Source organism: Cygnus olor, chromosome 14 (assembly GCF_009769625.2).
Source record: "Cygnus olor isolate bCygOlo1 chromosome 14, bCygOlo1.pri.v2, whole genome shotgun sequence".
NCBI lineage: Eukaryota > Metazoa > Chordata > Aves > Anseriformes > Anatidae > Cygnus > Cygnus olor.
Genome location: NC_049182.1, coordinates 12,312,035 through 12,873,069, shown reverse-complemented (window position 1 = coordinate 12,873,069; position 561,035 = coordinate 12,312,035). Strand labels below are relative to the sequence as shown.

The window sequence follows — 561,035 nt, the reverse complement described above, 5'->3', positions numbered from 1 at the left end:
CCTCACTGGTGAGCGTTTTCTTCACACGCAATCTTCTTTCTTCTTGAAATAGACTTTTAGACAGAATGTGAGTTTTGGTTATTTTACGCTGACGGGTTATTTCTAATTGTGTCTCTCCGGAAAAAGAAGAAAGGGAGGAACTGAATGCTGCGTACAGGAGAGCCAGGCACCGGGGAGCTGCCTACAACCTTGGCAGCAAGGCGCCGGCTGCGATTCGGCAGTGAGCGGGCCAGCAGCCGTCCTCCTGGTGGCCTCCAGAGATGGGGCAGCCCAGGTGGCCTCCCTTTCTGCGTCCCCTCAGAGCTTCACAGCACACGCTTTCATCTCTTCCTCTCAGATTGCGCCTGTAGACCTGGCTCCTGTAGCACATTTACCTTTGAATAATTCTTCTCTTTATAAAAAATACATATTTTATTTTTCACTCCTCACCTTACATGCAGGAGAAAAGTAAGGGTTTCCTTTGTTGTGCTCCTCGGCTGCATTGCTCTGTGCCGGATCGGATTTGAACTTGAAGCCTTTGCTACAGCATTTCTGCTGGGGCCGGGCCTGCTGCAGCTCTGCCCAGCTGGGGAATGCAGAAGAGCATTTGAGCTGGACTTGCAGACCCCTCATCTGGGCACAGTGACCAGCATGTCTGCTCTGCTGTGGTTTAACCCGCTGTTCCCAATACTTTCAGTCCTTGTTGTAAATCGGGAGTCACCTACTCCAACTGCTTTCTCCAAAACACTCAAGATAGACCTCCACGGTCTATCCAAGCTGAATAACCCTGGTCTGTTCGGTCTCTTGGCATCAGGAGCATTGCTGGATCAATCTTTTCACTTTTTTTCCCCTTGTCTTTTATGAGGGGCGGGGTCAGGACGCTCAGTATTCACGGTGAAGATGGGCCATGGGTCTTTGTGCTGGTTATGAGGGCAATTCCCGTGCTCCATCTCAGGAGATGCCTTCCACATCCTTGCCTGTTGGCCAGCACAGACCTGAGCAGCTTTCCCTGAGCACCCTCCATGGGGCTCTGTCAATTCTTTGATGAGCAGCGGTAGCTAATTCAGTGCTTATCATTGTCTGTTTGAACCGGGTTGCTGTTCTGGATTTTTTCACCTTTTCTGACATTCACTTACATTTATTTACACTGAATTTCATCTTCTGTTTTATTGTCACTAACTCAGTCTCAGAAGATCCTCTGGAGCTTTTCACTGTCACTGTTAGATTTCATGATCCTGAATAATTTTGTTGCATAGGCAAACACTGTCACTTCATTATCCCCCACTTTTCCAGATCATTGATGAGTGTGTCACGCAGCACAGATCCCAGCACAGGCCTCCAAGGGACCCAGTGTCTATTCTTTGGCCAACGTGAACACTGGCTGGCTTTTCTTCCCTTGGTTGCATGTTTTTAGCCACTTATATATCTTATACACTTATATGAGAGTGACTCCTCTCATATTCCGTAACCTCAGTGTCTGTAAGCACCTTTTGTGAGAGACCTTGAAAGTAACTTTTGGAAAATGTAATTTAACTACAGCAACCAGCTAATCCTTGCCTGGACCTGTGTTGACACCTTCAAAGAAATCTAATAGATTTATGAGATATGACTTCCCTCCAGAGAAGCCAAGTTGACTCTTCCCCAATATATCCAGATCTACCTAGGCTCCTGTTAATTCTGTTGTATATTACAGTTTCTTCATATTTGCCTGTCACAGAAAGCACACTTACTTGTCTCCAGTTCCTTATGCCCTTTTTAAAGAAAAATGATGTCATATTTCCTACCTCCCACACCAGTTAGTGCCACGTCTGAGGAGAGCGGAGGAAAGCTAGGATGCGAGCGATATTTTATCTTGCAACCTCATGAGAAATGAGAGCTACCTCAGCAGCCCCTCAATCAGGTTATGCGAGAGAATCAGCGCAATTTGCCAAAGCCCAAGTTAGCACCTGCACAGACGCAGATTTACACCTTTACATTCATCCGAGCAGGTCAAGATGCAGCCTTGGGCAAGGACAGGATTTGCTACCATCAGCTTAAAGGGACAAGTCCACGTCTGGGCTTGGGAACAGAGGGCAGGAGAGGCACACTGGACATTCGCATTGTCATTGTTTTCCTTCTGTGTGGTCTTCTGCAGTTTACATGCTGGCTGCTCGGGCTGCTCGGTGTCCCCAGGCATGCTGCAGGAGTCAGCTCCTGGAGCATATCGTGCCCATCTCTGGCTGGCTGCTAATACACCTTGTGCACAGCTCGAAATATTCACTTGAGTAAGACTTCAAAGGTTTTGGTAAAAGGCAAACCAGAGATCTGGCCTGCTCTTTGCATCCTGCCTCTGCATTAGTCCTGAGGCTCTGGAGTGGACGCACCATGCTGCAGAAGACCTCAGTTGCTCCTTCTTTGAAGTGGGAAGACTGGGACTGTCTGGCCACTGGTGGTGACAGCTTGGCAGAAAGGGGACACTTCCAAATGCCTCCTCCTCTACATCAGGACTGAGAGATGCAGTGCCAACTCTCCTGTTGCAGCCATAAACATCTTCTCCATCACTACTTATCCTTCATAAACTTACTTTCAGATCATCCTTATATTTTTTTCCTCTTTTTCAGGCATTTCTGCCTGTATTGGTTGGGATACTCCCTAAGTAATCCCTATCAGCATAACCAATGCTCAGCTGACCTGCCCCATTAGCAGCTCGAGGTTAGTTTCTTGTGGTTTCTTTTCCAAAGCCACCAGATTTTAAGTAACACTGAGTTACACATCAGCAGTGACTGATGGAGCATGCTTTTGGCCCCAGCTCCGCATTCTCATTTCAGGTTTGTTTTTCTCCTGGCTGCCTTTTCACAGCTCCTGCTCTTTTCCCTTCTCTCAGGCTCTAAGGGAACCAATGTTTTCCATTCTTTCTTTATACTTAGGCTCAGACACTTTCCCGGGAGTTATCCCCTCTTTACTGTGGTGGCCACAGGACCTGTCTGCAATGTCCTATGTGTCCCCACCTGCAATGTCCTATGTGGTCACCACCTGCAAAGTCCTATGGGTCCCCACCTGCAAAATCCTGTGTGTCCCCACCTGCAATGCCCTGTGGGTTCCCAGCTCCAGCAAGAGCCTCCTGAACCCAGGTGGGCATTGCTTACTCAGAGAGCCATGGGCAAGCTGTGCCTAGTAGGCAAGACTGCAAAAAGAAGCAGCTATTATTTTGGTGTCCTATCCTAGCCTGCTTTTCCCTAAAGAATTAGGCTGGTGCTTTAGATACTGTTTTTTTTTTTTTTTTTTCCTGTTACTGTTTTATTTTATTATACTTGTATTGAGATTTCTGCCCAGCTGCCGCCCCCACACTGAGCACCTCAGATATGAGAATAAAGCTTCGCCAGCAGCGCGCTCCTCCTGTGACAAAGCACAGCGTGTTCAGCAGCCGGGATGAGAGGCAGGGGATGAGAGGCTGTTGTGAGCTTGCAAGTGACTGTCCTTGTTTGTTTTGTAATCCTGGGTCATCTAAATCGATTTGTCCCCCCGTGAGCAGCACTGACCAATTCAGAAAAGCCGGATCCTCCTCTGAGCCTCTCGCACACGCGTAGCACTGTCACTCAGAAATCCAACTGCCTCATCCTTGCTAAGCCTCTTTTTCCTTCGGGTTACACAGCTTGGGATCTGATTTGAGAAGCGGAGATTGCCCATACTCCCCTAGAAAACACCGCCTGTCTTTAGACAGGGGTCCTCTCTTGTGCCGCTTTGCCTTTGGGTGCTGCACCCCTACAGCCGCTGCAGGGGACGGGTGCTGGTCACTGCCAACACATGCCCGAAGACGTGGACTTCTGGACTTCTGAGTGTCGCTGGCTGGCTGTCGCCGTGCCCTGGACTTCTCCAGGTGCCAGGGACACGCAGCTGGCAGGACCGAGTTGTGCTCCGCACCGGTGACGCGCTGGCTTGAGCGTGCATTGCTTCGGGTTATTACAGCTCCCAAGGCAGACTCGGAATGTAAAACAGGTGCCACGGCTGCTTCTTGGAATCAAATAGATAAAAAATCAATGCATTTGAAAGAGAAATAAAAAATAATGTCTGCTAACACTAATATTCCTCCATGCGAGACTGCAAGTGCTGAGCTTCTCATGGCAACCTTGATTAAGAGACACATCTTACTTTAGGGGGGGATTGAAGATCCAGAAGATACATCTAAAAAGGTGACCTCTGGGTGATAAGCATAATTACTGGCGCTTACACAGAGCTTTTTTATGTGACTTAAAACAGAAAAATAAGGACCTGGCATGGGATCATAAATTCAAACTATCAAAGTATCAAAGCTTCTTGGAGGCCAGCAGGAGGTGGGGACCTGCGGGTGCTCAGGTGTGGCACAGGCTGTTCTGCTAACAGCCCTGCACACAGAGTTCTTTCCATTGATTTGAGAGGAAACAAGATCAATTGTCTCTTTGGGTTCCAGTGTGGGAATGAGATTATGTAGAATATTAATTTGGCCTGCAATGGGCCCTGACTGTAATTTTCTATCAGCAAAGGAGAATTCATATATTTCCATAAATTCAGATACTTCCATCTATTCATTCCACATATTCATAGACATTATCTCAATTCCCAGCTCTAGTTCAAACAAAAGTTAGTCCTTTTACAAATAAATTATTTTTCACTGTTGATGATATTTCTAATTTTTGTAGGCAAATTTATACATTTGAACAAAGGAGACAAAAAGTATCTTTGATGTAGCAAAGCCTTTCTGAGAGCCATACATAAAATAAAAGAGAGAAGATAGTCTGGAAAATTTGAGGAATGGATGGGAATGACTCCAAGTTACCTTGTACTTAATTGAAGTTCTCAGAAACGTTCTTTTCTTGTTTTCTATATTGGAGCTGTTCCTTGAAGTACATATGAATGCCTCTTCAAACTGGCATTTAATCTTTGCATATATTTTTTCTTAATTGTGGAAAGGGAGGGGCTCTTTATAGAATTTCTTATTCTTTGTCATCTCTCCACCTTGGTCCCTGGTTTGTGGTGGATGTTGCTGGGAGATATGGCAGCACCATCTGTACAGTTCAGAGCAGGATTTTCCCCAGTTTCTTCTTTCTGCTGCTGAAAATCCGCCCACCCCCCACCCCCCGCTCTGCAGTGGTTTCTGTAGCACGGTGACAACCTCCACCAGCACAAGTCTGCCCTGCTTCACTGCCCGTAACTTATCTCCCGGGAGGATTTCCTTGGATATCTCTAGCTAAACAGAACTATTGTCCAGTAAAGAGGAAATCTGGCCACTTTCCCTGGTTTTCTTGATATTCCACAGCTTGGAGGGGGCAAGAGATGGATGACAGCCACAGGGGAAAGTCACACTGGTTGAAACACACTCTTTCAATCCCAGCTGTTAAAATCCAAGCAAATTCCCAGGCCCTGTTCACACAAGGCTGCTGTGTCCCCCTGCAGCATCCCCAGCTCCCCGCTCCCCTCCCAGACCCGCTCCTGCCCGGCTTCCTCCGGTCTGCAGGAGCCCTGCTTCGAACCGTCCTGCAATTTATTAATGACAAACATGTTTGCTGTTCCAGCATGTGTGCACAGCGTCTCTGTCTTCAATTATTGCCTGCATTTGATTTCTTATATTAAGCTGCGTGAATCAGGGATATGCTTGACCTGTATGGAGCCACTCGTTCTGCCCGTAGTATACCAATCCTGGTAACAGCGGTAATAATACTAATGACAATGTTATCATGGGTGGGATATTAAAATCCACTAGTGCCACAGCTCCCAGAGGAATCTTAAAAGGCACGATAATTAAGTCACAACAGAGTACGGACCTGCTGCGAAGGAGAGACGCGAGAAGAAAAGATGCAGGCAGGACGACTTCGGTACGGGCTCTCAAGGAGCCAAGGTTCACAAAACTGCTATGGAAAATACAATAGCAGGAGGCAATTCGGGATTTCTTAAGGCTTGGAGGGAAAAAAAGAACAGGCTAACAAGCTGTGCTAGCTAATGGCATGGCCAAGGGTACGGCAGTACAACAAAGGGAGCTTCTGCAAACGCGTCACAGAGAAAAGAGAAGCCTTGCAGTAAACAAGGAGGGTGTGAAATCGATGTCAGCTCAAAGACGTTGAATTTGGGTGACCAGCAAAAAGCTAAATTCTTTAAAGAACATTCTTCATAAGCAGTATACAAATGAATGTGTGATAAATTAAATTTGTGTAAAGAAGGGGTGTGAGAAGCAGGGAACAGAATTAGCAGTGATTTATTGCCACACTGGCAATTCCCTGGGGAAAGATTTGTGTAATGGAGAAGAATAAAACACTGGAAAAAAAGTCAAGTGTTGGTATTAAAATGTATATGGAGGAAGAAACATGATTTTGGCAACTCTCATAAGTTAGTATGACCTTAGCCACTAGTAAAATAACAGCACAAATGGAAAAAAAAAAAAAAGCCTGTGTCTCCACACAACCAGGAGATAATGGAGCAGTAAGCAATATACAATATAATTTAAAAAGAAAAATCGCTGCAGAGTGACTGCCTTTGAAAATAACAATTAAAATAAATGGTTTGATCAAAATATGCCTAATATTTCTACACAGGAATAATGTTCACAGGCAGCCCTCCTGAGTTCAGTGTAAGTTTCTGAAGCTGGAAAGATGTTTGCATCTATAAATGTGTGCAGGATCAGTGTACTTGTGAGTAATGAGAATGCAGCTCCCAGGATGTAAAACGTGAGCCTGGATCCCCAGCACCACTTTGTGGGGCCAGGATGGTCTGTGCCAGCAGGACAAGGGAAGAACTCACCTATTTGGATGCCCTAAGGGGTGCTCAAAAGAGTAGAACAAAAATGATAACCATCTGCATGGATCCGCATGCATAAACATGGGAAGGGGGGAATTATTTTGAATGGCACTGAGAGGTGGAATTCGCACTACTGCAACGGGAAAAATAATAAAAATAATGCATACCAGCAGGGAAAGGTAAACTTCAGAGAACATCAAAAGCTCCCCCCAGCACCTGGGGTAGGCTGAGCAGGGCCATGCTGGCGCGGCAGCCTGGGACACGGAGAACCCGGTTAAACAAATCATTAGAAAACATAGAGTGGGATTCATTAGGAAATACGGAGTGGGACACGGTCTTATTCTTGCAAAAGCGAGCGGCTGCGGGAAACTAATTAGTTATTTCAATCAGGCTCCCTGGAGTCAGTCGTGTCTGGATTTGCCTTCCTGCTGCTGCAGCCAGCCTCTTTGGTGACCCACACTGGTGCCGGCGTTCCCGTCGGTCGCTGGTGGGCTCGGGCAGCTCGCACACTCCTATCGCAGCCGTCTGCCTGCACGTGCACAGCACAGGCAGGAGGGAGGGGAGGCAAGCCGGAAAATCATGGCTTGACTATGCCGATGTATTCATGTGCATGCAGCCTGGTGGTATGAAGGCTGCACATCAGTGCTTTGGGGCTGGTATCAAGCAGCATGCTGAGTTTATGCTGACATGGTGCTTCCCAATGTGTGAACGTGGCTATTTTGGTCCTATAGTTTGACTTATAGATCTGGAGTCGCTATTGAAGTGTGGCTATAAGGGAAGCTTGGAAAGCACTTGGTAGGATGGCAGCTCTGCTAATGGCTTTCCACCTCCAGCTCCAGGCTGGGTGGGTGCTGACGTGGTTTCTGTGAGTCAGACCAGTCCTGGTGGTTCTGTAGAAAATGCAAGGGGGAAAAATGCGTTGGTTTTGGGCAGCAAAATCTTCTGGGCCGTCTTCATCCTTATGGCAAGGGAGACAGGGGACAAGAGGGAGATTTGAGCAGGGCGGTAGCTTCCCACCTCTGAGCATCCCACCAGGAAGGTGCCACATGGCCAGCTGCAGCCACCATGTGTGCATGGCCCCATCCAAGAGCCAAGAGTGGCTTCCTGCAGGGCGAAGCCTGGCTGACACCAGGCAGCCATCAGGAGGTGCTGGCTCACGGACCTGAAGTGAGGTGGCTCCAGCTCTGGCTGTGGCTTTGCGGCTCGACTGCAGCCGCACCGCTCGATTTGGTTTGTGTGGCCACCAGCAGGGCCTGTGGAGGAGAAGCAGAGGGACAGGACAGCCCAGGGACATCTCAGCCTGGATGGAGACCGGAGAAGCCTTGTGTGCCCCATGTTTGCTAACAGAGAGCTAGTTGGGGCCACCTGATTACTCCATTGATCAGCTCTGCCACCGTGCCTGTGCTGAGAGATCGGAAGGTACCGAGCCCAGCGGAGAAGGGTGTGGTGGGGACAGCAGCGGCAGGGCGAGCTGCCCCTGTACTGATATCCACTGCAGGATGTCCCAGCAGGATAACACAGAAGAAGGAAGCCAAAACATTGCATCTGTCACACCCAGATCACCATCTCCTCCAGGCTGCTGGGATTTTCCCCACTTTCTGATGTGGGCTAGGATGCCACCAGTGATGCTGGGGAACTTCAGCTGTCTGTCCTCGCCATTGCCCCCGCCATGTGAACAAAGGCAAAGGGGCATGTGGACACCAGGGAGGGTTTCACACGATGTCCTGCTCCCCAGCATACTAGGTATTCTTGCACGGAGCTGGGTGCAGATGCTCCTTTGGCCCAGGCCACCAGGCTGGGACTGGCTCAGGGTCCCAGGGAGTTGACAGCCACACTGGGGAGTGCTGGGGACTGGAGCCACGCTCTGTAGATGGATTTCTTTGCTTAACTTATGCTTTAATTTCCTCTCCTGGTACCAATGCCTATGTTTTAATGAGCTCGCTCCCCTAGCATATCAAGCAAGTCTGATCCCTGGTGCTCCCTGTTTGTAATTCCCAGTGGCTCCTAACCAAGAATTGTGCTGTTTAATTTTGCCAGTCTTCTAGTTTACATTGAAGCATTAAAAAAAAAACATAGTCGAAAGGACCATATTTCTCCCGGCCTATTGATAGAGCGTGATGGGTATTAAATTCTATAATTCTTTCACTGGCCTTTAAGCAGCCTTGGTGTTAATATTTAATGATGAAAGATGCTGGTAATCAGCCCTGTATCCCAAGTGTCTGAATGCTTTATGATCTTGCCTTTGGGAGCCTAATTGTGAACCCAGCCTGCTAGAGCTTCCCACCCCAACTTAATAAACTTTGCCATTCCTGCCCAGCACATCATCTGTCTCCAGGCAGGATCCAGCACAGAGATGATCAGGTAGCCTGAAGAGGAAGGATGGGAAGAGAATGATTGTAAGGGTGAACACAGAAGATGCTGAGATGGAGACGGGTGTTAAGCAGGTTGTGTGCCCTGCCACTGCAGGGAAAGCAGCACCCAGGCAGGGACATTGATAGTGGATTTGGCGCTGCTCTGGGGATGGCTCCAACTCCCACCTTACAGCACAGATTTCTGCAGGCTACAGAAACAGCCCAGAAACAGCAGACAAGTACATTGACCATGTCCTCTCCAGAGGAATCAGGTAGCATGGACTGAGAGCCTGGGGTCTGCATATGACAGCCTCTACCAGTCCCACCGGGCTGGTGGGACACCTTCCTACACCCTCCTGCCTGATGCCAGTGTCTCTCTGATCTCCCATTCACCTGGCTCCCACATCAACACCCCCAGCTGGTTCTGGACACACAGCTCCATCTCCGTGGGGCTGGTCTGGTTTCCAGCGCAGCGCGGGATGTGGAGGTCTGGCACAGCGCAGGTAGCGCTGCTGAGGGTGATGCTTCACTGGATTTGAATGGCCTCAGGCAAAGTCAGCAGAGCCCTGTACCAAAGGAGAACTGCTGTTACTTGCTAATAGTATTTAGCACTTACACATCGCAGAGACATTCATGTTCAGAGCCATGTACAAACATGATCTCATTAACTGCCAGCATGGGAGCAAGTGCTGTCATTTAAAGCCAGATGCTGGGAAATTGAGGCAGGCACAGGACCCATGCAGATGTCACCCTTCTGCTGTGACTGCATCACTGCCACCATCCCGTACACTGCCTCAGCCTCCCCACTGCAGTGTTTCCACCTCTGGCTCTCCTGGGGCCAGCACTGGGCAGACTGGTCTCTGGCCCTGCTGGCAGCACTGCAGTGGGAACCTTTCCGATAGCACTGGGAGCCCTGCTGTAATGGTAGCAAAGTGTTCCACCTGAACATATTTTATTCCAATTTAGGAGATGCAATAAGCTTTCTCCATGAGGCATAAACCTTATTTTGCTTTATATTTGTCTGCCTAGAGTTTATGCTTGTATAATGAGATGAGTAAGTAACCTTGCAAGCTGATTGTGTTATACAGCCACATATAACCACGGTGGCGGCAGGGAGCAAGTCTTCCCTCCGAGCACAGCCCTGAGGGCAGCTCTCAAAGCAAGACATGGTCCTAGACCATGGAAACATGAAAAGCAGCAGGTGCAGGCACATGCTGTCAACAGGAGGAGTGTCACAGGATGTGCCAGTGGGACGGAAGGATTGACAGACTGAGCTCAGGGTGCCTCTGCTTGGGTGGCTCATCTAGCTGAGATCCTGGGAGGTTCTACCACAGTCCCAGGTCCAGCCGTAGCTCAGCCCTGGTGTCCTCCCAAGCTGCTGTCCCGGCATGTCCCCGTTCCCATCCGGCCACCCCATGCCCATTGCAGCTGCCTTCTCCTCCTCCTTGCCACCAGCGCCTGTCCCTGTGTGCCCCAAGTTGTCCCCTGCACCCTGTCCCTCAGCACCTGCACTCACACCGTAGGTGGCAGCACCCTGTAGCGAGGCATGGAAGGGATCGAAAATTGCTGGAAATCTTTGACTTCTTCCTGTTCTTTCAGACTGGAAATATCAAAGGCAAAATAAGATTCTCAGCGTACCAGAGAGCGGTGCAGGCACACTGTAAACAAACTAATGAGTTTAGTGCCAGTGAGAATAGCCCGCGCTATTACATCTCTCTTCGCAAAATGAGAGAATCCTTCTGATACAATTTACTGACATCATTAGCAGGACTTCCTGCACTGCTGCAGAGTCTTCCCCCCACCACTGCTTCAGAATTTAAGCTTGCAGGCTTAAAATGTTATTGTTTTAATCTTTACATAGCAAGAACATTTTAGAATTGGGAACCAGGCTTGTCTAGGGGGTTGCCTTGAAAAGCTCATATTCACCTACGGGGATGTAGACTCTGAAGTATAACAATGACAAATTAACTTTCACTGCTAGCAGCCATTTCAGGAAAATCATCAGCCTCTGGTTTTGTTTACTTATTTATTTATTTTCTTGTTGCAAAACGCTTCCTGTACTTCCTCGGGGGAGCTGAGCTGCTCCAGCCATTTCAGACAATGCCATAGTGATCCAGCGATCTTTGGCTTAGAGATTTGTTTTTGAAGATTAATTTTGCATTTTGATTCTTGATATTTGTATCTGAAAATACAACATTTCTGCATCAAATCCCATGGGTGTTTGCAATTTTTAGTGCAGCTGGGTTTGCACTGAGGAAACTGGCTGGGTTACAGAGTGCCCAGCTTGGAATAACAGCTGCAGGACTGGAGAATGAAGTGGTGCCAGGATGCTTCAGAGTCCAGTGTTGAGTCTGTTTTTGATGGCAGCACATGATCTTGATAAGCCTAACAGAATATCTAACGAATATCCAAAGTAATGTGTAAGCAATCCAGCCTCCCCTTCAACACCCTGTTGGTCTGCATACTGCTCCAATTATAAAGAGTGCTGAAAAACTTTCTGCTCAAAACAAGACCAGCTTCAAAACCAAGTCAGGTTGCTCAGGGCTTGACCTGCCTCATGGAAAAGGACCCTCTCCTCTGTTCAGCTGGGTTTTCCTACATGCGCCTGTTGCCTCTTGACCTTTTGGTGCATACATCCAAGAAGAATCTGCCTCCATCTTCTTCGCACCCAGGAGTTTCCGTTGATGCTGTAGGACTGCTTCTTGTTTCTGCTTCCTGCATCATAGCAAGGTCTGTTGGGGTTGCTGTTTTAGCTGTGGAATAGCAGAGGTAATTAAAGAGGAGCTTTCCAAATAAATCATCTTCCATCTTCCTTTACCACACTGGAGGAATCCCAAAATGTAACGCCAAACGAATGGGAGAATTGCTCCCTCCAGAAACCACATGGGTTTCATGGTCGCCTCTCTCCTTAATGAAGAGATATTATCTCTACAGATTTAATTCTCCACCACTGGGATTTCCCACCGCAGCTCCACCTTCAGATCCACCCTGGAGCATCCTGCCTCAGTGCTGGCTGCAGATGGAGCCTGTGTGGAGATTTTGGGTGCACAGCATGGCATGAGGCTGTCACTCCACTCCTTGCCATCCCCTTCCTCCTGCCATGCACACGCTCAGCCACCTTCCCTTGCCTTGCATTCGGATATAACTTCAGAACAGCTCATTCAGATTGAGCTGTTTCTTTTCCAGACAAACTTGTCAGAGCTTATTTGTATGCCTCCCTTGTTCTTGTTCAGAGCCTCTACCTTTTGCTTTCCTGAATTGTAATTAAAATCCTGCAACTGTCCTGCAGACCCTGGGAGCAATTTCCAGGTCCAACACAAACTGCAGCCGCATTTTGGATTCCTGCTAGTGCAAGACGTGTGTGCACACACCCTACTGTCCAAATGCTGATTTCCATTCAATCAACCATCCACATAGAAGCTGTGTCTTGTTCTGGCAGGTGAGGGTACTAATGAAGGGTGAACCATAAGCCCAAACATAAATCCTGGTGGTAGAGGAGGCACCATCACAAGGCGACTCTGGAGACCACCCTCAGTGGTTTCCAGGGCAGGTCATCAGATCGGGGCTAGGACTTCCTGAAGACAGCCAACATCCTTGCATTTATTAATGACCTGGAAAAGTGTACAGTCTTTTAACGATAAGAATTAAGAAGGGTATAAAACCCAGCAGGATGGTAAATGTCACCGAGGCAGCATGAATCACTCTCTAGGCTGAATTCATTCCAAGAGTCTGAATTTTGGTACAGCGAAACAGAGATCCATGCATCTAGGAACAAAGGTTTACATGCAGGATAGGATTGTTGTACAGAGCATGGATTAGAAAAGCATTGCAGGATTAGGTAGAAGACATCTCAACTCAAAGTCCCTGAAGAGGAGAACAACAAAGAGCAGCACCCACTGGAATCACATTCATGCAGAACTGTGCATGGCTTTAGTAAAACCAACATTGTGCTCTGTGTCCAGTTCCAGGGTCGCACATACTGACAGCTTGGAAAGGCTCCAAGAAAGAGTCACAAAAGTTAGCAAAACTTTGGAAAAAAAAAAAAAAAAAGAAAAAGAAAACCACCTTGTTTTATAATGAAAGGTTTAATGAAAAGCACTTTAAATAGTTACTTGACACAAGTCTGGAAGTACCCAGCAGAAGAGAATGTATCTGAGACCAGAGAACGCTTTAATCTGGCGATCAAAGGTGTAACAAGATCTGGTGGCTGGAAGCTGAAATTAGACAAATTTGACCTGAAAAGAAGGCACATTCCTACAGTGAAGGGAATTAGCCATTAAGCAATGTACAGAGGAGACGGTTGATTCTTCGTCACCTGGGGTTCTATTCCTTGAAATTGGATGTCTTTCTAAAAGCTGCACTAGCTCAGCCAGAAATTATAGGCCTGACATGGGAATCACTTGGTAAAACTATCTGGCCTTGGTGATGAAGGAGGACAGAGCAGCCTTGCTGGCCTTAGCATCAATAATCCATGGCATCCTGTCATGGAGACATTTGCTCATCTTGATCTACATGACTTTAAAAGCCACATGGACATGTCCAGTTGCACTCGAGTTACACTGAGTTATTTACAGTTTGTTCCACTGCATGCGAGAGCTCTGCACCAAGTGCGTCTGCAATCCCATGCGTGTCGATGTGATCGGACAGATCCCCACTCCTCGCTCTTCACCTTGCCAGGATTTCACTTCCCGACACCTGTGCCATGAAATCCCCACACCTCAAAGCAGAGCTAATCTGGCTCCCCGGTCAGACACCCCCTGCACAGGGAGGCCCAGCCCGGCGAGGGCCTGCTGGCCTGCTCTGTCCCCGCGCTGAGGGCGGCTGTGTTCGGTGCCCGCTAGGCCACAGGGCCACGTCAGGCCTTGGGAAGCAGCAGCAGGCCGGCAATGAGCGCCCTGACCCTGCTATGGGGTGCTGGGGCTGGGGACCGATGTGGGATGTGGAGTCAGTGCTGTGCTGGGAGGAGGCTGCATGAGTCCTCAGACGGGGTGGGACAGCCAGAGGTGACACGCTGCGGGGGCCGTGCTCCTGTCCTGGGCATGGTCCAGAAGAGTGGGCGCAGGCTTTGCTTACCTGCTGGTTTTTGATGTTGGTTGTCTTTAGATTTGCATAATCCAGTACAGTAAACAATTCGGTGAGATGAGACCAAACAAGGGGGAAATAGAGAAAAACGCAAACATATTTATTTACCTAGGCTAATGAGCAGCATCTGATCGGTGATGAGCCGACACCTGAAGGGCACAGCCTGGAGGTTAGAAGGGGGGGCAGAGCGTCAGTGTGTGGGGGTAAAAGCAGGGCGAGGGGTGCCACATCTCCTCTGAAGGGTCCCACACAGTACCCCTGGTCTGCTCATGCCTGTGGTCACAGCAGGGTGAGGAACACAACTCCAGCACCGCCTGCAGCACTCCCTTCTCCAGCAGGAGCAATGGGGTTGGGATGCTCAGAGAGGCTTGGACCTGCAAAGCCACCAGACCGGGGACTTCCCCAGCTCCCCCAAACCTCTCCCTTCTTCCCCTGCTTCCCTGGCTCAAGAAGGTGCCATGAGCACATCCAGGTGAAAATGCTGGGAACAGAGCTGGCTGTCTGAAACAACGCGACATTCGCAAGCAGGGGTCATGTCTGAGCAGAGATCAGGAAACCAACACGCACAGTTGCTCCACTGTTGAAATGCCAGGCTACTTTTTTTTTTTTTTTTTTTAAAGAGAGATTTTGAGAGTAAATTCATTTTAATTAAATGGCTTTAAAGGAAGCAAAACACAGTGTTTCATTCAGGGTTTAATGCAACGTTTCATTCCACCCTAAATCAATTTTTTGAAGCTTTGTGTCAGAAAGAGACTTGGAAAAAAGGACTGGTTTCAGCCAATGGGATGTGTTTTCTTTTGTCTTGGCTTAGTAAGCAAACTGAAGAAAAATCTCCGTACAAAGCCCTCCCCACAGGTGAAGCTCCTGACAGGTGCCAGACAGGAGGCAGAGAAGCTTTCAGCTGGGACTCGCTGCTTTGCCCGCGCTGCTCGCACCTCCCTGGCGGGGGTAATAAGAACCCTGGCAGAAGGCAACCTGCTGCCCGCTACAGAAGTGCATAATAAGGTGTATGTTTTATAAGGGAGATGGTTTTAATGGGGTTTAGTGGATCTAAGAGTCTCCACTGTGTCATAAATTCCCGAGACAAGCTTTTGGTGTCATATTGCTTCTTGTTATAATGAAGGGGATTTGAATAGGATGTAATGTAGTTGGGAGCTAAGATATGGCAGCAATTTATCAGGAGAATCTGCTGCAGTGCTTGGGAAAATGAAAGCTTTTTTAGATATAGATACAGATGGATTGGAAATGGACTTGATTCTCACACAGGAGTCTCCTTTATCACCAATAATATCAGGACAAATACTGCTTTGCACTTGGCACTGTCTCTAATTGCATTAACATATCAGTTGTGAGCGGTAATGCTTCCAGCCAGAAACTCATCACCAGTAGAGCCTCTGGCATACGAAGAAGGGTGCCAGCTGCTTGTAGGTGTGAATATTGTCATAAATGGGATTTCATAAGCAGAAGTAAAAGATCCACTCGTATTTCGTTCTAGAGTAAATGAAGCAGCTCCTTGCTTTGCAGCTCCTTGCTCCCCTTCCCCAGCTGGGAGCGTGAGCTTGGATGCATGCAGGGGAGCTGTGGCAAGCTTCTGGGGGAAAAAAGGAAAGGTTTACCCCACAGGGACAACACCTCCCATAAGTTCACAGAGAATAAGCCTTCTGCTGTTGTGTTGACCCACTGCCATCCTGCAGTGGGACAATGTGTGTCTAATCTCGGCATGATAAAGAACACAGGGCACTGGGAAATGAGTCAGGGAAATAACTTTAAAAGAGTCTTAAAATAAAGTATGGGTGGATCAAAACATGGTACTGCTGCTCTCTCAGCCACATTCCCCTCCCTGCCCGGGATGTCTGGAAGGGATCTGCACAAGGAAGTGCCTACAGCAAGTGCAGGAAAACCACCTAGTGCCCCGTCAGCACAGGCAGCAGGTCCCTGGCCTCGTCCCCAGCCTGCCCCTGTGCGGGAGATGTCACAGGGTGGCCTCGTGCAGGGCCAACCCTGAGGCACAACCCCACCGCTGTGCTCTTGCATGGGCTGGCATGGGATGGGATGCTTGGGGACACGGTGCCACCCGTCAGCAGTGTCCTGCCACCCCTCTGTAGGCAGAGCTGCCCTCTCAGACCCCGCAGTGTACCAGGTGCTCCTGTTCCCAGTCCTGAGGGGTCTCTCTGGTGGGGCCCTGGGCCACTTCATGTTCTGTAGGACTCAGAAGGACGTTGTCACCAGCCAGGTCCTGCTCAGTTAATACAGGATGTGGCCGTCCCAGGGCACTGCCGTGACTCTGCCGTTGCATTTTGGCTTGTTGTTGCTGCTCCTCCGTACTGTAGGCTGTCAGGGGAGCTCCTGCTTCACATGGAGAGCCTGAGCGGAGCACTGGAGAGTCTTCCAGCTCCTTCAGGAGGAGGGTAGGCCATATCCCAAAGGGAAAAAAACCCATTCCCCAAAGAGAAAGGCAGGGGAAGCAGAGCTGTGCCTTCTCAGCTTGTCTTCTTCCCACCCTCCCAGCCTTTAGCTACTGGTTTGTCTGTGCCGCAGTCCCCAGGCATGCAGGATGCATGTGTAAGACAAAAATAAATAAATAAATAAAATAAATAAAACACCACCTGTGGGGTGTCTACAGCTTATGGATGTAGTGGGTTTTCTGCTCTCTGAGCACCTAGGGTCTGTGCTGCCCAAGACAGGGGTGACTTGCCAGGAGAAGCTGCTCACCACCTGCAATACATCCTTCCTGCCCGTATTCCAAGCCCCTCTTTTCCTGCTGGCTTTCTGTTCGAGTGTAAGCCTGCAGCTGGAACGTGATGCTGGGTGAGGACATCTCCTGGGCTCACTTTGCATCCCCCACATGCTGATGGCAGATCCTGCAAGAGGAGGGCCCAAGCACTGTAGGGGCTCTCACGAGGGATTTCACAGGGAAAGGGTTCTGGTGTGGGGGGAAAGCTTTCCCTAGCACAAATCCTTAACCAAAAGGTCCTTCTCTTGCATCAGTCCTCCTTTCAGGTTAAATGTAATTGAATTCCTCACAGTTCTTAGAGGTATGGCTGTTACCTTCATCGTTTGGGCTGTGACCTGGGTGGGAGGGGGAAGGACCCAGATCTGTTCTGTTGCTGCCTGTGGGGCTTCTTAAGTGTCAGCTACTCCGGGATGTAAATGCTGTACACATCAGGGTATTCAGAGCTTGGCTCATCCTCTTTTGATCTCATATTTGTGTCTTTTTCAGGGCTCTGGATCTGTTTATGCACCCCACCCCCTTCTTTTCTCCTTATAACTCTAATAATCCCGTTTAGCTTCTAAAGATAGGGCAATGTTGTGATAAGGAAAAAGTAATTTTGCAGCTTGACCTAAAAACGGGCATGTTTGGACTCAGTCAATTCTTGGAATGTAGTTTAGGCACAACCTCAAAAGCCCAAATCTGGACTTTTCTTGTGCTGTGCAGAGGGCTAGGTAACCCGTGGGGCGGTCAGTGCCTGTCCCACTGCCATGAATTCTTGGCACTGGGACTTGGTTTGGAGTCCAGGAGTGAATGGGAAGGGTGGGGTGGAGGTCTGAGATGCTTACGTTGGCTTTGATGGCTTTAAGGAGTGCCATGGCAACAGTGGTAGCTGGATAATTAATACTGCGCACAGGATTACAGTGCAGGCATTGGAGACAGTGCTTCAAATACATACACTCGCTCCCCTGCACGAGCCTGCTGTCCCAGCTGTGCTCCAGGATCAGCAGAGCCATGGGAAAGGCCAATGGACCTAAATCCAGTGCTCCAGCTGCCCCTATTTCTGGCCCAAGGCTTGGCTTGTGACCGCAGCCCCTGGGCCCTTTGGAAAGGAGCCGTGGGTCCTGAGCTGCCCGCTGGCCTGAGGAGAGCCAGCGGTCACAGCAAACCTGCCCTGGGTACCTCCTGCAGGCCAGTGCTGGATCTCCCACCTCTGAGGCCACAAGCTCGGTGAAAAGAGTCCTACAGAAATAAAAAGGCATCTTCAGTCAGGCCTGAGAGCTGTTTTTCTCAAATGTGTGATGCTGCACTGGAACAAATGCCCAGCGAGAGCACACCTACTGGCACAGCAGCAGCGAGTGTGCCAAGAGACGGTGGAATTGAGATTTCCCCACCCTCCCCTGGAGCAAGGCAGTTCTTCCAGCGGGAGAAATAGCTGGGGGGGAAGATAGCATGAAAGAGACGAAAACAAATCAGCCTTGGCACACAGTGCAGGCAGCCTCTCCCCTCTGCCTCCCAGTGTGCCCTCATCGCAGGGTCCTTGCTCCTGGCCAGCCCATCCCACCTTCCAGGTGCTTCCTCCACGTGAAGGAGCTCAGTTCCTCTGGAGAACCGATCTCTGGAGGAACGGTAAATTACTGCTAACAGAGCAGAGAGCGGCAGCAATGACGAAGGAAGAGTCAGATTTCCTTTCCGGAGCCTTTAACAGAAGATATAACAGACAATACCTATAGAGAAGTGTGAACAAATAAAATGAACAGCTCTGCTGTTCATTAACGCAATGTAGGTATTGGCTTGTAGGGGAAAGTCAACCTACTGCTGCTGTGGGGAGCTGTTAACTTGAATAGCTATGGCCTGTTGTAAGTGAAGTGGTACTATGCGGGCCTGAAAGCGGAATGTTAGCTATTGTAATTGCATCCGCGGTAATGAGGAGCTTGGGAGTGGGGCTGATAAGCAGCTAGATAACAGACTAATGAGCAGGATGGCTATGGTCTGTCAAAGGACTAGCTAAGGCATCTGCAGGACCCCTATGGTATTGTAGGAGAAGGAAGTGCGGACCAGGAAACAGCCGAATATAGCATTTAAAAGATGTATAGGATGAACTGAGCACTTAATGCTGATAATAATTGGAGCTTGAGGGTGTGCTTAGTGTATGAATAAAGTAATTAACCAATTAAAAATGCACAAGAGACACATGATTGAAAATGATAACCAACAGGAAAATGATTGATGCCCTGCGCAGGGAGCTGGAGCAGTCGGTGTGTGTTATTAGGGGAGATGCAGGGGCTCCTCAGGTACCGGCATGTGTAGACCCGCCGGGTGCTCTTTGGGCCCTGTCTCCAACATTGTGCTTGCCACCTGCTGTGCTGCCTGTGTGATAAATTGCTTGGAATCAGTTCAGCCCCCCCCGTTTGCAGGAAGCAGGCTCTGGAAAACACTGGTGTCAGCAGTGGCTGGCCTTGAAATGACCAAGCACATGGGGCTCTAGGAGAGGTGATGCCTGGACGGAGCAGCCAGCACTGTGCGGCACATCCAGGAGTCCCCGGGTGAGTGGGGGGAATTGGTCTGTGATGTGTGGCTACTTTCTCCTGTGCTATCTTGTGTAAGGCCCCAGAAAATGTCAATGACAAAGGTGAAGAATTCAGAATAAGGCTTTGAATATTGGTGAACACAACAGTGAAGGTCACCTGCGTCACCAGAACTCGTGTTCTGGATGAGCACCATGGAAAACTCTCCCTTGCACAGGTGTGACTCCCTCTTTGCTAGATCCAGGTGCAGGGGTAGGTCGGGGCTCCTCCTGGGGGCTCTGAGACCCTTCATCAGTTGCAGAAATATGAAGGTGTAAGGGAGGATGGCAAGCCCCTGTGGGAAGGGAAAGATTCAAGTGATGGTATGCTGTCCTGGAGAACAACACATTATTCTTCCCTTTGCTACAGTGCTCCCATTTGATAGCTGGCAAGTCATGTACAGCAGATATTTCACCTGTGACTTGTGTTCCTCATTTCCTTGCATCTGGCTAGAGACCCTACTGCTTGAATTGCTTAAGGTTGGGCTACAACTGAAGTCAGTGGGAACCTGGCTCTGAAGATACAAGCTGTCCTTCTGATAAGCTTGCTGGAGAAAAAAAAAAAAAAAAGGATTCAGGGACTAGGTGTCTCAGACCAGGCATCTAAAACTAATGGATCTATTTAATCTTCATAAACCTGAGTTCGCATTACAGAGTTTTGTGCAAATGAATTCATGAGCATCCGTGAAGCACTCGGGTACCAGAACAATGAGTTTCATAGGAAAGCAGATGAGGACATTAATATTTCTGTGTTTGCGGGATTACGGCAGTGGCCAGTAAATAAGGCACTAATAAAAAATGAGAATGAAATATAAAGCGGGAGACTCTGTTCATGCAGGGGCCGCCTCACATTGAGCCGATGGCTCAGTAACCTCGCTGCTGTTTCCATGTGGGTTTTGCTCTGTTTTTGGGGTGTTTACTTGCCTTGGTGGCCAGCAGCCAAGCATCTGTTGCTCTGTGGCACAGCACTAGCCTTGGGCCAGGGAAGCTCATGAAACTGCTCCCCAGCTGTGAGTGGAAGTCACAGGGTAAAGAGGCAGCTTCAGCTCTAAGGATCTCAGCTTGCAGACACAAAATGTTGTGTCTGCAGCATCGCACCTGGCCCTCAGCAAGCCAGAGCTGCTCCGCAGCACCTCCCCTTCTGAGGCAGGAGGTGCTGCCGGTGCCAGGGCTCATCTTTGGAGAAGCTCAGGCCCCTGACATGGGGACGGAGTGGACAAGTGTCACGCCTGTGCAGTGCTAAAGGGCAGTGGCAGGGGGTGGGATGCTGCACCCTCTTCATATGGATGCTGTCCCCAGGGGTGTAGGACCAACGCGTGTGTGCTGCACTGCCTCAGTGAGCTGCAGGGGCTTAGCCATGAGTCCGAGTCCTGCTCTCCTCTTTTCTCACATCCTGTGGCCTGTTTTAATGAATAAGTACATGCAATAAACTTATGTTATGCTGTGATAACAGCTAGATGTATTCTTTCTACCAGGTCCTTTACAGGGCAGATCGCTAGCAAGGCTGACATCTGCTTCTCCTTCTCTTCAAGCTGCTGGAGCCAAGCAGCAGACCTGGTGTCCCAGGAGGACAACAGTTAGCATGCAAACAGAGCAAGCTTCCCGGAGTGCAAGGAGTTGCCAAGCTCTGATTCCCTCCATGCCTTCATCCACAAGGGAATTGGAAAAACAATCTGATTTTCTTATTTCCTTTCTTACCCTCTTTACCCTGCTGGGTAAAGGGTACCCAGGCAGGGCAAAACTGCCTGTCACAGAATCACCAAATATCCTGAGCTGGAAGGGACCCACATCATCGAGGCCAGCTCATGGCATTGTACTGTATCTCCTTTCATCTGCCTCCTCTTTACCTTCCTCTCTCACAACGGAGATGGTCAAATTATTGACTCAAGGCTGTTTATCTGAATATTTCAGCCCCCTGAGTCTTCTCACAATGTGACTTGAAGTGTTGAAACATTTTTGTGCTTATTATTTCTAATGGCTTATTCATCTCTTTCCTTCCACACAATGGAGCCTGCAGAGTGACCTCAACCATGAGGAATGGCAAAGGACTGAGTGAAAGGACACTCTACCTTGGGGTGTGACATATCAGTTAAAGAACGGGATTCTTCTTGTCTGCATGATTAAATGCTGTAAGTACCTCTGCTGCTCCTGAAAACACACTTCCTTAGTCTGTCACAGAATGAGTTTGGTCCCTTGAATAAATGAGCCTAAGCTCTGGACTTGAAATCCACAGCTTATGAGCATGCTACAGATATTAGTCACATTGTCTAATGCAATGCTGGAAAGCTCTTGGATGCTACGGCGACAAGCACAGTGTGAGCACTTGTACGAACTAGCATAAAAAAAAGCTTCTTCCTGCAAGCAGTCATGAGCAGGCTTAATGTAATTCAGTTTCTAGCAGAGGAAGTCTGCCCGACCCACTCATTTTCCCTCCCTCTCTGTTGAATGAGTTTGATATCTATGTTATTGAAGAAAAGTCAAGTCAAAGAGAAGAGGTTTGCGTTTACGTCCTGATTCAGAAAAGCGCTTGAGAACGTACTTAGCTTCAAGCCTGTCGTTAGAGCTGAGCGTCTATGCGAGTGCTTTGTTTTACAGGGGCTGTGGCCCGGGTCCAAAGAAAGTCTTGGGTACCCGAGGTGGGCCTGTGCTTGCATATCTAATGCAAAATATGGCCTTTCTCAAACTCCTATCTCAGTTGTCCCAGCTGGGTAAGCTGGGAGGCAATGCCTCTCCCCATTTCTTTGATGCTCACATTTTTCTTTATGCACCAGCAACCTCCCAGAGCTCCTCAGTCTTGGTGGAGATGAGCACCAGGGCGGTGCTGGGACATCCAGGCAGCAGAGCATCCTCTGGGTCTCCTGCAGGGCCTGCCCAGGGCATCGAGAGTGCTGCGCGTGGCTTGGTGGTGAGGGGTGCAGGCGGGTGTGGGAAGGGCTGCCGGGGGAGTTGGGTGCTCCTCAGCACGCCTGCCGCTGAGACAAGGACAAGGACGGAGGGACAGAGCCCCGGGGCATTCACTGCAGTTCCAGGTTGTGGCTTAATAATGAGTCATGTCATATGATCGTGAGATAATACAATTGTACTGTTAATAATGTTAAGAATAACCATAAATGTTCTCGCGAAGGATAATGAAGTCTGAAAGACTGAAGCATTTTGTGGGCACCCCAGGGTGGAATCCTCTGCTGCCCATGCTGTCTCCGTGCATAGACTTCATCTTCTCAGGGCCGGCTGCCTTGTGAGGCAGTCACATCGGCCACATCCTCGTGCTCACGGGTTGCTTTTGGGCTAGCTGAACCTGAACCTTTCCGTTTAAATTAACCACATCTCTTTTCCCTTCCCATCTTCCATCCCCTGCCTGTGTGTTCGACTGGTTCAGCCCAAAGATGGGGCGCAGAAGGGCCCCTTGCAAAGGTGCACCCTGCTGCATGTCCTGGTTTCCCCAGGGAGCACTCAGCTTTCCTGCCCTTGCTCCTGTGCCACCCATCATGGGGGTGGGCCCAGACCCTCAGCATCCCCCCATGAAGCTCAGATCCTGCAGTGGCTGCATCCCACCCACATGCAGACAGTGTCCAGGGGTTCCCACGGGGGCCAGCTCTGCGAGGAGCAGCCTAAAAAAAAATCTCCATTGTGAAAAATGTCAATATTTACATTCTCTAAGTTGAGTTGTTCTCTTTCCGACTTTCTCCCATAAGTGCCTGTTATACTGTTTTGAAAAGACACGGACCTAAGAGCAACACAACCAGGAACTGACAGAATTAATAAAAGAGAGGCTGGGACTTATGAAAATAAGATGATATTAACAAGATAATTATCTCTCATCAAATTAGTCCAGAGGGAGCCAAGCCAAGCTCCACTCAGTAGCCTGGAAGGAAAGGAACTGGCAGGGGAAGCTATTTGTATAACAACAATAGAAGCGCTCTGCCCTTCTCCAGGAAAGGGCTCGGAGCAGCGAGGCACCGCTGTGATAAGCACTTTATAAATGCAGATAGAGGGAACCTTTTGTCTGAGGAGCTGGGAGCCGCTTCCACTGCAGGAGTGCGGCTCTGCTCCGGGGAAGGGCTGCGGCTGGGGGTTGCGCGTGCGGGGCCCCAGCACTGTGCTGCCCGTGGTGCCCCCGCTTTTCTTTCTCCTTTCCATCATCCCCCTCCCTGCATTTTTTTCCTCTGCTCTTGAGGCCCATGGAATAATTTTCCACCTGCATGCCTATGTGGATTTAGCTTGGATTTAGCCTCGCTGGGAATGTCTCATTGCTCTGATCTTCCCCTTTCAGCAAAGCAGGGGGCTGGGTGCAGCACACCTCCCCTGAGCATGCTGTGGGTGGGTGGTGCAGGGAGCCCCAGCCCCTTCCCCAGCAAACACGGCAGTGCCGGCGTGGCTGCTGCGATTCCTTGGCCAGGGAGGCGAGAGCAGAGCTCGGGTTTGCTATTCCTGCACCTGCGTATTTACCGGGGCTGGACCCTGAATTCACTCTGAAAGGACAGCCCTGCACAGGCTGAGCATCTTCCTCTCACTACCAAGAAATTTCCCTTTTCTTTTCTCAGGCTTTCAAGGCAAAGACTTGTGTTTGCAATTACACTACCCGGCTGTATTTCAGGCATTTTATCTGCCTTCATTTTCACTCCGTTTCTATTTTTGTGGTTGCAGCTTCCCTTTGTAAAGCACCTGAAGGCTCCTGGTGTGTTTTCTTTCATAACCCACCTCCAAGCCACTGCCTTCTCCTGCTCCCCTAGATGGCAACTTAAGACAAACGTTCCTCCAGCCGAGAGCAGCGAGGCTCAGGGAACACAAGCTGGGCAGGGAGGCGTGGGCGTCGGAGCAGATGATGGACTGAATTTTGATTAATGCAATACGATTCTGTTGCGAACCAGACAAATGCCAGCTTGGGTTGCGTTGCTGGTGAGCCTCCTGTGAGGGTGTCTCATCGCTTCCCTCTCAGATGGGAAGGGTGGGCTCTGCCCGTTTTGCTTTGCTGGAAATGCCACGGAGCCACAAACCCTCTTAGTCTCTGTTGTGTCTAAATGGGGACAGGGGATGAGTTCCAGCCCAGGAGCTCAGAAGCTCAGGAGTCCACCATGCTCGTTCTCCACACCACGGAGAGGTGCCCAGGACCTGGTCTGTGTCCTACAGGCAGCAGGAGGTGTTTGGGCCACTCGTTGGCATGGGTCTTCACAAGAAACCCCCAGGGATCTGGACGCCTGCTGAGCAGCAGGAGAAGGTGTCAGACAATGGGCAGCCACCTCTGGGGGGATGCATGGACAGCAGGGTGGTGACAGCATCGTGGTGTCTTACCAGGTCTTCTACAGACCCAAAGAGCAGTCCTAACTTCAAAGATCTCACTCCCCAGATGCCCAGAGCTTGCCACACTGGCCCTGAGAGGCCACCTCCATGTGGGGGACTTGGTGGCCGTGCCACCAGCTGCTGTGACCGCCATGGCTGGTGCCGGGTGGTGGCTCCTGCGTGGCTTCCCCGAGCTGAGCACGATAGCATCCTTTGCTATGCAGTCTCCAGCACAAAAATAAATTCACATTGTGGAGTAGCCGCATGAGCGAATGAAGACTTCTGGCTTCTCCTGGCAGTGCAGAAAGCCGTGCTCTCCCCATGCGCCAGGCTGCTGAGGTCTGCCAAGTGCAAAGCCATCTGAAAAAAAAAAGGGAAAACGACTCAGTGAGCTAGAAAATGCCTGGGCTGTTGTGTGAAATTCCTCTGCACCAGTGCTGTCACTCCTCCTCAGCCTTGCACCCAGCTCTGCCTTTGATGGGCATCTCTCTCATTAATTGAAGGCGACAGGGTGCTGGGGAAGCGGTCGGGTGGGTCTCCTGGCGTTGCACCCCGGCCACCTCTCCGGTCTTGCTGTCCCTTTGCTCCTTCTCCTGGCCAGCCGCCAGCCACTTGCCACAGAGATCACAGAAGGGGCAAGAGGCAAAATGTTTGGTGCCACTTCCAATTAGTAAATTATTTTATCTTCCAGTTCCTTGCTCTAAATCTGTTATGGCGGCTGGAAAATGCCTCCCTTGGCTGATTAGATGGATGCACAGGATATTTTTTTAATTTGAAGGAGGGGGAAAAAAACAACCCCAAAGCATCCTCAGATTTGTTCCCTGCTCCACCTCTGGCCCCCAGCTCTGCTGAAGCAGTGAGCCCAGGGAAACCTGCCTGGTTTCTGTGTTAGTGTTACAGCGCAGGGAGCAATACCCTGCACCGATAGCTGCCTGCTGGCTCCCCGTGGAGAGATCCGACCTGACATGGGGAGCCAGCCCCCCGAGAGCTGGGCTGCCCTCCTGTGGGCTCTGCAGCCTGTCACCATGCATGGCTCATGAGCATCCTGACGGGATGGGGAACAGCTCTGTGGCACCCCCCTTCCAACCCCTGGACAGCAGGAGAAGAGAGCAGGAGCAGGGAAACTGTGAGCACAGATTGCAACCAGAGGCTTTGATGTGCATAGAGGTGGACTGAGCTGCACGTTGTGGGGCTGGGGCACTGCTCCAGCATCTTGGCCCTGCAGGTGCCTTGAGCTGAGCCCCTCTCCCCCTCCAAATATCATTTCCCAGCTGCTGGGACCTCCAGCTGCTGCGAGAGGTCTGTGCCCAAGCACACGCACCGTTCATGGGTCCAGAAGTGCTGCTCAGTGCAAACCTCAGCCTGCCAGAGCCTGGAGAGCAAACAGCTTAGGAAGAGTCCTGGAGGGAAGAACTGAGAATATCACCCAGTTTGTAAAGAAAGAAAGGTACTGGAGTGCTCAGAGCACGCTCCAGGTGGGCAACGCAGCATGCCAGAGAGATCGCACCTTGGAGAGGCTGCTGAGCCCCTGCCACGAGCCAAGAGCGCTCGAGGGCATTGTGCAGAGGAACCAGGCTCTCTGGAGCAGACAAGGCTCAAAAAAAAAAAAAAAAAAAAAAAAAAACTTAGACACAGTTAAACGAGTGGAAAAGATAAAAGAACAGAGATAAGAGATGAGAACTCGTATATGACAACAACACGATCTTCATATCTGTAGTAGATGAACAGGAAAAAATAGCCGTATTCAAACACTTGGAGAATTATCTTGAAAAACAAGAAGCAATTAGCCTATCAGGAGATGAATCACACTTTGCCTGCCTTGGATTCAGTGCTGGGTTGCAAAGAAACTTCGGGTCACCTGCAAATGGGGATCTCTGCACAAAAAGGGATTTGCTGTATTGCGAATGCTGTTGTGCTGTGAAGACTGTCTTCTCTTTAATTACAAATGTAAAACGGCCTTACTCTGGGTGGAGCAAGGCGGTGTTACTGGCACAACCTCTCTGAGACTACAGAAGGCCAGCATGTACGAGGTGGTAACCTGCAGACAAAGCTGGCTTCCTCAGCGGCGCGTGGATTTGCATTTCGGGGTCTTCTCACCACCAGTTTCTGGCCATCTCCTTCCCCAAGACCAAGGCCAGGAGGGCTTGCCCATTGCCTTTAAATCTTACTTGTGTATTTCTAAGCTTCCAGCTGTGTAGATCAGAGATATTTCTGGCTTTGTGTTCTGCTATCTAAGGTACCAAGCCCTGCCCGTGTTAGGGTTAGGGCATGCTCCTATCTACACCCACATCTCTCCTTGGGAAGCACGCTCTGGGGAAGGCAAGAATAGCACCAGGGAGCATCTTGTGTCTTGGCTTTGGCACAGGCTGCTGGAAAGTGCTGAGGAAGGGTTTGTGAACAGGGCAAGCCAACAGCTCTGGCTGCCCCGATTGCAGCCTCCAGCAGTGACAAGCAAGCTGCTGGTAAAGGGCTTCCCAAACCAGAGATTGTATCTGTACCTTGGTTTGTGATTCCTTGATGGATCTTTGTGCTGGTGGTTTATGTAACCACTTTCTGGGCTCACCTGTCCAGGACAGGAGGTCTTGTTATCCCTAATACCTCTTTTTGTATGTGTCAGTCCTGCTGCTCCATTATTGTATTTGACATACCTAGTTCTTCCTCCATGCTTAATAATAGGGAAAACTCATTCCCAAGCCCTCTTCCATCTCATTTTCAGACCTCATCTGTTCAGCTTCTTCCTAACAAATGCCATTTCATGTCCCTGATTGCTTCCATCTTTCTCCTCTGTACCACTTCTACTTCTGCCAAGTGCTTTGGAGATGAAAACTCCAAGGCTGCAAGGACTGCTTGGGACGTGAGTGCAGCATGGGTTTATGCTTGGCCAGAGAAATGCTTTTTTGATCATCCAGCCCCAGGAACACAACCTTGGTTCGTCCTCTGCTGCTGCCTGACCTGCTGTAGGAGCCTGCTCCACTGCTCTTTTGACGCCACATAATAAACAGCAGCACGACCTGCAGTTAGTCACTCGTTCTTCCAGATCCAGCAGTGGTTCGGGAGGTCCTGTACCCAGCCCCGTGGCCCATCCCGTCGGGAACAACACAACAACATGCAATAGTGAGATGAAAAACATTGCAGTATATATAAGGAGGCAAAGCACAAACCTGCCAGTGTGTGCAAGCATTGTATTCCACTGTCTCCTAATGTTTGACTTTGAAATGCTAATGTTCTTTTAAAGTAGGTAATTTTCATGTAACTTCTATCTACAGGACTCAAAGAAGGTGTTCATTAAGATCCTGCCTGTCCTGGGGCATAGGTAATGAATTACAGAGCCTTTCCCTGACCAAAATCCTGCCTGGCTGCTCTGCACTGAAGCTGTTCCCAGCCTCAGAAGGAGCAGGGATGGCCGAGGTTTGGGCAGTGCATGACCAGGGAGGTAGCGGGCGCAGCTCCCACCTCCCCACTTGTCCCCAGGACCCTCCCCGTGAGCCCCTGAGCTGTCGGCAGGCAGGGAGACCCCATCCCAGCTTGTGCACCCCAGCTGCACCCCCAACATCTGTGCACATCTGGATTGTGGAGCGCTGGCAGGGAAAGGCCCTGCTGCCTGCCCCAGGCCCTGTGTTCACCCATGGGGTGATGCCTCCAAAGCTGTTGGGATCCAGAGTAGGGGCTTTCTCAAGAGCTTTGGGTGGAGGGGAAGAGAAGAAAGTTTGGCAAAGACCTAGCTAGAGAGGGGATTTATGAAATAATGAACCAGGAGAAAAACAGAGCAGTACAAGGACTGGCAGGTGAGCATGTAGCTGACACCCCACCTTTGCACGCTCTCTCCACCGAGTCCTACTGCTTTGTTTTGTCCATCCAGGACAAGCCACTTTGTTTTGTCCATCCCTGCTCCCACTGCCCTGACCTCCATCCTGCCCAGTGATGGTGAGCTTGGTGTGTAGAACCAGAGAATCACCTAGAGTGGAAAAGAACTTGAAGATCATCAAACCTGAGGAGGGCACAGCCACCCAACCCTTGGGGCTGGCATCCTGGCACCATGGAGTGGCATGGCGCCACTCTGTCCTGTGCTGCCCCAGCATGTTGGGGCACTAGTAATGGGACTGGGAGAGCAGGAGCAGAACTGGCCCCAGGACAGGCTTGGGGAGGGGCAGGAGCCTGCCCTGACCTGCAGCCTGGAGGCTTTTTCTGGGCAGTGCCAGGCTATAGCTGTGCCATGAGCTTGGGGGGCTGGGAGGTTGGTTTGTTGCTGGAACTTTGGTGCAAAAGTGGGATTTGCACACTGTGCAGCTGCCAGAGGGGCAGGGGTTTCCATACAACTGCATGGCATCAGTGCTGAGTGCTCTGCCATGTGCACCAAAGCAGACCCGGCCATGTGCACAGCAAGCAGCAGTGAACAGAGCATCCCCCAGAGACTCTTGCACAAGCCCAGGTGATATTTTCAACCGGCATCCTAAAAGCAAGCTCCCTGTGAGCAGTGTGCACCAGCCTCATCTGAATATTGTTTTTCCTGGGGGCGCTGGGCATGCCAGGAATGTGTCAGAGCCCGGCCTCCCAGCTCGCTGGGTGATGTTTGTCCGTAAGCATCTGGAGCTGATCTGTCTGGTCGCCACTCGGCAGGGCACTTAGTCACCTGGGGAGCGATGGAAAAGGAGCTTCGGTAGCTGGGGTGGAGCAGTGCGGGCTGGCTTGGCTGGCTGGGAGGCACCAGCGAGGCTCAGGACAAGCAAAGAGCAAGCCCCGGGCTCCCCAGCAGCGTGGGCAAGGAGCAGACGACTCGTTCCGCGACTGAAAAAGAGAAGGAAAATGAGATTTGTCAAAGCCACTGTCCTGCTTTGAAGGGCCACTCCCCAGGCTGATGAAAGCCAGTCTGCACGGGGAAGCCTCTGCAGAGGGCTCGGCAGCTTGGGGAAGCACCAAAGCGCTTTGATGGGGGCTGAGGTTCCCATGGTGAATCCCCCAGCATCTCCCTCCCCGTGCTTTGTGGGGACGCAGAGCAGGGACAGGCACCGGGTTCGGGAGCGGGGAGCGGAGCCGATCCCCAGCCTGCGTCACCGCAACACAGGGAGAGCTTTCTAGATGACTTGGCATGCTGTCCCGTTAATAATAGAAAGCGAGGCTGCCCGGATTCTGCGTTCTGGTGTGAATTATGCGCACAAAATACAATTTGCTTTGCTAATGGTTTTTTGCCGTTTTGGTGCTGGGGAACTTTTCAGAAATCATTACCATGCGCTCGGCTCTTTATATTTTTCTCTCTTCTCAGGCAATTTGTCAGAAGGGATTTTTTGACAATTTCACTGAACCATGCTTGAGAGCGGGTTAACCCCTCATGAGCTTAGTGCATTTTCCTCTCCTTTCCACTGGCTCGGACTGGTTCGTTACTGCTGCCTTCATTAGCGGCAGTGGGAAGCGGGATAGATAGGGGGATGGACAGGTGGCTATCTATTCCTAGGGCTCTGCATTCAAAATCCTCTTTGACATCCCCTGCACATTCAAACTCTCAGTCCTCCATATAATGAGAGGCTCTCCGTTCCTGGGGGACACCTAAACAGCAGGATAATTGCAGCAATACTGTTAGGGATGTCTCCAAATGCGCTGAACCGTGGAGCATCCCTGAGCTAGGTACACACTGCCTGCGCTCCCCTGGCAGGGGCTGGGCTCCTGTGCACCAATTGCTGGATGAGCCCATTGCAGACCAAAAAACCTTGTCCAGCATCTGCCCTATGGCCTCAGACACATTCAGGGGCTTTGCTGCTCTGTGCAGGAGCAGGATGCTCCATGAAGTTCTGTGATGCTGCAGGGTCTGATGGGGACAGAGGTGGCCGGGAGGGAAGGGGATTCTGTAAGCCCCCCCGGCGCCTACTTGCTCCATCAGTGGGATGTTGCTTCTGCTCTTCAGAGAGCCCAGGGGAAGCATGCTGCTGGGGATGCTCTTCCAGAGCTGTGGCCGATGCTGGGGTTCGTGCAGCCCTGCTGCTGTAGTTTTAGGAGAGCTTCATCTCCGCCACCACCTCCTTTTATTCTCTGGGGGAGTGTTGCAGGGAAATGTCCAAGAGGTCTTCCTCAGACCCTGGCCTACACCTGCAGGAACTCAAATTCAAAGTGCACATGGACACCAAAGCCTGTACACACTGCCAAATTTATTTGCATCCTTATTACCATTGTCAAATTTTGCAGGTTAAGCAGCAGGGCACGAGCAGGTTTTAAATGACAGGAGAGCATCCCCGAGGGATGCAGATCCTGGAGCAGACAGTGGTCTGCAACTAGGATGTATCCGGTCTCAAGCTGTGGCATCTCTGATTGTGTTATTTTTCCACAAGTGTATGCAGGGCCTGAGTAGGGTTATTAGCCACTGTGTTGTGGCCAGAGGTCGGGGCAGCTGATTCTCTCCTGCTCCCTGAAATTCCCCGGTCTTGCTGGCTGTGGCAGCCCCTTTTCTCCCAAAGGCTGTTGCAGAGCCCCTGCAGAGTTGCTGTGCTCTGCCCCATGCCAGTCTACAAATGGCTCCTCCAGGATGAAAGCAATTCTTTTGTTATTGCTCATTATTTGGATTATTTGTCAGATTATTTCAAATAAGAAGTGAATGAAGCTAGCTTGGGCATCGATTGCTGAACCCTTCCTGTTGAGCGACACTTATCATCTGCAGCGTGTGCTGCCAGGCACCAGGGCTATTAATTGCTGCAGTGATTTCTGCGCTGTCGGGAGCTAGTGTTACATGTTAAACCGTTGGCTTTGCTGCCAGGTGAGGCTGGTGTTCGTCCTTGCCTGTCCTTGAGGCCCTTGTGTCCTGCACGGCTCCTCAGGGGTGATCTGCATGGATCGTCCTGGGCCACCAGCTCCGTGGTAGGCTCATCTCTGGGATTTCTGCTGAGCTGAACACACTCCGCTGAAGATCCTTTTCCCTATTACCTAGCATTGCATCAAGCATCCGTCTTCTCATTTGTGTGCTCCATAACCTCAGTATCGGAGGTTCATTCCTTTAAAGCCCCTCTAGCCCTCTCAGAGGCTTCACCAAGCCGGGTGTGCGTGGAGGCAGTGCGTGCGAATGCCCTGTGTCATCCCACCTCTGACTGCTCTCACGAGTCTCAGTGCCAGCAGCTCCCTCGTCTCTCTCTGGCCTGCACTACCAGCCCACCGTTTCTCCATGACAAATTAACCAGTTAACCTCTCTGGGATCACAGCTCCTTTTATGAAAGCCAGCCCACAAGACAAAAATTTCAATTTGTAGCCTTACCAGAGTGTTTTCTCTGACACCATTAAGGACATGAAGCTGGGTGGTTAAATGAGCAGGGAAGCCTATCACTTCGTGAAAGCATCTAAATATCTGCAGTGTCACTTTGCTAAAGCATCACTTTCTGAAGTGAACTAAATCTCTGTGATGTCAGCTCTTGGAGAACAAATCTCGTGTTTCTTCTTCCTCTTTGATGAACTCGTTTCTTAGGGATGGCTGATGCTGGCTTGCCATCGTTTTCATGGACCTGGTGAACCCCCCACCCTTGTGCCTGATCCCGCTGGTGAAACACCAGCAACTCTGTGGTCCTTCAGCTCCAGTGGGCTGAGCTGTGCTGCGTGGCCCTGGGGAGGTCAGGACCTGCTCCTCCAACGGGCACTTAGCACCCCAGCAGGGTGAGCATCAATGAGGGCGCCCAGCTTAGTCAAAGATTTACCTGAGTCAATCCGTCAGTCAATTCAAAGGTCTCAAACACACAGCTAAGGGCCAAGTGTCTCTTCAAATCCTGAGTGAAATAAGCTGGATTGAATCCTTGCAAAATCACCTCGGCTCAAGGAACCGACGAAGCTGGCCAGCACTAGATGCCCTGTGCAGTTCTCTATGCCAAAAAATGACCAGGAAAGGCAAAATAATTTTGAAAGTGCTAAACCTTTAAATGAGACTGAGGAAATTCAAAGCTCTACTTTCAGTGGTTTTGGAGTCAGAGCATTGCAATGGTCTGTAGCCCCCAGCAAAGCCCTCACAAAACCAGCAGGGAGGTTGCTGTCAAACCCACTAAGAGGTCTCACAGGTGTCCCTTTGCTGGTTCTGCCTTGGAGGGCACAAGCACCACAGCATGCTCCAGGCCAGCTTCAAACAAAAAGCAGTCTTCAGACCCATTTTCACATCCTTTTGGGCCAGTCTGTCTCTGGATTATGTTGCCACAACATAAGTATTGTCCCTGGGAGAAGGACACGAAGATTCCACTTCTTTCCTGCAGGATGCAGACCCACTCTTTCGGTTGCACCTCAGTCTGCAGAGCAGTTTCCACAGCTTGCTGCGAAGCCCAGGTGATGCTTATAGTCCTGGAAGCTAGACTCCTATACTCCTTAGCATGCATGGTTAGGGCACAAGGGTAAGAGACCCCATTTATTTGCAGCTCCTTATCTGACCAGCCCTTTGGCTGCTGCAGATGAAGGCACCTCTGCCTCCACCCGCTCCAGCCTCCTCAGCTTCCTCCCTGTTCCTTCCTTGCTGTCTTCTCATCCCCCTATTAGACCTGCCCTCATCTCCTATGCCATTTAACTTTGGCCACCAAGTCTGTGGTGCTGGGAACCACTTGCAGCTCCTGCTATAAATGCATTGCTCCTTGGCTCCTGGCTCTCCAGATCCCTAGCCTTGGCTCTTTGCTGAGTGCCACCAGAGCAAACGACTGAAGAAGGAACACTTTCTGTCCACCCATTATTCCCAGCAGCTCCTTTCCTTTCCCCTGCTGAAAGCTCCTCCATCCCCAGCTCCTCCGGATAGCTGGGAGTGTTGGGGCCACCATCCCCTGCCAAGCAGCTGCTTCCACCTGTGCTGACCTTCTGCACGCAAGCTGACGACTTGCACACTCAGGCATTTGTCACTTAACATCTTGATTACTGTCCCTTCTGCCATCTCGAGTGCTGCTCATAGCCACAGCCCCCTCCATTTGGTTTCTGTTGCCTGCTTCATGACTTGCACATGCAGAGATAATCACATCGAAGAGCACAGGAATGGCCCCACGGACTCAGAGCAAAGGTTTCTGCTGCCAGGAGTGGGTAATTAGGGAAGAACGGGAGAAATTGGGCACATTGGGGTAATTTCTCCAGCTGTCCCCGGCTTCCCACACTGCAGGTTATAACAGATTGGTGCTTAATAGCTGCGGGCGGAGCTGCCCTCCGTGGGTGTACCAATGCCTTTCTGGATGCATCCTATGGCAGCGAGCTCCTCCGTGCAGTAATGTGCCATAAAAGAAGGTACTTCCTTTTGTTTGTCTTAAACGCCAGGCAGGATAGTTTCATTTTGTTCGTATATAATGAGAAGCCATGAATAATCACTCACTAATCACTTTCCCTGTGCTATTCATGGCTTTACAAAACTCTAATCACATCCCCCTTTAGTCATCACTGTTCAAGGCCAAAGAGCTCTTATCTATTTAGTCTCCTTACGAGAAACCATCTATTTATCCAGCAGGGGATGATGCTTTCCTTGCTTCCTGATGCTCCCACAGCTGCTGCACCTTCAGTGTGTGGAGTTTGACCCCGTGAAGCCATGGCTCAGGAGGAGTGTGAGGATGGTCCCCAGACACCATCAGCAAGGACCTGCCTGTCAGCACTACCCCCACAACCCCTTCTGCTGGGATAATCACGCCCAGATGCCAGCAGAACCTGCAGCTAGTTGAGGAGGCATCTCTCTGGCCCTGCTTGGCTCTCCAAACCCAGCAAAGAGGGGGGACCCCTCCACCACACAGGTTGTGAGCCCTGCACACAGAGGCAGTGGGGAGCCTGGAGCCAGCTGCCTGCTGCTCCAGCAGCAGTGGAGATCTGCTACAGGCAGGCAGAGCATATGGAAACAAGCCTTAAGTGGTTAATAAAAGAGCATTTGCTCCACTAAAACTGTAGCTTTATATAGGGAAATTGCCTTTTCCTTTCCTTCAGGGCAAAAATTTGCCTAAGGAGGGATGGCATCCTATGACGGGATGGTGAAGCACAGTCCAGCCTGCACAAGAGACCCAGTCTGTGCATCCTGGAATCCTAACTTTCACAGCAAAGGAAGTTTGCTGTGAGGATCCACAGCAGCTTCTCTTGTGTGGGTTGGGTGCCCTGACTGCAGTGCTGGGGTACCCGGGAAGATAGGCAGAACAGGGATTATTTATCTACCTGCCCATCGCAGTCGTAGCTGGAGGCTAGCCGTAGAGAATCAACAGGGCGCTGCAAGCCAACCGCAGGGAATTCCTGGTACTTGTCCTCATGTGGGACAACATCTCTGCCTAGGAGTCATTTGTTTGTTTGTTTTAAATCTCACTGATTTCATTTGTTAGCTGGGCTGCTTAATGGTCTGAGCAGTGTCGGGATCTGGTGGGTAAGGGGTGGGAAAAGATTGGGGTTGTTGGAACGCTGTGTCCTCAGCTTGTTCTCATGGTAGGAAGGCAAAAATATAAAGGTTGGACAGCGTGGAGTGATGTGGCTGAGCCCTGAGGGGACTGGGAACCATCCCGCAGGCGTGAGCAGGGGCGGGCACCTGGGATTCGGGCAGGGGCAGCGAGCTCTCACACATGGTGAGTGCAAACCTCTGATCAAACATTCCCTCCTTCCCCCTGCCAAAGTCTAAAGTGCACCCTCAGTCAACAGACAGCTGAAATTTCGTTTTCATCAACCGACAGGCCAGCACAACCCAAGACCTCAAATGTTAGTCCAAAGCAAACACCAAAGGGCAAAGTCAGAGCTGGGTGGGTTGGTTTGCTGAGCCTGGCAATGGCAGTCTCCCCAGAATTTGGGTGTGCAGCAGTTGGGGTGGCACCTGTGGAAGGGTCTGGGTGCTGTGCACAGGGAAGGAAAGGCGATGCACAGCCCATGGGAAGGCAGGAGGCTGCTGGAGGATGCACAGCCCATGAGGAGGGAAGCGGATGCTCTGCTGCCAGTGTGCTCGGGGCGGTTGATGCAGCATCGGTCCCATGAGATGCCCACAATCCGGGATGCTTCCCCTTTAAAGCATGGGGGAAAAAAAAAAAAAAAAAGATGAGAAAAAAAAAAAAGACACAAATAAGGAGCCGGACAAAAATTAGTAGAGCAGAAAACTCCAAATGATGCAGAGCTAATTCCTTAAGTGTCAGACTGGCTGCCAGCCCCTCCGCTTCGCAGCCCCCCGGCCCCGAGCATCCCCGGGGCCAGCCCTGTCCCCTGGGGCCCTGCAGCCCCCCTGGCTGCACATGTGGGCTTCCTCCCCTGGGGCTGGTGCCATCGCCCCCAGCAGCCCTGTGGCATCGCCCACACCTGGGCGAAAGGGCAGGGGAAGTTTTTTAATATACTTTTATTGGGCTGTAAATTTCTTTTCTTTCCCCACTGGCTTGGATCGATGCTTGCAGTTTACTGAAGTCCCAGGCACACAGATTAAATCCTCTCCCTCTATTACACGAGATGGGCTTTTATTCTCCCTCTGATCACTCGGAAATAAACACAGTGCGAGCGAGCGGGAGAGGGAGAGGCAGGAGGAGGGGTGGGGGCTGACCAATTTCAGACCTGTTTATTCCCTACCAGCCTCGGCGCTCACAGCCATTAAACAAGTCACTTAGTCTGCGAGCTGCCGCATCCATTCTCCTCCTGCTTTCCCCTTTCCTCTGCCCCCCGCTTCCCTCTTCCCTTTTCGCCTCCTCTCCCTCCCCCATTATTTTTAGAAGAACAATAATAATTAGGCAGAGCAGCCTCTAACACAATTGTTTCAGCCTGAACTGGCAATTAGGACAGGCAGAGCAAGGCTAATGAACGGTGCACGGGTCCCCCGCGGTCCTGCCCCTCCATGCGCTCCCGCGTCCCCTTGTCCCCACAGACGTGTGGCTCTGCTGCCGAGCTGCCTCTTGTAGCGCGGACAGGAGCTGGCGGCGTCGCGGCCCCCCCGGCGGCGGGGGCTGGAGACGGAGCCACGCACCGAGCCAAGGGTGATGAACGGGAGCCGCACACAGAGGGATGCAGCCGAGCTGCCAAGCTGCGGCTTTGGCATGGGGACTTGTCTAGAGAATGAGCGTGACAGCCCGCGCGCAGCCCCGGGGCTGGGAGCAGGAGCTCCCGGGTGCTGCTGTGTGCAGGGAGGGGAGATGGAGCAAGGCCCCTGGGGTTGCCCCATCACCCCAAGGCAAAAGCCTGGGTCGGGCAGCATCGGGGTCACAGCACTGCTGGCACAGCCACAGTGCCCCCAGGCTGGCATCGGCCACGGGGCTGAGCCGAGGCGGGGACCCTGCGCACAAATCCCCCTGTAATGAGTGCTCTTGGAGACACGGTGCGGTACCCAGGGCCAAGCAGCTGCACTGAAATATTCATGCCAAGCTCGCTTTGAAGACAGCATGATTTCTTGGAAACTTGCTGCGCGTCTTAAATGGAGCTGTCTGCTCTGCACGGCTGCCTGGGCGTGATGGGAGCAAGCGGGGCCCGGCGGGGTTGGCAGTGCCAGCAACAGGAGCAGCATCCGCACGGACCCCATCACACCTGCATCTCCCCAGCCCTGCCAGCACCACTGCACACTGGGATCTGGGAGACCTCGAGATCCCACTACCCTGGGACACATACTGGAGCCCCCCCTGGGTGCCTGATGCTCACCACCTGGAGGAGGCTGTGGAGCACATCCCATGCACGGCAAAGGCAGGGCAGAACCCATGGGGGATGCAACACCAGGGGATTGTGCTATCAGGGGAGCAGAGCCAAACAAGATGGGCAGAGCAGAAAACAAACAAACAAAACAAAAACAAACAAACAAACAAACAAAACCACAGAAGTAGCCCCAGAGTCAAAACATGTCCCAGACAGACAGGGAACAAGCCCTCATGGTGGATTCACCACCACAGCACAGCGCCATGGTCCTATCACAGGTAGTTCCCTGGGAGCAGCTGGGCCTGGGTTAGGACCATCTCAGAGCTCCGGGGATGCTGATGCTGAGATGTGCCCAGCTCGGAGCTGGCATGCCTGGAGGCATTGCTATTCCCCACAGCCTGGTCCAAGCATGAGATGCAGAAAAGGGGACAATGGGAATTCCAGGTGCTCCTGCATCCCATGCTCTGCTGTGGCCCCAAATTTGCCCTGGGTTGCCTCAAGCTCGAACATCCCCAAATTTAAGTGACGGGACCTTTTGGCCCCAAAGCATCTCAGCATACCATGGCAGCATAACATGTAGCAGCAGCCCATGCAGGAAAACAGAAAACCTCCCCGTCTGCCTGTTCTGCAGAGCCCGAGAGCTGCTTGTAGCCTGTTCTGCAGCCCACCATCATGTATCGCAAATCCCAATGTAATTTGCTGTCCCTTAGGCCGCTCTCAGTATTACTGCTTTCCAAATGTCTCTCTCCCAGTCTCCATGGTGTTAAATTATATTTCCCCAGCTGGATTACTTTGCATTTGTTCAGAATGAATTTCATTTGGCTATTTCCTTCCTATGCCTGACCCTTCTTTCCCAGGGCATTATCTTTTAGCTCTTTGTCCTCACCAGGATTTGCAGCACCTTCCCATTTCATATCCTCTGCAAATTTAATTAACATGCTCTTTACCCTCCCTCTTTCAGATCAAATGAAGATGTTAAAGGAGAGCAGACCTGGCACAGATCTAACCACTAACCACTAACAACAATACAAGTACCTTGCACTTAAATTATGCACTTTCCATCAAAAGATTTCAAGGGCCTTTGCTGAACTGGATAAGTATAATTAAAGCTGGGAACTCCGCTACACTGGGGAATTTAATATTTGAGGTCTGCCTGAGGGCATATGTCTTGTTGACTGTTGTGTAGCCACAGACCTTGACAGCCCTCCCTTGGCTGTCCCCGTGGCATTGTGCTTGTCACACTGCTCTGGTCCCATGGACACCAAGGGCCCTGGTTAAGGATGCTCTGGCTGGAAACCCCAGTGTCAGAAGAAGCAAAGCAGTGACTTGGCATCAGGCTCAAAAATGCCTTCTGGCCTGATTCCAGCAAATGCCTCATGCTGAAATTGTGCTGAAGGAGGAAACACCCATGAGATGCTTCCGTGGTTATCTGCACCACACGGTGGGGAAACTGAGGCAAGGAGCTGGTGGTTGGCGTGGGGAGGAACCCCCTGGGCAGGGCTCCAGGACGGGACCTTTGAGCCACTCACCGGGGCTTGGACACATCCAGGGCTGTGCAAATCTCACCCTTCCTCCCCTGGCCCCTGGCTCCTACCATGGGACAGCCTTCTGTCCCCCAGATCTGCTCAGACCCTCCTTTGGCTTCGTCTTACTAGCATCATGCAACCATGTGGCATCTCGGTCTGAGTGCAAAAAGGGTTTGTAGGACACAGTTACCAAGCTCTTTACAAGTCAATGGCCTTTTTTTTCCCTGTTTTCCAACATTTAACAACTAAATGTTCTCATCTTGTTAGTGTTACCTTGATGATGAATAATGCATACTGTTCTTGCTTTGTGTGATACTGCTTTCTTAAATCTCTGTTGCATTATGTGTGTATGCATACAAGCATACCATAAAATTTTCCGCTGCGACCTCCTCCGGCTAAAAAAAGCACTTGAGCTGCCGTTGTGAGGAATGATGCATCAGGAGCAGCCCGCTGGGTTTGTGCCCCAAAAAGGGGTTTCACTGAGCTCACTGACTGGGCTTTCCCACCTATGTATTGCTCAAGGCAACAGATATCGTCCTCGGACTGAAGGAGCTGAGCATGCAGTTGCTGAAAGCAAACCCCCGTGGATGCAGCTCGAGTGTGATGGGAGCTCAGCAGCATGGAGCCCTAAGCACAGACACCTTGCTCAGGGCTGGAAAAAAGCACAAACTGCTCCCGGAAGAGCCTCATGTGGCTTTTCCTTGCTTGTACAGCAGTTGTGCTTTCCTGGTAATGCCACAGTCTCCTATAGTTGGTCGGTGCTGCAGGCTCCTGCCTTGCAGGAGAAATTCTGTTATTCAAGGGCTGTGCCGCGCAGGCATCAGTCCTCCCAGTGTTTTTCTCTCCTGATAAGTCAGCTCATAGCCTTGATTTTCACAGCAATATTTCAGAGCTGCTAAGCAGCCGCTGCTTGTAGCGCAGGGAGGATAAACCCCGGCGCCGTTTAAGGAGGACATTGGTGGGCACCAAGTGGAGAAGAGGAGACCGTGAAATTCTGCCTGGAAATTGGTGCCATCTTTCTAGCACTGGAGCAGTGAGCGCCCAAAGTGCCTCCTCTTAAGCAGCGAGGGATTTGGAAACCAAGTTTCTCCTGTGATAAATCATCATTCATCCATGAAAGGAATGGGCTGACACTGCTGGGAGCCAAAACTGCAGCCCTAGCTGGGTCAGATCTGCTTCAGGTACCTTCCAGTGGCAGTGAGTTCCTTGGCCAAACACTGCTAATTAACAAGTTAGCAGCTAATTAGCAAAGTATTTCCATTTTTTTCCTTTCTAAGTGAGTTGCCTTACTCTGCCATGGTGAGGAGCTGGGACCCCTCTGCACTTCCTCTGAAGTCCCTTGTTTCTCCACCTCTGCTCAAGCTGAATTTTCAGTCCATGCTGGCAGTGGCACCCGTCCTTTTGCGATGAATCAAGAAATTCCTGATTCCCCCCAGTTTTCCACCCCAAATGTACCTTGCACTGATCTCCGGCTCAATCCTTTTTCTCTGCATTTGCAGCATCCATCCACATCTCTGCAGAACGAGGACCACTCCGGGATGCATGCTGCGATGGAGATGGAAGATAGCATGCACTCCCACACATCAAAGTCAGGATTTTTTTCCCTTTCTTGCTGTTCTCTGCACAATTTATTATCAGAGAGTTGTGCCAAGCTCCTGCGTGTGGCCTGTGTTGGTGTACGTGTGTTCACCCACCGCTGCACACAGCCGTGCACGCGCAGCAGCAGCGAGCCGAGAGCATCGCTGCTGCTGGATTTGATTCATTCAACCCAGGGAAGTCATCCGGGCTGCAAATCGTTCCCTTCTCAGTGTTAAATCTGCTCAGCCAGCATATCACAGCTGGAAAAAGCCCGTTTCTTGGCCTCAGAGAGGAGGGGGTGAAGCAGAAACATGGGGGCCTGGAGGAGCAAGGTGGGGAGAGCAACAGGATTTGGCTGCAGCCGTTTGTTGGGCTGGCAGTGGGCAAACGCAGCTCTGCGTGAATCTCTCAGATTCTCAGTGCCGTGAATTTCATTTTGTCCTCTTCAATTATTAACCCAGCAATAAACTTGCCCCCCTTCCCCATGCCTCCAAGCCCCGGCTGGAGTCTCCAGCTTTTGTCTCCAGCAGCATCACCGAGGATGCAGGCAGGGGGCGGGGTGACGAGGTGGTCCCACAGGAGCTCGCAGAGGCCTGGGTTTGCAGGTGTCTCCAGACAGCCTGGGGCTTTTCTCCTTCATCCCAGGGTGAGCTGGGGCAGATCTCCCTGGGAGACATGAGGCCGGTGTTGTGCAGCTTCCCAGGTGCCCTGGGGATGCGGCAGCTCCTCCAGCAGCTGCAGAGCCTCGTGGTGCCAAGTCACAGCCCCGCTCCTGACCTGGTGACTTTGTGAGGGGCTCTCAGTCCCGAGGCTCCTCTTTCTAGTACAAGTGCTATCTCTCTGTTTTCTGGGCAACAAGATATCCTGAAAGCCTAGGTTGATACTTGGAAGGATCCAGGTCTCCCAATCCATTCTCAGATTCTCCTCCCTGTATCCTTGCACCTGGTCATCACAAAAGTACGCTCTGAGCATCACAGGGCCAGCCCGAGCACAGAAACAGCAGAGAAAATGGAGCTGCTCCTCCAGAGATGGCAGCAAGCGGTTTGTCATGACCTGCTCTGTTTGAGGGAAGCAGAGCAAGAGGGAGCCCAGGCTGGTGCGGGATGCGCGGGGCAGAGGAGGCACGGCTCTGCCTCCCGCCGAGAGCGCTGAGCAATATCTGAATTCTCCCTGCATGGTGCCACGGCTCGGTGGAGGAGGGACAGCACCATGCATGGTGCTCGAGTGGAGGAAGCGTGTCTGTGATGAAGGAGGATGGGTTTCTTTCTGATTGTCGATGGGGAAGTATGCATGGGGAGATGGAATACGGAGGTTTAGTGTGAGCTGCCATATAGAAAGGAAAAGAGGGCAAAAGGCAATGCCCAGCAGCAGCATGGCTAGAAATCAGTAAGCAATTGTTCTTGGAGATAATATTGCTTTCATGCAGAATAGTCCTGGACTGCTAACGAGGGGCTGTGAGCAGTCTCCTCCATAACATTATACAGGCTATGAGTTTTTTCAGTTTGAGAAAACCACAGCACGAAGCCTGGCTGGTTTTAAACCAATCTGACAGATCTGTCTGAGAGGCTGGGTGTAAGGAGAAACCGCTGAAGCCAGGGTCAATAACCGAGAGACCTCTGTGGGGCCAGCTGATGGAGGGTGCCATGCCGTGCTGGATGGGCACGGCCTGGGTCAGTGTGGTGCCAGGACCTGGTAGATGGGGACGGGGCAGAGGGGTGCCAGCAGCAGGGGGTGGCTGTGCCAGTCCCCTTCATTCCTCCCTTGAGGACCCTGCAGTGTGAGAGCACCCTGGGGGCTCTCCTTGGCATTTTAGAAGTGTGGGCCAACAGGTCTCCCTGCCTGTCTTCCTCAGGAGTGCAGGCTGGTACCCTTCTTGCTTTGCACACCCCCCCCCCCCCCCAAAACACCAGTGCTGGGTCTTGGTGGGCTTTTGCTGGGCTGGAGGCTCCATACGCTTTGCCTTTCCTTCTCCGGCTCTCCAGGCAGTCCTGCTGCCAGCCTCGCCCTGCCCGCTGGCATCTCAGCACCGCCGAGTCTTGCACCACCTTCCCCTCACTTTGCGCAACTCGCCGATGTGTCACTTACACCACCATCCATGTCACCTCCGATCCTGGCCCACAAGGCGCCGTGTGTCACCTCGGTGGAGGATGAGCCACGGAGAGCTCGAGAGCCAGCCAAGCAGAAAGCAAAGCATATGTCACCTCTCCTTATGTTTACAGGGGAGAAAATCACCTGGCATCACCGGAGACAAGGGCACGTGGTGAGTGATCTCCTCCTGGGGAGCCAGCTCCTGATGGCGCTGCAGCTCCAGTGCGCCCAAGGGGGTCACCCCAGCACCCCTGGAATGGAGGTCCCTGCACCTGTACCTGGGAGCCCAGTGAATGGCCTGAGCCTTGTGTTGGGGTAGTTTCCATCCATTTGCACCATCTTGGGGCTCAGAAGGGACAAATGCATTTCTTCAGGGCATTGCTGGCATAAAAACCTGTGAAAGCAAAGCTCAGCCTGATCTATCTGGTCCTAAGGAGACTTAATTGCAGAGCAGTTTGCTGCAAACTTTCCATGAAATGCTCATCTCCTTTGCTGTGTCACCATGTGTTTGGCACTCCTTTTCATCACAATCCCTTTCTTTAATGTCTGTATCTTTTAGAACTCTTTCCCCCGCAGTGTTTTTGCTCTTGTATTTCACACCTCTGGACAGCTTGGGTTGAGAGCCTTCAGCATCACTCCTTCATGAGCCCAGGGAGAGCCACGATCCTATTCATTTGGCCCAGAAAGCCATTGTGGATGTGCTGGGAAATAAATGCATTTATCCTCATCTTTTGTAAGATCTTCAGGTTCCCGTCGCATATCATGCCCTGACTGCCTTTTGTCTCAGCCACCAGAATACACAGCACCTGAGGGCTCATCTCTCTACCCGGCTTTTAAAGCGTTGTACTTGTCTCATCACCAACTCATGTCTGCAGGAGCCAGTGCGTCAGCGCGATGTGCCGCTGCCTGCCACGGTGCCTGCCAGTTACCTGCTCCTTCCTCAGCATCCCAGTGCCCCCAGCCTCGTGCCAGGGCAGGCTCCGGGTGGCGGAGCAGCAGAGGAACCCCCTGGAAGAGACCTGGCACTGCTTTAGGGTCCTGTCGGGACGAGCCGTTCCACTCTCCCTCCTGCCACGGTGAGGTGAGGATGAGGTGTTTCACATGGGGCTATCTCCAGTAATTTTGGTGGCAGGGGTGTGCTGGCATCCTGCCATGGGTCTGCATGTGTCCACGCTGCCCCTCTGCAGTGCTGCTGGTGTTGGCAGTCACCTCCAGCAGGGCACAAATGCATCTGGGACTGTTTTTTGGCCATTCCCAGGTGCTCTTGTGGCAGGGACCTTCCAGCTTTCTGAATCTTCAGGGCCAGAAGGGAAGGTTGGCATCCAGCTGGCCACCATGGGATGCTGACCCACGCTGGGGTCTGGAAATCCTGTATCCACATCCAGTCCAAAAGTGAACCTCTGTCCCACACACGTGCCATTAGTGCCGCTACCTGAGTGATGGAGACTGGGCGTAGCTGAGGACTTGGTGCACCACAGCCAACCAGAGCTGCTCATGCATTTACACACCTGCTTACCCTGTATCTTGGGCATGCTCATCCCTTTGTGTGCCCCGCAGCTGGTTTCAGGGGGAGTGGGAGGCTCTGGGACGTGCTCGGGCTGGGAGAGGCCGAGCTGATGCCCGCAGCCCCGTGCAAAGTGCCTGACGCACCTGTAATGAGGATGATTGAGGGCTGAGTGCAGGATGATACAGAACAATATAAGTAAGTGGTTTTAGTGTCAGCAATCTTCAAACTTGCTGTCAAAGGGAACATTTAAACGATTTTCCTGCTACTCCAACGCATTCAGGTTATATTTATACCCACAGAAAACTGGTGCTATAAATGTCAGGTTTGGAGAAGGGCTGGCTGCATCCATCAGAGGAGGAATTAGAAAGTAAGGAGGAATGATGTATCATTGCTGGCTGACAGACCTGTCTGGAAAGAAAATCCCACAGGCTCGACCCATGCCGCCCGTGCCCCGGGCTGGGCTGCACGCTCTGCACCCTGCCTTGGCACGCACACGTGCAGCAAGCAACACCCATGCTGGACATGGCTCTGAAGGGGACTGCCTGGAGCATTAAAAGGCAGCTTGCAACACAACACCAACCTGTACAAGAGAAGTGTAGCTAAAATGAGATAATTCTGGTTTGCTGGAATAAGAATAAGAATAAAAGAGATTGTAAAGAAACCTTGCCCTGCCCACTGTCCAGGGGGGTTCATGCATTCTTCCAGCCTTGTTCTCAGACTAGCAGCTTTCCAGCAAGCATCAGCAGTGTCCCCTGGGTCTCTTCTTGCAGTCTCTGGCCTGACTGGGCTGTGCATCAGGTCTCTGGCCTGCTGGCTCACAGCCCTTGGCCTGGCATCACCCTTTGGAAAGCCCAGGAAGCCCCCTCTGTCCTGTGGCCACCCCTGTAGCTGGGGGGTGGGCTGGGTCCCTCTCTGTCTGAGAGAACTGGAGACAGAGGATGAGATGGAGGACCCAAACCTTATCCTCCAGGGACAGCCCAGCACCCACTTTGGGGGAATTCACACCAAAAATGAGTGTGGGATGTGCTAAGGTCTGCAGGGCAGTGAGATATGGGAATTTCAAGAGCTTTGTGCTGTTCCTGGGATGTCCGCAGCGAGCCAGATTTCACAGAATGTTATTTAGGATAGATATCTCAGGTAATGAGGGATGACTCCCCAAGACACGCTTGCTGTCCTGGGAGCTATGCTGGAAGGCGGACACCCTCTGAATGGGTCAGAGGTTGGAGACCCCTCTGGGAAAGCAGGGTTGGATGCCTTTGCTTTCCTGGCCTTTTCCAACCCTGTTTGACAAATTTGTTCTTGCCTAGGCTCTACAATAAGCCAACAAAATGTAATTTCACCGCACCTGGTTCATGGAGGAGACCGTATGGTGGTGCACATGGTGCAGCGTAACAGCATCTCTGCAGCCGCGCAGCTCAGGGTTTGCTACTGACGTGAGACAGCTTTGAGGATGGCACATCCGATGGCAACGGGCTGAGAGCACTGCTGCTCCCAGAGCCCTGATCCAGTGCAAACCCACCCTGGTGCTTCAGCTGTTCAAAGCACGCCGTGGAATTTGCTTTTCCCCAGCAAACTTCCTGCCACATCCCGTCTTGCTGCCCTTTTGCAGCCGGTGCGCAGCCAGGATGGGGCCGGAATAAATAGCATGTTGTTTGCTGCTGCAAATTTGACAGAAATGTGATCACGTATTCAAACATAATCCAGGTCGAATTGGCAGCGGCAGGTGAGCCAGCCGTGCACAGCTCCTGCTGCACGGAAGGAGTCACTGAAATTCAGTTAATTGCTGGGTGAAAAATAAAAAATAAGCGGGAGGAAAAAAATTGACATTCCCAAGAACCTTTCATGTATCAGCGGGAAACCATTCCTAGATCAGCTAACGGGTCGTGTTGACAAGTCTGAGAGCGAGAAAAGGTCAGCGCTGCAGGGTGTGTGGGAGGCAGGAGGGGATTCCAGCAGCAGATGCAATGGGAGCTCATCCCTGCCCTGAAACCTCCTCCAGCTTTGCCTCCTCCCGCCCGTCCCTCCACCGAGCTGTGCTGACACTTGTGCCTCCTGCCTCCGAGCCATCTGCCCTTACAAAACGCTCTGGGAACGGAGCCCGCAGCACCGCAGCCAAATCCTGTGCTTCGCCCTGGTGAAACGCGGCTCTGGGGTGATCCATGCCACCAGGAGCCCCTCACCCTGGACCCACGGCCGCATCCAGCCTGCCTGGCCACGGGGAACTCCTGCCCACCGTGTCCTGGGCTCCTGGCCCCGGGGTTCTGTCCCCATCCAGCCCCGGCACCAGAATGGGAAACCAGCCCCATACCCCCACGGCACAGCTTCAGCCCTCAGAGCGAGTACAGGTGGTGGGCATGAAGGTAAATGCTGCGTTTGGATGAAAAAGGAGGGGAAAGGGAGACTTGAGCAGTCCGTAGGAGCCTTCTGGGGGCTAGACCTCTGTCAGTGATCTTGGTCTAAGAACCAAAGCAGAAAGAGATGCAGGGTTGAAGTAGTAAGCTGGCAAATTCAGACCAGAGGACAATTAATCACGGTGCTCCAGGGCTGTGGTGGTTTCCAATGGCTAGTATCTTATTATTACTTTTTTTCCCCAGAAAAATACCCCGTTTGGTTCAAACACAATCTGACCGAGTGAAGTGGTGACACCAGGATGCCATCTCTGGCCTTCAGTCCTCGGAGAGCACGAAGGCAGAGTGGGCAGCAACGTGTGCCCTCGGGCCATTTCTAGATGGGCTGATCATCATCCTGCATTGATCTGGGGTTAAATAAAGCTGTTTGGCAGCGGGTTGTGTGAGCACGGGTGAGTTCCCTGCAGTTGCGCCGGCAGCTGAGGCAAGGGGAAAGGGGCAGGAGGTGGGGGACTGCTGGAGATGTAAGCAGACTTGGGAGCTCAGGCCTGTGCAACAGCACTGGGCACTTTAAGGACAGGGCTTGGGGACATCATTTTGTGGGAAATTCCTTCCCTGGTGCCACTTAGTGGGACGCAGGGGCAGGTAGGCTGGGTGGAACAGTCCCTCTCCCCAGCAGAGCCCAGAGAGATGCTGAGGAAGGGAACAAAGACCAGACAAGCATGCACAGCGCTCTGTAACAATCTCCCAGTCTCCCACAATCTGCAGCTCAGGGTCTTCCTGGGCCTAACATCATCTCTGCTTTCAGTAACCCTCTGTGGACTTCTCTTCCATCCCATCTGCCCTTCAGCCCGTGGAGATTTTTAATCTACCTATGCTCTCCAGACACCTTGCACTTCCCCTTCGCACATCGAAATGAACGCACAGCAGGGGTGTCAGGGAAGTCGTCCTCTTCTGCTCTGATGCGCCGGGGAAAGCAGAGATGGGACTGAGAAAGGCGAAGCCTTTGTGGAGCCTGGGAACATTTGCATGGCATCGGAGAGTGGAGGGGGCAGAGTGTGGAGAAGGAGCCTTGAAATAAGACCCTGGAGCCTCTCGCCTGGATTTTGTTTTTCACCAGGGTCATGTTTCTGCAGCAAGAAGCAAATAAAATTATTATTGTGGCCCCTTCAGGAGGAACCAAAACTCCTGTGGGGAGGAGAAAAAAACACCCTGCCCCTGCCCCAGCCCCAGCCCCAGCAGGAGGATGCTGAAAGCTCCAGTGCCCACACCCTGCCACAGCTCCACAGGGCAATGCTGCCGGGGGTTTGTGCTTCTTGTGTTTGATTTTGGGGTGTTTCCATCAACCCCAACCACCGCATCAGCACAAGGAGCAGCAGGGCATCACCCCTTCACACCCCGTGGGAGCAGAAGGGTTCCCCAGCACTTCCAGCTGCTCCTGCACAGCCCAGGTCTGCTGGACCAAAGCTCTGGGATGCCACAGAGATTAGTGCTTCCTCCCGACCTGAGCAGCTCACCAAGTCTTATTTTTGTTAGGGAGAAAATGGATTAGAAAGTCATATCGCTTGGTTGTAATCCAATTTCAAAAACCACTCTGAATCCTGTGTCCCTCGGCAGAGGGGGACTTGCCTCACGCTGCTTTCCCACCCAACACGCCAGGCATCCCCACCCTTCCCATGGCTCTTGGCACCCACAGACAGGCTTTTTCCACGTGGGTGACTGTGTGGAAGCACCCTCCCTTCCCCCGGGCTTGCACACAGGAGGAGCCCTCCAGCGCCTAGAGGCAAACCCACTGTATGGGTCAGCCTCTGATGCAGGACAATTTATGGAACTCACTCCAGGCGATTGCTCTATCCAAACATCTATCCAAAAGGGAGATATTGGGCTGGAAAATTAAGAAATCAGACTGCCTTCTCCACCGCAGAACAAACCACAGCATTGCTGGAATTGCAAACTGATAGATGGGCCTGCCCGCAGTGCATTTCCCTAGGCAGGGGGTGGCAGCTCCCAGGATTGTCCCACGCAGTCATTCTTGGTCTGCCCATTTTACTGCTCCCACAGGACTGCGGGCTCAGCCCCACAGCTTCAGGGGAGAGGTGGGGAGCCCAAAGCATGTCCACGCCTCTCTCCTCGAACTGCAGCTCCCCTGCCCTTCTTTGCTCAAGGCCAATGTTATCTGTGGGAAGGAGAGTTTTCTTCTCCAGACATCTCCCTCTCCACAGTTAACTCCACCGTGCACTTGGTGCCCATCTAGGAGAGGGCACTCATGGGTGTTTCACTGCTGAGAAAGCCAGAAAGATAAACTAACTGCTTCCCATAGCAGCTCCCATACCAAAGTCCTGGTGGTCCCCATCAGCTGCCAGAAACCCTTGGACCCAGGGCAATTGCCATGGGGAGACTGGGCACCACAAAGAGAATCCCTAAGCGGACATGAGGATGTGGGACCAGATGAAGCAGACCCATCCACTTTGAACTCTTCCTGCAGAATGCAAAGCGTGGCAGAATTATCCCAGAAATTGTGCAAGCTGGGGAGCTTTCCCCCAGCTCGACCCTGAATGCCTGCAAACCCCTGTGGATCTTGCCAGCTGCTCTGGGAAATCTCATCCTCCAGCCTGCTGACAATCGGGAGTGCCCCAGTGCGGGGTGGGAAATGTGGAGTTTTTGTGAAGTGCAGTGGTTTCATTTCTGAATCTCATAAATCTCCTGGCGGGCTCCAAAGCAGGTGTGAAATACAGGATGCTCCTCATGTGTCCTGGACCCAGGCAGGATTTACTCAACAAGAGGCTCTGGTTGCACATTCCTTATCTCATCGACAAGATTTATAGAGGCCCTGAGATTTATTCTGCCTGTAAAATTCTGTTAAATGCAGAGATGAGTTGTGCAATGACTATTGTTTGGGAATGTATTGTGTCTGCTGGCAGAAAAATGGCCACGTCTCTACCCGAAGTCACGCTGCTGCCAGGTGCGCTGGGGCAGCAGGGAGGATGTCCGGGGAGGGATGCGGGGAGCCAGAAGCTGCTGCCAGCAGCCGTGGGGGCTGTGTCCTCCCACCCTGGTCCTGCTGGTGACGGACACTTGGGTGTGCGTGGGGACCCAGTCTGATGGACTGGCAGGGTCAACGGCAGCGTGGCTGGGATTCATTGGGTGGGAGGTGCTGGGGGTGCCTGCGGTGGAGCGAGGGGCGTCCTGGTGACACGTGTGCTCCTCAAACCCATCCCTGCAGCATGGCACTGGGGGCGTGAGGATATGCATTGCAGGACGAGGGCAGAGACGCCGTGCTGGGGGACAGGCTTTGGGCGCCCATCTCCCCAGGCTGGGCTCGTGGTGCTGCCTGGGGGAGGTGGCGCTGGGTCTTCCGGCAGAAGGGCTCTTTTGATGGAAACGAGAAATTTTCGCTTCTGGAAAAAAAAAAAAAAAATCGAAAAAAAAAAAAAAAAACCTGGAGTCAGGGAACGAGCCTGGGGGTTACCATGGAAACCCATCGCAGAGCCGCGCCGCAGCAGGAGGCACAGCCACGGCGTCCCCGGGTCTGCGGCAGCGGTGCCGGCAGGAGCGCGAGCCCACGGCGCTGAGCCTCGGCGGTGGGCACCGCGCCGGGACGTGGCCACGCGTCTCACCGGGGCCAGGTGGAAAAAGGTCTCGGCTGCTGGATGGAGGTGGCTCCCGGGGACGGGGAAGTGCTGGGAGGCGGCACGCAGCCCCGCTGTCGGAGCAGAGGCCACCAGCCCGGCGCGTAAACAAATCAGACGGAACAGCAGCAGCGAGCCGCGCACCGCAGCCTCGCTGCAGATTGGCTCCCAGTTATATCTCCAGGAAGATCAATAGAACAAATTATAGCGGCAGAACAATGCGAGGGAGCCCTGAAAACCCCAGTTACTGAAAACCTAATTAATATGTTTTTAAACAAACGTTATGGCAATACTTCAAACGGTATTAACATGGCCACAAAAGTTTCACAAGGGCAGCAAAGCAATTCGTTAGCCCATGGCGATGGGGTGGGAAGGATCCCAAAATGAGAGCGAGAATGGAAAACAATTGCTTTGATACAGCCACAGCTGGGGAAAAAACAAGTGCTCTTTCCAACACACAGCACAGGGACTCCCATATGCTACCCCAACACCCCGCAGGGCTGCAGATCAATAGTCCTGTAGAAAAACAGAATCAGAGAACAAGGAATGGAAAAAAAAAAAGAAAAAAGAAAAAGAAAAGAAAAGAAAAATGCACTGCACCAGCTCCTGAATCCTTCTAGGAAGGAGGTAACCAGACAAAGGGATGCGAAGCCATCCTGGATCAGTGACCCACAGCTGGAAGGAATCTGACCTGTAAAGCTGGCCCTGAACAGAACAGCATCCTTGGAACAGCAACGACACTGAAATCAGCACCAGTTGCTCCTGGGACCCCTGGCATGATGCGGGAGCGGAGGGGAAGCCCGAAGAAGGTCTAGCACTGAGCGTGAGCACTGGTTCAGGCAGGGCTGAGATGCTGCCTGCTGCCCCGCACAGCACCAGGAGCTCGTCCCCACAGAGCCTGGAGCAGCAGCATGGTGCTGGTCACCGCGCCGCATTCGGGTTCGTTCAGGTCCCTCTCCAGGAACCAACCACATCCGTAGCCTGTGGATGCTCACGTAAAAGCAGAGGGAGGTGTTCACCTGCTTCAAAGGCTGCAAAAATAATAATAACAAATAAGAAAAAAAGCTCTCGATTCATGCTGGCAGCCAGGACTAACCTTAAACTGCTACATGAAGGAAATGGTGGCAAATCATCTGACAGCTCTGAACCTGTGCACTGATCCAGGATAAAAATAAACAGGGCCCCGTGTGCCAGAGAGGCAGTACAAGCTGTGTGTGGCCAGGGTAACTTGCAGAGGGTGCTGGGGAAAAAACCCATAGGTGGTGCTGTGCGGGGAAAACCGCAGGAACCTGTGTGGCATGAAGGCACCGGAGCAAAAGCCCACGCGGGAGAGCTGTGTGAAGCTGGCCACAAGTGGTTTCACATGAGGAAAAGTCCAGTTCACTGAAACTGAGCCCTTAGGTGGACACACGTGGGGATGCTGGTTGGGAAAGTTTCACAGGAGGACGCAGGAGTGGTTGCAGCAGCTCAGACCAAAGCTCCCCCTCACCTAGGTGCCGCGGAGGGCATAAACCCCAAATCGACACCGTTTCCCACTGACCCTCCCAGTTCCAGCCACACGTTGCACACACGATTCCCAAGATGTTGCGTTTTGTGCTCAGCCCAGCTTTGCAGATTTTTCTCCCAAGAACATTTTTTGCACTGGCTTTTAGCTCCAAGAGTCATTCTTCTGATTACTGAGGGAGGAGCCCGTGGTTGGGAAGGAGGACCCCAGATGAGCTGCATGTTGGTGGCCCAGGCTGCCAGCCGACAAGCAGAGATGGACGTTCAGCCCCTGCTGGGACTCTCTCTGTCCCTCTCCAAGGGCTTTGTTAGCTACACAGAGCAGAAGCACGGCAGCACAAGGGTCTCCAAGAGGGACTGCGCTGCCCGATGACCAGGGTGCAGGGTTGGACAGGCCACGAGCTCAACTCTCCCACGGCCTGGAGCAATGACCTGACTTCTGGGCTATTTGCAGTCCCTCGTTTCTTTTTGGAAACACTTTGAAAGGCTCCTTTTTCATTCTGATGCAGGCCGATGACTGATCTGTTCTGGAAGGTGAATGTGTTTTTGTGCAATGGGATTGTAATTCCCAGCCAGCCTTCGCAGCCCTGGGTGGACCTGACTCTTCCACAAGCCCACCAGAAGGCAATAGCCTAGCAAAGGGAGCTCTGGTGGGGCTGGAGCAGTGAAGTCACCACTCAGCTTTCCTGTCCCAGCCCCTGTCAGGCACTCAGCCACTCTCTGCCTGAAGACCCTGGATGAGAGGAGACACAGGAGCGATGCTGCAGCCTGCCCTAAACCTCCAACCTGCTGTGATCTCCTGGGGTCCCCACTCAAAAGATGCCGATGCCGGTGCATGGGGCAACCCAGCCCCCAAAATTGCAGAGGAGGCTCTGAGGTGTGCAGGGAGAGCAGCTCGCACACCTTGTGCACAAGACACCCGTGTGCGTCCAGCACTGAGGAGCCATCAGGCAGTTAATTAACCCCAGCACCATGCTGCCACTGGGGTCTATTAGCATGGTCTTAGCCGAGTGCTCCCTGTTTGGGATAAGTGATGTACGCAGGGTGGGAGAGAGGCAGCAGGAAGCCCAGAAAAGAGGGTTTGTTCTCTGGCTGCCGTGGGGGAGTGGAATTCCTCGCCAAGCTTCTTATTCATCTCCTTCCCTCCTGCGCAGGGAGCGGTGGCCGGGCCAGGCAGGAAGCAGCTGGGGCCTGCATTACCTGGTCCGATGGAGCACCCTGATAATGCCCCGCTCCTTCCCAGCCCGCGGGGAGCAGGAAGGAAGCCGCACAATAGCCGAGGGCCGGAGGAAGGCTCGGCACAGGAACACTCCCCTCCCTCCTTCCTACCCCTCGCCTTGCGTCTTGGGACGCCCCCGGCTGTGCTCGAGGAAGGGATGAGGAAGGGACGTGTCCCGGCCTCGTGTCCGCTTCCCCGCAGCCAGGGGTCCGCAGGCACGGAGCCCCTGGGGAGCAGGCAGCAGTTGTCCCTCCCCACCCCGAGCTGATGCTCTTCCCATGCAGCAAGGACTTTGCTGTGGTCAGGAGCAAATGCAGGCAGCAAGAGCTGCTGCTGGTGCCCTGGACAGGGCTGGCACCCACCTGTCCTGCCCACCCGTGAAGGAAAACCAAGGAGGACATGTTCCCCCGCTGGGATGTGCCAGGCTGCTGCCTTCCCAGAGACCCTGAGCTCAGCCCTCAGCCCCTGTTGTGGTCCCATCCCCAGCAGCCCCCTCCACGTGCACGTCTCCATCTCACCCTCGCTCCTTGTTTCTCCCCTTGCAGGCTCTCATTCATGCAGATCTGCGAGGCTCTGATGCCGAGCTGCCTCCAGGGGCCTCTCCCTCTGCTTTGCTCAGATTATTACTTTTCAAATTTTCTCTTCAACAATGGCAAACCCTTCCGAGCGAATGCAGCTGGGGAGCCCCCTCACCTCCACGCAGGTTTCTACCCTGCCTTGCACCACACCCCCTAGGTGCCGCAGAGGTGGAAATTCAGACTGTGTGCTTGCCCCCATAGCTCCCACTAAAGAACATCAAACAGGAATGAAATACAAAAGCTGCCTAGGGAAAAATAAAAGCTTCCAATGTGTTTTTGGGAGAGCTGGGATGAAAACTCTGCCTGCCTGAACGTGGTGGGGAAGGAATGGGGAAGCAAAAAGGATTCACCTGCTCCACGTCTATACAAGTGGGTGGCAGGAAGGGAGGAGGAGGCGGTGTCCTCCCCTGCGAGCAGGACCCTGCCCCGGGACACAGATGCAGGCTGCGGAGGAGCCGTGCTGCTGCCTGTGGGAATCTCCAATTGCTTCCTGAAGCATGCTCGGCTAAATGGCGCCGTGGGAATTCGCAGCAGGAACTTGAGGACAAGCTCAGCCTGGCTCTCCAAGGCTTGGCTTTCCTGGGATCGCCGCTGGAGGACTCGGAGGACGTGTCATTACCCACTGCAGAGAGCTAGCAGATCTTTGCTGGGATTTGTCCATGCGTTTGGCCCCGTCAGGCTCGCTTTCCCTGGGGACGGTTCTGGCACGGTTGCCGTTTCCTGCTTGGAGCCGGAGCGGAGGTCGGGGGGGCACATGCTGCGCGTTCCCAGCCGCCCATCCCCGGCGGGGCTGGCAGCGGTGCCAGCTGCCCTCCTGCAGCCACCACGCCTCGCTGGGTTTGTCTTTGGGGATGCTGAACCTTTGTGTCCAGTCCTTGCAACACGGCCCCCCACGCTATGGGCTGCTCTCCGTCAGTCAGAGCCACGGCAGACAAGTGGGAGAGGAAGCTTGTGTGTTCATCCCAGGAGATCTGCCCCAGCTCCAGCCCTGTCCCCCCACAGCATCCCACCCAGCCCCCTTCCACCCCACCCATCGCAACCTCTCTCTGCTCCTGGATGGAGCAGCTGTTTCTCCTTCCCTCTCCCAGAACATCCCCCACATCAGCCACTCGCTCTGACATTCGAGAGTTATTTAATGTATGTTTTGCTTCTTGTAAATGCAATTTGGTGGCTGGAAATGGGGAAGAAACCACGTGAGCAGCAGCCTCCCTGCGGACCTCTGGCAAGCGTTCAGATGCGCACGCTCGAGGGACCGGGGCTCGGAGAGCGGCAGCCAAGGGCTGGCAGCATTTCTGCCCTCCAGGAGTTAATGCCCAGTGTGGAGCCCCTGTACCCCACCGTGCAGCCTGTCCCTGCACCCTGCTGCTGGGTCCCCCCTGACCGCAGCCCCCCTGCCACCCGCCGTCCCTCTGCGCCCAGGCTCGGGGCAGCGCGGCGAGGACCAGGAGCATGGCTTTTCCCAAACCAGCCGCGCCGAACTCCCAGGCAGATTAATTTAGCATGAAGGAAATGCTCTTACAACACAAATGCCCCGCAGCTGTAGGGACCGGGCATTTCTCAAGCTCCTCACTTTTAGCCACAGCAGAGCTGCCAGCAGCATGGAGAGCAGGGACCAGCAGGACAGCCAGGGCTGGCCAGGGAGCGAGGGGCACAGGGGGGCCAAAAGCATCCGAGGGTCACCCCAAGAGCCTGGGAGAGGGTCTGCAGCCAGTCCCTGCTGAGAGCAGCGTGCAGAAATGAGAGGCATGCAGGCAGCAGGGCTGCCAAAGCTCTTCCAGAATCTGAGGCAGGGTGGAGGGAGCACAGTCCCCAGCTGATCCGCCATGGTCCAGCCCCTTTCAGCAGAAGGGGAAGGGTGCGGGCTCTGCCCCATGGTGTGTACCATGGTGTCACCCTGTCCCTGGGGAGGGGACAGCCCTGGGGAGCCCCTGGGGGGGTTTCTGTGTGGCTGCAGAGCTGCATGCAATATTCACTTGCTTCGATAAAACAGTCAGCACGATGCTTGCAAATGGTGCAAGCAAAGGGTCTGAGAGCCAAGTAGCCAGCACTGCAAAATGACTGCACGAGGCTAATAACCGCCTTGGAGAGGGCAAAGCTGCTGCTGGGGAGGAAAGGAGTGGGGAACCTCCCTGCCCTTGCACCAGACCAGGAGCTGTTGGTCCTTTCCTGCCCTCCTTCCCTATCCCATGGAAAGGAGACCTGTGATGGCTTCATCCCAGCAAAGGCACCAAAACAGACTGTGGGGAGTGAGGACACAGGAGGACATGAGTGTGAGAAAGGCACCAGGAGCAGCTATTCGGCACGCTGCTCTCCATGCTGGGAGGGCAGCAGCCTAAGCCTACCAATTCACTCAGTGCATAATTAAATCCTGGAAGCTGTTGTCCTGGGAGGTGGTGAAGGTCAAAAGCATGAACAGATCTGAAAAGGGTTTAGGCAAAGCCACAGTGCTGATCGTGATGATCCAGGAGCAACTTCCATCTCTTGAAAAACTGTCTGTGGGATGCTGAGCAGAGGAGGACCTCTCCAGATCTCCGTTGTGCCTTATACCTTCCCCCTCCACATCTCCTAGTGTCCACCTGGAGCTGGCCACTGGGCTGCACGAACCTTTGGCCAGACCCTGTGCTGCCACATGGTGCTCCTGTGACCTTCATACACTGCCTGCTATGGACGGAGCCATGCTCTCATGGGAGCTGTCCCCATCAGCCAGCACAAGCTGACTGCTCAAGGCAGGAGGTAGGCTTGCACCTTCCATGGTAGCCCAGGTATAATCTGGGGGTTCAGCCTTTTTCACCTGCAAGCCTTCCCAAGAGCCAGCCAGACACCACGCAGGATGCCAGAGCTGGCAACGTTTCCTAAGCGATGAAGACAGATGAGTTTTTGCAACGCTGATGCATGAGATTGTATTTTTCTGACTCAAATTAGAGGCTAAAGCCCATGAAAGCTGGGAGATGGTGTCACTCTTGGAGGCAGCCAGCTGCTTCATGCTGTCGTGCCGCAGCACAAGGCAGGTCCAGACAGCTGCCTACCATTGAAACTGTTGCTCTGAGACCCTGCCTCTGGGTAATGCCTGCTACTCGCTTTCCCATTTGTGAGTTCCCCACCCCGTCCCAGTTCAACCATTAAAGCTGGCTCTGCTTTCAATTTGCAAAGTGGCCACTAAAGGCTGAGCACCTCGCTGTGCATTTCTTTCATAGCGACCCTTGTCCCTGCAGGTGGTGCAGCCCTGTGCTCCCTTCCCTGCGGGACAGCTGGATGGGTTTTGCTGCCATGCATGTCCATTTCCATTAGGGCTGAATGTCCCCACACCACCTCCTGGTGCAGACACCCCATCCCACGAAAAGCCTTGGCAGATCCTTGTCCTCAGAGCTCGTTTGCCTGCCTAAACTATTCTATGCCACTGATGACCTCTGCACCTTCCCAGACCTTCCCAAGCCTGTAATGAGCACCACAGCCCCGCTCCCCATGGGACTTCCTGGACCAAATCCCCCCCAACTGTGACAACCACTAATTTTTGTTCCCTATCTTTCCTATTCTTCAACCATGAAATGTACCCAAGAGAGGAATTTCCATTCCGGCCCACAACAACCTCATTCCCCATGAGTCTCTGACAAGGGATATTACCAAAAGCATTTTGAAAATCCTAACAGATTATATTGACCAGATCACCCCTGCACACACATTGATTCCTTCAGTGAACATTAATGGATTTCTAATGCATGATTTCCTTCCACTGAAACTGAAGCAACTCTCCCCTATTACACTGTATTTATTCATTTACTGAAGAGCTCTATTCTTCGTTACGATTTCTACCTATTTTCTTGACACGCAAGTCTGATGTACTGTTCTGTAAGACTCTATGTACCATTAAATACTTAAAAAAAGAAAAACGCATAAGACCTATTGTCACTTTCGATACCTTCCTCTGCTTCATAGACCATTTTAAGCAATAGATTATGTATTACACAGCTAGTGGATGAGAAATGTCATTTCTTCCTGCTGTACGATTTTTGGGTGAGTATCTCTGGTTCTGGCAATTAGTTCCTACCCATGCTGCTGATTTGTTCTAAATTCTCTCTTCTACTGGCCCTTCCATTTGAATCAATTCCTTTGATTGTCTAATATCAACCTGGAGTACTACCTGAGGCGACGCCAGCCTTGGGGCACTGAGGACTCCCCTTTTCTCCCTCTTTCCTCATTCTCTGTAATTTTCTTCCTGGCTTAAAGCTGAGTTCCTCCCCCTCCCTTCCTCCCTGGGACTGGGTTTCTCTCCTGCCAGCCCTGGTATCTCCTCCAGATTTATAGCCTGACTGTGTTCTCAATTAGCATGTTCCTTCCAGCTTTTATGGCTTCCAAGTCACAACATTTTCAAGACTATGGCAACATATTATAGACTGTACATGTAAAACAGGTATTAACTGCATCTATATCTTCCTAGGCTCATAATTTCCATCTTCTCTTGAGCTCTCCAAAGACTACACAAGACTTGGAGGCAGACGTGACTCCAGACAGCACTAGCTAAATTACCTTCCCTGGTGCGTGTTGGTTAACAAAATACCCTCCTACCATTCACCCCCCATCCTTGCTCCCCTTGTGTGGCTGCACCAAGCTAGAAATGAGCACAGCCGCCCTTCCAGCACCTTCTCTGCTGCTTGCCTCCTTCTTAGCTCCTCAGGAGCCGTGCAGGGCTGCAGGGCCCTGCTCAGATCTTCCCTGCTCCCCAGAACAACCCCACTAGATAAGATAGAAGCCAAGCAATGGGTTTTTGGGGGCACCTCTACAAGAAGAGCAGGAGGGGACAAGGAATTGGTTTGTGGATGGAGACACAGCAGCCACCTGCTGAGCTGGTAGGACAAGTCCCGGAGCAATGGGTGCAGCCTTTCTCCTGCTTCGTCTCCTCTTGCTGTCCAGCTTTGTTGGTTCACGAACTGGAGCCAAGCGTCCCCCAGGAGAAGGCTGCCAGGCCTGCCTGAGCCAGCGTGCCCTGGGCTGCGGATGGATGGCTCCAGCAGTCCAGTGAACAGGAGACATCCCTGCTCCCCACAAGCTCAGCTGAAACCCAACCATGACAAAATTTCCAGATTGTGAGAGACTGAGAAGACAAAGCCGCTTTTGCACCTGATTAATCCCAGGGCTGTAAATAAGCTCAGAGGTGCGTTCACCTGTGTGGCGCACAGAAAGCCTTGGGAGCGAGCGGCGGGCAGGGAGGACATCGGGGGGTGGTGTTTGAGCTTTCACGAGGAGCAGGAGCCTCAGACACGATGTGCACATTGTCAAGGCAGATGACAGTGTAACCAGGCTGAAGCTAGCAGCCTTTATGAAACCATTTGGACATCGGGAATGTAAGCGAATGTCTTTTGGTGTTAGCTCTGCTCCCAAGGCATTCGAAAGAATAATAGCACTGATCTTGGAGGGATTTCAAGAAGCTGAAATTAGAATGAATGCTGTTTTTAATTTGGACTAACGAGCTTAAAGAGCAAAATGAAAGACTCGGAGCAATTTTGCAGAGTCAAGACACTTAACACTGAGCTGAGGAACATCAGAATCTGATCTTTGAAAGCATTTTCCCTTTTATACACAGAAAGAGCAAACAAGACCCAGCATCTGATTCAGATTAAATGGTTAATTATTACTGCTATTGTTGAACTCTGACAGTGTAGCAAATCAGTGATGTATGAGAAGAAGTAAAGCTGAACAGCCTGCAACGCAAGAGAGGATACAGAGAGCACCAGAGACTCGCAGCATTGCAAGCATATTTATTAGTGTCATCTCACTTCTCCTGAGATTGACAGGAGATGGGGATCTTTAGCATGGACTTGACTGGAGTGAGATGATAGCCTGGGGGCCAAGCACTGGCTGAGCCTTAATAAAAAAAAAAAAAAAAAAAAACAAAAAAAACAAAAAAAAACACACACACACAAGAAATGCCCAGATTTATTGGGATGGTCACCTGCTTAGCAGAACTCACTCCCAACCTGTCTGTGGCAGATAAACCCCGAGGGACCTGCTGGACTGTGGCATCGTCTCATTCCCAGCAGTCACACCGGTGTTAGGTTCAAATTAAAATACCTATTGCCTCGTTATCACTGCTGAAGTGCAGTGATTTAGGTACGGCAGGTGCCGCTCAATGGGTGTCTCTTTTGCATGACAGGCTGCATATTTTATGCAGGCAAAGCAGATGATTGCCTTAAAAAAATAAATGAAACAGGCAGAGGCAGGATGCAGTACTCGGTCCCAATCACAAAGCACAACACATGTGAAGGTGGAATGTGTGCGCACAGAAGCTGGCAGAAATAGACTTCAAGGTTTGTTTGGAGAGCATCTGCCAGATTTTATTTTTTAAAAGCACACAATTACTATTGCAGCAAGATCTCTGCAGCAAGGTGCAAAAAAGAAAATAAGTGTTGCCAGCTGAGTCAGAAAGTCTGCTTATGTGGAAGCTCCATTTTCTACTGTTTCTCAAAGCCCAGGTCTTGGCAGCTGCTGCCTGAACTCCACGGCACGGCGGAGGGAAGTGAGAGCTGAGCTGGGCACGGCGCTGCTCATGGCAGGGGCTAGCTACAAGATTTGTCCTTTTTCACGCTTCCAGGGCCTCATCTGAGCAGATTGTTGGTGCCATTGTGGGCTTGTGTGGTGAAGCTTTGCTTCTGCTCCGTCTCTCCCGCATCCCCTGTGCATGGGGATGGGGGCATGAAAGCAGCCGTCCCCCTCTGGCCTGTGTCCCCCCCAGCCATAAACACCACTCACGTGTGGCTTCCTTGTGAGCATCGTCCCTGTGGATGATGGCTTCGTGCTGCTCCTGCCCAGGGGAAAGTTTGGTTTTCCTTTCCACAGAGTTTGCCAGGAACACCCAACAATTCCAACCAGGTTGATGGTGCCTCCTACTACCTTTCATGGGAGGTTTCCAGATTAATTTGTTGCAAAGAATAAATTTATGCTTCATTAGCATGGACCGCAGCATTTTCAGTGGGAACCAGCACATAACAGTTGGACCGAGGGGAGCAGAGCCCCTGGCCTGGAGCAGAGTTGTGCTGTGGGGGGAGCCACAGCCTCCCCTGGCCAAAGCAGGCATCTCCCGGAGCACGGGGAGCTGCCCCCATGGCTCGGTGCTGCTTCCACCTCTCACCGGGGCAGCACACGTAGGAGCAAGGCCTGCCCCCCATCCTGCCCCACTCATGGTCCCCACACATGGTCGCTGCCCCTCTCCACCACCAGGAATCCCCCCGACGGCCTCCTTGGCAGGGTGGAGAAGAGATGCATCCTCACTGCTTACACTCTAGGAAGGATTAAAGGTGGCAGCAGGGACCGTGCCTGCTTCAGCACACCCAGGCGGAAGGAATCCCCTCCATCATCCATCTCCTCCCTCCTGCAGCCTCCCTCCTGCTCACATCCCACGGGAAAGGGACGTGGAGGTGCGGGTGGGAAGCCGGCCGGGCTCTGCCGGGCTCTCGGGGCCACCAGGGTGGGGAGGCTTGAAACAATCCAATTTAGCAGGCGCAGCTCACAGGGACATGAATAATGGGAAGTTGATGCTAAACTGGAGCCATAATTTTCATACCAGTGCAAACAGATCCAAATTGTGATAAAAGGTTTTCATCTGCGGAGGCTTGGAGAGGCCCCTGTGCTCTGATTTACTGCGCCTCTTAATGTCGCATCTGACAGCACTTTGCAAACAAAATGTTCTGGCCGTAAACTAGCAGGAGAGTGAGTTAGTAGGCTGGGGTGGGGGGGCTGGACCCAGGGGGTGGGGGGAGAGGCTGGGAGAGGGGTGAAAGGGAGGCCCTGGCTGCACCACTGCACGTCCCCATGCATGTGGCTCTGCCCATGAGGGCAGCAGGAGGGCTGGATGGATGAGACCACGGTGGGAGGCGAGAGGAAGAAGAGGTGAAGGCGGAGAGGTAAGGCTCAGATTCATGAGGCTCAGATGGAGGCACCCAGCTCTTCCTGACAAAGCCCACCTCTGGATTCCCTTGTAGGTCTACCCCATCCCCAAGGGCAGGCCGGGGGGTGAGTGCTGGTTCCTCCTCTCCCAAGACGACAGGCACCCAGGAGATGGGGATCCAACTGGTTAGGCTGTGAGGATTCGTGGCTCTGCAGTGGTACACGAGGGCCAGGGATGTCCCACCTACCTCCTCCTCTGTGGCCACAGCAGCTCCATCCCCTTCCCATTCCACTTCCCTTCTTCTGCCAGGGAGCCTGACCCCAGGCTGAGATAGGGGGGACACGTCTCCAGGGGAAAGGTCTCCAGGCCTAGGGCCGAGAGCCCACAGAGCCCACCAGGAGAGGTGGACATCATGCCTCTTGCCTTCATGTCTTCTGCCACGGCTCCCCTTCCAGCCATGGCCTCTTCCCCAGAGGTGGCCAGCTGAGAAGCCCGCTGCTGGAGAAAGCTGGTGTCAACAAGGGGTCCTGGTCCTGGAGGTGTGCTGGACTAATGGGGAGTCCTGGTGAAGCAGCAGGAGCTGCAGGCTGATGGATCACAGCCCCCAGGCGTCTGAACACGCAGGCTGCCACGTTTTGCACCAGTGGAAGCTTTCTCAGCCTGCTTGGCTCCATTCCCAGATATAATGAGCTGCAGTAATTGAGCCCGCAGGTCAAAAATGTGCTGCTCGTTGTTGCCAGAGTGTAGAGGGCACTGTCTTGTGTGCAGGAACGGCTTGGTAAAGGTGGTGCCTGGTCTCCATGGATATTCGGATGTTGAGCAGCATGGATGGTGCTGAAAGGACCAAGAAACCTTCTGGGAGCTGCAGTGCCAGGCAAGCTGGCCAGGCCCAGCACCAGTTTGCGGAGTGGTGCTCAGCCCCGGCAAGGCCAAGCACCACAGCAGGGCCAGGAGCTTCTCGCAGGAAAAGGGAAGGGCCTGGTGGTGGAGATCCTTGGGAATGGCCATGTCAGATGGGCACAGGGAGGGCCTGTGGGTCTCCATGTTACCACGTGCTAAGGGGCCAGGCCCTGCCCTAAAGGGCCCTGGGGCCAGTGGCAGGCAGCCGGGGTGGTGAGAAGCACACAGACAGACCACGGGCTCCTCAGCCTCTTGTCCAAGGAGAAGGGGACTGCACACTCTGCGAGGCTGAGCAGGTCTCCGTTGGAGCCACATCTGGGCTGAAATTTAGTCCAATGAATCCCTTGACCCCATATCAGGGTGTTTTTTTCTCCTCCAGCCTTGTGGCCAAGTTCAGGATGATTCGTTACGCTCATCTTTGATCTCTCCATCACCTTCCCCTCTCTTTCTGGCTTTGGCAGAACCTCCTGCTAGCTGCATGCCATCACGTTTTCAAAACATCCTGGCATTGCTGTCTCAGAGTTACCCTGGAGCTGAGCTTTCTGAGGGGGTCCCATGACCCAGACCCGAGAGATGCCAGAAAACCAGCAGCGCCGTGCTGCACGCTCACTTAGCGTGTAACTTACCCAGCAATGCTCTGACTAAGCGCTGACACATTTGTCATCCGAGCTGCCTCCTGTCCTCTGGGAAAAGTAAATGACATTATTGTAACCCAGACGGTTAATATCAGGCCCTCCTGCCTCCTGTCCCCCGCATGTGCAATGACCACTTGAGCGCTGAAGGCAGACGAGCGTGTTCTTAATGACATTCCCGGCAGTGCATCCTCGCTCCAGAGAGGACTAATCCCTGTAGCCATTCATAATGTGGCTGAAAGCAAGCAGGCTGGGATTTGCTTCCCCATCTTTATGTGTCAGGCCCTGCTCATGCTGAAGCATCAAGCTCAGCACGGAAGGAAAAATGAATGGAAATACCCGGGGTGAGCAGCCTGCCTTGGGTGCCCCTGCCCAGGGACTCCCTCCTCTCCGTGTCGGTGCAGAATAATCAGCACCAGCAAGTCACTTCCCCACATCAGACCTTGTCCCCACAAAAGCTAGGTCCCTTCCTGTGCTTGCCCTGTTTTCCTCCATTTTGAGGCAGGCTCTCCCCACGTTTTCTGGGGATTTGTCCCCATTGCCACCAGCAGGCTGAGGTCACATGCCATGGTCCTAAGCTTTTCTAGTCTGGACCACTGGAGGCACCTGGCCTGGCTGGAGGTCTTGGATGGACCTGGCAAGTCCTTTATAAGACAAAAAGATATATATTTTTTTTGACCAAGAGCTCCTGTTGTCCTCCTGAGGTTGGCCATGAGTTGCCATTTCTGATGTGGTCAGCTGGAGGGACATTTGAGATCTAACATTTGCTACACTCATCCAGCTTGGCACCCTGTGGTCGTAGGCTGATTGCTCTTGGTTCTTTTTCCACTAGGAAAGCTTTTGCTCAAATGTTGCTGATGCTGCAGCACTTTGCTCAGCCTCCACCTGCTTTCTCTCACCATGCACTGCCCAGGAGCGGGATGTGGGAACGTCCCTGGTGCTGGGAATGGTCCTGGGGAAAATCCAGGTGCTGGAGAAATGCTGGCCGGTGCTTGCTCTGGGAAGAAGGACTCCAAAGTCCGGGTCCTGGAGCTGACCCAGTCTGGCCGTTCTGGTGTTCCCGAGTGCTCCAGCATTTGCAGGCCGAGGCATCTGACAGCAGATCTCCGGAAAAATAAGGAAGCCATAAAGACAGGGCTCCAGCTTTCAAGCAGCTGGCGCACAATGAATGCCAGTTGAATGCCAGTGTGCAGTAAATGAGTTTGGAGACAATTTTCCCAGCACACAGGAGAACAAGGAGTCTAGTGTCCCAAAAGGACGGTGATTTTTCAGTGCCCAGGGTCTTCAGTTTGAAGGCAGCACAGCTACATCCAGGATCTAGGCACCACCACGCTCAGAGTGCCTTGGAAACCAAACCCCAGGTGAAATGCGTGGGATTCCTCCGGGGACAAGTGGTGCTGCAAGTGGGCACTGCAATGAGCGTGTCCCAGCCTTGGCCAGGAGAAGAGGCCATGGTGTCAGGCCCTGGGCACGATGCTCACCAGACCAATGTATTCTGGTGCTTCCACCTAGACCTGTTCTTTTGTCTGATGTAGAGGTGAAGGAATGACAGATCCATATCATGAGATTTTGGATGTTTCTTTTCACCAGCCTGTCTCCAGCAAGGGGTTCTGGGTGGGAGGTAGGGGTGCCCAGACAGAGACATCTGCCCTGGCTCCAGGGGGACCTCCACATGGTACCTTCAGGCTGAAGCAGCCCTGTGTGGCCGAGCTGGCAGCTAGACCACCTTGGAAAGCAAGGGATTTATTTCAGACACTGGAGCTTTTTACTACTCCGAGGCATGGTTTGATCCCTGCTGGGACAAGGACCAGCACATCCTGTGACCTCGAACCAGGCACACCAGCAGGTAGTGGAGGAGACACCCTCGTACAGCTCACACCGAGCTCGTCCCCCTCGTCCAGGGGCCGGGCTGCTCCGGCTGTTGTCAGAGCAACAGCAGCTGTTCTGCAGTTCCTCCTGGCAATAAAGTTTTGCACTGAACCTCAGCGACAGTGCCATGTGCTCCCAGCCCAGATGCTCTCTTGATATCTCCTTGTGCTGCTGCAGAAAAGGGCCAGCACACGTGGTCGCATGAAGCATGCCTTAAATTGCCCTCAGCGAGAAACCTCGTGGCAGAGATCATCGGGCCAGTAAAACCAGCCCAGCTCACCGGTGAGTTCCCCCTATAAACCGAGCCGTGACATCACGGGGCAGATCGCACTGTGCTGCCAGCTGTGCTGCCCACCTGCATGCTGTCTGGAACTGTGGGAAGTCAGAGGCAATGGGATCGGTTCCTGGGGGCCAGGTCTCAGCTTTGGGTTTTATTTCAATGCTGAAGGTGCGGCAAGTGTTTGGTGTGGGGATCTGTTTGTGTACACATCACTCCTGACAGATAAAGGGGGTGGTCCCACCACACTACAGCCCTACAGCCCTACTAGGGTTGGGAGATAAATGCCCTGTGCTCCCATCACCACCTTCAAGGGGTTTTGGGAGCACCCCTTTGTTCCTCCTTGGGTGCAACCCTGGGTGCTCAGCATCCTTCAGGTGACCAGGGGACATCCCACAACTCTGGTGCCCATTAGGGAATCTGGCCCACTGCAGATAACCTTCCTGAACACCCTTGTAATTTAGAACATATAACACATGTGGCCTGGACCCCTCACAAAAAAGAGAACAAAATCCTGTGGACCCAGGTAGGAAGAAGCAACAAGTCCCGCGATGTCCTTGGGACAATCGCTTGCCAACCTGCTTGCCAACCCCAAGCACGCACGGTGATGGTCCAGGCACAACAGACTCTCCCTTTCCCCAGACCTGCTGGTGGTGTCCCCTGGGCTGGTGCAGAGAGCTGCCAGCCCTGTGGCCAGAAGCTCTGCTGTGAGCAACAGGGGCCAGGAAGCAACGCAGGCACCAGCCTGCCTTGGGGCGACGCTCTGGGTTGTGCAGGTTGAACCCAACAGACGCCTGCTCTCAGGGTCCTGCGCGGCTCTTCCCCGGTGCCTCCTGCCCCTGGGGTGCTGGTGAAAACCCCACAATGAAAAAGCAAACCCACGGCACTGGGGAGCTTTAGAAAGATGGGAAAGGCAGCCCCGGCTCCTGCCAGCTGGCGCGCTTGGCGCTGCCCAGCGACTCGAGGGGACGAGCCCCCCATGTGTTGTTGCTCTGTGCCCGAGGAAATTCCCAACCCACCTGCTCCTGGGGGCCACTGGCCGGCGAGGGCTCGGCACTCCCAGCACAGCGAGCTCTGGAGCCCTGCCATCCGCCTCCCTTAGTCTGGTGCCACTGCGGCACAGAGCCCTTCCTGAGCAGCACAATAGCTCTCTACAATAGCTCTTCCTCTGCCCCTCTGAGGACAGGGCTGCAATCTTTCTAATGAGTTTGTTCAAAATGAATTTTCCAGGTTTTGCCACAATTGCTCCCCCCTTTCCAGCTGCCTGGCTCCAGCACTCCCCAGCTCACCCAGCGCCGAGGCTGCTTCTCCCTTCAGTCGCAGTTTAATTATACGAACTGCTTTATTTCCCCCCTTTTGGTTGCTATTTGGTGTGTGAATTCAATGTTCATAATGCACCCTGGGAACCCCCGCGCTGCCTGTGCTCCGCTGGGTCCCTGTACTGCTGATTAGAAAGAGATCCTTTATCCGTGCCGTGTCAAAGCAGCCCAAACTTCGCATTCACATCTCCCCCTTCCTGAAACGCCTGTGGGTCCCTGCCGCACTTGGAGCCTCTTTGAAAAATCCCTGCAGCTCTAATAGCCAGACCAATGCTTTCATCGCCGGGGTCATGGCTCCTACCAAGAGTTATTAGTGTGCCTTTCTCTATTCTTTAAAGCTCTTTCATATAATGTTTTGTCTGTTTGTGTTTAGGAAGGATTTTGTGTAGGTTTGCCGCTGGTGCGGCTCTGGCAGTGTGGGGCCGGGCTGAGGGCTGGGGCAGATGCTGCCCTTTGCTTCTGCCTGCAGCGGGCGTCCTGCCAGGGGGGCTGCAGGACCTTCTCCCTGGGCTGGTGACCACGCTTTGCAAGCATTCCCCATTTTCCTCTCTGCAGATCTCAGCCAAGGACCATTTTTCCCAGAACCAGGGGAGCTGGCAGCCTCTGCAGCAGGGATGGAGAACGTGTTGGGTCTGAGGGAGCGGTGGCCAGATTCTGCCTCCAGCAGGACACGGCAGCCTCACTGCTCTCCTGCACGGAGAGCAGAACTTGGCTCCTCTTTGGGGGCTTGAGCACTTTAAGGTAGTAAAGCCAGCGGGGGTAACCTCCTTTCCTCCGCAGCACAAGGGCTTGTTCATCCCGTTCCGAGCCCCTGCCCTATCAAGAGACATCATGAGAGGAGGGAGACGTGGTGTTGAGCACTGCTGCACAGCTGGCCTGGCTGTTTGGGCAGGCAGTGTCTGCACTGTCACCGTCACAGCTCGCACCTCCTCTTCAGGCTGTTGTCTGCCTGCTGTCCCAGCCCCCAGACGAAGTTCTGCCATACCCCCAGGCAGGGATGCCTTTCCTTGCAGATGCCTGACAGTGTGAGCAAGTGGTCGGCCTATGGCCCAAAGCGAGCAGGCTTATCTCCTCCCTAAGCCAAATGTGCGATCCTGTACAAGGGTGGCCACCAGGGACCTCATCTTACCCATTTACAGATCTAACCCTCTTCTGATCCCTGCTAAATCCACATCCTTAGGCATGCCTCACGGCCACGAGTCCCTCCAGCTAAGCTCTTGCTGTACATACGAAGCTGTTTTCTTTTATCAGTTTTAATTAGGCTGCCTTCTGGTTTAGCAGCCTGGCACTTTCCTCTCCCTCTGAGATGAGCAGGGGGACAGGCAAACAGGGGGACATCACCTGGTATCTGCACCACGGCCCTGATCCCCACCTCTTCCCCAGAGTGACCCCAGCCCTTCTGCCTCCCTGCACGCCAAGGTCCTGCAGTGTGAAATGTTCAATACTGTGATGTTGGCTGCTTTCTAGTGTGCAAAAACACGGAAAAAAAAAAAAAAAAAAAAAAAAAAAAAAGACCTTTAGCTGCTTCTAGCAACTAGCCTGGACGAAAGCAAACCTGTGAGCTTTACCCTAGTCCGTGATCAGCTGCAACCCAAGGATCTCGCCTGTGGCAGCTTTTGCCCAACCTCCAACATGAAGACAGACCCATAGCACATCCCAGCCCATTTCTTCTGCATCCTGACATGGTTGGTGGAACCCTGTCCAGAGGAGATGGGAGTGGAGAAGGAGGCCCACGGGGAACCATGGCCATGACCCATGAATTCAGAGCCATGCTCACCTTCTTTCTCAGGTGCATGCTTTCTCTTGCTGGCACACATATGCACACTCTCAGCTTGTTCTCCTTATGCTTCTACAGTCCTGAATGGCTTTAACGATTCATGTTCTACCATGGCAAGGTCACCATTGCCCTCTTTTCCTGTGCAATGCACCACAGCCGCTTCTCTGTGCCACTAGACGCAGACTTTCAGGTCTCCCCTAGCAAGTGAGAGAACCGTGAGGCTGCGGAAGGCGGGCAGTGCCTCTGGAGCACAAGGCGTGGGAGGGGAGGGGGCGAGAGCAGGACATCTATTAGCTAAAAGCCCTGCAGAAAAATCAATTCCCAACTGCTGAGCTCCCCTCTGCAGGTGCTGATGTGCTCTGGTTCCTGGAAAAAGATATTGCCCTGCCTGATGTGGTGTGCGTGTGAGCGGGGTGCGCCGAGTGCATCTCTGCTGGCATCAGGGGGCTGCAGTGTGCACCTTGCCAATGGGGCTGCTAGCTTCTGCCTCCTTAATAAACGTGCAGGCAAAAGAATAAATGAATAAATAAACAAAGAGACTTTTAGGCAAAATGCATCCTGGCACGTGCCCCAGAGCTCCTGTGAGAGGTGCTGGGGTGACTGCTGTGGGTGATGATGCCCACCTCTGGTCAGATTAAGCACTGATTCCTGTCCTGTCTTTCTGGGAAGCGCTCCCCAGGGAGGCCCGGAGGCAGAGGAGAGGCCGCGTTAATGTCCGAGGAGAGGAGCTGGGAGGGAGCTCTCCTTCCTAAACAGAGAGGAAGCAACCAGTTGAAGCACATGAAAAACCACCTAGGAGGGCTGGAAGGAATTGAAGCTCTGTCTAGAGGCTCTCTAGGAGACATGGAGGTGCCCTCCAGCTACAAGGAGGTCAAAGCCAATTGCCTGGAAGTGGCAGCTCTGCTGCTGCCCAGGTATCCAGGCACTGCTTCCACTGCTGCCCTGAGCTGCCCGACAGTGGCTGGCGGGGGGCCGAGGCTGCCCCTGACCTGTCCCCCCCGGTGCCATAAGGCTTCCCGCAGACAGACAGCAGCCCGCATGCCCTGGCCTCCCCGGTGCTTGCTAAGAGCTGAGGGGCCTGGAGAAATGCCCCGTGCAGAACCCCGAGGGCTTGCAAAGAAGAGGCAAGCATCCAGCACAACGTGCATACAGAGCCTGTTCAGGGCACGAAGAGCCCTGCTCTTTCTGCCCTCCCTGCATCTCACAGGGGCATCAATTTGGGCTGTCCCAGTTGGTGCAGGGCATCCCCTTCTCCTCCCACTGCTGCTACCCTGCTCCATGAAATGGTGGCTGAGGTCTGCACCGCTGTCCGGACAGGGGGATGAACCCCATGGGGACCTGAACGGGGCAGGGGCAGGCAGGGGATGAGCCAGGCCGGGGAACGAGCCTTGAAAGCATATTCTAGGCTGAGCAGCCAAGGCCTGGTGCTGCTGCAGAAGCTCTGACCCAACATATCCAGCTCTGGGACCAGATGCTGGGCTGCATTGGCCAGCACCCAGCGGAGGGCCAGGCCAGGAGGTGCAGCAGGACCTCCACCAGCTTTGGCCTCAGCAAGGACGGCAGCCAAAGTCAGGGGGGAGAGCAGGCTTGCAGCAGGGCTGCGGGAGCTCCAAGCTTGAGCCCTGCCGTGCGAGGCAGAGGATGATTTCCATGGGGCTGCACACACAGCCGCGTCCTGTGTACGTCACGGATGCTCATTTGATTAATGGCCTTTTTGGACAGTTGGAGAAATTGTTAGACTTGGCCAGGGAAACAACAGAGATTGGCAATCATGTGAAAAATAAGGCAGAAGGTTCAGTGAAATCCTGGCACTGTGAAATGAATGTTATTAATTCAAAGCCAGCCAGGCCAGAGTGCCACAAACATCAGGGCCAGGTCTTGCCCTGCTTGGGAAATGGGAAGGTGCCAGGTGGGGCGAGCAGAGAGCAGCAAGGTGGGCAGTGGTCCTACAGCCTTGGCAGCGGCCCCACAGCCTCAGCAGCAGCCCCACAGCCTCGGCAGCAGCCTCACAGCATTGGCAGCAGCCCCAGAGCTTCAGCAGCAGCCCCACAGCCTCAGCAGCAGCCCCGCAGTCTCGGCAGCGGCCCCACAGCCTCAGCAGTGACCCCATAGCATCCCCAGCAGCGATGGGACCTTGGCCACAGCACGCATCTGAGGTCCAGGACCACATCCTGGGATGCAGAGCTTGGGCAGCATGGTAGGGCCTGCAGGGAACTGCCCTGAATTTTGATGTGGCTGATAGATGCCCTGCATGGGCAGGTGCCCACCCTTGCTGTCCCAGCTCACCCAGCGGAGATGCCCGTCAGGGAACGTGGGGGCAGCAGGGGCAGGCCGGGAGCCGTGCACTGCAGATGCAGCATTAGCTGCTGCTGCTTTCACAGGCTCAGGGCAGGTCCAGGTTTCTGTCTGGTCACAAAATGATTAAGTTCCACTAGAAGTGAAAGAAAAGCCCAAAGCAAAACACATCCAGGGACAAATCGTAGTTGTCAGCATTTTGAAAATGAGCAGGAAACCAGGGACGGCCGTTCCCCAGGGTGCCTGATGGGCTCCCTCTCTAGCAGAGGCCCACAAGAGCAGCAGGACATTGCAGGGATGCTCTGCCCCATGCAGGGATGGGAGCACAGAGCTGCGTGACGCTGGGATGCCGCAGAATTTCCATCCACAGGTGGCTGCTAAACACCAAGGGAGCTCCTCAGCACCCCACCACCACCAGCACCTGCCCCGCTGCTGCCAGCTCCTGCTTTAGGAAGCACAGCAGGACCCAGCAGGACCGGGCACTATGCCCTCTGTGGTGTCTGCAGGACACCTGGGGGTGGCTTCAGCCCATGGGTGAGGGCATGGCTTCGTACGTGCGTGCTGACTCCTCAGAGAGGACAGCACAGGAAACGTGGACCTCTGTGAAGAGCAGCTGGAGCTGGACACGGAGCGTTTGCAGCCCGCGATGTAAAGCAGATAACAGATTTGAAAGGAAGGGAAGCAGTCTGGCCTCCAAATTATGGGGGAAATAAGGCAGAAAGGGACCTTTAGGTGTCCCTTTAAATGTTTGCATCCCTTTGGATGTCTTTTGGACTTGAGATTGTCAGCTTCTGCAGCAAGATGGGCAAATTGCTTGGCCTGGAGGGGAGCTTCTGGCGGCTCTGGGGACTCAGGGAAGCGGAGCAGGAGCAGGAGGTGGGTGTGCAGGAGCGTGCCGACCTGGGTGCAAGGCACCACGTCCCTGCGTGCTGCCCTGCAACACTTGTCACCACGGACACTTGTCACCTCGTGTGGCTCGCTGCTGCCATCGCAGAGCTGGCGCCCACCTGAGGGGCTCTGCCCCCTGCACCAGCACTGCTGCAGCTGCTGACAGATCATATTTAACATATCAAGTGCTCAGGTTGATGAGATGATTACGTCCAAATCATTTCCAAGTAAGAGACCCCAAATACATTTGTGCCGCTTCTGGAACCTGATGCATCCCAGCAAAACCAAGGCACTCTGCTGAAGGGGCAGGTGGAGCTGTATGGAGCACAACAGGAAAAGCTTTCTGTGAGATACAAGCTAATGGGAAGCACAGAGAAAAGTGACTCTGGAGCTCCTTAAGAACTCAAATCTAAATCACAGACATCTCTACAGATGTAGGGTTCCTGAGCTGGCACCACTAAGTGGTTTGGAGGACTTTATGTTCAGAGTTTGACAGATTGTCATGAGAAGACTTTACCTAAAATAGCTCATGGAAGTACATTTCCACTAATTACAATCACGAGACCAGAAGCAAGGGTTGTAGGCACTCCTCTCCATACTTGCTAATGACCATATTTTGCAAGTCTTTACGTGGGTTTTTGGAAAATCTGCCAAAGGAGAACCAGCAAAACCCTTTGGTCCTTACGAGAGCATGCTGGCAGGCTCCTGGGGTGTAGGACCAGGTAGTGGCACCGAGCCCTTTGCTCTGGACCTTTTGGAGGCAGTTGCCTCCTGGCAGGGTTTCTATTTCCAGCCACTGGGCTGCAAGGCTCCTCTGCTGCTGCTGCTGAGCCAGGGGACTTAGATGTCACAGATAGGCTTTGACAGTCATCCCAGAGGAGTTTTCTTTCCAAAATCTATCTTCGGGACCTGAGCTGAGAAATCTGTGCTCTCCCCTGGGAGCTGGTTGCTGCCATGGGATCCTTCCTACAAACCGGGGTGCTGAGTCCAATGAGCACCAGGGGACTGGGGATCAAGGAGCTTGCTTGTGTTGAGAAGGAGGCTGCTTTCTTCCCCAAGCCCACAGATAGAGCCATTTTTCCCTGCTCTCCCTGAAACTTCAGCGAAGCCGTGCCCTTTGGACAGACAGCAACTAGCTGCAACATCAAGCTGCAAGGCTATATTTTTGGTTGATCATAATTCATTAGCAAAAAGCAGGGAGACAAAGGCACATGGAAAAGGTTACGTGAGCAGGCAGCTGCCTGTTGCCACATGACTGAGGTTAGCATCACGGTTAAGCTACCAGTTTTATAATAATCTCATCTGGGACCGTCTACAGGCGGAGTGCCTTGCTGGTGCACAAATACCGACACATTCTACCGGCAAAATTCCTCGCATGGATGGAGCTATCCCGTAGGATTTTGTATCCAGCACAGGAAAACCAAGCAAGCAAACAGATCTGGATCACAGGAAGCACATCTCTGCCCAGGAATTGGTTCTGCAGGAGGAATTTTTGTGACCCCAGACCACCCCTCTCCACCAGTCCTATGATGCTCGCAGGGTTTACCTGAGGGAGGAGCCCTGTGGCAGCTCAGGGAACAAGCTGCAGGATTGCAGGAGTGCACTTTTAGTCTGATGAGCCCTAACACCAGCTGATGATGGGGTAAAAGCCAGAATAGCTGAGTTTGGAAGGAATGTATGAAGATCTTCTAGTCCAACCTCATGCTCAAAGCAGCAGGTTGCTCAGAGCTGCTCCCAGCTGGGTTATGGATATCTCCAAGGATGGAGACTCCACAGCCTCTCTGGACAAGGTATTTTGGTGTACCTAGAGCTGCTGCAGCCACTGGCTTTCTCAGCTTTAGGGGCTCTGCTCCGGGTGTCTGCTCGTACGCTGGGCAGTGTCACCAGCTGCCAAGACCTCTGCGAGACGCCTGTGTGGTGGGACAAGCCCTGCTGGCACCAGCTGTGTGCTGGTTCTGGTTTGTGCCTGTGAGCAGCAATGGGGAGTGTGACAGCATCGGCAGGAGAAGGCTGGAGCCTGCAAAGCTGAACAGCCAGTTTTCGGAAGCGGAGAAATGGGAAGTGACAAAAGCCGGGCTCCTTTTGCCGAGAGAGGAGATGCTTGTAGCACCGACAGGCTGCCCAGCATTTATCAGGGCTGCACCTCACTGCTGGAGGCCCTGCCCTCGAGCTGATGCCACTGCGGCACAAGCAGAATCAGGGACGTTTAATTCATTTTGTCCTTCCAGCAGATTTAATGCATAGCTCATGCGTGTGGTTGGAGACCCAGGCACTGCTGCTGGGGAAGGGCAGGGCCGGGCTGTAAGAGGCTATGTGCTGCTCTGAGACCCTTCAGCAGCCAGGACGCAGGGGAGGTCGGTGCCCACAGCCCTGCACATGTGGTTTGGCCTCAGCACATGGCCCCAGACTGCAGGGATCACCAAGAGGCTGTCTGGGCTCTGGACACAGAAGCTGACTCTTCCACCCCCATCCTGCCCCTCTGGTCACCCAGACTGGTCCATACTGGTGCACGCCATGCCTCCACCTCCTGTGGAGGAGGAGAGGTGGAAGAGGATCTGCTGCTGCTTGGGGAGCAGGACGGAGATGTGCTTCTGGGCTGGGGGCCAGCCGCTCCGCACAACTACCCTCTGCTTGGAAGCTCCCTGTGATCCCAGGCTACAAGGACAAGGGTCTGGTCCAGGTACAAGACATTTAGGGGCTTTTATTAGGAAGGGCCAATGGGTTGTCAGTATCTGGAGAGCACATATAAGTGTTACACGACCAAACCTCATGTTTCAGGGAAGCTCCAGGAACTCCTCGGACTCTTTCATTCCCCCATTCAAAGACGCACAATGTCTTCAGCACATCAGGCTGCTCTGGGAACTAACCAAAAATTGCTGTGCCAGAACTCATTTGTATATAATCTGCTTGTGAATTTTGCTGTAAGATAAACGCAGGCTGGCAAGAGGACACAGTTGTTTATACACCGGGGCTGGTGAGCACAGAGCTTTGCAAACACAGAGAGAAGGGGCTGTCGGGGTGGAAATGCAGCTTCCTGAACCTCTGAAAGCAAATGTTTGCTCTCCATTTCCCCTTGGGTCTGCACACTGTGGAACGAGGGTCAGGCGAAGGCATCCCTCCTTTGGTCACATTCCCATAGGAAGCATCTGCTGCTCAACATATGCTGTTGGAAAAAACATAAATACAAACACATTTTTAGGTTTCTTCTGGTTCACGGGCACTTCTAGCATTTCAGGGTAGGTTTCTCAGGAGCTTGGAGATGACCAGCAGGTCATGGTTGGTTGCATCCTGCGTCGCAACCTCAGCGAGATGAACCTGGGTGCGGGGTGCAGGCTCTGTGGTACCTCTGCAGGGATTTATCAGCTGAAGTTTGGGCCAGGCCTGGCACAGCCGCTGCTGTCCCAGCCTCCCAGTGCATTTAGCAGGGAGAAGGTCGAGGGCCATGGAGGAACAGGGGCAGGCTCAGCGCAGGAATGGGGAAGGATGGGCTGCAAGGTGGGGGCACCCTGTGGGTCCCCAGTCTGCTCTCCATCTGCTGGGCAAAGGGTTTCTTGTTGCTTCTGCAACATCTGAAGCTCTTATTCAACACCAGGACCTATCAAGTGATGAGGACACTCTTTCCATGCAAGGCTGGGGCAGGAGCATTCAAGGACATGGTTTTGGACCCCCAGTACCTACGGCACAGTGCCCCGTGCTGTCAGGTGTCACCGTGGGTCTTGTGCTTGGGAAGAGACCATGTCCACCGTCCCCTTCATGTCCATGTGTGGGAACACCCAGTCTGGTCACGGGGCTGGTGTGAGAGCTGCCACCACTCGAGTGGAGTCCTTCAGAGACAAGGTCACATCACACCATGCAGGGCACCCTATTCCCTTCCCGCCCGTCACCACCACTGCAGCGCCCTGTCCCAAGTGCAGCTCCCTGGGAGCTGGCCCCAAGCCCTCTCCCACCTCTGCTGAGCCCCTCAGCTCCCTGCACAGAGGCCCTGCTGCCTGCACAGCATGTGAGGGTGTCCAGCCCTGGGCGAGGGGCTCCGTCCCGGGAAGGTTTAGGTGACAGGTTTCGGTGGGGCTGTGGGCATCATGGTCCCTGCACCAGAGCAGCCCGTTGTGACAGCCAGTCTGCGCCTTCCAGTGCCATCCCCTCCCAAGGGAAGCTTCCAGCTCCCATTGCAGAGCTGTTGGTTCAGCCCAGGTCATGTCCAGGCCACTGCCAGCAGCAGGCTGGGGCTCTGACACGCTCCTCTCCAAGCTGTCCACACCTTGCCTGGACTTTCTTCTCCTACACCGCATCAACGCTCACACCCTCCGGATCCTTCCCTGGGCCGAAAAGCTGGCCGAGCAGAAAGAAGAAAAATGTGATCTGGAAAAAAACACAACCTGAGAGCTGACCAGAGCATTACTTGGGGCTTTAAAATAGATTTTAAAGGAAGCTGTAATTAAAAACATCGAATATACAGAAAATGGGATTAAGTGCCACATGGATTTACCAAAGGCATACTGTGGCAGGTTGGCTCGATAGCTTTCTTTAAGAAGGTAGCTGCTTTCCCAGGCAAAAGAATTGAAGTAGATCTCATCTCCTTGAACCTCAGTCAAGCATTTGATGTAATGCACATGAGAAATTATTAATTACACTGGTGAAGATGGGGATTAATAGAGAAATGATAAGGAACAGGGGTGAGATGGGAAATGGCTGGAGGGGAAGCAGCAATGCATAGTGTTAAAAAAGCAAGTAGTAAGCTGCAGGCAGGCTACTAATGGAATTTCTCAAGGATCCATTTGGGGTCTGATTTTGCTTAATATTTCCGTTAATGATCTTTGCACAAAAGGTAAGAGACTGCTGATAAAACCTGCTGATGATTCAAAGAAGGAATCCAATGCATGGCAGCAGTGGAATATCAAAAGAAGAGATTGGGTGACCTTAAAGACTGCAGTAAGAGACCTGGAAGGAAATTCAATAGCACAAATGTGGGGTCAGGTACTTAGGTATTAATGCAGGAACTTCAGCCGTAGCTGGAAGTAAATGAAAATCATGAGCAGCTTGCTGGGGGAGTCAGTCACTGAACGGCCAAGAACTGCCAATGCGGCTGAGCAGGGAAAAAGGCACGCGTGAGCCGAGCTGCAAGGTTTCCTGGAGAGAGGAACCCATCAGTGCTGCAGAATTCCCATTAGTGAGGCACGTCAGGAGCATACCACGTCAGTGCTGCTCATGGTGCAGACACCCTCCCCGTCTGCAAAAGGGTTTATGCTGCCTGCCCACCCACCAGGATGGCTGTGAGGGGCCAAAAAGGCTCCAGAATGGTCAGGAGGAGAGTCCTTTGGGCTGATGGATGACACTGGCACAAAGGAAAAGAGTTCAAACAAGTCACGAGTCCCGCTGGGCTGGAAATGAGATCTCTGGAGAGCAGCTGGATGTAACCTGCTTGGAGCAGGGCGGTGGAGAGCAAAGTTTATGGAACAGGTTGTGCAATGGTTTTTGTAAATGCTGGAGAGGGTCTGGGACCTCCAGCCCCGCTCTGATGGTTCTCCAGGTCTGCAGGAGTGAGCCAGCTGGTGCGCTGCTGCTGCCTTCATGTATCACTGCACTTTTCCCTGCCTGCTGCCTGGAGGTTTGGCACCAAGCTGGGTGAAAAAGCCATCCATCAAAATACGGCACCTGCCACGCACTGGGAGCCTGTGCCAAAGCTCACAAGACAGGCAGGTCTATGTGGCATGGTGGCCCGGTCTCAGTGTTGGTACCAGCCAGATCTCCTTCAGGGCCACTTGCTGATGTCTCAGCTTGTACTGATGGGTGCTAAAACACTGGTGGGCCCACGCAGGCGCAAAGCCCCTCCCTGCTGCAAACCTCCCCACAGAGAGCCTGGCACCACCTCCACGCTGCCACTTGTTTTGGCCTCCCCAAAGCACACGGGGCTCTGCAGAGAGCTGCACATGCTGCTGCCGACACGCTGCACTGCCTGCATGATGGGACTGATGAGGCTGAGGTGACACTTCTCCATCCAACCTGACAGCTCAGGACATGCAGACACGCTGGCAGGGTGCACACGCTGCTCTCCGAGCGCCGGTGCCAGCTGTTTCTGCTTCCACTTCATCACTCCTCTTGGACCAGATCTTCAGCGCTGGCAGCAGCAGCAGCTCCTTGACTCAAGACCTCGCAGATATCAGCTCTTGGAGAAAGCTCCAGCACCCATGTCAGGCTGGTGATGGGTGCTGCCAGGCATCCCACGGTGATGTGGCACCTCCGCGGTGCCACAAAGCGACTGCCCGGGTGGGACAGGAGGTGGAGGCAGGTGCTCAGGGGGTGTCACCACCTAAAATGGGAGCCCCAAGGCAGTTTAGAGGAACTCTACTTCCCCTGGGCAGAGGACAGTTGCTGGTGCTGCTGTGCCCAGCAGAACTCCTGGAGACAAGCCACGAGCCGCATTTGTTTCCTCACAGAAGTGTCTCTCACCCGGCTCTGAAGCATATTTGTGAGCAGTGAGCATGAACCCAAACTGCCATCATCCTTGATTAAAAAACACCACTGTGGACCACCTGGGTCCTGCTCATGGGAGATCCGTGGGGGTCCAGGTTGGTGCCAGGAGATGCACATCGCTGATAGGGGAGCCCCAGATCCTTGCTGAGGTTGATCCCAGCCCTGGGCTGTCCCTGGGAGCTCAAACCCTGCAGCACAGGGACACAGGGAGGCCAGTCCTACAGTGTATCAGCTTCAGCTGTATGTCCTGCTTCAGCTGTACGTCCCCCCTCAGCTGTATGTTCCCCATGCATGAGCAGAAGCAGGGCGGTCCCTGCAGCCAAGCAGCCCCTGCTGCCTCGACATGCCTGCAAGTGCTGCCCTGGGAGCATGCAAGAGGTGGAAGCGAGTCCTGTAAATCCTGCAGAGCCCGTCCTGCCGAGATGAACATCTTGCCGTGGAAAGCTGCCTGGGATGATGGTTTGCAAGGCTGTGAGCCTCCCTCCTAGGCTGGGGAGGCTGCCTCCAAGGCTGCCTGGCGTGGAGCAGGGCTGGGGCCGTGGGACCTGCCTGCGTCCAGGTGGACTCACAGGCACCAGCACGGGGAGTGCTCGCTCCAGCAGACAGGGTCATTTTTCCCCTGGGGTCAAGTGAGCCGTGAGTCAGCCCAGAGCAACGTTTTCCTGTTTCCTTTGTCCTTCTGCCTTCCACTCCGGGCCTGCCGGTAGAAATATGAATTTCTTCTCGGTTAGATGGCTGCTTTTCTCCTCTCTATAATTAGATCTTCTCATTGTCTGCTCGGTGTTTGTGTGACCGTATCGGAGCTTGGTTTCTGCTGTCAGGCAACCACAGGGCATTCCAGTCCAAGCGCTGCTGATTTCTGCTTTTGCCCATCTGAAGAAATGAACGGGTGCGCTGACACGCCAGCGCTGGCCTGGCTCCACACCGCAGCCTGCCGCTCCGCCGCGCTTGGGAGGAGGGCTCCAAGGGAAGGAAGCCAAGATGCCCTCGTGCTGCCCGAGCTGCCCTTGCTGCTGCTGGTGGTGGAAATGGAGATGCTGAGCCTCGAGTGAGTCTCTGGCCTGGCCTCAGCATCTGTGCTTGTACTTTGCCCTTTTATCCCTTTCCAGGGGATACTCCGGGGATGGGAGCTGGTGGCTCTTCGTCTTCATGACCATGCTCCCTGGTCAGCATTTAACAGCTGTTAGTGATTTATGGGAAAAAATCTCCTCCTTGTAGTCAAAATATGTTGCTAAGTACCATTCAACTTAGAGTAAAGGTATTGTAAGTAACCTTTTGGTCAGCAGGTAGAGAACCTGGGCAGCCTGGAGGCTGAGAGCTGGAGACACGGTGACCTGGTGTGCCCAGGAGGATGGAGTGGGTGTGCGGTGGCAGAGGAGAGCTGGTGGGTGAGCTGGTAGGAGAGCTGGTGGTCCTGGTTCTGGTCCTCGTCCTGGTCCTGGTTCTGGTCCTGGTGGGGCTGGCAGGGACGTGGCACCAGTGCACCAAGGCCCTGGGCATTGCAAGGACGAGGAGCACACAGGAGCGTGCAGTAGGAGGGAGGGCAGCTGCGCAGCAGGGAGGGGTCTGAAACAAACCCGAGCAAATAACAGGGTGGAGGAGCCCCAGCTGCTGCCGGCCAGGCTCCATTGTGCCCATTTCCAGCAATCTGGGAACACAATTTGTGCTCTGACACTTCCAGTCCATGGTAATATTTTTTTCTCCTAAGTTGATTTTGTGCTAAAATGAACTGCCCCGAAAAGAGACATTATTTTTTTGTTGTTGTTGGATTATTTCTGAGACACTTTAGCAGCACACCATGCGAGACTCGTGCAGGGAGGTGGAGCTGCTGTAGCCACGGGGGGATGCCCTGGATGGCCCCCAGGCACCCTGCAGCAGGTGGATGGAGTGGTGCAGCCCCATAGCTGCTTCTCTGCTCCCGAGCCAGCAAGGTCCACAGTCCCAGGTGTCTCTAGCACAGTGCTGGGACTACATCCCCTTGCTTGGAGTATGTGGTGCAAAGTGACGCTGTCTAAAATTTTTATTTTTCCTGGGGTTTTGACCAAATAAAAATAATTTTAAAAAATAATAATAATAAAAAAAAAAGGAATTAAATGTGTCCATTCCCATTTTATTTTATTTTAATAGGATTAACTATTCTGGTGCTATCAAAATGTCTGTTTCAACATTTCCAAGTTAAAGAATTTCTGTCTTTGTTCAAAATGACATTTCGGAACAAATTTAATTTCAGTGTTCTGTCTACTTCTGTTTGAAAAAGTCCAAATTGCGATGAAATATTTCAGCTTTATTGACACTGAACATTTGGTCTGATCCAGAAGAAATCCTTCCAGAACTTCATTTCTTGGGAAAAAAAAAAAAAAAAAAGGACAAAAAACACAGACTGATGGGGCTGTTTCATTTGCAAATGAAGGAGAAAAAGGAAAAAATCCCATTCTCAGCATTTGCTGCGAAAGCACGGCTCCATTACTTCTCCCACGGTGCGTGGGACGGGTGGGAGATGCTGTGTCGTGGGTGACGGCTGCTTGCTGGGGCTGGGGGTGTGTTTGGGGTTGGGGGTGAGTTTGGGGTGGGGGTGTGTTTGGGGCTGGGGGTGTATTTGGGGCTGGGGGTGCTGGCACAGAGCCCCGTGAGGGGTGAGGAGGGTCGTGGGAGGTGGGTGCCGGCAGCACCCGGGCTTGGTGAGGTAGGACAAAGGGTTGGCCAGGTCCCGGCAGTGGCGTCCCCACTGCAGCCACCCCTGGCAGATGCTGCCCGTCCTTCCCCAGCCACGACCCCCCCTCCCATGACCTGGCTCTGTTATTGCCACGTTCCAAGTACAGGGGACCTCCCGGGACCTTCTTCTGGATCCCTTCGGAGGCATCTACAGCCTCTGGGACCTTGGGTCACAAAAAGGGGACTTAACCAGGGATGGATTAATCCTAATATATTTGCTGTCACAGATTGGTCTCGGCACTTTACTCCTGCTCTAAAGGTGTTGTTTGCTCATCAGTTTACTCCGTGTGCGGCGTGTGGCTGGCTCGTGCCAGCAGCTATGGGTCTTGGAAGCTTCCCTTCCGAGCCCAGGGCTGCCGAGGGGGTGAAATGTGCTTGTGAGCAGGGAAGGACATAGCCTTTGGGGTCCGACCCACTCCACCAAGGAGGGCAACTTCCCACAGCTCTCCAAGCAGGAGCACACCAGGAGCGGGTGGTGAAACTCCTCGGAGCGATGCTGGGATGGGACGTGGGCAGCCTGCGGGCAGGGAGAGGGGTGGCTGGTGACAGAGGGAGGAGAGGAGAGGCAGAACGGGCTAACCTGCCAGAGAGGTTAAGGGGAATAGGATGGTTTTAGCAAATATACCAGGGGAGTCTCAAATACTGGAGAGAAAGTATGGGCCATTAATAAATTAGGAAGAAGATTAAATTAATGATGACTCTCAAATGGCTGAACTGCTGCACAGTGCTCTAAAATCTGCCTTTAACCAAAAAAAAAAAAAAAAAAAAAAAAGCTAAAGAGCATCCTCAGACAATAAGGAAGCAAAGAAAACCTTGTCATATATAATTCCTGAGCACAGGCAGGGTGAACCTGCACAGATCAGCGGGGCTGGGGGCACACGGCACGGAGCGGGGTGGGACCGAGCTTATGAAATAAAGCAGGGCCTGACAATAGAGTTGTTTAAGTTACAGAGAAGCAGGAAATTACCAGAGGATTTGGAAAAAGGAAGTACACCAGCCTGCATGAAAAGACAGCGATCCCAGCAGCGATAACTTTAAGGCTCTATCTTCAACCCAACAATAGAGCCGATGGCCAGGGAGACTTCTGGAAAGGAACAAAACCACAGCAGTGCCATGAGCCCCCGGGGCTCATCCGTAGCACCCCTGCCCTCTCTCCATGCATGCCAGCAGTCGGTGAGCTCATGCTTGGTGGCGTGGAAGTGTTTTTTCCCCCATGTTAGGGCTCTCCTTGCATAGCAGCCGGTTTCTGGTGCTGGAAATGCATCGGCTGCTCGTGGGAAGCTGGATGGGCAGCCAAAGGAAGGTCCCAATCAGGTCAAAGGGCAGCAGCAGCAATTATGGGTGCCAGGAACATCCGTTGGATGATTCCAGGGTGGAAACACTGAATTCTAGGTCAGTTTTCTTACTGCAGAGAAGTGGAAGAGGAGCCCTCGAAGCCCTGACCCAAGGAAGCAGGGCAGCTTCCCTCTCCATGACCTTCAGTTGTCGTCTCTGCAGGGCCAGGCAAACCTGGCTGGATCAGATCCTCCTCCCCACAGCCATGAGATTCTCTCTGCCATTACCAGAAATGTCTCTGGCTTTAGCCCAGAGTGGAGATTTCAGCCCAAATTTTGCAGAGAGCAAGCACGGAGGCGTTGAATCCCCATGAGAGCAGAGCCCTGGGCAAAGCAGCAGCAGCAGCAGTGGGCATCCGGCGCTCAGCCGGGCACGGAGCAGGTCCCAGGGCTCTTGGCCAGGCACATTTGCAGGCACTGCTGTCCCCAGCAGGTAAGGACACTGCTGTCCCTGCTGCTGCATGGGGACAGACCCTGACCTGCGCAACACGGCCCCGTGGGAAGCCACCATTGCACCTGCATCGTGCCCGAACTGGCTGTCGGTGCCGGAGCTCACAGGGGATGCGAGGGGTGAGCACAGGGGAAGCCACCTCCAGCTGAGCACCCCACATGCGGTCCCTTGACACCCCCCTTCAGCCAGAGGTCGCCCTTGGCCCCGGGACACGGCGGGTACTGGCCCGGCTGGGGGGGCACGGGGCCGCTCAGCTGCCCACCCGTGCTGGCCTCCGCGGCGCGCGGCTCCGCTCGTGCCCCCGGCAGAGTGCTGCCTGGCTTAGGCTCTTTATCTGCTTTCATTTTCCATGCACACCTCTGGGGCACTGTACAGATATAAAATAATCAAAATGACAGTCCCCAGATAAAGGCCACTTTTGTTAGGAACACACCAAGTTCTCATGTGAAAGCATACAAATGGCAGTTTATTTTCTATCTCAGCACCTTCTGGGTCCTGCAAGCATTGAATACCTTGCGAGTCCAAAGAAAAATACCCTGGTCAGCTCTTTCACACCCGTGAAACACGGTGCAGCACATAAAGTCCAGCGCCAGGAGTGAATAACAGCAGCTTTCATTAACTGTCAAGCGAAACCAGAGGCAGGCTGAAGTGCTAATTCCAGTTGGGACCCGTTCAATAGCAAATTAACCTGCCAGTGATCTCCCAGTAGGCTACTGAACAGAGGAGAAGGAATAATTTGAAACTAGGTTTGTAGAGGTAGGTAATATCTTTTTTATTAGATCAGCAGATAATTTGTAGCCAGATATTTATCCAACCGGCCGCTGTGCGTGTGAGGGGCCATCTGCCTCCCCCTCTCCCCCTGCAGCCGAGCAATGGTGAAGACCTTTTCTAATCTGTTTGATGGTGAACAAAATCTGAACGGGGTCCGTGATGGACCCTGCATGCAGGGAGCAGACCGGACCTGCTGTACGATGGCTGCGGGCACATTTTTGGTGCCGTCCTTGGAGCTGGTTTCTGCAAGCGCTTGCTCGCTGCACCCAAAAGAGGGGAGAGCAAGACGAGGGGTACAGGGCAGGCTGGGGAAGGCTGCATGATGCCCACAAAGCCTTTTTTTCTTTTTCCCCACCGTGTCTGGCCTGGCTGGGAGAGACAGGGCGGCCCGGCAATGAGCGGTGCCGGAGGAGCATCACGTCACCGGCGCGGGGCCGTGTTGGCCACGCAGCGCAGCGCCCGAGGAGGAGGATGCTGTCTCCTGGCAACCCCCGCGCCTGTCACATCCATCAGCATCCGCATCGGCTGCAGCGGGGCCGATCGCCTCTTGCAGCACCCCTCTGCCAAGAGGCTACAGCAGGGGCCCCGGGGCTTTGATGAGCGCTAACGAGGCCTCCCGGTCGATGCGGCTTCCCGGCTGCAAATCAGCTCCCCACCACCCCCCGAAATGGGCTCTTAGGCTGCTGTGGGCAGGAGGAAAGCGGCTCTGGGGCTGGGCAGTGGCACGGCTTCTCAGCCTGCAAGAGGAGCAAGGGAGCTGCTGCGGCACAGAGGGTCCTGCCTGCAATGCTGGCCGAGATGTTCCTGGTGCTGGCAGGCAGGGACACGGCTGCGGGGAGGTGTCGGCTGCAGCCAGCATGAGCTGCAGGCACCCCCCTCCTGCAGGCTCAGGGGGGGTCTCCTCCGTGTCCATGTCCGTGTCCCTGTCCCCATCCATGCAGGGCTGCCAGCAGGCTGGGTGGATTGATGGCTCCGTGTGCCCAGGTCCTTCCCCGAATACTCCTACACGCCAGATTTTATCCTTCTGGCATCCAAAGGGAAGGAGATGAGGCAAAATATCTGCAAAATATCTACTGGGGGAGGCAGGGTGCCTCTTCACCCATCCCTCCCTCACCCAAAGGGGCTTTCCAGAGCACCCCTCCCTGCTGTCCCCAAGGCAGAGGCACCCTCCAGGAGCAGCATAGAGTGGGATAAGAGGCAATCAAGGCTGTGAATCAGCCTGGGGCTGTCAGCCAGAGCCTCTTCTGGTGACAGGCGAGCTGCCTGCATGCCCACAGCCCTGTTTGGGATGTCCAATGCTGGCCTGGAAGCAGGATGGAGATGGGGCACAGGAAGTGGATGGGACACAGGACGAGTGCTTTCCCTGTGTGAGGATGCGGAGGGGCGGATGGAGGAGGAGCAGAAGGATAGGGGGAGTGGGAGGCGAGGCACAAGTGTCCGAGGGGATCTGCTCCTTCTCGAAGGAGATGTCAGCTCCTGAGCTGCTTTCAGCCAGGGGCTTAATTTGCAACCGATTCAGCAGCATAGCAGCATCCGTGCCGGCAGGGGGGCCGGAGGCTCTCAGCATCCCCAGGCTGTTGCTGGCAGCAAAGAGAATCCCCAGTGCCCTGCAGTCAGGGCAGCGATGGGATGGAGCAGGAGCGTGCGGAGGAGCAGCCACCGGCTGGCTGCAGAGAGCCAGGAGGGGAGATGGGGTGGGGGGGGGGAGATGGGGGGAGAGGAGGACGGGGGGAGAGGGAGCTCCTGGCGAAGAATACGGGAAGGGGAGGCAGACAGAAAAACTAATCGAGGATGATTGAGGGAGGGAAGGAGGGCGAGTGAAAGATTGAGACAGAGTGATAAAGAATATGTCAGACAGACAGGAAAACTAATAAAGAATAATAGGCGCCCCTGGCCAAACGCAGCGCACGCACCTGCCCGTGGCCGTGTGTGAGCGCAGGCGGCATGTGCTGGACAGGACACATGGGGACGTGCCCTGTGCCTCCCAGACACGTCCACATGCACAGCAGCCCTGTCCTCACCGGGACCCCCTTCCTGGGGGAAGAGATGTGCACACTGCAGTGAGCTGCCCCAAAAGGGCTGCATGCTGTGCTGGCTCCACGCCCTTTGCTGTCTCCGCTGAGCCTTGCAGGCTGCTTGGTTACACGAGAGCTGTCAGGGTGAGCAGAGAAAGCTCCCAGAGCAGCGCCTCGCCTGCATCCTTCCCCCTGCCACCACCCACCTCTGGTTCTGGAAACCCCCCTGCATCCAGCTCTGGATGGGGCAAGGGAGGATTCACCAAGCCCTGGTGGCAGCTCTGCCCTCTCCCAGTTTGGCTTGGGGAGGTGGGATGCTGATCCCAATTTCGGGTGTCACCGTGCCCCAAAGAGGGGCTGGCAGGTGACATCTGCAAAGGGTCCGAGCGCTGCTCCGGGGCGCTGCTGAGCTCAGCCTTTGCTGGGGGCCGTGCTGGTGGAGCAGGTTCCAGCATCGCACTGGGATGGAGACAGAGCTCAGGAACACCAAGCTGGGCTTTATCTCCCTGTTGTCTCCTGCAGGATGGAGTCATGAGCACAATTCAGCTGGTTTCAGGCCAAGCCAGGCAGGGGAAGGCAGCTTCTCCTTTCCATGTTCCTCTTTGGAAATGGCCAGCCCTCCCTGCCTGCCTTATTCCCATGGCAGATTTCCCCCAGCAGCCAAAGAGGAAAGGTGCCATCCTTTCTGGTGAGCTTCGAGAAGTATCACCGTGCACCACAGCCTTGAGTGGAGGCAGTTATACTGATAACACAGGGGAAGTGCTGCAACTAGTGCCCACCCATGTGTTATGGGATGGAGAGTCTTAGCCCAAGGTCAGGCATCCGTAGGGAAAGGTTTCCTCTGGTCCTTCCCCCCACAGCCCCTCAAGCCTGGCCACAGCTCTTTGCACCTCCCCAGCTCGCAGCCCAGCACTGCTGGCACGCAGATGTTTGCTTCCTTCAAGGCTTTCCTGCTTGCTTCGATTTTTGCTGCAGCCGAGGCGAGTGGAAGTGGTCGGATGGGATGCACGTCAGGGTGATGTGTTCAGTGTGTGGGCACGGCAAGATGACCTTTATTAGCCATTTCCTAATGAATGAAGGACTGTCCCAGCTCTGTGTGGCCTTGGAAAAAAACATTCTGCCGGGAACGCAGCCTGTGCAGCCCTTTCCTCTGATCTGGGATTATTTAACAGGGCAGGAGAAGTGAAAATCAGCTAGAAAGGCAGGCAGAGCATCTCAGGGCTCCGGAGCATCCCTGCAGCGCTGGAGCTGTGACAACATGACAGGCTGGAGGAAGGCTTTAGAGTCCATCCTGACACTGCAAACCATCGGTTTAAAGCCTCATGAAAAACCTTTTCTCCAGGGGCAAACCTGGTGATTTATGAATCTGGGGCTTTCACAAAGTGAAAGTGGGCTCTGCAACAGCTGCCGGCTGCCCGTAATGAGATCGGGGCGGAGAGGCAGGCTCGGGGAGTTAAGATCTCTCTTACCCTGGTTTTTGGAGGAGCCTAGGGCAGCGAGTGGGAGAAAGCTGCCTGCTGTGAGCAGCGTTGGTGCTGAGCTGCCTGGTGTCAGGCACCGGCTGGGTGTGGCGGGCAGGCGGGGATGCAGAGGTGAGGCCGGTGGGGAGCAGAGCGGGGGTCCTGCGTGCACTGATCCCACCAGGGATTGCAGCATGGTGGAGGGGATGCGGCTGGCTCAAGGTCGGAATGAGACCGGCAATGTGGGGTGAAAGCTGGGCTGGAGCTGCTGGGGGCTGAGATCTGGCTGCGGAGCCGATCTTGGCTTGGGCGATGCCAGTTCCCTGCTCGCAAAGGGGTAAAATCCCCTGCTCTCTGAGTGGCCACCGCCGGCAGCACCCCAGCCTGTCAGTCACCTTGGGGAATGAGCGGGGCTGTGTGCTCTGCTGGGCTTCAGCTCGAGGGCCCCCCGCCGAGGGGGCCGGGCTGGCTGTAAATCCCCTAAATCCCCCCGTCACACCGCCAGGCAGGGACACTGCCGAGAGCTGCTTGGGGCTTCCCCCCCCCCCCCGCCCCGCCTGCCCTCAGTCCCCACAAATCCCAATCATCCTGCAGGCAATTACAGGGGCTTGTCCCATGGCACAGAGCCCAGAATCCCAGAGATCTCCCACAGAACTCCCCAGCATACACAGGGATGCGATCTGTAGCCACCACAAGCATGGCAACCCTGCTCATCCTGCTAACGGCAGTGCAGGCAGCTGAATGCGGCCGGGGAGGGAGGGCTTTGAGGTTCCCCAGCACCGTGGCCCTGCTCCTCCTGCAGGATCTCACCGTGGGTTGTGGGGGGTGAAGCGCACCCCTGCCCTCTCCACGTCCGGCCCGTGTCTGTGGCCCCGCAGCAACCTGTGGGCATCCTGGCATGAAACAGCTCCCCTGCGAGAAGGGTTGGGGCAGCTCCTGAACTGCCTGCAGGTAATGTCAGGTAGGTGGGAGCAGGGGCACGTGGCCTGGGAAGAGCACAGGGATGGTGCCTGGATGTGCAGGGGTGGGATCAGGAAACCCAAGGCACAGATGGAACTGAGCTTGGCAAGGGATGCAAGGAATAACAGGAAGGGATCCCATAGGTGCATAGGCCAGGAAAGAAAGGGCAAGAAGAGCATTCCCCATCTGATAAGGGAGAACTGGTAATGACAGACATGGAGAAGGCTGAGGGACTCAACAACTTCTTTTCCTCAGTCTTTGCTGATGGTCAGGCTCCCCATGGCTCTCATTCCCCTGAGCCTGCAGGTGAGGTCTGGGGGAGCAAAGTCCCTGTCACTGTAAGTGAGGAGCAGGTTGGAGACCAACCGATGGAACCGAACAGGCACAAGTCCATGGGGCCCGATGCCGTGCAGCCCAGGGTGCTGAGGGAACCGGCTGATGGCCTCTCTCCATTCTATTTGAAAAGTCCTGGCATCCAGGTGAAGTCCATGGTGACTGGAAAAAGGGAACATCATTCACATTTTTAGAAAGGGTAGAAAGGAGGATGTGGTGACCTACAGACTGGTGAGCTTCACCTCTGTGCCTGAGAAGATCCTGGAACAGATCCTCCTGGAAGCAATATCAAAGCACAAAGGAGGTGATCCAAGACAGCTAGCATGGCTTCACCAAGGGTAAATCATGCCTGACCAATCTGGTGGCCTTCTGTAATGGAGGGACTGCATCAGTTGACAAGGGAAGACCGACCAGTGTAATCTACCTGGACTTCTGTAAGGCCTTTGACAGGGTCCCTCATGACATCCTGGTCTCCGCATCGGGTGGTGGACCATTCAGTCGATAAGGAGTTGGCTTCAAGGTCACACCCAAAGAGCGGTGGTCAATGGCTCCATGTCCAGGTGGAGGCTGGTGACGAGTGGTGTCCCTCAGAGGTCTGTCCTGGGACTGGTGCTGTTTAATGTCTTCATCAATGACACAGACAGTGGGACCGAGTGCACCCTCAGCGAGTTTGCAGATGACACCAAGCTGGGAGGTGCAGTTAATATGAGAGAAGGAAGGGAAGCCATCCAAAGGGACCTGGACAGGCTGGAGAAGTGGGCCCACATGAACCTAATGAGGTTCAACAAATCCAGGTGCAAGGTGCTGCACCTGGGCCAGGGCAATCCCAGACATGAGCACAGGGCTGGGAGAAGAACTCATTGAGAGCAGCCCTGTGGAGAAGGACCTGGGGGTTCTGGTGGACAAAAGGCTCAACACAAGACAGCAGTGCATGCCTGCAGCCCAGAAGGCCAACTGCACCCTGGGCTGCATCAACAGAGGGGTGGGCAGCAGGGAAGGGAGGTGATTGTCCCCCTCTGCTCTGCCCTGATGAGGCCCCACCTGGAGTCCTGCGTCCAGGTCTGGGGTCCCCAGCACAAGAAAGTTGTTCATCTGTTGGAGTGGGTCCAGAGGAGGGTTACAAAGATGATCAGAGGCTGATGCACCTCTCCTATGAAGAAAGGCTGAGAGAGCTGGGGCTGTTCAGCCTGGAGAAGAGAAGGCTCTGGGGTGACTTCCTTATGGCTTTTCAGTATTTCAAGGGGGCTTATAAACAAGATGGAGAGTGACCTTTTGCTCAGTCAGATAATGACAGGACAAAGGGGAATGGCTTTAAACTTTAAGAGGGGAGATTTAGATGAGAGGTTAGGAGGAAATTCCTCACCCAGAGGGTGGTGAGGCACTGGAAGAGGCTGCCCAGAGAGGCTGTGGATGCCCCATCCCTGGAGGTGTCCAAGGCCAGGCTGGATGGGGCTTTGGGCAACCTGATCCAGTGGGTGGCATCCCTGCCTGTGGCAGGGTGTTGTAACCGGGTGATCTTTAAGGCCCCTTCCAACCTGAGATGTTCCATGATTCTGTGCATGTTGAGCCTGTGCCCCAAGCACCAGGCCAGCACAGCAGCAGCCCACTGCCTGCCCCCAGGCCAGCCGTGCATCTGCAGCCCCCACTGCAGCAGCAGCCGTGCCATCCCGTCACTCACCCGTGCGAGGAAACCACCATGGTGGGAAATCATCGTCTGGCCACCTCAGCCAGGTCTGCCTGGTCCGGGAGCCACCTCAGCAACATTTAATTTCTTTAACGATTCAGTGAAAATGGATCAGGCGTTTCTGTGACTTCCACCCAGTTCCCTGTTTCGGGCTTGCAGAAATGCTCGTTGCTCCAGAAGTGAGGACCTGAGACAGGGAACCAAGTAAAGGCAACCTTCTCTGCTTACTGACAACACTGCTTTAAACTTCACAGGCATTTTTACTGAGCAAGGCCCTGCTGGGACAAAGCCTCAGGAGAGGCAGTCTCCATCAGTAAGACAGTGCTGCTGCACCTGGTCAAAGCCCAAAGAGATCCCAGCCCTCTTCCACTTTGCTCCATGAGCACTGGAGATGAATCTGCCAAGTCTGCACAGGCAGCTGCACAGCTGAAGCTGAATGGGGGGGCCCTCAGGAGACAGGAGAATTGAGGTTTCCACCCAAATGCGTGGCCCTAGCCTGGCATCCTCCCAGAACATATGCAGGTCCTACAGTAAGGTGAGGACCCTTGCAAAGCAGATGTGCTTGCAGAACCCAGGTCAGACCAAAGCTTATGCAGCAGCTGGTCCCCTGCTGTTCCTTTTGTATATGTCCCCAGCCCACGTCCCCAGCCCATGGGAGGCCACCAAGCAGGAGGAGGAGAAGAGTGAAGAGGAAGAGAAGAAAGAGGAGGAGGAGGAGGAGGAGGAGGAGAAGAAGAAAGAAGAAGAGGAGGAGGAGGAGGAGAAGGAAGAAGAGGAGGAGGAGGAGGAAGAAGAGGAGGAGGAGGAGGAGGAGCCACCCCCTGCACACCTCCGAGCGCCCACAGACCCAGCAGGGACACCAGGGCCGGATTACTCGACTCCAGTTTGGCTCCTCATGATGCCCAGCCCTGTGGGAGCACCCTGGTCCCACCATACCTCTTCCATGTCCAGACGTGGGGTTCTCAGGCACCAAAACCCACCCTAAAGACAGTACTGACCAGGGAGCCCCGTGCACCCAGTGGTGCAGGGCAGCCGCAGCATCCTCTCAGCAGCATCCCTTCCCCGATCGATATTCGCTGTCATGGAAACCCAACAGTTCCCAGAGCAGCGTGTAGGGGGCTGGATGCTGGGGGGGGGGCGCGGGGGGTTGCTGCGTGGGGAGGGCGCAGGGAGCAGGGCAGGGGCGCAGGGGGGAGCGCGGTGCGGGAGGGTGAAGGTGGGAGGGACTGGAGGAGGTGGTATGGTGGGAGGAGGAGAAAAGGAGGTGTAAATGGGGGGCCAAGGGGTCTGCAGAGCCGGGGGTGAGTGGGGAGGAGGAAGGAGCACGAGGAGTGGGGGGGCACAAAGCCAGGAGGGCCTGGGAGGACCTGGGATGGTCCCTTCCCGGGTAACCCAGGGGCACGTCTGTGCTGCCTGCCCCCGTGCCAGCCGTGGGAGCCTGGCAGTGTCCTAGTTTGGGGTGGTGCAGATGTTTTGTGTGGGTCTAAAGGACCTAAACCACCTGCTTGGTGGAGGAGGTGGTGAAAGGGTGAGAAATGGTCCCCAAGGAGCAGCGATGGAGGTGGGAGCCACAGAGGCTGTCCGCCGCCCGCACGTGCCCTCTCCTGTGGGGAGGCGAGGTGTGGGAAGAAGCTGCCAGGCACAGGCACCCGGGTTTTCACACTTTTATTGTAAAGCTTTAGGAAGGGCTAATTACAATGGAGTTGGTCATCTGACAGCTCAGCAAACAAACAGAACAGGAGAGAACGGAAAGGGGATCACGACGGTGTCATGCTCACTGCTCTGAACAGAAAGTTACAAGGGAATCAATTGTGCTCACAGCGCCCGGGGAAAACCAAGCCCAAGGCCAAAAGCCTTCCCCGCACAGGGAAATGCATCACACATTGAGAGCAATACAACCTTAGCAAGAGGCGTTGCCTTAGACATAGGTCACCATCTGAAAAATAGTTGGGTACTTTACTCTGCCATAGGATTTCTCCTTTAGAAAAGCTACACCTGCATGTACATAAAACTGTACAAAAAACAAGGCATCACAAGCAAGGAAATGAAATCTCGTATAAATAGAACCAACACTGAAGAGCTACAAAGGGGTCGCTTAGATCCTTCCCACGCAGCCCGCCTGCTCCCTGGCTCCCACCTTTGGTTTTACCCCTGGCTTGTCCTAGTGCAGTGTGAGATACGGTGAACCCCCCCGCAGAGGCATCCAACCCCCTCCTCTTCCCTGTGCTTGTCTAGGCTGGAGCCCGTGGGGAGCGTTCCCCCACGTGCACGGAGGCTTTATCCTTCTGGCTTATAATTGTGCAAATGAGCTTCTTTCCAACAGCACCTCTTCTTCGTACAACCCCCTCACCCCCCCAAGACTGGTCCCCAGTGACACCATCATCTTCACCCCCCCCCCATTGCCCCATCCCAGCACCAATGCCCAGTATTTTCTCCTCCCCACGGATCTGCTGCCCCCCTTTGGCAACCCATGGAGGACCCGCTCCCTCTGCCCCCTCTGTTCCTCCCCATACACCTGCCCTCACCCCCCCCAAGATGCCCATCCCCTCTCCACCACCCCACTGTGCTCCCCTCCAAAGACCCAGCCCCAACACCCCTCTGAGCGCCCACCCAAACTCGTCACCCCTTATTCCTCCAATCCCATGGCTCCCATTCCCATGTCACCCACCCCCATGGCTTCCATCCCTCCCATCCCCATGACATCCATCCCCACGGCTCCCATCCCTCCCATGCCCTTGGCTCCCATCCCCAAGGCACGAATCCCCATGTCATCCATCCCTCCCATCCCCACGGCTCCCATCCCCACGGCTCCCATCCCTCCCAACCCCATGGGTCCCCGGGAACCTGTCCCCTCTGCACTCACCCCCCCCTTTGCAACACGCTCGCACCGAGAACATCGCCAGGCGCTCCAGGAGACAAGACAGCAACCCCAGCCACAGGGCTTGGAGCTTCGGGGTCCTGCTGGTGGCCCCGAGCAGAAGGTAGGGAGCCCACCCGCAGGCAGCAGCCAGGGGAAGCTGGTCTTGGACAAGCACCCCTCTGATCTGGGTCTGCCGGGGGGTCCCCAAGAGGGGCACCGGACACTGCCGCCGCCGGAGCCGCGGGGAGGCGTGAGCAGTCGAGTTGGCAGTGGAGTCAGAGATCCTGGCCAGCGCGGCCAAATTGCACATTCTGCCCAGTTAGGCCCTGAAACTACAGAGCTACAATTAAAAACAAGTTCAGGAGCGTGACCTGCTCAGGCAGCCAGGCCAGGAGAGCGTGGCCCCACTGCGTGGCCGCGGGTAGAGCAGGGACGCCTGGACGGACGGCCACCTGGAGCGAGGCGCCTGCCCCACGGGGCCACCGGCCGGCGGGTGGGGAGCAGCAGCGGGGGGCCGGGAGGAGGGTCCTGCCCCCTCCGGGTGGCACCCTGAGGTCCCCGGGGCAGGTGAGGAGCAGGGCTGGGGCCGCGCAGCCCCGCAGGTCACTGGGAGCTGGCCGCATCCTGCCACCGCTGCCCAAGCAAAGGGAGAGGAGCTGCTCAGAGAGGGGCTGCTGGAGTTGGGAGGTGGGCAGGGGGTCCCCAACAGGCACTGCAGCGCCGGCAGGGCAGCCCGCTGGCCGCAGCAGCCGGTGGGGCGGCGCTGGGGCGCCGTGTCCCTGCGGTGTCCCCACCCCGTGCTGGTCGAGCCATTGGTGAGAAGAGCCCTGGCCTCTCCCCGTGCACGGACCGAGGGTGAGCAGCGGGGGAAACCGTCCTGCAGCTACCACTGGCCTTGCTCCCTAAGGAAGATCCCAGAGATGAAGACGACCGACGCGCAAGTACGGGAAGAACAAGGGTGCAGCACAGCCCGTCCCCACGTCCCAGCGGGGAGGGGGGGACGGGGGAAGGGTGACCCAGGAATGAGGCGTGAGTCCCCCAGAGCCCTCCTGCTGGGGTCACCCAAAAAACAGGCGGAGGTGCTCAGGGACGCACCACCTGGGCATCCCCGCTCCGGCGTGCGCATCTCCGGGAGCGCCGTCCCCGCCGCCTGCGCGGTGTCACCCGCTTGGGTACCCTGCAGGGGAGCCGGGGGCAGCGGGGACCGGACAATGGAAGAGAAAGCTGGAGCCCGTGAGAGCGGCCCTGTGGCCTAAGGGCGGTGGGACACCAGCGGGCAGGGGCGTGGTGGCCCCCGGCGTGACCCTGAGACAACGCTCCTCCTGACGAAGGCAATGGTGGCTTACAGGCGGACAGGACGGAGGTCGAAGGCATGGCACAGCCGGCCCCACTGGCATCCCCGGCCCCGCAGGAGGCACAAGGCGATGGGCTGAGACGCCACAGCCGATGCCGACCTCCCTGCCAGCGGAGTGGGACTGAGGGCTTCTCCGGACCCAGCCGGTCCCTTGCCTGGGGACTTCCCCGTCCCTCCTCCGGCCATCGGGCGCAGGGCCACCAGGGACACCCCCAGCGCGGCCCCCACCTACGGCACCGGGCAGTCCCTAGGGACCCTGCAGCTTGTGGGCACAGTGACAACGTTCCGAAAGAGATCCAGGCTGAAAAATAGTCAAGTCCCTACAGTCCGGCTAGGGCTGCCCCTCTCCTCCAGCTCCCCAGCTGCTGTTTCAGGGACTGGTCACATCTCTATTTACAATATAGAACACGAGTGTGGGCCGGACGCTGCGCTCCCGCGGGCTCTTCCACGCAGCAAACCATTCAAAGCTGGAACTTGCTCCCTGTGGATTGGGATTGTGTGTGTGTGTGTTCGTTTAAATGTCTTTTGTTTCAAGGACAATAAAAAGTTTCGATCAGGCAGGACTTGAATGTCATTCCTAAGGTTCGTATTTACAGGAGTCTACAGCAAAGAGCCGGGCAGCTCGCTCCCTGTGCGCGGGGACACCCCTCGTCCTAAGCCCCAGGAACTCCACCAGCTCTGCGCGGACCTTTGGTACGTCAGCCCTTCTCCCCGGCCATGCCCTCCGCACCAGGAGCCTGCCCAGCCCTCCCCGACCACGCAGTTCAGAGGCACGCACCCGCAAGTGCTCAGAAATCGGGTTTTGGATGCCTTCACCCCTCCCACCCGCCCCGGAAAATGGGTTATAAAGGCGCTCCTTCCATCCCTGCCTTGCCCTGCCCTGCTGTCCTCACAGCCCCTGGGCACCTCAACCACCACCCGGAGGAGACCCGGCCACAGGAGCCTGTAAAGCATCGAAGTTTCAAATGTTCCTCTGGACGCTGGCCTCAGAAGCACGTCTGCTCCTGGCCCCTCGGGCCAGCCTCACAGGTATATCTCCCTCTTGGTGGTCTGGGACGAGGGGGTGGTGGCTGGCTGGAAGTCCGAGGTCTGGGTGAGAGGAATTTCCTCCATGGGAGAGTCCTTGCAGGGCTCATGGCTACTATTGGAGAAGGCACTGTACGTGGGGAGCAGGCGGAGGTTGGCCATTTTGGTGCTGCGCTCTTCTGAGAGTCTGGGGCTGCCATTCCCGACTTGCTCTTGACTCCCTCTGTCTTGGTAAGGCACAAAAGTGGAGAGTTTGAGGGCGTTCTTGGGCCTGCGGCTGGGGGAGGATTGGCCGGGCATCCAGCAGGTGTCGGAGTGGCCGAACTCCGTGCACTCCCGGGTACAGGTCCCAGTCATGGCTACATCGGGCAGAGGCCGGAGATCTGCAAGAAGCAAGGGAGAGCATTGTTAGGCACGGCCGGGACCCGCCAGGTCGGTGGGGTGAGGCTGGAGGTCCCCCCGGCACCCATGGGGTGACCAAGAGGGCCGGGCTCCCAGGCCAGAGAGGGACCCCGCGACCCCTTGGGAGGAGGATCAGGGCTGGGAGGCCTCTGCCCTCCTGCAGCGGGGGGACGGGGACGGACAGACACGCGGCCACCCGGGGAATGGAGGCAGAGCTGGGTGGGGAGCCCAAGGCTCCTGGCAGCCGATGCCTCCTGCCAAGCTCAGCCCAGCTCCCCACGGACAATAAATCCCTGCAGTGGGTGCAGGTGGGACAACAGCGAGGCAGAGCTCCCTGCGCCCACCCTAGGGCCCAGGAATCCCCCTGGTCCCGCACCCTTGGACACCCCAAAAGCTTCATCATGCATGGACAGGAGTCCTCAGAGAACTGCCCCAAACACAGCCAGGCTTTTCACTGCCTTGAGGTACAGCCAGGTCTCCTGAGCACCAGCCATGGGCCATCCTGCCCTGCTTGCCACCGGCCAGCCTAAGTACCAATTGGAGGTTCCTCCCCGAAACCAGCCAGAGGTCCTCGGACCTCTCCTGGTCTCCCAGAGTCTGAGAACATGGCAAAGCACACCTGGGCGAGCCCACGGCCACCCTAGAGTGGCTGGACGTTTCTGATACCCGTGGATCCCTGTCCCAGGTGTGTCCAAACTTCTCTGTGCCAAACACCCGCCCGTGAGAGCGCTGGATATCTGAGGGCATCATAGCTCCCTGCTTGCTGGAAAGTGGCCACCAGCTGCACCGTGTCGTGGGCTGGTGTCCTCAGGCACCGGCCACTCTCCATCCCAGACATTTCGAGGCCTTGCTGTGCCCTGGCCACATGTCCTGGCCACAGGGAGTGCCCTTCACAGGTCTGCAGAGGCCCCAGTGTGGCATTTCCAGGCGGAGGTGAGCGACCCTTCAGGAGCCGTCCCGGACACAAGCCATCCCTTGCCATCAGCCCCCTCGGGGCACCACACAACCCCCCCTCTGCCACCGCCAGGACACTTCACTGCCACAGGCGCCTGCTGGCCGCTCAAGGCTGGTGCCGATGCTGGGACAGAAGCGCAGGCTGCTCAGGACCCCTGGCCCTGGGAGGGAGCAAACCAGAGCCCTTTGTAGCGTGCTGAGGCTCTGTCCCTGCAGCACATCCCTCCTGCCACCAGCCTGGGGCTCGAGGACACGTGTGTCCCCAAGTCACCCTGCACAGCCTTCACACACAGGCACCACCATGGCTGCAACGAGGAGAAGGCTCTGTACAATGCTGGGAACGGTTGGAAAGGGTCAGAAGTGAGAGCTAAAGGGACAGGCATGGACGAGGGGGCACGGTTAGCAGTGAACCAGTGTGGGAACGTATCTTGCCCTAAAACAACCCCCACTGCATCCCAAATTGTCCCGTCCGCTGGCGCACGTGTTAGCTGTGATATCCTGGCAGACGCCACAAGGACATACCTCCGTGCAGACCCCCTTCACAGCCTGCTCCGCTCAGGGGACTCTAATGAGGAGCAGAAAAAGGACGAGAGGGTCACATCAGTGCACAGCCCCAGCCTCCACCAGCCCTCCCCGTTGCATTGCACCAAGCCCCAAAATGTCCTCTCGGTACCCACTGCCTCCAAGGAGTCCCTTGGCCTCTCCTGGCCCCGCTCCAGCCTCCTCCAGGCTGCTTGGCCACCGGTGCCAAGCTCTCACTGGTTTCTCCAGCCTCACCCTAGCCTCTCAGCTGGCCCTTGCAGGGCTCACAGAGCCTGTGGCCACCCGGCTCGTGGTGGCCCAAGCCCTGCAGGCAGATGTGCGCACAGGCACACTGCTACGACCCAACTGGATGTGCTTCCGTGGGCGCTCAGGTGGGCACACGCAAAGGAACCCGCGCGCAGGGGACAGCCATGCTCATGCTGCAGGGTGCAACAGCAGGGGACCAAGCATCACGGGGACCAAGGTGCCCCCACATGCCACCGTGAGAGCTCAGCTTGCCAGCGCAGGGCTTTGGGATCATTCTCAGGGCCATGGACGAACTGTCCTACCCTGAGCACATGCAGAGTTGCCTCATTTATTTTTCTGAGCCACAGGTAGAGAGAAACACTCAAAGCCAGAGGTGGGATACCTCAGTTTTCACCTCTCAGGACTAACAGGATGCTCTGGTAGCCGCTGGCCACGTTGTGTTGCCTTTCGCTTCTGTTCAAGAAGCAACGTCTCCGTCTCCTGTCATCTCCTTTCCCAACGCAAAATTTGGACAGCTGGTCATCATTTCCACATCCAGAAAGCCTGGGTGCTGCTCACTCATGCAATGGGGAGTCCTGGGTGCCCCCACTTCCTGCTCCGAGGGAAGGTGCTCTGCCGAGGGCAGGGCTGAAATAAAGCCACCTCTCCAGGGAACAAAGCTATGGAGATTTCCTTGCACCAATAGCAGCTGAGAAATCGCAGGGTCAAGCAGGAACTCGGTGTTCAGGGTCTTTTATTCTGCTTTTCCCATTGTCTGTTTCTGGCACGAAAGCCGTTTTCCAGCGTTGTCTCTTGCAGTGAGATGCTGGCACCCGCGCTCTCCGCTAAAGGAGCGCATTATGTGCCGCGAGCACAACCAGCTCCGCTTCCAGAGCCCGGGAACGGGGCAGGGTGCAATTCCTGAATAGCCCCAATTTACAGCAAACACGACCCCACGGCCTAATTCTCAGCACATGCCGGTGGGCTGGAGTTCAATGTGCCACCACAGGCAAGCACAAATCTTTGGGGGTAAGCGCCGGTGGGAATCCTGCCCACAAAGGGCCGATTCTGGGTGCGAGGTCCATGCAGACGCTGTTTCCCAGAGCTTTGCCTGTTCACTGCACGCCAGAGGGGTCAGCCCATCCTGTTATCAGCATCTCCGTGCCAGAAGGCTGAACGTCCCTGCCCCGAGGGATGCGTGCTTGTTTGGGCATCTGCAGCCCACTGGTTCCCCCCTTTCTATTGCTTGGCTCTCTCCGGTTGCCTGGGGGCTGCTCGGCCTCATTGCATAGGAATGAGCCGGGGCAGTAAAAGTCGCATCCCTTTGAACTTTTCAGATGAAAAGGGGGCTTTATGGGACATGCATTCAGAGATGCTCTGGGTCCGGCCCTGGCTGGAGGAGGGGAAGCTCCCTGAGCAGCAGCCCTGTTCTCCCCCCTCTTCTCCCGGCATCCAGGGCACCTCTGCTCTTTTGGAAGGAGTCTTGTGCCGGGCGGTCTCCTTAGAGGCACATATTGGTGCCGCTGCTAATTATCTCTCTATATCCCACTTGCAAGGGCTCCTCTAGTAGTGTTATTGCTCTTCATGGGAGATTTCAACAGTGCACTTGAGTGCCATTAGACAGGAGACAAAAGCAGGCAGCATCACTCAGCAGGCACTTCCATCTCCTGCAGTAGATGGGCTGGGGCTCCCTCGCCCACTACAAGCCAGGTATCTTCAAGCACAGGCTGACAGCCAGCCCGGACCACAGCTTTTTGCCACCATCTCCAACGTGCACGCTCTGGTTTGGTTCTTCCACTCGTGTCAGACATCATCAGTACCATAAGCACGGTGCTCAGGGCTGGGGGAGCGGGGATGCTGCAGCACACAGGGACAGGTATTTAGGGGCGAGGGGATGCAGAGGAGCAGCTCTGGGAAGGAGGAACATGGGGCTGGGGGTGTGAGACAGCAGGGCACAGCAGAGGATGCAGAGAAGCCCAGGAGGGGCAAGAGGGAAGCAGAGCATGCGAGGAGGGAGCGGGGAGGCTCAGGGCTACGGGGAGATTGGGAGAGCAGCTGGGAGGCAAAGCAGGACGCATTCCTGAAGTGTTAGATCGGAAAGACTTGTCTTCCCTACCTGACGGCATGGAGAACATCAGACCCTAACTTCAACCAGCCCCCCCCACTCAGAACCCAACAGCACTGCTCTTCTCCCAGGCCATCCCACCTGGGATGGGGAAGCCAGGAATTGCTCTCCAAACTGCTGGCTTTTGGCCGAGGCAGGACACTGCTCCTAGCATGGGCTGCTTCACCAACTCCGCTCCCTGGTGCGGACATCTGGCAACACCACTCCTCCTGCACCGAGCCCTCGGGGCTCTGCAGAGCATTGCTGGGACGTCCCTTATGGTGGTGACCTTCCATGGCACCCTGTCCCAGCAGGACCGTCCTCCCTGCCCGTGTCCCTGCCATGGAAACAGCTCCTCCCTGGTGTTGCTCTCTCCCACAGCTCCCTACAGCACACCTCCCTCAAATTGGTGCCATTCCCCAGCTCCACCCTAGCTCACTGGGGCCATTCCTGAACCATCACTCCCTCCATGTCCCACCCCCAAAGCTCTCGCACCTACAGACACCAGCACCTGCAGGCTTCCCCCAGCAGGCCCCATTCCCCCGCACGCTCCCGCTGCCAGGTACCATTCTCCTGCTCTCCCCAGGCACCACTCCCCTACAGGAGCCTACCTCCAGGCAGCACTCCCCTGCCGCGTTCCCCCCTACAGGTGCCATCCCCTCTCCGTGCCGCTCCCGGCGAGCACCGTTCCCCCACAGCGCTGATGCCTACACTACAGGTACCGGTCCCCCGCGGTGCCACCACGTCCCCCAGGTGCCACGTTTCACAGCACTGTTCCCTCCAGATACCTCTCCCCCTGCCGTGCCGCTTGCTCCAGGCACCACTGCTGCATGGGCTGCTCCCTCACAGTGCAGCCGGTTGGGTAGCGCGCCCCAAAATCCTGGTTTTGTATGCTGCGGCCCCAGTGCTCTCCATGTCTTCACACCCCGGTCCTGCAGGGATGCGTCCCCTGCACCATCCCTCCCCTCGACGCACCCTCCTCCGTGCCTTTCTCCCGCACCTCTGGCAGCAGGAGGTGCTCAACAGCCCGTCCCCTGCTCGTCCCCTGACTTGGCGTGAGCTTTCTTTGGTGCGCAGGAGCTCAGGGGCTCTGCCCCAGTGCCCCTTCCCCTTCAGAGAGCTTTTGGGAGGGGGGAGCCGTGCTGCAGGTGGCTGCGGAGCCCCGCGCTGCTTTGCAGAGCCCCGACACCAGGTCCTCCCCTTCAAGGCCCCCCAGACGAGGTGGGCACGACAAGTGGATGCTCGCCTTCTGGACACGGGGGGACCGGAGCACCAAGCTCACCTCCTGCAGTCCCCCACCAACCCCCTCTGGTCCCTGATTCCCACGCTGCACGTGGCCACCAGCACAAGCCCTATACCTCCAGAGCAGCACCAGCGTGACACCAATTTCTCTTTCCAGGCCTTGGGGAAGGCGGCTGGACCGATGCCCATTTCCACAGCGATGCTCCAGAGATCAATGAGCAGAGAAATATCAGAAGCTGAGCGCACAAGCAGCGCGCTCCCCGCCGTCCACGTCAGTCCCTATTTTTCCTAGAATGAGCTCATGCCATCCCCACAACACCCGGGCAGACGGTTTGCAGGACCACTCCTCGCACTACAACACCCAGACAGACGGCTTCGGGGACCAATTCTAGCACGACAACACCCAGGCAGATGGCTTTCCAAACTTAACACCGTCGTGACAGCGCACAGACAGATGGCTGCCGGTGTCTGGGCGCGACCCTACAGTGCCCATCAAGGTGGTTACTGCAGCTCCACGCCACACCTACAGATCCTGGGCCATGGTGAGCATCACCAGCGCTCGCAATAAATACTGAGAAAGATCCGGCTCTGATGTCAGCACGCAGGTGGATCTCTCCTGGGCACCAAAGTCAACAGATACAGCGCACGCAGCCTTCTCCCCCAGACCCTGCAGCAGCGAGCAGCGCTCCCCTAACGCTGAACAATGGTGTCTAAACACCAGTGCAGACAGCTCGCTCCAAAGTTAATGGCCTGTCAGCCCCCAGATGCACACACAGATCAAACCATGGCCCCTGGAGTATATTACAGCAGCATATACTAACTGCAGCACCGAAGCAAACGACTTCCCAGATCCTGCCAAGGGTATCACAGCAGAACCAGCGTGTAATTAATGGGGACAGATGCACCCACCAGCCTCAGCATCACCGGCACAGGTAGCGTAACGCTAAAACGCTTTGTCACAGGCCTCGGCAGTGAGGGCCCGAGCCCAGGCTCCCAGGGGACATCTTCCACCTCCTTCCCTTGCTGCTGGGGCTGGAGGGGCCACGTCCCCACCGCCGCTGCACCTGCAGCCCGCGGGTGGCTGTGACACACGAGCATCCCGCAGCCATCGCCGCGGCAATGGGATGCGGGTCGCACCGCTGGCACCGGGAGCATCCAGACCGAAGGCTCTGGGTTCTGATCATGCTCCTGAGGCTCAGAGGAAGATCTCCAAAATCACCGGCCCCCCGACTTCACCGCAAACCCTGCAGTACTCAGGGAAGCAAATCCCATCCCCTGTAACAGATTCTGCACTTGTGGTGCTGCCTGGATGATCTCCTACCCTGGCACCACGGGGCTTCAACCTTCTCTGGGCTATAAAAAGCAGAATTATTACATTAAATTACAGAATAATTACATTAAGAACTACCTTAATAGGATTAGGGGGTTCAAAGGTTAGGAAATGCCAAAATTAGGATTGTCCCTGCAGTCTTAATTCATTTCTTGAAAGTCTGCTTCGCGAGGCAGACCAGAGGCACTGTCTGGTGGAAAATATTTTCCCTGGGGTCCTTTGGGGCTGCAGGGGAAGGGACAGGAAAACCTGGGAGATGCACTGGGCTTTTTGGGGAGGGGCAAGAGCCTTTGCCAGTGAGACTCCACCCCACGGGCTGTGGAAACCGGAGAAGGCACAATGAAAGGGTCAGGAAATCACAGCAAATTGCATCTTCAAAGCTTGGGGCTGGGGGGCAGCGGGATTCTTTTACTATGGAGTAAGCCCAGCCATTTCCTTTCCTATCTCCTTTTGGAAGCAAGATATCTGGGCAGGTTTCAACAACACTTTTCAAAATACTTGGTAAGCCACAGACATCCACCATGAAAAACCATTTCCTTGTCATTCAGGTTTGCCAAAACTCCAAACAACGTAAAGGGTCCAATAATGGGCATTACTGGGCACCCCTCCTCACCTGTGCTCTATAAAACAGAGTGACAAGTCTCCCTCTGAGATGAAACCCCACTGCCTATAACACCCAAACACTGTCCTCTGGACAGCCAGGAACTCCTCACGGCTCCTACAAAAGACAGGCCTTCAACAAAAGACCACCCGGAAGGTCGGGCAGCCACGCAGTAACCAAACCAAACCGTGCCGTACCCAAATCACCTTCCTGGTCTCATCGTTCGCCCCTGCAGTACCCAGGGGAGCACCAGCCCCTGTAACACCTTCTGGAGCACACAGAGGTCTGGACAAGGAGCTCCCAGCTGGTTCCTCAGCCACTCTTCCCCTTCTGCCTTTTGCATTGTCCTCTCTAGCTGGAGCTAACGATGGTTATGTAAATCCGCACAGGAACAACACCTGCCGTCCCCAGGGGCTGTCAGCTCATGCATGCCTCGTGTGCGCATTCCTGCTGCCCAAATACCGACACAAATGCTGCGTGCACATTCCCACCTCGCCTTTGCCAACGCCTCCTGCGCACAGGATTCTTCCCAGATGCTCCCCAGCCTGTGTCCGTGGGGCTGACCTGTCCCCCTGTCCCACCAGGGCTCTCTGGGGACGCGTGGAAGCACGGTCCAGGGGCTCCAGCTGATGGGACAAGGTGACCAGAAGGAGCCAGGCCACCAAGAGCTCCAGCTACCTGCTGCCCTACAGCCGAGGAGCCCTTCGCTGGCCCTCTGAAGCAATGCGCTCTGCAGCCCCGTGTCTGGGTGAACAGCAGCAGAGCAGAGGCTATGTTGTTGTAGCACCAGGCCCCGGCAAGCTCCCGGTCCTTATTATTATGGGTTGCTGACATCTCCCCACATACAGCAGTCCTCTTACCCCATCTCCTTCCTCCCCTCCCAGAGCTCCCACAGACCTCTCCCATGGCTCCTGCGGCAGGATCGTGCCCCGCACCCCTGCCACTGTCCCCAGGAGGGGACGAGCGCAGCAGCATGGCAGCCCCAGGCCACCCACCAGGCACAGGATGTGTTAAAGCAGCAAATGCTTCAGACAGAAGGAACCTGGCCGGCTAATCCCAGAGCTTTACTTTGCCTGTGAAAGGCGGAGGTCTAACCCTGCTGCTGTGGCACGGCGTGGGGGACACACAGGGGTCCCCCCCAGCTCCCATGGGAACTGCAGCATCCCACCCCTGGGGCCAGCCTTGGCACCCTCCTGCCACTGCAGCCAGCCTCCCTCTAAGGGTTAACTCTCCTCATCGGAGCTTCTGTGAGCTAATTAGAAAGAGCCCAGGCAAGTGCGGTGGCAGACACCGCTGCACTTATCTCCCCACTTCCGGGGCTCTGCCCTTATCATTTAATTAAAGCTGCAGCCGTGCTTCCCTTCCTGGCAGCAGCTCATCAGGGAGCGCACTGGAGCTTGCGGCAGCCTCGGTGGGAAGCGGGAGAAGGGCAGGAGACATGCCCTGGGAATGCCAAAAAAAGGGAGAAGCCGACAGAAGGGCAGTCCCTTTGGGCAAGCTGCTCTCAGCCCCACTCCAGGCAAGCAGCAGCCCATGCCATGCAGCACCAGCCCCCCAGAAAAAAACTGTGACCCCCCCCCCCCCACGTGCTGCTTGAAGGCTGCACCAGTGCGTGTGGGCGCAGCTATGCGGGGGGTAGGTGCTGGCATCCCTTCGGTGCAAACCTCAGCCTTTTGGGGTAAACAACCCCCAGCCGATGCTGACAGCTTCTGTGCCAAATTCCACACCTCTCTCTTCCAAAGCATAGTTAAGCTAATGTGTCTTGAAAGGAAATTTTTATAACCAGTTTGTTAGCACGGCTGAGACAGCATGTCTTGTTCTCAGAAAACAGCTGGAATGCCTTAGCTAAAACTTAAGAAAGAAAGAAAAAGAAATCAACCTGAGGGAAACCCAGCATGGAAAATTTAAGCTTTAGTGTTGGAAATCTGCTGAAGTGATAAGCAATTGGAAATAAGTCTGTATAATGCAAAATGTCAGGCAGCCCGGGGCTGCGCGGTCTGTATAATGATCCCCACCGCAGGTTGTGAGGGGAGACGCGGGCGCGCGCCCGGCACACTCCGAGGGGAGGAAGGGGGTGACCGTGCCGTGCTCCTTCCACCGCTGCTCGCCTCCTGACTCCTCGGCCCTCCCAGCCCCCTAAGCGTATGAGTGAGAATTAATACAGGAAAAAAAAAAAAAAGTCTTTTTGCAGTGGGTTTTGGACCTCACCTAGAGGCTGGCGTTGGACAGCCGCATGCCAGCCCAGGAGGTGACCGCGAGGTGCACCAGGACGTGGGACACCACGCCGGCTTTACGAGCGCTCAGCGCTTGCTCCTCGGTGGCTGCCTTTCATTGTACGCTTGTATTGCGGCTCTTGTGTCAAGGAGAAAAGAACTGGCATACGTGTCTGCCTTTGAACAAAACCATTGTTAAGCTCCATCAACAATTTAATAATCTTTCACTAGCAGGACAATGAATCAGGGGAAATTGTTCTTGCAGGGGGGCCAGGAGCCACGCAGCAAAGCGCTGCTCAAGGCCTTTGAAGTCACATAGGTGTTTAAGTGACAAAAGAAATCACAACTTTATGAAAAGGGCTGGCCTCAGCCGGGGGGGCTGCAGACAAAGGAACCCCAGAGCACAAGGGGGAGACGCGGAGCAGTGGGAGGAGGAGAAGCCGCCCCTGGCAGGGGCTCAAGCCTAAACCCCAAGGAAGCTTGGAGAGGAATCAGCAGCATAGATTTGTGTGCTGGTGCTTTGTTTCCTTTCCAGGATCTTTCCTGGGATGCTTAAGAGCAAAGAGAGCACAGGCTCCTGTTGTTTCACCTTTTTTGCAGTCTGCCTGTAACAGCCTGCTGGTTGCCTGCACAGTATCGCAGACCCCGAGGAGGGAGAAATGCAGAGAGCAGGTCCCTGCAGGGCTCCAGCAGCGAGCAGTGGGCATTTGGAGGGCCAAGGAATGGGCACCAGACCCAGCCTGATGCTCTTGTGCACCACAGGGTGTGGGCACCCAGCACCACGTCCAGCCTGAGAGCCCAACGCAGGTGAAATGCGGCATGCACCAGTTTGGGTGAGCATTAAGGCAGGGACACGGCCCTGAAGCTGAGACCCCGCACACGGCTTCAGCTGGGGGCTACCACAGCGAAAATGAGAAAGGGTTTGGAACGAGGAGACGATGGGGTAGGGTGTGCTCAACCACAAACAAATAGCCCTCCCTGAAAACACAGCCAAGAAACCAGGAGGAACACCCCAGCACCAGAGGAGGGTGTCAGGCTGCCAGCTGCTGGAAGGTGAGGAGCAGCCCCTGGGGGAGAGCGCGAACCAGGCACTGAGGCCGGCTGAAAACGCACGTCCTTCGCTCCCCAACAGCCACGCGCTCACAGGTTGGAAGTCCGCAGCGGATGGTAAATGGTAAAGATTTTTGTGGCTGGCACACGGCAGAAGCAGCGCGCACACTGGCCAAATCCTCCCGCAGTGCAGCCAAAATTCCTGCCAAGGAATCAGCCCAGGTGGTTAACGATTCTGAATTAAACGGCTTGCCATCGTGCTGGCATGATTCCCCACGGAGGCACGGGGAGCTTTGCAGCTGATGGCCGTGACTGGGGAGATCTCATCTCCTGGAAAAATAGGAGGCGTCAACGCCACTGCAGCTTGCTAAAGGTGAGCAAGCACGGGAGGACATCAGCTCATCTCTGAAAACGGGGAGGTTTAGGAATGGGAAAGAGAGCAGACTGCGGTTTGTTTGGGGAAAGAAAAAAAACATTCATCAGCCTTCATCTGACACTGATGGAAACTGCTCTGCCCTACGCCTGCTGTTAGGATGGCAGAAAGTCAGCCTCATGGGAGAGCGGGAAAGGGAAGGGCAATCTCCTCTCTGAGGGGGAATGCCAGCCTTCCCACCCCTGGGTGCTGCAGCTTGCTGGCTGCGGGTCGGACACCACAAAGCCTGCACCCTTGTAAGGAGGGCTGCCAGGCACTGAATGAATAACACATGCTTAACGAAGGAGCAAGGATTACACCTAGCAAGGCCTGAGGGATACATCCTCATCTCACACTTCAGCCATGCTGGCCGAAGGGATTTGCCAGCTCCAACACCCCCAATGCACGGCACAAGGGAACAGCAGGACTATCAGGAGGAGATTTTGATTTCATGGTCCACCAGAGATGGATGAGAACTTCCCGAATGGGTCCAAGGGCAAGATTTGTTCAGGTTATTTTTCAAAGAGGAGAAGATAATAGCAGCCGCTCTTACAGTTCAGTAAAAAAAATCAGTGTGTAGCACTGAGCAAAGCAGCAGCGAACCTGTTGGAAAGAGCAGCCCCGACCTGGCCAGGTAGAGAGCTCAAAAGCATCTGCAATTTGAGATGTATAAGATCAGCAATTGACCCTCAGGAAGAAGCTATTAATCATCATTAAGGAGGTTTATGTGCCAAGTGACCGAGAGGCAAGCCGTCCCGAGTCTCATGACGTGGGTTAGCAGAGAGGGAAAACAGGGCTGGGAGAACAAAAAAGCAAAATGCATACGGGCAGCAGGGTTTGCCTGCAGAAGTGCCGTGGAGAAGAGCCCAAAGGCGGGCAAGCGAGGGAAACAATGGGGGGAACAATGCTGGCAAAGCAGCTTTGTCTTCGGGAAAGTGAGATATTTGCTTTCGCTCACTGATGTATCTGCATCTCTGTGGGTGCCCCTTCCTGAGTGTGTAATGAGCAGCAAGACGCTAGACGTGGAATACACAATTTCTTTTGCTTTTATTCATTTTCCTTCTAGATAATAATACGTCTTGCTTTTGTCAAGATCCCTGTTGTCTGGGTAATTTCATCTAGAGATCCTCAAGGAATAGAGATCTCCATATCCCTCAAAGTTTAATATCTTGGTTTTAGCTGGCATATTTTCAAGCAATAACTTATACCGCTGAAGAAAAAGAAGTTGACTTATGTTTAATTGGTGTTATACTAATTACTAGCAAAATACATCAGGCAAATACCATGTCTACTCACTCTCTGTCATTTTACATTCCCTACTCCATCTTCTCTTTCCTCAGCAGCTATAAAACAACACAACATGCTGTTCTGACGCATCCCTGAGCAAAGATCAGACCCTAACCCTCTCCCTGCTCTCGCTGCCTCCTCGCTTGTTCACTTCCGATCGAGGGCATTTTAAAACAGACACAGTCACATAACCGATGGAGAACTGCTGCTGTTGTGCACCCGTGCCCATGCAGCTCCAGCATCCTGCTTTTCTCTCCCATCCCATTCCCCAGCCTCCCCCCTGCAGAGGGACGACGGCCATCCACAAAAGACCATTTTGCTTTTTACAACCTGAATAAGTAAATGGCTGCAGCCAGCCTGAACCAGAGGCACACATACGTGCCAGCTGAGCTGCTTTATTCCTGACTCGTAGCACTTTTGCTGGCTCACCCGCTGCAGGCTATCTGGGAAGCCCCATGCCCGCAGCCCCACGATCCCCAGGCACAGCAAACACGCACAGGCAGCGAAACAAGCAAAGCACACAAGGGGCTGCAGGTGCTTGCAGGAGCTCGTTGTGCTGCTCAGAGCAGGCAGGGGGGATGGAGAGGGAGCCCAGACACAGAGCTGACCGCTCAGCGGCCACGTGGGCCCCGGCCCCGAGCAGGCTGCAGGGCTGCATCAGCTCACATGAAATGAGCCCTAGATCCTGCCGGGGAGCCTTGACTTCCTTAGAGGAAAGGCAAACGCAGGGGCCGATACGGTTAGATAACCTCTGAGTCAAAGCAGCCTATCCTTGGTAGCTCTCGCCAGATGCCATGACTAATGTTAGATTTATGGAGTGTCCTCTCTGCAAGTAAAGCAAAGAGCTAGCGTTACAACCACTTAATGGAGGTGACTTCAAATCAGGATGGATGAGAGCTTGTGGGAAGGAGACAGGAAGAGAGATTCATTGATAGTGAGAGCACAAAGGATAAAATCCTGGGGAAGAGCGAACAACTGAGACTGACATTTGACCTGTCTCAATAGCAAAGCTCACGTTGATTTCACTGGGGACAGGAATGAATCCTTTATCCCCTATCTCACGCTGACAAGAGGGATTTTCCATTTGAGGGATCTACAGCTGACCGATCCTTCAAACTCAGGCACATGCTATTTTTATGAGAAAAAAATGCAGTGTGAAGTCCTCAAGAAGCTCAAATAGGAGAGTTCATAAGCTTCTCGGGCATTAAGTTTAAATCCCACACTAATGCAGGTCCCTCTACATGGGAGGAGGTGCTGGCAGGCAGGCAGGCTTATAGAGATGCTCAGGTGCATTCGGAGAAAGATAAAGGGGAAATAACCGAGTTAGATCATAGAGGAGCTGGAAATGGCATGTCAAATTACTTCAAAAGGAGCTTTCTAAGGGAGCAGCTCTTTGAAAACAACAAATAGTCTGGGACTGCTGAGGGATCCTAGTTGTCTACTGCTTTTACTCTCCGTTGCTTATTCTGGTTTAGACATATTCTAAATCTGAGCTCCGACCTCACCCGGCTGCTCATCGCCCCTCTGCAGAAGCCCTGCTTCCTGCAAGTTCAGCTCCCAGAGGAGCCCCACAGTAGCCAAAACAGCAGAAAGGAATCCAGCAGGACACCAACCTGCTCCGCTCCCCCATCCAGTTTGCCATGCAGCCAGCCGGACAGCCGTGCTAGCACAACACAGCACAGGGACAGGCATGGGCAAAATGCAACAGAGGAGGGGAGCTGCCTGTTCCGGCACCCTTGCTAACAAAACAGACAGGGTTCTGGCTGTGGTGAGCAGGTTTGGCAACCAAAACGCACCTAACTCAGGTGCTGGCTGCCTCTCCATCTCCTGTAGATGTCACATGGACCATCTGCAACTGCTCCAGAGCACCTGTCTGAACAAATACAGGACAATGGGTCTCAAGCCCTGTTCAAATGCGTATTTCAAAGTGTTACAGAAAACGCAAACAAGGAGCCTGAAGGAGCTTCATCCAACCTTTCATTCTCAGCAATGTCCTCTCTGGAGGAGCAACACGCTGGAAAAGGAAGAAGGGACGGGACCCATGCTCTTGTCCCTGCTGTAGACTTGATTCTAAGCTTCTTCCAATAACAAAGCTAAATGACCTGGCCCCAAACCCGCAAATAGTTTGGGGATGACAACCTATTATTTGGCAAATAGACTTGGTACTGAAGAAAGGGTGCTTAGATATGGTGCAGATAAGAATAGCTGCTGATGACTGGTACACTTTGGCATCTGCAGCCATCGCCAGGCAATAGCAAAGAACCTAACCCCTGCGTGGGCTGAGTGGCTGTAACCTACACCTCCCCTTGCAGCTAACACTGTGCAGGTGAAGAGTTCCCCATTTTAATGCCAGAGAGCTGCCAGAGCATGTGCCTAGACAGGTGAGAGCTGGGAGCCAGCCCCACTGGGATGCCTTGATGGAGGAAAGCATTCCTGCCCCAGAGCAGGGACGTGGCATCGCCTGGTGGGCTGGGAAATCCTCCCTTGTCTGGGACAGCAGGAATCTTCTCCCCTGCATAAGCTCATTTATAGGTCCTAGATAACAACTGTCTCCTCCCATCCGTTTGCAGTAGGCTCCTTTCTGAAAAGTCTCAGCAATCGCTGTGGAGCTGACCAAGCCTGGTGGCTCCAAAACTGCTCTTCCCTGTTCATTTGTTTTGGTTTAATAAGGTAAAATTTTGAAGTGCTTCCAAATGGAAGAAGGAATAGATGTAATAAAAATGATGGGACTTGCTCCACCTGGTTAAGTTCAGAGCAGGAAGAATGCAAAGGACATAAGAGAAGGGAGATGACATTTTCCATCGTCCTCCCACAGAGAGCACGAGGGAATGGAAGATGCCAAAGCCCAGCGCAGGGCTGGAAAGAATAGCAGAAATCTCAGGAATCCCATTCTAAATGCAGGAGACACACACACAGCCACAGGGACTGATATATTCTCCAAGAGAAGGCACCTTCCTACTGAAATATGAAGCTTTTGTCTCTGGGGCACTGACTCAGAGCAACTGTCCTGCCCAGATTTTTCATAAGCTGCAGCCACAGTTCAGGGACAGAAAGGGTGAAAAAAAGTCATCAGAATCCAACAGGGAAATTTGGCTCCTTCAAATAACCCCTCTGGAGATGTCCAGGATCTGCCAAGGATCTTTGGAGAACTTCAGGACAATCTTACATGTGCATTACCACATAATCCTGTGAGACAAAAGAGAATGTCAAATAAATTATTAAAGCTATTTTGGACAGCCTCTGAAGCAAGTGGCATCCTCCTCAGAAGGTCTTGAGAGGATTAAAGGCATTCTCTGTAGCTGGTAGCGATGTATTTGTTATTGAGTCGGGGGAAGAAAAAACAGCTGTACCGTTCCCCCTGGGATCCTCGGTACAATTAAGGAAGGTGACACGGGTGGCGTGGCATGCCACGGCTGCTCTGACCTGAATGACTCTTTCGTAAGAGCCGCTTTACCCAGACAAGGGTGCTGGAAAGTATGGAAAAGAAGAAATAGGGTGAGAACGAGTTTGAAATAATAGCTCAGACAGAAATGGCATGTTGAAACCAGGATGATGTAATCCATGACCATTAGCCATCTCTCAGATTGTCTCTCACGATAAGAATCTTTTCCCACACCACTCTTAAGGAGCTATTAGGAAAATCAGACGCTATCTTTTGGGATGAACCAACATTAGGTGAAGAAAGCAGAGAAGCTCATGATTTCTTGTAAAGAAGTGCAGGTGTCTGCAGACCTGAGGACCACTGAGAAACCCAGATATAATTTGTAGAAGCAGACGAGATGTGGAAGATGGTCATAGGGAGCCCTTTGTAACACATACCCTAAACAAACAAGAGCAAGGCTTGGAAACCACTCGTAACAGTGAAACACCTACAATGGGCAGCTCCAACCCTGATGTCACTGAGTGCTAAAAAGCAGGAGACTACAGATTGGTAAGACGTAAATCTCAAGAAATCTCAGCTACAGAGTCCAAGCACCAGCCAGACCCAAGCCAGTGGTCAGAGGCGACCTTGTGGTCCCCAGCAGAGGGGACACAGGCATGCAGTGCCAGCCAGAGACCATGTTTCTTCACTCTACAGACAGCAGCATTGACCCTGTCCCATCCACATCCAACGAGGTGAGACCTCTTCAGCTACAGAAGGATCTCGGTGCCCCACATGTCCTAGCCAGGCTCACTGGTGCTTGGCTGGGAGCAGCACAGAGCCAGCTAGAATCCCACAGCTGAGCAGGGAGCCCAGTCAAAAGCATTCCTCGGCGCTCTGCAACAAAGCAGAAATGCTGCAGGGTACGGTTGAAAAAAAATCCGCAGACTGAACATGTGCTTGGAACACTTTCTGCGAGACAAAAGGGACATTTAAAGATAATGCAAAAAAGAAGAATAGGTTTTAAGATCTAGAGACTTCATTCTGGCAGATCTGTGTTGGAGGAGACAAAGTAATTTTTTTTGTCCCATCTGCTGGCTGGAAGGAACAGAACAACAATAATAGCAAGGCACTTAAAGAGAAGCTCATGACCAGGCTGAAACTAAGCAGAAGATGGGGAAAAGCAGCTGCCCAATTCTGCAGAAAACATCTCAGCACCACTAGCATGGGGAGGGCTCTCCTGAGCCACCCGTGCTCCCCCAGGGCAGATGGGGCACACGCAGCCCAGCACCACCAGAAGCAGCTCAGTTTGTGCTCAAAGGCAAGAGGATAAATGCCAGCAGCCACGTTACGTCTGCGCCCAGTGGTGCTACAGGTGGTGCTGGGAAGCTGTGGGCCATCATCTGGCTGCATCCACACCGATAAGAGGTTGTTGGCAAATGGGAGGTCATGCAGAGACAGAAATTATATGATGGAAAGGAAGACATGAGCTACAATCAGACGTGTAGCAAAGGGGAGCAGGAGGAAAAATCTCCCCAGGCTGCCTGGAAGGGCTGCCAGCAAGCAGCACATACATCCAAGCCCTGCCAGATGTTGCTGCTGCCCAGGAATGGGGCTGCAGGGCCACGGTGGCATCGTGAGCAGATGGCCGTGGCTGGGAAGAACCAGAGGAAGGGTGGGAGGAAAGGAAGAGGGACCCAGCTGCCAAAACATCTTGCCTTGGCTCTGCTCGCAGGAAGAGACTTCACTCAGCTCGAGTGTATCAAAAAGAACTTTAGATGTTGACTTGCTTGCACGTGATCTACAAGCATGCGTGAAGTGAGACATCTTCTGATACTGTCAGGTTCAATGGATAGAAATGGAAGCTAGAGCTGCTCAAGTGGAATTTTAAGTACAGGCTTGTGAAACTGGGGGCAGAGAGGACCCGCAGCTGGAATAGCTCACCGGGGCTCTCACACGTTCACCACCAGCCTGCTGTCACAGCCGGATCTGTTCAAAGCAGCGCTCCCACTCAGCCACGGCACGCTGCCAAAGTCACAGGGTCAAACTGCATGACCTGCATCACAGGAGTTGGACGAGCTGCTCCTCCTGCCTTTGCCATCAACCCACCAATCGTTCTCAAAAGAAAGAAATCCAGACCTAAAGGGTCTTATTAAGCCCAGCAGCCAAGCCCTGGGAATGGTGTTTTGATTCACTCACTCAGGCTGAGCTGAGGTGCCTTCGGAGCAGGGCCGAGCATGCAGCCCAAGCAAACCTCCCAGGAAACGCAGATTATCATTTTGTGCGTCACCCCCCACCCATAGTGGAGTTTCCTCCCCGGAAGGGGAGCTGTGAGGATCAGCTCGTTAACATCTGTGAAGTACAGATACTACTGCACTAAGTGCATTGCAAAAGCTCGTGGGATGATTGATAATTACAGATTCAGTGCGGGGTTGTAATGGCATGCATTAAGAGTGGCATGGGGTCCCCACTTTAAATAACGGGGATAAAACAAATTCAACATTTCCCCTGTTCTGTGAGCTAGAGAACGCGACTCAGGAATGCTTCAACCACTATATTGTCATCTCAGGAACCTCCGCACCACACAATGGAGAGAAACAGCCTTCAGGTAACATCTAACAGCTTTCATGTAATGCTTCCTAAATTGCAGTTTGGTCCTGCAGTCTTACCAAGTGCACACCACAGGAGAAAGGAACGAGTGCAACACCTGCATCATCCAGTCTCCGCGTGTGCTACGATGGGGCAGATTCTTTGTGGCACAGAATCATTCCCAGGCTCCTTACCAAAGGCTCCCTTTTAGCCAGGCAGCAGGAGTAGCTGTCTTTAGGGAAGGCAGCTGGTAGCCAAGTGGGAGACCAAGCCCAGCATCCTCACAGGAGTGGGCAACAGAGTGGCAAAATGCAGGGGAGGAAGCAGTGGGCAGCTAGATAAAATAGCAGGGATGACAAATGCCAGTGATGACTGGGGAGCTGGCATGTCAGTGCCAAGATACTGGAGAAGTCTCCATCAGTAACATCATAATTCCTCCTGAACAGGACCTGGCTCAGCCCCTGCAATACAGCATTTTACTGCAGTCTGCAGAGTAAAAGGTGTCCAAAAAAGGAGGACACTGATTTGTGTGTTAATCAAGTGAAGAACCATCTACAAAGAAGAGGCATGGATCTGTCTTCCAGTTGAAGAGCTATAAATAGCCTTGCATACTTGCTTATCAGATTGGTTCGGCTGCAGGGATAATCTCCTGGAGAAAGCAATGGAAGCCCTGTTATGTTGGATATTTATAACTAGATGAAAGCCTAGAAAATGCACAGTCGTGTCAGTCTTGAGCTCGTGCCGCGAGATAGGGTGTGTGGGATCCAATTAGTCTCTTCGGTTTAATATAAGGTCAAGAGCAGCTTAGTCTCCTCAGCGCCACGAGAACAGGGCCTTGCCCCCCCGGTGGGGCTGCTGCTGCTCGAGTGGCTCCAGGAGCACAGTGGGATTCTCCCCATGGGACCACGATGGTCCGACACCACTGCTGCTGGGGGGCAAGGCCTAACCCTTGCCAAAGGAGACACATCCCATGTCGCAGCAAGGTCTGAGGCAGGCTATGGGAAACACAGCCCCAACAAACCAACACGACACAACGGGTACCTCATGATGGCCAAACGGCACAGCCCAGCGCCAGGCTCCCCTCACAGCCCTGACCCCAGCCACTCGCAGTCATTGAGCTGCCTCTGCCAGATTATCTGCAGTGCACCAGGACTACAGGGTTAATCCCCAGAGCTGTGCCCTGCCACGGCCTCTGCATGGAGCTGGGTTTGTGGAGGGCAGGACAGCTGCTGGCAGCACCGGAGCAGCCAACGGCTGCCACGTGCAGGGAGCAGAACAGGTTAGGGGCGTCCCTAGGAGCCTGTGCACACCTCTGTCCTGCCTGGCTTTGTTTGTGGTGGGGTGTGGTGACTCCTGTCCTCTGAACACCCACAGGTCTGTTATCTCCATGCTATCCCCTCAGGGAGGCACCGAACACTGCAGTAACTACAGACTGCCCACCCTCTGTCTTCTGCCACAGCCCCTCCAGGTTCTCCTCTCTCACCTTGCGCCTCCCTCATCTTCTCCGGGTCACCCTTCCCCTTCAAAAGCTCCAGCCTTCCTCTCCCAGCCCCACAGCCACCACCACTCCTCCTACACCCATCAGGGCAGCCACCTGCAGCTCTCTGCATGCCTGCCTTCAGCCTCCCACATGCACATGGCTGGTACCCAAGGACACCTGAGGAGCCCACTACCACTGCCCTGCAGCAGGGTTCCAGGAAAGTCTCCACATTGCTCTTCCCAGCAGACTGGCTGGTACTTTAGGGAAGAAAGGAGTCTGTAATACACTCCTAGACAGGAGGGTGCCTCATATTGCTGGAGCAATGCACGGATTTGGGAGTCCTGCCAGACCTGGCACCATCTTGCATTGCTTCAGCAATCACAGCACAGGAATTCCAGCATTCCCCCAGGAATGCACCTGGGGAGAAGGGGCAGATGCTCTGCTAGACCTTCAGAACCACAAATTGCTCTGGCCACATCACATTCCTCAGGAAAGGGACCCAGCAGATTTCCAGCTCTGAGACCATCTGAACACACTCCCAGCCCTGTCCCAAAGTCAAGGATACTCCCAGAAGTAGGAGACTTTGGGAAGACCCTTCACACTACCTCTCCTTCCCCTCCCAGAGGTTCCTTTGAAATTGCCAGCTCCACTGCAAGCTCCCCCTCAGTACAAGAGCACAGAAGGCAGCAGGTACAGGAAAGTAGATGTTATGTGCACAGCCAGAGCCAAGTCCAAGGAAGCAACTTAAGCTGGCCAGAGAAGATAGCTCAGGGAGTGGGCTGATTGTGGGTAGCCAGGCAGGCAGCACAGAGGCAGCACAAGGAGCAGAACCGGGGGCAAAGCTGTGCCAGAGCAGGGAAAAGCCGGCTGTCCCACCGTGAGGCTGCTGGCACTGTCAGGGGGTTCTCAGCTGCAGAGGGACCCGAGCCAGAGGGGACCCGAAGGCTTCCAAAGACAGGACTTGTCACCCTCGGCTCTTCCACCCCTGCTCTTGGATCCTTCACTCCATGCATTCCCTACACCGCTGAACCTCCTCCTCCCTCTGCTCCCTGGGGGCTTGGAGCCACAGGGCTTCCCCTGCCCTCTGCTTTGCCGTGGGAGCTGGCACCCACAGGACCCCGGCTGCAACCTCACCACTGGCTGGGCTACAGCCTTCTCGCTGCCATCTCAGAGCAGCCTTCTAGGACCCCTCTCTCTACGTTGTGCCAAGCCCTTGCCCCCCCCTTCATCTCCTGGCCTCCTCCCAGACCTCCTTGCCCTCACCCCTCTCCCCACCCCACCGCATCCTTGCTGCTCCCTTGCTTTCAGTCTCGCCTCTGCTCCAGCCCCCCAGCCCCACCAGACTGCACAGGGTGAGCCTGTCCTGACCCGGGCCTCGAGGCATTAAGGCCGAAGGAGGTCCCCAGGAAGGGTGCAGAGCCGCATGCCGCCAGCACCTACCATTCTCGGGGTGCTCCATCTCCCCGATGCTGCCGTCAGGCGTGGTGCGCTCATAGTGGTCCTCGGGCAGGGCCAGCGGCCCGATGCGGGGTCCCGACGATGATTTGCTGCTCGGGGTCTCCGACTCCTCCAGCCCACTGTCGTAGTAGCTGTGCTGGGAGGGGTCCTGCAGGTCCTGGGCCTGGCTGGCCGCAGAGAATGTCACTCGGCGATGAGGTAACTGGAAGAAGAGATAAGCCCATGTGTCAGCCAGGCAGCAGGCAATGATACAGGGCAGGGGGTCAGCAGTTCTGACCCCAAAATGGAGGCAGAGCTCCTGGCAGCAGCAGGGAGAAGCACCAGCCCCCTGCCAGGGCTGCAGGCTCCATCCCAGCTGGGAGCACCCCCTGCACGCCTTAGCCCAGCGGCTCCTCCAGCCCCAGCCTCCATTGACACCCACGGAGGACATGAAGTCCCCAGGCATGCTCAGGGCAGGCTCCCCGGTGGCACTGGGCCTCGGGTGGTGGGCTGGCCCCCACCCCACCCTCATCAGGCGCCCCCACTTTGCCTGCAGACCTCCCACACACCCTTGAGGCTCTCGGAGACCCACCTCTGCCGAGAGCCTCTCTAATGGGATCAGTGCTCAGCACAAGGCCTCCGGTGACACCCTCCTCACCTTCCAGCCTCTGACCCAGCCTCTGCCATCTCTCATTGCAACAGACTCTCCATCAAGGGTCACAATCGCTTCTCTTGTCTGCTCGTTAAACATTTCAAAGCCCTAGTTCACGCTTGCTCTCCCCAGCCTTGCCTCATGCTAGGGAGGAGCTCATCGCAAACAGCCATTAAGCTGCATCATCAGCCTCCTCAAATCCTTCCAGAAAATCCCTCTTTGTCATGATTACCGAGGAGCAGAAAGGGTAGCTCGAGTTCACAGGGCAAAAGCAAGATGATGAGAACACAAACACCGAGAGAGAATGACACACAAAATCAACATGGGAAGGAGCTGCTCGACGGGACCAGAACGTGGTGGGGAGGCAGAGGAGCCAACACGCTGAAAGACAGCACGATTTAGGCTAAATACCTTTTCTGCTGCAGCCTTTACTAAGATCGAGTGGCAATCAGGCATCCCACACAGCTAGCACCAACGAGGAAGGGGAAAGAATCAAACCTAACCAAGGGAAGGAACACACAGGGAGCATTTAAATGAGCTAGCTGCTTTTAGGTTGGTTGGGCCTGATTAAATTCACCCCAGGTGCTTAGAGACCTGATTTAAGTAACTTCAGAGCTGTTAGGGCTTCTTTTCTCTCTCTCTCTTTTTTTTTTTTTTCCTAAGAATTTGTAGAAAATGAGGGAGGCTCCAGAAGAGTGGAAGAGAGCTAAAATAGCGCCTGTCTATAAAGATGAGAAAAAAGAAGAGCTGGAGAATTATAAAACAGTTAGCTTAATTTCAGTTCCTGGAAAAATACTGAAACAGATAAAAGAACTCTTTGTAAGTACCTACAAGATAACAAGGAAATGAGTAACAGCCACTGTAGGTTTGTCACAAACAAACATGTCAAGGCATTGAACTTCTTCCTTTGAAAAGACATCAGGCCTCGTGGATGGAGGAGGAGCAGTAAATGTTATGTCTTGGCTTTAGGAAGTTTTCTGACACTATTTTAGATGATATTCTCATAAGTAATGCAGGAAAATAGTGTAGGTGCAGCATAGTACTTCTCTGTTTCGGTAATATAGTGCATTTCGCTGCAGGGTGGATGCAAAGCATTTAGAAAGTCGTATTCAGAAAGTAATTACTGAAGACAGGTCTTTCAGCTGGGACGATGTATCAAATGAAATTCTTCGGGTTGTGTCCCGAGTCCATTGCTAGCCTGTATTTTCATTAACTGCTCGGATGACAGATGTGGAATATATCTGTCACATTTGCACACTTGGGAAAAATAATCACCACAGAAGCAGCAGGCTAGCTGAAGGATTGGGGGTTACAGCAGATCATGGGTCGACGATCCATCAGCAGCATCAAAGCCTCACAAAAAATGTGTCTGTATCAGGATGCACAAGCAGGATGTTTGTCTTGAGGTCACCCAGGGACCTGTCTGCGCTGCTGGGCTCCAGCGGGGCTGCAGCAGAAGTGCCTTTGGGACACCGCGCTCAAGGCCGCGTGTGCCAGTGAGGTGAAGAGGCACAGGGACAGGAACGAGAAGAGTCCCAATAAGCCAGGGAAGGCTGAGGGAAGGAGGCTGGGGAGGAGGAAGCTGAAAGGGCCCAAAGGCAGCAGCTGTGGGGCTCATACGGCCTTCTGCACAGGGCGGACTGCTGCTTTCGACTGCATGTAAGCAAGGTGGAGCGGCCTGCACCTGCAGCGAGGGAGGCCAGGGCTCCCCACGACAGGACTGCCCTGGGAGGTGTTGACAAGTGCTGCCCAAGCAGACGGTGTCACCCTTCCCGAGTGGGATTGAGTTCCCCCGAGGAGGTCTCCGTGTGCTGCTCAGGAGCTGAGCTCATCACACACAGCTCTCAAGGCCCACCGAAGCCTTCCAGGCCGTGCCCGGCCGTGCTGCCCCACCGCTCCCTCCTCCAACCCCACTGCCCATCTGGGAGCCTTCATGCTGGCACCATGACCCCCCCCCGCCCCCCCCGCCCAGTTCAAACCCTCCACTCTCACTGTGCCATAGAGCCCCAGACAAACCACAAGGGCTCCGTGGGGTGTGTGCGGTAAAGCAAACACCTTGTGGAGCCCTGGCCCCTGTAGGCCTCCTTCCGAGGGGCATGGCTTCTACCTGCAGGACACCTCCTGCGGAGGCCAGATCCTGCCTGGAGGCCCTGCACGGGCTCTGCTCCTCGCTGCGGGGCCGAGCCGGCGTGGCACGGCCGGGCTCAGGGCCCCACCATGCTGTGACCAGTGCGCTTCCACAATAATAGCAGCTTGTGTCTGGCTGAATCTCTCTGCCCAGAGAGCCTTGTTCTGGAGTCGCAGAAAGACACTGGCTCCATTTGTCTGGCACAGGCTTGCAGAAATTGGGTTTTGTCTGACCCTTCTCTGCGAGGTTAAAGAGCCTTTCAGCCAGCAGTGCTCTCCACACAAGAAGCTGCTTGTGCAGGGCAACCAAGGCACCCCTCGATCTTCTGCTGTGAAGTTAAACAAACCGGCTTCCACAAGCCTCAACCTGCAAGGCAGTTTTTGAGCCGGTAAGTCCGTTTTGTGGCCCTCATCCTGGCTTGCCCTCCATTCCTCATTGGGGTGATCCCTGTAACAGGGAGCCCACCTCACCAGGGCTTTCCCTCTGCTCCCACCTCTCGGTTTCTTCCCCCGAGGGCAATGTTAGCCCTTTGGTCCATGCTGAGCTACTCGTGCTGTGTGACCCTTAATTCATTTTAGAGCTGGTGCTTTCCAGGGTACGCAGCAGCATTCCCTATTTCTCAACATACAGCTTTGCATTTGGCTGCGTTAAAATGCACTTTGTTTAAATGGGCCCAGTTTACCAAGCAATCTGGATCGCTCTGCATGACTGCTCTATCCTCATCATGATCTCCCACTCCACCAATCTCCATGTCAGCTGCAAATTTTATCAGCGGTGATTTTATATTTATTTCCAGATCGTTGATTGCAACATTGAATGGCAGCGGGCACCATCGTGCTGCCGAAGAGCTCCTCCAGGAGAACCTGGTTCCACCAGGACTCCCAGCCAGCGCCTGCTTTTCTCCCCAAAGCTGCTGATAAACCAGATCTTCATCTAGCTGACAATGCCTCACATTTAATGAATAGTGTTAATTCAAAATAATAATAATAATAACATAAAGCATTATCAACTCAGCGTCTTCATCAAACTCCGGGGCGATCGGCTGCACGCTGTAATCTTGCATGAGCGCGAAGCTCCCTGCTGGAGCCCTGCCGCTGTGGCCCCGCCAGCACGTCTGGCACGGATCCTGCTCCTCGCGGTGGCCAGGAGCAGATGCCTAAGGAGAGGCTCAGGAGCTGGACCCAGCATGCAAGGACGCTGCCCAGCATCCTTTCCCATCACACTGCGCTGACTGGCGTCAGCTCTGTTTCCATCACCGAGTCCCCTGCCGGGGCTTTTAACCCAGCCCTTCCCGGGCGGCACGGTCGCACCCAGCGTCCCCTCGCTGCTCCAGTCGGCCCATGGCATTACTCCAACTATTGCTGTTCCAAGGAGACGGTATTTTGGATGTCTTTCTCTGCTATCAGCGCATTGGCAGGTACCGCATCCTGCCTTGTTCTGTCTCGGTCCAAATTACTAGAACTATTTACTGAATACTTTTGCATTTTTCTACATAATTAACAATTTTGCAGTCTCCATTTGGAAATGACAATTGCTGGTGCTGCCTCCTCCTAGTGCATTTTTAAAGTGCTCCTTATTGTGTTCAGCTTGTCAAAATTGATTTTCCCCCAACGTTTTTTGGCTTTCCTTGTCAATTTTTTACACTCCAAAACTACTCATTTCTACTAATTGTTATATGCTTCCCCCCCCACTTTGTTTGCTGGTATTTATTGCTTTTCTATTTCTAACTGCTGCCTCCACTTTGCTACTGCTCTAGAATAGCCCCCACGGCATCCTGCAGCAACAACCCCCTCATACAGCCCCACCAAGGGGCTCCTTCATACTGTTCTCCATCATGAGGGTCCCCAGGACAGACCACGGCTGCTGGAGGGGACCCAGGAGACCCCCTCTGCTCCCCCCCACCTCTCGGCTTCTTTGCAAACATCTCCAGCTCGCAGCAGGGCATGCACCAAGCAGATTCTGCTTGCAAACCAGCGGCAATGGGATACAAGGGAGCAGGGTTGGGGCATGCTGCGCCCCAACTGCATGTGTCGCTCCGTCACACCGCGCCTCCCACGTGCTGCGGCACTGACCCAGAAATCCCAGAAATCCCAATTTGCACAAAAGGAACCTTAAAACCCGCCCCAGGCGCCCTTTTCCTGCCGACAGGAGCTGTGCGGGCGTGGATTAATGCTGGAGCCGTGGAAACGTCAAAATTGTTAACCCCTTCGCTGCTGCCCCGCCAGTGGGACTGGGGCTGGTCCAGCAGCCTCTGCCTGCTCCCGCACCTCCCCGGCCTCTCAGCCTCCCCAGCCTCTCAGCCCTCTGCCAAAGGAGCTTGCTTCCCCGGCCGCCGCCACAATGCAGCAACTCACAGGGCTGCGAGTGAAAGGCAATGTCAGACCCGATGCCCAGAATATAAAAATAAGTGACAAGGGAGCCATTGTGGCCCAGGAGTTAGCCAACTTCAGATTAATTCACGAACCTCCTCTTGCCTTTAAAAGCAACCTGGAGCTCTGCGACGTCCCTGGTTACAGTAAAAAATAAGAAGATAAGTACAGGGACTGTGCCCAAAACCACAGAGCTCCAACTTGTTGCATACAGAGGCTTTGCTGCATGCAGGAATTATTTTATTTGTTAGTGTTGTGCCTGGAAGCTCCACTGTAATGCAACGCAGGCTCCGGAGCAGGATGCTGAGGGGAATATGGAAACCAAATCCAGAGGCTCTAGGAAAGCAGGACCATAATTGCCAAGAACAGTTCAGGGCTAGGCTCTACCGTGAGGAAACAGGACCCAAGCTCAGCTCGTGGCCATCAGTAGCTGACTGCTTTACAGCTCGTCCGAGCAGCTGTGGGTGTGCCTGCTGGTGTTCTGCATGGGGCGGACAGCCCTTCCCTGTTCCTGATCTACCCGTCTGGCCTCCCCGCAGGCGGTTTGCTGGGGCCACCTCTGCCATATCTACCGTGGTCGCATAAGGTGCGTTAGCAATGGGGCCACCTGCTCTGGTCCCACTCTGGTCCATGAGGTTTTGGCTGGTGGCTCTGCTCTGCTCTGCTCCTCGTGCCCACCCCTTTCCCTGTGTCTGAAGTGAGGTTTTTCCCAACAACCCTCTAACTCCTTGGCTATGGACAGAGGAGGCCACAGAAGGAACCCACAACTGCAGGGAAGACACAGAGGAATCCACGCGGATCACACTTCCCAAAAGCAGGCATTATTTGAGAAGCACCTGCTCGCTCTTCTGCGTGACTGCTCGCATGGCTTCCACTTCTGGCAATTAGCAAGTGCTGACCTTGCATTCAGAGGAGAGGTGTTACCAGTCCTGCTGAAATAATGATAGCAGAACAGCCGTCCTGAAATGGACATCAGATGCCGAGGCACTGTTTAATGAATAAGTCTGGGTAAAATGTGGGCTGACTCCGCACAGGTGCCCTGAAGCCTCCCAAAATTTGCATGCTGCTCAAAGAAGCCGCCAAAGCCCGGTGCCAACCTGCCTGGTCAGATCGAATTTATCTAACTCATAGCAAGATCTAACGCAATTAGAAACCCATTTAGACAGCCTCGGGACAGAGATTGCCTAACCTCTCAGCCTATCAGAGCTCCAAGCCCATCAAGGATGTGCAATTTGGCTTTTCTTTGTTTGAAATGAGGACTGGAAAGGAAAATATGGAAATAAATCATCAGAAGGGTGAATCGTAAAATCTAAAGGGGACATAATCTTTATGGAATAATGTCTAAATTGTACTGACCATGGTGTCCTGAAATGTCTATCACCTTCAAGCTGATAATAAAGACATACTGTAGATGGTTGGTACAGAGCAGAAATCGCTCGGGACACAGAGGGAGGTCTCATCATCGCATTAAAACCATCTGAAGATCCCAGGGAGGAAAAGGTTCCAGGACTGGGAGAAACACTTGAACAAAGCCCTCAAGGAGTCCAACAGCTGCCAAGTGGGAAAATAATGCTGGGAAAATAATGAGCTAATCTGGCTCCCAGTTGCACCCAGTGGAGCTGACAGATAGCACGGAGGGCTCTGAGGAGAGCAGGGGGTCCCCAGCAGTAGACTCAGGCCTCTTAAAGAGAGAACCAGGGATGCTTCAGCAGAAGACTCTGCTTGGAGAACACGTCAATTTGCTGAAATCAGATCTTCTTGCAAATGGGCTTCTCGTTTCAAAGCCGGGGCAAGGGGAGTGTAAAAAGGAAAAAAAATGATGCTCTTGCAAAGGTAATTTTCACTTCAGAATTCAAGCCTGGTACTCGTTACAAAATTAAATTAAAAAGTCAGCCAGAAATTTTGCCTCTATAAATTATGAGGAAATCTATCTATCTATCTATCTATCTCACTATCTATCTTTCTATCTACCTCTCTATATATCTATCTATCTATCTACCTACCTATCTATTTTCTGTTGACTGATTTGAGTCAAAATGAGCAAAATGATTATCAATTCTTCCTGGTTTTTTAAGTGCAAAATTCTCCCCAATGGCAAGCCTGTTTCCTAACCAACTCTGTTTCCACCGGCAAAGGGCAGAAGCTTCTCCTGGTTGTTTGAGGAATCGTGTCTGACCCACGAGCCTGTGCCCTGCAGCTCTGGACCTCAGCAGAACCCTGACGTTGGTGCTCTGCAATCAGCTGCGCCTGGTGACGATGCAGGGTAGGACACGAACTATTGCCCTCGTTTGGAGTGATCAAAAAGGTGAGACAAGCAACATGGCCAGGCTTTGGTCCCCTTATATCCGGCATCTCTTGCTACCATGGGATACGTATGGATGAGCAGGGAGGTGTTTTTGCCTCGGGGAGCACCTGCATGGTGATGGGCGGTGGGGATGGTGGGGGAAGTCAGGAGGGCTACAGGGCAGGGAGCCGGAGGGACCTCAGGGGGATCTGGGGCAGAAAGGAGGCTGCACCCGAAAAGTGTGGGCAGAAGGGAAGCGCCCTTGTCATGCCCTGGGTTGTGGGCTGCACCCACGTGTGCCTGATGGCAATGAGGATCCTGCCCAGCATTGCGTCTCATGCCTGAGCTGGTTCCCAACATGAAAGATGGAGGTGTGGTTGGACAAGAGAGGTTTTACTGCCCATTATAAGCAGGAATTTTGAAGGAGGCCACTCAAGAGGGAAGGTGTAAGGTGCAAAGCCTGTTGCAGTGTTGTCTCTGGCATGACTGGCAAGAAGAGCAAGGGGAGTCACACCGAAGGGAGCCAGCTGGGTGAGGACACTTGTGAAATAAATGTGTCTCGCCCAGTGTCAGGATCTCTCAGCACGAGGCTGTTGTAGGCCACAACTTCAGAGTCCTTTTTGCTCCCTGAGGATGTCCCAAGTGCCTGCCCCTCTCCATTCACCTGTAAAACTGCAGTTCTAAAGAGCAGTGAGTGGAAGGATCCAGGCTGTGGAGCACATCTCAAAGGACCGGCTTCTGCTTCACTTCTTTCCTGTGCAGAGCCCACAACAATCTTCCCAGATGAGTGAGAGAGTCAGAAACATCCCAGCTACACCCTAATGGTATTGCAGATCTGCTGTCCTTAATTTAATCTCTGATCCAGTTCTCAAATCCTGTCAGGTCCTGGTCCAGACCTTGCAGACCATGGCTCTTGAAAAAATTCCTGGACAATAAAGGTTCTTGAGCTCCGCTCTGTGCAAGAGATGTTCCCTAATAAACTGTCATATTCTTGAAATCCTGGGGAAAAGCAGCCTGAGCCCCTCCAGGCACCTTAAATCAGTGTTACAACACCCTGAAAGGTCTCACCCAGCCTTGAACAACAAAGAAGGGCTCTTCAGACATCTGAAATACTGATTTCCCTTCTAGTGGGCTTGAGCACATTTGATGAAAAAGCAGAAAGATTAACAGATTAGTGTAAGGGAACATCAGACATCATATTAGCAAGATGTTTAAAGCAGGATTGCAGTCTGAGTTCAGACAAGCCGTACCCCCGCAGCAGGGACTGATATCTGTCAGATCCTCCCTGGCAGCAGCTTTGCAGATGCTCAAGAGCATGGGGGAGTTGGGAGCATGTGAAAACCAGGCCATGTGGGAGCAAAATAGCTCCAGGCTTTCAGGTTGCTTGGGCCTTCAGAGATCTCTCAGAGGAGCCGAATCAGGGCACTCTGCTCCGACTTGGTTGCGATGGAGCAGGATCGGTCCTGTGGGAGAGGTGGCGAATTGCTGCCCTCCCAAAATGACGGCCCTAAAGATGGCTTTGATGAATCCTGCCGCGGTGCACGGCTGCCCAGCGGTGCTGTGCCTCGATGGCAGAGCAGGCACCGTGCTGGTGAGGAGGGGCTCAGAAGGGGGGTTTGCTAATGGGGGGCACCTTTTGTGGTCTCCAAGCAGGATCCTCGGGGCATGGCTGTGAGCGCTGAAGCGGGCTGTAAGTTAGGGGCTGATGTGTGGCCTTTGCCCTGCCCTCCTGCAGGTCGCTGCTCTCCCCCACCCCGTATCCTGCGAGCATCCGAAGGACTGAGGCAGCTCCCACCGTGGAAGCCATCGGTGTAAAATAACCATGAGTTTTTAAGGGATCTTGGAGAGTTTTCTTTCTCAAGGGCCTCCAGGGTGAAGACTGAGGCCTCCTGAATCCTCCAGAAAGTTGGAGAGGAGACGGGGTCAATGGGGAACCCGCTGTGGGGGGGCTGAGGGGCCTGACGCTGGCTCACAGAGGTGACATCAGGCAGACCTGATGGACACCACAGCTCGAGGTGACAAGAAGAAGCCGAGGGCTTTTCGCCCCATTGTGGGGGAAGCAGAGGGCACAAACCCCACTGAGCTCAACCCTGCCCTTCCCCAGCCAAGTCCAGCCATCCCGGCCGAGGACAGCGCCTGCTTCTTGGGAGAGGGGGGCCGTGGGAAGTCCTGTCTGCAACAATCGCCAACCACCTCGGTGCCTCCCAGGAGCAGCACCGGGGTTGTGCAAGCGCAGCCGGGAGGGCCCAGCTGGCAGGGCACTGGGCAGGAATGCGGTTCTGCCTGGAGAGGGGCTGAGCCTGGGATTCGTGGGCATGGCCAGTGTGTGTGGGCATGGAGGGCGGGGAGGGAGGAAACGCTTTGGGCTTGCCTTAGGGCTCAGGTCCGGAGCTGTCTTTCAAAAGAACATAAAAGAGGGGTTTGGTGGGGTCGCACAGGGCCCCTGAGTGCCCTGGAGCCCACCAGCCATGAAGGGCAGCCCCTGCTTGCCGTGCCTTGGGGCGGACACGAGCACCCAGCGGTCACCTCGCCACTGCTGCCCCGTGCTGCCGTGGGGCTGCCCTCCCCACCCACAGCTGCCTGCTTTGCTCCACGCACCTTCCCCAACCACCCCACCCCATCCTGCCCTACATCGCCAACCCTCGCATTACCCCAGCCTCCGCTCCGTCCCCTCCCAAAATGTCCCGGCCCTGTCCTCACCCCACCCTCCACACCCTTCCTTCTGCTCCTGCTGCTGCATCCCACCCCAAAGATGCATCCTCGCCTCTCCCCTCTTGCAGATGGATGAGAAAATGCCCAGGGACACATGCTGGCATTGCAGAAATCTCTTCCCCCCCCCCCTCCCCGGTCAGGGTGCCTGATTAAACAGGCTGCAGGCTTGGGCCCTGCTCCAGGCGGGTCCGGGAGCAGCACTGCAGCTGAGAGCCCGGCCGAGCGGGCAGAGCGGTGCCGGGAATATCAATCAGTGCGCCTTGGCCACAGCCAGTGCTTTCATCGCGCTGGGGACCCGCTGGAGCCAGCAGGGACTCAGCAGAGCTCAGCATCCCTCGGGGTTTGGGGAGGGGAAAGCAACCGGGAAGGGGGAGATCGCTGCCTGGGTGGAGCAGGAGGAAGGGGGAGAGAGCAGGGGAGAGGGAAGGAGGGGGCAGGCGTAAATGTGAGAGCCGGTGGGGGGCGGGACTGAGAAGCAAAGGGAAGAGGGGGGAGCGGGCCAGCACCTGGCTCAGCAGGGTGGGGAGGAGGAACCGGCTGCAGCTGGAGGGTCTGGGGAGCTGAGAGCCCCGCAGGCAGCCCGGCATGCAGCAACGGAGGAGAGCGCAGGGCACAGGGGCTCCATGCAGAGGAAGAGATTAAAGTTATTCCTTGCAAGTCATCAGAGGAGCAAAGGGTGAGGTCCCCAGTGGCAGCGGGGCCAGGGGCCTCAATCAGGAGAAACCCGATGCTCTCCCCAGCGGGATGTGGACAGTCAGCACCAGGTCAGCACCACGGCCCCCATGGATGCACACGGAGGAGTCACCGTGCTCCGCACACTCCACTGTCACCTCTCTGCGTCGTACAGCCTGCATGCAACCCCCTGCCACCTCCTCCTGGGACAGCATGGTTCCCATTCCCGTGCCACCTCCTCCTGCAGGGGATGCAGGCTGCACCCCATTGGCACCCCAGCCTGTGGCCGGGGACTACAGGCTGCAAGCACCCCAACCTGCCCCGCTCCTCGCCCCTTTCATGCTCCCTATGGATGCTCAGGGTCCCCTGCACTGCATCCCCAGTGCCCACAGCCGTGCTGAATCCACACCAGTCCCAAATGATGTGGGGTGCAGGAGCTGATTTGCAGACTGGGAAATCTTTCCGGAGCAGAAGAAATCAGGGCAGGTCCTCCCTGAACCCTCTGCTCCATCTGCAGCTCGGCGCTGGATCCATTTATCAGCTCATTCCACGTGAGCGACCTTGAGAAAATCCACTGACCCAGGACAGCAGGAGACTTTCCCAAACATCTGCCAACACCTAAACCTGCAATTTATGGAGACTCTAAGCGAAATTCTACAACAAGACAATTTCATTTCTGTCCATTACAACTACAATATTCCTCCTATTCCCCCTCACCCGCGGAGAGTAATTAATGCTGCACCGTGCTCCTGAGCCTGCAGGCAGGTGCAGGTGCCTCTGCTGAGCTCGCAGCAGCATGCCCAAGCCAACATCACTCCAGTCAGCTTCTGGAGTGGTGGGGGGCTGCAGTGACCTGGGGCAGCCCCGGCTCTGTGCAGCCGTGAGAGGATAAAGGAGAAAAAAAAAAAAAAAGTACAAAAAATGCCCCAAAGGATGGAGGCTGGGAGATAGACAGAAGAACTTGAGCACCTGAGAGGTTGCGTTCTCCCTCCAGGTTCATCAAAGAGCTGCTGAGGGCAAGGAAGGAAGGGAAATGGCTTTCAGACGGTTCCCAAAGGGATGCAGATAGCAGCGCCGAGCCAGGTCCCCAGCCTGCCTGGCCCAGCCCTGCAGGGGCTGGGCTGGAGGTGGGTGCTGCCGTCTCCTTTCCTCTTCTGCAGCCACCACATCGCCCCGCGGGGCCCAGCCGTGCCTGCCCAGGAGGCCCAGACGCTTCCTGAGCGGTTCGAGATAAAACCTTACGCTGTTAGCAAAACAAACGAGGAGGTTGAGAGAGCCAAGGCTGGCACCGGGCTGAAACCACCAGAGCCAGAAGCACTGGTTTCCCCGGATGATCTAATCTCTCCAAGCACCAGACCTCATCTCCTTCAGCGGGCTGGTGGGGCCGGTTGGAGCCCCTGGGGAAGAGGTGAATCCGGTGCCTCCCCGCACCCCCATTTGAACCAAAAACCCTGAGAATGAGGATGGGGTGGCCAGGGAGGGGGGCACTATGGTCTTAGGGGAGCTTGGTCACCTTGCCCCATTGCAGGCCTGCTTGGGAGGACATCTCCTCCACTGCAAGGGTGCCCGCTGCATGGCAGGGCGGGGAGTGCCTTGCGTCGGGTGCCCCCCCAGCGCTGCTGACGCACCCGGGCTCCATCTGCATCCGCGTCCTCATTGCAGCACTGCGGCAGGATTTGGGTCATGCTACCCAGGCAGGGCTCTGCTCCTCCACGTGCTGGCCTGGGGAAATGGAGGGTCTCAAGTGGATGTGGGGATGAGCACGGCCAAGGGGTGTCGGGGTGTGTGCATGGTGCACCGCATCCTGGGGAAGGCATCTCCTCTTAGAGGGCTGGAGACGGGAGATGTGGAGCAAGGGGGCCAACACAGATGGCCCCCACAGATGGCGTCACACTGAGACCTCTGTGGGGGCCACGCTGGGGGCAGAGGGGAATGTTGGCCCACACTCGCATCTCTTCTGGGTGCTGGGGCCAGGGGAAGGCTGCCTGGGAAATGGCCGGGAGCCAGAGCAGCCTCAGGGGCAGCACGGAAAATAAGGCACAAGTGGTCAAAAATAGAAAACTTTATTGAAGTCAAATCCAACAGGGCAGAAGAGCTCAGCCCCACGGCAGGAGCCCAGCCTGCCGCTGACGGGGCACACGGGGTACAGCACGGCGTGGGGCGGAGCGGGCGGTCCTCACCCATGGGGCCGGGAACAGGTGAAGCCAGAGGCACCCGTCCCCGCTCTCCCTCCCTAGCTCGCTAAGGACAGACCCGACAGGCGCCAAAGCAGAAACGTGGTGCAAGCCAACTGGCCAGACAGCCCAAGGAGAGAAGGTCCCGCAAGCTCCGGACCCCTGCGGTCCTCCCGCGACCTCCAAGCACACCAGCCAGCAGCCCTTCCCGCTCGGCAGCCAAGTCCTTCCTCCGCCCTGCCCCGCAGAAGTCCCTGGCCAGACGGAGAGCAGTGACCCGACCGCAGCACGCAGCAGAGACCCCAGTGCCCCGCTCCTCGGCCACCCTCCCCTGCCGGCCCCGTGCCACCAGCGAGGAGCCCTGCGTGGAGAAAAGCCGCGGGGCTCTGCTGCTCGCACCGAGGCGGATTTTCACCGCGCCAGCTTATGGCAGAGGGCCCAAGCCCCGGGGAAGGCAGAACCCGAGCCTGGGAAAAAGGCAGCGCTTTGCTCCCCAGCCCAGCCCCGCCTGCCTGGGCAGCCACGGAGCTCCCTTTTTCGGGATGCTTTGCACAGGGAGCTGGCCACAGCAAGCGCCTCGCTCCGTGCTCCCCGGGGTGGCATCGCCCTGCTGGGTGCCGATCCCCAAAAGGGACCCGGGCGGGTGGGCTTCCCTCCCCCGGTGCTCCCCATGCAGAGGCACAGGCATGCAGCGCCCTTCATATCACCGCCACCCAGGTCCCAGCCCCGGGCGCCGTGACGAGGGCTGTGACATTTTTCTGTCCCCTTCCCTGTCCCCTCCCCATGGTGGCCGTCCTCCGCCAGCCTCCCCCGGCCAAGTGCGCTGGGGGCCAGTCCAGGCTCACTCCCACACCTCGGTCCAGATGGCTCCCCGGTGCAGCGGGGGGGCCGCTGCCGGCCTCAGGATGAGCTCTCCTACCTGCTTGTTGGTGTATTTCTGGGGGTTGGTGCGGTAGCTGTAGTCCGAGTACTGCTCGGAGCCCGTCGAGTTGTTGTCCCCGGTGCCAACAAAGGTGTTGGTGGCCGGCAGGTCCTGCACCACCTGGTGCTTCTTGGAGGCAGAGGGCGACTGAGGCTGCAGCTGGATGGAGGGCAGGGGCGAGTTGGAGCGGTAGTGGCGCCCCAGGTCCGGGCTGCCCGGCGGGTAGTTGAGGGGCAGGTGGATGCGAGGGCTGTCGCTGACAGAGTCATTCATGAGGTTGAACTTGAGCGATTTCTGCAGCCCCGTCTCCTCCTCATCCTCCGTGGGCTTGGGTGGCTTTGGGGACTTGCTCTTCTTCACCTTGTTCTTGCTCTTACCGCTCTTGCTGGCCTGCTTGGGTGCGTACAGGTCCTTGGTCTCCTTTTTGCCTGCCTGGTAGCCACTCTTGGCCTCCCGCTGCCGGCAGTAGCGCACCAGCACAACCAGCACGATGACCAAGGTGACTGCCACGATGCCAGCGATGACTCCGAAGAGGATGTTGCTTCGCTGTTTGCTGCGCTCATATTCGGGGTCTCCAGCGATGTCTATGTCGAGCGGCGTGTCCAGGCTGTGCCCCACCAGCGTGTCCAGCAGCGTGCGGTTGGCCAATGTCTCGTTGACATAGAAGTGCACCAGCGCCGTGCCGTGCCTCGAGGGCTTGCCCTTGTCGTTGACGCGCACAACCAAGCGGTGCAGGCCGTGGTGCTTGCGCAGGATCTCCTTCTCCAGCGTGATGTCTCCGCTGTGCGGGGAGATCTGGAAGAGCTCGAAGGGGTTGCCTCCCGTGATGCTGTAGGTCAGCTCCGCGTTGACGCCGGAGTCAATGTCTTCTGCCTTGACCTTGCTCACCTGCTGGCCAGGGCTCGTGTGGGGCAGGATGTGCTTGTAGGTGGCATTGGAGGGCGAAGTGATGAAGGGGGCATTGTCATTCTCATCCAAGACATTGATGGTCACCCCCACGTATGCAGACCTGGGAGGATCCCCACCGTCCACCGCCTTGAGCCGGAAAGTGTACGTACTCTGCTGCTCCCGGTCAAAAGAGATGCTGGAGAGGATGGTGCCAGTGCCATTCTGGATGACAAAATCCCCGTTGTCTTGCTCCACCGACAGCTGGATGCGGGCGTTTTCCTCCTTTGTCAGCATCGATCACCGTCACCATGCCCACAGGGCTGAGGGGCGGCATGTTCTCCATCACCGAGAAGTTGTAGCCGCTTAGCATGAACTTGGGGTCGTTGTCATTCCTGTCCATGACGTTGATGGCCACAGATGCTGTGCCCTTGAGGCTGGGGCTGCCCTTGTCTGCCGCCACCACCAAGAACTCGTAGCGCTCCCGCTGCTCGCGGTCCAGCACCGCCTTCACTCGGATCTCCCCAGAGTCGGGGTCAATAGTGAAGGAGCCCTTGGACGAGGGGTCTGTCACCAGCGAGTAAACCAGCTTGGCGTTGGAGCCACTGTCCGCATCGCTGGCGCTCACCTCCATCACCAGGTCATCAGGCTCATTGTTCTCGGGGAAGGCCACCTCGGTGAAGCTCTGGCTGAAGACTGGCGCGTTGTCGTTCACGTCCACCACCTGCACCTTCAGCGAGTTGGTACTGGAGAGGGGCGGGTTCCCCGAGTCCACCGCGACAATCTCGATTGTGTAGTCCTTCACCGACTCGTAGTCCAGCGGCGTGGTGGTCTGCAGGAAGTACTTCTTCTTGCTGTCGCTCCCAGTTTCACTTGCCTGCCGCAGCTGGAATGGGACGTCACCAGCCACCACACATGTCACCACGGCGTTCTCGCCCTCATCTCGGTCGGACACCTGCACCAGAGCTACTGCTGTCTCTACTGGCACGTCCTCCGAGATATTTGCCATGCCATCCTGGTGCGTGACCAGCCCGATGCCCCGAATCTCAATGGAGGGCGCGTTGTCGTTCATGTCCTTGATGGTGACCACCACCTGGGTGCGGGCGCTCTTGGGGTTGGCCCCCTTGTCCTTGGCCATGACGGAGAACTTGAGGATGCTGACGTCCTCGCGGTCGATGGGTCCCTGGACAGTGATGAGCCCCGTGGTGCGGTCAAGGCGCAGCAGCCGGCGCACCATGTCTGAGGCCTGATGGAAGGAGTAGTCGATCTCGGCGTTAGCACCCTGGTCCGAGTCGTTGGCCTTCACCTGTGGGACAGAGGGAGAAGACAGTGAGCAGGAGAGGCCAGGCCAGGGGGAAAAACCTGGATTTCCTCTTCTAGGGCCAAGACCTATGGGGCAAAGAGCCTGGGACCGGCAGGACGGCTGGGAGTGGCTCTCCGGCACGGAGGCTGTCCCTCGCTCTTCCAGCGAAACCGGCTGTGCCGGTCGGGCTGAGCTCCCCTCCCGGCCCGCTCCAGCATGCAGGGAATCCTCCAGGGAGCAGCACTGCCAGACCCAGGCAGCACCGGGGAGGTACAGCCCTGGCTGCCCCTGCTCCCCCAGACCCTCCCTTCCCATCACTCTGCAGCCACAGTGGGGGGCTTGAGCAGCCGCCTGGCCCCAATGAGGATGGTGCTGAGGATGGCAATGCTGCACAGAGCCACTGCAGCTCCCTCCCTGCTTGCAGGGGTGCACCAGCCCACCAGCCAGCAGCTCTGCATTCGCATAAACCTGCCTATTATTTGCTTTCTAAAGAAGATGAGGTTTGTCTAACATTTGCCTCCCTAATCGGCTCTCCGAGCAGCCTCTTCTCTGCACCATTTGCTGCTCCGCTGTTATCTTGCTCAGCAGATTTGGATGGAGAACGAAAGTTGTTAAATGTAAATTCCACCTTTTACCTCCACTCACAAAAAAAGGCGGAAGTCATTTTCCCCGAAAGATAAAAGCTGAGCAATGGCAGCGGCAGCAGCTCAGCCCATTCTCCTCCCGGCCGCGTGGCTCCCTTATCTGCTTCCAACTTCCATTCTCTTAACAGTGAAAAATGAATTCTTAAAAATCCACATCAGAATTAGCAGATGAGAGCTGGCCACGCTCCGCTTATTAAGATGGCAGCTGCAGATAAACAGATGTCGGCTGCTATCTCATTGCCAACCCCCCCCCCAGAGCCCCCCGTGATGGGGCAGAGCCCCATGCACAGCAAAGCACCCCCGGATCTGCAGGCGGTACCCCCCGTCTCCTGAGTTTCCAGGGAGCAGCCATGGGAATGTGACTTGCAAATGGGTCAATGTCCTGTCTGCGGACAGCATTTGTACCAGCCAGGCGTGAAGCCAGGCTCTTCTATGGACCGTGAGTCCCAGCCCTCCCTGAAACCTGCAGCTGTGCTCCTGCAGACCCGCCAGCCTTGCTGCTGCTTCTAAGTCGTGGTCTTGCAGCCCCTGCCCTGGCTGCAGCTTCCCGAGCATCTTGTCCCAACGCTTTTCAGCGGAGGTGACATCCCAGGGTGACGCTGCAGGCTCCTGCGGCATGCAGCCCTCTGAGCTCTCCCTCCCAAGGCAGCACGTGGCCATAGAGAATCCCCCAGGTTGTCCCTGCAAGGAGAGCTGGGGAGGAGAAGAAAGCCCCCGCAAACTCACCTGGAGGACAGAGTGCCCCACGGGGCTGTTTTCGGACAGCTCTGCCTCGTAGAGGGCCTTCTCGAACTTGGGCGCGTTGTCGTTCATGTCCACGATGGTGATGCGCAGCAGGGCACTGCTCGCCCGCGGCGGGCTGCCCCCATCCTGCACCTTGATGGTCAGGTCATAGGAGTCCCACTGCTCCCGGTCCAGGTTCCCCATGACGATCAGCTGCGGCTGCTTCTCGTCCTGGTCCTCGGCCACCTGCAGCCCAAAGAGCTCCTGCGCCTCGGGGCCGGCCATCAGCTCGTAGGAGGCAACGCCGTTGGGACCCGAGTCGCGGTCCATGGCCGGGGGGATGGAGAAGAGAGCCCCGATGTTGGTGTTCTCGGGGATGGTCAGGGTGAGAACGGGCGAGGCGAAGTTGGGCGTGTTGTCGTTGATATCGAGCACCTCTATCTGCCCCTCCAGCAGGCGTGGGCTGCTGTTCATGATCAGGTCAGTGATGGACACCTCGAACTCCAGGTAGCAGGGCTCGCCGGGCAGGAGGTGCTGGCACTCACGCAAGCTCTCCCGGTCGATGGAGGTCTCCGTGGTGTAGATGTCCCCAGTCTTGCCGTCCACACGCAGGTACGGGGCCCCCACTTCCAGCTTGTAGAGGTGCCCCACGTCTGGGAAGCCGTAGTCAGAGGCCAGGCTGCCGATGAGCGTGTTGGGGGGTTGCTCCTCCTGCACTTTGTAGACCACCCGCGTCCCGCAGACCAGGGCAGGCAGCTGGCAGAGGAGCCACAGGCCCAGGCAGGAGGCGAGGGGCCTCATCCTGCGCCGCAGGGGAGCTGCAAGGAGACACAGACACCGTGGGTTAAGCGGCGCGAGCCCCAGCAGCTTCGGGTGCAGCCGGTGGGACTGGACGTGGTCCCAAAGCGGTGTCCCCAAGGGGAAGGGGCACCAGGGGACCGCCCAGCCCCAGCCCCCACAGACGAGTGCCTGGGAGGACTGGTCCCGGTGTACCAAGTTCCTGCACCACCCTGCCCGAGTGAGCAACCCCGTCATTGCAACCCTGGCCCTTCCTGCAAGGGACAGGAAGCCACTCCTGCCACCGTCCACCCTCTTCGTCAGCATGCAAGCTGTAATTACAGCCAGCCAGGCACGCTGACGGGGCAGGCTGCACGCAGCCTGCTGCCAGCGACCCGACGGGAGCTGGCTGGGCTGGGACACAGCCTCTCACCGCAGAGACATGGGGGCACTGCGTGCCACAAGCTGCGGGGACGCTGCCTGCCACACACCCTGGGGGCACAGGGCACTGTGTGCCCTGCCAGCACTGCATGGAGCCGGCAGCAAAGGGACAGGGGCTGTGCCTGGATTGAAGGGATGACACCTGTGGGGCTCTGCAGGTGCATGGGGCACTGATTGCACTGCAGGGATGCCACCCCTCTGGCACCGTAGGGGCACGGGGCACTGCTTGCCCTGCAGAAACACCACGAGTCCAGCACTGCAGGGACACAGGGCACTGCCACAGCAGGGACAGAGCGGCACGGGACAGGCTTCGCACTACAAAGGCGCCACCCATCCAGCGCTGCAGGGATGCAGGAGCCCCGCACATCACCCACCCCACACTGCATGTGGGGCGCTGCCCCCTGCCCATGGCCCCGCAGGATCGGGGCAGTGCCCAGCGCGGGGCCTGAGGGACGCAGCCCCGCTGCCCACCCCGCATGCAGCCCCTGAGCCTCCCCGCGGCGCGGCAGCTCCGCACAGCCCCTGCACGCCGTGCCGGTCGGCACAGCATCTCCCCGCTGCTGCGCGGTCACTAGGCAACCCCGCACCCTGCGCCAGCCCCAAAACATCCCCTGCGCTCGCTGCAGGAGCGCTGCTCCTTCCCGGTGCTGCCCGCTCCAGGCTGGGACGATGCCCGCACGCAGTGGGGTGCTCTCGGGTGCCAGTGCCCACGCTGCCCGCTGCAGAGACGGCGCCCGAAGCGCTGCCCCCCTGCATTGCAGACGCACACTGCACGCTGCACTGCAGGCGCCCGGCCACTGGAAACCTCCTCCCAGTGTGCCAAAGCTGCAGGGGCAGCGCCAGCCCCACGAGGACTGCCCCCTTCTGTGCCGAGCCACACGCTTCGGTGCTGTGCGTGGCCACCAGCTTCCCTGCCCCCTGCTTCCCTGGCTGGGAACAGACACACTGGCCTCACTGCGTGCCCCAAAATCAGCATCTGCAACATCTGCCACGGCCCCACGGCGGCGACCCACTCTCGCCACCCCCATTGCTCCTCTCTGCACGCTGCACCCAGCCTGTGGGATGGGTGGGTGCTCCTCTGGCGTCACCCCTGTGCAGTGCCACACGGCTGGTGCCAAGCTCAGTGCTGAGCTCATGCTCGCCCCAGCATCGGGTGGACCCTCAACAAGTGGAGCATCCGGCACTGTCCGCCCTGGTGCCTGCCTCCTGCAAGCCAGCAGCTCACAGTCCCTCTGTCCCTGCGCTCACCCACGGACAGGCGTCTGCTGGATGAAGAAGTGGGGAGCTCTCCCTCGGCAGGAGGGAAGGCAGCTCTGCTTCTGGAGACAAAGCTATAGCCCCAAAGCCTAGCTCCGCTCTGCTCCCTCATCCTACAACCATCCTTCCTGCAAGGGAACAGACATTCCCACCCTGTTGAAGGCACGCGCAGCCGCCCGGAGGCATGTCCCGGGTGGAAGGGAGGAAAAAAAGCAGCCGTCCCCACCCTGCACGGGGCCAGGGATGGAGGTAGGGAGCTGAGCAGGAGCACGACACGGCTTTGGGTCGATCCAAGCAAGCCCCGGCAGTGAGTGCACGTGTACACGCGTGTGCACAGAGTGTGATGCATCCATTTGTGCACCCACACAGAGCAGGAAAAAAGCACATGTGTGCACGAGCAGGGTGTGCACACGTGTGCACATCCGTGCCCGCACCGGCTGAGTGTGCGCAGCGGATCGGGGCTCGCGTTGCTGCACCACACGCACGTGTGCGTGCAGGGAGCACCGCGTGTGCCTGCGCAGGGGGAGCAGTGTGCGCGTGCCCCCGTCACCGCGGGCTGTGCGCCGGTGTGATGTCACCCTGCGTGGGGGATCTGCACCCGTGGGTGTGGGTCCGGACCCACGCTGAGCATCGTCACCCCATCGCTTCAGCCATGCAGGAGGGGTGGGGAGAAGGGAGCAGGAGAACGGGGACCTGAAATGTGCTCCGTCTGGGAAAGGCACCCGGCACGGCACTGTTTGCACGAGGCCGCTGCCGGTGACGTAGCCTCCTGACTAAGCCTGGGCGCGAGGATCTCAGCTAAAGGTGAAAGTCCCCGCGTGGGGCCACGGCTCTGCCGTCACACGGCCCTGACTCACCAGCACCAGGGACCCAGCAGCGGGGCCGTGCCAGGAGCCTGGGGCAGGGAGGGAGTCACCGAGGGTGCCCGGCAGCCACGCGATCTGCTCCGGGAAAGGGGCCGCAGCCTGAACCCCAAGTTCCCGCAGGTGGAGGGAGCCTCTGAAGCGGGGAGGCTGGAGGCAGGGCGCGACCGTCACCCCAAGCAGAGGCAGGGGGGAGCCGGGCGCTCAGATCCACGGGGGGAACAAATCCTGCTGGGTGCTTGGGGTGGGGATGACACAGCGCCGACGTAGAGAGCCCGGAGCAGGGTGTGAGGAGGAGGTGGAAGCTCCACCGTCGGGGAAAAGCACGTCTGTGCAGGAGACGGAGGCTTCCCAGGGGCCAGTGCACAGCAGCAGGCTATTTTCCCATGGGATCTAAGGACCATCCCACACTTTCTTCTCTGGTGCCAGCCACCTTTTTCCGACCTGCTGGCAGAATACAGAGCACTTAAAAATAAAAACCCCTCCCAAAACAACTATTCCTCTGCACACACAATTCTCCCTACGGGGAGAGTGCGAGAAAGCCCGAACCACATGAGAGAGGCGTTAGTCACGCTGCTTAATGCATGACTGGGAAGCTCTCAGAGGACAGTGGCATGCAAAATCTGACAGAATTCAGTCATTCCCCCCCAAATACCAAGCCCTAATGAGGGAGAGGTTACAAAGCACTGCAAATTCAAGCAACTGCTCAAACAAGCCTTCGCTGCCTGTGATTCCCACAGCCTCTTGGCCCCGTTCCACAGCCGGCAGCACCAAAAGGGAACGGGCACCAAAGTCCACCCTCTCCCTGCTCCCGAAGGCTGGCGGCGTCGCTCCGAGCCCTGCTCACAAATCCACCCAGACGCTGCGCTGGGCACGCAGGCACCGAGCCCCCCGGCCTCCCCGAGCCCTGCTGCAGCGCTCCAAGCTGGAGCAACATCCCAGCCAGCAGCACGGGGATGAGATTAAGGACAATATTTCCCAAAAAACAGCCACCGATGTTTACCCTTACACCCGAGGCGCGGATGGGCCGAACCCTCGGCTTTTTGCAGCACGTCCCATGCCCAACGCGCTGCTTCCTTCGGCTCCAGCCACTGCGGCTGCTCGGCATCGATGCGGGCTGGGCCCAGGCGCCCCAAGCCGAGCACCCAGCACCGCTCGCTTCCGACAGCTTCCCCCCAAAACCATCTCTTGGGAGCCACATGGAGAAAGAGAAGAGGGCGAAGCCCAGGGCCCTCCTTCCTCCTGCTCCCCGCCGCTGCAACTCGGCCGGGCGACGAGGCAGAGACCTGTCGGAGCCTCCCGGGGGGTAGCCTCCGTCCTCCCTCCCGGCCCCCCCCTCCCCGAGCCTCTCCGGGATGCTGCGGGCTCCTGCGCCCCCCCAGCACCATCCCACCCGCTCCGGGGGCGGGCGGTGCCGTGGCGGGCCCGGAGCAGCCTCCTCCGCAGGAGCTGGTGGCAGCGGCTCTCCGCTAGGACCGGGGGCCGGCTCCGCGCACACCCGCATCACTGCGCACACGCGCGCCCGTTGCGCGGACACCCGTGGGAAACCCACGGGAGCCGCTCCGCCGGCCCCGCTCTCACGCTTAGCCCGGCGCCCACGCAGCGAACGCGGCTTTCCCACGGCGCACGCACACGCAGCCCGCTGCCACGCGCGCTCACACGCACACTCACACGCACCCGCCCCACGGACACGCTCCTCCGCGCACCAGCCGCGCACCCCGGCGACACGCACACGGACGGGGACACGCCGCGGGTGCCACAGGCGTGCCCACGGCCACCAAACACACCTGCCAGCCCCCCCCCCCCCGCGACCCCCACGGACACACGGACACGGCCCCGCTGCCCACCCGTAACTTCTCCCACGCACCGCTCTCACCCCCGCTGCCCACACCCACAGCCACCCCCGACGTGGGAGGGGGGGAGACACAAGCCCCGATCTCCCGGCACCCAAATACGCACCCAGACGGGGAAAAAAACACCCCCGCGCTGCGGCCCCCCCCCCCCGCCCAGCCACGCACCCACGCGGGGGCACGGCTCCGTGCCGCACAACAAGTGGCAGCGCCCGCCCCAGCCAGCCCCGGCAATGCCGGGAGCGGGGCGAGAAGCGTCCAGCCCCCCGTCCCCGGTGCCCCCCCCCCGTTTCCCCCCCTTTCCCACGGCCCCGGGGCAGCCCCACGGTTGCGCGTGGGGGCTCCCGGCCCTGCCGCAGCTCTTACTTGGATGCGGCCGGTCCCCGGAGCGCTGATCCAGCGGCGTCTGCATCGCCTCCTCCCCGCCGGGACCGGGCTCCCCCCACCCCCCCGGCTCCTCCGGTTCGTTATCCACGGATGAAAAATCAAATTTTAAAAAGGGAAAAAAAAAAAAAAAAAAGAAAAAAAAAAGGAAGGGAGGGTGGAAAAAAAAATATATATATATATTTCTATGTGTGTTTCCCCGTGGGAACCGCCCCCCCTCCTCTCCCCCGGGCCGGGGCTGCGGCTCCTCCGGCGGAGCGGCGGCGGCAGGGCTGGCGGCAGCCCCGGTGGGCAGCTCCGTCCGTGCCCGCCTCCGTCCCTCGGTGTGTGTGAGGATGTGCAAGGGAAGCGCAGCGCAGGCACGGCCCCTTTCCCCCCCTCTTGCCCGCCCGTCCCCCCCCGCTCCCCGTCCCCGCTGCCTCCGCCTCCCGCCGCCGCCACGGGGAGGTGGAGCTCCGGCTCCTTATCTGATCCCGAGCCCGAGCCCGGCCGGGCCGAGAGGGCCCGATCCCGGTCCCAACCCCTCGCGGGGGTCGCAGCATCCCCCCACGGAGCACCCCCTACCCGCCCCCGGCTTGGCCCCTCTCTCCCCTGGGTCTCAGGTGTAGGGCGAGCGTCCCGCTCGGTCCCTGCTAGACCCATTCATTTCTTCCTGAATTTCTTCATTCATTCGTTTCATTCGCGCCCTCTCAGGGAAGGGGTGTGCGGGGGGCGCACCCAGCAGTGCTAAGGGCAGGGCTCCTCGCATTCCCCAACCCCTCCAGCCCTGCCTGGGTGAGGCCTGCAGGATCAGCCATCCCCTCCCGCCCCACCTGGGTGAATCACGTCTTTATTGCAGGCTCTCAGGGCTGGGGAGCAGCGAGCACCTGCCTGCCGCCCTTGCAATGCCTGCACGAGGCCGTGCCACCCCACCCGTTACCCCCCATGGGATGTGGGGTGGGCGAGTGTAAGCCCCAAACGTGGCCGGGGCTTGGGGACAGCGTGGTCTGGGGGTGTCCCCGCTCTCGCTGCCTCCGTGTCCCCGCAGGGGATCTGCAGCCTGGCCCTGCCGAAGGCCTCGCTGCTCGCAGCCGGAGCTGCTGGGGTGGCCACCAGCACCCAGCACCGCCAGGCACCCTCGGGGCCCCTCGCCCAGCGGCACCCTCCTGCTCCGATGGCCCTGCGGGACTGCAGCCGGGATGCTGGAAAAGTCCTTTCCTCTCCTCCGCAGCGTGGGGATGGGAGCAGCTTCCCGCTGAGCTACGGCAACCTGTTGCGCAGCTCCCTTCGCTGCACACATGCTCAGCTCGGCTGCGATGACTGCACCATCTAGAGGCAGCTCCGGCTGGCTCCGAGCAGCCCTGGCTCTGTCTCAGCCCCAAATCTCCCCCGCAAGAAGGCAGCTCAGCCCCCGGCAGGGCTTCTCCCAGCTGGGCAGGGGCTGGGGAGTGACCCTGCTGGGTGGAAAACCCAGGCTTCCCCGCAGCGGGGCCATCTCAGCTCCTAATCAGTGCCGTTGGCTTCGCCACGTCTGCGTGCGTGGGTTTTTTTTCCAGGCTGCAATTCTCCCGAAGCTAATTTAGCAGAGGATACAAAGCGAAAGCCCAGGGAAGGTCGAAGCCCACCGTGGAAGGGTGGGGAAAGGAGCTGCGGGTTTGTCAGGGCTTACCCTGCAGAGACAGCGTGAACCAGGATCCGAATAGGGAGTGGGAACAAAACTCCCTGGGGACAACAGGAGGTTTGACTTCTCGGCTCTGGCAGTCCCCCTGGGAGGGAGGAGAGCTGGAGCGACGGGAGGAGCCAAGCAAGCCCTGACCCTGTGCACCCAGGGCAGCGGGGGGGAGAAGGCAAACTTCAGAGAACGCTTGTGACCAGAGGCTTCCATTTCACACGAGACGCAGGCAGTCAGTGTGCTCCTTACTGCAGAGGCCGGGCACACACAGGGTTTGCAAGATGCATCCTCTGCTCAGGCACACTTTGGGGGTGTCATAGGAGTTGTAGGAGCATGGGGTTCATCTGCCTCGACCTCTCTGCCTGGCCCGCTACCTGGATCCTCCCGGAGCGTCCCATGCCCTCCGGATACCAGGAGTCCTGCCACCAGCATCGCTGTTCCCTGTGCATTAATGCACGTCACTGCCCTGGGCCTTGGCCTCCCCGTTTCCCAAAAAGCAGAACCTGCCTGAGCAAGGGGGAAGCATCCCACCACCGCTTTGGCCACAGCAGCCTTGTCCCGAGGTGTTTCGTGACACCAGCCAGGTCCCACCCGGCGGTGCCGGTGCCACCGCCCCCAGCGATGCTGCGCCACAGTACCCAGCCCGGCCGCGCGGAGACAGCTGCTTCGCGGTGCCAGTGGGCATCGTCAGGAGAACAAAGCCAGCGAGGGAAGAGCATCCAGCTAAATCTCCGGGAAAGCAAGAAGAAAGGGAAACACAGAGAGCAAATGAACCTTACAAGAGACTAAATCCCCCTCCCCGCCACATGCACGCAGCAACCTGGCTGCCGTCTGCTGCAAGGAGTTCAAAGGCTCCTCTGTTCTCTCTCTCATCAGCGCAGGGCTCTGCAGGAGAAGCAGCAGCGCGGATTTGGGCAGCAAATGCTAATAACACAGATGTTCTGACAATTCGCTTGTTTCTACAATTAAAAACAAAAGATCCTCCAAAGCCAAATGCGCGGAAATGAGCACATTAAAGAACTTCTCCTCCGCGTGCCTGCCGCGTAATGAAGGGCTGCGGGTTTGCGGAGGAAGGGGCTCGGTTTCGGCCCGACCCGGAGCACACATGGGATGCTGCCGGAGAGGAGCATCCCTGGACTGAGCCGTGATGCCGGAGCGGCTGGGCACGGTGCAGGGGCTGAGCAACTCGGACGGTCAGCGCCTCTTGTGCCTGCGGGACGCTCGCTGCCGAATTATTGCGAGATTGTTTTTATTACTGTTTTAACTCTTTTTTTAACCTTGTTTTTCTCTCGGCTGCACTTTCGCTCACTCATTAATTTTGGTATTTTTCTCACGGTATATAACCCCTGTCACGGCTGCCATGGCAACAGGAGGGAATGTGCTCAGCGCTAAAATATCCTCTGAAAAATAACAAAAATAAGACAACAGAGGCAGCTTCTGTGGGCTGCTGCAAATGCAGACAGAGCTGGCCCCGGCTTTGCGGTGACGGAGGACGAAGGATCCTGCAAGCCGGGGAAGCCCACGAGCTCTCGGCCTCCCACGGCGCTCGGCCCTGGCCTCATCCTGGCCTCCACCGTCACCGTGCCGGGCCAGGTCCTCGGGGCTGAGCACCGCGCACCTCTTCGTCCGGCCTCCAGAGCTCATCCCCCTTCCTGGGGACCTCCTTCCCCCAAAAACGTCCCTGAAAACTGGGAGAAACGGTGCTCTAGCTGCAGGAAGGGTGCTGGCCCAGGGGCTTGCCTGGTCACTGGTGGTTTTTCCGCTCCTCGCGTGGACTCCGGGGTGCAGGAAGCGGCAGTGACACGAGGTCCCCACGTCCTGGCATCGCAGCCAGCACGGCGACGGCTTGTCACGCAGACCTGTTGTCTCTTTCCGACAGGATTACCAGGCTGCTCGAGAAAGGCAATTGTGTTGATATAGTACACCCGGATTTCTCCCAGGCATTTGACTTACTTCCACCTGACATTTTGATTAAAACTTGCATTATAAGGAATTAACAGGGCACATATTAGATGGATTAAAACTGCTTCCCTGGCAGATCTCGGAGGTAGTCGTTAATGGGCAGATATCCGCGTGGAGCATGATTTTACCTACCTCCCCCCAGGGAGCACTTCTTTGTCCACCGCTATTAAGCATTTTTATCAATGATGTAGATGAAGATATGAAATCTTTGCTGGTAAAGCTTGAAAATGACACCAGGAGTGATGAGACAGAGATGAAGGAGGATGGTTTCCTGCTGAATCACCTGGTTCAATGGTCAGGGTGCATTTGAATACAGATAAACACGGGGATATATATGGATATGAAGGCTGGGCATTAAGCCTGCGGGCTGGATTTTGGAAAGCCAGGACCATGGGCGTGCCTGCACTGGGTGGAGAGGGCTTTAACCAAGGCAGCTCACCTGAAGCCCTCCCAGGGCCATCTGCCGTGCCTGGCCAGGCAGGTTTGCTCACAGAAGAGGAATTTGGGGCCAGCATGAGCAGTTTCCCCAAAATGAGCTGGGAGCAGCCAGCTGTGGACGCCCATGGCCATGGGGAGAGCTGGGGAGCAGCGCAAGCCTGGTGATCGGAGGATGTCCTCCCACCTGGAAAAGCCCCACTGGTTCCTGCAGAAGGCTGCAAGGAGACCAGGAGCTGAAGAGAGGCACGTTCAACCTTGAATTGAAAGCTGGAGGCACCTGAACATTGGAAGAGCTTTTCTTAGGAAGCCGATGGGCTCACAGCATTGCTCCAGCTTTTGTATAGAGATCAGGTCTCTTTTAGAGAAAAGAACCATTTAATCCAGCTTCTGGGAGAGCCTCCAAGGCCAGCGTGGGGATGGGTGTCCACCTCACCCTGCCCCTCACAGGCCGTGGCCAGCAGGCTGTCCGCAGTGCCCTGCAATTATTCAAGCAATGATTAATCAATCTCTTGCTTCGGGGTTCAGGCAGACCTCAGCAGAGAACAGGAAGTTTTCTCCAGTCTCCACCCAGCCTCTGCAGATTTCTTAGAGCGGAGCACCAAAAATGCTTTTTTTTTTTTTTTCCTGAAAGCCCACTGGCCCACAGTACTCAAAGCCTGAGCTGATCTTGGGATTTGGACCTGAGAGGAGCTTTAGTGCCCTACAGCATCAAATGTCTTGCTCGTGGGGCTCCACAGGGGTGCACATGTGTGGGGAGAGGGGGGCTGCGGGATGCAGGGGGTGTGAGGCCTCCATATCGCCTTCTGTGCCTCCACCCCACCCAGGGTGGAGGTGCAGGGGAAGGCACCCTGGGGTTTCTTTTACCGCCTGTGTCTGCCCTCAGCCAGGCCAATGCCAGGCTCACGTCCTGCTGGCACAGGGCTGCAGAGCTGCACCAAGGGCAGGAGAGGCTGGTGGGAGCTCCAGAGGCTCTCTGGAGGCACAGTCTTGCAAGACCTCGAAGCCACCGCATCCCTAAGTCATCCCGACCTCCTCCGGGGCAGCAGCTACTCATGCCGCCCCCGCAGGGGGAATCCCACCCGTTTCCTGCTTTTGTTCAGTCCAAGGGTCTCCTCCTTGGCAGCCTGCCTCCTGCCGGCCTCCACCTGTGGCCGGGAGGAGGCCCAGCCATGGCTGACAGCCCTGTACCCGCAGTCTGGGGGAGGCAGGGGGAAAACTGGGGACAAGGCATGGGGCCAGAGCTGCCCTGCGTGCCGCAGCTGATGCGGGAGGCACGGCGGCAGGCACGGCTCACGCAGCTCGGCTCACGCAGCTCACGCTCCGACTTGCCCACAGAGGCTGGGCTGGGCAGGAAAGGAGCTGCGCTGCGCGGGGAGGAAGGGGAGGCTGCCCTCGCCCCCGCTCCCGGCTGCCGCGGGGGTTTTGGGGAACCCAGGCTGCCGGCCGTGCTCCCACAGGCCTCGGGCTTGTGCGGGCTGGGGGCAGGAGGAGGCAGGCTGGGCCCTGGGGGCCCGGCAGGCTGGGGGCAGCCATGTGGGGAGGGGAAAGCATGGAGGACGTGCAGGCAATGTTGGCCTGAGGCCAGAGACTCCCGTGTGCCACCAGGCAGGGGCCTGGGGCCAGTGGTGGCCTGGGGAGGGAGGGGACAGAGGGGGACCTGCGCAGCCCCACCGCCACCACTGTTGTGTTTGCTTTCTGGCGCAGGGCTGTCCTCCGCCGTATCTCTGCTCTCTGTTTGCTCTGCGATATCCCCAGGGCCAACAACACTCTTCCAGGGCAAAATCCGGAGAGGCCAGAGCGAGACTCAAAGGGAAACTCAGCGTGGAACGAGTGACAAGCACGCTGGGTTCTGCTGAAAAACCAAACCCAAACCCTGCCCAGCAGGCTGGGCATGGCAGGCCCGATCCAGTCCCGTGCAGAAACAGCGTGAGCCTGGAGAGAGCAAGCCTGAAGTGGGAGATTTGCGGGCCTGCAACCCCCTGTGGGTCCCTGTGGTCCCCTTTGGTCCCCTGCCGTCCCCAAAGCCCCTGAGAGCAGCAGGGAAGGCTTCCTGGCACCATGCAGGAGGTGGACGAGAGGGGTGTGTGGGCAGGGTGCTGGGGCGGCGCTGGGGCAGGTTCACGCAGAGCCGTGCAGGATGTGTCCGCAGAGACCAGACTTTGCCCATCCTGGTAAACAAATGACATCGATTGCTCCAAAGCAATAACTGACTCAGTCATCCGTTTCTCTTGCTAACAGACACAACCTGCAGGGCCCTGAACTTTTGTATATTTATTTTAGGACAAAAGGATTAAAGGCAAAATATCAAACAACAAATAATCTATATGCATGCTGCCTTCCCAGGCACTCTCTGCTCCCCTGGGCGTGCTGGCAGGTACAGCCTGTGCCGGTGGGTCCCAGATCACACCGGCAGCTCTGCCTGTCCCTGAGCCATGCCACAAATACCTCTTGTCCCTCCACATCCACCACTAATCCAGCACCTCACAGCAGAACAAGCCACCCTGGGCACTTTCCTTCGGGAGATGAGGCTTTCTTCAGACTCATTGGCTGCACAGGGACCTGAATTTATTTTCCCCCTCAAGATGGGTGCCAGGGACTTGTAGGTTTGTGCAGCACCTTCTTGCACTGGGATGAGTGCCCTTTGGAGGTCTCCAGCATCTCTGCCTAGTCCCCATAAGTGTTCCTTTGTCAGCTGCCTTTCGCCCCGCACCAGTGCCAGTGTGCAGCCAGTCAGAAGTGCATTAGGCAGTCCCCATGGTGGTGGGCTTTGCCGGGGGGGGGGAAGATGCCGGAGGATGGCTCCTTTGGCCTCGAGAGAAGATGCTGGAAGCTGCCTGAGCAAACCGAAGCACCCGGGTTGGGGGATGCCAGGAGCTGGGTGTAGGAGCATCCACTGGCCCAGCCCCATCGGCGTCCCACCGGTAGCTCCAGCTGCAGCAGTGAGGGCTCTGGCTGCAAACAGCCTCGTTTCATCTCCTGGGGAAACTCTTCAAAGCCACCCCAGGCACTTTGATTCAGGAAAGTTTTTCATTCCTGCAAAGAGCAGAAAGGCTCCCTCAGCAGGAGATAAAGGTCCCCAAGAGGCACCGCAGCCCATGTGTGCACCCAAAAGGCTGGTGAGGGGGGCAGAGAGTGGGGCTGGCCCCTGACCCCCGGCCACCATCTGCAGCACTGCCAGCAGGCAAGAACAAGGCTCCTTGGTGTCTGGGCCCTCTCTGCAGCAAGAAGTACGACTGATGTCTCAGGCAGGTCAGAGGGGAGGTTTGAATAACGAGATCCCATCCACCCAGCTGAGGCCCCTGGCAAAACCGCTGTGACCTGGCCAACAGGGAGCCAGGAGAACCTTTTGGAAACTGAATCATCCCGGGCTTGGGCATGGCAATGGCTCCCAGAGCAGTGGGGCTTTGTAGGGGAGCCTCTTCCCTCGGAGGAGCTGGAGGGAAGGGATCACAGCGCTGCGTGGCAGGAGATGGCCTTTGGTCCCACCCAGCAAACCCAGCTTCACCAAAACGATGGCTCTGTGCAAGAGAAAAGAAAGCAAAGCAACTGGGGCCAAGCACAGGAGGTGCTCCCGGGGTGACGGAGGGCTGTGCGTGCCACGTACGCATTCCCAAGCAAGAGGCCGGATTAGCAGAGAGAGGAAAATCACCGGAGAGCATTGGTGTGGCTCGCAGCGCGGCTGTTTTAGCGGACCTGATCTCGTTACGTTTTTACTCACAAAATTAAATCTCTTGGCTTGGTCACAGCAGAGTTGCTTGGCCTCAGAGAGGGCCGACGAGCCACATGCACGGGGTTGTGCCAGCCTGCCTCCATCCTCCTGGCCCACTCCCACGGCGGTGTCACGCTGCTCACCACCTTGTGGTACACCTCAGAGGTGCCCCAGGGTGCTGGGGCCTCGGCCAGCAGTGAGAGGTCCTGAGCTCCCTTATGGGGCCGAAGGGACCCTTTCCAGGCTGTGCAATGCCTTCCTCCTCCCTGCCCTTCTGTGGTGTTTTGTGATCCCTGTGTGTGTCCCACAAGGCAGCAGGCACAGCCAGCCCCAAATTAAATCAGGGTCTGAGGGTTACCTGCTGGAGGCAGCACAGGGTTAGCAGGGAGAGAACTGGAGGCAAGCTGGGGCGACGGCAGCCTGCGAGGCCTGCCCTACTTTCTCAGCATTTAGAGGGGGGCTCCCCCCTGGCCTCCCACCCCCAGCAGTTGCTGGGGGGGGTTGCGGGGGGATTCCCAGACCTGCCTCCCTGCAGGCCCTGCCATGTTCCCTCAAATACTCAGCAGGAAGGTGCATCGGTGCCCCAGGGCATCATCAGGCAGAGGAGGCCCTCGAGGGAGGTGCTCACTCTTCTGCCTGCCAAGCAAAGCCCATGGCACAAACATTCATCTGTGCCAGCCCCTGCCCGCGCCCCCACCTCACAGCAGTGGGGGCTCGGTGCTTCAGGGGCCTGTAGGAGGCACAGAGCACCAGGACCTCTGCTGACGGGTCCCCAGGGCCTGAGGTTCCTTGCACGGAGACTTTGTACAAAGGCTGTTACAAAACAGTCTTTTTCAGCTTTTTTTTTCTTTTTTTTTTTTTCTTTTTTCTCTCTCTTTTTTTTTTTTTTCCAGACCAAGAGTCAGGTATTTAAAACCCCGTGGACCTTTTAATACTCCTCCACCTACTTAGGAAAGTGGGAGGGGAGGAAGTGACAAAATAGATCCTATAATACATTGCTGTTTTGCAATCCTATTGTTACCGCTGGACAGAAAAACACCCCAAAACGTAACCCAAAACAGCACGAAGGGAAGGCAGCGTGCCCAGCCCCACCCACTGGAGATGTCCCGGCTGGCTGCCAGGACTGCTGACTACTGGGTCACCTGGGGGTTAGGTTTTGCTCCTTGTATTTCAGGCTGGTTTTCCAGGAGAAAGAGGGGCTGTGGCTCTTGGCTGGTTGCACCAACGTGGGTGAGCTGTGCAGGTCTCATGTCCCTGGAGGTGTCAACGTGGTGGCACAGGACAGAGCCACCCGCTGCCCTTGTGGATGCTGCAGCTCCCCGCTGCCTGCTCCTTCCTCCGGACAAACCCTCCCTGGTTCATGCTGAGCATCCCTGCTGTGGGCAGCATCTTGGGGAAAACAAAAAAGGGAATTGCCCCCCCATTAGCATGCTCCCAGCATGGGTGCCAGTGGCTTGATGGAGCTTGAATCCCTCCGGCCCCATTTCCTGTAGCACCTTCTCAGAGCCAGCCTGGGGGCTGCTCGCAGCTCCTTGAGCCACCAGCACATCCATCCTGCCCCAAACCATGCCACCAGGTGCACGAGCTCATCTTGTATCCCTGGGGGGACCGGACCTATGGGCAACCTGGCCTAGAAAAGAGGAGCAACGTGCGCTTGCTATGGCAGCTCAGGAACCCCTTCTCCACGAGATTTCTAATTACGTTTCTGCATAATTGTTTCAACCATTTCCTTGCGCTGAAGCAAAGCTTATTGGTTTGCAATCCCTAGCACACCCCGGGGCCTTCTTTAAAATGTAGGCCCAGCATTTACTGCCCCCGGTCCAACAGTTGGAGGATGTGAATGCGTGTGTTATTGCTGAGAGCTTAGTCACTTGGTTTTCAGCTCTTTGAGGACTCCAGATGTGTCATCCGGCTTGGGGATTTGCTACTTTTTGTGTGTTCCAGCATCGCGGCTTCGAATCCTCCATCTCTGCCTTTCAGCTTCCTGGCCCAAGGAGGATGCACATGGGGACATGTCCCCCTGCCCCACGGGGGGATTTCATTGCGGGATGCCCCCGGTCCCACAGCTCCACCGTGTTTCCTTGGTGCCTCCATCCCCGCTGCCGGTGCTGCACTGGCTGTGCTCTCAGCCATCTCTGCCTCACAATCTCCATCCCACATTTTACCCGCTGCATTTTCTCTCTCTTTCTGCTAGCCCTCTGGAGGTTAATATCTATTTTCTCAACAGCATTCGACTCAAACAAGCTCATGCATCTGCCATAAGAGCAATATGAACCTTCCCCGTTTCTCTTCCTGGTTGTCCCCAAAGCTCAGCAGGCTCGAGCCCGTGTCCCCTCACGTGTCACACCGCCTTTCCCAGCTCCGCAGGCCAGACAAGAGCCCCCCAGCACTCAGCTCCCCCAGGAGCCACGCTCCTTCCACCTCCATCCCCCACACCCATACCCCCAGGAGTCACATCACCCCCAGGAGACAGGATCGGAGGCAAAGTCCCGTGCCCAGGGACTGCTCCCAGCGGGGTTTTGCCGTCTTTCCCCATGACTCCGTAAGGCTTTGAGGAGGGATGGGAAGTGCTGAGCTTCAGGACAGGAGGCTGTGCAGGCTGGGGGGCTGCCAGGGTGGGCGGCTGAGCCCGTTCAGCACAGACTGCTTGCACAGCACCAGCTGAACAGTGTCTTCAGCCAGTGGAGAGGGACATTGACATCGGTGTCTTGCCATGATCTCTGCTGAGTGAACACCTGCACAGTCCCGGTCTGCAACAAGCTGCTGAAGACACAAGCTTCCTGCCCCTTCCCAGACTGTATATGCTAGGAGAGCATCCCTGGTGGGGTCGTGGAGGCACCTGGGGAGACACAGCACGTGATGGAGCTGCAGAAGGCTTTGTCTCCACCAAGGTCCCTATAAGGCTTGGAAATGTGGAGCCAAGAAGCCACCTGTGAAGCCCTGCACACTTGGGACCATGGCGAGCACAGGCAAGTGTCTCCCAAAGGGCTGGCCATGACCCCGCAGCCTAGTGCTGCTGCCACATGGGGAACATCTAACTCTTGTGTTAGACCTGCTGCCCCTCCTGAGAAAGGAGAAGGGAGCAGCTCTGGGGTCCCCCTTTACTCCTGCCCCCTGCGGCCATCCTCTGCTGGTGATGTCCAAGCAGCAGCAGCTCTCACAGGGCAGTGGCACCAAGGGGAGATGTGTGCCATGAGCACAGGCAACAGCTCCACCCTGCTGCAGAGATGCTTGACCTTGCTTGGCCCAGGATCCGAGGCCCCTCTGGGCTCCTTTCACCCAGCAATCCAGCTGCCTCCATGCTGCAAGCTGAGCCCCACACTGTGCTGATCTGTGGGGCAGGAGGAGGGATCAGGGCAGGGCAGCTCCCCAGGTTTGTGCCCCACAACCTTTCCCCACTATGCTGTGACTCTGGTGGCTCCATCCCTACCTTCTGCCCCAGACACCTCCTGCTCTTTGCAGCTGTGGGTTCAATGGTGCTGCTGGTGGCAGGCTGAGCACGCCACCAGGGCTGGAGCTCCCCGTGCTCTCCTCCACACCCAAAGCCCCTTGAATGTCTCCAACATCGCTGACTGCCCCAGTGGAGCCCTGAGCATCCTGGACACCCACAGCCTGCCTTCGGGTGCACGTGCTGCAGATCTAGGCAGGGATGATTCCTCCTGTGGTGGGGCTGGAGGGACACGGACATCCCAGGGTCTCTCCATGGCTGCAGGGCAGGACACTCAGGGCTGTGCCGTGGTGCTGCCCCAGCGGAGGAGAACAGCAGCAGCGGCAGCAGGCCTGTGCACAGCTACGCAGTAATATCCAAATCTGCTTACTGTCTGCCGCTGTGATTGAAGGAGTTTCTGTAATAATGTATTAGCTAAAGCTTCCAGATTATCCCAAAAACATCAGCTTTAACAAAGGGGTAATGCCTCCTTAATCCCTGCATGATCCCCGCTCCCAGTCTCTGCAGGACATTAATTCACGGCTAATACACAGACTCCAGGCTGGCTGCTGCTCGGGGCTGCACCCGCGGCCGGGGCCAGGCAGCTGCACACTGCCTCGCTCCCCAGGCACCCTGCAAGCTGCAGGGGTCCCCAGCCTGGCCCTGGCTTCTGAGCAGGGCTCCTGGATCCGGCCAACTGCTGCCACCTCAGGGTGCTGCGAGGGACAGCTGGGGACGGCGACCACCAGGACGGGAAGCACGGGGACAGAGATGGTGATGCACCGCTCCCAGGGCTCCTCGGGTGTCCCCATGCTCAGGCATGTGCGGCACAGCACACAGAAGTGGCACGTCCATCACCTGATGTTGCCACCTAAAGCAGATCCACCATCTGTGGCTGGAAGCGATGTGGTCAGGACTAGGGGGGGGCACAGGGTGAGTGTGGAAAGGCGCATCCCTCACAAGCACCGAGGCTTCAGGTGCCCCATCCCTTCATCCTGCCCCATCCCTTGTGCCAGAGGGGCTGTGGTCTGTCTGCTCCCTGCTTTTGGACAAGGGCAGCGCAGGCTGCAGGTGGGAAAGAGCCTCCTGAGAGGCTGCAGGTCCAACCCCAGCAGCAAGGCAGGAGCTGGATGGAGAAATATAACAGCACGTGGGGACCGGGTGACGCCTGTCGCCTCCAGCAGGAAAGGCTGTCGTCGTCCTGGAACTTCTGAGCACAGGCTTGCAGCTGGGACTCTGCTCCCACTGGCCAGCCCAGCCAGGATGAAGCCGGTCCAAGGAGAGGTCCCCTGTAGCAGCTTCTCAGCCTTCTCCTTCTCCTCCCACTTCTGGTTCTCCTCCAGACCCAACTCCATGAGCAGAAGGACAGGCTGTATCTGAAACTGTTGGTGGTGATGGTCCAAAATCTGCTGCTCAAACAGCTTGAGAGAAGAGATTTTGGCCTGCAAAACCATGGTCATCTGGTAGCAACATCTGGCTGGCTCCAGCAACTCTTCCAAAAGCCTTTTTCTTGTGTGGCACAGAAAGCAGCCCCCTCCATGCCTCTAAGGACGTGCTCATGGTGCCGGCTCCTCTGAAAACACGTGGTGGTGGCCAGACAAGAGAGGAGCCATGGGATTTCGCAGGTATGAGCCGTGGGTGGGCAGTGCCCATCCCTGCATGAAGCCTGGGACACGGCCACCGCACGGGGGAAGCAGCCCCAGCTGTGGCACCAAAGGCACTGCAGACGGTGCCTGCCTGGCCCCACGCATGTGGGATCCATTGCAGTGACAACGGGGTGCCTGCGTCCATGGGCTGCTCCAGCAGCAGCGCAGAAAGCTGGCTGCAGCAGCACAAATTGCCCTCCCGAGGTGCCAGTGTCACCCAGGAGGGCTCGGAGCAGACTCCACGGGGAGGCACTCTGAGCAGGGACAGACATGTTCTACCTACCCCATCGGCTGGGGCTGGCAGCTTCTGGGCAAGGACCCGGGCACAGCTCAGCTCCAGCCTTCGGGCAGGCTTTTCTCACTGCCCCCTTTTGAAGTGTAAATGGGCAGCTCGCTCAAAGGGCTCCGTGATGGTTGAATTCAGCAGCAGGTGCCTTTTGCAGATTTTCCCTTTCTCACCAATTACCTTCCTGGTATCCACGGTTACCGGATCATCCCGCGTCGGGGAGGTTTCTCTGGCTGCTCTCCTGCCACCCAGCAGCGGTGGGGCATTGTTCCAGCCCCGGCTGCAGCAAGAGCAGGAGGCATGGGGGTCTCGTGGAGAGCTTCTCCCCTGGCTGTCCGTGGTGCCTGAGCACCCCAAGATGGGATTGCTGGGAGCATGCAGTCATCTGCCTCTGCTCCTGCCCCATGCACAGACACATGCATGTATACACATGGACATGCATGTGCATGATCACAGACACCCATGTGCCTGCTCACAGATGTGCTCGCAGTGTGCAAGCACACCTTCTACCCCGGAGTGAGCAACAGAGAGTCCAGAGCTGCAAACCCACCAGAGCATCCTCCTGCTCAGCTCCAGGAGGCATCTCCAAGGTTCATTTCAGCACCTGCTTGCCCAGCCTCTGTTTTCTCCCCTCTGCTCCCACACTGCTCCCGCAGCCGGTGCTCTCGCGAATGCCAGCTAATGCTCCCCCTGCCTCCGATCTGCCTCGCTGATGCCAGCACGAGGAGCTGCAGCAGCAGCGCTGGGATGGTGCCAGCCCCTGAGAGCCTGGCTCCGGCACGCTGCGCCTCCGAGCGCTCGTGGAGCCTCGGCAGAGCACGAGCTGCTGCGCCCAGCTGGAGGGGAGATGGCGGTGAAATGCACGTGCTGGTGTGGGCAGCAGGGCCCCAGGTCCGTCCCCACAATGCTGCAGAGCATGGGGCACCAGGAGATGCAGGGAGTTTAGATGGAGGTCTGGGAGCCGAGCCAAGGGGCTGGCAAGAGATGGGGCTCCAGGTTGGGCACGGGCAGGCAGGGGCATGGCAGAGATGGCCTCCCCCAGGTGTGCCTCTGGGCGTCCCCCAAACACCTCCACGCAGAGCCTGGGCACTGTGCAGAGCAGTGATGGATTTGTGACCCGGGAAACCCTCCGGTGCTTCCGCCTGCAGCTCAGGAGCAGCTGGCTCGGGTCTCCTGCGCCCTCGCCCAGCCACCCACCTCCGCTGCCTGCGGGGAGCCCCCGCCGGACCCGGGGCTGCGGGGAACCCTCAGCACTGCTCAGCTCAGTGCCACCAGTCCTGCCGCGTCAGCAGCCTAATTACAAATACTTCAACGACAAATAAATGCCACATACCGCCCACAGCAAGAGGGAGTGGAAAGCTAAAAATACCCTCCCCTTATGGCTGCCAGCAAACCCCAGCGGGCCACCTGCTAGCGGCGAGCCAGAACCACCCGGAACAGAGACAGGCACCCACGGCGGGCTCAGAAATAGAGTCGAGCCTCACAGCGTGCCCGCTGCTGCTGGTGGGGGCCTCCATGTGCAGCCCTGGCATGGCCATGGGGCTGGATGCTTGGAGCCTGGTTCACCGGCAAACACAGCCGGTGTGGTGGCAAGGAGCAGGGAGCAGGGCACAGGGAGATGCCCCAAGGTCCATGGGCAGCTCCCCCAGGATGCTTGCTGCAGGGCACAGAGAGAAGGCTGGGCCTCCAGCCCATGTCCTCCCTGCCCCCATGTGTCCCCCTGCCCAGGGACCTAGCTTGGGTGAAGAGCCGGGGCCCCAGGGAGTGTTTCCGGGGGGAGTGAGGGGCCACACGTTGCCTCCCATCCAGCAGAATGGAAGCGAGGAGTCCTGGAGGACCCATCGTGGTGTAAAGACCATAAAACCAGAAAACATCCTCCTGCCGTTTGCTGCCTGCCCGCCTGGCTCTGGAGAGATCTGCCCACTCAGCCCGAATGATGAGAGATGGAAAAAAGAGCAGGCAGAGGAGCTGTGTCTCCGTTCCGACCCATCGGAGATTTGAAGCTTGTCAGGATCACAGGGCAGACCTTCACCCTATTGCTACGAGCTGCCAGCGCGTGAAAACACCTGCCGCGCTTCACGCCAGCCCTGAGTGCCCACGCCAAGGACACGCAAGCAAGCCCCATGCGTCCCACCTACACCCAAAATCCCACTACCTGCTGCAGCAGCTCCAGGCCGCCGGAGCAGCAGGGTCCTCCAGGAGGCTGCCACAGCGTGGCGTGGGTCCTGGCTCAGGGTGGCTCTGCCCAGTCTGTGTTTTGCTCCCCAATGTGCACCCTCGTCCCCGTGCTCCTCTGTGCTGCCCCATTGATTCACCAGCTGTGTGCCATTGCAAGACACGAGGCACCCCGACAGCCCTTCCCAGCTGGTGTTTGCAGCTCAGCCTCCCCCAGGATGAGCGATTCAGCAGGAGGAACCTGGCCTGAGGGACCCTACTGCTCCCGCAGAGGAGGAATTTCGCTAGAGAGACACAACTGAGGTAGCAACCCCAGCTGGTGGCAGCCCTCAATGCACAGGAAGCCGCAGCTGAGCTGCATTGCAAAGAACTGACTCATGCAGCCCTCCCTGCTGCCTCGTGTTGGGTACAATGGCACTGCCTGAACAGAACAAGCACAAAGCAGGGGCTCGGTGTGCCCGTCTCTCCTGCAGCCGCCACACTGAGCACAGGGGGCAAGGATCAACCTGCAAAGCCCGAGGGGTCTGTGGCAGGGGACAGCCACCGCTGTCCCCTGGCTGCCCGGGGGCTGTCCCATGCACCAAGGTGTGGATGAGGTGAGCTGCTCCCTGCTGGTATCGGGTGGTGATTCACCTGCCGGGGCTGAGCAGAGGGCAGCGATCCCCTCCCTGCTCTCCGCTCCAACCGGTTTCTGTCTCCAGTGCGTACCGGTCACACTGGGGTCATTTCTCCACCACATTTCATCGCTGCCACCAGCCCTAGCTGCTCCCTGGAGTGCTCCTGCTTGAAGCTTCCCCCAGCTGGGGGACCAGCAAGGTGCTGCTGCCCAAAGTTTCCATCACTGTCCTGGAAGTAAAGCTGAAATCTTGCTGCTAACGTCTGCGGTTGACACAAAAGCCTGGCAGAGCTGGAGCGACAGCAGCCGGGTCCAGCACAGCCCGATCCAACCCTCTTATTTAATACAAGTGGCCAAGAGTTATAACCAGGAACGAGCAATGCAGGCTGCTCCTGCCAGAAGTGAGCTTGGTGTTTCGAGAAGAAATACGCAGGAGCCACAGCAAGCGAGCGCTAGCATCCCTGTGAGCAGCGGGGCAAGGCGCCGCCGGGACCCCCTGCAGCTGGTGCTCAGCCCCTGCTGGGGGTAAGCAGCACCCAGCCCCTGAGCCCCACCGCACGCTCGCTTGCATGCAGGTTTAACGAGGGTGACAAACAGCCCCTGCCTGCTTGCATTTGCCTTTGGGAGAGCAGGTGTGTGCGCAGAGCCGTGCAGGACCTAAAGGGAGCGGGGGAACAGGGCTGGTGCAATCTGCGCCCTGCTCCCGCTGCCTCCTCCTGCGCTGTCCCGTCCCTCTCCCTGCCCACCCAGCAGAGGTGATCCCTTGCCCCGGGAGAGATCCAGGCACCAGATCCCTGGATCCCATTGGGGTGCGGTGATGGAGGTGTCCCCTTGCCATGGTGCCTCCCTCTCCTCCTCCCTGCCTGGGGGCTTTCCGACAGCCAGAAGCCACCAGAGCCCCCTGTGCTGGCAGCAGGGTGCACGGGGACAGCCCCGCTTCTGAGGTGCTGGGAGCGGGGCAGGACCCTGAGAAGGCAAAGCAGGGCCGTGAGCTCTTCTCCATCGCTTCTGGACACCAAAGGGCCCAGGGCAAGTTCTGCTCCTCGCCCACTGCTCCTCGCCCAGCGCAAAGCACGCAGAATGGCCCGCTTTCAAACCCGGCTGTGGAAAAGTCCAGAAATGCAAAGTCAAGGCTTCCGATCCTCCTTCCTCTGCTCGGGAATAGGAACGCTGGGGTTGGAGAGAGCTGCTCCTGCCTCACCCCGGAGCACACACAGCAGTGGGGACGTTCCCTCTGATGTCCCCCCCCAGCCCACAGGGATGTGCGAGGCCCTGCTATTTCCATCCGCTGCGTGTGCGTGAGTCACTCATTTGTCTCTCTTTGATATTAAACCATGCCAGCACCGAGGGGGGGGGAGCAAGCAGCAGAAAAGGATTTAAAATAAAGCTCTCCCTGCAGGCTGGAGGAGGGGCAGGACGCAGCCCACAGACCCCCTCCAGCCCAGCCCCAGCCCTGCCAACCCCCTTTCTCCAGGCACCACCGTCCCCAACACGCTCCAGTCCCCTCCCAAAGGGACTGATGGGGTGGGGGACCCCTGCTTGACAAGAGCTGGCCCTGCCCCCATGTCCGAGCATGCCCCAAGCAGCAATTCTGCATTTTCTATGCAAAAGAGGAAATTTTCCCCATGCACCTCATCCCCCTGAGAAATGCCGGCGGCAGGGAGGCTGTGGGCAAAGCCACACGTTGGCACCCACGCACGCACGCGTGGGTGTGTGTGGGTGTGTGTCACCCTCGTGCCTGCAAGTGTGAATTTGCAGGTGCAACATCCCTGGGGATGCACAAAGACAGTGGTGCTGCTGGTGTGTGTGATGGCAGCACCAGGCCCTGCCAGCTCCACCTGGCTGGACCCGAGGGGTGCAGGTCCTCCTCCTCCTCCTCCCAGTGCCTGCCCCAGGGGAAGGTGTCTGTCCTTCCCCCAGGTATGTCTGTGGTGACCCCAGAGAAAAGCCTCACCCCCAGCATCTTTCCCGCTCCCCTTTAGGTAGTTTTCTGCCCAAATCCCACAGCCTTACCCTGTGCAACAGGTCATGGACCAGTTTGGGATTGGATTTAGGTGTCCCCTGGGGGTTTCCCTGTGAGGCAGCATAGGGCGAGGAGAGCAGGGGGTGGTGGGACCTGGGCTCCGTGCCCACCTCCCCTGCTGTGCCAGGAGCAGAGCCAAGCCCTCGTGGCTGGATCGATGCAGCGATGCAGGCAGCAGCAAGCAGCTCTCTGGGCTGGGAGCCCCAAAAAACCCCGGCAGTGCCCGTGTGGGGCCAGGCATGAGGCAGCTCCACGCATGGCCCCCACGCTAAGTGCACAACTGGCCAGCATCCCTGGGGATGGGAGCGTGAGTTTGGGGCATGCCCACAGCCCCAGTAACCAGCCTGCATCCCGCAATACCCCCACGACACTCCTAATCGCCATAATCCTTTGAAGCAAAATATTAATCCCGCCGAGCTCGGCAAAGCAGCGCGGGGTGGCTGCGCCGTGCAATGGCTGAGCGGTGCTTCTAATCCGGCACAAAACGCTCTAATCCCAGCCCAAGTCCCCCTGCCCCCCCCCCTCCGCCAGCACATCTGCAACCGATCAGCACCGTGGGGCAGTGCCGTGGGGCTGGGACCCCCGGGTGGGAGGGGGGTCCCCGTGCTGCAAGCAGGGGATAGGGTCTGGGGACGTCGGAGCAGCCGTGGCTCCTGGCCAGGGTCGTGCTGGGCTCCTGCCCGCCCCATCGATCGCCTTCAGCAATATTTAAAGCTCCCGTTTAATTTCCAAATGGAGAGGAGTGCTTTCCACTCGGCTGCCTGGCTGCGAGCGCTTCCAGGTCTGCAAGGCTACGGCATCTGCACCGCGGGGAGGATGCAGAGCAGGGGGGGCTGAGGGGCCCGGGCCCAGCTCCCCGGGATGAGGCTGCTCGGAGCAGGGAGTGAGCGCAGTGCCGGAGCCGCAGAGCCCGGGGTGGCCGAGCCACGCATGCCTGGCTGCCTGCCCGCGGGGCCATTTCAGTGCACGGGCAGGCTCTGTGAGCCGGAATCGCCTCCTGCTCCCCACCAGCCGGGGGGAAACGAGCCCTCCGGGGGCTTTGCGCCCTCCCCTTGCAATGCTTGTGAGGGTTGTCGCAGCACCGGGGGGCCGCAGCCCCCCAGCAGCACCCATGTCTCCCCAGGGCTCAGTGGCCGGTCCCAAAGCCCTGCATCCTGTGCAGCGAGGGGTGTCTGCTTTCGCTTTGGGGGTCCTATCCCTACCCATCTGCAGGAGGAGTTTGCATCGCCCAAGCTGGGCGGAGGCAAGAAGAGCTCCCCAGGGAGCAGTCCTCGCACCCCGCTCTGTAATTCGCTCCGACCAACGTGATTCAGTCCCTGTTTGTGTAAATCTGTTCCCCTAATAGCCTCCGAAGCCCGTGGACGCAGTTAAAATACTGGCTGAAATATTTATTGAGTCAATTTTCAACTAACATAAACTCTGTGCTTCCTAAGTGAAAAAAAAATAATAATAATAAAAAAATCACTCTCCTTTTCCGTGAGAAATGCAAACAGAGCTCCGCAGCCAGCTGCCCCACGGCTGCCCCACACCCGGGGCCGTGGGGCGATGCGGCAGCAGGGGGGGTGCCGTGCCCCCAGCTTTCTGCCTGGCTGCATCTGCTCCTCGCACAAGGCAGCTTTGTTCCCCGCCCTGGCTTTCGGACCCCGGCGCAGCAAACCCCGGGCCGTGCATCCTGCTGCGGCTGCTCGCAGCGCCCAGGATCCGTCCCTGCGCTGGAGACTTTGTCTCCGGCGGAGGGGAGATTTGCAATGGAAATGGAGTGGTTGCTATTTGAATATCCCCAGCAAAAGAGCCATTAGCGCTAATAACAGCTTTCAGCGCGGTGCAGAGGGCACTCCCCAGCCGCAGCACTTCGCAGCCCCGTTTCCCAGCACTGCACCTTCCCGCAGCGCTGCCCCAGATCCCTGCCCCACGGCCACGTCCCGGCGGTGGCTGCGGGCAGGTGGCACTGCCCCTGTCCCCTCCGCCTGCTGTCCCCCTGGGAAGGTGCCCCGGGGGCTCCGGGGTGCGCAGCCCATCGTGCAAGGTGTCCCCTGGGCACGGAGGGTGGGGTGAGCTGAGTGGAGGGACCCCCACCGGGACCCCCACCCGCCCCATGAGACCCACGGAGTCGGGGACATCGTCCCCCCGTGCCAGGGGGTGGCAGAGGAGTGGGTGGGGAGGTTTCCATGTGAGAACCACGAGCCTGGAGCCGAGCTTTTGTAGCAGGGCAGGGAACGGATGGGGGCCGCGGGCGCTGCGGGCGCGCAGCGTGCAGGGCCGGGGTATTTTTATCCCATGCTTGATGGATCGGTGCACGGCTTTGCTGCTGCCAGATGATTTTCCACCGGTTCCATCACATAGCAATTTAAGGTTAGTCCTGACTGCCAGAATGAGTCAAAAGCTTTTAAAAAGCCTATAAAATGGGCATCTATCTCACCCTGGTTTTATTCTGCTGCTTTGTTTATCACTGAGGTCACCGGCTCGTGCCTCACGGAGGGATCCGGGTCACGGGTGGCGGTGCTGTGGGGCGAGGGGACGCTCCCGGCCGGGTCACGCTGGGGCTGGGGCACCTCTGCCGTGGGTGCTTGTGGCACTGGCTGCATGCCCAGGGATGGGGCCCTGCTTTTGGAGAGCAGTGATGCTGAAAGGTTGTGAGCCACAGCGAGCTGCAGGAGCCGGGATTGAAGGCATGAAGAGGAGGCTGAGAAGGGTTTAAGGGAGCAGGAGGCTTGGCTGGAGGATGCTGGAGATGCTCTACCTTTGGGTTTTGAGAGGCGCTGGCTGGTTTTTTCTCCCACAAAGCAGCACTGTGTCTGCTGTCAGGTCGGGTGCTGGTGGGATGCCCCCTGAGAGCACCCTGTGGGTGTATGGAGGCTCAGGGATGCCCACTGTGCTCCACAGACCTTCAGGCAATGGCTTAGGCTCAGCATGGCCAGAGGACAGCCTGCAGTCCTGTCCTAGCCCTCCCTCTCTCCGTTTCCTTCTTCTAGCTGTAAATCCCACAGGTTTCCCAGTGCAGCATCTCTGTAACCGCCCTCATGCATCCCCAGACTTCATCCTCTGCCTCCCTCTTACTGGCTGGGGCACAGCATCCCCCAACATGGCACGTACCCGGCTCTGCCCCCCTGCTGCCAGCATTTTGAGGAGGAAACGGCAGCTCCAAGCCTGGTTCATGCAGAGAGGCCAGGCTATATATAAGTGCATGGGTGAGCACACACACCCATCCGGGCTCAGCTGTGCCCGTGCCAAGCCAGGCTGGGGTTTGGGAGCTATTTTTAAGGCAGCTGATTTGGGGATCTGGCCGGTGGAGAGGATCATGCAGGGTCAGTGCCACTTAACGGGAGCAGAGTGCGGTCTGGGGAGGGGACGGAGCAGGCTGATGGGCAGGATCTGCACCGCTGGCATTGCTGAGGTTTGCAGGGGATCCCAGCCCACTGCAGCCGAATTTCAGCCCAGCCCCAGTCCTGCTGTGACCCCTCCAAGGGAGGCACAGCACCTGCACGCTGCTTCCCGCGGCACCCGAACCCTCCGCAGGCTGCGCGCAAAATGCTTGCGAGCCCCTACCCCCTTCTTGAGCGTGTGAGCGGCCCCGAGGGAAAACAGGTGAGAAATCACCAGCCCTCGGTTGCTTGCAAAAGCAAATCTGCACAAGATTGCCTCAAAAAAGCACCGAAGCTTGAAAAACCTCTGGGGAGAGGGTGGCGGAGTGGAGCAGGGTGCTGGTGCCTGCTGGGTGTGAGCAGGGGGCTCCCCAGTTTCTGCAGCACAGGGAAGGAATGGGCAATGGGATGCCAGAGCATCTGGACCACAATTTTGGGTAGAGAATAGGGGTCATCAGCCCGCAGCATGACCTCCAAGCCCCAGGAAAGGATGGGGGCAGCCCGGTAGCCCGAGGTTTGGGGCTGAGCGCTGCCCGGGCCCCCCCGGATCCTCGCAGAGCCCGAGTGGCAGCGAGCCCTGGGAGCTGGGAGCAACACCGTGTCCACCCATTTGTCTGTAATTAAAAGTTGTGTGTAGAGATTTCCTGTGACACGTCCCGCGAGTCCAGCTGCAGACACGGCGCCGCCGAAACCAGGAGATGCTAATGAGTGCTTGTGCATATTAAATACCTTGTTTACACGCAGACAACAGCCGGTGTAGCTGGGGGAGGCAGAGGAGGTGGCTGCGATCTTCACGCCTGCTTCCTGCCCCTGCAGCCTTCTGCTGAGCCTGCGTTTGGCCGGGAACCGGCTGCTGGGATGGCCCAGGGCTGCTGGCAGTGCTGCCACCGCCCCAGCTCGCCCCATGTGTCGGATCCATCTCTGCCCTTGTCATCATCTTCTTCTCGGTGGCGGGTGGCTGAGGCAGAGTGCTCCACAGTGCTGAATTTGGGGCAATGAGGGGTCAGGGGGCTCAGCACAGCCCCTCGCTGCCCCATCTCCCAGGACCGCTGCAGAGATGGGCAGGAGGGCACTGGGGTCCCAGAGGGGTGGGAAATTTGCTTGCCCCCACCACCCCAAAACCTCAGCTTCAGCCCTGCCGCCTTCGGGAGTGCATCTTGCCACCACACGCGCATGCACACGTGCTGCTCGCCGTCCTTGCCCAGCGTTATCCCAGACCCTGCAGGAACACGTCCCGCAGGGACGGCCTGGGCTGAGTGATTGACGTGAGCGTGGACGGGTTGCCTGTGCCAGGCAATGTGGAAGTGTTTCTTCCTCCGGCTTCCTCCAGGGACGGGTGAGCACCAGCGCCGGGAGCTGCAGACCTGGCACTGATGCTGCCTGTGGGAGAAAGCTGAGCCCGGCATCCTTAGGGACAGGTGCCCAGCCAGGGGACTGCAGGTCCCAGTTCCCCAGGCATCTCCAGGGCTGGTGCCTGCCCTCATTCCCAGTAATCCCTGGAGCAACTCCTCGGAGCACGGTCCCCTGCCATGAGCAAGCGAAGCGGGGGCAAAGCGTGCTAAGGAGGTGCCGGGTGCCTCCAGGGGATGGAGATGCAGGAGCAGCAGGGCCGTGGGGCTGGGATAGCACATGGGGTCTGTGGAGGAGTGGGGCTGTGCAGACATCCCCAGTGCTCTCCATGGCACTTCCACTCCATGGAGAGGCCCCGTTACCTCCCATCACTGCTTCCCCCATGTGTCTGGCACCTGACAGGGGCTTGCATCCTCACCCACTCCCCTGCAAGCTCTTCCTCTCCTCCTGCAGGCACACACCCCTATAAACGGCCCCCACGCAGCTCCCTAGAGTGTCACCGAGCCCGCAGGGCAGCGAGGAGCCAAGTGCCACCAGGCGTTCACCCAGGTGCTGGTGTGATGCCTTCCCCTGGCACCCCCTGCGATGGTCCCACCAGGGGGTCCCCCCAGCCTGCCCCCCCAGCCTGCCCCCCCAGTCTGCCCCCCCAGCCATGCCCCCCAGCCCCCAGCCCACCCAGGCCTCGCTTTGTACCGAGTTGCCAATCGCAAGCGCTTTAAATGTTAATGACGACGTTTCAGATTTGTAGTGGAAACTAATTAAAATTGTTATTGTTAGCGGGTTTGAATTGCCCAGGTGTGAATCATTATCCTCATTAAAATAATCAGGGAGACGGGGATGTGACAGGAGAGCAGATGGATGAGAAGCAGCCGGAGCCAGCGCCCCGGGTGGCCAGGGAGCCCCGGTGCCCATGGGGAGCGGGGGGACTCCTGCCTGGGGGGCACCAGCACCCAGGGGCTGTGAGCGGGGCACTGGGACACATGGGTGTCCATCCCTCCCACCAAGAGTCCCCTTCCCAACGGGCCATAGCACTTCTCACCCCCAGCGATGGGATGGAGAGGCCGGGAGTGGGCCTGCCCCGACGGGTGGTGGCACAGCCCCGTGTCCTGAGCATGTCCCCAGGCACAGGCCGGGCTCTGGCTGGTGCTCCTGGACGGACCTGCCCCACTGCAGGAAGGTGTCTGTGCCCCTCACGTGTGGGGCAGAGCTGTGGAAGTGATACCAGTGACTACCAGTGTAGCGATGCAGCCCAGGGAGGTGACAGTCCCCTGGGTGGTGGCACCGCCACAGGAGCACCAGCACTGCTCCGTCCCAGCCCCAGGAGAGGAGCGGGCACTGGGTGCCCTGCCTGCGCTGCCGGCCGTGGGAAGCAGCGGGGGGCTCCTTGCCCAGCCCTGCTGGAGCCAGCCGGGGCTGCCGTGCGCCCTGGGGGCTGATCCTGCCCCGGGTGGACCCGCGCCACGCAGCTGCCCGGCCCCCGCCACCCGTCTGCAGGGAACAAGGGCCCCTTTCTGAGGGATGAATGGGCTCAGTGTGCGTGGCCCCCCTTCTCCCTCCCCAGTAGACCCCCAGCCCCCGGGGCGGCCGGCCAGGGTCAGCGTGCCCCGCGGCGGGGCAGCTATTTGGGGAAAGAGCGCGGCCAGTGCTCAAGGTCGCCTTTGTGGCCTGCGTCCCGGGGCAGGGGCTCCCCAGGGGACGGCGGTGACACCAAAGGGAGGAGCGATGGCACGAGGCCAGTGCAGGGGCCTCCGCCACCCCTCATCCCCTCCAGCCTTGCAGAGATGCTCGTGGTGGTCCCAGCAGAACGGTGGCACTGGGGGCTGCTGGTGGCCACTGGCCACGGGTGGCTGTGGGGATGCGCTGGCCAGGTGGCACTCAAGGCTCGTTTGTCCGATGATGTTTTCATCTATTGACAAATCTATTATTGATGATCCACTCTCCTGCACTTGGCAGAGCTCTGTCCATGCTCCGATCGTATCCATCAAGCAAAGCTCTGCTGGGCTCTGTCATCGCTGCTGAATTAATTATCCCCAGATTGTTTTTTCATAAATATTTGACAAGCACTAACAATGCAAGGCGTGAAGACCCCTGGTACTTCTGCGGCTCCAAATTGCCCGTAAATGTGGCGGTCACCTCCCACCCTGCCCCCACTGGGGGCCCTCTGCTCCTCCCAGGGTCTCACACAGGAGGTGTGAACGGGGCACAGCACCCAGACCCACCTCATCCATCCGTGCATCAAAAGCAACCCGAAACAACAAGGACAGCAAACTGGCCCCAAAGGGAAGGACACGAGCTGGGTGGGAAGGGGATGCCCTGTGGGTGCCCCTGGAAAAGCACCAGGGCACAGGCCGGGGGCGGGAGGGTGAAGCTGCAGGTGGGGCACGGGGCAGGGAGGGGCAGCCCCAATCTGGAGCTAGAAGTTATCAAACAATTAAAGATGTGATAAATTTAGCCATTGGAACAGGAAATTGGCAATAATGCAGAAATGAGAGGAAGCAGTTGAGCTAACTGCTGGGCACTCTACAAAATTGGCTATAAAAAAGAAGGACTGCCATAAATATAAGGGCAGCCAGGAGAGGACACTGCTGGTAATGAAACCCCCGCTCCCCGTGCGGGAAGCGGGGAGACGCGGAGCTGGGGGCTCCCGAATCTCAGCTCTTGGCTCTTCAGGGCGCACAGCCGGGCGGCGGTGACAGAAGGCCAGAAACAGAATGCAGGGCTAGCTCGCTCCTGCTCTGTGCTGATGGTGTCAGACCAAGATGCTTAAAACATTTTTAAAAACCCACCCACCATGCTGAGGATGCTGACCAGAGCGACAGCATGGGCTGCGTGGGGGAGCCCCCAGGAACGGAACCCGGCGCATGCCGGCGAAGCGCCGGAGTGGGACCGGGACAGGCAGACGGATAACGGCTGGGCTAATTGCCTGGGACTGCATCGCATCAAAGGAGCGTGTAATAGACGCAGGGCTGGGGTCAGGAGAGTGCAGCCGGGGAAATTTGCTGCCGGGGGCAGAGCCCAGCCAGCAGCGGGCTGGGGGAGCTCCAGCACCGCCCCTGCAGGGGCTTCGCGGCAAAAACGGAGGGGTGAGGGTGGCTGGGGCCACGGCCAGCCCATCCAGGGCAAGGCACCCAGCAAAATTCCAGCTGCAGGAGGAAAAAATACCGGCTGCTTCACGCCCAGGAGTCATGTCAGCAGCTGCAGAGAGGAACGGGATGGAGGAGTGGCAAGGGTGGGCAGGAGAGAGTGGGAGGGCATGGGGAGAAGTGGCTGACCACTGCCCCGGGGCACCCTGCTGCTTGCAGGCTGCAGCCCCTGCTCGCGGATGGGGCTGCCCTCGCCATCTCCAGACCAAGCTCTGCCTTGTGCAGAGGTGAAGAAGGAAAAGCTGCACTGCAGCTCTCACCCAGCCCGCCCAAACAGCCGCCCCCATGCCCTAGGGCATCCAAGCCCAGCAGTCCCCCTGCTGGGAGCCCTCCTGCTCCATCACCAGGAGAAGCTGGTACCACCACCAGTGCCCCAGCCTGCTGCACCACCGGCATGGGCATGGCCCCACTCAGTCCTGGGGGGGCCTGCAAAGCCCCTGGAATCCCCTTGGGACAGCAGGGAGCAGTGGGCGATGTCCCTGCCTTGCTGGCAGCCCCCACACACCCCTCCACCAGCTGGCCCAGCTGCCTGGGCACCAATGGGTAATCCATCTGCTGAACACGCTACAGGCCATTAGCTTTAACTAGAGGGAGTAGCGGGGAGAATCATTAAAGAGAAAGTTCACAAAGCAATTAATAAAGCACCTCATTAGGTCTCCTTCCCATATGAGCACGCAGCTCCTGCTACAGGCTGCTGCAGGGCTCGCGCTCCTGCTCCCCACAAGGAGATACCCGATGGCTGGGCGCTGGGGAGGACACACGGCTTTACCCCACCCAGGCACCCTGCAGGACGCCTGTCTGTGGCCAGGGCACACCGAGGGGACACGGTGGTGCACCACAGCTGCGTGATGGGGCTGGTGACCCCATGTGGGATCGGTGTTAGCCGCTGTGCACCCTGGTGGGACCCAGGGCTGGTCTGGGGGCTTCGTTGCAGCTCCAGCAGAGCTCTGGATCCCCTCCAGCTCCCTCTGCGCTTTGCCATATGTGTATCCCCTCAGGGAAGGTCTTCTCCACCTTCCAGGGGATGCAGAGGAGGCTGAGGATTTGGGGATTTGCCACCCGGAGCCTCCTGCAGCAGCACACTGAGGTCTCCGGCGTTGGTTCCTGTGGGCTGTGCTGGTGGGCAGCTGGAGCTGGTGGCCACCTGCAGGGCTCTGTGGCCACCCTGGGCCACTGCAGGGCATGGGAGCTGCTTGCAGAGGCTGGGTCTTTCCCTGCTCTGCAGGCTGCACGCCGCAGCTTCCTGAGGTCCCTTCGCTCTCCTTTCCCAGTTGCAGCAGGCGCCTGGTCCCTGCTCCCGGAGGTGTCTGCGTGGCCACCTGGGGGGACGCGGCTTGGAAGCACCACAGGAAGCGAAGCGCCAGGAGGTGGTGCCAGCTCCAGCTGCTCTTTTTGCTCCACACAGCTGCTCTTTGTCAGGTGTCCTGCATCCTCCCTCACCCTTGAAATTCTCCGAGGCCAGTGCCATGGGGCTAGGTGCTGTCAGTCCTGGTACCAAAGCCGCACTTCAGGGCAAGAACTGGATCCCATCTGAGCTGGGAAACATCTCAGACAAGAGGGAAGGTGAGCTTTTCTTGGAGAAGTGAAAGAGAAAGCCGCAATACTACTGGAGGTGGATGGCTGTGGGAAGGGAAGCAGGAAATGGTGATTATTGGCATCCCTCTGCAGCTGCAGGCTGTGCTAAGGGCTCGTCCAGTGGGGAGGGGAGCGGGGCAGAGAGGAGACAAGACTCAGGGGAGGGATATTCAGGTGGGCCCTGTGCCAGAGAAGGGATCTCTGCGGGCAGCAGGACAGGCAGGGGGCACATCTACCTGCTGCTGGGCACTGTGCTGCTGTGGGCATGCCGGGGCACGCCAGGGCCCTCCTGCACCAGGAGGTGCTGGAGCACCTGGGCAGGGCAGCGAGGAAGCAGCAGCAGATCTCACATCCAAATCAGGCTCCTTCACTGCCTAATCTCAGCCTGTACAAGTGGTTTAACCCATCGGACCCACTCCAAATCCTTCTCTCCTCCCCCTGATCCTACCTAACCCGAGTTTTCCCCCCTTGATAATCCCAGACCTGGTGGGATCACGGGATTGCTCTGCCAACTGCGCAAACCCAGCCCCTCAGCAGCTGCATGGGGACCCAGATGGGGAGGGTTGCAGGCTGAGGACCTTACAGCCATCATCCTGCTCCCCAGCACTGCCCCAGTCCTGCTGCTTCTGTCCCTTCTGCCCTGGGCCCAAGCACAGGGCACACTCTGCTCTTCCAGCCGTGCCCTGCGGGACCTGGGCAGCATCTTGGCTTCACAACCTCTTGTTTCTCAGCCTGCTTCACCCGTGGGCACCGGGGAGGCGGGAGCTGGAAGCTGCCCCTCTGGCACAGGGCCCTCTGCCATGGGATGCCCTGACCCCAAGCAACGCTCTCACCCCTCTCCATCCCCTTCCCCGCTCCCACCCCAGGGCTCGCGGGGTGACACGTGTGTGTGCTGCATGCCATGACATGCTGCAAAGCCCCTGGCTGGCTCACCGTCACATCTCTCCTGCAGGGAAGTGTACCTGGGGCGGCCACTCTGTAAAACCCCCTCTGAATGGTGAAGGCCCTGGGAATCTGACTCTCACAGCCGCTTCAAAGGCATTTCCTTCACATCCTCTGTTTGCCTCTATTTCTCAGCCCGTGTTACCTCTGACATTTTTCACCCAAGAGCTTTTTGGCTATGGAGATGAAGGCAGAGCACACAGCATCGCCACAGCACCACGCCCGGCAGCAGAGGAGGTCCCAGTGGCAGCTGCGGGAGCAGGGTGGGCTCGGCTCCGCTCTCACATGGGGCTTTCCTTCATCTCCCCCGCACCAGCCTCCCGACTAATGACGTTTGTCTAATTAGAAACATGCCTGATTGTTTCACGCAGTAGGAGGACGGGCTGTTTGGCAACGCCGATGCGTATCGCAGCGATGAGGGGTATGCAGAGCCCTGAAACAGATGAGATTTAGATGAGAGAGAAAGATTATATTCAGGTGCGCTGCTCTGTCAGAGAGCCTTTGATTTGGTGGATTGTGTAGCATGAAAGGCCAGGCTTGTTACAGCCTTTGTGTGACTAAGAGTAGGATATTAAAGTTTGATGCACTGCTCTGGGAGACGCTACGTGATGGATAGAGAAGCCTTGCTAGGCATTGTAGGAGCTGTGTAGGGCCCTTAGGATCTTTGGGGGCTGTTTGTTATATATTTCCTTGCCTAATGGCTTGCGCGTGAGCAGAGTGCTAAGGTCAGAGCCGGGACTGCTGGCATGACCTTGGCATACGATTTTCATACGCAGGAACATTCGGCTCCGTGCGGCGAGCGGCTCCTCATGAATTGCATGCAGTGACCCTGGGTGTCAGCGAGCAGCCTCACTTATTTCATTCCTTGCACTTTGGAGAGAGTGATGGCTCCTGCTGCGGGGAGGTTTTCTCTGCATGGGATCCTGGTGGGTGGGAAGGCTCCTCAGAGGGCCCTGCTGCTCCCTCGAGTCTTCCTCCAGCGACCTGTGGTGACACCAGTCTGAGCCTTGGCCATGTGCAGGGCAGAGCCTCCCTCGTCCCTCCTGGTGACCTCCGGGGAGGAGTGCACAGGGCTGGGTTCACAGCAGCCCACCTCGACCTGCTGCTGCTCGTGTGGCACGTCTCCCCTTCTGCCACCCGCAGGTGGGATGGATGGAGCATGACCGGGTGACCCCCTCTTGCCTCCCCAAGCCCTTGGTCCTGCAGTCCCCACTAAGGGGCTGGTGAGCTCCTGGTGTGGAAGCCACCTGAGGCTTCCCAAGTGATGGATCCTGGCCAAGTGTGCACCCAACACAGCCAGAGAAGACGCCTCCACCAGGCTGGGGGGCTCAGAGCCTGCTGGGCAGGGCGTCCTCCCCAGAGCTGCCTGGCTCGCATCCCTGGAGCATCCCGTGGGCGTTCTTGCAGGTTCCTGCTTCTGTTTGAATGCTGGTGTCTTGCTCCAAGCCTTTCCTCCAGCCCCTCAGCAGTGCAGAGCAGGGGATGGGTGCATCTCCTGCACGTGTGCCCCCTGCCAGCACCAATCCTGCCCAGCACTAGGCACTGGGGCATGGTGGTCCCCAGGGAGCTCAGGACTGCCGGCTCCAGAGCTCGGACAGCCGGGGAGCAGGGAGGCAGCGATCCGTCCCCGCTGCCCGGCCGTGTCACCTTCCCTAGGACTGAGCCTTCCATTCGTGCGTTAACCTTTTCTGGTGACTTGTGGCGCCTCCGTTAAACAACGATCTGCCTGCAACATGACAGTGATTTGTTTAAAGAGCCCACACTTGTCCTTGTTAGCGCTCGCTCGGCACGCTGACAGTCCTGTCAAAAGCCTCTGCGCTTTTCTCAGTTCTCTCCCTCATTTGCTCCTGTCACCATGGGGAAGCATCCAGATAACAACGGCCCTGGTGGCATTTGAGCTGCTTGGGGGCCTTGGCTCAGCTCCTGCCCTGGTCTCGCTCTGCATGACCAGATCATGGGGATGGGCAGGGGAAGGAGCAAGCTCTGGTTCCCTTCGAGCTGAAGATTTGGGCATTAGACAGCCCAAAATTGGTTTCCCAGCTAAAAAAGAAGGGCGAGGAGCCTGGGAGCCTCCGGCAGATGGCTGTGCAGAAAGGGGACGCTGCTGTCACCAGCTCTGGCTGCCAGGCTTCGACCTGCAGGTAGCCAGCATGGGGCGAGCACTAGCCACGCAGAGACACCCCGTGCCTCCCCACCCCACTCCTCTGCCTGCATCAGGGGCTGGCTCACGTCCACCGGGCCGCAGGGAGGTGGCTGGCCCAGAGAAGCCCATTTCCCAGAGATAATGTTACATTTCCAGAGTGCATGTAGACAAACACGGCCAAATGTTCCCCTCCCTGAAGCCATCAAAGCACCAATGACTCCGTAATATTTAATGGCTTGTTTTGCTCCCTAAATGATACAATGAAAAGGATTATTAATGTTAATAGCGTTCTTATCATATTTTAATAGCATCATGTATAACCAAAATGTCATCTCAGCACATATTTCTCTTGCTCTCACCCAGGGCGCGGAGCAATCACACTCCAGAGATGCGGGGAAGGAAGAGACATCGGGCAACAGGGTGGGAAGGGGGGCCGGGGCCCACGGTGAGCTCGGCTTGGCTGAATGGAGAGAGGGGATGCAAAGCAGGCGAAGAAATGCGCCCTGGCAGCACGAGAGGGACAAGAAACCAAAGGGCCACGAGGGGCGACACGCAGGGGAAGGATGCATGGGAGGGGCATGGGAAGGATACAGGGGATGGACAAAACAAGGATGTATGAGATGAACAAGATGAAGATGGAGGTGATGAGAAGGGAAAGGATGCAGGAGATGGACGAAGTGAGGACACAGGAGATGGCCAAGGTGAGGATGCACCAGGCAGCTCCATCCTGGCCCCGGGCTGCCCGCACACAAGGTGTGAAGACACCCTCAGCCCTGCAGGAGGAGGTGCAGCCGATGCCCCCGGCCAGGAAAGGGCAGCACAAGGTGACCAGGGGGTCAGGACATCGGTGTCCCGGGAGCAGGGCAGGACTCCACAAGTCCCCCGAGAGCTTCCAACCATGCTCCCACCACCACTTCTTTCCTCGACACATCAGGCTCCACCAAGAGCAGCTGTCAGCAAAGTACTCCAATTTTCAGCATATCATTTTACAGTCCAGTGAGCATTTCCTTTTTTTTCTCCTTCTTTTTCTTTTTCCTTTTTTTTTTTCCCCAGTCCAATCCATCTTAAAGGATAGTATATCTAGGCTGAAAACCCACATCTTTCATATGGGGTTGTGTTGCCCTTGTCCCCTGGTCTGCGGTGGCCGCAGGCTGGGCACGCAGGGGCTGCTTTGACCCCTTTGGAGGAGCCAAGCACAAGGATGACGCTGTTTCTTCTTCCCTCATCCCAATACAAGCCCCTGCATTTCTGCAAAGGAATCACAAAGAGAAGACCCAGAAAGGTTCACAGAGCATCCTCAGCTTGCCAAATCAAATGGCAGCAGCTTTGTGCCCATAAAGGCTTTTCAGAAGGACACAGGCACAGCCCGCAGCCGGGCGCTGCGCACAGCCTGACCTCTGCGCTCAGCCACCTGCAGCAGGGTCCTGGCTGCGGCCACCACCACCTGCACGCTCACACTCACTGCCCATCCTCCCCCCAAGCATGGGGGCACTGCTTGGGCACAGACACATCTGCAGCTTCCCGGGGACCTGGGGACCTCCTCCCCAGATGTGTCCACACGCCTGCGCACACGTCCATGGCACCCCTCCCCGAGCCAGCCTGCCTGCGCGCTGCGAGATGAAAGGGGGCAGCTCAGCTCTGACCTGCTCATATTTCACTAAAATGTTATTTTAACACTTAAAAGGGTAGAAAATACCATCGGCGGCTCTACATTTATCAGATCGATGCGCGGGGAGCAGGGCACGCATGCTCTCCACATTAATGAGCCTGGAGCTGGCTGCAGCTTCCCGGCAGTGCCCTGGCACTCTGCAGAGGGGTGGGTGCTGCGTCCCAGGGGGCAGAGCTCCTTCCTCCCCTCTCGAGAAGGTTCTGGGTGCTCAGCAACGTCCCAAGGTGGCCTGAGGGAAATGAGAGGACAAAGCCAGCAGGAGATCAGCGATGGTGGAGACCTGACAGAAGTCCCCGGCCCACCAGGAGAGGGGGGCAAAACACATCCTGGCATCCTGGTGTCTCCATCCTGCACCCCAGGTCATGGGTGATTGCTGGAGCCAGGGGTGCTTGCAGAGAGCTGCTGCCTCTCTGGGTGGGAAGCCACCAGCTCTCCTTCCCATCTGGAAGGGTCCTACCAGCTGGGGACCGCGCTGTGGGGCTGCAGTTGGGCTCACCTCCCAGTTTTCCTGCTCCTTGTGGCACCATCTCCCTACATCCCACATGGATGCACGTGGAGGAAGGCAGAGGTAGGGCTGGTCTACAAGACGTGGCAATGTGGTGACTGCTCAGCAGAGGGATCCAAAGCTGCCACATGGACACTGTCCTGCAGACAGTGATGAAGTGAGGCCATGCCCTCCTCCAGACAGCTGCAGGGGTGGGGATGCAGCACACAATGGTCGTCCTGCCCGGCAAAGCCACGGCCGCGTCAGGGACTTTGCCCTCAGGGTGGGAATTGCTGCAGCAGTGCAGTCTGTGCCTTCTCTGGGAAGTCTTTGCTGATGGACTTGCTCGTCCCTCCGTGTTGGCAAGGCATCCGACCATCCTCGAAGCAGAGGGCAAAGGACAATTATAAAATATTACAACAGGAAGCATGGGGGAACCACAGGGACCAGTGTGAGGTTTGCTTGTTTAACACCTTTGTTAATAATCTTGGCAGAGAGAGTAAACAGAAGAACCAACTACAAGGGACGTGCGGGTACTTTCCAGGGTGAAAGCAATATTTTCCTGGGGTTGTTTCTCACAGCCTTCAGGGTTCTCGTGCAAATGGTTTCAAGTCCTAAAGGTCTCAGAGCTTTAGAGCAATGGTTTTACCCATTGCTCCTTCTTCTCTGGCCGAAGAGATGCCCTGCAGACAGCCAGGTGGGTACGTCCCCACGGAGCCCTGCACAGGGACAGGGGCACCAGGACCACTGAGCATTTACAGAGAAGCTCTGGGAGGTGCCACGTCCGGCCTGCTGGCACAGGGGACATGGACTGAGGCATCAAATACAGGGACACCGCTTTGTGTGAGATGTCCTGCAATGCCTTCAGTGGCTAATGGGTCTCAGGGGACCTTTCTAGGCCAGGTCTTGAAGCATCCCATCATGGAACAAAGCCGAATCACTCCTGAACTGACATAACATGTGCTATGGCTAGTGGCATATGAAATGTGCTTTCACAGTTTAGCTGAAAAATAATCAGCAAAATAATCAGGAGTTTTTTGCAGAAAGCTAGGGAAAATGGTTTAAAAACAGAAGCAAGAGCTGTATTACCAACCAGTGCTCGCTGCAACAAGCAAGATGCACAGCTCTCCTTAACAACACCTTCCTGAAATTTGCAGATGAAACTGAATTGGAGAAGAGATCCAAATGCCAAGGAGGAGAGCAGACACACGAGTGGGTCCGGCTGAGCCCGGGGGCAGGCAGAGGCTGGAAGAACACAGCTGCACCATTTGGGAGAAAATGACCCGAATCAGGCTGTGAGCCGCTGGGAGGGAGAGCCCTGTGGGGCTGAGCAAGGCACGGCACGGGGTCTGCCACATCCAACATTTTCGGAGCAAAATATGGCTGGAAAATCCTTGCCCAGACCAAAATCCAGCCTCCACCCCACGGCGGAGGTGCAGGACGTGGGTAAGCACCACTATGGTATCCCCTCGCCCCCACAGGTGAGCGCGGCAGAGACCCGACACAGCTCAGAGACGATCCGTGCTGTGGCTGTGCTGCTTGCTCCGTGGGCATATGGCAAGCCATTCACTAAATAAAAAAATTAAATTACCCGAGACTATAAAACAGTCAATTTAGAGTGATATCCTGGCTATAATAGGGCAATAGCATTTTATTTACTGCTGTGACAGTGATCCTGCAAAGGAGAGCAGGTTTCGGGGGGTGGCACAGGCACCCCCAGCATGGGGGTGATGCTGTCCCTGCCAGGAGGTGGCCCTGGGCTGGTGGCTCCCGCAGTGGCCATGCCTGCCCTGGCCCCGCTGCTCGCTCAGGGGCTCCCCGCGGGCTCCCCCGTCTGCGCCACATGGAGCATTAATGCCACATTAGCCTAATGGGCAGCTTTCTCATTTCCAGGTTCCACATCCTCATTTCCCGGGCGTGGATAAGATGTTTGCGCCACGGACGGCATCTTCTATCAGCATGAAATCCCTCTTGTTGTTGGAGTGTGGAAAATGGAAGAATGCTTTGTAATCTAGTTACACGTAGCCTGCACCTCTCAGGTCTCATACATTTTTGTAGCTGCTGATAGAAATGGGTTGAATCCTTGCCTTGATCGGAGGGATGGGAGTCTGGGGGATGTTTGCACCCCATCGTTTCTCCAGGAGTGATGTGTCTGTAGGGCAGAGGACAAGGTTAGCTGCCCCCTGAATGCAGGGGTAGCCCAGGGGGCTGCAGAAGAGCTGTCCCCATCAGTGTCACGCATTCTGGCCTCCCGGCGCACTTGGTGGGTGGCCTGGGAGGGGACAGGAGGGATATGCCAGTTCTGCAGTGCTGCTGGTGGAAACTTAGCCCAGGAGAGGTGACCAAGCACCTGGTCACACTGAGTGTCCCCACTGAGCTGTGTCCCCAAGCACCATGACCACACGTCCCTTACACACCTCCAGGGCGGGGACCCCACCAGTGCCCTGGGCAGCCCATCCGAGTGCTCAGCCACCCTCTGCAGGACCAAGTTCTGCCTGAGGCCCGCTCTTGGCCTCCCCTGGTGCAGGCTGGGGGGTTCCCAGAGGAGCAGCCGGCTCGGATGAAGCCGTCCCCATCACCAACCCCCTGCCCGTGCTGCTGCCCCAGCATTTCGGGGCTGACGCAGGGCACTGCCTCTTGCCTTGCACTCACATAAGTTGGGCTGCAAAAATCCTCATGGAAGACTGTTAGTGGCTGTTATAGCTTTCTTTCAAGCTGCCCTATTTCTTTAATCCTACAGAGTGGATCCAAGCCAAGCTTCCGTTGACATCTACACCTGGAGATGAGCTGGTTTGGTGCTTCAGTGCCGGGGAGAGACCCTATTTCCACCTCACCCCAGGCCACATGTCTCTGCCCCATCGTTCTTCACCAGCACCACCATGGCCTTCACGATCTTGATGTTTTTTCCAACCTAGATGATTCTGAGTGCTCTGCTGAACATTCCCCACGGGAGGGTGCTCCATCCTCCAGCCAGTTGCAATCAGAGCCCATCCGTGGCAGTGCTGCAGCGTGGCCAAGGCAGGAGGCTCCTGTGTGCCTTCCCCTGGCTCTTGGCTCCTCCAGGAAGGGGACGGAGGGGGCCAAGGGCCGGGCATCTGTTTTGTGGTCCCATCTCCTTCCCCTGGGGACCCTGCCCTGGCCGAGGTGCACAGGGCCATGCCCAGCCTCAAGAACGTGCCCGGTGGCCTTTGCTGGGCAGTTTCATGGTGCTGTGTGTGCTCGAGCCTGGGCATGGCTGCAGGAGTGCATCCTTGGCAAAACCTCAGAAAAACACTGGGTTTTGAGCTCACCCATCCTCTGGAGAAGCTCTGGGTCAATTTGAGAGTGGCTCCGGAGCGTTGCTCCCTTGCAGGGCAAATGAAGGGTGTGGGTCCCCGCAGGGATGGCGGCTCCGTGCCCTACCAGGGACAACTTGTCTGGGACCTGGCGATCACCCAGCAGCTCTCCTGCAAGGCTGCTGCCACCTGTGGTGGTTTGATCTGCCAAACAGCTCAGGAATTGCAGGCTTAATGTGCTGTAATCTCCTCGGCACGATTCGTCCCTTCAAAATAATGCCGTGTTTTGATGGGCTCATGACAAGGGCGTTTAATCCCGCAAGAAGAGCCTTCCGCTCTCTTGACCGGTGTCCCTCTCACATCAACATCTTCAAGGCACCGAGCAAGGCCTCCAGCACCGCTGCTGCACTGCTGGACTGGCACCTCAGGACTAGGGTTTGGGTTAGGGTTAGGGTTCAGGTTAGGGTTAGGGCTAGGGTGCAGATGGCATCCCTTCTCCCTGCCTGCACACACACCAGGAGCCTGAGTTGCTGCTGATGAACTTCAAGGAGCCTCCTCACTGCAGTGCTAATGTTTGCGTTGGTTTATTTATTTATCGATCTGCTTCCTTCCCATGTAAAGGGAAAAAAGAGGGAAGAAAAAAAAAAAAACAAAGAGAGGGAGATGAAGGAGGGGGGGGGTGGGAGGTCGGAGAGATGAGCACCAGCTCAATCCCAGCTTCTGGGCTTTAATCAAAGGTTTCTATAAAAGGGAGACCAAATCTTTTCAAATGTGTCCCTCGCCCTTTCGTCTGAAGCTCTGCCCCCCGTCGGCCAGCAGCGTAGACCAAATGTCTGTCCCTGGAGGCCAGGTGCCCCTGCAGTGACGCAGGCTTTGGAGCTCCACAGAGAGAGGGGAGCTTCCTATGAGTGGGTCTCACAGGGTGCTGCCCCAGCAGGGTTTGACAGTGTGGCTGGCGATTGCACGTCCACGTTTGCCAATCTGGCTGGCCCAGGAGGAAACACGGCAGTGCCACCTCTGCTCCATCGCAGATGGATTTCAGTGCGCCCTCTGCGAAGGAGCTGATGGCTCCTGATGGCCTTTGGTCCTGGACAGCCCCTGCTCTGGGAACATCTTGCACTGTTCCAGCAGGGACCCCAGCCCCGCGGGGCGATGGGTGCCCCCGCACCCCCAGCTCCAGCTCTTTCATGTGCTGCCGAGGGCCTTGATGGCAAAGGGGGGTCACCCCTACAGTGCACCGAGAGCCCCTCCAGCCCCCTTGCTGTTGATTTTAGGATCCTGAAGCTCCACCTGGATGCTCCTGACACCTCCTGACGTCGGGTGGGATGCTCCGATCCCCATCGCCCCCTCCACGGGGACGCGGTGGCCACACATCTCCAGCGTGCCTCCAGGCTGCGGCCCCAAGGGTGGTCATCCCCAGCAGGGGGACGGGGACAGTCCTGCCAAACATCCCATGTGCAGCAGAATGCCAGCACACTTTGCTGCTCACGGGCTCGGTTTGTCCCCACCTGGGCACTGGGGACCCTGGGTATGGGACAGAGGATGCCGAGTGTCCCTGCAGCAGCGGGTGGCCATGTCCCCAGCACCAGCACGGCCGCCGCGCCGCTCGGCTCCTCACTGGTGATCTGCACCGCCGAGCTGGGAGCTGGGAACGAAGTATTTGTGAAATTAATTAAGACAACAGAGGCCCGAAGAAAGGGAAAGTTAATTAGTCACGGCAATCAGTTAGATTTGATCCAAAAGAACAAACAAAGAGTTAGAAGCGTGTCACTGGCGGGCTGCTTCTCTGGAAAAGGGATTACGCGGAGATTTCCACCGAAGGGAATGGCTTTGTACTGCTGCTCCTTATGTAATTGGGGATTTAAAAGCGGCACAAAGAGTCATTACCACAAAATTTCTTTGTATGGGGAAAAAAAAAAAAAGTTGACATTTACGAAGCACAGGAGGGAGCAGCCAAACAAGAGGAATCAATGGGAGAAGGGCTGCGGGGTGCGATGCTGGAGGGTGGGGGGGTGCCGGGGGCCTGCAGCGCAGCCCGGCTTTTCTGCTGCCCTGAGCTCTGCTCTCTGCTCCGCACTGCCCACCTGCATGCCTGTTGGCACTCACGTCGGGCTGCCTGGGGCTCAGGTCACCCCCCGGATCCACGAGGGGTCAGAGAAGTTTTCGGGCTGCCCATGGGGCTGTGACAAATGTGGGGTGTCCCCGGGCCACACGAGGCACAGACGTGTGTGCACTGAGCCATCACTGCTGTGATGTTGCCCCGCATCCTCGCCGTGCCCACCCGCCTGTCCTAGGCACCTAGGTACCCCCCGTGACTATGGGCATTCATCCACAGCTGGTGGTCCCCAAACCCATCACAAACCTCCCAGCACCCTCCTGGGCTTGGCAGAGTCACAGAATCACCAAACCACCAGGTGGCTGAGGCTGGGACCCCTCTGGCCCCACCTGGTCCAAGCCCAGTTCGAGCAGGTGCCCAGGACCACGTCCAGCTGGGTTTGCAGCTCTCCAAGAAAGAGACTCCACAGCTTCGGGGCATGCTGTGCCAGGGCTCCGCCACTGAATCACAGAACATTAGGAGTTGGGACGGACTTTGAAAGGTCACCTGGTGCAATCCCCCTGCCAGAGCAGGAACACCTCGATCAGGTCACACAGGAACAAGTCCAGGTGGGTTTTGGACGTCTCCAGAGAAGGAGACTCCACGACACCCTGAGCAGCCTGTACCAGTGCTCCGCTACCCTCACCATGAAAATGTTTCTTCTCATATTTAAGCGGAACCCCCTATATTACAGCTTGCACCCATTGCCCCTTGTCCTACCATTGGGTGTCACCGAGAAGAGCCTGGCTCCATCCTCCTGACACTCATTCTTTGCATATGTGTAAACATTAATGAAGTCACCCCTCGGTCTCCTCTTCTCCAGGCTAAAGACACCCAGCTCCCTCAGCATCTCCCCGTAACGGAGCCTTTCCACCCATCCCGCTGCCTCTGGGCCCCCTTCTGCAACCGTGGTGAGGCTCAGGCTCCTTTTCCGAGGCACCGCTTGCCCCGCACACCGTGTCCGCAGGACGCCCAGCCCTGCCCACCCAGCAGAACATCTCCTGGGCCCCAAACCCCATTTTCTGCAGGAAGAACCAAGCCCCAGGCTCCCAGCTCTCTGCTCGGGGCTCAGGCAGCATTTCCGTATGTCATTAGGGAAGCTGCTCATTAGTTTGTGAGCCAGGAAGCTTTTGACACTGGCTCTGGAAGAGCAGAGGGTGTGCTGAACGCGCTCTCCAGGTCCCTCTCACAAATGCACTCAGCTTCCCTGCTTTGATATCTGCTCCCGTCTAGACGGCCCCGAAATCAAAGGTCTGGAAGCCGGGGAACATGGTGGAGGCTGGATTGCCCACAGCCACCAGCCCCACGGCACTCTGCAGGAGGCTGGGCAGTGCTGGGACCCAGCAGGATCCAGCATGGGGCCGCAAGGGTGCTGGGAGGGTGTTGGGAGATGCTGGGAGGATACTGGGATGATGCTTGGAAGATGCTCGGAGTATACTGGGAAGATACTGGGAGATGTTGGGAGAATTCAGGGATGATGCTGGGAAGATACTTGGGTGATGCTAGGAAGATGTACAGATGATGCTGGGAGGATGCCAGGATAATGCTGGGAGATGCAGGGAGGATACTGGGAGGATGCCAGGATGATGCTCAGAGGATCCTGGGAAGATGCTGGAAGATGCAGGGAGGATGCTGGGAGGTTGCTGGGAGACAGTCAGGGAATGCTGGGAGGACACTGGGAGATGTTGAAAGATGGTGGGAGATGCTGGGATGATTCAGGGTTGATGTTGGGAGGATACTGGGAGAATACTAGTGTGCAGGGAAGATTCTGGGAGGATGCTGTGAGGATGCCAGGATGCTAGAAGATGCAGGGAGGATACTGGGATGACACTAGGAAGATACTGGGATGACACAAGGAGGATACTGGGATGACACAAGGAGGATATTGGGGTGACACCAGGAGGATACTGGGAAGACACTGGAAGGATACTGGGATGATGCTGGGAGATGCAGGGAGGATGCCGGCAGTGTTTGCCCATGCCTCAGCCAGCAATGCCCACCCTGCTGTGCTGTGCTGGCCCCGTGCCCCTGTCACAGTGACATATAGAGGGGCACCCCTGAGCCTGGGTGCCACTGGGTTCCCATTTTTGGAGGTGATCATGGGTTTTAATTAGTCAGGTTTTAATTAATCAGATTTAAATGCCCTCACAGCTCCTCAGGAATGGGGACGGCAAGGCAGGCTGGGTGTGGGGACACGTCACCAGGTGCTGCTGAGCCAAGCTGCGGGTGTGAAAATCTGTCTGGAGGCTGGGGAGCGAGGCTGGATCCTGTTGGCAAGGGGCAGGGACGCGATGTGCTGTCAGCTCTGCTCCTCGCTGCTTTGTTTAGTGACCGTGACCGGCGGCGGGCGAGGGCGGGCCCTGCGCCGCCCGGTTCAGAGCAGGTTTGGTTTGTTTTCAGCCCTTGGGCTCATGAAAAATGCAGCCGCCCATCGCCTCATACATGGAATTGGTTTTAGCTCTAAATTCACAGGTTTGGTGCCAGGAGAGGCCGGATCCATCCTCAGACAGCTCTGGGTGGAGATGGGTCCCCCCCCAGCTGATTTTGGTCCCCTTCCATCTCCTGTCCTCCCATCCTCTGCAATGCCCAGCCCTGCCAGGGCCACTGGAGGGGATGCAGGGGACAAAGCTCCTGCCTTGTCCCTTCTCCAGCCCCCTCCTGGGCAGGGGCGTGTGGAAGAGTGCTCATAAATGACACAAAAGGCATGGGAAGCACTTCCCACCGCTGTGCCAGCTCCACCACACGTGGACACGCACACACCTGATATCACCCTGCACTGCCACCCGCCTCCGCCTCACGCCCTGGTGTCTTGGGAAAGGGCTGGCAGCATCCCCTGCGGCTCCTGGAGGGATGCAGGATGTGGTGTGAGGGATGTGGGAGGCAGGGTGTGGGATGAGGGATGGAGGGTGCAAGGTACAGGATGTGGGTTGTGGGATGCAGGGAGTGGGATGCAGGATGTGGGATGAGGGGTGAGGGATGCAGGACGAGGGGTGCAGGGTGCAGGATGCGGGATGTGGGAAGCAAGGTGTGGGATGAGGGATGCAGAATGAGGGACGCAGGGTGCGGGATGCAGGATGCAGGATGTGGGATGCAGGATAAGGGATGCAGGGTGCAGGACGTGGGTTTTGGGATGCAGGATGTGGGATGCAGGATGTGGGATGCAGAATGAGGGGTGCAAGGTGCAGGCCGTAGGTTTCAGGATATAGAGTGTGAGATGCTGAAGCCTTCTGGGAGGGTTTTTGGGCAGTGCTAGCTAGAGGAAGTTGCAGTGCTCAGAGCTCTGCAGCCTGGGGAGCCTGGAGAGAAAAATGAATGGATTTGCAAAAGGCAAGAGGAAAAAAAAAAAAAAGAAAAGAAACAGGTTGAAGAGAGTATAGAGGGGATCTGACAGTAACCACAGGCAACAGGGAGCTGGAGGGGCCAGAGGAGGGGGACAACCTGTGCGGGTGCAACCAGTGATGGAAGGCAAAGCTTTCTGCACCAGGCCTGGCCCGGGGCAGGCAGCCAGCAGCGGCTGGGCAGGGGGATGCTGTCCCCAGTAGCTATGGGGACACCTGGCAGCTGGACCCCCAGGCAGAACATCTGTCCTGGAGCATCCCTGGAGGTGCTGGGGACACCCACAGCCCATGTGGTCCCAAGCCTGAGCATGGGCGGGGGGTGTGCCCTGCGCTCCCGTGGCGGCACGGCGTGTCCCTGCTCCTCCTGCAGGTTCCAGCCACCCCCAGTGGGACCCCAAGCCTAGTAGGACAGGCTGAGCTTCGTTCTGGTGAGCTATGGGGCACCCTGCACCCTCAGGGGCTCACCAAGGTGGGGTGGGATGCGATGATGGGAGGGACAGCAGAAAGCAGTGCTTGGTGCTCAGAGCAGAGGGGACAGTGGTGTGGTGTGGCACAGTCCCCGTCCCCATGTGCCCTAGGACTGGAGGCAGTCCTCAGATGATGGTTCAGGAGGTGGCACGGGCTGACAGGTCACCCTCCAGGGTTTTTGGGGCAATCCCAACACCATCAGCGTCCCCCAGGTGCAGGGATGCCACGGCACCACAGTCCCAGCTCGGTGACGGGGGACAAGCGAGTCCTGAGCTGCCCACACCTCTCTCTCCACCTGCTTCAGTGTATCAGGAGCGGCACCACCCTCTCCTCAGAATGTGACTGAGGCCGTGGTTTCATGCTGGGACCCAGCAGGTCAGGCTGCTGGTTGGACTTGGTGATCCTGAAGGTCTTTTCCAGCCTACACGACTTCGTGATTCTGTGGTTCTTAATGCTTCTTGCACAGAAGGACAACAGGAGGGGACTGGTGTCCTGCCGACACCTTACACCCACAGGGGCCATGGATTCATCAATCAATGTCCTCACTCAACCAAAATCTGAGTGCAGCGTGGCGAGGCCGCCGTCAGCCCGACGTTGGCAGGCGAGGAGGAATCGATCGCTGAGCGCCGAGGCTGCGGCCGCCTCGTGGCGCGGCTGGCAGCGAGCGGGCCACTTCCCCAAAGCTGAGAACAATTACCAGCTGAATCAGCTGGAAGAGCACATTTAAGCTGAAAAAAATTTGAATCATAATTCTGAGCTGCGGAGAATACTTTACCAAAGAGACAATCCCTCAATCAGGAGAGCAGGGGCCTGTTAAGCAAAGCGGGCGGCAGCAGACAAAAGTGAGCCCAGCTGTAGGCAATGAAAGCGGCGACGTGCGGCGATGGGGAGCGGAGGCAATCGTCGCCCAGCCGCCGGGGGACGAAACAGCCAAGGGAGACAATGGGGAGCAGCGTTGGGCATCTGCGGCATCAGCAGGGGTGGGGGAAATGGGGCTGGGGACCAGCTTGGCCCTCCTGTGGGGCCTGGGGATAACAGGGAGGCGTTTTGTGTTCGGGGGCTGATGTCCAAGGGGTGATCCTGGAAGCACCGCTCTGCCCCAGCCCCAGGAAATGAGGAAAGGGCAAGAGGTGAGGACAGCAAGAAATTTGGGTGTAGGACACCCGGGAAAGGAGATCGGATGAGATGGAGCAGCAGCAGCTCATGAGCTGATTTGTCACCATCCCCTTGTATCAGGGTGCTCTGACGCTTCTCCGCACGGTCCCTGCCTGCATCCTTCCCCAGGGCTCATCCTTGCAAGCGGTATTAATGAAGGTGTCCTGGCGGCATGCTCCGGGGAGGGGCAATCTGGGGGTACCCACACCATGGTGACCATGCTGCTGGTCCCCTCTTGCACGTGGCAGACAGGGCGATGCCTGGGGAGCACCGTGGGAGTGAAAAACAATGAGAGCCTCCAATCTGGGAGCCAGCTATGGAGCACCCAGCATGGTGGCATGGCGGAGAGGTGGCAGTGACGACGCACTGGTCCCTGAGCTCAACGAGCAGTGCACGGCCCAGGGCGCTGGTCCCTGGTGTGGTTTTTTTCTCTCTTCCCCTCATTTCTGCTCATAAAGGTCTGAGCTTAAGTAATGAGTTTTTTTTTTTTTTCTTTTTTTTTTTCTGCAGGAAGATACACAAGTGTGCCAATGTAAATTGCTCCATTTGGAGGGCTAATTGCACTAAAAGGCAGCCTGATCTGTGGTTTTTCTCTATTTTACATTAGCAGCTGAGCTGTCAGATCTGAAATGGAAACTCATTTTTAAGGCTTTGCATTTACAGTGGCTTCAACAATGAAAAATGTTCCCTGACAGTAATAGAAGGCAAACCTCATTAGAGAAACTTAAACCAAAGCGGCACAGTGCTAAAGCCCTCAGGCTGCTTCCAAGCATCTTAAGAGGGAAGGAGAGCATTTTTCACATGACTCTCCCTGCCCGTGGAGTGCTCTGGCTCCTCTCCACTGCTGCTGTGCCCGCAGGAGCCGTGCATCTGACATGCACAGCGCTTCGCCGGAGATGGCAAATGGCTTTTTCTCAGGGGCACGCACTGCCGAGACGTTTCGGGGCATGCCGAGCAGCTGCTCCGCCCAGCCCTGGGCGAGGGAATTGGCCTGGGCTGCCACAGGGCTGCACACAGAAAGACCCAAAAACGCAGCCGGGGTGCTTCGCGGTGCCATGCATCAGCACCAGCAGGAAGCAGGGGTGATGCTGGGGAGTGGTGGGGACCCCCAGACCCATCTGATTCCCTTCACCCCACTGGGGGCTTCCCCAGTATGTGGGTGTATGGGGAATCTTCATCCCCTCACTATCTTCCCCTCTCCTTCTGTATTTGTGCCGCTTGCAATCATGCCCCCCCCCCCCCCCCCGGCCCCCCGTGGCTTTCCAGCAGATGCTAAATCCTGTGTGCTGCCAATTCAAGGTAAGACTGGCTGGGCAGGGTGTCGCTGCCAGCTTTGCCAGGGCACATTTGCATCCGCACTAATACCCAGCTGGTGATTTGTGCGGCTATTTTTAAGCCAGGAGCTCAGCTCGCTCAGTTCAGACAGAGGGTTAGAGATCAGACCCTGCCGGGACACACCAGGGGTGCACAGGGCTGGAAGAGGAGGAGGCCATGCTCAAGGCCATGGAGTTACTGGGGCTGCACCAGGGTCAAAGGGAAATGCACCACCAGCGTGAGGTCCCAAACCTCGGCAGAGTGGGGTGGCTGAGTCCCAGGCCATGGCACAGCCCCATGGTGGGGTCACACAGAGGCCCAGGGCATGGCATGGTCCTTTGGTGGGGTCACACAGTGTCCCCAGCACTTGGTACAGCCACCCAGCCTGACTTTTCCAGCTTTCCCTGGGCTGAAGCCCCAGACAAAGCCCAAGGTACCAGGGATTCCCTGCCAGCATCCCATCCCATCCCATCCCATCCCATCCCATCCCATCCCATCCCATCCCATCCCATCCCATCCCATCCCATCACACCCCACCCCACCCCACCCCACCCCATCCCATCCCGTCCCATCCCATCCCATCCCATCCCACCCCATCCCATCCCATCCCACCCCATCCCACCCCATCCCACCCGATCCCACCCCATCCCATCCCACCCCATCCCATCCCATCCCACCCGATCCCACCCCATCCCATCCCACCCCATCCCATCCCATCCCACCCCATCCCTCTCCCGGCTGTGACCCCAAAGCGACACCACCCGCAGATCAGCGGGGGCTGTGCCCGCCCAGCAGGACCCCACATCCTTGGGTGCCCCCGCAGGGTGATGCCTTCGGCATGGAGCAGCCTTCCAGCATCAGTGCTTGGAAATTTGTTTTCCCTGTAGCTGTTTTCCCTTGGAAAAACACATTTCAATTTGTGCCGTAAATTTTCGACAACGGTTTCTCTCCGCGTTTTCTGGGGATTTTCACGGGAAACAATTTTGACCAGCCAAAATATTTCACTTATTTGGTTTCCAAAAATCTCCGGCTCTTTCAATTGCTTGATAAAAACCCTGACAAATGTAATCAGTCACAGTCATTCCCTGCAGAAATGTTTTCGTTTGGCCAAAAAAAAAAAAATACAGAGAAAAGAACAAATATTCATAGCAAAATACACTTGCCTTCTGCATCATGCTGCCTACCCATCCTGGCCTGAAGGGAATTGTGCTTGGATGCAGGCATGCTACTGGGGTACTACAGGATGCCCAAGGATGTGCAAGGGTGTGCAAGGATGCACGAGGCTGTGCAAGGATGAGCAAGGACGTGCAAGGATGCACAAGGATGTGCAAGGATACACTAAGATATGCAAGGATGCACAAGGGTGCACAAGGGTATGCAAGAGTGTGCAAGGATTTACAAAGATATGCAAAGATGCACAAGGGTGTGCAAGGATGAGCAAGGATGTGTAAAAGGATGCACCTGGATGTGCAAAGATGTGCAAGGATGAGCAAGGACATGCAAGGATGCACAAGGAATTGCAAGGATGCACAAGGGTGTGCAAGGATGTGCAAGGCCCTGAGCTGCACCCACCACCCCGGGATGTTGCCATCCCATTGGGATGCGTGGGGCACGGAGGGCTGTGGCGCCCCAGCTTCCCCAGGAGGCAACTTCCCGCTGCAGGGTCCACGTGGTGCTGGGCCTGGCACGGCCCCCGTGCCCTCACCGCGCCCAAGAGATGCTCGGCTCTGTGTCAGGGCTTAAAATAAACTCCCTCGGCACCTCGGGGAAAAAGGAGGCGATTTCAGTGACAGCTCTGCCTAAACGTCTCTCCCCATGCGTGGCCTTGGCAAGGTTGCTCCTGCTCGAGATTTCACACCACCGGGGGGGCTTTGCTAAGGACATCCGACACACTTTTTACCTCTCCTGTCCCCAGACACAGCTTCAGCTCAAGAGCTGTGGCCACAGCCCCCTTCTTCTCCAGGTCCTCGGGAAGAGAGATGGGAGGCAGCAGCACAGGTACTGGCAGCGCAGCATCCGTGCCCCGTGCTCAGTGTCCACGCTCCAGGATGCTCCACTCCCTCCTCCCAGGGTGTGCAGGAGACGTCTGCCTTCCCTCCCACTCCCTTATTACTCACCAGAGCCGATCTGGGCTCCAGATGGGCCGGAGCTGCTTTTCCTCGGTTGGGGTTTTGGGGGTGAGGGGCAGCAGCATGGTGCAGCCCCCTCGTGGGTTCACCGCGGGGGGTCTTGGCTTGGGGAGAGTGGGGTTCAGGGCTGTGCGCCCCATGACATGCACCTCAACGTGGGCCTGCAGGAGCAGGATGGGCTGTGAGCACCCCTCTCTTTTCCCTTCTGATGTCTTCCTGGAGAATTCCTCCAGGCAGCATCTCCAGGCATCTCCTGAGGGTGCCCAGCTCTCCCCGCCACCCAGACTCTGATTTTGGTGCTGCACCTTGGAGGTTTCAGGTCTCTCAGGGTCTCATCTTTCCATCTTTCTTTCCACCCTGACCGTCCTCTTCTTCCTCAGTTGATCTTTAAAGTCCCTTCCAACCTGAACCCTTCTATGGTTACATGATTCCCTGTGTCCATCCCACCCACCCATGGTTGTTGGGGCTGGCCAGGAGCCATCACCCTCTCCCTGAAGAGCCTCACACAGGACGGGCAGCAGGGGCACCAAATGTCCCACCCCGGTCCACCTACCCCCTCTTGGGTGATGCTGAGCCTGGATGCAGAAGTAGGAGGCCAGGAGGAAGGAACCCCTCAGCCTCCTTGTCCTGTCCGTGTGGTGGGGAGACGTCAGGCGTGCCGGGGACCACCCCCCCGCAGCTCCCCGAAGGGTGGGTGGGTGGCAATCTCGGCAGCTTGGTGGTGGCAACTTGATGAATGGGCTGTAGAATTTGGTGAGATAATTAAAGAACCTGACTCTCACAATGCACCTGATAACAAATGAGGTGTCTCTTTTCCTTTTCTGTTTTGTGCGGTGAATTGTATTTCTGAAGATTAATGGATTTACCATTTCTATCCCAACAATGGTCCCACACCCCCCTCCTCCCCATTGCGGCACGGCGTGCCCCCTGCTTCCGTCCCCAAGGGGTCTTAGCCCTGATTTGCAGAGACACAGCTCTGGCATATCTCGGGGCCTGGTGGCACCATGCCACGCTGGGACAAGGAGGTCTCAGGGAGCAAGGGGGGGCACACAACGTGGGTGTCCCCAGCGCAGGGTGCCAGGGCTCTTTGGTGTTGGGTGCAAGGCTGGGTGATGGAGGCAGGTATGGGTGGTGGAGAGGAGGCTTGAGAACAGCAGTTTGGAGGGTTCTTCCAGTCCCTGGCACAGCTTTGGCCTTGCAGGCACCACCTGGATGTGGCACGGCCAAGGGGTGGGAAGGATGCTGCAGCCTGTGTGTGCCTAGGGGACTGCACCGTCCTCTGTGCTGGTAGCTCCTTCCCATCCTGCTCAGACCTTCCTCCAGTGAGAAATACCATCAGGGGAGATGCTTGGTGAGTACCTGTAGCCACAGAGCAAGCTGTTGGGACCCCAGAGCAGACGTCCCCCATCCCCAGGACCACCACAGGGTGCCCCAGCACTGCAGTGGCACCAGCTAGCCGGGCTCACTAAGGCACCTCCACCCTCTCCGAACAGCGCAGGATGACCAAAGCCATCCAAGCATTCCCAAAATGCACTTATATATTATATAGACATTTAAATTAGGTACCTGCGCAAATCAGTAGGTCATTAATCACCCACTCGTTTAATTGGTTTTCCTGCCAAATTGGTTACAGATAAATAATTAAAGCTAAAAAGTGGGTTTGGAGGCATTCTGCTGGAAAGCCGGGTCAGGAGCTGGAAGCAAAATGCTGCGACTCGTCTGCTGCCGCAGCCCGTCCCACGGCAGGCACTGGGGGTGCTGGCTGAGGGGGTGCTGGGGTCCCTGGCACATGGGACCCTCCTCATCCCGATGGAGGAGGTGCCCACCAGGGGCACAGCGCCGGAGCCGGGGGCTCCGGCAGGGCAGAGAGCAGCTCACTGCCGCGCACGCAGAGTGTGGGTTTTTCAGTGCACTTGGCTGCTAATCATGCATAATAATCGCATTTGCAGAACACAAATGTCACTTGGCTGAGTGCTTTAATTTACTGCCCTGTAAACACACCCTGGGGACTGCCAGGCCCATCAAACATTGACGAGGGCCCTCGTTTCCCGGACGCCGTTCCCCATGCGCCCCCGTGTCGTGGAGTGTCCTGAACATGGGACATCTTCCCAGCAGCGTGGGTCCTGCCCCACATCTCTGCCCAGCCCTGTCGAGGGACATGTGCCCATGTCCCCATGTCCCTGCCCTGTCCCACAGGGCACATCCCACGACCTTGGTGCAGCTTCTCCCCAATGAAAGAGCCCCACAGAGGGCCAAGGCTTGGCTCCTGCAGCATCCCGGCACCTCTCCGCCTTCAGATCCTTGAGTGCTGTGGATTATAGACCACGAAGGTCTCCGATGTGCTCTGAGGGGGCCAGGGCACTCGCACGGCAGCAGTAGGGGACAACCCTGCCTCCCCAGCCAGTTCTTCTGGCAGCACAGGGGATTTGGGGCATTTCTTCAGGGCAGAAAATTCCCTTCCTAGTGAGGCGGGCCAGGCACCACGGCAGATTCAGTGGGACTTCAGCAGGACAGGGGCACATCAGGGGCCGAGGCTCTCAGGTCACCAGGAACTAACGAACTATGGGGATGATCTCCTGGCTGCCGGCACCAGACCTACATGCAGGCATCATCCCCATCCCGGTCCATGCCCCCCAGCCGCTCTCAGCACCCTGCGCTGCATTCGGGCATCTCAGCCGCTTTGCCTTGTTGTTCTCGTTAGCGGCAGGCCTCAATAAGTAGTTCACGAACTCAGCCGTTTGAAGATCATCATTAATTTAGTATCCTTCCTCATTTATTAATGGGCCTACTTTGTCTTGGCTCTCCAGTATTTCCTTTTCCCCTTGATATATTTGTAAAAGCCCTTCCTACTCCCCTTAGCCGCATGGCTACCACTAATGTTTGCTTTTCCTGCTGGCTTTCACATTTCTCTTCAACCTTAAGTGGCTTGGGCCTCGCTACAGGGCTGCTGCCCACCTGTGCTGTGGAGCATCCCCTGGGGATGCGGGCCCCCTGCCCACAGCACCCTCCTTCTGCAGCTCTGCTGTCCCCAGGTGGGACGCGGGGGACGAGAGCAGCCAAAATGTTTTATCCAGGGCTGTGGAGCGGGCGGGAGTGCACCCGAAAAGGATGCTCGGCCTCACTGCGCTGTTGCCAGGGCGATGGGAAGCAGAGGGCTGGGGATGCATCTGTTTACATAGGGATCGGTGATTAACGAACGTGCAGGCGAGATAACGAAGCAGGGCCGGGAGGCGGCCGAGCTCCCTCTCCATCACAAGGTGGGCGCTGGGCGGTTTGGATGTGGGACCCCTGCTGCACCTGGTGGCATCCCCATGGAACAGGGGACACGTCCCATCAGCTGGCCCCAGGTGAGACCCCCCAGAAAACACCACCGTGGGCTGGAGGGAAGGCAGGGGGTGCAGAGGTCCCCGTGCTGTGACAGCCTCCGAAGCTGCCAGCCTCCACGCAGGGTCCTCATGGGCCCCGTAGCTTCCAATGAGGTGGAGATGCTGCGGAACGTGCCCAAAAGCTGTATGCTGATCCATAGTGCCACTGCCCACCCAGCCAGGCACCCAGCCCTCGTCCCTGTCCCCTCGCCCCCCTGGGGGTCCTGTGGCATGGGGACATGGGGGGGACCCACCCTGGGGACACAGAGGTGAGTCCGTGGGGGTACTGCTCCAGGCAGCCCTGCTGCAGCGGGGCTTGGGCCAGGTGGAGCCAGAGGTCCCTTACCCTCAGCCACTCCATCGCGCTGCGATCCTCAGGAGCCCGTCAGCCACGTTGGCATTGTGGGACCACAGACTCATGGCCAGGGGACATCTGGGGAACATCCACCCAGGTGTGGACAACAGGGGGCTGGGGGCACCATGCGGGGGTGCAGGGGCAGGGCTGGGAGCGGAGCCCCAGCAGCCAGGGCTGAGCCAGGCAGGTTTCCAGCTGCAGCCCCATGCCAGGTAGGATCAGTGTCCCCACATCCCCAGTCAGGGCAGGATGAGTGTCGCCATGTCCCCATGGATTACAAGGGTCGGTGTCCCCATGCCCATTGGGACCAGAGTGCCCATATTCCCATGCAAGTCAGGATCAGAGTCCCTGAGGTGACACATGCGGGTGCTGGTGGCAGGGCAGGGAGGTGACACCGGTGGCCACTCCAGGATCCCCCTTGCTCACTCCAAGGTCCGTGCCCGGTCACCGTGGGTGACAGCTGGGTTTGGGCTGGGGCAGCCGCGGGGCTGGGACACCCCTCCCCATGTCCCAGGGATGGGGAAGGAGTCACAGGAGTGCTGGGGACGACGGGGATACTGCTGTACTGGGGCACCTTCACTTGGGGAAGCCAGGAGTGTGGGGCTAGGGGTTGGTCCTGCCCGTGGTGCCTATGGCCCTGGCTGTCCCTCTGTGCCTTGTCACACAGCGCCCTGTGGTGCTCCCTCCTGTGTCACCCCAAAACACTCCACCTCGCAGTACTCCACCTTCTCCATCCCTTGTTACCCCTCAGGGCTGCACCCTGTGGTACCCCATGGTACCCCAAGTTCTTCATCTCATGCCTCCCACTTTCTCCATCCCACGGCACCCCATTTTTTCCATCCCATGGCACTGCACGTTCTCCATCCCATGGCAGCCCATGTTACCCGTCCCTTAGTACTCCATGTTCTCCATCCCGTGTTACCCCACTTTCTCCATCCCATAGCACCCCGCATTCTCTGTCATATGGCACCCCACAGTGCTCCATCCCATGGTATACCACTTTTTACATCCACAGTACCCCACATTCTCCATGCCACAGCACCCTATATTTTCCATCCCACAACACCCCACATTCTCCATCCCGTGTCACACCACATCCTCTGTCCCATGGCACTCCATGTTCTCTGTCCTACAGCACCCCACATTTTCCATCCCATGTCACCTCACATTCTCTGTCCTATGGCACCCCATGTTCTCTGTCCCATGGTACCCCATCCCACAGCACCCCATATTGTCCATCCCATGGCACCCACATTCTTCATACCACAGCACCCCAAATTCTCCATTCCATGACACCCCACATCCTCCATCCCATGGCTCCCCATGTTCTCCATCCCATGGCACCCACGTTCTCCATCCTGCAGCATCCCACATTCTCCTTCCCATGTCACCTCACATTCCCTGTCCTATGGCACCTGCATTCTCCATCCCATGGAACCCACATTCTCCATCCCGCAGCACCTGATGTTCTCCTTCCCACAGCACCCCATGTTCTCCATCCCATGACACCCCACCTTCTCCTTCCCATGGCTCCCCACGTTCTCCTTCCCACAGCACCCCATGTTCTCCATCCCTTGACACCCCACATTCTCCATCCCATGACATCCCACGTTCTCCATCCCACAGCACCCCACCGCACCCCACGGTTCCTCACCACGCCCCACGGCCCCACCTGATGCCCCACACCCCAGCCACGACTCCTGCTCACGGTGCAGCCAGCCCGAAGGAGCCGTCCCCATCAGCGCCCGTGCCCACCACCAGATTCACCCTCCGTCAGGGGGCTGCAATTACCTCCCGTCTCCCCCTTCATAAATATGTAGGAATAAAAGCAGCGCGCTCCGCCAAGCCCACCACCTCTCGGCGGTGACCTTTCCGAAACAATATGTGCTGCGAGGCACACTCGTGCGCCGGGCGAGCGTTGCCATGGCGAAGCAGCAATTATGGGGAAAAACTCCCCGGCAGCCCCGCACCGGTGGTGGGAACATCGCTGGGACCATCTCCGTCCTCTGCTGGTGCAGAGCACCCCTTTAGAAGGCACCAAAGGGCAGTGGGGCCACCTGCACGGGGTCGGATTTGGGGACAGTGGCGCCGCGGGGACAGCGGGGGGTCCGTACAGACCCCCCGCTGTCCCCGCGGCGCCACTGTCCCCAAAGTGTGCCACCGTGCAGAGTTACCGAGCTCTCCCGTCAGCTATTTATTTAACCTTGTTTTGGAGGCGGGTGAATTCCCTTCGCAGCCATGCGGAGCTTTATTGCCGCTGAGCCATAAATCAGGGAGTTTCTCTCCTCCCGGATGCTGGAGGGCTGCAATTAGCGGCCTGACACTGTGCACAGGATGCTCCGTGTCCTAAAAAAAGAGGGGTGATGCTGGGAAGAGGGACGCTGCTTGGCATGGGGCAGCCCCCAGTGCACTGGGGGGGGGTCTTCTCCATTTGTTCGGGTTTTATTTTTTGCAAAACCCAGTGGCATTTTTGAGGGGAGCAGGAGATGGGTGCAGAGATGCTGCTCACAGCAAGGATGCTCACCAGGAATATGGGCACTGCAGGTGAGGAACCAGGGTGCAGGGAGCTGGGGCTGGAGGTTGTGTTTGACTTCAAAGCAGCGCACGGCACAAATATTTCCCTGAGCCCCACATGGAGCAGTAAGAGCCAGGCATGCACAGAGGGAGCAGGCAGAGATGAAAGCGGCTCGGCTGGAGTGAGGCCAGAGCTCACCTGGAGGCTGTGCACATATTGGGTGCGTGTGTGCAGGGGCTGGCACTGTCACCCCATAGCTGGGGACAGCACAGAGCCACTGACACAGCCCCAAGGGGTGGCAGGACCCACATGCCAGGGGGGCAGAGGTGGCCCAGGGCCCAGCTCGTGCCTACAAATTAAAAGGAATAATTCAAATGCTTTGCCTTCAGGGAGGCACACGGCTGGCACAAACAGTGGGGCGCCACCAGGATGGGGGCTCTTGGGACTGTCCCCAACCCAGGTGTGGGCACAGAACCCCTAAGGGGGTGGTCCCACTGGCAGTGTGATGCTCTCACCTCCCTCCTCTCCTTGGGGTTTTGCTATGGTTTAACCTCTCAGGGTGATGTCCCCATCCCATTTGCATTGCTCTTGCTGGGTACATCTCAGGCATTTGGGAGGCTCTGGGACAAGTGACACCGGCGAGGAGCTGCCTGCCTGATGCACCTGTGCACGCCGCAGCCACTCCACTGGCATCACCTGGCTGCGGGCTCACAGGGGGCAGTGCCTGCAGTGGTGCAGTGCCTGCAGTGGGGCAGTGTCTTTCAACCCCCCACCCCTTTGAAATGGGAACCAGCGAGCCTTGGGACACCCAGGGGCACCCCCTCGGAGGGGTCTTGCAGGGGAGGGGGCACGGCAGGGGCCCGAAACCAGCTCCAGTTCCTTGCTGCACGCCGTGGGGTCCCGCACCCTTCCTCATCCCCCCAAACAGGTTTCGCTCTCCGGCACAGCTGCCGCCTCCAGATGTTGCAGGGATGCAGGGAGGCGGGCTGCTCAGCCTGCAGCTGCTCCCTACTTCGCTTGCAATTGCTTTTGGAAACCTTGTGCATGCTCAGCTCTTCCAACATAATCTCCGTCCTGCAGCCGGAGATGGATCCGGGCCCGGGGCCGGGTGGGCTGCCCACGCCGGAGCCCCCATGCCGGGCTGGGTGGGTGCAGTGCCGGGCACCAGCCCGCTCCCCTTCTGCCCGTTCACGCCAGCCCAGCAGCGCCTGGAAGCGTCAGTGCGTGAGCGATCTCCTCACTCGCTCGGCGCCATCCATCAGCCCCCTGGCAAACGCCGTGCGACACCCCCCCGCTGATTTATCCGAGGCCAACGGAGTCAGGAAAAACAGCTGGTAAATCCTTCCCCAGCAGCCGGCTGGTTATTAATGCGGCCAAGTGTGGAGGCAGCCAGCGATGTGCAGGGGCTGGCGCTGGGGAGAGGCAGGGTACGGCCCCAGCCTGCAGGGTGCAGCGGCTCCGTGGCTCCGCGAGCAGGGTCAGCCAGCCCTGGGGGGAGCTGCAGCACCCCCGGGAAGAGAACATCGTGACGCTGCGGGGGGGCAAAGTGTCCCCTGGATGGGGGGGTGACAGGGGGTGATGTGGCTGGGGAGCAGGGTGGGAAGATGGAGAAGGTCATGGCAGGGTGCTGAGCGAGGGTGCAGAGCCCCGGCTGGACTCATGATGCTGGATGCAGACCCCAAGCTGTGACACGGGGACGTGAAGACCCCAGGCTATGACATGGGGACACTCAGGCTGTCCCACTCCCCGCAGCCCATGCCACCCATTGCACCTCACTGCCCCATGGCAGGCAGGGGGCACCCTGGGGTGCAGTCCCCCTTCCCCCCCCCCCCATGTTCCTTGTGCCCCCCGCGCCGACACAAAGGCTGGGGAAGGGGAAGCCAAGGGGGGCCGGGAGCGGCGCCTGGGCGGCTGCGCGCCGAGCAGGTGCAGCTGGCAATCAGCTCTCTTCCCAGCCTCTTCGTTTAGTTCCTCAAGGTTATTTCAAAAATTGAATATTCAATTAATGGCAGAGTGGCTTCGCAGGGCTCTTGGTGCTCTCGTCCCCGGGGCGCAGGCACCCTTGGGGACAGCACCTGCTGCGAGGAGGAAGCGTTTCCTCCTCCTCCTTCTCCTCCTCCTCCTCCTTCTTCTCCTCCTCCTCCTCCTCCCCTTCCTCTCCCCACCCCATACCCTCCAAGTGAGGTGCCTGCATGCAGGCAGCGTCCCCCCACCGAGGTGTCCCCAGGTGTCCCCAGGTGGCCGCAGCAGGCCGGGACCCCCCTGCAGTGACAGGTGGGTGCTGGCTTCCACTGTGCACACAGTGATGGGTGAGCGCTGAGAGATTTATGACCAAGAATTGTTTGATGTGTGCCCCCCTCCCCCAAAATCCTGCTGCGTGGGCCCTTTGCAAGGTGCTCGGCAAGGACGGGGGCCGCAGCCCCCCCCGGCTGCCCTGCAGGTGTCCCTGCAAGGTGCCCTGGCGCGATGTCCCCATGGCTGGGTGACACCCTGGGGACAGCACGCCCCCCACAGCTGGGCTCCCTCCCATGTCCCCAGGGTCACCAAGGAGGTGCCCCAAGCCCTGGGCAAGCAGGCAAGGGGCTTTGGTTGCTCCCCTTAGGGCAAGGGCAAGAGACAAAGCACCCAGCCCCAGGTGCACTCTGAGTCCCAGGGGCAGTGGCACCAGGGTGGCAGCCACCCCACGCAGGGACAGGGGTCTGCACTGGCATGGCCAGGGCTGGGGGGTCTGTGCGGGGCGATGGGGATGGTGCTGGGTAGGCACCCCTGGTGCTGGGTGGGCATCCCTGGTGCCATGTCACCCCCAGGTAGGTGTGTTGTGCTTAGGAGGGCACAGGTGGGTGTCTGCTGCAGGGTCCAGGGGCTGTGGGGGCTCTGCTGGGTGCAGTATCCATCCGGTGCCAGCACCCATGGGTGCACCTTCCAGCCCCGTGTGCACCCCGGGGAGCTGCTGGCAGGCTGTGCAAGCCCTGGGGCCGTGGCTGTCACCTGGTGGAGCTGCCCAGCTCTCTGGGTGCCCAGCGGGCTCAGCACCATGCCCACAGCACCTCCCCGGCACAGTTTCGGCCAGTGCCGGCTCCCGGCGCTGCAGAGCGGTGGCTGCGGTGCCGTAATTAGCCAGGTACAGCGGGAAGGCACTCGCAGCCTGACAGCTCTTCTGGAGCCGAATGGGAGCCAATTAATCTAATTAAAGCGGCCGCCGGCTCGTTAGCCCTGCCCAGCTTGCGGGTTCATGAAGGCTCCGCATCCTCACACCGTGCCTGCCCACGGGTGGGTGCCCACAGGCGGGTGCGTCCCATGGGTCCGGGATGCCCAGGGTGCTGCAGAGGGAACGGGGACACCAAAGGGTGCCTGGGGGTGCTGAGACCAGGATGGGGGTACCAATGGGATCTGGGTGCCCCGTGAGGATGCGGGGACATCGGGCTGCGATGACAGAAGTGCCACCCACCCTGGCACATCCCAACGAGGGGGGCAGCATCCTGCAAGCTAATTAGGAGGCAGGCCGAGGAGGAGGCATGCCGCACAGGTGGCTGTCAGCAGGGCGCTGGCACTCACACTGCCTAATTAGAGGCCCTGCCAACCTTTAATGAGGACAAATGAGAGGGCAGCCAGCGTGGGGCTGGGCTGTGGCACCCGCACCCCGTCCCATGTGCTGCCCTGGCTCGGTGCCCTTGGGCTCAGCCTCCCGTTGTCCTCCCCTCCACCCCACAGCTGCAGCTGCCCCATGGGGCACCCCACGGCACGGGCAGTGCCACCTCCGTGCCCTCAACCATGCAGCTGCATCCGGCTGCACCATGGGGCTCCGTCCCTCCTTGTGCCCTTGTGCACAGCTCCTAGCCCTCGTGTGGCTCTGCAAGCCTGCACATCCCTTCTTCCCATGTGCATCCCTTCTTCCCATGTGCATGCCTTCTGCACAAGTGCATCCCTTCTCCTCTGTCACATCCCTTCTCTGCATGCACATCCCTTCTCCATATGTGCAAGCCTTCTACCTGTGTGCATCCCCTCTCCTCATGTGCATCCATTCTCCGTATGTGCATCCCTTCTTATATGCGTCCTTTTGCCCTCTGTGCATCCCTTCTCCACATGCACATCCCTTCTCTCCATACGCATCCCTTCTCCCTTTGTGCATCCCTTCTCCTTGTGTGCATCCCTTCTCCCCATATGTGTCCCTTCTCCCCATATGCATCCCTTCTGCTCATGTGCATCCCTTCTCCACCTGTGCATCCCTTCTCCCCGCAGACTCCCATCAGGATACAATATCTGGGGGCAGCGCAGCCCCCCCGGGCACCATCCGGACACTGCCTGGCCGCGGGGGCTCCATGCCCGGGCACCCCAGTAAGGACCAGGGCCAGCTGGGCTGGGCAGGGGTCCTGCAGCCCCAGCGCCCTGCCTGCTGGATTTGGCCTGCAGGGATGATGGAGCAGATGATGCTCTTGGTCTGAGGCAGAGCAGGGTTGCCATGGAGACCAGCGATGTCATTTTAAGGAGGCGCGGAGGCGTTCGCACCCATCCGTCTGGGATGCAGCCAGTGGCGGGAGCGAGGGGAGCGTGGAGAGCGGCATCCCCTTAAATCCTGGGATCCCCTTAAATCCCGGTGTGGGGACAGCTGGTACCCACAGTGCCCCCCGTCCCCATGGGGACAGCTGGGAGCAACTGGTGGCACTGGGGCTGAGCACCAGCCTCAGCCAGCCACAGGGGAGGGATTGCAAATCGAAGGGATCAGTCTGTGCCCCCTCCTAAAATTTCCCCTGCTGGGGAGGGGAAAGGGGCTGGGACGAGGTTTGGGGTGACGGTGGCAGTGCCCTGGCTTCTTTCATCGTTTAAGCTTTAATTAAACAGGCTTTACGTATTCGTAAGCTGCAGGAGCAGTGTTGGCCTCTGCTGGAGCCCCCCTGCATTGCCACGGCTCCTTTGCACCGAGGGAGAAATTACTTGGGGGGTGGGGTGGGGTGGGGGGGTGGATAGATGCATCTGGACCTCCAACAAGGCAAAGCAGCCCTAAATTCAGAGGCAAATAAAGGGACACACCAATGCCCTCCTCGCCCTGCGAGCAGTATCAGGCTTGTGCTGATCCCTGGGGCTGGCGCTTGCTGCCTGCAGGCTGCAGCGGGTCCCCTGCAGCCCCAGGGCCAGCGGCTCCGAGCTGCTGCCAGCCCTGGGGTGGAGGAGAAGCAGCACGGCCACACGGTGAGTGTGCACTGACGGTGTGGGCATGCAGGCTGCACGGAAGGTGTGGGTGTGCAGAGAGAGGGAAGTGTGCACGCACCCAGCGTGCATGCAGGGTGAGCTGCATGAGGCCCTGCTGCAGCTGCAGCGGCACCAGGGGCGTTGTGTGTGGCGTGAGGAGCGTGCACACCTGCAGCACGGTGTGTGCAGTGATCTGGCAGTCTGCCCTGCAGCCTGAAATGCGAGGTGAGTGCGTGCAGCGTGAGCTCACCGTGGGAGCTGCAAGCTGTGCAATGAGTGTGTGCCATGCACACTCACTGTGGGAAGTGTGAGCTGTGCAGTGCAACGAAGTGCGTGCATGCAGTGTGTGCAGCAGGAAGCATGAGATGTGCAGTGTGGTATGCAATGCAAGGTGTATGCATGCAGTGTGCACACTGCAAGGTGCAAGCTGTGCAGTGCAGAGAGGTTGTGCATGCAGTGCACACTCACTGGGAGGTGTGAGCTGTGCAATGCGATGCACAATGTGACGTGTGTGCATGCAGTGTGCACAGCAGGAATTGAGTCGTGCAGTGTGGTATTCAATGAAAGGTGTGTGTGTGCAGCATGCACAGTGCAGGGTATGAGCATTGCAGTGAGGTGCATGCACACGTTGTGTACAGGAGGAGGTGTGAGCAGAGCAGAGCAGTGAGGTGTGTGCATGCAGTGCGTGCAGTACGAAGTGAGTGTGGCACATGCTGCGAGGTGTGTGCATGCAGTGTGCACAGTGCAAGGTGCAAGCTGTGCAGTGCAACGAGCATGCAGTGTGCACAGCGCAAATTGCAAGCTGTGCAGTGCAGAGAGGCTGTGCATGCAGTGTACACTGCGAGATGCAAGCTGTGCAGTGCAGAGAGGTTGTGCATGCAGTGCACACTACTGGGAGGTGTGAGCTGTGCGATGCGATGCACAATGCCAGGTGTGTGCAGTGCAAGGTCCGTCCTGCCCTCAGCAGCCCCTGGGGAGCTCTGGGAGGGGCAGCAGGAGTAACTCATGCCCTGCCTGCCAAGACTCCCACTGACGCTCTACGACAGCAGAAAAGGGAACAAAAATTCACGTTTTCACATTTAGCTTCCTTTGTACTCAGCTAATTAGCGCCTGAGTCTGGTGATGTCATTAAAGCAGCACTAAGTCTTTATTGGGGTAATTTAATTTTCCCTTTCATATCAGGATGATTTCCTTTGTTGGGGTAGGTGCTGGGGAGGGGGAAGGGCCCATGCAGACAATTCCTATTGTCGGGATAAATAATTCCCCTGCGGATTGACAGGGGGGCGGCGGGCTGGGGGCTGGGCGCTGTCACTCACTGGGTGCCAGCAGGAGCTGGGTGCTGCGGGGTGCTGTGGGGTGCTGTGAGGCACTGAGCCTCCTCCAAATCATACAGTCTGCAGGCTCAGGAGGGCACTGGGTCCTTTTTGGGGGTCCCCCATGCAGCATGGGAGCAGGGTGGGTGGGTGATGGGGAACCCCATTTTCCGCTCACACCCAGCACCGTGTCCCCAAGGAACGGGGTCCTTGCAGCCCTCCTGCAGCCCACCCCAGTGGTCCCACCTTCCCCGAAGCCCCCGAGCGAGGGGGAGAGGGGCTGCAGCCGGGGACGTCACGCCCGGAACGCAGCCACCGGCTTGCGGGTAATTAGCAGCCGCTTCAAGAGGAGTGATGAGGAACTGGTGACAGGCGGGCGGGTTGCTATTAAAAGCTGCCACGTGTGATCCTTCCCCAAGCCTGCCGGCCCCTCCTTACCTAGCGCACGGGGGAATCAGATGCAAACCTGACATTAACGCACCGTTCGGGGCCAGCTCTAATTGCAGGAGCCGGGCTGGGGGGAAGGCGGCTGGGTGATGGAGTCCTCGCCTCTGGGTGCCGAGTGGGGAGGCACGAGGCGGCTGCAGCGTTTCGGTGCCCCGCGGGTCCCCGTGAGCGCAGGCACTCGCCGAAATGTTAAGGGCTTGTTTGCATCCAGCGGAAGGGAAGCGCCAGCGGAGGGCCGGCGTGCCAAGTGCTCCCGCGTGCCTTCCGGAGCTGAGGGGCCGGGAAGAGCTCATCCGCGCTGGGAAGCATCCTTGAGTGGCTCCTCCACATGCTCAGCCCCCGAAATGCCTCTTTCCAGCCTCACGGGGCTTGTTTTCCCCGGTCTAAAGGCTTTCCAGGGCATCCTGGGCATCAGAGGAGGTGTGAGCATGGAGAGGGCAAGGGAGGGGTGCGCGGTGATGGGGTGGGCACTGCCCTGGCACCCAGGGGATGCTCGGGGCAGCAGCTCCTGGTCTGGGCTCAGCAAGGAGCAGCAGTGGGCTCAGGTGGATCCACTGGCAGCGGGAGGTAACCTACTTGTGTATCGGTGAGATCGGCTGCCACCGTCCCTGCTCTGGGATTTGAGAGTGAGCAATTTCAGTCTGAGCAGCAAAGGAGGGCATCGGCCCGAGGAGATGTACCTGGGTCTCCTGGTGAGCTGCCCGGGAGTGATGTGGGCTCTTCTGCAGGGCATCCTTGGGGTGCTTCTGGCTGTGGGTCTGCCTGGTCAGAGACCTCCTCCCAGCAAGGGGACAGGAAGCTCCTTCCACACCAGGTCCCCTGCCTGTGAAGCCGTGGCTCTCGGTCAGTGAGGGACCTTCCCGCTCCCAGTGCATGGTGGAGATGCTGCGGGAAGGCAGACATGAGCCTGGGGACATCATTGACCCCCTGCTGTTGAGGCAGCCCCAGCCCAGCAGGAAAACCCAAGTGAGGGTACTTCGGGGTGGCCAGGGACATCTCCGGGGGTTATTACCCAAAGCAGTCCTATGGGGCCCCTGTGGGGAAAAGGTCTGCAGGGGCTGCCCATGTCCTAACGTGGGCTGGGGACAGTGGGTATGGGGCAAGGGACAGCCACGAGGCAGTGTCTCCTCGCTGGGTCTGCCCTGGACCTTTTCTGCAGACCCCAAGTATTGGCAGGGTGCTGTGGTGTCCCCTGTGGATGGTGGCACCTTCTCCCTCCACCTGCTGTCCACATTGCCCTCATCGCTGCCTGGAGCTTCAGGCACTCCCTTGGTTCCTGCCTGGTGCTTGGGTAGAGGCTTGGCCGCGCTCTTGTCCTCACTTTGGGGTGACCCCCTGGGGCCATCCCCCTGCTGCTGCCACCTCTCCCTCCCCACTCAGCCTCCTGTTTTAGTCCTGAGGCATGCAGAGGGGCTGCCTTGGGGTCCCCACCCTGTCATCTGAAGCCACCGAGTGAAGCCTGCCTGGTGTGGAGGGGCCAACGTGGTGGGGATGCTCCATGTGAGCTGGAGCAGAGCCCAGGGTATCTGAGAAGGTTGCTCCAGCCCAGGAGATTCTGGGGTGGGGGGCACCAGCGGAGGAGGTGACAGGGAAGCGCCTGAACTGGAGGTGATGCTCGTGGGCAGCACAGCAGCCTCAAGCACCTGCTCCATCCCAAGGAGCTGGGGATGGAGCAGGGGATGGAGCTCCATCCTCGTCTCCTGGGAGCACCTGTCCCCACATCCCTTGCTGACCCAAGCAACCCAGACAGGGTGCCGGGAGGCGGCACTGCCACTGTGCACGGCATCTCCCGGCAGGGAGAGGCACGGGGAGCCAAGCAGGGACACAGAGGTGTCCTGCCTTGGATAAAGGGATGAGGAGGATGAGGAGAGGTCTTCAGCCCCGTGCTGCGCAGGAGATGGAGCACCAGGGGCCCTTGAGTGCCTGCAGGCAAGGAAAGGCGGGGAAAGGGGGGGAGAGATCTTTTCATCTAAAAGGTTACATTTGTCCTACTTCCTCCCATCTCCAGCAATTAACTTGAAGGGAGACATCATTGCTAATTGAGCAGTGAAGATCAGGAGCAACAATTACGCCTTTTGACAAGAGACAGCACAAGAGGGACTGCTCCGAGGCTGAGAATGGTAGGGAACGGTTTCTATGGCAATATAACTTTCCTCTCTTCCTCTCCAGCCATAGAAATGATAAAAATGTAGATTTCTCCCTGATTAATGATTTAATGAAAATAAAGAAATTTCTTAAAAAAAAAAAAAAAAGAAAAGAAAAGGGGGGTAAAGAAAAAAAGAAAAGTAAAAATCGATAGAATGCAATGGTTAGCATGAGTCTGTGGCTGTGGGGAGAATCAATGTCCTTCTGGAGGCTGGACGCAGTGAAATCTATTACAGCAACGTGCCGAGGACTCGAGGCGGCCCTGCCGCTCGGTAATTAGGCAGCGGGCTCACACGGGGAAACGTGAGGGCTCTATTCAGATCTCTGATCAAAGGAGCTGCCCATCAAAGCGCTCCTCACACCGGCTTCTCCAGCAAACCTTCTCACTCGCTCCACGTCTCCCTTCCTTTCTCCTGCCTGCCTCCCTCCACCCCTCCCTGAAATCATTATTTTTAATGTTAATTATTCAGCCCGCTCCCTTTGCGAGGCAGCGGCATCCCCCCGGGTGGGATGCTGCACCCATGCAAGGTGTGCAGCGTGCACAGCAGGGCGTCGGTGCAGAGCCCTGCACAAGCACCCGCTGCCGTGCCACGCGCTCGGCTGCCCATCTGCTCGGAGGAGCAAATTGGGGCAGTTTGGGGTAAATTTTTCCCTTTCAGAAGGCAGCAGCCCTGCAGTTCCCCATCACTTGCAAGGAGCTGGTGGGGCCCTAGGATAAGCATCTCCAGCCCTGGCGCATGGAGGGACTTTCCCACCTCCTCGGCTCCTGTTTTATTGCCAAACCAAAGCATAAAACACACATAAACAAACCTAACGGCAAGAAATGGGTTGCTATCAAATCAACAAATTAATCTAATTACAGGGGTGATTAAATCGTAGCGGATAAACCGCCGGCTCCTTCCCAGCGCTCCTCAGCCCCGCTCGGCTCCATCCCCGCCGCCGTGGGGACATGGTGCCGGGTGGCAGCCCTCGTGGGGACGTGGTGGCCAAGTGGCAGCCTTGGTGAGGAGGGTGGCCAAGTGGCAGCCGTGGTGCCCAGTGGAGCAGGGGCAGCCCCCCATCATAGCCAGCTCGGCTGCAGATGTGAATGGCAAAGGCAGATGCAAAGCGCCTGATTCCCTGGGATTAAAGATGCAGCTCCAGCCTGTGAAATGTATGCGGGAGCCGTCTTTGGAGTGAGATTGCTTAAACCTAAGCCTGCTTTAGGTATTTGAGGAACAATTTTATCAGTGCTGTTTGCAGAGCTTTGCCGAGGCAGCTTGCACTTCGCCATGCGCCTGCACATGCCCGCACACACGTGCTCATTCCGGTGCGCTCGTGCAGCGGCTCGCACACGCAACACCCTCCCTGCCCGTGTGCAAGGCAAAAATTTCATCGACAGGTAACCTGGGGCGAGGGCTGTGAGTGCAGGACTGCAGCAAGAGCCAGGCGGGCACCAGGTGGCTGCAGGTGTTTGCTGGAGCTCGCAGGCTCCACGGCTTCGTGCCCTGGCCGCGCTCACTGGTCCCTGTGGCTGCTGAACTTCAGCTCCTGCCTCTTGTGAGCCTGCAGAGGGGGTGTGGGGAGCAGCAGGTGCCTGCCAGCATGAGGTAGAGCTAGCTCCCCATGGGCTTCCACTGCGCTGCAGCATCTCAGAGCATCTCAGTGCATGTCAGTGCGTCTTGGTGCATCTTGGTGCATCTCAGTGCCAGCGTGCACGCTCAGGGGCAAAAACCTTTTAAAAAAACAAGTGTTGGGTCTGGTTTCACACACCCTGGAGCGTGGCAGTGATTTCTCTGCCAGCAGCAAGTTGTTTTCCTCTTTCCAGGGCATCCTTTATTCCTAGCCATCGGTTTTATCAGCTGTTATTCTTCTCTTGCTCTTGCCTTGGCCGTGTTGCTCTGTCCCAGGAAGAAGGGGGTCAAGCAGCAACTCCTCGTTCCCCAGTGGAGGATTATAGCAGAGTGCTGTCAAGCTCAGGAAGAGATAAGAGGAGCTGCAGAGCCCAGCACAGTGCAGAACTCCCACCTCTCCTGGTGCTCCCAGCGGGACCTGCATTGCCATAAGGTCAAATAATCAGCAGTGGGGCAAAGCAGAGCATCGCCCACCTCGAGAGCTGGGGGGACCGGCAGGGAGCACAGGGCTGGGGGCACGGGAGGTGTGAGGTGATGCTGTCCCAACACAGGAGCTCTCATCTTGATTTTTTTAATAAATTTTATTTATTTTTTTTTTTTTATAAATCAGTCCTTAACCTGTCCTGGGTACGGACCACCCCCTTGCTTGCACCCACCTGCTCCAGCAGTTTGCAAACATCCTTCTGCATGCGGATGCCCATGCATGAGTGTGGGCAGAGCTGCATGCATGCGTCCCTACACATACCTGTGCACACGTGTGCACACGCGTGTGTATGCCTGTGTGTGCCCGCGTGAGCGCCGGGGTGTGCACTGCTGTGCACGCAGGGGCAGGGGAGCTTGATGGAGAGGAACTGTTTTCCAGCCCGTGCTGATGTAGTGTAGCAATCAGAATAACTTCGCTGATGAATATTTAAGCCGAGTGCTGAATATTTAAAGCATTCAATTATTTTAATGGCTTCTAAGTGTGACAGCGGGAGGGGACGGGGGGCTGGCTGTCCCCGGGTCTGGCGGGCTGTGGGGCTGTGCTGTCCCTGGCGTGATGGTGGCACTGTGGTGCGGTGCCGGAGCATGGCCATGCCAGGCTCTCCTGGCACGCCGAGCAGTGTCCCGGTGCCCTTGTTCCTCCCGTGTGCCAGCACCACGCTGTGCCGGTGGCTCCTCTATGACCAGGCACTGCTTGGCCACCAGCGACACTCTCTGCTGCCTGCTGCCACCTCCCCGTGCCGTGGGGACAGCTCAGTGGCACACGGCACAGCAGCCCCATGGGCACCCAAGGCACACGGGCACTCAGCTGGGTGCCGCGGCCCCCAGTCCCCAATGTCCCCTGGAACAGGAGGTGTCAAGGAGCACAGAGGAGCACTTTCCCACTGCAGCCATAAATATTCATAGTCTTCTACTAATTTTCCATGTACTTTTCTGTCACATCCAATTTTATTTTAATTTCCCTTTATAAACCTTCACAGCTAATGCACTCTGTGCTCCCATGATTACCCCAATCAGGCGGCACTTTCAGCACAGTCCCTGCCGGCAGCTCCTGGTTGAAGCTCTGGGATGGCCGAACGTCCCTGCCGCATGCACTTGTGTCCTGTGCGGGGACACAGCTGTCCCCGTCACTGCTCCTCCTGCACCTGCACCCAGCGCGCTGATGCTGCGGGTCCTGCTCCTGCTGCTCCTTCGGGATGGGCAGCAGGGAGATTGGGACACACCGTGCAGTGGCAGCACGCTGGGCTGTGCCAAAACCCTGAAATGCTGTGCCATGCTGTGCCGTGCCATGCCATGCTGTGCCGTGCCATGCCATGCTGTGCCGTGCCATGCCTTGCTGTGCTGTGCCGTGCCATGCTCCGCCATGTTGTGCCATGCTTTGCTGTGCTGTGCCATGCTCTGCTATGCCATACTGGTCATCCAGGCTCGGCGTTGTCATCCCTGCAGGGCTGTGCCATGCTGTGCTGTGCTGTGCTGTGCTGTGCCGTGCCATGCCATTCTGTGCTGTGCTGTGCAGGCTGCCCTAGCTCCACAACATCATCCTTTCTGTTCTGTGCCGTGCCATGCCATGCTGTACCATGCCTTGCCATGCTGTGCTATGCCATGCTGTTCAGGCTGCTCTAGCTCCACAGTGTCATCCTTGCTGTGCCATGCCATGCCATGCCATTCAGGCTGCCCAGGCTCAGCAGAGCCATCCCTGCAGGGCTGTACCATACAGTGCCGTGCCACGCTGCCCCATGCCCTGCTGTGCCGTGTTGTGCCATGCCGTGCCGTGCAGGCTGCCCAGGCTTGGTGGTGCTGTGCTTGCCAGGAAGCACTGTGAGCTGCAGGACCGCATGTGTGTGGCCGTACCTGGCCCACATCGGCCGGTTCCGAGGCCGGTGCCTGAGCTGTGCCCTTCCTGGTCGCCACCCAGCCCAGGACTTGTGCCTGATGTGCCCCCTCCTGCATACCGCTGGCTGCCCGGCACATCTCAGTGCCACCGCTGCTCTCACCACACCACAGGGCACAGCAGCTGTGCCAAGGCTCAGCCAGCACCAGGGACACCAGGGATACCATCGGTGTCTCACCTGCAGCATGCCAGCCTGCCCGAGGGGACACGTCCCCACCCTGTGTGCTGGGGACAGGACACGTCCACAGACGGTCAGGACACCCCCTGGTGGGACAGGACATGTCCCCTCGCATGAGGACAGGGATGGGGAGCCCCGAGCAGGGTCACACAGCAGCAGGCAATGGGAAGCGCCGCTGGCAGAAGGAAACAGCGCAGATGAGAATTTGTTCCTTGCCATCCGAGGGGACATGAATTAAGGATGCTCTGAGAGCCGGCACCAATTTCCTCCCGGGGGTCCCACGAGCCCCCCCCGCCCCGGGCCAGGCCGTGCTGTCCCCCTGCTCCTGCCAGCCGCGGGAAGCCGCGCAGGCTGCGCCAGCTCACTTCTGAAGACCTCTTGATAAACATTTATAAACATTTGTAGTATTTTAAATTTCCCCTCAATAATTTATGACTAGTTATTTTATATACTTTAAAGTGGGTAATAATGTAAAATTCATAAGGCGGGAGCGCTCGGAGTGGCAGCGCGGCGTCGCGGGGCTGGGAGCGAGGCTCAGCCTTCCCCGCCTCCCGCAGCCCAGCTCCGGTGGAAACTTTGAAGGCTGCAGCAACGGCATCAAATGGGGATGTGGAGGTGACGAGGGGCACGGGGGCGAGGGGACACGGCGGGCAGCGTGGAGGCTGGACCGTGGTGGGGTGGGATGAGGGAGGGATGGAGAGGAGAGAAAGCTGGGGATGGAGGGGATGGGCGATGGGGTGAAGAGAAGGGGAACGCGGAGAGGTGCGGGAGGCTGAGCAGAAGCGGGGAGGAGGGATGTGTGCGAGGCAGTGATAACCACGGCGAGAGAGTGGGGAGAAGGAGGGATGGGGGCTGTGGCGGGGAGGGGCGAGAGCAGCTGGGAGCCGAAGATAAAGTGGGAGGAGAAGGGTGCCCGGCACTGGGCACTGGGAGGTGGCAGACGGACGGACGGATGTGGGGGTGGACAGGGATGAGCAGAGATTTGGGGGAGGCATCTGCAGGGCTGCGCGTGGGTAGGGTGCCTGCACGGGTAGGGTGCATGCAACGGTAGGATGAGTGCGTGGGTAGGGTGCGTGCACAGGTAGGGTGTGTGTGAGCAAGGTTTAGGGTCCGGGGGCACGGAGGTGCTGGTGTGTGTGCAGAGTGTGACTGAGTGGCTGAGCACAGGTACAAAGTGTACAAGTGCAAGGGTGGGAGTGTACACACAGGCCACAGGTGCATGAGGGAGAGATAAGCATGTGTGCAAAAGTGTGCAAGGCATGAAGAAGTGTGCAATGACTGTGTGTGTGCACTGTGCATGAGCAGGGCAGGAGTGCTCGTGCAGGGGTGCACGTGCATGTGCTGCAGCAGTGCACGGGGTGGGCATGCACGTGCTGAGCGTGCAGAGCATGAGTACACATGCATCTGACGGCACCGAGGTGGCCGTGTGACGCACAGAGGTGCCCACGCCCCGTCCCCACTGCCACCAAGGCCCTCCAAGGCAGTACCCTGGATGCCTCAGACATCCAAAATGCCCAAGAAAAATCCATCAGGAGCTGGCAGCCACAGAGAGAGCCCTGCCACAGAATGATCCCATCTTCCGTGCTATATATAGTGCTGCCTTTACCTCCATACACAGATATATATTTATTTGTTCTGCTTCAAGGAGGGTGTCAGGGAGAAGGGGAGCACGCAGGTAGGGCATGTGCAGGACTGCGGGGGAGAGGTGTGCAAGGTGTGAGCTCGGGCATGAGTATACATGCAAAATGTGAGAGCCTGTGCAAGGTGTGAGCACACGCATAAGGCAGGAGGAGCGTGCAAAGCATGGGTGCTCATGCAAGGTGTGCAAGCTGTCTGCATGCAGGGCACAGGCAGGGCGGGTGTATGCATGCGTGCAAGCTGTCTTTGCAGGTTTCAAGTGCACACGCAAAACACGAGTGTGTGCAAAGGGCCAGCAGCTGTTTGCAGGTGGGAGGGCACTGGACCCCAAATCCCCGTCCTACCCCACCTGCTGCCCCTGCAGCATTTTGCTCCCCATCTCCCACAGCTTTTGCAGAACGGGGGTGCAGTGCAGGAGGCCGGGACACCATTTCCCCGGCAGGGACAGTGATGCCACCGCAGGACCCAGGGTTCATGGGGTGCAGTGGGAAGCAGGGAAGGGTCACCCAGGGTGCCCGGCGTGGGAAGGAGTGCTGTCAGCAAGGGGAAGATTTCTGTATTTTGATGATAATTTCCCATGTTCGTGGCTGTCAGGTTCCTGGTTAGCAGCTCCCCCTCCGCAGAGCTGCTCCGAGGATTTGACACCGCAATTGTTTTCTGAAGAGAACACACGACTCCCTTCTTATGTATTCCCTTTCCCGGTGTTTGTATTTGCTTCAAAGTCTCCTCATCACCCTGTTTGGTGACAAAAACTCATGTCTGGAGATCAGGGTAATGTGTTGCTTTTCAAAGTCGGTGGAGGAGGGGGGTGGTAGACACGTGTTTTGCTGCGTTATTTACTTCCCTGCAGTGCCCACCTGCCCCCACGGGCACCCCCCCCTGCCCGCTGGGGTGCTCATCCTCCTGCTTGGGGCTCCCAGGCGCTGCTCCATGAGGATGCTGAGCCTGCCCCGCTCAGAGAGACAGGAGTGCATGGGCATGCTCTGGGGAGCTGGTACCCCAGGCCCGACTTCTAGTGTCGCCTTGGATGGTGGCTGTCCCCTCCGCTGTGACCCCAGCTGATGTGTCCCTGCGGCTGGTGAGCAAACTGGTTGGGAACTGGGGTGCGGGACACAGCGGTGTGTGCAGCACTGGGGCTCAGCATGTGCCCACTGCAGCAGCGGGCAGGCATGGGGAGTGCACGGGGGTGTGCACAGCTGGGTGTGCACGGCCGGGTGTGCACCCAATAGAGCTGGGTGTGCACCCAATAGGGCTGGGTGTGCACAGCTGGGTGCGCACCATATACAGCTGGGTGTGCACCCAGTAGAGCTGGGTGTGCATGGCTGAGTGTGCACCCAATAGAGCTAGGTGTGCATGGCTGGATGTGCACCCAATAGGGCTGGGTGCGCACCGTATACAGCTGGGTGTGCACCCAAGAGAACCAGATGTACATGGCTGTGCGTGCACTGCTGGGTATGCACTGCATACAGCTGGGTGTGCACGGCTGGGTGTGCACAGCTGGGTGCACACCGTGACCATGACCGGGTGTGAACTGCAGCACCCGCTCGCTGTGAGCTGGGAGTGGCGTGCGGGCAGGTGCGCTGGCACTGCCTCCCCTCCGCGTGCGTGCGGTGCCACGAGCACAGGCAGTTCTCTGTCTAATTGATCAATTAATTATCTCCAGCATTCACCTGCATATTGGTTTTAGATGACGGGATAGGCTAACGAGCGGATTAGGCGTGTGTGCCTTCAAGGGAAGGGACGGTGATGGGAGACGGGGGGTGTGCACGGGGGGGCTGGAGCTGGGGCTGGCACCGGGGCACAGCCACAGCGGTGCAGAGGTGCTGTGCTGCAGGGGGGGGGTGCTCCAGGAACGATGCTGAGGCAGAGGATGCTGCAGGACTGGTGGTGCTGAGGCAGATGTGCTGCTGTGGCACAATGGGGGTGCCCCACTGCAGCATCAGCCCCCTCCCAGCCAGGACCTCCCGACGGTGCCTGGTGGCTCCAAGCCCCCAGGGATGGCCTGAGGAGGTGGTTGCGGGTGTCAGCCTTCCTGACCCGTACGGGGGCTCATTAGCAGGACAGACTGTCACTCAGGCTGCAGCCAGCCCTGGGGACACCCCTGGGGCTGTAGGGACCCCCCAGCCACCCGCAGGCAGGTGGCTTCACAGCTCAGTGCATGGGGACAGTGGGGAGGCTGCGCGCTGTCACTGAGCCCTGCGGGCACCCGCCCAGGCAGTGCCACCCTGCAGGGACAGGGATGCAAACGGGGCAAGGCGCAGGAGGCTGCGTGTGGGCAGGGGGGTGGTAGTGCCTGCCACTGTCCTTGCCTGTCCCCATCCCCTGTCCTCATCCCTGAGAGCGCAGCAGCGCTGCAGCCCCGTGCCGCTCTGAGCGTGGGGTGTGACAGCCCTTGGTGATCGGCCAGGGCAGCGTGGCTCTGGCCATCGGGGAGGGACGATGGATGACGGACTTCCATCGCTGTCACTTGCTCTTTGGAGGCCAGCAAGCCACCCGACATCGTCCAGCCACCTCCCGTGCCATGCCTCAGCGTGCACACATGCACATACACACACGTGTACACACACATGTTTACACACACACACATACAAACACATGCACAAACCCTGTGCTTTGCAAACCTTCATCGTTTGCACACGGGAACTCTCACAAACACGCACATCCAGCGTGCACATGTATCCTGCATGCATCCAGCAGGGAGCTGCGCGCACGGAGGTGTGCACACATCCTACATCCCACGTGCACACTGCTGGTGCGCACAGACTCACACATGTGTACACATCCCTTGTTCTGGGGGCATTTGGCACCAAGACGTGCCCAGGTGCTCGTACACACCATGCACACACACCAATATACACATCCCTGGGAACACGTGCTTGCATGCGCAGCCTGAAGCACACAAACACACCCACGCAGTGCTCCCGCACCCGTCACCTCCATCGGGCACACACCTGTGGGCCGGGAGCGCATGGACGCCCTTGCAGGGCTCACAAGGCACCAGCACGTCCCAAACTACCCATATGGGGACTCCGGCCTGTCCGTGCAGAGCCTGGCTCTGCTCACATCACTCCAAAACCTACCTGGGGAGGATGTGTGTGCCCTAGATGTGCAAGGGGCATGTGTGAGTGTGCACAGGCATGTGCCCATCCTGCTGCTGGGCTGCCATCGCATCCCTTGAATGCTTGCTCAGTGCAATGAAGGATCCGAGGACCTTCGCCCAGCTGCAGCAGTGACAGCGGTGGGGACAGCACTACACACGAATCTGCGTACCCACCCCTTAGGGAGAGAGGGAATAATAAAGGGAGATGGTGTTTGCCATGCAGAGCATCCCAGCTTTCATTCAGCATCTGTCTTTATCCTCCCCTATGAGTGGGGAATTTTTTGCTGGAAGCTTTTTTGGGAACAGCAGAGGGTGGGAACAGCCTCAGTGAGGGACCTCCCCTGGAGACCCGGGGTCCTGGGCCAACGCCAGCCTGGGGACAGGCACAGTGAGCCCAGCGCGTGGAGCTTCACCCCTTCCGAGCGTAATATCAAAAAATGAAAAACCTGAGTGAGTGATGGGGCCGTAGCGAGGCAAATCAATAGTTGACACAGCCAATGACGTCTCCGCTCACATTAGCACCGAATGAAGCTGTTTACTCCAACTGTCCCCACACAAGGAGAGCCGGGGCCGGTGCAGGAGCAGAAGATGGATGGCGTGCTGCGGGGCCGGGGGGATTTGTCTTGCCGTGACAGACGGCTTGCAGCAGCGGCCGCGGCCGCTGCCTGTCCCCAGCCCGTTCCCCACCTGTCCCCTGCCTGTCCCCTGCCTGCCTGCGGCATGAGGAGCAGGGTGCGGGCACAGCGGGAGCAGGGCCGGCACCGTTTTGTCCTGGTTCATGTCACCAGCAGAAATTTGGGGGAAGACCAAAAGGAGCGGGGGACTCGGGTCGAACCCAGCCGCCAGGGTCCTGCTCCCATCCCCGGGTGCCGAGCATCACTGGGACGCTGGCAGCTAGGGACACGGGTGACAAGTGGGCAAAGGAGGGGGCCAGCACCCGCCTCCTCCTCCTTTTAATAAAACATGAACGAGGTGCCAGCGTGGATTAGATTCACTTCCCCAGTGACAGAAAATCAAAGGCTTCTCCCATCTTTTCTAGAGGCGCGTTCCTGATTGATCTGGAAGCAGCAGCTCAGTGTGAGGGAAGGAGTCTATACACACCGCAACAGCTCTTTAATTTCTTAATTTAATATCTGACACGTAAAGATTCTCATTAAGCCAGTCAATGAAGCCTGGAAATACAATTTTCGTGCAAACTGTCGCTATCATAACTTACACGAAACTTCAGCTGGTGCCCTGTAAGCGGCGTGATTAAAACCATTCATCTTCCCTGTCAGCCTCCCCATCACCGCGTCACCCGTGCCCAGCGCCGTGCCACCGCCGCGCGGGGCCCGTGGGTGCTGGGTCCAACACTGCAGCCCCAGCACCCGCGGGTGGGGGCCTGCGGGGCCGGATCCTGCAGGGAGGCGTCCCTGGGTGGGAGGTGCACAGGAGGGAGGCCTTGCCAGAGATGCTAATTAGGGAAATGAATTCCTGTTGAGTCTCAGCTCTTCTCGGCCGTAGTGAGGATAAAAAGCATTGTGCTTCAGTGCTGATTAAATCCCGAAGACCGAGGCAGGGATTAGTGCCGAAGCTGCTCCTCAGGGTGCCCCCAGCACGTGCACCAAGCAAGGGGGTGGGGGACACGGGGCTCACACAGGGACATGGGCATCGGCATCGCCATCCTGATGGGCAGCGGGGCTGAGGAAGGGGAGGGGACCCGAGTGTACAGGCTGGGGTTTGTTCCAGAGGGGATCGCTCCCCAGGATGGTTGGTTTGTGGGGGGCTCGGCTGCAGGTGGGGGACCTGTGGGCATCACCAGCTGTCCCATCGCTGGTGGTGTTGTCGGGTAACACCAAGCACTGCCTCCCACCCAAAGCTGTCCCCATGTTCCTTCCCAATGGAGACGGGAAGCATCCCTGCATCCACACCAGGACCCTGTCTCTGCACCTGCGCTGTGTCCCCATCCCTGCACCCAAACTGCACGTCCCCATCCCTGCACCCACACCACGTCCCCATCCCTGCACCCACATCACATCCCCATCCCTGCTGTGCCCGAGGTCCAGCTGCAGGTTGGCTCCAGAGGCTTCCAATCCCCACATCCCACCACCCAGGGCACCCCAAAGGATAGCTCCCACAGCCCCAGGAAGGCACCTTGTGGGTGGCCCCAAGGGAAAGGCTCTGTAGGATGGGAGCCGCTTCCCTCGCCTTCCTCCTGCCTGTTATCTCCAGCCGTCGGAGCTGCCAGCTCCTGCCAGCGCTCGTGCAGCCTGCCGCTGGTGCAGCTTGAAAGTGCCACGTGGCGTGTTTGATGTCAGGATTACCGGCTGGCTGTATTGTAAATGCTAAAATGAAATAAGAAGATTAGAGAAGAAAAGCGCCGCTCCGCAGTGCGCGCCTGCCGATTGCCGCCCGCCGGATCCCCCGCGGGTGACGGGGGCTCAGGCGTCACGCGGCGCAGGCGGTGAGGCCACGCAAAGGGTTAAAAAGGACCACGAGCACTGTCTTCCAGCCCAGGCAGGGGCAAAAGGCAGGAGGGAGCCTTTTGTGTGTCCCCAGGGCTCTCCATGGGGCAAGTGGGCACTCCCCAGTTCCCCACCCATGCAGCGGGAGCTGCTGGAGCTGGCCCCGTGCCGCACCATGCACCTGCCTCCACCCGTCTCCAGCATCTGTTCCTGATCACAGCGTCATTTCAGTCCATTCGGGAGAACATTTCTCTCCCCAGCTCCCCCCGTCTACCAAATGCTATTGTTTTTCTGTAGGCGTGGATGCTCAGCACCTGCCTGCATCAGCCACATGTGGGCATGAGCCTCAAGTGGGGACGGAGCCAGTGTCACCCCAAGGGGTCAGAAAAGGGAATCGGAGCAACCGATGCTGCGGCTGGACTGTCCGTCCCCAAAACGCAGCGGCCTCGGGGCTCCCAGCAGCGCCCCTGTCCCCTGCCCTCAGTGCCACCAAGGTGGCAGGGCCATGGTGTTAATGAAGTCTGCAAGGGTCAGGGCTGCGGGTGTCAGGAGGCGGGTTTGTAAATGCTATTTTCTAGCTCAGTGCCTTGTAACTCTCCCCACCGACGGCTGTGCTTAAATAAAGCAAATGGCACATTTTAATCACCTTCACTGTCCCGGCCCTGCTCCCTTCCCCAGGGCACAGGACAGGAGGGGGGGACACCCAGGGGTGTCCTGTGCTGCTTGGGCTGCCCATGGTGGCACTGCGGGGTGGGGACAGATGTCACCGCAGTGCAGCAGTGGGACACAACGCCGTCCCTGAGCGGCAGGGCAGCGGTGGGCTCGGTCACGGCACTGCCAGCGATGGGAGAGGAGCCACGGTACCCGTAGGTGGCCACGTGTGCGCATCTGCATGCACGCTCACATGGGCAGGAGCATGTGTGTAGAAGTGCATGCACGTGCAGGTGCATGCATGCAACTGTGTGTGCACAAGCAATTGTGTGCACACAGAGGTGCACATGCACGTGTGTATCTATATACACACGTCTGCATGTGCATACACATGCATGAGCACAGGCACACCCGTGCCTGCACTCGTGCACAGATATGTTTGCACCAAGCATGGGCGCACACATGCACAACCTGTGTGTTTGCTTGTTGTGCACTCAGGTGTGCTTGCACAACTCCCCATACCGCACATTCGCAGCAGCCTTCAGCGCTGAAATCTCGGGGAAATTTCTCCTCATTTTGCTGGCGGACGGGGTTGGGTGCGGGAGCAGCAGCAGCTGGCACAGCGCGCCCGCGCCGCAGATAAGTTCCTGCCACCAAGTTTCCTTCCCCTGCTCATTTTCTGATTAGCCCCTGTCTGATGCGTCGGCAGCCGCGCTGCACGGAGCTTATTCAAAGGCGGCGTAATCTTTGCAAAGCAGCAAACAGGGGGCAGAGACGCATCCAGCTCCCAGCAGTCGGAGGTAATAACTCCTCGGGGACGCGCTGACAAGCCGCCGGGAGGACTGTGGAAATCCTTTCTGCGGCTGAGCCGAGAGGATTCTCCTGCTATCCCCTAAAGCCTGTGTGTCACCTAGTCTAATAAATGGCATTATCGGGAAGGTGGCACCTTGTTCCAGCGTATCTTGGCGCTGTGCTGGCTTTGCATGGGAAAGTGAGGCTTAGGGGATGGGGGTGAGCGGGTGGCCGTGGGAGCTGGAGACGTGGGATGGAGACATCGCCCTGGGGTGGCCCTGGTTGTCTCATGTCCCGGCATCCTCCCTGGTCCTGGTGCCGCTGGGCACCACGCTGGCCAATAACTTCAAAATGATGTGGAGATTTGCAGCCAAATCCTCTCGTGAAGAGATTTAGGAGGGTGACGGAGATAATTAACCACCTCTCCCCAAGCATTGACTTGCAGCTGAAAGGGGGAAAAATAACGATGTTTTTCATACGCCTCTTAAATCACCCTGACGCCCAGCCAGGGTGTGGTGCAAACACAGCTCAGCACAGCAGCCGCGGGGCTGGGAAAGCCGTGGTGGAGCTGAGCAGAGCAGGGATTTGGGTACAGGGGGACAGCCAGGGACGGGGACACCTCGCAGGCCACCTGCACAGCCGTGTGTGCTGGAGGAGCTGCCTGGGGAGGGACCTGCCCTGGCCCTGCGTCAGCTGTAGGATGCTGAGGGGTGGCACAGAGGTGCACAGCTACTTCGGGAGGCTTGGTGCCACATCACCCTGTGACCCTTCTCTGCTGGGACCTGCAGCCCTGCCCGTGCCAGCACGAGGTGGACCCGCCACTGTGGGTGCTGCCCTGGCTCTGTCACCAGCTGGGGACACAGGTGAAGGGGACCTGACACCACGAGGGGAGGAGGGCAGGGAGATTTGGGGGCAGAGGTGCCTGAGCCTTCCCCCAGCAGCCTGTGTGAGCCACCTGCACCCCAGGCAGAGGACAGTGCTCCAGCAGGGCTGTCCCACCGCTGTCCCATTGTCCCTCCACTGGGTTTCTCCATGCCAGCCCCTGGGGACAGGGAAGTGACCCGACAGGGCTTGATACCCTGGGTGTGCTGAGCCTCATGGGGGGCAGCACGTCCCCTCCCACCCCCAAAACATTTTCCTACCGCTGAAAGCCCCCAAAGCGGCAGCAGAAGCCCCGCATTAGGGCACGGAGGAGATGCCCACCGGCAGCATCCAGGTGCACGGTGACACCCAGAGCTGTCCCTGCCCTGCCCCCCTACCTGGCAGGGCTCGGGGTGGCCAAGGAGGCGACCGTGGGTGGCTTCAGGCCCTGCCAGGAGCGGGGAGGACGCAGGGCAGAGCGAGGAGGAGGAGGAGGAGGAAGGCCTTTGGTGCTCCATCCCACCCCCTGCCTCACGGCAAAACGCAGGCGGCTCCCTCCGGCCGCGGCTCGTCCCCACCTCCGGGCCCTCCCCCGGCCTCTCCCTGTCGCTCTCACCGGTGGAGCACGCGTGACACCCAGTGGGCGACCCACGGACTGCAGGGCCGGGTGCCGGGAACGCGCCCGGCTCAGCCCCGAGCCCAGCCCCTGCCGGGGGCAGCCCCGATCGCTCCCCGCGGCTCAGCCGCTCCGCGCACATCCAGCCCCAGGACGGCCCCGGCACCCCCCCGTGGGGCCGCTCCTACGGGGCCGAGCTGCCTGCAGGCACAGCTCCTCGGGCAGCCTGTGCAGGGCCTCACCACCCTCATGGTAAAGGGTTTCTTCCAATACCTCGTCTAAATCTCACCTTTTTTAATTTAAAACCACCCCCCTCATCCTACCACTGCATGTCCTGGTAAAGTCCCTCCCCAGCTCCTTACAACCCGCTTCGCACCCCCGTGGCCCCACTCCAGCAGCCCCGTGTCCTTGCACCCGCCCCGGGCCGAGGGCAGCGCTGCGGGGGCAGCAGGGACAGTCCTTCACCCACTGGCCCCGCTGCTTCGGGTGCAGCCCAGGATGCGGTTGGCTTTCCGAGCTGCACACACACGTTGCTGGCTCGTGTTGCACTTCTCATCCACCAGCACCCCCAGGTTGCTGGGGGCCACTCTCAGCCCATTCCCTGCCCAGCCCGCGCTCACGCTTGGGGTAGCCCCAACCCAGGTGCAGCACCTTGCACTTGGCCCTGCTGAGCCTCACGAGGTTCCCGTGGTCACACTGAAGCCCTCAGGTCCCCACTGAAGGCATCCCCTCCCTCTGGTGTGCTGACACCCCCTGGCGTCACCGCAGACGTGCTGGGAGAAGGGGATCTTACTGCTGAGGGGAAGGGGCCGAGCTGGGGCACCGCGCAGTGGGGCCTCACGGACCTGGGGGTGGTTTTGGTGACTTTGGTTGTTCGTCTGAGCAGTTGGGGAGCTCCTTCCAGGGGGGTTTGACTAAGTGAGGGTGCCTCGATGCCTGCTTGGTGGCTGGGCTTGAGCTGAGCACTGCAGGATGAGGGCTGGGGCCATGTTCAGCATCCCCCCTGTGGGTTGGCCAGGGACCCACGTCACCCGTGGCACAGCCCTGCAGGCGAGGCTGCACTGGGAGGAACGGGTGTGCAGCACAGGCAGAGCCTCAGCCCAGGTGGACACCAAGAAGCTCAGAAGTGAGACCGACGGGGAGCGCATGGACATCGCCAAGGTGGGACAGGTAACGCCAGGTTCCACCCAGGGCATGGGCAGGGTCCCAGCAAAAAGCACCGGGGACAAGGTGGCAGACAAGAGGGTGACAACCGGGGCGAGCTGTGTCCTGGGCCACGGCAGGCACGAGGCCAGCAGCCCAAGGGATGGGGCTGTCCCCCTGCTGGGTGCCACGGAGGGCACGGCTAGGTGCTGCATCTCCTCCTCCGTGCTCCTGCAAGTGAGCTGCTGCTGCAAAGTCAGGCTCAGAGATTGCCAGGGGACAGCAGGGACGGCAGGGATGGGGACACAGAGGGCCAGGGGCAGCTCTGCCCTGAAAACCGAGCCACCCGTGCGCTGCTACCTGCTGAATAATAGAGGAGCCGGTGGGCAGCCGGAGAGAAACGTGATCCCGGCGAGCCCGGGGAAGACATCCGAGCTGCCGGCAGCTGCCGTAGCACCCGCAGGGCAGGAGCCTTCCTCCCCGCCGTGCCGTGCGGCCGCAGGGCTCTGTGCATCCTTGGGGCCGTGAGGATAAGGATGGCCGCGTGAGCTGCGCGCAGGAGCTGGCTCCCCGGGCGGTGAGGCAGAAGGAGCCTCCCTCAGCTCAGCCCCCATGTCCAGAGCGGGGGAGATGGTTTATATCCCAGACGACTCCGACTTCAGCTCGTTCAGGGAGCAGTGCGAGAGCCTGGAGGGCTGGCACTGCCGCTACAACAAGGCTGGCGTCACCGTCTGGAGCCGTGGCCAGGAGGAAAGCTGCACCGTGCAGAAAATCAAGGTGAGCCCTCCCCTGCGCACCCCCCTGTCACACCAGTGCCCTGCTGCAGCCCGCCCCAAACAGCACGGCTTGGAGGGTTTGGACCCAAAAGCACTTCTGCAGCTGGCGAGATGCTCCATGGGCTCTCTGCCTGCCCCATGCTCCCAGCATCTGGACCAGGACGCTGCTGCAGCATGGAAACATGCCCGGGGCACACCCATGTGTGCTCACCTTGCCGCTGCCCTTGCTCCAGACACAGGTGGGAACGACCTTGTGGAGATGGCCTTGTTGGGAGCCCCTGGGGCATGAGATGGGCAGGTGGGTGCCTCTCCCCCTGCCGTGCCATCCTGGGGTGCATCGCCTCGTGTCCCACACCAGCCGAGCATCCCTGAGGGTTTCGGATGCCCCACGTGCTGCGCCGGGGACTTTGCTGCCTGCCAGGGAATGGATCTGGGATGCTGTCGCTGGGGCTGTCACACCGTGCTGCTCACACACATGGCACCAGTGACGGTGCTGGGTGACCCTGAGCATATCAAGAGTGGCTGTGGGGCGAGGGAGCCCCATCACTTCCTCAGTCCCACTGGTGGAGGGGTTACACCAGCACAGGAGCATCCTGCAGGGCAGCGCTCGACTCCGGGGCACTGTCATGGCTTTTCTGCCACAGGATCCTCACCGAGGATCAGACAGGAATGGGGTCTGCCATAGAAAGTGGGGCTGGAGCACCTGACCAAGAGGCTGACCTGGCAAGGAGGGCTTCCAACTGGGAGCACCAGGGAAGGGTGACCATGACCTGGAGAGCTGGGAGGCACGGGGAGGTGGTGAGGAGGCACCTGGGGCAGAGGATGCTGGAGGAGGCTCTTGCACTGCTCTCCTGATCGCAGAGCGGCCGCAGCCCAGCACGACACCAGGAGGAGGTTGTGGATGCCCCATCCCTAGGGGTGCTCAAGGCCCTGGGCAACCTGGTCTAGCGGGTGGCATCCCTGCCTGCGGCAAGCGGTTGGAACCAGGTGATCTTTAAGGTCCCTTCCAACCCCAAGCATTCTGTGATTCCATGAGGAGCTGGGCATGCAGGCACATGGTGATTGCAGTGCTGCTGTGGATGGAGGCCCATCATGGTCAAGGTGATGAGGAAGAGGAGGAGGAGGAGGAGAGGCAGAGATGCAGCTCTGCACAGAGCTGCAATACATGCAGCTCTGACATGGGATGGGTGGTGAGCCAGGGCAAGCTCCCAGGCCAGGACCAAGCAGCACACAAGCCAGCTGGGCATACACAAGTCCACAGGACCATGTAGGATGCACCCAAGGGTGCTAAGGGGTCTGGCTGTAGTCACACAGACTGCAGGAGGTCCCTGATAACCGGGAAGAGGCAAACATCACAACATCACATCCGTCCTCCAGAAGGGCAAGAAGGAGGCTGCAGGGCACTGCAGGCTGCCTCCATCCCCATGAAGAAGGTGGAGCACAGCCGTGTGCAGGCGCCCGAAGGACAAGAAGTGACATGGGGACAGCAGCAGGGACTGCGGCACCGTGGTCAGGACAGGCTGGCAGGGTCCTGGCAAAGTCCAGCCCTATTCAAACAAGCGCAGCCCAGCAGAGGATGCAGCGTTATATCTGCCCTTTCCACTGCTGAGCCCCATAGAGCAAGGGTCCCAGGAGGGTTCAGGGGTCTGAGCATCGTCATGCCGTCACCCAGACGGGGGCACTGCCAACAGCTCCTTGGTGCAGATTTTGGTTGGGCTGGAGGAAGATGGGCAGTACGCTCTAAGGGGGGATTTTGGGGGTGCAGTGCTCCCGCTGGGGCACCCAGTGCTTTCAGGAGGATGCGTGGGCCCCTCCTGCAGCAGCAGGTCCAGGTGAGGATGGGCTGGGTGCTCCCACCCCATGGTGCCCCACAGGTACGGCACAGCTCCAGCCCCGCGGGGCAGACACCTCACCCCGGGGAAAGCTGGCCCGAGATTGATGGGACCTGCCACCCGCGTTCAAAGGGCCGTCTCCCATTACACGGTGCTGCCGCGCACCTCATCAAAGATGCAAAGCCTCTAACGAGGAGCAGATGACATCTTCCTCTGGCGCCGGGAGGAGCAGGGATGGGGCCATCAATAATGCACGCGCCTGTGCCTGCGGGCGGCTCCGGTTGCAGCCGGACCAGCCAAGAGGAGCAGCCACAAGTCCCCATCCCTGGGGGTGGGCACGGTCCCGGGGACCCGAGGGGGACCCCAGGGGGGCCCAATGGGGACGTGACGGCCCGTCTCCCCACAGACCCGCATCTCCTGCAAGGACGTCCCTGCCGAGACGCTCTACGACGTGCTGCACGACACCGGCTACCGCAAGAAGTGGGACTCGCACGTCATCGAGACCTACGACATCGGGCGCCTGACCGCGAACGCCGACGTGGGATACTACTCCTGTGAGCAGCCCCCAGCCCCCCCCTGCACCCCAGGGTGCCCCTGGCCGGGCTGTAACCGGGTGTCTCCACAGGGAAGTGCCCCAGCCCCCTGAAGAACCGGGATTTTGTCACCCTGCGCTCCTGGCTGCCCCTGGGCGATGACTACATCATCCTCAACTACAGCGTCAAGCACCCGGTGGGTGCCCGCGGCCCCGGGGCAGCCCTGGGCAGTTGCTTGGGCAGGCTCTGAGGCTCACGGGGTCTTTTTGCAGAAATTCCCTCCCCGGAAGGATTTTGTCAGGGCCGTCTCCCTGCAGACCGGTTACCTGATCAAGGCCAATGGCACCGGCGCCTGCGTCCTCTATTATCTCACCCAGGTGGACCCACGAGGTGAGAGCCAGGAGGGGACGCTGCGGTGTGCTCCCACAGGGATGGGTCTTCAGATCTGAGAGCCATGGCACTGCAGAGTGGTTTGGGCTGGAAGGGACCTTAAAGCCCACCCAGTGCCACCCCTGCCATGGCACGGACACCTCCCACCAGCCCAGGCTGCCCCCAGCCCCATCCAGCCTGGCCTTGGACACTGCAGGGATGGGGCACCCACAGCTCCCCTGGGCAGCCTGGGCCAGGGCCTCACCTCCCTCAGAGGGAAGAATTTCCTCCTTAAAATGAATCAAAATCTACTTTCCTCCAGTTTAAAACCATTTCCCCTTGTCCTATCACTACAGGCCCTTGTACAAAGGATCCCATCTTTCTTATAAGCCCCTTTAGGTACTGGAAGGCTGCTGTGCGGTCTCTCCAAACCTCTTCTCCAGGCTGAACAGCCCCGGCTCTCCCAGCCTTGCTTCACAGCTCCAGCCCTCTGAGCATCCTCATGGCCTCATGGATTTTTCATCCACCAGCACCCCCAAGTCCTTCTCCACAGGGCTGCTCTCAATCCACCCCTTGCTCAGCCTGCACTCACACTTACAGTCACCCTTGCACTTGGCCTAGTTGCACTTCATGAGGTTCTTGTGGGCCCACCATGGATCTCCACCATCCTGAGACCCAAGGGGAAGTGGGGACAGCGAAGGGAAGATGGGGAACCCTCCAGGGCACGGCATGGGGCAGTAGCCATCAGACCTGGGGGTCTTGGTCCAGCACCGGGCGCTGCACTTTGGCCAATGCACCCAGCAGGGATTTTGGAGGCTTTTGGCATCTCTGGATCAGCTCTGTGATGAGGCTTTGGGTCTTGCAGGATCGCTGCCAAAGTGGGTGGTGAACCGCGTCTCACAGTTCGTGGCACCCAAGGTAAGCAGGGTGTGGGGCTGGTGGTGGGGCTCCAAAGCAGCCGTGGGGCTGGGGGAGCCAAGGGGCTGGTGTCCCAAACGCAGCCCAGCCCCCTGGAGAAGCAAGCGGTGGTGCAGCATGGGGTGGCCATGACGGGCTGGACCGGCTCTTCCCGTAGGCAATGAAGAAGATCTACAAGGCAGGGCTGAAGTACCCTGAGTGGAAGCGCAGGCACGACCCTGGGTACAAGCCCTGGGTGTACCCGGAGCAGAGCACGCTGCCCAGCCTCAGCCTGGCCGAGCTCTCGCTGCAGCACGCCGACTCGTTGGAGCACATCGATGAGACTGGGCTGACCGAGGACCACCTGAGCACCAGCGACCACGAGGCCTGACGGGGCAGGGGGAACGTGGCACCTGGTGCCCCCCAAATCCTCCGTCAGTCCTCCTGTGGGAGCCTGCAGCATGGGGGCAGGGAAGGGGGGAGGACCATTCCGGTGCCCACGCACTTGGTGCCTGTGGAGATGTCCCCACGCAGGTGGCAGAGCGGGATGCAGGAGTGGGTACCCCAGGGAGGCAAAAAAAGGGGGAAGGAGACTTCCTGGGGTGGGAAGGAGCTTGGTCTTGCTGCTCTGAGACCTTTGGGGTGTGCTCCTCACAGCCCTAGAAGCAGAGGGTCTGTGTGGGACCTGCCCAGGCTTTGCAGCAGCACAGGACTGGGACCGTCCCTCTCTGTCCTGAGGTCCTGCCCTGCCAGCCCCGCTCCACGTCCCCCCAGGCTCTGTGTGAACCCCATCTCCAGGAGCCCCCCAGGTCCCCTCCTGGGTGACGGATTCACTGCCACAGGCTGCCTCTAGTGTTTGCTGCTTCTGTGGTTTCTGGCACAACAATAAAAGGGTTGGTGTGTGCACAGCCACCGAGCTTCGGGACGGCATGGGGGCACCGAGCACCCCCGGGCTGCGCAGGGTGCCAGCACCCCAGGGTGCCCACTCAGTGGGTGCAGGGGCTGGGAGGGGACAGAGAGGGGGATGCTGGGCTCTGCACATCTGGAGGGAGCAATGCTGGGCTCTGCACATCTGCACGCCCGCGGGTGGGTGTGCGTGGGCACAGGACGGCTTCCGCCGGACAGCGGGAAGTTTGTCTGGACAGACGGCGGCCGGGGAACAAGCTGACGAGTGCTGGATTTTTCCACCCACCCGTTTGCTGCAGGATTCCTGCCTCAGAGAGGTTCAAGCCTGCTCTGTTCCGATGCAAACAGGGATGTCACTGCCAACAGGGCTGGGCCTGAGACCCGTCCCAGCAAGGTTAAGGGTAGGGGACATGGACCAGGACATGGCGGCCCCCATGAGGATAACCCCCAGGGCCTGCAGAGCCACCATCCCCTGGGGGTTTGGGGTCCCTCTGATCCCCCAGCCTCCCTCTGAGTGCTGCTGCCCTGTGCTTGCTGTGCCTTGTGCTGCCCTTTTTGTGCTTCTCCCCATTGCACCTGGCTGCCCACCCCAGCATCCCGGGCACAGATGCTCGCTGCCCCCCTTTAGCCACCCCACAGCATCACCTATGTCCCCTGTGGGAGAAACTCCCCTGGGTGCTGCCCTGATGGGCACCCAGACCCCACAAGGCGCTGAGATGAAGACCACCCCGCATGGTCGCAGCCTCTCCTTGCTCCCCAGGTGTTTCTCTTCCATAACCAGGCTGCAGCTTCTGCTGCCGGGGACATTTTAGGTGAATTTTCTGTGATTTTCAGCCACCCTTCAGTAGGGGTGAGGAGCTGCTGCCTGAGCTCCAGGAGGCTGGGGGGGAGTCCCAGGTACCCAGCGCAGAATGCTGCCCCAAACAGCCGGGGTGACAGTGGCACCGGATGCATGGGGAGGACAGGAGGGTTGGCAGGGACAGGGACCTGCAGCCAGCGCTGGGCTGTGACCGAGCTCCCAGCATCACCACACTTGGGGGGTCTTGTGATACTTGTGGGGCTGGGGAGGGGGACATTCCCAACCTTGTGGGGTGCTGGACCCCCATTTTCACCCCAAAAGACACCTCGCTGATTGTTTCCCCAGCAAGGGGCCACATGCCAGCATCCCTTGAGTGAGGGAGGGGGCAGGCAGGGTGTGAGGGGGGCATGGGGGGACCAGAGTCCCCCTGGGTGCCCTTGCTGGGATTATGGGGGCACAGGCGGCGGGGGCTGCGGCCCCCCAGGAGAGCACATCTGGCAGGCTCTTCCTGCCTGGCCCCGGTGCAGGGATTGGAAAGGAAACGGGAAGCTGCTGCTGGGGGAGAGATTAGTTCAGCAGCGAGCAGTGTCAGCCGGCCCCATGGATGGGGGGGTGGCGCGGGGCCCATGCTGCCCCCGTGCACCAAAGCATCCAGTGTCCCAAATGTCACCAGGCTAGGGGAGGGTGTCACCCTGTCCCCAGGCTCTCACGCTTTGCAGGTGACATCTCCTGAGCTGGCAGGGGGGTCCCATCCCCACCACCCATGCTGGGAGCAATGGGGCCCCCCGAGCAGCCTGCCTTGGATAAGTGTGTCCTGTGTCCCCCCTGCAGCAGGTCTATGAGAGCACTGCCTCCAGCCCCCTGTCCTGCTCCTCGCCCTCCCTGCCCCTCTGCCCTGCCCTGCAAACCCCCAGGGGCCGCTCGGCACCGTGCTTCCAGCTCCCCCATGGGGCAATTGTCCTGAGCCCCCCACCGTCTGCTGCTCCCTGGGTGCAGGGATGGAGGGACAGAGGGAGGGATGGAGAGAGGGATGGAGGGATTTAGAGATGTAGGGATGTAGGGAAGGAGGAAGGAAGGAGGGATGGCTGGGCAGCTGGACACACGGACCTTAGGGCACAGTGTTATGGTGGGGTGCTTCCGAGAGGGGGGAAGGAGCAGGCCAACGTGCTGGAAGGATCCCAAATTCACTTTGATCTTCACTTCCTCCAGCCCTTGCCTGCGCGTTCGCCAAGCCCAGTCCCCAACCCAGAGCTGTTTTCCCCAAACCCAGAGCTGTTCTCTGCTCCTGCCCATCTGCCTCCCCCCAGGAGTGGGTGAGACCTTCCTGTTGTTGTCAAAGCCGGGAGGCCAGCCTCTAAATATAGATCCCATCAGCAGGTTGGCAGACGCCAAAGCGATCAAGTGGAGTCCCTAAAAGCTGCACAGTGGGAGGTGGGCAGGTAGGAACGCCCCGAGGACCAGCCCAGCCCTGGCGCTGTGTGTGTCCTGCCTCCACAGGGCTGGGGCAGGCTGCACGGGGCTGGGAGGTGCTGCGGGGTGCCAAGGAGCATGGGTCAGGTCCCGCACAGCACTGCCTCTACCACCACTTGTGCCTGCAGCAAGGCGGGATTGAAACCGCATCCTTTGCTGCCACCGCAGCTCTCCTGCAGCCTCCGTGTGCTTATGTTTAGCCAGGGGGCTTCTGCAAAGAGGCACGGGGCACGGGGTGGGTTCGGAGGGTCCCTGAGCACCCTGAGGGTCCCTGGGTGCCCTGCCTCTGCACCCCGCCATGGGGAGGTCCATGGGGCCCCCTGTGCCATCCCCAGCCCCATCGCACCCGGTGGGGACAGGGGAGGAAGGGGGGGATGCACCGGGGCCGTCGCTGAGTTCTGCTTCTGCTTTGCAGAAGCAAGTCTGCGAGAAGGAGAAGCTGCATTTCCCCGCCTTGCAGCACACACAGGCTCAGCCGGGTCGGCCCTCGCACCCCGGGGGGGGGCCCCACAACCTCCCCGCAGGAAATTCTGGGGCTGTGGGGATTAGAGGCAGGCCCGAGGTGCAGCACGGGGAGCCCCCAGGGCATGGAGCAGTTATCAGCCTGGCCACAGGGTGCGGAGAAAGGCTGAAGGCGGTGAGATACCATCTCAGATAAGGGCAGGGTTGGGTAACAGCAGAGCTGGTCTAACGGCACAGGACTCTTGCGAAAAGCGTTGTGCTAGGAGCAGCCAGGTGGGTGAACGAGCAGGGTCCGTGCCGGGCAGGAGCCCCCTGTGCCCCCCTAACCCATCCCCGCAGCCATCCCATCACCATCCCCTGGTCACGGCGGTGGGACGCAGTGTTGTACCCACAGAATCCCTTGTGGGAATCCCAGTTTTTCACCCGCCCAGTGCCCATCCACCTAAATCCCCTCAATGGCCTCATTGTAGTCTTTCTTAGCCCAATTTTGCCAAGCTTTACACAGCCTTCCCAGCACTCCAGTGTGGGGCCGTGGTGGATGTGGTGACACCTCCCATCACCTGCGGCACATAGGGCTGGGTGCACGCAGGATCTTCAAGGGTGTGTGGGTGCAGGGGGGCACCCTGGCTCCCCCCGGCCATGCCATGGGAGCAGGACCCTCTCTGGGAAGGGGCAAGGGGGACAGAGTGTTGGGGGGCAGCACCCAAAGGAGGGCAGAGCCTGGAGAGGGGCTGGTCAGGAGGGTGGGGACAGGGCTGGGGAGCAGAGGGCTGGCCCGGAGGAGGGACCAGCAGTGGGAGGTGCAGGCTGGGTGCTGCCATCGCCGCGGGCTGAGCCCCCTGCGCCCGGCGGGGACGCCTTGGCATCACCCCTGCCACCATGCTGCCACCGCACCGGAGCCGGCCCCGCTGAGCCCAGAGGTGAGGGAGAGCCCCAGGGGGCAAGGGACGGGCAGGTTTGGGGACAGGAGCTCTGCAGGAAGGGCCCGTGCCCAGCGCTCAGAGTGGGCTGGCAGGGATGCAGAGGGTTGCAAGGTGACAGCTGGGCTGTCCCCCGAGAGCCCCGCAGCCAGCAGGGAGCCCCAAGGGGAGGTCTTGGGGCAGGAAAGCAGAGCTGGCAGCAGATCCCCCGGGTGATACGGCCACAAGAAAGGGGGATATTGCCCCATTTCAGCAGCGAGCCGGCAGGCAGAAGTGGGGACATCACCCTCCACCCTCCCCACCCCAGACTTTCGTGTAGGTCCTACATCAACAAGCAGCCTTCCAGCCGCAACATCCCCAAGCCCTGCTCCCTGTGCCCTTCCCGGACACCTCCTGCCGCATGCCCGTCACCGTCACCGCGGGCTGTCATGCAGCCACCCCTTCACACCCACACATGTGCGCTGCTCCCGGAGCACCGTGCTCCCCACACGTGCTCCCCACGCAGCCCCTGCCCGCAGTTCCACCAGCAGCAGCGGCGCCGAAGCGCCGGCAGCGGCGCGAGCAGGAGCCTGGGACGGCCGGGATGCGGCCCCCGCCGGAGGGGGCAGGGGATGCGTGGGAGAGCGCAGGCAGCAGGAAGGAAGCCTGCACTGAACAATAGCGGGAAATGGAGGAACTGGAAAAAAAGAGCCTGTGGCAGCACACTCAGCACAGATGGTTTCGTGCGGAGCAGCGTGATTCATGGGAAAAAGGCCCTCAGCACCCCGCGGCTCCCTCCGGCGAGGAATTTGGGGATGGGGGTCCCTGGGTGGGTGGGCACGGTGCCGGGCGCCAGCCCTGCAGCTCGCCCCGCGGGGTGCATCCCCCCCAGCCCGCCCGTGAGTCATGCTGACCTCTCCCATGCCCTCGCCAGCAGCCGGAGAGATTATGGTCTGGCCCTTCCGGCAGCAGAGCCCTCCCTGAGCTGGCCGGCACCGGAGCTCGTCCCCTGGGAGGGGCCCAGCTGCTACCCCCCTATCGCTGGCGGCAGCCCCCCTCCAAAGTGCCTCATCCCCTCCCAACGAGCCCCAAGCAGCCCTGGGCTGCGGCCCCCGGCCTCGGCTCGCCCGTGCCCCCCGCTCGGTGCTGACAGCCCCGGGGAGGGGCAGAGGAGAGGCTTCGGGCTGAGAAACAACAGGATGCGGTCCTGGCTTCGGGTGCTAGAGGTGAGAGGTTCTGGGCAGGGTGGTGAGGCTGGGGGGGGCCTCCAGGAGCGTCCTCTGCGTGGCCAAGCCCCCGGCCTCCCCTCCTGCTGCCTTCTCACCCCTTCCTGCCCTCCTTCCCCAGATGATGGGCTGAGAATCCGTCCCGGAGGCACCCCAGGGCCATGAGCTCGCTGTGCGGTCCTGACTCGGACATCGCAGACTGGCTGGCCACCATCCACCTGGAGAGGTACCGGGACATTTTCAAGCAGCATGGGATCCATGTGGCCCGAGATGCCCTCGCGCTGGACGGTGATCACCTGCAGCAGCTCGGCATCACTGCCACCGGGCACCGCAAGAGGATCCTGAACCTGGCGCAGCAGACGCGGCTGCGGGCGCAGCCCCGGGCAGGAGGCCCCCATCCCCGAGCCCCCCCAGTGGGTGAGGATGCCATGAAAGCAGAGCCAGGAGCAGCCACCGATGCTTTTGGGATGCAGCAACGCGGCGCAATGCCCAGCCACGCATCTTCCCTAGAGAAGGACCCGGCCCCTCCCCTGGTGAAGCCCGTCCCCAAGCCCAGGACTGTTTTCTATCGCCCCAAGTCGGAGCCAGGCTCGGCGCCCACACCACCGGCACGCGCCACGGCACCGGCACAGAGCCCCGATGGGGCACCCACAGCCTTCGTGGTGCTGGAGGGCTTCGTGCCGGGGGAGAGCTCCACGGATATGGAGAGCCCAGGGACAGCTGCAGCCATGGGCACGGGGACATCCCGGCTGGAGGCACAGCTCCCCGCGGCCCCAGATCACGGACAAGCCCTGGATATGTCAGAGAAACCCTTGCCGGGGGTCCCATCCGTCCCGCCACGGCTCAGCCACAGGGTCGCAGTGGCCGAGCCCAGCCCTGCGAGCACACCAGAGGGACGCCCCTCGCTGCCGGGCGCGGGGCAGGGCAGGCTGGAGATGGTGTCCAACGTCATCTACGAGGGGCTCAAGCCACCACCAGCACCCACGGAGGACTCGGGAGGGGAGAATGGTCCCCAGGGACGGGATCTTGGTAACGATCTGTCCTTGCAGGAGCTGACCCAGCCGGCCAAGAAGCCTGAGTAAGCAGATGCTTTCCCTTGGGGAGGGGGGGCAGAGCAGCCAGATTCAAGGACCCCCTACCCCACGGGACCCCATCCCTTGGGAGAATCACCCTCCCTGTGCCTTCCCCGGGCTCTGCATGGAGAGATCAGGAGGGAAACACATCCCATGGGAAGCTGGGCCCCCGAGGGCTCATCCTGGTTGGGGGTGGAGGATGCTGCTGTCCCTCCTTGGCCCCCCAGGGCAATAGGGCTGGGGGCCCCATGCATGGTGTGGGTATGGCTGAGGGCTGGCTGGGAGCAAGGAGGGAGATGTTAGAGGGGATTGGGATGGGGGGGGTGGAAATGCATCCCCAAGAGATACAGCCTCAGTGGGGAGAAGGGAGCAGGCAGCAGGGCAGAGATGCTGCACATCCCAGGGGACAAACCCAGGCTCAGCCCTGGGCGGACGCAGCCCCCAGCCCACCAAAAAACAAGGAGGAACCCCTGCAGCTGCCATGAGCCCCCACCCGTAGACACAGTAACCCCTCTTCTGTTTTCCAGCAGTCCCAGCTGGCCCACAGGGGGGTTCCCCCCTGTCCCGCAGAGACCCACCGGCAAGCCAGGTGAGAACCCCACACCCCCCGTGCGCAGCGGTGACCCCCCGATGGCCCCAGCGTGGGGCTGTCCCCAGGGTGCAGCCCCTGCAGGTCTGGGCTGGCATTTCTTTCGTGCTGCATGCCCTGGATGGATGGGGTGTGCTGGTGGGGGGATCAGCTTGAGGGGGTCCACAGGGGTCCCCCAGGGTTGGCAGGTCACTGTCCTTCGTCAGGCACCACTGATGGCCTTTCCTTCCCGTGTCCCTGCCCGCAGAGGTCGGCGAGCCGCCCATCAGCCCCTACGGTGAAACCACCTTTGGGCACGCGGTCCCAGCGCGGGAGCAGAAGGTGAGAGGGGACAGCGGGGACAGCGTCCTTCCCCTGCCATCACTCCATGTCCCCCCGGCCCCCGCGCACCAGGGGGATGCAGCCGGCGGGGCCGCGGCACCTGGCTGAGCATCGCTGCTGGGCGGGGTGGGGGGCACGGGCTGACCACCCTCGCAGGGGGTTAGGGGGTCTGGGGCAGAGATGTGACCGCTGCCTCCCCCCAGGGCATGGGCGTCCCCTCGGGGCAGAGCTACGAGGCGGTGGCTGAGCTGGAGCTGGAGCGAGAAGCCCGCAGGTAGGCACGGGGACAGCGAGGGTGCGCGGGGCGCCTTTAAAACACGCTTCTGAGACGTACTTTCCATGAGTCCTGATAGCATCTCAGAAAGAGGAAGGAAAGCTGCTCTTCCCATTTCAGATGGGGAGGGTTCCTTTTCCTGTGTTGCTTACAGAGAGGGAGGGAGTTGAGCCAGGGCTCTGCATCCCCCAGCTCCTGCAGCCAGCACGTCCCCGCTGCCCCTGCTTCGGGCCGGTGCTGCCCCAGGCTGGGCACGCGGCGTGCCCTGAGCTCGGGCTGCGGTCAGCCCGGGTGCTGCAGGCATGCGGGCTGCAGGGGGGAACTGAAAATTCCTGGGAACGGGCTGAAGAAAAAAGACCGAAATCCCCGATCTCCTCTGGAGCTGCAGCGCAGGGCTGGGCGCCGGTCATGGTCTCCGCTGGGGGCTCGCAGGGGCCAGGACCCCCAGCACCCCGGGGGCAGCACCAGGCACCCACTGCCCTGCCCATGCCTCCTGCAAGCGTGGGCCTGCTGGTCAGAGGCAGGATGCGGCTGCCTGCAGGGCGTCAGAGGCAGCATTCACAGGTTTTCACCTCTGGTGGGGCTGCAGTGGGTTGAGCAAGAGACACAAAACCTTCAAAGACCTTTTGGGCTGTGCTCTTGGGCCCCGTCAGCCAGGTGCCCCAGCGCTTTCCTTTCCAGATGCCTGTCCTGACCACCCCAGGAAAAGAAACCCCAGGCACGGCGTGACCCTGGCAGCTCATTGCGTACCTCCCTGCTGGCCCCAGGTGTCCACCAGCAGGCTGACAGCCTGGCCCAGGGCCCCCAGCTGCAGCAAGCAGCCCCATCAGCAGCTCCTCAGTCCCGATGTCCCTCCTCCATCCCCGATCCTCCATCCTCCTCTAGCAGTCCCACGCGAGCAGCGGCAGGCTGAGACTGCTCTAACTCGGTGCACCTCGGGTGTCACCCTCCAGGCTCAGCAGACCTGGAAATACCTCTGATAAAAGGCCTTCCACTTTCCTTGCCCCAGGGAATTGCTTGGCTCTGGGGTTCGTTGTTTTCAGTGCCCAGCACCAGCTGGAAATGACTTGGCCTTTGCAGCCTCGCAGCGTGGAGGCTTCCTCCACCACCCATCTCCTCAGGGGCAGCGCTGGGAGGTGGCCGGGGTCCTGCTCTGCTCCATCCAGGTCCTTGGGATGCTCCTGCCAGGCCGTGGGCTTTGCTTGTCCCAGGAAGGCTTGGCCATGGACTTTTGCCCTTTCTCTCTCACCCTGAGCCCTCTGGCAGGGCAGCCTCAGGCTGGCCTCCACCTCCAGAGCACGCGGTCCCCCAGCTCCCTGGCCAGTCCCTGCCAAATAAGCTGGACACCAGGCTGGGACTCCAGCCAGGCAAATCACCTGGCCAAAGCTCTGTTATGATAATTAAATAGCAATTTTGGCTGAGCTCCGAGCCTCCTAGCCCCTCATGTCCATTTCCCAAATTTCGTGCAGACACTGGAGCCAGACAGGCCATCATTCATCCCCTGCTACTTCCTCAGTCCCAGCGCAGGACGCCGGGTCAGAACCTTCTCCCAGACCATGGTCTGCTGGCTTTCTGCTCAGCATTCCCTTTGGTGAAGCCTGGGGCTGTCCCTTCCCTGCTGTCCCCGGTGCTCCAGCCCCAGCCTCCCCCAGGAGGCACACAGCAGGGGCCTTTCCTCCCCTGGCCCCAATTCACCGCAGCAGTGGCGGACCTTGCATAGACAAAGGCAAACCATTTTGCATGGTTTCAGCCCAACATCTTTGCAGGCCAACTTCAAGTCTCACTTCGAGCCTGTGGTTCAGGGAGATCTGATGTCTGATGGCCTCACAAGGACACACGAAGGTCCCAGGTCAAAGCACGGGCCCATGCAACACCTTGGCTCCCATGATGAGGTGCTGAAAAGCAGGTCTTTGGAGAATTTATGATCGGGGGAGTGTATGGGATAATTCTCCTCCTCCAAAAGCATTTCTAGCCCATGGACTTGTAAGCTGGAGGGGGTTTCTCACGTGCAGTAGCGCCCAGTGGATTTCTCCACAAATTTCTCCATTTACAACATCTCGTGCATGGGGACTCCCACAGCCAGCCTCTTTCTGTGTAGTTCTGGACCCTGCTCCTGTTGGCACTGTCTGGTGGCCCCCAGCTCCTGGGATCGGAGTGGAGGTGGCCGGGAGATGCCTCTCTGCCCTCCTCATGCCCCTGGTGACCTCCGAAGCCTCCCTCCATGGAGAGATGGAGCCCCTCAGCCTCCTCGGGCGCTGCTCGGGCAGAAGCGTTGCTATGGCTTGGTCCTTCCCCGCCACCTTTCCTGCAGCCCACTCCTTGTCCCGGAGCTCAGTGCCGGTGCTGCCACCTCCTGCCCGTCGCCGTCGCGCCTGGGCAGCTCCCCTGTGACCATCAGACATTTTCCAGTCCGCTTCCTTTTCAGGGAAAGAAACGTGGCTTTCCGAGGGAAGGGGCAGGCGCAGTGGTTTATTTTTATGATTTCCTTTTATTGTTACGGCTGGATGGTCTCGCCAGGCCTCATCTCACTGGGGCTCCCAAAGAAAACGAGGCTGACGCCAGAGCTCCCCCTGCCCATCTTTCCCAGGCCCTGCAGCTGGGCATGAGGGGACACCCCGGGGCCACGAACACCAGTAGGGCACAGGGAGAGGCCAGTCTGGGAGCCAGGATGGGGCAGCTCTTACCCAAGGTGCAGAAAACCCTTTTACCAACTGTCTCCAGCCTCACCATCAGGCAGGGAGGGCTGCTGGTGGCCATGGGGCTGGTGAGCACCAAGCCCTCATCCCGCCTCACTCATGGAGATGCAGAAACCCAAGGGGCTGGGTGTCCCGAGGAGCCCAGGATGAGTCCAGGAGTGGTGGGGAACATCTCCTGATGGTCCCATGGCCCCGTTCCTCGCAGGACGAGCAGCGAGTGCAGCAGCGAGGGAAGGAGTGAGGATGAGGAGACGCGCGCCAGGCTCATCGAACGCATCGCCCAGAGCGACACGGAGGGATACTCCACTGTGGAGGCCCCGCGGGCTGAGGGCACCCCGTTCAGCCTGCCACCCCATCTCTACGCCGACGAGGTGCTGGACGACCTGACCATCTCCCCCTATGCGAGCTACACCTCGCTCTCCGAGCCCCGGCCCACCATGCTCAGCGGTTGGCTGGACAAGCTGTCCCCACAAGGGTACGTGCCCACCACGGGGCGGTGATGGGGCCCCACGGTGAAGCCCTCTTGGGCAAGGCTGGTGAGGTGGGCACGGGGGTCTCAGAGCCATCCAGAGCTGCTTGGGTCCTGGGTCCCGTCGGTGTGCTGCGAGGGTCCTTGTGCAGCATCTCTGGGGTCCATGTGGGGCCCTCAGGGGACCACCCTTCTCCTAACAGCCCATTTTTCTGCCGTCCCAAAAGGAACTATGTCTTCCAGAGGCGCTACGTCCGCTTCGATGGGAAGAACCTGATGTACTTCAGCAGTGAGAAGGTGAGAGGGGGCAGGATGCGGGCAGGAGGGGGCTGCACTGTGCTGCCTAATTAGGAGAGGCTGAGGGCTGGGAGTTTCAGCCTGGAGAAGGCTCAGGGGGATCTCATCAATGCACAGAAATACCTGAAGGGAGGGAGGAAAGGGGATGGAGCCAGGTTCTTCTCAGTGGTGCCCAGTGCCAGGAGAAGAGGGAACGGGCACAAAATAAACCACAGGAGGTTTCCTCTGAACACCAGGATTTCTGTGCTGTGTGGGTGACTCAGAACTGGCACAGGTTGCCCAGAGAGGTTGTGAAGTCTTCATCCTTGGAGTCTCCAGTCCACATCCTTGAATATCTTCAAAAGCCACCTGCGTGTGGTCCTGGGCAATCTGTTCCAGGTGGTCCTGCTTGTGCAGGGGTTGGACCAAATGGACCCAGAGGTCCCTGCCAGCCTCTGTGATCCTGCCACACGTCAGTTGCCACAGCCCCTTGTCCATCTTCTACAAGGAGCCAGCTCAGCCCCAGCATCACCAGGGTCGAGCTGCCATGTCCCCGCACCCAGGGGACCTGCCTGGCCCTGTGTCTGTGGCACCAAGTGGAGAGGGCCCATGCGTGGCCCCAGAGCAGCTGCTATCACGGAGGGCTTGCAGCCAGCCCTTTCCTGCCCACTACCAGGGTTTGGTACCGGTGTGCCCAGTGAGGCAGGTGTGGGGGTCCCAGGGCACAGTGGGGTGACCCCCCCGGGGCTGCTTTCAGGAGCCCTACCCCAAGGGTGTGATCCCGCTGTCCGTCATCGAGATGGTTCGCGCCAGCAAGGACAACAAGTTCCAGGTGGTCACCAGCCACCGGATCTTCGTCTTCCGTGCCGAGAACGAGGGTAAGCCAAAACCTGGGCTGGGGGCCATCGGTCTCCAGGGACCCATCCCTGCCTCTGTCCCACAGCTTCCCCTGGGCAGCCCTGTCCCCACAGTGGCCACTCCGAGCAGGGGACGCCCGTCCCCACCATGCTCTGCCCCATAGCAGGGCAGAGGGAAGGACTCGGGGCTGCCCCCTCAGCCCTGCCCTCCCTGCGCAGCCCAGAGGAACGAGTGGTGCTCCACGCTGCAGAAGAAGGTGGCTGATCAGCGCCTGGGGGGCTCCCGGCCACGGCCCCCCAACACGGCGCACTGCCAGAAGTCGGGGACCCTGGAGCTGAAGGGCCAGAAGTCCAAGGTGTTCGCAGCCCTCAGCCTGCCTGAGATGTGGCTGTACAAGAGCGAGCAGGTTGGTGGCACTGCCCCGGCACCCGCAGCAAACCCCACGGAAATCCCACCTCCCATTTGCTGAAGTTTCTCAGCATCCTGTTTGCATTTTTTCTCCCTGGTCACCTCATTTCCAGTTTGCCTGGTGCACACTAAGCCACCCCAAGTGGTTTTTGCTCAGGCTGATATTTGCCATATGAGTGTGCCTGGCTCAGTGTTGCCTTTTAAGATGTAATCTATCTGCAGGATGCTTAAGCCACACCAGGCAGGATGGGTTGGAAGGTGTGGGTGCCAGCTCTAGGTGGGCCAGGCAGCACAGGGATGCAAGGCTGGAGGTGCTGGGTGCATGCACTGCAGCCATGGGCAGAGCCAGCACCAGCGTCACTCTCATCTGCAGTTCTTCAAGATGGGCATCGGCATCTGCGTGATCGAAATGCGTGGCTCCACCATCCGCGAGGCCAAGAACCGCAGCTTCGAGCTCATCACCCCCTCCAAGATATTCAGGTACCGGTGGCAGGAGGGATGGGGACAGGGACGAGGACAGGGACAGGAATAGGGATAGGGGTAGGGATAGGGATAGGGATAGGGATAGGGATAGGGATAGGGATGGGGATGGGGATAGGGATGGGGATGGGGATGGGGATGGGGATGGGTACTGTATCAGGGATGGGGACAGAGATAGGGACAGGGATGGGGATGGGAATAGGAATAGGGATGGGATGGGGATGGGATGGAGATAGGGATAGGAATGGGATGGGAATGGGGATGGGGATGGGGACGGGGACGGGGATGGGGATGGGGATGGGGATGGGGATGGGGATGGGGACGGGGATGGGAATGGGGACGGGGACGGGGATGGGGAGCAGCTGGCTGCTGGAGCCAGGATCTCCGTGAGGATTGGCCGCTTTTGCCCATAGCTTTGTGGCAGAATCGGAGCGGGATAAGCGGGAGTGGATGGAGGCCCTGCAGGAGGCCATAGCCGAGATGCTCTATGACTACGAGGTGGCAGAAAAGATCTGGTCCAACAAAGCCAACAAGTACTGCGCAGACTGCCAGGCTCAGAACCCCGACTGGGCATCCATCAACCTCTGCGTGGTCATCTGCAAGCAGTGCGCAGGCCAGTACATCACCCCGGGGGCAGGCAGGGTGCGGGTACCACCTGGCACTAGTTCCCCTGGCAGGGCCAGAGGATGCTCACCTGCCTGCTCCCCCCACAGGACAGCACCGCAGCCTGGGCTCCAACATCTCCAAGGTGCAAAGCCTGAAGCTCGACACCAGCGTCTGGTCCAATGAAATCGTGCAGGTAGAGGCACTCAGGGCTCCCTGGGGCAGGGCAGCAGCCCCATGGGCTCTGCTGGGATGCAGGGATACTGGGCATCCCCTTCTACCTGCTGCTCGCCCTCACTGTGGAATTCTCCCACAGCTCTTTATCGTGCTGGGAAATGACCGAGCCAACCGATTTTGGGCTGCCCGCCTCCCCACCGCCGAGGCTCTCCACCCGGACGCCAGTGCCGAGCAGAGACGGGACTTCATCGCCCGCAAGTACCGGGACGGGCGGTACCGCCTGCCCCATCCCCATTATGCCACCCAGGAGGAAGTGCTCCAGGTAGGGGCCACCACAGGGTGCGTGCAAAGTGCGGGGGGGCTGGGAATGACCCTGGATATCCACATCTGAGTTGCCAACACCTTCTGCTTGGCTGACATGCCTGCGTTCCCACACCGGGCTGCCCCATGGGTGTGTGGGTCATTGTGCCCAGCTTTGAGCACCCCAGCAGTGGGATGGGGCTCTCCATCGGCCAGGACGTGGTCCCTACGGGTGCCTGTCTCGTTCCAGGCACTGTGCGCTGCGGTGGCAGCACCAGGCTTGCTCAAGACCGTCCTGCAGTTCTTCTCCTCTTCAGAGGCTGGGCTGGCTGCTGACCCTGCAGCCTACGAGATGGCCCCAGGGGCTGACCTATGGTGGGATCTGGAGACCAAAAGGCACAGGAATCATTCAGGTAACTCAAGCCCCTTCAGGCTGTGATAGGGGGGCTTCCTCCTTGCTGCTGTCCTGGTGCACTAGGGGTGGGGATAGCCAGGGCATATGGGCATGCCCCACTGGACCCCTCCTTTGGGGTGGGGCAGGGTGGTGGCTACATTTGAAGCCCATTTTTGGGGAACCCCCATGCCTGGAGCATCCCTTTGCCTACACCTACATGAGTGGGGGTCTCCCTGCCCCTGGTACCCACACTTTGGTGGGTGCCTCCTCTCAGTGCTGTTCCTCACAGGGGAACCAGGTCCGGAGGGCGTCTACAATGAAATCACACAGCCGGTGACACACAGCGGGTACCTGCACCGGGCCACAGCTCCCCCCCGGCTCCCGGGCACCAAGAAGAGCAGAGAGGGTAAGTGTGGGGTGCATGGGAAAGCACGGGGCACGTGGGGAAGTGTGGGGTGCGTGGGAAAGTGTGGGGCACCCACCCCACCAACACTAACTCCACCATCCCACAGACTTCCAGCGCGTCTGGTGCTCACTGGAGAAGTCTCTGCTCTTCTTTGAGACGGAGAAATGCACCGAGCCCCTGGGCCACATCGAGAGTGGGGAGCTCCTCTCCCTGGGCGTGAGCAGAGCCCAGGCACCCACCAACCCTGGCGCTACTGAGAGGTATCCCCAGGGTGCTCCCTCCTCAGCATGGGTGGACCTGCAAGCCTGGAGAACCCATGGGCATGCAGAGGGCAGGGATGGGCACCGCTCCCTGCTTGGTGGCTGGGCACATCCCGAGCATCTCTGGGTGCAGGGTGGGAGCAGCCCTGATGGGGGCTCATCCTCCGCAGGTTTCGCTTCACCCTCGAGCTCTTCCTCACTGGGGAAAAAGTGCAGCAGCTGGGGGCCGACAGTCCTGAGACACTGCAGGCATGGGCAAGCACCATCGGCAAGGTGAGCCGGGCACCGTGCTCGGTGGGGACCTGTCCCCACCCTGAGCCCTGCCTTTGCCCATCTCATTGCTTGTTCCATCCCACAGTGGTTCACTCCCGTGAGCTGTCACTGCCTGCTGGGCTACGAATTCCAGCGAGCGGGCCAACTGCGCTACAAGTGCATGCTCAACCCCGAGCGCTGGCAGCAAGCCTTCTTCATCCTGCAGAAAGCCCACCTCTTCATCTGCCCCGCCGAGGAGGATGGGGCCGAGGACAGCATCAACCTGCGGCGGCTGCAGGAGCTCAGTGAGTTCCCAGGCTGGGCACGTGGCAGCGGGTGGCCGTGCCCCACTCTGAGCCCTCCGCTTCTTGCCCCCACGCAGGTCTGGTGCCCCCCGCAGATACGCTGGAGAAGAGGGAGATGCTGCTGCTGGTGGAGATGGGGAGGTGAGAGCTGGATGTGGGAAGGATGGAGAGGGTACTGAGCGAGCTCGGCTGATGCTGGGGTGAAGGCATTGGTGTGCGGGCAGAGGATGATCCTGAGCCCACCGCGGAGATGCTGTGGGGGTGGTGGCATGGTCATGGACAAGGGGCTTGCAGAGGTCACCCCGGCTGTGGGTCTCTCAGGGTTGGGTGCCCCTGGGCTCAGCCTGGCGCGTGGGGTGGGAGGGGACAACCCAGCTCCCCGGCAGCCTTCATTCCCAGTTCTCCACCCTTGTTGTTCTCAGGACGTTTTACCTGCAGGGCTTGTCGCGGGCGGACACGGCGGCATGGTATGCTGACATCCAGGCAGCGGCAGGGGGCCGGGGCAACGCGCTGCGGGACCAGCAGCTGAGCCGCGGGGACATCCCCATCATTGTGGACAGCTGCATCGCCTTCATCACGCAGTATGGTGAGCACGGGACCCACCCCAGCACTCGTTGTGTGGCCAATGGGCACAGATAAGAATCCCTGCTCTCCAGACACCAGCCCTGGTGGGGACATGCTGGGCAGGATCAGGCCCCGTGACGCTACGTCCCTTCCCCAGGGCTGCGCCACGAAGGGATTTACCGCAAGAACGGAGCCAAGTCCCGCATCAAGGTACTGATGGAGGAGTTCCGGCGGGACGCCCGCAACGTCAAACTGCGCATCAGCGACAACTTCATCGAGGACATCACCGACGTGCTGAAGAGGTTCTTCCGTGAACTGGAGGACCCCGTCTTCACCCTGGAGCTGCACCCGCAGTGGAAGGAGGCTGCGAGTACGTCCCTGCTCCCGTGCTGGGCGTGCAGTGTCCTTTGGGACGGGGTCCCAGTGCCAGGCCGGCTCTGGGCCCACCAGCCCCAGTGAGGGTCCATGTCTTGTTCTCCTCCCTCCAGAGATCTCCTCCAAGCCACAGCGCCTGGAGCGGTACAAGGAGCTCATCCATCGCCTGCCTCGCCTGAACCGCAAGACCCTGGCCGCGCTGATCGGGCACCTCTACAGGTCAGCGTGCCACCTCCCCGTGGGGTCCCCGCAGTGTGGCACCTCCCCGGGGAACACTGGATCCCATCCCTGAGAGCCAGGCAGGGCCCAGTGCCCCCGGGACAGTGCTGGGAAATGCAGGAACATCTGGGACAGCTCAGACATTCCCAAGGTTGTCCTGCAGTAGGGGGGAGGTTTGGGAGCAGGGGACACCCCCTTGTAGGACGTCGACTTCAACCAGTGTCCAAAAAAGGGGAAAGAAAACAAATTCCCACCCCTGAGTCAGAGCATGGTGGGATGGCAGCTGGCAGTCCTGGAAACGGGAACTGCCCAGCAGGAAGTTCCCAGTCCTGGTGATCCAGAGAGCTGGGGAGAAACAGGCTGGTTTTGGGGTAGAAGAGGGTGGCTGGGGCCGACAGCCCCCCCAGAGTGGGGCCAGCCCCTCACCGCCGCGCTCCCTGCCCCAGGGTGCAGAAATGCGCAGACCTCAACCAGATGACCACCAAGAACCTGTCGCTGCTCTTCGCACCCAGCCTCTTCCAGACCGATGGCAAAGGCGAGCATGAGGTGAAGGTGATGGAAGACCTCATTGACAACTACGTCAGCATCTTCAATGTGAGAGCCCTGCAGGTCCCCCCTCCGTGCTGGCCCTGTCCTTGTCCCCGTGCATCCTCCCACCCTGGCCCCCGTCCCTCACCCTTCATCACCCGTCCTGGCCATGTGGCCTCAGCCCGCTCCACACTGACCCCATGTGTCCCCCCTCTCTTCCCATCCTTGCTTCCTCCGGCAGATTGACGAGGACCAGGTGTCCCAGATGGAGCTGGAGAACAGTCTGATCACCACTTGGAAGGACACCCAGGTACTAGGGATGCGCTGACCTTCAGCAAGGCAGGGCCCTGGGCTGGTGGGACGGATGGGGACGCACCCCGCTGCCTGCTGTGGGTCCCTGCTGTCCCACACCTCCCCATGGTGAGGCCAGACATTTGGGGAAGGATCTTCTCCCCCATGTCTCCCCTTCATCCATCACCTTGAGGCTCAAGCCAAGCTACAGCTCCCCAAGATGCCATCCCCAGCCCCTGGGGAGTGGGGACGTGCACAGCACCCGTGCCATCACGGCACCAATGCCACCCCTCTCCCACAGCTCTCACAGGCTGGGGACCTCATCATCGAGGTGTACCTGGAGCAGAAGCTGCCCGACTGCTGTGTCACCCTGAAGGTGAGTCCCAAAGGACAGCTGTGCCGAGGACGGGTGGTGGGACATGGCCTCCTGGCGCAGCCTGTCCCCGGGTCCCATCCTGCCACCGCCCACCGCAGCTCCCCGTGTGTCCGGCCCCAGGTGTCCCCCACGATGACAGCGGAGGAGCTCACCAACCAAGTGCTGGAGATGCGCAACGTGGCGACCAGCCTGGACATCTGGCTAACCTTCGAGGTCCTGGAGAATGGGGAGCTGGGTGAGCACCACAGGGCTGGGGATGCTCGGGGGGGAGGTTTGCTACCAGTAGCAAGGGGGACGGTGGCTGGAAAAGGGAAGGGACACAGCAGTGACAGTGTCCCTGCTTCCCCAGAGCGGCCCCTGCATCCCAAGGAGAAGGTGCTGGAGCAGGCGTTGCAGTGGTGCAAGCTCCCAGAGCCCAGCGCCGCGTACCTGCTGGTGAAGAAGGTCCCCATCGGCGAGGCCAGCTGCCTCTTCACAGGTGAGGTGACCACAGAGGGGCACAGCACCCATGGGTGGCCGTAGCCAGCACCCATAGCGGGAGCACTCTGTGATTAATCCCAACCCCCTGACCCCCATCTCTTCCACTGGGCAGGTGCCAAGCGTGAGACCCCCAAGTGTGGGCTGCTGAAATGCCGCGAGGAGCCCCCCAAGCTGCTGGGGAGCAAGTTCCAGGAGCGCTACTTCGTCATCCGGGACCGGCAGCTGCTGCTGCTCAAGGAGAAGAGGGTATGGAGGGGTCAGAGAGGGGGACCCCAGGGACCACGATGGCACGGTGGTGGCCACACAGGTCAGCTGGGCTCTCTGTCCCCAGAGTGCCAAGCCAGAGCGCGAGTGGCCGCTGGACGCAGCCAAGGTTTACATGGGCATTAAGAAGAAGCTGAAGCCACCAGCACAGTAAGTGGCAGCTTCCTGGACGTGGCCCTGGGGCATGCACCCCCCCAAAAGCTGTGCCAATAGCAGGCTGTGGGACAACCTGACCCCTGCGCCCTGCTGTGTTGGGTGATGCTGCCCCACTGCCTGCCTCTTCCCTTCCCCAGGTGGGGCTTCACGCTGAGCCTGGACAAGCAGCAGCTGTGAGTATCTGCACCAGCTGTCCTGGGGCTGGGGGTCCCCGTGTTTAATGGGGCCGGGATGGCCAGGTTCCATCCTGCAGGGTCCTGAGGGAAGGGCAGAGCTGGTGCCTGGCTGTGGCACTCGCCAGCACCCCTGGGAGATGCATCTCCAAGCATTGGGCTTTGGTGGGACCTGCCCAGGTGTCTGTGCCACCCGTGAGGCTGTGCCACCCGTGAGGCTGTGATGCCCATGAGACTGTGACGTCCGTGAGGCTGTGCCACCCACCAGCCTTTGTCCCGCCAGCTGTGTCCCCATGCAGCCAAAACCAGGCTGCTGCTGGGTTCTGAGCTGAGCTGCCTCGGAGGGGCTGGGTTAGCTCTTGCCTTGGACCAAAGCAGTTGTTTGGACGTGCAGGGAGTTTTGGGGGGTGCCCCACCAAGGGGAGTTGTGCTGGCAGCCCCTGGCTCACAGGGAAGGTGACAATGGGTCCCGGGCCCCACTGTCCCTGCTGCCTGGCAGCTCCTCAGCTGGCTCCTCTGCAGGTACCTGGTGTGCTCGGGGCAGGCTGAGCTGTGGGACTGGACCACCAGCATCCTCAAGGCTCAGGTGGGTGCAGGCAGGGCTGGGTAGGGAGGGGAGTATAGGAGAGGGGAGGGGGCCAGCCATGCAGCCTGGTGTGACCCCCCTCCTGGCACGCAGCACGACGACCTGCGTCCCGTCATCATGCGCCGGCGCTCCTCCTCCGACCTCGCCAAGCAGAAATTCGGCACCATGCCCCTGGTGCCCCTGCACGGGGACAGCACCGACGCCACCATGCTCTCCGCCAACCAGACCCTGGTAAGACCTCGGCACCGACCCTGCCCGTGGGTGCTCCTGCGCCCATCCGTGTCCGTGCGCCCACCCAGGAGCCAAGCGGGTGCTTTGGGCCTGTGTCCCCGTGCCCGGCGTGTCTGCGTGCTGCGTGCTGCACTCGTGTCCGCTGCCCCTCCGTGCCCTCCCTGCCCAGGCGGGTCTCCCCGCACCCCTGCCCCGCTCTGCTCTATTGGGTGCTTATCTCTGCCTGTCTCCTCTGTTTCCAGCTCCGCCTGCACACACGAAGGACTTTGTCCATGTTTTTTGTAAGTACCCGCATGCGTGGGACGTGTTCGTGCTTTGCGTTGTGCATCCCGGCTCTGGGGGCAAGGGCTCACCCACAGCATCCTGCTGCCCCCTGGGGATGTGCCCCCACCACCCTGCCCGTGCTGTGCCCACTGTTCTGTGTGTCCCACCCCAGGGCTGGGGTCCCTGCGTGGTCCTGGTGTGAGCAGCCAGGAGTGAGGATGTCCAGCCCAGCTCCTAGCACCTCCCCAGAGGGGCTGGACGTAAGAAATGCAAGGAAGTAGGGTTGGGTGCTGCTCTCCATCAGGTTATTTTTGCCTGGCCAGATGTTGTATTGCCTCACCTGGCTTTGTGTGTGGGCACCCGTGGCCTTTCCCCGCCGCACCACCGCTGCCAGGGGCTGTGGGACAATGCCACCACTTGGTGACACTGATCTGGTCCCACTGGAGCCCAAAGTGCCCAGCCTGCACTGGCCAAAAGGGCAGCAGGGACGTGTCCAGAGACCTAAAGCAGGATTGGTGCCCCACAGGGGCTCTGCCTGGAGCATCAGCCCCACGGCAGGGGGGCAAATCTCCCCGGGCCGCACCCTTCTGCGGGCACACGGGCACTGCACCTCACCCCGGTCCCCGTCCCCCCCAGCCCATGAAGGTGCACCAGGACTCCCTGGAGGAGGAGCAGCAGGAGAACGAGGCGGACGCCGAGCCCGTCTACGAGGAGGTGGGCAACTTCCCCGAGCTGGCGGCGCTGGAGCTGGAGCGGGGGCTGCTGGCGGACCCCTCGGCTGTGCCCCCGGTGGACAGGTCCAAGAAGCCGACCCCGGGCCCCGAGCACCCCCCGGCCCCGGCGCTGCGCTCCTCGCTGCCCGCCAGCCCCGCGCAGAGGCTGCCGGGCCTACCCGTCACCAAGGCCCTGTCCCTCGAGTGGGGCCTGAACCTGGAGTGTGACGCGGCCCCATCCTGCGGGCCCAGAGCCACCCACACGGCCTCTCTGGAGAGGAACGTGGTGCCGTCTGCGGCACCGGCTGGGGACCAGGAGCCGGTGGCCACACCAGGGAGCAGCCCCAGCTCCGAGACCTCTGTGAGCATCCCCAGGAAGAGGAGCATGCAGCTCTCCTCGTCCATCAACGAGAAGCTCATCCAGGAGCTCAGCAGCATCATCCTCAGGAAGAACGAGGGCCAGCCGCCAGCGACGGGGCCGGGCCAGCCGGTGACATGACCCGGGGTGGCACCGACCTGGGGGTCAAGTCACATCTGGTGGCAGCGGTGACAGGGAGGGGACTGCAGAGCCGGCACCCTCCTCCTCCTCCCGGCCTCACCCCGGGGCCGGGCTGGGAGCGGGGACAGGTGGGGACCAGCAGCCGGCGCGGTGCCACCCCCTTGGGGGGACAGGGGACAATGACGTGTGTGTCTGCGTGTGGGCAGCACACCCGCCGCCGCTGGGCTCAGCGCCGAGGGGAGCGAGTCATAGGGAAAATAAAAGCAGAACTGCGATGCTCGTGAGCATCAGACGGGGCACGTGGTGCCAGGGACACGAGGTGCGCAGGGTGCAGCCTTCCTCCCGCATGAGCCCCCTGAGCTCTGCCCAGCATCCCCTCCCCAGCCCCAGTCCCCTGGCGCAGGGTTGAGGCACCTGTGTGCCCCCCCCTTTCCCCTTCCTGCGCACATCATGGGGCATTTCTGGGGGGTGTCCAGCAGAGAGGCTGGCCGCGTGTGCCCAGCGTGTGGTCCTGGCGATGGAGGACGGGTCCTGCTCATCTGGGGCATTTATACCTGCTCCTTGCACCAGCAGGGAGAAATAAAGGTTTATTTGGACTCTGGGGGGTTCGGTCACCGCAGGGCGAGCGGTGGGGACACCGGGTGGGGAGGGACCCGCGGGACAGGGGCACGGAGGTGGCAGCGCCAGGAACAGAGCGGTGGGGACCGTGCTGCTGAAGGTTTTGGGGCAGCAGCTCTGTCCCCCCTTGGGCTGTTCCCAGCTGGGGACAGGGGGCTCGGCGGGGGTGAGCCCCGGGCTGGCAGCTGGAGCAGGGTCCCCTCCGCACGGGACACAGCCCCATGTCCCCAGCCCCGCCTAGAGCTGGGTCTGCTCGCTGGACCTCAGGCACGAGGCTGCCTTCTCCCACCCCCTCCGTGTCCGGAGCCGCTGGGGGCAGCAGCTGTTGCGGAGCCAGCCCCGAAAATCTCGGGAGACATAGAAGTAGATGAAGGGATCGAAGCAGTTGTTGAAGGCGCTGAAGGCCAGGGCCAGCGCGTACCAGATGTAGGCGGTGTTGCTGCACACCGTGTCCTGCAGCAGGTAGTGGATGAAGAGCAGCACGTTGCTGGGGGTGAAGCAGAGGATGAAGACGAGGAAGACCACAGCCAGGACGCACACCACGTGCCGGTAGTTTCTGTGCTTGGCCAGCAGCCGGGCCAGGATGCAGCTGTAGGAGATGGTCATGAGCACGAAGGGCATGCCAAAGCCCAGCCCCACCAGCGAGAGGAAATAGGAGTCAAAGAACTTTTGCTCGTCCTTTCCGAGGACATCGTGGCACGTCGTGATGTTCAGCAGTGAGCTGTGCTTTGTCTGGGGATAGAAGAGCAGGGGGCTCACGCCCAGCCCCACCAGCAGCCAGATGCCCACGCAGATGCCCGCCCTGCCCCACGTCCACCTGGAGCCCTTCAGCGCAAACGGGTGGACCACGGAGATGTAGCGCTCCAGGCCGATGCAGGTGAGGAAGAGGATGGAGCCGTACATGTTCCCGTAGAAGAGGGCCACCGTGGCGCGGCACAGGTAGTCCCCAAAGAGCCAGTGGTTGCCCAGGAGGTGGTAGCAGATCTTGAAGGGCAGCAGAAGGACGAAGAGGAGGTCGGCACTGGCCAGGTTGAGCAGGAAGAGGGAGCTGGAGCACCTCCTGAAGTTGACCACCAGGACCCAGCAGGCCACAGCGTTGGCCGGCAGCGCCACGAGCAGCACCACGGAGTAGAGGGCGGGCAGGACGCGGGTGGACATGGTGCTGTTGAGAAAAGCTTCCACGGAGGCACTGGGGCACTCGGCTTCTTCCTGGGGGGTGAGGGGCCGCAAGACGCGCCCCTTGCCACACGCTGCAGAGGACACGAGATGTGGGGCTGGGCCGAGAGCACCTCCCAGTGCCCCTTCCCCACAGGGACCCCCAGGAGCTGTCACCTCCCCCTGCGGAGCCACCAGCAGAGGTGACTCTCTGCAGCGTGGGCACCCAGGCACCCAAGCATCCCCCCTGGGTGCAAGCCGGGGTACCTGGGACGAGGGACCCTGGGGGGTCCTGCCCAGCATGGGGGACACAGGACATGGCCACCCACACGAGGACAGGGCTGGGACGAAGCCACCGGGGTCTTGCCTCCTCCTCCTCCTCCCGGCACAGCCCTGGCCGCACGCAGCTCGCCGGCTCCCTGTGGTCGGAGGCTTTTCGCCTGACGCAGAAGCGGGGAACGAGCAGGGCCCCAAAAAAGCCACTGCCAGGCAAGTGACAGCCGGCCCCTTCCTGCAGCTGGGGCACTGCAGCCCCCCCAGCCTCCCCCCCGATTTTGGGCCACTGCATGCCCGGATGTGCCCCTGGAACCCTGCGCGGGGACCGGGTCCCCTGCAAACTGTGCCACCGCTCCCCGTCCAGGGAACAGGGGACAGCGTGTTGATTTTTGGTGCCAGGAGGGAAAGTTGTCCCCCAGCACACCTGGGCCAGATGTCCCCCCGTGGCAGGGCTCAGGGGTCTGCACCATGGGAGCTGTCACCGTGTCACGCAGCCGCCCCCTCTGAGTGCCAAGTGTCGGCACATCCCACAAGATCCTCCCCCTCCTGCTGTGCCCAGCCCCTTGTCACCCGTGTCACCGAGCCAGGGGACAGCCACCAGGACACTTACCCAGGGGGAGCTGGGTGGCCAAGCCGAGCAGGAAGGTGGCGACGGCGCCGGGCGAAGTCACCGGCAGGGACATTTCAGCAGGGTGGCCTCCACCAGAGCTGCGTCCCCTCGAGAGCCACCGGCAGGGCTGGCCCCGCTGTGCGTCACCGTGGCTGGACGGCCACCGGCTCCCTTCCTCTTCCTCCCCTGCCACGTGCGTGCACGCTGCCCCCGTTCCCAGCAGCCCGGCGGGACGCTGTGGCCTGCGGTGACCCCCCGGGGATGTCACCGGCAGCAGCCGCGGGTCCTGCACGGACGGGCTGGGGAGGAGGAAGCAGCCGCTGGTGGCTGCGGAGGGACGATTTGCAAACCGCAGCAGGGAGGTGACACGCGACGTTCCCCGGCGGGGGCAGCGGGGACATGCCGGGAACAGATGTCCCCGGGTCTGGTGGCTTCGGACAAGCCCGTTCCACACCGCGAGTGGGACCCCCGGCTGTCCCCTTCCTGCACCCAACCCGCTGCTGCGTGGCCCCCAGTACGTTTTCTCGGCTCCCCACGACCCCCCAGAGCTGGTGACAGCTGGTGACACAGCCCAGGACAAAGCGTCACACCAGGTAAAGGGACAAAATGCCCCCCAAAATGCCCTGGGGGGGCAACAGGGACGGTGGGGAGCCCCCCAGGGACAGAGCATGGGACGAAAGCACCAGCAGAAAGAGGAGCGAGGGGCAATGGGGACATGGGGACCGGGACATGAGGACATGAGGACATGGGGACATGGGGACATGGGGATGGGACAGGGGGGTGAGGGCTGCTGGGGAGCCTCGTGGCACTGTCCCCCCCCCCCCAGTGTCCCTGCAGCAGGGGCCGGCCAGGCCAGGGGCTGGGCACCCTTCCTGCGAGGGGTGGCAGTGTCCCCGCACCCCACGTGTCCCTGTGTCCCCATGTCCCCATGTCTGGGAGCGGTGCCCTGCCTGTCCCCGCACCCCAGCACCGGGGCCGCAGGGCTCCCCGTGTCCCCGTACACTGCGCCTGGAGCCCCCGTGTCCCCGCATCCCCCTGTCCCTGTGTCCCCCGTGTCCCCATGTCCCCTGTCCCCATATCACATTGTCCCCCTGTCCTTGTGTCCCCTTGTCCCCCTACCCCTGTGTCCCCACGTCCCCATCTCTCTGTCTTCATGTCCCTGTGTTCCCCATCCCCATGTCCCCCTGTCCCCATGTCCCTTTGTCCCCACATCCCCATGTCCCCCTGTCCCCGTGCCCACGTCCCCATCTCGGTGTCTCCATGTCCCTGTGTCCCCATCCCCATGTCCCCACGTCCCTACACCCCCCGTCCCCATGTCCCCATGTCCCCGCCCCCACCTCCCTGTGCCCGCAGAGGGAGGAGGGCACAGCACGGGGGGCGGGGCTTACCCCGGTGGGCGGGGCCTGTAGGGCAGGGGTATATTGAGTGGGCGGGGCTTTGTTTTGCGGAGTGTGGCTATGTGGGCGGGGCCTGGTGCGGAGGGGGCGGGGCCTGGTGCGGAGGGGGCGGGGCCTGGTGCGGAGGGGGCGGGGCTTGCAGGGGGCGGGGCGGGGCTGCAGTTCCGGGCCCGGCAGGCGCGCGGCGGGTGCGGGCCGGTGGGTGCCGCGCCGGGGGGATGCAGCCGCCGCCGCGCAAGGTGGGCGCGGGGCCGGGGCCGGGGCCCTGCGGGGCGCCGGGGCGGGGAGGCGGGGCCGTGCCCCGGGGCTGAGCCGAGCCGTGCCGTGCCCGCAGGGTAAGCTGAGCCAGGAGGTGAAGCTGCACTTCCTCGAGCAGCTCTGCGGGCTGCAGGGCAAGCAGCAGCGGGACGCCGAGTTGCTGGAGGACATCAGGTACGGCGGGTGGGGGCTGCCGGGGGGGACACCGGGGGCTGCCGGGGTCCGCCGCCGGCCCCGCTGCCCCCCGCCTTCTCCCGCAGGTCGTACAGCAAGCAGCGCGCCGCCATCGAGCGGGAGTACGGGCAGGTGAGGACGGGGCCGGGCTGTCGGGAACGGCCCCGGCCCCTCGGGGGGCTCCCGGCACCTCCCCGGGTGCGCGGGCCCGCGGGGAAGGACACGGGAGGGTGGCGGCCCGGCCCGTGCTGGGTCATGGCCGGGCTCCGTGCACCGCAGCCCAGCCCCGCCGCGTCCCTCGGGGTCATGCTGTGTGCACCCGGCACCCCGCGACCCTCACCTCGTGTCCCCTCCGCCACAGCCCGCGGGGTTGTGGCAGTGCCACCGCGCCTGGCACCCCCGGCCCTGACCCCTCTGACCCCCTGACCTCCCTGACCCCTCTGACCCTCTGGCCCCCCGACCCCCCTGACCCCTTCTTCTCTCCCCCAGCAGCACCCAAGGGGCTCCAGGGGGTCTCGGCCCCCTGCTGCGCTGCACCTTCTGCCTCGCTCCTGCTGCTGCCCCGCTGCTTTCCCGGCTGCTCGCCTGCTCCCTGCTCTCGGTGGACTCTCCGGTGGGTGCAGCACCCCGCAGGGACTGTCCCCGTGTCCCGCCCCCAGGGCTCAGATCGCTCTGCGCTTGGCTTTGTTGGGGCTCCTCTACTCTGCCTTCACAGCCAACGTCCCTCGCTGATGTCCCCTTCCTGGTCCTTGCTCCTGAAAGCCGCCACCTGGGGGGCTTTCCTTTACCTCCGCACCCCCTGGCACTGCCTTGGGGCCAGCCTTCGCCTCCTTTTCCTGCACAGGCTGCTTTCTGCCCCCAACCTGCCCCCCTGGGGACACCCACAGGGTGGGCAGCCAGCCCCAGGGGACCCGCTCTCACCCCCAGGGTGGGTGGCAGGGTGCCGGGGTGCCCGGTGAGGGAGGACTGGTGACAGCGGGTCTGTCCGCAGGCACTGCAGAGGCTGGCCAGCCAGTTCGTGAAGAGGGACTGGCAGCGGGGCCGCAGCGATGCCGGTGACTCAAGGTGAGCTACAGGGGAATGGGGATGGGGACAAGGGGCAGGGGTTGACACATGGCCCTCCCAGCTTGGAGATGGCAAATGCTGGCCAGGATTTGGGTGCCTCAGGGATGCAGCTGTGGGTGGGATGTCCCCATGGATGCAGTACCCACCTCAGCGGGGACAGCAGGGGCAGGCTTTGCTGTTTTCTGGGCATCCCCAGAAGCCTCAGCAGGGCTGCACAGGAGCCCCACGGTGTGGCTGATCCCCTGCCCTCATCCCTGCAGGGGAGTCCTCACTGTCTGGAAGGGCGTCATCGAGGGGACCACGTACGCCGGGCAGGCCCGCGTCACTGCCTCCGAGAGCTACCGCAGCCTCGCCGCCGAGGCTGCCAAGACCGCCCGCCTGTCCAAGGAGAGGATGCTCAAGAAGGTATGGGGTGAGGGCACGTCCCCCCCCCGGGACAGGGTGAGGGCAGTGGGGACAGGTCCCAGGGCTGACATCCCCCTGCCAGAGCATCGAGCAGCTGCAGAAGGCACAGGCAGAGCTGCTGGAGACGGTGAAGGAGCTGGACAAGGCAAAGAAGCAGTTCACCCACCTCCAGCGCAGCAGCGAGGTGGCCAAGGACAAGGCGGCCGACGTGGAGGCACGGTGAGGAGGGGACGGGGGCTGCAGCGGGAGTGGTGGGGACATGCAGGGGGTCACACTGTCCCTGTCCTCCCCAGGCTCCGCAAGAGCGACCGGAGGATTTTCCACACCAAGGCCAGCCTGCAGAAACTCAGCGCCAAGGTGGGCAGCGCGGGGACAGCGAGGTCCCCAGGCACGGGGATGGTGCGGGGCGGTGTCCCCCACCTCGTCACCACCCCTCGCTGTCCCCGTCCCCCAGTTCTCCGCGCAGCTGGCCGAGTACTCGAGGCAGCTTGCGGGCGTGCAGAACGAGTACGTCCTCACGCTGGTGTCCGCCAATGCCCACCTGGACCACTACTACCGCGTGGAGCTGCCCGCCGTCATGCAGGTAGCAGCTCTGGGGACACCTCCCCAGCTCGGGGCTGCTGGGGGGGCACAGCAGCCCACTGCATCCCCCTGGGCAGGGCACGGCGGGGGTCTCGCAGGGCTGGGACAGGTCCCCGTGCTGTTGGCATGGTCCCCTGCCCTGTCCCCGAGGAGACACGGGGGCCATGTGGGGGTCTGCCACTGGCTTTCCACAGGCTCTGGACGGTGACCTCTATGAGCGGCTGCGGGACCACTTGACCACGGCGGGCCAGGCGGAGGTGGAGACCTGCAGGGCCACGCAGGAGTGGTTCCAGAGCGTTTCGGAGGCGGCCACACGGGTAACGCCACCCGTCCCCGGGTCCCTGATGGCTGGCAGATGGGGACGGGTGAGCATCTCTCCCCCAGCCCCATGCTTCTCCCTGCCGCAGGTGTGCCGGGAGCAGGACCTCCTCCTCTTCCTGCAGGACCACGCCGCCTTCACGCTGGCACCCGAGCAGCGTTTCCAGCTCGCTGGCATCCCTGAAGTAGGTGGGGGGGGGGGGGGGCAGTACGACACAGGGAGGCCACACACCCAGACCCTTCCCAGCCACCCTGTCCTTGCCCAGGTGTCCCTGCTGGAGCCGGAGGACGGTGGGGCCAGCCTGGAGAAGGAGGCCCGGCGCTGGGCCACGCGGGTGACCCGGGATGGCAAGAACAAGGCGCACGGCGAGGAGGTGGGTGCGCAGCTGAGGCCGTCCCTCCCAGGGGTCTCAAGGAGGGGCAGCAGCTGCAGCCTCATCCCACCGCCCCCTGTCCCGACCTGCTGGTGCCCCCCAGGTGCTGCAGAGGCTGGAGGCCAGGAGGCAGCAGGTCTCCGAGGCGGAGGCGGCTGCTGTGGAGCGGCAGATGGAGGAAGTGCGAGAAAACATCCGGAAGGCAGAGGTGGGTCCCAAACGTGCTTGGGGTGGCCTCGAGGTTTGTTACCCTCAAGGGGTTTTGGGGACGGGGGTATACAGGGATGTGGAGCTGCAGTGGCAGCACAGTGCTGGGTTGCTGTGCCATGTAGTAGCCATGCTGGGGGCCGGGTCCTTGGGGATGGGGCTTGGCTGTCCCCCACCCCACTGTGGTCACCTTATCCCTTGAAAACATCCATCCCCATCCCTGCCCTGTCCGTGCCGTTATCCCCTCCCGGTCCGTGCCTCAGGTCGGCAAGGCGAAGGCAGAGGCGCGGCTGGCGCTGCTGCGCACAGTGGGGCTGGACGTGGACGCCTGGCTGGCTGGGGCTGTGCGGGCAGGCGAGGAGCACCCGCGCACCCCCAGCAGCACCCGGCCGGGCGAGGAGGAGCCCACGGGGCTGGACCCCGCCGAGTTCGATGACTACGACAGCGACGAGACGTTCGAGGATGCTGAGCCCAGCCACACCGCCCGCACCTACCCCTACACCTGCAGAGTCATCTTTGGGTACCAGGTAAAGCCACAGGTGCCCTGCCCTCATGGGGATGGCACTGCCAGCCTGGCTGTGACACGCTGTCCCCTGTCCTGGCTGTGACACGCTGTTCCCTGTTCCCCACAGGGCCGCCAGGCGGACGAGCTGTCCATCGCGCAGGGAGAGGAGCTGGAGGTCATCGAGGATGGTGACATGGAGGAGTGGGTGAAGGTGGGTGTGTGGGCAGCTGGAGTGGACTGGGGTCTGCCCTCCGGCTCATCACAAAGCTGGGGGCAGTTTTGGAGGGTTCTGGGCCAGGGGGACCCAAATGCCATCATGTCACTGGGATGGTGACATGGCTTCTGCCCCACCAGGCTCGGAACAAGGCAGGCCAGATCGGCTACGTCCCCGAGAAGTACCTGCTGTCCCTGGGCTGTGTGGGCAGTGAGCCGAGTTTGGCCACTGGGACTGGTGTCGTGGGCCCCTCGGGGGCCGCCCTGCAGCGGCAGCTCTCCAGCCTCATGGCCGCGGAGCTGGTCCTGGAGCCCGGAGGTGGGTGTGTGGGGCATGGGTGTGTGGGACATCACTGCCCCGGGATGGAGTTGCGGGACCTCATCCCATGGTGCTAAGCCCCCTCCCCGCAGCCTGGCTGGTGCGAGCCCTCTATGACTACGAGGGACAGAGCCCTGAGGAGCTGAGCTTCCCCGAGGGTGCCATCATCCGCGTGCTGCCCCGTGCTGAGGATGAGGTGGACGACGGCTTCTGGATGGGCGACTTTGACGGCCGCGTCGGCGTCTTCCCCTCGCTGGTGGTGGAGGAGCTCACTGGGGCTCGGGGGATGGCTGGGCAGGTTGGTGACAGTGACCGTGGCTGCAGGGGGGTCCTGGTGCTGCCCGCCCTGCTCCAGCGCTCGGCTCTGTGTTCGCAGGAGCTGCCTTCACCGTCCCCGCCGCCCTTCTCCCCCCCTGGCCTCGTGCCTGGCAGCAGCGTGGGCTCCAATCCGTCTCCCGAAATTCTGCTGGGAGGTGAATGCTGGGGGTCAGGGGGGTGTCTGGGAGGGCCCACAGAGCGTGTCTGAGCTCTTGTGTGGGTGCAGTTGGCAGGCAGGAGGGCACAGGCAGCGGGCAGAGCTCTCCGGACCTGTCAGCCACCCGCATCCGTCCGGTAAGTGCCCCTTCACTGCGATGTTCTCCCCCCAAATCCCGTCCCAGATCCCCACAAAGGGATTGTGCATCCCTACAGCCTCTGCACTGGGGTCAGGGCAATGGGGAGCCCCTGACCTCAGCCTGTGGGCATCTCCTCCCCTCTCTTGGCAGCTCCGTGCGCCTCCCCCACCGCCCAGCAGAGCCCCCGACCCCGAGCTGGACCTCAGCTGACCCTGGGGATGCCCCTGGCCCTCCCCGGGCTGCACAGTCTTCACCCGAGCGAAACATGCCCCCCGTCCTTGGGCTGCTCCCCTGGGGCAGGAGATGGCGTGGAGGGGAGCAGGACCTGCCCTGCACCCCGCTGTTCCCCGAGCTGGTCTCTCCAGGGGCTGCATCCTGCCCAGAGCTGCTTGCAGGGTGCTCCTGCATCCCCGTATGGCACCGGGCAGCCGTGCCCCTGCCCCTCGCCCATGGCATTACTTCCCCAGGCCCCTCTGCCCCTCCTCGTGCTGGGCACCGCACCGTGTTCGGTGTGGGCAGGGGGTGGCCATGCCCCAATAAAACCAGTTCGCTCCACCGCTGTGTTCAGCAGCTTTAATGGTTTTAGCTCATCTATTTACAGTGCACTTTAACACCAAAGCTCGCCTTGGGGGCCGGGTTGCCCTGTGGCAGGGCAGGGCTGGAGGCTCCCATCTCCATCAGCGTCCCCCAGGCGCTGCGCAGTCCCTCCCCAGTGGTGCTGGGGGCTTTGTGCCGGCGGGTGCTGCGCCGCGTCCTGCTCGGTGGCACCGCCGGGGCTGTGCTCTGCGGTGAGTTTGGGGATGCGGGGGGCTCGAGCTGGTGCCACTGCCCCTGCAGCATCCCTACAGAATCCTTCTGGGGGGTGCGGGGACTGGGTGGCAGCGGGGTGCTGGGAGGGGGTCCCCACTTGTGCCAGGCTGGGGGGACCCCCGGGGTGGGGGTGTTGGTGCTGGGTGGGAGTCAGGTAACTATTGCCGATGGGATGAGGTCTGTAATGTCCGCGCGTCGCTCTGGCCATGCCAAGCTGCTTGCCCAGGCTGGGGCCGGGGCCGGCTGCCCCCCGCGGCAGAGCCCCCAGCCCGGTGTGGGGCCAGGGGCCCCGTGCCTCCCGTCGGCTGCTCTGGCCAGGAGTGGAGAGGAGCTGCAGGGAGAGAGAAGTGGGATGGGGCTGGCCCATGGCCACCGCTGTGGCCAGCCAGGTACACCCCGCAGGTAGATGGGCGCTCTGCATGGCTCGGCCCCTCTCTGCAGCCGTGACCCCCTGCCCACCCCAGGACCTGGACGCGGGGCTGGGGACGAGCACTCACATCACACGGTGGCTCCTCGGTCCTGTACCATGGTGCTGGGCTCCTGCGGGAGGGGGAGAGATGCAGGTATCAGGCAGAGCTCCTGGGGGAGCCCGGCCAGGGGCTCCGTTGGCCCCATCAGGGACCTACGGGCCGGTGGCCATGACCCCGCTAACTTACAGCCCCATCCCCATTTCTCTGCCCTTCTGCCGCCTGCAGGACGTACCAGGCAGCAGCTAACAGTCTTCAGGGTGGCCCTGGCAGGGACGTAAGGGACGGGGTAGTTGCTGAGCAGCTCCAGGACTTGGTAGCAAACATCTCATTGACATCCCATCACTGTCCTCCCTGTGGCCACCTGTCCCCGATCGTGCCAAAGCAACACCACCAAGTCCAGTGGAGCGGCCCCAGGGCTGGGTGCTTGGCTATGCCCAGGGCTGTCCGTGCTTCTCCTGCCCCACATCTCAACCTTCTGCTTTGTCCAGCCCGCCCCTTCCCTGCTCTCCTCAATGGTGAACCGAAGGGAAGATGAACAGAAGGAAAGGGCTGCGTGCTGGGCCATTGGAGGAAGGAGGACCTCTTGGTGCCTCTGCAGTCCTCTGGAGAGGTCTCTGAAGAAAGTCTGCAGCCATTCAGCCCCTACTAAGGGCCTTCCTTAGGCTTTCCACATTCACATCCATCCTCCTTCCTTCAAGCAGGCTCCCAGCACTGAGGCACACAGGTTCTTTCCTCAAACCATTTGTTTCCCTCCTCCTCTAGCAAGTAAGAGCCTGGAGGCAGCAACAGGGAGCGGGCTGGCCCACTGAAGTCCAAGCACCCCATCTCTTCACTGGTGCTGCCCAGAGCTCGCTAGCAGCTCCAGCGTGGTGTCAGGTGGGGAGGCTGGGAGCTGCCCAGGTGCTGCTCCCCGCTCCAAGCACCAGGGTGGGAATGACAACTGAGCCCCAGCCTGGTGGCTTCATCCCTTCCCAGACTTCAAGGCCAGAAGGGCTCCTGGGGGCATCTTGCCCTGCCTGCATGTTGCTGGCTGCGGTGAGCCCTGAGGGAGAATAAGCCCTGTGCAGAGGGACAAGGAACAGTGATCCCAGGAGATGTCCCCAAAGAGCCCAACCACAAAGGGGCCGAACACGTCCCTTGCCCGAGGGGCTGGCGGCTGCAGGTCTGCCCTCGGGTCTCTGCTGCGTCAACCACAAGGGTCAACCACGGCCTGCCTTTCCCTGGACCATGGGCACCAGCAGGGTGGGAACAGTGTCACGGTGACTTGGCACGTCCCAAGGAGAAGTCACATTTTCTCAGACCCATCCCATCAGAAGCGCTCAGAGGGCGTCCGTGGAATGAGAGCACCCCTCTTTACCACTGCTACAGGTATTAGAAAAAGGATGGGAAAATGCAGCTAGGGAAAGGGAGCAGGGTGTGCAGGATGGAGCAGGTCCTGCACCGCAGCCACCCCCAGCTCCTCCGTCCCTGCAGTGGGGACTCATGCTGCTGTGTGGAGAAGAGGAGCCTCCAGGAGACCTCATTGTGGCCTTTCCATGTATAAAGGGGTTCAAAAGAAAGATGGAGGAAGACCTTGTCCTAGGGCTTTTAGTGACAGGATGAGGGGCAATGGTTTTAAAGTGAAAGAGGGTGGATTTGGTATAAGGAAGAAATTTTTCGTGATGGGAGCAGTGAGATGCCGGAACAGGTTGCCCAGAGAAGCTGTGGATGCCCCGTCATGGGGAGTGTTCGGAGCTGGGTTGGATGGGGCCTTGAGCAACCTGGTGTGGTGAAAGATGTCCCTGCAGTCCAACCCAAACTGCCCTGTGAGTGTGTTTGGCAGCACCCAAGCACACCAGGACCTTGGGCACTGCACCGTAATGCCTCAGCCCCTCCAACCCAGGAGACCACCGGGGGACGAGGAAGAGGAGGAACCCACCTGCTGCCCCATGGCCTCTGCTGCGGGCTGTCTTCTGCTGCTCTCCTCCCTTCCCAGCTCCTCCGCCCCTTCATGTAGGCTCAGGCTCCCGTGAATATCCGACACCTCATCTGCTGACCCCAGTCCGGCCTCCTCCTGGCAGATGCTGCCTCTCTGTCCTCCTTCCTGCCCCAGCTGCCCCGGGATGCTGAGGCTCGACCCTCCCAGACCCCGACGGCTCAGGTGCCTCCACTGGTGACTTGTGCTCCCAGGAGAGCTGCCCACCCTGCCCGCCGCTCTGCCGTCCCGGCTGCCGGGTGTGTTTGGAGCTGGGGTGCTGGAGCGGCTCAGCTCCGTGCTTTTTGCTCCCCCCTGGACGGCCCCGTTCTCCAGGCCACCCGTGGGGACAGTCCCGTTGTGAGCCCGCTCCCGCCGCAGCCGCTCGCTGCTGTGCTCCAGCTCCTCTGTGCTCGGCTCCCTGCTGCCGTCAGGCTGGGCGCCGTCCTGCTGCTCGGGGAAGGTGGGCTTCTTCCCGATGTGCGTGACACGAAACCTGCAACAGGGGACAGGCGGGTCAAAAGCTCTTCCCTCTGTTCTCCCACTGTTTCCTTCCCAATGCTATTTCCAGCTTGCCTCCAGCGTGGGATCCTCTCTCTTTGTCGCCAGCCCGTGCTGATCTCCAAACTCTCAGACCTGTTCAGTGCTGACACCCGCCCCAGCCATGCCCTGGCCACCTCACCCCAGATTTCCTTCATTTTCTACAGAAAGCACACCCAGTACAAAGTGCTGGTAAAGAGAAGGACGAAAAGCCCAGTCCAGATGTTGGTGCCAGCCCTTACGGTCTGTCCTCCCATGGCAGGACAGGTAACAGCCCTGAGATGCAGCCTGGCCAAAGAGGGGCTTGTACAGAGCCTTGGATGTGGATTTGGTGCATTTTGGGCAGATCCCAGGGAGGAAGGGATCTGTGTAAGGGGCTGCAGCGCCGCTTTGCAGGCTGAGGGAAGGGTGAGCTGTGTGTGGGGACAGGTATCAAGCACAAAGAGGAGCTGCCAGGCTAAAACCCACCAGGGCAAGCTGTGCGCAGCCCCTGGTGCAATGGATGGTGCTGAGCAGCCTACCAAGCCTCCACTGCATGCCGGGGAGCAGCTCAGAGCTCTTGGGAGGGAAGGAGAACTGCAAAGTCGGCCTGACACGGACAATGGATGAGTGTAGAATCAGAGGGGACTGCAGTACTGCACTTGGGGAGGAGGGAGAGGTTAGGGAACTGCTGTCAGTTTGGGATTTGGGAGGGGGAATGCACAAAGTCTAAAAACTGCAAGGGAGCTGGTGCTGACAAGCTCTGATTCCCCCATTTAAGCACTGCACGCCACAGCTGGACCAGCAGAGGGGAAATGTCTCCTCTGGTGAGCTGGTGCCCACCAGACAGAGCACTGGGCCCACCACAGGGGATTCAGGCCCAGAAGGCCCTGGCGCTGCTGGGGCTCGGCTGTGAGTCGGCGGCAGGCAGGGCAAAATGGTGCCAGCAGCGAGGCTGAAGCGCTGCTGGGGCTGAAAGAAGAGCAAGACCTGAGTGTTAAGTAAATGGCCATCCCGAAGGAGGACACTGAGAAGGAAGGTCCAAGAAAGAACAGATCCAAGATGAGCTGCCAGAGCGAGTGAGTGAAGGACACCACCAGAGTGGTCCTGTGTCAGGAACAAGGAAAGACGGGCTAGCAAGCAGAGGACAGCAACGAGGAATGTGATTTCAAGATGTTCAGGTTACCCGATGGTAGTTCTTAAACCCTCTTGAAGCACAGGGGAGCTCCAGACAGAGGCAGTGCAGGCCTCAGCAGATGGCCAGAGCACCAGGTGGCCAGAACCATAAATAACATCACCAGGGTAGGCAATACAGACTCCTCAGCATCACAGCTTGAAACACTGCTCATAAATTGGAAGGGTTGAGAAGGGAAATGCTCCAGTTTGGAATGATGTTCCCAGAGGACTGCTGGGGTCAGGCCGAGCCACAGCAAATGTGACCTTTTAGGTCTATCCAGGTATCTGGAGACAGGGCACCAGCACGGTGATACAAGAAGGCCACAGAATGCTCCAGTCCCAAAAAGGGACCGGGAGGAGGCACAAATGATGGGACCATTTCTCAGTAACACCTTTGAGCAGTGTCAGCCTGAAGGAGACGGGAAGGCACTCAGAGGAGCAGGCAGGATTCAGGCTGGAGAGGACACGAGAAACCTCCGGATCATGAGGAGAAGGGCAGGAGCATTTTGGTGTCCGCCTAGTCAGCACGGCTAGGACACTTGATCCAACAGGACACAACATGCTGCAGCTGAGCGAGCCGGGGACGAGACCTCCGTGAGATGTGGATGGGCTGCGTATGAGCTCCGCCACTGGTGGGTCGGTGCATGGTGAGGGAGGGCTCCCCTGATGTGGCCGCTCAATAGCATGGTAGCGATGGCAAAGATGAAAGGTTTAGGAAAGCCCTAAGACAGATGATAAATTATTCAATAATATGAGAGTACAGATCATTTAAACCTGATTACCTCAGAATTACAGGACAGTTCAGGTGGGAAAGGCCTCTGGTACAACCCTCCGCTCAAGATGGAGCCATCTTCCACCCTTGGTCAGGCTGCTCGGGGCTCTCCAAAACCTTTCCAGCTGGGTTTGGAGATCCCCAAGGATGCCAATCCCCCTGCTGCTTGGGGCCCTGCCATAGGGCAGCATAATTCATGGGGCACAATGCTTCCTCTCTGTGCCTCATCCAGATTTCACTAGGTACAACTTGCGGCTGCTGCCTCTTGCCCTTCATGGTGCATCTCTGAGAGGAGTCTAGCTGCATCGTCACTTAAATTCCCCTCACCCTTCTGAGTGGTTTCAGAGCAATTAGATCCCCACTAGACCTCTCCATGCCAAACAAACCCCATTCCCTCAGCAGCTCCTCACACACCGTGTGCTCCAGCCCCTGACAGCCTCGGTGGACCCACGCTGACTGCACCAGACCTGGTCAATAGGAAAGGGGATCAGACTCCCAGCCGCTGTCTCCAAGGCAAAAGCAACAGCCAAAAATGGATGAACAAGACCTGAGGGCTGCAAACAGAAGCAGGTTAAAGTGGAGTTTTTGTGTGTGGTCATGAATCAAGGTGGCTTGTGCAATCACGATACTCATAGCAAGACACAGCAAGGGCACTCCCTGAAAAGTCATCAGGGAACTGGAAGAGCAGAGCGGCCAGCTGGGAAACACGAGACAGAATTTGGAGGTAGAATTTGGAGGTACCTCACAGACACATAGGCCCCTTAGCAGCTGGACCTCATACCAAGGAGATTCAGCAAGTGGAAACTTCTAACATATAACCTTGGAAAAGGCTTGTGTGACACGGGAACTTAACAAGGATAAGGAGAGAAAATTGGGGTGTGAGGGAAGGCGTGTTTCGGAGGGGACCATCTTCTCCAGGCACACAGAGCTGAGTGAGAGGAGACTGAGAAGAACATGGGTGAAGGACACAGAGGAGCAGAAGGAGCTGGGCTCCAGCCAGGGAAGATTAGCCATGAATATGCAGCTGTGCGGAGATCTGGCTTACCAGCCACCAGCCCTGACACCAAGGACAGCTGGCAGCAACCAGCCCAGAGGAAGCCAGAAGCTTTCCTCCTGCAGAAAGGGGCGATCTCAGATGGAGTTTGGCACGGGGAGGTCCTCCCCTTTACCAGCTCCCCACACAGCTCCCAATTCACCTCCCTTCTGAGACTCCTAGCTCCGATGGTGGAAACAACTCCTCCCAATGCCCCATCTGGCTCATCATCACCATGGCAGGACCAGACCTTTCTGCTGGGGAATGGGGCAACCTGGGCAGGGTCACAGATTGTATCAAAGGTTGATGACTGCTCAGAGACCACAGGCAGCTCTGGGAGTCCCTTGAGGTGAGAACAGATGGGGACTGGGAGACTATTTGTGGGAAGTGTCAAGTACACTCCCCTGCTCTCATATTCCTCCCACAGCATCTGATTACAGTCATCATTGCAGGCAAAGACCTGGAGGAGAATAGCCACTCTTTCATTCTGATGGTGGCGACTTGCAACAGGAACCTGTGTCACCTCCTCCCTCTCCTCACGAGATCCCTAAAACCTGGGGCCACTGCCCCTGCAGCAAGAAGGACCCCAAGTCGCATGTAGGTGGGACAGCAGGCTTTGAATGGACACGGAATTGGGGCTCTACCTGGCTCTGAGTCAGCAGGGCAACCCAGGCCTGAGTCACCTTGTGGAGAAGGAAGGGGAAAGGCACCCATGCGTCACGGCCTGCTGCACACCACGGGAATTTGGAGGTGCAGGAGGCACCTGGCCCTCAGGACTCCTGAGCAAGGGGTGTCTGGCATAGGGTAAGTGGGGAAGGGGAACCGAGAAGTCTCTCCATAATGCTTGCTCCATCAGCGCAAGGCTCATTCCAGTACCTGCCCACTGAGAAGACGGTGGTCTCTCCAGGATGCATCCTGCCTTTGCCATCCTTGGACCTTCCTTGCCGGTGCAGCGGGTGCCTCTTCCTCTTGCTGCAGTGGATGCAGGGGGCCTGCGTGGAGCCCAGATGCACCGTGTGGTGGTGTGGTGGGCCCCCGTCCTGGCTGTTGCGGTGGGGACAAAGGCTGTAAGAGGAAAAGGATGTGACAGGTCGTGATATCTGGAGGAGCCTTCCCTACCCTGGTGCAGCCTCAGCGTGGCAAGCCCTGAGAAGCAGCAGTTCCTGAGGGGACCTCCTGTTAGGACAGGAGGAAGGGATATTCCTGCTGGCAAAGAAGTGAAGCAGTCATCACAACCCCCGTGTCCCAGAGGAGAGGGACTTCTTGTTGGGAAGATGCTTTGTAACAAGCTGCCAACATGGGAAGGGGCCGGGTTCAGAGTCTGAGGACCCAGGGGATGCCCAGCGGTTGCTTCTCCCTTACTCTGGAAGAGCCACAAGCTTTGGCTTCCCTCACCTGGGCACTGGCACTGGGATGTCCCCTTCATTGTCCCCCAGCATCTCCTTGAGGGCCTCTGCATTGGCTGGAGAGAGAGGAAAAAGGGAGCGTGTCAGCCAAAGCGGTCAGCAAGGCTCCAAGCCAGCCCAAGGAAATGCTCACCTTCATTTTGGATGATGCATCTCACGATCTTCTCCACAGTGTCCTCATTCAGCTCCTCCTCTTCATCTGAAAGGAGAAAATGTGGCACTGAGGGCGTGGGGCTGGGAGGCCCAGCTCAGCAGGAGCTGTGAGTGCCGACAAAGGCCCGAGGAGCTGCAAGTCCCCACGGCTGCAGGAGGAACCTGAGGAACTCCAGAGCTCCACCCTGGAAAGGAGGGGGCTGAAATGGCAGCCAGTGGTGCGGTGAGGCGGGGGCACATTGCTCCTTCTGGGGAGCATCCAAGGACATGAGTGGGTAGCAGGTTTGGAACAAGCTTGAAGAGGAGGCTCCTCGTGAGGACAGTTCAGCCCTGAAGCTGCCACCTTCAGGATGCTGCGGTGCTAAAGGCGTCCAAGGGTAAACGGGACAGGTTCACAGCCAAGAAACCCACTGGGGGCTTGCTAAATACCTAGAAACCACCTCTGATGGAGAAAGTCCCAGAGCTACAGTGTTAGAAGCTTAAAGGAGCGTGCTGGCGAAACTTGGCTGGATGTCTGCCCTGTTGTGGCACTCATCGCCAGCATTCATCACAACCTGCTTTGAGGGGGCAGGGGGCTTGGCTGAGGTCTGGTGGGCAGCTGCCCTGCACAGCATGGTCAGTGGCCGCTGCTGCACTCCTGGAAGCCCGCAGAGATGTTTCCCTGGGCTGTGGCATCTCCAGCAGGCAAAGCCAACCTGGAAACTTCACACACCATCTTCGTGCGCAACCAACTCAATCCGCGAGCTCTGGCATGCACCCACAGGGCACAGCTCGGGGCTGCACAGACTCTGCAAGCACATGGTGGGGACAGGCCCTGGGGAAAAGGGTGGGCACCACGTCCCACCACAGGGCCCCTGGCCACCCCCAGCCCGCACTCGAGGGCTGAGTTTAAGGAGCACCAAAGGGCAGCGCCGCAGCCCCCCGCACCCCGCTCCCCGTACTCACTGGCCTGGAGCTCCGCCAGCACGTCCTTGTTATCTGGGTCGAGCTCGTCCCGGAAAGTCCGGCACCGGTAGCCCTTCTTCTTCAGGACATGGCAGATCAGGAATCCTACCAGCCCCATGATGAAGAAGACGAGGACGAGGAGGAAGACCATGGACAGGCTGTGCTGGGGGTCGGACTCCCCATCATCGCTGCTGCTCTGGTCGGACATGCGGATCTAGGAGAAGGGGGAAGGCGGCTCGGAGACCCCCGGCAGGCTCCCTGCGCCTCCTCCTCTTCCTCCTCCTCCTCCTCCCTGTGTCCTCCGCGCTGCCGCCGGGCCCTGCTGGGTCAGATCCGGCTCCCAGCTCGGGATGAGGGCTCATCCCCGGCCCCGCCATGGCCGGCTCAGCGCGGTTTCCCAAGGACACATCGCAGCCGGCGAAGCATCCCAAGGGCAGCGGCGGCACCAGCCTGGGGCTGCCGCATCGCCCCCCCGCCCCGCCGCAGGCAGCATCCCAAGGGCACGGGCCCCCAGCATCACCCTTGCCGGAGCCCCTCGCCCCCCTGGCTACTCACAGCAGGGAGCGGTGGCGGCGAAGGGCCGAGCCGGCCACCAGCTCCCACATCCTCCACCGGTCCCCCTGCAGCTCCTTCCCTCCGCTGCCGCCTGCCCTGCGCAGGGGCTCCGGGGGCCCTCCTGTCCCCATCCCCGTCCCCGGAGCACGGCTGCGGCGGTACCTGGGCCTGCGGTGCTCCGCAGCGCTGTCCCCGTCACCTTCACCTGCCTCCTAGCAACCCCGCATCCCCGCGGCTGGGGACCGCCACGAGCATCCTCCGCTGCCCCGGCTTCCTCGGGAAGGAGCCAAGCGGCTTCTGCCTGCCGAGGCAGCGCCTGCGAGGCAAAGCACCCGCTTGTCCTCAGCTCGATCTCTCCAGAGCGGCTGCGGCGGGGGCAGGCTGCAGGGGAGCTCAGGGAAATGCTGCTGGCAGCTGCAGCAAGGGGCAAACGGGAGCGCCGGGTGCTAGCACGCTGCTCCCTGCCCCAGGGCAGCCTCACCCCAGCTCCGGGCAGCCCAGCTTCCCCAGCACCCTCCTTTTTGGGCAGTTTTAGGGGGAGCAGGGTGGAAGGGGTCTCGGCACGGGGGCGAGGTGCGTTTATCTGCACCAGTGGGAGCGTAGCAAAGGAGCCCCCGCAGCCCCCACACTGGGGACACCGGCTCTCCCTCCTTCCCCAAAAAGGACCGAGCTGTTCAACATCCCCACCCGTGGCAGTGCCACAACCTCCTCCTCCTCTATCCTCACTCCAGGAGGCTTTACCCAAATCTACTTTGCTGCAGCAAATGAAGCCTCTGGGTCCTTCAACCAGTGCTGGTCCTCCACCCAAAAAGCATGTCACTTCTGCAAGCCCTGGTGACACTGACCCTCCTGTCCCACTGCCACCGAGCCTCCTCCAGCTCAAGGACAGCTGAACCAGCCCGTGTGGATGGGTACAGGTGAGGAAACCCATAACCTAGCCACCGGCTGTGCCACCGTGACAGCTCCCGTCCCCATCCAAAAGTGGCCAGGAGAGCACTGGCAGTGGCTGCGAGGAGCCCAGGACCCTCCTCCATCCCCGTGACTTCACGTGGTCACCACATGGTAGGTGCCACCCTGCTGCGTGCTGTCCCGGCAGGGAGACAGGCTGGGGTGGAGGCAGACCAACCGTGGCAGAAGACCACGGGCAGTGGGACAGGAGGGTGCGGGACAGGAGAGGGCTCCTGCTGCCAGTCCAGCACGCTGCGATGAGCCACAGCATCGCACGATCTGCTGTCAGGGTGTTAAAAGAGGTTTGCTCTGTGCTTGGTCAAAGAGGGCTCCTCACTGCTCCTGAGCCCTGGGGCAAGGCTGACTCCCATCTGCTCTCGCACCCACGCTGTCCTTCACAATAAATCCCTTTCTGCTCCCTGGCGCTTCCGCCCACCCGGTGCATTTCTGCGTGGCAATCCTCCAGGGGATGGAAACAAGCTCTGGCCCTGCCATCCCCCTTCCCACAGCCAGGGCCACCCTGCGTGGGGAGCAGGAGGTGGAAGCGGGGCAAGGAGCAGGCTCTGCTCCTGCCTGGCTCCTTGCAGGGTATTCCCAGCCCACGGTGTTTCTCCTCCCATCCGTCCTTCCTTCCACCAACAGTTATAGGGCAGAACTGGGGCATGGTGTGGTGGCCCTGGCCACAGCATCCCCATGGAGCTGCCGCATCCCTGTGGAGCTACATCCTCCACCCCTGCTCAGTCCCTTCAGAAGACTTCGAGGCTTCAAAGCTGGAGGCTCCAGTCCCCTCTGGGAAATTGCAGCAGCTCTGCCCCACAACCAGCCCCGGTCCCAGCACATCGCCGTGTCCCCTGTCCTCTGCTCTCGCCGCAGCGGTGTGGCAGCCCCCACGACACCACCCGTCTGCGCCGTGCTCGGTGTCCCCGTGGCAGCTAACAGGGACAGGTGTGGAAATCCCGCGGGCGGGCTCCTCCTGCGGTCTCTGCTGCGATGCTCAGTGTGGAAATTGCCATAATTTCTGTAAAAACACTACAGCCAAAATCAACTCTCGCCAGATGCTTTGCCAAATCTTAACCCCTCCCCGTAAGATTTCCAGACGTCGCTGGCACATTAAGTGGCCTTTAAAACGAGGGTGTTTTCACTACTGGGGCCCGAGCCCCCCCATGCTGCCGCTGTGATGCCCGAGCAGCCCCGTGGGCCCGTCTGGGCGTTATCTGCCCCCCGCACCTTGAGGTGCCAGCAGGGGCGGCCCCATGTGCTTTATCCCGGGGATCCCAGCTGGGGGCAGATCCCGGGGGTGGGACGGTGTCACAGCACGTCCCCTGTCCCCCACGGCTGCGTCCCTGCGCCCCGTCCTGCCAGTGCCCGCGGCTGGGCAAGGGGCAGGGGAGAAGGGGGACATGGGGGGGGTGATACTGGGAGTAGCTGGGAGCTAACTGGGCGTGGGTAGGGGGCAACTGGGAGCCGATGGGGGGTAACGGTGGACAGTTGGGGGTAACTGGGAGCTGATGGGGGGTAAGTCGGAGCGACTGGTGGGTAATTGGAAGCATCCGGGAGTAACTGGGGGTAGTTGGGGGTAACTGGGAGCAGCTGGGGGGAGCTGGGGGCAGCTGGATGGTAGTTGGAAGTAGTTGAGGGTAACTGGGAGCAACTGAGGGGTAATTGGGAGTAGCTGGGGGGTAACTGGAGGCAGCTGGAGGTGATTGGAAGCAGCTAGGAGTAACTGGGAGCAACTGGGGAGTAACTGGGAGTAGCTGGGGGTAACTGGGGGCAGCTGGGGGGTAACTGGAAGCAGCTGAGAGGTACCTGGGGGAAGCTGGGAGCAAGTGAAAGCAGCTGGGGGTAACTGTGGGCAGCTGTGCATTAACTGGGGGGCATCTGGGAGATAACTGGGAGCAACTGGTGGTGACTGGGGGCAGCTGTGGGGTAACTGGAAGCAACTGGAAGACAACTGGAAGCAGATGGGGGCAACTGGGAGGTAACTGGGGGCAGCTGAGAGCAGCTGGAGGGTAACTATGAGGTAACTGGGACGTAACTGGCGCTGACTGGGACGTAACCGATGCTAACTGGGACGTTACTGGCGCCAACCGGGGTCCGGCAGCAGGCCGCCCCCCCCGCGCGGCCCCGCCCCTCTCGCGAGCGGTGACGCACGGCGGGCGCCGGCGCGGCGCGATGACGTAGCGGTGCGCGCGGCGGCGGCGGCGGCGGCGGCCCCCCGTCGGCCATGGCGAAGACCGTGGCCTACTTCTACGACCCCGACGTCGGCAACTTCCACTACGGTGCGGGCGGGGGGGGGGGCCGGGCCCGGTGAGGGGCGGTGAGACCCCCCCCCCGAGCCCCCCCCCCCTGACCCTCCCTCCCCCGTCGCTGTGCTTGCAGGAGCCGGGCACCCCATGAAGCCGCACCGCCTGGCGCTCACCCACAGCCTGGTGCTGCACTACGGCCTCTACAAGAAGATGATCGTGAGCGGGGCGGGGGGGGGGCGAGGGGGGGAGGAGGAGGAGGAGGCCGAGGGGCGGCCTCGTTGATGCAGTGTAAATAGGCAGAGGGTGAGGGTCAGGAGGGCGGAGCCGGGCTCTTCTCGGGGGCGGCCGGTGACTGGAAAAGGAGCAGCGGGCGCAAGCTGCGACGCGGGAGGCTCCGCTTAAATACGAGGCGGAACTCTTTCACGGTGAGGGTGGCGGAGCGCTGGGACGGGCTGCCCGGGGGGCTGTGGAGCCTCCTGCTCTGGGGACATCCAAAACCCGCCTGGACGCGTTCCTGTGTGACCTGATCCAGGTGTTCCTGCTCCGGCGCGGGGGTTGGATTGCACCGGGTGATCTTTCAAGGTCCCTTCCAGTCCCGAATGTTCTGTGTTTCTGTGTCACCGCGGGATGTCAGCCTCCTGCGCAGCCTCTGCTCGCAGTGCCCTGCCTGGGGCTGGAGCGGTGATGCCGGACCTGAAGCACCCGTGGCTGCAGCTGCTTCCAGGCAGGATTCGGTGGCCAGCGCTGTGCGTGATCATAAACTGGTAAAGCTAAAAAAGCTCCTCAGGAGGCTAGCTAGTTCATCTTGGTGCCCAAATGGGGTTCACTAATCCTGTCCCATACCTGATAAACGGTCTTCAAAGTCCTCACTGACCACCCAGTTCCCACAGTCTAGCCCAGTGCGTTCCTGGTGTCACTGGTAGAAAGATGTTCTTCTCCTGAACTCTGACCTGATAAAACGTGATTAGTGTTTAGTGATGATCAGAAAGAAAACTTAAATCTTCACATGTTTGAAGAACAGGATTAGTTTGGGAATAATAGAATATCACACCAATATGCAGTACCCCTACTGTGAAATACTTTATTCCACTTGGTGCAAGAGGAGCTGAACTGAGCCCCTTCCCTTCCGAAGCCCTGTTCCCTTTGCTGCCCGCTCTTCCAGCACGGGGCATGCAATGTAACGCCTCACAGTACCAAGGCAGGGCTGGTGAGAGGCACATGCCTGCTCGTTGCTTCTGAGATGGCTGCTGCACGCTTTGACCTGCAGAATATGCCATCTGCAGCTGCTGTGTGCTTTGGGGCAGATGGCTTAGTCCTCGGGCAGCTTATTCTCAGCTTCAGTACTGAAGGATAGTTTCCGGACGGCTTTGGGACAGGATTCCTGCAGCAGCTGGCATAGTTTCAGGTCCCAGGTCAAGGTGTCTGAGTGCTGCCTGTTGTCCCCAGAGCCTGTAATCTCTGCCTCATGTGCCCTGGGGCAGGACCGTGCCCCAGCACTGCGCTGCAGCTCCAGGCCCCTGTCTGTCTGTATCTGTGTGTACGTGTTCGTGTGTGTGTGTGTACGGTGTCCTCTCAGGGGAGTTACCTCATTAAAAGGAGCGAAGAGCACTTCTGTCACTGGCATCATCACGCATGGTTAGCACACGGGGTGTAAAACCAGGGGGTGTTTCTCCTTCCCCTCTGTTCCTGCACCCCGGTGGCGTTCCTCGCCCTCGCGCAGTTGGGCTCTGATCCCTGGGACACTCCACCTTCCCCCATCGCTCGTGTCTGAGCTGGGTGACCGGGGGGTTACGCTGATGCAAGCGTTCTCAGAATGATTGTAGGCGATTGCAAGTAGCTGATAAAACAAAAATAAGCAGGACTTAACCATGAAGTTGTGAAGAAGAAAGCCTGGTCAAGCTCCGGGACGTGTTTTCAGGTTTGCAGCCTGCTTTAGGGACCGCTCGTGAGCTGCTGTAAAAACACCGTGGCTGCGCGTTTCTTTGCGACAGCTCTGTGCAAACAGCTAGGCCAGGCAGCTGCCAGGTTCCCTCGTCCCCAGCATCAGAAGCTAAGCAAAACTAGGCAGCTCCTGCTGTGCTTTCAGGGACCTGACTAAATATTTAGTTGTGATTGCAGAGAAGGGCTGTCCTTAAGGGACGCTGGCCAAGCTCTTGAGAATCGGGCGATGTTGGATTGAAGCTGTGTTATTGTGAGCACAAGAGAGCAGAGGAGATTCTGGCACGTTGTACTCTGGCGTGTTTGCAGTGTCTTCTGCAGAATATGAGGCAGGGCACGGTGCAAAATTCTTGCAGGTGTGATAGCAATGCAGTTTTCCTGTTGTTTTTTTTTTTTTTCGGGGCAAAGTGTGAGCAGCCGAACCAATACCAGGGCCTGGCAAAGCATGGGCTCAAGTTCAAGCTCCTCCACTCTGTGATGAGAGACCTGTGGATTGAGTGGCAGGAAACAGAAAATGAGCTGTCCCCAAATTAACACACAATATCAGTTTTTAAAAGGAGGTGTTAAAATGGACCAGTGAAACTCTTCCTTGATGCGATACGTGAAATTAATTTGGTATGCTTAAACTTTTTTTAAAAAAGGTCCCTGTTGTAATTTATGTAATTCCAGTAGCTTGATATCTGGTAACATCACATCCTTTGGATTTTTCGGCTGTCCTCATAGGAGCTTTTGCAGGTGTAGTAACCTGTGGCTGCTGAGTGTTGTGCCCTCTGTAGGGTCCAGCCTGGTGCGAGATGATTTCTCGGTGCCTGCTGGCTGAAGTAAGAGCACTGGGAAGCCAGTCCCTGCTTCATGCGCTGGCGGGATGCAGCACCTTCTGCATTTAGCTTTCCCTGTCTTGGTTTCTGATCCTTCGTGTCCCCTCTCCTGTCTGCTCTCTCTTCCCAGCTCCTGGCCCTTGTCACCCAACTTGCCTTTCCCTTTGATTTTCTTGTCTCTGTCCCCTGCCCTGGCAGGGGCTGGTCTTCTTTCTCTTTCCAACCACGGATACTTCTCTGTCTGCTCCCCCTTCCCTCTTTCTTTTCTTCTCAGATGCATCTCTGCCTTTTAATCAAAATGCTTTCTCCTGTCTTGCCTGGGTACCAACACCTGAGACCACAGAAACAACAGAAAGTCACCCCGTTCCTGCTGTGCTCCCGGGGGAGATCTGGCTGGAGTGTGCTCGGAGCACGCGACATCTTGGCAGAATTTGGCTTTCAAATGTTTACTACAAATGTATGAACTTGTATCAGTAGCTTCTCTAAAGTTGTTTGTTTTTTTTTTCCTGCAGAAACAGCAGAAAGCACATTCTGATGTGACACTGCTGTGTTAGGTCCCTGTCTGCATGAGGCAGTAGGCAGGGCTGTGCACTCCACTGCGTTTTCAGCCTTGAAAGGTTTTTTTGGTTATATTCTCCACAAAATGTCATCACGAAGCTGAAAACCGCAGAGGAAACTTCATCCTGAGCAGTCAGCAACTGGCAGAGTGACAAGCAAATAAAAGCAGGGGATTATTGGCCGACTGTGCCTATAAAAGGCCCTGTTGACTTCATGTTATGGTTGCATCATTACCTGCCTTCCCGGCCTTCTCCGAGCAAGAGGCTGCTATTTTGTCGAGGTAGCTGAAGTCGGGTTTGCCTCTTCCCAGCTCATTTATGGCTGTGGTGAACAGATCCTTAGGGCTCAGCGTTGCTGAAGGAGAGAGTGTGTCTGTCCAGCTGCGTATCTTCCCTGCTCCTCTGCTGCGTGTTCCCGTTGCCGTTCTTGTGCCACATCTGGGTCCTGGCAAGAGCCACTGCGATCTGGTCTCTGGGCGGAAGCAGGGGAGCCTGGTGCTGAGCTGGCAGAGTGAGGTGCTGAGCGCCAGGGCCTGCTCCAGAAACTGGGTGGGATTGTGTGGGCGAAGGGCACGGAGGGGAAGGAGTCAGCTTTCTCCTTCTGCCAGCAGCTGAGTCAGGCTTGAAGCTTTCCATCTTGTTTTTATTCCTCCCCCCCCCCCCCCCCCACTTTCTGCTTTGAATTCCAAGTCCCTGCTTTTCGTTGTCCAAGAGAGCCTCTTGATACCCCGTGAGGGTTGCTTCTTTTCCATGGCGATTCCTTCGTGTTGCTTTTGGTCCTGCTGGAGCTGGTCTCTCGGGGGGGTCTGGCCTGCACCTTCAGCAGCTGCGGTGGGGGCTCCTGCCTGTGTCATCCTGTCCTCCTTGTCTCAAGCAGCAGCCTCTGAGAAACACCAAACCCTGCACATTCATTTGGAAAATGCCGCGCTGCGCAGGTCGGTACAGTCGTGTGCTACAGGAGATGTTACGTGGCTTAGGCTCTATTTTCCCTCTGAAAATCAGCAGGTCTCTGCGGGGTCCTGCATAGCACAGGGAACAGGCGCGCTGTGGGAGTTGCCCTGACACATTTTCCCTCTGGAGACAAGCTCATTTCATGTTTTTTCATCTTCCCACTGTTTTATTAAGTGCACAGTTTAATTAAGACAAGTTGTGAAACACCGAAGATCTCTTATTGATTTCAGCGTAGCTTTAATTTCCTCTTACGGGGTACGTGGTGTTGACTTTTAACTTCCTGGATATTGAGGTATGTGTGGTAAGTGCCAAACTGGCAAGCGTGTGTTGTCATGAGAACTTTAATTTGAATCCACCCAGCTCCGTGGTTGTTTCTTGCTGACTTTCCAAAGGAAACAAAGCTTATGCGTATGTTCCATCTGTCTGTGAGGCTGCTCCAAACAACTTCTGAACTTACCAGCCTGCTGCAGGCTGATCCGATGGAGGGACAGAAACCCCTCTTACATCACGGTGGTTTGGGTTTTATGACAGCTGGTGACTGATCAGGCACTAGTGCTCCCCAGTGAAGAAAAATCTCAAGTTTAGAGTCAGCTGTTTTCTTTTGCTAGCTGGCAAGCCATGGGCTGGGGGTGTGTTGGTGGAAAGAAGGGATCGGAGAGTATATTGGAAAAGCTGCAGTTGTTATGAGAGGCAGGAGGCGTGCTTATGGCCAGAAGATAGACATCAGTAGGAAAACAGGCTTTGTGGAGCAGCTTGCTGCATTTAAATAAACATGAATGTCAGGAAGCCAGTGTAGTGGCACACTTCTAGATAGACCTCGTGCAAGTCATTTGTCAGCCTGGGACTTCTTGTGGCCAAAGCAAGCACAGCTTTGAAAGGGAAATAAGTGTTGTCTTTCTGTCTTGAAGGTTTTCAAGCCGTACCAGGCATCCCAGCATGACATGTGCCGATTCCACTCCGAGGACTACATAGACTTCCTGCAGAGAGTGAGTCCCAACAACATGCAGGGATTCACGAAGAGCCTCAACGCCTTCAACGTGGGCGATGACTGGTGAGTGCTCTGTGCCTCCTGCGAACCGGGATCGGAAAGGCTGAAGTGATCCTGCGGTGCTTATGTCTGCAGAGCTCCTGTAGCATGTGCTGGTTTTTATTTTATTTAAACAGAACAAGGTGCATGCCCCTCCTGAGTATATCAGATTATCAGAACCTCCTTAATTCATTTCCCTTCTCTTTAGATCTTGCTGTCCATCTTTTTAGATCTATATTTACACTAAGCTTGTTGAGTTAGAGACTGTATCTCTACTTGTTCTTGCAGAACCTCCGGTTCTCCTTGAGCATGCTATTTTTTAAAATAATTGCCTGTCTTTTCATTGACCTTTATATGTGCATGTTAAATTCAAGGCAGCTTTGAGAGCCTGATTTTCAGGTAAGACAGAGGAGAGTTTCGTGCTTCTGTACAAAACCACATGAGATCTTGTTGAGAATATTCAGTTCCAGCCTTTCATGTTCATGAGAGATGAAACTTGAAAGAAAAGTGTGGACGGGCTCTCTGGGTAACTGAGGAAACAGTATATATACCATGTCTGGTTGAGGAAAATAATGTCTGTCCGAGAATAGGATTGTTCTTTGTATTCTTTGGAAGGCAAAGCTCAAAGTACAAGCACAAGAGGAGTTATGTTACATAGAGAACAGTGTTGTCCCAAAAAGGTATCAGTATAGCCTGGGTTTTAATATTTAGGCTGGAATCTGAAGACTGTTCTGTAATGTCACTGCTCTGATGATCAGAAATCATCTTACCAGAATAGAAGAGGAAAAAAACAACACCACAGTTCTTAAGCCATCGCTTGTCCATGAGTGGTTTAAAACCAATGGTTTTAGTTTAGTTTTAGTTTTATATTAAAAGAGGGGAGATTTAGATTAGCGGTTAGAAGGAAACTTTTCACTCAGAGGGCAGTGAGGCACTGGAACAGGTTGCCCAGAGAAGCTGTGGATGCCCCATCCCTGGAGGTGTTCGAGGCCAGGTTAGATGAGGCCCTGGGCAACCTGATCTGGGGAGTGGCATCCCTGCCTATGGCAGGGGGTTGGCACCGGGTGACCTTTGAGGTCCTTTCCAACCCAGGCCATTCTGTGAATGGCATTTGTAATGCGCTGCCTGTGAGTCTGACGCAGGGTCCCCATGTCCTGTGTTCCGGTACTCCCCCAGAGATCCTGGTGCCTGGGCTGGCTCCGCCTGCTCAGGTGGGTCGTGCCTCAGCTCTGCCCTAAGAGCAGCGTTCGGCTCTGCAGCGTCGTGCCTGCTGCGCGATGCGCTGGGAGGCTGAGGGGCCCTGTGGGGATGTGGCGTGGGAGTGATCCTCCTTCCTCCCACGTCGTGTCCTAGCTCCAGGCACATGTCCACGGACCCTGGCGTGTGTTGTGGGCAGGGGAAGCCTTTTCTGCACTGGCTTGGAAGCTTTGGTAATCATTATCAGATTCACTAAGTTTGCCATTGTGTTTGCAGTCAGCTTGCTACCTGCTGGTACTCCGTGTTATAAGCAGGGTCAGAGTGATCCCAAATTAACCTCGTCAGAGAGTGAGTTTTGCTATTGGTCAAGTAATGTCCCTGGACAATTTTATTCCTGGCTTTGCTCTGGAAAAACTGGGAGGAATGTAGTGTTCTGTGTTTGAATCATACTTTTTGTGTTTTTTTTTTTCCAGCCCAGTGTTTCCAGGTCTCTTTGAATTTTGCTCTCGCTATACTGGAGCCTCCCTGCAGGGAGCAACGCAGCTGAACAACAAGGTAACTGAGCTGATGGACTTGCCTTTGAAACACAGGTATAAGCTAACTGGTTATCAGCTTAAGGATAACCCCATGGATGTGTTTTGTGTAACAACATAGCAAGCACTGCTGTGTTGCAGTGTAAATTCTTAGCACTGCAGGACTGTGAAGTTTGAGACCATTCCTGTACTGTCAGAAGCAGCCATTTAGTAGATGTTTAATCCTGAGGGAGCCACAGGTCGTTAATACTGCAGGAGTATAGTCACAAAGTACTCTCAACAACGTAGAACAACAAACCTGAGGTCTTCAGTGAACCCAGCTGCTGGGAGACCTCAGAGTGCTGCTAGGCCTCTGCTGTGGGAATGCACTAAATGAGACCACCCAGAAGGTGTGAAGGAGAGGGTCACTGGGGAGGATATCAAACAAAGCTTCAGAAGTGTGAGGATTTTTAGGAGAACTCTTTTATGCTCAGTAGACCTTTCCCAGAAGCAAAGTGCAGGAACAAGCTACATGTGCCAGGTGCTCTGCATAGTGCTGGCTGGAGGGGAGCAGTGGTGGTTGGAGGTGGTCTCTTCTGGTCTGAAGGGGAGTGCAGAGCACCCAACTAATTTGGCGTGGACGTGTTGTAACAAACACCGGGCTAATGAGCAAGATGAAGCTTTGGAGAAGCCTCCATAGGTAGAGGAAGGGGTCAAAAGGTGTATGTGGGGCACAGTGCTGTGCTGGTTGTCCCTGTTGACCGGGGAAGTGGATGCAAGGTGGTTGTTAATCATGCTGTCATCTCAAACTAACTTATTTTTCCTTCCTTAGATCTGTGATATTGCAATAAACTGGGCAGGCGGCCTGCATCATGCCAAAAAGTTTGAGGTAATGAGGAGAATCGGCAGCCTGCTCTGCCTTTTTGAGCCTGTGTTCTGGGCTGATCCTGTTCTAATGTGAATTGGTTTTCTTTGTATTGCAGGCTTCTGGGTTTTGTTACGTCAATGACATAGTTATTGGCATCCTGGAGCTGCTCAAGTAAGGACATGGGGCATGTGCAGTACTGCTGGGGATGGTGCTTTCCTGCTCTTCTCTGCTGAATCTCTCTCCTTGTCTGGGTGGTGGCTGTGTCCTTCTAGAGTACAAGGAGGCCAACAGCTTGATCTCTTGGCCTGATCTCTTCTTTAGGCACAAGAAGGGGTCTTAAGAATTGGAATATCTGACTCCAGTTTTGTTGTATGCTGCTCAAGTGATATGGGAAAAGTTAAACTTTGTTACTCTTTAACCATCTGTGAAATAATCCATTCCAGGGTCTCCTGACTCAGAGTTTTTGCCACAGTGAGCCTTTTGTAGATAAATGCAAAGTGTGGCTCACTGGAGACAGAGTAAAATGGTCTGCATTTGTCTTGATTTGCCTGACTGAGTTAAGAACCAGGACTTGGGCAACACATGGTTGATCAGAGGACGCTTGCTTTCTGTGGAAAACTTTATTTTTAGAAATCAAAAATTTGAATGAGAGGAAAAGTTACCAAAATACTTTCCATTTTGTGGCTTAGTCTGTGAAGTTTTTTTGTACTCTGAAATGCCCTGCTTATTGCTGAATATGAGACAAGATGCTATGGAATTTAAAAAGAAAAAGTTGTGGGGTTGACTGGAGAATAGGTATGTGACCAGTGGCAAGCTTACTTGTTTGCAAAGTCAGATTTATGGAATGTACTGGCATTTCTTGTACCTCCTTCCTCTCTGCCAGTCTTCCCTATTTTTATTTTTTATTTTTGGAACCTTGGGTCTTTACTGTATATCTGCAGACCTGTTTTCTAGTCTCACATGAGTCCTGTTTATTAGAGGCATCACATACAGCCCAGTTACCCCCATGGGAGGTTATAATATATCTATTCTCTTGTTTCCTGTTCTGGTGAACCATTTCCGCAGGAGGTGGCTGCATGCTTGAGTTTGCTGCCCTGTGGTCCCTCTGCTCTTAGGAGGTCCCTTCCTCCATTTACCAGGGTGTGAAGGCTGGGTGTTTGCAGCCTCTTTTTCTCTTTGCCATCATTTGTCTCTAGGGATAAATCTGGACAATTTATATGGTTTGTGTCTCTGGGAGGCTGTAATGAGGTACTGATTTGCTAATCAGTGTGGCTCAGTGCCATCAGCCTGCATGATTAGGTCACTGCAGATACACTGAATGCCATGCTTCCAGTGGACAGATGGCATGAGCCACATGCTCCTCCTCTCTGTTTCAGTGTTGTCTTGTTCTCTTGGATCTCTCCCTGTAGGGTTTTGGCATGGATGTCAAATTCCCTGCTCTTTGGGGACTGACCAGATGCAGCATTTCCTAAGGAAATGTTGCAGAAGTTCCCTGCAGCTGAGCAGGCAGCTCTAGAGTTGGTGGGCAGGGCATGGCTTTAGGGCCCTGTCTCCAGTGCTGTCACCTGCACATCACCTTTGACCATTACCACCAACACTATTACTTGTGGTGATCTCCCTTTCTTCATTCTCTGTGACCCAGCCGGCTTCTCCTCCAGTAAATGTCATGTCTGCAATACCTGTTTGGATGGCTGAGCCAAAGGAGCCTGACTGAGTCCAGTCACCCTTCTTTTCCCTTCTATCTGAACGTCCGTTCTGACTCGCTCAGTGCTTTCTTCACCCCTGTAGTTGTTGATCAACCTCTCACCATCCTCACAGTGTTGCCCCAGGGCTGATCCCTACCCTTTGAGAGTGACAATGCTCTGCCTGGACTTCCACGGCCAGTAGGAGCTGTGCCCCAGACTCTTGCTCATTGTTCGGAGCAAGGCAGCCTCTGCAGTCCAGCCCGGTGGCGTTGGTGCTGGCCAGCTGGGCCACGGTGCTGCCAGGCCAAGCGAGGCACTAAGCACTCCTTGGCTAGCTTAACATTCAGTTCCAGATATGGGTAAATATTTTTGGAGCTCTTAAAGATTAACTAGCTGGAAGATTGTTTGCAGGGAGGGGACACACACACACAAAAAAAAAAGCTTTCTAACCCTGTATGTTTTAAATAGATTTTATGTGGTTTCCAAGACATTTGTGGCTCTATCTGAAAACCTTCTGTTCTACTATCTTTTTTGAAGCACATCAGAAGAAAATGTTTTAGTGGGTGTGCGTTTAGGTGGAGGCTGTACAAATGTAACATGTAAAGCTGTTTGATATGCCTGGGGTGGGACAGATGACTTCTAGGAAGTGGGCTTGCAGGTAAACTTCAGCAGTGATTTTCAGAGCGATACTGAGCCATGTGGGCAGGAGCGTGGTTGGGTGCAGAGCAGACAATAATGCTGCTTTTCCTCCTGTTTGTAGATACCACCCGCGTGTTCTGTATATCGATATTGATATCCATCACGGAGATGGTGTGCAGGAGGCTTTCTACTTGACGGACCGTGTCATGACAGTGTCGTTCCATAAATATGGGAACTACTTCTTCCCTGGCACAGGTATGCAGTTTCCTTTATAATGTGAGCCTGGCCTTGTTTCAGGGTCCTTCAGAAGTGCTGCTGGAGTCTGGAGGTATAAAATCACAAAATGGCAACTGCAGGGAGAAAAGGAGGAAGAAAAGGCACAGAGGAGCAAGGGGAGAGGAACAGAGCTAAAGCTGCCTCTAAGAAAGGGGGATCCTAGCTAGGGTATCAGAGATCTCAGCCCAGACCAGATCTGGTGTTCCAGCACCTCTGGAGTCTTAGAGCTGTTGTGACTCTCCTATCTTTCCTTGGCCAGGGGACATGTATGAAGTTGGTGCAGAGAGCGGCCGTTACTACTGTCTCAACGTGCCGCTACGAGATGGCATCGATGACCAAAGTACGTAGGTGTCCCCTGCCTTTTCCCCCTTGCCCAGATGTGTGCTGGACCTTCTCTCCAGAGCCATGACAAACCTGTCTTTCTCTCCGAAGGTTATAAACACCTCTTCCAGCCAGTCATTAACCAGGTGGTAGATTACTATCAGCCCACCTGCATAGTGCTGCAGGTAAGAAACTGAGCCTCTGTGCACATGTACCTCCCTGTTCAGAGGCTGTAGGTTGGCGGGGCATTTCTTGATTGGGTTACCCTCTGTTCCCAGGGGTCGAGGTCAGTGTGTCCTAGCTGAGCTGCTGTCTGTACCTCTGGTGAATGCAGGTGGCAGAGGGGTAGGATGGTGATGTAAAAAGCAGTGCCTGTGTAGCCAAAACTCAGCTTTTCTTTTTTTCTTCCCCAGTGTGGTGCTGATTCTCTGGGTTGTGACCGTTTGGGTTGTTTTAACCTCAGTATAAGAGGGCATGGGTAAGTACAGTGGGGCTGGGGCACAGCAGTTAGTTGAAAGACTGTCCCTTAGTCTGAAGGGCTGCAGAGGGTCCTCTGCTGTGAGACCTTGACTTTGGCCTTCAGCCACACCAACGGTTTTTGGGGTTTTTTGCTTTGTGTGGGTTTTTGTTTTTTGTGTTTTTTTTTTAAAACCCTTGTGTGATGGGAGGGGCTCTCAGAATGGGACTCTATACAAGAGCAGCAGTTCACAGAGTAGCACCTGGCTCAGTCTCCCAGGGTAGGAGCCCTGAGTCCCAGGTGTGTCACACGAGCCGTGGTGGCGTTTGAGCACACGGTGACACTTCTGATGTGAGCACGTGCTGCAGTTAGCAGCTCAGACATGTTTGTTTGGGATTTCTAGGGAATGCGTGGAGTATGTGAAGAGCTTCAACATCCCCTTACTGGTACTGGGAGGAGGCGGTTACACAGTCCGCAACGTGGCACGGTGCTGGTGAGTCTTTTCCATCCTAGTTGAAGGTCACAGGTTAAGCAGTTGCTGTGGTCTTTGTCCCTGCATGAACTGTGTAGCTTTCCGTGGGCTGAGCCCATGTTATTCTGTGTTTTTAGGACTTATGAAACGTCGTTGCTTGTAGATGAAGCAATTAGTGAAGAGCTCCCATACAGTGGTAAGTTGGAGTTCACATATTTTCTCCACTAGCTGAGCTAAAGTATGTTGTGTCGGATGAAAAAATAGCACTTCTATTCTGCATTGACCACAGATAAGACCAGGGCCAAAGTGACAACACTTCCTGATCTCAAGAGATAGCCCTGGTTCCCTTCTACCTCCTGCTTGTAGGCTTTGCTGGGCAGGCACACCCTGACCGTGTGATGTGTTATTTAATGTGGTTCACTTCCTGTCCAGTGATCTGAGTGTTAGTCTTGCTGACTCTGCAAGGAATGGTACGAAACAACAGCTGCAGAGCTGTACGTCACTGGTTTTTAGGGTCTGGTCACCTCTGGCATGGTGGGAGAGTGAGCTCGGCTGCTCTGCAGCCAGTCACTGGCTCCCTTTCCTCTGTGCTTTAACCATTGTGCTCATGCCATTGCAGAGTACTTTGAATACTTCGCTCCAGACTTCACCCTTCACCCTGACGTCAGTACGAGGATTGAAAATCAGAACTCCAGGCAGGTGAGTGCTTGCAGCCTTGCTGCAGTGTCCAGCTGTGTAACCCCAAAAACCCTGTGGTTGATGCTCTTGTGAAACCACTTGGGACCCAGGCAAAGGATTATTGTGGGAGCAGAAAGCTGACAAAGAGCAGGCACAGCCTTTCCTCTTGGATGTCAGAAAGTCTCAAAGGGCCGATAGTATTTAAGAACATTGCTGGATTGTCTTACTGTTTTCTAAGTGCAGGAGCCTCAGTGATTGAATTAACTCTCTTGCCTCTTCTGCTCTGATAGTTTGTTGTGTTTTTTTTTAATGCATTTCTCATGGCCACCACATAGATGGTGCAGGCAGGTTGTAGTGGTAACAGCTGTAGCTCTGTGCAAAGTACCAGATCTGACAGTGATGATCCTTCTCTGTTTTTTCTAAGTAGTACTTGGATCAGATCAGGCAGACGATATTTGAGAATCTGAAAATGTTGAACCATGCTCCCAGCGTGCAGATCCACGATGTCCCTTCTGACTTGCTCAGCTACGATCGCACAGATGAGCCTGATCCAGAGGAAAGAGGTTCTGAGGAAAACTACAGCAGGTATCAGCTCTGTTGTTCTGGAGAAATGGGCTTCCCTTTCAGTCCCTGCTGGGATGGGTAGAGTACATACTGGAGACCATTTCCTGGAACAGATACAAACTCACTTCTAAGTCTGCTTTTTATCCAGAGATCCTCTCTCTGTAAATGTGTGGTCTCCTCACAAAACAGTTCTTGAGGTGTTTGGGTGCAAGGCATCTTCTGACCTGCAGTGAGACCTGTGGGTATTCTTCTTTGCCCCAGGGGTGCCAGGGCTCTTCACTGATGATGGTTGTCTCTTCCCCCAGGCCTGAAGCTGCCAACGAGTTTTATGACGGTGACCACGATAACGACAAAGAGAGTGATGTCGAGATCTGAGGGCTCTGGTGTGGGACTCTGGACTGTGGGGGGGTCCCACGTTGATGCTTGGTGCAGTTAACTGGGCTGCACGGGTGCCAGCGAGCCCTCCCTTTGTATTTGGTTGCAAGCGGTGGCAGCAGAAACAGCACCACTGCAGACTTCTGCTATCTGCAAGGCAGAGAGCAGTGAAATGTGTTCCTTACTTTCCACCACACGTCACGGTTCCAACTGTCGCCGTTCGGGGAAATGGAAACTCAAGTAGCGCTCAGATCTGTGCCGTGTGCCGGCAGGCAGCCACGCAGTTGCCTTCCGAGCCTGACCCGCACTGGCTCAGTCAGCTCCTGTAACTCCATGCGGGCTTCTGCCAGAAGGTGGGAGCTGGAGCGCTTGTGCCTCAACCTCTGCCTCTCATCAGCAACACACCTGCCGCATCCTGGTCCCCCCAGCCCTCTGCTCAGGTACCCAGTCAGTTGTCCTCTGAAGCCTGCTCTGAGGCTTGCTTCCCGATACCCCTTCTGACCATCTGATGCTCCACAGCTCAAGGAAAACCGTTCAAGAAGACAAGGCCAGTTCTGGGGTAGGGGTCAGGAGCGTGACTGGAGCGGGGAGCAGCTTGCTGGAGCAAGGTGGAAGAATGTATGCAGAGCGTAGTCTTGTTTGTTTCCCCCCATACTCAGTTTTGCATTCACAAATGCGTACTGCAACACTTTGCCAAGCTGGACCTAACTCCCCCATTCCTCATTCTGTGAGAGGCTAACATCACTGTGGAACAGCAGTTTGGTTGCCAAGGTCAGTACACAGTGCGTCTTGCACCTCTAACGCAGCTTCCAGCTGTTTTCCAAGTTCACATGTGGCCCTTCTGTGTGTTTGCAAGAGATTTGGAGCCAAAGCCACTGCCTTGTGACTGTGCCCAGGAGATGTCACTCTGCTCGTGGGTGAGGGAAGTTGCCTACTGCAGGTCCTGTCGTCTTGCCTTCACACAGCAGAGGTTTCCCAAATCCCAGACTGCTGCTGCTCCTTCTCCCGTATTGTCACCTGGTCCTGTTGTGGTTTGGAGGGTGCTGTTTGGGGAGAGAGGAGGAGTTTAGCCTCTTACTGTGTATACTGTTGTTTGTTTACTCATGTCTTTAAACATTAAATGAAGAGGCAGTATTTTTCTTACCTGACCTGTCGTTCGTCTGTTTAATGCTCGCGCCTTTTGGCTCCCGTGCTCCGATGACTGAGGACATGTGCATTGTCCCTGGCAACGTGGTGTCCTGCACTGTCTGACCTGTCTAAATGAACGGAGGAGCTCCTCAAGGTGTACACCAGCGTGTACTCAGCACCACTGTGCAGCAAGGAGAGCCCTGGGTTCCTGTAAAAAGACCAGTCCAGAGGGCTCATCACCACTCCTGCTTGTGCCCCTGGTTACAGAGAAAGCAGGTGCCTGCAGAGCTCAAGTTTTTTTGTTTTTTGTTGTTTTTTTTAAAAAACACACACCTTTAAAAGCAGATTCTTTGAGTTGCACGCTCTGAGAGCTGCTCTTTGCCTCATGGTATTTCCACAGCCTATGTCAGCAGCTGTTCCTCTTTTTCTGGTCCTGCAGCCATGTCCCCATCGCTCCATTATCCCCATTGTGCTGGCGGGTGATGGAAGGTGGTGGGCTCATGAATGTTCATGTCTGGGTGGGGCCAGGTGGTGGCACAGCGATGCTGCGACCTGCAAAAGGCTCATCCCGTGGCCACAGGCATGCAGTAGGTAAGCAGCCCCACGCACACCATCTGGAGGGCCAGAGGGCTTTGGCCTCCCCCAGGCCAGGCCCTCAGAGGCCGGTGGTGCTGGAGACCAGGACTCACCAGAGGCTGCAAGCAGCCTGGCCGCCCTCCTGCCACTCCCGAGGCTCCAGCTGCAGCAGCCAGCTTCGTGCTGCAGCTTGAGCTGATCTCAAAGGCCAGCTCCAGTGAGAGGCGCACCATGGCCCAGCGCGGGACCTCCAGCTCAGGTGAGGTCTGCTCATGAAGCCTGCTTTAGCCTCGGCAGCTGCATGTTGCTACATTTCCACTCCTCTCAAACACTTCTGCACAATTTGATTTTGGCTCAGTCTGATTGTGGCTGATGATTACTGTAAATGCAATGTAATCAATTGCCATTGTTTGCAAGCACGCACTAACTGGCTGCAAGCTTGCACGTTGTCCCCTCTTCATTAGACGCCTGTTTGCTGCTGTGCACTCAGGCTTTCAGGTGAGTCTTTCCTGCTCCTGTCATGGCCCAGCCTCTCCATCACAGCACCTGGGCTCTCCTGTTTGTTTTTTCTATCCCAAATTCAGTTCCTGAGGCTGTCTCGTAAAGAAACAACGGGCAGTGCAAAAAGCTGAGCTCTGCTGTGCATTTGTAACATTTGCATTTCCCTTAGTGTGGAAGAAATGCCCACATGATGTTAGAAATAACAATCAAAAATAATTATTAAAATCATCAATTATAATTAATAGAATTAAACTAATTTTCTTCAGAACACTTAGTTAAGCTGGTCTATTTTTATTCTTTACCTTGCCTTCAGGATCCTGTCTAGTACCAAAATACATGAGCACTGTCGCACCCACGCTGTTTGCTATCATTTTGTTTCAGGCTTCCATCAATGGGAAGCCCCAAGTCCAGCCTCGGAAGCTTCTCCAGAGCTCGCCTCTGATGCCGAGAGGGGAGGCAGAGCCCCGGCCTGGCTCTGTGAGGATGATGATGACAGGTTGGTGGCTGGTTCCTGCTCCCTGCCTTGTCCAGCCATCCTGTGGCGTTCAGCTCTGGGAGCTGCTGAGCTCGCTCGGAAGCAACTGAATGTCTGGGTGGTACTGACAGAAATTTTCATGTCCTCTGAGGAGGGGAAGGCAAGTCACTGGCTGATCTCTACCTTTAGCCTCCAGGTCATTAGTGAGAAAACTGGGGAGCTTCAGGCTCTGATCAGGCAATTTAAGAGCTGTTTTCCCCTTGATTAAAAGAGCTTTGTGCTCATAAAATCTCATTTTCCAGTTCCTGGAAATGTTGGATTGGACGATGTTTAATAATTATAGAGCAAGTTTTCCTAGTGGTGCACAGAAACTAATGATGCCTTCTTGTTTCTTGTTCGTCTCACTCGGCAGCCTTTGATGTGATCCACGCCCCCACCGTGGGTAGGATTTTCCTGTTTCTGCTCTCCACTGCCTAGTGTGGGCTGGAAGGCAGGTTTCCCTCCTGTTCATGTTTTTGGAATCAAGAAAACAACAAACTCACCTCTTTGAGCCAAAACCCAGCTCTGCGAAATCACATCCGTAGTAGGGGAAGGTAAGTTTCAAAAACACAGGGCTGGAATACTGAGCGATGCTCAGTTTTCTGCTCCCACCCCTACCCTGCATGTAGGACAGGGCTCCAGGCTGCTGTTCACTACCCTCTTTGGGGCATGTCTCCCATGGCTTGGGGCACAGCGATGCCACTGGTATCAGATCCAGAATGCTGCTGTGTCTGGGCTGGGAGCGCTGCCAGGGTTCAGTGTTTTTATTGACAGCAGCTTCCAAAAGAAGCCAATATCTCGCAGTGTCCTCCCACGGGGAAGGGCAAGTCAGTCTGCAGGCAGAGGTGCTGCAGTAGCAGTACGACAGTGGGCAGATGGGGTTTGCTGGCAGGGGCAGAGCACGGCCCTGCATGGAGTGGTGTGGGGCATCCTGGGGCTTGTGGCAATACTGGGGAAAGAAAAGGGGAACGTGTCTACAACAGTGTTTTTTCTTTAATTGTCTTTCCCTTCCTTTCCTTTTTAGATAACTGGATTGATAAACCAGATGAAGCCAGGGTGGTGAAACTGGAGAGAAAGGGTTTTGGCTGATGGTGAGGTCAGGTAACGGCTAGGACAGCAGGAATCAAAATAAAGCCTGTTGTACCTGATGCTGGACTACAAGTGCTGCCAGTCACTTCTGCCTAATTAATTACTGCTGTACACATTATGCTTGACCTCTGACAGAAGAAGAGCATGTGTTTGCATCTTAATTAACAAAAATGTTGCATCTGTCACAGTGAGGGGAAAACAACATCTGAGCTGTGGGCATGGGGCTTCCCTGCCTCCTGAGCTCACAGCCAGTCAGACAGTCACCTGCAATTTGTCTGACAGGAAATTGAAGCTGTGATGGGATGTAATTGAAAAATACAGTTCCTGTCACTGCCAGGTGAGCAGCAGTCTCCAGGCTGTGCCAAATCTGACTTCTTCCCATCAAGAAAGGTGTCACTGCACCTGTCCCAGTGTATGTGATATGGGAAACCTGGGGTCCATTCCTACTGGAGTGGAGATCAGCTATGAGGTTTTTTGGCCTCTTGGATTAGACAGAGCCATGAATTGTCATCTCTGGTTGTGTGACTGGAGTGCTGTGTGATGGCCAGGTGGTTGAAGTTTTAGAGGTTTTGGAGGGGAAAAATAGGATGCCCCCCTCCCTGTCCCTACATATTCCTTGTACATCCCTGCTCAGCCCATCTGTTCATTGCCTCTGCAGCTGGACGCAGAACTGACTGCCTGCACAGCAAGAGCTGCAAATCAAAATGAAGAGGATGAAAAGGGACTTCAAGGAGAAAGTACTTGATGTGTACTTGATGTGCATGGTGAGGAGATCCCAGATGTGGAGAAACAGCAAGTGGCTGCAGAGAAGCAGGAGCTGGAAAGGAAATTCTCCTGTTTGAGTGAGGAGGTACGCCACGGGCTGTGGCGTGGGCTGGTAAGTTGGGAGTGGGTTACAGCGAGACCGAGCTCTGGTCCTCTCTCGGGGGAGGTGGCAATGGAAGGAGGAGAAATAATGATGAGTCCACTGGTCAGTGATATTGATGGAGTGCCCTCAAGATGACATGACCCACCTCTGCTTTAGCATGTGGATTTAGGGGAAAGATGAAGAGGCTGAATGGTGCTGGGCTGCTTCTAGCTGCTTGCTGTTTCCCTTTTCTCTTAACGGTAGCCATAGACCTGAGGCAAAAAGGATCAGTCCACAAATGACTACTCTTTCATTTCTCCCTTGTCCAGACGTTGTCTTTGGGTAGGCATTCTCTGAGTTGAGTGCTGCCCTGCTTTTCTGCTCCACAGTCAGCTCTGGAGTTTTGATGTGTGCTAAAAAGGTTTGAATCATACATTTAACATGAATAACGTTGTCTGTCTTGAATCTTGCATTTTGTCGGGCATTCCCCTCACACGCTTATTCCAGCTCAGCATCTTGCAGCTCTGTGCTGCAGTGACCTGGCTTCTGTGGGACTGGCCCTTGTGTCTTGGCTTTTCCACAGACACCCAGCCTCCTCCAGAAGTTGCTAAGCATGTTCTAAGGGTTGTGCTTTTTTTTCCTCTCCCTATTATCAAAGAAAAACCGTGGGAGGCTTGCTCCTAAGACTGCCATGCTCTCCTTCCTCCTCTGCGTGAGGAGGAAAAAGCAGAAATGCGGTGGGTGTCTGGCAAGGTGCCACGTTTCAGTGTGTCCTCAGCTCCTGTGGCTGCACTGAACACTGCGCTTTGCCTGGAGCACTGGCAGGCTGTGCGGACTTGGGTTTGGTCTCTGCTTTCAATGCAGACACTTCTGCCTCCTAAATCCCTTGTCTGATAAAATACAAAATGCGTGCTGTTCTTTGGAACATGTATCGACTTTACCCGCAAGAGAAACAGGGAGCAAGATAAAGCCCTTGGCAGTTGTTTATCTAAAGCAAGCAGTCTTGAAATGGAAACTTTATTGAAATCCCTTTCTTGGTGACAATGCACTTTTGTAAGCGACTGTTCTGCTGGAGGAGAGGAAGAAAAACATCTCTGTTATTGAGTTTCCTCACTCTGGCTGTTTACCTTGGAGAAGATGAGAGAACGGATCCGAGTGAAGGCAGCATTCAGCTTGCTGCAGCTTGGGCTGCTTCGGACTGGCGGTGGGCTGTGGCAGCCCTGGATGAGGCTGGGGACTGCAGGACAGAGGCTTCATCAGGCTTGTGCTGGCTGATGCCTAGGTCAGGTCAAAAGCTAAGGGAGATCAGGAGGGGAGATGGTGGAAAGGGGTCCAGCAGTCCAGGAGGCGGCCTGGCAGGGTCTCGGGTAGGTCAGACAGCAAGGACCACAGGCTGGCAGTGGTGTGGACATGAGCACAAGAGCACAGACTCTGGCTGTCCTGTGGATCCCCTGTCCCAATCCAAAGACAGGTGCTTTGGGGAAAAGCAGGGACTTTGGAAAGAAATGCCCCTTGAGTTATTTCCTCTCTAAGACTTTTTTTTCTAGATATTTTTTCTCATCTGTACACAAAGTCAGTACAAGTGCTGGGCTATTAATCACTGTTATTTCTGCTTCAGCTCATAACTCAGAGCCTCAGTGCAGTTACTGAGTCTCTACAGGAGCCTTTTTGTTCACACCTGCGTAGAATTTCTTCCCTTTTTATATTCACTGACATTAGGATCAGCAGATAGGGAGAAATCCCCATTCTGTTTGCACTCTGTGTTACAGAGCATGTCTCTAGCAGGCTGCTGTTTGACATTCATAGGCATGGGTTGCTAGGGTTTTTTTATTTACATATATATATATATAGACCTGTTTCTATATTATCTGTTACATATATATAGAGAGAGAGACCTGTCTCAACCACTGATTTCTGGGGGCACTATTAGCTTCCTGCTGTGGCCTGCCAGCCAGACCTCTTCGGAGGTCACCCTGCTGCAGGGATGCATCTTTCCCTGCGCCAGCTCCTGGGAAGAGGACTCCCAGCCCCTAAGTGGTCATGCAGGTCACCTACAGTGCTGCCTTCTGCTCTCATGTGTCATTGAGAAGGGAATGTGGTGGCATCTTGTGACGGAAAGAAAAGGAATTTGAGATTGCATCTCCCAAGTGATCTGGCCTCATGTTTGGTGCCATTTGCTCTGTGACGCTGAGCTCTTCATCGTGTTCTGCATGTTTCTGCTTCAGGTCAATGGGCTGAAAAAAAGAACTTGAGGACACCAAGAGAGAAATGGCTCCTGCTGCTGTGCTTCCAGGCACTGCAGGGATCATCCAGCCACCACCAGCACCTCCGCTGCCAGGGAGCTCCAGCACCCATCTGCCTCCACCAGGAGTGGCCGTTCTCCCCCCTTCAGCTGGCTTCGGATTCAGGGCAGCCTCCGCACCTCGGGTGCGTCCGTGGGGATTGTCCCCACAGCGGGTTCGTGAGCCAGCAGTACAGCTGCAGAGACCGAATTGGACCAAGGTAAGACCTGCCTGTAAAGGCTGCCTCGCACCTTTCACTCAAGCAAACTCCTCCTTCCTTGTGTCTCACGTCACCCTTTTTAAGGCTTTTCATGGCACTGCTTCCTATAGTCTATAGAAAAGTCTGTTTTCTGTACAGGAGGTGATTTCATTGCAACTTCTGTGTGCAGAGAGGGTGAGGCAGAGCAGCACAGGGAGCAGAAATCCTTGGAGGCTCTGGGGGTTGCTGGTGGGCCAGATGCCCTTTGCAGCATGACGTGCCCCTTTCCACGTGTCAAGAGGAGAGGTGCAGACTGTTCCTTAGCCTGTAGCCACCGATGAATGCACTCTCTGGTATTTAATGAAGTTTATGTTTGTGGTGTTAACTGAAGGCTTTCAGCCCTCTCTCCTGTAGAAAGTGTTGTGAGGTGGCTTTGTGTTAGCACCCCATTCAATAATCCCAGCTGTGTGAATATGGAAGCAGCAGGTAACCACACTGCTCGATAAAAGTACATGACATGGGTACTGGTAAAGAGAGCCCAGCATTTGGTTGTGTGGTTCTGGGCTGTCTCTTGCTAGGACTCCGCCAGCTCCTTGTCGGGATTTGGAGCCCATGCCTGGAGGGAGGCTGGGCTAGGTCTGTACCTGCAGCCAGGTGCCCACCTCCCATCTCCAGGCCCTCCGGTTTGCAGCCTGCTGGTTTGTGCTTTCCTCTGCCACCTTTGAAGGCTCTGGTGGGCTCAAAGGTCTTCATTGCTGACCTGAGTTGCGTCACCTGTGTGAGAGTTGGCTTAATAAGCTGTCAGTACCTAGTAAGATCTGGAGAAGGTTTTGGAAGCCCTTCAGGACAGCTAGGTCCTCTCCAGCCACGAGGGGTCTCTTGGCTCTGTGCCCACATCTTGGTGTGACTCGCAAGCAGCTTGTGAAGCGGAGCAGGAGTCAGCTGTAGGCAGTGTTCATGGTGGTGGCAGAGGGCAGGCTGTGCAGTGATGAACTCCATGGCAGGACCAATGGCAGGAGAAGACAGCAGTCAGCCTTCCTCAGGAGTGTGTGCAGTAGCTGGAGATGGTCCAGGCTGCACTAGCTGGGCTTACTGGCCAGAAAATGGGTGAAAGAAGTGAGGTCCTTGCGCTGCTTTGAGCTAGAGGTGACTGAGTAATGTCCCCTGTCTGCCACAAGCCTCCCCTGGGCTTTTGCTGTTTCCCTGCCTTTGTGCATGGGGAAGAACAGCAGGACCCAGGCAGCTGCACAAGCACACTGCCTGGGCAGAGGGAGCCTGCGGTGCATCTGCCCTCTGCTCCTCCTGGAGCTCCAGCCCTGTCCTTTAGAGGGAGCTTGTCCCTGTCCTCAAGACAGGGTTTGTAGCTGTGTTATGTTCTGATGCTTCGGGCGGGCCCTGAGCCCCTGCGATAGAGGGGATGCATAAATATGAGGGCTGGAAGGTGGTGAGCATAGACATCTCCCTTATGTTCCTCACAAGGTGGAAGTGGGGAAGAGGCTCCTGCCTTTGAGCTTTCCTTCTGCCTTAAAATGACCTTGGTCAAGGGAAGGGAGCTGCATATTCCTCAGAGACCTGTTCTTCTGCAGACACATCCTGACATCCACAGGCCAGGCCTCAGCAGAGAACAGGCTGCCTCGCAGTGGCCGCCAGGTGGTGTTTGCAGTCTGGATGCAGCCCTTTTCCTAATGCTTCCTTCCATGATTTCCTGGCTTCCCCAGCACATCTCAGCCTCTGTGGGCAGGTGATGTTTGCTCTGATCTCCAGGAACTTGTAATATCAGATCCGGAGCACACAAATGTGCTGCAAAGCTGTGGCACATCGTCTCAACTGTTTTGTTCCACATGCACAGGCAGGAGTAGGGTGAGGGAAGGGCCAGGGAAGCTTCTGGGAGCAGCAGGCAGCTCGTTGTGCCACCTGTGCCATCCTGGGGCTGTGTGTAGGCTTGTGTTTAGTCTCTTAAATGGCTGCAGCATCACCTGGGGACAGTTTTCCACTCTGCGTCTGCACGGTAACACAAAAGGCATTACACATCCTATCCACGTTTTGCCTTTTGGCATCAATGCAAGTGGATGCTTACCTTCCAGGTAACTTTGGTATTCTGGAGTTCACAGTGATAGGGAAGGACCTGGAAATTCCCAGGCAGAAATGACATCTGCCTGTGTTTCTGGAAGCATCTGTGCTTTCTCATCTTTCCTCTGCTGTCCAGTGCCTCATCCCTTATGCAGCCTGGCTGTAGCCGAGTCTCTAAGCAGTTATTGAATCCTGCAGGGCAGGCTGTGATGGGGTTAACTGCCTGTGCAGCGTGGGCATCTCTGGAATGCTGATCTCAGGGTCTGCTCAGCTCCCACAGGCTGAAGGAGCACAAAACTTAACAGCATCCATGAGCTCCCATTGCTCTGGGTGCCTGGTAAGGACCCTGTTAGCTTCTGAGCACAGCTTAAATTAATTGGGCCCAGAGTTAGCCCCAGGCCCTGCACCACTTCTGCTCTGCTGAGCAACTGGGAGCCGGGGGTGGCATGGGAAATTAATGAGGTGGCTTGTGTCCCCCACACTGGGGGCTGTGCCAGGCCCCAAAACACAGCACACCAGGGTTTGTCAACCTTGCTGTTGCTCACAGCCCTTGGGCTCTTAAGCCAGAGCTGTGGTACAAGCTGGGAGAAGGTCTGTGCATCCTCCTGAAGGGAAAATCCATATTGTTTTAGGTCTGTACCCTGTCATTTATTCTGGTAATTAATGGGACTGCCTCACTTGGACCCTTGCCCTTTCTTCAGCTGTGCTGGGATGGGTCATTTGCATCTCTGCTCTGCCTTAGTTTTCCTTCCTCCTAATTACCCAGAGCAAGCACAACTAGCTAACCTAGCCAAAAAGGGAATAGAGAGAAAGCCCTGTGAAGGGGACCACAGATGAAGCGTAGGGATGAGATGCCCTCCAAAACTGAGGGAGCTGCCGTCTGCAGGAGCAGAATTTGGGACCCTGCATGGTCAGGGCAGAGCAGTGGCTGGGGTCACCCCGCATCTTGCTGCTGCCAGGAGCTTGTATCTAATTTTTCAGAGGACATTAGAGCATTTTGGCCTAAATATGCTGTCATGCCTTCAGAAACAGACCTGGCAATGCTGTCACTGATAAGTTTCCAGCCCAGTTATTGGGATGGCTGTGGATGCCCTCCCTGCCTGGCTGCACCCAGCCTGTCTGAGCAGGGGAAGCTGTAGTCAGCACTCCCTGGTGCTGCCAGGGGCTGGTTTTGGTGCGTGCTGCCCAACTACACCTGGCCTTTACCCCCTAAAGCTTCTTTCCCACCTTCTCCACCCCTTGGCAGGAGGTGGGACCAGCAGGATCGCCTGCCATGCCCGGGCTGTGTTAGTGCCCAGAAGACTGGCACGTTTGCAGGCTAGCCACAGTGGTGTCATCTTCTCCCCATCCCTGATCTTGTAGGGCTGAGAGTATGGGGAGCAGAAAAGTGTTCAGCGGTCATCTCCCCTCATGCTGGGTGTGACAGGGATGTAATGGGAGCAGATGGTTTCCTTGGAAGTTTTCTCAGGAGAAGAGTAGGGACCAGTAGAGCCAAGCATCCCCTGCAGATGTCCTGGAACAGTTTCAGGGAGCAGTGGTGAGTTCTGGTGATCCTCTGCTGCAAAACTGCCACAGGAATGGGGCTGGCCTGCCCGATTCTGGAGGCACAATGACACGTGTGTGCTGTGTCTGCTCTCTAGTTCCAGAAGCAGTTTGGTGCTTTGCCCCAGGGCCAACCCTAGCTGCTCTGGCTGCTGATGGCCCAGCACCTGCCTGTGTGATGCCACCAGCTGTAGGGAGAGCAAGACTTTGCTGTAAGGCCACTTGACGCTGCCTCTTCATCAGCAGCAACTTGTTCTGTTGCTCTGCAGTGTCCCCAGACTTCAGTCACAGCAGCTGCTTGTACTGGAAGCATCCACGTCGTGTTTCCCCTCTTCTTTTGGTTTATAAGCTGAGGGCTGCTTTTCTGAATGTCCTATTTTTTTTCCTTTATCTTTGTTTGTTTAAGTTTCACAGTTTGATTCTATAGGACTCGGAAGCCTGGCAAACAGTTGCCTACTGGGTCAGAAGTGACCTGGAAGGACAACACAGGTGTTTTCTGACAGTCTGTACTCTGATGTGCATGTATTTAGGACAAGTAGGGTGGCACCCTGTGTTACTGCAGCTGAGCAGGGGGGTGCTTGTCCTGGTGGCGATATTATTTAAGTTTTAAACTTTAAAAATCTGTTAGCAGTTCAGGTCACGGTGCAGATCTGCTTTTGGACACCAGGTGGCACATGGATCTCTTGCTTTCAATGGAGGCTTTGTCAGCCTGCTGCAGCATGTTGTTTACAAACATAATTCAGAGACTTAGGGCAAATTTCCAGTCCTGGATGCGGATTTTTAGGGGAAGCAGAGCCCTGGCTGTGCTCCATATGAGAGGTCTGGTGGTGCTGTAGCACCCTGAGGCACCTACACAGCCTGTCAGAGGCAGGTTTCTTCCTCTGCTGTCACCAGGCCACACAGGAGCAGAGTTTGCTCACCCAAGCACACAGGTGCCCCTCCTGGGTCACTTGTGTGCTAGCCCCTCACACCCTGGCACGTGTCTGCAGCCAGCTCGGCCACCGGAGTGTGGTGCTCTGCCTCAGGTGTGGCAGAGCAGCCCTGTTACCCAGAGGTTCCTTCCACATTGGCACTTTTTCTTACTTTGTGATTTTTTTTACGTCCTCCAGCCATGGGGAGCAGTGCTTGTCCGGGCTGCACTGGTAACACAGCGTGGGCCGGGGGCTTCAGTCTCAGGTATGGGCTGGGGGCTTCAGTCTCAGGTACACTGCTCCAAATAATGCATTCAAGCACATGCAGTCGCTTTCTGTATTAGGCTGTTTTCTGAACTAAAAAAGCTTGTGGGGAAAGTTCCTTCTGTATTTATCTGTTTTATTTTCTGCTAGGAGTAATGTAGAGAGGCAGGAGGCAGTGATACTGAAAGATCCAGAGCTTTGCTGGAAATCAGAGGCTCATTAGCTCCAAGGCCAGATCAACAAAGGTATTCAGCTCCTAATACATGGAAATGTAATGTCCCATTACAATTGGAGGAACTTTAAACACCCAGCAAGGGGGGGGCAAGGCCCTGAATACCTGGTGCGTATACCAAACCCAAGTTTGTTCTGAGAATGAAACTGCTTCTCTCTGAAAATGCTGCCCAGCACTTTCAAGCAAAATGTTTTTTTAAGCAGGGGCTAGCTGGTCGTCTGTCCAGGTGCTCACAGATGCAGTAAAGCTTCCCCACACACTCTTCATACATCCTCAGATTTGCAGGACATTGGGAGGCTTTGCTTCCCCTGCTCACAAGTGCCTTACTGCAGGTAGCCTTGGCATGATGTCTGCCCTAATCAAAACCTCCCTTCCTTCTCACTTTTCAGCCCAGACCTCTGTATCTAGTGAAGCAGAGGCCTTCAAGATCCTGAAGCTGTTGCTTCTGTCTTCTAGCAGATGTGCATTTTGTGCTGCTGTTGGCTGAAAAGTGGCACTGAACAAGAACAGAAATTTTTCTCTTCTCTTGCTTAAAAACATTCTTGGACAAAATGGAAATCCCTCTCCCCAGGCCTGTGAGTTAGTAAGTTCTGGGTCAAAACTGTCTGCTGAGGAGAGCGAGTGGGGGAAACTCACCAGGCATCCTTACAGCATCGCAGAGTAATGCAGATTCACTCTGGACTTACCTGGGCTTCCTTCCCTGGTGTTTAACCATCCTTGTGAAAATAATTCAGCCTATATTGTCAGGATTTCCCTTGTTGAAACTGGTGGCTATTCTCTCTTAAAAAATCTCCCTGCTCTTGCTTCTTATTTTCTCCTGGCATGATGCTGGATAACACGCGGCGTGGTTTCACACTGAGAGCTAGCTGAGCTCCACCACTCCACTCTTTCAATCTCCCTCCTCAAAGGAATAGGGGAAGAAAACAGGATGGGGGGGGTGGGGGAAAAAGCAAGAATAAGGTTGGGATAAGGACAGGGACATTCCTCACCAGTTACCATGCAAAGCAGACTCAGCATAGGGAGGTTAATGTAATTTATTACCTATTGCTAACAAGCCAGAGCAGTGAGAAACCCTCCCTCCATTCACCCTCCACTCCCTCCTTCCCCCCCAAATGGTGCAGGGAACGGGGACTGGGGGCTGCGGTCAGTCCCTGGCACTTCATCTCCACCATTCCCTCACGGTCACTCTCTGCCCCTGCTCCACGCCGGGTCCCTCCCACGGGATGCCGTCCTTCCGAACTGAGCCTGCGAGGGCTGCCCACAGGCAGCAGCTCTTCAAGAACTGCTCCCACACGGCTCAGTACCACGGGGTCCATCCCCCAGGAGCAAACTGCTCCAGCACGGGTCCCCCACAGGCGGCAGCTCCCCCCAGACCCCCTGCTCCTGCGTGGGCTCCTCTCCACGGGCTGCAGCTCCGGCCCGGGGCCTGCTCCTGCGGGGGCTCTCCATGGGCCGCAGCCTCCTCCAGGCCGCATCCACCTGCTCCACCGGGGGCTGCTCCACAGGCTGCAGCGTGGAGATCTGCTCCATGTGGGACCCATGGGCTGCAGGGGGACAGCCTGCTCCACCAGGGGCCTCTCCACAGGCTGCAGGGGAACTGCTGCTGTGTGCCTGGAGCACCTCCTGCACTGACCTTGGTGTCAGCAGGGCTGGTTCTCTCTCCTTTCTCACCCCTCTCTCCCAGCTGCTGTTTTCAGCTTTCTTCCCTTTTTCCATTCTGCTTTCCCCAAGGCCCAACCAGCACTGCTCCTGTCTCGGTTCTGCCCAGCAGCAGCTCCTTTTGGATCTGGCTCTCATCTAACATGGGGCAGCTGCTGGGCTCTGCTCACAGAGTCACCCCTACAGTTCCCCCGCTACCAAAACCTTGCTGCATGAGCCCAATAGAACATGCTAACACCATCACTGTACTGTGACAGGGTTTGGGGAACAGTACTGTAGGAAGACTGAAATTTTGTTTCTCAAAGGAGGCAGAACCTGTTTGGAGGGCTTTCTTCTTAGGGTCCTGTCAGTGTTTCATCTTCATGGGATACGTGAGGTTCTTGATCCTTGTGTGATGTCATAGGAAAGGGTTTGGGGCCTGTACACTGAAACTGCAGTTCCCAGAAGCTGGAGTCACTTCTCATTGCAAGTACACTACCGAGAAGCACAGGTGCACAAAGTGCCGGCTGGGCTGGGAGGTACGTGTACAATACCACCGCTTCCCACCTGCGTGTCCCAGCTCAGAAGCTTTCTGTAACACAGCCTTGTATTTTAGCAGCTGATGTTTTTGTCTTGTACCAGGCATTGGTGTGGTCTGTACACCTGGGACTGACCTTTCCTTACGCTCCCTGTCCCATTACAGCAGCACCCACGGGGCACCTGCTGCCCTCCAGGTGCTGGTCCAGCAGCAGCAGATGTCCTGGTGCTGTGTTTTGCCTGCTGCCATGCTTTGTCTGTGCCTTGCTTTGCCAGGTGACGTGGCATTTCTGGCAGAGGACATGTAGAAAAGTGAGTGGGAGTGAGATAGGGCTGTGCCGGGGGGCTTCATCCTCAGGATAAGGTGTGTCTGCTTTCCTTGCTAGTGCTGGCACCACAGGGGATGTTTGCTTGCAGGAACTGCCTGGCAGCACTGGGTTCTGCAGGGCAACTCTGGGGAACTGCTGCCACCATGGGAAGCACCTGGGGGATACTGGTGGGCTGTGTGCAGGTGTGGGGTGCTTACTGGGGGGCACTGGGGCCCACACTGTGTCCATAGTGCTCATCGCACAGGGATGCCGGCACCGAGCCATGGTTTGGTGCGTGAGAGGCAGGCAGGTGAGCCCCAGCTGAGTGCCAGGGGTGCTCTAGGGTTTTGTGGCTTCACAGGGGTCCGGGGGCTCCTCTGGCCTGGAAAATTGGGGGGTTTTCTCTGGGAATACCTGTGGTCCCCTTGCTCTGAGTTGAAGTTTTCAAGCTCCTTGCAGTACCACTTTCATGCGCCAGATGTGCGCAGTTGAGCCACATTGGCTCGGAGCCTGGAAATGAGGTCAGGGGATGGGGATTGGGAGATGGAATCAGCTGGTTGCTGACGGGGCTCTGATGCTGTTCAGCATCATCCCCAGCATCCTCCCCTGCATCCCCCCGGCACCCCCCCGTGACCTCTTTTTCCAGACAAAGGGGAAAAGCCGGCTGCGCACGCAGCATCCCCCGCTGCACCCTCCCTGCGCCCGGCCTCTTGCAAGGAGCCTTTGTCCTGCCAGACAGCCTGGCTCGGGAGATTTCTGTCTCCTTTCTGCCTGTGACAAGGCTGTGATTGGGAGGGGAGGGGGATCCCTATCTACTGCTGGGGGGCACAGGGGGGTCGCAGGGAACCTCCTGCCCTGGCACAGAAAGGCAGCATCTCCAGAGCAGGAGCAGGGACCTGCAGTCTTTTGTGCTGTTAAATAAAACACATCCCTGGGGAGCGTTATGTAAGCCCTTCTCTCAATCCCCTTGCTCTCCATTGCAGGGCTCCCAGTGCCTTCCAGTACGCCCCGCTCCAGCCCTGTGCTCTGAGCCCATGGCTGCTGTGCTGTTGGGGTGCTCCCCTTTTCCAGCTGCCCCTCCGTGCCCTCCCCAGCTGCTGGTATGGGTCCAGGAGCCAGCGTACCCCAGTCCTCAGTTCCCAGCATCACTCCTGCCCTGTGGCACCGTCCCACCAGGCTGGGGTCCACCCTGACACGTTGCCTACTCCCATACTGAGTCACCCTGGGCGTGCTGGGAATGCCCCGGTGGTTAGTAGCCACAAAACTATGTTTTGCAGTTACTCATACCCCCATTGCTCACTGGGTGAGATGTTCTGGCACTTCATCTTTCGATGCCCCTTCCTGGGCAGAAATACCTGTGCTGTGCACCGATGCTGCTGCCCCTCCTGCCCTTTTTGACCAGCTCTGACCTGAGGAGCTGTGTGCTGTGCCGGAGCCAGGTTCGCTTGTCCCCCTGTGTGCTGGGGATGTGCCTGTAACATCTGCAGCATGGCTGTAAGGTCAGGTCTGGGTGTCCTGCACCCAGGCATGCTTCTGCGGCAGGAGCATCGCTGCAGAGCTCTGGCTGCAGCTCAGCCTGGCCATGATCCCCCAAAAGGGACTGTCCCTTCCCAAAAAAGGCCCTCAGTGGCTCTTTGAGTTTGTCACATAGCCAGAGTGACTTTCTGCATGCAGCCTTACAGGGTGAGAGCGCCGGTGCTCCCAGAACCAGTGTTGGCCAGGCTGGATGTGTGTGGTTATGGTGCCAAAATATGTTCTGGGCCCCCTGCTCCTGGGCAAATATGTTTTGGTGTTATAATTTTTCCTGCAATTACCTATATAAGTGCTTTACCTGTCTTTTTCTCTCTAACGTTTTTAAATCTTTGCTTTGCTTTCTCATTCTCCTTGGTGTTTGCTCCAATTGCCACAAAGGACATAGGATGCTGAATCTTTTTGTGATTTTCCTCTCCTAGCTGAATGACACCTTCTGGCCTTTTCTGAACAGACCCTGGAAAACTTTCTATAAGGTTCACGTGAGAATTTAATCTTCAGATTCAGCTAGATTTGTCCCTAGGCTGACTTATTCCTGGCTTGAAAGCTGGAGGATCAAGGAACAGCTTGCAAGGTGTCCTTGGGCTGGTTTTGCATGTTCCCTTTGGCTCCTAGACCTTGCTGAGGGGCAGCACCCGGTCACCTCAGTTCAGTGTCATCTTCGTCCCTTTCTGCCACCCCTGGGCCTGGGTGCATTCCCACGAGGGGTAACACACGGGACAGACCCTGCACTGAAGCTTTCCTGCTGCAGTATTTAACACAGGTGAAACTTAGTGCTTTTCTCAAACCTGGAAAAAATACATAAATTTGGAGGGTGACCTCTTTAGCTGTTGGGATTTGTTTATGTGAAAAGTGCCTGGTTTTTAAGCCTTTCCCTAAGGATTGTGAATGTAACACAGTGAGGAAAAACAGAATGTGAAAGGGGTGCAGGGGAGAGACAACCAGGAAAGCTCAGGAGGAGCCCAGGATGCTAATGAGGTGTTTGGGGTAAATCTTTTGGCTGTGATGAGAGGTGATGTGACCCACTGAAGGCTGGTTGGGGTCTGTTTTCTGGCTGGAGCAGGGCTGCAGCGTCATTCCCCCCCCCAGACCATCCAGCAGCAGAGGGTGCTCATGCACTGCTGTGCAACTCCATCCTCTCCCTCAGCCATTTTAGACAAAGTGTTTTTCTTTCCTGCAGTCTCCATTTTATGTTTCTGACGCAGAAAATAAAAAACAGGTTCGGGGGGGGGGGGGGGGGGGAGTGAGGCCGGCCCGGGCAGAGCTCGGTGGGGGGGGTTGGCTCTCTGTGGGGCTGCATCTGGGGGCATGGTGAGGGGGTCCCCAATGGGAGAGCCCCCACCTTGGGGTCTGGAGAGCTGAGCTGCTGCACAGCGTGTCCCCTTCCCCCTGCCAGCACCAAGCCCTTCTCCTGCTGTGGCAGGGTGCCTTTTTCCCCCCCACATCTCTGGTTTGGGTTGGGCAGGTCCCCACCAGCTGTGTGGGAGCTGGGGGCAGCATCTGAGGCTTCTCTGCAGAGCCTTGTCCAGGTTTCCCAGCAAGTGGCCCTTTCCTGTTTTCGTTGTTCAGGATGCTGAGCTCTATTTTTTCCCTTCCTGCCCGTGCACGTTGGGGTGGGATGTTGCCCCAGGTTTGTTACCAACAAATCCCGGCAGCGTCACCTTTCCCAGCTGTGTGGAGAGCCCCAGGAGAGCTGCCAGCATGTGATATTTGAGTAATTGTTGTGGATGTCTCTGTTTGTAGTAATGGTTCTTATCTTACTCATCGCTGCATCCTTCGTGCTGTGCAGTGGAGTGCTTCGGGGGGGTGAGCAGGCATTTCCCAATCCATGATATGAAGCCAGCAAACCGAGCTGCTGGAGCCCTCTCCAACAGTGACCTTCACTGGAGCAACCGAGCAAGGATGCTGCAGGCTCAGGGGCGGACTCGCACGCCCTGCAGCCCAGGGTCTGCTCTGCGCGCCGGGAGCTGCCAGTTTGCAGGCTCTCACTGGGCAGCAAGCACAGCACATCTTCTCCTTCTGTGGCTGGCAGGAAAGTTTAGTGAACATCAGTACAGCTTCTGGGGTCTTTTTGGTTGGTTGGTTGGTTGGTTTTTCCCAGTTGAAGGGTTTGGTTCCCTTTGTGGTATCTGTTATTCCAGTACCTGAGACCCAGGGAGTAAGGTCCTCACCCTCAGCAATCTGTGCGCAGAGATTGTACCTGGTTTAAATAGCTAACTTCAAACTAGCTGATGCTGCCAGCTCCAAAACCTGCCTGCGGTGTGGATTAAACACCTCACAGCTTGGTCCAAGTCCATCTGGAATCTTGGACAGGAATCCCTGGGAAGGTGCCTTGTTTGAACACAGCTGGGATGCGTCTGCACCGGCAGCTGCTCCATCAGTGACAAAGGCTGGGGATGTCCGCAGCACTGCGCCGTCACACCTCGTTTCCTTCCCTATAAATGTGTTCATTCCTCAGCGGTGAGTCCTAGGTGCTCTTAGTCCTAGGCCCAGTTTATCTGCAAGTTCTTGCATCCTCAGTGATTACCCTTTTGTTGCTTTGCTTGAAAAGTGATTTTGCAGCTTAATGGAGCTTTTTGTTCTGCTTTTACCCAACTGCTCTTTGTGCTTTTTCTTTTTTTTTTCCTTCCCACAGCCATGCACAAAGATGCTTCTCAGGAAGATAATAAACATCCTAAGAGCCACTGTGGTTTCTGGAGACAGTTGCATCAGTGTCTTTTCCTTTAAATATCCTAAGCCAAAGCGCCCTTTGCTTGTGATCTTGTGCGTGCCCACACAGCTGAAAATAGGTCAGCAGCTCTGTGCCGGGGGTGCCTCCACGGGAGGAGGCAGGAGCAGGAGCACAGCCATAGGCTGGCTCTGAGGAGGGGTGCTCATCCCCCCAGCCCTGGCACCCTGGCTTCTGCAGCCACCCTGGGCTGTGCCTGGTGTTTTGGGGCACCCCAGCAGCAGGGTTAGGGTGCAGGATGAGGTCTGAGCCCGCTCTGTTCCTCCATGCACAGGGGTGGTGTTTGGGCTGCTGGTGCTCCTGAGGCAGTCGGAGCCTGACATGTAAGGAGGGGGGAACAAGCAGCAGCAAGGTCCAGGGACCTGGCGATTTTGGGCATCCCTCAGTCATTCCAGCACCAAGCTTGCAAACCTGTCCCCTGAAGTGCTCCCACGGCTACCTGGGACGTGGCTGCACAAATCCTTTGCCATGGTGTCTCACACTGAGCTCTGATGTGCAGGCGGATGTTGTCACTTCGACCTGAAGTCTCCACTTTAATTTAATGTCTTCAGGTTACTGTGCTCTGTGTGGAACCGTCAAGGCCGTGTGCCTGTCTGAGCACCAGGGAGAGGCTCTGGCCTTTCCCTACCCCTTCATAAGGCTGTTTGTGGCATGGCCAGAGCATTGTTACTTGGTTCTGCTCGGCCACGGCACAAGGAGAGGCTGGGGTGTTACCGAGGGGTGTTCCCATGCAGCACCCCACAACTTATCTGAGGCAGAAAAGAAAGACCAGGAGGGTGGAGAGGAGAAGGAACCTCAGAGTAAAAAAGGCAAGGAGCTGCACGTCTTGACTTCGGGCAGACACCATGCGAGTGTGACCGGGTCAGAAACTGCTTCGCTCTGGCAGTCAGCAGGCAGTCGTGCCCCAAAATTGACTTGTGCTCCCCTCTGGGTCCTGGCAGTCGTGTTCTGGGTCTCTCCTCATCTCCTAGGAAAAGATCGAGGCTGCAGCCCTGGGCTGGATGAGGCTGAGCTGAACAACAACGCGGTGCAGGTGAGCACACACTGGGCAGGAGATGGGGGGCAATCATTTCCTGACTTCTGCTGCCTTGCAATTTGCACCGTGGGTGACCTCGCTTACTGCAGAGCTTTCCTAAGTTTCCGGGCCCTCCCTTTCTTGCACAGAGGAGGCAGGGGAGCTCCCTGTGTCACCTGGACCTCTCCCTGGGTTGTGTGTGCTGGGTGCTGGTCCAGGCAGCTCTGTCCCACTGGTTTGTGCGACCCCATCGAGCTGCTGCCGCAGCCACGCATGCTGGTGAAGCCTGCAACAACGCAGGCTGCGTGCACCGATCAGGGGGAGCAGCCTGGGGGTATGGTAAGTGACTTTTCTTATAGTCAGACAAATTGATCACATCAGCATCTTCCCCTAACAGGAAACTTGCGTTTTTCACTGTCTTGTTCCCCATGTGATGTCCCACTGCACCTCCCGGTTCAGCCTCCTTGCAGCATCTCTGCCTGGTGGTGCACGAAGCTGGCAAGGCCGGCTGACCTGCACGCAGGTTTATTCTGAGCATCTGTTGCTAACGGCAGTAGAAGTTCTTTTGGACAGAGGGACAATAAAAAGAAATAGAGAAAAGAGAACACCTGCCCAGCGGCCACCTGGGAAGAGAAACTGCTCGGGTCTCTGCCATGCAGCAGGGAGTCCCCCAGACACTTTCCCTGCGGTAACTTTTGGCCTTTTCGGGTCTTTCTCAGCCTCCCCATTGCCTCTCATTAGGCTAATAGTGTTGATTGGAGCGTGCTTTGATCAGGGGCTGATGTTTGCAGCGCTAATTGCCCATAAAGCTTTGTATTGTGCTTCAGGGGGAGGCTGCAGGGGTGCGAATGTGAGGAGCTTTGCACTACAGAGGGGCGGTGTGGGTTCAGGACGGGTCTCGAGGTTCAGGACGGGTCTCGATGTGGGTTTGGGAGCCCTTACATGCTCTCAAGGTAAATAAAAGATCCTGGAAGGTCTCTTCCCCTCCTGGTCTTTATGCTACACACCCCGTCTTTCAGATAGGGACTTTGTTTCTGTGGTCTCCTTTTCTTCATCTTGCTTCGTGACTTGCCTTTTAGCAGCCAGTGATGAATTTAAACGCTATGCTTAATTTGTTGTCTACTAACATTTTTAGCCTGCTTAGAAGTAATTCTCTTTGGTCTACTTAATCAGTACCAAATTTAATACCTTAGTTCCCAAGCAGGCTGACTCTGCCTGCAGAGGGGGAGCTATCACCTCACCTGGGTGTGGGGAGAGTCTAGATGGGCCAAATTGGGTCTTGATGCATTTTTAAGATCCAAGCTGTATCAAAGGTCCTTATATCGGTTTTAGGGAGAAAAAAAAAAAAAAAAAAACACTGCTCCTCTCCCTACTCTTGTTGCTAGAGTACAAGCTTTTATAAAGTGTGTGTGTACCTAGGTTCACCCCGTCAGGATTTTTTTTTTTTCTAAGGCAAGAGGAAAATGAAGAATTAGGAGCTCTACATTTGCCTTCCCCAAACATCTTGAGAGGATCTCAGGCGTCCTATTTTTGAGGCAGAGCTTTGGGCTGTCCACATAGGAAAAATCTGATGTTTGAAATGCAAAAGAATCTGGTGTCCTGTAAAACTCCAGCAGGATAAGTCATGCTTTCCTGACGCATTTAATTCCAAAACTTTGGTTGTGCAATGCCAGTAGTTAAAGTGGATCAGGATTTTTTTTTTTTCCTTTCTTCAGTGCACGAAGTCTTCATGTTGTCAGATCCCAAAGCCTCCTTTTTCAAAGCCACTAATTTTCCCCAGTCCAGGTACCCCTGCTTGCTGCTGGCTCGCAGACAAGAGCTCAGTGCGAGTGCCGTGCCGAGGAGGATGGGCTCTCCAGGAGCTAAGAGTGGGACCTGAACTGAGAGTGCTGCAGCTTCTCTGAAACAGCAGAGTGGAAAATAAATCTGACCTTGTTAGCAATGCCAGAACCTTTATAAAGTTTGAAAAGTACAGAAAGGATTAAATACCTCAGAACTGCTTATTTCTTGTCTATTTTGTTTGTGTTCTTTTGCTGCTGTTTTTCTTTTGTTTTTGTTTTGTTGGTTTTAACTTTTTTTTTTTTGTCAGAAATAGCATTCTGACCGTTCAGCAGCACTCGTGACTCTCTCCACGACAGTAATTCTGCCGTGGCTCAGCCCTTGCCGATGCTCTCTGCCAGCATCTCCTCCTTGTGCCCAGCTGTACGTAACCCCATACCCGCCGTCTGGACGTGGTCTCCCTCCTCCTCCCCACGCTCGTGGCTGACCTCATAAACCCACTCCTGGCTGTGATAGTGTGCATTCCCCTGAGGTTGTTTCCTTTCCAGCGAGCTTGCCCAGGGATGATGTCTGAATGCAAAATTGCTCTGGAGACATCACCCAGCTGCTCAGAAAATCTTTCTGGTTGCTGTCACAAGTTGGGAAGCAGCACAAAGAACAAGCAGTTGTTTTTCAGTCATGTGGGAGCTGCGAGCCCAAAAATCAGAGGGCTTTGCCTTGCGAGCTGCGTCAGCGCCCTGCCTGCACTGCCCTAAGGCCCTGTGGCGTGGCCGAGCCTGGGGATGCTCCCCTGAGACTGGGTCAGGCAGCGCCCGTCTCGGGCAGCATCCCTTCCTCTCTGTTTAACCACCACCCCCTGCGTTTTTCCCCTGCTGCTCTCTGTGCTGGTGGCCGTGTTGGACTCAGCTGGGGCCAGCAGGAGCTCGGTGTGTCTGAGGTCTGCGGGAGCCGAGGCATCACTTTAACATTTCCCGCATCTGATCTGTCGGGAGGAGCTGGCTGCCTTGTGCACAAAGATTTCAGGCTGCCCGTCCTAGTGCATGCCCCCTGCTGCTTCCCCTCTCACTGAGGCTTGATTTTGTGCTTGGCAGAGAGCTCAGCACCACTCGGCGAGGTACCGAGTGCGGCCGTGGCCAGGCTGCCCCTGCCCAGCTGAGGCCATGAGTTCCTCGAGCAGTGACAGCCACGTCCCCTCCTCTGGGGCTGTCAGGGACAAGAGGCCATGGGCACAGGGACACACACAGCACTCTCCAGGTTCACAGCACACACACTCGTGGTCCCCTGAGCACCAGCACAGCCCCTTTGCCCCCCAGTGCCCCTGCCTCCAGCATGCAGCCCTACTGGTCCCCCAGTAGCTGGTCTGGGGGGCACACACCCTTCCCACCCCGCTGCTGGAAGTTAAAGCTCCAGCCCTGTAACTGGTGCTGAGCCCCTGCTGCCCCTGGGGACTGGCACCAGTCCCCCCTTGTGTGCGGCCAGGAGCTGGCAGTGAGCCCCTGCAACATCCCATGGGATGGGCTGTGAATGCATACAGAAGGAGCTGAGAGAGGATTTATTAAGAAAATGGGGCAGACTGCGTTGAGCAGGCACAGGGTTCAGCCAGACAGGCACTGACTGGCCCCTTTTATTCCAATTTCTGCCTCCTCTTTCCCCTATGGGTTTGCAGGGCTCCGTCCATTCCCATGCCCATGCTGGTGGCTGGGGTTGGGATTGGGATTGAGATTGTGGCTGCTCCGGGCAATGGCAAGGCCAGGGGTGCTGGTGGAGGATGGCTGCCAAGTCCAATGCCTTCTTTTTGTTCCTCGGATTGCTCCAGCTGCGTGGGGCAGCGAAGGAAAGAAGGATCAATGAAACAACCAATTCTGGTGCCTGGAAGGAAGGATACCTCGTGTTTTTTCCTGTGATGAAAAGCCGGTTATGCTGAGTCAGTGTCCAGAGAGGAAGGAAAGCAGGAGCCAGCAGCAGGATGCAGCCTGCGGATGCAGCCTTCCGTCGGGCAGGATGAGTACCCTGCTCCGCGCCTGCTGCTGAACACTGCACTCTTTGTCTTACCTGCTGGTGTTCCCTGCTTCTGGTCTGTGCTCCTGCTGCCAGACCTCCTTCTAGCACACGGCCAGCACAGCTCCATCCCCTCCCTGACCCAGGGCAGCCGAGCCACCGGCTGGCACCTGCGTGGGCATCCCACAGCCAGCAGTCCTTAAACAGCTTGGAGCAAACTTTTCCAAAGAACCCACCTTTTATTGCATTTTTAGAGGTTGAAATGTGGAGAGCTGCTAAAATACTGAGGAATAAAACAAAACAAAACAAAAAAGGATGGAGCCTTGGTCTGGACAGGGTGTAATTGAGCAAGGTGGGGGTGATTTGCCTGACTCTGAGCTGGGGGTGAGCCCCACGGCTGGCAGTGGTGTTTTCAGGGGTACATCTGGAGTCCTGATGACAACTGTAGGGCAGAAACCATGCTCCTGGTTGAGGCAAGTATTTTAGGAATGCGGTTCTCTATTTTTGTCTTTTTTATTTCTGAGAACTCGAACAAAAGTGTAAACATGACAAAGGGATGGATTTTGAATGTGGAATATAGCATTCAGAGTTTTCCAGCTGACATAGAGAACAACAAATATGTGGAAAAAAACAACAACATCATTTTGCTTTTAAGAGTAAAGGTGTTTCAAAGTGTATGTGAGCTGTGGCAGAAGGGATTTAAAAGGCTCAGCACAGTTTGGTAGAGGGCGAGAACAGAAGACAAAAGAGCAGCAGGTAGAGGTAAATGCAGGCATCAGATGCAGCTGGGGGTTTGGGACAGTGGAAGTTTTAGCCTGGATGCAAAGCCCTGCTAATAAGGTGTGTGGGGAGCTACAATTGAGGAGTCCCAGGGCTGGAGGGCTGGGGATATCACCAGTGGAATCGCTCCCTTCAGTGGGAGGTAAGTCCTGACAGCAGCAACTTGAGGCTTCGCCTGCAGAGCTTTGACCACAGGTGCTGGGTGAGCCACAGCAAACCCATCTCCTGCAATGTGCAGAGCCTATTAAGAGACAGAGCCTTGGCCCAACCTGAAGGCCTTCTTAATCTAAACAAATAATAAATCATCTAAATAAAGTGCAGCACTTCACATGACAGGCTAAAAGCCATGTGACAAACGGTACTGCCATTCCGTGCTGTAGCCCCGCACTCCATCTCCTCCTCCCCTGTTTTTCTGGGAGGCCTGGTGGGTATTGGCGCTAGGAGCGCTTCCCTCCCTGCTTTGCAAACAGTCACGCTGTGCTCGGCTCTGTTAATGCAGGCGTCTGGCATCAGACTGCCCTTTTCCAGCCACATGAGTTTCAGATTTCCTTGCGAATGCATTTTAAAGGAAAAGAGGGGGGGAGAGGTCACAGGCAGTCGTACGAGCTTTCCCAGAGCTGCTGCATGAAGCGGGGGTCCCAGAACCAGATGCAGCCCTCTGGGGTAGCAGTGCGGTGATTGTGCTGGCCAGATTGAGTGGCCACAGCCTTGGACTCCTCACTCCTGTGGGTGTAGATCTAACCCTGACACTTTGTAATGCATCCACCATTCCCTTCACCTTTTGCCAATTTACCTGTTAAATTGGAGGCTGGAAGCCCGCTGACCAGCACTAGAGGTAAGGAGCTGCAAGCCCAGCCTGGAGGCACACAGGTGCCAAATGCCCCATCCAAATTTCATCAGCAGTTGTGACTTGTCTGAATTCAAAGGCCACGGCTTGCTCCAGAAAGTGAACCTGGCTGTACGTGCCCCGTGCTGTCCCCACAGCGTGGCCTTCCTCACTCTGCTCCCTGCTACCAGAGGCGTTCTTTGCTTGCAACATCTGGACTCAATTAGTCCCTCTCCGTTGATTTCCTGTGTCTCCGGGTTTCCTGAGGCGCATCCCCTCCTCCTGGCCGTTTGCACTCGCGCTCCACAAGCTCTCCTGTCCCTCCCTGCCTCCTGCAGCCAGGAGGGCCCGATCCAGGCCCTGAAGAGAGAAGGCTGCACGCCTGTGCAGGCCTTGGAGCTGAGAGCGGGGCTTGGCTTGTCACGGGCAGAGCAGCCGGCGCGCTGGGTGACCCCTGCCCCAGCAGCGTGCCCGGATCCCTGTGGGTTTTCCGCCCACTGCTTTCTTTGCATGCGAGGCTCGGGCTTCCTGCTCCACCCTGAGGCCAGGGCCTTTCGTAGCCTCTGTGTTTCATATGGAGTGTCACACGGCTCCGGGTTTCTCCTGGGTGCTGGTGGGCTTCGTTCCTGGCCCTCTGCTCCTGCACCAGAAAAGCTGCATGGCCCTGGCTTCTGCCCTTGGGAGCGTTAGAGGAGAAGGGGAGAGCAGCACGTCTGCCGTGGTGCTGCCCTGGGGAGCCCAGGCGCTGCCGCCCTGGGGTGCTTGAAATCTGAAATTGGAGCTTGTTTAAGAGCACAGGGAGATGGAAATGGTTAAAACACGCAAAGGCGCAAGTTAATGATTTCCATCCCCTCGCTGGTGTGTTTCAGCTTTCAGAAGGGGGTCTGGCCGGCAGCTGTGCCAGCAATCACATTTGTAGCTCAAAGAGTATTTTCATCCTGTGTCAGCTTTCATCCGTGGCCCCTTTGGATTCCCCTGACTCCTGCAGATGCCAGGGTTTCCAGGACTCCTGCTGCTGCTGGTCCCAGTGAATGTTTTCCCTCCCATGCCTGGCGGTGGATTTAGATGAAGGGTGGGGGGGGGGTGGGGGGGAGCAGTTAAGAAGGCATTGCTTGCTCCCTGCTTTCCTCCTGCCCTGTCCTTCCCCAGGCAGCAGGGAGGCTTTCTCCCAGGGTCCGAGTGACTCAGCAGCATTTGCAAACAGAACAAAAAGCTGCAGCTTCTGCGCCTCTGCGTGCAAGAGCACAGGGGACTGGCTTATGGTACAGCTCAGGTTTTTATGCAGGGAAGTCAATAAATATCTGTGGCTGCACTCAGCTCCAGATGCAGGAGCCCACACATTTATTGTGGATCCAGGTCTCACATCTAAGGATGCTAAGACCTGGCAACAGACGCATGGGAATGGGTTACTCCTGGAGCTGTGGTCTGAGTTTCCCCTGGAGGGTCAGTGTCTGCTCTTGCCCATGCCACTTCTCCCAAAAGCAGAAGCTCTTTAGCATCTTCTGATTGTTAGGGCCCTCTTTGCCTGGTATCTGGAGAGCCTGTTGTGTGTTCCTGGATTAAACTCAGCACTGCTTTTCTTACCCGCAGCAGGAAGGCATCTGGTGAGCTCTGCCGTCAGGAACATCACTGTGAGTGATTTTACATAGCACCTCACTAACTCCCAGCAACTTTTTCCTGATGCCTTTTCTTATTGCAAGCAGTGGTGGAAGCACAGAGGGGAGGAGAGGATTTAACTTCTGAAATCAGTATGGGGGATGCTTAGAAGTACATTGATGCTCTGAAGGAGGAGAGGAGAAAGTGAAACCCCAAGCTGAGGCAGGGACCCCAACGAGCAGCATCCCAGCATCCTTCCTTCGTTCTGTGTCTGGCTTGGGCTGAGTTCAGCCTGAAGTCCCCCCTGTCCTGTCCTGTCCTGTCCTGTCCTCAGAGACCCTCTGCAGCAGCCTAGACCCTCTGCTCGGGCTCGGCATAAGCCTAGGGAGCCAGAAAGCCCCGGCTGTACCAGATGCCAATGGACTGCTCTCTCTCAGCACCCCCCCCCTCCTTATGAGAGCACCCACGGGTGAATTCAGGCTGCTTTGCTCTGGGAGGAGCAGCTCTGCCAGCTTTACGTGGCAAAGCCACAGCCATCAGTGCTGTCTGTCCCAGGAGACCCCCTGGCCCCAGAGACTTGTGGGGTGCGAGCCTGCGCCCCGGGGCAGCGCGGCAGTCTCCCCTCCAGCACCCCAAGGCCAGGGCTGGCAGATAGTTTTCACGTCCCAGCTTTCCCCCGCAGCACAGCGGCTCCTGGTCCCCCAGCACCGTGGTTTTGGGGTGCTGCGTGCCTCTGCCCCGGCTGGGCGGGTGCTGCGCCGGCAGGTGGCACCCACCGCAGGCAGCCAGGCAGGCGCTCGCAGATGTTTAATGGGATTTTATAGCTCTGGGTTTCATCGGGAGCTGTTGTCCTGGAAACAGGAATCCGCAGAGCGCTCATGCATTCGGCATTAACTGCTTCAGTGCCTCGCTGGCGGCCAGGGACGATGCGCAGGACTGGGGTTTGTGGCCTTTTAAAATCTGCTCTGGTGCTGGATGAGCAGAAGGCTGAGCCTCAGTAGGATGCAGGGGGCTCCGTCACCTGCCCAGGAGCCCTGGACCAGTGCGGGTCTGATGGGTCCCAGCAGGGTGCAGGTGCTATGCCCACGCTTGTCCCAGCACCTCTCCTGCCTGATGGCCCTAAGCTGGCAGCTCCTGTCCTGCTCTGGACCCATCTGCCCGGACAGGAGAGAGCACCGGAGCTTTGCTTCCACCAGGGTGGTGGCAACACATGTGCCACCACCGCACGTGTGTCCCCGCGGGGTGACATCCCTGTTGCTGGGGAAGGAGAGCAGCTGAGGCCCAGCTAATCTCCTTAGTGGCCTGAGCACTGTAAGGGGAGAGAAAGGGAGATTAGAGGGCAGGGGACACATTAGCAGCCGGGGACTCCAATCGGCGAGGACCAAGGAGGCAACGGAGCCAGGCGTGGAGGGAGAGTGCCCAGGGAGATCAGCAGGGGAGCCTGAGGGGGCTCAGTCAGCAGCAAATAACCCAACAGCTGGGATCTCCGAGGGAGAGAAATGCTTTAGAAAACACGCCAAAAATCCTGGCTGAGCCGTGCCCCCCTTCTCCTTGGGGAGGAAGGTGTTGCCAGGCCGTCTGGGTCCTAATCCATCCCCACCCGTCCTTCTCGCCCCCGCTGCACCACGACCATGAAGGCAACAGTCAAAGAGCATGGGGGGGGGGGGAGCAAAGCGGCTGGGGTCTGCCCCACACCTGCCAGACGTGGAGGAGCAGGAGGTGAAGTATTCGCTCTCTCTTTTCCCTGACACAAGGGCAAAAGGCGCTATTTTCTGCCCCAAAACCGGGCGTGAGGCTCTTGTTCAGAAAGTCTGTCAGGGAATCCAGATGCTGGGGCCTGTTCCCTGTTTCTGCCACATGGATTTCATGGGGTCCTGTGTTTTCTCTGCAGATGGCGATGACACCAGCATGGCCGTGTCCCTGGGAGCTGTCACAGCTGGGGAGCAGGACGGGGCAGGGGTTACCTGGCACGGGGCATCTCGGGGCTGGTCCGGGAAGGAGAACCATCGCCTCCCATTATTGCCTGGTGTTTGTTCCTACCAGCTGTCAAGGAAACCATGGCACGGTTCAGATACCCAGCTGGTATTGCTGCAGCTGCTGAGGCATTACATCCTTTTAATCCATTTCCAAAATAGCTTCTCCACTACTCTGTTAGTGCTGGCTTACGCAGCACTCCGTACTGTGTGCTGGCATCTGTCCTGCCCAGCATCATGGACCGTCTGGACACCAGAGTTGTTCCTGCAGGCTGAGCAGGTAGAGTTGGGCCTTTTATGTGTGAAAGTGTAGCCAAGCCACTATCGTATTTCTGCCAGAAATACTCTCAAAGAGGTGGAAAGAGTTGAGGTTGTGTCGAGATGTGTGGAGGTACACCCAGGTGCCAAAAGCTAAGGGAGAAGATAGCAAGAAGGAGCTGGTGCCATGCTAAGGGCAGAAGGGAAAGAGATCAGGGGGCTGGGAAAAGGGAGAGAGCTTGGAAGCAGGTTCAGAAATGGCAGGGCTCGAGGAGAACAGTGTGAAAGAGGTGGTTATGGTCAGCACGGCTTATGCACTACCGAAAGTATGGGAGATTCTGGGTACAGGGCGTGTGGTGCACTCAGTGGGAAAGAAAGTAGAGAGGAACAGGACCCAGGAAAGCAGAAATGAGGACACACACGTGGTGCCGGATCTGTGCCACGGCAGCAGCTGCAAGCTGGTGGCCAGACAGAAGAGTGGGGGAGGGAGATCTCTAAGCCAAGCCTTTGGAAAATGAAAACCCGAATAGAGATGTAGGAGAGAAAGCTACAACTCTCCTGTCTCACATCCAGGAGGAGCATTGAGAGAAACCTGCAATTCTGTTTCAGCAGCCCACAGTAGCAGCAGGATGCTTGCTCTTCTTTTACTTGCAACAAGGGGCAAGGATTTACAGTTACAGGGTGCGCTGCAAGGTGGCAAGAAGGACAGGGACTGACGTTTCCCCTCCGGGGGTGGGGGTCCCTTTGCACACCTGCACAAACAAGGGGCTGTTGCTCACTGCCTCCCATGTGCCAGGCACCATACTGCTGGAGAAGCCACGGGCACAGGGCAGCTCATGGCTCAGGCAGTCGTTGTGCTCCTGGGCAGGACAAGGATGGAAGGGGTAGGGGCATTGGTGGGACCTGCAGCTGTAAGAGAAGCCTCCAGGCTCCCTCAGAGCTGTGACACCAGGCTCCTCTGCTGCACTAACCAGGCTGCCGGGGCAGCAGAGCTCCCTTTGCACCTTGCCCATGGGGTAGAGGTCAGATAAGTCCCAGGCACTCTGTTTTACCAAGGGCTGTCCTTCAGCCCGGTGGGGTTTTTCCCCTTTTTGGTTCTTTTTAAGGTGCTTTAAGGGCAAGTGCTCCAGGCTGCAGTACCCACATGGTCCCAAGCCAGCTTTGGCATTGCCACGGGGTACAACGGAGAGCGTGTGTTTTGGGAGGCTGCTGCTGGACCCCACGCTCTCCTGTGGACTGGGCAGTGGGCAGGCGCTGCCCTTCGCAGCCCTTTCCCCACAACCCACTGTCCGATGCCCTGTGGTTCCCAGGAGCTCTCCCAGCGGGTCACATCGTGCTGATGTGACCATCTCTCCATCGCTGCACTGCCAAGCACCAGCAGTTCTCCTCCCCCACCACGTTCACCTGTCTGGTGGTGGCTGCAAGGCGCGAGACTTGTCAGCGCCGATCTGACTCCTGCCCGCCCAGGCAGCTGCGTCTGCTCAGCCACCAGCAGCTTCATGTAAGCCCGTAAAGGAATGGGAAACGCTGGCGGGCCTCTGCTCAGTGGCTTAAAGGGCTCATTGTGGGGTAGAGAGGTCAGCAAAAGGCGCTCGCTGGAGCCAGCTCATCGCCTGCAGACCACGGCGGGTGTGCACACAATAGCTCAGTGTCCTCCGGTCCAGCGCTGCAATTGTCCCGCAGTCAGGATTTCAGCCCGGTGATTCGGGGCTGGTTTTTGGTTGCAGTGACTCAACCCGGCTCCTTTCCTGTCACCTCGACATCACGCACGGGCCATCTGCTCCCCATTGCGCAGCAAAGTGAACACAGCAAATCAATGGCAGATCCATCCCGCCCGCCCCGAGCTGTGGCCCAGCAGGAAGGAGAGCAAGGGCTTGGCTGGGCTGCATGCAGGGGCCTCTTCTTCCTCAGAGGGGATGAAGCAGCGGTGCATGAAGCAGACAGGTGCCCCACGTTGCCTGATCAGTGCCGTTTGCCCCGCACCGAGCCGGGGGCAGGCAGGGTACTGCCTTCCCCTGGAGGTGCGGTTGAGCCACGGCAAAGTGTTGTGTGCCCTGCGGTCAGGGCAGCCCTTTCCAAGTCCTCCTGAGATGTTTTGCGAGTCCCCTGCAGAGACACTGTAATCTTGAATCAGGTCAGCAGAGAAGGCCCAAAACCGCAGCTTTGAGCTTGGCTTTCCAGCCTCCCGATCCTTCAGCCCAGCCATAAATACTCAAGCAGCATTAATATTCAGTTTTCCTCTTGTCATACTGATGAACAGGCTTGAGGAGCCAGCTGATGAATCCCACCTGGATTTCCAAAGGGATCTCTCACCGGTCTCCTAAAGAAGCTCCCATGGGATGAGGGGAGAGGTCATTCATAGCTGTTAGCCCGCTATTTATCAGGCTAAAAGGCAGGGAATTAAATTCTTTGGGAAGACAGTGAATAGTAAGAATATTTCTAGTGTTTGAGTAGGAAAAAAAGGACTTCACACAGATGCTCCGTGGCTTATACAGTATCAAAGGGGTTGTCTTGCTGCCTTTTCACCCTTTGATGGACGGTGATGCTCCGAGCTGACCATTGCCACTTGGAGCCTTTATGGGGTGACAATGTCAGCTGAGTGACCTGTGCTGGCTAAACCTCAAAAGCTCCATCTGAGATCTAGAAATCCCTGGGAAAGGAAGGAGAGGAAGGAAAAACAATCAGAGCATGGCACAGCAGTGGCTTTTTTTGGTTTTAAATGTGTCGTGTGACTGCATCTTGGATGCTGCCTGCAGTGCTGCTTCCCCTGCCTGAGGGGGGACGTAATGAGCTTGAAACGATGCAGAGAGATGCAACAAGAATGGCTGGGGAGACCTGGGGCTGCTTCACCCAGCAGAGGGACATGAAGGACCTGCATGAAATCATTCACTGGAGGTGTTTGTGCGTCTGCCACAGACCCTTTGAGGCGTGAATGAAACTGGGAGGAGCAGGCTTAAATGCAAAGCTGTAATTTCACAGCACTCCTCCTTACAGGATGCTTGGGGGTGCTTATGGGTTATGTGGCTTAAAAAAGCAACAGAGTACATTTATGGAAGAAAAGGGTGGGAGGATGTGAGAAAACTCACTGGTGGAGAAGGATGAGAGTGTCGGAGGGGGCGAGGGAGGATTTGGGACCTGCTAGGACAGGATGTGGGAGGGCTCGCAGGCGTTGGGCTGGGGAGGGGAGACTGTCGGGGGGGGGGGGGAAGCTGTGCGAAGGAAGCAGAGGGAAGATGGAGACAAGAGGCCCATTGAATACAGGCTCCTGCCTTCTTTCTGATCTCATGCTGTGCTGTGGTCCAGCCGGCAGCTGCTGGGACATCTCTCACCCTACAGTCCTCTGCCATAGCCCCGAGGGGATCGGCACACAAAGCCCAGCAGCTGTGAATGCTCCCTGTGTTGTCTGCCCAGACCATGCGCTTGGTCCCCACTCAAGATGGGAGGGCAGCGGCCGGGCAGCCCAGCAGCAGCAGCACCCCTCTAGGACAGCATCTGCACAGGGTGGGCTACAGCTGGCACCCACATCCAGTACACAAAGGTGCCCACGCTGTGCAGAGGACGTCTTGCTGGCAGATGTGGAAGGGAGGTGGCAAATGTCAGGGCTCAGAGGCTGTCGGTCTGCCTGGTGAGCCTCTGCTGGTCTGGCTCCTGTCCCTCTGGCATGGAGGAGGCTGCGCCAGCCCCAGAGCTGCTGCCCCATCTCTGTGTCCCCTGCAGCGAGGGGAGCTCCAGGGCACGCAGCAGGAGGTGCTGGGCTCGTAATAGCTAATTGGCAGTCTCTGAAAGGCCTCTAAATCCTGTACAGAAGCCTATTGCCTGCCCCCCCCCCCCCCCCCCGCCCAGCCCCCGCACGGTTTTTCATTGCTCCCCTCGGTATTTCAGAAGTCTGCTCCAGAAAGCTGCGTGACAAATTGCTCACAAAAGACTTTCAGCCCTGAAAGAGTTAATTCCTCATTTCTGTGCAGCAATTCAGCTGCTGCTTTATAATCCTCAGCCCCCGTCCCTTATGCCATCCCCTCCCAAATGCAGGGCTACCTCTTCCTTGCGTGGTGTGTGCCCATGGGTGCTCCGAGGGGCACAGCATCTCCTCTAATTCAGGCCTGCTGTGACCTTGGTGTTTGTTCTAAGCTCTAGCCTACCTTGTCCACATCCTCCTCCAGGGAACTGCTCTGCACACCATAACCCATACGTGGGGAGACATTCCCAGACTTCCTTTTTTTTTTTTTTTTGCTTTTTCCTTTCCTCAATCCCACCCTACCAGCCCTGGCAGCCCCAAGCAGGACTTTGACAGATCTTCCCGGACATTTGCTGCCTTTTGCAGCCCTGGCCCTGTGGAGGGAATTTCTTGTTCCCCAGTGTCCTGAGACCGAGCACCGACCCCATCCAGCTGGCCCAGGGGAAGGTGGGCTCCACCAGAGCTGGCCTGCAGGGGGTTCTCTCCACTTTTTCTAACAATTTCTCTTCTTGCAGCAAAATGAAGACTTTTGCTGGCTTCTGAGCAGCTGAAAGATGTGGCCTTGTTTTCAGAACCAAGAGAGGTCTGCAATGGCAGTGAGAAAACAAGAGACGAAGGCATCCTTGAGGAGACCACGGAGATCGTCAGCTGCTCAAGCAGGACATTGTGCCTGGGAAAAGGCAGAAGCCAGTTGGACTGCCAGAGTAAGTAAAGCAGAGCTTCACTCTGGGATCTGTGCTTGGCTAGGAAGTGTAATTTATTGTTCTACTTGCTCTTGGGGCAAGTTTTTGTGTTCCAGCTCCCATGGCCAACCTTCAGTGTGCCCCTGAAAAGGACTGAAGGGCCAAAAGCTGTATCCAAGGGCAGGGACATCATTGTCTGCAGCCCTCCTGTTCTTGGAGTGAGCAAATAGGGCAGTGGGTAGAGACTCAGCCCAGCACCCCCAGCTCTTTTTGGGGTGCGGAGCAGGGGTGTTGGAAGCTGCCTCAACCCTGACCTGTTCGGGTACTTCAGGATGTGCTGCTGAGCCGGGCCAGCCCCAGCTCTGCTGCTGCAGGTGGCTCCTCCAGCAGTGCTGGTGGCCCCTGCCCTCTTCCGTCCTTGCCTCCCTGTGGGGAGAAACCCACGGGTCAGTTAATCTAGGCTTGCTCTCCTCCAAATGCTGGAGCTTTGCTGCACCAGCACCTTCTGGTGTACCTCATTCCCCTCGTGCAGGGAAGGAAGCTGGGGCTGGAGCACCGTGCTGTGCTCAGCTGCGTGGGCAGCAGGGGGCTGCCTGTCCAGACCCTCAGCCCCACGGCTGGAGAAGCCGCCCTGCAGGGGCTCTCCATCCCAGCACAGTGGCCGGGCTCTGCTCTGCTTATATCCCCCTCATCAGCACCTGCTGTGCACTGCACACCCGGTGCAGCTCCGCAGCTCCCAGGCGCTGCGTTTTGTTGTTGCTTTAACTCAGCATATTTGTAGCGGTGAGGTAATGGAGCCATCCATAACAGCCTGGCTGCTGTCACACCCAAGAGCAGAAATATTCCATCCTGCGTGGACGGGGCTTGGCAGGCATGTGCGGCGTGGGGTCAGGCACTGGGCAAGCGCTGCGCGGTGACTCAGGCTGCCCACGGGGCACTTTCCACACCAGGCTGTGGGTCCTCAAAGCTTGTCCCCTCACGGTGCTTCTGGCTCAGGTCACACCGAGCCTCACAGTTTTTTCATTTGACTCTAATTTTAGTACACTTAGTAAAGGAAAACTCTGTTTTTGGGTTGTTCTGGGTCTTCCTGGGGCTTATTAGCCCATTATGGGCTGCAAATGCTAATAAAGATTCGGGACAGCACGGGCAAGCACGTGTCCCTGAGCCAGGTCAGCCTGTGCAGCAGCATGTGCGCTTAGTTGGGCACTTTGTGCAGGGCCTGACGTCTGCTCGCTGCTTCACTTCATGTCCATTAGCTCTGTCCCTGTCCAGGTCCCGGCTCTGGCGCACAAACCCAGCGGTGCGTGAACCAGAGACAATAACAGCTGGGGAGCTGGTGCGCTGCGGATGGGCCCTTGGGAAGAGAGAGACGTGCCTGCACGCAAGAGGTTTTCACATGCTGATTGCAGAGGGACATGCTGATTGCAGGGGGGGGGGGAGGAAGGGCTCCTGCTCACCCCCCAGCAGCGGAGGGGAAGCAGGGTGCTGACCAGAGGTTGTGGCACTGCCACGCTCAGGGCTGGGTGCTCCGCGAGCCTGCTAGAAGCAAGGCTTGGACCCTTCCCTTGCCAGCCACTGCCCCTGGGGAGGGATGAGGGGGTCAAAGATTGCCGGTAGGGCAGCTCAGGCATTGTGCTCTGTTTTCTCGGTGTTTGGGGCATTGCAGGGCTGCCAGACGTGTCACCCTAGGGTCAGGGCGGCAGCGGGCGCTGCCGGGCTGGTGACTGCGTGGGCGGGGAGGAGTTGCCCTTGTACAGCTAAATGCCAGTGGCTGCATTCGGCAGCTCCAGGAAGTTGCAGAATGAGAGATAAATCAGGGTATGTGAGCTGGAGTCTTGCCCAAAGGCTTTCATTTAATTGTAATGGTTCCCTCTATATAAAGTCATTTTTTTGTGGCTTTGCAGGTGTGGACAAGCGATGCTGTGGCAGCATCGTGATACTATCAGGGTTTGCAAGTGCAGCATATGGAGAAATAAACATTACTTTTGGTACAAAATAAACGTGATCTTGAGTGTCTTTGCCTCCATATCATAACTTTCATGTAGAGACCAGCCTGGAGCCTCGTGGCACTGAGTCACGGGGCCTCACCCAGGCTGGAGCTGTCCCTGTGGGTGGGCTGCTGGGCACTGCTGCTGGCGGCGGGCTGGGTGCTTCCACCCTCCCATTCCCTGCGCCAAAGAATTCCTTGACATCCACCCATCCCCTGGGGATAAACTGGTAGGCATGGCCCTGGCCACGCAGCTCGAGCCTTTCTTGTCCCCAAAGGTGTCCGTGTACCAGCATGGCTCTGTCTGGGCAGGATTTGGGTGAGCCTAGAGGCTGCCAGAAATCGGGCAAGCTGCAGCTCCCTGCTGGCTGCACGACTGTCGTGGCCAGATGGCCGCTATAGCTGGGCAAATGCTTTGCCACGTGCTGGTGTCCCTGGCTTCTTGTCACGGGAGCCGTTTGTCCTTGGGAGCAGTTCTGTACGTGGGGCAAGGGGACAATGGTGCAGGGCTCCATCACGTGTGGCCACCCATCGTGGGGCCAAGCACATCTTTCGGCAGCTGCTGATGTCCCAATGGCATCCAATGGTGGATGGAGGAGGAGGAGAAGCTGCAGGGAGGTCAGGGCATCGGGAGCCAAATGAGCTGGGATGAAGGGATCCCAAAGCCACCTCCGTGTCCCAGGTGGGGACATATACAGGGGGTTGTTGGAGGAGCCTTGAGCAGCTTGAGCGTGGCAGCTCCGGGCTCCTCTCTGGGTGCAAAGTGATGAAACAATCTCCTGAAGCAGAACAGAGATGGCAGGGGGTGAGAATGTGCTGGGGGGCCATCACCAAGGGGGTCCTTGGTGCTTCCTGAGGATGCTCCAGCCTTTCCTGCTGCAGCACACTGCCACCAGCATCTCCCCAACGCTGTCCTCCTCACCTCCCCTGTTCCCTGCTTGGGGGCACGCAGCCACCAGCTGCCCCTGCCTCGTCCCCAGCCCCCTTCCTGCTCGAGGTGTCCCCGCTGCTGCAGCGGGAGGGACGAGCCAGGGCGCTGCTCCCCACAGGCACAGACACAGGGGACAGACAGGATAATTTTTAAAATGAGGGCAGAGACCTCGTCACTGCCCCAGTTTGACTCAACTCTCCCTAGGTGGTTTCTTTTTTTGATTAGCTAGGCAAGGACAAGTTACTATTTGGGGAGCGTGATGCCCCAAAACGGGGTACTGGTGGGGGGGCAGCACGTCCTGGGGGGCTGCTGGGCCCATCCTCCACTTTCCATCCTCCAACTTCCATTCCGTTTCCCCTCTTTCCATCCTCCAACAACACAGGGCAGCCCGCAGCATTGGCTAGAGCAGCCGCCTCCAAACCTTTTTGATCTCACTTCCCTCCTAGTTAAAACATTTTGATCCCCCCCACCCCCTGTATATTTTTTATTTATGTACTTGTACTGCGACGCATTTTGTGTACATTGCAAAGCCCAAGCTAAGCCAGCTCGTGTCCCCAAGGAGGGGACAGGGACCCCCTGCGTGCCCCAAGCCCTGGCATCCCCCGCACGGCGCTCACAGCGTTTAAGTAATGAGAAGGCGAATCCGTTCTGCCTCCCAACACTGGGCTTAAGCTCTAAAAAAAAATTAAAATAAATAAAGCGTCAGGAAGCGGATTTATGGAGCAGGAAGAGATGCGGAGGATCAGTAAATGCCTCTCGAACCCCCCGGGTATGCGAGGCTGTAAAAGGAGCCGGCTCCGTTATTCGGGGGATGGGAAATAAACTGCCGGGGCGTGCTGGAGCCCGTGGGAAGGGGCTGCAGCCGGCCAGAGGCCAATGCCCGAAACCGCTTTTTTTTTCCTTTTTTTTTCCTCCCCTCAGCTTTTATTCTGTATCTTTTGCAGGGCGAGGTCCCGGCTGCGGGCGCTGCCCGGTGGGACTCCTCGTCCGCCCTTTTCTCCCCTCCCCTCCCCTCCTGCAGCAGTGAGCCCCGCTGGCCCATTCCCACCCCCCCGGCAATTAACCCTGAGCGCCTTTCCTTCATCAGCGCTAATTAGCCGGGGCCAGTCGGGTCCAACTTGCGTCTCAGCGCTTTTGTCCTTCCCGTCCTCCCGTCGCCCGTAGGAAATTTCCGTGCAGCAGAAAAGAGAAATAAATGGGAACTAACGGAGCGTCCTCACTCCGGGGGGGCTCTGGGGGCGGGTGCAGGCGGATTTGGGTGGGGGTGGTCTCGGTGTGGGGTAACAGGATTTCGGGGGGGGGGATCGCTGTGGGGCGCCGGGGGGCTTGGGGTCTTGTGTGCTGCAGGGAGGTGCTGGGGGGGGGGGGGGGGCTGTGTGCGAGGGCAGAGTCCGGTGGTGGTGCAGCGGGGCTGCCCACGGCTCCCCCCCAAAAAAAAAGCTTCCTCTCCCTCTTCCCGTGCTGTGCGGCCGCGCTCCTGCGGGGGCGCCCGCGGCACGGCGGGGATGGAGGGGGGGGACGAGGGGGGGGGGGCTGTGCCTGGAGCCTCCCGCGTGCTGCTCAAGAATGGGGGGGGACGGTCACAGCCCCCGCGGACGCAGGAAGGGGGGGGGGGGGGGGTAGGTGCCTGCCGGGGCTGTTCTGTCCCCCCCACCCCCGATCTGGCAGCAGCCGCCTATTTGTCCCTCAGCGGTTGCGACACCCCGAGCCACGGGGTGCTGCCCCCCCGCAGGGCCCAGCCCCTGACCCCCCCCCCCCCCCCCCATTCCGCCTCCCCCCATCGCAGGCGGGGAGCCCGGGCCGGGGAGTGACCCCCCCCCCCGCGGTGCTGGGGAAGGGGCTGCTGCAGTGGACCCCGGGGGCTGCTCCATGGGGAGCATTCCATGCCACCAGAGGTGGAGGGGACCCGAGGACTGGGGGGACCGGAGAGCATCCCCGGACCACGCTTGGCCACCTCTGGCCAGCAGCCCCGGCACCTGGTCCTGTCCCCCCTGTCCCTTCCCACAGTAATGACCACCATCCAGAAGAAACCATTTTATTATTTTTTTTTCCCAAAGAAAAAAAGCAATATAAATATTAGAGTATAAAACTTGCGTGTAACACATTGACGTTGGTCTATATGGGTATAAGAAGGATATAAGCATATATATAATATATAAGTATAATTCAATATTAGACACATTGAGGGGGCAAACGTGTTTCATCTCACGTACACTCGGAGCACAGACCACATGGAAAGAAGATACAGAGAAATCGAAAATACTGGTGTCCACAAGTTAGTTACCGAGATAAAAATAACACGCCACTAAATACACGACACTCACTACACTACCTTCAGCTTGCAGATTAAAAAGAAATATAAAGACTACGATTCATCTACAGCGTTTCTAGAGCGGACGTGGCAGCTACGTGGGCCTGTGGAAGCGGCACTAGGGGTGGGGGCTGCTCCCTGCAGCCGTGGAGGTGGACGGGGCGCCGTGAGCATCCTGTGCGGGGCTGGACCTGCTCGGGTGAGTTATGTGTTAGTGATTAAAAAGAGAAAAAGGAACCCGCAGGAAACTGAGCAGACCCCGAGGTGGCTACTGCCTCCCCACCTCTGGGTACCAAAAGCCCCTCTCTGCCCACACGGGCGCCCATGACTGCTCTGAAACGGGAAGCTTGGGGTGCCCCGAGCAGTGGGTGGCACGGGCAGTGCTGCTGAGGCCACCGGGACCCTCCTCCGGGATGGGTTTGCTTGGAAGGTGCGCAGTGTGGAGAAATCCTATTCCTCATCCTCCTGCTCCCTCTGCGGGGTGGCAATCCCAAAGCCAGCGCCACCTCCGCCCTCCTGGTGCCAGCTGCACCCCCCTTTGCAGGGACACCACGCACTCACCCCCAGCTTGCTGGTCCCTGGCCTGGGTTGTGTCCCCAGGTGCCACTGCGCCAACTGTCACTTACTCAGTACCCAACACCCCCGCCCCAGTACAAAACGGTGACCCCCCCAGCCCCAGACAGACACGGCGCCTCCACCGGTGCCTTCACCCCGAGCTGCGTGGGCATGCGAGGACACCCCGGGGTCTGTGGAGCACAGTGTGCTGCTGCAGGCGTGACGCCAGTGACGGGCATGCAGGAGCGACGGGGGGAGACGTGGGCAGGCCCCCGGCCCCCCCTCATGGGTGGAAGGAGCCTGCCGCGGGGGGGGCTGTGACTCCCTTAGCTTTAATTCCAAAAGGACATTTACTGTACATATAAATATTTACTGCAAAAGAGGGATGAGATGTGTCTGCTCTTCAGAGACCCCCAGAACCGCCGGGGCAGCTGTGCGCACCTCAGGAGCCCCGCGCTGAATTCCCTCCTGCTCAGACACCAGGAGTTTTTATCTCATTTTTCAGGCCATCGCTGGTTGCACTTAAAAAAAAAATAAATGTTTAGGATGCAGCTCTGCATTGTTCCCTTTGATTCATGCAATATAAACACTTGGTTTTTTTCTTTTTTTTGGGGGGGATGGGTAACAGGTAAACAGGAACCGAAGCACTCCTTACCAACAAATCCACTGCTATGACTAGCTCAGGGTGAATTTCGCTACAGGAAAGTTAAAGAGCAAAAAATCTGGAGCATGGGTTCTAGGCTAGGAAGTTGCTTTTTCTTTCCAAAAATGATCAAAGGTCTATAAATTAAAAGATCGCTGTTAAAATTATTTACACTGGACAAAGCCGAGCACAAGCCTTGTGCCTTTCTCGGACAATCTGGGAGCAAATCAAGTCCGAAGACATGGCAGAAGCCCTTCCACCTTGCATATTCTAATACCCGAGGGGTCGTATAAAACGTTGGCTAGTATTAACAGGGCACTTGTTTGCGTTAGCTTTCATTTTCCGGATTGGTTTTCATCATGAGATCTAACAGCAGAGACACCCTGCTCCTAGCTCTGATGATGATGATACATTCGCAGCGCTTCCTAACTTTCGCATCACCAAAAAAAAATCATTAAAAAATAAAATAAAATCCACATTCGTCCTCCTGTGTTTTGGGGGAGTGCTGGAGCGCGCTGCCCTGACGCTCTGAGGTCTCCTCTCTACTTCTTCTCCTTCTCCTTCTTCCCGGATTTCTTCTTGTTGCCACCTGAGGACCCGGCGCCCTTGGCATCGCGCTTGCCGGCGGCATTGGTGAGGGTGGCGGTGCTGCCCGGGATGTAGACGTTCTGCCGGTAATCGGGGACGTGCTGCAGGGTGAACTGGGGGCCGTAGCGGGCGCTCAGACCCATGGTGCCCGTGCCCCCCCCGAGCGTCGAGTTGCCGTCAGCAGCCTCTGCGGGGGCAGAGAAAAGGGCAGGGCGTTAGCGCGGGTGGTCAGCCTGCTCCCCAAACCTGCCTTCACCGTTATCGCACGGGGGAGATGCCGCCGAGCATCCTCCTCCTCCCTCCTGGCATCTCCCAGGAGGAAGGCCAGGCTGAGCCCTTGGGGTTTTGGGATGGGGGATGCCAGGGCAGGACACAACCTCTCCTGCTCTGCCCCGATCCCCGGAGACCAACGCCCCCCCCCCCCCCCGGCAGCCCAATGTATACACCGAGCAGCCCCAACCATTAGCAGTGCATTACGGCAAATCCAATACCGAGCTCTACAGTTGTTTGTTTGTTTGTTTTTTTCCCTGCCCCTGCATCTAAACCCCTGACTCCAGCTTTTTCCCAGCCAGGTTTATTCTGGGAGCAGACAAATCAATAAAGAAAATCCCTCCCTTGCAGTACTGCAAAATGGCTCCAGGAAGCCGAGCACAAAGCGATCCCTGTGCTAGTGCAGATCTGGGAGTGGGGGAAGGGAAGGGAAGGGAAGGGAAGGGAAGGGAAGGGAAGGGAAGGGAAGGGAAGGGAAGGGAAGGGAAGGGAAGGGAAGGGAAGGGAAGGGAAGGGAAGGGAAGGGAAGGGAAGGGAAGGGAAGGGAAGGGAAGGGAAGGGAAGGGAAGGGAAGGGAAGGGAAGGGAAGGGAAGGGGAAGGGAAGGGAAGGGAAGGGAATTCACTGCTGGCCTGCTGCAGAGAGCAGGGCCCCCCTAGGATGCTGGAGGCAGAGACCAGATGGAAACGGGGGGAGACCACAGGAGGGGGGAGAAACGAGCGAGGAGGGAGGGCAGAGCACGAGCAGCGCTCCTCCAGCAGCCCCGCACCCTCAGCTCCAACACATGTGGCCCCAGCCAGCATCCCCGTACATTTCCCTGTGGGAAACCCTGGGCGCCTGAGGGGCCCAAGGCAGAGCCCAGGACTGCTCGTCCCTCCTCCCCCAGCCTGCAGGAGTAGAGGCAAACCACCAGCAGAAGGCAGGGGCTGGTCCCCTCGCGCATCGCCTCTCTCCGGATCAGACCCACACACGCCTCCGCGTTGCCTTGGCTTTGCCCCCAGCGGGCAGAGGCAGCTAATCCATCCTTCTGTCAGGGCACCGAGCCCCCCAGTGCCCCGAAATATTCCTGTGTGCGTGCCCCCTCGGAGAGGTCAGGAGCATTAAGCAATCGCAGCTTGAAAAATTACAGCTGCTCCGCTGGAGCAGACGGAGGAAAACACAGCGCAAGCTCGGTAACAGGCTGGGGACAGCTCTTCCTGGAAGGGCCCCAGAATCTGGGGGCTCTGGGGACCTGGGGCTGGAGGAGCGCAGGCAGATGGGCTGGGGAAGAGGTGCAGGGCCAGGCGATTACATTTACTGCAAACGTTCAGTGCTCACTCTCCATTTCAGGGTTTTACTGCTCGCTACCTTCTCATTTTAAAATGGCTATCAGAGGTTTGTGACTGTTGGTCCCAGCAGAATCTCATTTCATTAAAACCAGCCCAGCCCCACACCCGCTGGGGGGTTCTGAGCTGGGCTGGGACGCCTGGAGCTGTGCCCAGGCCAGGCTGCAGCCGGGCAGATCTTTTTTGTGGTCTTGTCCATTGCTGCAATTTAGCCTGTGACAGCCTGGGTGGGGGCCTGGGGTGTTGGGAACAGTGTCCCATGCCCAAGAAGTGTCCCAGATGCTTTGTGCAGGAGGGGTCTGGGGGCTCCCGGCAGCACCCAGCACAACCGGTCCCCACGAACTCGTTTGCAGTCACAGCACAGCTTTCCAGGAGAAAATGCCTCCTGTGAGGTTCCCAGCCCGCCAGTTGGTCCAGCACAAGAGCAAAGGGCTGTTTCTAGGTAACATTGCCATTAGGGCTGAAAAGAAGAGGGAACAGGGACAATAGAGGTTTATAACTCAGCACCAAGCTGCTCGTGCCAAGCAGGGCACTTCGCTTCTTCTTGCTGGAAAGGTTATGCTCAGCCTTCACCAGTGGCCAGCCGTTATCCAAAAAAAGCCCTGAGGCCCCTGCAGCCACATGGTGAGGAGGAAAACAAGGCTTTGGCAAAAATAACCACCTTCTGGCTCCACATCCCCCATAAGCAGAGGGGACAGGAGGCCGGGGGAGGCAGCTCTGGAGCACTTGCTGCTGCAGCTGCTGCTGGGGCTTTTGGAGACCCAATATAGCGAGGCTGCCCGGGCCGCCTCGCTGTCTGCGGGCTCCCTCACTGTCTCACAGCACCCCCATAAATTCTTGACAAAAGATGAAGTATTTTAAGGACAGTGTGCCTCATATGCCTGCCCTTCAGTATCTGGTTTCCTGGAGCATCCCTGCTCCTTGGTCTGTCCCAGCAGCTGCCTCTGCCCCTGCAGACTGCTAAAAAACACTGGATTTTCAAACTTCCCAGGCTCCCAGCTCTGAGGGCAGAGGAGCCAGAGGATTTGAAATGAAGGACAAAGATAGCACAGGGTAAGGACGCAGGTAGGACAGCACCAGCTCTTTCCAGAAGCTGGTGGAGCAGAGCAGCATCAGAGGAGCTTCTGCCCCTGGAGGTCTCCAGCATGGAGCAGCTCAGGCTCATAGGAGCTTCCTCCCCTCCGGAGCTCAACCAGAGCCCAGCAGGGGACATTAAGAAATGAGAACCATTAAACAACCAGGAAACATTACCCGAGGATGAGCAACACAAAGCTTAATGGGCAATTAGCCCTGCCCCTCATCAAAGCCTGCTCCAATCAGCACTATTAACTTACTGAGCGAAAGCAGCAAAGTAGGGAGCAGAGGAGACTGATGAAAATACAGCTCCAGTGGGGGGTGGGGGGCGGGAGGGAACACTTTTGAGGGCTTATGCTGCACTGAAGGTGGAGAGATGGGGTTGGGGCTGTGTCTCAAGGGAAGGAGACACCTCCAAGATGCCTTTCCCTGCGCTACAGCAGGGAAAGCCACTCGTCCTCCTCTCCTGGGGGGCTCTGCTGTAATTCAGCCCCCTGGGGAGAGGTTAGGGCCCTCGGAAACATGTGGACTGGGGGAGATTTGCCTGAATAGGGCCTGGGGCTACGCAGGAGCCAGAGCCTGACCTGGAAGAGACCTGCACAGCTCTCAGGTCCTGACGCAGCCAGAAAACCAGGTTATTTGTGAGCAAGGAAACCGGATCAGGAGGCATCAGGAATGATAACCACATGGGCCCCCGCAGGTTGTTTTTTCCAGGGCTGTTGTTCAGAGCAGAGCCACATTTTCACATCGTTTCTTTTTTCCCCTGAGCGTAAACAACTCCATTGCCCAATTCCTTCGTCCCCTTCCCCGGCAGCTGTGGCTCAGGGCTGCCTGGTGGCTGCAGAGGGCTGCAGCGGCTTTCCAAGAAAGCAGCATCAAGCACATCCCTCCTCCCCCAGATTCCTTCTCTCCCAAGAGCTCAGAGAAAACATCCGAAGCATTTTACCCAGGGTTTTATGGCTGTGCTGTTGTTTCTATTTTTAAACCGAGGGGGGGAAAAAGCCTGGAGGTATTTATAAATAAAGGCTTTATGAAAACTGTGCTCTTTATCCGGAGCGTTGCGTAGAGTGGTAATTGCACTTACACAAAGCCAGGGAGATCGCGGGCGCACAGACCACTCCTCCCCGTCTGCTGCTTTCACACAATGCAACCGTAAAGCAGGACAACCCAAGGAAACACGGGAATTACCCCAAAGGAAGCCCAGCGACTGCAGCCTGGAGGCCCAGCCGCAGCCAAAGGCTGACCCCGGTGAGCCCCAGTGGGGTGCTGGACACAAGCCGTGCTGGGGGTCCCGCTCTGACGACCTCCAGGTCTACCCTCGGAGCATCCCTGCTGCAGTGAGCTCCCCCTCACCGTGGGGATGTAAGAGAGCTGCTTCTCTACAGCAGCCTCCTGCTCCCAAGCTTTGCCTGAATGCCTGCTTCTGGCCACCGGCGGCCAATGGAACACGGCAGGTATTTTGTCTACTGCAGCCTTCTGGAACAGCTCGTAATACATCCCAAGACCAGTTCATTCGTTCACCACAATTCCATCGTGGGGCAGATGACACTGTCCAGTGCACAGGCAGCACAGTTTGGGTGCCCTGTCTGCACTCTGCTGATGGCACCTCCCCTGCCCGCCCCCCCACAGGGTAACGCAGATGTCCTCTCCTCTGTTCAGCTCATCCATCCAAAGCCACTCCAGCTAACCCGCTCACGTCAATCCCACAAGCATCTGACCTCATGGCATGCATCTGAGAAGCCCCTATGAGGGCAAGTGCCGTAGTTTCCCCACATGCAAAGGACACTGACCGTTTGCCGACGCCAGGATCATGGCTTGCAGCATCTCCGTGTCAAATTGGTTGTTCGGCCAGGCTCCACCTTCCTCTCCATTCTGGGAGCTACGGGAAAAGAAAGGAAGCAGCAAGTTACCCAGCTGGACGAGGAGGAGTGGGCTTCAGAAGCCAAGGCTGTGGATGCATTGGGCAGCTCTGAGGGCAGTGCTGGCAGAGAGGAGGCTGTGGGCTTTAAATCCCTCTATTAAATAACCCTCCAGAGTCTATAAACACTTTCAGAGGTCTCCATGCCTCTCCAAGGCTTTTGAAGAATAACCACCAATACCAAAAGTACTTGGGGCTGAGTGGCACTTCCAGGAATGCCTTCCTAACTCCTGCTGGTTGAGACAGCCAGCACCTAAAGACCTTGAAAACCCCATAGATGCCTTCCCACCAGTTAATGACCACAAAGAATGCCAGTCCTAGAGCCACAGAGCAGCATATGCCCCTGTATGACCAAGTTCCTTTTGCAGGCCACATGAGGTGGCTGTCCTTTCAAGTTATTTCAAGCTACGACTCCACTCTGCAGCTTCATTCATGGGACTGAGGGTGAGAAAATCCCATGGAGCCAGGGGATTGGGGATCAGCAGGGAGGCAGCTGCCCATTTCTGCGGCTCCTGCTCTGAAGGGAGGCCAGGAGCAGCCACCAAGAGCCACGAGACGAGGTGGGTGACCACCGTGGTTCCCTGGGGCAGGCTGATAGGGGCTGAGCACCATGGGTCTGCCTGGGAAAGCTCTGGGGGTGCCACCAGGCTTTGGTCCAGGAGGAGATTTTGTAGTGAGGTTACAATCAGCGCCCTGTGCGCTGCCTAACAAGCTCTGCACTGATGCCTGCCAGGTGCCTGGCAGCTGTGCTCAGCCACCCTTCACTCGCGGCCTCACTTTCCCTCCAGAGAGGCCAGGGATGTTTTCCCAGAGCCCTGCTTCCAGCATGGAGACCTCAAAATCCCACCAGCCAGGTGACCATGGCACAGATCCACCATGGGGACCTGGGTCTGGTGCCTGGGTCCCTGCCCCAGCTGCATCAAAGCTTTTCAAGAAGGGAAGTCCCAAATGCACACCAGCTTTCCCTGGTGTACAAGTGTCCTGTACACAAGAATTTTAAAAAAGCAGATGCTTGGCTAAGTGTGTTGGAGAGCTCTGATTGCACCCCAGGTAGCCCTGCTCTATCACGCAGCTGGTACAGACCCAGTGACAGGTATATACATGCAAAGTCCCTCCGAAACTCAAGGAGCGGTGAGCGTAACAGGGGTGTACACATGGACCCTCCTGGGTACCCAGCTGCAGAGCTGGCCTTAAGCAAGGTGCCTGAAGAGACGCAGGACCTGTGCAGCCCCACACAATCACCCTTCCTGCGGCTCCTTGCTGCACAAAGCAGCACAAACGTTACCGCTCTCACAGCCCGGCTTTGTCTGCGTGGGATGCAAGCAGTCCCTGAAGTAGCAGTGGCTGCCCTGCTAGGCTGCCGAAATACCTGCCATCTGTTGCAACCCAGGGCATCCCAAAACCTATTTATATCGATCCCCCGCTGTGCGTACGGTGGCACGGTTTCAAGACGGCCAGCAGCGAGGTCTGCCCGCCTCGCCGGCTGATCTCAGTGCTCGTACCAGGGCCATGCCCTGACTCCGCAGGCGAGAGGACAGTTGAGGACCAGGTGCTGACCTGCTCCATGTCCAGGCTGGGAACAGAGCCCCAGGCTAGATCCTATAAAGGGCTTAGGAACCTAAACCCTGTGTCAACCCACAGCCCATGCAGTCACCGCTTAACCCCAGTGCTCCCTGCCCCCTCCCCGGCTGGCAGTCCCAGCTTTACCAGTGCTGCAAGAACCCCATCCCGAAATGCTGGGTGCGGGCAGCCCTGCACATCCCTCCTGGTGCTGCCTCTCAGGGCAGCCCCTGAACAACGATCGGATCTGGGGACAGAGGAAAGGAAAAGCAGAAGAAAGTGACAATTTTTTTAAATTGTAGCATTCTGGTGCTTTGACCTCTGTTTTGAAGTCAGAGACTGAGGTTTGACACCTCTTTGATGTGACATCACGGCCTTGCCAGTACAAACCAGTATCCAGTTGTTCTCCTGTTCAACCTGGTGTCCCGAGGTCCTTTTCCCCAAGCCTGCTGCACCCAGCACTCCCTAAGTGCACAAACAGGCCCAAAGCATGTCCCTGCTCCCCGTGGTGTCATGCAGAAAAGCTATTTTAGAAATGCCAGAGTTGCAGAAATGGTATTGAGCTCATCTCTGTAAGCAGGAAATTCAAGTGCTGAATTACTTACGAGTGCAATCGTTCAGAATTCAGAAGCAGAGGAAAAATAAATGCAGTAATCTAAAAACACCCTAAAATAACTTCTTGCACCGAAAAAAAAAACCAAAAAACCAACTAGCCAGGCACACAGCTGATGACCACAGCTGGCCATCTGCCAGGGCTATAGGACGGAGCCGTGAATGGCTGGTGCACAGCTCAGCAGCGAGCATCCCGCTCCCCCCGGCTGTCGCGGGGACGCTGCCTGGAACGGGAGCCTGGTTCCTATGGAAATGACTGCAAGGACTTGCAGTTTTTAATACAAATGGTGTTGACTCAATAGGCTTTTTATAAAAACCCATCCTACAGAGGACAGATTTTTTTTTTCCTGTTTAATTCTATTCCACGCTTCAAAGCTCAGAAAATAGCTGGCCTTTGTTTTTGGGAAGGCATCCAGCACTAGGACTGGAGGGAAGGAAGCAAGCCTGCATTTGAGACAAAGAGGAACCCATTGATGCTGCATCCGAGGGGGATCAGAGCGTAGTAGACACACGGAGCACGGGAAGCACATGGCGACGTGGGCGCCCACAGGTGCGCGTACACAGCCAGGTCGATCCGGACATCATCAAACCCGGCCAAACGAGACGCGTGGACGTTATGAAATGCCAAAATGAAAGGTCTGTCCTGCAGCCTTTGATACGGCTCCACATCACACAGCTGGCTAATTACACAGCAGGGCAGGGGCTTTCCACAAGCATCTGTCCAAGCCATGCATGGGGTGGACCCGGGTGCTTTGCTGACCGGCTCTTTTCTGCTTCCCCTGACCAATATGTTGTCCCTATATAACTTTCACTTCCAGTACAGAATTATTCATTTCCTTGCAGGGTTTCTATGGAGCTTGTTACTATGGCATCCAAATGCCTCACAAACATTTATTTGCACAACTGCCCAGTGAAATTCTGAAAAAAAAAATTGTTTTCCTCATTCTGCAGCTGGAAGGCCAGGCTGTAGCAGTGCCACAGGAATATGGAGAAGTTGATTTGTGCCAGAAGGGTGCTGCCAAGGCTCAAGCGGCCGCTGGGTGCCCCATATCCCAAGGATGAGGCTCTGTCTCCCCAGGGGTGCCTGGCAGGGTGGTGCCACCCTCAGCCACCTCTCACCTTTGGGGTTTTCCAGCTCTTCCAGCAGCAGCCCCCGTGCCAGTGCTGGTCGCACCCCACAGACCCAGCCACCCCCAGGCTTCCCTGCTGGGGGGGTGGGGGAACATGACTGGGGTCCACCTCACCCCCCAGCCCCTTCCCCTTTCACTCCCTGTCTCTGGGTGCTACCCTAGCCTCCCATCACCTCCCTGCAGGGGCAGGACCAGCTGCAGCATCCCTCTCCCTGCCTCCAGAGCTGGGCAGTTTCTCCAAGCCCCTTCCCCCAGCCCCATTCCCAAGCAGCCCTGATGCTCCCAGCCTGTACCCCAGCCTGTCCCCCTCCCCTTGCACTGCTGGCTTTCCCCGCTCCGTCTGTCTCCCTTCCAGCCCCCCACCCCCCCAAGCTGCCTCCCACACCCAGCCCCAGCCAGAGGCAGCACCAGAAATAAAATCTCAGCCTCCAGCGTTTTCACGCTGGCACAGTGACAAGCAGCAGGGAAAGGATCTGTCACAGCCAGCTCTGGAGGTGCGCTGGGGACACGGCTGTGCCCCAGGGCCAGCATCCCCCTCCCTGCAGCCCCATCCTCCAGCGGTCCCACTGCCCAAGCCGGAGCCCTCCCAAATTACAGCACCAGCTCAAAACTTGCTGCAATTCCTTTTTTCCTTCTCCTCTAGCAGAGGATGCCGCTCGCCCTTCCCCCATGCTCTGCACATTCCCTGCCTCTTCGGTAATGCAATTACAGGCGCTGGGGAGGGCTTGGGCAAGGCGCAGATTTCAGACCCTGACTTTGCAAAGGGGCTTGCCAAATTTTAGCAGCAAGGTGGGGGGGGAGGCTCGCAACCTGACGGAGCGAGGGGGATGCTGGCCAAGGCACTGGGATGCTGCTCTGCGTGGTGGGGGCAGAACAAAGGCCACGATGTCTCTGCGAGTGGAGAATGGGGGACAGGGGGAGCCCCTCACCAAGACGGCTCTTCCAGCCCCCCCTCCGAGAGCAGTGCTCATGCTACGCAGCCCATCACCGCCTGTCCTGTCACCCCCCCCCCCATGCCACAAAGATGCTGGGGAAGCTATTTAGAGAAATTCTTTGGAAATGTTCTTGTGCCTGTTTGTCGGATCCCGGAGCCTCTGCAGCCAAGCGTGGCATGTGCTCAGCTGCACAGGAAGCAGATGGAGAGAGAAAAATTAAACTAATACATGTCACACCTGCTAAATTCCCTAAAATAACATTTCTATACATAACGCTGTGATGATGTAACTCCTGATGCGCTGGGGACTGTCCAGAGAGAGGAACACGTCCCATTAATGTGATATGTCCCTGTCCCCATGCGGGGCTCCCCACCTCCTGTCCCACCTGGCAGGACCACTCCTGCCCCCAGCACCAGGCCAGCTCCTGCGGGGGTCTCTCCCTCCTATCCCCATCCCAGCACCCAGCAGCATCACAGACCGCAGCACCCGCTTGGAGCCAAGACAGGCTCTGAGCAGCCTTGTAATGCCTTAAAGCAGCGTTGTCACCATGGCAATCAATAGGAAACCACAGTCCCACCTAAAGCTGGGAGCAGCTCCGTGGTCTTCAACCTTTCCTGCTTCAACACCCACCAGGGCAACACCTCACTTTGCAAACACAACTGCCCGGCCCCTGCTGGGCTCACGTGGCTCCCTCCCAGGTGTTTGCTGAGCAAAAGACAACCAGGGGTGGGGGGCAAGGACTGCACAGCAACCTCAAACAGTCGCCAAAATGCAGCTCCTCTCCTGGGCAGCCCAGGATGTGGCACAAGCTGGTGTCTGAGCTCCGCAGCCCCATGCAGGCCCTAGCAGCCAAGAGGCCAAGAGCAGCCCCATGGTCTGCGTGCTGCAGGAGGCGCTGAGTAATCACTCAAGGCTCCAGTGTCTGCACAGGCAGAAGGATGAAAAACAGCCAGAAGCAGCAGCAAATCTGGCCCCAAGGCTGCCACACATCTTTGATTCACCTGCAGGACCTGTGAAACCTCCTACCCAGAAGTGAACACCACTGTCACAGCTGGTGGCCTCAACCCCTGGATGCCTTCAGGACAGATACCCGCAGATCAGACCCAGTTTCCTAAAACTTCCTAAAAGTGCCAGAGGACACCCCCAGAAACCGTTGTGACACCCATGCCCACTAGGCACACGTTCTCTGGATGATACCGCCTCAAACACCATGTCCTGCTTGCTTTTTCAGCTTGCTTCCCCCATGCTGTCCATCCGCTCATTCCATCACCCCAGCTTCTGGAACCTGCTGCGTGGTTTCAACCAGATCCGAAGGCCAGGTGGAAGTTTCCGATATGCTACACTTCTGCCACTTGCGTGGAAATCAGCAAAGCAAGCCCCTCGCCGCTGTCTTCTGCTGGGGAAGGACTCGGTTACTGGCTGTGCCACCCCACCAGCTTGCCTATCACTGTCCCGCTGTTTGCGGGACAACGTGTGTGTCACCTCCCTGTCCTGCCATGCTGGGGTGATGAAGGCACACCCTGACCACATACCAGAAGCTCCCTCCTTCTGTTGCCAGCCTTTGGCAGCACCTGCAGGCTCTGCAGACACTGGGGAAAGTGAGCTTCTGTGAGCTTTAGGGAATATTCTTGGGACACTTTTTTTCCATTGTGGTCCCCCCACCTTTCCCAGGCAGGCTCCCTTTAGTCAAAAGAAAGAACGAGAGAATGAGAGAAAGAGAGAGGGAAAGAAACAGAGAGAGAGAGACAGAGAAGAGAAAGAGAAAGAGAAAGAGAAAGAGAAAGAGAAAGAGAAAGAGAAAGAGAGAGAGAGAGAGAAAGAGAAAGAGAAAGAGAAAGAGAAAGAGAAAGAGAGAGAGAGAGAGAGAGAGAGAAGAAAGAGAGAAGAAAGAGAGAGAAAGAGAGAAAGAGAAAGAAAGAAAGAAAGAAAGAAAGAAAGAAAGAAAGAAAGAAAGAAAAAGAAAGAGAAAAGAAAGAAAGAAAAAGAAAGAAAGAAAGAAAGAAAGAAAGAAAGAAAGAAAGAAAGAAAGAGAAAAAGAAAGAAAGAAAGCCCCTCCTATCCTTTGCAGCTCTGCCATCAGCACTGCTGCAGCATCTCCACAACCAGCTGCAAACCCCCCTCGGGGCAGCTGAGGTGCTGCTGGTGCTGTTTAACAGGCAAGTGAAGCGAGCATGCACATTTCATGTCCAGCCTCGGAGGGGGAGCACTGGAAACCAGTGGCACGGGGAGATTCAGGGTTAGAGCCCTCCACTCTCCTTTGCAGCTTTGCTCCTCCCTTCCCCAGCACCACGCAGGGCTCTCACACTGCCCCCCACCCCCTGGCGAGGCCCCCCCATGGTCTCTCTGGGCTTGGCCCCATAGTCCCATGACAGGAGGATTCCCCACCTCTTCTGCAACCCAGAGCCTTCCCCTGCTGCAGGTGGCAGACCCTGACCAGAGGCCAGTGCTTTGCTGAACGCACTGGTGCACAGAGATCCAGCCTACAAAGATGCTTGTTGGGAAAGTACCATAGATGCACAGGGCTGATTTTTCTTACCCCTGTACCAGTCCCAGCCCTTGTGCTGTCCCCTACACTCCAAGCCCAGGGTCATCCCGCGCTGCCAGCCCCAGGGGATGCCCTGCAGTGCTGCCAGGCTCCACGCCTGCACTGCTTGGACCGTTCAGCACTGTAATCCCCACTACAGCCACTGGTCTGATTTGTCTGGGAATTGCTTTTGCTGCTCAGTATTATTCTGTATTCATTAACGTTTGCCCAGAGACAGCATAGGTGCATTTCTTTCTTTTTTTTTTTTTTAGAAAATAAAATAAAAACATGATTATACAAATCAATTTATCCTCCATTTTCTCCCAAATGAGATTAATTGAGAATCGCTCTACTCAGCTACAGGACTGACTCCCTACCGCGTTTTTAAAGGATGCTGTCTGACCTCTATTTTCTGAGCATGTGCAACCAGAGCTTGCCCGTGTTTCAGATCACAAAGGAACAATCCCTCTCTGTTGTCCCATAACGGTGTGCTCTGAATGCAGTGACCTACGAGATCGGGAGATGGTCCCTGCTTTACTGACCTCACCCTGAGCTTCGGCTGATTCCAGGCGCTCGGAGGCACATGGGATTTGTTTTGGTGGCAGGGCTATGCTGAGAAAAGACAGCATTGTTCCCTCTTCCAACTGCATGGAGACAGCACAGGAGAAATCACAACATGGGTTTTTAGCCTGCTTTCCGGCTTAGGGTCAGTGCCGGGCTCCCGTCGGGACCAATTCAAACTTCAGCCTAAGCCGCCTTGCCTTTATTGCTATTTAATTTGGAGCAGGCAAATGCAGTTAAGAGCACATCTCTTTTTTTTTCTCTTTTTTTTTTTTCTTTTGTTTTTTTTTCCAGCTCCCCAAGCAAATGGGTGTCAGAGAGGGACATGTGTCAGCAGGAGGTGACCTGCCTGCACACAGGCTGACACCAGGGACAGCAACAGTGGGCAGGGCTGGGGCAGCTGCCCTTGCACCCTCCTCAGTAGCTGCGGGTTCACACACCAGACATGGAAATGCATAGCAGAGCATGGGAACGGCATGGGGGGAGCAGCCTGCTCCCTAGGATGTGCCTGTTTGATCAGCCTGGGCACTGAGCATAGGATAATTTTTCTCCTACTGTTTGACGTTTTAACACAGGTTTAGACTAAAAACACCTCTCCTGATTTAAATCTGGGGCGTGAAGACCACTGTCCCATGACCTGAGAAAAGGTCCCTGACACAGGTAGGTCTGCACTGCACCAGTGCCGTGCCTTGAGCTCTGGCATGATGCTGGAAAGGGGAGCAGTAATGCTGTTCTGACAGGGCTCATTTGCCCTCTTCTCACAGCAAAACTATTACAGTGGCTCTTGGGTGCTTCTGCGTTAACAGGGTTTTCCAGTTAATTGTCATTTGAACTAGAGCATAAATGGCTAGGAAGATTTTTCTTGATTAAAAAGTTTTCAGTGCTGGGGATTCAACAGAGCTCTGAGAAAACTTTACTAGCAATAGCCTTGTTTTAAAGCCTATGCTCAGTTTCTAGTAGGAATACATTTAGCTTTACATCAAATCCTCAATCCATTTTACCTTTGTCGGCCAGGAGAGGCTAATGACAAAGTTTAATTGCTGCAATGCTCATTACAACTATTAGCAGTCTCTTAACTTTCTTTCTGCTAAGCTAAAAGATCGAGCCAAGCCAGGGAAAGACTCAGATACAACCAGCTGCCGCCAGTGTTTAACTGCAAGCTCCGACTCCGAAATCCAGGACCCGGTGGATGCCACTATGGCATGGTCACATCCTCCCTGGGAGCTGCCCAGGAGGCCACCAGGAACCACAGAGCACGGGGATGTGGTGACTCCTCTGCAGCCACATGGGGCCTGAGCCAGCCAGCCAAGGCAGCACAGCACCCAAATTTCTTCCTGCTGCTGTAATCTTTTAGCATAGGAGTTATCCTGGAGCCAGTCTCCTCATACGCTATAATCTGTGGCTGGGGTATTTACAGAGGAAGGTGGTCCCCCAAGGTAAGTCCTTGCTTACCCTGACAGTTCTCCAGGAAGCTCCCTCCTTGAGGAGGACCTCTGCCCATGCCTAAGCACTAGGAGGGAAGACAGGAGAGGTGAAGGGCACCTGCTCAACATTTTCCATCATTGCTTTCTCCCCATGGACCACAAACAGCAAACTTTTCTGGGCCAGAGGCAAGAGAAAGAGATCAGGGGACGGGTGCTCATTTGGGAGGCCAGTCTCTGCTCTACTGCCAGGGCTTGTTATCTTTTTGACATTATGCACAAATCAGCAAAAACTCAGCCACGGTTTTGAGAGTGAGACCAGAGCTCGGGTCTCCTTCCAGGCTCCTTCCTGTTAGTCTCCTGACCCCTTAGATTTAATTTCGCCTTCCTTAGTCACTCTGCCCCATTGCCCAGCTCTAGGGGGAAGAGCGCAAATGGCTCTGCACCCAGACAAAGCAAGGAACCACCCTGTGCTGGTGATGGCGCTTCCCAAGGAATGCAGGACAGGTTCCAAACACCCAAACAAAATGAAGCTCAGTTAGATGGGGCAGGGGCACATTTCTCTAGCAGGGCCTTTGGGGACCTAGGGCCTATCCACACAATCTCTGGCTGCCATAGAGGCTCACGCAGCAGTAGGACATGAGATGCTCAAGCCAGAGCAAGCAACGCACTTCAGCAGATCGGCTGGTAAAAGGACTCACAGTGATTTCCCCTGGCCTCCAAGCAGGGGTAGAAATCATGATACTGGACTCTGCAGAAATCAAGATCAAATGCTCAAAAATGTGCTTCAGATAACAAGCCTGTCTATGTGAAGCATGTTTTCCAGTCCTTTAACCTTCTCACAGCTCCATCTCCCCCCCGTTCCTAACTGTTCTTGTAAACACCAACACAAGACACCTTTGCAAAGAGCTTTCACACTACCATCAAACAGAGCTGACACAGAAACATCCCTTATTTCTGGCCCTTTGGCTGGGCAATTCTACCAGCAACAGGGAAACCCCATCCTCAGAGCTGCCCGCTGAGGACTTCCCAGCACTGAGAGCAACATGGAAAGGAACAAAACCTTCGCCCGACACATACATGGAGAAAGATGCACTTACCCACTCGTTCCAGGTCTCTGGGTCTGAGAGAAGCGCCAGTCTGTGTTAGGCTGAGCTTGCTGCAGAGAAAATAGAAAAGAGTTTTAATACGTCTATTCTTGCCTTTGAAAATGAAAGGGAACCAATCCTGGATTATTTCAGCCTGGAATATCAGCGTATTCTTTTGAAGTAAAACAAATCAATTAGAACAACAGGAAAAAAAAAAGCTGCTTCTTCCCCCCACCCCCCTTTTTTCTTCTGAGTATTTCTGAACCAGCATGAATACTAAAAAAGCATGACAAAAACTATTCAGCAAATAATCTTCTGGAGCAGCTCAGGAAACCAGGCTGTGAAAGAAATGAAGCATGAAATAAACTGATATGGGCATCAATCCAGCAGGAGGAATCGTGCCAAAGTAATGAGCTTGGAGGAGTGGGGGAGGCAGAGCTAATTGATATCTAGAAAGATGCTTCTAATGCCAGAAGGTGAAATGATAACAGACCTTCCTAATCTGTCCTTCTTCTGTCCTTAACAAGGCCTGCCTGAGATCTTGATTTCACCCATTGTATTTGAATGACCTTTCCTAGATGCTGTAGCCTTAGAGCATTACAATATTTTTCTGTCCTCAGAGAAAAGAATGAACTTCCGACAGCAAAAAAAAATGACATTATTTGTTTAGGAGGCACAATAAACTTCAGACACAGCAGCATACTTTGCAACTTCATTAGTAAGCCTTGTATCACTTGCTGCTCCTGTTATTTTAGCATCAGACAATGGGCATTTTGTAAATAAGGAAGGACACGAAGCAGGCCTGCATATTCTTGTTTGAATCACGCCTTTGTGAAGAGCACTAAATAGCAGAACTGTTTGCTGTCTGGAAGACGCATACTTCCGAAAATCTTAATCTTCTTAATTAACTCCAGAATGATAATACACTACCTGGAAAGGACAACATTTCTCTCAGTTACCTTAGGAAGGAGCAGATCACAGCCTATAAAGTGGAACATCAGTTTTATAGGATTATTCTGCTTGTACATGCAATTACTAAGGCAAAGTGAAAACGGGTACAGCTGACCTAGATTTTTCTTCAGCAGATGTGATTTTACTAATTTCGCCACAGCTTTGATGATTCTCATGAAAGAATACATTGGAATAAATTACTGAGTCCCCTAGAATAAAGGCTCCACTGCTACCCGTGCTGCATGCAAATCACCCTGTTTGAACACTTGCCCTCCGGATTTTAGATCCACGTGTTTTTGCACACACTGACACACAACCCCCCACACACACTAGATAAGCCCTTCCCAATCTATTTTTTGAATTCCTGTTACAATTACTACTTTCAAATTTAGGGCAGGCATTTATGACACAAAGTGACTTTACTTTTTATATCCCAAAGTTAAAAAAGCTACAGCTAAATGCAGTCACTTATATCTGTATTTAGACATCCGAATACATATGGCTAAAGTTTTCACAGCACACCGCTGCCCAGGTCTCTGCAAGTCCAAGGGCATGTAAGGTCACCAGGATCTTTGCAAAAAATGACACTGATTTCAGTGCCGAGCAGGGAATTCAACCCCTCGCTTGAAACTACCAGGCTGGAAAGTAATCCCTCGCCAGGGCACCATCAGTAATTAATAACATTTGAGAGTCAAGAAGTGAGAAACATCCACAAAACACCTCTAAAATAGAGCAAAAGAAACACCGAGCAACTTTGCTTTCAGGTCATCTCCTCCTGGTTCTGCTTCCATACGGCGGAGAGAATAAAGGGCTTAAACAGAATAAAGGAGTTAAGCACCCACAACCCCGCTTTCCCAAACGTGCCAGGAATCACTTTAAAAAAAAAAGAGCATGGACGGGGCCAAGACAAAGCTCTCAGGCTTTGATTTCACGGTGATACCCAGCCCCTTCCCCCACCTCCAGCAGAGCCAAACCTTTCCCCTGCCACCTCCCAGGAAGGGACAGTCACACTCGTGCCCTGCAGCCACCTCCTGCAGCAGCAGGATAGAGAGCAGCCAGAGAGCAGCCAGGCAGCTCGCATCGCGCCGATGGCTGCATGTAGCAAGAACAGTGAGAACCCCCCATCTCTTACCCCATCACAGGGACTCGCTAAGGTGCTGGCCACCTGCTCGTAGGCAGCCATGGTCTCCGCAGTGCTAGAATGGCTGAAAGGTTTCACAAAGAGGAAATCGCTCTGCTCAGACATGGGGGAGAAACAAGAGGTGTAATTCTGTGCCTGGGAGGTCAGGCCCGCTCCTCCCACGTCCAGGTACTTGATGAAGCCATCTGGCTTCAGCTGCCCATGGAAATGGGAGGTGGGCTTGCGGGCAGACCCTCGGCAGCAGCCCACAAGGGTCCAGCCAGCAGAGCCCGCTTTCAGACACCGGGCAGCTGCCACGGCGAACATCACACAGGACACGAGGGAAATGGACACCAGGGAGATGATGAGGTAAAGTGTTAGGTTGGTATCCTTAGGAGATGTTTTGGGGAGGTCCAAGGACTTGGCAAAGTCCTGCACTCCATCTTCCTCTGGAGAAATAACTATCACCACAGAGGCCGAGAGGAACGGTGTCCCATTGTCCCTCACTTCGACCACCAGCCGGTGGGGGACTTCTGTCTCCCTGAGAGTCTCTGCAACCCTTATCTCTCCTGAGCGGCGTTCCACGAGGAAAGGCACAGCTTCAGCGGTCTCCTGCAGCTGGTAGGACAGCCAGGCATTATGGCCACTATCGGCGTCCACAGCTACAATTTTGGTAACCAGATAGCCAGGTTCTGCCAAAGAGGGGATGGTTTGGTGAAAGGCAGAGCCCTTGGGAACAGACGGGTAGACAATGGTGGGGGCGTTGTCATTCTGATCCAGGATGAACACGTGGACCACAGCAGTGCTGCTCAGAGCAGGAGACCCAGCATCTTTCACCTCCACGGGCACCTGGAACATCTTGTCCTGCTCATAGTCCAGAGCCCGCACGGTGTAGATGGTACCGTTGTCTGGGTCTATTCGAAAATAGCTTGAGATAGGTATGTCTTGCATGCCACTGTCCAGGATGGAGTAAGACAGCCTGGCATTACTACCCTCATCAGGATCAGATGCCGACACTGAAAAGACAGATGTTCCAGGAAGAGAGTTTTCCTGAACATGAGCTGTATCAAAAGGGGTGGAGAAGTTTGGTGCATTATCATTAATGTCAGCAATTTGGAGATAGAAGGTTTTTTGTGTGGCCCTGGGTGGAGACCCTGAATCTGTAGCCCTCACGGTGATGTTGTATCCACTGGTCTTCTCCCGATCAAGGGGACCATTTGTGACCAGTGAGAAATGCTCTTTGAAAGACGACACCAGTTTAAATGGGAGCTCTTTTGCTATCTGCAGACGGACCTGCCCGTTGTCACCAGAATCACTGTCCTTGACACCAATAAGGGCAATCACCGTCCCTGGGGTTGCGTCCTCCTGCACTGGGCTGGAGAGCGAGGTCAGGACAATCTCTGGGCTGTTATCATTGATATCAATTAATTCCACTCGCAGGTGGCAGTGTCCTTCCATGGCCGGGGACCCCTTGTCCCGGGCTCGAACCGCAATCTCGTAAGCACTGGATTCCTCGTAATCCAGCAGGGCTTTGGTTCTGATCTCCCCTGTTCGGGCATCTAAGGTGAACAGCCTGGTGAATTTACCAGGTGCGTTATTGCTGATTTTGAAAGAATACTCCACATCCCCGTTGGGACCCTCATCCAGGTCGGTGACATTCAGCTTGGTGACCAGAGTGCCCACCGGCACGTTCTCCTCCAGATATACCTTGGATATGGGCGGGTCACAAACAGGAGGATTGTCATTTGCATCCAGGACGTGGATGGTGACCTTAGCAGTGCCAGATTTCACCGGATTCCCTCCATCCAGGGCTGTAAGTGTTAGGTGATGAACAGCCACTTTCTCTCTATCCAGTGCTTTTTCGAGTACGATCTCGGGCATTTTAACGCCATCCCCTCTCACGTTGATACTCAGGGCAAAATGCTCGCTGGGGCTGAGCTCATAGGTGGAGATGGAGTTGGAGCCCATATCCGGGTCTTCCGCCACCTCCAGCGGCAGCCGAGTCCCGGGGTTGGCCACCTCAGTGATCTCCAAGGCCACCACCGGCTTGGGGAACTGAGGCGCGTTGTCGTTCACATCGAGGACGTCCACCTCGACGCGGTGGAGCTGGAGGGGGTTCTCCAGGACGATCTGGAGGTGCAGCGAGCACGCGGGGCTCTGCCCGCACAACGCCTCGCGGTCCAGCCGGCTGTCGAGGAGCAGCACGCCCGCCGCCAGGTCCACCTGGAAGTGCCGCCGCTCACCCTCGCTCACCAGGCGCAGGTTGCGGGCTGCCAGACTCCGCACCTCCACCCCCAGGTCCTTGGCCACGTCGCCCACCGGCGAGCCCGGCTCTCGGTTCTCGGGCACGGAGTACCGGAGCTGGGCGCTGCCGGGCGGCTGCAGGCTGGAGAAGGCTGCGAGCAGCAGCGGGAGCTGCCATGGCAGAGCCCGGCCCCTCGGCATGCCGAGCCGGCTGTGCGAGCCGGCAGGAAGCGGCTCCGAGCAGCCTCCCCCCGCTGCCGGTCCCGGGAGCCGCCGTCGCCGCCGGAGCCCCCCGCGCCCGGGCTGGATCCGAGCGCGCTGCGCCGGGGCGAAGCCTCCGCCGGAGCCACGGGAGCGGGGCAGGGAGGGAGGAAGGGAGGAAGGGAGGGAGAGAGGGAGGAAGGGAGGAAGGGGGGAGGAAGGGGACGGGGGGGGGCGGCTGCAGCCCGGCCGGCTGAGCGGCTCCCCGGCACACAGAAGGCGCACAAAGTCGGCGAGCGGAGGGGATGGACCGAGTGACAATTCTACGTCTTTCAACAGCCCCCTCCTCCTCCTCCTCCCTCTCTCCCTCCTCCTCTCCCTCCTCCTCTCCCTCCTCCACCGCCTTCCCCAAAATACGCACGGAGCTGCCTCACCCCCCCCCCGCTCCCGCCGTCGCCTCCACTCCGCCCCCGCCGCGCCGGGAGGGCGCCGGGGATTCCCGGCACAGGGAACCGGGGACTCCCGGCAGCTGAGAGCGGGCACCGGCCGGCAAAGCCCCCCCCCCCCACAGGCGGCCGGGGGGGCCGCGTCCCGAGCTGGGGGGGGGGGGGATATCCAAGCCCCGCAGGTGCCGGGGCTGCCGTGGGGCTGGGGACGGCGCTGCCTGCTCCCGAGCTCACCTCGCTGGGCTCCGGCGGGTTCGCACCGGCTGCACCCACGGAGGGTTTCACAAACACGAATTCGCTGATGTCAGAGACGGGCGAAAAGCAGGAGCGGTAACGCGGGGCTGGAGGTGCCGTGGCTGTCACCTGGACGCCCATCACTGTGTCCCCCTGCTTGGGCTCGTAGTGCAAGTGCCCAAAAATGTGGCTGGGAGGGGGCTGAAGCGTGGCCACGCTCTCCACGTAGCAGCCCTGGGCAGTGGGCGCAGGGCCCCGCCGCAGACACCGCACGCCCAGCACCGCCAGTCCCACCAGCGAGACAGTGGAGATGAGCACCAGGGAAACAATCAGATAAAGCGTGATGGTGGGCAAGCCCCCACCGTCTGCGCCCTGAGCCTCGGAGCCCTGCAGGGCCTCGGGGCCCCGCTCCTCCACCACCACCACCAGTGTGACAGCTGTGGAGAGTGGGGGCTCCCCGGCATCCCGGACCACCACCAGCAGTTCGTGTGCAGAAGCATCCGTCTCCTGCAGGGCCCGGGTGATCCGGATCTCCCCAGAACGCAGGGCCACGCTGAAGAGCCCCGGCTCAGTGGCTTCCACGAGGTGGTAGGAGAGCCAGGCATTGCGCCCCGAGTCCGCATCTATGGCCACCACCTTGGTGATGAGAGCAGGAGGGGCAGTGGAGGGGGAGATTCGCAACTGGGTGGTGGAGTCCTCCCCGACCCTGGGGAAATGCACCCGCGGGGCGTTGTCATTCTGGTCCGCGATAAAAACGTGAACCAGTGTCCTGTTCCTCAGGGCCGGGGAGCCACCATCAGAGACCTCTACGTGGAACTGGAGATAGGTGGTTTGCTCATAGTCAAAGGGGAGTTTAGTGGAGACCTGGCCACTTGTGGGGTGTATGGAGAGGTAGCGAGTTGAATCCAGGCCTGGATCTGTCCCACCAGCTCGCAGGATGGAGTAGGAGAGGCGGGAGTTCTGCTCCGAGTCAGGGTCAACAGCAGAAATGGTAACCAGCACGCTGCCCACCGGGTTGTTTTCTGCCACCAGCACTTCATAGGATGCTTGCTCAAACTGGGGCGCGTTGTCATTGACATCTGCCAGGGCAATGGGCAAGATGGTGTGTCGGGAGAGTGGGGGACTGCCCAGATCCGAGGCTGAGACAGTGACGTTGTAGTAGGCAACGTGCTCCCGGTCCAACCGGCTGCTGGTTAGCAGTGAGTACTGGTGCTCGTAGTCCTTGCGCAGCTGGAAGGGAAGATCTGGAGACACATGACATTGGACCTTGCCCTGCTCACCAGAGTCCCTGTCTCTGACGTGTATGACAGCCACCACTGTGCCTGGTGGTGCATCCTCACTCAGGGAGCTGGAGAAGGAGGTAAGAATGACCTCGGGGGCATTGTCGTTCACATCAGTGATTTCCACCACTACGCTGCAGTGCTCTTCCATTGTAGGCGACCCCATGTCCTTGGCTTCCACTTCGATCTCATACACCGTTGCCTCCTCAAAGTCCAGATTGCCCTGGACACGGATCTCCCCAGTTTGCTCGTCAATGGCAAAGATCTGGCGTAAGGCAGCTGAGTTGTGGCTGCTGAGGGAGTAGCGGATGTCTCCATTGGGCCCTTCATCCACATCGGTGGCATTTAGCTTCACCACAAGGGTGCCGAGCGGCGAGTTCTCCACCAAGCGGGCTCCATATGATGGTCTGTCAAAGACCGGGTGGTTGTCATTGGCATCCAAGACCTGAATAGTGATGTGCATCTTACTGGACTTGGGAGGGGAGCCCCCGTCCTCGGCGGTCAGGACAAGGTGGTGGAAAGCTCTGAGTTCCCGGTCCAGGGCTCTCTCCAGCACTAGCTCGGGGAACTTCCCACCGTCTGTGCGCGCCTTCACATTGAGGTTGAAATTCTCGTTGGCACTCAGGTGGTAGGTCTGCAAGGTGTTGGTGCCCACGTCGGGGTCCTGGGCAGGCTGGATGGGGAAGCGGGCACCCAGGGATGCCAGCTCGTAGATGCGCAAGGACACGTCATCGCTGGGGAACTCCGGGGGGTTGTCGTTAATATCCAGGATCTCCACCTCGATGCGGTAAAACTCCACTGGGTTCTCAATGGCGAGTTTCAGGTGGAGGAAGCAGCGGGCGTTCTGCCCGCAGAGCTGCTCCCGGTCTATCCGCTCACTGACCATTATAACCCCGGTGTTCACATTGACCGAGAAGTATTGGGAATCCGAATCGGACAGTACCTGCAGATTAGCTGCCGCCAGTTTCGCCACATCGGTGCCCAGGTCCTTCGCGATATTGCCCACGAAGGCGCCCCGGGTGAGCTCCTCGGGGATGGTGTAGCGGATCTGGGCAGAGGAGCTGTGCAAGAACAAACAGAAAGAGAAGACGCGGGGCAGCCCCAGGCACCGGCCCGCCTTCCCTGCCCCCAGCATCCTGGCCGGCGGCCGGGGAGCGATGCCCTCGGCGGAGGCCGCCCGCGCTGCGGGGCCGTGCTCAGCGCTCACCGCTCCCATTCATTGTTTGGGGCGGCCGCGGCTCGACGGGGGGGGCGCCGAGCAGCCGCCCCGCCATTGGCTCCGAGTGCCTCGGCGCTCCGCCAATCGCCGCGCTCCTTCCCCAGGACAGCAACACCGGCACCAATCGCGGCGCGCAACGGCTGCCGAGCGGCGCGAACCCGAGCGACGGCGGCCGCCGCCCCCCCCCGCGCCCCTCACGTCGGGGCGGGGGGACAAAGGCGGCCCCCGCCCCGCCGAGCCCCGGGGGAGCGGCCCCGGGGGTCGGCGCCGTCCGGCCCCGGCCCGGCACCGCCTTCCCCCGGCCCCGGGGCGCTCACCTGGCCGGGGTCCTGCAGGGTGCCGGTAGCGGAGAGGAAAGCCCCGGTTTCCCTCGGGAGGGTGCCGGGGGGCGGGCAGGGGCGCAGGAAGGTGAAGTCGCTCCGGTCGGAGCCGGGCGAGAAGCAGGTGCCGTAGCACTGGGTCTGGGAGTCGGTGGGCCGCAGGGTGACCTCCATGTACTTGAGGGTGCCGTCGGAGCTGAGCTGCAGCTTCGGGCTGGAGTGCTTGAAGAAGTCCCGGGACGGTGACTCGCTCAGCCAGCAGCAGCAGGGTGAGGCGGCAGCACGGCCCCTGCGCCGCAGGCACCGGGCGGCGAGGAGGGTGATAGTGGCAAGTGCCACGGTGCTAACGGCTGCCAGTGTGATGATCAGGTAGAGGGTCAGGTCCGGTTTCTCCTTGGCACCAGCCAGGAAATCCCGAGGCTTGTAGCTCTCCTCCAAGGCCTCCTCCTCCAGGGCCACGCTGATGGTGACGGTGGTGGAGAGCGGTGGCTCGCCGTTGTCCGCCACCAGGATAAGGACCTGCTGCGCCGCCACGTCGGTGTCTCGCAGGGCGCGTGCCGTCCGCACCTCCCCGGTGTACAGGGACACGTGGAACAAGGAGGGGTCGGTGGACTGTGGCAGCAGGCGGTATGAGAGCCAGGCGTTGTACCCAGCGTCTGCATCCACCGCTGTCACCTTGGTCACCAGGTAACCTGGTGGGGCAGACAGTGGGACCCTCTGGGGTGCTGGGACATCGCCATCACTGGCTGGGTGCAGGATGGTGGGGGGGTGGTCGTTCTGGTCCAGCACAAAGATGTAGACTGTAACGTTGGCGCGGAGAGGGGGGGATCCCGAATCTCGCACGGCCACCAAGACTGGCAGAACCTGCAGCAGCTCGAAGTCAAAGGTGCGCTGAGCATAGAGGTTGCCATTGTCAGGGTTGATGTGGACATAGGAAGAGGCAGGGGCACCCTGCACATGGCCACCCTCTATGGAGTAAACAAGACGGGAATTGTCCCCATCATCGGGGTCTGAAGCAGAGACAGTGCAGAGCAGGGAGCCTGGTGGGCTGTTCTCCGGGAGGAAGGCATCGTAGGAGGGCTGCAAGAAGCGTGGCGGGTTGTCATTCACGTCAGATATGTTGAGGAGTAGCGTGAGCCTTGTGGTGAGGGCAGGAGACCCTCCATCCTGGGCGGTCAGCTCCACTGTGTACTGCAAGGTGGACTCTCGATCCAGGTTCTCCCGGGTGACCAGGGAGTAGTGGTTCTGCAGGGACCTGATGGCAAATGGCACGCTGGGGGAGATTTCCAGGCTCACATCCCCGTTGACCCCTGAGTCTCGGTCCCGCACGTTGAAGAGCCCCACAACGGTCTCCAGTGGGGTGTCTTCTGGCACTGGGTTCAGCAGGGAGGTGAGCAGCACCTCCGGGGGGTTGTCGTTGGCATCCTCCACCTCTACCCGCAGCACACAGTGCCCCTCCATCTCCGGCACACCACCATCGCGGGCTCGCACGTGGATCTCGTAGAAGGGTGATTCCTCAAAGTCCAGCGCCCCACTCACCCGCACCTCACCGCTGTGGGGGTCCAGGGCAAAGAGCTTCCGGACTGTGTCGGAGGTGTGCACCCCGAAGGAGTACTGTGTCTCCCCATTCGGGCCCTCGTCAGGGTCCGATGCATTGAGCCGGAGGAGCAGGGCCCCCACAGGTGTGTTTTCCAGGACTTGCACCTTGTATGCGGCGTGGTCAAAAGTGGGCGCATTGTCATTGATGTCCAAGACCTGGACTGTTATCTGCGCTGTGCCCGAGCGGGACGGGCTGCCCCCGTCCATGGCTGTCAGCACCAGCTGCAGTTCTGGCTGCTCTTCCCGGTCCAGGGCACGCTCCAGCACCAGCTCCGGGAAGAGTTTGCCATCCTGCAGCTGTTTGACGTCCAGGGAGAAGTGGGAGTTGGGGCTCAGCCGGTAGGAGCCCACGGTGTTGGTGCCCACATCTGGGTCCTGCGCGCTCTCCAAGGGGAAGCGCGCAGCCACTGCGGCGGACTCGGCGATGCGCAGGCTGCGGTGGGCGGTGGGGAAGCTGGGGGAGTTGTCATTCACGTCCAGGATCTCCACTTCGAGGCGGAAGAGCTGCAGGGGATTCTCTGTCACCACCTGCACTGACAGCACGCAGCTGGCAGCAGCTCCGCACAGGCGCTCCCGGTCCAACGGCTCACTCACCACCAGCGCACCGGTGTCCAGGCGCACGGCGAAGTGGCGCAGGTTCTCCTCTGATCCCAGGCGCAGCCTGCGGCCTGGCAGCTCCTCCACCTTCAAGCCCAGGTCCTGGGCCACGTTCCCCACCACGGTCCCCACATCTGACTCCTCAACCACCGAGTAGCGGATCTGCCCGGAGACCCAGCCCCAGCCGCAGAGCGAAAACAAACTCAGTACTTGCCATTTCCAGGCGGGTCGCTGGAGGCTGATGCTCTCCATGCTCACACGCATCTGGCCCAAGGCCGGACCCGGGACACAACCAGCACCAGGGAGCTGCTAAAAATCCCCAGGTCTCTCTTCCACGGCTCGGGAAGCAGCTCCGGGGCTGTAGCAGGCTGTAGCTCTGGCTGCCAGCATCCGAGCGGAGGGGGTGGGCTGGGGGAGGGGAGCTGAATCACAGCCCCAGCGTGAAGGGGGGGGGGGGGGAAGCAGATCCCCCTGCTTCAGATCAGCACCCAATTGGCCGAGAGCTCCATCCCCGCTCACCCAATGGGGGCTCCGTGGAGCTGCGGGAAGCGGGGGCCTGAGCCCGCGTCAGCGGGGCTGCCACCCCCGGCCTCCAGCCTGAGTCACTTGCTCCAGCAGCTCGCTTCCCGTTCTCTGGGAAACTGCACGTCCTGGAAGCCCGCTAGGTACAAGCCCTCCCTGTTCGCTCCCGCTCCCACAATGGTGGCTTCACATCGCGCCCGCAGACAAAGGGCAGCTGTAGGGAACGCGGGCCAAAGGACTTTTCATGCCCTATGAAAAGGTGCTTGTTTGAGCCCCGAGGTGCCAGGGGCTCTTCTCCCACCCCTTCTACCCCCCAGCAAATGCTTTGCACATTTGGTTGGTGCCCGCACCCAGCATCAGCCCTGCATGCAAGGCTGTCACCAGTGCCACCACCAGCTGGGAGGGGTCGCACCAAGGGATGCCCACCCCTGCCAGCCCCTGGGGCCGTCAGAGGCAGGGATCAGAGGGGAGGCCAGAGCCAGAAGACAAGTGCTGGCCATGCCCACCTGCCCAGGTACCCCTTCCCTGCCCTGGCCCCAAGACAAGGTAAATCTCCGCAGTGCCCAAGTCGCTGTGAACACACGGAGCCAGCCGACAAGCCCCCCAGGTCACCACCAGATCACAGCGTTAGGCCAGGGCATTAGACCAGGAAGGAGGCCCAGGCCTCGCACCCAGCACAAGCAGGCATCGAAGCTCCGCAGGGGTCTCAGTCCCTGTCGGGGGGCAGCACCCGGGACCCCCTGACCTCCCCTGGGTGCACCCAGGGCCTGCGGTGCTGGAGGGCGGGGGGCAGCTCCGACCGTGCCGGACCCCTCCCCGCCTGGGCCCCCAGGGGACCTCGGGGACGGGGCCGAGGCTGGTCCCGGCGCCCAGGGCCCCGCCGTCGAGGGAGCCTGGGCTCAGCCTCCGTCCCAGCGCCCCCCCCCCCCCCCCGCGGCCCCTCCCGGCCCGTTCCCAGAGCCACGGGGCGGGACGTCCTGCTGCCAATCAGGGAGAGACTTCTCATTCCTAGCTCGTGATTGGTGCAGAGCGCCGCCCAGGTCCCGCCTACTGCCCGCTCCGCGGTGGGGGAGAAGCTCTTAAAGGGCCAGCCCAGCAAAACGCCGCACAAGCCGCTTCCCCGCCGGCCGGCTCGGTCGGCCGCACTCGTGCCCCAAGGGCTCCCGACGGTGCCACTCGCCGTGACCGTGGCCCTGCCGTGTGCCCTGTCCCCACCCCAGACAGGCCCCCGAGCAGTGCAGCAGGGTAATGGGGGGACAGACACTGCCACCAGCACCGCGGGGCGCTGCTGCCGCGGGAAGGGGTCCGGTGAAGCCCACACGGCCCGGGGGGGATCGGCTCACAGGGTCCCAGGTGGATGGAGCAAGTGGCAGGCAGCTCACCTGGGGGGATCTGCCGCGGCCCGCGATGGGGACGATGACAAGCCGGGAGGGGAACGGGGTGTCAGGGACGGAGGAGGAGGTGCCCCCTTTCCAGGGCTCCAACACAGCCAGCTGAAGGGAGCAGGATAGGATCCTGCATGGCACGAGACACCATCTGCCACCGACAGGGCCAGCACTGAGGCTGGGGCCTGGTGGGCTGCACCGTCCCCACCGCATCACTTTTGGGGGCTGGCTGCTGCCCTGCAGGGGTGCAAAGCCTTGGTGGGCATGACACAGTCCACAGCAGTGGCTTGGATCTTTCACCACAAAGCCTGAAAAACCACGGCCCGATGCTGGCCCAGCTGGTTTCTGGCAGCCCTGGGGGGCTGGGGAGCTTACCCCCTGCCTGTTACCACCTGGGTGATCCCCATCCCCAAGCTCAAATCATTTACTGCCTGCCTCCCCTCCCCTAGCTGCTTGCCAGGAGCCTTTGGTTTGGGGGACATCCTTGTCCCCAGCTGTAACACAACCTGCACAAAGGGAGAGGAACCCTTGCTCTGGCAGCTGCCGCAGCCGTTCCTGCCTGCTGCAGATAAGTGCTGAGTGTGAGCAGCGACGCAAGAGGGGAAAAAAAATAATAAAAGGCATAAAATAACTCTGGGAGGTTTCTGCTTCTGCCTGTGATTCAGCTGCAGCGAGCAGGCAGCACACACAGCCCTGTGCCTATGCACAGCTTCTGCTGCATCTCATTCCCTTCTGCCCTGAGGAACCACTCGATCCTACTCACAGCCTCCCAGGAGGGGACACAAGACCGGCACCAACCACCTTGGAAAGCCATCAGATCCCCCCAGTTCTGCTGGATCCACCACCCGGCCTCACCCCTGAGGATTGCTGCGTTCCCGTAATTGAAAGCTCTCAAATTAAGCTGCACAATTCCCACCAGGGAAGAAGCACAGGAGCTGCCTGCCATGCGCAAACATTTTCCTGTCTGCAGTTTATTCAGCCCGGACATTCGACATCACCCTGAGACAGCATTATTACAAACCACAATAGGGCTGCTAAAGCAAGACCTGGGTGGTGGGCTCACCACTCAGCATCCAGCTCAGAGGAGCCCTGAGAGCAGCTGTGGAAGCCTGCAGTCCACCCCACCGCCCCAAGACAAGCATCCTCACAGTGCTTAAATGGAAATAAAACCGGAACCATAAGGAGTCAAAGTGAGATATGGACAGGAGGGACAGCTCTACAGCCACAGTCGGGGACTAGCATCATCATTCAGCTTTGAGTGCTACATGGTGGGATGCGACGTGCTGGTGCCCCACAAGCAGCTGGTGGCTCACAGCCCACCTCTGCTGTCCCACACCAGGGCACAGCACAGAGGGACTGCGGGCCCCCCTTGATGCCTGGACCTGCAAGGACTCAGTTCTCGTTTTGAACAGGGAAGGAAACCCCACGAGCAGCAGACTTTCTGTAAATGGTTGCAACCTGACCTTGGCTTCCACTGGCTAGCCATGCAAGGTGTACCCAGAACTATATCCACAAGACACATGCTCACTACCCGGAATGAACAGACTAACTTGACCCCGCTCACCGCAGTGCAAATGTCATCGATGCACAGGATGCCTCATTTGAGTTTGAAGAAGTCAACCACCCTTTAGAGACATGGCGCAACTGGATATCCCCCCCAAGCCCCAGTCTGCTGCCATGGGCACATAGCATGGACCAGCCCAGCACTCGGACTTGTCCAGGAAGGGGCTACATTACCTCGGTGGGTGTGGGGAGCCGGCTGGTGGTGCCCACAATCTGGTGGTATGGTCCTGGCTCACCATTCCTCATGGTGTTCTGGCGGCTCCCCAGGGGGCTGGAAGTGAAGGGTTTTTTACACAGGAGATCGCTCTGGCGAGAGTCTGTGGTGAGATAGACCTGGTGGTAGAAGTTGGGCGGCATGAAACCACCTCGCACCGCATCAACGTGGTGGAAGGGCCCTGGTGTCCTGTACAGGGTGCTCCTGGAGCTGTTGAACAGCTCCTTTGACTGCCTCCACTTGTAGCACTTGAAGATGCCCACCGACACTATGGTGATGAAGAAAGCAGCCGACACCAAAATCACAGCCAAGATGAGATAGAAAGTCACGTGCCTCCTGGGGTCGTGTGTGGGCACCATGTCAGTGAGGTCGGTGAGCACCTCCTTGACCCTCTCAGCCACGGAGATGGAGACGGTGGCACTGGCAGACAGCGCAGGCTCCCCGTGGTCCTTCAGCAGGATGACCAACGTGTGCTGAGGAGCCTCATCCTCCTGGAGCTGGCGGGTTGTGAAGATCTCCCCACTGTGGAGCCCAACTGAGAAGAGGGTTGGGTCGGTGGCCTGCAACAGGGTGTAGGAGATCCAGGCATTGTACCCTGCATCTGCGTCCACTGCCACCACCTTGGTGACCATGTGGCCCGCAGGAGTACCTGGTGCCACGACATCGGTATAGGGGGAGGTGGAGTTGGGGAGGGGGTACAGCACAGTGGGGGCATTGTCGTTGAGGTCAGTGACAAACACGCTGACTGAGAGGTTGGTGGCCAGAGGCGGAGAGCCACCATCCTGGACCTGCACAGTCATGCTGAACTCCACCTGGTCCTCATGGTCCAGGGAGGTCAGCAGATAGAGGGTGCCACTCTCCCGGTTGATGGAGAAGAGGTGACCCACAGTGGTGTCACCCTGCAGGAGGGAATAGGTGAGATGGCCGTTGCGCCCCAGGTCAGGGTCTGTGGCGCTCACATTAAGAATGGGGATGCCGGGCACGTTGTTCTCCAGCACGTACACATCATAGAAGTCCTGGGAAGACTTGGGTGCGTTGTCATTGACATCTGACACCCGCACCAGAATCTGTTTTACCACAGACAAGGGTGGTGAGCCCGAGTCCCTGGCTGTGACAGTGATGTTGTACTCAGATGCCTCTTCCCGGTCCAGAGCTGCTTTGGTTTTCAATGTGTAATAATTTTTGAGAGAGGAGCTGAGCGTGAATGGGATCCCAGGGGAAATAAAGCAGTTCACCAGACCGTTGTCTTGGGAGTCCAAGTCTGTTACACTCAGAAGAGCTACAACCGTCCCTGGGGCAGCGTCCTCAGGCACAGGGCTGTACACAGAAGTCACTGTCACCTCTGGAGCATTATCATTCACATCCACGACTTCCACCAGCACTTTGCAATGAGCTACGCCAGGAACAGCACCCTTGTCTTTAGCCTGTAAGTAAACCTCGTGCAGCTTTGTTTCCTCATAGTCCAGCTGCCCCTTGACCCTCAGCTCCCCTGTGGCTGAGTCCAGAGCAAAGAGCTCTCGTACCTTGGCTGGCGTGTGACTGCTGAAGGAGTAGACGATGTCTCCGTTGGGCCCATCGTCCAGGTCGTAGGCACTGATCTTGGCGACCAGGGTGCCACTGGGAGTGTTCTCCCTCACGCTTGCCTTGTAGGTGGACTGGTTGAAGACCGGGGCGTTATCGTTCGAGTCCACGACGTCAATGTGGATCTGCACGTGGGCCGAGCGCGGCGGGCTGCCTCCATCCAGCGCAGTCAAGACCAAGTGCAGCTCCCGCTGCTCCTCCCTGTCCAGCTCCTTCTCTAGCACCAGCTCCGCGTACTTGCTGCCATCCACCCTCGTCTGCACATCCAGCACGAAGTGCGGGTTGGCACTCAGCTGGTAGGTCTGCAAAGAGTTAATCCCCACATCGGGGTCTTGCGCGCTCTCTAGCGGGAAGCGCGCCCCGGCCGCCACCGACTCGCTGATTTCCAGCCTCGCCTGGCCGCTGGGAAAAACCGGGTCGTTGTCGTTGATGTCCTGGATCTCCACGGCGCCGCTGTACAGCTCCAGCGGTTTCTCCAGCACGATCTCAAAGCTCAGGGAGCAGGGGGAGAGCGCTCCGCACAGCTCCTCGCGGTCTATCCGCTCGCTCACCAGCAGCGCGCCGCTCCCGGGATCCACCGCGAAGAACCTCCTGCTGCCGCCGGACACTACCCGCGGCCGGCGCCCCGAGAGCCGCGCCGGGTCCAGCGCCAGGTCGGCCGCCACGTTCCCCACGGCGGAGCCTCTCCGAGCCTCCTCGGGAATCGCATAGCGGATGGCGGCGGAAGCCCAGGAGGAAGCGCCGAGCAAAAGCCAGAGGCTCAGTACCTTCCCCGTCGTCACCCCGCGGCTCCGTGCGGCGACGCCGTTCATCGCACAGGACGGCAGCGCTCCCCTTCTGGCCCCCCCTAGAAATCCTCAGCTCGCCCCTTCCTGCCGCTGCCCGGCGCCCCGGGACGCGGCGTGCGGCGGGGAGAGGGGCATTGCTCGGCGGCACGGCACTGACTCACTCCCCGGCTCGCTCTCAGTCTCTCTGTGCCTCGTCCCGGCTCCGAGCGGGGCCGGGCCGCCCGATCCCCCGCTCCAGCATTGGCCGACAGCGGCACACAGAGTCCCGGCCAATAACTGCACGGAGCGCTGGGAGCCCCGCGGCCGGGAGGGAGCGCGGCCGCCCCACCGACAGCAGCGGGGCTCCAGCCGGCTGACACCTAGCCCAAAAAGCACGTGTCCCTTTCCCCACGTACGGGGCCGGTCAGACACCGGCAGGAAGGTGTGAGAGTTAACGGAGGGGATGTAGCCGAAAGGGGCGGCCGGAAAACGCGGGGTGTCCCCCGGGAAAACAAACCCTCGTTGGAGTCAGGCAGCAGGAGCGAGAAGGAGCGGGAGGGAGGCAGAGGGGGGGCGGGATGACGCGGAGGAGGGGGTCTCACGGGACCTTCCGGCTCCCGGTCCTGCCAAGAGTCCAGCCCTTTCCGAGCGTCCCACAGCGTCGCGACGGCGCGCCGCCGTGTGCCAGCAAAGCAGCGTCGCCGACAAAGCGACACCGCTCTCGTGCTGCCGCTCCCCCGGCGGGCAGCTGCTGGGGTTCCCGGCAGCCGCGCCCCCGCCCCGCTCCCCATCGCCACCACTGTCCCAGGAGGGGATCCTCCCCGACAAATCGCAGAACCCTCGGCCTGACACTCCCTCCCTCCCTCCCTCCCTCCTCGCCGCCTCTCGGCTTGCTCCCCCGGTGCTCGATTCCTCCAGACGCAGCGAACTCACGGCCGGCGTCGTGCTGACACCTGGGGCACCCTCCCCACCTCCTGCTGCAGCAGCCCCGCGGGTCGCGGCACCGTGCAGATCTCGGCACCTGGCCGAGCACCGGCCGGTTCTCGGGCTGCATTTCGGGTTGTTGCACCTCCCGACACGGCGGCTTTCCGACGTTTAGAGCCTGCAAACGGACGCAAACTACCGCGGTGTTGGAATTCATTTTCTGTCACCCACGGAACTGCTAAGGTGTCTCGGTGGCACAGGAAGGGAAGAACGGAGCTAGACACGGGAGCGCCAGGAGCCCTGTCGAAATCGGTCTGTGGCAGAGAAACAGCATCCCGCAGCACCAGGCGCTTTCCCACAGCCGATAACGAACGAAAGGAAAAGAAACCAGCGCCCACAGCTGTTTGTCGAGGGAAACTGCAAGGACCTCTGCTCCCTGAATAATCTGCTCGGAATCGTTGGCACCTGATGAGCTGCCATCCCAAAGTTTGCCGTGCCTGAGGGCGGTGTGCGGGGGCTGCAAATCGCGCTCACCAACGTGGGGGACCCAACACCCTCCGGAGAGGCAGGGACCTCACCTCTGGCTGCTCGTTTTCGCCCTGCACACTGCTGGTAACTGCCGGGAGCACACCCAGATGCGCAATGTTTCAGCGCTTATACGCGGCACCAACGGAATCAACGGATCGGCTCAGACTTTCCTACCATTCTCGCAATTAATTTAATTGTCGGAAGTTAAAACGTACCGGTGCTACTTACTCCTAGCTCACTCTTATCACCAGTCCACAGAATTTGATAAAAGTATACGCCTCGAGTCAATAAAATCCAACGTTAGTAATCAATATTTTAACAGAATTGAATTCTAAAGCAATGTAAAGACTCCCAAGGAAAAAGAGATGCTTTACCCACCGCAGCTGCATCGTGCATGTAAGTATGAACAGTTTTGCCACTCTATGCCTTCTGGAGCGCCTCCACCAGGCCGTGTCTGCAGGCTCACTTTGCTGAAAGCAGATTTCTTTCTTCACTAGCCCTTATGCAACCAAATTCCAATTATCTTTCCTACATATAATCTAAAATGTAGAAAATCCTCGACTTCCTTCGAACTAAACCTTGAAATAGTCTGCAGCCGCTTATTTACTATGAAATAAGTTCTGAATCTTTTTTCCTCTTACTGCCTCTTTTCCTAATACATTCAAGTCTTTCATAAGTTCTTGCTGAGCAATTTTTCTAACATATATATCGCAATTCGTAAAAAGTTTCTCCTCATATGGGTACACATGCGAGCCGTACCCAAAGTACTTTGTCCTGGCAGTAGTCAGCCAAGATGCAGAGTGTCGAGTACAGCCAAGAGATCTCTCTATTCAGGAAAGGCGCTGAAGACTCAGCATTTCCATCTTTCATATTTCGAGTGATCTGCGGACGTTACATCCCCTTCACTTTGATGGGAAACCAGACTATTAAAAGCGACATCCTCGGAGCTCCTGAAAACACCATTTGAAGGAAGAGGACCAGAACTATGCAGCAGCAAAGGGGAAGGCACCTTCCCCCTGCACAAGGAATTACTTCAGGGGCGAGTTCAAGAGAAATCCCGGGCAGAGCGGCTCAGCCCGTCCCTATTTCTGGTCCCACCGGGGCTCCTGAGGAGCCTGCGGCAGCAGCAGACCCAAAACGCTTTCTGCTCGGCTCCGTGCTCTGAGCAACAGCCCTGGGTCCCCGGTGAATGCGGGACGGAGGGGAAACGTTAAATCATACGTGCGCACATCTTCCTTATGAATGGTTCAGAGAGAACAAAGAACGGAGCTGGAAAGGAAAACAGACGAGGACTGGAGTTGTTGTCCTCACTAAGTGCAAAGCCCGCGATAGACCATACATCAATTTCACAAAGAAGTGCTCACATAGGGCACTTTAGAGACACTAAATGAAGCATTCACTAAACCCAGACGAAAGGATTGTCTCAGCTTTGTGCCCCAGGACCCTTGTGCCATAGCTCCATCCTGTGTTCGCGCTACCACCCCGGCTCGCTGAAACTCACACCCAAGGCAGAACAGACCGAGAGGGGAAGGGGAAGACCGGACAAGTACACAGAGAAGGACCCGGGACAGCAGCTCACCTCTGCCGAACTCTCTGGGCCGGAAGGGTCCTTCCCGGAGAGGCCTCCTGGGCCAAGGTCCCCCGCCAAGACATGGTCAGGCAGCGCTGCCGCGCCCGGTCTCAGAAACGTGAAGTCCTTCTGGCCCGATTCGGAGGCCAAACACACCTCGTAGGAGTAGGGCAAGGGCAGCGTGCTGCTGCAGTAGTTGTAGGGTGCTTTGGGGCCCAGGCTGGAATAGAGTTCCTTATCGGAAGTTAGGAAAATGGGGGGGCTCCTGGCCCGTCGGCACTTGAAGAACACTACCAACATGACTGTGAAAACGAACAGCAAGGACACCAAGGCGAGCGCCACCACCAGAACGAGGTTTAGATCTGAAGTCAGCTCGGATTCGGCAGCCTTGTCGCTCAGCTCCGGCAGCGCCTCCTGCAAGCTCTCGGCCAGCACCACGTGCAGCGTGGCCGTGGCTGACAGCGCTGGCTGCCCGTGGTCCTTCACCACGGCCACCAGCCGCTGCTTCGCCGCGTCCCGCTCCGACACGGCCCGCGCCGTGCGCACCTCGCCGCTGTGCAGCCCCACGCGGAAGAGCCCCGGCTCCGGCGCCTGCACCAGCTCGTAGGACAGCCACGCGTTGCGCCCCGCGTCCGCGTCCACCGCCACCACCTTAGCCACCAGGTAGCCGGCCTCGGCCGAGCGCGGCACCACCTCGAACGGCACCGCGCTCGCGCCCGCGCCGCCGCTCGCCGCCCCGCTCGCCGCCGCCGGCCACAGCACCCGCGGCGCGTTGTCGTTGCGGTCCAGCACGAAGACGCGCACCGTCGCCGTCGCGCTGCGCGCCGGCGTCCCGCCGTCCTGCGCCCGCACCGCCACTGCGAACTCGCGGCACTGCTCGTAGTCGAAGGAGCGCTGCGCATACACCGCGCCGCTCCGCGCCTCCACCGACACGTACGGCGCCGCCGCGCCCGCGCCGTCGCCCTCCAGCCAGTAGCTCACGAGCCCGTTGGCACCCGCGTCCGCGTCCCGCGCGTGCACCCGCAGCACCGGCGCGCCCGCCTCGTTGTTCTCCGCCACGTAGGCGCTGTAGGCGGCCTCCTCGAACACCGGCGCGTTGTCGTTCACGTCCGACACCTCCAGCACCAGCGCCGCGCGGCTCGACAGCGCCGGGCTGCCGCGGTCCCTGGCCATCACCGTCACCCGGTACTCGGCCGCCTGCTCCCGGTCCAGCGCGCCCGCCGTCACCACCTTGTACGAGCCGCCCGACGACGCCACGATGGACAGCGGCGCCTCGCCCGACAGCTCGCACCACACCTGACCGTTCTCCCCGGAGTCCCGGTCCCGCACTTTGAGCAGCGCTACGACGGTGCCGGGCGCCGCGTCCTCGGGCACCGGGCTCGACACCGACGTCAGCGTCACCTCGGGCGCGTTGTCGTTCACGTCAAGCACCTCCAGCTCCGCTTTGCAGTGCGCCACCAGGCCGCCCCCATCCCGCGCCTCCACCAGCAGCGTGTAGCCCCGCGTGTCCTCGAAGTCCAGCACCTCTCGCAGCGTCACCGTCCCGTTCTCTGCAGCCACCGCGAACTTCTGCAGCACCTTGGCCGGCATTTCTGCGAAGCCGTAGGTGATGCGGGCGTTGCTGCCCTCGTCGCTGTCGGAGGCCGAGACGTGCAGCACCACGGAGCCCGGCGGCGTGTCCTCCCGCAGGCTCACCCGGTACCTCTCCTGCGCGAACACGGGCGCGTTGTCGTTGGCATCGGTGACGTTGATGCAGAGCTGGGCGGTGCCGCTCCGGGGCGGCTCCCCGCCGTCCAGCGCCGTCAGCACCAGGCGCAGGCTCGGTTCGCGCTCCCGGTCCAGCGCGCGGCGCAGCACCAGCTCCGCGAACTTGCTGCCGTCCTGGCTCTCCCTCACTTCCACCGCGAAGTACCCGTTGGCCTCCAGCTCGTAGCCCTGCAGGGAGTTCGGGCCCACGTCCGGATCTTCGGCGATACCCAAGGAAAAGCGGGCGCCGGGAGAAGTCAGCTCGTTGATTTCCAGCTGGATGCTGTCTCGCAAGAAGCGCGGCGCGTTGTCGTTAACGTCCTGGATGGCCACTTCGACGTGGAAAACGTTCAGCGGGTTCTGCACCACCACCTCGAAACTGACGGAGCAGGACGCCGACTCGCCGCACAGCTCCTCCCGGTCCAGCCTCTCGCTCACGTACAGGTTCCCGTTCTCGCCGCTGACGGCGAAGTAGTGCTTCTCCGAGCTGATCCGCAGCTGGCGTGCCGGCAGCTCGGCCGGGCTCAGCCCCACGTCCCGCGCCAGCGGCCCCACCAGCGAACCCCTGCTCAGCTCCTCGGGGATCGCGTAGCGAAGCCGCTCCGGCGCCGCCCGGCAGCAGCAGCAGCAGCAGCACAGGAGCAAAGCGGGCAGCAGCCCCTGCCCGCCCGCTCGCCACCGGCTCCTCCGCCGCCCGCCTGCCATTCGCAGCAGCGCTCGCCGCGCTCCTTCCACCCCCCCTCCGCCGCCGCTCCTGCCAGGCGCTGCCTGCCCCGAGCGCCGACGCCGCCGGAGCGCAGCGATCTGGGCACCGGCTCGGCCGCCGCTCCCCGCCTCTCTGCTGCCCGCGCCGCTCCGGCTCTCCCGGCGCCGGGCGAGCGAGCAGCCGGCGGGGGACAGGAGGCGGCGACGGCGGCGGCCAACAGCGGCACCCGGAGGCCCCGCGGCGCCACCGCAGCCGGCTGCTGCCTGCGCACCCCGGGTCCCGGCCGCTGCCCGCTGAGGCGCGCTGACAGCAGCCGCCCGGCAGACGGCGCCGGCAGCTAGCGGGAGCGGGATTCATCGTCGGGCTCTGCCGGTTTTCTGCCACCGCGCGGAAGGCGAGGCGAGCAGCTCTGTTCGGCTGTGGGAGTGAGGAGTCTGGCTGGGGAGCGTGTTACCGAGCAGCGGAGCAGCGCGCGGACATTGCACACCAGAGCACAGGTAAGAACAGCCAGACTCGCTGTAAGGGAAACAGCCGACACCTTTCAGGAGTTTCCACTACTGCTGGGGGTTGTCTTCCCCCAGCTCTCGCATTTCATTTCTATCAGCTATGACTAGCAGCAGCGACAAAGTGCTTCTGGAGAAAAGGTGTTGTAGAAAGAGAGCACCAGATCCACCGTGAACGCTGTTTTCTTTCAGGAGCTTCTTGGTTATATCCATTTCATTTTATATATCTGTCATAGTGACTGGGACTACAGGAGAACACGGCAAGCTTTATTCTCTACAAAAGCAGCATCAGCACATGCTCCCGGTTTTACAAATCAGTGAGATCACCACCACTTCCTACTCCAGCAGAATGAAGACAGCCCTGTTAAATCTGATTTTCAAAAGTGCTTCTCTTTGTGAACGGAGTGAGAAAGTTGATGTAAAAACATAGATGGTCAGCAAAAATGTACCCAATGTACTGGCATACTTCTATCACCAGTGTGCTGTTTCAGTGGTTGTGAAGAAAAGCAATTGTATACTACCCTGTGATGGTGCCTGCCGCGCATGCAATATGTCAGCTACCTTTTTGAGCATGGTCAGACACTTGTAGAAAAGAAGATGGCAAAAAAAGTCACAAGACAAAGTCTCAGGCTTTGAAGACAGGCAACACTAGAGAAGGACGTTTATTGATGACACAAACACAGTGACATGCAATTTGCACCAAAAAGACATAGAGCATTCCGGGAGTGGGGGGCTCTGAAAATGGAAAGGATTCAACTCACTTGAGTGCAACACTTACGAAAAAGTATTTAATCTTCCTCAAGACCCATTTTTATGATAGCGTTGCCTCTTATCAGAAATCAAAGGAAATTATGGAGTGGAAGGCTCTGAAAGCCAGCAAAGCTTGGTTCATGACCCTCGACACAATATGAGCGAAAGAATCGTCTCAAGCTCTATACAGACCACAGATTTGGAAAACTACAAATACAATGTATTTTCCTGACTCTCCAATTGCTCTAAACAAGAGTACTGAGATTGCTCTAAAACATGACTCCATCAGTGACTACTGTGCTCATTTCCAGGGTCCCAGTGATAACTCATTTCCTGATTTATATCTTACGAGAGAGTCTCTTGCAGCACCCTTATAAGATATAAAGATGCAGACTGCAGGACTCAGCTTTTCCTTCACAAGACTATTCCACAGTCATCAAGAAACAATTGCTTGTGGAGTAATCCTTCTATCATAGAAGAGGCCACAACGCCACTGTGTGAACACACTATGCCTGGCAAACAGGACCATTCTCACAAAGAAATAGCCACGCTCTTCTTCAGTTGGAGAGACACACACAAGAGGGTCACAGTAATGATCCCTGGGAGATTTAACCTGCTTTGACAAAACTATCATCAAGGTCGCTGTGTAGACAGGATTCTTCCGTCAGCAAGGCCATTCCCATAACCACATAAAGGGGCTCCTCACTGGCTGGTGAGGAGCACAGAAGTAGAAAGAAACATTTATAACCCACAATGCTATTAAGAATGCATGCTAGTGTATGCCTCATACATCGCTTGCATCAATTTTCAATCCTTACCATTAATGGATCACATGTTACTACAGGTAAGAGTAGACAAGGATACTGAAAGAGCTGCAAGGTGGCAATCAAAGTGCAAATCATTAACCCTTCACAGTAAGAGTATTTCCATGTGCCTTGCACTGCCACCCCATCTGTAACATGTAATGCTGCCCAAGGGAAACTGCAAAAATACTCTGCATCACTTCCATTCCTGAATTGTTCAGGTCTCTTGAGCACAGTCACACATACAAGATATATCACACAGCTTCACAACTCTGGGGTTTAGACCCAGACCCCACCAAAGCTTAAACCCACTGCTGGATTATTCTGGTGTGTGGACATGGCCTCAGCAATAAAGTACAGTCTCCAGCTCTATGGATGCCACGGATGCTCGCTTTGACTGCTCCCCAAGGATGTGGGGACTGACAAAAATGGGAGAGATGTGTAAGAGGATTCCCAAGGGCTTGTTCAGCACTGGTAACCTCTGAAATTGAAACATATTCCATGACCTCATTTTCAATCAAGACCTCAGAGATTCAGTGAAATAGGAAAATAAATTAAATCCCCTGGCTTGATTCCTAACACTTCAACCCACTTTCAAGGACTGAGAAGAGGCTTATAGCCTTATATAACCACAACATTTAGTGCACAAACATGCAGTTTTTTGAATCCACTCACAGTACAGTTAAGCACCTTTGGGAGAGCACACTGTTGAGTTGCCATCAAGGTCAAGAAGCGCACCTGTACCCAACCACAAGTATCTTAGAATTTTACATCTGCCAACAACTAATTTTGTTCTTCCACCCTCTTCCTCCATGCAGAGCTTGGAGCTCACTTTTGACCAAAACTGGGGAATTCCCACACGCAGCAAGGAAATCACAGTAATGCCTGGGAATGGTCTCGTGGCTGAGGAAAGCACCACGTCCCATGTGGAAAACACACATTGCATTCTGAGAACCACCCTTCTGTCACAACTGGCTGAGGAACACATTGTGTGAAGAACATTCACCCATAAGATAAGTAGAAGACTTGCCTAAAGCAGGCACAGGCAAATGAGGCTCTGCATTCACTTCATATAATGGCTTATATACATCCTAAAGAATGTTAAATGAAGAAAGTGACCCCTGCATCATTGTTCCACAAACAGAGATTTTGTTGAAACACTTGAGACTCAACACAGAAGGTCACCAGGGCATCGCAGTCTTCACTGTGGGCACCAAAGTTCATTCCCAGATCACCTGGAATTCACTGAGGTCTTAAGCTGCAAGCAAAGCCTTCAAGTCTTCCTCTGGACTACAGAGGAGGGGACTTCATTTTAACAAAAATTCATCCTCTCTCATCAATTTTTCTACTCTGTGGCCTGCTCATCTCCAATGATTATAAAACTATAGATGGAAAGGGCTTAATACAGGGCCTTTTCTCATGCTAAGTCTTGCAAGAAATGAAGAGAGATTCAGTTTTAGCTTCTGTTTCATTTCCTTCATACACAAAAAATTGTCTTCAGATGTTTGAAAGGACCTTTTCAAAGGAGGTAAGGATTTCCTGCAGTACAGCTCTAGCATTTTCAAATGCCAAAGCTCTATCCAGAAATGGGAAACATGAAGCACAACCTTCCTGGAAACAAAGATCAGAAAACATAGTTATGTCTCCAGGAAAGCTATCCATCACAATGTTATGACGAGATATGGATGGATACACAAGTTTTCACAATGGAATTGTAAGCAGTTTTACACATTAAAGCATCATCGTACATACATGGTTTTTACACTAATAACCAATTAACATTACCTTCAGGTCAGGAAAACAAGGATCACACTGTAAATGGAACAGGCCTTAGTACCAGTACAAAATCAAACCACTGTCCAAACAACATCACTGTAGATCCACCTATTTTCCAGATTCAAAGCCAGTCTCTCACCCTCCTTGCTCTGTGTGCACAGCTTTTAGTTGCACCATGGACAACTTTTGGCCATGGATGTCTTTTGGCCGTATGTCACCCCTCAGCAAGAACATTTCACTTAGTGACATTGTAGGAAACATAAGTATATCAAACTATATTGAGCTGTCTTGGTAGCTGTAAACGTTCAAAGTATGTATCCCCATAGGACTGCTCCCCCAAGGCCTACAGTTATAATAGGTCTTCCAAGCTTTGAAAGATTATCAGCCACATGGAGGACCAGTTTTAGACCCTGACAACATCAAGGCCAAAACCTGAAACCTGCAGATGTGAAGGAATCAGAGTTTCCTATTGCAGATTATGTCAGTAGGTACATGTGAGCATAATAAGGGTAACCAGTAGACAGCACAGTCACAGAAGGATCCTTCCAGAGGTTCCTTCCTAGCCAGAGGTAGTCAAAGTAATTTGGACAAGACAAAAAGGAAAATGCAATATAACAACTATGATAAAGTGAATGTTAACACCTACTTTCTATGTGTTTAAAATTAAAACACACTGAACTCTTTCACATGCCCTGTCTCTCTCCAGACATCAGCCTTCTATCTGTCCAGAGACAGCACAACAAGAAATGAAAGTGGTGAACCTGCAGCATGGCTGCTGCTACAGTAAATGCATGTCCAGTTCCATCCTTGACAGGTCAATGTTAAAAGATCGTGAAGCAGCAAAATACATCTGTTTCCTCCAAGAGCTCTTCACACACAGCACTACTGAGGCATTCTCAGATCCTCACAACATTCACAATTGCCTTTCATCTTCGTAGCAGGCAAACAGACATTGTTAAAGGACCAGTTGTGCAAAACCACTTCTCCACCACATGCTCAAAGACCACAGCATGGACAGATGCAGAGATTTCTTTGCTCAACACTTTATCGTGAAGAATCATAAAGGTCAAGAAGATTGTAAAGGAGAAGCAGTTAAGTTAAACAGAGGGCCATTAAGATTCTGTTTCAAGACAATCTTACCCGACTCATCAGGCACATGTGCTATCAGGAAGATACCTGGCTCTGCTAACATCAGCAAAGGAGCAATTGCCCAGCCTGTTTCTCCACCACATGCACAAGGACTGCACTATAGACATGAACATGAAACACAGCCTTCCTGGAAACAATGGCCTAGATATGTAATTACAAGAAAGAAAAAACTCTATATAACAATGTTATTGAAAGAGATGGATAGAGAAATGAGGTTTCATACAAGAATTACAAGCCATTCTACCTATGCATCATTGTTCTAAATGCACAGTTTTTATTCAAACTCTTTATTATCAAAGGATTATTTGCCTTTCAGCACAAGGAAACCAGAATCGTAGCATAAATGGCAGAGGCCTTGGCATTAACTATGAAATCATACTGTTGTCCAGCCCAAACTATGTTGACCAAGTAATTCTCCAAGTTTGACACCAGCCTCTCACCCTCCTTGCTCAGCATTCACAACCAGTATCCAACTTTTGGCCACATGTCACACACAGCAAGAGCATTTCATTCAGTGGAATTTTAAGGAAACTTAAGTATATCAAAATCATGACAGCTGCAAACATTCAAGGTACATATGGAGTCAGCTCCCATAGTTCCACAATACTAACAGATCTTCCAGTCTTTTAAGGGTTCTCTGCTATGCTGAAGCCCAGTTTAGATGCTGGCAACAAACAAGACAAAAATGTGAAAACTACACAAGTGAAGGACTTCACTATCACTCTACAGACATTCTTCTTTGGTTTACCATGACATTGTGGAAAAAAATCAAATGATGGACCAGCAACACTGTTTCCCCAGTCCTACAGTTATAAAAGATCTTCCAATCTTTGAAGGATTATCAGACACATCCAGGCCCCGGCATTAGTCCTTGAAAATAAACAAACAACACCACAGAAAAAACATGAAACCTACAGAAGTGAAAGAATCAGTTTCAGGTTATGCTGCTAGGTACTTACACACACAGTAATGAGGAGGGGAGGGGAGGGGAGGGGAGGGGAGGGGAGGGGAGGGGAGGGGAGGGAGGGGAGGGAGGGGAGGGAGGGGAGGGGAGGGGAGGGGAGGGGAGGGGAGGGGAGGGGAGGGGGTGGGAGGGGAGCGGAGGGGAGTGGAGGAGAGGAGTGCCGAGCAGAGGAGAGGAGACTAGAGGAGAGGAGAGGGCAGGAGATGAGAGGAGAGAGAGGAGAGGAGAGAGAGAGAGGAGAGGAGAGAGAGAGAGGAGAGAGAGTGTGGGAGAGGAGAGGAGAGAGAGGGAGAGGAGAGGAGAGAGAGAGAGGAGAGGAGAGAGGAGAGGAGAGAGAGAAGAGAGAGAGAAGAGAAGAGGCGAGAGAGAAGAGAGAGAGAGAGAAGAGAAGAAGAGAAGAGAAGAGAAGAGAAGAAAGAGAAGAGAAGAGAAGAGAAAGAAGAGAAGAGAAGAGAAGAGAAGAGCTAGGACACCTGTGGTCTACACAGGTAAAATAAAAGTAGAGTGAACTCTGTCATCTGCCTTGTCTTTACAGAGATGTCATATATTCACCTGTCCAACCATTATGAAATGACATGAAAGTGAAGGACACCAGTGGTAAAGCTGTTAACAAAATACAACTGTTACCTCACATGTGAAGGGAAAGGTGACTTGGTTTAACATCCACTGTATCGATGCCAAAAGCAAGGCATCCTGCTGCCTTGCAGGGAAGTAAGGGTTTCCTGAAATGCAGCACTGGTATTTTCAAAAGAAAAAGGTGTACCCAGAAATGGGAAACACGAAGCACAACCTTATTTGGAAAAAGGCCTAAAAACTGAAATATGACTACAAAGAAACTCTATTTCACAATTTAGATATTGATGGATTAATCTGAATTCAAACAGGAATTATAAACCATTATACACAGGCATCATCACTCTACATACACAGTTTTTCTGCAAAACATTTTATCATCAGGGGATTACAATTGACTTTCAAGGCAGCAAACCCACAATAAAATTGTGTATAGGTGCTGAAGGCCTTTGCACAAACTATAAAATCAAATCTTTGCCCAAAGAAAATATCCATTAATCCACCTATTTTCCACATTCACAACCAGCTGCTCACCATCCTTGCTCTGCATTTACAGCCTCTGCTTGCACCATGGACAATAACATTCTAGCCATATGTTGGCCACTGCCAAGAACGGCTCATCCAGTGACATATTAAGGAAGCTTAAGCACAACAAATTTCTTGCTGTGAAAGCAGCCAAAGTTCCTGTTCTTTATGAAAACAGCTCCCCCGATCCAAAATGTAACATACATAACAGACTTTTAAGGGTTCTCTATGATACTAAAGCCCAACATAGACACTGTCAACACACAAGGCAAAATCATGAAACCCACAGAACACAAAAAGGACTTCACTTTCACCCTTCAGACCTCATTATTTTATCTTGGCAAATATTATGCTGTATGAAATTGAAAGGATGAACACACGATGGCTCTGTTGCCATACACTGTGCCTGCTAGCAAACATTGTTCCATTCTTGAGAGGTCAATGTTCAAGCACAACTCATTACTCAGAGATTCTGTCAAACCCAGCACCTCTGTGGCAATCTCACATGTCTTTCATCTCTGTAAGAGGCGCGAGCAGCGAGAGAGCAAAACGGGAGAGAAAGAGGCGAGTGCGGAGGGAGGAACTCGAGGGACTCAGCTAGAGCAACTCACCGGGAGGGCGTCGGGCTGTGCGCCGCGGGCGCCGGCAGCGTCTTCCCCGAGCAGAGGCGCGGCCTTGTCGGGCGGCGGCCGGGCCGGGAGGGTGTTGCAGCAGCTGTCGGCCGCCCAGCGCCGCTGGCTCTTGCGCGAGTCGGCGGTGAGCGACACCTCGTGCGAGCAGGAGTGCAGGAAGGCGCGGACGCCGTCGATGCCCACGAAGTGCGAGGCCGGGACGCCGCGCAAGGCGCCGCTGGCCGGCGGCAGCAGCTGCGAGCGGCGCCAGCGCCGCAGGCGCAGCGCCAGCAGCAGCAGCAGGAAGGCGAGGAAGAGGCAGGACACGGCCGCCACGGCCAGCACCAGCCAGCGCGTCAGGCTGCCGGCGGGCTCGGCCGGCGCCGCCGCGCTGCCCAGCTCCGAGAGCAGCTCGGCCACGCTCTCGGCCAGCACCACCGTCAGCGTGGCCGTGGCCGACAGCGCCGGCCGGCCCTGGTCCTTCACCACCACCACCAGGCTGGGCCTGGGCGCGTCGCGGGCCAGCGGCGAGCGCGCCGTGCGCACCTCGCCGCTGTGCAGCCCCACGCGGAAGAGCCCCGGCTCCGTCGCCTTGGCCAGCTCGTAGGACAGCCACGCGTTCTGCCCCGCGTCCGCGTCCACCGCCACCACCTTGGCCACCAGCGCGCCGGGCTCCGCCGAGCGCGGCGCCAGCTCCACGCCCGTCCAGACCGCGCCCGGAGCCGCCGCCGCCGCCGCCGCCGGCGGGTACAGCACCTGCGGCGCGTTGTCGTTCTCGTCCACGATCAGCAGCCGCACCGACACGTTGCTGCTCAGCGCCGGCGCGCCGCCGTCCTCCGCCCGCACCCACAGCCCCACCTCGCGCACCTCCTCGTAGTCGAAGGAGCGCAGCGCGTACAGCGCGCCCGTCTCCGCCTGCACCGACACGTAGGACGAGAGCGGCGCGCCCCGCACACGCCCCTCCGCCAGCCGGTACCGCACGCGCGCGTTCTGCCCCAGTCCGCGTCCCACGCCCGCACTGTCAGCACCAGCGCGCCCTCGGCGTTGTTCTCGGCCAGACGGGCGCTGTAGCGCGCCTCCGCGAACACCGGCGCGTTGTCGTTCACGTCCAGCACGCGCAGCGCCAGCACCGCGCTGCTCCGCAGCGACGGCGACCCGCCGTCCGCCGCCCGCACCGTCACGTTGTACTCCGACACCTCCTCCCGGTCCAGCTCCCGCGCCGTCACCACGCTGTAGTAGCTGCCCACCGAGCTCCGCAGGCGGAACGGCACGTCGCCGACCAGCGAGCACCGCACCTCGCCGTTGGCGCCCGAGTCCCGGTCCTGCACGTGCAGCAGGGCCACCGCCGTCCCCGACGGCGCGTCCTCCGAGATCTCGCTCAGCGCCGACCTCATCGAAATCTCGGGCGCGTTGTCATTCACGTCGGTCACAGAGACTGAGACTACAGCCGTGTCGGATAGGCCACCGCCGTCCCGTGCCTGCACTTGTAGTTCGTAGGAGTTGCCTTCCTCGAAGTCCAGACTCCTCACCAGCCTGATCGATCCCGTCTCGGGATCCAGGTTGAACATCTTGGAGGCTTTTGTGGAAATCTCTTTAAATGAGTATTTCACGTTCGCGTTCATTCCATCGTCGGCGTCGGTGGCCGTGAGGGTGAGGAGCGTGGAGCCCACGGGCACGTCCTCGGGAACGCGCACCGCGTACACCGCCTGGCTGAACACGGGCGCGTTGTCGTTAGCGTCCAGCACAGACACGCGGATGAGCGCCGTGCCCGTCCGAGACGGCTCGCCGCCGTCGCTCGCCATCAGCACCAGCTCGTGAGACGCCGCCTCCTCCCGGTCCAGCGCCTTGGCCAGCACCAGCTCGGGACGCTTCTCGCCGTTGGCTCCCGCCTGCACGGACAGCGAGAAGTGCTCGTCGCCGCTCAGCTCGTAGCTCTGCAGGGAATTCACTCCAACGTCCGGATCGTGAGCCTTAGACAGGGGAAAACGCGTCCCAGGTCCCGTCGTCTCGATCAGCGTTTCCTCAATCTGAACTTCGCTAAAGCTTGGCGCGTTGTCGTTAATGTCCGTGATTTCCACTTCGATCTCGTAAACTTTCATCTCACCCTCCACGATCAACTCACAGCGCAGCACGCAGCGCTGCAAGCCCTCGCACAGCTGCTCTCTGTCTAGCCTCTCCGCCGTCACCAGGTGGCCGCTGTTCGCATGCAGAGCGAAATACCGCGTCCTATCTGCCGACACAACTCGGGCGCCGCGGTCGCGGAGCGCCGCCAGCTGCAGCGCCAGGTCCTTGGCCACGTCGCCCACGAAAGAGCCCTTGGGCAGCTCCTCGGGCACCGAGTAGCGCAGCTGCCCCCACGCCGCCTCCCACGCCGCCACCAACACGCAGCACAGCAGCGCTCGCTGCCTCCGGCCCCAACGCCCTTCTCTCGCCGCGCACATCTCCGCCACGGCCCCGCCGCCACCGGACGCCTGACGACAGCTCCGGATCAGCTTCCCCTCCGGCTCCGGATCAGATTCTCGCTCCGGCTTCCGCTTCGTTTCCCGTCCCCAGCTCCGGCCCTGCCGCCGACCGCTCTCGCCGGCCACTCCGCCTCGCTGCAGCACGGCTCCGCACCGCGGGGCCGCTCGCAGCCCGCCCGGCCGCAGAGACAGTGAGCGAGCGAGCGAGCCAGCCGGGCCGCAGCGGGCGGGGCTGGCTGCAGCGCTCCGCTCCTTCCTCTCCTCCGTGGTGAACAGCGGCGCCCGCAGCCGCCGCCCGGCACTGCACGCACGGCTCACACCGACCGCCGCCGCCCTGCCTCTTTCGCGGAAACCTTCGACTCCGCGGATACGCCGTCACGGAACATTCCCCTGCGAAGCGGCCCAGAGTCGGTCCGTTTGCATCCACAACACCTTGTCATCTTCGAGGAAAAGATGGAATGCATTCTGGTCTTCAGGCCACTCATGAGCAGAGTGAAGGTGGAGGGTTCCTCTGGCTGTTTTCGCTCTACCGTATGGCAAGTAGAATTATTCGTATAAATTTGACCTTTGAACCCAGTACTGCAGAAGCAGCATGTCCTTCACGAATTTCAAATATTATTCTTGCCGTCCTCCTCTGATTGAAAGTTTTCTCGGCTTTCCAACAATGTATAACCATGTAAATTCAGTTTAGTTGTAATTTGTGCTGTTGTTTCAATGTCAACAAACGATATGAATCAGTGCAACACGTATGAAATGCTGCTGCAGCACTCTTAGGGAGGAAACAGCTGCTCCCCTCAGCTCTCTGAACAGGCTGTGCACGCACTCCAGATCACTACTACTGACGAAACTAGTGGGGGCAGTCTCCGCTGATTAGTTTCCCCCACTAGAAATGCAGTCTTGGAGAACAGAAAATCTGAAGACCTGGTTTTGCTTCTGTTCACTTAAATGGATTTCCAGAAAAATGCCTACCCATACAACAGAAGAAAACCCCATGGCATTCTCTGTGAAGGTAGCAGAGACCCACAGGAAATTACTCCAGCATGTGCAAGACAAAAGCAGTACTTTGGATCAGTTATTAAACAGCTTTAAGTACATTCAGTTGAGAAAGAACAGGAACCAGCACTAAGCATCAATCATATCTTCATGAATCTGTCATGCAGAATTAGAGGATCTTGTTCTACACAGTAGAAATTCACATTCGTGGCTAATAGTTATTACATCATGACTTGGGATCAGTTAGCTCTAGATTAGCATTTCCAGGGGACACCTGGTCCCACAACACCCTTCTGCTCTTCTTTGCCTTCACCTTCATAAATGGTGGAGACTCCAGCTGCACCCTTTCACCTCAGAGACCTGTCCTACATAGGAACCTTTTGCCAAATACTTTATTCTCAGGGAAACTTCATTGCCTTTAAGGACAGGGACATGATGATCAGAACAGAAATGGCACAGGCCCTGGCACCAGTTATGACACCAAAGAATACCCTAGCCAAAGCCACATTGACCCAACTATTTTCCAGGCTCTAAATCTGCTTCAGATAGGAATGGGGAGCAGAATGAAGCCCTCATAATCCATGGGGAAATCGTCAGCAACCTGCTAAACCACTTAGGCATATGCAAGTCTACGGGTCCAGAAGGGATCCATCTGAAGGGATCCAACCAAAGTGCTCACCAAGACACTCTCCATCATTTAACAGAAGTCCTGGATATCCAGGAGGTTCGTGCCAACTGGCGGCTAGCAAATGTGTTGCCCATCTACAATATGGGTCGGGACCAGTTCTCTCCAGTATCGTTATCAAAATCAGTACGAAGGGATCAAGTGCACCCTCAGTAAGTTTTCAGATGACACAAAGTTAGTCATGAGTGTTGATCTGCTCAAGGATAGGAAGGCCCTGCAGATGTATCTGGATAGGCTGGACCAATGGGCCGAGGCCAGCAGTACATGGTACAACAAGGCTAAGTGACAGGACCTGTACTTGGGTCACAGCAATCCCATGCAGTGCTACAGGCTGTGGAAGACTGGCTGGAAAGTTAGCTGGCCAAAAAGGACTTCTGAGTATTGATCGATAGCTGGCTGAATATGAGCCAGCAGTGTACTCAGGTGGCCAAAAAAGCCAGCAGCATCCTAACTTGTATCAGAAATAGTCTGGCCAGCAGGACTAGGGAAGTGATTGTCCCTCTGTACTCAGCTTGGGTGAGGCTGCACCTCAAATATTGTGTTCAGTTTCGAACCCCTAACTACAGGAAGGTTATCGAGGTGCTGAAGCAGGTCCAAGGAAGGGCAACGGAGCCATTGAAGGGTCTAGAGAACAGGTCTTATTAGGAGTGGCTGATGGAGCTGGGGTTGTTTACCCTAGAGAAAAGGAGGCTCAGGACAGATCTTATCGTGTTCTACAATTACCTTAAAGGGGGGCTACAGCAAAATGGTGATTGCCTTCTTCTCCCAAGAACCATGTGATAAAACTATAGTTAATGGCCTCAGACTGTTCCAGGAGAGTTTTACATTGTACATTAGGAAAAATTTCATCCCTTAAAGGGTTGTAAAGTACTTGAACAGGCTGCCCAAGGAAGTAGTTGAGTCATCATCCTTGGAGGTCTTCAAAAACCATGTAGATTTAGATCTTAGTGACATGGTTTAATGGTAGACTTGGCAGTGCTAGGTTAAGGGTTGACCTAGATGCCCTAAGAGGTCTTTTCCAACCTAAATGACTTCAGGATTCTATGAACACGGCTGTTTTCATAGTACATGTCTGCTAGCAAAGTCACCTCCAGCTGCATTCTTGAGAGGTCAGTGTTCAAAGGCTCCTCTTTCCAATAAGAGACCTTCACACACGAAGATTTCCCAGACTACTCCCAGATGTTATGTTTGCCTTCCTTCTTCATGACAGGCAGAAGGACATCATCCAAGCACCAATCACCCAGCACATTTCTTCACAATGCGCACAAGAACTACACCATAGACAGCTTGAAAGACGTTTTTTCTTTTCATCACATTAACATGACATAATAAAAACATCGTGAAGAGAATAAAGCATATTCACCTAGGTTATACACATAGATATTTTTGAGTATTCATAGTAGTAGAGCATGTGAGGTAGACAGTAGGAAATGAATTCTACAGAACGCTCTCCCAAAGATCCCAAAAAAGCTCAATAACATTTCTCAGGAAAAACTATTGAGCAGACGGACTTCAAAGTGCGTAAACCACAGCTATGTGTGGAATGAAATAACTAAAACTTGCATAGAATGGAGCATCTGTTCTTCTATAGCCCCTCACACAACGTTCCCCCAACATGTCACTTCACACCTTCCACAACTTCAATGCTTTTCTTTCACCCTCGAGAATTTGCAAGCACATCTCACCAAAGGACTAATTCAACGGACCATTTCCTTATAACATGCACTGCTCACAACCACACCATCAAGGTATACCAAGAAGTGAGGTACATTTCTCTGCAAGTTTCTGAAGCATACTAAAAAGGTAAGGGGAAAGACAGACAGGATTCGTTCTCCAACAGAGACAGGGTCATTGTAAATATATTCGTAAGGGAATGTCCCTCTCCTTTAAGAGCATGAGCTGCTCCACACAGACATGTCTCTTTTACTAATATCATATTTACATCCACTCCCCAGAAGAAAAAAAAAATGGAGGAGAACACACAAACACTCTGACATTTCCAGCCTTCCACACAAGCTCTATCTCTGTTGAAATACTCTGCCAGTGGTTTACCTGAGCAAGGCCCATGAACACATAAAACATTCCTCAACACAGCTATGCTGTTACTAGGTGGTACTACTTGGACTAGGTGATCTTGGAGGTCTCTTCCAACCTAGATGATTCTGTGATTCTGTGATTTTGTGATAACTTATCTGACACACAGACAAAAGACCAGGAAAAGATCAAATCAGAGAAGCAGCACAAGGAAGCATTCAAAGAGAAAGTATGGTAGAGAAACACACCGGGAGGCTGTCACAGAGTTTTCTGCAGGCACAAAATTTCCTCTCTAAGGGACCTGGAAGTCAAGGAAGTCTTCCTCGCAACTACGCATTGTAAGAAAAATGCATCAGCTCAATTTTTCTATGATGTAATCCACTCATCTCCAACGAATATGAAACTGTAAAGGCCTTAACATGGGACCCTTTCTTATACTACTTCTTGTGAGCAATGAAGAGAGATTCAGTTTTACCTTGTGTGTCATTTTTGTCACACATAATGTTCTATCTTCTCCAGAATGTCAAACACTGCCAAGGGGATTCCATTCAGTGACATTTAAAGGAATCATACCACAGCTGTAAATATTCAATCTCTGTATGGAATCAGCTACCCCAGCCCCACAATTCTTGTGGATCCTCCAATCTTTTAAAGATTCTCTGCCATATTGAGGCCTAGTTTAGACAGTAATGATGAAAGAGGAAAAAACAGGAAAACTACAGAAGTGAAGGACTTCACTATAATTCTACAGGCATTTTTCTTTGGGCTGCCCAAGCATTATGCTTAATGAGATTCAAGTGATGGACCTGCAACACAGCTGCTCTCATCACATGTGCCTGTTAGCAAAGACACTTCCAGAACCATTCCTGAGATGTCAATGTTCAAAGATTATGATGAGAAATCAAAGCCTCCAAGGTCACTACACACATGAAATATTCCCAGACTACTTCCAACTATTATGATTCCCTTCCCTCTTCATTACATCCAGAAGGACATCATCAAAGGATCAATGGCCTAGCCCTTTTCTCCACAACGGGCACAAAGACTACACCATGGACAGCTCCAAAGACAATTTTTTTTTTCACCACATTATCATGGTATAAGATAAGCACTGTGAAGAGAATAAATGATATGCAGCTAAAGGGACATTTCTGAGTATTCAGAGTAGAAGGGCATGTAAGGTAGATAGTAGGGAATGAATTCCCTGGAAGGTCCTCCTGAAGCTCCCAACACAGGAAAAATAGCAATTCTAATGCTAAATCTACTCATCAGAAAGATTTCAACGTACAATTCCTAATGGAACAATCACAAGCTGGGAGAGAAACGTCTGTTCTTCTACAGCAACACATAAAGAGTTTACTTACTGTTTCCTTTCAACTCTTCCACATCTTCGATACATTTCTTTCACCCTCAGAATTTCCAAGCATGTCTCACCAAAGGAAAAATGAGCAGACCATTTCTCAATACCACTCACTGTGTAAAACCACACCATCAAGGTATACCAAGAAGGGAGGTGCATTACTCAAAAATTTTCTAAAACACAACAAGGGTCTAAGAGGAAAGAGAGAGGAGCCATCCTCCAGCAGAAACTGGGTCATCAGGATTGTCTTTGGACGGCAATCTCCCCCTCCTTTAAGCATATGCAGTACTCCACACATACATGCTTCTTCCACTAACATCATGTTTACATCCATTCCTGAGAAAAAAAAATAAGAAGAGAATGCACAAGTACACTCATATCTCCATCCTTCTACACAGCTCTAACTCTGATGAAATACCCAGATAGCGGTTTACTTGAGCAAGGCCCATGAACACATAACACATTCCTCAAGAAGGCTATGCTGCTACTGAGAACTCAACCAACACACAAACAAAACACAAGGAAAAGACCAAATCAGACAAGCAGTACAAGGAAGCATTCAAAGAGAAATTGTGACAGATAAAATCACCAGATATGTGGCAGTCTTCTCTCTGCAAAGAAAAAAGCCTCCCTAGATCACCAAGAAATCACTGAGGTTTTAAGCTGTTAGGAAAGCCCCAGAGAGTTCATCTCAACTTAATACCTAGAAAATTTCATGAGCTTTCATCCATTTTTCCATGATGTGGCCTGCTCATCTCCAATGAATATGAAACTGTTAATGGAAAGGCCTTTCTATGGGGCCCTTTCTCATGGAAAGTCTTGTGAGCAACGAAGATAGATTTAGTTTGAGCTTCAGTTTTGTTTCCCTTATACACAAATATTTGTCTCCAGATGACTGAAAGGACCTTCTCAAGGGATATAATGATTTGATGCAATACAAACTTTGTATTTTAAAACGTAAAAGGCCTATCTAGAAATGGGAAATATGAAGCACAGCCTTCCTGCAAACAGAGGCCTGAAACCAGAATTACAACTAGGGAAAAACACTTTACCCAATACAGATATGGGTTGATTAATGAGGATTGTCACAGGTATCAGAAGCCATTATACTCAGACATCATAGCTCTACATGCACAGTCTCTGTGCAGAACATTTTGATATCAGATTAGCATTGCGTTTCAGGATAGTGAAACCAGGATCAAATGGTGCATAAATGCTACAGAAATTGGCATTCACAATGAAATCAAAGCACTGCCCAAACAATAGCACTGCTGACACACCAATTTTCCACATTTATAGCCAAACTCTCTACCTCATTCCTCTACATTCACAGTAGTTGCACCACTCTCAATAACCAGCTTCTAACTGTATGTCAACTGCTGATATGGGCTTATCATTCAGGGACATTTTAAGGGAACATAAGGATATCAAAGACTTTCACCTCAGAGCAGTAAACTTTCAAGGTATGTATGCAAACAGCTCCACCAGTCCAACAATTAATAACAGATCTCCAAGTCTTTTTAGGGTTCTCTGCCACGCTGAGGCCTGCTTTTGACATTGGCAGCAAACAAGGCAAAAATGAAAAAACTGCAGGACATGAAAAGGACTTCACTCTCACTCTTCAGACTCCATTCCTCAATCTCACCAAATATTATACAACACAAATTCAAGTGATGAAGCCACAACAAAGCTGCTGCCACATCCTGTGCCTGCTAGAAAAGCCTGCTCCTTCCTTTCCTTTTTTTCTTGTCAATATTCACACACTCCTCTTTCCTCCAACAGCCCTTCACACACAACCCCTCCATAGCAATCTCAAATACAACTTTTACGATTGACTTTAATCTCTATAGCAACCAAATAGAAATCCTAAAAGGACCAGGAACCCTGAGCATTTTCCCATCAAGCACATAAAAAAAAAAAGCATGGATTGCTACAAAGACATCTCTTTGCTCAAGCTATCTTCATACAATAACAGAAAACCTGCATAAAGTATAAAGCAGAAGCAGCCAAATGAAATGTGGTGTCCTTAAGACTTTCTTTCCAGACCATTGTAGTCTACTAAACCAGAATGCAGACAACCTCATTCGCTCTTAGCATTTCCTATCAGAATTCACTATTAGTCAGAATAGCAAGTGCTGAATGGGCTAATGGAAAGATAAGCAATAAGCTCCTGGTATTCCAATACTGAAAGGAAAACCTGCATGATACATGACAGGGGATGAAATGAGCAACCACCTGGCAAGTGAGGAAAAACAAATTTTTGGTTTTTGAGAAAATCGAAGTCACAGAGTTATAATTGATGGCAGTGAATTAATGAGTATTCACACAGGAACTATAAACCACTAGACAGGCATCATCACTCTACACACAGTTTTTCTGAAAGATATTTTGTCATTGGAGAATTAAAATTGTGCTTCAGGGCACCACACCCAGGAGAAAATGGTGCACAAATGATGCCAGCCTTGGCACAAAATTATGAAATGAAACCTCAGATCAAACAATATCACTGCTGATCCACCTATTTTCTACATTCAAACTCAACCACTCACCATCCTTGCTCTGCATTCACACCATTCAGTTGCACCACTCACAATATCCAAGTTTTAGCCATATTTAGGCCGCTGCCAAGAGCATTTCATCCAGTGACATTTTAAAGAAACATGAGGATGTCAAAAACTGTCCTGACAATACTATATAGTCACACTGTGTATGGAAACATCTCCCCCAAGTACAACAACTCATAAGAGATCTTCCAGTCTTTTCAGGGTTCTCTGGCACATGAGGCCACTTTTTCTCATTGACAACAAACAAGGCAAAAATGTAAAAACTGCTGGACAAGAAACAGAATCCAATCTCACACTTCACACAACATTAAAGCCAAATATTTTGCAACACAAATTCAAGTGATGAAGACTAAAAGGACACGTTACCCAGACCATTATTCCACCACACACACAAAAGCAGCAGCACAGATTTATACAAAGACATTTTTTGCATAACCCATCTTCATGCAGCAACAGAAAAGTTGCTTAGAGCATAGATTGGGCCATTAAGATTTTATTTGAAGACAAGCTCGTGCTATTCATCAAGCACGTGAGCTATTGGGAGGCTACCTCTTAACTTCCTGATAGTCTCAAGTGTACATTAACTCAGAAGAGTGAAAAACAAAGCGAAAACGTGCATGACATATGCCAGGGGATGAAAGGAGTAACCACCTGATAAATGGGGAAAAAGTTAGAAGATCATCTAGAGCACAGTTGCAGGCAAAAGCCCCCTCTTGTCTCCTGCCTTCCGCAACATTTGTAATGCTGGCAGTGGAGCCCACGCTTGGGTCCCTTGATGAAGAAGGACAACAACCTGATACGAAACGAAGCCGTGCCTTCCTGAGAAGGAAACCTGCCCACTCAGGAATGAGAGCGGTGACGTTTCAGAAAAACAAATAGAAGTGAAGAAAAAAAGGAAATCCCGCATGATAGACGTCAGGGAATGAAAGGTGCAACCACCTGTCAAGTGGGAAAAAAATAATGAGTTCATCTGGAGCAGAGCAGAAGGCAAAAGCCCCCGCTCATGTCCCACATTCCACATTAACTTCAAAAGAGTTACCCAAAACCCGCTGCCTAATGAAGCTGTGCCTTGCTCAGCAAGAAACCTCCACGCCCGGGAAGGAGAGCGGGGAGGGAAAGGCAAAGAGCACGAAGGAAGGCAAGCGCCGAGAGGGAGGGCGTCGCGGTGTCCGGAGCGACTCACCGGGAGGGTGTCAGGCTGTGCGCCGCGGGCGCCGGCAGCGTCTTCCCCGAGCAGAGGCGCGGCCTTGTCGGGCGGCGGCCGGGCCGGGAGGGTGTTGCAGCAGCTGTCGGCCGCCCAGCGCCGCTGGCTCTTGCGCGAGTCGGCGGTGAGCGACACCTCGTGCGAGTAGGAGTGCAGGAAGGCGCGGACGCCGTCGATGCCCACGAAGTGCGAGGCCGGGACGCCGCGCAAGGCGCCGCTGGCCGGCGGCAGCAGCTGCGAGCGGCGCCAGCGCCGCAGGCGCAGCGCCAGCAGCAGCAGCAGGAAGGCGAGGAAGAGGCAGGACACGGCCGCCACGGCCAGCACCAGCCAGCGCGTCAGGCTGCCGGCGGGCTCGGCCGGCGCCGCCGCGCTGCCCAGCTCCGAGAGCAGCTCGGCCACGCTCTCGGCCAGCACCACCGTCAGCGTGGCCGTGGCCGACAGCGCCGGCCGGCCCTGGTCCTTCACCACCACCACCAGGCTGTGCCTGGGCGCGTCGCGGGCCAGCGGCGAGCGCGCCGTGCGCACCTCGCCGCTGTGCAGCCCCACGCGGAAGAGCCCCGGCTCCGTCGCCTTGGCCAGCTCGTAGGACAGCCACGCGTTCTGCCCCGCGTCCGCGTCCACCGCCACCACCTTGGCCACCAGCGCGCCGGGCTCCGCCGAGCGCGGCGCCAGCTCCACGCCCGTCCAGACCGCGCCCGGAGCCGCCGCCGCCGGCGGGTACAGCACCTGCGGCGCGTTGTCGTTCTCGTCCACGATCAGCAGCCGCACCGACACGTTGCTGCTCAGCGCCGGCGCGCCGCCGTCCTCCGCCCGCACCCACAGCCCCACCTCGCGCACCTCCTCGTAGTCGAAGGAGCGCAGCGCGTACAGCGCGCCCGTCTCCGCCTGCACCGACACGTAGGACGAGAGCGGCGCGCCCCGCACACGCCCCTCCGCCAGCCGGTACCGCACGCGCGCGTTCTGCCCCCAGTCCGCGTCCCACGCCCGCACCGTCAGCACCAGCGCGCCCTCGGCGTTGTTCTCGGCCAGACGGGCGCTGTAGCGCGCCTCCGCGAACACCGGCGCGTTGTCGTTCACGTCCAGCACGCGCAGCGCCAGCACCGCGCTGCTCCGCAGCGACGGCGACCCGCCGTCCGCCGCCCGCACCGTCACGTTGTACTCCGACACCTCCTCCCGGTCCAGCTCCCGCGCCGTCACCACGCTGTAGTAGCTGCCCACCGAGCTCCGCAGGCGGAACGGCACGTCGCCGACCAGCGAGCACCGCACCTCGCCGTTGGCGCCCGAGTCCCGGTCCTGCACGTGCAGCAGGGCCACCACCGTCCCCGACGGCGCGTCCTCCGAGATCTCGCTCAGCGCCGACCTCACCGAAATCTCGGGCACATTGTCGTTCACGTCGGTCACCGAGATCGAGACTGTAGCCGTGTCGGATAGGCCGCCGCCGTCCTGTGCCTCCACCCTGAATTCGTAGGAGTCGCCTTCCTCGAAGTCCAGGCTCCTCACCAGCCTGATCGATCCCGTCTCGGGATCCACATAGAATCTGTCTGTTTTCACTACCGTTACTTTTATTGCCGAATACTTAACCTCGCCGTTAAGTCCCTCGTCGGCGTCGGTGGCCGTGAGGGTGAGGAGCGTGGAGCCAACGGCCACGTCCTCGGGCACGCGCACCGCATACACCGCCTGGGTGAACACGGGCGCGTTGTCGTTAGCGTCCAGCACAGACACGCGGATGAGCGCCGTGCCCGTCCGAGACGGCTTTCCGCCGTCGCTCGCCCTCAGCACCAGCTCGTGAAACGCCGCCTCCTCCCGGTCCAGCGCCTTGGCCAGCACCAGCTCGGGACGCTTCTCGCCGTCGGCTCCCGCCTGCACGGACAGCGAGAAATGCTCGTCGCCGCTCAGCTCGTAGCTCTGCAGGGAATTCACTCCCACGTCCGGGTCGTGAGCCGCGGCCAGAGGGAAGCGCGACCCTGGAGTTGTCGTCTCGCTAATTCTCAGTTCCTTTTCTGGTTCTCCAAAGGTGGGTATGTTGTCGTTAATGTCCGTGATTTCCACTTCGATCTCGTAAACTTTCATCTCACCCTCCACGATCACCTCACAGCGCAGCACGCAGCGCTGCAAGCCCTCGCACAGCTGCTCTCTGTCTAGCCTCTCCGCCGTCACCAGGTGGCCGCTGTTCGCATGCAGAGCGAAATACCGCGCCCTATCTGCCGACACAACTCGGGCGCCGCGGTCGCGGAGCGCCGCCAGCTGCAGCGCCAGGTCCTTGGCCACGTCGCCCACGAAAGAGCCCTTGGGCAGCTCCTCGGGCACCGAGTAGCGCAGCTGCCCCCACGCCGCGTCCCACGCCGCCACCAACACGCAGCACAGCAGCGCTCGCTGCCTCCGGCCCCAACGCCCTTCTCTCGCCGCGCACATCTCCGCCACGGCCCCGCCGCCACCGGGCGCCCGCCGACAGCTCCCCGCCGCCGACCCGATTCTTCGCCTGTGGCTCTGGATCAGACTCTCACTCCGGCTCCCTCTTCCGTTCGCGCTGCGGCTCCGGCTCCGGCACCGGACCCGCGGTCGGCCGCTCTCGCCGGCCACTCCGCCTCGCTCTAGCTCGGCTCTGCAGCGCGGAGACGCTCGCAGCCCGCCCGGCGCCGACACAGCCAGCGAGCGAGCGAGCGAGCCGGGCCGCAGCGGGCGGGGCTGGCTGCAGCGCTCTGCTCCTTCCTCTCCTCCGTGGTGAACAGCGGCGCCCGCAGCCGCCGCCCGGCACTGCACTCACGGCTCACACACAGCACCTGCCCTGCCTCTTCCGCGGAGACCTTCGGCCCCCGTTGACGCGGCGCCACGGCACATTCCCCTGCGACACGGCCCAGAGTCGGTGCGTTTGCTTCTGCAACGCCTTCTCGTCTTCAAGGAGAAGATCGAATGCATTCTGGTCTTCATGGCGGCCATGATCAGAATGAAGGTGTAGGGTTCCTCTTGATGTCTTAGTTCTACTGCATGGGAGGTAAAATTATTCGTGTTAATTCCACCTCAAATTAATTATCACCCTTACACCATGTTTGCAGAAGGACAACCATTTCAACTAATTGCAGGGATCGTTCTTGCAGTCCTTCTTGAATGAACATTTTCTTGTCTTTCCAACACTTTACATTAATTGAAGTCTGACATTCATTTATAATTTATGCTGTCATTCCAATGTCAACAATTGATATGAAAATGTTCCCCATGTAAGGGTGCATCATCAAGGAGCCAACAGGTCCCCTCAGCTCTCTGAGAATCCTGTGCACTCACTCCACATCCCTGTTATTTAGCAAACTAGTCTGGGCACTAACCTCTGATCAGTTTCCCCCACTATAAATGCCATCTAGGAGAGGACAGTTCTGAAGATGCTTTTCTAACTTTCATTTGCTTAAACAGATTTCGAGAAGAAGGTCTACCCATTCACCAGAAGAAAACTGCATGGCACTCACTGTGAAGGTAGCAGAGGACCATGGGACATGAGCATGGCAGTGTACATACAGCTGTAAGATGAGGGCAGATCTTGGTATCGGTTATCAAACACGATACATTCATTTGAGACAAAGCCAAAAGAAGACCATAAAATATCTCCAGCAGTAAGCATCAATCACATTTTCCTGATTCTGTCATGCAGAATCAGTGGATCTCATTCTACATAATAAGCATTCACATTCATGGCTAATAGTTATTACATCAGTACTTGGGATCAGTTAGAGCACTAGATTAGTGCTTCCATGGAACACCTGCTCCCACAGTACTCTTCTAGGCTTCTTTGCCTTCACCTTCATAAATGGTGGTGACTCCAGTCGTCGCACTTTCACCTCAGAGACCTCCCCTACGTAGGCACTTTTTTTGCCAAATACTGTATTCTCAGGGAAACATCATTGCCTTTAAGGACAGGGACACCATGATCAGAACAGAAATGGCATAGCCCTTGGCATCAGGTATGAAAAGAAAAGCATTCCCCCGCCAAAGACACACTGATCCAACTATTTTCCAGGTTCTAAGCCTGCCTCTCAGCCTTTGTACTCTGCAGTAACAGGCTTTATCTCCATCATAGAGAACATACTACTTCTCACCATCCATCAGAGAAGAGAGAAAAAGGCATATAATTCTCTGACACTTTGCTGAAAGAGAAATATATCAAAGTAGTTCTCTCTACAGGAGGACACATTCAAGGTCTCGATGGAAACTGCTCCCACAGTCCCACCATTCTAACAGATCTTCCAATATTTTTAGGGGTCTCTGCCACACTCAGGCCCAGTTCAGACAGCAGCAGCAAACAAGGCAAAAATGTGAAAATTGCACAACTGAAGGACTTCATTGTTACTCTACAGATCTTCTTTTTTTTGATCTGCCCCAATGTTATGTAGAATGAAATTCAAGGGATGAACTTGCAACCCTCAGGAGATATATGAGGCTGTGTGGGGAGAAAATTAGAAGGTCCAAAGCCCAACTGGAGCTCAAGCTGTCTACTGCTCTTAAAGACAATGATAATATTTCTATAAATATATAAACAAGAAAAAGAGGACCGAAGAGAATCTCTATCATTTATTGGATGAGGGGTAAACAGTGACAAGAGATGATCTCCTTAATGCCTTTTTGGCCTCAGTCTTTAGCAACAAGACCTATTTTTCCTGGGGTACCCCATCCCCTGACCACTTGTAAATAGGGACAGGGAGCAGAATGAAGCCCTCATAATCCATGAGGAAATGGTCAGTGACCTGCTAAACTACTTAGACATATGCAAGTCTATAGGGCCAGAAGGGATCACCCCGAGACTACTGAAGGAGCTGGTGGAAGTGCTCACCAAACAACTTTCCATCATTTATTTGAAGTCACGGCTCTCTGGAGAGGTCCCAGTTGACTGGTAGCTAGCAAATGTGATGCCCATCTACACGAAGGGCCCAAAGGACAATTCGGGAAACTACAGGCCTGTCAGTGCTGGGGAAGCTCGTGGAGCAGAACAGCTTTAGTGCCATCACGTGGCACTTACAGGGCAACCAGGTGATCAGGCTCAGTCAACGGGGCTTAATGAAAGACAGGTCCTCCTTCATGAATCCAATCTCCTTCTGTACAAGGTGACGTGCCAAGTGGATGAGAGAAAGCCTGTGGATCTGGTCTACCTGGACTTCAGTAAGGCTTTTGAATGCTCTTTCCCACAGCATTCTCCTGGAGAAAATGGCTGCTCATGGCTTGGATGGGTGTACGCTTCACTGGCTTAAAAACTGGCATGTTAGTCGAGCCCAAAGAGTCATTGTGAGTGGCGTTAAATCCAGCTGGAGGCTGGTCTTAAGTGGTGCCCCCCAGTGCTCAATATCGGGGCCAGTTCCCTTCAATTTCTTTTATCAATGATCTGGATAAGGGGATTGAGTGCACCCTCAGTACATTTTCAGACACCACCAAATTAAGCACCAGTGTTGATCTGCTCAAAGGTAGGAAGGCCCTGCATATGGATCTGGATAGGCTGGACTGATAGGGTGAGGCCAGCAGAATGTGTTTCAACCAGGCTAAGTGATGATGGGTCCTTTGTTTGGGTCACAGCAATCCTATGCAGTGCTACAGGCTGGAGGAAGAGTGGTGGGAAAGCTGGCTGCTGAAAGGGATCTCTGAGTATTGGTTGATAGCCAGCTGAATATGAGCCAGCAGTGTACTCAGGTGGCCAGGAAAGCCAGCAGCATCCTAACTTGTATCAGAAATAGTCTGGCCAGCAGGACTAGAGAAGTGATTGTCCCTCTGTACTCAGCTTGGGTGAGGCTGCACCTCAAATATTGTGTTCAGTTTTGAACCCCTAACTACAGGAAGGTTATTGAGGTGCTGAAGCAGGCCCAAAGAAGGGCGACAGAGCCATTGAAGGGTCTAGAGAACAGGTCTTATTAGGAGTGGCTGATGGAGCTGGGGTTGTTTAGCCTAGAAAAAAGTAGGCTCAGGACAGATCTTATCATGTTCTACAATTACCTTAAAGGGGGGCTACAGCAAAGTGGGGATCAGGCTGTTCCCCAAGAACCATGTGATAAAACAATAGGAAATGGCCTCAGATTGCTCCAGGGTAGGTTTACATTGGACATTAGGAAAAAATTTTTCACTGGTTGTGAAGTTTTCATAAAGGCTGCCCAGGGAAGTAGTTGAGTCACCATCACTGGAGGTCTTCAAAAAGCATGTAGATGTAGAAGTTAGTGATGTGGTTTAATGGCAGACTTGGCAGTGCTAGGTTAAAGGTTGGGCTAGATGATCTAAGAAGTCTTTTCTAACCTAAATGATTCCAGGATTCTATGAACACAGCTGTTGTCATAGCACGTGTCTGTTATCAAAGCCACTTCCAGCTCCATTCTTGAGTGGTCAATGTTCAGATGATCCTCTTTCCAACAAAAGACCTTCATACATGAAAAATTCCCAAAGTATCCCAACTGCTATGGTTGCCTTCCCTCTTCATAACAGGCAGAAGGACTTCATTAAAAGACCAATTGCCCAGCTCACATCTTCACAACATGAACAAAGTCTTCACCATGGACAGTTCCAAAGACATATTTTTTTCCACCACATAAAAACATTGTGAAGAGAATAAAGGACCTTCAGCTAGGTTATACACATAGATATTTTTCAGTATTCATAGTAGTAGAGCATTTAAGGTAGATAGTAGGGAATTAATTCTCCAGAGGGCTCTCCCAAAGTTCCCAAAAACCTCAATAACATTTCGCAAGCAAAACCTATCGAGCAGACAGACTTCAAAGCACATAAACCACAGCTATGTGTGGAATGAAATAACTAAAACAAGCAGAGAAAGGAGCGTCAGTCCTCCTACAGCTCCTCACACAACATTCCCCCAACATGTCACCTCAAACCTTCATAACTTCAATGCTTTTCTTTCACCTCTGGAATCTCCAAGCACATCTCAACAAAGGAAAAGTTGAACAGACAATTTCTCAACACCATGCACTGTGCACAATGACACCATCCAGGTATACCAAGAAGGGAACTACAGTTCTCTGCAAGTTTCTAAAGCCTTCTAAAGAGATAAGGGATAGAAAGGAGCCGTTCTCCAACAGAGACTGGGTCATCGTAAATATATCAGTAAGTGCATGTCTCTCTGCTTTAAGTGCATGTTATGCTCCGCAGAGACATGCTTCTTCTGCTAAAATCATGTTTACATCCACCACCCAGATGCTTCTTCTGCTAAAATCATGTTTACATCCACCACCCAGACCAAAAAAAAATAAAAAATAATGGAGGAGAACTCACAAACACCCTGATATCTCCAGTCTTCCACACCAGCTCTAACTTTGATGAAATACACACCTACTGGCTTACATGGGCAAGGCACATGAACATGTAACACATTCCCCAACAAAGCTACGCTACTACTGACAACTCAGCCTACATGCATGGAAGAAACACCAGTAAAAGAAAATATCAGACCAGCAGTACCAGGAGGCATTCAAAGAGAAAGTGTGGTAGAGAAAATCACCAGGCACGTGGCACAGTCTTCTCTCTGCACAGGAAAATTCCTCCCTACAGCACCAAGAAATCACTGAGGTCCTGAGCTGCAAGCAAAGCCCTAGAGAGTTCATCTGGACTTCATTTTAAGAAATATTCATCAGCTCTCATCCATTTTTCCATGATGTGGCCTGCTCATCTCCAATGAATATGAAACTGCAAAAGGAAAGACCTTACTATGGGGCCATTTCTCATGTTAAGTCTTGCAAACAATGAAGACAGATTCAGTTTGAGCTTCTGTTTCATTTCCCATATACACAAATATTTGTCTCCAGATGGCTAATAGGACCTTCTCAAGGCAGATAAGGATTTGTTGCAGTACAAACGCCACATTTGCAAATGTAAAAGCCCTACCCAGAAAAGGAAAATATGAAACACAACCTACCTGGGAACAAAGACCTGGAAATGGAATTGTAGCTATGAAGAAACTCTTTGGCACAAAGTTACAATAGACAGAAGTGAAGTAATGAGGATTCACAAAGGAATTATAAGCTATACCACGCAGGCATCATCACACCACATGAACAGTTTTTCTGCAAATCATTTTATTATCAGAGAATTAAAGTTACCTTTCAGGGCAAGGAAACCAGGATAAAATGGTGCATATATGCTGCAGGAATTGGCACAAATTATGAAGTCAAACCTTTGAACGATATCACTGCTGAACCACTTATTTTTCACATTCAAAAAAAAAAAAACAAACACAAAAAACAAACCAAACCAACCAACCAAACAAACAAACAAACAAAAATCACAATAAAAACAAAAAACCAAAGCCACTCACCATCTTTGCTCTGCATTCACAGCATTCAGTTGCACAACTCACAGCATCCAAGTTCTAGCCATATGTAGGCCACTGCAAGAACATCTCATACAGTGACATTTTAAGGAAACATGAGGATATCAAAGACTGTCACACTGGGAATGGAAAAACAGTCACACTGGGAATGGAAACAGCTCCAGCAATCCAACAAGTCATAGCAGATCTTCCAGTCTTTTCAGGGTCCTCTGGCATTTTGTCATTGACAACAAATGAGGTAAAAATGTGAGGAGAGAAATGGAATAAGAAAAAAGGACAAGAAGCAGAATCCAATCTTAAACTTTACACAAGATTTTTAAACCTAGCCAAATATTATGCAGCACAAATTCAAGCGATGAAGCCTAGAAGGACCTGTTACCCAGACCTTTATTCCACCATGCACACTGAAACAGCAGCACAGATGCATACAAAGACATTCCTTTGCTCAACCCATCTTTAGCCCTGTGACTAGCGGTGTTCCCCAGGAGTCAGGGCAGGGCCTGGTCTTGTTCAACCGCTTCATCAATGACCTTGATGAGGGAATTGTGTCCACTCTCAGCAAGTACGGTGATGATACAAAGCTGGGAGTAGTGGCCAACACGCTAGAAGTGCTTAAATCTTCCTCTGAACTATACAGTAGGGGACATCATAGTAAGAAAAATTAATCAGCTATCATCAGTTCTTCCATGACATAGTCTTTTTATCTCAAATGAAAATGAAACTATAAATGTAAATGACTTACTTTGGAGCCTTTTTTCATGATATGTCTTGTGAGCAATTTGTTTCCCTTATACACAAAAATTTGCCTCCAGATGGATGACAGGACCTTCTCCAGGGAGATAAGGATTTGCTGCAATACTAACTTGGCATTTTCAAGTGAAAAAGCACTTCAAAAATGGAAAATAAGAAGCAAATTTCCTGCAAACAAAGGCCTGAAAAAGGAATTAAAACTAGGAAGAAACACAATACCCTAATGCAGAAATGACTAGACTGATGAAGATTTTCACTTATAGTAGAAGCCTTTATACACAGACATCATAGCTCTATATATACCAGGATCAAATGGTGCATAAATGCTGCAGGAATTGTCAAATTTATGAAATCAAACTTAATATATGCTACAGAAATTGCCATTCACAATAAAATCATACCACTGCCCAAACAATATCACCACTGACACACCTTCTTCTCAAATTTAGGACTAAAATTCCAGCCTCATTCCTCTACATTAACAGCATTCAATTGCACCACTCTCAGTAACCAGCTTCTAACTGTATGTCAGCCACTATGTCGGCTTATCATTCAGGGACATATTAAGGAAATGTAAGGATATCAAAGCCTTTGACTGCAAAGCAGTAAACTTTCAAAGTGTATGCAAGCAGCTCCCCCATTCCAACAATTTATAACAGATCTCCAAGTCTTTTCAGGGTTCTCTTCCACACTGAGGCCTACTTTTTACATTGACAACAAACAAGGCAAAACTGCTAAAACTGCAGGACAAGACATGGACTTCACTCTCACTCTCCAGAACCCATTCCTCAACCACACCAAATATTACGCAACACAAATTCAAGTGAGGAAGCCACAACAAAGCTGTTGCCATAGCATATGCTTCCTAGCAAAGCCTGCTCCTTTCTTGAGAAGTCAATGCTCACACACTCCTCTTTCCTCCAACAGCCTTTCACACACAGCACCTCTATGCAATTTCAAATGCAAATTTTATGAGTCCTGTTCATCTCTATAACAGCCAAACAGACGTCCTAAAAGGATCACCAGTAAACAAACCCATTATCCCAACATATGCACAAAAATAGCAGTATAGATTGACACTTGAAAGACATTTCAACTCATGTTCATACAGCAACAGAAAGGCTGCATAGATTATAGGGGAGAGGCAGCCAAATCAAACATGACACAATTAAGATTTTGCTTAAAGACAACCTCAGAATACTGATCAAGCACATGGGCAATTGGGATGATACATCTTAACCACATGATAATCTCAAGTGTACATATACTCAGAATAGGTAAAAACAAAAGAAAAACATGCATGATACATGATAGGGGATGAAATGAACAACCATGTGGCACGATGGAAAATAGTTAGAAGCCCATCTAGAGCAGAGCTGAAGGCAAACCCCGGCTTTAACGCCGGCACTATAGCCCGGGCTTGGATCCTCTAAGTGAGGAGCAGCCACCCACAACCCGCTGCCCAATACCGGAGAGGGAGCACGGAGAGGGAGGGCGTCGCGGTATCCGGAGCGACTCACCGAGAGGGCGTCGGGCTGTGCGCCGCGGGCGCCGGCAGCGTCTTCCCCGAGCAGAGGCGCGGCCTTGTCGGGCGGCGGCCGGGCCGGGAGGGTGTTGCAGCAGCTGTCGGCCGCCCAGCGCCGCTGGCTCTTGCGCGAGTCGGCGGTGAGCGACACCTCGTGCGAGTAGGAGTGCAGGAAGGCGCGGACGCCGTCGATGCCCACGAAGTGCGAGGCCGGGACGCCGCGCAAGGCGCCGCTGGCCGGCGGCAGCAGCTGCGAGCGGCGCCAGCGCCGCAGGCGCAGCGCCAGCAGCAGCAGCAGGAAGGCGAGGAAGAGGCAGGACACGGCCGCCACGGCCAGCACCAGCCAGCGCGTCAGGCTGCCGGCGGGCTCGGCCGGCGCCGCCGCGCTGCCCAGCTCCGAGAGCAGCTCGGCCACGCTCTCGGCCAGCACCACCGTCAGCGTGGCCGTGGCCGACAGCGCCGGCCGGCCCTGGTCCTTCACCACCACCACCAGGCTGTGCCTGGGCGCGTCGCGGGCCAGCGGCGAGCGCGCCGTGCGCACCTCGCCGCTGTGCAGCCCCACGCGGAAGAGCCCCGGCTCCGTCGCCTTGGCCAGCTCGTAGGACAGCCACGCGTTCTGCCCCGCGTCCGCGTCCACCGCCACCACCTTGGCCACCAGCGCGCCGGGCTCCGCCGAGCGCGGCGCCAGCTCCACGCCCGTCCAGACCGCGCCCGGAGCCGCCGCCGCCGCCGCCGCCGGCGGGTACAGCACCTGCGGCGCGTTGTCGTTCTCGTCCACGATCAGCAGCCGCACCGACACGTTGCTGCTCAGCGCCGGCGCGCCGCCGTCCTCCGCCCGCACCCACAGCCCCACCTCGCGCACCTCCTCGTAGTCGAAGGAGCGCAGCGCGTACAGCGCGCCCGTCTCCGCCTGCACCGACACGTAGGACGAGAGCGGCGCGCCCCGCACACGCCCCTCCGCCAGCCGGTACCGCACGCGCGCGTTCTGCCCCCAGTCCGCGTCCCACGCCCGCACCGTCAGCACCAGCGCGCCCTCGGCGTTGTTCTCGGCCAGACGGGCGCTGTAGCGCGCCTCCGCGAACACCGGCGCGTTGTCGTTCACGTCCAGCACGCGCAGCGCCAGCACCGCGCTGCTCCGCAGCGACGGCGACCCGCCGTCCGCCGCCCGCACCGTCACGTTGTACTCCGACACCTCCTCCCGGTCCAGCTCCCGCGCCGTCACCACGCTGTAGTAGCTGCCCACCGAGCTCCGCAGGCGGAACGGCACGTCGCCGACCAGCGAGCACCGCACCTCGCCGTTGGCGCCCGAGTCCCGGTCCTGCACGTGCAGCAGGGCCACCGCCGTCCCCGACGGCGCGTCCTCCGAGATCTCGCTCAGCGCCGACCTCACCGAAATCTCGGGCGCGTTGTCGTTCACGTCGGTCACCGAGATCGAGACTGTCGCCGTGTCGAAAAGGCCACCGCAATCCTGTGCTTGCACCTCCATTTCGTAGGAGTCGCCTTCCTCGAAGTCCAGGCTCCTCACCAGCCTGATCGATCCCGTCTCGGGATCCAGGTGGAAAATCTTCAAGGCTTTTTCAGTGATTTTCTTAAATAAGTATTTCACATCGCCGTTAAGTCCCTCGTCGGCGTCGGTGGCCGTGAGGGTGAGGAGCGTGGAGCCAACGGCCACGTCCTCGGGCACGCGCACTGCATACACCGCCTGGGTGAACACGGGCGCGTTGTCGTTAGCGTCCAGCACAGACACGCGGATGAGCGCCGTGCCCGTCCGAGACGGCTCGCCGCCGTCGCTCGCCATCAGCACCAGCTCGTGAAACGCCGCCTCCTCCCGGTCCAGCGCCTTGGCCAGCACCAGCTCGGGACGCTTCTCGCCGTCGGCTCCCGCCTGCACGGACAGCGAGAAGTGCTCGTCGCCGCTCAGCTCGTAGCTCTGCAAGGAATTCACTCCCACGTCCGGGTCGTGAGCCTCGACCAAGGGAAAGCGTGACCCTGGAGCTGTCGTCTCGCTCATTCTCAGTTCCTTTTCTGCCTCTCGGAAGCTGGGCGCGTTGTCGTTAATGTCCGTGATTTCCACTTCGATCTCGTAAACTTTCATCTCACCCTCCACGATCACCTCACAGCGCAGCACGCAGCGCTGCAAGCCCTCGCACAGCTGCTCTCTGTCTAGCCTCTCCGCCGTCACCAGGTGGCCGCTGTTCGCATGCAGAGCGAAATACTGCGCCCTATCTGCCGACACAACTCGGGCCCCGCGGTCGCGGAGCGCCGCCAGCTGCAGCGCCAGGTCCTTGGCCACGTCGCCCACGAAAGAGCCCTTGGGCAGCTCCTCGGGCACCGAGTAGCGCAGCTGCCCCCACGCCGCCTCCCACGCCGCCACCAACACGCAGCACAGCAGCGCTCGCTGCCTCCGGCCCCAGCGCCCTTCTCTCGCCGCGCACATCTCGAGGAAGGTGGCGGCCCCGCCGCCACCGGACGCCCGCCGACAGCTCCCCGCCGCCGACCCGATTCTTCGCCTGTGGTTCTGGATCAGGCTCTCACTCCGGCTCCCTCTTCCGTTCGCGCTGCGGCTCCGGCTCCGGCTCCGGACCCGCGGTCGCCCGCTCTCGCCGGCCTCTCCGCCTCGCTGTAGCTCGGCTCTGCAGCGCGGAGACGCTCGCAGCCCGCCCGGCCGCCGACACAGCCAGCGAGCGAGCGAGCGAGCCGGGCCGCAGCGGGCGGGGCTGGCTGCAGCGCTCCGCTCCTTCCTCTCCTCCGTGGTGAACAGCGGCGCCCGCAGCCGCCGCCCGGCACTGCACTCACGGCTCACACACAGCACCTGCCCTGCCTCTTCCGCGGAGACCTTCGGCCCCCGTTGACGCGGCGCCAAGGCACATTCCTCTGCGACACGGCCCAGAGTCGGTGCGTTTGCCTTCTCTTCTTCGAGGAAAGGATCGAATGCATTCTGGTCTTTAATGCCCTCAGGACCAGAGTGAAGGCAGGGTGTTCCTATGGCTGTCTTCATTCTACTGCATGGTAAGTAGAATTATTTTTGTTAATTCAACCTCTAAATAGTTGTTAGTCTCAACTTACTATTGTAGAAGCATTGTGTGCTCCACGAATAAAAATGTTATTTTTGTCTTCCTTCTTGGTTGAAAGTTTCCTCAGCTTTCCTACAATGTAGGAGCACCTAATTCAGTTTAGTTGTAATTTGTGCTGTTGTTTCAATGTCAACAGCTATATGAAACAGTTCTCCCTTTAAGGGTGCAGCATCAAGGAACCAGCAACTCCGCTCAGCTCTCTGAGCAGGCTGTGCATGCACTCCATATCCCTGCTATAGAGTAAACCAGTTGGAGCACTCGCCACTGATCAGTTTCGCCCACTATAAATGCAGTCTTGGAGACCACAACAGCTGAAGATTCTTGTCTAACTTTCATTCGGTTAAATGGATTTCCAGGAAAATGTCTACCCATATACCAAATAAAGAACCCCAGGCGTTCACTGTGAAGGTAGCAAAGACCCGTGAGACATGACCACGCAAGGGTATTGTAGTGTCTTGCAGCTGTAAGATGAGGGCCAAACTTGGCATCCCTTATCAAACACGTGTGCGTACATTCATTACATAAAAAGCAAAAGTTAGACCAGGAAATATCTCCAGTAATAAATATCAATCATATTTTCCTGATCGTGTCATGCAGAATAAGTGGGTCTCATTCTACATAGTAAGCATTCACATTCATTGGTAATAGTTCTTTCTTCACATCCAGCACTACCGAATGTAGAACATCATACAGACAGGCAGACCTGCTGTCACCAGTCCTCCTGGAGCTGACAACATCACAGATAGCTGGCATTGGGCATTAAGCACTCCACACCAGTTTCTACCATGTAACTCTGTCTAGCCAGCATGGCACTGGAGGATCAGACATGATGGGTGTGTGCAGTGCTTCATGACATTCTGCTATTAATTTAAGGCAGCAACTGGTAGGAAATCATGCCTGTCTTCTCCACAGTTTCATTCCTGCAAAGCAGTAGCACGGCTCTCTCAGTTACTTCTGATTCTAGATTCTGGTCATGCTTTGATTTCAATTTAATTTCCAACTAAATACCTACCCATACACCTGAAGAAAATGCCATGGCACTTGGTGGGAAGGGAACAAAGCCTCATGGGAGACAAGCATACAGGGGTACACGCAGCTATAAGAAAACAACAGTACTTGGGATCAGTTGCAGCTCTAGTTCAGTGCTTCTAGAAGACACCGGTTCCCACAACACCTTTATGCTCTTCTTTGCCTTCACCTTCATAAATGGTGGTGACTCCAGCTGCACTCTTTCACCTCAGAGACCTCCACTACATAGGCACTTTTTGCCAAATACTTCATTCTTAGGGAAATATCATTGCCTCTAAGGACAGGGACACCATGATCAGAACAGAAATGGTGCACGCCTTGGCACAAAATTTGAAACCAAAGCATTCCCCATTTAAAGTCACATTGACCCAGCTATTTTCCAGTCTCTATGCCTACCTCTCAGCCTCTGTACTCTGCACTCACAGACTTTATCTGCACCACAGACAACATCCTACTTCTCTCCATTTGTCAGACAAGAAAGAACAGGGCATATCATTCACTGACGTTTTATTGAAAGAGAAATATTTCAAAGTATTTCCCTCCACAGGAGGAAAAACATTCAAGGTCTGGAAGGAAACTGCTTCCCCAGTCCCACAATTCTAACTGATCCTCCAACCTTTTTACGGTTCTCTGGCACACTGACGTCCAGTTGAGACAGCAGCAGCAAATGAGGCAAAAATGTGAAAATTACACAAGGGAAGGACTTCACTGTCACCCTACAGATGTCCTTTTTTGATCTGCCCCAACATTATGTAAAGTGAAATTCAAGGGATGCACCTGAAACACTCAGGAAGAATATGAAGATATTGTGAGGCTGTGCAGGGAGAAAATTAGAAGGGCCAAAGCCCAGCTGGAGCTCATTCTGCCTAAAGCTCTTAAGGACAATGAAGATGTTTTTATAAATACACAAACAAGAAAATGTGGAGTAAGAAGAATCTCCATCCTTTATTAGATGTGAGGGGAAACATAGTGACAAGACATGAGCTCCTTAATGCCAATTTGGTCTCAGTCTTTAGAAGCAAGTCCATTTTTCTCTGGGTACCCCATCCCCTGACAACCTGATAGTTACAGATGGGGAGCATAATGAAGCCCTCATAATCCACAAGGACATGGTCAGTGATCTGCTAAAGCACTTAGACATATGCAAGTCAGTGGGGCCAGATGGGATCCACATGAGGGTACAGAGGGGGCTGGCAGAAGTGCTCACCAAGCCACCTTCCATCAGCAGTCTTGGCTAATTGTTGTGGTCCAATCCAACGGGTGGCTAGCAGTTGAAAGCTGGTCATGAGTGGTGACCCCCAGGGCTCAGTATCAGGGCCAGTTCTCTTCAGTATCTTTATCAAGATCTGGATGAGGGGATTGAGTGCATCCTCACTAAGTTTTCAGATGACACCAAGTTCGGCATGAGTTTTGATCTCCTTGAGGGTAGGAAGGCTCTGCAGAGGGATCTGGATAGGGTCAACCAATGGGCTGAGGCCAGCAGTATGTGGTTCAACAAGGGTAAGTGACAGGTCCTGTACTTGGGTTCAGACAACCCCATGCAGTGCTACAGGCTGGGGGAAGAGTGGCTGGAAAGCTGCCCGGCTGAAAGAAACCTCTGAGGACTGGTTGATAGACGACTGAATATGAACCAGCAGTATGATCACATGTCCTAGAAGGCCAACAGTATCCTGGCTTGTATCAGAAATATTCTGGGCAGAAGGTATAGGGAAGTGATTGTCCCTCTGTACTCATCTCTGGTGAGGCCACACCTCAAATACTGTCTTCAGGTTTGAGCCCGTCACTACAAGAAGGACACTGAGGTGCTAGAGCATGTCCAAATAAGAGTAAAAGGAGCAATGGAAGGGCTTAGAGAAGTAGACTTACAAGGAGCATCTGAGGGACCTGGGGTTGTTGAGCCTGCAGAAAAGGGGACTTAGGGCAGATCTTATCATGATCTACAATTACCTTAAAGGGGGCTACAGCAAAGTGGGGATTGGCCTCTTCTCCCAAGCACCAAGTGTTAAAATGAGCAGAAATAGGCTCAAGTTGCACCAGGGGAGGTTTATGTTGGATATTAGGAAAAATTTCTTCCCTCAAAGGGTTGTGAAGTATTGGAACAGGCTGCCCAGGGAAGTAGTTGAATCACCATCCTTGGAGATTTTCAAAAAGCTTAGAGACATGGGTTAATGGTGAACTTAGCAATGCTAGGGAAAATGTTGGACAAAACATGTGTCTGCCAGCAATACCACTTCGAGCTCCATTCTTGAGAGATCAGTGTTCTAAGGCTCCTCTTTCCATCAAGAGACTTTCACACATGAAGAATTCCCAAACTATTTCCAACTGTTAGGATTGTCTTCCCTCTTCAGCAAAGGAGAACATCTAAGGACAAATTGCCCAGCGCATTTCTTCACAACATTCCCAAAGACTACACCATGGACACATCAAAAGACAGTTTGTTTCATCACATTATCAGGATGAAATATAATCACTGTGAAGAGAATAAACAATATGCAGCTAAGTTATACACATGAACATTTTTGAGCATTCATAATAGTAGGACATATAAGGTAGATAGTAGGGAATGAATTCCCCGGAAGACTCTCCCAAAGATTCCAATACAAGCTCATACCATATGAAACTGTACATGTAAAGGCCTTAATATGGGACCCTTACTCATGCTAAGTCTTGCGAGCACTGAAGACAGACTCAGTTTGAGCTTCTGTTTCATTTCCCTTATTCACGAAAATTTGTATTCGGATGGTTGATAATACCTTTTCAAGGGAGACAACGATTTGCTACTAAACCACTTAAACATATGCAATTCTTCCATACTTGCTGGAAGAATTTCCAAACTACTTCCAACTGTTACGATTGCCTTCTCTCTTCATAACAGGCAGAGGGACATCATCAAAGAACCAACTGCCCAGCCCCTTTCTTCACATGCAACATGGATAGCAACAAAGATGATTTTTTTCTCACCACATTATCATGATGTAATACAAACATTATGAAGAGAATAAATGATATGTAGCAGAGTTATACACATGGATATTTTTCAGTATTCACAGTAGGAGGGCATGTAAAGTAGATAGTAGGGAATGAATTCTACAGAAGGCAACCCCCCCAAAAAACAAAACAAGCTCAATAACATACCACAGGCAAAACCTATTGAGCAAACAGACTTGAAAGTGCATAAACAACAGATGTGTGTGGAATGAAATTACTAAAAGAAGCAGAGAAAACATCTGTCCTTCTACAGCCCCTCAGAAAACATTCCCCCAGCCTGACACCTCAAACCTTCCACAATTTCATTACTTTTCTTTCACCCTCAGAATCTGCAAGAACATCTCACCAAAGGAAGCGTTGAACAGGCCTTTTCCCAATACCACACACCGCACACAGCCACATCATCCAAGTATACCATGAAGGGAGCTACATTTCTCTCCAAGTTTCTAAGGCCTACTAAAGAGATAAGGGGAAAGACAGAGAGGATTCGTTCTCCAGACACTGGGTCATCATAAATGTATGTGTAAAGGAATGTCCCTCTCCTTTTAGAGCACGGGCTGCTCCACGCAGACATGCCTCTTCTACTAACATTATGTTACATCCACTACCCAGACAAAAAAAAAAAAAAAAGTACCCTCATGTCTTCATTCTTCTACACCAGCTCTAACTCAAATACTCAGCTGGTGGTTTACATGAGCAAGGCCCACGTACACATCACACATTCATCAACAAGGCTATGCTGCTACTGATCACTCAACCTACACATATAGACAAAAGACCAGGAAGCAAGCAGCACAAGGAAGCATTCAAAGAGAAAGTCTGGTAAAGGAAATCACTGTGACTGGGGCACAGTCTTCTCTCTGCACAGGGAAATGCCTCCCTAGATCATCAAGAAATGACACAGGTGTCATGCTGCAAGCAAAGCCCTACAGTTTTCATCTGGACTTCATTTCTATAAATGTCCATCTGCTCTCTTCCACTGTTCCATGGTATGGGCTGCATATCTCCAATGAATGTAAGTCTTGCGAGCACTGAAGAGAGATTTAGTTTGAGCTTCTGTTTCATTTCCCTTATACACAAATATTTGTCTCCTGGTGGATGACAGGACATTCTCAAGGGAGATACCGATTTGATGCAATAGTAATTTTGTATTTACAAATGTAAAAGGCCTATCCAGAAATGTGAAATATGAAGCACAAGCTTCCTGAAAACAAAGGCCCGAAAATGGAATTGCAACTAGGGAGAAACACTATAGCACAATGCAGATATAGGTGGATTAAGGAGGATTTTCACGGGTATTAGAAGCCATTATACACAGACATCATAGCTCTACATACAAAGTTCCTGTGCAGAACATTTTAGCTTCAGAAGATTAGCATTGCCTTTCAGGACAGCAAAACCAGGATCAAATGGTGCAAAAATGCTGCAGGCATTGTCAAAATTATGAAATCAAACTACATATATGCTACAGAAATTGCCATTCACAATAAAATCATACCACTGCCCAAACAATATCACTGCTGACACACCTTCTTTTCAAATTCAGAACTGACCTCTCAGCCTCATTTCTCTACATTCACAGCATTCAGTTGCACCACTCTCAATAACCAGCTTCTAACTGTATGTCGGCCACTGATAAGGGCTTGTCATTCAGGGATATTTTAGGGAAACATAAAGATATCAATGCCTTTGACTGTACAGCAGTAAACTTTCAAAGTGTATGCAAGCAGCTCCCCCATTCCAACAATTTATAACAGATCTCCAAGTCTTTCCAGGGTTCTCTGCCGCACTGAGGCCTAGTTTTGATATTGGCAGCAAACAAGGCAAAACTGCCAAAATTGCAGGAGAAGAAATGGACTTCACTCTCACTCTTCAGAACCCATTCCTCAATCTCACTACATATTATGCAACACAAATTCAAGTGAAGAAGCCAAGACACAGCTGTTGCAATACCACGTGACTGCTAGCAAAGCCTCTCCCATTCTTGAGAGGACAAGGATCCCACGCTCCTATTTCCTCCAACAAAATTTGCTTTTCACAAATAGCACTTTTCAAATAAAACATTTCTGATCGTCTTTCATCTTTACATACAAACAGACATTTCTTTCATCTGAACATCTTCATACAGCAACAGAAAAGTTGCTCTGAGTATAGAGGAGAAGAAGGCAAAAGAAACATGTGACCATAAAGATTTTATTTGAAGACAATCTCACAGTACTGATCAAGCACATGGGATATTGGAATGACGTATCCTAATCACCTGATAGTCTCAAGTGAACATGTACTCAGAATAGCGAAAAATGAAAGGAAAACCTGCATGACACATGCCAGGGGATATAATGAGCCACAACAAGGCATGGCAGAAAAAAGATAGAAGCCCATTTAGAGCAGGGTTGAAGGCAAAATCCCCCTCTCTGTCTTCCACACCAAGTGTAATACTGGGGGACAGACAGCCACGCACAACAAGCTGAGAACGGAAGCTGTGTCTTGATCAGCAGCAAACCTCACCGGCCGGGAAGGAGAGCGGGGAGGGAAAGGCAAGGAGGAGGAAGGGAGGCAAGGAGCAGGAAGGGAGGCAAGTGCGGAGAGGGAGGACTCATTTCTTCAGGGGAAGAAATGAGCAAGTGCCTAGAAGTTCTGAAAAATATTTAGAAGTGCATCTAGAGCAGAGCTGCAGGTGAAAGCCCTCTCTCATCTCCCGCCTTCTGCACCAAGTGTAACTAACGATGGCAGCAGAGCCTGCGCTTGGCTCCCGTGAGCGAGGGGCAGCCACCCACAATCCGCTGCCCAGCCAAGCTGTACATTGCTCACCAAGAAACCTCCCCGGCCGGGAAGGAGAGCGGGGAGGGAAACGCAAGGAGCACGAAGGGAGGCAAGCGCCGAGAGGGAGGGCGTCGCGGTGTCCGGAGCGACTCACCGGGAGGGCGTCGGGCTGTGCGCCGCGGGCGCCGGCAGCGTCTTCCCCGAGCAGCGGCGCGGCCTTGTCGGGCGGCGGCCGGGCCGGGAGGGTGTTGCAGCAGCTGTCGGCCGCCCAGCGCCGCTGGCTCTTGCGCGAGTCGGCGGTGAGCGACACCTCGTGCGAGTAGGAGTGCAGGAAGGCGCGGACGCCGTCGATGCCCACGAAGTGCGAGGCCGGGACGCCGCGCAAGGCGCCGCTGGCCGGCGGCAGCAGCTGCGAGCGGCGCCAGCGCCGCAGGCGCAGCGCCAGCAGCAGCAGCAGGAAGGCGAGGAAGAGGCAGGACACGGCCGCCACGGCCAGCACCAGCCAGCGCGTCAGGCTGCCGGCGGGCTCGGCCGGCGCCGCCGCGCTGCCCAGCTCCGAGAGCAGCTCGGCCACGCTCTCGGCCAGCACCACCGTCAGCGTGGCCGTGGCCGACAGCGCCGGCCGGCCCTGGTCCTTCACCACCACCACCAGGCTGTGCCTGGGCGCGTCGCGGGCCAGCGGCGAGCGCGCCGTGCGCACCTCGCCGCTGTGCAGCCCCACGCGGAAGAGCCCCGGCTCCGTCGCCTTGGCCAGCTCGTAGGACAGCCACGCGTTCTGCCCCGCGTCCGCGTCCACCGCCACCACCTTGGCCACCAGCGCGCCGGGCTCCGCCGAGCGCGGCGCCAGCTCCACGCCCGCCCAGACCGCGCCAGGAGCCGCCGCCGCCGCCGCCGCCGGCGGGTACAGCACCTGCGGCGCGTTGTCGTTCTCGTCCACGATCAGCAGCCGCACCGACACGTTGCTGCTCAGCGCCGGCGCGCCGCCGTCCTCCGCCCGCACCCACAGCCCCACCTCGCGCACCTCCTCGTAGTCGAAGGAGCGCAGCGCGTACAGCGCGCCCGTCTCCGCCTGCACCGACACGTAGGACGAGAGCGGCGCGCCCCGCACACGCCCCTCCGCCAGCCGGTACCGCACGCGCGCGTTCTGCCCCCAGTCCGCGTCCCACGCCCGCACCGTCAGCACCAGCGCGCCCTCGGCGTTGTTCTCGGCCAGACGGGCGCTGTAGCGCGCCTCCGCGAACACCGGCGCGTTGTCGTTCACGTCCAGCACGCGCAGCGCCAGCACCGCGCTGCTCCGCAGCGACGGCGACCCGCCGTCCGCCGCCCGCACCGTCACGTTGTACTCCGACACCTCCTCCCGGTCCAGCTCCCGCGCCGTCACCACGCTGTAGTAATTGTTCAGCGCCCGCTCCAGGCGGAACGGGACGCCCTCCACGATGCTGCACCGCACCTCGCCGTTGGCGCCCGAGTCCCGGTCCTGCACGTGCAGCAGGGCCACCACCGTCCCCGACGGCGCGTCCTCCGAGATCTCGCTCAGCGCCGACCTCACCGAAATCTCGGGCGCGTTGTCATTGACGTCGGTCACAGAGATCGAGACTGTAGCCGTGTCGAAAAGTTCCCCATTGTCACGTGCCTCCACGCTGAATTCGTAGGAGTCGCCTTCCTCGAAGTCCAGGCTCCTCACCAGCCTGATCGATCCTGTCTCGGGATCCAAATAGAATTTGTCTGTTTGTACGGCCGTCAGTTTTATCACCGAATACTTAACCTCGCCGTTGAGTCCCTCGTCGGCGTCGGTGGCCGTGAGGGCGAGGAGCGTGGAGCCAACGGGCACGTCCTCGGGCACGCGCACTGCATACACCGCCTGGCTGAACACGGGCGCGTTGTCGTTGGCGTCCAGCACAGACACGCGGATGCGCGCCGTGCCCGTCCGAGACGGCTCGCCGCCGTCGCTCGCCATCAGCACCAGCTCGTGAAACGCCGCCTCCTCCCGGTCCAGCGCCTTGGCCAGCACCAGCTCGGGACGCTTCTCGCCGTCGGCTCCTGCCTGCACGGACAGCGAGAAGTGCTCGTCGCCACTCAGCTCGTATGTCTGCAAGGAATTCACTCCCACGTCCGGGTCGTGAGCCGCGGCCAGGGGAAAGCGTGACCCGGGAGCTGTCGTCTCGCTCATTCTCACTTCCTTTTCTGCCTCTCCGAAGCTGGGCGCGTTATCGTTAATGTCCGTGATTTCCACTTCGATCTCGTAAACTTTCATCTCGTCCTCCACGATCACCTCACAGCGCAGCACGCAGCGCTCCACCAGCCGGCACAGCTGCTCTCTGTCTAGCCTCTCCGCCGTCACCAGGTGGCCGCTGTTCGCATGCAGAGCGAAATACCGCGTCCTATCTGCCGACACAACTCGGGCCCCGCGGTCGCGGAGCGCCGCCAGCTGCAGCGCCAGGTCCTTGGCCACGTCGCCCACGAAAGAGCCCTTGGGCAGCTCCTCGGGCACCGAGTAGCGCAGCTGCCCCCACGCCGCCTCCCACGCCGCCACCAACACGCAGCACAGCAGCGCTCGCTGCCTCCGGCCCCAGCGCCCTTGTCTCGCCGCGCACATCTCCGCCACGGCCCCGCCGCCACCGGACGCCCGCCGACAGCTCCCCGTGGTCGCCCCGACTCTTCGCCTCCGGCTCCAGATCAGACTCTCGCTCCGGCTCCCACTTCGATTCCCGTCCCCGGCTCCGGCCCCGCGGTCGGCCGCTCTCGCCGGCCACTCCGCCTCGCTGCAGCACGGCTCCGCACCGCGGGGCCGCTCGCAGCCCGCCCGGCCGCCGACACAGCCAGCGAGCGAGCGAGCCGGGGCACAGCGGGCGGGGCTGGCTGCAGCGCTCCGCTCCTTCCTCTCCTTCGTGGTAAACAGCGGCGCCCGCAGCCGCCGCCCGGCACTGCACGCACGGCTCACACCGAGCGCCGCCGCCCTGCTTCTTCCGCGGAGACCTTCGGCCCCCGTTGACACGGCGCCACGGCACATTCCCCTGCGACACGGCTCAGAGGTGGTGCGTTTGCTTCTGCAACGCCTTCTCCGAGGAGAAGATCGAATGCATTCTGGTCTTCATGGCGGTTATGATCAGAATGAAGGTAGAGGCCTCTTCTTTATATCTTAGTTCTACTGCATGGGCGGTAAAATTATTCGTCTTAATTCGGCCTCAAAATAATTATCACACTTACACCATGTTTGCAGAAGGACATTCATTTCAAGGAATTGCAGAGATCGTTCTTGCACTCATTCTTGAATGGACATTTTCTTGTCTTTCCAACACTTTACATTCATTTTAGTCTTACATTAATTTATATTTTGTGCTATCATTCCAATGTCAATAACCCTATGAAACAGTTCCCCCTTTAGGGGTGCAGCATCAATGAACCAGCAGCTCCCCTCAGCTCTCCGACCAGGTTGTGCATGCACTCCAGACTCTTACTACAGAGCATACCACTGTGGACACTTACAACTGATCAGTTTCCCCCGCTATAAATCCAGTCCTGGAGACCACAACAGCTGAAGATTCTTGTCTAACTTCAATTCACTCAAATGGATTTCCAGAAATATAGCTACTCATTCACCGGAAGAAAATCCCATGCCATTCAATATGAAGTTAGCAAAAAAAAAAAAACAAAGTGGGACATGAGCATGCCACTGTGCATACAAGTGTAAGATGAGGGCAGAACTTGGCGTCAGTTGTCAAAAACATGTCCAATACATTCGAGAAAAAGCCAAAGGAAGACCACGAAATATCTCCAGCACTAAGCATCAATCATATTTTCCTGATTCTGTCATGCAGAATCAGTGGATCTCATTCTACATACTAAGCATTCACATTAATGGCTAATAGTTATTACATCAGTACTTGGCATCAGTTACAGCACTAGATTAGTGCTTCCGTGGAACACCTGCTCCCACAGCACCCCTCTATGATTCTTTGCCTTCACCTTCATAAATGGTGGTGACTCCAGTCTGCACTCCTTCATCTCAGAGACCTCCACTACATAGGCACTTTTTGGCAAATACTTTTTTCTCAGGGAAACATCATTGCCTTAAGGACAGGGACACCATGATCAGAACAGAAATGGCATAGCCCTTGTCATCAGGTATGAAAACAAAAGCATTCCCCAGCCAAAGACATACTGACCAAAGTATTTTCCAGGCTCTAAGCCTGCCTCTCAGCATCTGTACTCTGCAGTCACAGTCTTTATCTGCACCACAGACAACATCGTACTTCTCACCGTTCGTCAGACAAGAAAGACAGGGGCATATAATTCTCTGACATTTTATTGAAAGAGAAACATATCAAAGTAATTCTCTCCACAGGAGGAAACATTCAGGGTCTGGATGGAAACTGCTCCCCTAGTCCCACCATTCCAACAGATCTTCCAATATTTTTAGGGGTCTCTGCCACACTCAGGCCCAGTTCAGACAGCAGCAGCAAACCAGGCAAAAATGTGAAAATTATACAAGTGAAGGACTTCACTGTCACTCTACAGATCTTCTTTTTTTTGATCTGCCCCAACATTATGTAGAATCAAATTTAAGGGATGCACCTGCAACACTCAGGAGATGTTTGAGGCTGTGCAGGGTGAAAATTAGAAAGGCCAAAGCCCAACTGGAGCTCAAGCTGTCTACTGCTCTTAAAGACTAAAAACATGTTTTTATAAATATATAAATAAGAAAAGGAGGAATAAAGAGAATCACCATCCTTTATAGGATATGAGGGGAAACATATTAACAAGAGATGAGCTCCTTACTGCCTTTTTGGCCTCAGTCTTTAGCAGCAAGACAAATATTTCTCTGGGTATCCCATCCCCTGACTACCTGGTAGATAGGGATGGGGAGCAGAATGAAGCCATCATAATCCACGAGGAAATGGTCAGCAACTTGCTGAACTACTTAGACATATGCAAGTCTATGCATCCAGAAGGGATCCACCTGGGGGTATTTGAGGGATCTGGTGACAATACTCGCCATGCAAATTTCAATCATTTACCAGCAGTCCTGGATATCTGGGGAGGTCCCAGTTGACTGATGGTGGCAAATATGATGTCCATCTACAAAAAGGGCCAGAAGGACAATCTGAGAAACTACAGGCATGTCAGTGCTGGGGAAGCTCGTAGAGCAGAACACCTTTTGTGCCATCACATGGTTCTTACAGGGCAACTAGGTGATCAGGCTCAGTCAACGGGGCTTAATGAAAGACAGGTCCTCCTTCATGAATCCGATCTCCTTCTGTACAAGCTGACATGCTAAGTGGATGAGGGAAAGGCTGTGGATATAGTCTACCTTGACTTCAGTAAGGCTTTTGAACACTCGTTCCCACAGCATTCTCCTGGAGAAAATGGCTGCTCAAGGCTTGGATGGGTGTGGGCTTCATTGGCTTAAAAACTGGCATGTTAGTCAAGCCCAAAGAATCTTGGTGAGTGGGTTAAATCTAGCTGGAGGCCAGTCAGAAGTGCTGTCCCCCAGGGCTCAGTACTGGGGCCAGTTCCCTTCAGTCTCTTTTAACAGTGATCTAGATGAGGGGATTGAGTGCACACTCAGTATGTTTTCAGACGACACCAACTTAAGCACAAGTGTTGATCTGCTCAAGGGAAGGAAGGCACTGCAGATGGCTCTGGATAGGCCGAGGCCAGCAGTATATGGTTCAACAAGGCTAAGTGACGAGTCCTTTGTTTGGGTCACAGCAATCCCATGCAGTGCTACAGGCTGGGGGAAGACTGGTTTAAAAGCCGGCTGGCCGAAAGGTACTATGAACACAGTTGTTGTCATAGGACATGTCTGTTATTAAAGCCACTTCCAGCTCCATTCTTGAGAGGTCAGTGCTCAGAGGCTCATCTTTCCACCAAGAGACCATCACACACAAAGAATTCTTAAACTACTCTGAACTGTTATGTTTGCCTTCCCTATTCATAACAGGCAGAAGGACTTCATTAAAAGACCAATTGCCCAGCCCACTTAGTCGCAATGTGCACAAAGCCTCTGCCATGGACAGCTGTAAAGACAATGTTTTCCACCACATTAACATGACCTAACATTGTGAAGAGAATAAATGCTATGCAGCTAGTTTATACACGTACATATTTTTTATATTTTAGATATTTTTCAGTATTCATAGTAGTAGACCGTGTAATGTAGATAGTAGGGAATTTATTCTCCAGAAAGCTCTCCCAAAACTCCCCAAAAAGCTCAATAACATTTCTCAGGCAAAACCTACTGAGCAGACAGACTTCAAAGAGCGTAAACCAAAGCTTTGTGGGGAATGGAACAATTAAAGCAAGCAGAGAAAGGAGCGTCAGTCCTTCTACAGCCCCTCACACAGCATTCCTCCAACATGTCACCTCAAACTTTCATAACTCCAATGCTTTTCTTTCACCATCAGAATTTGTAAGCAGATCTCACCAAAGGAAAAGTTCAACAAACCTATTCCCAATACCATGCACCATGTACAACCACACCAGCAAGGTATACCATGAAGGGAGGTACATTTCTCTGCAAGTTTCTAAAGCCTGCTAAAGAGATAAGGGACAGAGAGGATTTGTTCTCCAACAAAGACTAGGTCTTCGTAAATACATCAGAAAGGGAACGTCCCTCTGCTTTATGTGCATGCTCTGTTTCACACAGACATGTCTCTTCTAAATCATGTTTACATCCACTCCCGAGACAAAAAAAAAGGAGGAGAACACACAAATACCCTGAAACATCCAGTCTTCCACACCAGCGATAACTTTGATGAAATGCGCACCTACTGGCTTACACAGGCAAGGCTGATAACTGATACTGATAACTCAACCTACATGTATGGAAGAAACACAAGGAAAAGAAAATATTGGACCAGCAGTACAAAGAAGCATTCAAAAAGAAAGTGTGGTAGAGAAAATCACTGGACATGTGGCACAGTCTTCTCTCTGCACTGCAAAACGTCTCCCTAAACCACCAAGAAATCACTGAGGTCTTAAGCTGCAAGCTAAGCCCTAGAGAGTTCATCTGGATTTCGTTTTAAGAAATGTTCATCAGCTGTCATCTGTTTTTCCATGATGTGGCCTGCTCATAGTCAATGAATATGAAAATCTGAATGGAAAGGCCATACTATGGGGTCCTTTCTCATGCTAAGTCTTGCAAACAATGAAGACAGATTCAGTTTGAACTTCTGTTCCTTTCCTTTATACACCAGTATTTGTCTCCAGATGGCTGATAGGACCTTCTCAAAGGACATAAGGATTTGCTGCAATTCAAGTGTCGCATTTGCAAATGTAAAAGCCCATCCAGAAAAGGAAAATATGAAACACAACCTTCCTGGGAATAAAGACCTGAAAATGGAATTATAGCTATGAAGAAACTCTTTGGCTCAAAGGTACAATAGATAGGAGTGAAATAATGAGGATTCACAGAGGAATTATAAACCATAATACACAGGTATCATCACGCCACATGCACAGTTTTTCTGCAAAACATTTTATTATCAGAGAATTAAAGTTACCTTTCAGGGCAGGGAAACCAGGACAAACTGGTACAAAAATGCTGCAGGAATTGGCACAAATTATGAAGTCAAACCTTTGACTGAACGATATCACTGCTGTGCTAATTGTTTTCCACACTCAAAAAACAAACAACAAAAAAAATGAAACAATAAAACAAGAACACAATAAAAACAAAAACAAATAAAAATACCACTCACCATCTTCACTCAGCATTCACAGCATTCAGTTGCACAACTCACAATATCCAAGTTCTAGCCATATGTAGGCCACTAGCAAGAGCATTTCATCCAGTGAAATTTTAAGGAAAAACAAGGATATCAAAGACTGTCCTGACAGCACTAAACAGTCACACTGGGAATGGAAACAGCTCCACCAATCCAACAAGTCTTTCAGAGTCCTCTGGCATTTTTTCATTGACAACATACAAGGCAAAAATGTGAAAAGGACAGAAATGGAACAAGAAAAAAGGACAAGAAGCAGAATCCAATCTCACACTTCACTCAACATTTTTAAACCTAGTCAAACGTTATACAACACAAATTAAAGCGATGAAGCCTAGAAGGACCCGTTACCCAGACCTTTGTTACAGCACGCACACCGAAACAGCAGCACAGATGAATATAAAGACATTTCTCTGCTCAAACCATCTTCATGCAGCAAGAGAACAGTTGCATGGAGTATAAAGGAAAAGCAGCCATGTGAAAGATAGGGTCCTTAAGATTCTGTTTCAAGACCATCCCAATCTACTAAAACACTGTGCAGGCCTCCTCATTCGTTATTAGAATTCACTATCGTAATTTGCTATTATTGAGAATAGTGAGTGCTGAATGGGCAAATAGAAAGATACATCTTAACCTCCAGATATTCTAACATGGAAAGGAAAATTCCACCTATTTCCTCACCAGAGCAAGGCCCATGGACACATAGCACATTCCTCAACACAGCTATGCTGCTACTGATAACTCAACCTACACACCTAGACAGAAGACCAGGAAAAGATAAAATCAGACAAGTATAAGGAAGCATTCAAAGAGAAAGCATGGTAGAGAAATTCTCAGGAAAGGCGGCACGGTCTTCTCTGCATGCAAGAAAATACCTCCCTAGAGAACCAAGAAATGGCTCAGTTCTTAAGTCTTCCTCTGGACTGTACAGTAGGGGACATCATAAGAAAAGAATAAGACAGAAAAGCTGATCAGCTCTCATCAGTTTTTCCATGATGTGCCCTACTCATCTCAAATGAAAATGAAACTATAAATGTAAATGACTTACTATGGGGCCTTTTCTCATGATAAGTCTTGTGAGCAATTTCTTTCCCTTATATACAACACTTTGTCTCCAGATGACTTATAAGACCTTCTCAAGGGAGATAAGGATTTGCTGCAATACAAACTTTGCATTTTCAAAAGGTAAAGGGCCTCCCAAAAATGGGAAATATGAAGCACAACCTTCCCGCAAACAAAGGCCTGAAACTGGAAAGACAACTTGGAAGAAACGCTATACCTTAATGCAGATATGGGTAGACTAATGAGGATTTTCACAGGTATTAGAAGGTATTATACTCAGAAATCATACCCCTACATACACAGTTTTCTTACAGAACATTCTGGTATCAGAAGACTAGCATTGCCTTTCAGGACAGCAAAACCAGGATCAAATGGGGCAAAAAATGCTGCAGGCATTGTCAAAATTATGGAATCAAACTACATATATGCTACAGAAATTACAGAAATTAGCATTCACAATAAAATGGTACCACTGCCCAAACAATATCACCACTGACACACCTTCTTTTCAAATTCAGAACCAAGATCTCAACTTTACTCCGCTACATTCACAACATTTAGTTGCATCAGTCTCAATAATCAGTTTCTACCTGTATGTCGATCACTAACAAGGGCTTATAATTCAGGAATATCTTAACAGGAAGGAGAGCAGGGAGGGAAACGCAAGGGGCACGAAGGAAGACAAGCGCCGAGAGGGAGGGCGTCGCGGTGTCCGGAGCGACTCACCGGGAGGGCGTCGGGCTGTGCGCCGCGGGCGCCGGCAGCGTCTTCCCCGAGCAGCGGCGCGGCCTTGTCGGGCGGCGGCCGGGCCGGGAGGGTGTTGCAGCAGCTGTCGGCCGCCCAGCGCCGCTGGCTCTTGCGCGAGTCGGCGGTGAGCGACACCTCGTGCGAGTAGGAGTGCAGGAAGGCGCGGACGCCGTCGATGCCCACGAAGTGCGAGGCCGGGACGCCGCGCAAGGCGCCGCTGGCCGGCGGCAGCAGCTGCGAGCGGCGCCAGCGCCGCAGGCGCAGCGCCAGCAGCAGCAGCAGGAAGGCGAGGAAGAGGCAGGACACGGCCGCCACGGCCAGCACCAGCCAGCGCGTCAGGCTGCCGGCGGGCTCGGCCGGCGCCGCCGCGCTGCCCAGCTCCGAGAGCAGCTCGGCCACGCTCTCGGCCAGCACCACCGTCAGCGTGGCCGTGGCCGACAGCGCCGGCCGGCCCTGGTCCTTCACCACCACCACCAGGCTGTGCCTGGGCGCGTCGCGGGCCAGCGGCGAGCGCGCCGTGCGCACCTCGCCGCTGTGCAGCCCCACGCGGAAGAGCCCCGGCTCCGTCGCCTTGGCCAGCTCGTAGGACAGCCACGCGTTCTGCCCCGCGTCCGCGTCCACCGCCACCACCTTGGCCACCAGCGCGCCGGGCTCCGCCGAGCGCGGCGCCAGCTCCACGCCCGTCCAGCTCGCGCCCGGCGCCGCCGCCGGCGGGTACAGCACCTGCGGCGCGTTGTCGTTCTCGTCCACGATCAGCAGCCGCACCGACACGTTGCTGCTCAGCGCCGGCGCGCCGCCGTCCTCCGCCCGCACCCACAGCCCCACCTCGCGCACCTCCTCGTAGTCGAAGGAGAGCAGCGCGTACAGCGCGCCCGTCTCCGCCTGCACCGACACGTAGGACGAGAGCGGCGCGCCCCGCACACGCCCCTCCGCCAGCCGGTACCGCACGCGCGCGTTCTGCCCCCAGTCCGCGTCCCACGCCCGCACCGTTAGCACCAGCGCGCCCTCGGCGTTGTTCTCGGCCAGACGGGCGCTGTAGCGCGCCTCCGCGAACACCGGCGCGTTGTCGTTCACGTCCAGCACGCGAAGCGCCAGCACCGCGCTGCTCCGCAGCGACGGCGACCCGCCGTCCGCCGCCCGCACCGTCACGTTGTACTCCGACACCTCCTCCCGGTCCAGCTCCCGCGCCGTCACCACGCTGTAGTAGCTGCCCACCGAGCTCCGCAGGCGGAACGGCACGTCGCCGACCAGCGAGCACCGCACCTCGCCGTTGGCGCCCGAGTCCCGGTCCTGCACGTGCAGCAGGGCCACCACCGTCCCCGACGGCGCGTCCTCCGAGATCTCGCTCAGCGCCGACCTCACCGAAATCTCGGGCGCGTTGTCGTTCACGTCGGTCACAGAGATCGAGACCACAGACGTGTCGAAAAGGCCACCGCCATCGTCTGCCTGCACCTCCAGTTCGTAGGAGTCGCCTTCCTCGAAGTCCAGACTCCTCACCAGCCTGATCGATCCCGTCTCAGGATCCACATAGAATTTGTCTATTATTTCGGCTGTCAGTTTTATCGCCGAATACTTAACCTCGCCGTTGAGTCCCTCGTCGGCGTCGGTGGCCGTGAGGGCGAGGAGCGTGGAGCCAACGGGCACGTCCTCGGGCACGCGCACTGCATACACCGCCTGGCTGAACACGGGCGCGTTGTCGTTGGCGTCCAGCACAGACACGCGGATGCGCGCCGTGCCCGTCCGAGACGGCTCGCCGCCGTCGCTCGCCATCAGCACCAGCTCGTGAAACGCCGCCTCCTCCCGGTCCAGCGCCTTGGCCAGCACCAGCTCGGGACGCTTCTCGCCGTCGGCTCCTGCCTGCACGGACAGCGAGAAGTGCTCGTCGCCGCTCAGCTCGTATCTCTGCAACGAATTCACTCCCACGTCCGGGTCGTGAGCCTTAGACAAGGGAAAACGTGACCCTGGAGCTGTCGTCTCGCTCATTCTCACTTCCTTTTCTGCTTCCACAAAGCTGGGCGCGTTGTCGTTAATGTCCATGATTTCCACTTCGATCTCGTAAACCTTCATCTCGTCCTCCACGATCACCTCACAGCGCAGCACGCAGCGCTCCACCAGCCGGCACAGCTGCTCTCTGTCTAGCCTCTCCGCCGTCACCAGGTGGCCGCTGTTCGCATGCAGAGCGAAATACCGCGTCCTATCTGCCGACACAACTCGGGCCCCGCGGTCGCGGAGCGCCGCTAGCTGCAGCGCCAGGTCCTTGGCCACGTCGCCCACGAAAGAGCCCTTGGGCAGCTCCTCGGGCACCGAGTAGCGCAGCTGCCCCCACGCCGCCTCCAACGCCGCCACCAACACGCAGCACAGCAGCGCTCGCTGCCTTCGGCCCCAGCGCCCTTGTCTCGCCGCGCACATCTCCGCCACGGCCCCGCCGCCACCGGACGCCCGCCGACAGCTCCCCGCCACCGTCCCGACTCTTCCCCTCCGTCTCCGGACCAGATTCTCGCTCCCACTTCGATTCCCGTCCCCGGCTCCGGCACCGTCGTCGCCCGCTCTCGCCGGCCGCTCCGCCTCGCTGTAGCTCGGCTCCGCACCGGGGGCCGCTCGCAGCCCGCCCGGCCGCCGACACAGTGAGCGAGCGAGCGAGCGAGCCGGGCCACAGCGGGCGGGGCTGGCTGCAGCGCTCCGCTCCTTCCTCTCCTTCGTGGTGAACAGCGGCGCCCGCAGCCGCCGCCCGGCACTGCAAGCACGGCTCACACCGAGCGCCGCCGCCCTGCTTCTTCCGCGGAAACCTTCAGCCCCCGCGGATAAGGCGCCACGGCACATTCCCCTGCGAAGCGGCCCAGAGTCGGTGCGTTTAATTCTGCAACACCTTCTCTTCTTCGAGGAAAAGATGGAATGCTTTCTCGTCTTCAGGTTGGTTATGAGCACCGGGAAGGTAGAGGGTTTCTCTTGATGTCTTAGTTCTACTGCATGGCAGGTAAAATTATTCGTTTTAATTTGACCTCAAAGTAATTATCACCCTTACACCATGTTTAAAGAAGGATATTCACTTCAAGGAATTGCAGAGATCGTTTTTGCAGTCCTTCTTGAATGAATATTTCCTTGTCTTTCCAACACTTTATATTCATTTAAATCTTACATTCATTTATAATTTGTGTTGTCGTTCCAATCTCAACAACTGATATAAAACAGTTCCCCCTGTACATGTGCAGCATCAAGGAATCAACAGGTTCCTTCAGCTCTCTGATAAGCCTGGGCACTCACTCCACATCCCTGTTATTTAGCAAACCAGTATGGGCACTTGCCTCTGATCAGTTTCCCCCACTATAAATGCAGTCTTGGAGATCACAACAGCAGAAGATGCTTTTCTAATTTTCATTCACTTAAACGGTTTTCCAGAAAAATGCCTTCCCATAAAACAGAAGAAAACCCCAGGGCATTCGCTTTGAATGTAGCAGAGAACCATGGGCCATGAGCATGCCAGTGTACACAGAGGTGTAAGATGAGGGCAGAATTTGACATCAATTATCAAACACGTCCAATACATTCATTTGAGAAAAAGCCAAAGGAAGACCATGAAATATCTCGAATATTAAGCATCAATCATACTTTCCTGATTCTGTCATGCTGAATCACTGGAGCTCATTCTACACAGTAAGCATTCACATTCACGGCTGATGGTTATTACATCAGTACTTGGCATCAGTTACAGCGCTAGATTAGTGCTTCCGTGGAACACATGCTCCCACAGCACCCCTCTATGATTCTTTGCCTTCACCTTCATAAATGGTGGAGACTCCAGCTGCACCCTTTCACCTCAGAGGCCTGTCCTACATAGGAACCTTTTGCCAAATACTGTATTCTCAGGGAAACATCATTGCCTTTAAGGACAGGGACACCATGATCAGAACAGAAATGGTACAGCCCTTGGCATCAGGCATGAAACCAAAGCATTCCCCAGCCAAAGACACACTGATCCAACTATTTTCCAGGCTCTAAGCCTGCCTCTCTGCCTTTTTACTCTGCAGTCTGAGTCTTTATTTGCATCGTGGACAACATCTTACTTCTCACCATTGGTGAGAGAAGAAAGAAAAGAGCATATAATTCTCTGACATTTTACTGAAAGAGAGATATATCAAAGTAGTTCTTTTCTAGTAGATCTTCCAGTCTTTTTAGGGGTCTCTGCCACATTCAGGCCCAGATCACAGCAAACAAGGCAACAATGTGAAAATTACACAAGGGAAGGACTTCACTGTCACTCTACAGATCTTCTTTTTTGATCAGCATTAGCTTTGATCAGCATTCTTTTTTTGATCTACATTAGATAGAATGAAATTCAAGGGATGTACTTCCATTACTCAGGAGATGTTTGAGGCTGTGTGGAGAGAAAATTAGAAGGCCCAAAGCCCAGCTGGAGCTCAAGCTGGCTATTGCTCTTAAAGACATCGAAAATGATTTTATAAATACATAAACAAGAAAAGGAAGACCAAAGACAAGCTCCATCCGTTATTGGATATGGAGGGGAAACACAGAGACAAGAGATGATCTCCCTAATGTGTTTTTGGTCTCAGTCTTTAGCAACAAGACCTATTTATCTCTGGGTACCCCATCCCCTGATTACCTGGTAGATGGAATGGGAAGCAGAATGAAGACCTCATAATCCACGAGGAAATGGTCAGCAACCTGCTAAACTACTTAGACATATGCAAGTCTATGGGGCCAGAAGGCTAAGTGATGGGTCCTTTGTTTGGGTCACAGCAATCCGATGCAGTGCTACAGGCTGGGGAAGACTGGCTTAAAAGCTCACTGGCCGAAAGACACCTCTGAGTATTGGTCAATAGCCAGCTGAATATGAGCCAGCAGTGTGGCCAAGAGATCCAACAGCATCCTGACTTGTATCAGAAATAGTCCAGCCAGCAGGACTAGGGAAGTGATTGTCCCTCTGTACTCAGCTCATGTGAGGCTGCACCTCAAATACTGTGTTCAGTTTTGGACCCCTCACTACAGGAAGGTTATTGAGGTGCTGAAGCAGGTCAAAGCAGGGCAACGGAGCTGTTGAAGGGTCTAGAGAACAGATCTTATTAGGAGCAGCTGACGGAACCGGGGTTGTTTAGCCTAGAGAAAAGTAGGCTCAGGACAGATCTTATCGTGTTCTACAATTACCTTAAAGGGGGGCTACAGCAAAGTGGGAATCAGCCTGTTGCCAAGAACCATGTGATAAAACAATAGGAAATGGCCTCAGATTGCTCCAGTGGAGGTCTACATTGGATATTAGGAAAATGTGTTTCACTGAAAGAGTTGTGAAGTATTCACCAAGGCTGCCCATCGATGTAGTTGAGTCGCCAATATTGGAGGTCTTCAGAAGTGTGTAGATGTAGAGCTTAGTGACATGGTTTAATGGTAGACTTGGCAGTGCTACGGTAAATGTTGGGCTAGATGATCTAAGAGGTATTTTCCAAACTAAATGATTCCAGGATTCTATGAACACAGCTGTTGTCATAGCACATGCCTGTTATCGAAGCCACTTCCAGCTCCATTCTTGAGAGGTCAGTGTTCAAAGCTCCTCTTTCCACCAAGAGACCGTCACACACAAAGAATTCTCAAACTACTCTGAACTGTTATGTTTGCCTTCCCTATTCATAACAGGCAGAAGGACTTCATTAAAAGACCAATTGCCCAGCCCACTTCTTCACAACATGAACAAAGACTATACCATGGACAACTCTAAAGACATGTTTTTCCACTACATTAACATGACCTAACACTGTGAAGAAAATAAATGTTATGCAGCTGGTTTATACACATTGATATTTTTTATATTTAGATATTTTTCAGTATTCATAGCAGTAGATCATGTAAGGTAGATAGTAGGGGATGAATTCTACAGAAGGCTCTCCCAAAGATCCCCAAAAATCTCAGTAACATTTCTCAGGCAAAACCTACTGAGCAGACAGACTTCAAAGGGCGTAAACCAAAGCTTTGTGGGGAATGGAATAACTAAAACAAGCAGAGAAAGGACCATCAGCCCTTCTACAGCGCCTCACACAACATTCCCCCAACATGTCACCTCAAACTTTCATAACTCCAATGCTTTTCTTTCACCATCAGAATTTGTAAGCAGATCTCACCAAAGGAAAAGTTCAACAAACCTTTTCACAATCTCACACACCAGGTACAACCACACCATCAAAGTATACCATGAAGGGAGGTACATTTCTCTGCAAGTTTCTAAAGCCTGCTAAAGAGATAAGGGACAGAGAGGATTCGTTCTCCAACAAAGACTAGGTCTTCGTAAATACATCAGTAAGGGAATGTCCCTCTTCTTTAAGTGTATGCGCTGTTCCACACAGACATGCCTGTTCTACTAAAATCATGTTTACATCCACTCCCCAGACCAAAAAAAATAAAATGGAGGGGAACACACAAACACCCTGGTATCTCCAGTCTTCCACACCAGCTCTAACTTTGATGAAATACACACCTACTGGCTTACATGGGCAAGGCACATGAACACATAACACAATCCCTAACAAAGCTATGCTGCTACTGACAACTCAACCTACATGTATGGAAGAAACACAAGGAAAAGAAAATATCAGACCAGCAGTACAAAGAAGCATTCAAAAAGAAAGTGTGGTAGAGAAAATCACTGGACATGTGGCACAGTCTTCTCTCTGCACTGCAAAACGTCTCCCTAAACCACCAAGAAATCACTGAGGGTTTAAGCCGTAAGCAAAGCCCTAGAGAGTTCATCTGGACTTCATTTTAAGAAATGTTCATCATCTGCCATCTGTTTTTCCATGATGTGGCCAACTCACAGTCCGTGAATATGAAAATGTAAATGGAAAGGCCATACTATGGGGTCCTTTCTCATGCTAAGTCTTGAGAGCAATGAAGACAGATTCAGTTTGAGCTTCTGTTTCGTTTCCCTTATACACCAGTATTTGTCTCCAGATGGCTGATAGGACCTTCTCAAAGGACATAAGGATTTGCTGCAATTCAAGTGTCGCATTTGCAAATGTAAAAGCCCATCCAGAAAAGGAAAATATGAAGCACAACCTTCCTGGGAACAAAGATCTGAAAATGGAATTATAGCTATGAAGAAACTCTTTGGCACAAAGTTACAATAAATAGGAGTGAAGTAATGAGGATTCACAGAGGAATTATAAGCCATAATACACAGGTATCATCACACCACATGCACAGTTTTTCTGCAAATCATTTTATTATCAGAGAACTAAAGTTACCTTTCAGGGCAAGAAGACCAGGATAAACCGGTGCATAAATGCTGCAGGAATTGGCACAAATTATGAAGTCAAACTGACTGAACGATATCACTGCTGAGCTAATAGTTTTGCACATTCAAAAAACAAACAAACAACAACAAAAAAACCAACAACACAATAAAAAAAAATTCCACTCACCATCTTCACTCAGCATTCACAGCATTCAGTTGCACAACTCACAATATCCAAGTTCTAGCCATATGTAGGCCACTGGCAAGGGCATTTCATCCAGCGACATTTTAAGGAAACATGAGGATATCAAAGACTGTCCTGACAGCACTAAACAGTCACACTGGGAATGGAAACAGCTCTCCCAGTCCAATAACTCAAAACAGATCTTCCAGTCTTTTCAGGGTCCTCTGGCATATTGTCATTGACAACAAACGAGGTAAAAATGTGAAAAGGACAGAAATGGAATAAGAAAAAAGGACAAGAAGCAGAATCCAATCCCACACTTCACTCAACATTTTAAAACCTAGCCAAATATTATGCAGCACAAATTCAAGTGATGAAGCCTAGAAGGACCCGTTACCCAGACCATTATTCCACCACACACACCAAAACAGCAGCACAGATGAATAGAAAGACATTTCTCTGCTCAAACCATCTTCATGCAGCAACAGAAAATTTGAAAAGAGTATAAAGGAAAAGCAGCTAAGTGAAATATGGGGTCCTTAAGATTCCGTTTCAAGACCATCTTAGTCTCCTAAAACACTGTGCAGACCTCCTCATTCATTATTAGAATTCACTATCAGAAATTGCTGTTACTGAGAATAGTGAGTGCTGAATGGGCTAATGGAAACATACATCTTGACCTCGAGATATTCAAACATGGAGAGGAAAATTCCAGCTATTGCCTCACCAGAGCAAGGCCCATGAAAACATAGCACATTCCTCAACACAGCTATGCTGCTACTGATAACTCAACCTACACACCTAGACAAAAGACCAGGAAAAGATAAAATCAGACAAGCAAAAAAAGCATTCAAAGAGAAAGTGTGGTAGAGAAATTCACAGCAAAGACAGCATGGTCTTCACTGCATGCAGGAAAATACCTCCCTAGAGAACCAAGAAATGGCTCAGTTCTTAAGTCTTCCTCTGGACTGTACAGTAGGGGACATCATAGTAAGAAAAGCTGATCAGCTCTCATCAGTTTTTCCATGATGTGCCCTACTCATCTCAAATGAAAATGAAACTATAAATGTAAATGATTTAGTATGGGGCCTTTTCTCATGATACGTCTTGTGAGCGATTTGTTTCCCTTACACAACATCTTGTCTCCAGATGGCTTATAAGACCTTCTCAAGGGAGATAAGGATTTGCTGCAATACAAACTTTGCATTTTCAAATGTAAAAGCCCTCTCAGAAATGGGAAATATGAAGCACAACCTTCCTGCAAATAAAGGCTTGAAAATGGAATTACAACTAGGAAGAAACGCTATACCTCAATGCAGATAGGGGTAGACTAATGAGGATTTTCACAGGTATTAGAAGGTATTATACTAAGGAATCATACCTCTACATGCATGCATACAGTCTACATACTCATAGTCTTTTTAAGGGTTCTCTTGCACAGGTGCTCCAGATTTTACAAGGAAAATAAACAAGGGAAAAACGTGATACTTACAGAACATGAAAAGGACTTTGCTCTCACTCTTCAAACCTCAATATTTTATAATAATATATATAGGAATATATAGGAGAAGAGTATATTCGAGTATAGAAGAGAGGCAGCCAAAACAAACACGGAGCCATTAAGATTCTGTTTGAAGACTACCTACTGATCAAGCACATGGGCTATTGGGATGATTCATCTTAATCTCCCAGTAAACTAAAATGTACATTTACTCAGAATAGAGAAGAACAAAAGGAAAAACTGCATGATATATGACAGGGGAAGAAATAATCAACCACTCACAAAGAGTGGGGAAAAAAAAAAAAAAAAAAGTTGCATGAAAAAGCCCCCGCCCGAATCCCGCCTTCAGGAGCAGGTGTAACGCTGGCAGTGAAGCCCATGCTTGCCTCCGCTGAGCGAGGGGCAGCCACCCACAACACGCTGCCCAGCAAAGCTGTGCCTTGCTCAGCAGCAAACCTCCACGCCCGGGAAGGAGAGCGGGGAGGGAAGGGCAAGGAGCAGGAAGGGAGGCAAGCGCCGAGAGGGAGGGCGTCGCGGTATCCGGAGCGACTCACCGGGAGGGCGTCGGGCTGTGCGCCGCGGGCGCCGGCAGCGTCTTCCCCGAGCAGCGGCGCGGCCTTGTCGGGCGGCGGCCGGGCCGGGAGGGTGTTGCAGCAGCTGTCGGCCGCCCAGCGCCGCTGGCTCTTGCGCGAGTCGGCGGTGAGCGACACCTCGTGCGAGTAGGAGTGCAGGAAGGCGCGGACGCCGTCGATGCCCACGAAGTGCGAGGCCGGGACGCCGCGCAAGGCGCCGCTGGCCGGCGGCAGCAGCTGCGAGCGGCGCCAGCGCCGCAGGCGCAGCGCCAGCAGCAGCAGCAGGAAGGCGAGGAAGAGGCAGGACACGGCCGCCACGGCCAGCACCAGCCAGCGCGTCAGGCTGCCGGCGGGCTCGGCCGGCGCCGCCGCGCTGCCCAGCTCCGAGAGCAGCTCGGCCACGCTCTCGGCCAGCACCACCGTCAGCGTGGCCGTGGCCGACAGCGCCGGCCGGCCCTGGTCCTTCACCACCACCACCAGGCTGTGCCTGGGCGCGTCGCGGGCCAGCGGCGAGCGCGCCGTGCGCACCTCGCCGCTGTGCAGCCCCACGCGGAAGAGCCCCGGCTCCGTCGCCTTGGCCAGCTCGTAGGACAGCCACGCGTTCTGCCCCGCGTCCGCGTCCACCGCCACCACCTTGGCCACCAGCGCGCCGGGCTCCGCCGAGCGCGGCGCCAGCTCCACGCCCGTCCAGCTCGCGCCCGGCGCCGCCGCCGGCGGGTACAGCACCTGCGGCGCGTTGTCGTTCTCGTCCACGATCAGCAGCCGCACCGACACGTTGCTGCTCAGCGCCGGCGCGCCGCCGTCCTCCGCCCGCACCCACAGCCCCACCTCGCGCACCTCCTCGTAGTCGAAGGAGCGCAGCGCGTACAGCGCGCCCGTCTCCGCCTGCACCGACACGTAGGACGAGAGCGGCGCGCCCCGCACACGCCCCTCCGCCAGCCGGTACCGCACGCGCGCGTTCTGCCCCCAGTCCGCGTCCCACGCCCGCACCGTCAGCACCAGCGCGCCCTCGGCGTTGTTCTCGGCCAGACGGGCGCTGTAGCGCGCCTCCGCGAACACCGGCGCGTTGTCGTTCACGTCCAGCACGCGCAGCGCCAGCACCGCGCTGCTCCGCAGCGACGGCGACCCGCCGTCCGCCGCCCGCACCGTCACGTTGTACTCCGACACCTCCTCCCGGTCCAGCTCCCGCGCCGTCACCACGCTGTAGTAATTGTTCAGCGCCCGCTCCAGGCGGAACGGGACGCCCTCCACGATGCTGCACCGCACCTCGCCGTTGGCGCCCGAGTCCCGGTCCTGCACGTGCAGCAGGGCCACCACCGTCCCCGACGGCGCGTCCTCCGAGATCTCGCTCAGCGCCGACCTCACCGAAATCTCGGGCGCGTTGTCGTTCACGTCCGTCACCGAGACTGAGACCGTAGACGTGTCAAAAAGGCCACCGCCATCCTGTGCTTGCACCTCCATTTCGTAGGAGTCGCCTTCCTCGAAGTCCAGGCTCCTCACCAGCCTGATCGATCCCCTCACAGGATCCAGGTGGAAGATTTCCGATGCCAGGTCCGTCGCCTTTTTAAGCGAGTATTTCACGTAGCCATTGAGTCCCTCGTCGGCGTCGGTGGCCGTGAGGGCGAGGAGCGTGGAGCCAACGGGCACGTCCTCGGGCACGCGAACCGCGTACACCGCCTGGCTGAACACGGGAGCGTTGTCGTTGGCGTCCAGCACAGACACGCGGATGAGCGCCGTGCCCGTCCGAGACGGCTCGCCGCCGTCGTTCGCCCTCAACACCAGCTCGTGAAACGCCGCCTCCTCCCGGTCCAGCGCCTTGGCCAGCACCAGCTCGGGACGCTTCTCGCCGTCGGCTCCCGCCTGCACGGACAGCGAGAAGTGCTCGTCGCCGCTCAGCTCGTAGCTCTGCAGGGAATTCACTCCCACGTCCGGGTCGTGAGCATCAGCCAGGGGAAAGCGGGACCCAAGAGCTGTCGTCTCACTCATTCTCAATTCCATTTCGGACTCTCGGAAGCTGGGCGCGTTGTCGTTAACGTCTGTGATTTCCACTTCGATCTCGTAGACCTTCATCTCGCCTTCCACGATCACCTCACAGCGCAGCACGCAGCGCTCCACCAGCCGGCACAGCTGCTCTCTGTCTAGCCTCTCCGCCGTCACCAGGTGGCCGCTGTTCGCATGCAGAGCGAAATACCGCGTCCTATCTGCCGACACAACTCGGGCCCCGCGGTCGCGGAGCGCCGCCAGCTGCAGCGCCAGGTCATTGGCCACGTCGCCCACGAAAGAGCCCTTGGGCAGCTCCTCGGGCACCGAGTAGCGCAGCTGCCCCCACGCCGCCTCCAACGCCGCCACCAACACGCAGCACAGCAGCGCTCGCTGCCTTCGGCCCCAGCGCCCTTCTCTCGCCGGGCACATCTCCGCCACGGCCCCGCCGCCACCGGACGCCCGCCGACAGCTCCCCGCTACCGCCCCGACTCTTCGCTTCCGTCTCCGGATCAGACTGTCGCTCCCGCTTCGGTTCCCGTCCCCGGTTCCGTCCCCTCCGCCTCGCTGCAGCTCTGCTCCGCACCGCGGGGCCGCCCGCAGCCCGTCCGGCCGCCGACACAGCCAGCGACCGAGCGAGCGAGCGAGCCGGGCCGCAGCGGGCGGGGCTGGCTGCAGCGCTCCGCTCCTTCCTCTCCTCCGTGGTGAACAGCGGCGCCCGCAGCCGCCGCCCGGAACTGCACGCACATCCCTGCTACTGTGCAATCCAGTCCCGGCACTCACCACTGATCAGTTTCGCCCACTATAAATGCAGTCTTGGAGACCACAACACCTGAACACCTGGTCTTGCTTCTGTTCACTTAAATCAATTTACAGAATAATGCCTACTCATATACAGAAAGAAAACCCCATGCATTCACTATGCAGGTAGCAAAGACCTATGGGACATGGCCACACCAATATACATACAGGTGTAATATGAAGGGAAATTCCCAGAGCATTCATTTGTGAAAAAGCCAGAGTTAGACTAGAAAATATCTCCAGCACTAAACATCAATCGTATTTTCTAGATTCTGTCATGCAGAATCAGTGGGTCTCATTCTACATAGTATGCACTGAAATTCATGGCTAATAGATCTTATTGTACATCCAGCCTTATGCAATGCAGGACATCATGCAGGCTGGCAGACCCCCTGTTTTCAGTCCTCCAGGGGATGAGAACATCCCACAGGTAGCTGGCATTGGCCTGAAGCACTCCACACCAGTTTGTACCATGTTCCTTTGTGTAGCCAGCGTCCCACGGGAGGATCAGAGGTAATGGGAGTATGCAGTCCTTCAGGACCTCCTGCTATCACTTAAAGGCAGCAGTGGGTAGGAAATCATGCCTGTCTTCTCCACAGTTTCCTCCCTGCAAAGCAGTAGCATGGCTCTCTCAGTTTGTTGTTGTTTGTTTGTTTTTTATTTTTTTGATTCTAGTTTCTAGACTTGCTTTCCTTTCGTTTCAGTTGGGACACTTCCCTCATGGGAGACAAGGCACAGATGCAGGTGTAAGACAACAACAGTTCTTGGGATCAGTTACAGATCTAGTTCAGTGCTTCCAGAGGACGCCACCCTTCTGTTCTTCTTTGTCTTCACCTTCATAAATGGTGGTGACTGCAGTTGCACCCTTTCACTTCAGACACATGCCCTACATAGGCACTTTTTTGCCAAATAGTTTATTCTCAGGGAAGCATCATTGCCTCTGAGGACAGGGACACCATGATCAGAATAGAAATGGCACAGGCCTTGGCACAAGATTTGAAACCAAAGCATTCCCCATTCAAAGCCACATTCACCCAACTATTTTCCAGGCTCTAAGCCTGCCTCTCGGCCTCTGTACTCCGCACTCACAGATTTTATCTGCAACATGGACAACATCCTACTTCTTGCCATGTGTCAGACTAGACAGGGGAATATAAGTCACTGCCTTTTTTATTGACACTGATTTTATAGAAAGAGAAATATATCATAGTAATTTTCTCCACAGGAGGAAAAACATTCAAGGTCTGGAAGTAAATTGCTCCACCAGTCCCACAATTCTAACTGATCTTCCAGTCTTTTTACAGTTCTTTGACACGCTGACCCCCAGTTGAGACAGCAGCAGCAAATGAGGCAAAAATGCGAAAATTACACAAGGGAAGGACTTCACTGTCACCCTACAGATGTTCTTTTTTTGATCTGCCCTAACTTCATCTAAAATGAAATTCAAGGGATGCACCTGCAACACTCAGGAGGACTATAAAGATGTTGTGAGGCTGTGCAGGGAGAAAATTAGAATGGCCAAAGCCCAACTGGAGCTCAAGCTGGCTACTGCTCAAAAAGAAAATAAAAATGTTTTTATAAATACATAAACAAGGAGGACTAAAGAGAATCTCCATCCTTTATGGGATGTAAGGGGAAACACAGTGACAAGAGATCAGCTCCTTAATGCCTTTTTGGCCTCAGTCTTTAGAAGCAAGACCAATTTTTCTCTAGGTACCCTATCCCCTAACCACCTGGTAGATAGGCATGGGGAGCAGAATGAAGCCATCATAATTCACGAGGAAAAGGTCACAAACCTGAAAAACTATTTAGACATCTGCTAGTGTATGGGATCAGAAGAGATCCACCTGAGGGTACTGAGGGAGTTGGTGGAAGTTCTCGCCAAGCCACTTTCCATCATTTATCAGCAGACATGGCTATCTGGTGAGATCCAAGCCAACTGGTGGCTAGCAGTTGAAGGCTGGTCACTAGTGGTGTCCCCAGGGCTCAGTATCAGGGCCAGTTCTCTTCAGTATCTTTATCAAGATCTGGATGAGGGGATTGAGTGCACCCTCACTAAGTTTTCAGATGACACCAAGTTAGGTTAGACATGAGGGTTGATGTGCTCAAGGGTACGAAGGCTCTGCAGAGGGATGTGGATAGGGTCGACTGATGGGCTGAGGCCCATGTGGTTCAACAAGGCTAAGTGACAGGTCCTGTACTTGGGTTCAAACAACCCCATTCAATGCTACAGGCTGGGGGAAGACTTTCTGGAAACCTGCCCGGCTGAAAGGAACCTCTGAGGACTGGTCGACAGACGACTGAATATGGATGAGCAGTGTGCTCAGGTGTCCAAGAAAGCCAATAGTATCCTGGCTTGTATCAGAAATATTCTGGGCAGAAGGTATAGGGAAGTGATTGTCCCTCTGTACTCATCACTGGTGAGGCCACACCTCAAATACTGTCTTCAGGTTTGAGCCCCTCATTACAAGAAGGACACTGAGGTGCTAGAGCGTATCCAAAGAAGGGTAAAAGGAGCTCTAGAAGGGTCTACATAAGTTGTATTACAAGGAACATCTGAGGGACCTGGGGTTGTTGAGCCTGGAGAAAAGGGGACTTAGGGCAGACCTTATCATGCTCTACAATTCCTTAAAGGAGGCTATAGCAAACTGGGGATCCTCCTCCCAAGCACCAAGTGTTAAGATGAGTGGAAATAGGCTCAAGTTGCACCAGGGGAGGTTTAGGTTGGATATTAGGAAAAATGTCTTCCCTGAAGGAGTTGTGAAGTTTCAAACAGGCTACCCGGGGAAGTAGTTGAATTACCATCCTTGGAGATCTTCAAAAAGCATGTAGAGCTCAGGGACATGGGTTAATGGTGGATTTCGCGTTGCTAGTGTAAATGTTGGGCATACCACGTGTCTGCCAGCAAGGCCACTTCCAGCTCTATTCTTGAGAGGTCAGTGTTCAAAGGCTCCACTTTCCACCAAGAGACCTTCACACATGAAGAATTCCCAAACTACTCCCAGATGCTATGATTGCCCTCCCTCTTCACAAAAGCCAAAAGGACATCATCTAAGGATGAATGAATTGCCCAGTGCATTTCTTCACAATGTTCACAAAGACTACACCATGCACACATCAAAAGACAATTTTTGTTCATCACATTATCAGGATGTAATATAAACACTGTGAAGAAAATAAACAATACGCAACTAAGTTATACACATGAACATTTTTGATATTCATAGTAGTAGGGCATGTAAGGTAGATAGTATGGAATGAATTCCCCGGAAGGCTCTCCCAAGGATCCCAATAAAAGCTCATACCATATGTAAAAGCCTTAATAAGGGACTCTTACTCGTGCTAGGTCTTGAGAGCACTGAAGACAGACTCATTTGAGCTTCTGTTTCATTTCCCTTATACACAAAAATTTGTCTTCAAATAGCTGATAGGATCTTCTCAAGGGAGATAAGGTTTTGCTGCTAAACCACTTAAACATATGCAATTCTTCCATACTTGCTGGAAGATTTTCCAAACTACTCCCAACTGTTATGATTGCCTTCCTTCTTCATGACAGCCCGAAGGACATAATCAAAGGGCCAATCGCCCAGAGCATTTCTTCACGTGCAACATAGATAGCACCAAAGATGATTTTTTTTTTTCTCACCACATTATCGTTATGTAATACAAACACTGAGAAGAGAATAAATTATATGCAGCTAGGTTATACACATGGATGTTTTTCAGTATTAATAGTAGTAGGGCATGTAAGGTAGACAGTAGGGAATGAATTCTACAGAAGATAACCCAAAAATCCCAATACAAACTCAATAACATACCTCAGGCAAAAACTAATCAGCAGACAGACTTCAAAGTGCATAAACCACAGTTGTGTGTGGAATTAAATAAATAAAAGTAGCAGAGAAAGGAGCATCTGTCCTTCTATAGCCCGTCACACAACACTCCCCCAACCTGACAACTCAAAACTTCCACAATTTCAATACTTTTCTTTCACCCTCAGAATTTGCAAGCAAGTCTCGTCAAAGGAAAAGTTCAACAGACCATTTCCCAGTGACAAGTACCACACACAACCACACCATCAAAGTATACCAAGAAGGGAGCTACATTTCTCTGCAAGTTTCTAAGGCCTACTAAAGAGGTAAGGGGAAAGACAGAGAGGATTCGTTCTCCAGACACTGGGTCATCATAAATGTATGTGTAAAGGAATGTCCCTCTCCTTTTAGAGCACGGGCTGCTCCACACAGACATGCCTCTTCTACTAACATTATGTTTACATCCACTACCCAGAGAAATAAAAAATGGAAGAGAACGGACAAGTACTCAGAAGTCCCCATCCTTCTACACCAGCTCTGACTGTTGAAATATTCAGATCGTGGTTTACATGAGCAAGGTCCATGAACACATAACACATTCATCAGCAAGGCTATGCTGCTACTGATCACTCAACCTACACACATAGACAGAAGACCAGGAAAAAAAAATCAAACAAGCAGCACAAGGAAGCATTCAAAGAGAAAGTCTGGTAAAGGAAATCACTGTGACTGGGGCACAGTCTTCTCTCTGCACAGGGAAATTCCTCCCTAGATCATCAAGAAATGACACAGGTGTCATGCTGCAAGCAAAGCCCTAGAGTGTTCATCTGGACTTCATTTTAAGAAAAGTTCATCTGCTCGCTTCCATTTTTCCATGATGTATCTCCATGCATCTCTGCTTATCTTCAATGAATATAAAACTGTAAATGGAAAGGCCCTACTATGGGACTCTTTCTCATGGAAAGTCTTGTGAGCAATGAAGACAGATCCAGTTTGAGCTTCTGTTTCATTTCCCTTATACACAAATATTTGTCTCCTGGTGGATGACAGGACATTCTCAAGGGAGATACCGATTTGATGCAATAGTAATTTTGTATTTACAAATGTAAAAGGCCTATCCAGAAATGTGAAATATGAAGCACAAGCTTCCTGAAAACAAAGGCCCGAAAATGGAATTGCAACTAGGGAGAAACACTATAGCACAATGCAGATATAGGTGGATTAAGGAGGATTTTCACGGGTATTAGAAGCCATTATACACAGACATCATAGCTCTACATACAAAGTTCCTGTGCAGAACATTTTAGCTTCAGAAGATTAGCATTGCCTTTCAGGACAGCAAAACCAGGATCAAATGGTGCAAAAATGCTGCAGGCATTGTCAAAATTATGAAATCAAACTACATATATGCTACAGAAATTGCCATTCATAATAAAATCATACCACTGCCCAAACAATATCACTGCTGACACACCTTCTTTTCAAATTCAGAACTGACCTCTCAGCCTCATTTCTCTACATTCACAGCATTCAGTTGCACCACTCTCAATAACCAGCTTCTAACTGTATGTCGGCCACTGATAAGGGCTTGTCATTCAGGGATATTTTAGGGAAACATAAAGATATCAATGCCTTTGACTGTACAGCAGTAAACTTTCAAAGTGTATGCAAGCAGCTCCCCCATTCCAACAATTTATAACAGATCTCCAAGTCTTTCCAGGGTTCTCTGCCGCACTGAGGCCTAGTTTTGATATTGGCAGCAAACAAGGCAAAACTGCCAAAATTGCAGGAGAAGAAATGGACTTCACTCTCACTCTTCAGAACCCATTCCTCAATCTCACTACATATTATGCAACACAAATTCAAGTGAAGAAGCCAAGACACAGCTGTTGCAATACCACGTGACTGCTAGCAAAGCCTCTCCCATTCTATAGAGGTCAAGGTTCACATGCTCCTATTTTCTCCAACAAAATTTGCCTTTCACAAATAGCACTTTTCAAATAAAACATTTCTGACCGTCTTTCATCTTTACATACAAACAGATATTTATTTCATCTGAACATCTTCATACAGCAACAGAAAAGTTGCTTTGAGTATAGAGGCGAAGAAGGCAAAAGAAATATCTAACCATTAAGATTTTATTTGAAGACAATCTCACAGTACTGACAACATAGACTGTTGGGAAGATAGTATCTAAAATACCTGATAAACTCAAGTGAACATATACTCAGAATAGCGAAAAATGAAAGGAAAACCTGCATGATACATGCCAGGGATGAAATGAGCTACCACAAGGCATGGCAGAAAAAAGGTAGAAGCCCATCTAGAGCAGAGCTGAAGGCAAAAGCCCCTTCTTGTCGCCTGCTTTCAACACCAATTGCAACACGGAGGAACGGACAGCCACCCACAACACGCTGCCCAGCAAAGCTGTGCCTTGCTCAGCAGCAAAACTCCACGCCCGGGAAGGAGAGCGGGGAGGGAAAGGCAAGGAGCACGAAGGGAGGCAAGCGCCGAGAGGGAGGGCGTCGCGGTGTCCGGAGCGACTCACCGGGAGGGCGTCGGGCTGTGCGCCGCAGGCGCCGGCAGCGTCTTCCCCGAGCAGCGGCGCGGCCTTGTCGGGCGGCGGCCGGGCCGGGAGGGTGTTGCAGCAGCTGTCGGCCGCCCAGCGCCGCTGGCTCTTGCGCGAGTCGGCGGTGAGCGACACCTCGTGCGAGTAGGAGTGCAGGAAGGCGCGGACGCCGTCGATGCCCACGAAGTGCGAGGCCGGGACGCCGCGCAAGGCGCCGCTGGCCGGCGGCAGCAGCTGCGAGCGGCGCCAGCGCCGCAGGCGCAGCGCCAGCAGCAGCAGCAGGAAGGCGAGGAAGAGGCAGGACACGGCCGCCACGGCCAGCACCAGCCAGCGCGTCAGGCTGCCGGCGGGCTCGGCCGGCGCCGCCGCGCTGCCCAGCTCCGAGAGCAGCTCGGCCACGCTCTCGGCCAGCACCACCGTCAGCGTGGCCGTGGCCGACAGCGCCGGCCGGCCCTGGTCCTTCACCACCACCACCAGGCTGTGCCTGGGCGCGTCGCGGGCCAGCGGCGAGCGCGCCGTGCGCACCTCGCCGCTGTGCAGCCCCACGCGGAAGAGCCCCGGCTCCGTCGCCTTGGCCAGCTCGTAGGACAGCCACGCGTTCTGCCCCGCGTCCGCGTCCACCGCCACCACCTTGGCCACCAGCGCGCCGGGCTCCGCCGAGCGCGGCGCCAGCTCCACGCCCGTCCAGCTCGCGCCCGGCGCCGCCGCCGGCGGGTACAGCACCTGCGGCGCGTTGTCGTTCTCGTCCACGATCAGCAGCCGCACCGACACGTTGCTGCTCAGCGCCGGCGCGCCGCCGTCCTCCGCCCGCACCCACAGCCCCACCTCGCGCACCTCCTCGTAGTCGAAGGAGCGCAGCGCGTACAGCGCGCCCGTCTCCGCCTGCACCGACACGTAGGACGAGAGCGGCGCGCCCCGCACACGCCCCTCCGCCAGCCGGTACCGCACGCGCGCGTTCTGCCCCCAGTCCGCGTCCCACGCCCGCACCGTCAGCACCAGCGCGCCCTCGGCGTTGTTCTCGGCCAGACGGGCGCTGTAGCGCGCCTCCGCGAACACCGGCGCGTTGTCGTTCACGTCCAGCACGCGCAGCGCCAGCACCGCGCTGCTCCGCAGCGACGGAGACCCGCCGTCCGCCGCCCGCACCGTCACGTTGTACTCCGACACCTCCTCCCGGTCCAGCTCCCGCGCCGTCACCACGCTGTAGTAATTGTCCAGCGCCCGCTCCAGGCGGAACGGGACGCCCTCCACGATGCTGCACCGCACCTCGCCGTTGGCGCCCGAGTCCCGGTCCTGCACGTGCAGCAGGGCCACCACCGTCCCCGACGGCGCGTCCTCCGAGATCTCGCTCAGTGCGGACGACACAGTCAGCTCGGGCGCGTTGTCGTTCACATCCGTCACCGAGATCAAGACTGTAGCAGTGTCGAAAAGTTCTCCGGCATCGTGTGCCTGCACTTCCATTTCGTAGGAGTCACCTCCCTCGAAGTCCAGGCTCTTCACCAGCCTGATCGATCCCGTCTCGGGATCCATATAGAATTTCTCTGTATTTACGGCCGTGAATTTTGTCATCGAATACTTAAACTCGCCGTTGAGTCCCTCGTCGGCGTCGGTGGCCGTGAGAGTGAGGAGTGTAGAGCCTACGGGCACGTCCTCGGGCACGCGAACCGCGTACACCGCCTGGCTGAACACGGGCGCGTTGTCGTTGGCGTCCAGCACAGACACGCGGATGAGCGCCGTGCCCGTCCGAGACGGCTCGCCGCCGTCGCTCGCCATCAGCACCAGCTCGTGAAACGCCGCCTCCTCCCGGTCCAGCGCCTTGGCCAGCACCAGCTCGGGACGCTTCTCGCCGTCGGCTCCCGCCTGCACGGACAGCGAGAAGTGCTCGTCGCCACTCAGCTCGTAGCTCTGCAGGGAATTCACTCCCACGTCCGGGTCGTGAGCCTTAGGCAGTGGAAAACGCGACCCTGGAGCTGTCAGCTCGTTCATTCTAAGTTCCTTTTCCCCTTCCCCAAAACTTGGCGCGTTGTCGTTAATGTCTGTGATTTCCACTTCGATCCTGGAAACCTTCATCTCGCCCTCCACGATCACTTCGCAACGCAGCACGCATCTCTGCACGCCCTCGCACAGCTGCTCTCTGTCTAGCCTCTCCGCCGTCACCAGGTGGCCGCTGTTCGCATGCAGAGCGAAATACCGCGTCCTACCTCGGTCCAGGATGCGGGCGCCGCGGTCGCGGAGCGCCGCCAGCTGCAGCGCCAGGTCTTTGGCCACGTCGCCCACGAAAGAGCCCTTGGGCAGCTCCTCGGGCACCGAGTAGCGCAGCTGCCCCCACGCCGCCTCCCACGCCGCCACCAACACGCAGCACAGCAGCGCTCGCTGCCTTCGGCCCCAGCGCCCTTCTCTCGCCGGGCACATCTCCGCCACGGCCCCGCCGCCACCGGACGCCCGCCGGCAGCTCCCCGCTACCGCCTGGACTCTTCGCCTCCGGCTCCTACTTGAGCTCTGTCGCTCTGTCTCCCGCTTCTGCTTCGGCCCCGCCGCCGTCCGCTCTCGCCGGGCCCTCTGCCTCGCTGTAGTACGGCTCCGCACCGCGGGGCCGCTCGCAGCCCGCCCGGCCGCCGACACAGCCAGCGAGCGAGCGAGCGAGCCGGGCCGCAGCGGGCGGGGCTGGCTGCAGCGCTCCGCTCCTTCCTTTCCTCCGTGGTGAACAGCGGCGCCCGCAGCCGCCGCCCGGCACTGCACTCACGGCTCACAGCGAGCACAGCCGCCCTGCCTCTTCCGCGGAAACTTTCGGCCCCCGGGGATACAGCGCCACGGCACATTCCCCTGCAACACGGTCCATAGCCGGTGCGTTTGTCTCTGCAACAGCTTCTCTTCTTCGAACAGAAGATGGAATGCATTCTAGTCTTCAGGGCCGTCATGAGCAGAGTGAAGGTAGAGGGTTCCTCAGGACTACTTGTACCCCTTGGCTAGTAGAATTATTCGTGTTAATTTGACCTCTAAATAGTTTTTATTCTTAACCCAGTATTGCAGGAGCACCACGTCCACCGTGAGTTCCAAACTTTATTCTTGCCACTGTTCTGGACTGAAACTTTCCTCGGCTCTTCAGCAATGTATGACCATGTAAATTCAATGTTCAGATGTAATTTATGTTGTTGTTCCAATGTCAACAACCAATATGAAACTGTTCCCCCTGTAAGAGTGCAGCATTAAGGAACCAGCAGCTTCCTGACTGGGCTGTGCACCCAACTCCACATCCCTGCTACTGAGAAAAGCAGTCTGGGCACTAGCCACTGATCAGTCTCCCCCTACTATAAGTGCAGTGTTGGAGAGCACAACAGCTGAAGATTCCTGTCTATACTTTCATTCACTTATATGGATTTCCACAAAAATGCCTACCCATACACCAGAAGAAAACCCACCTGGCATTCACTGTGGAGGTAGCAGAGACTCACAGGAGATGACTACGGCGTTGTACATGCAAGTGTGTCATGCAAGTGTACATGCAAAACAAGTACTTGGGATCAGTTATGAAAGATGCTTAAGTACATTCATTTGCAAAAAATCCAAAGAAAAAGGAAGAAAATTCTCCAGCAGTAAGCATCAATCGTATTTTCATCATATGACATCATACAGACTGGCAGGCTCTGTGTTGCCAATCTTCCAGGAAATGAGAACTTTCTACAGGTAGCTGTCATTGGCCAGAAGCACTCCACACCTGTTTGTACATTGCTCCTCTGTGTAGCCAGCGTCTCATTGGAGGTTCACACATAATGGGTCTATGCATTGCTTCAGTACCTCCTGATATCATTTGAAGGCAGCAATGGGTAGGAAATCATTTCTGTCCTTTGCACAGCTTCCTTCCTGCAAAGCAGTAGCTCGTCTCTCTTGGTTATTTCTGATTCTAAACATAAGGAAACAAAAACTTCCAACAGACCTGTGTGAGGCAAGCATTTCACTACAGGTAGGAAATCATGCCTATCTTCTCCGCCATTTCCTTCCTGCAATACAGTAGTTCATCTCTCTTGGTTATTTCTGGTTCTAAACAAAAGAAACAAAAACCCCTGACTGGACCATGTTTCCTGACAGGAAACATTTCACAGCTTATGAGGAAACAACTCTGCCTGGAGAAGTCATGCACTTGGAAGTCACTGACAGCTAAAGCTGAATGTTCACGAAGCACATTTGGACATCCAGAGGTATTGGTTTGTAGGCATATGCACAGAAGACTTTCAACCCCTTTGGGGACATGGAGGAAAGCGTCATAGTGAAATAGGCACAGACCCTGGCACAGTGCAAGTAATCAAATGTTGCACAGCCACATGCCCTGCTGAGTCTTCCATCTTCCTTGCTGGAAGCCAGACTTTTGCCATTCCCCTGCCTGAGCACCTCGTTCTTGGGCCAAGGAGCAAGAAAGGGCACCTCTAACCTTTGGCCAACTAAGACAAGCAGGGACTGGAGCATCTGTACAGTGACATAGAAACAATTTCTGCCATTTATCTGGGCAGTCTCCTCTGATCTGTTCCTTCCCTTCCAAATGTCATCTTGGTGACTGCAACAGTTGAAGATTCGAATCCTGCTTTCATTCCACCTCAATTTTAAACAAAATACCTCCCCATGTATCTGAAGAAAATGGAATTTGGTGGGAAATGAACCCTACGGGAGACAAATACAAAGGTGCACATGCAGGCCTGTGATGACAATACTTGGGATCAGTTACAGCTCTAGATCAGCTCTTCCAGGGGACACCTGCTCCCACAACACCCTTCTGCTCTTCTTTGCCTTCACCTTCATACATGGTGGTGACTCCAGATGCACCCTTTCATCTCTGAGACCTCCCCAATATAGGCTTTTTTTTGCCAAATACTTTATTCTCAGGTAAACGTCATTGCCTCTACAGACAGGAACACCATGATCAGAACAGAAATGGTGCAGGCCTTGGCATCTGGTATGGAACCAAAGCATTCCCCATTCAAAGCCACAATGACCCAACAATTTTCCTGACTCTAAACCTGCTTCAGCCTGTGTATTCTACAGCCACACACTTTGTTTGCACCATGGACAACATCCTACTTCTTGATATATGTCACACAAGAAAGAACAGGGCATATCAATCACTGACATTTTACTGAAAGAGAACTATATCAAAGTAATTCGCTCCACAGCTGGAAAAATTCAAGGTCTGGAAGGAAACTGCTTCCACAGTCCTGCAGTTCTAACCTATCTTCCAGTCCTCTAGGATTCTCTGCCACACTGAAGTACAGGAAATGAGGCAAAAAAGTGAAAACTACAGATGTGAAGGACATCACTGTAACTCTACAGACATCCTTTTTTGATCTGCCCTAACATTATGTACAGTGAATTTCAAGAGATGCACCTGCAACTACAGGCATGTCAGTCTGACTGCAGTGCCAGGTAAGCTCATGGAGCTGATTAACTTTACTGCCATCACTTGGCACTTACAGGACAACCAGGCATCAGGCCCAGTCAGCATGAGTTTATCAAAGGCAGATCCTCCTTGATGAACATGATCTCCTTCTATGACAAGGTGACATGTCAGTGGATGAGGGAAAGGCTGTGGATATAGTCTACCTTGACTTCAGTAAGGCTTTTGAACACTCTTTCCCACAACATTCTCCTGGAAAAAATGGCTGCTCATGGCTTGGACAGGTGTACACTTCGTTGGCTTAAAAGCTGACTAGGTGCACAGGCACGAGTTGTTGAAGTGAATGGAGTTAAATCCAGTTCAAGGCCAATCACTCATGGTATTGCTTAAGGCTCAGTATAGGGACCAGTTATCTTCAGTATCTTTATCAATATCTGGACGAGGGGATCAAGTGCACCCTCTGTATCTTTTCAGATGACATAAAGTTAGTTATGAGTGTTGATCTGCTCAAGGGTAGGAAGGCCCTGCAGATGGATCTGGATAGGCTGGTCCAATGGGCCGAGTCCAGAAGTATCTGGCTGAACAAGGCTACGTGACAGGACCTGTACTTGGGGCTCAGCAATCCCATGCAGTGCTTCAGGTGGGGGGAAGGGTGGCTGGAAAGCTGGCTGGCAGAAAGAAACCTTGGGGTGTTGGTCAAGAGCTGGCTGAATATGAGCCAACAGTGTGCTCAGTTGGCCAAGAAGGCCTACAGCATCCTGGCTTGTATCAGAAGTAGTCTGGCCAGCAGGACTAGGCAAGTGATTGTCTCACTGTACTCGGCTCTGGTGAGGCAGCACCTCAAATACTGCATTCAGTTTTGGACCCCTCACTACAGGAAAGAAATCAAGGTGCTGGAGAAGGTCCAAAGAAGGGTAATGGAGCTGTTGAAAGGTCTACAGAACAAGTCATATAATGAGCAGCTAAGGGAGCTGTTTTGGTTTTTTTTTTTAGCCTAGAGAAAATGGGACTCAGAGAAGACTTTATCATGATCTACACTTACCTTACAGGAGGGCTACAGCAAAGTGGGGATTGGCCTGTTCTCCTAGGTAGCAAGCGATAAGAGGATGGGAGATGGCCTCAAATTGTGCCAGGGGAGGTTTAAGTTAGATATTAGGAAAAAATTTTCCCTGAAGGAGTTGTGAAGTATTGGAACAGGCTGCCCAGGAAAGTAGTTGAGTCACCAGCATTGGAGGTCTTCAAAAAGTGTATAGATGTAGAGCTTAGTGACATGGTTTAATAGTAGACTTGGCAATGCTAGGTTAAAGATTGGGCTAGGTGATCTAAGCAGTCTTTTCCAACCTAAATGATTCCAGGATTCTATGAAAACGGCTGTTGTCATAGCATGTGTCCGTTATCAAAGCCACTTCCAGCTCCATTTTTGAGAGGTCAGTGTTCAAGGGCTCCTCCTTCCACCAAGAGACATTGACATATAAAGAATTCCCAAACTACTCCCAACTGTTATGATTGCCTTCCCTCCTCATGACAGCCAGAAGGACATCATCAAAGGACCAATCGCCCAGTGCATTTCTTCACAATGTGCACAAGAACTACACCGTGGAGAACTCCAAAGAAATTTTTTTTCATCACATAAACATGACATAATAAAAATTTTTGAAGAGAATAAATGGTATTCAGCTAGTTTATACACATATACTTTTTTCTGTATTCAAAGTATTAGAGCATGTAAGGTAGATAGTAGGGAAGGAATTCCCCAGAAGACTCTCCCAAGGTTCCCAAAAAATCTCAAAAATATTTCTCAGGAAAAACCTGTTGAACAGACAGACTTCAAAGCGCATAAACCACAGCTACGTGTGGAATGAAATAAATAAAACTAGCAGAGAAAGAAGTATCTGTCCTTCTACAGCCACTCACACAACATTCCCCCAACATATCCCCTCAAACCTTCCACAACTTCAATGCTTTTCTTTCACCCTCAGAATGCAAGCAAATCTCACAGAAGGACAAGTTCAACAGAGCATTTCCCAATACCAAACACCGTGCACAACCACACCATCAAGGTATACTAAGAAGGGACGTACATTTCTCTGCAAGTTTCTGAAGCATACTAAAGAGATAAAGGGAAAGACAGAGAGGAGCCTTTCTCCAACAGACACTGGGTCATCATAAATGTATTTGTAAGGGAATGCCCCTCTCCTTTTAGAGCATGTGCCGCTCCACACAGACATTCCTCTTCTACTAACATCATATTTATATCCACTCCCTAGACAAAAAAAAAAAAAAAGGAAAAGAACACACAAGTACCCTCAAATGTCCACCCTTCCACACCAGCTCTGTTTCTGTTGAAATACTCTGCTAGTGGTTTATATGAGCAAGGCACATGAACACATAACACATTCCCCAACAAAGCTATGCTGGTACTCATAACTCAACCAACACACATAGACAAAAGGCCAGGAAAATAAAAATATCAGACAAGCAGCACAAGGAAGCATTCAAAGAGAAAGTGAGGTAAAGAAAATCACTGTAAATGTGTCACAGTCTTCTCTCTGCAAAGGAAAATTCCTCCTTAGATTACGAAGAAATCACTGAGGTCTTAAGCTGCAAGGAAAGCCCTAGAGTGTTCATCTTTTCATTTCATCAGCTGTCATCTGTTTTTCCGTGACGTGGCCTACTCATCTCCAATGAATATGAAACTGTATATGGAAAGGCCTCAATATGAGACACTTTCTTACACTAAGTCTTGTGAGCAATGAAGACAGATTCAATTTGAGCTTCAGTTTCATTTCCCTTGTAAACAAAAATTTGTCTCCAGATGGCTGAAAGGACCTTCTCAAGGGTGATCAGGATTTGCTACAATAGAAACTTTGCATTTTCAAATGTAAAAGATCTATCCAGAAATGGGAAAAATGAAGCACAACCTTCCTGCAAACAAGAGCCTGAAAATGGAATTACAACTGGGAAGAAATGCTATATACCCCAATGCAGATATGGGTAGATTGAGGAGGATTTTCACATGTATTAGAAGCCCTTATACACAGACCTTATAACTTTACACACACAGTTCCTGTGCAGAACATTTTGGTATCACAAGATGAGCGTTGCCTTTCAGGACAGCAAAACCAGTATAAAAATGTGCATAAATGCTAAAGGAATTGGCATTCACAATGAAGTCAAACCTCTGCCCAAACAATATCTCTGCAGACACAACTATTTTCCAAATTCATAACAGGCCTCTCACCCTCATTCATCTACATTCACAGCATTTAGTTGCCCCATGCTAAATAAACAAATTCTAGTTGTATGTTGGCCACAGATAAAGGTTTATCATTCAGGGATATTTTAGAGAAACATAAGGATATCAAAGCCTTTGACCTCACAGCAGTAAACTTTCAAGGTATGTATGCAAACAGCTCCTCCAGTCTAACAATTAATAGCAGATCTTCCAGTCTCTTCATGGTTCTCTGCCACACTGAGGCCTAATTTTGACATTAACAGCAAAGGCAAAACTGCCAAAACTGCAGGACACGAAAAGGACTTCACTCTCACTCTTCAAACCCTATTCCTCATTCTCAACAAATATATGCAACACCATTTCAAGCAATGAAGCCCAGACACAGCTGTTGCAATAGCATTAGCCTGCTACCAAAGGCTCTTAAATTCTCTAGAGGTCAACGTTCACACACTCCTCTTTCCTCCAACAGCCTTTCAGACACAATGCACCTTGAAAGGAATATTTATGATCATCTTTCTGATCTTGATTACAGAAAAAAAAAGACATTTCTGTCCTGAGAAGATCTTCATGAAGTAAAAGATATAATGGGTAGACTATACAGAAGAAGCAGTCAAATGAAACATGGGGACACGAAGATTGTTTTGAAGACAGCCTCAAACTGCTCATCAAGCACATGGGCTATCGGGATGATGTACACTAACGACCTGTTAATCTAAAGTGTACGTTCATTCAGAGTAGTGAAAAACAAAAGGAAAACCTGCATGATACATGTGAGGGGAAGAAAAGAGTAACCACCTGGAAAGTGTGCGAAAAAAAAGAAAAACGAAAAAAAAAAAAAGAAAAAAAAAAAGCCCGGCTATCCCAGAGTCCAAGGCAAAGTCCCCTCTCATCTCCTGCTTCTGCACCAGGTGTAACGCTGACAGCAGAGCCCGCGATTGCCTCCCCTGAGCTAGGGGCAACCACCCACAGCACGCTGCCCAGCAAAGCTGTGCCTTGCTCAGCAGCAAACCTCCACGCCCGGGAAGGAGAGCGGGGAGGAAAAGGCAAGGAGCACGAAGGAAGGCAAGCGCCGAGAGGGAGGGCGTCGCGGTGTCCGGAGCGACTCACCGGGAGGGCGTCGGGCTGTGCGCCGCAGGCGCCGGCAGCGTCTTCCCCGAGCAGAGGCGCGGCCTTGTCGGGCGGCGGCCGGGCCGGGAGGGTGTTGCAGCAGCTGTCGGCCGCCCAGCGCCGCTGGCTCTTGCGCGAGTCGGCGGTGAGCGACACCTCGTGCGAGTAGGAGTGCAGGAAGGCGCGGACGCCGTCGATGCCCACGAAGTGCGAGGCCGGGACGCCGCGCAAGGCGCCGCTGGCCGGCGGCAGCAGCTGCGAGCGGCGCCAGCGCCGCAGGCGCAGCGCCAGCAGCAGCAGCAGGAAGGCGAGGAAGAGGCAGGACACGGCCGCCACGGCCAGCACCAGCCAGCGCGTCAGGCTGCCGGCGGGCTCGGCCGGCGCCGCCGCGCTGCCCAGCTCCGAGAGCAGCTCGGCCACGCTCTCGGCCAGCACCACCGTCAGCGTGGCCGTGGCCGACAGCGCCGGCCGGCCCTGGTCCTTCACCACCACCACCAGGCTGTGCCTGGGCGCGTCGCGGGCCAGCGGCGAGCGCGCCGTGCGCACCTCGCCGCTGTGCAGCCCCACGCGGAAGAGCCCCGGCTCCGTCGCCTTGGCCAGCTCGTAGGACAGCCACGCGTTCTGCCCCGCGTCCGCGTCCACCGCCACCACCTTGGCCACCAGCGCGCCGGGCTCCGCCGAGCGCGGCGCCAGCTCCACGCCCGTCCAGCTCGCGCCCGGCGCCGCCGCCGGCGGGTACAGCACCTGCGGCGCGTTGTCGTTCTCGTCCACGATCAGCAGCCGCACCGACACGTTGCTGCTCAGCGCCGGCGCGCCGCCGTCCTCCGCCCGCACCCACAGCCCCACCTCGCGCACCTCCTCGTAGTCGAAGGAGCGCAGCGCGTACAGCGCGCCCGTCTCCGCCTGCACCGACACGTAGGACGAGAGCGGCGCGCCCCGCACACGCCCCTCCGCCAGCCGGTACCGCACGCGCGCGTTCTGCCCCCAGTCCGCGTCCCACGCCCGCACCGTCAGCACCAGCGCGCCCTCGGCGTTGTTCTCGGCCAGACGGGCGCTGTAGCGCGCCTCCGCGAACACCGGCGCGTTGTCGTTCACGTCCAGCACGCGCAGCGCCAGCACCGCGCTGCTCCGCAGCGACGGCGACCCGCCGTCCGCCGCCCGCACCGTCACGTTGTACTCCGACACCTCCTCCCGGTCCAGCTCCCGCGCCGTCACCACGCTGTAGTAGCTGCCCACCGAGCTCCGCAGGCGGAACGGCACGTCGCCGACCAGCGAGCACCGCACCTCGCCGTTGGCGCCCGAGTCCCGGTCCTGCACGTGCAGCAGGGCCACCACCGTCCCCGACGGCGCGTCCTCCGAGATCTCGCTCAGCGCCGACGACACAGTCAGCTCGGGCGCGTTGTCATTCACGTCCGTCACCGAGATCGACACTGTAGCCGTGTCGAAAAGGCCACCGCCATCCCGTGCTTGCACCTCGAGTTCGTAGGAGTCGTCTTCCTCGAAGTCCAGGCTCCTCACCAACCTGATCGAACCCGTATTGGGAACCACATAAAATTTGTCTGTTTGTACGGCCGTCAACTTAGTCATCGAATACTTAAACTCGCCGTTGAGTCCCTCGTCGGCGTCGGTGGCCGTGAGGGCGAGAAGCGTGGAGCCCACGGGCACGTCCTCGGGCACGCGAACCGCGTACACCGCCTGGCTGAACACGGGCGCGTTGTCGTTGGCGTCCAGCACAGACACGCGGATGCGCGCCGTGCCCGTCCGAGACGGCTCGCCGCCGTCGCTCGCCCTCAACACCAGCTCGTGAAACGCCGCCTCCTCCCGGTCCAGCGCCTTGGCCAGCACCAGCTCGGGACGCTTCTCGCCGTCGGCTCCCGCCTGCACGGACAGCGAGAAGTGCTCGTCGCCGCTCAGCTCGTAGCTCTGCAGGGAATTCATTCCCACGTCCGGGTCTCGAGCCTTAGACAGGGAAAATCTCGACCCTGGAGCTGTCGTTTCGCTCATTCTCAGTTCATTTTCTCCCTCTCCGAAGCTGGGCCCATTATCGTTAATGTCTGTGATTTCCACTTCGATCTCGTAAACCTTCATCTCGCCTTCCACGATCACCTCACAGCGCAGCACGCATCGCTCCATCAGCCGGCAAAGCTGCTCTCTATCTAGCCTCTCCGCCGTCACCAGGTGGCCGCTGTTCGCATGCAGAGCGAAATACCGCGTCCTACCTCGGTCCAGGATGCGGGCGCCGCGGTCGCGGAGCGCCGCCAGCTGCAGCGCCAGGTCCTTGGCCACGTCGCCCACGAAAGAGCCCTTGGGCAGCTCCTCGGGCACCGAGTAGCGCAGCTGCCCCCACGCCGCCTCCCACGCCGCCACCAACACGCAGCACAGCAGCGCTCGCTGCCTCCGGCCCCAGCGCCCTTGTCTCGCCGCGCACATCTCCGCCACGGCCCCGCCGCCACCGGACGCCCGCCGACAGCTCCCCGCCGCCGCCCCGACTCTTCGCCTCCGACTCTGGATCAGAATCTCGCTCCGGTTCCCGTCTCCAGCTCCGACTCAGACACTCGCTTTGGCTTAGACTGTTGCTCTGGCTCTTGCTCCGGTACCCGGACCCGGTTCCGGCCCCGCCGCCGCCCGCTCTCGCCGGGCCCTCTGCCTCGCTGCAGTACGGTTCCGCACCGCGGGGCCGCTCGCAGCCCGCCCGGCCGCCGACACAGCGAGCGAGCGAGCAAGCGAGCCGGGATGGGCTGCGTCCGAGCGAGCCGGGCCGCAGCGGGCGGGGCTGGCTGCAGCGCTCCGCTCCTTCCTCTCCTTCGTGGTGAACAGCGGCGCCCGCAGCCGCCACCCGGCACTGCACACACAGCTCACACCGAGCGCTGCTGCCCTGCCTCTTCCGCGGAAACCTTCCGTCCCCGCGAACACGGCGCCACGGTACATTCCTCTGCGACACGGTCCAGAGTCGGTGCGTTTGCTTCCGCAACACCTTGTCATCTTCGCGGAGAAGATCAAATGCATTCTGGTCTTCAGGGCGGTCATGAGCTGTCTGGGGTCAGAAAGTTCCCTATCTTCGTTCTTCTGCATTGCAAGTAGAAGTAAACATAGACAGTGCGTCAGTTTCCACATAACTTTGTCTTCTTTGTTTGAATGCATTCTGGTCTTCACGGTGGTCATGCCCGGAGAGAAGGCAGACTGTTCCTCTGTCTTTCTTCGTTCTACCGCATAGCAAGTAGAATTCTTCGTGTTAATTCGACCTCTGAATAGTTGCTAGTCTTAACGCAATATTGCAGAAGCACTATGTCCTCCACGAATCGCAAACCTTATTCTCTTCCTTGGCTTTCCCACAAAGTATGACCATCTAATTTGTGTTGTCTTTCCAATGTTAACAACTGATATGAAACAGTTCCCCCTGTAAGGGTGCAGCATGAAGGAACCAGCAGCTTTCCTCAGCTCCCTGAGAAGGCTGTGCACCTCACTTCACATCCCTGCTACATGAAAACCAGTTTGGGCACTCACCACTGACCAGTTTTCCCCACTATAAATGTAGTCTTTGAGACTGAAACAGATGAAGACCTGGTCTTGGTTTTATTCATTTAAATGGATTTTCAGAAAAATGCCTACCCATACAGTAGAAGAAAACCCCATGGCATTCACTGTGAAGGTAGCAATGACCTACAAGAGATGACTATGGTGTTGTACAAACTGGTGTAAGAAAAAAGCAGTACTTGGGATCAGTTATCAAACAGATCCAGGTACATTCATTTGAGAAAAAGACAAAGAAAAAGCAGGAAATATCTCCAGTACTGTGTTGGTTTTACTCAGGTGGGCAGCCAAGCTCCACCACAACCGCTCTCTCACTCCCCCTCCTCAAAGGGAATGGGATAGAAAATAAGATGAAAAGGGCTCAAGGGAAGTGACTCAGCATAGGAAGATTAATAAAATTTATTGCCTATTACTAAGAAGCTAGAGGAGTGAGAAACAAAGAAAACAAACTAAGAACACCTTCCCCCCATCCACCCTCTTCCACCTCCTCCAACCAAGTGGCAATGGGAATGGGGGAATGAGGGTTGCAGTCAGTCTGTAGCACTTCGTTTCCACCACTCCTTCACAGTCACTCTCTTTCCCTGCTCCAATGTGGGGTCCCTTCCACGGGATACAGTCCTTCCTGAATTGATCCTGCATGGGCTTCCCACAGGCAGCAGCTCTTCAAGAACTGCTCCAAGTATGGGTCTGTACCATGGGGTCCATCCATCAGGAGTAAACTGCTACAGCATGGGTCCCCCATGGGCAGCAGCTCCTGCCAGTTCACCTGCTCCTGTGTGGTCCCCTCTTCACAGGCTACAGGTCCAGCCTGAAGTCTGCTCCGGTGGAGGGTCTCCACAGGCTGAAGCCTCCTTCAGGTAAGATCCACCTGCTGCTCCACTGTAGGCTCCTCCATGGGCTGTGGAGTGGAAATCTGCTTCGCCATGGTACACCAGGGGCTGCAGGGGGACAACATGTTCCACTGTGGTCCTCTCCACAGACCGCAGGGGGATTTCAGCTCTTGTGCTTGGAACACATCCTCCCCCTCCTTCTTCGCTGGCCTCAGTGTCTATAAGGTTGTTTCTCACTCCTCACTCTCCCAGCTGCTGTTGTGCATCAAGTTATTTTATTTTTTTATTTTTATTTTTTCCTTTCCTAATTCTGCTTTCACAGAGGTGTAAAGACCATCACTTATTGGCTCAGCTATGGGTAACAGCAGGTCCTTATGGAGCCAGCTGAAAATGGCCCTTATCTAACATGGGACAGCTTCCGAGTTCTTCTCACAAAAGCCACACCTGCAGCCCCCCCCATTACCAAAACCTTTCAACATAAACCCACTACAAGCATGAAGCATAAATCATATTTTCCTGATTCTGTCATGTAGAATCAGTGGATCTCATTCTATACAGTAAGCACTCACATTCATGGCTAATAAATGCACATCCAGCCCTACGCAATGCAGGACATCATACAGACAGGGAAGCTTTCTGTCTCCAGTCCTCCTGGAGCTGAGGACATCTTACAGGCAGCTGGCATTGGCCTGAAGCACTCCACACCAGTTCCTCTGTTTAGCCAGCATCACACTGGAAGATCACACATAATGGGAGTATGCAGTGCTTCAGGACCTCCTGCTATCACTTAAAGGCAGCAACGGGTAGGAAATCATGCCTCTCTTCTCCACAACTTCCATCCTGCAAAGCAGTAGCATGGCTGTCTTGGTTATTTCTGATTATAGATATACAGTAAAAAAACAAAACAAACAAAAAAAAACAAACAGTAGCTCAGCTACTGATTCTAAATATAATGAAACAAAAACCTCCAACCAGCCCACGTGAGGCAAACATTTCTCTACATATATGGACACAACTCTGCCTGAAGAAGTCATCCTCCAGTACACTTGGAAGTCACTGACACCTCAAGCTGAATGCTCATGCAGCATATTTGGACATCCAGAGGTATTAGTTTGAAGGCACATGCAAAGAAGATTTTCATCCCATTTGGTGACATGGGGGGAAAGGTCATAGTGAATCAGGCACAGACCTTGGCACATTGCAAGGAATCAAACACTGCACAGAAAAATGTCCTGCTGACTCTTCCATCTTCCTTGCTGGAAATCAGACTTTTGTCATTCCCCTGCCTGAGCACCTCTTTCTTGGGCCAAGGAACAAGAAGGAGCATCTCTAACCTTTGGTCAATTAAGACAAGTAGGGACTACAGTATCTGTACTCAAGTGACACAGAAACAAATTCTGCCATTCCTTGTGATCTGGGGAGTGTTTTCAGGTCAGTTCCTTCCCTTCCAAATGTGGTCCTGAAGACTGGAACAGCTGAAGATTCTGGTCTTGCTTTCATTTCACTTCAATTTCCAACAAAATACCTACCCATACACCTGAAGAACACCCAGTGGGAAGGGAACAAAGCCCCTTTGGTGACAAGCACATGGGTGCACATGCAAGTGTAAGACAACAGTACTTAGAATCACTTAGAGCTCTAGATCAACGCTTCCAGGGGACACCTGCTCACACACCACTCTTCTGATGTATTTTTGCTTTCTTCCTCATAGGTGGTAGTTACTCCAGCCTGCACCCTTTCACCTCAGAGACCTCCCTTACATAGGCACTCTTAAGCAAATACTTTATTCTCAGGGAAACCTTACTCCCTCTAAAGATGGGGACACCATGATCAGAACAGAAATGGTGCAGACCTTGGCACCTGGTATGAAATGTGTATGAATGTGTTCCACATTCAAAGCCACGTTGAACCAACTATTTTCCAGGCTCTAAAATCTGCCTCTCAGCCTCTGTACTCTGCAGTCACAGACCATCTGCAACACAGACAACATCCTACTTCTAGCCGTATGTCAGACAAGAAAGAACAGGGCATATCATTCACTGACATTTTATTGAAAGAGAAATATATCAAAGTATTTCTCACCACAGTAGGAAACATTCAAGATCTAGATGGAAATTGCTCCACCAGTCCGACCATTCTAACTGATCTTTCAGTCTTTTTAGGGTCCTCTGCTGCACTGAGTCCCAGTTTAGACAGTAGCAATGAACAAGGCAAAAATGTGAACACTACAGATGTGAAGCACTTAACTAGCACTCTACAGGCATTCTTCTTTGGTCCGCCCAAGCCTGATGTTCAATGAAATTCAAGCAATGGACCTGCAACACAGCTGTTATCACAGCACGTCTGCTAGAAAAGACATTTTCTCCATTCCTGAGAGGACAATGTTCAAACACCATGACAAGAGGTCAATTTCTCCAAGAGCACTTCACACATGAGGAATTCCCCAACTACTCCCAATGGTTATGATTGCCTTCCCTCTTCATGACTGGCAAAAGGACATCATTACAGGACCAATTGCCCAGCCACTTTCTCTGCAATATGCACAAAGACTACACCCTGGACAGCTCCAAAGACAATTTTCTTTTCCTCATATTATCATGACGTAATATTAATGGTGTGAAGAGTATAAATGATACACAGCTAAGTTATGCAAATGGACATCTTTGTGTATTCATAGGAGTAGAGCATGTAAGGTAGATAGTAGGAAAAGAATTCCCCAGAATGTCCTCCTGAAGATTTCAATGCAGAAAAAAATACATTTCTACTGTAAAATCTATCAAGCAGAGCTTTGTGATTAAAGGAATAAATGCCACAAGCAGGGAGAGGGGTATCCGTTTTTCTACAGTTCCCCACACAACATTCTTCCAAACTACCACCTCAGTCCTTTCACAACTTCAATGCTTTTCTTTCATCCTCAGAATTTTCAAGCACTTCTCACCAAAGGATTAGTTCAAATGTCCATTTCCTTATACAATGCACCACAACCACAGCATCGACAAATATCAAGAAGGGAGGAACATTTCTCTTTAATCTTCAAAAGCATACCTATGACTTGGGGGAAAGCGAGAGAGAGTAGCCATCCTTGACCTGAAACTGTGTCATCACAAATGTGTTTGGAGAGGAATCTCCCCTTCCATTAAGCACATGAACTGCTCTACACATACACACCTCTTCCATTAACATCATGTTTACATCCACTCCCCAGAAACAAAAATGGAAGAAAACACACAAGTACCCTCACATCTCCAGCCTTCCACACAACCTTAAACTGTAATGAAACACCCAGCTATTGCCTCATGAGAAAAAGGCACATGAACACTTACATTCCCCAACAAAGCTATGCTTCTACTGAAAGCTCAACCTCTCACACACAAAAGACCAGGAAAAGACAAAAACAGAGAAGCAGCACAAAGAAGCATTCAAAGAGAAAGCCTGGTAGAGGAAATCACCACGAGGATGGCAGGATCTTCTCTGTGGGCACTAAAATTCCTCTCCAGAGCACCAAGAAATCACTGGGGTCTTAAGCTGCAAGCAATGTCCTAATGTCTTCTTCTGGGCTAAACAGGAAGGGACTTCATTTTAAGAGAAGTTCATCAGTTCTCATCCATTTTCCATGATGTGGCCTGCTTATCTTTAATGACTATGAAACTGTAAAAGAATAGACCTTACTATGGGACCCTTTCTCATGCTAAGTCTTGGGAGCAATGAAGAGAGATTGAGTTTTAGCTTCTGTTTCACTTCCCTTTTACACAAAATTTTGTGTTCAGGTGGGTGAAAGAACCTACTCAAGGGAGGTAAGGATTTTCTGTAGTACAGCTCTGTCATTCTCAAATGCAAAAGCCCTACCCAGGAATGGGATATATGAAGTGCAACCTTCCTGGAAGCAAGGACCTGAAAATGGAATTATAGCTATGAAGAAACTCTTTGGCACGATGTTACAACAGATAGAAGTGAAGTAATGAGGATTCACACAGGTATTATAAGCCTTTATATGCAGACATCATCACTCTACATACACAGTTTTTCTGTAAAACATTTTATTATCAGAGAACTAAAGTTACCTTTCAGGGCAGGGAAACCACTATAAAATGGTGCATGAATGCTGCAGGAATTGGCACAAATTATGAAAACAAACCTTTGCCTGAACAGTATCTCTGCTGAGCCTCATTTTCCACATTCAAAAAACCAAATAAACAACAAACAAACAAAAAAACACTCACCATCCATGCTCTACAGTCACAACATTCAGTTACAGAATCACACAGAATCAAAGAACATTAGGGACTGGAAGGGACCTTGAAAGATCATCTAGTACAATCCCCCTACCAGAGCAGGAACACCTAGATCAGGTCACACAGGAACGTGTCCAGGCAGGTTTTGAATGTCTCTAGAGAAGGAGACTCCATAACCCGCCCTGGGCAGCCTGTTTCACTGTTCTGTCACCCTCATCATGAAAAACTTTCATCTCATATTTAACTGGAATCTCCTATTTTCCAGCTTGCACCCATTCCCCTTGTCCTATCATTAGACGTCACTGAGAAGAGCCTGGAGCTATCCTCCTGACACTCACACTTTACATATAATAATAATTAATTATTAATTATAAAAGTATCATTAATACATATAATGTTTATAAACATTAATAAAGTTACCACTCAGTCACCTTGCACTAGTCATAATAACCAAGTTCCAGCTGTATGTAGGCCACTGGCAAGAGCATTTCATCCAGTGACATTTTAAGGAAACATAAGGATATCGAAAGACTTGATCCTGACTGCAGTAAACATGCATGCTGTGTATGGAAGCAGCTACCCCAACCGAACAGTCTGTAACATATTTTCCTTTTTTTTTCAGAGTTCTCTGGCACATGAGGCCACATTTTGTCATTGACAGCAAATAAGGCAAAAATGTGAAAACTGCAGGACAAGAAATGGAATACAGTCTCACTCTTTACACAACATTTTTAGCCTGGCCAAATATGAGGCAACACATACGCAAGGGATAAACTGTAAAAGGAACAGTTTCCCTGACCATTCTTCCACCAAAGAATAGATACATACGTAGACATATCTCTGCTCAACCCATGTTTATACAGCAACAGAATAGTTGCTTGGAGTATGGAGGAGAAGCAGCCGAATGAAACATGGGGACACTAAGATGCTGTTCGAAGAGAATTTCACACTACCGATAAAGGATGAGAGAAATCAGGATGACACGTCCTACAATCTTGATAATCTCAGGTGTACATTTACTCAGAATGCTGAAAACCAAAAGGAAAAAACTGCATGACAACATTCAGAGGAAGAAATAAGCAACCACCTAGCAAGTGCGGAAAAACAACAACAACAACAACAAATACCAGTTGTACCAGAATTGCAGGCAAAAACCCTACTCGACTCCTGCCTTCGGCACCGGGTGTAATGCTGGCAGCAGAGCCCGCGTTTAGCTCCCCTGAGTGAGGGGCAGCCACGCACAGCCTGCTGCCCAGCAAAGCTGTGCCTTGCTCAGCAGCAAAACTCCACGCCCGGGAAGGAGAGCGGGGAGGGAAAGGCAAGGACCACGAAGGGAGGCAAGTGCCGAGAGGGAGGGCGTCGGCGTGTACTGAGCAACTCACCGAGAGGGCGTCGGGCTGTGCGCCGCGGGCGCCGGCAGCGTCCTCCCCGAGCAGCGGCGCGGCCTTGTCGGGCGGCGGCCGGGCCGGGAGGGTGTTGCAGCAGCTGTCGGCCGCCCAGCGCCGCTGGCTCTTGCGCGAGTCGGCGGTGAGCGACACCTCGTGCGAGTAGGAGTGCAGGAAGGCGTGGACGCCGTCGATGCCCACGAAGTGCGAGGCCGGGACGCCGCGCAAGGCGCCGCTGGCCGGCGGCAGCAGCTGCGAGCGGCGCCAGCGCCGCAGGCGCAGCGCCAGCAGCAGCAGCAGGAAGGCGAGGAAGAGGCAGGACACGGCCGCCACGGCCAGCACCAGCCAGCGCGTCAGGCTGCCGGCGGGCTCGGCCGGCGCCGCCGCGCTGCCCAGCTCCGAGAGCAGCTCGGCCACGCTCTCGGCCAGCACCACCGTCAGCGTGGCCGTGGCCGACAGCGCCGGCCGGCCCTGGTCCTTCACCACCACCACCAGGCTGTGCCTGGGCGCGTCGCGGGCCAGCGGCGAGCGCGCCGTGCGCACCTCGCCGCTGTGCAGCCCCACGCGGAAGAGCCCCGGCTCCGTCGCCGTGGCCAGCTCGTAGGACAGCCACGCGTTCTGCCCCGCGTCCGCGTCCACCGCCACCACCTTGGCCACCAGCGCGCCGGGCTCCGCCGAGCGCGGCGCCAGCTCCACGCCCGTCCAGACCGCGCCAGGAGCCGCCGCCGCCGCCGCCGCCGGCGGGTACAGCACCTGCGGCGCGTTGTCGTTCTCGTCCACGATCAGCAGCCGCACCGACACGTTGCTGCTCAGCGCCGGCGCGCCGCCGTCCTCCGCCCGCACCCACAGCCCCACCTCGCGCACCTCCTCGTAGTCGAAGGAGCGCAGCGCGTACAGCGCGCCCGTCTCCGCCTGCACCGACACGTAGGACGAGAGCGGCGCGCCCCGCACACGCCCCTCCGCCAGCCGGTACCGCACGCGCGCGTTCTGCCCCCAGTCCGCGTCCCACGCCCGCACCGTCAGCACCAGCGCGCCCTCGGCGTTGTTCTCGGCCAGACGGGCGCTGTAGCTCGCCTCCGCGAACACCGGCGTGTTGTCGTTCACGTCCAGCACGTGCAGCGCCAGCACCGCGCTGCTCCGCAGCGACGGAGACCCGCCGTCCGCCGCCCGCACCGTCACGTTGTACTCCGACACCTCCTCCCGGTCCAGCTCCCGCGCCGTCACCACGCTGTAATAGCTGCCCACCGAGCTCCGCAGGCGGAACGGCACGTCGCCGACCAGCGAGCACCGCACCTCGCCGTTGGCGCCCGAGTCCCGGTCCTGCACGTGCAGCAGGGCCACCACTGTCCCCGACGGCGCGTCCTCCGAGATCTCCCTCAGCGCCGACGACACAGTCAGCTCGGGCGCGTTGTCATTCACGTCCGTCACTGAGATCGACACTGTAGCCGTGTCGAAAAGGCCACCGCCATCCCGTGCCTGCACCCTGAATTCGTAGGAGTCGTCTTCCTCGAAGTCCAGGCTCCTCACCAACCTGATCGAACCCGTATCGGGATCCAGGTGGAAGATTTCTGATGCCAGGTCCGTCGCTTTCTTAAGCGAGTATTTCACATTCGCGTTGAGTCCCTCGTCGGCGTCGGTGGCCGTGAGGGTGAGGAGCGTGGAGCCCACGGGCACGTCCTCGGGCACGCGAACCGCGTACACCGCCTGGCTGAACACGGGCGCGTTGTCGTTGGCGTCCAGCACAGACACACGGATGAGCGCCGTGCCCGTCCGCGACGGCTCGCCGCCGTCGCTCGCCCTCAACACCAGCTCGTGAAACACCGCCTCCTCCCGGTCCAGCGCCTTGGCCAGCACCAGCTCGGGATGCTTCTCGCCGTCGGCTCCCGCCTGCACGGACAGCGAGAAGTGCTCGTCGCCGCTCAGCTCGTAGCTCTGCAGGGAATTCACTCCCACGTCCGGGTCGCGAGCCTTAGACAAGGGAAAATGCGACCCAGGAGCTGTAGACTCGCTCATTTCCTCCTGCAGATGTACTTCGTTGAAGCTTGGCGCGTTGTCGTTAATGTCCGTGATTTCCACTTCGATCTCGTAAACCTTCATCTCGCCTTCCACGATCACCTCACAGCGCAGCACGCAGCGCTCCACCAGCCGGCACAGCTGCTCTCTATCTAGCCTCTCCGCCGTCACCAGGTGGCCGCTGTTCGCATGCAGAGCGAAATACCGCGTCCTACCTCGGTCCAGGATGCGGGCGCCGCGGTCGCGGAGCGCCGCCGGCTGCAGCGCCAGGTCCTTGGCCACGTCGCCCACGAAAGAGCCCTTAGGCAGCTCCTCGGGCACCGAGTAGCGCAGCTGCCCCCACGCCGCCTCCCACGCCGCCACCAACACGCAGCACAGCAGCACTCGCTGCCTCCGGCCCCAGCGCCCTTGTCTCGCCGCGCACATCTCCGCCACGGCCCCGCCGCCACCGGACGCCCGCCGACAGCTCCCCGCCGCCGCCCCGACTCTTCGCCTCCGACTCTGGCTCAGTCTCTCGCTCCGGTTCCCGTCTCCAGCTCCGACTCAGACTCTCGCTTCGGCTTAGACTGTTGCTCCGGCTCCTGCTCCGGTACCCGGACCCGGTTCCGGCCCCTCCGCCTCGCTGCAGTACGGTTCCGCACCGCGGGGCCGCTCGCAGCCCGCCCGGCCGCCGAAGCGAGCGAGCGAACAAGCCGGGCCGCAGCGGGCGGGGCTGGCTGCAGCGCTCCGCTCCTTCCTCTCCTTCGTGGTGAACAGCGGCGCCCGCAGCCGCCGCCCGGCACTGCACACACGGCTCACACCGAGCGCCACCGCCCTGCCTCTTCCGCGGAAACCTTCCGTCCCCGCGAACACGGCGCCACGGTACATTCCCCTGCGAAGCGGCCCAGAGTCGGTGCGTTTGCCTCCACAACTCTTTCTCTTCTTCGAGAAAAAGATGGAATGCATTCTAGTCTTCAGGGCAGTCATGAGCAGAGTGAAAGCGGAGGGGTCTTCTGGCTGTCTTCATTCTACAGCATAACAAGGAGTATTAATAGTGTTAATTCGACCTCTGAATAGTTGTTAGTCTCAACCCCGTGTTGCAGAGGTACCATGTCCTCTACGAATCCCAAACGTTATTCTTCCTGTCCTTCTTGATTGAAAGTTTCCTTTGCTTTCCAACAATGTTTGGTAGTCTTACTTGTGTAGTCTTTCCAGTGTTAACTACCACTATGAAACTGTTCCCCCTGTAAGGATGCAGCATGAAGGAACCAACAGCTCCCCTCAGGTCTCTGAACAGGCTGTGGACCCACTTCACATCCGGGCCACTGAGCAAATTAATCAGGGCACTCGCCACTGATCAGTTTCCCCCACTATAAATACAGTCTTGGAGACCACAGAAGCTGAAGACCTGTTTTTGCTTCTGTTCACTTAAATGGATTTCCAGAAAAATGCCTACCCGTACAAGAGAAGAAAACCCCATGGCATTCTCTGTGAAGGTAGCAGAGATCCAGAGGAAATGACTCCAGCATGTGCAAGACAAAAACAGTACTTGGGATCAGTTATTAAACACGTTTAAGTACATTCAGTTGAGAAAGAACAGGAACCAGCACTAAGCATCAATCATATCTTTGTGATTCTGTCATGCAGAATTAGTGGATCTCATTATAAACAGTAAGAATTCACATTCATGGCTAATAGTTATTACATCAGTACTTGGGATCAGTTAGCTCTAGGTCAGCACTTCCAGGGGACACCTGCTCTCACACCACCCTTTTGCTCTTATTTGCCTTCGCCTTCATAAATGGTGGTGACTCCAGCTGCACACTTTCACCTCAGACACCTGTCCTACATGGGAACCTTTTTTGCCAAATACTTTATTCTCAGGGAAACTTCACTGCCTTTAAGGACAGGGACACCATGATCAGAACAGAAATGGCACAGGCCCTGACACCAGCTATGACACCAAAGAATACCCTAGCCAAAGCCACGTTGACCCAATTATTTTCCAGACTCTAAATCTGCTTCAGCCCCAATACTCTACAGTAACAGGCTTTATCTGTACTACAGACAACATCCTACCTCTTGCCATATGTCACACATATCAATGCATATCACTGACGTTTTATTGAAAGAGAAATATATCAAAGTATTTCTCTCCACATTTGGATACATTCAAGGTCTGGAAGAAAACTGCTTCCCCAGTTGCACAATTCTAACAGATCTTCCAGTCTTTTTAGGGTTCTCTGCCACACTGAATGGCTCTGCCACACAGTTTAGACATCAGCAGCAAACAAGGCAAAAATGTGAAAATTACACATCTTCACTGTCACTCTACAGATGTTCTTTTCAATCTGCCCTAACTTTATGTAAAATGAAATTCAAGGGATGCACCTGCAAAATTAGAAGGGTCAAAGCCTAACAGGAGCACTATCTGGCTACTGCTCTTAAAGACAATATGTATGTTTTTATAAATACATAAACAAGAAAAGGAGGGCTGAGGAGAATCTCCATCATTACTGGATGTGAGGGGAATCATAGTGACAGGAGATGAGCTCTTTAATGCCTTTTTGGCCTCACTCTAGCAGCAAGACCAATATTTCTCTGGGTACCCTGTCCCCTAACCACCTGGTAGATAGGCATGGGGAGCAGAATGAAGCACTCATAATCCACAAGGAAATGGTCAGCAACCTGCTAAAACACGTAGACATATGCAAGTCTATGGGGCCAGAAGGGATCCACCCAAGGGTACTCAGGGAGTTCCCAGAAGTGCTCACCAAGACACTCTCCATCATACAGCTGAAGTCCTGGATATCCAGGAGGTTCGTGCCAGGTGTTAGCTAGCAAATGTGATGCCCATCTACAATACGGGTAGGAAGGACAATCCAGGTAACTACAGGCCCTTCAGTCTGACTTTAGTGCCAGGGAAGCTCATGCAGCTTTATTGCCATCACGTGGCACTTACAGGGCAAACAGGTGGTCAGGCTCAGTCAGCATGAGTTTATCAAAGGCAGGTCCTCCTTGATGAACATGATCTCCTTCTATGACATGTCAGTGGATGAGGGAAAGGCTGTGGAGCTGGTCTACCTTGACTTCAGTAAGGCTTTTGAACACTCTTTCCCACAGCATTCTCCTCGAGAAAATAGCTGCTCGTGGCTTGGACAGGAGGACCAAAGAGAATCTCCATCCTTTGTTGGATGTGGGGGGAAATGTATTGACAAGAGATGAGCTCCTTAATGCCTTTTTTTCCCTAGTCTTTAGCAACGTGACCATTTGTTCTCTGGGTATGCCATCCCGTGACTACCTTGTAGATAAGCATGGGGAGCAGAATGAAGCACTCATAATCCACGAGGAAATGGTCAGCAACCTGCTAAACTACTTAGACATATGCAAGTCTATGGAGCCAGAAGAGATACACACGAGGGTACTGAGGGAGCTGGAAAAAGTGCTCACCAAGACACTTTCCATCATTTAGCAGCAGTCTTGGCTATCTGGGGAGGTCTCAGTCAACTGGTGGCTAGCAAATGCGATGCTGATCTACAAGAAGATCCAGAAGGACAATCCGAGAAATTACAGGCCTGTCAGTGCTGGGTAAGCTTGTGGAACAGAACAGCTTTAGTGCCATCATGTGGCAACCAGGTAGTCAGGCTCAGTCAACCGGGCTTAGTGGATGACAGATCCTCCTTCATGAATCTGATCTCCTTCTGTACAACATGACTTGCTAAGTGGATGAGGGAAAGGCTGTGGATCTGATCTATCTTGACTTCAGTAAGGCTTTTGAATACTCTTTCCCACAGTATTCTCCTGGACAAAATGGCTGCTCATGTCTTGGACAGATGTGCACTTCACAGGCTTAAAAACTGGTGTGTTAGTCAAGCCCAAAGAGTCAGGGCGAATAGCATTAAATCCAGCTGGAGGCCAGTCTCAAGTGGTGTCCCCCAGGGCTGAGAATCAGGGCCAGTTCTCTTCAGTCTTTTTTATCAATAATCTGGATGAGGGGATCGAGTGCACCCTCAGTACATTTTCAGGTGACAGCAAGTTAGTCATGAGTGTTGATCTGCTCAAGGGTAGGAAGGCCCTGCAGATGGATCTGGATAGGCTGGACTGATAGGCCAAGTCCAGCAGTATGTGGTTCAACAAGACTAACGGGTCCTTTGTCTGAGTCACAGCAATCCCATGGAGTGCTACAGACTGGGGGAAGACTGGCTGAAAAGCTGGCCGACCGAAAGGGACATCTGAGTATTGGTTGATAGCTGGCTGAATATGAGCCAGCAATGTGCTCAAGTGGCCAAGAAAGACAACAGCATCCTGACTTGTATCAGAAATAGTCCGGCCAGCAGGACTAGGGAAGTGATTGTCCCTCTGTACCCATCTCTGGTGAGGCCACACGTCAAATACTGTGTTCAGTTTTGGACCCCTCACTACAGGAAGGTTATCGAGGTGCTGAAGCAGGTCCAAAAGAAGGGCAATGGAGCTGTTGAAGGGTCTAGAGAGCAGGTCCTATTAGGAGTGGCTGAGGGAGCTGGGGTTGTTTAGTCTGGAGAAAAGGAGGCTCAGGGCAGATCTTATCGTCCTTTACGATTACTGTAAAGGGGGGCTACAGCAAAGTGGGGATCGGCCTCTTCTCCCAAGAACCATGTGATAAAACTAAAGGAAATGGCCTCAGATTGTTCCAGGGGAGGTTTATGTTGGACATTAGGAAAATGTTTTTCACTGAAAGGGTTGAGAATTATTGGAACAGGCTGCCCAGGGAAGAAGTTGAGTCACCAGCATTGGAGGTCTTCAAAAAGCATGTAGATGTAGAGCTTAGTGATATGATTTAATAGTAGACTTGGTAGTGCTAGGTTAAAGACTGGGCTAGATGACCTAAGAGGTCTTTTCCAACCTAAATGATTCCAGGATTCTACGAATACAGCTGTTGTCATAGCACGTGTCTACTATCAAAGCCACTTCCAGATCCATTCCTGAGAGGTCAGTGTTCAAGGGCTCCTCTTTCCAACAAGGGACCTTCACACATGAATAATTTTCAAACTACTCCCAAGTGTTATGATTGTCTTCTCTCTTCATAATAGCCAGAAGGACATCATCAAAGGACCAATCACCCAGTGCATTTCTTCACAATGTGTACAAGAACTACACCATGGACAGCTCTAAAAACTTTTTTCTTCATCACATTAACATGACATAATATGAACATTGTGAAGAGAAGAAATGATCTGCAACTAAGGTATACACATGGACATTTTCAAGCATTCATAGTAGTAGACCAAGTAAGGTAGATATTACAGAATGAATTCTGTGGAAGGCCCTCCCAAAGCTCACAATGCAAGCTCAGTAATGTTTCTTAGGCAGAAAAGAGTGAGCAGACAGACATCAAAGTGTGTAAATCACAGCTGTGTGGGAATGGAATAACTAAAACAAGCAGAGAAAAATTCCCCAAACATGTCACCCCAAACCTTTCACAACTGTTTTTTTTTTCTTTTAGCCTCAAAATTTGTGAACACATCTCACCAAAGGAAGTGTTGAACAGACCATTTCCCAATACCATGCACCACACACAACCACACAGTCATGGTATACCAAGAAGGGAGGTAAATTTGTCTGCAAGTTTCTAAAGCATACTAAGGAGATAAGGGGAAAGACAGAGAGGAGCCTTTCTCCAACAGAGACTAGGTCATCGTAAATATATTTGTAAGGGAATGTCCCTGTTCTTTAAGAGCATGCGTTCCTCCCCAGAGACATACCTCTTTTAATATCTTCATGTTTACATCCACTCCCTGAAAACAAAAATGGAAGAGAGCACATAGGCACCCTCACATCTCTGGCCCTCCACAAGACCTCACCTCAATCCTTTCACAACTTCAATGCTTTTCTTTCATCCTCAGAATTTGCGAGCACATCTCACCAAAGGATCAGTTTAAATGACAATTTCCTTATACGACACACCACAACCACAGCATTGACAGATATCAAGAAGGGAGGTGTATTTCTCTTTAATCTTCAAAGCATACTGATGATCTGGGGGAAGGAAAGAGAGGAGCCATCTTCCACGAGACATTGGGTCATCACAAATGTCTTTGGAGGGGAATGTCCCCCTCCTTGAAGCACATGCACTGCTCCACACATACATACTTCTTCTACTGACATCAGTGGGTGCCTGGTGGGGAGCAGGCCTCAGGTGACGGGGGGGGGAAGGGAATGGGAAGAAAAATGTGTTTTGTGCACTCCCATCACTGGGAACGAGGAAAGAACTCTTGAAATAAGGCATAAACATGCCCACATTTTTCAAAAAAGGAGAGAAGGGGAAGGCGCTTGCTTGGACCTGGTGCTTAGGAACATGCTTTAGTGGTTGACATTGGTAGTAGGGTGATCGTTGACCAGATGATCTTGAAGGTCTTTCCCAACCTTAATGATTCTATGATTCTATGTTTACATCCACTACCCAGAAACAAAAATGGGAGACAATACACAAGTACCCTCACATCTCCAGCCTTCCACACAACCTCTAACTTGGATGAAATACCCACCTATTGCCTCATGGGAGCAAGGCCCATGAACACATTCCTCAACACAGCTATGCTGCAACTGATAACTCAGTCTACATTAATAGGAAAAGATAAAATCAGAGAAGCAGCACAAGGAAGCATTCAAAGAGAAAGTGTGGCAGAGAAAATCATTTTTTGGGCATCAGGATCTTCTCTGTGAGCAGCAAAATTCCTCCTCAGAGCACCAAGTAATCACTGAGGTCATAAGCTACAAGCAAAGTCCTAGAGTGTTCATCTGGACTGCACTGGAAAAGTTCATCAGCTCTCCTCAATTTGTCTATAATGTGGCCTACTCATCTCCAATTAAAATAAAATTGCAAACATGAAGTCCTTAATACAGGACCCATTCTCATGCCAAGTCTTGCAAGCAATTGAGAGAGATTCAGTTTCACCTTCTATTTCCCTCATACACAAGAATTTGTCTTCAGATGCCTGAAAGAACCTTTACAATGGAGGTAAGGATTTCCTGCAGTACAACTCCGTCATTCTCAAATGCAAAACATCCTATCCTGAAATGGGAAATATAAAGCACAGACTTCCTGGGAACAAACACTGGGAAATGGAATAATGACAAACTCTATGTCACAATGTTACAATAGATGGGAGTGAATTAATGATGATTCAAACAGGAATTATGTTACAAACAGGCATCATCACTCTGCATGCACAGTTTTTCTGCAAAACATTTTATCATTAGGGAATTAGTTGCCTTTCAGGGCAGAAAATCCAGGATAAAATGGGGCATAAATGATGCGGGCCTTGCCACGAATTATGAAATCAAAGCTTTACCTGAACAATTTCACTGCTGAGAAACATTCAAATCCAGCCACAAACCTTCCTAGCTCAACATTCACCACATTCAGTTGCAACACTCACAATATCCAAGTTCCAGCCTTTTGTTTGTCATCTCTGTAAAAACTGAACCACTCTTGCCTGAGAACCCTTAAAAGATCTGTTATTAATAGTTTGACTGAGGGAGCTGTTTCCATACACAGTGTGAATGTTTACCGCTGCCAGGACAAAGTCTTTGATATCCTTATGTTTCCTTAATATGTCACGGGATGAAATCTTCTTGCCAGTTCCCTATGTGTGACTGTTGTGGTTTAGCCCGGCTGGCAGTCAAACACCACACAGCCGTTCGCTCACCCTCCCCCCTCCCTCTCCGGGATGGGGGAGAGAAACGGGAAAGTGAAGTCTGTGAGTTGAGATAAAGACAGTTTATTAAGACAGGGAAAACAATAACAACAACAATAATAATAATAATAGTATTAATAGTAATAATGTGTACGAAATAAGTGATGCACAATGCAATTGCTCACCACCCGTTGACCGATGCCCAGCCTATCCCCGAGCAGCCAGCCCCCCCTCCACCCCGGCTAGCCACCCCTATATATTGTTCAGCATGACGTCAGATGGTATGGAATACCCCTTTGGCCAGTTTGGGTCAGCTGTCCTGGGTCTGTCCCCTCCCAGCTCCTGCTGCATCCCTAGCCTGCTCGCTAGCAGGACAGAGAGAGGCTGAAAAGTCCTTGGCTTGGTGTAAGCACTGCTCTACAACAATTAAAACATCAGCATGTTATCAGCGCTCCAATCCAAAACATAGCACCCTGCCAGCTACTAGGAGGAAGATTAACTCTGTCCTAACTGAAACCAGGACAGTGACAAACAAGGGAAAAATGTGAAACCTGCAGGATATGAAAAGGACTTTGCTCTGGCTCTTCAGACCTCAGTATATTATCTTGCCAAATATTATGCAGTGAAAATGATGAACACACATTGGTTCTGTTGCTACAGCATGAGCAGGCTAGCAAAGCCTGTTCCATTCTTGAGAGGTCAATGTCCAAACACTCCTCTTTCCTCTGAGAGCCTTTCAAACCCAGCACCTCTGTGGCAACCTCAAATGCAGGTCTTCTGCTTCTCCCTCATCTCTATAACAACCAAAGAGACATCCTAAAAGGACCAGTTGACCAGGCATTACCCCACCACATGCACCACACAAAGACAGCAGTACAGATGTATAAAAGACATTTCAACCCATGTTCATAGAGCGACAGTGTCCTGGTTTCAGTTAGGACAGAGTTAATTTTCCTCCTAGTAGCTGGCAGGGTGCTATGTTTTGGATTAGAATGAGAAGAGCGCTGATAACATGCTGATGTTTTAATTGTTGTAGAGCAGTGCTTACACCAAGCCAAGGACTTTTCAGCCTCTCTCTGTCCTGCTAGCGAGCAGGCTAGGGATGCAGCAGGAGCTGGGAGGGGACAGACCCAGGACAGCTGACCCAAACTGGCCAAAGGGGTATTCCATACCATCTGACGTCATGCTGAACAATATATAGGGGTGGCTAGCCGGGGTGGAGGGGGGGGGGGGGCAGCTGCTCGGGGATAGGCTGGGCATCGGTCAACGGGTGGTGAGCAATTGCATTGTGCATCACTTATTTCGTACACATTATTACTATTAATACTATTATTATTATTATTATTGTTGTTGTTATTGTTTTCCCTGTCTTAATAAACTGTCTTTATCTCAACTCACAGACTTCACTTTCCCGTTTCTCTCCCCCATCCCGGAGAGGGAGGGGGGAGGGTGAGCGAATGGCTGTGTGGTGTTTGACTGCCAGCCGGGCTAAACCACAACAGACAGAAAAGGCACATGGAGTATTGAGGAGAAGCAGCCAAAAGAAACAGGGGGACATAAAGATTCTTTCTGAAGACAAACTCACACAACTGATATAGCACACGGCCTATCGGGAGGCTACACTGAACATCCTGAAAGGAAAAAACACATGCATAATGGGAAAAAACAAAACAGAACAAAAAAAATGGATGAAACACCTTAGGAGAAGAAATGAGCAACCATCTGTCAAGTGCGAATAAAAAAGAAAAAAATGAAAAAAAAAAAAAAAAGCCCGGTCGAAGTAGAGTGGAAAAAAAACATCTCATCTCCCGCCTAACGCACCAGGTGTAATGCCGGGAAGGAGAGCCCAAAGGGAGGGAAAGGCAAGGAGCAGGAAGGGAGGCAAGCGCCGAGAGGGAGGGCGTCGCGGTATCCGGAGCGACTCACCGAGAGGGCGTCGGGCTGTGCGCCGCGGGCGCCGGCAGCGTCTTCCCCGAGCAGAGGCGCGGCCTTGTCGGGCGGCGGCCGGGCCGGGAGGGTGTTGCAGCAGCTGTCGGCCGCCCAGCGCCGCTGGCTCTTGCGCGAGTCGGCGGTGAGCGACACCTCGTGCGAGTAGGAGTGCAGGAAGGCGCGGACGCCGTCGATGCCCACGAAGTGCGAGGCCGGGACGCCGCGCAAGGCGCCGCTGGCCGGCGGCAGCAGCTGCGAGCGGCGCCAGCGCCGCAGGCGCAGCGCCAGCAGCAGCAGCAGGAAGGCGAGGAAGAGGCAGGACACGGCCGCCACGGCCAGCACCAGCCAGCGCGTCAGGCTGCCGGCGGGCTCGGCCGGCGCCGCCGCGCTGCCCAGCTCCGAGAGCAGCTCGGCCACGCTCTCGGCCAGCACCACCGTCAGCGTGGCCGTGGCCGACAGCGCCGGCCGGCCCTGGTCCTTCACCACCACCACCAGGCTGTGCCTGGGCGCGTCGCGGGCCAGCGGCGAGCGCGCCGTGCGCACCTCGCCGCTGTGCAGCCCCACGCGGAAGAGCCCCGGCTCCGTCGCCTTGGCCAGCTCGTAGGACAGCCACGCGTTCTGCCCCGCGTCCGCGTCCACCGCCACCACCTTGGCCACCAGCGCGCCGGGCTCCGCCGAGCGCGGCGCCAGCTCCACGCCCGTCCAGCTCGCGCCCGGCGCCGCCGCCGGCGGGTACAGCACCTGCGGCGCGTTGTCGTTCTCGTCCACGATCAGCAGCCGCACCGACACGTTGCTGCTCAGCGCCGGCGCGCCGCCGTCCTCCGCCCGCACCCACAGCCCCACCTCGCGCACCTCCTCGTAGTCGAAGGAGCGCAGCGCGTACAGCGCGCCCGTCTCCGCCTGCACCGACACGTAGGACGAGAGCGGCGCGCCCCGCACACGCCCCTCCGCCAGCCGGTACCGCACGCGCGCGTTCTGCCCCCAGTCCGCGTCCCGCGCCCGCACCGTCAGCACCAGCGCGCCCTCGGCGTTGTTCTCGGCCAGACGGGCGCTGTAGCGCGCCTCCGCGAACACCGGCGCGTTGTCGTTCACGTCCAGCACGCGCAGCGCCAGCACCGCGCTGCTCCGCAGCGACGGAGACCCGCCGTCCGCCGCCCGCACCGTCACGTTGTACTCCGACACCTCCTCCCGGTCCAGCTCCCGCGCCGTCACCACGCTGTAGTAGCTGCCCACCGAGCTCCGCAGGCGGAACGGTACGTCGCCGACCAGCGAGCACCGCACCTCGCCGTTGGCGCCCGAGTCCCGGTCCTGCACGTGCAGCAGGGCCACCACTGTCCCCGACGGCGCGTCCTCCGAGATCTCGCTCAGTGCAGACGACACAGTCAGCTCGGGCGCGTTGTCGTTCACGTCCGTCACCGAGATCGACACTGTAGCCGTGTCGGAAAGGCCGCCACCGTCATCTACCTGCACCTCGAGTTCGTAGGAGTTGCGTTCCTCGAAGTCCAGGCTCTTCACCAGCCTGATCGATCCTGTGTCGGGATCCAGGTACAGTACCTTCGAGGCTTTGTCAGTTATTTTCTTAAGCGAGTATTTCACGTTCCCGTTGAGTCCCTCATCTGCGTCGGTGGCCGTGAGGGTGAGGAGCGTGGAGCCCACGGGCACGTCCTCGGGCACGCGAACCGCGTACACCGCCTGGCTGAACACGGGCGCGTTGTCGTTGGCGTCCAGCACAGACACGCGGATGCGCGCCGTGCCCGTCCGAGACGGCTCGCCGCCGTCGCTCGCCCTCAGCACCAGCTCGTGAAACGCCGCCTCCTCCCGGTCCAGCGCCTTGGCCAGCACCAGCTCGGGACGCTTCTCGCCGTCGGCTCCCGCCTGCACGGACAGCGAGAAGTGCTCGTCGCCGCTCAGCTCGTAGCTCTGCAGGGAATTCACTCCCACGTCCGGGTCGTAAGCCTCCGCCAGTGAAAACCGGGATCCGGGAGGTGTCGTCTCACTCATTCTCAGTTCCTTTTCTGCCTCTCGAAAGCTGGGCGCGTTGTCGTTAATGTCTGTGATTTCCACTTCGATCTCGTAGACCTTCATCTCACCCTCCACGATCACCTCACAGCGCAACACACATCGCTGCAATACCTCGCATAGGTGCTCTCTATCTAGCCTCTCCGCCGTCACCAGGTGGCCGCTGATCGCATGCAGAGTGAAATACCGCGTCCTACCTCGGTCCAGGATGCGGGCGCCGCGGTCGCGGAGCGCCGCCGGCTGCAGCGCCAGGTCCTTGGCCACGTCGCCCACGAAAGAGCCTTTAGGCAGCTCCTCGGGCACCGAGTAGCACAGCTGCCCCCACGCCGCCTCCCACGCCGCCACCAACACGCAGCACAGCAGCGATCGCTGCCTCCGGCCCCAGCGCCCTTGTCTCGCCGCGCACATCTCCGCCACGGCCCCGCCGCCACCGGACGCCCGCCGACAGCTCCCCGCCGCCGCCCCGACTCTTCGCCTCCGACTCTGGCTCAGTCTCTCGCTCCGGTTCCCGTCTCCAGCTCCGACTCAGACTCTCGCTTCGGCTTAGACTGTTGCTCCGGCTCCTGCTCCGGTACCCGGACCCGGTTCCGGCCCCTCCGCCTCGCTGTAGTACGGTTCCGCACCGCGGGGCCGCTCGCAGCCCGCCCGGCCGCCGACACAGCCAGCGAGCGAGCGAACAAGCCGGGCCGCAGCGGGCGGGGCTGGCTGCAGCGCTCCGCTCCTTCCTCTCCTTCGTGGTGAACAGCGGCGCCCGCAGCCGCCGCCCGGCACTGCACACACGGCTCACACCGAGCGCCACCGCCCTGCCTCTTCCGCGGAAACCTTCCGTCCCCGCGAACACGGCGCCACGGTACATTCCCCTGCGAAGCGGCCCAGAGTCGGTGCGTTTGCCTCCACAACTCTTTCTCTTCTTCGAGAAAAAGATGGAATGCATTCTAGTCTTCAGGGCAGTCATGAGCAGAGTGAAAGCGGAGGGGTCTTCTGGCTGTCTTCGTTCTACCGCATGGCAAGTAGAATTCATGTTATTTCGACCTCTAAAATAGTCGTTAGACTCAACCTAGTATTGCAGAAACACCACGTCTTTCATGAATTCCAACCTTTATTCTTGCCTTTTGTCTGGATTGAAAGTTTCTTCGGCTTTCACAGCATGTATGGCCATGTAAATTCTATGTTCAGTTGTAATTTGTGCTGTTGTTTCAATGTCAACAACAGATATGAAACTCTTCCCCCTCTAGGGGTACAGCATGAAGGAACCAGAAGCTCCCCTCAGCCTTCTGAGCAGGCTGTGCACCCACTCCACATCCCTGCATCTGAGCAATCCAGTCTGGGCACTCACCACTAATCAGTTTGCCCCACTATAAATGCAGTCTTGGAGACCACAACACCTGAAGACCTGGTCTTGCTTCTGTTTGCTCTAACCAATTTACAGAATAATGCCTTCTTATACACAAAAAGAAAACCCCATGCATTCACTATGAAGGTAGCAAAGACCTGGCCACACCAGTGTACATAGAGATGTAAGATGAGGGCAGATCTTGGCATCAGCTATTAAACACTTCCCAGTACATTCATTCGTGGAAAAGCCAAAGTTAGACCAGGAAATGTCTCCAGCACTAAACATCAATCATATTTGCTTGATTCTGTCATGCAGAATCAGTGGGTCTCATTCTACATAGTATGCACTGAAATTCATGGCTAATAGATCTTATTGTACATCCAGCCTTATGCAATGCAGGACATCATGCAGGCTGGCAGACCCTCTGTTTTCAGTCCTCCAGGATATGAGAACATCCCACAGGTAGCTGGCATTGGCCTGAAGCACTCCACACCAGTTTGTACCATGTTCCTTTGTGTAGCCAGCATCCCACTGGAGGATCAGAGGTAATGGAGGTATGCAGTGCTTCAGGACCTCCTGCTATAACTTAAAAGCAGCAATGGGTAGGAAATCACACCTATCTTCTCCACAGTTTCTTTCCTGCAAAGCAGTAGCATGGCTCTCCGTTTGTTGTTCTTATTGTTTGTTTGTTTGGTTGGTTTTTAATTTTTTGCTTCTAGATTCTGGACTTGCTTTCCTTTCTTTTCAGTTGGGACCCTCCCTCATGGGAGACAAGCACACAGGCACAGATGCAGGTGTAAGACAACAACAGTACTTGGGATCAGTTACAGATCTAGTTCAGCACTTCCAGAGGGCAACACCCTTCTGCTCTTCTTTGTCTTCACCTTCATAAATGGTGATGACTCCAGTTGCACCCTTTCACTTCAGACACCTGCCCTACATAGGCACTTTTTTGCCAAATACTTTATTCTCAGGGAAACACCATTGCCTCTAAGGACAGGGACACCGTGTTCAGAGCAGAAATAGCACAGGCCTTGGCACAAGATTTGAAGCCAAAGCATTCCCCATTCAAAGCCACATTGACCCAACTATTTTCCAAGCTCTAAGCCTGCCTCTTGGCCTCTGTACTCTGCACTCACAGACTTTATCTGCAACATGGACAACATCCTATTTCTTACCTTATGTCAGACAAGACAGGGGAATATAATTCACTGATATCTTTATTGACACTATTTTTATTGAAAGAGAAATATATCAAAGTAATTCTCTCCACAGGAGGAAAAACATTCAAGGTCTGGAAGAAAATTGCTCCACCAGTCCCACAATTCTAACTGATCTTCCAGTCTTTTTAGGGTTCTCTGACACACTGACCCCCAGTTGAGACAGCAGCAGCAAATGAGGCAAAAATGCGAAAATTACACAAGGGAAGGACTTCACTGTCACCCTACAGATGTTCTTTTTTGATCTGCCCTAACTTTTTCTACAATGAAATTCAAGGGATGCACCTGCAACACCCAGGACGACTACAAAGATATTGTGAGGCTGTGCAGGGAGAAAATTAGAAGGGCCAAAGCCCAACTGGAGCTCAGTCTGACTAATGCTCTTAAAGACAGTAAACATGATTTTATAAATACATAAACAAGAAAAGGAGGACTAAAGAGAATCTCCATCCTTTATGGGATGTGAGGGGAAACACAGTGACAAGAGATCAGCTCCTTAATGCCTTTTTAAGTCCTTCTTGATTAAAAGTTTCCTTGGCTTTCCAACTACTTATGAGCATCTAATTCAGTTTAGTTGTAGTTTGTGCTGTTGTTTCAATGTCAACAACTGATATGAAACAGTTCCCCCTGTAAGGGTGCTGCATCAAGGAACCAGCTGCTCCCTTCAGCTCTCTGAGCAGGCTGTGCACCTACTCCACATCCCTGTTACTGAGCAAACCACTCCGGGTACTCGCCGCAAATCAGTTTACCCCACTATAAATGCAGTCTTGGAGACCACAACAGCTCAAGATTCTTGTCTAACTTTCATTCACCTAAATGGACTTCCAGAAAAATGTCTACCCATACACCAAAAGAAACCCCCACGCATTCACTATGAAAGTAGTAAAGAGCCACGGGACATGACCATGCAAGTGTACATACTGTTGTAAGATGAGGGCCCACCCTGGCAGCATCTATCAAACATGTCTGAGTACATTCATTAGAGAAGAAGTGAGAGTTCGACCAGGAGATATCTCCAGCACTAAACAACAATCATATTTTCCTGATTGTGTAATGCAGAATCAATGGGTCTCATTCTACATAGTAAGCATTCACATTCATTGGTAATAGTTCTTTCTGCACATCCAGCACTATGCAATGCGGTACATTATACAGACAGGCAGGCCTTCTGTCACCAGTCCTCCTGGAGCTGAGAACATCCCACATGTAGTTGGCATTGGCCATAAGCACTCCACACCAGTTTCTACTATGTTCCTCTGTGTAGCCAGCATGGCACAGGAGGATCAGACATGATGGAGGTATGTGGTGCTTCAGGATCTCCTGCTATCACTTAAAGGCAGCAACAGGTAGGAAATCAGTCTCGTCTTCTCCACAGTTTCATTCCTGCAAAGCAGTAGCACAGCTCTCAGATATTTCTGATTCCAGATCCTGGGCTTAATTTCATTTATTTTCAATTTCCAACTAAATACCTACTTATACACCTGAAGAAAATTCCATGGAACTTGGTGGGAAAGAAACAAAGCCTCATGGGAGACAAGCACACAGTCACAGATGCAGGTGTAAGACAACAACAGTACTCGGGATCAGTTTCAGCTCTAGATCAGTGCTTCCAGAGGACACCTGCTCACACACCACCTTTCTGATCTTCTTTGCCTTTACCTTCATAAATGGTGGTGACTCCAGTTGCACCCTTTCAACTCAGCAAATGGCCCTACATAGGAACATTTGGCCAAATATTTTATTCTCAGGGAAACTTCATTGCCTCTAAGGACAGGGACACCATGATCAGAAGAGAAGAGGCACAGGCCTTCGCATAATATTTCAAACCAAAGCATTCCCCAGCCAAAGTCACAGAAGTGGGGATTGTTCTCTTCTCCCAAGCACCAAGTGTTAAGATGAGCGGAAATAGGCTCAAGTTGCACCAGGGGAGGTTTAGGTTGGATATTAGGAAAAATTTATTCCCTCAAAGAGTTGTGAAGTATTCAAATAGGCTGCCCAGGGAAGTAGTTGAGTCACCATCCATGGAGATCTTCAAAAAACATGTAGATGTAGAGCTTAGTGACATAGGTTAACGGTGGACTTTGCAGTGATAGGGTAAAGGTTGGGCATGCCACGTGTCTGCCAGCAAGGCCACTTCCAGCTGCATTCTTGAGAGGTCAGTGTTCAAAGGCACCACTTTCCACCAAGAGACCTTCATACATGAAGAATTCCCAAACTATTCACAACTGTTACGATTGCCTTCCCTCTTCACAAAAGTCAAAAGGACATTATCTAAGGATGAATTGCCCAGTGCATTTCTTCACAATGTTCAAAAAGACTACACCACAGACATATCAAAAGACAATGTTTTTCCATCAGATTATCAGGATGTAATATAAACACTGTGAAGAGAATAAACAATATGCAGCTAAGTTATACACACGAACATTTCTTAGTATCCATAGTAGTAGAGCATATAAGGTAGATAGTAGGGAATGAATTCCCCAGAAGGCTCTCCCAAAGATCCCAATACAAGCTCAATAACATACCTCAGGCAAAAACTAATCACTAGGCAGACTTCAAAGTGTGTAAACTACAGATGTGTGTGGAATGAAATAACTAAAACAAACAGAGAAAGGAGCATCTGTCCTTCTACAGCCCCTCACAAAACATTCCCCCCAACCTGACACTTCAAACCTTCCAAAATTTCAATGCTTTTCTTTCATTCTCAGAATTTGCAAGCAAATCTAACCAAAGGTAATGTTCAACAGACCATTTCCCAATATCATGCACCGCGCACAAACACACCATCAAAGTATACCAAGAAGGGAGAAACACTTCTCTGCAAGTTTCTAAAGCCTAGTAAAGAGATAAGGGAAAGACAGAGAGAATTCTTTCTCCAACAGAGACTGGGTCATTGTAAATATATTTGTAAGGGAAAGTCGCTCTCCTCTAAGAGCAAGCGCTGCTCCACACAGACATGCCTCTTCTACGAACATCATGTTTACATCCACTCCTCAGAAACAAAAATGGAAGAGAACGTACAAGTACCTTCATGTCTCCATCCTTCTACACCAGCTTAAACTGTGATGAAATACTCAGTGGTTTACATGAGCAAGGCCCATGAACACATAACACATTCCTCAACACAGCTATTCTGCTACTGATCACTCAACATACACACATAGACAAAATACGAGGAAAAGAAAAAAAATCAGACAAGCAGCACAAGGAAGCATTCAAAGAGAAAATGTGGAAGAGGAAATCATCGTGAATGTGACACAGTCTTCTCTCTGTACAGGAAAATTCCTCCCTAGATCACCAAGAAATCACTGAGGTCTTAAGCTGTATGGAAAGCCCTAGAGAGTTCATCTCAACTTCATTTCTAGAAAATATCATCAGCTCTCTTCCACTTTTCCATGATATTGCCTGCTTATCTCCAATGAATTTAAAACTATAAATGGAAAGGCCTTTCTCATGCTAAGGGATCCTTTCTCATGATATGGGACCCTTTCTCATGCTAAATCTTGCAATAAATGAAGACATATTCAGTTTCAGCTTCTGTTTCATTTCCCTTATACACAAAAAATTGTCTCCAGATGGCTGATAGGACCTTCTCAAGGGAGATAAGAATTTGCTGCAATAGAAACTTTGCATTTGCAAATGTAAAAGGCCTATCCAGAAATGGGAAATATGAAGCACAACTTTCCTGCAAATGGAGCCTGAAAATGGAATTACAACTAGGGAGAAACGCTATACCCCAATGCAGGTATGAGTGGATTAATGACAATTTTCACAGGTATTAGAAGAAATTATATACAGACATCATAGCTTTACATACACAGTTTCTGTGCAAAACCTTTTAGCATCAGAAGATTAGCAATGCCTTTCACGAGAGTGAAACCAGGATAAAATGGTATATAAATGCTACAGGACTTGGCATTCAAAATGAAATCAATCCACTGCCCAAACAACACCACTGCTGACACTCCTGCTTTCCATATTCAGGACCAACCTCTCACCCTCATTCCTCTACATTCACAGCATTCAGTTGCACCACAATTCCCCCAACATGTCTCAGCCCAGACTTCTCACAACGTCTCTGCTTTTGCAGGACACACAGAATATTCAAGCACATCTTACCAAAGAACCGGTTCAACAGGACATTCCCCTAAAGCACACACCACACACAACCACACCAACAAAGTTGATCAAGAAGGGAGAACCATTTCTCTGTAAGTCTCGAAACTGCACTAATGATCTAAGGGGAAAGAGCAGAGATGTCCTCCAACAGAGACTGGGTCCTCAGGAATGTCTTTGGAGGGGAATCTCCCCCTCCTTTAGGATCATGCACTGCTCCAAACAGACACGCCTGTTCCACTAATGTCAAGTTTACATCCACTCCTCAGAAAGAAAAATGGAAGAGAATACACAATTGCCCTCACATCTCTGGCCTTGCACACCAGCTCTAACTCTCCTTTTAAATACCCAGCTAGTGGTTGACATGAGCAAGGCACATGACCACATAACACATTCCTCAACACAGCTATGCTGCTACTGATAACCTACACACCTAGACAAAAGACCAGGAAAAGATAAAATCAGACAAGCAGCACAAGAAAGCACTCAAAGAGAAAGCCTGGTAGAGGAAGTCACCAGGGTCTTCTCTGTGGGCACCAAAATTCCTCTCCAGAGCACCAAGAAATCACTGAGGTCTTAAGCTGAAAGCAAGACCCTAAAGTCTTCTTCTGGGCTATGCTGGAGGGGACTTCATTTTAAGAAAAGCTCATCAGCTCTCTTCCATTTTTCCATGATGTGGCCTACTTATCTCCAATGACTACGAAACTATAAAAGAAAAGACCTTATTATGGGACTCTTTCTCATGTTCAGTCTTGGGAACAATGAAGAGAGATTGAGTTTTAGTTTCAGTTTCACTTCCTTTTACACCAAATTTTTCTACAGATGGGTGAAAGGACCTTCTCAAGGGAGGTAAGGATTTCCTGCAGTACAACTCAGTCATTCTCAAATGCAAAAGCCCTACCCAGAAAAGGAAAATATGAAGCAAAATCTTCCTGGGAACACAGACCTGAAAATGGAATTATAGATATGACGAAACACTATGGCAAAATGTTACAATAAATAGGAGTGAAGTAATGATGATTCACACAGGTATTATAAGCCTTTATATGCAGACATCATTATTCTACATGCAGAGTTTTTCTGCAAAACATTTTATTATCAGAGAATTAAAATTACCTTTCAGGGCATGGAAACCAGGATAAAATTGTGCATGAATGCTGCACGAATTAGCACAAATTATGAAATCAAACATTTGCCTGAATATTACCACTGCTCAGAAACCTATTTTCCACATTCAAAAAACAAACAAACAAAAAAATCAAAACCACTCACCTTTCTTGTTCTGCATTCACAGCATTCAGTTGCACCACTCACAATATCCAAGTTCCAGTCATATGTAAGCCACTGGCAAGAGCATATCATCCAGTGACATTTTAAGGAAACATAAGGGTATCAAAGACTTTGTTGTGATAGCAGTAAACATGCATAGTGTGTATGGAAACAGTTCCCCCAGTGCAACAAGTCATAACAAATCTTAGAGTCTTTTCAGGGTTCTCTGGCACATGAGGCCATGTTGTGTCATTGGCAACAAACAAGGCAAAAATGTGAAAACTTCAGGACAAGAAACGGAATCCAATCTCACACTTTACACATTTTTTATCTTATCCAAATATTATGCAACACAAATTCAAGTGATGAAGCCTAAAAGAACTCATTACCCTGACTGTTATTCCACCACACACACCAAAACAGCAGCACAGATGCATAGAAAGACATTCCTTTGCTCAACCCATCTTCATGCTGCAAGAGAACAGTTGCATGGAGTATAAAGGAAAAGCAGCTAAGTGAAACATGGTGTACTTAAGATTCTAATTCAAGATCACCTCATTCTACTAAAACACTGTGCAGACCTCCTCATTCATTATTAGAATTCAGTATCAGAATTTGCTATTACTGAGAATAGCGAGTGCTGAATGGGCTAATGGAAAGATACATCATAACCTCCGGATATTCTAACACTGAAAGGAAAATTCTGGCTATTCCCTCACCAGAGCAAGGCCTATGGACACATAGCATATTCCTCAACACAGCTATGCTGCTACTGATAACTCAGCCTACACATCTAGACAGAAGACCAGGGAAAGATAAAAATCAGACAAGCAGCAAAAGGAAGCATTCACAGAGAAAGCGTGATAGAGAAACTCACTAGGAGGGCGACATGGTCTTCTCTGCATGCAAGAAAATTCCGCCCCAGAACACCAAGAAATGACTCAGGCCTTAATCTAAAAACAAGGCCCTGAAGTCTTCATCTGGATAGACAGTAGGGGATATCATATTAAGAAAATCTCATCAGCTCTCATCACTTTTTCCATGATGTGGCCTACTTATCTTGAATGAAAATGAAACTTTAAATGTAAAGGCTGTACTACGGGGCCTTATCTCATACATCTTGTGAGCAATTTGTTTCCCTTATACAACATCTTGTCTCCAGATGGCTGGCAGGACCTTCTCAAGGGAGATAATGATTTGCTGAAATATAAACTTTGCATTTTCAAATGTAAAAGGCCTACTGAAACATGGGAAAAGCCTATCCACAAATGGGAAATATGAAGCACAGCCTTCCTGAAAACAAAAGCCTGAAAACAGAATTACAACTAGGGAGAAACACTATAAGCCAATGCAGATATGGGTGAATTAATGAGGTTTTTCATAGGTATAAGAAGCCATTATACTCAGACATCATAGCTCTACATACACAGTTTCTGTGCAGAATATTTTAATATCAGAAGATTAGCATTGCCTTTCAAGTTAGTGACACCAGGATAAAATGGTGCATAAACGCTGCAGGAATTGGAAAAAATATTAAATCAAACTTAATAAATGCTAAAGAAATTGGCATTCATAATGACATCAAACCACTGCCCAAACAATATCACTACTGACACACCTTCTTTCCACATTCAGAACCAACCTCTCACCCTCATTCCTCTACATTCACAGCATTCAGTTGCACCACACTCAAAAACCAGCTTCTAACTGTATGAAGGCCACTGATAAGCGCTCATCATTCAGGGCCATTTTAAGGATACATAAGGCTGTCAAAGACTTTCACAGGAGAGCAGTAAACTTTCAGGTTATGTATGGAAACACCTCCCCCAGTCCCACAATTAATAAGTCTATTCCAGTCTTTTCAGGGTTCTCTGCCACACTGAGGCCTACTTTTGACATTGACAACAAACAAGGCAAAAATGTGAAAATTGCAGGACAATAAAAGGACTTCACTCTCACTCTTCAAACCCCATTCTTCAATCTCACCACATATTATGCAACACAAATTCAAACGATGAAGCCACAACAAAGCTATTGCCATAGCATGCACATGCTAGCAAAGCCTGCTCATTTCCTGAGAGGTCAAGGCTCACACACTTGTCCTTCTTCCAACAGCCTTTCATACACAGCACCTTCATTGCAATCTGAAACACAACTTTCACCATTCTCTTTGATCTCTATAACCGGCAAACAGACATCCTAAAAAGACCAGTGGAACAGGCTGTTATCCCAACACATGTACAAAAACAGCAGCACGGATATTTCACAAATGTTAATGCAGCAACAGAAAAGATGCATACAGTATGGAGGAGAAAGAGACAAATGAAAAACGGGGCTATTAAGATTCTGTTTCATTTAAGATTCTATGGCAAGAACACGCAACTCATCAAACACATGGGCTATCGAAAAGATACATCTTAATTTCCTGAAAATGTCAAGTCTAAATTTACTCAGAACACAAACACACACACAAAAAAAAAAAAAAAAAAGGAAAAACTGCATGATATGTCAGGTGATGTAAGGAGCAACCACATGGAAACTGGGAAAAAAGAAGTCCATTTACAACAGAGCTGCAGGTGAAAGCCCCTGCTCGTCTCCTGCCTTCTGCACCAAGTGTAATTCTGGCAGCAGAGCCCGTGCTAGGCTCTCTTGACCGAGAAGCACCCCCCACAACCTGCCGCCCAGTGAAGCTGTGCCTTGCTCAGCAGCAAACCTCCACGCCCGGGAAGGAGAGCGGGGAGGGAAAGGCAAGGAGCAGGAAGGGAGGCAAGCGCCGAGAGGGAGGGCGTCGCAGTGTCCGGAGCGACTCACCGGGAGGGCGTCGGGCTGTGCGCCGCGGGCGCCGGCAGCGTCTTCCCCGAGCAGAGGCGCGGCCTTGTCGGGCGGCGGCCGGGCCGGGAGGGTGTTGCAGCAGCTGTCGGCCGCCCAGCGCCGCTGGCTCTTGCGCGAGTCGGCGGTGAGCGACACCTCGTGCGAGTAGGAGTGCAGGAAGGCGCGGACGCCGTCGATGCCCACGAAGTGCGAGGCCGGGACGCCGCGCAAGGCGCCGCTGGCCGGCGGCAGCAGCTGCGAGCGGCGCCAGCGCCGCAGGCGCAGCGCCAGCAGCAGCAGCAGGAAGGCGAGGAAGAGGCAGGACACGGCCGCCACGGCCAGCACCAGCCAGCGCGTCAGGCTGCCGGCGGGCTCGGCCGGCGCCGCCGCGCTGCCCAGCTCCGAGAGCAGCTCGGCCACGCTCTCGGCCAGCACCACCGTCAGCGTGGCCGTGGCCGACAGCGCCGGCCGGCCCTGGTCCTTCACCACCACCACCAGGCTGTGCCTGGGCGCGTCGCGGGCCAGCGGCGAGCGCGCCGTGCGCACCTCGCCGCTGTGCAGCCCCACGCGGAAGAGCCCCGGCTCCGTCGCCTTGGCCAGCTCGTAGGACAGCCACGCGTTCTGCCCCGCGTCCGCGTCCACCGCCACCACCTTGGCCACCAGCGCGCCGGGCTCCGCCGAGCGCGGCGCCAGCTCCACGCCCGTCCAGCTCGCGCCCGGCGCCGCCGCCGGCGGGTACAGCACCTGCGGCGCGTTGTCGTTCTCGTCCACGATCAGCAGCCGCACCGACACGTTGCTGCTCAGCGCCGGCGCGCCGCCGTCCTCCGCCCGCACCCACAGCCCCACCTCGCGCACCTCCTCGTAGTCGAAGGAGCGCAGCGCGTACAGCGCGCCCGTCTCCGCCTGCACCGACACGTAGGACGAGAGCGGCGCGCCCCGCACACGCCCCTCCGCCAGCCGGTACCGCACGCGCGCGTTCTGCCCCCAGTCCGCGTCCCACGCCCGCACCGTCAGCACCAGCGCGCCCTCGGCGTTGTTCTCGGCCAGACGGGCGCTGTAGCGCGCCTCCGCGAACACCGGCGCGTTGTCGTTCACGTCCAGCACGCGCAGCGCCAGCACCGCGCTGCTCCGCAGCGACGGAGACCCGCCGTCCGCCGCCCGCACCGTCACGTTGTACTCCGACACCTCCTCCCGGTCCAGCTCCCGCGCCGTCACCACGCTGTAGTAGCTGCCCACCGAGCTCCGCAGGCGGAACGGCACGTCGCCGACCAGCGAGCACCGCACCTCGCCGTTGGCGCCCGAGTCCCGGTCCTGCACGTGCAGCAGGGCCACCACTGTCCCCGACGGCGCGTCCTCCGAGATCTCGCTCAGCGCCGATGACACAGTCAGCTCGGGCGCGTTGTCGTTTACGTCCGTCACCAATATCGTGGCAGTAACTGTGTCGGAAAGGCCACCGCCGTCTTGTGCCTGCGCCTCCAATTCGTAGGAGTCGCCTTCCTCGAAGTCCAGACTCCTCACCAGCCTGATCGATCCTGTCTCGGGATGCAGGTGGAAGATTTCTGATGCTATGTCCGTCGCTGTCTTAAGCGAGTATTTCACGTTCCCGTTGAGTCCCTCATCGGCGTCGGTGGCCGTGAGGGTGAGGAGCGTGGAGCCCACGGGCACGTCCTCGGGAACGCGCACCGCGTACACCGCCTGGCTGAACACGGGCGCGTTGTCGTTGGCGTCCAGCACAGACACGCGGATGCGCGCCGTGCCCGTCCGCGACGGCTCGCCGCCGTCGCTCGCCCTCAACACCAGCTCGTGAAACGCTGCCTCCTCCCGGTCCAGCGCCTTGGCCAGCACCAGCTCGGGACGCTTCTCGCCGTCGGCTCCCGCCTGCACGGACAGCGAGAAGTGCTCGTCGCCGCTCAGCTCGTAGCTCTGCAGGGAATTCATTCCCACGTCCGGGTCACGAGCTTTAGACAAAGGAAAGCGCGACCCGGGAGCTGCCATCTCGCTCATTCTCATTTCCATTTCTGCCTCTCGGAAGCTTGGTGCGTTGTCGTTAATGTCTGTGATTTCCACTTCGATCTCGTAAACCTTCATCTCGCCTTCCACGATCACCTCACAGCGCAGCACGCAGCGCTCCACCAGCCGGCACAGCTGCTCTCTATCTAGCCTCTCCGCCGTCACCAGGTGGCCGCTGTTCGCATGCAGAGCGAAATACCGCGTCCTACCTCGGTCCAGTATGTGGGCGCCGCGGTCGCGGAGCGCCGCCAGCTGCAGCGCCAGGTCCTTGGCCACGTCGCCCACGAAAGAGCCCTTGGGCAGCTCCTCGGGCACCGAGTAGCGCAGCTGCCCCCACGCCGCCTCCAACGCCGCCACCAACACGCAGCACAGCAGCGCTCGCTGCCTCTGGCCCCAGCGCCCTTCTCTCGCCGGGCACATCTCCGCCACGGCCCCGCCGCCACCGTCCGGCCAACAACTCCCCGCCGCCGCCCCGATTCTTCGCCTCCGGCTCTGGATCAGAATCTCGATCCGGTTTCCGCCTCCGGCTTCGGCTCAGACACTCGCTTTGGCTTAGACTGTCTCTCCGGCTCTTGTTCCGGTTCCCGTCCCCGACTCCGGCCCCGCAGCAGTCCGCTCTCGCCGGCCCCTCCGCCTCGCTGCAGCACGGCTCTGCACCGCGGGGCCGCTTGCAGCCCGCCCGGCCGCAGAGACAGCGGGCGAGCGGATGAGCCGGCCGCTGTTGCGGCCGAGCGAGCCGGGCCGCAGCGGGCGGGGCTGGCTGCAGCGCTCCGCTCCTTCCTCTCCTCCGTGGTGAACAGCGGCGCCCGCAGCCACCACCTGGTACTGCAAGGGTGAGACCACCTCTTTTGGGTGACTTACAGATCCTTAGCTGAATATTATTCGTGGTTTTTTTTCTGTTTTTTCTGTTTTTTTTTTTTCAGTGTATTTATGTCATAGTTTGCGGACTGGCTGCATATTTAATTGCCAGTCAGGATGCCTCAAGATCGGTTGTCCTATTAGAGTTTACTGGGATTATCTGACTATTACTGGTATACCTACTATAACAAAGTCTTGTAATCAGTTAATTTTCTTGCAGATTCTGCTAGGTTACATAAGACATCCTAACACCTTACCTTACCAATTAATTGTAATCTTTCTGCTGGAGGTGAAGAGCCATATAGAGCTTTAACCAAACAATACTGGTAGACTGAGAGAGGAGGACGTATGAAGGTAAAGGAGTACTCCGTTTGTCGTGGGGTATACACAATATAAATCATTAGAGCACCGTTCGAGGACGAGAGAACAAAAGCAGAGGTTCAAAGAAGGTGACACATCTCTAGGGACAGGATGAGATGAGCACCGTGTCTCAAGTGACTTACCATGAGGATGAAAAATTAAACACAGAAGTCAGTCCTGAATGAAAAGGATGACTACCAGTACTTTTTTCTTGGAGCAACCTTCCACCATAACTGAACAGGGTAGGCACTCAGGAATGGGACAAACGTTGGAAATATGCATCTCTACATACGTTTCGATGGAGATATGAACATCTGTACAGCTAAACACAGAAATAAGACTTGAAGTTTACAGACATCCAGCGAGGTTTCTGAAGCCAGCAGCACTATCTACCAGCTGTCCACACACATTGATCTGCTCTTCCCTCAAAGATCAAGCACAGCCCCTTCATCCCAGTCAAGCTTTGAACACAAGCATCCCCAAGTTATCCAAGATGATCCAGTACCAAACAACAAACACCAACACTATCGATTAGATCCAAGAATGTCTTTTTTTGGAAGAAGAATTGAGAAAAAGAATTCTGCAGAACAAAACGTCAATCACATTCTCCAGTGTTGACATGCACCATCAGTAGATGTCTTTATATCATATCATGGGCCACAATCACTGTTACAAACTTGTATTACTTTGTACAGAATGAGCTTAATGGCCAGTACGTCTCCACTTAGCCTTCCTCTGTAATCACTGATGAACTAAGAAGAGAACTAACTGCCGGCTGTTAAAAAAGGGGGTAATTTTTCTCTCTGTCAGTTAAATGCAGATCAGCTGTTCAAAATAGATAACGGAAAATCTGAAGATCAAAAACGAGTACATTCGTGTGAAGTTAACAAAGGCTCAGAAGATGCAGTAGGCTTACAGACCTGTGGGGCGCCGGGGTCGTCAGACGGTTCTCCCGGGCCGGCGCTGCTGCTCGGGCTCGGCTTCCCGGAGGGCTCCCCGCTCAGAAGGTCCTCGGCGGCCAGGCTGGGTAGCCGGGCGGGAGGCAGCAGCCACGCGCCCTCGGCGACGGCACGGCCCGGCGCCACGCGCAGGTTGTAGGAGGAGGGCAAAGTGCCCTCGCAGAAGTCGGCCGGCACTGCAGGGCCGGCCGACGAGAAGCGCTGCGCGTCCAGGCAGCGCAGGACGGCCGGAGGCCCGGCCCGGCGCAGCCACGACAGAACGGCCAGCGCTACGCTCAGCAGGAACAAGGCGGAGAGCAGCGCCACCGCCAGCACCAGGGAGAATTGCAGCTCCGCCGGCGAGGCGGCTGCTGCTGGCTGCTCGCTCAGCTCTGGCAGCGCCTCCTGCAAGCTCTCGGCCAACACCACGTGCAACGTGGCCGTGGCCGACAGCGCTGGCTGCCCGTGGTCCTTCACCACGGCCACCAGCCGCTGCTTCGCCGCGTCCCGCTCCGATACGGCCCGCGCCGTGCGCACCTCGCCGCTGTGCAGCCCCACGCGGAAGAGCCCCGGCTCCGACGCCTGCACCAGCTCGTAGGACAGCCACGCGTTCTGCCCCGCGTCCGCGTCCACCGCCACCACCTTAGCCACCAGGTAGCCGGCCTCGGCCGAGCGCGGCACCACCTCGAACGGCACCGCGCCCGCGCCGCCGCTCGCCACCCCGCTCGCCGCCGCCGGCCACAGCACCCGCGGCGCGTTGTCGTTGCGGTCCAGCACGAAGACGCGCACCGTCGCCGTCGCGCTGCGCGCCGGCGCCCCGCCGTCCTGCGCCCGCACCGCCACTGCGATCTCGCGGCACTGCTCGTAGTCGAAGGAGCGCTGCGCGTAGACCGCGCCGCTCCGCGCCTCCACCGACACGTATGGCGCCGCCGCGCCCTCGCCCTCCAGCCAGTAGCTCACGCGCCCGTTGGCACCCGCGTCCGCGTCCCGCGCGCGCACCCGCAGCACCGGCGCGCCCGCCTCGTTGTTCTCCGCCACGTAGGCGCTGTAGGCGGCCTCCTCGAACACCGGCGCGTTGTCGTTCACGTCCGACACCTCCAACGCCAGCGCCGCGCGGCTCGACAGCGCCGGGCTGCCGTGGTCTGTGGCAGTGATTGTGATGTTGTAAGCAGAGATTTTTTCTCTGTCTAAGCTACTCTCAATTACGAGTTTGTAGGTGTTCTCTGATGACTCTGCTAGTCTGAAAGGCAAATCACCGTCGATATTGCAGGTCACTTCTCCGTTGTCTCCAGAGTCTCTGTCACGAACATTGATCACAGCTATAACTGTGCTCGGGACCGAGTCTTCGGGTACCGGGTTCAAGATAGGAAGGAGGGTAAGGCTTGGAGCATTGTCGTTCACGTCTATAATGTCTATGTGGACTTTGGCGTGTGCACTCAGCCCGCCCCCGTCCTTGCCTTCAACAGTCGCTTCATAATATTTCACGTCTTCGTAATCTAAGGGACCAGTAATCTTCACGTCCCCTGTCTTGGGGTCCAGACTGAAGGTCTGGCGAGCACTGTTTGCGATGTGACTGAAGCAATAGGTAATGTCTGCATTTGTACCTTCGTCGCTGTCAGCGGCTTTCACCTGAAAAGCTAAGGAGCCCTCTGGCAGGTTTTCCAGGAGTCGAATCTTGTAGATCTCTTTGGTGAATAGCGGCGGATTGTCATTTGCGTCGGTCACATCAATCTTAATCTGGGCTGTCCCAGATCGGACTGGATCCCCGCCGTCCACCGCCGTCAGTATCAACTGGTGATTTCTCTGTTTTTCTCGATCTAAATTTTTCTCCAGTAGCAATTCCGCATGTTTCCTTCCATCGGGACTCTCCTTCACTACAAGGGAGAAGAGCGGACTGCGGGCAAGTTGGTAGTTTTGCAATGAGTTCGCCCCAATGTCGGGGTCTCTGCTACTGTCCAGTGGGAACCTGGTCCCGGGAGGAGTGGACTCGATCATTTCTATGGCAACAAATTCTCTGTCAAAGTGCGGTGCATTGTCGTTGATATCCTGGATAGCAACGCTCACATGATATATATTGAAAGGGTTTTCCACGACAACTTCCAAACTTAGGACACAAGGCGACACGTCCCCGCAGATGCCCTCTCGGTCTATCCTCTCGTTTACAAGTAGATTTCCATTATCTGCCCCCAGAGAGAAGTATTGCTTTTCATCACCGGAGACAATCCGCAGCCGGCGTACCGGCATCTCGGCCGGGCTCAGCCCCATGTCCCGCGCCAGCGGCCCCACCAGCGAGCCCCTGCTCAGCTCCTCGGGGATCGCGTAGCGGAGCCGCTCCGGCGCCGCCCGGCAGCACAGCGGCAGCAGCACGGCCAACAGCTCAACCAACAATGCGACCCGCCCGGCGGCTCCGCGGCTCCGTGCTGTCGGTCGGATCTCCATTCTCTGCTTTGCTGAAGCGTAGTCTGCAGACGACTTGAAAATATGCTTGCCAAGCGGCTGGATCAATGCCAGAGAAAAGCAAATACATGAAATCCTTACTGCCCGTCGGAGGACGAGCTGGAGCCGGGCAGGGTCGTCCTGCTTCTCTCTGCGCTGCTCCGTGCGGAGCGGCTTTGCGTGGGCGCCAGAGCCGGGGAGGCGCCAGCGGCGGAGCGGCTTCTCCGTGTTGGCCAACAGTGACACCCTGAGTCCGCGCCTAAGAACCGCAGCCCGAATTGTATGCCATTCGTTTTCTTAAACCCCACTCCAACACGGGTAGGGAATCACGCATGCTGTCAGTAGAGCAAAACAGAAGACTTGCATATGCACGGAAGCTGTGCATCTGGTGTCTCTCAGGGATCTCCACTGGCACCGGAATTTACATCTTTGTCGGTGACATGGACGGTGGGATTAAGTGCACCTTCAGCAAGTCTGCAGACGACACCAAGCTGAGCAGTGCAGTCAACACACTGGAGGGAGAGAGTTCAGGATCCAGAGGAACCTGTACAGGCTTCAGAGGCGGTCCCATGAGAACCTCATGAAGATCAACAAGGCCAAGTGCAATGTTCTGCACCTGAGTAGGGTCAATCCTAAACATGAATACAGGCTAGACAAGGAGTAGATTGAGAGCAGACCTGTGGAGGAGGACTTGAGACTGCTGGTGGATGGAAAACGGAATATGAGCCAGCAATGTTTGTATGCAGCCCAGAAAGCCAGTTACCTGCTGGGCTGTATCAAAACAAGTGTAGCTAGCAGGTCGAGGGAGGTGATTCTCCCCCATACTCCAATCTTGTGAGACCCCTCTTAGAGTGATGCACTCAGCTTTGGGTCCCCCCAGCACAAGAAGGACATGGGCCTGTTGGAGCAGGTCCAGAGGAGAGCCGTGAAGATGATCAAAGGGTTGGAACACCTCTCCTATGAAAACAGCCTAAGACAGTTAGAGCTGTTTAGCCTAGAGAAGAGAAGGCTCCAGGGAAATCTTATAGAGGTCTTCCAATACTTAAAGTGGGCCTACAGGAAAATTTGTGAGGGACTTTATCAGAAAGTGTAGTGGCAGGACAAGGGGTAATGGTTTAAAATTAAAGAGGGTAGATTTAGGTTAGACATTAGGAATAAATTTTTTACTATGAGTGTGTTGAGTTACTGGAACAGGTTGCCGAGAGAAGCTGTGGATGTTCCATCCCTGGAATTGTTCAAGGCCAGGTTGGATGGGGCTTAAGGCATCCTGATCTAGCTGAAAGTGTCCCTGCCCATGGCGGGGGTGGGGGTGGGGGTGGGAGGAACTTGATGATCTTTATGATCCCTTCAACCCAAACCACTCTGTGGCATGATTCTATGATGATTCTATCTGAACAAACCTACATTTGACTTTCTTATACTTGAAAGTCTTCTTCCAGATAAGCCCTCTCCCACTGCTTGCAGAAGAACAGGATCTCTTACCTCTGCACCATAATGATCTTATTGGCCTATAGAGTCAGGGCACCTGATTATTCCTGTTACTGTCCTCTCACTACCATGAGAAAAATAGCAGGATGAGTGGAAGGCTGAAGTACTGTGTGTAAATTGGGGTTTTATTTTTGATAGTTGGAAGAGCACAAGCTAAGAGTCAGCTTTCCCACCCGGAAAGGTATTATTACTGATGGCCAAGCAAAGCTGGGAATCTCAGTCACTGAGAAAAACACAGTGGTCACATCAGACCTACCGGATCCCATCTCTTTTGGCATTCAAAAGCCATCATCATCATATTAGTGCTGTACAACCTAACCCCCAATCTCTTTTACAAGTGTTGCTCTGATAAAGCATGGCCATGTCTCTTGACTAAACTGGTTGTTATTGCAGTGGGTCCCATAATTTAAAAACTTTTTCTGGCAAATGTTGCGGGCAGTTACTACTGCTTGAACAATCCATGGGAAAACAGACAAATGCCACCCTCAGGAAAAGGTATTGTATCTCACCTGAGCATTAAAACGTTTCTCTCTACAAAGAAAAAAAGACCTGAAGGAAGGCTATATCACCACAGCACATTAAGCAGAAGACATGAAAAGACTAGAAAACTCTCCACAGTACCTTAACCAGTGAAGGAGCTCCCGCATGTATACCAATGTTGATTCTCTCTAGATACTGATGTGAATATCTCCTTCCCTTCTCAATAAGGTGTTGCTAGAAAATGTCTTTTTCTGCTAACTCTGGCCAGACATCCAAAGGAGGATAATTTCTTTTCCTCCAAGCTACACTTATACAAAAGTCACGGTAACAAATTAATAAGCTTTCATAATAAAAAACTCTTTTTAATTCATAGTATTTCAGGAGTTAAGAGGTAGCAGACATGGACATCTGTATTTCAAGTCCTGGATAGAATGTGGGAAGGATTTGGATACGTATATAGGAACCTGGGGACTCTGATGAAACATCATGGTCAATTCACTGCCTCTTATATGGTGCCTATCACAACCCAGATGTATTCGTTCTCCATGCTGAAGCACCTTTCAAAATCTCTGCATTTCCAGTGGAGATTGTTTTTCTCCTAATTCCAAGATTCTCTCATTCCCTTTGAATACCAGAGCACAGATCTATTCCAGGAAGACCCAGACAAGAACAAGCCTGCATCAAAAAGGGAAACATTTTCTTCCCACATCCATATCACATATGATTTTATGTCTAATGGGTGGCAGCTGAAAAGGATATGTGGTGGTTTTACTCAGGTGGGTGGCTGAGTTGCTCTCTCACTCCCGCTCCTCAAAGAGAAAGGGGGAGAAAATACAATGCAAAGGGTTCAAGGGTTGAGATAAGGACAGGGACATCACTCAACAATTATCGTGATGGGCAAAACAGACTCAGCACAGGGAGATAGTAAGATTTATTGCCTTTTACTAACAAGCTAGAGAAGTGAGAAACAAAGGAAAGAAACCAAAAACATCTTCCCCCCATCCACCGTCTTCCGCCTCCTTCCCCCGAGTGGTGCAGGGGAATGGGGACTGCAGTCAGTCTATGGCACTTTGTCTCCACCCCTCCTTCTCGATCACTCTCATCCCCTGTGCCATGGAGTTCCTCCCACGGGATGCCATCCTTCCCGAACTGATCTGACATGGGCTTCCCACAGGCAGCAGCTCTTCAAGAACTGCTCCAGATATGGGTCTGTACCACAGGGTCTATCCATCAGGAGCAAAATGCTCCAACATGGGTCCCCCATGGGCAGCAGCTCCTGCCATGTCACCTGCTCCTGCTTGGGCTCCTCTCCAGGTCCAACCTGGAATCTGCTCCAGTGGGGGTCCTCCACAGGCCGCAGCCTCCATCAGTGTGGGTCCACCTGCTCCACTGTTGTCTCCTCCATGGGCTGCAGAGTGGAATCCTGCTCCACCATGGTACTTCATGGGCTGCAGGGGGACAGCCTGCTTCACCATGGTCTTCACCACCGGCCGCAGGGGACTTCTGCTCCGGCACCTTGAGCACCTCTCCCCCTCTTTCTTCACTGACCTTGGCACCTGCAAGGATGTTTCTCACTCCTCTCACTCTCCCAGCTGCTGTGTGAAGCAGTATGGTTTTTTTTTGTTTTGTTTTTCCCTTTCTTAAATATGGTCTCACAGAGGTGCAAACAACATCGCTCATTGTCTCAGCTCTGGTCAGCAGCAGGGCCCTTACCTTGCCCCTTACGGGGCAGCTTCTAGATTCCTCTCACAGAAGCCACCCCTATGGTCCCCTGCTACCAAAACCTTGCCACGTAAACCCGCTACAGGATAACAGCCACAAGTTTAGTCCTTGGGATGCACGAAGTTGAAGGGAAGGGAAGGGAAGGGAAGGGAAGGGAAGGGAAGGGAAGGGAAGGGAAGGGAAGGGAAGGGAAGGGAGGGGAGGGGAGGGGAGGGGAGGGGAGGGGAGGGGAGGAACAGGGAACAGGAAAAGAAAGAGAGAAAGAGAAGGAAAGAGAAAGAAAGAGAGGAAGAGGAAGAGGAAGAGGAAGAGGAAGAGGAAGAGGAAGAGAGAGAAAGAGAGAGAGAGAGAAAGAGAGAAAGAGAGAAAGAGAAAGATCTTTGTAAACCTTTCACGGGGAATCTTACAGAACAATTTTCTCTCAACAACTCTGTTCTGAACTTATAAGCAGGAGTTTTTATGCTTCACAAACTTATTTTGCTTAAACCGAAATACTACAATATACCAGCAGTTTAAATGGCATAACAATAATAAAATAAAGTAATATTATTTTATTCATTAAACATATTTCTGAAGTCCTAAAAGCTTGTTAAATCCATGATGAATGATCAGTAGCAGAGGAAATAAGGAAAGGTAGTTTCCAAGACAGCCTCTTTTGTAGATGTGTCCTCAGAAAAGAATAGCATGTTTGGTAGGAAAAAAAAAGAAGTTTTAAAGTTTCTCATGGTTTTGATTGTGATAGAGTTAATATTCCTCGTAGATGCTCACATGATGTTGTGTTTTGGATTTTTTATGAAAATAGTGATGATAATACACCTATGTTTTCAGTTGTTGCAGAGCAGTGCTTACATAGAGCCAAGGATTTTTCTACTTCTTATGTTGCCCTGCAAGTGAGGAGGCTGGGGGTAGCATCATAATCTGTGAGGGGACACAGCCAGGACAGCTGATAGAAGCTGACTAAAGAGTTACTCCATACCATATGATGTCATGGTCAGCAATAAAATCTTGGGTAAGAAAGAGGAAGGGGGGGGGGGAAGTTCTGAGTGATGGCGTTTGTCTTGCCAAGAAACCATTATGCATGATGAGCCCTGCTTTCCTGGAGATGAATGAACGCCTGCCTAATAATGGGAAATAATGAATGAATTCCTTGTTTTGCTTTGCTTGTGCGCATGGCTTCTGCTTTATCCAGTAAAATGTCTTTATTTCAACCAATGAGTTCTCGCACTTTTACTTTTCTGATTCTCCCAACAGTCCCACCTGGGGAGAATGAGCAAGTGTCTGTGTGGTATTTTGCTCCCTGACGGATTAAACCACAACAATGTTACAAGGAAAGCAAACATAGCACGATAAATTACACTTTATTTTAAAATATTTTCCATTTGTACGCAAGTACATATATTCTCCACATCTTGACATTTACACATACATACAAATCAATAATTACATTTCTATCAAACTCAAAAGTTAACTCAAGAAGCCCAGCAGTGGGAAACACATCGAAGAGTGCCAAAGACATATCAAAGGCATATCAAAGACATTTAGTTTTTACCAAGTAGCATGCATATATTCGTAGATTTATGAAGGTGCTTAGGTGGGACTGATTAATTTGCTTGCTGCAGACAGAGTTCCAAGTCACATGGTACTTCAGAGGGGCTGGTTTTCTGGCTACAAGGTGAAGAGTTGCCCAATTCTATTAATACTTGAGAATTTATACTGGGAATGGCAAAGAAATTCTGGAAACTAGGTACCCTAAAGCACTATAAAAATTTCCAGAGAGAATTAGAAAAACAATTACAGAAGGAAATTTCCTAGCGCAGCTGTACAAAAAATAGAACCTTTCAGCTTTAGAGAAAGATATGATATGATGGACTTTGACAAACCCGTACAGAAGCTGTCACATAAAAAAACAAAAAAACACATGAGAGAATGAGGAGGTATCTCAACATTTCATATCCAGCACTGCTCTTTCCGCATTTTGCCATGTCCCCGGGTGCCCTAAGCAGCGAGTTTATAACAGGGAAAATACCTGATCTCGTCACCTCCACTTGATAAATGCAGTAAAAAGGTGAAATGAAAATGGAAAACACAAAACCAACCAACCAAAAACGAATAGAAAGAAAGGAAAAAAACCAAACAAAAATAAACAAAAAGTAGAAGAAAAATATACAAACAAACGAAAAAAAAAACAGCACACACACACAAAAAAAAAAGTTAAGAAAACGGAAATACCTGAGAGGAAACTCATCCTCCGTACTCGACAATGTAATTTTCATTAGACGAGGGAGCAAGCGAAACCTCCGAAGACGGCCGGGCCGGGAGGGTGTTGCAGCAGCTGTCGGCCGCCCAGCGCCGCTGGCTCTTGCGCGAGTCGGCGGTGAGCGACACCTCGTGCGAGTAGGAGTGCAGGAAGGCGCGGACGCCGTCGATGCCCACGAAGTGCGAGGCCGGGACGCCGCGCAAGGCGCCGCTGGCCGGCGGCAGCAGCTGCGAGCGGCGCCAGCGCCGCAGGCGCAGCGCCAGCAGCAGCAGCAGGAAGGCGAGGAAGAGGCAGGACACGGCCGCCACGGCCAGCACCAGCCAGCGCGTCAGGCTGCCGGCGGGCTCGGCCGGCGCCGCCGCGCTGCCCAGCTCCGAGAGCAGCTCGGCCACGCTCTCGGCCAGCACCACCGTCAGCGTGGCCGTGGCCGACAGCGCCGGCCGGCCCTGGTCCTTCACCACCACCACCAGGCTGTGCCTGGGCGCGTCGCGGGCCAGCGGCGAGCGCGCCGTGCGCACCTCGCCGCTGTGCAGCCCCACGCGGAAGAGCCCCGGCTCCGTCGCCTTGGCCAGCTCGTAGGACAGCCACGCGTTCTGCCCCGCGTCCGCGTCCACCGCCACCACCTTGGCCACCAGCGCGCCGGGCTCCGCCGAGCGCGGCGCCAGCTCCACGCCCGCCCAGACCGCGCCAGGAGCCGCCGCCGCCGCCGCCGCCGGCGGGTACAGCACCTGCGGCGCGTTGTCGTTCTCGTCCACGATCAGCAGCCGCACCGACACGTTGCTGCTCAGCGCCGGCGCGCCGCCGTCCTCCGCCCGCACCCACAGCCCCACCTCGCGCACCTCCTCGTAGTCGAAGGAGCGCAGCGCGTACAGCGCGCCCGTCTCCGCCTGCACCGACACGTAGGACGAGAGCGGCGCGCCCCGCACACGCCCCTCCGCCAGCCGGTACCGCACGCGCGCGTTCTGCCCCCAGTCCGCGTCCCGCGCCCGCACCGTCAGCACCAGCGCGCCCTCGGCGTTGTTCTCGGCCAGACGGGCGCTGTAGCGCGCCTCCGCGAACACCGGCGCGTTGTCGTTCACGTCCAGCACGCGCAGCGCCAGCACCGCGCTGCTCCGCAGCGACGGAGACCCGCCGTCCGCCGCCCGCACCGTCACGTTGTACTCCGACACCTCCTCCCGGTCCAGCTCCCGCGCCGTCACCACGCTGTAGTAGCTGCCCACCGAGCTCCGCAGGCGGAACGGCACGTCGCCGACCAGCGAGCACCGCACCTCGCCGTTGGCGCCCGAGTCCCGGTCCTGCACGTGCAGCAGGGCCACCACCGTCCCCGACGGCGCGTCCTCCGAGATCTCGCTCAGCGCCGACGACACAGTCAGCTCGGGCGCGTTGTCATTCACGTCGGTCAACGAGATCGTGACTGTAGCTGTGTCTAAAAGCTCCCTGCTATCCCGTGCTTGCACCCTGAATTCCTAGGTGTCGTCTTCCTCGAAGTCCAGACTCCTCACCAGCCTGATCGATCCCGACTCGGGATGCAGGTGGAATATCGTTGAGGCTTCCTCAGTTATTTTCTTCAAAGAGAATTTCACGTTCCCGTTGAGTCCCTCGTCGGCGTCGGTGGCCGTGAGGGTAAGCAGCGTGGAGCCCACGGGCACGTCCTCGGGCACGCGCACCGCGTACACCGCCTGGCTGAACACGGGCGCGTTGTCGTTGGCGTCCAGCACAGACACGCGGATGAGCGCCGTGCCCGTCCGCACCGACTCGCCGCCGTCTCTGGCCCTCAGCACCAGCTCGTGAAATGCCGCCTTCTCCCGGTCCAGCGCCTTGGCCAGCACCAGCTCGGGACGCTTCTCGCCGTCGGCTCCCGCCTACACGGACAGCGAGAAGTGCTCGTCGCCGCTCAGCTCGTAGCTCTGCAAGGAATTCACTCCCACGTCCGAGTCGTGAGAATCGGCCAGGGAAAACCGCGACCCTGGAGTTGTCGTCACGCTCTTTCTCAGTTCCATATCTGCATATCCGAAGCTTGGCGCGTTTTCGTTAATATCTGTGATTTCTACTTCGATGCCGTAGACCTTCATCTCGCCCTCCACGATCACTTCGCAATGCAGCACGCATCGCTCCACCAGCCGGCACAGCTGCTCTCTATCTAGCCTCTCCGCCGTCACCAGGTGGCCGCTGTTCGCAGGCAGAGCGAAATACCGCGTCCTACCTCGGTCCAGTATGTGGGCGCCGCGGTCGCGGAGCGCCGCCAGCTGCAGCGCCAGGTCCTTGGCCACGTCGCCCACGAAAGAGCCCTTAGGCAGCTCCTCGGGCACCGAGTAGCGCAGCTGCCCCCACGCCGCCTCCCACGCCGCCACCAGCGCGCAGCACAGCAGCACTCGCTGCCTCCGGCCCCAGCGCCCTTCTCTCGCCGTCGTTTCCCAGACCGGTCTCCGGCTCCCGCTCTCCCTTTCAGGCCCAGAGCCGTCCCCGCGTTCTCCGCGTTCCTCCCGCCGAGCCTCGTCCCGAACAGCCTGTCCGGGCTTACTGACCCCGCGCCCCTTTTGCCTTGGACCTGGTAGCCCAGCCTTAACCAACAGCGACACTCGCAGCCTCACACAACAACTGCAATCTTGTGCCTCTTCAGCGTCCCGTGTTCGCTCGCGCGGCAGGTCCGCTGCTACTCGCCTGCTGCTCATGAAATAAGGCCTGACACACACCGAACAGCTGTGCCGTCACGGTAGCATGTCTCACCCTAATCGCCATGAAACCATCTCGGAGCACTGAAGACCTCGCGGGGAGATCGAAGTGCCTGGCAATATCTGTACTTAACGGTAACAAGGACCTGGGTGGAGAAGCTTGTATAAAAAACATGGCCAGTTAGAGGAGGAAAATGCTTTTTGTGTGTACTGTCGTCCCACCCCGTCAGCCACAATTCCTTGTTTCCACAACAGAAACGAGTTACTGCACCCCAGAACACACTGTTTAAACGAGGCAGCGGTCTGTGGGACTGACTGTGGGTGGAGACGGCGCTGAGGTACCAGAACCTGGCCTTTGCCTTCTGCCTCTCCTTCTGACAAGTCCTGCCCAGTGCATTGCTTCCTAAATGGCACCTCTTAGGGCCCCCTAGGCAACAATCTTCACTGTTATAGCATTTAAGCTATCAGAAGACCTTCTGAACTGCCTCAGACATGCTGATGTTTGGCTTAGAACAACTGAGAATCAGCAGTTTTACAGCAGGAGGTGCTGGTTCATTTCAATGCCAGTAAGAAAGACACTAAGACTCTGTGAGGTGTCAATCACAATTCCAGTGAATAGAGTGAAGATGATAAGAAGAGATGAGTATGAGTAATCTCATCTCCCTTTAGAGGCTGGGAACCCTGAGTGGCACATCTTCCAAATGGATTCCAGCTACATGCCATGTACCATGCAAACCCCATCTGTAGGAGACTGTGAGTGTCCCCTCATTGGTCATTCAGCCTATTTTAGGGTTTTCTCCAAGAAAGCAACTCTATTCATCATTTCTACCAAAACGTTCTCTCTATACTGTTAGATGAACAGTATACTTCTTCAGTGTAGATGTGACCAGTACAGAGCAAGTAGTGCCTGCAGGCTCTGCTTTTACAAGGAGCTGGAAGAGTTTATCCTGCGACCAAGGGATTATGCAGCACAACACGAAGGCCTTCATCTGCTCAGGTTACCTTTACACATGTTTGGTCACTCCTCAGTGGACAATGGTCTTGTTGTCAGAATCACAAAACCTGTCTTTGGCACATAACTCTTTATTGGGACCCTTGCAGAAGGGCCAGCCTTAGTCTGCTGCAGTTCTTGACAGCAAAGCCTCCCACCGAGAGTAGTTTTTCCTACCAAATGCCCACCTCCTGGTGCTCCCCAGAAATGTCACCAGAGGAAGATATCCAATGACTTTGAGCCATCTGTCAATTGACACTCCTACTTTGCACAAATGCTTTGTGCTCAAAGGTCTTACAATTGCCATTCATCTCTGGAGCTGTTGAGAGAGTCAGAAAGGTCACTGCCCAACATCACCGCTTTCCAGAGGCCTTTGCACACTCAGGGTCCCAGCTAGTGGAAAGGCCACTTTCCTTTGTCCAGCAAGTAACAGGGCTGTGTCACAGTCATATGCTCAGGATCCCAGAATTCCAGAACAGTTGAGCTTGTCAGGGAATCTCTAGAGGTCATCTGGTCCAATCCCTGCTCCAGCAGGGCCACCTAGAACAGGTTGCCAAGGACCAAGTCCAGACAGCTTTGGAAGATCTGTAAGGATGGAGACTCCATAACACCTCTGGGCAACCTGTGCTGATACTCAGACTCCTGCACAGTAAAGAAGTGTTTCCTGATGTTCAGTGGGAACTTCTTCTGTTCCAGGGTGTGTGTGTCTATTTCCTCTTGTCCTGGTGTTGGGCACCACTGAAATGAGCCTGGCTCTGTCTTCCTCTCACCCTCCTTTCAGGTATTTGTATATATAGACAAGTACCCCTGATCCTTCCCTTCTCCCATCTGAACAGCCCTAGCTCTTTCAGCCTTTCCTCATAGCAGAGATGCACCAGTCCCTTCAGCATCTTTGTGGCTATATGCTCGGGTCTTTCCAGTATGTTCATGTCTCTCTGATCTGCACACACTACTACAAGTATGGCCAAACCAGAGTTGAGTTAATGGGTTGGATGGATCACCCCCCTTAAACTCTTGGCAATACTTTGCCTAATCCAACAAAGAACACTCTTAGCCTTCTTTGCAGTGTGGGCCCATTGGCCATGTCCAACCTGTTGTGCAACAGGACCCGGAGGCCCTTTTCTACAAATTGTCTTTCCAGCATGGTAACACCCAGCATGTCCTGGTGCCTGGGGTTGTTAAATAACATATGTTAGGACTTTGGAGTTCTGCTTGGTGAAGTTTTGTCTCATCTGACAACACACAGAAGGTATGCTCTGCCCTGTTAACCAAATCATGAATGAAGAGGATAAACAGAACTGCAACCAGTATTGACACATGGGATACAACAATAGTTCCCAGCATTCAACAGGACTTTGTGCCACTGATCACCACCCTTCTGGGCCCAGCTGCTCTGCCACTTCTTATGCTCAGTGCTCACAAAGCCCATAAGAGGCCTGCCAGCAATTCCCCAGTGCCTACTCTTTTCCTTCAGACACTAGTGGCCACGTCTCCAGGTAGAGGACACGTGACTGCAAAACAATACCTCAATCAAGGAACAAAATTAAAAAAAAAAAAAAAAAAGAACCTAGAATTGGAAAAAAGCCTGGACCCTTTACAGAGATTTCCTGATAAGAACATTACTATGAAGACTCTATCCACAACAGCATCCTTTTTATTGCCAGAATGGCACACGGACACTCATTTCATTTCACATTTACAGACAAGGGTATCCTGGATTAAAAATGATACATTATATAATGCAGCACAACAGAACATGAGGGTGTTTAAATATCCAGTCCAATAACAACTTCTTTCCAACAACCCATTGTTACAGGTTGGGTGTCAGTCCTTCTTAAGGGGAATTCGTAAGACAATGCTTAAACATACAGCCAAAGGAGAAGGGGAAAAAAGGAAAATGTAAGCATTCTAACAAAAATCTGGAAAACCATACCATGATAGCTCTCGACTCTCATTGAGGAATCCCAGCAAGCAGGAATGAAAACAACAACACCAAACTGGATTCTACTTTTAAAATCTATCTTGGTTCTACCTGTAGACAAAGGTCCTCTGAGGCAACGTGTCAAGATGCCCTGCTATCCACCCAAACACAATGATCAAAGTCAAAGTTCTGTATAATTAGAGTCTATGGTGGAATTTTAGTGCTGCTATAGTTTTGAGTCAATCCCAAGCAGATGGACAACTGCAAAGTCTGGCTCTGCATGTTTTCACTATGCCATGGAGAAGATGAGACGGCAAAACTCAATAAAAAACATGCTTCTTGCCAACCAAGGTGGAAGACAATGCAGTGCAAAAGCACATGGTGATGACATATCTCACACAGACAGATCTGGGACTCAGCAAAGAAAGAGAGTAGCACTTGCATCACAGTGAAACATAGGGCTAACACCTTTCTTCCCCACAGACAAGGGAGGAGGGCTATACTGCACTGTCATCTGCCCAACCACAACATTGTGTTTCAGCACAGAATAAAACAGGGTGAGATCTGAGGTCTTTTCTAATAACAAGCACTTAGCCAAGGAGCCTGGATCAAACCTTACTCATGGAGCAGTTTTGAAAAGCCATTAGCAGAGCTGAAACATATCATTGCCTGAAGAAGAAAGGCCTTAGTTTTCTTTTTTCTTTCTTTTTTCTTTTTTTTTTTTTTATTTCTAATATTTTTAGAGGGGTGAAGAAAAACATACATCTGCCTTAGTGTTAGATGGTTGTTCATGCAGCCAATTATAAGATCAGATTTATTTCCAGGAAACAAGACTGTGTTTCATAAGCCAGATCCCTTCCAGCTCCAAGGCATGAAGCCTTTGGCTGGGTGAACTTGCAGCTAGTCAAACGAAAACCCATTGAACTGTCCCATAGATTCTGTCCCAGGGCTGTCCAGGGTGGCATCCCCCATGGAGCTACGCACAGGTCGGAAATGCTCTGGGTCAACACCCCTGCCTGTGCCAGAGTGCTGTGGTGGCAGGCTGGGCAGGATGGGTTTCAGGTACTTGAACTCGCTGTTGCCTGAGCCCGTGGTGAGGTTGATCTCGTAGCAATAGGTGCGGGGCAGGGTCCCAGCAGCAGCCCCATCAGCCAGACTGCATTGCAGGTTGCCTGTACTATACAGCATGTGCCCTCCTTTCAGCTCCTTTCTCTTGCACACCTTGCAAGCAACAAAGACTGTGGCAGATGCGAGGAAGAGGAGGGAGACAAAGACCAGTGAAATGATTAAATAGATTGTCAGGGAGCTGTCTTCATCCTGCACAGCCACCTCCTGCTGTGGCAGGTGTTCCTGTGAGAGGCCGTTGAGGAGGAGTATGCTCAGTGCTGCAGTGGCCGACAGTGGTGGCCTCCCATTGTCACGCACCAGCACTTCAAGCTTCTGCTTCATGGCATCCCTTTCTGTCACTGGCCTCCTCAGCCGTACCTCCCCATTTTGGGTACCCACAGCAAACAGCCCGGGGTCTGTGGCCCTTAGAAGATGGAAGGAAAGCCATGAGTTCTGACCAGAGTCGGCATCAACGGCCACCACTTTGGTGACCAGGTCCCCCACCTCGGACGAGGCTGGCACCAGCTCACTGGATGGCAGGCTGCTGTCCTGTGCAGGGTGCAACACCAGCGGAGCATTGTCGTTCTCGTCCACCACGAGGAGGCAGACGGTGACGTTGGTGCTGAGGGGAGGGGACCCCGCATCGGTGGCACTCACCAGCACCTCAAGCTGCCTCACTTGCTCATAGTCCAGTGGACGCAGCACAAACACATGTCCGTTCTCTGAGTTCACGGAGATGCAGGAGCAGGGGTCCCGCTCTGCAGGGTGCACAGGTCTCAGGGAATAGATCACCTTGGCATTAGGTCCTGCATCTGAGTCCACTGCACTGACAGCCCCAACAAGCACTGCAGGGACATTGTTCTCATGCACATACATGGTGTATGATGTCTGGTTGAAGACAGGGGCATTGTCATTGACATCAGAGATATCCACCGTGAAGGTCTGGGTGGTGGTGAGAGGAGGAGAACCTGAATCTGCAGCTAAGATGACCAGAAGGTACTGAGCTGTCTCCTCACGGTCCAATGTGCTCACGGTCACTAGCTCATAGTAATTTTTATAGGCTGGCCTCAGGGAGAAGGAGAGCTGGTCTTCAAGGGCACAGGTGATCTCCCCATTCACACCAGAATCCTGGTCCCTGACAGTAAAGAGGGCAACCACCGTCCCAGGCTCTGCATTCTCCGGGAGGGGGTTGCTGAAGGAACTGACCACCAGCTCCGGTGCATTGTCGTTCACATCCATCACCTCCACCAACACCTTGCAGAGTGCCGAGAGGCCCCCACCATCTGTTGCTCGCACTCGGATCTCAAATTTCTGTGTGACCTCAAAATCCAGGGGTTTTGTGACATGAATTTCACCACTCATGGCATCGATTGTGAAAGGCAAGTGGCTCGCACTGATTGCTTGGCTGAACCCGTAGGAGATGTCACCATTATGTCCCATGTCTGGATCAGTGGCTATAATTCTGAGAATCACAGAACCCATTGGGGCATTTTCCAAAACTTGACCAACATACACATCCTGAGTAAAGATGGGAGCATTGTCATTTACATCCAGAACTACAATGTGGATTTGGGTGGTCCCACTCCTAGGTGGAGAGCCACCATCTGTAGCAATGAGACTGAAAAGCAGCTCTGGCTGCTCCTCTCTATCTGGACGCTTTTCCAATACAAGTTCGACATAGATGTCACTGTCACCTTTAATCCGAGGAGAGACACTGAAGTACTCATTCTCGGGAGCGATGCTGTAAGCCTGGATGCTGTTGCTGCCAACGTCCAGGTCCTGAGCCGCTTCCACAGGAAAACGCGAGCCAGGGTCACTCGTTTCCAGGATCTGAAAAGTGACTCGTTCCTCGGGAAAGACCGGCGAGTGGTCGTTGACGTCCTCCACGGCCACCTCGACCCGAAAGAACTGCAGCGGGTTTTCGAGCAGGAGCTCGAAGGCGAGCGTGCAGGTAAGCGAGCGGCCGCACATCTCCTCGCGATCGAGCCGCTCCGCCAGGACGAGGCGGCCGGTGGCGCGCTCTAAGCGAAAGTGCTGCCGGCCGGCCGGTGAGGCAATGCGTGCCCGGCGAGCCGAGAGCTGCGCCGGGGTCAGCCCCGCGTCCTCCGCCACGTTGGCCACCACGGAGCCGCTCTCCCCCTCCTCGGCTACGGAGTAGCGGATGGGCTCGCAGCGAACGCGCGGCACGCACAGCAAAGCACACACACAAAGCACTTGCCTTGCAGACGCCATGGCGGGGCGGCGGACACCCTCCGTCTGCCGCAGTTCTCCGCGGGAAGCGGCGCCCGGCAGCAGCGCGGCGGGAAGCGGCGGGCGCCCTCCCTCGCGGCCTCCCTCTCTCCCTCTCGCCGAGGTCGGCTGGCGGCCCGCAGCGCGGCCGTCCGGGACCGCCAGCGGATGCTGCGGAGGACGGCGCCGAGGACCGCTCGCCGCCGCCTCCCGGCTGCGCTGTGCCGCCCTGCGCTGGGCTCGGCCGCCTCCCCGCCCGCAGCCGCTCGCCGCCGCCTTGGCCAGGAGCACCACCCTGCGGCCCGCGGCGGGACTGCTCCGGGACGGGACGCGCTCCTGGCCGCCGTCTCAGCCTTTGCCAAACGCCGGCGTGCTCACAGAGCTTGCCTGCAAACAACATCGCTACAAGGACTCTCCCAACAGCAGCAGCCTTTTTATTTGTGGCAGGAATCGCGCTCGGGTGTTCTTTCCAGGTCACCTTTACAGGAAAGCGCGTCCTGCTTGGCGGTGAAGCGGCTTATGACTGCAGTGCAAAGCAGCGTGAGCTTTTCCAAATGTTCAGTGCCATACCACCGTCGTTCCAAAAACCTGTTCACCTGTTCTTCCTGTGGTGAAAGTCCTTCTTCAGGGGAATAGGAAACACAATGCTCAAACACAACTCATACAGGAAAAAGAAAGGGAAAAAGGAGAATGAAAGCTTTCTAAAACTATGGAACTAATACCATTAAAAATCATGTCATGACTGCACTCTCGTCAGATGAAGAACCTACAGGAAATGGGAAGGAAAATGATGGGATAAAACTGGTTGACTGTATTTAAGTTTGTCTAGGGACAGAGTCGTCATTCATTTACCTTAGAATCCAGACAAACAGAAGTTCACAGTGCTTTATAGCTACAGTCGATCCCAGCATCATTAGTGCGTCTAGAGCTTTGAGGCAATCTCCAAGAGACAGCCAACCCTCCTTTTCTAAACTACAGGGATCACTGGTTGTGCACGTTTTTTCTGTCCCCTGGAGATGACAGCACTCAGTCTAAGCACCTCTCTTGCTGGCTAAGCTGGAGGAACACACATCACAAATACACACTGGGCCACGCATCTCAGACAGGGAGATCGAGGACCCAGCTAAGAAAGAGAGCAGCACTCGTATTGCATTGACACACAGGACTCACACCATCCTTTCCCTGCTGACTTGGGGACATGGCTAAAGTGTATTACATTAGCTTGACTGTCTTTCCTTTTAAGGAAGGATGGCCAAGCTGCATTGCCATGAGAATGATCTTTGCCCAATCTCACCCTTGTGTTACATCCCAGAAAAAGACAGGGTGGGGTCCACAGTGCTCCATAACAAGCAGGACAAAGAATTTAAGGAGCCATAGAATTTTACTAGACAAAGAACTTAACGAGCTAATTTAAAGAGCCAAACCCTACTAATGAAGCACTTCAGAAAAGATATTGTCTGAGATGAAACATATCATTGCCTGAAAGACATAGACTTCAGTTTCTTTCTTTTTATTGTATTTTTTAAAATTTATTTATTTTGGAACGGTGAAGAAAATCATACATATGACTTCTCAGAAGGTCGTTTGCGAGGCCAATTACAAGTGCATATTTACTCTCCAGAAAAAAAAAAAAAAGAAAAAAAAAAAAAAACAACATACACCTAAGTGTCATGAGCTAGATCCCTTCCAGCTCTAAAACACTAGACAGAGTCTGGCCTCACCGGTGGTGAACAGAGGAGAAGGATGACTTCCCCTGACCAGCACATGATACTCCGTTGACTTGCTCACAATACTCTGCTGATGCAACCTGAGACATCATTAGCCTTCTTTATGGCAAGGGCATGCTGCTGGCTCAGGTTTAACTTGGTGTCCAATGGGACCCCCAGCGCCTTTTCCACGAGGCTGTTTTCCTGGAACATGCGATTGTTCCTGCTCATAAAAGGACTTTGCACCTCTCCTTGAGGTATTCCGTGAGGGTCCTGACAACCCATTTCTCCAGGTTCTCCAGGTCCTTTCAATGACAGCAACACCATCTGCTGTAGCCAACACTCCCCTCCACCACCCCCACACCTGTTTTACAGCACCTGCCAACTTACACGGGATAAATTCTGTCCCATCAGTGTTATTTATAAGGACATTAAAAAGGAATGCAATCAGTAGTGACCCATGGGGTACACCAAGAGTTCCTGGCGTCCAAACGGATTTTGTGCCACTGATCACCACCCTTCGGGGCCCAGCTGCTCAGCCATTTCTTATGCTCAGTGCTCACAAGGCCCACAGGAAACCTTCCAGCAAATCCCCGGTACCTACTCTCATCCTCCAGGCAGTAGTGGCCACACATCCAGGTAGAGGACACATGCACCCATAACAATACCTCAATTAAAGAACACCCCCAAAAATAAATAAATACTTCCCAGTTGTAGAAAAAAAAAGAAAAGGATCCTTTACAGAGCTTTCCTGCAAAGAACATTACTACAAAAACTTTCTTCAAAACAGCATCATTTTATTGCCAGTATTTCGCAAAGAGCAACCCCAGCTCACGAAAAACTTCAGAAAAGACAATATAAGAGCTTAAACATATAATTCCCTGAAGGACAGAGACTTTAGTTTCTTTCATTTCATTTATTTCTTTATTTATTTTGGAGGGGAGGAGAAAATTACATTTTCCTTAGTGTTAGAGGGTCATATGTGAGTGCAGTTACAAGTGTACATTGACTCTGCAGGAAACAAGGGTAAGTGTCATGAGCTAGATCCCTTCCAGCTCTAAAATGCTAGATAGGGTTTGGCCTCACCATCTGTGAACAGAGGGGAAGGAAGACTTTCATTCACCTGCTCAAGATACTCCCTTGACCAGCACACAGTATTCTGCTGATGCAACCTTAGACATCGTTAGCCTTCTTTATGGCAAGGCCACACTTTTGGATCAAGTTGAACTTGTCTCCACAGTACCCCTAGGCATTTTACACAAGGCTGCTCTTCTGGAACATGGGATTGTTCCTCCCCAAGAGAAGGACTTTGCACCTCTCCTTGTGGAATTCCATGAGGCTCCTGTCAGCCCTTTTCTCCTGGTTCTTTCAATGACAGCAGCACCCCCTGCTGTAGCCAACACTGACACCTCCTCCCCACACACTCCCATTTTATAGCACCTGCCAACTTACAGAGTTACACTCTGTCCCATCATTGGGATTATTTATAAGGACGGTAAACAGGAATGCAACCAGTATTGACCCACGATGTACACCAAGATTTCCTGGCATCCAACCGGAATTTGTGCCACTGATCACCACCCTTCTGGGCCAAGCTGCTCCACCACTTCTTATGCTCAGTGCTCACAAGACCAACAAAAGGCGTTCTAGCAAATCCCTGGTACCCACTCTTTCCCTCCAGGCACCAGCGGCCACATCTCGTGGTAACGGATATGTGCCCCTATTACAAAACCTCAGTCAAGGAACCATATAATAATAAACCCCTCCCAGAATTTGGAAAACTAAAAATGTGTGCTTTACAGAGCTTTCCTAGAGAGAATATTACTACAAAGATTCTCTCCACAACAGCATCCTTTTTATTGCCAGAATGGCACTCAGGCATTCATTTCATTTCACTTTTACATACAAGGGTACACCAGCTTAAAAATGATATGGTGTGTAATGCAGCACAACATAACATGAGGGTGTTTAAATATCCAGTCCAATAACAACTTCTTTCCAACAACCCATTGTTACAGGTTGGGTGTCAGTCCTTCTTAAGGGGAATTCGTAAGACAATGCTTAAACATACAGCCAAAGGAGAAAGAGAAAAAAGGAAATTTTAAACATTCTAATGAAAACCTGGAAAAATATGCCATGATAGCAATTCACTGCAATTGAGGAAATCCCGTAAGCAAGAATGAAAACAATAATACCAAGATGAGTTTCCCTTTTGAAAGTTTATCTTGATTCCATCTGCAGACAAAGGTCCTCTGAGGCAATGTGTAGACTTGAATTTCAATCCACCCAAACACAATGATCACGGTCAAAGCTCTGTATAATTACAGTCTATGTTGGAATACTTAGTGCTGCTATAGTTTTGAGTCAATTCCAAGCAGATGGACCACTGCAAAGTCTGGCTCTCCACATTTTTGCTGTACCGAGGTTAAGATGACAAGGCGGAACTCAGTACAAAGCATGCTTCTTGCCAATCGAAAGGGAAGACAATGCAGTGCAAAAACAAATGGGGCTCACGTCTCACGCAGAGAGATCCAGGATTCAGCAAAGAAAGAGAGTAGCACTTGCACTGCAGTGAAACACAGGGCTAATGCCTTTCTTACCTTGCGGACAAGGGAGAAGGGCTATACTGCACTGTCATCTGTCAAACCACAACATTGTGTTTCAGCACAGAATAAAACAGGGTAACAGCCAAGGTTTTTCCTAATGGCAAGCACTTAGCCAGGGAACCTGGATCAAAACTTCCTCATGAAGCAGTTTGGAAAATACAATATCAGAGCTGAAACATATCACTGCCTGAGGAAAAATGCCTTAGTTTTCTTATATTTTTTTATTTCTAATCCTCTTGGAGGGGTGAAGAAAAACATACATCTGACTCAGTGTTAGAGGGTCACATGTGAAGCCAATTATAAATGCAGATTTAATCTCCAGGAAACAAGACCGAATATCATTAGCCAGATCCCTTCCAGCTCCAAGGCATGAAACCTTTCACTGCATGGACTCAGTCCTAATTAAAGGGAAGCCCATTAAAGTGTCCAACAGATGGTGGACCAGAGATGTCCAGGGCTCCATCCCCCATGGAGTTAGGGACTGGTGGGAAATCCTCTGTGTCATCAACACCCCTGCCTGTGCCAGAGTGCTGTGGTGGCAGGCTGGGGAGGATGGGCTTCAGGAACTTGAACTCGCTGTTGCCTGAGCCCGTGGTGAGGTTGATCTCGTAGCAATAGGTGTGGGGCAGGGTCCCAGCAGCAGCCCCATCAGCCAGACTGCTCTGCAAGTTGCCTGTGCCATACAGCACGTGCCCTCCTTTCAGCTCCTTTCTCTTGCACACCTTGCAAGCAACAAAGGCTGCGACAGATGTGAGGAAGAGGAGGGAGACAAAGACCAGTGAAATGATTAAATAGATTGTCAGGGAGCTGTCTTCATCCTGCACAGACACCTCCTGCTGTGGCAGGTGTTCCTGTGAGAGGCCGTTGAGCAGGAGTATGCTCAGTGCTGCAGTGGCCGACAGTGGTGGCCTCCCATTGTCACGCACCAGCACCTCAAGCTTCTGCTTCATGGCATCCCTTTCTGTCACTGGCCTCCTCAGCCGTACCACCCCATTTTGGGTACCCACAGCAAACAGCCCGGGGTCTGTGGCCCTTAGAAGATGGAAGGAAAGCCACGAGTTCTGACCAGAGTCGGCATCAATAGCCACCACTTTGGTGACCAGGTCCCCCACCTCGGACGAGGCTGGCACCAGCTCACTTGATGGCAAGCTGCTGTCCTGTGCAGGGTGCAACACCAGTGGGGCATTGTCATTCTCGTCCACGACAAGGAGGTGGACAGTGACATTGGTGCTGAGGGGAGGGGACCCCGCATCGGTGGCACTCACCAGCACCTCAAGCTGCCTCACCTGCTCATAGTCCAGTGGACGCAGCACAAATACATGTCCGTTCTCTGAGTTCACGGAGATGCAGGAGCAGGGGTCCCGCTCTGCAGGGTGCACAGGCCTCAGGGAATAGATCACCTTGGCATTGGATCCTGCGTCTGAGTCCACTGCACTGACAGCCCCAACAAGCACTGCAGGGACATTGTTCTCTCTCACATACATGGTGTATGATGTCTGGTTGAAGACAGGGGCATTGTCATTGACATCAGAGATGTCCACCGTGAAGGTCTGGGTAGTGGTGAGGGGAGGAGACCCTGCGTCTGCCGCTGTGACAACCACAAGGTACAGAGCTATCTCTTCCCTGTCCAATGTGCTCATTGTCACCAGCTCATAGTAATTCTTATAGGCTGGCCTTAGGGAGAAGGAGAGCTGGTCTTCAAGGGCACAGGTGATCTCCCCATTCACACCAGAATCCCGGTCTCTCACAGCAAAGAGGGCAACCACTGTCCCAGGCTCTGCATTCTCAGGGACCGGGCTGCTGAAGGAACTGACCACTAGCTCCGGTGCATTGTCGTTCACATCCACCACCTCCACCAACACCTTGCAGAGTGCCGAGAGGCCCCCACCATCAGTTGCCCGCACACTGAGCTCATACTTCTGTATGGCCTCAAAATCCAGGGGCTTTGCAACTCGAATTTCACCACTCGTGGTGTCAATTGTGAATGTGGATTGGATGTCCCCCAGAACATTGCTGAACCTGTAGGAGATGTCACCATTAAGCCCCATGTCTGGATCGGTGGCTACAACTCTGAGAACCACAGAGCCTGCTGGGGCACTTTCCAAAACCTGACCAACATACACGTCCTGAGTAAAGATGGGAGCGTTGTCATTTACATCCAGAACTACAATGTGGATTTGGGTGCTCCCGCTCCTAGGTGGAGAGCCACCGTCTGTAGCAATGAGACTGAAAAGCAACTCTGGCTGCTCCTCTCTGTCTAGAGGCTTTTCCAAAACCAATTCGACGTGCAAGTCAACCTCACTCCGTTTCCGAATAGAAACACTGAAGTACTCATTCTCGGGAGCGATGCTGTAAGCCTGGATGCTGTTGCTGCCAACGTCCAGGTCCTGAGCCGCCTCCACAGGGAATCGCGAGCCAGGGTCGCCCCTTTCCGGGATCTGAAAAGTGACTCGTTCCTCGGGAAAGACCGGCGAGTGGTCGTTGACGTCCTCCACGGCCACCTCGACCCGAAAGAACTGCAGCGGGTTTTCGAGCAGGAGCTCGAAGGCGAGCGTGCAGGTAAGCGAGCGGCCGCACATCTCCTCGCGATCGAGCCGCTCCGCCAGGACGAGGCGGCCGGTGGCGCGCTCTAAGCGAAAGTGCTGCCGGCCGGCCGGTGAGGCAATGCGTGCCCTGCGAGCCGAGAGCTGCGCCGGGGTCAGCCCCGCGTCCTCCGCCACGTTGGCCACCACGGAGCCGCTCTCCCCCTCCTCGGCTACGGAGTAGCGGATGGGCTCGCAGCGAACGCGCGGCACGCACAGCAAAGCACACACACAAAGCACTTGCCTTGCAGACGCCATGGCGGGGCGGCGGACACCCTCCGTCTGCCGCAGTCCTCCGCGGGAAGCGGCGCCCGGCAGCAGCGCGGCGGGAAGCGGCGGGCGCCCTCCCTCGCGGCCTCCCTCTCTCCCTCTCGCCGAGGCCGGCTGGCGGCCCGCAGCGCGGCCGTCCGGGACCGCCAGCGGATGCTGCGGAGGACGGCGCGGAGGACCGCTCGCCGCCGCCTCCCGGCTGCGCTGCGCCGCCCTGCGCTGGGCTCGGCCGCCTCCCCGCCCGCAGCCGCTCGCCGCCGCCTTGGCCAGGAGCACCACCCTGCGGCCCTCGGCGGGACTGCTCCGGGACGGGACGCGCTCCTGGCCGCCGCCTTTGGCAAACGCCGGTGTGCTCACAGAGCTTGCTTGCAAACAACATCGCTACAAGGACTCTCCCAACAGCAGCAGCCTTTTAGTGGCAGGAATCGCGCTCGGGTGTTCTTTCCAGGTCACCTTTACAGGAAAGCTCGTCCTGCTTGGCGTTGATGCGGCTTATGACTGCAGTGCAAAGCAGTGTGAGCTTTTCCAATTGTTCAGTGGCATACCACCGTCGTTCCAGTAACCTGTTCTTCTTCCTTTGGCGACAGTCCTTCTTCAGGGGAATAGGTAACACAATGCTCCAACACAGCTCATACAAGAAAAGAGAAAGGGAAAAAGGAGAATTAAAGCTTTCAAAAACCATGGAATTAACTCATGAAAAATCATGTCAGGACTGCACCTCTCGTCGAATGGAGAAACTAGAGCAAGTCGGAAGCCATACGATGGTATGAAACTGGGAGAGCCTTTTAAAGTTTATCTAGGGACTAATCATCGTTCATTTACCTTAGAATCCAGCCAAACAGAAGTTCACAGTGCTTTATAGTTACCACTGATCCCAGCATCGTGAGTGCTTCTAAAGCTTTGAGGCAATCTCCAGGAGACAGCCAACCCTCCTTTTCTAAACCAAAGGGATCTCTAGTTGTGCACATTATTTCTGTCCCCTGGAGATGACAGCACTCAGTCCAAGTACCTCTCTTGCTGGCCAAGCTGGAGGAACACACATCACAAGCACACACTGGGCCCATGCATCTCAGACACAGAGATCGAGGACCCAGCTAAGAAAGAGAGCAGCATTTGTGCTGCTTTGAAACACAGGACTCACACCATCCTTTCCCTGCTGACATAGGGGCATGGTTAAAGTGCATTACATGAGCGTGACTTGCTTTGCTTTTAAGGCAGGATGGCCAAGCGGCAGTGCCATGAGAATGATCTTTGTCTGCCCAATCTCAGCCTTGTGTTACATCCCAGAAAAAGGACAGGATGAGGTCCACATCATTCCCTAACAAGCAGGACAAATAATTTAAGGAGCCAAAGAATTTAAGGAGCCACAGTACTTAACAAACCAACATAAAGAACCAAACCCTACTAATGAGGGACTTCAGAAAAGACCCCGACTGAGCTGAAGCATATCATTTCCTGAAGGGGGGAGACCTTTGTTTCTTTCATTTTATGTAAATTTTTTATAAATTTTGGATGGGTGAAGGAAAACTACATCTGATGTAGGGTTAGGGGGTCATTTACAAGGCCAATTACAAGTGCAAATTTAGTCTCAAGGAAACAAAGCTAAGTGTCATGAGCTAGATCCCTTCCAGCTCTAAAACACTAGACAGAGTCTGGCCTCACCTGTGGTGAACGGAGGGGAAAGAGGACTTCCCTTTGTGTTGCTTGAGATATTTCCTTGACCTGCTCACGATATTCGTCCGATGCAAGCTGAAATACCATTAGCCTTAAATATGGCCAGGCCATGCTGCTGGCTCAGGGTTAACTGGGTATCCAATGGGACCCTCAGGGCCTTTTCCAGCGGGCTGCTTTCCTGAAAAATAGCATTGTTCGTCCACAACTGAAGGACATTCCACCTCTCCTTGTGGAATTCTGTGAGGGTCCAGACAGCCCATTTCTCCAGGTTCTCCAGGTCATTTCGATGACAGCAACACCATCTGCTCTAGCCAACACTCCCCTCCCCAGCACTCACCTCTGTCTTATGGCACCTGCCGACTTACAGGGGGTACACTCTGTCCCATCATCGAAATTATTTATAAGGACATTGAACAGGAATGCAATCAGTATTGACCCATGATGTACACCAGCGTTCCTGGTTCCTGGCATTCAACAGGACTTTGTGCCACTGATCACCACCCTTCTGGGTCCAGCTGCTCTGCCACTTCTTATGCTTAGTGCTTACAAGGGCCCACAAGAGGCCTCCCAGAAAATTCCCGCTACCCACTCTTTTCCTCCAGGCACTAGCTGCCACATCTCCAGGTAGAGAACACGTGCCACCAAAACAATACCTCAATCCAGAAACCAAATTAAAAAAAAAAACAAAACACCCAGACTTCGGAAAAAACCTGGATCCTTTACAGAGCTTTCCTGCAAAGAACACTACTATAAAGACTCTCTCCACAACAGCATCATTTTTATTACCAGAATGGCACTCAGGCATTCATTTCATTTCATTTCACTTTTACAGACAAAGGTATACCAGCTTAAAAATGATACAGTGTATAATGCAACACAACAGAACATGAGGGTGTTCAAGGATCCAGTCCCATAACACCTTCTTTCCAACAACCCATTGCTATAGGTTGGGTGTCAGTCCTTCTTAAGGGGAATTGGTAAGACAATGTTTAAACACATAGCCAGATGAGAAAGGGAAAAAAAGGAAAATGTAAGTATTCTAACAAAAACCTGGAAAACCATACCATGATAGCTCTCAACTCTCATTGAGGAACACCAGCAAGCAGGAATGAAAACAATGACACCAAACTGGATTCTACTTTTAGTCTATCTTGGTTCTACATGTAGACAAAGGTCCTCTGAGGCAATGTGTCGACTCAACTTTCAATCCACCCAACATATGATCACAGTCAAAGCTCTGTATACTTAGAGTCTGTGCTAGAATCTTTAGTGCTGCTATAGTTTTGAGTCAATCCCAAGCAGATGGACCACTGCAAAGTCTGGCTCTCCACATTTTTGCTGTGTCCTGGAGAAGATGAGACGGTGGAACTCAGTACAAAACATGCTTCTTGCCAACGGAGGTGGAAGAAAATGCAGTGCAAAAACACATGGTGCTCACATGTCTCACACAGAGAGATCCAGGACTCAGCAAAGAAAGAGAGGAGCACTTGCAACTGCAGGGAAACACAGGAATAATGCCATTCATATCCTGAAGGGAAGGGAGGAGGTTTATAGAGCCTTGTCTTCTGCCTAACCTCAACACTGTGTTACAGCACAGAATAGGACAGGGTGAGACATAAGGTCTTTTCTAATGACAAGCATTTAGACAAGGAGCCTGGATTAAAACTTCCTCTTGAAAACTGCAGAAAAGCCAATATAAGAACTGAAATATACCATTGCCTGAAGGAGAAAGACACTGGTTTATTTAATTTTCTTAATTATTCTTTATTTATGGAGGAAGTGAAGAAAAGCCGACATCTGACTTCATGTTAGAAGGTTATTCATGTGGCCAATTGTAAGATCAGACTCTGTTCCAGGAAACAAGACTGAGTGTCATGAGCCAGATCCCTTCCAGCTCCAAGGCATGAAGCCTTTCACTGCTTGGACTAGGCCTAGTTAAAGGGAAGCCCATTAAAGTGTCCAACAGATGATGGACCAGAGATGTCCAGGGCTCCATCCCCCATGGAGTTAGGGACTGGTGGGAAATCCTCTGTGTCATCAACACCCCTGCCTGTGCCAGAGTGCTGTGGTGGCAGGCTGGGGAGGATGGGCTTCAGGAACTTGAACTCGCTGTTGCCCGAGCCCGTGGTGAGGTTGATCTCGTAGCAATAGGTGTGGGGCAGGGTCCCAGCAGCAGCCCCATCAGCCAGACTGCCTCTGCAAGTTGCCTGTGCCATACAGCACGTGCCCTCCTTTCAGCTCCTTTCTCTTGCTCACCTTGCAAGCAACAAAGGCTGCGACAGATGTGAGGAAGAGGAGGGAGACAAGACCAGTGAAATGATTAATAGATTGTCAGGGAGCTGTCTTCATCCTGCACAGCCACCTCCTGCTGTGGCAAGTGTCCTGTGAGAGGCCGTTGAGGAGGAGTATGCTCAGTGCTGCAGTGGCCGACAGTGGTGGCCTCCCATTGTCACGCACCAGCACTTCAAGCTTCTGCTTCATGGCATCCCTTTCTGTCACTGGCCTTCTCAGCCGCACCTCCCCATTTTGGGTACCCACAGCAAACAGCCCAGGGTCTGTGGCCCTTAGAAGATGGAAGGAAAGCCACGAGTTCTGACCAGAGTCGGCATCAACGGCCACCACTTTGGTGACCAGGTCCCCCACCTCGGACGAGGCTGGCACAGCTCACTGGATGGCGGGCTGCTGTCCTGTGTAGGGTGCAACACCAGTGGGGCATTGTCATTCTCGTCCACCACGAGGAGGCGGACAGTGACGTTGGTGCTGAGGGGAGGGGACCCCGCATCGGTGGGCACTCACCAGCACCTCAAGCTGCCTCACCTGCTCATAGTCCAGTGGACGCAGCACAAACACATGTCCGTTCTCTGAGTTCACGGAGATGCAGGAGCAGGGGTCCCGCTCTGCAGGGTGCACAGGCCTCAGGGAATAGATCACCTTGGCATGGGTCCTGTGTCTGAGTCCACTGCACTGACAGCCCCAACAAGCACTGCAGGGACTTGTTCTCATGCACATACATGGTGTATGATGTCTGGTTGAAGACAGGGGCATTGTCATTGACATCAGAGATGTCCACTGTGAAGGTCTGGGTGGTGGTGAGGGGAGGAGACCCTGCGTCTGCCACTCTGACGACCAGAAGGTACTGAGCTGTCTCCTCACGGTCCAATGTGCTCACAGTCACTAGCTCATAGTAATTTATAGGCTGGCCTCAGGGAGAAGGAGAGCTGGTCTTCAAGGGCACAGGTGATCTCCCCATTCACACCAGAATCCCGGTCTCTCACAGCAAATACAGCTACCAGTGTCCCCAGGCAGTGTGTTCTCAGGAGGGGGCTGCTGAAGGAACTGACCATAAGCTCTGGTGCATTGTCGTTCACATCCATCACCTCCACCACTACATTGCACATGCCTGAGAGGCCTCCACCATCAGTTGCCAGCACCTGAGCTCATGTTTCTGTGTGGTCCTCAAAATCCAGGGGCTTTGTAACTCGAATTTCACCATTCATGGTGTCAATTGTGAAAGCCAAGTGGCTCGCACTGACTGCTTGGCTGAACCTATAGGAGATGTCACCATTCAGCTCCCCACGTCTGCATCTGTGGCTACAACTCTGAGAACCACAGAGCCCGCTGGGGCACTTTCCAAAACCTGACCAACATACACGTCCTGAGTAAAGATGGGAGCGTTGTCATTTACATCCAGAACTACAATGTGGATTTGGGTGCTCCCGCTCCTAGGTGGAGAGCCACCGTCTGTAGCAATGAGACTGAAAAGCAACTCTGGCTGCTCCTCTCTGTCTAGAGGCTTTTCCAAAACCAATTCTATGAACTTATTTCTTGGGTGCTTAAAAGAAACACTGAAGTACTCGTTCTCGGGAGCGATGCTGTAAGCCTGGATGCTGTTGCTGCCAACGTCCAGGTCCTGAGCCGCCTCCACAGGGAATCGCGAGCCAGGGTCGCCCCTTTCCGGGATCTGAAAAGTGACTCGTTCCTCGGGAAAGACCGGCGAGTGGTCGTTGACGTCCTCCACGGCCACCTCGACCCGAAAGAACTGCAGCGGGTTTTCGAGCAGGAGCTCGAAGGCGAGCGTGCAGGTAAGCGAGCGGCCGCACATCTCCTCGCGATCGAGCCGCTCCGCCAGGACGAGGCGGCCGGTGGCGCGCTCTAAGCGAAAGTGCTGCCGGCCGGCCGGTGAGGCAATGCGTGCCCTGCGAGCCGAGAGCTGCGCCGGGTCAGCCCCGCGTCCTCCGCCACGTTGGCCACCACGGAGCCGCTCTCCCCCTCCTCGGCTACGGAGTAGCGGATGGGCTCGCAGCGAACGCGCGGCACGCACAGCAAAGCACACACACAAAGCACTTGCCTTGCAGACGCCATGGCGGGGCGGCGGACACCCTCCGTCTGCCGCAGTCCTCCGCGGGAAGCGGCGCCCGGCAGCAGCGCGGCGGGAAGCGGCGGGCGCCCTCCCTCGCGGCCTCCCTCTCTCCCTCTCACCGAAGGCGGCTGGCGGCCCGCAGCGCGGCCGTCCGGGACCGCCAGCGGATGCTGCGGAGGACGGCGCGGAGGACCGCTCGCCGCCGCCTCCCGGCTGCGCTGCGCCGCCCTGCGCTGGGCTCGGCCGCCTCCCCGCCCGCAGCCGCTCGCCGCCGCCTTGGCCAGGAGCACCACCCTGCGGCCCGCGGCGGGACTGCTCCGGGACGGGACGCGCTCCTGGCCGCCGTCTCTCAGCCTTTGCCAAACGCCGCGTGCTCACAGAGCTTGCCTGCAAACAACATCGCTACATGGACTCTCTCAACAGCAGCAGCCTTTTTATGGCAGGAATCGCGCTCGGGTGTTCTTTCCAGGTCACCTTTACAGGAAAGCTCGTCCTGCTTGGCGTTGATGCGGCTTATGACTGCAGTGCAAAGCAGCGTGAGCTTTTCCAAATGCTCAGTGCCATACCATTGTTGTTCCAACAACCTGTTCAACTTTTCTTCTTCCTGTGGTGACAGTCCTTCTTCAGGGGAATAGGTAGCACAGTGCTCAAACACAGCTCTTACAGGAAAAGAGAAAGGGAAAAAGGAGAATGAGAGCTTTCTAAAACCGTGAAACCATGAAAAAATCATTTCAGGACTGCACTCTCGTCTCATGGAGAAGCTCGAGCAAATGGGAAGGAAAGCGATGTGATGAAAATGGGAGACCTGTTTTTAACTTTGTCTTGGGACAGAGTCGTCCATTTACCTTAGAATCCAGGCAAACTAATGGTCACACAGCGTTAGTTACCGCCTATCTCAGATTCATGATTGCTCCTAGAGTTTTGAGTCAATCTCCAGGAGACAGCCAACCCTCCTTTTCTAAACTACAGGGATCACTGGTTGTTCACATTTTTTCTGTCCCCTGGAGATGACAGCACTCAGTCTAAGCACCTCTCTGCTGGCTAGGCTGGAGGAACACACATCACAAGCACACACTGGGCTCACGCATCTCTGACAGAGGAATCCAGGACCCAGCCAAGAAGAGAGCAGCACTTGTGCTGCATTGAAACACAGGACTCACACCATCCTTTCCCTGCTGACATAGGGGCATGGTTAAAGTGCATTACATGAGCGTGACTTGCTTTGCTTTTAAGGCAGGATGGCCAAGCGGCATTGCCATGAGAATGATCTTTGTCTGCCCAATCTCACCCTGTGTTACATCCCAGAAAAAGACAGGGTGAGGTCAACAGCGTTCCCTAACAAGCAGGACAAAGAATTTAAGGAACCAATGTATTTAGCAAGACAAAGACTTAACCAATTTAAAGAGCCAAACCCTACTAATGAAGCACTTCAGAAAGATACTGTCGAGGATGAAACATATCATTGCCTGAAGGAAGAAGACTTAGTTTCTTTCTTTTATTTTATTTGTGTCATATTATTTATTTTTGAGGAGTAGAGAAAAGATACAGTGACTTAGTGTTAGAGGGTCATTTGCAAGGCCAATTACAAGTACAAATTTCTCTCCAGGAAAAACAAACAAACAAACAAACAAAAAAAACACCTAAGTGTCATGAGCTAGATCCCTTCCAGCTCTAAAACACTAGACAGGGTTTGGCCTCACCAGTGGTAACAGAGGAGAAGGATGACTTCCCCTGACCAGCACATGATACTCCGTTGACTTGCTCACAATACTCTGCTGATGCACCTGAGACATCATTAGCCTTCTTTATGGCAAGGGCATGCTGCTGGCTCAGGTTTAACTTGGTGTCCAATGGGACCCCCAGCGCCTTTTCCACCAGGCTGCTTTCCTGGAACATGGCACTGTTCATCCCAAGTGAAGGACTTTCCATTGCTCCTTGTGGAATTCCATGAGGGTCCTATCAGTCCATTTCTCCAGTTTCTCCAGGTCCTTTCAATGACAGCAACACCATCTGCTGTAGCCAACACTCCCCTCCCCCACCCCCACACCATGTTTACAGCACCTGCCAACTTACACGGGATAAATTCTGTCCCATCAGTGTTATTTATAAGGACATTAAAAGGAATGCAATCAGTAGTGACCCATGGGGTACACCAAGAGTTCCTGGCATCCAAACGGATTTTGTGCCACTGATCACCACCCTTCGGGGCCCAGCTGCTCAGCCATTTCTTATGCTTAAGGCCCCACAGGAGACCTTCCAGCAAATCCCTGGTACCCACTCTCTTCCTTCAGGCACTAGCCACCACACCTCCAGGTAGAAGACACATGCACCATAACAATACCTCAATTAAAGAACACCCCCAAAATAAATAAATAATTCCCAGTTGTAGAAAAAAAAAGAAAAGGATCCTTTACAGAGCTTCCTGCAAAGAACATTACTACAAAAACTTTTTTCTACAACAGCATCATTTTATTGCCAGTATTTCGCAAAGAGCAACCCCAGCTCACAAAAAAACTTCAGAAAGACAATATAAGAGCTTAAACATATAATTCCTGAAGGACAGAGACTTTAGTTTCTTTCATTTCAGTTATTTCTTTATTATTTGGAGGGGAGGAGAAAATTACATTTTCCTTAGTGTTAGAGGGTCATATGTGAGTGCAGTTACAAGTGTACATTGACTCTGCAGGAGACAAAGGTAAGTGTCATGAGTTACATCCCTTCCAGCTCTAAAATACTAGATAGGGTTTGGCCTCACCATCTGTGAACAGAGGGGAAGGAAGACTTCCTTCACCTGCTCAAGATACTCCCTTGACCAGCTCACGATACTCTGCTGATACAACCTAAGACAACCGTTAGCCTTCTTTATGGCAAGGACACGCTGCTGGCTCAGGTTCACTTGCCTCCGAGGACCTCCTACGTCTTTTATACAAGGCTGCCTTCTGGAACATGGGATTGTTCCTCCCAAGAGAAGGACTTTGCACCTCTCCTTGTGGAATTCCATGAGGCTCCTGTCAGCCCTTTTCTCCTGTTCTTTCAATGACAGCAGCACCCCCTGCTGTAGCCAACACTGACACCTCCACAACCACTCCCATTTTATAGCACCTGCCAACTTACAAGGGGTTACACTCGTCCCATCATTGGGATTATTTATAAGGACGGTAAACAGGAATGCAACCAGTATTGACCCATGATGTACACCAAGATTTCCAGGCATCCCAACCAGAATTTGTGCCACTGATCACCACCCTTCGGGCCAAGCTGCTCCACCACTTCTTATGCTCAGTGCTCACAAGACCAACAAAGGCATTCTAGCAAATCCCTGGTACCCACTCTTTCCCTCCAGGCACCAGCGGCCACCATCTCGTGGTAACGGATATGTGCCCCTATTACAAACCTCAGTCAGGAACCATATAATAATAAACCCCTCCCAGACTTTGGAAACTAAAAAATGGGTGCTTTACAGAGCTTTCCTAGAAAGAATATTACTACAAAGATTCTCTCCACAACAGCACACCTTTTTATTGCCAGAATGGCACTCAGGGCATTCATTTCATTTCACTTTACATACAAGGGTATACCAGCTTAAAAATGATATGGTGTGTAATGCCGCACAACATAACAGAGGGTGTTTAAATATCCAGTCCAATAACAACTTCTTCCAACAACCCATGTTACAGGAGTGGGTGTCAGTCCTTCTTAAGGGGATCGTAAGACAATGCTGTAAACATATAGCCAAGGAGAAAAGAGAAAAAGGAAAATTTAAGCATTCTAACAAAAATCTGGAAAACCCTACTACGATAGCTCTCAAATCTCGTTGAGGAACACCATCAAGCAGGAAATGAAACAATGACACCAACTGGATTCTACTTTTAAAATCTACTTGGTTCCACTTGTAGACAAAGGTCCTCTGAGGCAACATGTAGACTTGAAGTTCAATCCACCAAACCACAATGATCACGGTCAAAGCCCTGTATAATTAGAGTCTATACCGGAATCTTCAGTGCTGTTATAGTTTTGAGTCAATCCCACGCAGATGGACCACTGCAAAGTCTGGCTCTCCACATTTTTGCTGTGTCCTGGAGAAGATGAGATGGTGGAACTCAGTACAAAACAGCTTCTTGCCAACTGAGGTGGAAGAAAATGCAGTGCAAAAACACATGGTGCTCCATGTCCTCACACAGAGAGATCCAGGACTCAGCAAAGAAAGAGAGCAGCACTTGCATCGCAAGTGAAACACAGGGCTAATGCCTTTCTTCCCTGCAGACAAGGGAGGAGGGCTATACTGCACTCTCATCTGCCCAACCTTAACACTGTGTTTCAGCACACAATAAGGGTGATTGTCAAGGTTTTTCCGAATGTCAAGCATTTACACAGGGAGTCAGGATCACTCATGAAGCACTCTGGAGAACTCAATATCAGAGCTGAAACACATCATTGCCATGAGGAGAAAGGCCTTAGTTCTCTTATTTTTTTTATTTCTAATCTTTTTAGAGGATGAAGAAAACCACACATCTGACTCAGTGTTAGAGGGTCACATGTGAAGCCAATTATAAGGCAGATTTAATCTCCAGGAAACAAGACTGAATATCATTAGCCAGATCCCTTCCAGCTCCAAGGCATGAAGCCTTTCACTGCATGGACTCAGACCTACTTAAAGGGAAGCCCATTAAAGTGTCCAACAGATGGTGGACCAGAGATGTCCAGGGCTGCATCCCCCATGGAGTTAGGGACTGGTGGGAAATCCTCTGTGTCATCAACACCCTGCCTGTGCCAGAGTGCTGTGGTGGCAGGCTGGGGGGATGGGCTTCAGGAACTTGAACTCGCTGTTGCCCGAGCCCGTGGTGAGGTTGATCTCGTAGCAATAGGTGGGGGGCAGGGTCCCAGCAGCAGCCCCATCAGCCAGACTGCTCTGCAAGTTGCCTGTGCCATACAGCACGCGCCCTCCTTTCAGCTCCTTTCTCTTGCACACCTTGCAAGCAACAAAGGCTGCGACAGATGTGAGGAAGAGGAGGGAGACAAAGACCAGTGAAATGATTAAATAGATTGTCAGGGAGCTGTCTTCATCCTGCACAGACACCTCCTGCTGTGGCAGGTGTTCCTGTGAGAGGCCGTTGAGGAGGAGTATGCTCAGTGCTGCAGTGGCCGACAGTGGTGGCCTCCCATTGTCACGCACCAGCACCAAGCTTCTGCTTCACGGCATCCCTCTCTGTCACTGGCCTCCTCAGCCGTACCTCCCCATTTTGGGTGCCCACTGCAAACAGCCCGGGGTCTGTGGCCCTTAGAAGATGGAAGGAAAGCCATGAGTTCTGACCAGAGTCGGCATCAACGGCCACCACTTGGTGACCAGGTCTCCCACCTCGGACGAGGCTGGCACCAGCTCACTGGATGGCGGGCTGCTGTCCTGTGCAGGGTGCAACACCAGTGGGGCATTGTCGTTCTCGTCCACCACGAGGAGGCGGACGGTGACGTTGGTGCTGAGGGGAGGGGACCCCGCATCGGTGGCACCACCAGCACCTCAAGCTGCCTCACCTGCTCATAGTCCAGTGGACGCAGCACAAATACATGTCCATTCTCTGAGTTCACGGAGATGCAGGAGCAGGGGTCCCGCTCTGCAGGGTGCACAGGCCTCAGGGAATAGATCACCTTGGCATTGGGTCCTGCGTCTGAGTCCACTGCACTGACAGCCCCAACAAGCACTGCAGGGACATTGTTCTCATGCACATACATGGTGTATGATGTCTGGTTGAAGACAGGGCATTGTCATTGACATCAGAGATGTCCACTGTGAAGGTCTGGGTAGTGGTGAGAGCAGGAGACCCCGCGTCTGCCGCTAAGATGACTACAAGGTACTGAGCTGTCTCCTCACGGTCCAATGTGCTCACGGTCACTAGCTCATAGTAATTCTTATAGGCTGGCCTCAGGGAGAGGAGCTGGTCTTCAAGGGCACAGGTGATCTCCCCATTCACACCAGAATCCTGGTCTCTCACAGCAAAGAGGGCAACCACTGTCCCAGGCTCTGCATTCTCAGGGACCGGGCTGCTGAAGGAACTGACCACTAGCTCCGGTGCATTGTCATTCACATCCACCACCTCCACCAACACCTTGCAGAGTGCCGAGAGGCCCCCACCATCAGTTGCCCGCCACTGAGTTCATACTTCTGTGTGGCCTCGAAGTCCAGGGACTTTGCGACTCGAATTTCACCACTCTTGGTGTCAATTGTGAATGTGGACTGGATGTCCCCCAGAACATTGCTGAACCTGTAGGAGATGTCACCATTCAGTCCCACATCTGGATCGGTTGCAGCAACGCTGAGAATCACAGAACCTGTTGGGGCATTTTCTAAAATACATCCAATGTAATGCTTCTGTGTGAAGGTAGGAGCATTATCATTTACATCTAGAACTATGATATGAATTTGGGTGGTCCCGCTCCTAGGGGAGAGCCACCGTCTGTAGCAATGAGACTGAAAAGCAACTCTGGCTGCTCCTCTCTGTCTAGTGTTTGATCTAAGACTAAGTCGACATACTTGTCATCGTCACTGTGAGTCCCGAAAGAAACACTGAAGTACTCATTCTCGGGAGCGATGCTGTAAGCCTGGATGCTGTTGCTGCCAACGTCCAGGTCCTGAGCCGCCTCCACAGGGAATCGCGAGCCAGGGTCGCTGGTTTCCAGGATCTGAAAAGTGACTCGTTCCTCGGGAAAGACCGGCGAGTGGTCGTTGACGTCCTCCACGGCCACCTCGACCCGAAAGAACTGCAGCGGGTTTTCGAGCAGGAGCTCGAAGGCGAGCGTGCAGGTAAGCGAGCGGCCGCACATCTCCTCGCGATCGAGCCGCTCCGCCAGGACGAGGCGGCCGGTGGCGCGCTCTAAGCGAAAGTGCTGCCGGCCGGCCGGTGAGGCAATGCGTGCCCGGCGAGCCGAGAGCTGCGCCGGGGTCAGCCCCGCGTCCTCCGCCACGTTGGCCACCACGGAGCCGCTCTCCCCCTCCTCGGCTACGGAGTAGCGGATGGGCTCGCAGCGAACGCGCGGCACGCACAGCAAAGCACACACACAAAGCACTTGCCTTGCAGACGCCATGGCGGGGCGGCGGACACCCTCCGTCTGCCGCAGTCCTCCGCGGGAAGCGGCGCCCGGCAGCAGCGCGGCGGGAAGCGGCGGGCGCCCTCCTCGCGGCCTCCCTCTCTCCCTCTCGCCGAGGCCGGCTGGCGGCCCGCAGCGCGGCCGTCCGGGACCGCCAGCGGATGCTGCGGAGGACGGCGCGGAGGACCGCTCGCCGCCGCCTCCCGGCTGCGCTGCGCGCCCTGCGCTGGGCTCGGCCGCCTCCCCGCCCGCAGCCGCTCGCCGCCGCCTTGGCCAGGAGCACCACCCTGCGGCCCGCGGCGGGACTGCTCCGGGACGGGACGCGCTCCTGGCCGCCGTCTCAGCCTTTGCCAAACGCCGGCGTGCTCACAGAGCTTGCCTGCAAACAACATCGCTACAAGGACTCTCCCAACAGCAGCAGCCTTTTTATGGCAGGAATCGCGCTCGGGTGTTCTTTCCAGGTCACCTTTACAGGAAAGCGCGTCCTGCTTGGCGGTGACGCGGCTTATGACTGCTGCGTAAAGCAGTGTGAGCTTTTCCCAATGTTCAGTGCCATACCACCGTCGTTCCAACAACTTGTTCACCTGTTCTTCTGCCTGTGGTGACAGTCCTTCTTCAGGGGAATACAATGCTCCAACACAGGTCATACAGGAAAAGAGAAAGGGAAAAAGGAGAATGAGAGCTTTCTAAAACTGTGAAACCATGAAAAAATCATGTCATGACTGCACTCATCTCATAGAGAAGCTAGAGCAAGTGGGACGGAAAGCGATGGGACAAAACTGGGAGACCATATTTAAGTTTCTCTAGGGACAGAGTCGTATTTACCTTAGAATCCAGACAAACAGAAGTTCACAGTGCTTTATAGCTACAGTCTCTCTCCAAAGACTCTCTCCAAAAGACTCTCTCCAAAACAGCATCCTTTTTATTGCCAGAATGGCACTTGGACATTCATTTCATTTCACTTTTACAGACAAGGGTATCTTGGATTAAAAAGGATACAGTTTAAGTATCAGTTTAAGTATACAGGTGTTTAAGTATCCAGTCCCATAACACCTTCTTTCCAACAACCCATTGTTATAGGTTGGGTGTCAGTCCTTCTTAAGGGGAATTGGTAAGACAATGCTTAAACATACAACCAAAGGAGAAGGAGAAAAAAAGGAAAATTTTAGCATTCTAACAAAAACATGTAAAATCATAGCATGATAGAACTTCACTGCAGTTGAGGAACCCTGGCGAATAGGAATGAACGCAATGACACCAAACTGGATTCTACTTTTAAAGTCATTCTTGGCTCTACCAGTAGACAAAGTCCTCTGAGGTGATGTGTCGACTTGTCTTTCATGCCGGAATCGTTAGTGCACCAGTACTTTTGGGTCAATCCCAAGCAGATGAACCACTGCAAAGTCTGGCTCTGCACATTTTTGCTGTGCCGTGGTTAAGATGACACAGCAGAACTCAGTACAAAACATGCTTCTTGCCAACCGAGGTGGAAGAAAATGCAGTGCAAAAACATGGTGATCACACGTCTCACACAGAGAGATCCAGGACTCAGCAAACAAGAGAGTAGCACTTGCACTGCAGTGAAACACAGGGCTAACACCTTCCTTAATTTGCAGACAAGAAGAAGGGCTATACTGCACTGTCTTCTGCCCAACCATTGTGTTTCATCACAGAGTAAGATAGGGTGACTGTCAAGGTTTTTCCTAATAACAAGCACTTAGCCAGGGAGCCTGGATCACACGTTAAACATGAAGCAGTTTGGAAAAGCCAATATCAGAGCTGAAACATATCATTGCCTGAGGAGAAATGCCTTAGCTTTCTTATATTTTTTTCATTTCTAATCTTTTTAGACGGGTGAAGAATAACATACATCTGTCTTAGTGCTGAAGTGTCAGTTGTAAAGCCTATAACAAATGAAGATTTATTTCCAGGAAACAAGACTGAATATCATTAGCCAGATCCCTTCCAGCTCCAAGGCATGAAGCCTTTCACTGCATGGACTCAGACCTACTTAAAGGGAAGCCCATTAAAGTGTCCAACAGATGGTGGACCAGAGATGTCCAGGGCTCCATCCCCCATGGAGTTAGGGACTGGTGGGAAATCCTCTGTGTCATCAACACCCCTGCCTGTGCCAGAGTGCTGTGGTGGCAGGCTGGGAGGATGGGCTTCAGGAACTTGAACTCGCTGTTGCCCGAGCCCGTGGTGAGGTTGATCTCGTAGCAATAGGTGTGGGGCAGGGTCCCAGCAGCAGCCCCATCAGCCAGACTGCTCTGCAAGTTGCCTGTGCCATACAGCATGTGCCCTCCTTTCAGCTCCTTTCTCTTGCTCACCTTGCAGCAACAAAGGCGCGACAGATGTGAGGAAGAGGATGGAGACAAAGACCAGTGAAATGATTAATAGATTGTCAGGGAGCTGTCTTCATCCTGCACAGCACACCTCCTGCTGTGGCAGGTGTTCCTGTGAGAGGCCGTTGAGGAGGAGTATGCTCAGTGCTGCAGTGGCCGACAGTGGTGGCCTCCCATTGTCACGCACCAGCACTTCAAGCTTCTGCTTCACGGCATCCCTTTCTGTCACTGGCCTCCTCAGCCGTACCTCCCCTTTGGGTACCCACTGCAAACAGCCCAGGGTCTGTGGCCCTTAGAAGGTGGAAGGAAAGCCACGAGTTCTGACCAGAGTCGGCATCAATGGCCACCACTTTGGTGACCAGGTCCCCACACCTCGGACGAGGCTGGCACAGCTCACTGGATGGCGGGCTGCTGTCCTGCGCAGGGTGCAACACCAGTGGGGCATTGTCATTCCGTCCACCACGAGGAGGCGGACGGTGACGTTGGTGCTGAGGGGAGGGGACCCCGCATCGGTGGCACTCACCAGCACCTCAAGCTGCCTCACCTGCTCATAGTCCAGTGGACGCAGCACAAATACATGTCCGTTCTCTGAGTTCACGGAGATGCAGGAGCAGGGGTCCGCTCTGCAGGGTGCACAGGCCTCAGGGAATAGATCACCTTGGCATTGGGTCCTGCGTCTGAGTCCACTGCACTGACAGCCCCAACAAGCACTGCAGGGACATTGTTCTCATGCACATACATGGTGTATGATGTCTGGTTGAAAACAGGGGCATTGTCATTGACATCGGAGATGTCCACTGTGAAGGTCTGGGTAGTGGTGAGAGAGGAGACCCTGCGTCTGCCGCTAAGATGACTACAATGTATTGAGCTGTCTCCTCCCGATCCAATGTGCTCACGGTCACCAGCTCATAGTAATTTTTATAGGCTGGCCTCAGGGAGAAGGTGAGCTGGTCTTCAAGGGCACAGGTGATCTCCCCATTCACACCAGAATCCCGGTCCCTGACAGCAAAGAGGGCGACCACTGTCCCAGGCAGTGTGTTCTCAGGGAGGGGCTGCTGAAGAAAACTGACCACCAGCTCCGGCGCCTTGTCGTTCACATCCACCACCTCCACCATCACATTGCACATGCCTGAGAGGCCCCCACCATCAGTTGCACGGCACACTGAGCTCATATTTCTGTGCATCTTCGAAATCCATGGGCTTTGTGACTCGGATTTCACCACTCATGCTGTCAATGGTGAATGGCAAGTGGCTCTCACCCACCAATTGGCTGAACCTGTAGGAGATGTCACCATTCAGGTCTCACATCCGGATCGGTAGCTGTGACACTGAGAACCACAGAGCCCATTGGGGCATTTTCCAAAACCCGACCAATGTAAGCTTCTGTGTGAAGGTAGGAGCATTATCATTTACATCTAGAACTACAACGTGTATTTGGGTGGTCCCGCTCCTAGGTGGAAAGCCACCGTCTGTAGCAATGAGACTGAAAAGCAACTCTGGCTGCTCCTCTCTGTCTAGAGGATTTTCCAATAACAATTCTATATACTGTTACCCTCAACATGACTCTCAGAGGAGACACTGAAGTACTCGTTCTCGGGAGCGATGCTGTAAGCCTGGATGCTGTTGCTGCCAACGTCCAGGTCCTGAGCCGCCTCCACGGGGAATCGCGAGCCAGGGTCGCTGGTTTCCAGGATCTGAAAAGTGACTCGTTCCTCGGGAAAGACCGGCGAGTGGTCGTTGACGTCCTCCACGGCCACCTCGACCCGAAAGAACTGCAGCGGGTTTTCGAGCAGGAGCTCGAAGGCGAGCGTGCAGGTAAGCGAGCGGCCGCACATCTCCTCGCGATCGAGCCGCTCCGCCAGGACGAGGCGGCCGGTGGCGCGCTCTAAGCGAAAGTGCTGCCGGCCGGCCGGTGAGGCAATGCGTGCCCTGCGAGCCGAGAGCTGCGCCGGGGTCAGCCCCGCGTCCTCCGCCACGTTGGCCACCACGGAGCCGCTCTCCCCCTCCTCGGCTACGGAGTAGCGGATGGGCTCGCAGCGAACGCGCGGCACGCACAGCAAAGCACACACACAAAGCACTTGCCTTGCAGACGCCATGGCGGGGCGGCGGACACCCTCCGTCTGCCGCAGTCCTCCGCGGGAAGCGGCGCCCGGCAGCAGCGCGGCGGGAAGCGGCGGGCGCCCTCCCTCGCGGCCTCCCTCTCTCCCTCTCACCGAAGGCGGCTGGCGGCCCGCAGCGCGGCCGTCCGGGACCGCCAGCGGATGCTGCGGAGGACGGCGCGGAGGACCGCTCGCCGCCGCCTCCGGCTGCGCTGCGCCGCCCTGCGCTGGGCTCGGCCGCCTCCCCGCCCGCAGCCGCTCGCCGCCGCCTTGGCCAGGAGCACCACCCTGCGGCCCGCGGCGGGACTGCTCCGGAACGGGACGCGCTCCTGGCCGCCGTCTCTCAGCCTTTGCCAAACGCCGGCGTGCTCACAGAGCTTGCCTGCAAACAACATCGCTACAAGGACTCTCCCAACAGCAGCAGCCTTTTTATTGTGGCAGGAATCGCGCTCGGGTGTTCTTTCCAGGTCACCTTTACAGGAAAGCGCGTCCTGCTTGGCGGTTATGCGGCTTATGACTGCAGTGCAAAGCAGCGTGAGCTTTTCCAAATGTTCAGTGCCATACCACCAATGTTCTAACAACCCGTTCTTCTTCCTGTGGTGACAGTCCTTCTTCAGGGGAATAGGTAACACAATGCTCCAACACAGGTCATACAGGAAAAGAGAAAGGGGAAAAGGAGAATGAAAGCTTTCTAAAACCATGGAATTAAACCCACGAAAAATCATGTCATGACTGCACCCTAGTCTCATGGAAAATCCACAGGAAGTGGGAAGGAAAATGGTGGGATAAAACTGGTTGACTGTATTTAAGTTTGTCTAGGGACAGAGTCGTCATTCATTTACCTTAGAATCCAGACAAACAGAAGTTCACAGTGCTTTATAGCTACAGTCGATCCCAGCATCATTAGTGCGTCTAGAGCTTTGAGGCAATCTCCAGGAGACAGCCAACCCTCCTTTTCTAAACTACAGGGATCACTGGTTGTGCACGTTTTTTTCTGTCCCCTGGAGATGACAGCACTCAGTCTAAGCACCTCTCTTGCTGGCTAAGCTGGAGGAACACACATCACAAATGCATACAGGGCCCATGCATCTCAGACACGGAGATCGAGGACCCAGCTAAGAAAGAGAGCAGCACTTGTGCTGCATTGACACACAGGACTCACACCACCCTTTCCCTGCTGACATGGGAACATGGTTAAAGTGTATTTATTACATGAGCGCGACTTGCTTTGCTTTTAAGGAAGGATGGCCAAGCGGCATTGGCGTGAAAATGATCTTTGTCTGCCCAATCTCACCCTTGTGTTACATCCCAGAAAAAGACAGGGTGGGGTCCTCAGTGCTCCCTAACAAGCAGGACAATGAATTTAAGGAGCCAAAGAATTTAACGAGACAAAGAACTTAACGAGCCAATATAAAGAGCCAAACCCTACTAATGAAGCACTTCAGAAAAGATACTGTCCGAGATGAAACAAATTGCCTGAAGGAAAGAAACTTTAGTTTCTTGCTTTTTATTTTATTTGTTTTATTGTATTTTTCCTTTGAGGAGTGAAGAAAAACATACGTCTGACTTCCTATTAGAGGGTCATTTGCGAGGCCAATTACAAGCAGGACAAAGAATTTAAGGAGCCAAAGAATTTAACGAGACAAAGAACTTAACGAGCCAATTTGAAGAGCCCAATTCTACGCACTTCAGAAAAGACCCCACCTGAGGTGAAATATCATTGCGTGAAGGATGGAGATTTTAGTTTCTTTCAATTTATTTATTTATTTAATTATTTTGGAGGGGTGGAGGAAAACATATATCTGACATTTTTAGAGGGTTATTTGCAAGGCCAATTACAAGTGCAGGTTTCGTCTCCAGGAAACAAGGGTAAGGGTGGTGAGCTAGATCCCTTCCAGCTCTAAAACACTAGACAGGGCCTGGCCTCACCAGTGGTGAACAGAGGGAAGTACGACTTCCCTGGGACTGCTCGAGATATTCCCTTGACCTGTTCAAGATACTCTGCTGATTCAACCATCATTAGCCTTCTTTATGGCAAGGGCATGCTGCTGGCACATTTGCAACTTTGTATCCACTGGGACCCCCAGAGCCTTTTCCACCAGGCTGCTTTCCTTGAACACGGGATTGTTCCTCCCCAAGTGAAAGACTTTGTACCTCTCCTTGTGGAAATCCATGAGGGTCCTGTCAGCCCATTTCTCCAGGTTCTCCTGGTCCTTTTGATGACAGCAATGCCTTCGGCTGTAGTCAACACTTCTCTACCCCAGCCACACTCCCGTTCTACAGAACCTGCTGACTTACGGGAGTACACTTTGTCCCATCATCAGATTATTTATAAGGACGTTCATCACAGAATCATAGAATATCCCAAGGGGGAAGAAACCCATATGGATCATGGAGTCCAACTCCTGGCTCCACACAGGTCTAATCCAAAATTCAGACCATGTGACTAAGAGCACAGCCCAAATGCTTCTTAAACTCCAACTGGTTTGATGCCGTCACTACATCCCTGGGGAACCTGTTCCAGCACACAACAACCCTCTCTGAAGCACCTCTTCTTGATATCCAGCCTGAACCTCCCCTGCCACAGCTTGACACCATTCCCTTGGGTCCTATCACTGGTCACTAAAGAGAATAGATCAGCGCCTGCCCCTTCACTCCCCCTCGTGAGGAAGCTGTAGACCGCAATGAGGTCTCCCCTAAGCCTCTACTGTTCCAGGCTGAACAGGCCAAGTGACCTCAACCGCTCTTCGTACCTCTTCTCCTCTAGGCCCTTCACCATCTTAGTAGCCCTTCTCTGGACACTCTCCAATAGTTTCACATGCTTTTTGGAATGCAGTGCTCAGAACTGCACACAGTACTCAAGGTGAGGCCACACCAACACAGAGTAGAACGGGACAATCACTTTCCTTGACCAACAAGCAATGCCATGCTTGATGCATCCCAGGATACGGTTGGCCCTCCTGGCCGCCAGGGCACACTGCTGGCTCATATTCAGCTTGCTATCAACCAAAACCCCAGATCCCTCTCTGCAGGGCTGCTCTCCAGTGTCTCGTCACCCAGCCTGTACGCATAGACAGGGTTGCCCCTTCCCAGATGCAGGATCCAGCACTTGCTCTTGTTAAACTTCATGTGGTTGGTGATTGCCCAGCTCTCCAATGTGTCCAGATCTCTCTGCAAGGCCTTTCCACCCTCAACAGAGGCAACAACTCCTCCCAGTTTAGTATCATTAGCAAATTTGCTCAAAACACCTTCTAGTCCTCCATCCAAATCGTTTATTAAAACATTGAAGAGAACTGGCACTAAAATGGACCCTTGGGGGACCCCACTGGTGACCGGCCACTGGCCTGATGCAGCCCCATTTACCACAACCCTTTGAGCTCTACCCATCAGATAATTATTCACTCATCATATGATGTTTTTGTCCAGCTGTATGCTGGACATTTTGTCCAGTAGGATCCTAAGGGAAACTGTGTCAAAAGCTTTACTGAAATCCAGAAAGATTACATCAGCTGGTTTCCCTTGATCAACTAGATGGGTGATCTTATAATAAAAGGAAATCAAATTTGTTAAACAGGACCTACCCCTCGTGAACCCATGTTGGCTGGGACCAATGACTACACTGTCCCCCAGGTGTGATTCAATAACTCCCAGGATAATCTCCATAATTTTACCAGGCGCTGACGTGAGACTAACAGGCCTGTAGTTTCCAGGTTCTTCTTTCTTGCCCTTCTTGAAAAATGGTACATTTGCCAGCTTCCAGTCAACTGGGACCTCTCCAGATTCCCAAGAACATTGAAAAATAGTTGAGAGAAGTCCCACGATGATGTCAGTCAGTTCTCTGAGCACCCTGAGACGAATCCCATCCAAACCCATGGACTTGTACGAATCCAGGTGGAGCAGAAAATCCTGCACACATTAAACAATGCAACCAGTATTGATCAATGGGGTATGACAAGACTCCCTGGAATCCAACAGGACTTTGCGCCATTGACCACCACTCTTCTGGGCCCAGCTGTTCAGCCACTTATGCTCAGTGCTCACAGGACCCATAAGAGGCCTTCTAGCAAATCCCTGGTACCCTCCCTTTTCCTTCAGGCACTAGAGGTCACTTCTCCAGGTGGAGGAGACATGCCCTCAAAACAATACTTCCATCATCGAACCAAGTAAAAATATATAAAATAAATAAAATAGTACCCAGACTTTGGAGAAACCCTGGATCCTTTACAGAGCTTTCCTGCAAAGAACACTACTATAAAGATGCTCTCCACAACAGCATCCTTTTTATTGCCAGAATGGCACTCAGGCATTCATTTCATTTCACTTTTACAGACAAGGGTATACCAGCTTAAAAATGATACAGTGTATAATGCAGCACAACAGAACACGAGGGTGTTTATGTATCCAGTCCCATATCACCTTCTTTCCAACAACCCATTGTTATAGGTTGGGTGTCAGCCCTTCTTAAGGGGAATTGGTAAGACAATGTTTAAATAGGCAGCCAAAGGAGAAAGGGAAAAAAGGAAAATTTAAGCATTCTAACAAAAATCTGGAGAACCATACCATGATAGCACTTCACTGCAATTGAGGAACGGCGGTAAGCAAGACTGAAAACAATGATACAAAAAAGGATATTCCTTTTTAAAGTCTATCTTTGTTCTGCCTTGTAGACAAAGGTCCTATGAGGCAATGTGTCAAGATGCCTTGCAATCCACCCAAACACAACTATCATGGTCAAAGCTCTGTATAATTAGTGTCTATGTTGGAGTCATTAGTCCTGCTATAGTTTTGAGTCAATCCAAGCAGATGGACCACTGCAAAGTCTGGCACTGTGCGTTTTTACTGTGTCCTGGAGGGGATGAGACAGCGGAACTCAGTACAAAACTTGGTTCATGCCAATCGAGGTGGAAGACCACACATGGTACTAACATGTCTCACACAGAGAGATCCAGGACTCAGCAAAGAAAGAGAGCAGCACTTGCATCGCAGTGAAACACAGGGCTAATGCCTTTCTTCCCTGCAGACAAGGGAGGAGGGCTATACTGCACTCTCATCTGCCCAACCTCAACATTGTGTTTCAGCACAGAATAAAACAGGGTGACAGTTAAGGTTTTTCCTAATGACAAGCATTTAGCCAGGGAGTCTGGATCAAACCTTACTCATGAAGCACTTTGGAGATATCAATATTAGATCTGAAACACATCATTGCACGAGGAGAAAGGCCTTAGTTCTCTTACATTTTTTTTTTTAATTTCTAATCCTTTTAGAGAGGATAAAGAAAAACACACATCTGACCCAGTGTTAGAGGGTCACTTGTGAAGCCAATTACAAATGCAGATTTAATCTCCAGGAAACAAGACTGAATATCATAAGCCAGATCCCTTCCAGCTCCAAGGCATGAAGCCTTTCACTGCATGGACTCAGACCTACTTAAAGGGAAGCCCATTAAAGTGTCCAACAGATGGTGGACCAGAGATGTCCAGGGCTGCATCCCCCATGGAGTTAGGGACTGGTGGGAAATCCTCTGTGTCATCAACACCCCTGCCTGTGCCAGAGTGCTGTGGTGGCAGGCTGGGGAGGATGGGCTTCAGGAACTTGAACTCGCTGTTGCCCGAGCCCGTGGTGAGGTTGATCTCGTAGCAATAGGTGCGGGGCAGGGTCCCAGCAGCAGCCCCATCAGCCAGACTGCTCTGCAAGTTGCCTGTGCCATACAGCACGTGCCCTCCTTTCAGCTCCTTTCTCTTGCACACCTTGCAAGCAACAAAGGCTGCGACAGATGTGAGGAAGAGGAGGGAGACAAAGACCAGTGAAATGATTAAATAGATTGTCAGGGAGCTGTCTTCATCCTGCACAGCCACCTCCTGCTGTGGCAGGTGTTCCTGTGAGAGGCCGTTGAGGAGGAGTATGCTCAGTGCTGCAGTGGCCGACAGTGGTGGCCTCCCATTGTCACGCACCAGCACTTCAAGCTTCTGCTTCATGGCATCCCTTTCTGTCACTGGCCTCCTCAGCCGTACCTCCCCATTTTGGGTACCCACAGCAAACAGCCCGGGGTCTGTGGCCCTTAGAAGATGGAAGGAAAGCCACGAGTTCTGACCAGAGTCGGCATCAACGGCCACCACTTTGGTGACCAGGTCCCCCACCTCGGACGAGGCTGGCACCAGCTCACTGGATGGCGGGCTGCTGTCCTGTGCAGGGTGCAACACCAGTGGGGCATTGTCGTTCTCGTCCACCACGAGGAGGCGGACGGTGACGTTGGTGCTGAGGGGAGGGGACCCCGCATCGGTGGCACTCACCAGCACCTCAAGCTGCCTCACCTGCTCATAGTCCAGTGGACGCAGCACAAATACATGTCCGTTCTCTGAGTTCACGGAGATGCAGGAGCAGGGGTCCCGCTCTGCAGGGTGCACAGGCCTCAGGGAATAGATCACCTTGGCATTGGGTCCTGCGTCTGAGTCCACTGCACTGACAGCCCCAACAAGCACTGCAGGGACATTGTTCTCTCTCACATACATGGTGTATGATGTCTGGTTGAAGACAGGGGCATTGTCATTGACATCAGAGATGTCCACCGTGAAGGTCTGGGTAGTGGTGAGGGAAGGAGACCCTGCGTCTGCCGCTGTGACAACCACAAGGTACAGAGCTATCTCTTCCCTGTCCAATGTGCTCACAGTCACCAGCTCATAGTAATTCTTATAGGCTGGCCTTAGGGAGAAGGAGAGCTGGTCTTCAAGGGCACAGGTGATCTCCCCATTCACACCAGAATCCTGGTCTCTCACAGCAAAGAGGGCAACCACTGTCCCAGGCAGTGTGTTCTCAGGGAGGGGACTGCTGAAGAAACTGACCACCAGCTCCGGCGCATTGTCGTTCACATCCATCACCTCCACCAACACCTTGCAGAGTGCCGAGAGGCCCCCACCATCAGTTGCACGCACACTGAGCTCATACTTCTGTGTGGCCTCAAAATCCAGGGGCTTTGCGACTCCGATTTCACCACTCATGCTGTCAATTGTGAATGTGGACTGGATGTCCCCCAGAACACTGCTGAACCTGTAGGAGATGTCACCATTAAGCCCCATGTCTTGGTCAGTGGCTACAACTCTGAGAACCACAGAGCCCACTGGGGCACTTTCCAAAACCTGACCAACATACACGTCCTGAGTAAAGATGGGAGCATTGTCATTTACATCCAGAACTACAATGTGGATTTGGGTGCTCCCGCTCCTAGGTGGAGAGCCACCGTCTGTAGCAATGAGACTGAAAAGCAACTCTGGCTGCTCCTCTCTGTCTAGAGGCTTTTCCAATACAAGTTCGACGTGCATGTCAACCTCACTCCGTTTCCGAATAGAAACACTGAAGTACTCGTTCTCGGGAGCGATGCTGTAAGCCTGGATGCTGTTGCTGCCAACGTCCAGGTCCTGAGCCGCCTCCACGGGGAATCGCGAGCCAGGGTCGCTGGTTTCCAGGATCTGAAAAGTGACTCGTTCCTCGGGAAAGACCGGCGAGTGGTCGTTGACGTCCTCCACGGCCACCTCGACCCGAAAGAACTGCAGCGGGTTTTCGAGCAGGAGCTCGAAGGCGAGCGTGCAGGTAAGCGAGCGGCCGCACATCTCCTCGCGATCGAGCCGCTCCGCCAGGACGAGGCGGCCGGTGGCGCGCTCTAAGCGAAAGTGCTGCCGGCCGGCCGGTGAGGCAATGCGTGCCCTGCGAGCCGAGAGCTGCGCCGGGGTCAGCCCCGCGTCCTCCGCCACGTTGGCCGCCACGGAGCCGCTCTCCCCCTCCTCGGCTACGGAGTAGCGGATGGGCTCGCAGCGAACGCGCGGCACGCACAGCAAAGCACACACACAAAGCACTTGCCTTGCAGACGCCATGGCGGGGCGGCGGACACCCTCCGTCTGCCGCAGTCCTCCGCGGGAAGCGGCGCCCGGCAGCAGCGCGGCGGGAAGCGGCGGGCGTCCTCCCTCGCGGCCTCCCTCTCTCCCTCTCACCGAAGGCGGCTGGCGGCCCGCAGCGCGGCCGTCCGGGACCGCCAGCGGATGCTGCGGAGGACGGCGCGGAGGACCGCTCGCCGCCGCCTCCCGGCTGCGCTGCGCCGCCCTGCGCTGGGCTCGGCCGCCTCCCCGCCCGCAGCCGCTCGCCGCCGCCTTGGCCAGGAGCACCACCCTGCGGCCCGCGGCGGGACTGCTCCGGAACGGGACGCGCTCCTGGCCGCCGTCTCTCAGCCTTTGCCAAACGCCGGCGTGCTCACAGAGCTTGCCTGCAAACAACATCGCTACAAGGACTCTCCCAACAGCAGCAGCCTTTTTATTATGGCAGGAATCGCGCTCGGGTATTCTTTCCAGGTCACCTTTACAGGAAAGCGCGTCCTGCTTGGTGTTGATGCGGGTTATGACTGCAGTGCAAAGCAGCGTGAGCTTTTCCAAATGCTCAGTGCCATACCACCGTCGTTCCAACATCCTGTTCAACTTTTCTTCTTCCTGTGGTGACAGTCCTTCTTCAGGGGAATAGGTAGCACAGTGCTCAAACACAGCTCATACAGGAAAAGAGAAAGGGAAAAAGGAGAATGAGAGCTTTCTAAAACCGTGAAACCATGAAAAAATCATTTCAGGACTGCACTCTCGTCTCATGGAGAAGCTCGAGCAAATGGGAAGGAAAGCGATGGGATGAAAATGGGAGACCTGTTTTTAACTTTGTCTTGGGACACAGTCGTCCATTTACCTTAGAATCCAGGCAAACAGAAGTTCACAGTGCTTTATAGCTACTATCAATCTCAGCATTGTGAATGATTCTAGAGCTTTGAGTCAATCTCCAGGAGACAGCCAACCCTCCTTTTCTAAACTACAGGGATCTCTGGTTGTTCACGTTTTTTCTGTCCCCTGGAGATGATAGCACTCAGTGTAAGCACCTCTCTTGCTGGCCAAGCTGGAGGAACACACATCACAAGCACACACTGGGCTCACGCATCTCAGACAGAGGAATCCAGGACCCAGCTAAGAAAGAGAGCAGCACTTGTGCTGCATTGAAACACAGGACTCACGCCATCCTTTCCCTGCTGACATGGGGACATGGCTAAAGTGCATTACATGAGCGTGACTTGCTTTGCTTTTAAGGCAGGATGGCCAAGCGGCGTTTCCATGAGAATGATCTTTGTCTGCCCAATCTCACCCCTGTGTTACATCCCAGAAAAAGACAGGGTGAGGTCAACAGCGTTCCCTAACAAGCAGGACAAAGAATTTAAGGAACCAATGTATTTAGCAAGACAAAGAACTTAACCAATTTAAAGAGCCAAACCCTACTAATGAAGCACTTCAGAAAAGATACTGTCGAGATGAAACATATCATTGCCTGAAGGAAGAAGACTTAGTTTCTTTCTTTTTATTTTATTTGTTTCATATTATTTATTTTCGAGGAGTAGAGAAAGATACCAGTGACTTAGTGTTAGAGGGTCATTTGCAAGGCCAATTACAAGTACAAATTTACTCTCCAGGAAAAACAAACAAACAAACAAACAAAAAAAACACCTAAGTGTCATGAGCTAGATCCCTCCCAGCTCTAAAACACTAGACAGGGTTTGGCCTCACCACTGGTGAACAGAGGAGAAGGATGACTTCCCCTGACCAGCACATGATACTCCGTTGACTTGCTCACAATACTCTGCTGATGCAACCTGAGACATCATTAGCCTTCTTTATGGCAAGGGCATGCTGCTGGCTCAGGTCCAGTCCACTGTAACCCCCAGCGCCTTTTCCACCAGGCTGCTTTCCTGGAACATGGCACTGTTCATCCCCAAGTGAAGGACTTTCCATTGCTCCTTGTGGAATTCCATGAGGGTCCTATCAGTCCATTTCTCCAGTTTCTCCAGGTCCTTTCAATGACAGCAACACCATCTGCTGTAGCCAACACTCCCCTCCCCCACCCCCACACCTGTTTTACAGCACCTGCCAACTTACACGGGATAAATTCTATCCCATCAGTGTTATTTATAAGGACATTAAAAAGGAATGCGATCAGTAGTGACCCATGGGGTACACCAAGAGTTCCTGGCATCCAAACGGATTTTGTGCCACTGATCACCACCCTTCGGGGCCCAGCTGCTCAGCCATTTCTTATGCTTAAGGCCCACAGGAGACCTTCCAGCAAATCCCTGGTACCCACTCTCTTCCTTCAGGCACTAGCCACCACACCTCCAGGTAGAAGACACATGCACCCATAACAATACCTCAATTAAAGAACACCCCCAAAAATAAATAAATAATTCCCAGTTGTAGAAAAAAAAAGAAAAGGATCCTTTACAGAGCTTTCCTGCAAAGAACATTACTACAAAAACTTTTTTCTACAACAGCATCATTTTATTGCCAGTATTTCGCAAAGAGCAACCCCAGCTCACAAAAAAACTTCAGAAAAGACAATATAAGAGCTTAAACATATAATTCCCTGAAGGACAGAGACTTTAGTTTCTTTCATTTCATTTATTTCTTTATTTATTTTGGAGGGGAGGAGAAAATTACATTTTCCTTAGTGTTAGAGGGTCATATGTGAGTGCAGTTACAAGTGTACATTGACTCTGCAGGAGACAAAGGTAAGTGTCATGAGTTACATCCCTTCCAGCTCTAAAATACTAGATAGGGTTTGGCCTCACCATCTGTGAACAGAGGGGAAGGAAGACTTCCATTCACCTGCTCAAGATACTCCCTTGACCAGCTCACGATACTCTGCTGATACAACCTAAGACACTGTTAGCCTTCTTTATGGCAAGGACACGCTGCTGGCTCAGGTTCAACTTGCCTCCGTAGGACCTCCTACGTCTTTTATACAAGGCTGCTCTTCTGGAACATGGGATTGTTCCTCCCCAAGAGAAGGACTTTGCACCTCTCCTTGTGGAATTCCATGAGGCTCCTGTCAGCCCTTTTCTCCTGGTTCTTTCAATGACAGCAGCACCCCCTGCTGTAGCCAACACTGACACCTCCACAACCACTCCCATTTTATAGCACCTGCCAACTTACAAGGGGTTACACTCTGTCCCATCATTGGGATTATTTATAAGGACGGTAAACAGGAATGCAACCAGTATTGACCCATGATGTACACCAAGATTTCCAGGCATCCAACCAGAATTTGTGCCACTGATCACCACCCTTCTGGGCCAAGCTGCTCCACCACTTCTTATGCTCAGTGCTCACAAGACCAACAAAAGGCATTCTAGCAAATCCCTGGTACCCACTCTTTCCCTCCAGGCACCAGCGGCCACATCTCGTGGTAACGGATATGTGCCCCTATTACAAAACCTCATTCAAGGAACCATATAATAATAAACCCCTCCCAGAATTTGGAAAACTAAAAATGGGTGCTTTACAGAGCTTTCCTAGAGAGAATATTACTACAAAGACTCTCTCCACAACAGCATCCTTTTTATTGCCAGAATGGCACTCAGGCATTCATTTCATTTCACTTTTACATACAAGGGTATACCAGCTTAAAAATGATATGGTGTGTAATGCAGCACAACATAACATGAGGGTGTTTAAATATCCAGTCCAATAACAACTTCTTTCCAACAACCCATTGTTATAGGTTGGGTGTCAGTCCTTCTAAAGGGGAATTCGTAAGCCAATTCTAAAACATATAGCCAAAGGAGAAAGGGAAAAAAGGAAAATTTAAGCATTATAACAAAAATCTGGAAAACCATACCATGATAGCTCTCAACTCTCATTGAGGAACACCAGCAAGCAGGAATGAAAACAATGACACCAAACTGGATTCTACTTTTAGTCTATCTTGGTTCTACATGTAGACAAAGGTCCTCTGAGGCAATGTGTCGACTCAACTTTCAATCCACCCAAACATATGATCACAGTCAAAGCTCTGTATACTTAGAGTCTGTGCTGGAATCTTTAGTGCTGCTATAGTTTTGAGTCAATCCCAAGCAGATGGACCACTGCAAAGTCTGGCTCTCCACATTTTTTGCTATGTCCTGGAGAAGATGAGACGGCGGAACTCAGTACAAAACATGCTTCTTGCCAACGGAGGTGGAAGAAAATGCAGTGCAAAAACACATGGTGCTCACATGTCTCACACAGAGAGATCCAGGACTCAGCAAAGAAAGAGAGCAGCACTTGCATCGCAGTGAAACACAGGGCTAATGCCTTCTTCCCTGCAGACAAGGGAGGAGGGCTATACTGCACTCTTATCTGCCCAACCTTAACACTGTGTTTCAGCACACAATAAGGGTGATTGTCAAGGTTTTTCCGAATGTCAAGCATTTACACAGGGAGTCAGGATCACTCATGAAGCACTCTGGAGAACTCAATATCAGAGCTGAAACACATCATTGCATGAGGAGAAAGGCCTTAGTTCTCTTTTTTTTTTTTTTATTTCTAATCCTTTTAGAGGGATGAAGAAAACCACACATCTGACTCAGTGTTAGAGGGTCACATGTGAAGCCAATTATAAAGGCAGATTTAATCTCCAGGAAACAAGACTGAATATCATTAGCCAGATCCCTTCCAGCTCCAAGGCATGAAGCCTTTCACTGCATGGACTCAGACCTACTTAAAGGGAAGCCCATTAAAGTGTCCAACAGATGGTGGACCAGAGATGTCCAGGGCTCCATCCCCCATGGAGTTAGGGACTGGTGGGAAATCCTCTGTGTCATCAACACCCCTGCCTGTGCCAGAGTGCTGTGGTGGCAGGCTGGGGAGGATGGGCTTCAGGAACTTGAACTCGCTGTTGCCCGAGCCCGTGGTGAGGTTGATCTCGTAGCAATAGGTGTGGGGCAGGGTCCCAGCAGCAGCCCCATCAGCCAGACTGCTCTGCAAGTTGCCTGTACCATACAGCACGTGCCCTCCTTTCAGCTCCTTTCTCTTGCACACCTTGCAAGCAACAAAGGCTGCGACAGATGTGAGGAAGAGGAGGGAGACAAAGACCAGTGAAATGATTAAATAGATTGTCAGGGAGCTGTCTTCATCTTGCACAGCCACCTCCTGCTGTGGCAGGTGTTCCTGTGAGAGGCCGTTGAGGAGGAGTATGCTCAGTGCTGCAGTGGCCGACAGTGGTGGCCTCCCATTGTCACGCACCAGCACTTCAAGCTTCTGCTTCACGGCATCCCTTTCTGTCACTGGCCTCCTCAGCCGCACCTCCCCATTTTGGGTACCCACAGCAAACAGCCCAGGATCTGTAGCCCTCAGCAGTTGGAAGGAAAGCCATGAGTTCTGACCAGAGTCGGCATCAACGGCCACCACTTTGGTGACCAGGTCCCCCGCCTCGGACGAGGCTGGCACCAGCTCACTGGATGGCGGGCTGCTGTCCTGTGCAGGGTGCAACACCAGTGGGGCATTGCCGTTCTCGTCCACCACGAGGAGGCGGACGGTGACGTTGGTGCTGAGGGGAGGGGACCCCGCATCGGTGGCACTCACCAGCACTTCAAGCTGCCTCACCTGCTCATAGTCCAGTGGACGCAGCACAAACACATGTCCGTTCTCTGAGTTCACGGAGATGCAGGAGCAGGGGTCCCGCTCTGCAGGGTACACAGGCCTCAGGGAATAGATTACCTTGGCATTGGGTCCTGCGTCTGAGTCCACTGCACTGACAGCCCCAACAAGCACTGCAGGGACATTGTTCTCATGCACATACATGGTGTATGATGTCTGGTTGAAAACAGGGGCATTGTCATTGACATCAGAGATGTCCACTGTGAAGGTCTGGGTAGTGGTGAGAGAAGGAGACCCTGCGTCTGCCGCCGTGATGACTACAAGGTACTGAGCTGTCTCCTCATGGTCCAATGTACTGACGGTCACTAGCTCATAGTAATTCTTATAGGCTGGCCTTAGGGAGAAGGAGAGCTGGTCTTCAAGGGCACAGGTGATCTCCCCATTCACACCAGAATCCTGGTCTCTCACAGCAAAGAGGGCAACCACTGTCCCAGGCTCTGCATTCTCAGGGACCGGGCTGCTGAAGGAACTGACCACCAGCTCCGGTGCATTGTCATTCATATCCACCACCTCCACCAACACCTTGCAGAGTGCCGAGAGGCCCCCACCATCAGTTGCCCGCACACTGAGTTCATATTTCTGTGTGGCCTCGAAGTCCAGGGACTTTGCGACTCGAATTTCACCACTCTTGGTGTCAATTGTGAATGTGGACTGGATGTCCCCCAGAACATTGCTGAACCTGTAGGAGATGTCACCATTCAGTCCCACATCTGGATCGGTTGCAGCAACGCTGAGAATCACAGAACCTGTTGGGGCATTTTCTAAAATACATCCAATGTAATGCTTCTGTGTGAAGGTAGGAGCATTATCATTTACATCTAGAACTATGATATGAATTTGGGTGGTCCCGCTCCTAGGTGGAGAGCCACCGTCTGTAGCAATGAGACTGAAAAGCAACTCTGGCTGCTCCTCTCTGTCTAGTGTTTGATCTAAGACTAAGTCGACATACTTGTCATCGTCACTGTGAGTCCCGAAAGAAACACTGAAGTACTCATTCTCGGGAGCGATGCTGTAAGCCTGGATGCTGTTGCTGCCAACGTCCAGGTCCTGAGCCGCCTCCACAGGGAATCGCGAGCCAGGGTCGCCCCTTTCCGGGATCTGAAAAGTGACTCGTTCCTCGGGAAAGACCGGCGAGTGGTCGTTGACGTCCTCCACGGCCACCTCGACCCGAAAGAACTGCAGCGGGTTTTCGAGCAGGAGCTCGAAGGCGAGCGTGCAGGTAAGCGAGCGGCCGCACATCTCCTCGCGATCGAGCCGCTCCGCCAGGACGAGGCGGCCGGTGGCGCGCTCTAAGCGAAAGTGCTGCCGGCCGGCCGGTGAGGCAATGCGTGCCCTGCGAGCCGAGAGCTGCGCCGGGGTCAGCCCCGCGTCCTCCGCCACGTTGGCCACCACGGAGCCGCTCTCCCCCTCCTCGGCTACGGAGTAGCGGATGGGCTCGCAGCGAACGCGCGGCACGCACAGCAAAGCACACACACAAAGCACTTGCCTTGCAGACGCCATGGCGGGGCGGCGGACACCCTCCGTCTGCCGCAGTCCTCCGCGGGAAGCGGCGCCCGGCAGCAGCGCGGCGGGAAGCGGCGGGCGCCCTCCCTCGCGGCCTCCCTCTCTCCCTCTCGCCGAGGCCGGCTGGCGGCCCGCAGCGTGGCCGTCCGGGACCGCCAGCGGATGCTGCGGAGGACGGCGCGGAGGACCGCTCGCCGCCGCCTCCCGGCTGCGCTGCGCTGCGCTGCGTTGGGCTCGGCCGCCTCCCCGCCCGCAGCCGCTCGCCGCCGCCTTGGCCAGGAGCACCACCCTGCGGCCCGCGGCGGGACTGCTCCGGGACGGGACGCGCTCCTGGCCGCCGTCTCTCAGCCTTTGCCAAACGCCGGCGTGTTCACAGAGCTTGCCTGCAAACAACATCGCTACAAGGACTCTCCCAACAGCAGCAGCCTTTTTATTGTGGCAGGAATCGCGCTCGGGTGTTCTTTCCAGGTCACCTTTACAGGAAAGCGCGTCCTGCTTGGCGGTCATGCGGGTTATGACTGCAGCGCAAAGCAGCGTGAGCTTTTCCCAATGTTCAGTGCCATACCACCGTCGTTCCAACATCCTGTTCAACTTTTCTTCTTCCTGTGGTGAAAGTCCTTCTTCAGGGGAATAGGAAAAACAATGCTCAAACACCTGGTTTCTCCTGGTTCTTTCAATGACAGCAACACCCCCTGCTGTAGCCAACACTGACACCTCCACAACCACTCCCATTTTATGGCACCTGCCAACTTACAAGGGGTTACACTCTGTTCCATCATCAAGATTATTTATAAGGATGGTAAACAGGAATGCAAACACTGTTGACGCATGATGTACACCAAGATTTCCTGGCATCCAACCAGACTTTGTGCCACTGATCACCACCCTTCTGGGCCAAGCTGCTCCACCACTTATTATGCTCAGTGCTCACAAGACCAGCAAGAGGCATTCTGGCAAATCCCTGGTACCCACTCTTTCCCTCCAGGCACCAGCAGCCACGTCTCATGGTAACGGATACGTACCCCCATTACAATACCTCAATCAAGGAACCATGTAATAAAAAAACCCTACCAGAATTTGGAAAACTAAAAATGGGTGCTTTACAGAGCTTTCCTAGAGAGAATATTACTACAAAGACTCTCTCCTCAACAGCATCCTTTTTATTGCCAGAATGGCACACGGGCACTCATTTTATTCCACATTTACAGACAAGGATATCCTGGATTAAAAATGATATGGTGTGTAATGCAGCACAACATAACATGAGGGTATTTAAATATCCAGTCCAATAACAACTTCTTTCCAACAACCCATTGTTATAGGTTGGGTGTCAGTCCTTCTAAAGGGGAATTCGTAAGCCAATTCTAAAACATATAGCCAAAGGAGAAAGGGAAAAAAGGAAAATTTAAGCATTCTAACAAAAACCTGGAAACCCATGCCACGATAGCAATTCACTGCAGTAGAGGAAACCTGGCAACCAAGAATGAAAACAATGATAACAAAATGGGTTTTCCTTTTTAAAGTTTATCTTGGTTTCACCTGCAGACAAAGGTCCTCTGAGGCAATGTGTAGACTTTAATTTCAATCCACCCAAACACAATGATCACGGTCAAAGCCCTGTATAATTAGAGTCTATGTTGGAATACTTAGTGCTGCTATAGTTTTGAGTCAATCCCAAGCAGATGGACCACTGCAAAGTCTGCCTCTGCATGTTTTTGCTGTGCCGTGGTTAAGATGAGATGGCGGAACTCAGTACAAAACATGCTTCTTGCCAACGGAGGTGGAAGAAAATGCAGTGCAAAAACACATGGTGCTCACAGGTCTCACACAGAGAGATCCAGGATTCAGCAAACAAAGAGAGTAGCACTTGCACTGCAGTGAAACACAGGGCTAATGCCTTTCTTCCCTGCAGACAAGGGAGGAGGGCTATACTGCACTGTCATCTGCCCAACCACAACATTGTGTTTAGCACAGAATAAAACAGGGTGACAGCCAAGGTTTTACCTAATGAAAAGTACTTAGCCAGGGAACCTGGCTAAAATATTCCTCATGAAGCAGTTTGGAAAAGCCAATATCAGAGCTGAAACATATCATTGCCTGAGGAGAAAGGCCATAGTTTTCTTATATTTTTCTTATTTTTAATCTTTTTGGAAGGGTGAAGAAAAACATATATCTGACTAAGTGTTAGAGGGTCAATTGTAAAGCCAATTACAAATGAAGATTTAATCTTCAGGAAACAAGACTGAACCAAGTAAAAATATATATAATAAATGAAAAAGCACCCAGACTTCGGAAAAAACCTGAATCCTTTACAGAGCTTTCCTGCAAAGAACACTACTATAAAGATGCTCTCCATAACAGCATCCTTTTTATTACCAGAATGGCACTCAGGCATTCATATCATTTCACTTTTACAGGCAAAGGTATACCAGCTTAAAAATGACACAGTGTATAATGCAACACAACAGAACATGAGGGTGTTCAAGGATCCAGTCCCATAACACCTTCTTTCCAACAACCCATTGCTATAGGTTGGGTGTCAGTCCTTCTTAAGGGGAATTGGTAAGACAATGTTTAAACACATAGCCAGATGAGAAAGGGAAAAAAAGGAAAATGTAAGTATTCTAACAAAAACCTGGAAAACCATACCATGATAGCTCTCAACTCTCATTGAGGAACACCAGCAAGCAGGAATGAAAACAATGACACCAAACTGGATTCTACTTTTAGTCTATCTTGGTTCTACATGTAGACAAAGGTCCTCTGAGGCAATGTGTCGACTCAACTTTCAATCCACCCAAACATATGATCACAGTCAAAGCTCTGTATACTTAGAGTCTGTGCTAGAATCTTTAGTGCTGCTATAGTTTTGAGTCAATCCCCAGCAGATGGACCACTGCAAAGTCTGGCTCTCCACATTTTTACTGTGTCCTGGAGAGGATGAGACGGCGGAACTCAGTACAAAACATGGTTCATGCCAATCGAGGTGGAAGACCACACAGTGCAAAAACACTTGGTGCTCACATGTCTCACACAGAGAGATCCAGGACTCAGCAAAGAAAGAGAGGAGCACTTGCACTGCAGGGAAACACAGGAATAAAGCCATTCATATCCTGAAAGCAAGGGAGGAGGTTTATAGTGCCTTGTCTTCTGCCTAACCTCAACACTGTGTTACAGCACAGAATAGGACAGGGTGAGACATAAGGTCTTCTTCTTGTTAGAAGGTTATTCATGCGGCCAATTGTAAGATCAGATTCTGTTCCAGGAAACAAGACTGAGTGTCATGAGCCAGATCCCTTCCAGCTCCAAGGCATGAAGCCTTTCACTGCATGGACTCAGGCCTAGTTAAAGAGAAGCCCATTAAAGTGTCCAACCGATGATGGACCAGAGATGTCCAAGGCTGCATCCCCCATGGAGTTAAGGACTGGTGGGAAATCCTCTGTGTCATCAACACCCCTGCCTGTGCCAGAGTGCTGTGGTGGCAGGCTGGGGAGGATGGGCTTCAGGAACTTGAACTCGCTGTTGCCCGAGCCCGTGGTGAGGTTGATCTCGTAGCAATAGGTGTGGGGCAGGGTCCCAGCAGCAGCCCCATCAGCCAGACTGCTCTGCAAGTTGCCTGTGCCATACAGCACGCGCCCTCCTTTCAGCTCCTTTCTCTTGCACACCTTGCAAGCAACAAAGGCTGCGACAGATGTGAGGAAAAGGAGGGAGACAAAGACCAGTGAAATGATTAAATAGATTGTCAGGGAGCTGTCTTCATCTTGCACAGCCACCTCCTGCTGTGGCAGGTGTTCCTGTGAGAGGCCGTTGAGGAGGAGTATGCTCAGTGCTGCAGTGGCCGACAGTGGTGGCCTCCCATTGTCACGCACCAGCACTTCAAGCTTCTGCTTCACGGCATCCCTTTCTGTCACTGGCCTCCTCAGCCGTACCTCCCCATTTTGGGTACCCACAGCAAACAGCCCGGGGTCTGTGGCCCTTAGAAGATGGAAGGAAAGCCACGAGTTCTGACCAGAGTCGGCATCAACGGCCACCACTTTGGTGACCAGGTCCCCCACCTCGGACGAGGCTGGCACCAGCTCACTGGATGGCGGGCTGCTGTCCTGTGTAGGGTGCAACACCAGTGGGGCATTGTCATTCTCGTCCACCACGAGGAGGCAGACGGTGACGTTGGTGCTGAGGGGAGGGGACCCCGCATCGGTGGCACTCACCAGCACCTCAAGCTGCCTCACCTGCTCATAGTCCAGTGGACGCAGCACAAACACATGTCCGTTCTCTGAGTTCACGGAGATGCAGGAGCAGGGGTCCCGCTCTGCAGGGTGCACAGGCCTCAGGGAATAGATCACCTTGGCATTGGGTCCTGCGTCTGAGTCCACTGCACTGACAGCCCCAACAAGCACTGCAGGGATATTGTTCTCATGCACATACATGGTGTATGATGTCTGGTTGAAGACAGGGGCATTGTCATTGACATCAGAGATGTCCACCGTGAAGGTCTGGGTAGTGGTGAGAGCAGGAGACCCTGCATCTGCTGCTCTGATGACCACAAGGTACTGAGCTGTCTCCTCCCGATCCAATGTGCTCACGGTCACTAGCTCATAGTAATTTTTATAGGCTGGCCTCAGGGAGAAGGTGAGCTGGTCTTCAAGGGCACAGGTGATCTCCCCATTCACACCAGAATCCTGGTCTCTCACAGCAAATACAGCTACCAGTGTCCCAGGCAGTGTGTTCTCAGGGAGGGGGCTGCTGAAGAAACTGACCACCAGCTCCGGCGCATTGTCGTTCACATCCACCACCTCCACCATCACATTGCACATGCCTGAGAGGCCCCCACCATCAGTTGCCAGCACACTGAGTTCATATTTCTGTGTGGTCTCAAAATCCATGGGCTTTGTGACTCGAATTTCACCACTCATGGTGTCAATCGTGAAAGCCAATTGGCCCTCACTGACTGCTTGGCTGAACCTGTAGGAGATGTCACCATTCAGTCCCACATCTGGATCGGTAGCCGTGACACTGAGAACCACAGAGCCCATTGGGGCATTTTCCAAAACCTGACCAACATACACGTCCTGAGTAAAGATGGGAGCGTTGTCATTTACATCCAGAACCACAATGTGTATTTCGGTGGTCCCGCTCCTAGGTGGAGAGCCACCGTCTGTAGCAATGAGACTGAAAAGCAACTCTGGCTGCTCCTCTCTGTCTAGAGGCTTTTCCAAAACCAATTCTATAAGCTTGTTTTTCGGATCCTTAAAAGAAACACTGAAGTACTCGTTCTCAGGAGTGATGCTATAAGCCTGGATGCTGTTGCTGCCAACGTCCAGGTCCTGAGCCGCCTCCACGGGGAAACGTGAGCCAGGGTCGCTGGTTTCCAGGATCTGAAAAGTGACTCGTTCCTCGGGAAAGACCGGCGAGTGGTCGTTGACGTCCTCCACGGCCACCTCGACCCGAAAGAACTGCAGCGGGTTTTCGAGCAGGAGCTCGAAGGCGAGCGTGCAGGTAAGCGAGCGGCCGCACATCTCCTCGCGATCGAGCCGCTCCGCCAGGTCGAGGCGGCCGGTGGCGCGCTCTAAGCGAAAGTGCTGCCGGCCGGCCGGTGAGGCAATGCGTGCCCGGCGAGCCGAGAGCTGCGCCGGGGTCAGCCCCGCGTCCTCCGCCACGTTGGCCACCACGGAGCCGCTCTCCCCCTCCTCGGCTACGGAGTAGCGGATGGGCTCGCAGCGAACGCGCGGCACGCACAGCAAAGCACACACACAAAGCACTTGCCTTGCAGACGCCATGGCGGGGCGGCGGACACCCTCCGTCTGCCGCAGTCCTCCGCGGGAAGCGGCGCCCGGCAGCAGCGCGGCGGGAAGCGGCGGGCGCCCTCCCTCGCGGCCTCCCTCTCTCCCTCTCGCCGAGGCCGGCTGGCGGCCCGCAGCGTGGCCGTCCGGGACCGCCAGCGGATGCTGCGGAGGACGGCGCGGAGGACCGCTCGCCGCCGCCTCCCGGCTGCGCTGTGCTGCGCTGCGTTGGGCTCGGCCGCCTCCCCGCCCGCAGCCGCTCGCCGCCGCCTTGGCCAGGAGCACCACCCTGCGGCCCGCGGCGGGACTGCTCCGGAACGGGACGCGCTCCTGGCCGCCGTCTCTCAGCCTTTGCCAAACGCCGGCGTGCTCACAGAGCTTGCCTGCAAACAACATCGCTACAAGGACTCTCCCAACAGCAGCAGCCTTTTTGTGGCAGGAATCGCGCTCGGGTGTTCTTTCCAGGTCACCTTTACAGGAAAGCATGTACTGCTTGGCGGTCATGCGGCTTATGACTGCAGTGCAAAGCAGCGTGAGCTTTTCCAATTGTTCAGTGGCATACCACCGTCGTTCCAGTAACCTATTCTTCTTCCTTCTGGTGACAGTCCTTCTTCAGGGGAATAGGAAACACAATGCTCAAACACAACTCATACAGGAAAAAGAAAGGGAAAAAGGAGAATGAGAGCTTTCTAAATCCATGCAATTAAAACCATTAAAAATCATGTCATGACTGCACTCTCGTGCCATGGAGAACCTACAGGAAATGGGAAGGAAAATGATGTGGTAAAACTGGGAGAGCCTTTTAAAGTTTATCTATGGACAGAGTCCTCGTTCATTTACCTTAGAATCCAGACAGACTAATGGTCACACAGCGTTAGTTACCGCCTATCTCAGATTCATGACTGCTCCTAGAGTTTTGAGGCAATCTCCAGGAGACAGCCAACCCTCCTTTTCTAAACCAAAGGGATCTCTGACTGTGCACATATTTTCTGTCCCCTGGATATGACAGCACTCAGTCTAAGCACCTCTCTAGCTGGCCAATCTTTAGGAGCACACATCACAAATACACAGAGTGGCCACGCATCTCAGGCAGGGAGATCGAGGACCCAGCTAAGAAAGAGAGCAGCACTCGTGTTGCATTGAAACACAGGACTCACACCATCCTTTCCCTGCTGACATGGGAACATGGTTAAAGTGCATTACATGAGCGTGACTTGCTTTGCTTTTAAGGCAGGATGGCCAAGCTGCATTGGCGTGAGAATGATCTTTGTCTGCTCAGTCTCACCCTTATGTTACATTCTAGAAAAAGGACAGGATGAGGTCCACATCGTTCCCTAACAAGCAGGACAAATAATTTAAGGAGCCAAAGAATTTAAGGAGCCATAGAACTTAACGAGCCAATATAAAGAGCCAAACCCTACTAATGAAGCATTTCAGAAAATCTACTGCCGAGATGGAACATATCATTTCCTGAAGGAAGAAGACTTAAGTTTCTTTCATTTCATTTAATTTATTTTTCTCTTGGGGGGTGAAGAAAATCATACATCTGACTTCTCAGAGGGTCACTTGCTAGGCCAATTACAAGCGCAGGTTTAGTCTCCAGGAAACAATGGTAAGTGTCATGAGCTAGATTCCTTTCAGCTCTGAAACAGTAGACAGGGTCTTGCCTAATCAATGGTGATCAGAGAAGAAGGACGACTTTCCTTAACCTGTTTGAGATACTCCGCTGATGCAACGTGAGATAACATTAGCCTTCTTTATGGCAAGGGCACACTGCTGTCTCAGGTTCATCTTGATGTCCATCGGGACCCCCCGGGCCTTTTCCACTAGGCTGCTTTCCTGGAACAAGGGATTCTTTCTCCCCAAGTGAAGGACTTTTCACCTCTCCTTGTGGACTGCTCCTGCTCCTGCTCCTGGCCGCTGCCTCTCGCAGCCACGCTCCATCGCGCACATGTATACATGTCCCGCTGCCCGCCGCACACACTCAAAGGCAAAGGTAAAGCCCGCAGCGGGCGCAAACGCCGAGCTTGACACAAACGCACCGGTAGCGCCCGCAGCTCACAGCCTCTCTGCCCGCTACGATCTGCCGGAGCCCGCCGCGACGCCGACATCGGCGCCCTGCCACAAACCCGCCGGTAACACAAGGACAAACACAATTCCGAGGGCCAAGGAGAAGGACAAGGAGGACTAGGAGAAGTCCTTTCAACCCCGCACAGCGGGGCGGAGGCTTTGTCCGGAGGCACCCGCCCGCCTTCTCCGCTCTGAGAAACCAGGAAGGGGCCTCCGCGTGGATCTCCCTGTCAGGTATTATGCACGCAGCAAAACAGGACATCACTACATCTACTCGAGATCGCATGGTGGGGACGAGACACGGGAAACACTCCCAGACAGGTGCAAGCACAGACGCACCTCCCGCTCTGCCGTGCAGGCATGCGCGCTGCAACTGCCCGGGCTTGAGGAGGGCGGGCAGGCAGTTAGAGCGACGGAGGGACTGCTGTCCCCTGCTCGGCTCCCTTCTGGCCAGCGCGCTGCGGGCTGCACTCAAGCATAGCGCCCTTGCCAGCTTCCGCGCAGCCTGGTGGACTCTGCGGACTCGGCAGGACGGGCCTCAGGAACTTGAAGTCGCTCTGCCCCGAGCCGCTGGTCAAATACATCTCGTAGTGGTAACCCGGCCACAGGTCTCCCCTGCCGGCCACGTCCCTGGCATCGGCGGTCAAGTCGCTGTCAGCAGAGCTGCGGGCCGAGGAGTTCGGGAGCGCAGGGCAGAGGCGACCCTTGCACAGCGTGGTCCCCGAAAAGGCAGCGACGAATACAAGGAAGAGTGAGGAGACGCAGCAGAGGGAGGCGATGAGGTAGGTGGTGAGAAGGTCGTGGTCGCCCTCCTCCTGCTGCGGGCTTCCCGCGGGAGCCTGCGAAAGCTGCAGGAAGGCTTCAGAGAAGCCGTCCACCAGGGCGATGGCGAGGGTGGCGGTGGCGGAGCGCGGCGGCTGCCCGCGGTCTCGCACCAGCACGACGAGCCTGTGCCTGGGCGCGTCGCGCTCGGTCACGGCCCGCGCCGTGCGCACCTCGCCGCTGTGCAGCCCCACGCGGAAGAGCCCCGGCTCCGTCGCCTTGGCCAGCTCGTAGGAGAGCCACGCGTTCTGCCCCGCGTCTGCGTCCACTGCCACTACTTTGGCCACCAGGTAACCCGCCTGCGCCCAGCGCGGCACCAGCTCGCCCGCCGCCGCGCTGCCGTCGGGAGGCGGGTGCAGCACGACGGGCGCGTTGTCGTTCTCGTCCCGCACCAGCACCCGCAGCAGCGCCTCGGCGCTGAGCGCCGGCGAGCCCCCGTCAGCGGCGCGCACGGTCACCTCGAAGGCGTGCACCTCTTCGTAGTCCACTGGACGCAGAGCCCGCACTATGCCGCTCTCGGCCTCCACCGACAAGAAGGACCACGCAGCGGAGACCCCCAGTGAAGTCGGCACCAGCATGTAGCTCACACGGGCGTTTTCACCTGTGTCGGCGTCCGTGGCATTAAGGCGGCCCAGGATCGTCCCAGCGGGCTTGTTTTCGCGTAGCACCATGCTGTAAATGGCCTGGGAGAAGGTAGGCGCATTATCGTTCACATCCGAGAGCCGCACCAACAGCGTCTCCGATGTTGAGAGCGCAGGAGTACCCGCGTCACTGGCCCGCACCGTCACGTTGTACCCCGACACCTCCTCCCGGTCCAACGCCTCCAATGTCACTAGCGCGTACGCTTCACCCACCAGTGGCAAAATGCTGAAGGGCTGCTCGCCCAGCAGCTCGCAGCTCGTCCTGCCGTTGTCCCCTGAGTCCCGGTCCCGCACGCTGAAGAGGGCCACCACCGTGTTCGGCGGGGCCGCTTCGGAGAGGCTGCTGGTGGGGGAGGTGATTGTTACTTCGGGGGCGTTGTCGTTCACGTCCTGCACCTCCACCTCCACCTTGCAGTTCGCAGACAGGCCTCCTCCATCCGTGGCCTGCACGTCTATCTCGTAAGTCTTTGTTTCTTCATAATCCAGTGTTTTTTTGAGTCGAATCTGCCCTGTCTCTGGATTTATTTTAAAGGTCTCTCGATTATCCTCTGAATTTTGAACTATGGAATAGGCTATTTCCCCGCTCATTCCTGAATCTAAATCTTTAGCAGACACCACTGCCACCAAGGTATCCTCGGAGCTATTTTCTAATACTCGGACCTTATACAGGCTCTGCGTAAATACTGGAATGTTGTCATTTGCATCCAGGACTACCACGCGGATTACGGCTGTACCAGAGAGCGGTGGAGACCCACCATCCACAGCCGTGATGCTGAAAGCCACTTCTGCCTGCTTTTCCCGGTCTAGCTCTCTGTCCAACATCAGCTCGGCGTGCCTCCTGCCGTCACTACGCTGCCGGGTGTAGATATGGAAATAACCGTTCGAGCTGATGCTGTAATGCTGAACACTGTTGTTGCCCACATCTGGATCCTGAGCACTTTCCAGTAAAAAACGAGCTTTCGGCTTTGTAGTTTCCGAGATCTTTAAAATTATCTCTTTATTTAAGAACACGGGAGCATGATCATTAATGTCTGTGAGGCTTACCTCGGCGCGGAAGGACTGCAGTGGACCCTCCAACAACACATCGAAACGTACCAGGCATGGCTCGCTCTGCCCGCACAGCTCCTCCCGATCCATCTGTTCTCGCACAACCAAATCCCCGGTGTGCCGATCCAGTTGAAAATACTGTTTTTCTCCTTCAGGAACGAGTCGGACCTGTCGAGTCGACAATTCCTCAGCGGTCAGTCCCAAATCCTTAGCGATATTTGCCACAAGGGAGCCTCTTGCCGCCTCTTCGGGCACAGAGTACCGGGCGGTTTCTGCTCTCCCCCCCGACACGCAGAGGAGCAGTATCACAAATAACGCTCGCCCTGGGAGCGGTTCCTCCCTCTTTCTCAGCTCCATTTCCCTCTCGGCTAACCTTCCTTCCCCCTCCGTGAGCAGGACGGAGGTGTCGGTCTATCCCGCCGACCCCCGAGCGGAGCAGCCCCGGCTGGTCGAGCCCAGGGGCCGTGGAGCCGGGAGCTGCGCGGAGCCTCTGCGGTCAGCAGCGGCACCAGGCGGCCGGCGTGCGAAAGTACACGGAGATCTCTGCAAAACCGCAAAAACAGAGACAAACTGCCCGATTTCTCTGTTCTGAAACTATCTTTAACTTCCCGTACTATACTGTTAAAAGTGCGAATGAACAATGCTTCTGTTTGCCTTTTATCTGAAAATGAGATTTATCTAAGGCTACTTTTTCCTAATGTCCTTCCCTAAAATGGTTCCAACTTTTTATGCATAGTAAATAAATGATTTTCAGGCCCTTTAGCTAAAAAGCTGTGTACTACTATAAGTGTCCAGCATCCAGAATGAGCTGGTCCATGAACGTTGCCAGTGATCGCTAGGTGGTTCCCTTTCTTTCTAGTTCTTGGACTGTTTTCTTGAATGGATTGAAATTGTTTCCAATTCACAACCTGTCAGGCCAGGAGCCCTTGCAAAGGGGCTCGGGCAGCATCTCTCTTTTCTCACCGATCTTAGCGTGACTCAGACAAACCCACCCCACCCTTCTCTGGCAGGAGAACACCCTCTTCCCAAGATGTTCTCATTTGCCTTGCAAAAAATCCACTTCTAATGCATGGATTTATTCCCAAAATACAACTCTTGGGGTGGGTATTACCTAGGCGATTGCTGTGACAAGTGATCTTTGAGACAGCACACTCACCCGAGGGATTTACAGGTACCTTTTATTGTTTATTTTGTCATCAGGCGTTTGACTCTTTTAAACGTGTGAGTGACACGACATATTACCTTCCTTTATATTTTAATACCGATTAATAAAAGTAAATGAAAATGGAATGTTCCTTGACTTTCTATATTCTAGAGTGCCTTAAGATTATTGTAAACGTTTTACTGTTAAAACACAAACAGTATTTTTAATTCTCTACTACATTATATTCGATAATCCTGAAATGCTCTGTAACTGTTCATTTCGGCTTTATTATAAAAGAAAATGAAACAAATAAAAAAAGGGAATACAGTGCTCAAAGACCACTCTTTACTTTATGGAGAACATATAAACTCATGATCGATTACACAGTGAGCCAATGTCAGCCACTTCGAATGTAATTAGCTTCTGTTTGTTACTAAAAAACTCCCTTGCAAGTATCATTTAATTTAATAGCTGTATGGCCTGGCATTGAACAAATAGCAGAAAACTAAAACATTATGAAGGAACCCTCTTCACAATAACAAATACAGAAATGCTGATGTAGGAAAAGCAGATCTTGAAGATCTGTTTCTGTTTTTCATGTTTCCCTTAACATTTGGGAGAAGTAGCACTCTCACAATCATACATCAAGTCTCAGTGTAACCAGCATGCAACATAGTCCTCCACCATCCTTATCACAATTTCAAAATACCTATATGAACAAAATACTGTTTAAGATGAGAGAGTCTTTGCTCTCTCACAGAGAAGTCTTGTACCTCACTGGTACTTTTTTGGTGCATGTTCAGTCTCTCTGCTCTCCTTTCCCTGTGAGGACGTTAGCCAGTGAGGACCAAGATGTTTGTCTTTCTCCTCACTTACTGATGGGTGAGCCAAGGATTTTGATCAGAACTGGTATTTTCCTCTGCTGGCCTGGGACCCGTGCCTTCGGAGAGGGGAACTCGACCCTGCAAAGAGCAGAATGGAGGGTTGACATTTGGACGCTGAGGGTAAGCAGATGTCAGCGAGACGCTTAGAGGGCTTGTGTTAAACCAGTGCGTGAGTCAAAAAGGGAGGAAGGATGGGAGTCAGGTCTCTGACCTGAACGGGGTAAAATAAAAGCCATAAAGCGTCCTCCAATATGGACAACAGTCACCACTGGAAACCTTTTATGAATTGGGAGGGGGGGGGAATTGGGGGGGGTGGGGGGGAGGAGAGGATTTAAAACAGGAAGAGCTCCAAATCTCTTTCTCGCAAACAGAAAACGTGATTTAATGTTGATATTTCGAGGTGGGTCTTTGTGTCCTCTTAATGCCACTGCGATGGCAGTTCTGAGAACCTGTGGTAATGTGAGGCCAAGTCATCAGTGGTTATTCAATTTGAAGATGTTACGGAGTGACCATAAAAAGGTGTTTGTGGGTCTCCTTTCTCATATATGTCCATTGTGCAGACTCGCGTGAAGTTCTAGATGGGCATCGCAAACAAGTAACCCCACGTTTAGAGGCAACTTGGACTCAATGTGAGAATGAGGAGGGGAGGAGCTGTTTCGATAACCGTTATTGATCTCCCACACATTGTTTAAACAGACGGAGGTTAAACGCCTTAGATATGACTCATTATAAGTACACAGCACCGTGAAGTGAGATACTGGTACTGTCGGAGAGCACCCGGCTGGGCGAGAAAGGGACAGGGAGGGTGCCTTTTAAAGCCCCGATCTCCATACTTTGATGGCCAACATTTTTTTTTGATGGCCAAAAATTATTTTGATGGCTTTTGTTAAGAAAGGCCACAAAAATATATCAGATTTTCATGATACATAGCTCCGTGGCCCACAGCAGATTGTGAGACAGCTTGGCTTCAGCACCACCATCCTGGTAAGCGGCAGCTGCCAGCGCCGAGCACCAGCTCTTGAAGACAGTGCAGGGGACGCCATCAGTAAGGTGACACCCCGACCCACCGCTACCCCCGCAGACCCTGTTGCTACCAATGGACAGGGACACTACGACCTCAGGGATGGTGTCTCCGGGAGTGGTGTCGTTCCTGCACCCGGCCCATACGGACTCTACACAAGACGTGGGCAGGACCCACTGTGTGGATCCCGCATCCATCCTCCTGGTTCGCATCTTCTCATGGTCCAGCTGCCCCCCTTTGGGATGACACCACAGACGTAATCTCACACAAATGACCAGGGCATAAAGCCGGATGCAGAGCCGCGGTTAGCTCGCACTTGGGGAGCAGCCGAGCGCTCGGCGGCGGCTCTGACACAACCTCCACCCGCTCCTATCGTTCCGGCGACTCCTTCAGGACCAGCTCCGCCGCTTTGCTGCTCCCTACTGCCCCACTTCTACATTCAGGGGTGATTCCCGACCCCTCTGCTCTCTCCCTGCTCCCCCCGTCACCTCGGCCCTCGCAGGTCCCTCACCTGTGCAGCCCAGTCGACTTCTTCCCCGAGGCTGGCCGAGCACACCGAGCTCCGCTGGTCGCCCGGGCCGTGGGGCAGCCCAGCTGGGAAGCAGGGGAAGAGGGGCCTAAGGAAGCGGAACTCGCTGTTGACGGTCCCGGCGGCGAAGCAGACGTCGTACACGTAGCTACGGGGCAAGGATCCAGCGCTGCTCTCAGCGGCAGATTTCGGGAAAGTGGGCAAGGACCCCGCCATGCTCTGCCTGGCCCGCCGCACCTTCACAACCACGGCGGCCGCCGCGGTGGCCAGGAACAGCGCGGACACGCAGGCCAAGCAGATAATGAGGTACAGAGTCAGCCGCCCGTCGGGATCGGCGGTCGGCGCCTCTTCGCTCACCCGCAAGTGGGCTTCGGAGAAGCCGTCCACCAGGGCGATGGCGAGGGTGGCGGTGGCGGAGCGCGGCGGCTGCCCGCGGTCTCGCACCAGCACGACGAGCCTGTGCCTGGGCGCGTCGCGCTCGGTCACGGCCCGCGCCGTGCGCACCTCGCCGCTGTGCAGCCCCACGCGGAAGAGCCCCGGCTCCGTCGCCTTGGCCAGCTCGTAGGAGAGCCACGCGTTCTGCCCCGCGTCTGCGTCCACTGCCACCACCTTGGCCACCAGGTAACCCGCCTGCGCCCAGCGCGGCACCAGCTCGCCCGCCGCCGCGCTGCCGTCGGGAGGCGGGTGCAGCACGACGGGCGCGTTGTCGTTCTCGTCCCGCACCAGCACCCGCAGCAGCGCCTCGGCGCTGAGCGCCGGCGAGCCCCCGTCAGCGGCGCGCACGGTCACCTCGAAGGCATGCACCTCTTCGTAGTCTAGCGGGCGAAGGATGTAAACGTCCCCGTTTTCAGAGTTGATCGACACATCGGGCTGCTCCTTGCCCTTCTCTCGCACCAGCGCGTAGCTCACACGGGAGTTTTTACCCGCGTCGGCGTCCGTGGCATTTACGTTGCCGATCCGGAGCATGGGGTTGTTGTTCTCGTTCACTGATATGGTGTAAACATTCTCTGTGAACTCCGGGGGACTGTCGTTCACATCGGATATCTGCACGAAGATGCTTTCCCGAGAACTCAGCCGAGATCTGCCCCAGTCCATGGAGGTGATGGTGATGTTGTACTCCGCCGTCCTTTCCCTGTCCAGGGCCGCGTTTGTGCGCAGCTCGTAGTAATTGTCGAAAGTGGGGGTGAGACTGAAGGGCAAATCGCCCTCGATCGCGCACTCCGTCCTGCCGTTGTCCCCCGAGTCCCGGTCCCGCACACTGAACAGGGCCACCACGGTCCGGGGCGGGGCGTCCTCGGGGATGGAGGCAGTGAGGGAGGTGAGCGCGATCTCCGGGGCGTTGTCGTTCACGTCCAGCACCTCCACATGCACTTTGCAATGCGCAGACAACCCCCCGCCGTCGGTGGCTTTGACCACCATCTCGTGGCTTTCTACTTCCTCAAAGTCCAGGCTGCCCGAGACCCGGATCTCTCCGGTGGCAGCGTTCAGCTCGAAGAGCTGGCGGTACCGCTCCGATGTCTGGGTGAAGGCATACCGCACTCTGCCGTAGGACCCTTCGTCGGGATCCGCAGCCGTGACCCTGACCACCAGCTGCTCTGGGGGGCTGTTTTCGGCCACGCGGGCCTCGTAGACTTCCCGGGAGAAGACCGGGATGTTGTCGTTGGCATCCAGCACTACGATCCGGACTTGAGCCGTGCCCGACTTGGGCGGCGTGCCCCCGTCGGTGGCAGTCAGGAGTAAATTCACCTCCCTCTGCTGTTCGCGGTCCAGTTGCCTCTGTAGGATGAGTTCGGGGTATTTTGCTCCACCTTTCCCTGTTCCGAGAGCCAGGGAAAAATGCGAATTGGATCCGAGGCTGTAGTTCTGCAAGCCGTTGCTCCCCACGTCCTTATCGCGTGCTTTTTCTAGGGGGAAACGAGACCCAGGGGATGCCGTTTCCAGAATCTCTAAAACCATTTCCTTCTCCGGGAACACGGGGGAGTTGTCGTTCATGTCACGAACCTCCACCTCCCCTCGGATCAGCTGCACCGGATTTTCAAAGAATATCTTAAAGAAGAGTGTGCAGATATCGCTCTGCGGACAGATCGCCTCTCGGTCCAGCGTCTCTTTTACCGTCAGGACTCCGGTATTTAAATTGAGGCGGAAATACTGCTCGTTCCCCTCAGACACAACGCGGGCCTTGCGAGACGCGAGCTGGCTCGGAGAAACGCCCAAGTCTTTTGCGATATTGGCGACAAAGGAGTCCCTCTCCATTTCCTCCGCCAGAGAATAGCAGAGGGTTTCGGCCCCGCTCTGACACACGCAAACGCACAGAACAAACAAGACCACTTGCCTCTCAGTGCCTCTGCTCTGTCTCCCAAACGCCATGACTCTCCAAATAAGCCCTCCTTTACGGGCATCCGCCGTGGCTCCCTGTACTTTAAAGCAGTGTCCGAGGCAGAGCAGTGTTTGTCAGGAATCCTGAAGCCTGAAAGCCCCCCGGCTCCGTGCCCCGCCGCCCTTCCAGCAGCTCGCACGGCTTTTCTGTCTCCCTGTGTCTGAAAAGCCGGTGCAGAGAGGAACCTGCCGGTCCGTGGCCAACATCCCCACCCAGCGTTTCAAGGGGGAATATTTTCTTTGCATTCGGGACAGAGCTGCTGATCTCATGTCTGCTGCTTCAATCTCCACTCTTCTTGCAAACAGAAGTCAAAGGCGTAGTGCAAATATTTGCCGTGTTTGAAAAAGCCTTGCTCCCCGCACACAGTGACACCACTTTGGGTATCATTTTCCAGCTCACCACCGCGAACTCTTCAAATACAGCTTTCATTTTTCCTCTGTGCTGCAGAGGAATTACGAAAAGATGTCACTTCCACGGGATGAATTGTGGTATTTGCCTTCTTTTCTCCTCTTGTTAATCAGCACAGGACAATTAGCAAGTGGGGCATGCCCACTCTATCTCGCAATTTCACTAAAATGATACTAAAATGACACATCATCCTAACGTCGTTCACGTCACATTGTGTGTCACACTTCGCCCAGAGTACACAGGATTCCCGTGCTTTGCTGTGTGAAAAGCGTCTTCCTCCGTGAATTGGCCGTGAATCTTCCTTTGCTCCCACGCTAGGGTGTGTCACCACAAAACACGGTACTCACACATTCATGAAAAATGTCCCCAGCCGTACACAAACATAAAAATTCTGCAACCTGCTTTCACATTTGGAGATGTATCTCCCTTTCTCCTCTGATATTACCACACGATTTAGAAATACCTGCAAGGACGCTGTACTCAGAGATCAAACCTGAACTCCTGCACTTGTGTAATGTTATTTAAGGCTATTTAATACAAAAGGCGAGAAAATTAGACACCTAGAGACACAAACCTTAATGACCAGGATCTAATGGAAACAATGACAAAGACCAGAAACCTTAGGACACTGGCTGATGGGCCATTAAAGGAGCCATCCAAGTGTAGATTCCAAGAGGTTCTTCCAGACACTTTATGAACAAGAAATAATTAAAATAAAATAAAATAAAATAAAATAAAATAAAATAAAATAAAATAAAATAAATGGGAAGGGAAGGGAAGGGAAGGGAAGGGAAGGGAAGGGAAGGGAGGGAGGGAGGGAGGGAGGAAGGAAGGAAGGAAGGAACAGAAAGAAAGAAAGAAGGAAGGAAGGAAGGAAGGAAGGAAGGAAGGAAGGAAGGAACAGAAAGAAAGAAGGAAGGAAGGAAGGAAGGAAGGAAGGAAGGAAGGAAGGAAGGAAGGAAGGAAAGAAAGAAAGAAAGAAAGAAAGAAAGAAAGAAAGAAAGAAAGAAAGAAAGAAAAAGAAAGAAAGAAAGAAAGAAAAAGATGGAACATTATCGTGGATTGTCAGAAAGGATGTCGTAAGAAACAACAAACTGATTATGAGATGTTGGAGGTGTGTGTAGGAAGCTTCAGAATTTATTATGGGATGATTAGAGGCAGGATCATTCTCAGGAAAAGGTATAATTCGCCTCTCTGGGAGGATCTGGGAGGAATAAATGCAAGGAAGTGGAGGAGGGGGGTCGGGAGCGTGCCAGATAAGAGATAAAATCCGCAGGTCACACATCGCCAGCCCTGAGGATCGCGTTACATTGCGACTGCTCCTGCGGACTCTGGGCGAGATCTGGCCAGGACACACACAAGGTACCGATGATGCACAGAGCTGCCTCCGAGACCCGTCTTCCTTCCTTCCTTCCTTCCTGCCTGCCTTCCTCCCTTCCTTCCTTCCTTCCTTCCTTCCTTCCTTCCGTCCGTCCGTCCGTCCGTCCGTCCTTGTTGTTGCCCTTAGATTCAAGGTCACACTCCTTCAGATTGTGGAGAAACACAAAATGAAGTAAGTCACTTACCATGCATCATTGGATAGCTAATGATGCTGTCTTCCATTGAGTTAAAACAATAAAATGAGTGTGTATGGAAAAGCCTCACAGGAAAAGCAAGAAGTAACTGTACTGCCAGGTGAAGGTACATTGTGTGTAGGACAGACTAAAGAACCATAGCCATAATAAGATTATATAATCTTCATAAATTTGTCGGAGAATTTGCTTATCTCCTTGAACACATAGTGATGTTGCAGGCTTCCTTGACTTTTTGTTTAGTGATAACTCCTTTACCCTAAGAACGTCGTTTAAAATAAACAAAACCCAGTTCTTTTCTAAAAGACTTGCATCTTAAATCTAGGAAAGAGCCACGGCAACATATTTTGCTCAGTTCCTGTTGGGTCTCCAAGTTTAAGGACACAGCATTCCTAAAATAGAATTCTTCCCGCATTTCTGCATCCTGGGCAATTTCAGTTTCAAAATCCCCTCCTTGGTCTTCAGTCTGGAAATTCAGATCATGCGAGTGAAAGCTCACTGTTCCCAGGTCACGTTTGGCTCCCCCCAATAAAAACTTCTGCACCATCCCTGGAGCCACTGCCCCACGGCTGTGAGAACCGTCTTCTCCGGCACGCCCTGTGGCTCGGGAGGAGCATTCCCTCAGAAATAAAGCACAGATGCTTTCCGGAACCAATGTGCTTTCCATGGCCGAGTGCAAGGAGGGAGCCACGCTATCCTTCCCAGCCAGCTCTCAGGACGATTTTCTTCTCTCTCTTCTGGCACTCTGAATCCCCAGCGCTCCCGCAGAGCTTCTGCCCTGAGCTCCTCAGCTGGATGCAAACGTGACGAAAGTCGGGAGAATCGTTCCGCACATCCTGGCTCTCCTTTATACGACAAATACGACTGGTATATATCCTATTTGTGGTTTACTGAGAGACAAACCAGCCTCCTCTCTGCATTCAGTCCAGTTAATGCTTCCCCCATCACTCTGTTAAATGTAAACATTTCTTTCTCGCTGTATTAAGCCGATGCTTACCAGCCAACGGGCTCTGCCTGACTCCATATTCCCCTGGAACAGCAGCGTATGGCATCAGCAGGCGATTACAGCCTGGGCGACCTTCTCTCTCCTTCACATTCCCAATTCTGTCGTGTGCGCTTGGAAGTTCCAGACGGTTCTTGATGCGGCAGATCCCTTGGAAAGCCTTAGAACTGGGGTGTATTCCAGGGCAAGTAGAATATTTCGGCTGGGCTCTCAGCTAACGTCAGCCGTGCAGCATACAGCTGGTGCTCACTGGTTTCTCCCTGCCCAGCAGCGGCACTGGGCGTCCAGCGCAGGAACTACACATGGGCGACTACCCGCCAGCCTCAGCACGCCCCTCCTCCGTCAGGTCTTGGCTATTGCTAGAGCAAATTACGAAATACACTTCCCACCTGAAGTATTTGGCAAATACACACTTACTTAGTACTTACTGAGACATCTCGTCTGGCACTAAGAATCCAAGCCGGTATGAAACGTCCTGAAGATGTCGTATACAAACCTTGTGTTAAATGTTATTGACAAAGATGTGTGCTATGGGCAAACATTGGGAGACTGCTTGTGCATTGTACAGAACTTATTCTGGAAGCAGAGAGATAATCTACCCGTTTTCAAGCACAGACTGGTTGCAGGAGGCTCAGTGCTTTGGATACTTTCTTTTTCACAAGAGGATCTCTAGCCGCTCTGTGTTCTCCCTAAGGTAATCTGAAGTGAAGAATTAGCTCGGTATTAATATCAACGTATTTCCTCCTGTTTAACAGTACTTAATTTCTACTAACACCAGTTCTCGAGGATATTTGCTCTAAAATCTCTCCTGAATATCTTCCAGATTGGAGAATGAAGGGAAATCCCCTGCTTCAAATGTCTAAATTCATATACATTCTCAGAGAAATTCTGATAGACACACTCTTCAGTCTCCAAAGATAAAGCTGGACAGAAGATACCAGCCAAACATCTACCCATACTTTTTCCATGTGCCTCATTTGGAGGCAAGGAGTTCTCACTTTTATCTCTTTAGTCTTGGTAGTCTTCAATACTTATTTTAAAATTAAACCTTTTCAACTTCAGCACTTTGCTACTACTAATGCCTTCTGGAGCCAACTAAGTAATTACTCTCATCTTTGTAAGTTTTGTGCTCAGTGAGATCCAGTTTCTCCATCTTCATCCTCACTCCTAGGTCAAATATACAGCAGGAAATAGTTCTTCATAAATTCCTAGAACAGCATGTTTTCATGGTGATCTCAAATAGCCCACAAATAATATTATAATCTCTAGGTCTATGTTAATATATCTCATGTGGAGAAGTAACATTTATTAAGATTTTTTTCCTGCTTTATTTTTTTTAAATCCCATTCTTTTTTATGACTGCTTCCACAGTTTTCTGGAGTGGCAATTTCAGTTGAACAGGAGGAGATACACATGGAAAAGTCATGTGATGAACAGACAAGCACGAAGTTGCTAAGTAATTCAAGCCCACTCTATTAATAGTTCTGGCTTTCCAAATTTTCATGAAACAAAAGAGGAGAGTAAGGTGATAGTGACAGTTGGGCAACCTTGAAAATGAGTTCAGGGACAGAAGGGCCACAAAGGAATCACAGGAACAAGAGCAAGAAAATTCCAACTTGTGGACAAATGTTTCTCCAATTGACTACCTGAAGATGGTGAATAGGAGTGATTGAAGGAAAACCGGTGAGTGACATAGTAAGTAAAAGAGAAGTAGACAAATTGTATGCTGTTTTGGACACAGAAATTTTCTGTGTGCATTTTTCAATGCACAAACCAAGAACGAAAGGACTTGGGGAGAGATTGGACTGGGAAAGACTAATTTTGAAATTCTAGCTGGTCTACTGAGGAGAGCTTGAAATGAGAAGCAGATTTGGAAGTGAAGGAAAGAAAGGGAAAGGAGAAGGAAAGATAACAATGGTTAGAAGAGGGAAAGATGCCATGAAAGAGAATCCAAGAGAAAACAAGTATGAACCCGCTTGGATGCCAAGGCTGATTAAGGAGGGTAAAGACAGAGAAATGTATGTAGTATCCATCCTGAAGGCAACGTAGGAGGAGCTTGTCAATGTAGCATCAGTAAGAAAAGAATCAGAGTGGTTATTATCAAAGGGAAAATGGGGTTCAATCATTGAAAAGGACATGGAAAAATCTGGAGAAAAGCAGGAAGGGAGTAGATACAATCTGAAGACAAAGCAGGGGTATGGATCAGAAAGGAGATGAAATGCACATAAAGAAGGAAGGAACAAAACTATTAGGAGAGAGAGGTAGGAAGAAAAGCTGAGATACAGCCTTCTAGTTTGTGCCTGTCCTTCCCCCATTCCCAGGATTGTGTGAGGACCTCGAATCCCTCTTTTTCATCTTTCTTCCTCAGAATGTCTCTGTTTCCACTCAGGGAGCAAGAAAATTAGCAGAAAGTATCAGCAAAACAAAGGGAACCTTAGTATCTCAGCCAGCTTAAGAGGATGAACTGCACAGAGAAAGCAATCAGCAGTGCTCTACTTCCCTCCCTGATGCCAGTCTTGGTCATCTTCAAACCTATTTCCCCAGTTCTGTAGCCCTTGGATTTCATTCTCAGTAAGTGGCATGAAAACATTTAGAAAATGGAAACACCTGGTCCAGTGCCACCTAAAAGGGAGGTAAGTGGTCAAGCACAACTTCATGGACAGAGTAATTACTGCCTGGAAGGAAAACAGAGCTTCTGAACAGAGATTTTCAAAGGAGACAGAGAGATCAAAGGAGCTGTCATGTTTACTTATGACATAGATGAACACAGATTTGGGTCAACAAAAGGGCACCCTGCTTAACATCTACTGCTTCTGAAGATACTAGTGAATAGTCCAGTGGTTCACAGTCTCTAAGTGGCCAGTGCTATTTGTAAGCCAAATCCAGCTGAATGGTAAGGTCATTTTAATCCCAGCTCAAGAGAAATTTGGCTTATGCTTTGCAGAAGCAGCAGAGATCTCCTGTGTTGGGAAGGTAACTGGGAAGACAAAGTCTTTTAATGTCCTCTGTTTAAGTCCTGCTTCTCTGCCCTCAGCTACAGGTCTCCACATCTCACATTACAGTTCCAGCAGCAACTGCAGACCAGGTCACTGACACAACTAAACCATTCCTGGAAACACAGAGTGACTTGTGAACTTTATGGCACATTTTGGCACAAAGTAGTGAGATGTAGGCTCTGAGTATGCCAGGATAAACCATGGTATCTTCGCTGGTTTGTTTCACACATGTATCTTGACAAAGCTGAACTGTGCAAAGCCATCTTTCTTTTTGAGGATGTTCTGACACTCTCTGTACTGCTGATTGATGACACATAGGTAGTCTTTCTTTCAGACTATCTATGGCCCTTCCAGAACAGAATTCATCCATCCTATGGGGAGAAATCCAGATAGGATTTGTTTGTCTTTTAGGCAACAGACATATGTTCACACCAATATCACATTTAGGAACAGAATGAACACAATATACAATGAAAAACTGAACACAAATTAAAGATAATGCACATTCACACACACTCACATGAAAAACGAATTATTATAAAGCAAGCAAATAAGAAAGCAGTGCATTTAGCAGGTACTGATGAAGGTGCATTACAATGAATTTACTTTCCGAAGAATTTATACTTGGACAGGTGCAGCACTCTTTTTATGTCAAGATTCTTTGCTGGACTCATAGTTCTGGAGAAAAATATATATATATATATACTTTTTAATTAAAGTGATGAGATTCCATCAATGGTTTAGAATGCTAATGGAAAACAACCTGTAGTTTATAGGCCCTGTCATATATAAAAATATTATATTCTCAAGACCAACAGGAAGGTGATGGGACTTGGGCGCAGCCAACCCTGGGCATCAATTACACGCAGTTTCAGGTCCACCAGCAACTGGGTCCCGCCCTGCCCTGCCCTGGATTGCCCAGGATGGAGCAGGGGCAGCGGGGCCGGAGCTGCCGTCCCGTCCCTGACTGGGCAGGCGGGGGATATTCTGCTGCAAAACCCATTCCGCGACGGCGGAGGGCAGCCGCCACCAGGGAAAGAAACCGAGCCGTGAATCTGCAAGTCATGAAAAGGAAGGGCTGAAAACGGCTTGGAAACAACCGGGCTCCGCAGCATCGGGTTCGTCTAGGGCAGGGTCCCCCGGAGAGAGGCAGGTCTTTTTATCTATTTATCTATCCATCCATCTATTCATCCATCCATCCATCTATTTATTGGCGTCCTTGTCCACAGGAGCTGACTCCTGTTCGCTGCTTGGTAGCTGGTGAAGAGCACACCCTCAGATCTACAGAAACAAACTCAAATCGAGAGACTTTTAGGCTCAGAGTGGGAGGCTGGAGAGAAATGGGAATTATGGGGCATTAGTGAGGCAGTAGGACTTTGAGGGGGGACCCGGTACTTTGAAACAACCCGGGTTTGGGAGGGGATGTAGGTCACAGAACAGCCATGGAGATCTTTTTAACCCTTGGGGACTCTAACACTGGCTTCCTGCCCATGCCACGGATCAAAAATGAAATTAAAACAGTACTGAGCAGTGTGATGGTTCCCCCCAGCATTGGGACTGCAGGGCAAGTGGGGACAGCAGTCAATTTAAACCCTGGGAATCAGGGATTGTTGTAACAGACATCAGAGCTGAATAATCTCTTAATTTCCTTCCCTGTCAAACTAGAGTGTGTCTAATGCAGAAAATATTTACACTATTTTAAATTCTCTTGAAGAAGTGTGTCCACATTCATTACCATTTGTTTATATTCTGGTTTAGTCTTTAGGGAAGACAAAGAAAGGGGATTTAGAGAGAGAGAGTTTTCAGGAGTTCAAATCTATAATATTATTAACCACACACCTCAATTTACAGTGAAATTCACAGTCATCCATAAGCGATTCATACATTTGAAAGATGTTAAAGAAAATGCACCTAAAAAGTTTATGTAAAGATTTTTTGATAAGATTATTCTGTGGAGGCATCTAATGTCAAGAAGTTTCAGTCAAGGTACAGTAACTACATGTGATTTTTAAGCAAGAAATTCATGCACTATAAATCTCCCATGAGAGATTTATGTATATATATATATATATATATAAATCTCCCATGAGATTTACAGAGATCTCCAAAATGAGTTTTGTCTCATTTTTTCTTCTCTTTAATAGAGTTATGTGCAAAATAAATAAGTAGACCAAACTTGTGCTTCACAGTACAATTTCAGTTCTGTCCAGGATCGGTTTATTGTTTAATACTGCATGGACTGTACAGCTTTAGATCTCTAGTTCAGCAAATAAATAAATAAAATAAACCACCAAAAAAAATCTAAGTAGGTAAAGATATTTGAAATGTAAATGGGCAGTGTGTTTTGTATTGTGTTAAAGGAGAGGAAAATAAATCTGTATATACATAAGACTTCCATTGCTGAAGAAAATTATGTGTGTAGAAAATGTCTTGCTCAACCTCATCAATTGCTTTGCATGAAGTTAAGATTAGCTCTGAAGGTCCAGATGACAAGAGACTACTTAAAATATGTCTTAATTGGAAATTTTGAACAAATTTCTAAAAGTGTAATCCTGAAAGCCCAGATCAGTGTCTCCTGAACTTGGAGATACACTGGTAAAGAGCATTAGCTTTTTAGCAGTAGAGTTCTTTAAGTTTGCAGAATTCTGTTTCTGCCATTCCCACATATCCTGACATTATCAAGCAACTTGATTCTTCCTTTATGCACTCAGATGGGGTCCAGAAGGTCATGATCTCATGTCTGTCTTCTAGACGTGGCTAGGTTCATTTAACATTTAAAGGATAGACATTGTGCACAGCCTACACAGAATTCAGTGTTGCTATGCAAAATGTAGTACTTTCTTTTTAAAATTAAAAAAGTGAAAAATATTTTATGACACACACACACACTTTATTATTATTATTATTATTATTATTATTATTATTATTATTATTAATTATTTCTGATACAGTCATATTTTTAGGCTTCAAAGTTAAATTCTGCCTAAAAGAGTTCAAACTTACTTCTGGATATTAGACTGTAGGAACTTTGGCATGAAACTGGAGTGTTTTTTAGCCTTCCTCTTGAAACATGTTATAGTCTCAAGCATATGTTAGTCTACAACTTAATCAGCATCTTTGCTTCCTTACTTGTTTTCTTTCACATATCTCACGCTATTGCTTGATATATTAATCAAGGTAGCTAAAGAAAGAAATGCTCCACAAAAATGCCAGTGATGGGTGATTGTAGGAGAGCATTAAGAATTAATACAGGCTGATTCCGATCTGAATAAGGAGCATGTCCCTTAAGCTGAACATTTTAATACCAAGCCCAAATCTAGATTTGTATAATTTTGAACATATGGAAGAAAACAGCTCTGTGTTGTATTCACCATCATCTGCCTTTCTGAGAGTAAAAACAAGGTTTTGAGTACAATAACAGATAAATGTTCATTGCAATGTTGTTCGGTAGATGGAGCAGGAACGAGTTACTTCCACATAAAAATGTTAAAGCAATAGAATCCTAGCAGTCTCATTTTTTATTAACACTTCCCAGTAAATACACATAGCAAAAAGACATAAAAATACCTAACTTGGCTAAACCTTTAGGCTGAACATAATAAACCTATGCAGCATTTCTTACTTTGTACACAACTTTCATTTATTTATGAATATGCCTCAGGAGTAAAACATGAGAAAAATCAAGACAGGTGTTGACCTGCACAAATAATTGAGATTCAGCATCACTATGATACAGGAAAAAAATAAATCTTCAAGACAGCATTGCCTACACTTGAAATCCAGAAAAAAAAAAAAAGAAAAAAAAAGAAAAAAAAAAGAAAAAAAAAAGAAAAAAAATACTTTAAATTTACTTAGCATTCAGATATGTCTATAGATCATGTCTCCCAAAATCTAAGGTTTTTAACTTTCTCTCCCTCTTATACCATTGATGGCTCAAATACTATCTGACTTTGGACACAGCTGGCTGAAAATACATCTTCCACAGGGAAATATTCAATATTTTCCAGAATGTTGCAAAGGAGAAAATCATTGAGGCCTAGTACTAAAAACAAAAACTAGATTAGAAAAGCAGCTATGTGATAAAATTGGGTAACTGATTTAACAGTTTTCAAAACTACAAAAAAAAATTGGTTTATTTGTAGCTGCAGGGGAAGGAGGAGTAAGAAATTCTGAGGAACTGAATATAAACAGAGAACTTATTAATACTTGCAGTCTCTCTCAGGCAGCTTTTGATGTATACTGTTTCTAAGAACATATAATTCTTTTAGGAAAAAGTTATCAGAGTCTGAAATATGCTGGTACTTTCTGTTGTTACCTACAAACCATGTATCTCTTGTCAATTGTTTGAAATTAGTTGTAATATTACCACAACACACATACCACATATAGGATACAGGAACAGTAGCATGATACTGGACAGAAATTTTAGACAGAGCTGCATGAACTGTCATGACCCCTTCGCAAAGTTCAATGCCACTAAGTGCAGTCTGCTGAAAGAACCTCTGAACTGAGGGTGCATCATGTAATGCATCCTTCTGCAATTTGTTGTTTCTAAAGCTTCTAAAGCTTTAAAGAGAGCTTTGCTTTGTACTAAAATGACTATTAAAGGGTATAATGAAATGTTGTCCAGCAAAGAGAAGACACATATAAATGCCAGACAGGCAAAAGTCATAGAATCAGGAGCTAATAGAAGGAAATGTAAGAGAGTGTCAGAACTGAGTTATCATAGCTGAAGCAATCAAAACCCTAAAGATTCCCCTAGGAATAAACTGTTGTGAATTGAATGCAAATGGTGAAATCAGATTTTTTTTTTCAACAAATAATACTGATAATAACAATAACAATCATCAATAATAATACTAACAATAATAATAATACAAGCTGGTATAACTAACAGGCCAGTAGGATATTCCAGTTAAAATGACTTGATATGAAGGTTCAAGTGAATTTATTTAAAAAGTTGAAATATTGCTCATACAAAAGCTTTTCATGCATCATTTGAAGTTTCACATCAAATTTCAGAAAAAAAAACCACTCTTCCTATCTAACAGACATTTGCACTCACTTCTGAAATAAAAATGTGTGCTATCATACACAGTTAAAAATAAGATCAAGCTTGAAAAGTGATTCTGTTGTGAGTTAATGAAACAGTGAAAGACACTGTGGACATTTCAAAGGATTACAGAGCCTGTTCCTTGGCCCATGGAAACAAAATCCTAAGATTACTCCAAAGCTTTCTGAATTAACTCTGTAAACCTCCCTATGCTGGGGAAAACATAGGTATTGTTTTAACTATGCTATGACCAGTAGAGAAAACCTATTCCTTAGTCTTTTTTTAATGTACTTTTACAGGAAAACTGGAAATGGCATTTTTTAATGAGATAGCAATTTCCTAAATTCTTAGGACCTTTTAGGGTCTTAGGACTTATTTTATCTTTTGTTTGTTTGTTTGTAACTTTTGTTACCTGAAAAAATGGCAAAGTTAGGACAGAACACAGGATTATCGGTGCAAAAAAGTTAGGTGAAAACACTGTACATTTCCATGTCACTCAGTATCTTACATATAAATACGATTTTTCCACAAAAAATAGTATACATAGAAATCCACTGATTTTGTTCATGTGAGTGATATTGTGAACTAGTCCTCTGAGGGTATTCCTCTGCAAGTATATACAACCCCACTGCTATTCTCCTGTTCTTCATCAGAGTTACATTGTTGTGGTGGTTTTACCCTACTGGGCAGCTGAACTCCACCACAACTGCTCTCTCACTCCCCCTGCTCAGAAGAAGAGGGGGAAAAGAAAATATGCTGGGGAAAAACAACAAAAAAAAAGGCTCACAGGTTGAAATACGGATAATTTAATTAAAGGGAAAAGGAAGAGAGAAAAACAAAACAAAACAAAACAAAAACGAGCAAAGGTCATGCAGAAGCACAGTGAGACAGAAAAAATATTATTCTCCACTTCCCAATAATGAGTGATGCTCAACCATGTCTGAGGAAGCAGGGCCTCAATATGCACAGCGTTGTTCAGGAGGACAGATATCTTCATAACGAAAGCACCCTCTCTCATTCCCCTTTCTCACGTTGTGTTGCTGAGTGTGACCCCATATTGCATGGAGTATCCCTTTGGTTGATTTAGGTCAGCTACCCTGGCCATGTCCCCTCCCCATGTCTTGCCCACCACAGCCTACTGGCTTGGGAGAGGAGGGGGGTGGGGGGTTTTGGAGTCTTGGTGCTTTGCCAGTGCTGCTCAGCAATAGACAAAACACTGGTGTGATACCATTGCTGTTCCTGCTGCAAGTGCAGAGCACAGCACTGTATGGCCACTGCAGGGAAAGTTAACTCCATCCCAGCCAGACCCAGTACAACTGGATGTTGAGGGGGATGAAGTTTAATCAAATATGGAACCAAGTCAGGTAATAGACTATGATTTGGCTCTTAACACTTCAATTAACTAGCTGAGCATTGCTGAAGGCCAAATTTTGCAGACATTCAACAGGTATAAACATCTGATCCATTATTTCCAAAATGTTTGTAGAAGTATATAGCAGTTTAAACTTGTTGTTTCAGTAATTAGGCCAAAAATGATCATCATTCTTTGCAAAAATATGTATGAAAGTGATAAGATAGCCATGTTGGCAAATATATATTTCCCAGCAAAAGCTCCCCACCTTGTGTGTTATTTCACTTGCTGCTCCATTAAATACTTATCTATATTTTTTAAAGATTTATTTGGTGGCTGTGCCAATGCTGAGGACCACCCTAAACTTTCCTCTACTGCTCTTGTCCTGTCAGTGCTTTAGAGATATCCTGGCCATTGTCACGGATCTCCATAATCCCAACTCAGAGACCTCAGAGATATTTCTGCCCCCCGCCCCCCCCAAATTTACCATTGCTCTGCTCCTGTCTTGTTCTTCAGTACCAGAAGGATATAGGCCTCCAACAAATCCTGTGTTGCACCTTCAATAAGTCTTGTGTTGCATCTTCCAGCCTTCTGTGTATATCCTGGTTACTTCTGCATGCAGCACTGGCCACCAACCAGCAGGAGCCTGACCTGTTGCTTCCAAAACATAATAATTGGACTTGGGCCCAAAGGCAAACAACAGAAGTCACAAGCAGGGGAAAGGAAGTGCTCTCAGTCATCAGGAAACAGATGATATGAACAAATCAACCCCCCACTTTGTACCGTATCGTATCTTTTTTACTACTTTCTTACAGATACTCCTCTCATTGTGTGGCAAGATCTTAAAGTCTCATCACAAGTCTCCTGGGGAGAGTGTGGCTTAATGGAAAGCAAATTATGTCATGGAGATTTGATATCTTTTTCTGACAAGACTGCAAATGTGAATGATAATGGAAATTGCACTGGTGATGTAATATAATTAGACTTTTGTAAGACCTGGCTTTCTCCCTCTAAAATTCAGGGAAAAAAGTGAAAACAATAGCACTATGGAAAATCAGAACCACACGTACTGAATTGAATTAAATTTGTCTAATTAATAATCTTGGTGTGATTAATGGAGATGTATCAAATAGTCACAGTGAGGCTAGTAAAGTCCTATAAAGACTTTATCTTGTGCCTTGCCTATATTATACTCTTTTTCAATAGTATAGAGATTTAATGATAGTGTAAATATATGTTCATTCTTGGGAAGTTTTCAGATGATATAAATATTGGAATGGTGATAAACAAGAAAGCCAATAAGCAGTTCACAGAGTTGTGGAATTCTTGATATGGCAGATAGTAACATATAAGGCACTTTTTAGTAGAATAAAGCAAAACACATTATCATGCCTGCAGGAACCTAGAGTCAGATGCAGATACGTTGCTAGACAGTGCTCCAGAAATCATTGGCTCTGGACAGACTGGAAACTTCTTTAGGCAATCTCTTGAGCACTACTGGGAAGGCTTACACAAAGCATGGATATTGCAAAGGAACACTGAATACATTTATATATATATATATATATATATATAAAAAAAAATAGACCTTTTTGTTGATGCAAGACATTGGAACACAGCCTCCATGTGTGCACTTCAAAGCTGTTGATAGTTCACAGAGGAGCAGTGAGAGTGATAAATGGTCTAGAGAACAGGACACAGAGACTGAAAAAAATCCATTTACATTTTAAACAACATAAAGAACAAAAGTCAGCTTTTATTCACCTTTGTGTTAAATAAAACCAGAGATGTTCACGAAAGTTACTGAAATAAAAATAAAGATTAAACTTCAAACCTTTGGAAACAAAAACATCTCTTTGCTTCTGATTGAGACATACGTGAGCATCAAATACTGCTTTCTGTGAACCCATTTCTCACAGGATTCTTTCAAATGACAAACTCACCTCTGTGCTGTCCCTCAGGAAATGCATACACATGTATTAAGTGGGACTTCTGTCTTTTTTGGGGGGGAGCAGATTTTGACATTTTGGAAATATGACTTTTCCATTCCAATTGTCTTCTGAAAAGTAGATATCCCCCTGATCCTCTAGCTATATGTATATATTTAGCTTTTTTTCTTTTTTTTTTTCCTTTGAGAGCTTTAAAACCAGCTCTGCTCTGCATCACAAATATCAACTGAAGTGTTAATGAAGATGCATCTGCAGGATCATATGCTAGCATTATTAATGGCTGTGTTCAGATACTTCCCTGTCTTGCATATCCTGAAACCATGAGCTTTCAGAAGATATCAATGTGATGTGTTAAATTTCTGTCTTTCCTAATGCACCTATCCACCAAGCAGGCAGTGCAAAGAGTCTGAATCTCATCAGAAATGATGTTTCCCAGCGATAAAAATAATACTTCTTGATTATTTTAGGAACATGCTTGATCCATGTTCAGTAAAACAGCAAACATGGGATTCTTAAATCCTATATTTGCACCATTGCTTTTTAAGTGAAATATGAGTTTAATCTGCGTTAACTGGGACAGGGCAGCTTTTGACATGTCCTTTGTCACTACATCACCTGCTTCATTGAGCAGTGTGCTGCCATTTTCCATAGTCTTTTTTTTTTTTTTGGGGGGGGGGTGAAGGGGGGGCGGGGGGGATATTTATGTACCTCTGTGAACCTTCTTGTAGCCCTGATATCTCTCACTACATCCCACTCCTGCTCAGAATCAAGTCAGGTCATCCCACTCACCTCTGCAGAATCAAGTCAGGTCTTGATATTCCTTTTGAATAGCCTGTCTCCACTCTCACTCTATAAGTAATTCCTTTTTGCATTTGAGCTCAGACAGGATTTTGCTGTTTATTTGTGACTTCCCATGTGTTGGAATAGCCCATTTTTGTGCTTTAGGAGTCTGTCCTTGAAACTCTGTGGTCTGTCCTTGGTTCTTTTGCCTTTCACTGCTGTTTCCCATAAGATCCTGCCAAAAAAGTTCCCTGAATCAGCAAAATCTGCTTTTCTGAAGCCCAGTGATTTAAACCAGCAATTTAACTTGCTCCAAGTTGCAGTTCACGGCTGTTCCTCCCTCTAATATCATATACCTACTGAGAAAGATTTAGTTTCATCATGTTAGTAATTATATTTCAAGAAGACTCCTATAGAGCAGAACTGAGTTCAAGGGATTAGAAGTCTGCTTACTTCCCTTCCCCTGTGGCACTGGATGCCTCCAAGTACTGGTTAACTGAAGGTTATCTTCATATTTCCGCTTTTTTATTTTTTAATTTTGTTTTTATTTTCCCCATAACTCTTGATTGTTATTGTGGAGCTTCTTGATCACACTATATTTCCTGACTTAAACAGAGCTTTATTTATTGCCAGGAAACAGTCATAGATTTTAAATAATTACCCTTTTTTGTAGAAAACCATACTCAAAAATTCTCTGGGCTTTATTTTCGGGTCATAGAATCTCACACAAATACAGGAACATGTATCACCAGCAGGTCCTTGTATCCCATTCTCCTGATTTTCCTGAGTTTCAGTTCCTATTTACACTATAAAGTATAAAAAAGTCTATAAGGACAATCTTTTAATGAAAGAAGTGTTTTCCTGGTTCCTGAAGTGTGTTCCATATTTTTTCTTCATAAACTGTCAAACTGGTTGCCAGTGGAGGTAGAGGAACACACATCTCATCAGTGGTACAAATGCCCATGCCTTTCTGAAGATCCTCAGTCTCAGTTTCTACAAGGTAATAATACAAATAGTACACTAGCATACTACAAAGAGCTTAAGACTTGGGTGCACCTTCAACCACCACATCAAACTGTGAACTGTGTCCCTTTGATTCTCCCATCCTTCTATTTGCTTGAATGAACATTTCAGGGATGTTTCATTGTTCTTTTTATTCTATTGAGAGCTTCTTTAAGCCATAATACTGTCAAGTATTGATTTTCTGCCATTTGCTAGGCCTGATCCCAGATGAGGTAATGGTGCAAAACAGCTTAGTGCTGATTTTAGGGCATATTTTGCTGCCTTCACAAGACTTTCTTTCCACTTGTCATGAATAATGCTGGGGGTGTCTGTTTAACAATGACCTGAATTTACTCAAGAGTATAAAATCAGAATTCTGTATTTCACATTTGACTTTCATTCTCCTAATAAGCCTAGGAATGCTGTCTAATTCCATGTGGTTTAATTTGTAATGGAGCAGTTTAAAGAGAAAGGCAAATTCCCCCCAAAACAACAACAACAATAAACAAAACAAAACACTGGGGACATGCTTTCTCCATATGACAGGAGAAAAGTATTGGGCAGATGTTTCTAAATATAACTAGGATGTGGGTAAAAAGTAGAGTAGTTAAAAAAAAAAAAAAAAGTTTGTTCCTTGGAAGCGCTATACAGTGATGAATACATGAATACTACCAACAGGAACCAGGAGGGAGGATTTATGTTAGGTATTTTGAAGTAGAGAGCTTTGCAGAAAGGCTGAAAGTAAAACTTAATGGGAGACATTTTAGGAGAGATGCTGAAAGTGTGCGTGTATGAAAGTCAGCAAAGCAACTCACATGTCACCTTTAGCACAGACATCACTGTCTACAAGAAAATAAAGCTTTGAAAGAGTAGAGATCAGAGATTTCAAAGAAATATTAATTAATCCTGGAATAGTACTTTGGCTACAGGGACAGATTCCCTGTGTTACCCATGCAAACTGTAATATTTCATCAACAGTGTTTCCTCAAGGGCAAGGTTTACAGCTATAGTTCCCATGAACTAACAAAAAATGATTATTGTACAGGACATCTTTAGTCAACCCGAGTCCTTTGCTAATGATTGCATTAACTCCATAAGATCATATAATTGTTTATTTTTGACACTGTTTTTTCCAGTGTCTTGACATTTTACACTCACTTCTGTCTTTTGTCTTAATGGTAGCCAAGTTTGAGAAAAGTTCTGGAAGATATTTCATAGCAAAGTACTAGGATGCAAGTGAAACTGATGGAAAAGAATAAGTACTCTCTATGCCAAAAAAAAAAAAAGTCCAAACATAACTCTTTAAACCCAAACTGTTTATGATGATTTTAATAAGTTATTAATAGAAAATTAGTTTACTGTTTGATATCTGCCAGTTACTTATTAAATGGACATCTATTCTGCCAGAAGAACTATGAAACACCAGCTTTCAGCTTTCTCATTCCTTCCCTTATTCAGTCTCACATTTACTGAAAGAGCAGGTACCCCAGCTCTCAGCTCTAGCTTTTTTTTTTTTGCTTTTTTTTTTTTCAAGGTGAAAAGAAGAGCTGATTACATACAGAAAGATCTGGAGG

The 561,035-nt window shown here is 54.8% G+C and overlaps 22 protein-coding genes, 3 long non-coding RNA genes and 3 pseudogenes across 47 annotated transcripts; 7 read left to right on the top strand and 21 right to left on the bottom strand.

The window, feature by feature from the left end:
- Positions 1-90,892: 90,892 nt before the first annotated feature.
- On the bottom strand, positions 90,893-139,126 carry PCDH1 (protocadherin 1). Its single transcript, XM_040573410.1, is given in 6 exon segments — positions 90,893-94,866; positions 115,717-115,936; positions 129,624-130,793; positions 130,795-131,817; positions 133,185-133,999; positions 138,736-139,126. Coding segments are annotated over 6 exon segments (3,660 nt in total). The 5' UTR covers positions 138,782-139,126; the 3' UTR covers positions 90,893-94,480.
- Positions 139,127-214,908: 75,782 nt separating this feature from the next.
- LOC121077906 (START domain-containing protein 10-like) lies at positions 214,909-221,281 on the top strand. 3 transcript variants are annotated; one of them, XM_040573554.1, is made up of 7 exons: positions 214,909-215,892; positions 216,486-216,642; positions 218,880-219,027; positions 219,099-219,202; positions 219,279-219,396; positions 220,241-220,293; positions 220,451-221,281. In XM_040573554.1, the coding sequence occupies exons 2-7, from the start codon at positions 216,496-216,498 to the stop codon at positions 220,661-220,663; spliced, it is 783 nt and encodes a 260-aa protein (XP_040429488.1). In that variant the 5' UTR covers positions 214,909-215,892; positions 216,486-216,495; the 3' UTR covers positions 220,664-221,281. The 3 variants fall into 3 exon arrangements, with proteins under 3 accessions (XP_040429488.1, XP_040429486.1, XP_040429487.1); XM_040573552.1 differs by lacking the exon at positions 216,486-216,642 and having other exon boundaries at positions 214,914-215,892; XM_040573553.1 differs by lacking the exon at positions 214,909-215,892 and having other exon boundaries at positions 216,478-216,642.
- Positions 221,282-224,680: 3,399 nt separating this feature from the next.
- ARAP3 (ArfGAP with RhoGAP domain, ankyrin repeat and PH domain 3) lies at positions 224,681-242,490 on the top strand. 4 transcript variants are annotated; one of them, XM_040573547.1, is made up of 35 exons: positions 224,711-224,829; positions 225,746-226,034; positions 226,156-227,112; positions 227,635-227,696; positions 227,944-228,017; positions 228,221-228,291; positions 231,193-231,462; positions 231,684-231,753; positions 232,490-232,610; positions 232,809-232,996; positions 233,372-233,478; positions 233,892-234,091; positions 234,192-234,277; positions 234,398-234,580; positions 234,809-234,971; positions 235,242-235,358; positions 235,465-235,618; positions 235,789-235,891; positions 235,977-236,175; positions 236,253-236,316; positions 236,598-236,761; positions 236,897-237,109; positions 237,228-237,333; positions 237,780-237,927; positions 238,103-238,171; positions 238,454-238,528; positions 238,649-238,763; positions 238,878-239,006; positions 239,121-239,254; positions 239,340-239,422; positions 239,566-239,601; positions 240,124-240,187; positions 240,281-240,418; positions 240,661-240,699; positions 241,319-242,490. In XM_040573547.1, exons 3-35 carry the CDS (start codon positions 226,196-226,198, stop codon positions 241,892-241,894), a joined length of 5,238 nt encoding a protein of 1,745 aa, XP_040429481.1. In that variant the 5' UTR covers positions 224,711-224,829; positions 225,746-226,034; positions 226,156-226,195; the 3' UTR covers positions 241,895-242,490. The 4 variants fall into 4 exon arrangements, with proteins under 4 accessions (XP_040429482.1, XP_040429480.1, XP_040429483.1 ...); XM_040573548.1 differs by lacking the exon at positions 225,746-226,034 and having other exon boundaries at positions 224,681-224,829; positions 227,638-227,696; XM_040573546.1 differs by lacking the exon at positions 225,746-226,034 and having other exon boundaries at positions 224,681-224,829.
- On the bottom strand, positions 242,489-245,321 carry LOC121077905 (proteinase-activated receptor 2-like). The gene is made up of 2 exons (XM_040573550.1): positions 244,554-245,321; positions 242,489-243,762 (listed from the first exon to the last, which is right to left on the bottom strand). The coding sequence occupies exons 1-2, from the start codon at positions 245,314-245,316 to the stop codon at positions 242,750-242,752; spliced, it is 1,776 nt and encodes a 591-aa protein (XP_040429484.1). The 5' UTR covers positions 245,317-245,321; the 3' UTR covers positions 242,489-242,749.
- Positions 245,322-246,104: 783 nt separating this feature from the next.
- Positions 246,105-251,539, top strand: FCHSD1 (FCH and double SH3 domains 1). Its single transcript, XM_040573598.1, has 19 exons — positions 246,105-246,189; positions 246,285-246,382; positions 246,469-246,514; positions 247,374-247,447; positions 247,708-247,852; positions 247,935-248,071; positions 248,146-248,209; positions 248,307-248,435; positions 248,629-248,751; positions 248,842-248,937; positions 249,019-249,126; positions 249,230-249,334; positions 249,597-249,860; positions 249,966-250,049; positions 250,193-250,370; positions 250,463-250,668; positions 250,747-250,843; positions 250,915-250,982; positions 251,135-251,539. Exons 1-19 carry the CDS (start codon positions 246,169-246,171, stop codon positions 251,192-251,194), a joined length of 2,103 nt encoding a protein of 700 aa, XP_040429532.1. The 5' UTR covers positions 246,105-246,168; the 3' UTR covers positions 251,195-251,539.
- A 39-nt stretch (positions 251,540-251,578) lies between these two features.
- Positions 251,579-262,921, bottom strand: RELL2 (RELT like 2). The gene is made up of 8 exons (XM_040573599.1): positions 260,940-262,921; positions 260,223-260,436; positions 259,258-259,323; positions 259,114-259,180; positions 258,595-258,783; positions 254,183-254,714; positions 252,292-252,334; positions 251,579-252,125 (listed from the first exon to the last, which is right to left on the bottom strand). The coding sequence occupies exons 2-7, from the start codon at positions 260,428-260,430 to the stop codon at positions 252,293-252,295; spliced, it is 1,104 nt and encodes a 367-aa protein (XP_040429533.1). The 5' UTR covers positions 260,431-260,436; positions 260,940-262,921; the 3' UTR covers positions 251,579-252,125; position 252,292.
- Positions 262,922-263,845: 924 nt separating this feature from the next.
- HDAC3 (histone deacetylase 3) lies at positions 263,846-278,449 on the top strand. Of its 2 annotated transcripts, XM_040573258.1 has the most exons (15): positions 263,846-264,004; positions 264,105-264,187; positions 269,144-269,286; positions 270,933-271,014; positions 271,804-271,860; positions 271,955-272,010; positions 274,285-274,418; positions 274,699-274,779; positions 274,872-274,945; positions 275,174-275,238; positions 275,621-275,710; positions 275,827-275,885; positions 276,309-276,388; positions 276,795-276,952; positions 277,237-278,449. In XM_040573258.1, exons 1-15 carry the CDS (start codon positions 263,950-263,952, stop codon positions 277,304-277,306), a joined length of 1,287 nt encoding a protein of 428 aa, XP_040429192.1. In that variant the 5' UTR covers positions 263,846-263,949; the 3' UTR covers positions 277,307-278,449. The 2 variants fall into 2 exon arrangements, with proteins under 2 accessions (XP_040429192.1, XP_040429191.1); XM_040573257.1 differs by lacking the exons at positions 263,846-264,004; positions 264,105-264,187 and adding an exon at positions 264,270-264,735.
- A 2,174-nt stretch (positions 278,450-280,623) lies between these two features.
- On the top strand, positions 280,624-287,570 carry LOC121077768. Its single transcript, XR_005824304.1, has 3 exons — positions 280,624-281,116; positions 281,773-281,991; positions 284,187-287,570. It is a non-coding gene; the product is annotated as an uncharacterized LOC121077768 (long non-coding RNA).
- Positions 287,571-291,105: 3,535 nt separating this feature from the next.
- LOC121077766 lies at positions 291,106-299,220 on the top strand. 2 transcript variants are annotated; one of them, XR_005824302.1, is made up of 4 exons: positions 291,106-291,638; positions 297,174-297,235; positions 297,367-297,556; positions 299,003-299,220. It is a non-coding gene; the product is annotated as an uncharacterized LOC121077766 (long non-coding RNA). The 2 variants fall into 2 exon arrangements; XR_005824301.1 differs by having other exon boundaries at positions 291,107-291,638; positions 298,998-299,220.
- An 11,171-nt stretch (positions 299,221-310,391) lies between these two features.
- LOC121077767 lies at positions 310,392-313,060 on the top strand. Its single transcript, XR_005824303.1, has 3 exons — positions 310,392-310,829; positions 310,898-311,086; positions 312,970-313,060. It is a non-coding gene; the product is annotated as an uncharacterized LOC121077767 (long non-coding RNA).
- Positions 313,061-316,004: 2,944 nt separating this feature from the next.
- On the bottom strand, positions 316,005-493,784 carry LOC121077682 (protocadherin gamma-C5-like). 15 transcript variants are annotated; one of them, XM_040573090.1, is made up of 5 exons: positions 493,659-493,784; positions 485,777-486,509; positions 332,510-332,568; positions 322,539-322,627; positions 316,005-318,267 (listed from the first exon to the last, which is right to left on the bottom strand). In XM_040573090.1, the coding sequence occupies exons 1-5, from the start codon at positions 493,685-493,687 to the stop codon at positions 318,035-318,037; spliced, it is 1,143 nt and encodes a 380-aa protein (XP_040429024.1). In that variant the 5' UTR covers positions 493,688-493,784; the 3' UTR covers positions 316,005-318,034. The 15 variants fall into 15 exon arrangements, with proteins under 15 accessions (XP_040429024.1, XP_040429020.1, XP_040429021.1 ...); XM_040573086.1 differs by lacking the exons at positions 485,777-486,509; positions 493,659-493,784 and adding exons at positions 393,753-394,979; positions 404,329-405,399; XM_040573087.1 differs by lacking the exons at positions 485,777-486,509; positions 493,659-493,784 and adding exons at positions 393,753-395,048; positions 404,398-405,399.
- On the bottom strand, positions 372,445-375,713 carry LOC121077686 (protocadherin gamma-A10-like). Its single transcript, XM_040573095.1, has one exon. The coding sequence runs from the start codon at positions 375,580-375,582 to the stop codon at positions 372,649-372,651; it is 2,934 nt and encodes a 977-aa protein (XP_040429029.1). The 5' UTR covers positions 375,583-375,713; the 3' UTR covers positions 372,445-372,648.
- Positions 382,503-405,981, bottom strand: LOC121077678 (protocadherin gamma-A10-like). The gene is made up of 2 exons (XM_040573074.1): positions 405,544-405,981; positions 382,503-386,181 (listed from the first exon to the last, which is right to left on the bottom strand). Exons 1-2 carry the CDS (start codon positions 405,952-405,954, stop codon positions 383,488-383,490), a joined length of 3,105 nt encoding a protein of 1,034 aa, XP_040429008.1. The 5' UTR covers positions 405,955-405,981; the 3' UTR covers positions 382,503-383,487.
- Positions 411,102-415,482, bottom strand: LOC121077680 (protocadherin gamma-A5-like). Its single transcript, XM_040573077.1, is given in 3 exon segments — positions 411,102-415,118; positions 415,120-415,159; positions 415,161-415,482. Coding segments are annotated over 3 exon segments (3,021 nt in total). The 5' UTR covers positions 415,355-415,482; the 3' UTR covers positions 411,102-412,331.
- LOC121077687 (protocadherin gamma-A10-like) lies at positions 421,503-424,211 on the bottom strand. Its single transcript, XM_040573096.1, has one exon. It carries the CDS (start codon positions 424,194-424,196, stop codon positions 421,542-421,544), a length of 2,655 nt encoding a protein of 884 aa, XP_040429030.1. The 5' UTR covers positions 424,197-424,211; the 3' UTR covers positions 421,503-421,541.
- Positions 431,255-444,171, bottom strand: LOC121078123 (protocadherin gamma-A10-like; the record flags this gene model as incomplete). Its single annotated transcript, XM_040573937.1, has 2 exons — positions 443,019-444,171; positions 431,255-433,031 (listed from the first exon to the last, which is right to left on the bottom strand). Coding segments are annotated over exons 1-2 (2,685 nt in total), but the record flags the coding sequence as incomplete, so codon positions are not given.
- LOC121078122 (protocadherin gamma-A10-like) lies at positions 444,062-455,683 on the bottom strand. The gene is made up of 3 exons (XM_040573936.1): positions 453,082-455,683; positions 449,221-449,253; positions 444,062-444,421 (listed from the first exon to the last, which is right to left on the bottom strand). Exons 1-3 carry the CDS (start codon positions 455,509-455,511, stop codon positions 444,062-444,064), a joined length of 2,823 nt encoding a protein of 940 aa, XP_040429870.1. The 5' UTR covers positions 455,512-455,683.
- On the bottom strand, positions 459,528-468,303 carry LOC121077692 (protocadherin gamma-A10-like). The gene is made up of 2 exons (XM_040573099.1): positions 465,859-468,303; positions 459,528-460,040 (listed from the first exon to the last, which is right to left on the bottom strand). Exons 1-2 carry the CDS (start codon positions 468,286-468,288, stop codon positions 460,014-460,016), a joined length of 2,457 nt encoding a protein of 818 aa, XP_040429033.1. The 5' UTR covers positions 468,289-468,303; the 3' UTR covers positions 459,528-460,013.
- On the bottom strand, positions 480,260-483,380 carry LOC121077696 (protocadherin gamma-A2-like). Its single transcript, XM_040573102.1, has one exon. It carries the CDS (start codon positions 481,077-481,079, stop codon positions 480,270-480,272), a length of 810 nt encoding a protein of 269 aa, XP_040429036.1. The 5' UTR covers positions 481,080-483,380; the 3' UTR covers positions 480,260-480,269.
- Positions 484,761-494,745, bottom strand: LOC121077693 (protocadherin beta-4-like). Its single transcript, XM_040573101.1, has 2 exons — positions 492,016-494,745; positions 484,761-484,869 (listed from the first exon to the last, which is right to left on the bottom strand). Exon 1 carries the CDS (start codon positions 494,477-494,479, stop codon positions 492,038-492,040), a length of 2,442 nt encoding a protein of 813 aa, XP_040429035.1. The 5' UTR covers positions 494,480-494,745; the 3' UTR covers positions 484,761-484,869; positions 492,016-492,037.
- A 2,183-nt stretch (positions 494,746-496,928) lies between these two features.
- Positions 496,929-500,636, bottom strand: LOC121077695 (annotated as a pseudogene).
- On the bottom strand, positions 496,929-512,151 carry LOC121077691 (annotated as a pseudogene).
- On the bottom strand, positions 505,085-507,817 carry LOC121077694 (annotated as a pseudogene).
- LOC121077685 (protocadherin beta-4-like) lies at positions 509,418-520,343 on the bottom strand. Of its 2 annotated transcripts, XR_005824259.1 has the most exons (2): positions 517,369-520,006; positions 509,418-509,509 (listed from the first exon to the last, which is right to left on the bottom strand). XR_005824259.1 is itself a non-coding variant. In XM_040573094.1 (1 exon), the coding sequence occupies exon 1, from the start codon at positions 520,311-520,313 to the stop codon at positions 517,473-517,475; it is 2,841 nt and encodes a 946-aa protein (XP_040429028.1). In that variant the 5' UTR covers positions 520,314-520,343; the 3' UTR covers positions 516,943-517,472. The 2 variants fall into 2 exon arrangements, 1 of the variants encoding a protein (XP_040429028.1); XM_040573094.1 differs by lacking the exon at positions 509,418-509,509 and having other exon boundaries at positions 516,943-520,343.
- Positions 520,344-523,434: 3,091 nt separating this feature from the next.
- Positions 523,435-527,595, bottom strand: LOC121077679 (protocadherin beta-15-like). Its single transcript, XM_040573075.1, has one exon. It carries the CDS (start codon positions 527,538-527,540, stop codon positions 524,589-524,591), a length of 2,952 nt encoding a protein of 983 aa, XP_040429009.1. The 5' UTR covers positions 527,541-527,595; the 3' UTR covers positions 523,435-524,588.
- Positions 527,596-530,255: 2,660 nt separating this feature from the next.
- On the bottom strand, positions 530,256-533,434 carry LOC121077681 (protocadherin beta-4-like). Its single transcript, XM_040573078.1, has one exon. The coding sequence runs from the start codon at positions 533,315-533,317 to the stop codon at positions 530,375-530,377; it is 2,943 nt and encodes a 980-aa protein (XP_040429012.1). The 5' UTR covers positions 533,318-533,434; the 3' UTR covers positions 530,256-530,374.
- A 17-nt stretch (positions 533,435-533,451) lies between these two features.
- Positions 533,452-538,114, bottom strand: LOC121077690 (protocadherin beta-16-like). The gene has a single exon (XM_040573098.1). The coding sequence runs from the start codon at positions 537,748-537,750 to the stop codon at positions 535,288-535,290; it is 2,463 nt and encodes an 820-aa protein (XP_040429032.1). The 5' UTR covers positions 537,751-538,114; the 3' UTR covers positions 533,452-535,287.
- Positions 538,115-538,860: 746 nt separating this feature from the next.
- Positions 538,861-544,469, bottom strand: LOC121077688 (protocadherin beta-15-like). The gene is made up of 2 exons (XM_040573097.1): positions 540,954-544,469; positions 538,861-539,499 (listed from the first exon to the last, which is right to left on the bottom strand). The coding sequence occupies exons 1-2, from the start codon at positions 543,336-543,338 to the stop codon at positions 539,410-539,412; spliced, it is 2,475 nt and encodes an 824-aa protein (XP_040429031.1). The 5' UTR covers positions 543,339-544,469; the 3' UTR covers positions 538,861-539,409.
- Positions 544,470-561,035: the final 16,566 nt, after the last annotated feature.

Excerpts from the sequence above, each read along its gene's own strand:
- LOC121077906 (XM_040573552.1), top strand. The coding sequence starts at position 215,695 with ATGAGGGCTGGGGCCATGTTCAGCATCCCCCCTGTGGGTTGGCCAGGG. Across the intron at positions 219,028-219,098 it reads CGACGTGGGATACTACTCCT|GGAAGTGCCCCAGCCCCCTG; the intron begins GTGAGCAGCCCC and ends GTGTCTCCACAG. Across the intron at positions 220,294-220,450 it reads CACAGTTCGTGGCACCCAAG|GCAATGAAGAAGATCTACAA; the intron begins GTAAGCAGGGTG and ends CTCTTCCCGTAG.
- ARAP3 (XM_040573546.1), top strand. The coding sequence starts at position 226,196 with ATGAGCTCGCTGTGCGGTCCTGACTCGGACATCGCAGACTGGCTGGCC. Across the intron at positions 233,479-233,891 it reads ACCCCCTCCAAGATATTCAG|CTTTGTGGCAGAATCGGAGC; the intron begins GTACCGGTGGCA and ends TTTTGCCCATAG. Across the intron at positions 234,278-234,397 it reads GGTCCAATGAAATCGTGCAG|CTCTTTATCGTGCTGGGAAA; the intron begins GTAGAGGCACTC and ends ATTCTCCCACAG.
- LOC121077905 (XM_040573550.1), bottom strand. The coding sequence starts at position 245,316 with ATGTCCCCATGTCCCCATGTCCTCATGTCCTCATGTCCCGGTCCCCAT. Across the intron at positions 243,763-244,553 it reads GGCCACCCAGCTCCCCCTGG|CGTGTGGCAAGGGGCGCGTC; the intron begins GTAAGTGTCCTG and ends TGTCCTCTGCAG.
- FCHSD1 (XM_040573598.1), top strand. The coding sequence starts at position 246,169 with ATGCAGCCGCCGCCGCGCAAG. Across the intron at positions 248,072-248,145 it reads GCGGCCGACGTGGAGGCACG|GCTCCGCAAGAGCGACCGGA; the intron begins GTGAGGAGGGGA and ends TGTCCTCCCCAG. Across the intron at positions 250,844-250,914 it reads TCCCGAAATTCTGCTGGGAG|TTGGCAGGCAGGAGGGCACA; the intron begins GTGAATGCTGGG and ends GTGTGGGTGCAG.
- RELL2 (XM_040573599.1), bottom strand. The coding sequence starts at position 260,430 with ATGTCCGACCAGAGCAGCAGCGATGATGGGGAGTCCGACCCCCAGCAC. Across the intron at positions 259,324-260,222 it reads GCTGGCGGAGCTCCAGGCCA|ATGAAGAGGAGGAGCTGAAT; the intron begins GTGAGTACGGGG and ends TTCTCCTTTCAG. Across the intron at positions 258,784-259,113 it reads ATCCCAGTGCCAGTGCCCAG|CCTTTGTCCCCACCGCAACA; the intron begins GTGAGGGAAGCC and ends TTCCTCTTACAG.
- HDAC3 (XM_040573257.1), top strand. The coding sequence starts at position 264,571 with ATGTTCTGTGTTTCTGTGTCACCGCGGGATGTCAGCCTCCTGCGCAGC. Across the intron at positions 274,419-274,698 it reads CTACTTCTTCCCTGGCACAG|GGGACATGTATGAAGTTGGT; the intron begins GTATGCAGTTTC and ends TTCCTTGGCCAG. Across the intron at positions 275,886-276,308 it reads TGAAGAGCTCCCATACAGTG|AGTACTTTGAATACTTCGCT; the intron begins GTAAGTTGGAGT and ends ATGCCATTGCAG.
- LOC121077682 (XM_040573079.1), bottom strand. The coding sequence starts at position 340,189 with ATGGGAGCGGTGAGCGCTGAGCACGGCCCCGCAGCGCGGGCGGCCTCC. Across the intron at positions 332,569-337,693 it reads ACCCGCCGGAGCCCAGCGAG|CAAGCTCAGCCTAACACAGA; the intron begins GTGAGCTCGGGA and ends TTTTCTCTGCAG. Across the intron at positions 318,268-322,538 it reads GATCCTGGCGTCGGCAAACG|AGGCTGCTGACGGCAACTCG; the intron begins GTCAGTGTCCTT and ends CTGCCCCCGCAG.
- LOC121077686 (XM_040573095.1), bottom strand. The coding sequence starts at position 375,582 with ATGTGCGCGGCGAGAGAAGGGCGTTGGGGCCGGAGGCAGCGAGCGCTG.
- LOC121077678 (XM_040573074.1), bottom strand. The coding sequence starts at position 405,954 with ATGTGCCGTGGCGCCTTATCCGCGGGGGCTGAAGGTTTCCGCGGAAGA. Across the intron at positions 386,182-405,543 it reads GCGGCGGGGCCGTGGCGGAG|ATGTGCGCGGCGAGAGAAGG; the intron begins ATGTGCGCGGCG and ends ACCTTCCTCGAG.
- LOC121077687 (XM_040573096.1), bottom strand. The coding sequence starts at position 424,196 with ATGTGCCCGGCGAGAGAAGGGCGCTGGGGCCGAAGGCAGCGAGCGCTG.
- LOC121078122 (XM_040573936.1), bottom strand. The coding sequence starts at position 455,511 with ATGTGCGCGGCGAGACAAGGGCGCTGGGGCCGGAGGCAGCGATCGCTG. Across the intron at positions 449,254-453,081 it reads CACAGCCCGACGCCCTCTCG|GGAGTGGATGTAAACATGAA; the intron begins GTGAGTCGCTCC and ends TTTTGTTTTCAG. Across the intron at positions 444,422-449,220 it reads ACATGAAGATATTAAAAGAG|AAGAGAAAGAGTTGTGGAGG; the intron begins GTATGTCTCTGG and ends TTTTTCTCGAAG.
- LOC121077692 (XM_040573099.1), bottom strand. The coding sequence starts at position 468,288 with ATGTGCCCGGCGAGAGAAGGGCGCTGGGGCCAGAGGCAGCGAGCGCTG. Across the intron at positions 460,041-465,858 it reads CACAGCCCGACGCCCTCCCG|TGTTTATATTACATCCTGAT; the intron begins GTGAGTCGCTCC and ends TTCTCTTCACAG.
- LOC121077696 (XM_040573102.1), bottom strand. The coding sequence starts at position 481,079 with ATGAGCAGCAGGCGAGTAGCAGCGGACCTGCCGCGCGAGCGAACACGG.
- LOC121077693 (XM_040573101.1), bottom strand. The coding sequence starts at position 494,479 with ATGGCGTCTGCAAGGCAAGTGCTTTGTGTGTGTGCTTTGCTGTGCGTG.
- LOC121077685 (XM_040573094.1), bottom strand. The coding sequence starts at position 520,313 with ATGTTGTTTGCAGGCAAGCTCTGTGAGCACGCCGGCGTTTGGCAAAGG.
- LOC121077679 (XM_040573075.1), bottom strand. The coding sequence starts at position 527,540 with ATGACCGCCAAGCAGGACGCGCTTTCCTGTAAAGGTGACCTGGAAAGA.
- LOC121077681 (XM_040573078.1), bottom strand. The coding sequence starts at position 533,317 with ATGACCGCCAAGCAGTACATGCTTTCCTGTAAAGGTGACCTGGAAAGA.
- LOC121077690 (XM_040573098.1), bottom strand. The coding sequence starts at position 537,750 with ATGGAGCTGAGAAAGAGGGAGGAACCGCTCCCAGGGCGAGCGTTATTT.
- LOC121077688 (XM_040573097.1), bottom strand. The coding sequence starts at position 543,338 with ATGGCGTTTGGGAGACAGAGCAGAGGCACTGAGAGGCAAGTGGTCTTG. Across the intron at positions 539,500-540,953 it reads AAGTCGACTGGGCTGCACAG|GGTCGAGTTCCCCTCTCCGA; the intron begins GTGAGGGACCTG and ends TGCTCTTTGCAG.